Source organism: Mauremys reevesii, linkage group 7 (assembly GCF_016161935.1).
Source record: "Mauremys reevesii isolate NIE-2019 linkage group 7, ASM1616193v1, whole genome shotgun sequence".
Classification (NCBI taxonomy): domain Eukaryota; kingdom Metazoa; phylum Chordata; order Testudines; family Geoemydidae; genus Mauremys; species Mauremys reevesii.
The window spans coordinates 20,706,398-21,152,492 of NC_052629.1; the positions used below are offsets into that span (position 1 = coordinate 20,706,398).

A 446,095-nucleotide genomic window follows, 5' to 3' on the forward strand; every position below is an offset into this window, starting at 1 on the left:
GTGAGGGTTACTTTTCAAAATGTGTGTAATAACCTATAATACAATGTAGACTTAAAAAAAAAAATTCAACATGCACAGTCTCATTAGTAAGCTGTTAGATACTTGGATGTACATTGTAACCGCAATCTCGTTCAGGCATAAATTCTAACCTTGGTTACATAGTACTCAAATAATTAGCATCTTATTTGCATTCCTCACCCACGCCCTGCCTGTCCTCTTTCCCCCCATCAGATGAAATGCTCCAGTTAATATTTCATAGCCTGGATATTTACTTGGGCGAATGCTTCTGCAGATTGAAAATATGCTGTAGATTGTCTCTTTGCGTTGTCGTCTTACTGTTTAGTTTCATGATTTTTTCTGTAAATGACTATTGCATAATGGTATCTGGTGTTACATTGCAAGAGTAGGAGAAAACAGGAACAATTCCCACAGAGATTGAACAAAATGCCTGCCGGTTCTCTATTATGACTGGTATATGCTGATTCCTACTCATGGCAGCCAATACCTGGATGCTATACTTTCCAGAACTATCTAGATATATAGTGACTGTTAGACCCATGTTCCCCTCAGAAGGGGACTGTTAGACCCATGTTCCCCCAGAGGTTCAAGGTGACGGGATAACTATGAAAGAGACCGTGTGTCCACACTCCTTCAAATCCTTTCTTGTCACTGAAGACTGCAAGTCTCTGAATCATCATGTCTCTGAACTGTTACAATCCTGTTCATTTTATTGTTTAGTTCTGGTAAAGCTAAAAGTATTTTTAAGTGGCGTTCATGTCTACCACTGATAGTTTGTAAGCAGAAGAACAGTTGCATCAAGTTTTGCTGTTAGGTATGTGAACAGAAAGCCGGGTACTCAGTTTGTATTAGTATGTGGCAATAATGTCCATGAGTGACCAACATACTTGGGCAAGATTCTGTACCTTAAGGGAGACAGCACAGAATTTGCATCCCATGGGGAGGAAGGGTAAGGTAACTGTAAGCCACCTATTCATCCTCCTGATCCTGGGCTGCTGTGGGAGCTGGAAATGCTCCCAGGGTAATTTAGACAGACTAGGGCTGTCTAAGTTACAGCACCCTAAGGCTGTTCAATGGTCTGTAGCACTGCCTGGAATCTCCAGCCCTGCCTTGGTATGCCCCCAACACCAGAGCTTGCTGGGGAGTCTTTGAAGCCTTATGGCTGACTTCTGCAGTGCTCTCACTGTGGGAATATTCTCTAGCTCAGTGGTTCTCAAACTTTTGTATTGGTGACCCCTTCCACACAGCAAGCCACTGAGTGTGACACCCTCCCCCCTTGTGAATTAAAAACACTTTTAACACTATTATAAATGCTGGAGGCAAAGTGGGGTTTGGGGTGGTGGCTGACAGCTCATGGACCCCCCCCCCATGTTATAACCTGATGACCCCCTGAAGCCCAAGCAGGGATGAGGCTCTAAGCCTTCAGGTTTTAAGAGACTGGGAATAAGTACTGCACAATGGGGGTGTTCACTCCGTGTTGGCTTCACTTCTGGGGCCTGCCTTGAGCAAGAACAGCAGCTAAGATTGGTCTGGGTAGAGATGGCTCAGCCCTCAAGGGCAGATCTGTCTCATCTGCTCTGTGTTGTGAGAGAACCAACCCACTCATAATCTGAAACTACTTTGTAGGCAAAACACTCCAAAACGAGTGAGCCGGTACTTGGATCTGAAAGTCTGGCAATCTATGATCCGCTGAAAAACAGGGATGTAGATCCACAGGCGGGACTTTCTTATAAGACCGCCTCTGTTCCATTGTCTTCCATGGTCACAGAACAGGTCTGATGTGTATGTGCGCTGCTCAGACCAGCTGATTGAACTTGTGTCTGGCAGCTAACAGTCCAGTTATTGTTCGGTCGTTGGACCTGTGGGCTGCCAGAGATAGGCCTACCTTGATTCTGGGTTCCTTGGATCTGAGAGCCAAAGCTCCATGTACTGTGCAGGAAGCTGGACCTAAACTATGTGGCTGGGTCCACATTGACTCTGGCATCATACAAATTCTTGGGAGAGATGGGGAAAGTTGGAAGTTTTGGCAGCTCGGGACAGTTAGGGCTTTTGTCAGCTGAGGTGGCATGGGAAGCAGTTTGGGTTTGTGGGTTGAGCACGTTTATGGTTTTTCTGCCAAAACGATCAGTAGCAAAATAATAATGTCGATGCTTACATTATATTTGTTTCAAAGTTGATATCCCTTTGAAATGAATGGGGCAGTTCTCACCTCTCTGAGTTAGTGTTTCAGGCTGTCTGCCAAATCAGCAATAAAACACCTGCTTTGGGAGCTAGGATTTGGTATATTCAATATCCAGATTGTAGATATTTTAAAAATATTAAGGAAGCAATTGGTTTTTCATCCTGGCATAATATAGTTTTTTTTAAAATGACTCTGCATTTGACCCTGGATGTCCTGGAACAGAAATACAGTGATGCATAAGGCATATGTTTTCCCTCCAGTGAATTGCTAGTCTTTTGACTTATCAGCATACCTTTGGTGGTGGATATATAGTTTCCTTGCTAAGTTTGTGAGCTTTTTTCCCTTTTTTTGCTCTCATCTTTGCACAGTTGATTCCAAATGAGGGGGTTTTGTTGTTGTTGGGTCTTTTTGCTCTAAAATGCTTAATTTCCCCACAAATTTGGAGATAATTCTACCTTAATTGTCTCCAAAACCTCAGAATCCTTCTGACTACAGATATTTCCTGAATGGCTGTGGAACTTTAAAGAATTCCCTTCAGAGAAGGAAGGACATTCAAAAATGAGAGTAACATTTTCTGCTGTTCGGCAAGCACGGGCATGGTAAACCTGCTTAGTAAATTATTATTGCAAAATAGATTAAATCCACCATTTGGGAGGATTACAAGCATGGGCGTAGCTGGGGGGGAATAGAGGGAGCATTGTCCCCTCAAAATGTAAGTTTCGGGCAGGCACAGAATATGCCTCCCCACCCCGGCCCCATTGGCCTGACTGGAGATGTTCCTGATATATAGAAGTCAAACTACACCTATGCTTAGGCAAGAGTGACGGCTCCTGTGGTTTCATAAGAGCTCACTTTACACTTTAGCTTCCCCAGCCGTGGTGAGATGTAGCACCACAGCAACATGGCCACTACTTTATTTTGGGAGATTTGAAGGACTGGATGAGGAGACTTTTACAAGCTAGATCTCACCCTAGTAAGTTCTTCAAGTCAAAGTTGACATTAGAGCAGGTCATGTGTGCCTACCTGGAACGTTACCTTCAGTTAGGAGTGTTTGCTGGGAGCTGGAGAGGAGGGCAACTGAAATCATAACAATTTCAGGATCTCTTGATAGGTAACCGGGTCAGAGAGGAGTAACATCCTGCAGTGCGTTTCTACATAGAGCTGACAATGCAGTGGAGATCTGGGGTGGGGAAAGTGCATGCTTAAGATTTGTTGCCCATCAGTCAAGATGCTAAATCACTGTTCGTTTGGCTTATCTCTTAGGAGCTGCTCAGGTGAATACAAAATATCCGATGCCCCTTTTCAAGGCGTAGGGGTGAACTCTAGTATTCTAGATAGCATTTTCTCTCAACCAAAGCAGTTTTTAAATACCCAAAGCTGCATGATCTGCTGTGATAAGCATATGCTGGCTTGCATTAATGACATGCAACTCTGCCTGAGGATACCTTGAGCACGACAGGTGCTAAATTAAGCTAGCCACACTTGTATTTTGGACAGCTGAGCATGTGTGTATGTTGACAAACAGTTTGTTAGCTATTATTTCTTTTCCTTGCTGAGGTTTATTTGAAGGACTGCTTCCTACTTTATTGTGGAAGCTAATAGCAAGCAAAAGTATTTGCATGTCAAGACCCCTCTTCTCTGCTATCAGCATTCCAGAGGTTGAGACTAAATAGTGACAAAACAAATGTACAGGTATGTTAAATTCTTCCATTTAAAAACATTTCATATTTTCTTGTCAGGATCCACTTTAACTTTTTGCCAGAGAGTTATTTCCCCCCCTACCCTTTTTATTTTGGTAGCCAGACGAGTGTTGGTCTTGATTAGGGAAACTAGAAATAAAAGTAACCATTTGTCATGAAAAAAAATCCTTGGCTGCAGTAAATACACTGTTCTGTCAAATTCCACGCAATAGCATGTGATTTATAACACATTCTCAAGAGCAACAGGGGAACGGAGGTGCCACAATGAAGCTGGGAACAAAGGTGTAATTGGTAGTCTGTGACGATAAGGGATCTCTGGAATTTTTGCTGTAAATGTAGCTTTGTTAAATAACACGTTTCTAATTCAAACTTTGCAGAAAGATCATTAAAATGATACTGTTCAGATGCACTAGTGGTACTTCTCCATTCTCCAAAAGATAAAAAATAATTATTGGTTGAAAGACAGCATCAAAGGTAACATTCAGAATTCTGATTCCTATTTCTCTCTCTTTTAAATAGTCCTTTGGAAGCTTGAAACTATAATCTATTACTTTTACCAAATATTTTTCCTTAAACATGTGGTTTGTTACTATGAGATTGTCTGGACTTACAATACTAAATTTAAGGACTATAAGAGTATTGAAGCATTTGCCTGGTGAGGGAGAACATGCACATTCCACTCAATAAGCAATTGCTTCAGAAATCCATACATTTGACATTAGTGATCTGATCATTTTTCTTTGAGGACTTCAAACATGTTAGAATCCATGCTTCCTTTAAAAACCAGACAGTGGTGGTGCAACTTCTGCTAATGGTATTGCAGTGTTTTGAACTATTACTATCCAATACAGTTGTGTTTTTATAGGGGCTGTGAAAGATGCCATGCTACTCTGCATACTGAAGTCTATCTACATAACAGGGACAGCAGAGGCAAAAACAGGGTAAGGGTTTTTTTTGTTTGTTTGTTTTCACGCCATCAGAACAATGTGCTTCAACTTTTCACCTTGAGGGACTGATCTCTAGGTGTGAGGACAGTTAACTTTCCAAGTTCTGTCTTTGGCCTCAGTGTTGGCTGTCAATGAGGATACAAATTGATGCCAACTGCTATCGTTAGTTCACTGAGAATCAGAGTTGGATCACTTACGCATTTCACATACGAACCAAGCAGCCCGCCAAATGGTGGTAACTTTCACTTGGGACTAGATTTCAGGGGGTAACCAAATCTTTCAACCATTCACTTCGCTAAAATGTCACACTTTTAAGTCATTAATTTGAAAGGTTTCTCTCTGTTCTGTGAAATGCTATAATTCCAGGGTATACAGAAAATAGATTATTTATATTTTGTACTTGTATGGTCTGTCTTCCGAGGCTCCTAAATCAGTTTTTAATAATTAATTATGGTAGATGACAGAACAAGGAGTAATGGTCTCAAGTTGCAGAGGGGAGGTTTAGGTTGGATATTAGGAAAAACTTTTTCACTAGTAGGGTGGTGAAGAACTGGAATGGGTTACCTAGGGAGGTAGTGGAATCTCCTTCCTTAGAGGTTTTTAAGGTCAGGCTTTTCAAAGCCCTGGCTGGGATGATTTAGTTGGGTTTGGTCCTACTTTGAGCAGGGGGTTGGACTAGATGACCTCCTGAGGTCCCTTCCAACCCTGAGATTCTATGATTCTCTTAACATAGTGGTGGTCAGTTTGATTCCAGTATTCCCATTTTACTGAGGTGCAGAAGTTTTGGCCTGCATAAGCTCACATGCATTGTTTGTAGAGCTGAAAACAGAACCCAGAAGTCCTAAACCCCTAATTTAACATGTAGAACAGTACTCCAGATCTCCTCTTTTGTTGCGCCGGAGGTTTTGTTTAACAATACTTAGTGCTTACCACGGTGTCTTCTACCCAAGGATCTCAAAGCAGTTTACAAAACCTGGGATTAAGTTTTGCAGCACCTCTGTGAAGCAGGGGAGTAGTATTACTTCACCAGTGGAGATATAGGGAAATAGAGGCACAAGACAGTTACGTGACTTGCACAAGGCTACACAGCAAGTTGGTGTCAAACCAGAATTAGAACCGAGCTTTCCTAACTCAACCATCATATCTAAGCACTAGCTATGTTACTCCCTTAGACTTTAGCTTTATTTCTTTGCTGCATATTAACTTAAGAAATCTCCCCTTTGTTTCTATCTATATATTAGTTTAGTATGTGGTAAGTAATTCTTAAACAAGTTTATTCTTTGCACAGCTGTTCGGGGGGTTGTGTGCTCCTTCTGTGATCAACCTCAAAGTCATTCTCACAGAGAGCACTAGAAATCAAATGAAAAAAGTAATGTTCCTGTTAGAGTACTGGAATAGCAGGGCGAGGCTTACAAAGCATCCAGGGAAGTGCTGCGGAGGTTGGGTTTTTTTTTTGTTTTTTTTAAGACCAAGCACAGTACAAAACACCCTGCAAAGGCAGAACACTCTAGCATTAATTTATACTCAGAGCTATAAAATGGAAATTGTCTCCTGGACAGAGAATAGTCTATTAGATGTGGGGTCAGAAGTAAAGGAGCAATATGGAGAAGGTCTAGACAAGAGAAGGATGATTTCCTTTCCTTTTAATAACATTTCCTTTAAAGTGGGCATAGTGCAGGTGACAGGGCATATAGCTTTCCACTGCTCTATGTCCTTCATCAGAGCAGGAGAAGCAGCAGCAGCTGAGGCTCCCGCACGTTTCCCCCCCGTGCTTCAATCCAGACTTAGAGAGAGAAAAAGCCAGCATCAGCCCTGATATAAATGGCTGCCACTCATAGAAATTTGCCTTGCTGAATTAGACCACTTGTTCATGTAGTCCCAGAGCCTGTCTCAGGCAGGGGCCAGTTACCAAGGGCTGCAGAGAAAGTTACAAGAACCTCTGATGGACAATTGTGGAATAAGCTGCCCACAGAGGCCATTTCTTCCTGCCCCCATCAGTTCACCATTGTTTTATGCACTGAAGCATGAGGGCTTATATCATTAACACTTTTTTTATTTAATATAATTATATGGATGTTCTCATTATCTTTGCAAGTGTTTAATCCTTGGACTTTCACCTAAGATGCCAGCAGTGAATTTGGCCTGTTTCCAGCCCAATTTAATCTATGAACCACTCAGCAGTGATGGTAGTAGCTACTGTGATGTCCCAGAAGTCTCTGATCCTGTCATCAGTTGGGAATAGCTTGTCACTTACCCATCCCCGTCAGTTCCAAATCAGTGCCCAGCCATGGAAGGCTGGCTTCTTATCCCATTCTAAAGCCTGTGAACCATCCAGACTCCCCATGCCTAGTGTTTAATTGTGAGAGGGCAATGTTTGTACTCAGATAGAATTGCCCCACCTGCAGAAAACCAGAGAAACGGTGCTTTGTGTAGGGTACCAGGCAGGGGAGCAGAATTAACACATGCATCCCACCTAGATGGGACTTCACACCACCACTTCTGAGGCGGCAATTCCAGCCAAAGGACTAGAATAAAGGCAGCTGCCCTTATGCACTCACTGTATGTGGAGAGCTTGGGCCACCTGATCCACCTAATGGCATATTCTGTGGTCCCCACCACTTCAGTTGTCCCCTATGGCTTTCTCTGCACCAGCCTGTTCGGAGCCAGTGCAGAGGACCCACTACCTAGTGCTATTAGTCTAAAAGGTGCCACAGGACACTGTCGCTTTTTACAGATCCAGACTAACATGGCTACCCCTCTGATACTTGATACCTAGTGCTATATTACTCAATGTTTCTACGTTAACAGGTGGGGCAGGGGGGCTTCATTGGAGAAGAACTTAAATAGCATTAAGCAGTTTTGCCCTCTAGTGGCTAGAGGATTGAGTACAATACTGCTGCTTTATTTGGGGGTGGGGGGTGAGAGAGAGAGGGATAGCAGATGAAGAGAGAGGGTACTGGTTTATACATCTGGGTAGCAAAGACCAGGGCCCAAAAGCTGTTAGCTTTAGCATAGCACAAAGACTGCCACTGATGGCTTTTAGCATTTGCTACCCTGCTCCATAGCTGTGTTCAGCATATTGTAACATCTCATAATAAACTAGCCTGTGGAAGAACTAACTCCTCCAGGAAGGCTGGTCAAGATAGCATCATGCGTGCCTGATGACCGCAGGCAGGGTTTTTAGTGGTCTAGCTGGGATACGCAATTGTATGTTTTCTGGGGGTTTGGAGTTGGAATTCTCTCTCCTCCACACAAAATCAAGTTCTTCCTCTTGCCAAATAAACCAACAGTTTTAGTAGGGCTGGGAAGTTCCTCTATCAGCCTTTCAAGACCAAAAGCCAAACTCTCTTTTCAATAAGGAATAACAATTAAAGCGCTTTGAAACTGACAACTCGTAGACAAAACTAATATTACTTCTTCCAAGTGCCTCCCACAGAGGTAGTTGTCAACAATGAAGGGGTCTAGCCCACATCTTGTTGGATGAGCGATGGTCTTGAACTAAAATCCCTGAGCCATGTTTTTTGGGGTAGTTTGTACCCAAATTCAGACATTGTCATTTGGGTCCATCTCTAATTAGCATTGGTGCCCTGATCTAGCCGATCTCTGGAACCAGTGTGCCCTTTCCAGTGATGGGAGAGAGGGTGGGACACTTCTCCTAGTGCAGTGATGCAGTGGAAGACTTAACAGTTTCAGTTGTGATGCAGTGACCACGACTCTGAGAAATCTCAATCATTTCAGCAGTAGACACTGAGTTACTTATCCAACCTATAGAAAAGCTATGCTAATCTCCGTTTATCTATCCAGGTGCTTACAATTCCCAATTCAAGACAGATAAAGCACTAAAAAATATTGATCAAAGAACATTTGTACTGAGTGTTAGAAAACTTAAATACAGTCACTATAGTCAGGGACAAGACTTACTTGAGTTGATGCTTTTGCATTGATAGGCCCAAGGGTGGCAATCATCCTGGCAACATGTAAGAAATGGTATGGCCTTGTCCAGGGTTAAAAGGGTTATTTTATGTAAACAAGGCATTAAACTTGTCCCCCACACTTCAAACCTGGTGCATGTATTCTGGGACATATTAGCAGGAGTGTTGTAAGCAAGACACGAGAACTCCATTGAGAACAATGGAGTCGTCAAATCAGTTACAGCATGCAGTTAATCAGCCCATGAGTTGCGTTTGATATGGGCAATAGAATGCATTGAGGGGAAACTCTATAATCAAAATACCTGCTATTTCACAAGGGTTTAGGACTCATCTCTTTTTCATCAGGTTTCATTGAAACTTAAATACATGGATAGTTGATTTCATCTGTTCCTTTAGGGGACCACTACTCCCGAGGGCATTCTGCACCAAAAAATAAAAATTCTGCATGCAATATTTTAAAATTCTGCAAATTTTATTTGTCAAATAAATGTGGAGGCTCCAGCATGGCATTGGGGAGCACAGGCCACTGGCTGCACAGAGGTGGGAGATCACTGTGCAGCTCCCCCCGGGACATGGTCTCAGCAGTGAGGCTGCACCCAACCCCGAGACAGGGCAAGGACAGAAACACCCCCGGGCCCTAACCCTCTGTGCCAGGTGCACCAGGTGTGGGCAGGCAGGCTCAAAAAGGCAGGATCCAAGTGTGGGGGGGATCCAGGTGTGGGTTCAGAAGGTTCTGTGTGGCGTAATCTGGGTGTGGGCGACTCAGTGGGAGATCCGGGTGCAGGAGGGATCTGGATGCACAGGGGCTGTTGGGGGGTTCTGGGTGCAATGGTAATGGGACTCTGCAGGGGGGTCCAGCTGAAGGTGGTTGGGACTCAGCAGGGGGGGAATCTGGGTGTGGTGGGGATAGAGCTCAGTGGGGAGTACAGGTGCAGGGGGGCTCATTGGAGCTCCCAGATGCAGCTGGATGGAGTTTGGTGGGGTGGGGATCTGCATGCAGGTGGCTTGTTGGGGTGGTATGGGGGGAGTGGAGTTCATTGCGGGTGTCGGGGGGTGAGGCTTATCAGGAGGCTCATCAGGAGGCTCTGGGTATGAGGGGGTCTGCATGGGCAGGGGTTGGATGGATGGGGGAGCAGCTCCCTGTATAGGGATCCCTCCTCCTGCAGCTGAGGAGTGATGGGCACAGGAAACAGGGGGAGGGGGAGTTTGCAGTTTCCTTCAGCTGGGGAAGAAATCTGGGGGTGGGTCTGACCCGTGCAGGGGAAGAGTAAGTCCTGTCCTCCCCAGCACAGCTGGGACTAGCAGCTGAGCCCAGTGCAGGTTAGGAGCCACCAGCCAGGTCTTACCCAATCCCACCTCCTGCCCCACGGTGATTTACCTCTCTGCTGCCTGCCCTGGGCCCCTGAAACATGGTCCTGGGGAGGGTCGCATAACCGTTCTTGTGTCTTCCCTTTGCTTCCCAATCAGACAGTCATTTTTCTGTGGGGAGGCAAAGAAATCTGCAGGGAACACACATCCTGTGCATGCTCAGTGGTGCAGAATTCCCCCAGGAGTAAGGCCCACTCATGGAATAATGCTGAGTGAAAGTGTCAGCATATGGCTTTGGTGATTAGCATCTTACACCGCATAGATGTTCTAACTGGCGTTGATTTTCATCTTAATTTATTTTTAATGTATTTTGTGCTTGGATAAAGACTTATGGTCACTTAGTACCATTAATTTTTAATGCCTTTTTTCATTGATAAGCTGTTAGATAGTTTGGGGCGGCAATGTGGTCTAGTGGATAGGGCACTGAACTCACCCAGGAGACTGCTCAGCCACTGCCCTCCTGTGATGGCTTGGGCAAGGTACTTCCCCTCTCTGGGCCTGTTTTCTCCTTTGCTCTTTGTCTTGTCTTCTTATGTGGCATCTCCACACTAGGGGTTTGCAATCATGGTAGCCCATTCTGTACAGTCCCCTGTTTATCCCTCTGTGGATGAATAGTGCTTTTGAGACACCCAGGATGCCACACTGTCCATCCAAGATCTTCTTTTTCTGCCTCATGTTCAGCTTTCCTTTCCAGTCTTGTAAACATGTGTCATTCATGGAACTAGGGTGACCAGATGTCCTGATTTTATAGGGACAGTCCCAATATTTGGGGCTTTTTTTTAATATGGCCTCCTATTACCCCCCCACCCCCGTCCTGATTTTTCACACTTGCTACTGGTCATCCTACATGGAACCCCTTAAAATGTCTTGTCTACTAAGACCATAAGCTCTTCAGAGCAGCGACTCTCTCATTCTGTTTGTACGCTGCCTAGCACAGGGATGCCTACCTCTTGGTTGGGGCTTCTAGGCTCTACTCTGCTACAAATTATAAATCATAGGCGCTCACCTTGGGGGTAATGAGCAAGTTTTATGGGATCAGGGTTGGGAGTCCCCAAATTCTTTTTCATTGTAACACAAGGTCACAGTATGGAAGCGATTGAGACCCACTGTAATTAGTAATCAGAATAGTGACTTTCAGATATTTGTGCCTAAGGATTTCATCTTGTATGTTAAATTGGTTTTCTTGAATTGATTTTTCCCAATGGTTTATGTATGTTAATCATAGTCATTTAGACAACATGAAAGACAAATAAAAATGAATAGAAAACAAAACTGCAGCTCCTTTTGTGTATGCTAATTATTGTTTTATCCTAACATCAGCCTAACTACTGTTTTCCAGGATGTTTCTAAAACTACAACCTACTTGCCTGCATTATCACTACTGTGGGATGCAGGTAGAACATCAAGAGCAGCTCAGCTACCAGCATAATTTTTATTAGTCTGTTGACACTGCAAACAAAATGATCTGTGTTACCATCAGAATGTATTTAAACAAACAAACAGAGCAGTATGGAAATAAATGTGTTTTGCAAGCTTAACCTAATCCTCCCTAAAGCTTTATTAAAGCTGATTTAAGAGGAAATAAAAATAAATGGATAGGCCTGAATGAGTCCAATTCATTATTTTTTGTTAAGAGTAGGAAAGTGGGGGCACTCACTCACCGCTGGAGCGCCTCCTTCTGGCCACATCTGCCTCCTATACTTGCTGTAGAGAGGACTCCAATCTCCAGGACTTTCAACTCCGCATCTTTCTATGTACACTGTATTCAGATGACAAATGCTGATTTTGTGTGTCAGAGCTTTAACCTGCTAGAGCAGTGAAGAAATCCATAATGATGATCTGTATTCTTCTTCTTCTTGTCCATGTCATTTCTTTAGTATCAGTTTAGCTAATTGCTTCCTAATTCAAGGCGATGGTCAAATATCTAGCAGGAAGATGGCTACATGGAAGACAGAGGCCAAATGTTCCCATATTGAGTGTGCTCACATTGAGACACCTTGTTCCTGATTTTCAGAGATGCTGAAAAGACTCTCGGCATCCAGTTTTCAGCATCTCTGAAAATCAGGCTCAAAATGCCTCAATGTGAGCGCACACAGTTAGGGAATGCTTCTGAAAGAACATAAGAACAGCCATACTGATCAGACCAATGGTGTATCCAGCCCAGTATCCTGTCTTCCTACGGTGGCCAATGCCATATGCTTCAAAGGGAATGAACAGAACACGGCAATCAAGTGATCAATCCCCTTTTGTCCAATTCCAGCATCTGACAGTCAGAGGCTTAGGGATACCCAGAGCATGTGGTTGCATCCCTGACCATCTTGGCTAGTAGCCACTGATGGATCTATCATCCATTAACTTATCTAATTCTTTTTTTTAACCCAGTTATATTTTTGGCTTTCACAACATCCACTGGCAACAAGTTCCACAGGTTGACATTGTGTTATGTGAAGGAGTGTTTCCTTTTGTTTGTTTTAAACTTGCTGCCTATTAATTTCATTGGGTGAGCCCTGATTCTTGTGTTATGTGAAGGGTAAATAACACCTCCTTATTGGCTTTCTCCACACCATTCATGATTTTATAGACCTCTGTCATATTCCCCTTAGTCCTCTCTTCCAAGCTGAAAAGTCCCAATCTTTTTAATCTCTCCTCATATGGAAGCTGTTCCATTCCCTTAATCGTTTTTTGTTGCTCTTCTCTGTACCTTTTCCATTTCTAATATGTCTTTTTTGAGATGGGGTGACCAGAACTGCATGCAGTATTCAAGGTGTAGGTGTACTATGGATCAATATAGTGTGTTATATACTGTCTTCTTATCTATCCCTTTCCTAGCGCTTCCTAACATTCTGTTCGCTTTTTTGACTTCTGCTGCACACTTAGTGGATGTTTTCAGAGAACTAGCCACAATAACTCTGAGATCTTTCTTTTCTCTGAAAATATGGCTGCATGTCACAGCTTCTTTTAGCTCAGAAACTGAATGTACGTGGTGTGTCTGAGGGCATGTACACTATGTAGCATAAAAACAATCATGTTCAGTAAAGAGAGTCAAAGACAAAAATTCCCTCCTCCCCACAAAATTACAGGCCAGCTCAACCCTCAGTTCCCACCCATAGACTCTACTGCACTGCAGTCATCCTTCCCTCCCACTCCGTCAGGCAAAAGCCTGAGACAAGTTATGCAGTGTACTGGATAGGCTGTCTGACCAGTGAGGGACACCTGTCCTGTTCCAGACTCAAGGACCCTCCACTGAGAATTCTCTGCCCTGCAGCAGAGAAGGAAAGAGGTGACACTGATAGAGATCCAGGACCCCAACCCATTGAAAGCTTCGTAGAGCAAAGTCAGCATCTTGTATTGCACCTTGCAGTTGCTTTGTGGTTTCAAGAAGCTCGCTCCTCTTTCAGCTCCTTTCCTTTGGAATAACTGCTTCTTTCTCACCCCATACAATTTGCAACCCTACTGTGGTTAATGCCCTCTGCTCCTTGACCAGTGTGTTCTGCACATTTGCGTGGGCCTTGGCACACAGTATAATTAGTATACTGACTGCAGCCCCTTGCAGTGTTCAGGTACAACTGAGTTTGTACAGGCTGAATCAGGCTGCATTTTTGTCATGGGTTCCATGATGGTTTTTTTTTAAATCTGGTGACTTTGGACCTTTGGCCACTCTTGCCATTTTCACAATGATCCTTGAGGGCTGCCAAGTTAAAAGATGAGCTGTGTATGGAGAAGAGAGGGGGTGACTCTTCATAATTCTCTTTATGCTAAAGAAGCACTTAGTTATAACTCCCCTCTTAGGCCTAATTCATGTCACTAAGCAGAAGCAATTTAGTGGCTGTTCAGCAGCACTCCCATTGATACAGGATTATGTCACTGTTTTCACTGTCCTGCTAATCACTTCTTACCTTCTGCTCATAAACACAATAATCCACTGGGACCGGGCAGCATTGAGCGCTCTGATTGCCCCACGGCCTCTCAAACCCTCTGGTTGTTTTCATTATTGATATGGTGGTAGTTGAGTACAAAAGCAAGTTCTGATACAGAGGTCATGAAATGTACATGGAATGATTCCCTGATGCAACAGGGCGGAAACTCACAAAGGTTTCTATGCAGCGGCACTGAAAGCATATTCTACCTTTGTTACCATGACGGCAGCTGGTATTATCTTCCTTTTCTTTTCTCTGCCTGATGCTTAATGTCATATTGTCTGAAACTCATTATAAATGGAACATAGCAAGTTTAGGAGATGCCTTGCTGTCTGTTGTATGATGGTTCTGTACTGTTGGGCATATTTCTTTTTGCAGGAGAGGAATTCTCCCAGTCCCTCCGCTCCCCCCCCCCCTACAAATCTGTTAACTCTGGAAACAGACTAGAGTTATAGGGTAAGGTGTATTTTGCTTGCTTTTATATAAGCACAGAAATTGCAGCAAGAGGCTTGCATTTTAACTCAACTCTGCAAAAGATTTGGTGTGTGATCATAAGCTTGTCACTTCTACTTGTCTCTGTTTGGAAGGTAATAATACTGATATACTTTACAGGGGTGGTGTGAGAATTATGAATAGTTATTTGTACCGTGCTTTAAAGAAGTAAAGCATCATTTGTGTTTTGTCTTTTTATAGATCCAGTAGATTTAGGGTGGGATTTTCAAAAGTCTCGAAGGGATGTAGAATAATCCTGATGAAAAGCAGTGTGTGACCAATAGTCAGCACTGAAATAGTATCTGATCAATTAAAACCCTTTTGTTAAACACCTATGATGGGCTTTTCTAAAGCACCTAAGTTGATATAGGAACCCGATTTTCCATGAGACTTGTGCTCCAGAATCACATAGACACTTTGGAAAGTCTCTCCCCTTAATCATTCTGGGCCATCAATGGGTTGGCCACAATTACATTAAAAAGGTTAGTTTTACATGTGTTCACCCAAGAGCACTCATCTGAAATGGAAAACTCAGTGTTTATACTTAAAACATTGAAAGGCCATTCAGAGTGGTTCACTGGGTCTATAATGGCATTTCGTCTCTCACGTCTAATGCTCTCCTTGGAGAGCTGAACAGTCTCAGTAGTGATTGAAGGCACTAAGTATCCACTTACGAATTCTAAGGGGGAGGAGAGGCTACCTGTGTAGCTACGTTTATTGACTGAAGTTAGAGAAATCACTTCCAGGCTAAACTAGCTCATCCCCTCCCACAGTAAAACCCACGGGAGGAGGGGATAAAGAGGGAAATCTGCCCCCTGCTGCTCCTTAGCAGCATGGCTGTTCTAGGCCACAGTGGGCCCTAGGGAAGCCTGTGAGCAAAAGATAATATATCCTGGGGCTTTATTATATTGAGTGGGAAATAAGCATGGGGCTTGAGTGGGGAAGATGTACATGGGAGCTGTGGGTAGATCCTAGACCCTGTGGAGAGGCTCCATGAGTTCAGAGAAGGGGAGAATGGTGCCATGGAGGTGATTGAACCTGTTCAGTCTGTAACCCAATCTGCCTACCAGGATATCCTCCTGATGTGTACTTGTGTCCGCAGAGACCACCAGCTCATTTTGGGTAAAGCCAATTTCCTCCACAGCCAGGGCAGGATACATCCTCTCTGAGCTAGCAGGGACCTCTATCCACAGTAGGGTTTTCAGCTGGAGGAGGGCACAGGCTGTTTGCACCCCTGATATCCGGCAAGGGTACCAGCAGAGCAGGAGGAGGGCTCTGTAGGAACTCTGCTAGCCTGACAGCTGGGAGAGCACATCCCCAGCCATCCTGCACTACCCAATTTGAAGTTTAGCATTGGTCAGCTGTGGGCGCCCCGTGGGAAGGAGGGTTGTGGGTGCCCTCTGTCATGGTAACCCCTCTGGTCACGTACCATTCGACTACATCCTAAGGCTTGTCAGAAGTGGTCAGTGATTGTGGGTGCCCTGTATAGAACGCAGGCCGCTTCTGAAACATTTGGCCCAGAGACATAGTGACAGACTCCCAAACACGCAGCAACGGGCCAGCATTTCAGGCAGGCCCTTCTTGCTGGGCACGCGTACAGCCTTTTCCTCCAGACGCAGCAATAGACAACATTAAAGGGAATCCAGCCGTGTCACGGAGGGCATTGTGTGGGACTCCTGTCAGAATGGAAATCTGAGTGGGACCCCTCTTCCACACACTGCCACAGCTGCTTCGGCATGAGTGAAAGTAAAAATAACCCAAGTAGACATAATATCTAAGGTGTAAAATGAGAGAGAGCTCTCTTGACGTGCCATCCAGTAAGCCAACACTCCTGCGATGAGACGCCGTGGGGCTGCCACTGGAATAAAAACTAACTCTTCAAAACAAATCTTTCTGCAATAGCTCCTTCTCCGCCCTCGCCCCTTGGCATTTGTGTAAAGTAAAACATTCTAAAGATAGAACTGCTCTTTCCTAGAACCTTCTTTCCCTTCTGAAGCCACTGCAGACAAACATAGGCCCTGGTGCAGGGTATTTTTACTGGAGAGGCTCTGTGTTGTTCTGCCTTGCCAGATTCAGCAGTTGCTATCTCATGTGTTTGTCACGCTGGTATGTGCATTAGACATGGTGATGGCAGATCGAATGGTACGTAAAGCTGGCAAGGCAGGACAATAATCCTGCCTGAAAAGAGTGAAGTTCGCTTCTGATATTATTACAGCAACAAGACCTTTACACGGCTGTTTGAGCATGGGATGTGCTTTAAAAACACGGCCAGATTCTGATCTCAGTTACCTTTATACAGCTGTATCACTCACTTTTTTTTTTTTCTCTGAACACATTGCATCGATACAAGTGAGTGCAGAATCTAGCCCCTGGTCTTTGACCCTGATTCAGCAGGGTACTTAAACACATCCTGAACCTTAAGCATGTGTTTAGTTTGATTGAAGTCAATGAGGCACATACTGAAGTACCATGCTGAATCAAGGCCTATATTCGGAGATCAACTTTAAGGGTTTCAAAACAACTTTCACTCTGTTAACATATGCTAATGAAAAGGGCTTGCAGGATCTTTGAAGAGCACTGTTGACCCTGGCTGACCCAAAATCTGATCTTTTTTTTTTCTTGTCTGCTTGCAGAGCCCGTATCATTTTTGTGTGTTATCTTTTCTCACAATGAAGACTTCAAATGAGATTTTTCCAAAACAAAATCAATGCCAATCTCCACTGCAACAGGAAACCAGTGTCCGTGCTTGTGTGCACACACAGTATGAAGAAACATGGTGAGGAAATAGATTTTGGTTTCAAATATCTTAGGGGTTATTTTATTAAACAACAACAAGTAAAAAGACAGCAAATTAAAGAAAGGAAACCTGACCTCTAATTTGCTAGTGAGTCCTTTCTAGCTGCATGCTTCAGAGATTCTTATGATGCCCCAGTTATTATAATGAACCAATGTACTAGATCTTTGAAATGTTTCAGAATCAATGGGTTTTGGTTTTGTTTGTGTTTTTTTCTTCTCACTCCTATTGGAGAAGATAGTGAAGCAAAGCTTGTTTGCTGGGTATTAAAGAAAATCAACAGGATTTTTTGTTTGTTTGAGAAATTGCTTTATTTTTACTGAAGAAAGAAAAGAGTTTCTAAAGCATGAGATCTCAATGGCTGCCTAATCAGTTTAGAAGCCAGGCCAGTGCTCTCCAGACAATCTCAAGATGTTCTTCCATAAAGTTCTGTCACCAAAGAAGTTCAGGTTAGAACACTCTAGTTGCAACCGTGGCACTTTTAGCTCATGTGCATGGACTTTAGTTTTGGGCTGATCTATAGCATTGTGCAAAGCACATATCTAAAAACACTGTTAATTTCCATGTAGTGTCTTTCGCTCAAAGCTCTTGATGTGCTTTACAAAGGTAGGTATATATTAACCCCATTTTACAGAGAGAAACTAAGGCACAGAGCATTAAGTGGCGAGTCTAAGGTCACCCAATATGTTAGGGATGAGTTAGGACTAGAACACAGATTTTCTGACTCTTGGACATATGCTCAAATTATTAGACACTACAGCCTGCCCAGTGATTCTCTCAGTTTCTAACCAAAACCAGAATTTGGCCCAGGTCTCAAAACGAGGTTCATCATCTACAGCATTGCTGAGGTTATTTCAGATTTCAGGATGAATGTCTTGCATATTTCTATTTGTCACATCATGACATGATCATTTTGTCCTTCAGGACAAATACAAACAAGTGGTCACCTCGCTTCCCTCTCCATGTGATGTAGTACTGATCTGATGTCAGACACATACGTGTGGCAGATGAAAGACAGGCATTTCAGAGCTCCTCTTGAATAATTAGGAGCAAGCCTACTGCATGAAGCCAGTGTCGTCAGTGTGATCTAGGATCTAACTTATGAGTTATTGATCTGGTTGTATTCAGACCTATTTCTGTTGCTGGGGTGGAATTTTGCATCTAAACAAATGATGATACATTTATAAGGTTTGGGGTTCATTTATTTACTTTAACTGGCTGGTATGTGTATGTATGGAACTAATCTGCAAGTATATTACTTTGATTTTCATTTATTTCTTCAGAACTGATTGTTTTACATTCTGACTACCCAGTGTTGCAATACAATTTTAAAGGGGTTTGAGTGAAAGGCTAGAGGGGTAAAATAATCTGCTGGATTTCTGAAGTATCAATTTAGCTCCAGTTGCAAGTAGTGGCATTGAGAGAATCGATTTTTTTTTCAAGTGATCCATTTAGGTGCTGCAGTTGTTAGCTGTAAGGCAAGTGCTTAATGCTTTATTCAGTTGTTTTGTACCTTGCTCGTAGTCTCTGTCTCTGCCAGGCAGATGTCAGGAATGTTAATGAAAGATGGATGATGTTTTTGAAGGAGCCCATCTCCTGCCTCTGAGAGCAATGAAATGGAGGCTGCAGTGCCTCATACCTCCCACTCAGACAGTGTAGTGAGAGTGTGAAATGAAGTTCTGAGTGGGATGAAGAACCAAGAACAGAGATGTTTTGATTTACCTCTATCGCTGCAAAGGAAATGTGGTGGGGGATGCATATGGGCCCTTCTTGCTGCTTTATGAACATTTAAAAGGCCTGGAAGGTCCTCTTTTCTTCCCTGCTTGTTGTTTTACCTAAGAAATATTAGGGCTTTCCTTCCGTGTTTTTGCTAGAGCGCTGCTTGGAAGACTGGAGAATTGGTAGAATTGTGACATCCTGAAACACGTGGCCAACTGACAGGGGAAGGGATTTTTTTGTCAGACTCTGTAAAGCTTTGTGTGTTAAAATCTGTTCAACAAACTCCTAACTCTTGGGAGAGAGAGAGACTGTGTAAAAGAGACACTACTCCTGCCCCTTCAGCCCACAGATGGGAAATACTAGTACACACATGCCCGTACACACATTCATATTGAATGCCAGCTCTCTCGCTTCTACCACCTCTGATAATATTCCAGTTGACTCTCTCCTGGAAGCACCCAGGAGCATAACAGTCACTACTGGTAAAACAAAACTGATGTTGACCGTACAGGCTAGAGAAAAGGGCCGGTCTTGTCCCTGATTGTTACCTGGTTCTGTATGGGGGATGTGCTCTCAGGACACCACTAGAATGGCCTATGCCTCTCCTCTGCAAGGACTGGGTGTGCTGATGGGGGATTGGAGGAGGCAAGAGCAGGCTGCATTTGAAGACATACTTTCTCCTGAGTTTCCAGTTGGGAGATACGGCTCTGCACCCTCCCCTACTCTGAGCTGTGGCACTTGAGCACAATCAAGCTTAGAAGGTAGAAAGGTTTGAAATCTCAGTGCCTGAGCTGAATCCATGCCAGGAGGGTTGGGCTAACATTGCAGCAGAAAGAGAGCAGGCTGGCATCATTCTGTCTGTTCCTTCCAGCTGGCACTTCGTTCCCCTTGCGGCTGATGGATTGTCTGGTGGGGGAGTGTTACCTTGTTCTCAGCGCGGGTGAGACGGAACGTCAGCCTTCACCTTGCAATCCTTGTGGACTCGCCCAGTGCAAGTATGAAGAACAATGTTGTCAACGTATCATTTGTATGTTAATAAGACAAGTCTCCTTTGCTTGTGCATCAGCCCCATCCCTTGATGACCATGTAGCTCTGGCAGTTGCGTTTCAGTCTGGGGAACACTTTGTTTCTTTGCCCTGATCCTTACAGAAATAGTGGCTTTCAAAATGACAGTGGAATTCTTGTGATTGTCCCTTCTAATAACATCATGTTCACTTCACTGGGATGTTTGCCAAAGAACACATTCAGTGCAATGTGCTCAGACTACTTCACGCTGTGGCTCGATGCCCCACCTTCCCTCGGATAAAGGAGTGCACATTGCCCTGCGTCTCACCCACGGAAACAGGTCAATAACTGTTTTTACAAGGTTTGCTTTGGGAAAGGAGAACAGGAATAACTCACATCCAGGGAGCAATTTACAGCCATTTCATCCCAGTCACCAGGCTTCGTGGCTGACATGCACTCAAGTGAAATGCACTATGCAGTATGTTCCAGGGTATCCAGACAGTTAAATATAAACCTGAAGCATGAAAGAGAGAGAAACTAGGGATTTCTCATTTAAACGTCATAAATTGCAGAGAGCTGCGAATCAGCGTGCATCTCTGAGTAGGGTTAGGGACCAATGTAAAATGACCAAGACGAGTCAGTTAAAAGATTAGGACCAGGTCTACACTACAAACTCTTGTTAATATAGCAGTGTCGTTCAGAGCTGGGTAGATATGGGGTCTCTGACTGAGAGAGCTGTGCTGGCAGAAATGCCTAGTGTAGACTTGCAAAAGTGCTCTTGCTGGTAGTTTATTTTGCTTGGAGGACCTGGAATGAGCTATACCTGCAAAAACTCACTTTCACCAGTGTAAACTGCATCCACACTAGGGAGCTTTGCTGGTATAGTATACGCCAGTCTAGCTCTACTGTCAAAGCGCTCCTAGACTGGGGTCCTAGGATCTCCTTCCCTCACCACCTCAATTTCAGCTTTCAAGTCAATCTGTTGCTTGTGAAAGGTGACAGATTTTCAGCACTGGAGACTGAAGTCATCAGTTTATCCACACCCGGGGCTAGCATCAGAAAAGCTTCCCCATATTGACTGAGACACACTTGTGGGGCATATTCTGGAGGTTCTCCCAATGGTAACATGGAAGGTAACTCCTGTGCCCCTTCAATCCTGCCAATTAGTGCTGTAAAAGAGTTCCTGGGAAAGCATGGGATAGTATTTTCTAATGTGTCCCATCAGTACATCAGTAGCTGCCCCTGCCAAGTGGTTTGTATGGGGTTAGAGAAAATGTAATCTTCGACAGCAGGTTAAAGTAGCTATAGTTCTTGAAGAAGAAGGGGGTGTGACTGTTAGCCTAATACAAGGGTTTCGACTGGAATTCTTCGTCCTTTAGAAAGTTTCTCTAACTGGAAGAAGAACTGAGCTATGGAGCATTTTCTGAGTAATGTGAAGTTGGAAGAAACAAAACAGGAGCTGACTAAGGCTTTGATCCAAAGTCCACTGAAGTCAGTGGAAAGACTCAGGTGGGGTGAAATCCAAGCTCTGTTGAAGTCAATGGGAATTTTGCCACTGACTTTAATGGAGCCAGGATCCCATTGGTGGGTTGTGGATGAGATCCTAAGAACATTTGAAGAGACTATCCAACAGGCATTCAGAATCACCAGCTGAATCCCCCAATTTAGCATTCAGAGGGCTGCGATGGGCCAGACTGTTGGTTCTCAGTTTATGGTGTATGAAGCACCTTGGCCCATAGAGCCCATCCTAGTGGTCTGCAGAACTAATTATTTCGAGACCCAAAGAACTGGGAGGGGAGATTGTCCATGAAAGACTCTTTCATTTAGAAAGTCGTCTGATGAACAGAGAAGCTGGGGAAATAACTGACCAAACAGGCAAATCAGGTATGGTTGCCTCAATAGCTGAGATATAATTAGATGAGCCCAAAAGGAAAATAGTAACTAGACTGTTCACAATAAGTGGGAAGTTAAACAAGGAGCCTATAGGTTTCTGTGAGAAATTCACTGATGGCAGGATTTTGAAAAGTGTTCAGCATTGACCAAACTGCTGCCAGTGAAGCCAATAGTAATAGACCAGAGTTAGGCCAATGCTGAGTGCTATTGAAAAATCCCATTCCTTGTCTAGGTCTGATGCCGCAAGAAAACTCTGACTTTAGGAATCTTCCCCTTTTGAAGCTCATGTAGAATTATATGACTCAAAATGTAAATATGAGACAGTTCCTAATAACTGGGGAATGCCAGGCAGACATTATAAGAGCTAGAAAAAATTAGCTTTTTTTCTGACTTTTTCCAGCTGGCTCAAACAGTTCAACTCGAATGCAGGAAATCAAATGAAAATGCATTTTACTGAACTGAGGCTCAACTAATCGGGGACATGCGAGAAATATCATGTGACTTGGCCCATATGAACTATTCCTGTTAGCTACTTGCAAACGCTAAATGTACTGTGACCTGCAGTCTGTGATAAAGTCTGTAGATATCCAGATAAAGCAAAAAAGCGTCATGAGACTCTTCCATAAACAGCTCCCGGAGATGAATAAAACCTGATAAAAAGCATGCAGAGGAGGTGTATAGTTTTAACTTTCACCAAGACTGATTTTGAGTAGCTGGCAGTTCAAGTCAAACCTTTTGTACAGCTCTTCCCCTGGGTTTGTTCACTAATAAGTATGATCCATATTGAAGGACACCTGTCATCGTAGTATCTAGATGAACTGTAGAAAGCTTAGGTTGAAGCAGAAAGGAGGACATTGACAGCTGACTAGACTAGTGGTTTTCAAACTGTTTTGTCACAGATAGCCGCAGGACCTCCAGACCTCTATGACGATGTCAGCATACATAACACTGTTTTTTATTCTTCTCACTTCTACTTCAGTGTGGCTTTTTCTTTTTTCTTTAAATGCAATTTTAATTAAAAAAATAATATAGAAAGGGAGAAAAATATCCTTATGGTGTCTGCATGAGCAGTGATCCACAGAATAAAACATTTTGGGAAGCACGCAGCAGGGACTTGCTGGGTTGGGAGAGGAAGTAGTCTGGGGAGGGGATCCTTCTCCTTTGAAGGGGCCTACAGAGGGAAAGAACTTGAGGACCATTGGGCTAGATGACAGGGGAAATGAACCATCACTTAGCAAAATGACTGGGAAAACAGGTCCATATGCTTTTTGAATGGAGCCAGACACAGGCCTAGTGAATTTCTGGTAGTGGCAAATTTTAGTCTATTCTGCTTGGCCTTTTAGCTATAAATGTAACTATTTCTGTAAATGTTTTCATAGGAGTATTTTACACTGATGGATAACTGTTGGCATAGATGTTTAAGTTCAGAAGGGATTATTGTGATCATCTAGTCTGATCACTTGCATAACACAAGACATAGAATTTCCCTCTATTAAGTCCTGCTTCTAGTCGAATATCTCTGTTTAAACTAGAGCGTATCTTTTAGAAAAAACATCCAAGTTTTATTTAAAAATTTTCAGTGATGGAGAATCCACCATGAACCTTGGTAAATAGTTCCAGTGGTTAAATACCCTCACTGTTTAAAAAAAAAAAAAAATTATTTCCAGTTTGAATTTGACTAACTTCGACTTTTAGCTGTTGGTTCTTGTTACGCCTTGTTGCTAGATTGAAGGTAACCATCCTTATCGAAGATGCTAGTCTCCCTTACATTTCCTATTTTTCTGTAGTGATCATTGTTAATCCCCTTACACCTTTAAGTACCATAGTTCTTATTGGTAACTACTAGTGATGTTTTTAGGATCTATAATCATTACATCTCTAATCTGAACATCCTCTGTTTTCCCCACACTGTGCCTTTCCAGAAATACCTACAGAGACTGACACCTGCTTTTTGTTCAGTTGCTCTTTTGTTCTATCAACCTTCTTTACAGAGATTTTTTTATCCGTTCTATTTTTAGTTACAGTAACAAAAGGCTCTGCCACAAATCTATCTGAGCTGTCATTTCAAAAATGGATTCAGAACAAATATCCAGCAGGTAGAGGGAGGGAACTGAAAATCTTAACTATTTAATGTAATAAAAGGAAGTAATCTCTATTTGCTAAGTACAACTCGTGTAATAACCAAACAAACCCGGCACAACTCAAAATACTCACACACCCGCTTCTTTCTGTGCCTAACGTATGTTCAGTTTCCACTAGCCAAATACTTTATTTAAATGAAACTCAATCATTATATGCATAAATATTAAAATTATATTAATAAACAAATGATTTAACACATCACACTTTCCTGACACCCATGGATGGTTTTTACTTACAAGGGCAGAGTCATACTATTCAGTGCAATCAAACTACAAAATGTAGCACCTCTGTGCCAATAATTCGGCAGGCCACTGCCCTTCTGTAAATTACAAACAGCCTTCTGTCTTGCACCGGTTCCTCCAGTTAATTTTTCTTTGTGATGTCAGTTAAGTTTTATTTTGCTTCTTCAGGTAATTTCTCCACATTGGAAACATGTCACATTCCATTAACATGGCACAAAAAAATCATCAAAACATTTTCTTCGAAGATATGTGTCCAATACAGAAAGTATGGGTGGGTGTCTGTGTGTGGAGGGGAGGCTGTCTAAACAAGTCTGAGACAAGATAAAAAAACTCCGAAATGTGGTATATCTATGTGGACTGAAATGTAATATCAAACATTATGGCTACTTCTGCTCCAATACATGCTGCAGAGATAGTATATTAGTGGTGGCACATAACTACACAGCTGAGGTATTCAGGGTTGGATTGTCAAGGTCAGGCCACACAATTGCACATGTGCATTAGATGCCTAACTGGCTATGTGCACATCAGGTATTTGCACAGAAGTGTGCACCTAAGTTTAAAAATGTGGTTCCTCATATACTGGAGCCATAGATCCACCTGTATTCCTACTCCCCTGATCTGAATAGGCAGCCCCTGTTGTATCCTGGATAGTACTTGTGCCAAGAAGCCATTCCCCTTTGTAATTCCAACTTATGTTTTTAAAATTTTTAGAATCTGTACAGTGGTCTGTTAAAGTTTTGAATAAAACATCAATCAGCATTACAGCACTAGGGTCTCTGATGCTCTGTCGTTGCTTTTCATGACCAGATTATTTTTATTTAGTATTTCCTACCAGTGTGTAAGGTCTAGTTTTGCCTATTGGCTCTATGGAATAATCTTTGTTACATGTTGGTTACTAATAGGCTGCACACTTTCAGCACTGTTATTACAACACAGTTGAAATCTGAAAACAAGCAAAGCTCCTTGTCCATGATAGCTCAAGTCTGTTTTAAGAGCTAGGAAGACATACATTTGTCAATTAAGCAGAAAATCCTGGAAATATTTAACATTACCTGGATTGTGTGCCAGTTTCTAGGTAAGAGGGGGTAGGAAGATTAATATAAAGGTTAGTTGCATGACCTCTTAGTTTAGCAATGAAAACCTTCAGGGGCATATATCACAGTTTAGACTTTCTGTGCTTATCTGTGTAATGTGGCCTGCCCTGTCCTGTTTATATACATCAGCGAGACTGGGCTGATCCAGAAAGGTTTTGTTTGTATCTGTGCTGAACTGTTCCGGGAAGAGCTTAAAATAGCTACCTAAAATTATTTTAGGATTTTGAACAGGGAAACAGCTCCTAGATGGTTTTTGAAAAGTCCTGGTTAATTTCAAACGGAGGCTCAGAGGTCTTGTCAGCCCTGGAACATATCTGTGTTTGATTGGGAACACTCAAGTTACATGACATACTGCTGACTGTCACCGGGCACAGTTAAATCCTGCTGGGCCTGGGACCACTAATTTGACCTCACAAATCCCCCTGGGAAGTGAGTCAGTAAGTAGTAGTCTCCCGTTATACCAATGAGAGGAGAGAATAGAAGAGAATTGCCCGAGGTCACAGTAGGCGCAGAGCAGAGATTAGAATTCAGGAGTTGATGGCTCTGATTCCTGTGGGACATGTTCCCGCTCAGAATTTTGTGCAGTGTAAAATGCATTCCACAACCTCTGCTCAAACTGGTATAACTCCTCACTGAGGCGTCACACCATTGTGAACTGGGACTTGTCTGAAACACTTTGGTGTATTTTGAGCATAGTTTTTGCACCTCAACCCACCCTTTCTGACCTATGCTTGTTTGGTTAGAAACCTAGTCTATTCAGGACTAGCAGAGAGACCCTGGACCAAGCATCGTGGGAGGAACAGCAAAAGTTCATTCAAGTCAGACTTCAGACTCTGTTTCCAACTGGATCTCAGTGCCATTTCTTCCATGCTTCTAATGTCGGCCATTTCCACAGCTGCACAAGAAACACTGTACAGGAAGCAGAACAGAGCAGATCCAGTCAGTTCTGCAGTTTTGCAGCATACATGCAGTACCTTACACTGTGGGTAGGTACATATGGGAAAATGTTGACTTCTGCAAAATAGGTAGGTCCTTTTAGAGGTGTCTCAAAGAATGCTCTAGGAAAAGAGCTCTGCTTTTATTAATTGAGTCATTCTCTTGTGCCATCATAGGATATTTATTACAATCTCACCTTTTCCAGGGCAGGCTTTGATTGCAGCTCTCCTGACATGCCTACTAACTAGCTGTAGTGCAGACTTTTCAAGGTCGTTGTTAAGGGATAATATCTACCCTGGGCTCACTGTTCAGTCTGCTCACTGGCACTTATTGGGTCCCAAGTGCCAATTTCACAAAGTGCTGAATGTGCTCACTTCACATAATAGGGCCTGAAGACAAGCACCCTGTCTTAAGAGCTTTGTAGCTGATGAGTCAAAATGCCATTGTGTGGGTTTCTCTCCTTGTGCTGCCAGCAGAGTGAGTCCTCCTTCCCATCTTCTGACTACACTGGATAGACGGAGAGTCCGAGGAATGGCAGCACATTGATAGGGCAGCAAAGGAGAGCGGGGGGAGATAGAACAAAATAGGAAAAAGGAGTAAAGGAGAAGATAGCCAGGAACTCATGAAGGAATTGCTCACGCGCTGTGCATATGAAGGCAGGGTAGAGCAGGGTGGGAAGCACAAGGGAACCTGACCTTGTCAGTGGCAGTGCTGTTGAGTGATTGGCTCAGTCACTGTTGCTCCTAGCCAGAGAGGGGCACAGAGCTAAAGACTCTATTTGCATTGCTGAGAATTACCCTTTCTGGGTTTTTTAGGTACTGCTCTTCCTGCTACGTGCTGCATAAGGTGAAAGAGCAGAAAAACCCACAACAAAAAAGATATTTTTTCTCTTCTGTCAGCCAGGGGCATTCTCTGCCCACACCTTGCCCCTTCTAATACCCTCTGTACTAGAAGATAAGGGTCTGGCTACACTGTCGGGAGGGGAGTATATTTTTAAATTAAATTAGCTAACCTCATTGGAAACACCCGGTCCAGATGCAGTTTAATACCATTACAATTAGCTGGTATCTAACCCCTGTTAAAATACAACTTGCCCAGGCTACCCTAGGGTGTTAAAACATGCTCATTAAAAGGTGTTCGCTAACTGTGATGATTTGGGGACTCTATGTATAACTGATGAGTTCTGTTTAATGATATGAACTCTCTATGTTTAAGTCTTTATGATTATTTTTAGTGTATTCTGACATCATCCTTCTTGTGCTAAGGAGCAGGGGAGTGGTGCCTGGGTATCTGTCTTTGAATGGGACAGTCTTTAGGGTTTACCAACAGTGCCTGAACACAACAATGAGATGGCTGAAGTCTCGGACTAGCTCTCTGTGCTCCTCTAAAGGAGGAGGAGTGGAAAATCTCCAGGACGGAAAGAAAGACTGAAGTGTTGGTACAGCCATCTAAAAGGAGAGGCTGTGAAGTTGGGGAGGGACTCACAGAGGAACAAAGAAGCATATTTCCAGAACATGGGGGAACCTTTTGTGTGAGCCAGAAGCTGAGGGATATGGTGGGCAGGCAGGGGCCAGATAGCAATTCCATGTTCCAGAGGAGAAGCCATGTACAGAAGGGAAGGGGGAGAGGAAAGATCCTCGACTCCTTCAGAGATACTCTGACCAAATCCCAAAGAACACTCAACAGGGTAAGGAAACTGAGGCAGGGAATAGTGTACAGATGTTTATTATTTTGCCTAGATCTGTGTATCTGTTGGTCTGTCTAATGCAAAGAGTGATTGTGTTTAGAAATCCTGTCGCAAATCTGTGCCTATTAAGTGTGCATGAAGGATTAAATTGTAACCCCCAAGTGCCCACAAGGCTGGAGCTCTGGGAAAGAATGTATCTAAGTACTTGGGTGTCAGCACTGGTCTTGGGGCCAGTAGGGTAGCTGGACTGTGAGGTGCCATTTCTAGGGGTAACAGACAGAGTTTATGCCCAGCAGGTGTGCCAGAGAGGACAAAGAAAGAGAGACTGCTGAAATCTATGCAGGCCAAGAGAAGCTTAAAGCACACCGGTTTAGTGTTGGGATCCACCTCCCTGTGGGGAATAACGGACAGTGCTGGGAGCCGCACTCCCAGCGCTGTGGCTTTGACCACACTGGTGCTTTGCAGCGCCGCAATTTGCAGCGCTGGAGAGGGTGTTTTTTCACACCCTGCTGCAGCGCTGCAAATTTGTAAGTGTAGCCAAGCCCTTTAGAAAGAACACCTTTTATTCTCGTCTAGAGAGGCCTGAAGGGAGTGGTCATCCATGGAGCTTGAGGCTTTCTTCCACTCAGGGCCTAGTGCTTAACTTTATTTACACCCCATGTAGCCTCCACTTGTACTGGGACTGGACTACCAGCATCTTTGCTCCCCACTGTGCTCTGCACAAGGACGTGCAGGATCGAGGCTAAACAAGGACATGAATGTGACAAGGTACAAGCCAGTAGGCTGACCCATTTTTACCCCCCTCAGTTCAAGAGTATAAAACTTTACTTCCCCTCACACACAGGGCGGGTACTTGACTAGCCATATTCAAGAATGGCCTGAACCATTTAATACTGGGCTGATCTGTTTCAATTTATTCTGCCTGTCCAGTCACACACAATCAAGCTAGAGTAATGACAGGAGGAAGGAGAATGTGGGGCCTGGTCAACACTCCAGCGCATGCTGAGATTTCCCAGTAATTGTAGAATCTATACCAGAAAGATTCGCTGTGTGAAGCATTCCCCCATACCGCACATCTTGCAGTCAGAATAGAGCCTGTCAGTAACCAAGGCTGTCAAAAACTTCTCAAAAAGCAAGAGAGTCCCCTGTGGCACCTTATAGACTAACAGATGTATTGGAGCATGAGCTTTCGTGGGTGAATACCCACTTAATTGCCACAGGACTCTTTGTTGCTTTTTACAGATCCAGACTAACACGGCTACCCCTCTGACGCTTAAAAACTTCTCAGTAATAAATTACAATAGTGTCCAATTTAGATAAGCCGGGATAAGGAAAATGCTTGCAGATGAGCTGGAGACTTTCTAAAAATAGGGTGAACTAAGATGAGTAGGCTTTGCAAATGGATTTGCAATAATTGACTGCTGAGCAGGCTGAATCAGACTATGACCCCTGGCTTGGGTTATGTTTTGCTTTATGGATGCACTGTTCAGCATAGCATGCTTTGGAAGGCTATTCAGATGGCCTACACTGGAACAAAGGAAGAAAACCCACTGAGCTACAGTTTGAAATTGTGATGATAGTTATCCAACTTGATTTAATTTAAAAGCTTTGAAGTGTTGGGGAGCACAGTCCTTTTTTAAACTATTAAATTGTTTCTGATTCTAATGCCAAAGCTCGGACAAGTCGTACCATTAGGGAATGGTGATTCAATCATCTGAAATAGCTAAACGCAACAGCAGCTAGGACAGAATATATTTTGAAGGATAAAATAGAGCAATCCCATACATATAGTTGTTTGTAAATTCTCCATGTGTTTATTGGAAATGTCCATTTATACAATTTAAGGGCAAAAACTTGATGAAAATAATTTCTAAAATTATACACAAGTGTTTATATATACTCTTAATCATAAAGTGTAGGTCTACTCCAAGATTCATTTAAAGCTTCCACAATAAATCAAGATCCAGTTTCTCAAAGGAATTTAGGTGCCAGACTCCTGTTGAAATCAATGGGAATTAGGTGCATAAGTTCCTCATCAAAGGACAGTTCTGAAACTATTTGACAGACCAGTTTCTCTTGCAATACGTAAGCTGCTCCATTTGGAAGAATTTGGAGGAAGGGTCTTCATATTATATACAAATCTAAGATTTCATCCTATTCTTTGCTTGACTTATGTTTTAACATGAATTTCAGCTTTATCCACATAAGATCTCCATATAGTAAACAAGGGAGGATAATCTTTAGTTTAACATAGAGAATACAATAGTGAGCAACCAATAAATCCAGCCGAATACTTTGGGCTTGTCTTTACTACCAAGGAGATCAATGCTGCTGCAATAGATGCAGTGGGTGTCGATTTAGCAGGTCTAGTGAAGACCCGCTAAATCGACAGCAGAGCGCTCTTCGGTACACCCTGGTACTCCACCTCTCCGAGAAGAGTAAGAAAAGTCTCCTGTCGACACAGCGCAACGAAGACACTGGGATAAGTCGCCCTAAGCTACATTGACTCCAGCTACATTATTCACATAGCTGGAGTAGCGTAATTTAGGTCGACTTACCCCAGTAGTGAAGACAAGCCCTTTGTCTAACACATAAGAGTCTCCTTTCTTTACAATAACAGTCTGCTGCCCAGGTTCATATCTTTGTTCAAGAAAATAGGTAAATCAATACATGCTTCCATAAAAACAAAAAATAAACACACAGACCAAAACCGCCAGGTCATACTGTCTGGAGTGGCTCACAGCTGAGTGCCTACTTCATGGCAGACTGTCAAAAGCAGGGCAGACACCCCAAAATACATTTTCCTATTTTTAAAATTCACTTTGATCTCTAGTAATACACAAGTGAACCGGTCTGGCTTCCAGCTCTGCATTTATAAGTGTTCAGTGAGGACTGGGGCCTTGGCATGAGCTGGCACTTGGTTGCCAGTGTCACACACCCCACCAAGGGAATATCTCCGCCAAAAATGCATCCAATTCACTGTTCCCAATTAACATGTAGAGCATAATATGGGCTCTTCCTCCTTAATAATGTGCATGTTTTCATTATTTTCAATGGTGTTTCCATGGATTTTGGTCACTACGGATACTTAACCAATATTTTTTAATTCATCTGCCCATTTTGGTTCTCTGTTTCATGCTCACAACTCTCCTCCGATGCTGTAGTGGCTAGGGTGACCAGATATCCCGATTTTATAGGGACAGTCCCAATTTGGGGGGCTTTTTTGTATATAGGCTCCTATTACTCCCCACCCCTGTCCCGATTTTTTACACTTGCTATCTGGTCACCCTAGTAGTGGCTGTTCTTGCAACTGGGCTGTCTGACTCACAAAACACTGCAGACAGAGACTGTTGGCCTTAGGTTAACTGGGCAAATTAACAAACTATTCCAGAATTGAGTTCATACATGTTACTGAGTAACATTGTTTGCAATTGAGATACCCAGAAGAAACGTTCATGAAGAATTCAGAGTAAACAATCTTCAGTGCTACTTAGCTGCTCCAAATATAATGACGATAAGGGCAGTGGTCCAGAGACAATTTTCTGAAAATCATAGGTAATATTTACAGGTGAGCTGGATCATTACAGAACAATTTGCTGAGAGTAGTTATATAGAAAACGGTCTTAGATTTCTTGAGTCCGACCCCGGGGTGTTGTAAAGTGGTATAGAATCTTTAACTTCAGTGAAGCTACACTGCTTTACCAAGGCAGAAGATCTGGCCCGGTGAGTCTGACACTGTGAATTTGTGAATGTCTGTATTTTCAAAAATGTCTTAAAACGCGCAGAGAAATGTAATGTAAAAAAGACCCTTGTTATTCTAAGTCGCTAATCAGCATCTAGAAGCATGATCCTCCAGTTTGATCAGAACAATTGGCTCCTGCTCCCAGGGGGAGCCCTATTGACTTCAGTGACATTATAGATTTAACATGAGAGGGCTGTAGTGAGAGCTTACGTGACTAAGTGCTTGTCTACCAGGCCCCATAGTTCAGACTATGGGAGTATGAATTGTAGCATGCACTAGTAGCAAGCTGCAGTGTAACTCCCTGTTGTGGATTCTATGGGTGCGAACTAAAATTCACACCCCCATAGTCTGAACTGTGGGGCCATGTAGACATAGCCAAAGACTTTGTTACTTTTCCAGCGTGTACCACAGAAATGCAACATAAGCCATGAGGTATCACCCTAAATAATTAAAACTAAATTACACTTCTCAAATAGACAAAGTACAGTTTGGGCCTTGCAAGAATTAAAAAGGTGACTAATCCTTACTCTCTCAAGCTATAACAGTAATACCTAGTCCCCATACAGTGATGATATGCATAGATCTCAATGTGCATTACATTTTCAGCAGACTTGATGAAGTCATGGGGAGCTCCATGCAGGCAGTGGGGTCTGCCCACCCAGACCTGATTGTAGGATCAAGACCTTCTGCAACAAGGATAATGATGTGGGCAAGCAGTGGCTTCCCCAGCTGTGTGCTGTTTCTATTCTTCCTGTTCTAACACCTGGCAGTTGAAAAAGAGGAGCTCTTGTGAGTGAAATGTGCACCCATAATTTGCAGGAGTTGAAATGATTAGATATAGGAGTATCTGGGTCTTTCTAATACTAAACTACTAATCTCACTAGAGCGAGGCCTACTGTTTCCAAAATAGCTTAGTAGAGTTTTCTTCATTAGATGTATCCATATATTGAACGTAATGCCCATTTGTAGTCTTAATGGCATGCAGAGCACTCTGGACAATCTCATGCTCTAAGGCAGTGAAGGAAACCGTGTATATCATATTGATTTTTATGTTTCATATATTACATTAAGTAATCTAAACATTAAGCCTCTGAAGTGCTCTTTGGCAAATAGCCCACTTTCTTTGTACTGTCATTTGCACTGGTTATCTTCATCTGGAACCAACCCCTTACCCCATTCATTTAATTGAGTGTAGTGGGATGTGCTGGCACTTGAAAGCTTGAGAGGGAGTCCTTTGAGGCCAGCACTGTGCTGTTCCAGGTTTTGCCTTTTAATGCATCTCTATCTTGGGAGTGGGGAGAGCATTAGGATCACAGTGTGTGAGGGAGAGAGAGGTGGGTGCAGGGAAATGACAGGCATGTGAGAGGGTTGCTTTAGTCAACATGCCATCAGAGAGAAGGTGTCAAACCCCTGCAACACCTCCTCCAATCATGCTGCAGCCCATTGGTGCATGTGGCTGTACAGTTATGAGAGGTGGCTAGGCAGGGAAGGTGTAGAACCAGGAAGAACAGCTTTTTGTAAGGCCATTTTCCTGCAAAGCCATGAGGATTTCTCCCACTCCCTGCTGTCACATGCACACCAGAGCTTTTGACCCAGGCTGGAAAGCCCCCAGAAAGGGTCCTCTACACAAAGGTGTCAGGGTTCCGTCCTCACTCTGAACTCTGAGGTACAGATATGGGGACCCACATGAAAGACCCCCTAAGCTTATATTCCACCAGCTTAGGTTAAAAACTTCCCCAAGGCACAAATTTCTTTCCTTGTCCTTGCTGCCACCACCAAGTGATTTAAACAAAAAATTCAGGGAGGGGCCACTTGGAGCCCTATCCCCCCAAAATATCCCCCAAAGCCCCTTCACCCGCTTTCCTGGGGAGGCTTGAGAATAATATACCAACCAATAGGTTAACAAAATGAGCACAGACCAAACCCTTTGTTTTTTAGGACACTAAATATCAATCAGGTTCTTAAAAGAAGAACTTTATTATAAAGAAAAAAGTATAAGAATCGCACCTGCAAAATCAGGATGGAAGGTAACTTTACAGGGTAGATAAAAAGATTTAAAACGCACAGGATTCCCCTCTGGCTCTGATTTCCAGTTACAAAAAGCAGGAAGAAAACTCCCTCTTAGAATAGGGAAAATTCACAAGCTAAAACAAAAGATAATCTAACGTATTTCCTTGCCTTACTTACAATTCTTGTAATGTTAGATGCTCATTTTAGGTATGTTTTTAGAAAATGTTTTTTCCTGCTCTGGTCTTTCTCTCCATCTTGAGAGGGAACAAACAAAGAGAGCACAAAAAAACCCTCTCCCCTTCTGCCCCCCAGATTTGAAAGTATCTTTCCTTATTGGTCCTTTTGGTCGGGTGCCAACCAGGTTATTTGAGCTTCTTAACCCCTTACAGGTGAAGTGATTCTGTAAGGGGTTGTTATTATTTATGTTCATATTATGGCAGTGCCTATAGATCCTCAGCGGGATCTCAAGTCCCCGGTATGAACTGGTGTCTCATTCTTGCCTCTCTTCCAGATATGGGTCAGCAACCAGGAGTACGATGAATCCAGAAATCCAGGCTGGCCACTGGCCACCACAAATCCTCCTAGATGACTGGTCTTACATCACACCTTTGACAAAAAATAAAACCCAACAACCATCTAGAACTGAGCAAAATAAAAATAAAATTCGTCATTATTTGGGGTTAAAGGAGAGCTGGCATTTAACTCAGGATTTAAAAACTGGAATAGTGAAGGTGACAGCAGCCATCTAACTTGTTGGAGTGATTATTGTCAAACTTCTACTACATATCTGAGGATTTTGTTAGTACATTTCTTTCTTTGTGCCAGGCACCGTGCAAACACAGAGGTAAACACACGTCCAATATCTTTTCCATGTGTCAGGGCAAAGGTTTGTAAAGAAATCCTCTCTTCTGGAGTTTTTAGATCATGTCTACACACACATCTTGCACCAGGTCAGCTAAAACTGATGCAAATTTTGCTCTAAATCAGCCAGAAGAGGTAAAAAAGGGAAGTTTAGGCAGGAAGATTATTAAAGGAATCATTTGTTTTACTTGAGATACTCTCAGAAAGAAAATATTGAAACAAATGAAGATTTTCCCTGGGTAGTAGGGGGAAATTCCCTGTCATATAACTTGCAAGAGTTTACTGTGAATTAATCTGAGTAAACTAGTGATTTGGGAAACTAAAATTTTGTGGAACCTTTTTGTTGCAGAAGTTTAGTTGGGGGGTTGGGGGAGGGGAGTTAATTCTGCCAGAAGGGAGAGGAAAAGATTGTTTTCTTAGCTGAGTGTTCAGAATTAAATCATGTTGCAGCTCATGTTCATTGTTTTGTAGACATCTAGGGAATGGGTGTTATACAGTAGATAGATTTAGGCAACTGAGGTTAATCAAGCATGTATAACCCAAGGTTTCTGCAAGAACTTGGACAGTCCAGGAACCTTTTGAGAATTTGGTGATCCAGTGGCTGCTACAAATCTACAATTATTTATATAGATGTATGTGCTGCAGCTCTTGCCATTTTGAGCAAAGGCAGCAGGACTGGTAAAAAACAAACATTTATACTATGTGTGGTTCCATTTATGATGTATTACAGATCCAGGGAATGAGATGTAATCCACTGTTTGTTTAATGGGATATGCTACCATATTGTAATGTAATTTAGAAGTGTATGACCTACTAATTCATAATGCTGAAGTATGAACAAAAAATATTTTATGTAGTTGATTTGTTAGGACAAGTTATTCTTTAAGATTCAGTCGATCTATATTTTTGCTCAGGTTAGTTTGCTCATAATTTTTTAAGGTAGAAATTCAAGCAGATACTGCAACTATGCAGTAAGGAAAGAGGGAGATTGCTACTTTACTGTACAGGAATAGATCTGGTATCATGCAGATTAAACAGCTCCTGATACTGTGGGAAGTGCTGTGGAGGGAGCTGAAGAAAAACAGGAACTAGGACAAGTATTGATAGGTATGTCCAAGGAATTCATTTCTGCTAAGTATTTGGAGTTCACTCCTAGTCAGAGACTATTGCAAAGAAGCAAACATCACTCTTACATTATATATAAAAAATATTTTAAGACCGTGAGAGTGTGCACCTATGAGTATCAAAAATATCTTATTTTATTCTAATCTAGAATAGATTATTTTCATCTCCCTCTTTATTCCCCCTCAGTTATTGTTCTTAAGGCTGAATATTTCAACTTTTCACCAGACACAACAATCTTCTGGCATTCCTACCATATAATAGTTGCTTTTTAAGCTATAAATCATTTGTTAATATAAAAGTAGCTATATAAAATTACAGTGCATAGTTCTGTATCCTCTGCAACTGTTCTACAGTGAGCCACATAAATTACAATCATAATTGCATTTATCTTTGGCACAGAACATTCACATTTGAAAGAGAGAATAGCCTGCAGAAATGAAGAAAGGAAAGAATGCTCTTCAAAGCCCAAGGTCTTAACAATAATAGACAAAAAATATCTTTACTCTGGCATACACAGGGTGATCTTACAAAAACTGTCTTCATTGGGCCTCTCAAAATACCCAGGTCCAAATTTGATCTGCTTGATGTGAATCTCATCGAAACCAGATTGTTCAATATTCCCCAGAGAAGTCAGATTGCCCTGGGAGGTAACTTACTTAGATTCAGTGGAATTTATCACAGCCTTGTCCAGTCTGGCAAGTTCTGTATATTCCCTTCATATTGTCACTCTAGGGATTAAAAGACTAGATCACATCAGATCACTTTGACTTAGAAATGGAAGATGAAAATGTAACTTCTAGCATTTAGAAAACACACGAGCTGGGAACAGCAAGCAAACAAATGATTGTTCTTTAGAGCCAGTAATGCAGCGAATGCTGACAGCTTCTGGTCAGTCAATAAGAATTGACCTTGGAGGATCCGGCCCCATATGGTAGCGGAGAATACTCCCTTTTGTATTATGAACCTGTATGCAAAAGTCTTTTGAATTATACTTTTATCCTTCAGTGATAAGGTAAGCCTGTTTTTTCCTGCTAATGCAACTGTGCCAGCTATAATCACTGGAAAAGGGAGCCTTGCTGGACTTTGCTTGATGGTCCAGTTTAATGATCTGTGCTTTCAAATGGCACACAAATCTAGACAATATCTTTAATTTCATGGGGCCTCAGCAAATTCAGGACTGTGGAAGACAATGAGAATAGATACCAGAAGAGAAGTGAGGAGGATGTGTTCTGGAGGCAACTAGGGCAAATTACGTGTATATAGTACCTTTCATCTAGTTGAATGCCAAAGCAATGTAGAAACTGTATGTGGCGCGCGTACACACACACACCCACACACACCCACACACACACACCCACCCCCACACACACACACACCCACCCCTTTTGACAACCACTAGAATGCAGCCAGCCATCTCTGGGATGGAATACATCAGCTGTTCAGTAGCACAGAACAACACTATATAACAGTTCTGGGACAAAAGGTGAAAAAGAATCATATATAGACATGCTGCTAGTGAGGGATTTTAGCTAGACAGAATGTGATGACCCAAACTGGAATTCAACTTGGACACTGGGGCTAATGTGTCTTACTTTCCTGAAATGTTCCATGGGAACTTTAATGACCATTCAAGACTCATGTCTCTCTGGGAGAGAAGACCTCCAGCAGCAAATTGTTCTTTAACACTAGGCTGGGGTGTTGGTTCAGTACGGACTCAAAGAGAAGTATGCCATCTGCTGAATCAGCAAAGTTATTCCTGCTGCAAGCAGGTGCTCCTTGGCAATAACAATCTAGTCAACCCATAGCATTTAAAAATTGTTAGGTCTCAAAATATCATGAGATTTGTCTTTGAAAATGATGAGATTTAAAAAAACCACATTTTATTACCTTTTTGTTTGCCTTCTGATTTCTGAGCCTTTAGGGTGTACTCGGGTTACATTGTCAAGGTTTTTCTGCAACCAGGAGGAAATCTCAGATTCATTAGTACTGTACAGACCTGTTTACGCGCGAATCTGCTTAATGAGCGGTAGCAATGCTACCTATTTAACACGTGAGACTCGTTAACACGCGGTACAGGAACTTGCTATGAAGCGCTACAGATTTGCTCACTAACTCACTGACATAGAAATCAACAGGAAGTGTGGAGCAGAAACGTGTTGTATGTCTTTACCGCCGACGGGGGGTAAAAAGGAGCAGCAACGGACCATCCTTAACATTGCTGGCCCTTCCCCCACTCCCTCCCTCCCCCCCATCAGCAGCCCTGTTGGTAGGGGAGGGATAGTTCAGTGGTTTGAGCATTGGCCTGATAAAACCAAGGTTGTGAGTTTAATCCTTGAGGGGGCCATTTAGGGATCTGAGGCAAAAATCTGTCTGGGGATTGGTCCTGCTTTGAGCAGAGGGTTGGACTAGATGACCTCCTGAGGTCCCTTCCAACCTTGACATTCTATGATTCCAGGAGCTGAGGTTTTGATAACACCAGATAAAATTGTGAGCATTAGCAGTGCCATAATAACCCTAGTTAGCTTGTGAGATCTAACAGGATCAAAATCCAAGGTGGCCAACAGCACTCAAAATGTACCCAAGTTTAAGTGGCATCTCACTAGGGGTTATCAAGCTTACATAAGGGAAGCTATTTTGACTTTGAATAAGCAGCAAATGAGACCTTATTTGAAATATTCTAGGATTTGGGAGGGAAGCAGCCAATAAATGAATATGATTCAGGGCATGAACTATGAGGACAAATTAGACACACTTGAGCTTTTAACTACGTGACAGACAGGCAAGGGTAATCTGGCTGAGAAATACGCAATTCAGGTAAAAAACATATAATTGGTAATGGAGTGGTGAATTCAAAGCTAATAGGATAAAGAATAAGAAAAATAGCCCACAAATGAACCTGGCAAAACTTCAGTTACTGTACACAAAGTGGGAAGGGGAGCATCAATCCAAACGGCTTCTTCTTCAGTTTGTGACATAGCCAGCCCCAGTCAACTGAAAACCTTTTTGCTGTTTTTTCCCACCGACCTGTGGTTTTGATTCTGTAGAGATAATGTATTCAATACAGCTCATGATACACTAAGCACACTTTGCAGTCACGTTGCTATTCCTGTATGCTCAAAGACAGACCTCAAAGGAAGGTGCTTGGGGCAGCCAACGGAAAGTGGCGGCACGTCCGGCTCTTGGGTGGCAATTCAGTGGGAGGTCCCTCACTCCCTCTCGAAGCGAAGGACCTGCCGCCGAATTGCTGCCGAAGACTGAAGCGGCGGCAGTAGAGCTGCAGATAGCGATCACGGCTTTTTTTTTTTTCCTGCTTGGGGCGGCAAAAGCCCTGGAGCCAGCCCTGCTCAGAGATGGCCCAAGACAAAAAGTCAGATCTGAAAATTCTTCATTATTTGGATCAAGTGTTTTGTTTGAGGCCTCTCCCTATGATAGTCAGTTTTCCTGTGCAGCTGTATGGAGAAATGGTCGGTAGTGTAGTGCTTGAGTTACATGAAACTTCTGAACCTCTAGGAAGGAAGAAAAATGTCCCAGAAGGGAAAAGTGATGTCTGCATCCATAGGCGGAGTATTCAGTGTCTGTGAGGATTGTGTTTCCAGCCTAGAGGCCTGATTTTCAAGGAGTGAGCAGCTTCATCAATTTGCATTGACTTCAGTGGGAGGGGAAAGTGCTTGGCACTTCGCTGGACTGGATCCTAATTTTGTAATATTTTGTCATACTTGATTAGGCTGGATTTTATTATGCAAATACAAGTGCTTTCATCATGGCAACCACTTCCTGCTTCTCTTTTGCTTGGCTGCAACTGTGACACGAAGATACACAATTACACATGAAGCTGTCTGCCTTCTGACATCCGCCTTTGAGCTGTTGTTTACCCCTCAGCTACTGTAAAATAGATAAATAAAAAGGAATCCCCAGTACTAAATCTGTATCTTTTTTACTGTATGGAAGATCTAACTTGATGTTTTATCTAAGCAATTTTCAGAGGCACATAATCCCATAGTAGCTTGAACACAGAATTACATTTCCTTGATGTTTAAGCCCAGTGAGTTTAAAACGGACCCTTGGAATAGATAGTTATAAAGCTGTTCTCTTTTATGTAAGGGCAGGCTGTTGCATCTTAAACTTTCTTCAAAGAAAGAGATTAGGCAAGATAAACTAATACAAATCATGCTGCTGGAATATCAAAGGCTACATATTTCTGATTCACAAAATCTGTATCTATCAACAAACCAACAAACGGGCATCTTGTATGAAACTGGAATTGCATATTACACAGAGGGTGCTAATAATACTGCTAAGGGCAGGTCACTGCAGGCTACGTGGTTCTGGGAAGAAGGATAAAGGAGTTTGAGGCACAAGTCGTGTTCTCGTCCATCCTCCCTGTTGAAGGAAAAGGCCCATCAAATTGTGGAGGTAAATGCGTGGTTACACAAGTGGTGTTGAAGAGGGAGCTTTGGATTCTTTGACCATAGGATGTTGTTCCAGGAAGAAGGATTGCTAGGAAGAGATGGAATCCACCTAACAAAGAGAGGGAAGAGCATTTTCAACAGCAGGCTTGCTAACCTAGTGAGGAGGGCTTTAAACTGGGTTCGCCAGGGGATGGTGACCTAAGCCCAGAGGTGAGTGGGGAAGTGGGATACCGGGAGGAAATGCAAGGAGGAGGGTGCAACAGAGGAGGCCTCCTGATTCATACTGAGAAAGTAGGGCAATCGGCTAGTTGTCTGAGGCGCCTGTACACAAACTCAAAAAGCCTGGGAAACAAGGAGGAAGAATTGGAAGTCCTGACACAGTCAAGGAACTATGATGTGTTTGGAATAACATACTTGGTGGGGTAATTCACATGACTGGAGCACTGTCATGGATGGGTATAAACTGTTCAGGAAGGACAGGTGGAGGAGTTGCACTGTATGTAAGGAAGCAGTATGATTGCTCAGAGCTCCAGTATGAAACTGGAGAAAAGCCTGTTGAGAATCTTTGAGTTAAGTTTAGAGGCATGAGCAATAAGGGTGATGTTGTGGTGGGCATCTGCTATAGACCACCAGACCAGGAGGACGAGGTAGATGAGGCTTTCTTCTGACAACTAAGAGAAGTTTCAGATCACAGGCCCTGGTTTTCATGGGGGACTTCAATACAGCAATACAGGAGAGCAATACAGCAGTGCACAGACAATCCAGGAAGTTTTTGGAGAGTGTTGGGGACAACTTCCTGGTGCAAGTGCTGGAGGAACCAAGTAGGGGCCGTGCTTCCCTTGACCTGCTGCTCACAAATGGGAAAGAATTGGTAGGGGAAGTAGAAGTGGGTGGCAACCTGGGCAGCAATGACCATGAGATGGTCAACAGAATATAGACCCTGGACTTCAGAAAAGCAGACTTTGACTCCCTCAGGGAACTGATGAGCAGGATTCCCTGGGAGGCTAATGTGAGGTGGAAAGGAGTCCAGGAGAGCTGGCTGTATTTTAAAGAAGCCTCATTGAGGGCACAGGAACAAACCATCTCGATGTGCAGAAAAAATAGCAAATATGGCAGGCAACCTGCTTGGCTTAATAGAGAAATCTTCGGTGAGCTTAAACGCAAAAAGGAAGCTTACAAGAAGTGAAAACTTGGACAGATGACTAGGGAGGAGTATAAAAATAATGCTCAAGTATGCAGGGGTGTAATCAGGAAGGCCAAGGCACAACTGGAGTTGCAGCTAGCAAGGGATGTGAAGGGTAACAAGAAGGGTTTCTACAGGTATGTTAGCAACAAGAAGAAGGTCAGGGAAAGTGTGGGACCCTTACTGAATGGGGGAGGCAACCTAGGGACAGATGATGTGGAAAGTACTCAATGCTTTTTTTACCTCGGTCTTCACAGACAAGGTCAGCTCCCAGACTGCTACACTGGGCAGCACCATATCGGGAGGAGGTGAGCAGCCCTCAGTGGTAAAGATCAGGTTAAGGGCTATTTAGAAAAACTGGACATGCACAAGTCCATGGGGCCGGATGCAATGCATCTGAAGGTGCTGAGGGAGTTGGCTGATGTGATTGCAGAGCCATTGGCCATTATCTTTGAAAACTCGTGGTGACTGGGGAGGTTCCAGATGATTGGAAAAAGGCAAATATAGTGTCCATCTTTAAAAAAGGGAAGAAGGAGAATCCAGGGAACTAAGGACTGGTCAGCCTCACCTCACTTCCTGGAAAATCATGGAGCAGGTCCTCAGGGAATCCATTTTGAAGCACTTGGAGGTGAGGAAGGTGATCAGGAACAGTCAACATGGATTCAACAAGGGCAAGTCATGCCTGACCAACCTGATTGCCTTCTATGATGAGATAACTGGCTCTGTAGATATAGGGAAAGCAGTGGATGTGATATATCCTGACTTTAGAAAAGCTTTTGATACCGTCTCCCACAGTTAAAAAAGTATGGATTGAATGAATGGACTATAAGGTGGATAGAAAGCTAGCTAGATCGTCGGGCTCAACGGGTAGTGATCAATGGCTCGATGTCTAGTTGGTAGCTGGTATCAAACGGAGTGCCCCAGGGGTCTGTCCTGGGGATGGTTTTGTTCAACATCTTCCTTAATGATCTGGATGATGGGATGGATTGCACCCTCAGCAAGTTCGCAAATGACACTAAGCTGGGGAGAGAGGTAGATATGCTGGAGGGTAGGGATAGGGTCGAGAGTGACCTAGACAAATTGGAGGATTGGGCCAAAAGAAATCTAATGAGGTTCAACAAGGACAAGTGCAGAGTCCTGCACTTAAGACAGAATAATCCCATGCACTTCTACAGGCTGGGGACCGACTGGCTAAGTGGTAGTTCTGCAGAAAAGGACCTGGGGATTACAGTGGATGAGAAGCTGGATATGAGGCAGCAGTGTGCCCTTGTTGCCAACAAGGCTAACAGCATATTGGGCTGCATTCGTAGGAGCATTGCCAGCAGATCGAGGGAAGTGATTATTCCCCTCTATTCAGCACTGGTTAGGCCACATTTGGAGTATTGTGTCCAGTTTTGCACCTTCCACTAAGAAAGAATGTGGACAAACTGGAGAGAGTCTAGCAGAGGATAACTAATGTGATTAGGAGGCTGGGGCACAAGACTTATGAGGAAAGGCTGAGGGAACTGGGGTTATTTAGTCTGCAGGAGAGAAGAGTGAGGGGGGATTTGATAGCAGCCTTCAACTACCTGAAGGGGGGTTCCAAAGAGGATAGAGCTAGGCTGTTCTCAGTGGTGGCAGATGACAGAACAAGAAGCAATAGTCTCAAGTTGCAGGGGATATTAGGAAAAACTATTTCACTAGGAGGGTGGTGAAGCACTGCAATGGGTTACCTAGGGAAGTGGTGGAATCTCATTCTTAGAGGTTTTTAAGGCCCGGCTTGAAAAAAACCCTGGCTGGGGTGGTCCTTCTTTGAGCAGGAGGTTGGACTAGATGACCTCCTGAGGTCTCTTCCAACCCTAATCTTCTATGATTCTCTGAAGAGCTAAATACGTAAGTAAGACACATCAGTGGAAGAGAACACTGGCACACACTAACAATCTCCTGTGACTAACTATACATCTTAGTTGTGCTCATCATTTATTTCTAAAGTGGGAGACTGATTCCATGACAATATTCTATTCATTGCAATGATTTTATTTTGTTACTATTATAATTCTATTATAACATGTAAAACTGATGAAGATATAGCTACTCTGTGTGACAAATGATGTGATACAGCAATAGTTGTTAATGTACCATTGCTGAATTGCTACATTTTTTTAAAGTTTAAAAATGAAACCAATCATAGAACTGTCTTTCCAGGAAACGAAATTTTTAAAAAATTAAGCTGTTTTCTGTTTGTTTGTTTTTTAATGTATCAGTAAATATGGTAACACACTCAGTCCGATCATCTGCTAAAGGATTTTATTTAAAAAAATGTTAGCAGAGTAAAGTGAAAGTTGCTGACTCTTCAGTTCTTGTAGGTTCATCAATGCTGGGGGAAGTTATAGATGTTTTATGGCACTGATTTCTAGAATCAGAGTTGTGTTAAATTAATTTAAAAAAAGTTCTGAACTAGGCGAGGCCTGGAGCCATTTAAATATTCCCCACAAAACTTCAGTGCTGCCCAGATAATGTCCCTTGCCAGCTCTTTCCAGACCAGTGCCATTTTTATTTAAAAGAAATTATTTAACTTCATCTGTTGCTGTCGCTATAAGACCTCCCCCAACAGCAGCAAAATAACCCTGGTCTTCTCATTGTCCCCTTGAACTCATGTCACATTGTTACTCCAGCCATTACACCGTTCTGCAGCTGTGTAGTACCTACACTCCTGTTGAGTCACTCTCTTAGATGTACTGCTTTCTGTTGCTTATTTTTACTGGATGTATTTAATCCTACATCTCCTCCCACACAAAGGAGAAGACTCAATGAGCAATTAAGAAAAGGCTAGGAGGTTTTAGACAGAAGTGAATATATTCAGAACTCTGAGAGGTATATCAATGAATTATGTCAACTTGAAAAAAGGTCTTGCTCCCTCTCTCTCATCCAATAATCTGATTAGTTGGCACTGAATCTGGTTAGTATGATTTACAGTACTCTGTAAATAGAACATGGTTTTTTTATTGTTCAGTGGGTATTTTGGGGACAGGTGTACAATAAATTCACTTCTTACTCTCACTGAATGATCTGTACTAACCTTGCCTCTGATCCTGCAATCTGATCCACCCTTACACCCACCTGGAGTCTTACTTGATACCAGCAGTCCTCTCCACTGGTACAAGGGCCCTCCCACATGGATCAGAATACAGCAGGTTCCCAAACTTCATTGCACCCCAGGGCCGGTGCTATCATTAAGGCAAACTAGGCGGTTGCCTAGGCACCAAGATTTGGGGGCGCCAAAAAGCGTTGCCCCCCATATTTTTTTTACAGCGTTCCTGGGCTGGGCTGCTGGAGGCGTGCTGACACGTGCGGCTCAGACTCCCTCTCCAGCTGTTTGGTGCCGCAAGCCTGGGAGGGGAGGAGAATTAGTGCGGGGGTGGCGTGCTCGGGGAGGAGGCAGAGCAGAGGTGAGCTGGGGTGGGAAGCTGCCACGGGGAGGGCGCCTCAGGGCCGGGGAGAGGGGAGCTGCCATGGGGAGGGCGCCTCAGGGCCGGGGAGAGGGGAGCTGCCATGGGGAGGGCGCCTCAGGGCCGGGGAGAGGGGAGCTGCCGCAGGGCTGGGGGTGGGGGCACAAGGTGGAAGTTTCGCCTAGGGCGCAAAACTTCCTTGCACTGGCCCTGTTGCACTGTGACCCTCTTTTGACAGCAAAAATTACTACATAACCCCAGGAAGGGGGGTCGAAGCCTGAGCCCTACTACCCGGGGGGGGGGGGGCAAAGCTTGAGGGCTTCATCCCTGGCGGGGAGTGGGATGGGGGTTGTAACCTGAGCCCCACTGCCCAGGACTGCAGCCAAAGTCTAAGCCCCGCCGCCCAGGGCTGAAGCCCTCAGGCTTGGGCTTTGGCTTTAGCCTTAGGCGGTGGGACTTGGACTTTGGCTTCAGTCCTGGGTTCCAGCAAGTCTAATGCCAGCCCTGACAACCCCATTAAAACGGGGCCATGACCTACTTTGGGGTCCTGACCGACAGTTTGAGAACAGCTGGATTACAAGATAAGTGCCCCTGTTATTCATATGCTATCAGAGGTGTATGTGCGTGTGTCACTTCCCACCTGAATAAAACTGGTCCCTGCCACTGAGATATTACAGCCTTTGGTCCCAATTCTTCAATGTCATGCACATGTATGGCCTCCTGCGTCTGTGCAGAGCCAGGTGCCTGCAGTTACAGAAGTCCACCCATGCGGTCCTTATTACAGGCTGAGGGCCTAATTTAGCCCAAACGCAGTAAGGGATAACAAACCCAGCACTGAGTACAGGAAGAACCAGGGCTATAACAGGAAGAGATCAAGATATAGTTATTACATGCACATGTTAGATTTGCAGGTTATTTGAGGAAGCAATGTTGGGGAACAGGGCAGGTGTGGAGAGACTGTGTTGGAAAGAAGGCTAAAAATGCATAAGGAGGATTAAGGTCTCATGGTGCACAGGTCAGAGCAGTAGAAGATTGCAGGCATATAATGTGGTGTGAGCCACAGAGTGGCTTGTGGAAGAAGACCAGGGGAGTGATATTTAGGCTACAGAAGAGGAAAGCTATTTACAAATGGGTCCACACTGCTTAAATAGATGTTATACTCTATTTGTTAGTTACTTTAACTTTTTAATAAAAACCAGCTCATTTAATTAGGTAGCAGCAGTGGCCTGGACACAGTAGCTGGATCCAGGCATTCCAGAATTCCAGGCCCTGATTCAGCAGAGCCTTAAGCACCTGCTTTACTCTCTAAACACATGAGTAATCCCTTTGATTTCAAGCATGTGCTTAAAGTTAAAGCTTCTGTTAGACAATTCATATGCTTAAAGTTAAAAACACGCCTAAGCCTTTTGCTGAATCAGGGCTCTAATCCCATCAGTATCACTGGTTATTTCTTCACTGAAGAGTTAGTCTGGGTCCAGGAATCTGGATCTGGTCATCCTAGTTAACCAAGGCCACATGTGAGCATCCGCACTTCAGAGCCTTACTCAAGCTATACCTACATATCTTCATCCACACTGGTGCTGCATTAACGCAGATTAGGTGCAAGGATTTCGGGCGGGGGGCATATCCCAGGTTTCCTAGTGTCTCTCTAAATTAAAGCACTCTAGGAATTGTTTTGAGGTGTATTGTGGGATAATTTGTCTGTCCTTCCCAACCCCCTGTGTGGAAGTGTTCTTGGCCCACCAACTGTCAGACTGAAAGGTCTTCTAATTCTGTGTGCTTTTCATTTCTGTTCATTCTGGCTGCTGGAAAGGTTTGGGTCTAACAGAGAATGATGAATATGCAAAGTAATCCACACTGGAAAACGTAATCCCAACTATACATATAAAATGATGGGGTCTATATTAGCTGTTAGCACTCAAGAAAGAGATCTTGGAGTCATGGATAGTTCTCTGAAATCATCCACTCAATGTGCAGTGGCAGTCAAAAAAGCGAACAGAATGTTGGGAATCATTAAGAAAGGGATAGACAATAAGACAGAAAATATATTGTCTCTATACAAACCCATGGTACATCCACATCTTGAATACTGCGTGCAGATGAGGTCACCCCATCACAAAAAAGATATATTGGAATTAGAAAAAGTTCAGAAAAGCAGCAAAAATTATTAGGGGTATGGAACGGCTGCTGTATGAGGAGAGGTTAATAAGACTGGGACTTTCCAGCTTGGAAAAGAGACAACTAAGGGGGGAATATGATAGAGGTCTATAAAATCGTGACTGGTGTGTAGAAAGTAAGGAAGGAAGTGTTATTTACTCCTTCTCATAACACAAGAACTAGGGGCCACAAAATGAAATTAATAGACAGCAGGTTTAAAACAACCAAAAGGAAGTCTTTTTTCACATAACGCAGAGTCAACCTGTGGAACTCCTTGCCAGAGGATGTTTTGAAGGCCAAGACTATAACATGGTTCATAAAAGAACTAGATAAATTAATGGAGGATAGGTCCACCAATGGCTATTAGGCAGGATGGTGTCCCTAGCCTCTGTTTGCCAGAAGCTGGGAATGGGCGATGGGATGGATCACTTGATGATTACCGGGCCGAGCCCTATGCAGTATTATTAAACTGGTGCCCCTATGCCTGATGGCAGCACGGGCTCTCATGTGTATTTTAGATAAGGGTGGTCTTTTGAAGGATTTATTTAAAAAACGGTATGTCTGAAGATTCAAGCATATAAGGCTAAAGATGAATACTCAGATGGTGCATCTAAAAATCTATGCAAGGATTTTTTAGAGATGTGATTTTATAATCTTCAGCAACACACTAATAAAATATTTTTAAAGCATATTTTAAACTAAGGTCTTGTAGACTAACATGTTCTGAGTAAATATTACAGTCATGCACAACTGTTTTTGTCAATAAATTCAGAAACTGACAGTATATACCTGGGGGGTTGGCAAATGCCTGTTAAATGTCTTCATTACCACTTGAATGGCTCTTTAACAGTTTCAATGCTGTGCTAATAGGTCTGGCAGGCTGGAAGGCTTTTTCACTGGAGGAAGACTCACCAGGCTGCACCAGCCAGCTGTGGTGGGAGCCTGCAGGAAGGGTCAGAAAGGGATAGGGAGAGGTGGGAGGGTGGACACTCTAAGACCCTGGGGTGCCCCAAATTTTCAGGTGCCCTACGTATGCCTAAGGACAGCCCTGATGTTTACCTGTTCTGTTCATTCCCTCTGGGGCACCTGGCATTGGCCACTGTCAGAAGACAGGATACTGAGCTAGATGGACCTTTGGTCTGACCCAGTATGACCGTTCTTATGTTCTTGTGATGAACTGTTCCTGGTTTTAGTTGCACTGTTAACACACCAGGATGCAGACAAAGGATCTGAGATGTGGTGGTGGGCATTTCGTCAGCGGCTTGCTGCCCTCAGAAGGCAGCAGCAGTCAGGTTTGGTGAGGAGATCACGCACACTGGATATTACCATGGCAGAGTGGAGACAGGTGAGTAGTTGCAATTGCTGTGGATTCCCCCTATGCTGACTGGGAGTTCTGGCACAGGATCACAAGCACCATGTGGTGGGACTACATCATCAAGCGGACCTGGGATGACCAGCAGTGGCTCCAGAACTTTTGCATGAGGAAGGCCACCTTCATGGAGCTGTGTGAGGAGCTTGCCCTAACTCTTCAGTGTTAGGACACACAAATGAGGGAGGCCAGACGAGTCCAGAAGCAGGTTGCTATTGCTATCTGTACACAGGCTACCCCAGACTGCTATTGGTCAGTGTAAAACCAGTTTGGTGTTGGCAAGTCAACTGTCCATGCAGTGGTGGTGGAGGTTTGTGATTATTGACATTTGTTCCTGAAATAATAGTTGGCTTTGAGAGAATGGGGATCCCCAACTGCCTTGAGGCCACTGATTCAGGGGCGGCTCTAGACATTTTGCCGCCCCAAGCACGGAGGGTCTGCTGGTCCTGCGGACCTTCCACAGGCACGCCTGCGGGAGGTCCACTGAAGCCGCGGTACCAGTGGACCCTCCGCAGGCAAGCTGCCGAAGGCACCCTGCCTGCCGCCCTAGTGGCGACTGGCAGAGCGCCCCCCATGGCTTGCCGCCCCAGGCACGCACTTGGAGCGCTGGTGCCTGGAGCCGCCCCTGCACTGATTGTACACATGTGCTCATTGTTTGTCTCTCACAAGGAGCATATGGATATGTCAGCCAGAGAGGACACAACTTGTTCATTCTTCAGGCTTTGGTCAGCTGTAAAGGCAGGTTCATGAACACTATCCACTGGTAAGAAGCATGATGCCAGATGCAGATCTGGCATTTATCTGTTTGGACAAGAAGGGATCTTAATCCCTCCAAATAATATGCTTATTAATGGGGTTTCTATGCCCACTGTTATTTTAGAGAACCCAGCCTATCTTTTACTGTCCTATCTTATGAAACCCTACCCTGATGTCAGAGCACCTGGCAGAAGAAGGTTTAATTACTTAATTTAATCCTGAGCAGTTGCAGGAAGGTGGTAAAAATTTCATTTGGCTGACTGGTGGCAAGATGGCACTGCCTACAGACCTGTTCAGATGCTTATAGAATCATAGAATCATAGAACTTAAGATCAGAAGGGACCATTATGATCATCTAGTCTGACCTCCCGCAAAATGCAGGCCACAAAAGCTGACCCACCCACTCCTGAAATAATTCTCTCCTTTGACTCAGCTGTTGAAGTCCCCAAATCCTGATTTAAAGACTTCAAGTAGCAGATAATCCTCCAGCAAGCGACCCCTGCCCCATGCTGTGGAGGAAGGCGAAAAACCTCCAGGGCCACTGCCAATCTACCCTGGAGGAAAATTCCTTCCCGACCCCAAATATGGCGATCAGCTGAACCCCGAGCATGCGGGCAAGACTCTCCAGCCAGACACTCAGGAAAAAGACTTTCAATATCCCAGCATTGACCCTCAGTACTAATTACCAGTGGTCGCACGTTATTGACCTATTGACTAAATCACGTTATCCTATCAAACCATTCCCTCCATAAACTTATCAAGCTTAATCTTAAAGCCAGAGAGGTCCTTCGCCCCCACTGTTTCCCTCGGTAGGCTGTTACAGAATTTCACTCCCCTGATGGTTAGAAACCTTCATCTAATTTCAAGCCTAAACTTCCCGACTGCCAATTTATATCCATTTGTTCTCGTGTCCACATTAGTACTGAGCTGAAATAATTCCTCTCCCTCCCTGGTATTTATCCCTCTGATATATTTAAAGAGAGCAATCATATCTCCTCTCAACCTTCTTTTTGTTAAGGAAAACAAACCGAGTTCCTCAAGTCTCCTTTCATACGACAGGCTTTCCATTCCTCGGATCATTCTAGTGGCCCTTCTTTGTACCCGTTCCAGTTTGAATTCATCCTTCTTAAACATGGGAGACCAAAACTGCACACAGTACTCCAAATGAGGTCTCACCAACGCCTTGTGTAACGGGACTAGCACCTCCTTATCTCTACTAGAAATACCTCGCCTAATGCATCCCAAGACCACATTAGCCTTTTTAACGGCCACATCACATTGCTGACTCATAGTCATCCTGCAATCAACCAGGACTCCGAGGTCCTTCTCCTCTTCCGTTACTTCCAACTGGTGCGACCCCAGCTTATAACTAAAATTCCTGTTAGTCATCCCTAAATGCATAACCTTACACTTCTCACTATTGAATTTCATCCTATTACTAATACTCCAGTTTACAAGGTCATCCAAATCTCCCTGGAGGATATCCCGATCCTTCTCCAAATTGGCAATACCTCCCAACTTCGTGTCATCCACAAACTTTATCAGCCCACTCCTACTTTTGGTTCCAAGGTCAGTGATAAATAGATTGAATAAGATCGGACCCAAAACCGAACCTCGAGGAACTCCACTGGTAACCTCCCTCCAACCCGATAGATCACCTTTCAATACGACCCGCTGCAGTCTCCCCTTTAACCAGTTCCTTATCCACCTCTGGATTTTCATTTCGATCCCCATCTTTCCCTATTTAACCAGTAATTCTTCATGCGGTACCGTATCAAACGCCTTACTGAAATCAAGATATATTAGATCCACCGCATTTCCCTTGTCTAAAAAAACTGTTACTTTCTCAAAGAAGAAGATCAGGTTGGTTTGGCATGATCTACCTTTCGTAAAACCATGTTGTAATTTGTCCCAATTGCCATTGACCTCAAGGTCCGTAACTACTCTCTCCTTTAATATTTTTTCCATGACTTTACATACTACAGATGTTAAACTAACAGGCCTGTAGTTACCCAGGTCACTTTTTTTCCCCTTCTTGAAAATAGGAACTATATTAGCTAATCTCCAGTCAAACGGTACAACCCCCGAGTTTAGAGATTCGTTAAAAATTATCGCTAACGGGCTTGCAATTTCACTCGCCAATTCCTTTAATAGTCTAGGATGAAGATTATCCGGGCCGCCTGATTTACTACCGTTAAGTTGTTCAAGTTTGGCTTCTACCTCGGATACTGTAATTTCCAACCCCGCACCTTCATTCCCATCAGTCACTCTGCCACTATTCCTAAGCCCTTCATTAGCCTCATTAAAGACCGAGGCAAAATATTCGTTTAGATATTGTGCCATGCCTAGCTTATCCTTAATCTCCACTCCGTTTACAGTTTTAAGCAGTCCCACTTCTTCTTTCTTGGTTTTCTTCCTATTTATATGGCTAAAAAACCTTTTACTATTGGTTTTAATTCCCTTCGCAAGGTCCATCTCTACCCGGCTTTTGGCCTTTCTCACTGCATCCCCACACCCTCTGACCTCAATAAGGTAGGTTTCTTTGCTGATCCCTCCCATCTTCCACTCCTTGTACGCTTTCTGTTTTTTCTTAATCACCCCTCTGAGACGCTTGCTCATCCAGCTCGGTCTAAAACTGCTACCTAAGGACCGTTTTCCCTTTCTCGGGATACAGGCCTCTGACAGCTCCTGCAACTTCAACCTGAAATAATCCCAGGCATCTTCTGCCTTTAGATCCCTAAATATGTTAGTCCAATCCACTTCCCTAACTAGTCGCCTTAATTTAGTAAAGTTATGTGCCCACTGTCATTCTTATTATTAGGGCATGATGCACACTACACAGCAATTGTGAGGATAAATAAGAGAGTTTTCACCAGGAATGGGCTCAAGACATGGCTGGCTTGAAGGCCTGATACAGGTAACCAGAAACCTGTTATTACTGGGGATGGGTCCAGGAGAGCAAAGGAAGTAAGGGATGTCTTGTGTGCCCACATCCTTGTGTTGCAGGGAGAGATGCATGGGAAATCTGGCACAATGTGGTGTTTTAGCACACACACCAATTTATAGTTGCTTTTATGTGATTTTGAATGACCTATTAAAATCTTTGGATAAATCTTTCTGCCTTTTCCTTGCTTCCAAAGCACTTGCATATGGATGTAGTGTAGAACCAAGCACTTTATTATAAAAATTATACAGTATTAAAGTAATAAATAAAATACAGGAAGAACCAATACAGGCAGCACAGCTGCCAACAAGTAAAGTGTGTAAATTGCCACAAAATCAAAAAGCGCTAAGTGTAGTAAAAACACTGGTAATGGAAATGCACATTGTCAGTGGATCAGGTTTTTCTTACCTGATGAAGTGACTGCATGGACTGATGCATAACCCAGTCCACCCCAGAACTGGCCAGTGCATGCATTGGCTGCAGGACATGGTAGTGTGGAGGAAAGTCCCTCCCGCGCTTGGCGTGCTGGGGCCTGGAGCCGCCCCTGTCTGCAGCTTACTGGCCAACAAGGAGAGCAACCATTAAAATAGCTCCCTCTGCTGCTTTGGTCATGCTCAGGGTAGTCTGTGACCAGGTTTTCCTTCCTCTCCTTGTCTTGCTGCAGTTGTTTCTGCTGAAGCTCAAGGTACCTGTCCAACCTGTGACGAAAGTCATTATGCATTTCTAGCAGCAGGTTATCCATGAACCTTTTTCTTCCCCCCACTGGCTCAAGAGCTGGGAGGTGTGGATGGCTAAATCGGCCTGTTAGAGGTGGGACACAATGAAAAAGTATATTATATTTTTGATCATGGAAAGAAAGAAACACATTTCCCTCTTTATGTTTTGTGTCACAGCAGACCACAAGTTGATACTTCTATGTGCTTTTGCTTGATATGCCTTCATTTCATCTCTATGCATCTGCCAGTTGCATCTCAGGTCCACAGAGATTATGGCAGGTATTTCATATTTAATTTATTTTAAAAATCTTGAGAAAAGCTTAATGGGCATGGCTGGGGGCAGAAGAGGGCAGGGCCGACAGACTAGGGGCCTGTTAGCAGGTAAAGTCTTAACATTATTTCAGGCCCCAGGAGCATTGGAGGACATTAATCTGCCAGAGATCCCAAATTTGAAGAGGGAACAATTTTTCCAGATCTCTGATAGAAGACTGTTTATACATATCAAGGAGATATTTTATTTGCAGTGTAGTTGTTGGTCCCAGGATAGGACCTAGTAAGCTATAGGGATGGACATGGGAAGGTTGCCCAGCCCAGGAATTCCTCTGACTGCCTTGAGTTCCTTTTGTTCAAAAAAATTCTCAAACATCATCAGCCAGGAGTGGGGAAGAAATTGGGGAAACGTAAACAGGATGCAGAACTTTGTAACAACAGATTTGCCTTTTCTCCCTCACATGCACCTCTTCCTCTTTCCAGATAGCATGCTGTGAACTGAGAGCACCAGCAGGTCAAGCACTGCTAGCACCAAGGGACTTTTCTACATAGTTCAGCCAGGGGGATCGATAATACATTCCTTATAGGACACTGCTTTAATGTGAATACTGGTATAACAGGTGTGTAAGTGTGCATGTGTGTATAGATATTTACATCTGCATTCATGCTTGCTAAGTATGTAATTCCAGCTTTGAATAAATGTGCTAGCAGCAACCAGTTAAATCAATAAATCACTAGTTACATGTTTAACTCCCACCCCCTTCCCTCCAGCCTCCCGTTTGGAATATCTCTTAGATTACACATGGTGTGGGGTGATGAAGAGAGCCAGGGAACTGGCATGGCTTCTGCCCTCAACTGAAGCCAAGGACATCCCATAGCTTATAATATCTTCCATAATGATAATTCTGTTTGTTATAAACTGTGTCCTCACTGAAAAGTAAGCAGGTTAGAGCCCATGTTAAAGTGAAACCCATTCTATACCCCCAGCTGGGCAAGCACACCAAAGTCAAAGCACATAGAAGCTGAGGTTAAAAGTTTTTGTGTGTGGATGGTAAGGGGGTTTGGCTAAAACCCAGGTAAGAGCCAACCTAAGTCTGCAGTGCATACATACCCATTGACCCAGTTGGACCTCAGGTCACTTAACTGTCTTGTGTCCCTCTCCCCTTCTGAAAGTGGGGATAATATTAATGTCATAAGAGTGTGGCATTAGGTAACATTTATGAAACCCTTTGAAAAAGTAAAATACTATGTAAGTGTTAAATATTCTTAATAATGAAGCATAATAGTTTTGTTTTGGAAGAATTCAGTATGGGGAATTACAGTCTTCAAACTACATTTCCTCTACAGTTTCATGATAACAGTATATTTCTTCACTTTCTTCCTCTAAACAGCTGTGCTGTGGGAAGTGAGTTAGCTGTTGCTACTCATCCTGGAGGTGGCTGCATTATAGCAACTCTTTTGTCAACAAGAGGTTGAGCATCCTTGCACTTTTGGGGACTGGTCTTTTTGGTCCTGAGCCAAAGCCCAGTGAAATCACTGGGAGTCTTTCTATTGACTTCAATTTATCTTCCAGTCAGGCCCTATGTGAGGATTTTGAGAAGTAAATAGATATCCACTAGGGACCAGGATGAGCCTCCAACTTCTCTTTCCTTTACACCTAAAGCAGATTTTAAAATGGGATTTTTAAAGATAAAATAATGCTTTAACCTTCAAAGACTTATAGCTGCTGTTATTTGGCACTATGTGTAAGGCTCCTGATGAGAGGAAGGAGAAGTGAATCGACTGGTTTAGAATAGTTTGAAAGCTATAAGTTATATCCATTGTAGGAAGCCTTTTTAGTCTGGAACATTTTATGAATTTATAAATGGAGACTGAGAGAAGTATTACCATGGAACAAGTTATACTCAATGCAGAAATGGCTGAAAATCCCATAGAAGAGGATATATGTGAAGTTATAGACAACTTACTAAAGGGTCCTGGGTATCACAATTTTCACTGTACACAAGAGATGTGTAGTATTTTATAGAGGATTATATTTCTTGAGCTACTAATTCTGAAAACTCTTGGGTCATAAGATTTCTCGTTCTTTTCCAACATGTTGCCACTTCTTCAAGTTCAAATATATGAATTCAGTTTGAGCGGATAGAAATTTGTACTGAAGATCTATTTATGTTTGTGTTCTCCTATGCACTAGCTAGGGGAGACAGCGCTTTGTTAATCTGATTGGGATTATTTAATCGACATGTTTATCCAGAGTAGTCAACAAAGTCAGACAACATAGTGTAGCTAGGGAATTGAGACAAAAGCCAGAACAGAAACTCAGAGGAGTCTGAAACATTGGGCTGCTTTCCACACTCAAGAGTTGCTGCTGGAGTGAAGTCTACATTTGAAATGGGTACAATAGATCTGTACCTGGCACCGCTAATATTTTACCACAAAATGAAATTGTCTTGGCATAGTTCCCACATACCTAAGACAGGAGAACCTGAGGACAAAACTAGTTGTTTAAATGCAGAAGTTCCCTTGCACTCAGAGATGGCTGTTGTGAAACTTCTTTTAATATCTGTTACAGCAGACTGCTCACATCTGGTGAACCATTTGAATTAGAGAACTGCCACCCCTACATTGCAGAAGCCTGGAAAAAAGGGTTCCGGATGTGTCAAAAGTCATAGTACTTTGCAAGGTGCTTAAGACACAAATTAGCCTCTTTTCTCTTCTATATGCATATGTTTATGTACGGCTCACCCCCCCTCACCCTCCCCACCCTCTCTCCTCTGCTACTCAGCCAGTCCAGCTGCAGCCCCACTGCACCTCTGCAGTCCCCCTCAGGCCCAGCCCCCCTCCCTCCCTCCCCCCCCCCGTGTTTACATGGGGTGTGGTACCCAGCAGTAACCCCCTTCCTCTCTCTCTCTCTCTCTTCTGTCTCCCCCAACCCCACCCTCCCCCCCCTCCTACCTCATTTTTTGGCCAGGTCATTGCCCAGCCCCACACCTGGGGCAGGGGGGCACAGTATATCCAGACATCACAGGCAAAGTTGGGTTTGGACCTGACCTGGCCCCCCCCCCCCCCTTGCCCCCCTGCAACCCCAGTACCTATTGGCCCACCCCCCTGGGGCAGCAGCAGGGCTGCTGGCTGCTGGAGCTGGCCCCTCCTCCTCCCAGCCCCAGCTGCTGCTGCACTCAGGTAGCTAGCCTCAAGCAAGCAGCCAGGCCCAGCCCCTCCCTATAGCCAGAGAAGAGAGTCTGCTTCTGGCCTGCCTCCTGCCTTCTTATAAGGCCCTGTTGCTGGGTTTGGGTGACCCCAGCTGCCAGCCCTTCCCCAATCCAGCCAGCTTTTGCAGCAGCAGCCTCAAGCCCCCTGCCACCACTTTAACCCCCCTTAAACCCCGGAGCAGGGAATCCACCCTGCTACAGTTTGCAAAAACTCCAAAACTCTGCTTTCATTATATTTCTAGACATAAGCCCTTACAGTTCTTCAAATACTTAGTGTTTCCTAGCAGTCTGCTCTAGCTGACTTTGGTTTTCCAAGCTATTAGGGTTTCTGTGTTTCATCCCTTTGACTCTCTTTTCATACCACTGACCACTGTACTCTTAGGCCTTGTCTACACTGGCAAATTTCTGTGCAGTAAAGCAGCTTTCTGCGGTGTAACTCCCAAGGTGTACACACTGCCAAACCACTTAGTGTGCAGAAACTGTGCGGTTGTAGCACTGTAAAAAAGCCACTCCGACGACATCCTGGTCGATCACAGCGCTGCAATTGACCTCCGTGAGGTGTCCCATAATGCCTGTTCTCACCTCTCTGGTCATCGGTTTGAACTCTACTGCCCTGCTCTCAGGTGACCAACTGTGAACCTCACCTCTTAAATTCCTTGGGAATTTTGAAAGTCCCCTTCCTGTTTGCTTGGTGACATGTGCAGTGGTCTCAGCATATTTTCCAGGTGACCATGCCTGCTCCACACCAGGCGATCCCCCACTTGGAGCAATGCCAAACTGCTGGTCCTCATCAGCATTTGGAGAGAGGAGGCTGTCCAGTCCCAGCTGAACTCCGGCAATAGGAATTATGATACCTATGGACAGATTTCATGATGCATGACAGAGAGGGGCTATGACCGGGACACACTGCAGTGCAGGGTCAAAGTGAAGGAGCTGCAGAATGCCTCCCACAAGGCGCAGGAGGCAAACCGCTGCTCCAGTGCTGCACCCACAAGCTGCCAGTTCTACAAAGAGCTGGACGCGATACTCCGTGGCGACCCCACCTCTACTGCAAAGGCCACTATGGATACTTTGGTGGCTCATTTGCCAGTTGAGAGTGGACCAAGCCAGGAGAAGGAAATCTGGATGAGGATGTGGATGGGTGAGAGGGTTCCCGAGGCAGAAGACAACTCAGAGGTCAGAGATGCATGCAGCTAGGAGCTCTTCTCTATCCCAGAGCAGGCTAGCCAGTCACAGCTGTCGGAGCTTGGAAAAGCACAAACAGGAGAGAAGGCCCCTGGTAAGTGGCTTTGATTTTGGGAATTGCTGAAGCGACTTATTAGGGTTCCCTCCCCACTCTAAACTCTAGAGTACAGATGTGGGGACCCGCATGAAAGACCTCCTAAGCAGTGTTCCACTGTGGTCAGAACCTCTGTGAATACCACAAGCAATCTCGTGTCATAGCTACTACGTGTGGTGAGATCAATGCTGCACTCTTCTTGCCTTTGTAGCTTAAGGAATAACACTCTTGATGTGTTAGTGAGAGCAAGCAGCATATTGGTCAACAGTGCAGGATCCGTTTCTGCAGACCGAAGAGGCAGAGCACGCAGTACACAAACCATTGAAAGATGGCGCCAAATGTGGATGGCAGCACAGGGATTGCTGGAATGCAAAGCAATACATCACAGGGCATTGGGACAGGACCCAGGATGCCCTGCGACCCCCTTCCACCTTCCCACTAGTCTTAGCGGCAGAAGAGAAAGAGGTGCTCTGTGGGATAGCTGCCCAGAGTGCACTGTTCCAAATACCACTGCAAGTGCTGCAATTGTGAACATGCTACTGCGCAGGCAGCTGACAGTTTGAACACACAACAGTGGTTTCCCTTCAGTGCTCTCTGAGTGGCGATGTAACTGCCGGCGATGTAACAGAATTTTCTTGTTCCTTTCAATGTTTTCATAATGCAACATTTTTAGACATGTAAATTAGCAGAAGCTTGAGGATTTAACATCAAAGTAGCCTTAAAACGCTGTCATCACTCTGCCACTGATGTAGTGGCATATTTGGTTGATTCTTGGTGGATGGTGGTGTTGTAGTATAGTGAAAAGGAGGTGAGCTTGATGGCTGCCCATACATGAAGGGAGTCTAGACTCCTATGTGCTGATTTTCCTTCTATGTTATAGCTAGTTTATGGATTTTAATTTGTTTCTTACACAATTTTGTCTCCGGTCAGTTGCAGATTTATTTGTTATACCTTTATGGAGATGTTTCAGGCCTCCCCAGCCATTTCACATGATTTATATCAGCTTTTCTAATGGCAATGCTTCTTGTAATTGATCATTAAAGAAAGCAGGGAAGGCTTTCTCTATTGCTCTCCCTATCTTTCCCTTCTGCTTTATTTTTGGTTTCTAACTTCCCTTCTGGTAGTTCTTTATCTTCTGATTCCTCTCTCTTTGTTTTCCTTGACTCTCTCCCTTTTTTCTCCACTTCCCCTTCTCTTTTCTCCTCTGTCATTTTGCTGTGACAAACCTGCATAGAACAATTGCAGTGATCTATGCTGAGTTGGCCATCTGAGATGGGAAGATACTCCCACCTTATGAAGTCTCCAAATTGTAGGCAGACTCTGGATTCCAGTGCCTGTTGGCCTATTTATGTATCTATGTATATTACTTCTCTGTTGACAATGCACCCAGAACCCTTTGCCCGTAGAATGTCTGTCCAGCTGAGAAAGGACTCTAGGAATCTCTGGTCATTCTGGTCTTAAAGAACCAATGAGTTAAGATGCCCTATTATTGTGTGATTGTGCCATCTTCCTTTCCTTCTTATTCAGTGGAAGTATAAGAATACCAAGAATAATGTATTGTGTATTAAAATGTTCTAAACCAGTGCTCCAATGGTGATAGCCAAGTATCCCCTTAAGCTTCATCTCTGCATAGCTGACATTATATCTGTTTTCTAACTCTGATCTAATTGGTTCTTTGTTGTCTTTTTTTAAACAGTTTTTTCCCCTCTCCTCTGTCCCCTTCCGTAGTGGGTTACATGTTGCTTGAAGCAATCAGGAGCCTACATTGCTGGTTCCTTGGACATGCACTGCTTGGGCTTTTGTAGCAGATCCTGTGGTGGGTGAAAAAGAAGAAAATACCTAGGCCAGTAGGCTGCTGCTAGAGTCTACATGTGAGCTGCTCCTACATCTGACTGCCTTCTGAAAAAGGAGGGAAAGTGACTGGCTTTTCTGTCATTGCTTTCCCCACAGGAGCTGCAGCATACATACACTGCGGAGGTAAAGCTGAAGATTGTTTAGCTTTCCCCACCCTGGTTGCTCCTCTGCTCTCCTTTGTCCCCTATCCTGATTAATCTGGTGCCCCTTGGCTTGAGATAGTCTCTTATATTTCCAGTTCCATTGTATTACCAAGCAGTAAAGATTGGAGGCAAGAGGGAAGGATCTGATGATCCATGCCCGAGCCATCAGTCAGAGGAACTTTTGAGAGCAGATGCCCAGGAAAGGAGGGGGAAATGTGGTTTTAAAACTCCCTCCTGCAGGATGTTCTCCAAGAATAGTCCAAAAATAGAGCCTGACTGAAGGGTAGAATAGCAAAAACAACTCCCCCTTGAGGCCATGAGGGTGGAGCTTAGGGAGTGTTTATTTCCTCCTCGATAGTTGGAGACTAGTGTTTGAGGAGAAGGTGATCTTTTCTCTTTCAGCAGTTAAAGAGGAGTTTGATACATTTGAAGCTTGCTGATAAAGACAATAAGTCCCTGGCACAGCAACCTTGAGGGAAACCCTGTCTCCTTTTCCAACAGCTGCAGGTGAGGGGGGTTGGTGTTCTAGCCAGGACATTGCCCCTAGACCTCACTAGCTGACCATCAATCTCTGTCTTGTAGAGTAAGTCCTCTGAGTAGTAGGTATCTGGCAAATTCTTCAAGCTGTAGCTACAATGCAGTATTTTTTGTTTAAAAGTGAATGGGGAAGGAGAGGGAGGGATTTTCCCAATATGTGAAACACAAACATATGAAGGACACTGGTGGCAAGAACCTTGATGACCCAAGAGGAAGGGAAGGAGGGACTTGGGGAGAGGATGGAAGGAGGAAAGTGAATCAAACTGTCTTTAAATCTTTTTTAAAACTGTTTCCCTCTCAATACTATAGTGTCAACAACCTCATCTTCTTTGGTTTATGGTGGGTATCTTTTTCGTCTCTTTCATCTAAGCATATTAGTTTAGTTGTCAGTCTTTGTTGCAGGCAAACAGCTTGAAAATTCTGAGTAAAGAGATGGTTGGAACAGAAGGATTATAGTAGCCAGTCAGAATAGGGAGCTTTGCATAGTCACAACTTGGTTACTGAGAAATAACCATATAGTGATTATACAAATGTCTGCATTGTGATTGGTTGTGGGTGTGAGTTGCCTAATCACTACACTCTGGCTGACAGCTAGTATTAAATAGAGTGCAGGGAAATGAGTAACTGAGAAATCTGTGGTTATGCATCACTAACTGTATGGAATCCTTGCATTCTGGCTGACACAATTTCATCTCATCCTAATGTCCCATATTGGTATAGAAGGAAGCAATTTAGTACTTGTTTCTTTCCTTAATGTACCCTCAAGCTGGCACAAACTTGTCTTTAGCTGATTGAAGCTGTCAGGCATTATGTGCAACTTGTAGCAATCATAGAAATAATAGAAATGTAGGACTGGAAAGGACCTTAATAGATGACCTAGTCCAGTCCCCTGCACTGAGACAGGACAGAGTATTATATAGACAATCCCTGACAGGTGTTTGTCTAACCTGTTCTTAAAACTGCAATGATGGAGATTCCACAACCTTCCTAGGTAATTCATTCCAATACTTAACCACTCTTATACTTAGGAAGTTTCTCCTAATGTCTAACCTAAATCTGTCTTGCTGTAATTTAAGCCTCATTACTTCCTGACGTGTCCTCAGTGGTTAAGGAGAACAATTTATCACTCTTCCCCTTATAACAACCTTTTATATACTTGAAGACTGTTATCATGTCTCTCCTCAGTCTTCACTTCTCCAGACTAAAATCAAATTTTTTCAATCTTTCCTCGTGGGTCATATTTTTTAGACCTTTAATCATTTTTGTTGCTCTCCTCTGGACTTTCTTCAGTTTGTCCACATCTTTCCTGAAATGTGTTGCCCAGAACTGGACACAGTAGTCCAGTTGAAGCCTTATCAGTGTTGTGTAGAGTGCAAGAATGACTTTTTGTTTCCTGCTTATATCACTCCTGTTAAAAATTCCCTGAATGATGTTTGCTTTCTTTGCAACAGTATTAAATTGTTGACTCATATTTAGTTTGTGATCCACTATAACCCCCAGATCCTTTTCTGCAGTACTCTTTCCTAGACAGTTATTTCCCATTTTGTATTTGTGCAATTGATTATTCCTTCCTAAGTGTAGTACTTTGCATTTGTCCTTGTTGAACTTCATCCAATTTATTTCAGACTATTTCTCCAGTTTGTCAAAATAATTTTGTATTCTAATCCTGTCTTCCAAAGTGCTTGCAACCCCTCCCAGTTAAGTATTATTCACATGGCAGATCAAAGCAAGTTCGATATAACACGGTTTCACCTATAATGTGGTAAGATTTTTTGACTCCCGAGGACAGCGTTATATCGGGGTAGAGGTGTATATATTTTCCCCGTTCCCATTCTCTGGGATCTCCCCTGTCCTCCATGAGTTCTCAATGATGAATTGCTAATGGCTCAGAGATCTCTTCAGCCAGTTCCTTAAGTATTCTTGGATGTATTTCATTAGACCCTGATGACTTGAAGACATCTAACTTGTCTACATACTTCTTAACCTGTTTTTTTCCCTATTGTAGACTCAGATCTTCACTATGTTAGTCCATTCACTGCTAAGCTTTTTGGTGAAAGCTGAAACAAAAAAGGCATTCAACATTGTTGTGTTTTCTTTATTTTCTTTCCTTTCTCATTGAATAATGAGCTTACTATGTCCTTGGTTGTCTTCTTGCTTCTAATGTATTTGTAAAATGTTTTCTTGTTACCCTTTATGTTCCCAGCTAGTTTAATCTCATTTTGTGCCTTGACCTTTCTAATTTTGCCCAGACATGCTTATGTTAGCTTTTTTTATATTGTAGCCCTGCTTGCTTCCTTTATTATATCCTTTCTTATTGGTTTGTTGTTGGTTTTATTATAATAAATAATAGATTTATAGTTTTGTATTACAGTGTTTTTGGCAGTAATGCAAGGACTGTACACAGTGGCGGCTCCAGGCACCAGCGCTCCAAGCGCATGCCTGGGGCGGCAAGCCACGGGGGACACCCTGCCGGTCCTTGCGAGGGCAGCAGTCAGGCAGCCTTCCCTGGCTTGCCTGCAGGAGGTCCGCCAGTCCCGCAGATTCGGTGGCAATTCGACGGCGGGTACGCTAAAGCTGCAAGCCTGGCAGACCTCCCGCAGGTACACCGCTGAAGGCAGCCTGCCTGCCATGCTTGGGGTGGCAAAAAAGCTAGAGCCGCCCCTGACTGTACAGGCCACATCCTGTATGAGCTAAAGCTAATTATCATACATATGTTTGTGGCCTTTGGCATAGATAAGTGGCCTACCAAGTTCCCCCAGTAAACTTAACAGGTACACTACAAAGATCATGGAAATCACCACCAATCAGGCCAGAAATAACAGAAGTGAGAATGAGCTACTTAGCATTAATACGTATGAATATGCTAGACCAAAAAATAAAAATTTAAAAGTTTTTTTTTTTTAACTTAAACTTTTTTAAAAAAATACTTTTAAAACAACAACTTTGCTTAAACTTGAGTGCTTATTAAATTGTAAACACTTTTGAACAAAAATTTACAACTGACAACTATTTTGTGTTTGTGTAAAGGCGTGATTTTTAAAAAAAATTATAATAAAAAAAAAAAACACTAGTATTAAAAATAAAAAATTAAAAATAAAATATAAAGTTTTTAAAAAAAAAAAAAAAAATTCATTTAAGTAATAGTTTTTTAGTTTTCTGTTTTTTAAAGTGCTCATTTTTCTTAATTTTCTTTCTTTTTGAAAACTCACAGCAATCGAAAACTACTCCTTTCTTTTTCATAATAATAATGTTTTTTTAAAATAGAAATCTCCTATTTTAATAATAATTCTGTTTCTGTTGCTCGTGACTGATTCTGTTGCTCGATGCTGTAAGATGTGACTTTGATCTGTATCTGCTTCTGGCTCTGCTCTCTGATCTTTTTGTGACTGATATTTGGACTTAGGCTATGTATTTGACTTTGGGAGTCTTATTGTATGTTGAGCCAAGTGAATGTCTCATTTGTGCAAATGGATGCTGGCCAAAAAATGTGTAAACTATATGTGCATTTCATGTTCATATATGTTTCAAATGTCGGCAAACAGGTTTTCAATTCATGTTTTTCTTGTTCATTTTGTGGGTCAATAGTTTTTCATTTTCTCTTTGTTCTCTTGGGCGACTTCTTTTTCATTCTTCCATTTGTGCTCTTTTGCGAGCTGTCTTGCTTGACAACTTTCTCGCTATGCTCGTCTTATCTTTTTTGAACTTTCAAGATCTATAAGTCTTTATGAATGCGGATACAGAGCGGTGTGAGAGGGAAGGACAGAGTGTTTTGTGTTTGCGGATATTTCTTTTTTTCCTTTCTTGATGTTTGAATCTTTCTCCAAAGTGTTTTTGCATTTTTTTAATTGCACACAATAAAAATTGTCTTCTTATGTGATTGCATCTGTGTTTAATCTCTCTCACCTCTCTGTACATCTCTGACATCTCTCTCTCTCTTGCTCTCTCTCAGGAGCACATGCTCTCTGCTCTCCAAACGCTGCATTCTCCTCCAAACACTGTCTTTCAATTCAGCCAGCGCCAATTTATCCTCCAGCAACTCATGGGCCTCCACTTTTCCATTTTTTTTTTGAAATAAAACTTTTCCAGCACTCATGTCATTGAAATAAAACTTTCCTTTTTTCCCTTTCTTTCAGTTCAAGAGTTGGTTCCAGACAAGCAGCCACAGCCCTTTCACATCTCCCAGACAGCAGAGATCAACAGCAGCCATCCAGGAGATCCTCCATCAAACTCTGAACAAAAAAATCTGATGTCAAAAAATCATTTTATTTTTAACAATTACTTTATTCACTTCACTTCATCATCCGTTCAGTTCTTCCAAGAATTCACATTCACTCGCACAGTCTGCAGTGGTGAGTCTTCAGCATGCACCATCGACTGATGAATCATCATCACAAAAGCTCTAAGTTGCAGTCTTCTCTCTGATCCAGTGACCCTCTCAGTTCTCACACTGGTGGCACCATCAGGTTTTGCTTTTTTAGGCTTTTATTTTTAGACAACTCAAAACTTTCTCACCTTTTCCTTTGGCTCTTTGACCCCTCAATGTCAGTTCATCCTCTCCCACTTGTGCGTTTGGTAGTTTAGAACGGTACGCAAAGCTCATGCGAAAGTGGGCGCTGCAAAAACGCTCATGCTGCAATATGCTGTTTGTCTAATCTTTGTACATCAATTCTTTCATCATCAATATGTTTTTAGGCAATTGAGTAATATTGAATTGAATTTGATGACAGCAATTTGAATATTCATTTTGCTTGATGGCATGTTTTTTTTTTGCTGGTCCTGTCCTTTCCTGTTTTTCTTTAATTTTCAGATTTTTTTTTGAATTTTTTGTTTTATTTTTTTGATATTTTTGTTTTTGAATTTTTTTTTATGATGTATTTTTGAGCAGTTCTTCTTTTCTGTCCTTATCTTTCCTCCTTACCTCTCGGCTTCCTTGCCTAGTTGAGAGTAGAGAGAGAGTTGTGTGGAGTTGAGTTTGAGTTTTCTCTGAAAGTTTTTCCGTTGCTCTGCTCCCTTAGTAGTTAGTTTTCGCTTTCTCTCTTTTCCATCTTTCAGTTGGGTACTTGAAAATTTTTGTGCTTGTTTTTTTTAAAATTGTTTTTTTACATTTTTGTTGTTTGCTAATTTCTCACCACACACATCAAGCACAGGTTGGCACAGCAGAAGGGAAGGAAAAGGAATCTGTCCAAACAGAATGCAGAATTCTTTTCTTTTTCTTTTTTTTTTTTTTTTTTTTTGATGTTCATTATGTTAGCTTACTGTCACACTCAGAAGCCGCCCTGCAGGTAAAGAGGTAGGGTAGGAGTGGATGTGCGCGATATTTTAATTGACAAATTATAAAACTTTTAAAAAAAATTAAAAATTATTAATTCGAGTATCAACTCGAACTACTGCAGAAACAAAAACAAAACAAAAAAAAATAAAATAAAAATAAAATAAAAATAAAAATTATTTTTTTTTTTTTTTTTTGTTAATTTTTTTTTTCATTAAGGGAGCCACAACAAGGAGGCTGAAGAGCCGCATGCGGCTCCGGAGCCGCGGGTTGCAGACCCCTGTGCTAGACTATAGAGTAAGTGTAACACCGACAGACCCTGGTCGTTGGTGGGCGGGATTGAACCTGGGACATCGGGAGCTTAGTGCATGAGCCTCTACTGCAGGAGCTAAAAACCAACTGACTGTTAGCTGAGGCTGCAGAGCAGATTCATTTAATCTCTCTCTTTAAGTGGTCTCGGTGCCACTAGATGGGACAGAACGCCACACCCAGACGGTGTGCGGGTTACATAAGCACCCCCTGATATTGTGTGGGTCAGGAAATTAAGTTTGGACATGGAAGGTGGGCACATAGTGCTCAGGCTGTATAAGAGGGGAAACCACCGTATTGTTACGTTAGTTTTTAAGTTAGGTTTTGGGTTAGTTTTTCTTGGGTCTTTCTATAGCTTTCTAGCTCTCTAGCGTCTCCTAAGTTTTTCATCTTCCACTCGATAATTGGAGCATTGGACTCTTTTGGCATGCCAGAGATGAGGCTGGTCCTTCGTCTCTTACCACCAGGCTTTCAAAGAAGGGAGTGAGTATTTTAATCTTTATAGCTTTATAGCCCTGGGCTACACTACAGGGTTAGGTTGATTTTATCCATGTTAGGTCAGTTTTATAATGAATGCGTCTACACAAGCAACCCTAAAGGGCTCTTAAAATTGATTTCTGTACTCCTCCCCGGCAAGGGGAGTAGCACTAAAATCGACCTTGCTGGGTCGAATTTGGGGTAGTGCGGACGCAAATCGACGTTACTGGCCTCTGGGAGCTATCCCAGAGTGCTCGAATGTGACCGCTCTGGACAGCACTTTCAACTCCAATGCACTAGCCAGATACACAGGAAAAGCCCCGGGAACTTTTGAATTTCATTTCCTGTTTGGTCAGCGTGGCGAGCTCAGCAGCACAGGTGACCATGCAGTCCCCCCCCGAATTGCAAACAAGCTCCAGCATGGAGTGAACGGGAGACACTGGATCTGATTGCTGCATGGGGAGAAGAATCTGTGCAGGCAGAACTCCGATCAAAAAGAAGAAATGCTAATATATATGCCAAAATCGCACAGGGCATGATGGATAGAGGCTACAACAGGGACACACAGCAGAGCCGCGTGAAAGTCAAGGAGCTCAGACAAGCCTACCAAAAGACAAAGGAGGCAAACGGTCTCTCTGGGTCAGAGCCCCACACATGCCGCTTCTGTGATCAGCTACATGGCATTCTAGGGGGGAACCCTACCACTACCCCACCACGGTCTGTGGACACCTGCAAGGGAAGAGTCTCACGCAACACGGAGGTGGATTTTGTGGATGAGGACGAGGAGGAGGAGGAGGAGGATGCACAGCAGGCAAGTGGTGAATCCATTCTCCCTGGCAGCTAGGACCTTTTCATCACCCTGGAGCCAATACCCTCCCAAGGCGGGATCCCCAATCCTGAAGGGGGAGAAGGCACCTCTGGTGAGTGCACATTTGTAACTACAGTACAGGGTTTAAAAGCAAAAATGTTTGTTTGATTTGCCCTGAAGACTTGGGATACATTCGCGGCCAGTACAACTACTGGAAAAGTCTGTTAACGTGTCTGGGGATGGAGCAGGAATCCTCCAGGGACACCTCCATGAAGCTCTCCTGGAGGTCCTCTGAAAGCCTTTGCAGAAGCTTTCTGGAGAGGGCTGTCTTATTTCATCCTCTATGGTAGGACATTTTACCATGCCAAGCCAGTAGCAAGTAGTCTGGAATCATTGCAGCATAAGGCATGGCAGCAAATGGTCCTGGGTTTTGGTTGCATTCAAGCAACATTCGATCTATATCTTTCTGTGTTAGCCTCAGGAGAGTGAGATCATTCATGGCCACCTGGTTGAAATAGGGGAATTTTTGTAAAAGGAACAGTAAAAGGACCCCGTTCATACTGGGCTGTTTGCGCTTGGCTAAAAGGGATCATCCCTGACAATAGCCACGTGATGGGGAGAGGGGTGAAGAGATCATCCCAAATAGCCACGTGGAGGGGTGGGAGGAGGTGTGTGCTGCACATCCACCAGAAAACAGCAGCCCCTCCTTTTAAATGGCAAACCCAACCGGCATTGCTTGCTATGGGAAAGTAGGGTGCTGCAGTTTGAAAACATTACCACATGTTATGAAGGCGTTAGAAGCCAAACCCATGTACCCTTTGGCTTACCATGGTGATGTGTCACCATACCGACAGGCGCTCAATATAAAAGGCAAAATGCGACCTTGTACCTAAAGCACATGTGAATTGCTTGATTCACTGTGAAAGAGTCTCCCTTTTGTTCTCAGAAATGTATCATCTTAAATTTTACTTTCCCTTTTTCTCTCCCCACAGGTGCAAATGTTTGTATGCTCCCCCTATCAGCTCTGTCCCTGAGGTTATCGCAGATTAGAAGGAGAAAAAAACACACTCGCGATGATATGTTTTCTGAGGTCATGCAGTCCTTTTGCACTGATAGGGCACAGATGAATGCATGGAGGCATTCAGTGGCAGAGTCCAGGAAAGCATTAAGTGAGCGCGATGAGAAGAGGCAGGATGCAATGCTGAGGCTAATGGGGGAGCAAACTGACATGCTCAGGCGTCTGGTGGAGCTGCAGGAAAGCCAACAAGAGCACAAACCGCCGCTGCATCCACTATACAACCGCCTGCCCTCCTCCCCAAGTTCCATAACCTCCTCACCCAGACACCCAAGAAGGGGGTGGGGTTGGGGGGAGGCTCCGGGCACCCAGCCACTCCACTCCAGAGGATGGCCCAAGCACCAGAAGGCTGTCATTCAAACAGTTTTGATTTGTAGTGTGGCTAAGCAATGTGGCCTTGTCCTTCCCTCCTCCTCCTCTCCTCCCCCACCCCACCATACCCAACCGGGCTACCTTATCAGTTATCTCCCTTTTTTGTTTAATTAATAAAGAAAGAATGCATGGTTTCAAAACAATAGTGACTTTATTTCCTTTGCCAGCTGTGATTGAAGGGGGGAGGGTGGTTGGCTTACAGGGAATTAAAATCAACAAAGGGGGATGGGTTTTCATCAAGGAGAAACGCACACAACTGGCACACCGTAGCCTGGCCAGTCATGAAACTGGTTTTCAAAGCCTCTCTGATGCACAGCGCGCCTATCTGTACTCTTATAATCGTCCTGGTGTCTGGCTGTTCAAAATTGGCGGCCAGGTGATTTGCCTCAATCTCCCACCCCACCATAAATGTCTCCCCCTTACTCTCACAAATATTATGGAGAACACAGCAAGCAGTAATAACAATGGGAATATTGGTTGCGCAGAGGTCTAACCTAGTCAGCAAACAGGGTCAGCGAGCTTTTAAACGTCCAAAGGCACATTCTATCACCATTCTGCACTTGCTCAGCCTATAGTTGAACTGCTCCTTACTACTGTCCAGGCTGCCTGGGTATGGCTTCCTGAGCCATGGGAGCAAGGGGTAGGCTGGGTCTCCAAGGATAACTATTGGCATTTCAACATCCCCAATAGTAATTTTCTGGTCTGGGAAGTAAGTCCCTTCTTGCTGCTGCTCAAACAGACCAGAGTTCCTAAAGATGTGAGTGTCATGCACCTTTCCCAGCCATCCCACGATGAGGTTGGTGAAACGTCCCTTGTGATCCACCAGTGCTTGCAGCACCATTGAGAAATACCCCTTGTGGTTTATGTACTGGTTGGCAAGGTGGTCCAGTGCCAAGATAGGGATATGTGTTCCGTCTATTGCCCCACCACAGTTAGGGAAACCCATTGCAGCAAAGCCATCCACTACGGCCTGCACATTTCCCAGAGTCACTACCCTTGATAGCAGAATGTCAGTGATTGCACTGGCTACTTGAATCACAGCAGTCCCCACAGTAGATTTGCCCACTCCAAGTTGATTCCTGACTGACCGGTAGTAGTCAGCCATTCCAAGTTTCCACAGAGCTATCGCCACTCACTTCTGAACTGTCAAGGCAGCTCTCATCTTGGTATTCCTGTGCTTCAGGGCGGGGGAAATCAACTCACAGAGTTCCAGGAAAGTAGACTTACACATGTGAAAGTTTCACAGCCACTGGGAATCATCCCATACCTGCAACACTATGTGGTCCCACCAGTCTGTGCTTGTTTGCCTGGCCCAGAATTGGCGTTCCACTGTATCAACCAGCCCCACTGCCATCATGATGTCCCAATTGCCACAGCCCATGATTTCAGGAATGTCTGTATCCATTTCCTCCTTACAATCGTCCTCGTGCTGCCGTCTCTTAGCCAGGTTCTGCACATACTGCAGTATAACGTGTGAGGTGTTTACAATGCTCACAACAGCAGCGGTGAGTTGAGTGGGCTCCATGCTTGCCGTGCTATGGCGTCTGCATGGGTAACCCAGGAAAAAAGGCGCAAAATGATTGTCCGCAGTTGCTTTCACGAAGGGAGGGAGGGAGGGAGGGATGGAAGGAGGGGAGACTGATGACATGTACCCAAAACCAGCCGCGACAATATTTTTACCACATCAGGCATTGGGAGCTTAACCGAGAATTCCAATGAGCAGTGGAAACTGTGGGATAGCTTCCCACAGTGCACCACTCCATGAATTGATGCTAGCCACGGTAGTGAGGACGCATTCCACCGACTTAATGCGCTTAGTGGGGGCATACACAATCAACTGTATAAAATCGATTTCTAAAAATCGACTTCTATAAAATTGACCTCATTTCATAGTGTAGACATACCCATAGTAAATGATACCACATGTACCTCCAGAACTGTACTATTTCCTTTTTAATTCTGGTTGCTTTCTTTTCCATTTGATTACTATTCCATTTATGTCAATAAAAGTCTTTAAGGCTGTATTTTGTTCTGAAATTGAGTGTCCTTGTCATACATCCCGAGGATCCTTGCAAGACTCTGGGTAGCCTGATTCTGGGACAAGAACCTTATTATCTTCTGATCAGATCAATTGGCGAGCCTATAACCTTTATTATATAAACAATAATATTAATCCCCTAAAAATCAGGCAACAATATTCATCCTTTGTAATTTGACCTACTTTCCAGTTTTTGTATGACTCTTTTTTGATTTTCAGGTCATTGAAGATATCCTGGTTTATACAGGGTGGTTTTTACCATACTTCCTATCTTTCCTGCACGTTGGGATAGGTTACTCTTGTGCCCTTAATAATGGCTCTTTAAAAAACTCCCCACACACCTGAATTCTTTTTTTCCCTTAGACTTGCTTCCCATGGGATTGTATCTACTGATTCTCTGAGTTTGCTAAAGTCTGTGTTCTTGAAGTCCCTTGTCTTTATTCTGTTGTTTTCCCTCCTAACATTCCTTAGAACGATGAATTGTATCATTTCATGATCAATTTAACCCAATCTGCCTTCCATCTTCAAATTTTTAACCAGTTCCTTCCTCTTTGTCAGAATAAAATCTACAACAGCCTGTCCTCCAGTTGCCTTCTCCACCTTCTGCAGTAAAATGTTGTCTCCAATGCATTCCAAGAACTTGTTGGATAATCGGTGTCCTGCTGCCTTATTTTCTCAACAGATGTCTGGGTAGTTGAAATCCCCCATCACCACCATGTCCTGTGCTTTGGATGATTCTGTTAGTTGTTTAAAAAAAGCCTCATTCATCTCTTCTTCCAGGTAAGGTGGTCTATAATAGACTCATACCATAACATCACCCTTGTTTCTTTCTCTTTTTATCCTTATTATGAGACTTTCAATGGATCTACCTTCCACTTCTATCTCATCCTCAGTGCAAGTGTGTACATGTTTGATATACAAGAAAGCACATCCTGCTTTTTTTGTCTGTACACTTCTGTACCAATATTCCAGTCATATGAATTATTCCACCAAGTCTCTGTGATGCTAATTATGTCATAATTGTGATTATTTGGTAGTATTTCTAGTTCTTCCTGTTTAAATCCCATACTTTTTGCATTAATATAGACATCTAAAATGGTCATTAGATTTCCCCTCTATGCGCTCTCTTGTCTCTCCTTTCTTTCTGCTAGGATTGCCCATGTTCCCTCCAGATTCTGACCATTCACCAGGTCTCCATGTTTTGGGCTTACCTGTGGGCTTTTTTCTCCTTCCCCTGGGGAACCTAGTTTAAAGCCTACCCAAGCTTAGCCAGTCTGTATCTGAAGATACTCTTCCCCGTCCTTCATAGGTGGACCCCATCTCTGCTCAGCAGTCCTTCTCTGAACATCATCCCATGGGTGAGTATTTTACAATACTCTATTGTAAAATGTTTCAATGCTTGCTTCCTAAATATTGATTCCTGTGCTATTTATTCATTTACAAGCACATTGAATCAAAACAGGAACTTGAGAGATGATAGAGGGAGTGGGGAAGAAAACTTAGAGTGAGCATTGGAAGGACTGAAGGAATGGGGTATCTGAAGATTTGAGGAACTGAGCAGAGCTGTGCAGCAAAAGGTAATTTCATTTTGCAGAGGATTTCAAAATTTGGTTTCATTCTGATTAGGAATGAAAACCAAACATTTCTAAATTCTTCCTGACAGGGAACTGAGACCCGGGCAGTCCACCTGACAGGCTGCCATAGAGTCATAGATCCTGGAAACTGGTCCTGTGGTCTTAAGATACATGCAGGAGTCACTTTTGATAATAGTGTTTTTGATCAGTATTTAAAGGAATATGTTGACAATACATTTAACCATTTCTGCTAGTCTGTGTTTACACATATCTACTTTATTACATGAAATGGTTCCATTTTGCAAAATAACCATGTAATTTATTTTACAAAACAATCATTTCTGTTTCTAAAGTTCCTTAAATGATAAAACTTGTTAATTCTGTTGCCATAATTTTTCCTCTTTCCTGTGTGACAAAATTCAGTGCCTGCTTTGTGTTACTGTTACATCTTTTCAGGGATTTGGTTCCAGATTCCATTAAGTTCTTTCCAGACACACCCAGAATTTATCTTGCAATCTGCTAATGTAGTTCACTCAGTTATATTTTACCAGAAATCTAGCTGTTTCCATGGAAAGCTGGATAACTTGCTGAAAGATTTAGGAAATACCTTGAAAGAGCTGAAAGAGATAATTTATTCAAAACTATAAATTCTTTTTGTTTTTATATAAACCTGATCTTTCCACCCTGTCTAATCTAAAACAGTTGTTTCTGTATATTTTATGTGGTTAAATATTTGAAAGAGTATTGAGGATTTACCTTAGCATTCACCATTCTTTTAGATAACTTCCTTGTCAAATGCTTATCTAACATGCTAAGAGCAAGTTTTCTGAATTACTTCTAATCACAAAGACCATAGGCAGTAAATAGGTATCCACTAACGATAGAAATATTTCTTTAAGATGACTTGTCCAAGTTCATCTTGGATCTCATATCTGGCTGTGTGACAAGAAAATATGGTTGTCCTCATTTTTGTGTAGCTAAATATAATTAAGCCTTAATATGCTTGCCAATGTGTAGAGTAGGGCACCACTTGCTGAGTGGAGACAGAATTTAGCAATGACGCAGGCTGGGAAGGGCAAATGATCCATTTTCTTCTGCTGCTGAATATTGTTTATAGCAAACCAGTTTCCTTGTAAAGAGAGACAAAGTTTCATTTCAGTCTTTGAAAATAATTAAATTTGGCTTGCCCTGACTGGAGTCCTGATCTGCTGGACAATGGGATTTTTCCTAGCGTAAGTGATCTATGCTGTGGTGCATTCATTATTGGGTACCTTTCCCTTACCCCCACTGAATGTGAAGGAAATGAATCAGCTGTGTAAGGCACTGTTACCCAGTCCATCATCTAGCCAGTAGATGGCTCCATACTGCCTAGTACTGTACAGGAAAAGGAAGTAACATGCTGAAGTCAGAGGGGATCAGAGTTGGAGAGGAAGTAGAGGCTGTGTGGAGGAGGTGGCCAATGGTAGCCTGGAATCCGTAGAGGAAAAATTAGATATGAGGCAGCCTGAGTGTTAAGACAGAAAAAGTGAGAGCTGGGTGAATAAACAACCTGTTACTGTGAGGGAGACAGCAAGAGGAGGATACAGGTTCCCCTCTGGCTCTTGGGAAAAATGTGATGTGTCTTTTCCTTTCTTCTGGATCTCTGAGTGAGAGAGAGAAGGGGAGGTGACAGCTCCTTTTTAGACCTCTTTGGTGAGGGTCAAGGCTCAGAGGCCTAGCAAGAGACCTGCACTCTGGACCATTGGGAGGATGGGGCTCATTTCTGGTCTGGAAGGAAAGAGCGGAAACTTTTTGGGTCTGTAAGGAAAGGGTTGGGGTCTCTTCTTTGGATCCTAACAGAATTGAGAGCCTCCTATGTTGTCCCTTGGGAGACAAAGAGCACACTGAGGTAGGGTCTCCTGTGTGGTTCCCTCCGGGAGGGAGGAAGCACAATGGAGTAGAGGAGGGGTAGGGTGGTGTCATGTGCATTTTGTACACCAGGGGTGGCCAACCTGTGGCTCTGGAGCCACATGTGACTCTTCAGAAGTTAATATGCAGCTCTTTGTAAAGGCACTGACTCTGGGGCTGGAGCTACAGGTGCTAACTTTCCAATGTGCTGGGAGGGTGCTCGCTACTCAACCCCTGGCTCTGCCACAGGCCCTGCCCTCACTCCACTCCTTCACTCCCCTGCCATGTCCTCACTCCTCCCCCCCAGCCTCCTGCATAGCACAGCTGATGGGGAGCGAAGGGGAGGCATTGATCTGTGGGGCTGCTGGTGGGTGGGAGGCACTGGGAGCGGTGGGGGGGGGGGTTGCTGATGGGGAGCTGCTGACATATTACTGTGACTCTTTCTCAATGTACATTGGTAAATTCTGGCTCCTTCTCAGGCCCAGGTTGGCCAGCCCTGTCGTACACAGTAGGCTGCAGGGCTGCTATTAGCAGTTCAGGCTCTTGTACCAGATATGATCTGGCTATAGTGCTTCCTTCCCGCAGATGTACACCAGAGATGTGTTTGCTTTCAGTCTACACTTTAATTCACCACCAGGTAGATCTGTTGCATGCTCAGATCAGGTGTTACAAGTAGCACCACCTAGTAGCTGAACAGTATAATACAGTTTATATTCTAGTACAGGGGGGTCTTCTATGTCCCTGGGGGAGTTGAAGGGTCGGGGGGAGGTCTCTGGTGTGGCTGGTCTCCTGGGGGAGGGGAACGAACTGTGGGGTAGAGTTGGGGTGAGGCTGCTCCCCTGTTGGAGATAGGGTCTATTCATGCAGGGTTGCCAACCCTCCAGGATTGTCCTGGAGCCCCCAGAAATTAAAGATTCATGTCTAATGAAAGATTATGTCCTGTGATGAAACCTCCAGGAATATGTCCTAGCAAAACTGGCAACCTGACAAGATGTGTGGTCCTCTGGCAGGAGCAGGCCAGGGAGAGGGAGCAGCTCTGTGAATTATTGGGGGAGGAGCCGAGGGGGGAGGGGAGAGTCCGCCTCCCCGAGAGAGGGCGGGGCTTTCTCTGGGCTGGTGGCGGGAGAGAGAGCAGCTCTCCGGCTGTGTATGGGGGAGGGGAGAACGCCCGCATCCTCACAGCGGCGGGGATGACATCACCACTTCTTCCCAAAGAGGCGCTCTGGCATTGGCTGGGTGGACGGGGTGCTTTCCGCCAATGAGCATGCGGCAGGGCTCCGGGCTCGCTGACGTGAGAGCCCTCTGCCGTATGGGGATTTATTTTGCTTTGGGCTGCTCTAGCCGCCGCCATTAGAGGATTCGGGAGTCTGGGGCTGCAGATCCCCCCGGCTGCGCCGAGTGGGAGCGCCCGCGGCCGAGCGAGCTAGCTAGGCCGGGAGAGACCATGTCCTGAGCGGGGACCCGCAGCCAGCGGGGCGGGGGGTTGGTGGGGGGCGCGGGGGGCTGCTTGCACCGAGTAGCGTCTGAGGGACGGATCCGGGAGCAGCGGCAGGAGCAGGCGGCGCTGCGGGGTAAGACAACCTCCCTCCCCGCCCAGGAGCGATTCCCCTCTGGGCCACCCACCGGCGGCTCCTTTGGAAACCGCCGCCCGAGGCCCCGCTCTCCCTCCGACCCCCGGGGGGGGGGGGTCCTCTCTCCCCCAGCCACCTTCTGGGGCAGAAACCCCCCTGCCCTGCGGGACACCTAGGCCAGGGGCTCCCCGTCCTGCTCGTCCGAGCCCCCCTCCCCGCCCCGACCATCGCCACCGACGGAGCTTCCTGTGGCTGGGTGCCCCCTTCCTAGCCCCTCCCCCTCCCCCTGCGCCCCTTTAACGATCGGGATGGCGCGCGGGGGGTGGGGTGAGTCGGCCCCTCCCCCAGCAGGACCCTGGCTGCCCTGGTCTGTTCCCCACGGTGAGCGACCCAGGGGAGTCCCATCCCGCCGCAGCGCTGCTCGGGCTCCGTGCTGAGCCGGGGCCGCGGCCGCCTTCCCGGTTTGGGGGGTGGGGGCTCCTGAAACTTTTTCTCTCGTAACATGGGGTCACGGTCTGGAAAAGGGCGAGAACGTCGCTTGCGTGTCCTCCCCCGGCCGCCCTGCCGGGGGACTCCAGGCACCCGCTCAGGAGAGACGATGCTACTGCAGTTGCCTTGTTTGTTTACGGGTGTAGAAATACCTGCGGCGTCCAGCAGACTCCAACTAGGCTGAGTGTTTTTATAGTCGGAGGATGACCCCAGCTTACTTAAACGGAGACGTGTGGTGCATCTTCTGCCCATAAGGCTTTTGAATTCCACATATTAATACCTAAATCGTGTTTGGACTTTTTTGTTTGTGTCTCCATTGACTTGTATCCTAGTTTAAATGAATAGTGTTCACTTCTCCATTGGAAATCAGGAATTTGCTTCTGCAGTAACTGTTCCCTGAAAGAAGGTTTTTTTGTGAACTGCTATATGCAGGTTTATCACTCCACCCCAAAAGCGCTATATCAGACAACTTAAAAGCTATAGTCAAATGACAAGACTGTTAAACAGAGAGAGCCAGGAAACGCTCCTTTTTTCCCCCTGCTCTCCAAACATCTGCAGTACTGAGAGCTACAGGAATGAGATCATAGGTCTGTTGACTCCCATTTATTCTCTCTCCCCCTCCCCCCCCATATTTTTTTCTAGAGAAGTCTTTACCTCTGTACTACAGAAGCCACCTGCATGTTGTGAATTACTTGTTTGTACATGTATTATAGACAGTAGAATATCCATAGTTAATGTTGAACATGGTACCAAGTTGTACAGAGCATTTGTGATGTTGATGTACAAAGATAAACCATAGTCAGAACAGGATCTGAAATATTTATGAACTGAAGTCATTCTTATTAATAGACTGTAAAATAATCTTCTGATATTCACTTTGATGGTGGCTCCTTAGGACTGGCTCCATCTCTGGTTTGCAACTCTACCTTCAAATCCCTACATGGTAGCAACTAGCTTGCTGATAAAGCTAAACTATACAACCCTCTTTGGAGTTCATTAATGCAACTCTATGAACAGCTGTAGGTAGGCACTCTCTCTTTCATTCTTCAATCCAGATTCTGAACACACCTCTTCCTGATTAGTCCCAGCTACCCACTCAGGACTAGACGGTGTTAATATGATTGCAGATATAGAATCTGGGTCTCCTGCATGGCGCAGACAGCACAGCTGCTAAGACCTTTGTACTAGCACAGTGACTTTCAGTGATACCAATGAGGAAAATAACTTTTCTAGAATTTTTGACAATTGCCCCTTTGGACAGTAGTGTTTCCTTTTTAGAGGTTACTGGAACAATACCTGAATCTTTAACTGCTTAAAGATTCACATTTTAATCTAGTGTGCAGATGTGTATTTGGGGACACAGTAATTTGTCTAGTGACAGCATACGCTAACTCTCACCTCTCAGCTTTTTTTGTGTGCAATATCAGTTACATGCAGAGTTGTCCACTGTAGAAATTAATTTTTTTTGTTAGTATAACTGTATTCAGAACCCCAAAAGAGTAATTCAGGAGGCACTTCTTCCTTTGGTTTATTCAGCACTTCATTTTGAGTCTCTAATAGTTTGACTTAGATAATTGTGAAAGAGGACATTGAAACCCATTAGTACTGTTCAGTAATCATCCAGAGGGGTTGCAGTATGGTAGTGCAACATGAGCCATCACCAGTGTCTTCTAGCTATGGAAGTGGGACACCAGAAACTAAGTTGGTGTCTCCTAGTTTGCAGTCTAATATCTGCAGGTGTTTTTAACTTATACGTGTTGATGTAAAATCGTTATAGATTTAGTTTTGTCACAGTGCTGGACTGGAATAACATTTCTGCATCTATTGCAGCTCACAGGCTTTTGGAAGCTTCAACTATATAGTGTAATGGTTTTGAAGAAAGGATTTGTTGAAATGCTGGTAGCCATTCCTCTAAATAGAAAAAAGCATGGTCCCCGCTCAGCCCCTGGATTTGCAAATACACTAGTCCCTTGTTATTGGAGAGTGGTCTACAGTATTACATTTTTAATAAAATGAAGGTATTTTAAAATAAACAGGAACACTAAATAGTTAGAAACCACTCCTTTTATGCACTTGATACAGAAGCATAGCTCAAAGTGGACTTTTAGAGACATAGGTTAAAATACTTCTGGGTCAAAACAACATACTCAAATTTTATCCTTGAGTGACTTTTGGTGCATGTTAGAACTCCTGGACAATAGTTCATCATGGAAAAAGCCTTAATTTGAAATATGAGTGATACTTAATTTATATCTCAGATCCTTAAACTATATAAAATAGGTGGAGTGTGTCCTCCATCAGAAGCATTTTATTAGTTGTGTTGTCTCTGTATGGCACATTTTAGAGTGATACATCAGGAAGTGACTGACCCACAACTATGAAGGTAGTGAAGAGAGCAAAGTTAGTTTAGATTCATCTATTCAAGTCAGCTCTGGCTTGTGTTGTTCAGCTTGTAATTTTAGGATTCCTACTGGGAGGAAACAATCTTGGCCACCTTTCCTACTTTCGCACTAGGAACTTGTATTTGTTTACAGGTTTATACTCATTAACATGTTTCCTTTTTGCTTACGTATTGAATCTGTAGGAATTGAGGTTTTGTTTAAATATATCCAAATTAGGTGTACCCTTACTAATGCTTAAAATTCATGTGAATTTTACCAAGCATCTTAGTATGGCATCAGCTTAATTTACATGTTATATGCCCTCCCCATGTTTAATGCCTGCCTTCAGCTTGACTTTTAAAAATTATTTCTTCTATCTTCGTCTCCCACATCTTGCTTTTGGAGAGAGCTGAAATTACGATGCCTATTTGTTAAACTATTTCTTCTTGTATAGCACTCTCTGCTAAATTATCTATTTTTGTACTGCATCATCATTGATGTTTGTGCAATAATTAAACTGCTGCTAGATCTGCAGGGTAGCTAACCAGTTTACTCTCTTCTCACCAATTCTACTAATATAGTATCACATTTCCTAACTAACTGCAAAAATACCAGCTATTTCCTAAAGACTTCTGTAAACAAGTAGGCTGCATCTTAATTGGTGTAGTAGCAATTTAAAATGGACCTAAATTTTAGTTGTTTGGAAACAGTAAATAAACTAGTACAGGGGAAACTAGAAGAAAACAATTCTGTAGTTATCAAAGTCTTCATTTTAGCTTTTTAATAGGTGATACTCATTTATTTTTGCTCCCATTCTCCCATCATTTGTATCAATTCTGATGTTTTACACAGCTGGTGATGAGCTTACTGCATCAGTTGCCAAATGGCATTGCTTGGTAAAATCATTTAAATAGCAGATAATTGCTGCTTTGTGGTGATATTTGAGTTGAATATGTTGTACTTTTAAAAGATAAAGTTTGTTTTTAATCACAATCTCAAACATAATTTACATTATAATGTTATTAATACTAGTTAAATGTCTATAACACTTTTTCATACGTTTTTGTCAAACTAGTTGCCGTTTTGACATGTAGGGAATCCAGATATTGGACTCACTTGCTCTTTTAAATTTAAGATCTTCCTTGTTTACTTATTTTCTTGATAGAGCTTTTGTTCATGGCTTGAGAGAGAATTTCCTTTTCAGCATAAGCAGCAAAGAGTCCTGTGGCACCTTATAGTCTAACAGACGTTTTGGCGCATAAGGTATTCACCCACGAAAGCTCATGCTCCAAAACGTCTGTTAGTCTGTAAGGTGCCACAGGACTCTTTGCTGCTTATGCTGAAAAGGAAATTCTCTCTCAAGCCATGAACAAAAGCTCTATCAAGAAAATAAGTAAAGAGTCCTGTGGCACCTTATAGACTAACAGACGTTTTGGAGCATGAGCTTTCGTGGGTGAATACCTTATGCGCCAAAACGTCTGTTAGTCTATAAGGTGCCACAGGACTCTTAGTCTGGATCTGTAAAAGCAGCAAACACGGCTACCCCTCTGATACTTTTTAGCATAAGATCCCTTTACAAATAATCTGTGAAAATAATTTAGAACAGTCCTGTAATTTTTGCAGTGATTTATGCAAAATTGAATAAAATGGTACAAGAGTTAAATAAAATGTTCTGATGGCTAGTAATATTTTGAATGTCCTAATGGTAACACTTTTTTTTCCATACAATGATACAGCAAAAAAGCATTCTGTAAAATTGCTTTTATTTAACACTTCCTATATGTTTTAAGGAAGATTACAGGACTAAGTATTATCTAGACCATCTGCGGACTCGGAGCCCCTCAGTTCCCTGTGGCGTGCCACAGCTCCCATTGGCTGGGAACGGCAAACTGTCATTTTGTTTACCTGAAGCATCTGCAGGCATGGAGCCCCTCAGCTCCCTGTCCACAATGTATTAGATATTCAATTCAGTGATTCCACAGAGTTTAAAATCATCAAATTTTGGTGTAGACCCATTTATAAGCTGACTGCTGCTCTTCGATGTGTCATTTTTATACCAAAAATATGTGGCTTATGAACGAGTATATATGGTACTTCCTCTGTCTTGCTTACAGTACTCCTGCTAATACAGCTCACAATGTTTGCCTTTTTTTGCAAAAGTGTTATGCTGTTGACTCCTATCTAGCTTGTGATCCATTGTGACTACCTGATTCCTTTCTGCAGTATTTCTTCCTAGGCAGTCATTCCCATTTTGTGTGTGTGCAACTGATTGTTCCTTCCCAAGTGGAGTACTTTGCATTTGTCTTTATTGAATTTCATCCTGTTTTCTTCAGACCATTTCTCCAGTTTGTCTAGATCATTTTAAATTTTAATACTACCCTCCAAAGCATTTGTAACGCCTCCCAGCTTGATATCCTTCGCAAACTTGATATGCCCTTCCAGCTTGACTGTGCACCACTGATAACTATTATCTGGGAATGGTTTTCCCACCAGTTATTCACCAACCTTATAGTAGCTCCATCTAGGTTGTATTTCCCTAGTTTATAAGATGGTCATAGTATCAAAAGCCTTACTAAAATCAAGGTATAACACATCTACCACTCCCCTCTATCCACAAGGCTTGTTACCCTGTCAAAGAAAGCTATTAGGTTGGTTTGACACAATTTGTTATTGACAAATTTATACTGACTATTACTTATCACCTTATTTTCTTCTAGGTGTTCGCAAATTGATTGCTTAATTATTTGCTTCATTATCTTTCTGGATATTGAAGTTAAGCTGACTGATCTGTAATTCCCTGGGTTGCCCTCTTCCAGTCCTCTGGAATCTCTTCCGTCTTGCTTCATTTTTCAAGGATAATTGCTAATGGCTCAGGTATCTCCTCAGTCAGCTCCTTGAGTATTTTAGTATGTGTTTCATAAGCTCCTGGTGATCTTAAAGACATCTAACTTGTCTAAGCAGTTCTTTCACTATTTTAGCTTCTGAGCCTACTTTATTTTCACTGGCATTCATTTGTTAGCTGTCCAATTGCTACTAACCTTTTTGGTGAAAACTAAAACAAAAAAAGTCACATAACAGAAAATGTGGAAATGGCAGAAATGCTATTGTTCCTCTCCATTCCTTGAGTAATGGGCCTACCCTGTCCTTTATCTTCCTCTTGCGTCTAAAGTATTGGCAGAATGTTTTCTATGTACTACACTTAGGAAATAAAAATAAAATGCTGACTACAAAACAGGGAATAACTGGCTAGGAGATAGTACCACTGAAGAAGATCTGGGGGTTATAGAGGATTGCACATTACTCCTGGGCGCAGTCTGCGCCAAAAAAAAATAAAAATTCTGTGCACAATATTTTAAAATTCTGCAAAAAAATCTGAAAATTTTATTTGTCAAAATAACGCTGCATAATCACGCCAGTTTCAATTATTTTGTTAATTTTATTTCAAAATAACCTGTCAACAAGCATGTCTAACAATACTAACACACACACAAATTCCCCTAGGAGTAGAAAGTTAAAGAAACCCCTGTGACAACTCAGTTTCTGTTTCTCTGCTCCCTTTTCTCCCCAGAGCCCAGCTGGGGGGCCAGACACTCTCAACCCCTCCACCCCAAAGTCCAGCTGTGGGGCCCCCCATGTCCACCCCCCCCCCCCCCCCCACCCAGAGACCAGGGATCCAGAGCGAGAAACAGCTTGATGCTTGGTCCCAGGCTTACACAGAGTTTCCTGTGTGCTGCCCTCTCCTTCCCTCAGGGCATTCTGGGAACTTCAGCTGCTAGGAACCCTGTAGCTCTCTCTCCCTCCTCCCAGCAGTGTCTATGTGCAAGCCGGGTTCTGCTGAGTCCAGTGGTGGCTAGCAGCACTGCAGCCCATTTCTGTGAGGGTAAAGAAATTGTGTGCACGTTAATTTTTGCAAAATTCTGCATTGTGTGGTGGCGCAGAATTCCCCTGGAGTTAGCACATTGAATATGAGTCAACAGTGTGGTGCAGTTATGATAAAAGGGAAACATTCTGGAATACCATATATAAGACATGGGACATAACTGTTTCACTCTACTCTGCATGGAGAGACATCAGCTGGAGTACTGTGTCCAGTTCTTGGTGCCCTACTTTAGGAAAGATGTGGACAAATTGGAGAAAATCCAAAGGCGAGCAACAAAAATGAAAAGTTTAGAAAACCTGACCCTCTGAGGAAAGGTTACAAAACTAGGCATATTTAGTCTTGAGCAAAGAAGACTGAAGAGGAACCAGCTAGTCTTCTGATATGTTAAGGACTGTTATAAAGAGGATGATAATCAATTGTTTCCATGCCCACTGAAGGTAGGACAGGAAGTAATTTGCTTAACCTGTGGCTAGGGAGTTTTGTGTTAAATATTAAGAAAAACTTCATAACTGTAAGGATAGCTAAGGACTGGAATAGTTCCCAAGGGAGGTTGTGAAATCTTCAATAGATTGGAGGTGGAAAATAAAGCTAGGTGAGAAAAAATGAGGTCTACTAGTTCTAATATCTTGAAGGCCATGGTGACCAGGAATTTACACATAACAAAGGAAATGTTTAATAAATGTTTGAATTCAAAACATTTTGTTAAACTTACTTCCTCGATCCTTCCCCCCCCTCCCCAGTGTATTTAAAATGCTGTTTTGGTGCATATTTTAATTGTTTGAATTTCAATCCAAATAAAGATTGACCCAAAAAAATTAATTTTCTAGTCAAGAAGAAATGCATCATTCACCATCATCAACATAAAATTTGAATAAATGTATGTTAAGCTATATAATTGCTTAAATAAATGTGTTTAGATACAGCATATCCTCCTTGTTGACAGGTACCACCAAATTTAGTGAAGGCTATATTTAGTTGCAAATCAACATGTTTTAATATGTTGATTCTCATTACTTGGTAACTTTCTTCAGATAACTTAAAGTTCAAATATAAAACAAGATTAAAATGATTTAAAATCACTTTGATTTAAATCAGTCCACACTGGTTCTTCCCACTGATACCTAGAATATTCCCTAAAATTCTGGAGTTGATTGATTGCAGTGTTCAAAAGTCCTCAAACAGAAATTCCATAGGCCTTGCTTTGCTCGGCCAAAGACTTATTGCTTCTGAAAACCTGTTAATGTCCACGTTGAATGAATGAATACATAAATTACTTATTTCAAATTAATACTGGTTAGTCCATTTTCTGACCTGAAGTTGAAGTATAGCAATTTTGCTTAACTTTTTTTTTTCTTTGTTGACCATTAAATATATAAGTGTTAGGGGCCAAATGTAGACTCATAATAAAGTTTCAAAAGAATAAAATATTTACTGTCTGATGCAGCACATGGAAATGCTGAAAAATTTAACATTCCAATAATAGATAAATATTAATTTGTTTCAGTCTTGACAAGTTTCCTACAGAAGCCAAAGCTTATTTGCAAGACTAATTCAAAACCTGCTTATTTCAAGGTACTAGAAACTCTTTGGGCCTAATCCAAAGTCCAATGAAGTGAATGGAAAGACTCTAATTAACTTTAGATCATTTAGGGCCTGATCTAAGCTGTTAATGTTAAATGCTTGAGTCACATGTTAACAATTACTTTGGAAATTTAAGATCTAACAAAATTAATGTAGGAAATTTAAAGTAATGTGATCTATAACCTGTAAAACCATACCCAGATCAGTGGCTGAAATTTTACACAGAGCTAGGTGAAATTTGTTGGATAAGTAGCTTTCTCACTGAAAATGCAGTTTTAGGTCGACTAAAACTATTCATGAATTTGGCTCAAGTTCAGCAAATAGTTTTGGCTAAAGTTTAAAAAAAAAAATCTGAAAGTCCAAATATCTTTAGACATTTTCAAAACGTAATTTCATTTCAAAACAATATTTTTATTTAAAAATTTAGCTAGATTTATTTAGAAAAGGGTAAAGCACACCCAAAAACTAAACAAAATTGAAAACACAAATTAGTTCTGGAAAGAATGAAATGTTTTGACTGACCCAAACAATCAGACTTTTTTTCAGTGTTTAATTTTGGCAAGAAAGACCAAAAGATTTCCATTTTGGGTTAACCTGAAACACATACTTCGGGTGTTTTTTGATTTAGTCATCAAGCCAAAAAATCAGTTACTCACTTGGCTCTAATTTTAAGTGACTTCACATTCAACTAAGTTTTTATTTAATGTATTTTGAGACTTCCTTTGTACAAAGAGAAAAACCTTACCTTTTGTGATTTATAAAGAGTACTTTCTGAAAGTGAACTACAGTAGAATGTCAGTGTTACAAACAACAGAGTTACGAACTGACCAATCAACCACACACCTCATTTGGAACCGGAAGTACGCAATCAGGCAGCAGCAGAAACCAAAAAAAAAAAGAGAAGAAAAGAAAAGCAAATACAGTACAGTACTGTTAAATGTAAACTACTAAAAAAGGGAAAGCAGCATTTTTCTTCTACATAGTAAAGTTTCAAAGATATATTAAGTCAGTGTTAAGTTGTAAACTTTTGAAAGAACCACCATAGCATTTTGTTCAGTTACTAACATTTCAGAGTTAACCTCCATTCCCGAAGTGTTTGTACTCTGAGGTTCTACTATACTGCAATTTTTTTTTTAAATATAGGGTCTGCTTTCAGTCCTTGTGCTGCTGCTGCTTCTAGATTTCCCAAGTGTAGTACTGTATTGTACAATTAACTACTACACCTCTATCCTGATATAAAGCAACCTGATATAAGGCGGGTTCGCATACAAGGCAGTAAAGCTCTGACACACCACTCTGAGCAGCGTGTTAAAGCTGCTGGGCCAGGCCGAGGGGTTCGATAAGGGGCAGAGGGTCTCGGGGGTGGTCAGGGGCTCCCCCCAGGGTCTGGGGGCAGGAGTTGTGGGAGGGCACTTTTGGGGGGCCCGCAGTCCCAGAGTGGCCCGGGGGATTAGCGGGGGGCTGGGAGCAGCCTGCTCTGCTTCCCTGGCCCCAGTCATGTCGCTCGGGGGAGGGGGCTTGGGGGAAGGGATTCCCCCCTGCACTCACCAGCAGCAGCAGAAGTGGAGCAGCCAGGCCCCTGCCTGCTCCACTCCGCCAGTTCCCAGCCGCAGTACTCCGCTTCCAGCCGCAGGTGAGTATGGGGGGCATCCTTTCCCCAACCTCTCCGCACTCACCTGCGGCGGGAAGTGGAGCGATGCGGCCCCAGCCCGCTCCATTCTGCCACCTCCCAGCTTTGGCGCTCCGCTTCCCGTCGCCAGTGAGTGCAGAGGGCGTCCTTTCCCCAACCTCCCTGCACTCACTGGTGGTGGGAAGCAGAGCAGCCCAGCCCCAGCCAGCTCCACTCTGCCAGCTCCCAGCCGTGGTGCTCCACTTCCCGCTGGGCAGATGAGTGCAGGACCTTCCTCCAGCTGCCCCCCAGCGACCTGGCTGGGGCTGGGGCAAGGAAAGCGGAGCGGGCTGGGGCTGCATCGCTCCGCTTCCCGCCACAGGTGAATGTATGTGTGTGTGTGTGGGGGGGGGGATCCTTTCCCCAACCTCCCCACACTGGGGAGTGGATAGGGGTTGGATAGGGGTCAGGGGACAGAGGAGTTGGGTAGAAGATGGGATCTTGGGGGTGATTAGGGACGGGGGAATCTGGAGGGGGCGGTCAGGGAACAAGGAACCAACAAGGGCCAAAGCAAGTTTGATATAATGCGGTCTCACCTATAACTCAGTGAGATTTTTTTTTTTTGGTCTCCCGAGGAACGTGTTATATCAGGGTGTATTTGATTCTCTACAGAACCTTGTGGGCAGCAGTGAAACTGAAAAGACTCCATGTTGATTTTTGTATGCTGCTTAGAAAAGCTATGAGCATCAGCAGTAGAAAGCAGAAAGGTCATTCAGATGTGAGACAGACCTAAAAATGAGGTTCAAGGAGGATTAGAGTGCTCAAGTCCAACAGTCAGAAGACTTGAAGCAGCCCTAATTTTTTGGGATTTATTTATAAAATGTATGTGCTTGGAGCCAAACTTGGATTACTAACCTTAAATTGACTAAAGCTTAAAAAAAAAAATTCCTGAATAAAAAAAGTAGCTCATATTGCACTTTGAATGATGCAGGAAATGCACTAAGTCATCTTATCTGCACCTGTCTTGCAACTAAAATATAATTCACTCCTGTTTTTGTCATGCCTCTGTCCATTTCTTACCTAGCTAAATTATGTGAAACCACTTGATATCATTATGAGTGTGGCTGTGTACCCTTTTTTAGATTCATGGATTCCAAAGCCAGAAGGAATCATTGTGATCATCTAGCCTGACCTCCTATATAATGCAGGCCATAGAACTTAGAAAAACATTCAATCTTGATTTTAAAAGTTGTCAGTGATGGAGAATCCACCATGAGTTTTAGTAAACTGTTCCAATGGTTAATTACTCTGACAAAAATGTATGCCTTATTTCCATCTGGGATTTGTTTGTATTCAACTTCTAGCCACTTGGATTGGATTGTACCTTTCTTTGCTAAACTGAAGAGCCCATTCTTAAATATTTGTTCCCCATGTTCACCCCTTTACCTTCTCTTTGTTAAGCTAAATAGATTCAGCTCCTGGAGTCTGTCACCATAAGGCACTCATCCTTTAATCATTCTCGTGACTTTTCTCTGAACTGTCTCCCATTTATCAACATCTTTCATGAATTGGGCGCACCAGAACTGCATGATTCCAGCAGCAGTAGCACCTTTGCCAAATACAGAGGTAAAATAACCTCTCTACTCTTACGTGAGATTGCCCTGTTTATGCATCCTAAAATCTGATTAGCTCTTTTGGACACAGCATTCTAGTTAGATTTCATGTTCAGCTGATTGTCCACTATGATCCTCGAATCTTTTTCAGAGTCATTGCTTTCCAGGGTGGAGTTCTCAGTCGTGTAAGTATGGCCTACATTCTTTCTTATATACAGGTTACCAAGTGATCCAGGTCACTCTGAATCAGTGATCTGTCATCTTTACTGCTCCTCAAATTATTGTCATCTGCAAACGTTCAGTGATTTTGTTTTCTTCCTCATCGCTTAATAAAAATGTTAAATGTTTGATGGCATTTACACTGGAACTTAAACAATATAGGATAACCCAGTATCACAAGTATTTCTTTAACTGTGTGACTGAACATAGTCTGCGACAAGTGTGTTTGGGGGAAAACTAATTGAATATACTTTCACCATTAGGTTAAATATGTTTTCTGTGTCAGATGTTGAACAGTGTGGTCCAAATCAACAGCTAATCTACCTTCAGCAAGGGATAATTATTGGTATTGGGTGTCAAACACTGTACAAAGTCTAGTGTAGGCAGGATCTTTTGAAATGTTGTCTGTGTTGAACAAATTAAGGTTAATTTTTCTACTCTGGTAGATTTTAGGTAGTTATTTCAAAGTTTGAATAGATGTCTGTCCGAAAATGACACAACTGAGAAATCAAAGGATGACACCTGATCCTTCTCATCCTGTATTTTGGGTCGGGGGGTAAAACAGAATCTGTTGTTTTTCTTAAGGTCATCTGAACTGTATCTCCAACTTCATGTTTATGAAGAAACCACTTGTATCTTCTAGGCAATTGAAAAATTCAATACTGTTTTAAAAACTTGACACTTAATAGTTTTATTTATTAGTGTCAGAGATACCCCTTTGTTTTGCAAGTTGATTCAGTAAGTATTCATCATTCATTCCTTTTGATTTGTCAGTCTGGGTGTTTTAATAGAGTTCCAAATCACCATTGCTAATAACCACCTTTATTAAATGTGATTTCCTGTATTTTGCATCTTATACTCTGTATAAGGGTGAAATGTTTTGTGGGACTTACTTGTTAGAGCAGTAGTGTTTGGGAGATAATTTGCATTACTTGAGTCTAGAACCGCTTGCTCTGTGTGCAGAATAGTATTGCTTTGATCAGCAGAAAATCATGTTATCATGCCCTTCGTAAGCTGAGGGGATGTATCTAAACCAGTGATACTCAGACTTAAATGTTCAGGAGCCAATTCAGCGATCATTACCCAAAAGAGCCACCGTAGTGTGAATTAATTGTTTCATTTACAATAGGGCTATATGTTTATATTCAAACAGTATGACAGTGAAAATATTTAGTTTTTTAATGTGTATTCTCACAGCAAAATGACTGACAGAGTATTTTATGATTTTTATCAACATACAATTGGTTGATAACATCGTAAAATCATCCTGATTGCAGCACATGATATTAAAACACTGATTTAATTATTAACCAAATTGCCACAAGAGACTCATTAAAGAGCCATTTGTGGCTCATGAGCCTCAGTCTGAGTATCACTGATCTAAACAGTTATTCAGTGATACTTAGGGTTTTTTTTGTTTTGTTTTGTTTTAAATGGTACTCATTGAATTAAAAAGACTCTGCTCGCTGAAGCTAAAACTACTCTAATTGCTTCTTGTAATGCCTTGTTTTTGCCAGTTGAGGGTTCTGTAAGTGTGCTTTCTCTGTTGCTTACATGGTAACACCTAACTATCAAAATTACACGTTATGGTTAATCCATTCCTATCTAAGTTGTAGTGTATAGTGACATTGTCTAGTCTGAAACACTGACAGTTTTAATGATGGACTTAAACAAAAATGTGTTGGTGAACAAACATTATGAATGTCATCAAAATAAAAAAAGGAGAAAAAGCATAAAGGAATCGGTGTGTTGACTATTTATACTTCTTTAGTCTCTCTTGCAAGTACTCAAATGATATCCAGTTGATATGATTGTTTTTAAGACTGTCTAGTATTGACAAATCTGACTTTATGAATCACTAAGAATAAATTTAAGAACACCGTTAGGACAAGGTTAATCATATTATCTTTAAGTAGAATGGGTAGACTTTGCACCTGTAATTAGTGTATTGTAATCTTTAAACTGTCTTGCTGTCTAGAATTTTTAATGATGGGCAAATTTAGCATGACATTAGATTAGTTTTTAGACATAACCTGGACAGTCTTTTTAAAGTACCATGACAGCTTTTATTCCAAATGAGTATCTCTTAAAGATTGTTGCTTTAGCTCTGAATAACCCCTGAAATGCTTGACTCATTACTGATTCGAATAACAAAATGATGCACATGTTTACATTACAAGTGCATTTTAATTTCCTTGTTTACATCAAATGAAGGATTTTCAGTTTTTATTGATGTGCTGCTAAACTGAGTACTTAAAGGGTCCTTCAAACAAAAGTAACAATCACTATATTGGAATACAAGGAATACATCAATTAAATGTCTTAACCATAATAATAAAAATAGAAGTAGCTTTCTTGACTGTAGACGTATGTAGCTCACTGTTAAATCCCTTCAATGGGGAGACTTTCAGAGTTGTTCCTTAATAAAAGGTCATTTATATTTTATTGTAATTTTGAAAAAGTAATCTATTCTGTAACAAATCTGAAGTGTGTCTATTTCCCATTTTATCTAACAGTGAGACACACTTCCTGTGGCTCAACTTATTTCCTTTTATGACATGTCTGGAATATCAACAAAATTTTAGATCCTGGAGAAAGGCAAACAACATTGATGTAGCGAAAGTGATATTTTAAAATCTCATGTCCTTATCTCTTGTGTAAATCCTATATTATTAAAACTGAAATTTAAAAATACACTTTTAGATAGTACATTGGTTTGTTGCATTCTTAGCACGGACAATGAAAATAGCCATTTTCTACTGTGTATCACTTCTTGGTTCTTAACACAACACTGCGGCATTGTGTCACTGGACAGACTGCATAGCAATGTATATTCATTTTAAAAAGCCTGGTTCCAAAGAGACTAAAATATGCCTATAACATAGAACCATTACTATTTTGTACTAACTTGTAAAAGTTTTATCTTTACAAAACTTAAATTTTGGGCTAAATTTGACCTGACCGTGCCCCTTTAAGGTAATACGATTCTGTTTACCTTAGGCATGGGAGCCAGTTCATGAGAATACTTTCTCTCTGCCCTGCTGAATTTACTCCAGTGGCTACGATTCTCAGTGGGATAAGGCTTGGAAGACTTAAACTAGTTTGCTGGGAGCGGCCTCCTCCCTACTGAATTCTTGCAGGGTATGCATGTATCCAAAGAGGAAGGAGGTGAGATGGGGTCTTTACTTCCTGAACTGACACACACTGTAAATAACCAGCAGTTGCTTTTGGGGACAAATGATTTCATTGTGTTGGTTTTTTACATTTAAAAAATAAAAAGCATGAAGGGATCAAATTCCACTCTAGTAAATCCTACCCTGCATCATGAACAATTGTGTCAACTGGAGTCAATGTAATACAGACAGAGGCAATTGCAGAACAAGGACCAGGTGTGGACGCTAGGTTCATAGTACTTGTCTTCATTTGTTGTTCTATAACTGATCACTCCAGCCATCCTCATAAGGAACTTTGAGAAAGGTGAGCCTAATAACTGACCTATTTTTTGGTACTTCCTATAACAATTTTTTTAAAACAGATCCTTGTGGTAATGTAATATGGTGAGCATAATGGCAAAATATCAAACTGCTAGAGTGATTTGCTGTAAACAAGTGCACTTGGTTTGCTTACAAGTTGAGGTGGTTTTATTTTATTTTCATAAAGGTTTGACTTTAACATCACTGCCCCTTTTGCGCACTCTTACCCCCGCCCCGCCCCTAGGCTGCCAGTGGGGGGGTGGGTGGCGGGCAAAAGGGGGCAGCTACCCCGGGGCCCAGTGATTTTAAAAGGGCCCGGTGCTCCCAGCTGCTGCTACTGCGGCAGTGGCCGGAGCCCTGGGCCCTTTAAATAGCTACTGGAGCCCCAGTCGGTGTGGGACGGGCAGCATGGAAGGGCTGCCTGGGGGAGGCTGACTCCTAGCCCTGCCCCTTCCAGGGGCCTGGAGCCAGGACTCCATACTAGTAAGTCTGTCTTCTTACTTTCACCCCTGCATCCGAGACTGCTATAACGTGAAATACTTGACAGAATGTGGGTAAAACAGAGCAGGAGACATACTATTCTCCCTGGAGAAGTTCAGTCAACATTTAATTAACGCATTAGTTTTTTAACTAACATCAGCATTGAAGCTTCTCTTCTGGAATGGTGGCCGAAGCACGAAGGGGCATACAAATGTTTAGCATATCTGGCACATAAATACCTTGCAATGCTGGCTACAAACATGTGAACGCCTGTTCTCACTTTCAGGTGACATAATAAATAAGAAGCCGGCAGTATTATCTCCCGTTAATGTAAACAAACTTGTTTCTCTTAGCGATTGGCTGAACAAGACATTGGACTGAGTGGACTTGTAGGCTCTAAAGTTTTACATAGTTTTTTGTTTTTGAATGCAGTGTTATAACAAAAAAATCTACATTTAAGTTGCACTTTCACAATAAAGAGATTGCACTATGGTACTTGTATGAGGTGAATTGAAAAATACTATTTCTTTATCATTTTTACAGTGCACATATCTGTAATAATATAAAGTGAGCAGAGTACACTTTGTATTCTGTGTTGCAATAGAAATCAATATATTTGAAAATGGAGAAAAACATCCAAAATATTTAATACATTTAAATTGGTATTCTATTGTTTAACAGTGTGATTAAAACTGTGATTAATCGCGATTAATTTTTTTCAGTTAATCGCATGAGTTAACTGACAGCCCTAATTTTCAGCCTTATTTATTAATAATCTAAGGGCCTACACCCATTGACTTCAGTGAAGAAGGATCCGGCCCTTTGATAAGTGAGACAAATCCTCTCAAGATATTGGACAATAGTTTAGAGAAGGGAGGGGGTGTTGGATTGCTTACTTATTAGTTAATAATATTTGTCACTCTGAAGTGGCTGTCTCAGTTGCTAGTGTGAAATTTGCAAAGTTTCACTGTATTATATTAAAGGACAGTAAAACAGCGCCATAAACTTGTGTTGCTGAAGAGAAATGTTGACAGATCACTTGTTGCACTATGAACGTTTTTGTAGGACTTGTCAAGTGATTTTAAAAAAGTATCACGATTAATCGCACTGTTAATAGAATACCATTTATTTAAATATTTTTGGATGTTTTCTATATTTTCAAATATATTGATTTCAGTTACAGCGCAGAATACAAACTGTACAGTGCTCACTTTATATTTTTTATTACAAATATATGCATTGTAAAGAAGATAAAAGAAATAGTATTTCAATTCACCTCATACGAGCACTGTAGTTCAAGATAAAGAGATTGCAAGTTCAGCTTTCAAATGTATAATAATTATTATTATATAACTCCCTTCAGCTGAGTGAGCCCTTGTTTGCAAGGAAGGGTGGATTTTACCTGAGGGCCTCAACATGCAGCAGGGGAGGTGAGACTGGTACAGGGATGCTGAGCTTGCCCGGCTCCTGTTCTCTATGGCAGTGTTTCTCAAACTTTTTGTGCTGGCGACCGCCTTTGGACCAAAAAAAAATTATGCCCGCCCTCCACCCTCCCTCTCGCTAGAAAAAATTATGACCCTCCAGCCCGGTGGGAGGCACGGGCTTCTAGACCAGCAGGGAGTGCTGATGCTTCCCTCTACAGCCAGAGGTATGCAATTAACATGTTAAAATTTTTGTTTTCAGTTAATTGCAGGTGTTAACTGCAACTTGACAGCCATAGTTTTTTTGCTTAGAACTGTCTTTTAAATAATAATAATAAATATAGGCCTAATATTAATATAATAATAATAATATTTCAAACATACAGGCCTAACAGTCACTGGAGATATACACTTTAACCGTTAGTTTATTTAGGAAAAGCAACATTTAGACTGCAAAAAAGTTATTAATCTAAATAAGATGTTCTGTTTTAAAACAAGTGAACTACACTAATTTGCTAAATCCCTTGTTTTAGTGTTTTCATATTAGTGTAGATTGTGGCTCTGCAATAATCCCGCCTTTCTTTATTATAATATAAAGTTGCTGCTGTTTCAGAGATTCAATGCTGATGTGATGAGATTATCGCGTTGACACGATCAATATGCTAGAAGTGTGGTAACTTATTTGCATAGCCAGTGGAGCTGCTATTTCCTGTGAAATCTGAAGGTTTGCATATAGTTACTTTATTTTAATTTACTGCCCTGCTGAGGCTCATGCTGAGTTACCCTTTTTGGCTAACACTTATTTGGCACTACAGCAGAGCGAGTGTGGGCACAGAAAAATATAAAAAAGAACACTAACTCCAAAGGTAGAGAGCAAGCGAAGAGAAAACGGTCGTCAAATTGCTGTGTTGGAAGAATAACCAACATAAAGAAGAATTTTAGTTATAAAAATTTAAGTATAGCATTTGATTCATGGTGATAAACAGCAAATTGTTGTGGTAGTCAGAATAGTATATTAAACATTAGTAGCTCAGCATTTAGTAAGGCTTCTTGGACACATGCAATATTGACAAGTTTCAGAGAAAAATTAAACCGTTAAACAACGTGAAGGAGTTTCTCAGAAAACTTGTAAATCTGAAAACGAAACAGATTAGCCAGTTGTTTTGTTTTGCATGCTTTTGTACAACTATACTATCCTCTAGTCCTTCCTGATAGCAGGATATTGCAATTTACAAGAATCCTGGGCTTGACTCTTTCATTGACCAGGATTTGTGTGGACCTCACAAATGCTAGCTCCGGAATGGGGCCAGCTGGCAAAGTTGTAGAATAGCATGGTATGCCTATATGTGATGCGAGGAAACATGTTCAGATCAGTGCTTTGTGTTTCCAAGATATAATATTGGGCTTTAATTTATATTGCAGCTCTTTTAAAGCGGATTTAATTTTCACGGTACCAAGGAACATCTAAAATGATCTGAATTCAGGCCTGTAAGTGTCCTATGATGTGACTGTTTTTGAAACATGAGTTGCTTTAACTGGACACCACCTTTAGCTTACAATTTCTTTTCTTGTTAGAAATTTTAATGTTCATAGCTTTTAAAAAAAATTTAACGTCTATTCAACATATAAGAACTTTAAAATTAGGTTATAGGTATTCATTTGCTGTAACTTCCAAAAATAGACTAATGGCCAGTAAATATAAAAGGGGCTGTTATTGGTAATAGACTAGTAGTTACGTAAAGGGATTGGAAAATATCATGTAATTATTTCAGATTGTAGGAAGTTTGCCAAATTTTATTTTTTTGGAAGGACAGTTGTGGAAAAGAATATCACCTGTTATGCAAATGCATTTATACACTTCATGCAACAATACTGTGCAGTTACTATTAAGTAATTATCAAGTGAGGACACTGTTCTAGGGGGTTTGCCACTTGTGTGGAATAATTCGTAAGTGTTATAGGTTATTGTAAATATAATATCTGTTGTTTGATCTTCCCTTACTGCTCTGCTTTCCAAGCTGTATTCCCTTTCCTTCAGAAAATGGTTGGGCATAGGTGAGGCAGATGAATGCAGGAGCAACACCAGTGTACACGTATCAAATGACTTGGATCCTGCATTTGATTACAGAGTTGTTTTTGGCATGAAAACAGGACATTGCTGAGGAATTTTTCAAACTGTATCATTAAGGCAAACTACTTGTTCTGTTTAATTCTTTTGTGTGAAAAATTAGTTGTTTTTCACTGTAAGTAAACCTCTTCTGAGTTTTGTGACCTTACTCTGCATAGTAGTAATGGCAGCCGTCTTGCTGAAAGTGAAGTCATGGAAGATACCAGTTCTGAAGAAGCCAAATATAAAACCAAGTCAGCTGCTCTCCTATTTTTTTTGTAAAATCTTAATGATAATTTTCTGAACACAAGTTTATTTAATATTTAAAGGTTTTTTGATAAGCTAACTTTAAGCATCAGGGAACGAGTTTAGTCTTCCCTTGCGCTCATGCAAAAGTTCTAAATTTGCTTTAATCTTAATTGTATCAAAAGAAACTTTTAAAAAATGTGTTTTACATATAAAGTCCAAGTACAATGTACAACCATTATAAAAGCAGAATGGTAACTGGCTCAGTCTTGTAGTGAACTCTTGAATAACAATGCCATCAAACTGCAGCATTTTTTCAGCTGAGATGGCTGCCACCAACAGTGGATCAGATATGGCAGTTGTAAAAAGATCTGGAATTGGAATAGCCATTGATATTTTGTTTTCAGGTACATTCCTCAGTTTATAGTCAACTTTGAAACAAAAAATTGAAGACTGCTTGTTTGAGCAAAATGAAAAGTTTGTGTAAATTAAGATTTTTCCCATGAATGTGAATAATTAAAGACTTGAAGAAAATATGCTATTTGGTGCAGACTGTCAGAGGAGTTCATACTTTGCCTCATTTCTCTTTGATTTCTTTATGCCACTTTAATACGCTTTCCTGTGTACACAAACAATAGGTACATTTGGACTTGTTTCATTGTCCTGGCATTCCCTCTGCAAGAGAGGTGTAAACAAGGTGCAGACAAACATTTCCAGATTGTCTGTTTCAGAAAGCTGACGCTTTGCTTATTCATTCATATGCATGTTTAATGTCATATACACCATTAGAGCAAGTAACCAGATATTACATTAGGAATATTACACTGCAGAATTTAAGGTGGAACTATTAAATAAAGCTCTATGATTGCTTGTGCTCCCAGCCCAGGGTATAAAGGGCCAGAGCCACCTTGACCCCCCTCATTCCTTTTCACTGCAGTGATCAATAGTTGGAGTGTGTGTGTGTGCTTGTCACACTTTTCTATTATTCTCCTTCTCTTTCTGTACATGTTTAGTTACTCATTGTGATAGTGGTGGTTTTTTTGGAATCTTTGTTTTTATGTATATTTTTCTCTTGGCTTTAAGCTCAGTACTGGGGCATGCCTAAATATCTGGGATTTTAGTGCTCTTCTGATGTAGTCGTTCTGTAAGTCAGCAACCCTCATTATACGTGTTTAAAGCAGTGGTTTTCAAATCTTTTTTTTCGCGGACCACTTGAAAATTGCTGAGGGTTTTGGCAGACCACTTAATGATCTTTCTAAATGTTGTTTGTACCATTAGCTAACTATTGTAAAGTGCTTTGGATAAAAGCGATATATTAAAAAAAAAGTAATTGGTTTTTCTACAAATAAAAGCAACTCATATTTTAATATCAGTAGTCTTACCTTTTTAATGCAATGGATGTGCCCTCTCTCCCCCGCTGTTGGGGCTGGGAAGGAGGGGGGTGGAGTTGTCTCTCCCCCAGCACAGCAGCCACAGAGCTGAGGGAGATTTAAGACTAAGATGGTTTGGGAAGTTTGACTGTGGTGTAACCTGATGGTGGCAGCTCTGTGCTCCACTCAGGAACTTTGTATATGAGGCCTTGGACTCCGTCTCAAAGTGCACTGCTGAATGTGGTGGATTCCCCTCAGAGGGAACCGAAGAGAAGGTGTTCTCCTCTTGTACTGCATAATCACCATAAGTTCGAAGCAGCCCTTTTCCTCTTCAAAAACCAGGTCCTCAATGGAGACTCATAGGAGGAAATCTGGTACCAAGATTAGAGCTCAGCCTGCTCCACATAGGCACCCTGCAGTATTTCATTCGTCCTCTAGTAATATAGTCGTTGACTCTGGCACCTTGTTTGGTACTGTTGAGACCAACTACATTGTTAAGGACATTCTGCATTGACTTTGTCTGTGTTACACCTATGCTTTTGGTACCTGTGACACATGAAGCTTATGCAGTGGCCAGGGACCTTCTTTGCCTCTCAGTCCTGGATTCCCCACTGATACAGGAGGAGTTCCGATGCTCACCCTGTTTCACAAGCCCTACTACTGTCTCCTTCTGTGGCACCCGTTTTTTTTGGCGCTGTCAGATTCTGGGTGTGTGCGTGGGTGCCATTGGACTCTAGAAGCTCAAAAGTGAAGCAGAGCAGGTGTACGGTACCTTCTGTGGGAAAGCCGCTGATGTTTCCTCTGGTACTGATCCCATCTCATCGGTCCAGGTTCCAGTACTGCACTGCCTTGCCCTTCAAACTACTCTTCAGAATTAGAAATGGGATCTCAAAGCATAGTATCCCATCACACAGGATCAAGAGCCTGTTCTCATTCTTCCTCTCGTAAGTCAAGATCTCAGTATCGTGATTTTTGTAGAATCATGTCCAGGTACAGGATGTCTTCGGGTTGGGCCCTGGTATCGTACCAATTTTAACAATGGCCCTTTGGGAGTCCACTGTGTGTTCCTCCAAACTCCAGATTCTCATTGGCTAGACTGTGTAGCATTTGATCACCATCAAGACACCATACTTTGCCCTGTGCCAAACTTGGTACTGAGTCAGGTACGTAGTAAGAAGATGTTTCCCTCAGTGTCTGATCCTTCTGGTGCAGAAATAAAGCAGAAAACAGATCAGACATTACAGTGCAGCCCTTCCATAGTTCCTCCTCATCACCAGGTGAGGCTACTATCTGAGTCATCCTTTCTGATTCCTGATATAACAAAACATACCAGGAACTTATCATAGAATCATAGAATCATAGAATTCATCAAAGAAGAGATCATCCATCATCATCTAGTCCCTCCTCCTGCAAGATGTGCATGCAAGATCCATCCACTCCACTCCTTCCACTTACCCCCCCCCCCCCTGAGGGAGGAAGGAAAAAAAACCAGCCAGCCCCATAATCTTCCTCCTGAGGAAAATTCCTTCCCGACCCCAAATATGGCGGTCAGCTGAACCCCGAGCATGCGGGCAAGACTCTCCAGCCAATGATAAAGGTAGCCACCTCTCTGGGAATTCAAGTAGAACTGGTCCAGGGCAATTCTCACAAGTTAAAGGATATTTTGCATACTATAGGACCTTCTAGAATGGCTTTACCTATTAATAATGTTTTCTTGGAGCATACCAAAATCCTTTGGCAAACTCTCCTCTCTGACACCCACTGCCAAGAGGCCTGAGAAAAGGTGCAAATTCCCTCTCAGGGTCGTGGGTACTTTTATTCACACTCAACTGCAGGATCTTTGGTGGCCATGGTTAATGTAAATGCAAGACAAGGACACTCTAAATCTACTCCTAAAGATAAAAACACAAAGAAATGGGATTTGTTTGGAAGGAAGGTTTATTCATTATCAGGATTACAGTTGAAAATTGCTAACTACCAGACTCTTGTTTGCTTGTTATGATTACTCCAATAGGGCCTCGGTGCTAAAATTCCTTGACATGTTGCCAGGCTGAGAAGGAATACAGAGCACTTATCAGTAAGGCTACATTTTAGTCATGGGTATTTTTAGTAAAAGTCACGGGCAGTAAACAAAAATTCACAGCCTGTGACCTGTCCATGACTTTTTTACTATATATCCCTGACTAAAACTTAGGGTGGGGTGGGGAAGGAAAGACCTTGGGTGATGGCCGGGGTACTGCTGCAGGTGCTTGGGGAGGCGGGGGAGGGAACGCAGCTTGGGGGGGGGGCACCACCACGGGTGCCTTTGAACAACTGAACCTATCTTAGAGAAGAGAGATGAAGAACTTTATTCTCTAGAAAATTTTCGAGCAACCCTAAGGTCTTTGGCCTTTATACTCCAGGCCCACAGAGAAAGCAGTTCCGTCTTCAAATCCAGGATTGATATCAGTGTTACCCTGTTAGCCCCATCAATTGAGGAAAGGCCATAAGACTCACGGAAGAAGACCACCATCTCTTCCTCTTCTGCTAACTCCAAACAGACAGCTTAGATGCTACAGACTATCAACTCCTTGGTTAAGGTCAGCGAACCCCTCATTTTGACTTCTCATACCTTTTGGCAATAGGTTGTCCCAATTCCTAAGTAAGTGCTTAGATCCATCTGATCAGTGGGTTCTAATCATGGTGGAACTGGGATATACTCTGCAGGTCACTTCTATCTCTCCTTCACATCCTTCTCCTATCCCTTTTCAGGAACTCCTGAGACTATACTAATTCAAGATGTTCAGTCACTGTTACAGTTAAGGTCCGTAGAGGAAGTGTCTCCTCATCATCAGAGGAAAGGATTCTGTTCCTATTTTGATTGAGAAAATAAGTCCAAGGAAGGCCTCAGACCTATTTTTAGACCTACAGAAGCTCAACAAATACATAAGTTAAGTTTCATATGGTTACCCTAGCACGTATTATTCTATCTGTAGACTACGATTGCTTTGTTGTCCTTGATTTAAAGGACGCTTGCTTCCATGTAGTCATTCAGTAGAGTCACGGTAGATTCTTACAGTTAGTTGTAGGAGACATTCATTATAAGTTTACACTCCTCTTCTTTGGTCTTCAGTCCCTTGAGTTTTCACAAAGAGGATGGCAGTGGTTGCAGCACATCTCTGAAGGATAGCTGTCCAGGTGTACACATCTGGATGAGTGCCTGGTTTGAGATTGGTCCAGACAACAAGTACTAGTGGCCACTGAGAAGATTCAGTTCAGCAGTCCCAAATGAAAGAGGATCAACAAGGAGAAACCTGTTCTACCTGTACAGAGAATCAGATTCAGAGGAGTAGTTCTCAATTTGACCTAAGTGAGACAGTATTTATCTCAAGCCAGGCTTCAGGAGATATTGGACCCATGCGAAGACTTAAAGGCATGTCCTCATATGACAGTTAGCAAAAATCTGAAGCTTGTAGGTCACATGTAGTGTGTACATATGTGACTCATCATGCTAGACTTCACCTCAGAACCATGCAGAAATGGTTGAAATCTGTCTACTGTCCCTCTTATCTGCTGGAGAAGTTGACTCATACCAAGAAGTGTCTTGACGTCCCTGGACTGGTGGCTGGACCCTGCCAGTGTATGCAGTGGGGTTCCTTTTGCCCAAATTGTGCCCTCCATTACCCTAGTTGTGGGTGATTCATTTCTTGGTTGGGGAAGCTCATGTAGAGAACTTTGAGACTCAGGTCTCTGGTCAGTGTAGGATTCCTGCACTCCAGTGTTTTTGGAGCTTTGAGCTGTTCACCTGGCCTGTAAAATTTCCTCCCCACGTCAAAGGTTGTTCAGTATAGGTGCCCACAGACAACACAATTGCAGTGTTTTATCTAAACAAGCAGGAAGGAACTCAGTCAGACTCCCTTTCCTGAGAAGGAAAGAGCCTCTGGTCTTCCTACATCTACATCAGGAATGAGATAATGCTAAAAGCGTCTTGATTTCCTAGATCTCAGAACTATCTAGCATACCATTTTTCTCCAGATCATTCAGCAGAGACCATAAGTCATCCCTCAGCCTGACAGAAGAGGAAATGTCATCAGTTCTGTTCAAGAATAGGTCACAACCTTGCACACACACAAAATGGGAAATGACTGCCTAGGAAGGAGTATTGCGGAAAGCGATCTGGGGGTCATAGTGGCTCACAAGCTAAATATGAGTGAACAGTGTAACACTGTTGCAAAAAACCGAACATCATTCTGATGTATTAGCAGGAGTATTATAAGCAAGACATGAGAAGTAATTCTTCTGCTCTACTCTGCGCTGATTAGGCTCAACTGGAGTATTGTGTCCAGTTCTGGGTGCCACATTTCAGGAAAGATATGGACAAATTGTAGAGAGTTCAGAGAAGAGCAACAAAAATTATTAAAGATCTAGAAAACATGACCTATGAGGGAAGATTGAAAAAAATGGGTTTTAGTCTGGAGAAGAGAAGACTGAGGGGACATGACAGTTTTAAGTACATAAAAGGTTGTTAGAAGGAGGAGGGAGAAAAATTGTTGTTGTTAACCTCTGAGGGTCGGACAAGAAGCAATGGGCTTGAATTGCAGCAAGAGAGGTTTAGGCTGAACATTAGGAAAATCTTCCTAACTGTGAGGGTGGTTAAGCAATAGAATTCACAGCCTCCCTAGGCAATTTTAATCTCCATCATTGGGGATTTTTAAGAGCAGGTTGGACAAACACCTGTCAGGGATGGTCTAGATAATACTTAGTCCTGCCATGAGTGCAGGGGGACTGGACTAGATGACCTCTCGGTCCCTTCCAGTTCTGAGAGTTTGAGTCTAACCCAGTTGGGCTACTGTTCTGGAAGGGGAAACTTTTTTTTTTCTTATATGCTTCCCTCCTCCATCCCTATGGTGCTGAGAGTTTTGAGCAAGTTTAGACAGGATTGTGCATAATACTTTTTATAGTGCCATCCTGGCCTTGTCAGGATTGGTTCTCAGATCTGTTGAGCCTTTCAATCCAGGATCCTGTAATGCTCCCTCAGGTCTTGGATGTAGTTTTGCAGGACCACGACAATTCCAGCCCTCTCAGAATACACATGACTGCATAGATGCTCTGTAGTTAATTCCCCAGGAAGCTGTCTGTTTGAGCTGGAAATCTTCTATACCTTCCCCAGGAAATGGCTGATGGAAGCGATTCCCAGTGTGGTTCCAGCAGAAAGAAACCTTTCCTTCACAGGCTCCCATTCAGTGTATACCTCCTTCACCTAAAAGACCAAGGACTTTGCAAGTTCATTGAGAGTTCATCTGGCAAATATCTTCACATTGTTTCCACGTGTGCCGGGAAGATTCCCCCCCCCACCCCAAACCATGTGACTGTTAGGTTCTTGAAAGGTTTGGATGGGTTCTTTCGACCTATTTGATACACCACACCATCTTGGGGTCTGAGTTTGGTTATTTTGATTTTAATGGAGCCTATTTTTGAACCTATGTCTGGGTTTTTTCTTTTCTCTCAGTGAAGGTAACATTCCTGGTAGCTATCACTTTAGTTGGGAGGGTAGTAGAACTTCAGGCTTTGATGGGTGATCCTCTTTTACATGGTGTCTTATAAAGAGAGTTTGTTTGCATTGACACCCCATATTGCTTACCAAAGTGGCATCGATTTTTTTTTTTTTTTTTTTAATCTCAATCAGACTGTATATTTACCAATCTCTTTTCTGAAGCCTCATTCTCACAGAGCTGAGGAAAATGTCATACTTTGGATGTTCTCAGGGTGTTAGCCTTTTTCCTAAATGAGATTAAAGAGTTGAACATCTTTCTGCAATTTTGCCTTTTTTGCTGACAGGATGAAGGGCAACCTGTCACTTTGCAGAGGATCTCTTTCTGGATCTCCTCCTGTATTTGTCTGTGCTATGATATTCTAGTGTTCCACTGCCTCAGAGTTTTAGCACACACTGCAATATCACAAGCATCATTGGCTGCTGCTTTTTTTTTTAAAGGGCATGACACTTGCAAGGCCATGACTTAGTCGGTTCATACTTTCACCGTCATTATGCTTTCTCCCAGGCCTTGAGACTATGCTAGATTTGGGAAAGTAGTATTGCAGTCCTTGTTTAGGTAGGCTCTGGAACTGCTTATGAGTTGCCTAAAGTGGAATGGGTGAGTGCAAGCATTTGAAGGAAAAAAAGGTTGCATACCTGTTGTTCTTTGAGATGTGTGGCGCATGTTCCTTCCATGGCCCACCCTCCTTCCCTTCATCAGAGTCACAGCCAATACTGGTCTCCAGTGTGAAGGGACTTGGGGGTTGCTCTGCCCCTTCATGCTGTTGGCTAGCAACATGAGTGTGCAGAGGGCACAGTGCTGCTTTGATGGGTTTCATTATGTGAAAACATTTTCCGCTTCAGTTGACTGGCACGTGAACATACCTAAAGTGGAACTGATATGTGCATCACCTCTCAAAGGACAATTACCAAAGAGGTATGTCACTGTTTTATTGAAGTCAGAAGCTGGTCAGGGAGGGGCACTGTGCTAGAACCACAGAGTGCTAACAAGCTTTACCTTCAGACTGTACTAGATTGACTGTCTGTAGTCCATTCAAACAGTTTTTGATCTGTAACTCTATGGCTGATAACTGTGGCACAGAAATGTTTTGAAGGTGTTTCAGTGAGAAATCTAGCACCTGCATAATTTTGGCTTCTAAATATAGAAGAGACATAAACTAACGTTGTGAGACCCTTTGAGTCTACATGGGTGTGAGGTGCATTTGAGTTAAAAGCCAACATGTACAGTAGAACTTTAGAATTACAAACACCTCGGGAATGGAGGTTGATTGTAACTCTGAACACAATGTTGTGGTGGTTCTTTCAAAAGTTTACAACATAATGCAGTTTTGAAACATACTATGCAGAAGAAGCTGCTGCTTTTAACTCTCAGTTGAAATGAAAAAAGCAGAGAAATTTTTACCTTGTCAATTTTTTAAACTCTCCCTCCCCTTTTTTGTGGTTTATGCTTAACACAGTTCTGTACTGTGTAGTATTTGCTTTTTTGTCTCTGCTGCCTGACTGTTCCAAATGGGGTGTGGGATTGACTGGTCAGTTCGTAACTCTGAGATTCCACTAACTTTTTTTTCCCATCAGCTTTTTTTTCCCAATAGCAGTATCATGGAAATATGACAACTAACAGTTGAACTGATGTACTGAGTTTGTATTGAGGAGGATATACTCTTGAAAACAATGCATAACTTGCAATTCATGAAGTAAAACCAATACAGGGAATGGAAAATGCATTTTCTCTACAGATTGTAAAATCAAAACGGTTTAATATTAGACTTTGACTTAGTTGAGTTCTTAATTGAAGTAGAGACGTTCATAGACATAGTGATACAAGTTCAAAGTTTGTGTGAATTTAGCTCTGCTACTTCAGTTACTGTTAATGAAAGTTGAACAGTTAAATGGTTGTATGGTGCACTGTGGCTGGTTCTTCCCAAAAATTGATCAGTGGCAAACTTATTTTAGAGGTGCTAAGTATGCATTAGGCTTAGAGTAGGTCATGACTGAGTTTAAACAGAAGCCAGGGATTAGAATGGGAGTGGCATACAAAGCACTACTTTTCTGGTTGCTCAAGTCCAGTGTGAGGCCTTAATTGAAACTGTCTTCATTTTGTTTACAGGGATAGTTGTCACATAGTGTCATCCATCCCATTTTGCAGTTTGAGGAGGGCAAGGTCTGCGCCAGCATGGAGACAGAATCTCCTCTTCATTAGAGAAAAAAGTAATTTTTTTTTAAATCACTGTAATGTGGAAATCAGGATTGGAGTACATATCTTTAAAAAGCCTGCCAACAAACGTAGTTTCTGCACTGGCATTTTTCTGATTTTTCTCATAGCAGCTATTGACCTGAACAATGTTAAACAAATAGGCTTAAACAGCTTATGTATACTCTTAAACCATACTCAGCATGCTGTTTAGTGTATGCCACCTTAACAAAACTATCTACCTGGCTGGTGCAATGGAGTAAAGCAAACCCACACCATTCTAGCTTTACCTATCAACATATTTAACCCCTGAAATGAGGGACTTTGGACAATTAAATGCTACCTTTTCTATACTGTTGTACTCATGCTGACTTTTCTTGTCTGATTCTCTTCTAGCTATTGTCAGCCTTTGTGTTCCATTTCCCTACTTCCGCCCTCTTCCTTCCCCATACCTTTATCATTCCAGTGTTCTCTTTGTACTGTGGAAGAGGAGCTAGGTAAAGATGTCAAGTCTGTACAACCTTCAGAAGACTATGAAGCAATAAACAGTATTTCATCTTTGGAATCTGTTTGTGAAGTTTTCAGCTTAAATTGAAGGAGAGCCTAAAATCTGAAGCCCATTTTCATTTCCTCTTGGGAAACCCTATTCCTGCATTTAAAAAAAAAAAAAAAGTTGCTTAAGCATTAATCAGGATGTTTGCCTAAAAGTACGCTATCCTTTTAATAAAACTTATGGTATAGTTTGCAACCATTATGTTCTAATAATATTTTCTAATTATTTATAGCTTTCTGCCCAACACAACTTACTTCAAGAAGTGCACAATGACAGAACGTGGAATTAAATGGGCTTGTGAGTATTGTACATATGAAAATTGGCCATCTGCAATTAAGTGTACCATGTGCCGTGCTCAGAGGCCTAGTGGAACAATTATTACAGAAGATCCATTCAAAAGTGGTTCAAGTGAAGTCGGTAGAGATTGGGATCCTACAAGCATTGAAGGAGGAAGCAGCCCTTTGATATGTCCAGATTCTAGTGCAAGACCAAGGGTTAAATCTTCTTACAGTATGGAAAGTGCAAATAAATGGTCATGCCACATGTGCACGTACTTGAACTGGCCAAGAGCGATAAGATGTACTCAGTGCTTGTCCCAGCGTAGGACCAGGAGCCCCACAGAATCTCCTCAGTCTTCAGGGTCTGGTTCAAGATCAGTCCCCTTTTCTGTTGATCCTTGTGAAGAGTACAATGATAGAAATAAACTGAACACGAGGGTACAGCACTGGACTTGTTCTGTATGTACATATGAAAACTGGGCTAAGGCCAAGAAATGTGTGGTATGTGATCATCCCAGACCTAACAACATTGAAGCAATAGAACTGGCAGACACAGAAGAGGCTTCTTCAATCATAAATGAGCAAGACAGAGCTCGATGGAGGGGAAGCTGCAGTAGCGGTAATAGCCAAAGAAGATCTCCTCCTACAACCAAACGTGAATCAGAAGTGAAAATGGACTTCCAAAGAATTGAATTGGCTGGAGCTGTTGGCAGCAAGGAGGAACTTGAAGTTGACTTCAAAAAACTAAAGCAAATAAAAAATAGAATGAAAAAGACTGATTGGCTATTTCTAAATGCTTGTGTGGGTAAGTTGTCTGTCTCTTGTTATATTGTGATAGTATGTGGAGGGGAATGGAAAGTAAAAAACCACAAACTTACAACGTGTAAACAAGCTCTCAACATGCAGTTTTGTAGTAATATAATTTCACTTCACAACTGCACTTAATAAGTGAACTGAATGTTACAGTTCCTGAAATAACTTAGTGGTGATGAATCAGGAAGTATCTGCAAACTTGACAGAGTTTGGCAAGTTATCTTCGAGATAAGTAGAGCCATTTTGTGTGTGACTAGTTGCATGAGCTCTTCTGACTTTATGGGAGTTGATACAGAATAGCTGCTGAATCTGTTTATATAGATTTATTATCTAAGAAAAATCAAAGAACCAACTTGTGCGCACAATAGTGTGAAAAATGCTCTACCTGTGTATTTAAAATTGCTGCTCTGTTTACTGTTACAAGATGTACCAGTAGAATCACCAGATGTAGCTTGGAAATATTTTGTAAACAGTGTAGAGCTTGTATCAGCACAAGACGCTCAGTCAGTTGTTAAAAATAACACAAATATGTAGCTCCAAGAAGCTGCATGAGTAATATTGACCTTGAAAATGTTGTGTTAATATTTACAACATGATATTCATGTTAACAAGATTTCTGAAAGAGTCTTATATACCCAACTGACTTCAGAAATTCAGATACCAATTTTGTTTTGTATTTTAGTGCTTTCCTAAGGAAATTCTGGATAATGCTCCCAATGCTGTTAAAGAACAGAGACATGAGAGCAGGGTTTTCTCCAGTTATTGACCTTGTGAGTTAATTTTTGTGATGTAACTGCCCGGAAGCAGAAATTTGAGGCTTATGCATAGGAGTAGGTTAAATGCTTGAAATTTACAATGACTTTGGAGTAGGACATTTTCTTTTGAAATTCCAGCTCTTAACAATGTTTGTCTCATACCATTCCTTGATTTGTCATGAAGCGACTTTATTGCACTTGGCATTGTTCAAGAACTGATTTGTGAAACACCATTATGTAATCTATTTGGCTGCAAGTGAATGTTCTTATTATGTACATGGATATGTGCATTTCAGTCAGCTAAAAGATACAGTGCTCTCCTTTGATGGGTAAAGAGTTCCATGCATAGCCTTAAAGCTTTTATGTCCTCCTTTTGAAAGGAGGTAGATTCCTCTCTTTATTCTTTCAAATGATGGTGGCCATTAAAATGTATACTGGCCATGTTTTTCCCCCATAGTCACTTCTTTTCACCATTCCTTTTCCTTCCTCAGATGGAACAGGTAAAAGATTTTTTTTTTCCTTGCATGCCCTTCATGTACAGAGTTATTGTTAGAGATCCTTTGTTTGCCCTGTGGATGTCTAGTTAGCTTTTTAATGCCATCTTATTAGATGTCAGATTAGTGAAATAGGATTTTTTTTTCCTTTGTGATGTCTGAAAGATAGAAAAAATGTCCTCTGGGATATTCTGCAGTATTTGTATTTTCCTTGTATTCTGAGATTTGAAATATTAAATACTTGAAAAGTTTGTTCCAGAATAGTGATAACTAAATTGCTGTCTGGTGCAAAACTGCAAAAACAATTATAGAATATCCTGTACATACACTACTTTGTATAAGGCAATAGTAATTTGCTTGTTTCTTGAATTACTTAAATATGAATGTATTTTGAAGGTGCCTTGTTTTAATAAGTAATTTAATCAGTAAAGGATCAGAGTGACCAAAACATCAGATTTACTCTAAGAGATACATTAAGTAAACATGAAGCTTTAAAGCTTCTGGGGGAATCCAGAATGCCTATTGTGAGTAGCATGTGCTGAACTTTGCAGGTCTCATGATGAAGATTTCATGGATTTTTCCCCTGAGATACTTCTTTAAAAGGTAATACCTTCATATGGAGGCCAATAGTTACTAATATCTTTTGCAATTTAAAAAAAGTTGCATTTTATGTATTTTGGATTTAATCATATTATATAGAACATATGAAAAATGCTAATATAAAGCTTATTTCATCCAGAGAAAACCACTTCTTAAAGACACAGATAACTATTAGTGATAAAATATCACACTTCTGCTTCTCTTGCAGTTAGAATGGAACTGAACTCCTCAACATTGATGTATGAAAGTATTTGAACAAATTTAATTAAGGGCTTGTATATATTAGGAAAGTTGAATCGGTTTAAATCAATTTAAAATCTATTTAGTTAAACTGGTGTAACCCCCTAATATAATTGCACTTAAACTAGTTTAACCCTTGCTTAACTTATCAATGCAAGCTAATATACTTACAAATGAAGCTAAACTTATTTGAGTTAAATTGATTTAAGTGCACCCATGTTAGAGGTTTGCACCAGTTTAACTAGATCAATGTATTTAAACTAGTGCAACGGTTCTGAGTTATACCATGTTTTAACCAAAGATATAGAAATACGGCAATGAAATAAAATTTTCAAACAAAATTTAAATGTGCAAGAGGGAAACCCATTTTCTTCCCCTTTTGCTGGTCATGTTTAATATCCTGTGTACCAACTGCATTGTCTGAAGGTCTCCCAGGGCTTGAAAATGGTAATGACTGATTTTTATAGATGAGGAAATGTGAGGCGCACAGGTTGTGGCAGGTGGAAAGAGAACACTGTCCTCCCAACTTCACTGCTCTGCTCTAGCTTCTAGATCATGTTGCCTCTCGAACATTCAGAATTACACTAGACACGAAAAGATTTGCACCTCAACATGGAGAATATGTTGTGTTTGTATACAGAGGCAATGAACTCCAGAGGCGCATGTTCTTGATGCAATGATCCTACCTTCAAGACTATATCTTGGGAAGGGGCAGCAGTTTTGCTCTTGCTGATTTTTGGTTGTCATTGCAACTGCACTTACAATCATAAAAGTCTGAAAGAATTTTTAAAACTTAATTTGACTATTCATATAATCACACCCAATATTTATGTGAAAAAATGTTAAGATACTACTGTTCAATGCTATAATTAATTTTGAGATCAGGCTGCTGTTTAACACTGTCATTAAATACTCCTGGGGGAATTCTCTGCCCAAAAATTAAAAATTCTGCACACAAGATTTTAAAATTCTGCATATTTTATTTGTCAGAATAACACAATATAATCAACCAGTTTCAATTATTTTGGTAATTTATTTCAAAATACGTGTCAGCAAGTATGTCTGTAATAGAGACAACAAAAAAGATCCAGGAAATGTTTTTGACAGATTCCTTACTAGGCATTTTAATACTAAGCTTTGATTAAAAAGTAATTTAAACTACAATACAGAAACATATTTTCCCCCACCCCTCAGAAGCAGTGCAAAGGCTTTGAGGAGTTGCGGGGTGGGGTGGTGGTGGTAACATAGGAGTTGAGGAAGAAGGAAGTAATTGCTGGGATGGAGCCTGGGTGTGAACTTGGAGGGTTGTTGGGTGTGGGTGGGAGAAGTATGGAACAGGGATTTTTTGGGGATAGAGGGATTGTTAGAGAATTGGGGAGCCTCCTTTATGCAGAACCTGGCTGACCCATAGCCTCTCCCTCCATCCTTGTGCCCCTACTCAGCCACCCCTTGTCCCCATATGTCCCTACGCCCCATGTGTCCATGCACTCCCACTCACATTCAGCTGCTAGCTCCTGTGCCCCGCACCAGTCTGTCCCCCCAGGCCTTCTGAACCCCAGTTTATGACCCCCTCCCCCAGCAACTCCATGTGCCCTTCTCTGTCTGTGCGCCCCCCCCCCTCCCCAATCCCATGCCTTCTCACCTGGCCCTGCAGACAGGGCGCTGTGAGGAAGGCCGCTTTTCCATCTGCCTCTGTGTGGCTGAGTGAGTGGGCTTGGGCTGCCCTCTCTTTTGGTGCCATAGCAGCCCCTGGTGGGAGAAAGGTATAATTGCAGTGCCTTCCTGCCTGTGCACAGAATGTTCTGTGCACAGAATTCCCCCAGGAGTAAAAATAGTCCAGTGAAGTAAGTAACACATTGGTGTGTTGATCTTTGTGAAGACCTTTGCGACTCTAATGAAGCTACTTGATAGATAAAACTTTAAAGCAGGGATAATCTAAGAAAACTAATATTCAGTAGCCTGTAGTATGGGTTCAAAATATTCATCTGACCTTACCATCCAAGGATGAAGAACAAGTTTGATTCTGTTCTTGATGTGTCATTCTTTTAATTCATTTTCAATTCTCATTCGAATTGCAAAGCTGTCAAATGAGCAGGCTCTTCCATTAGCGTATTCTTTATTTTCCAGTAAAACTAGTGCACGATATTTATAAATGATATAAAAGTGTTTGCTTTTCTGGTATTTTTCTAAAGGGAATCCATTAATGTTGCTTTATAGTTCCAACTTGGCAGACCACCTACTCCCTTTCTAAGTAAATGAGGCCAGATTTCCAGTCATGGATATTGGGTCACGGTCACTTGCACCTCTAGTTCAATCCTGCAAGTGGTTTTACAATCATAATAAGACAAATGTTGATAAAAGAATGTATTTTTTCATTATTTTATTACCTAGTCAAATTAGAATACTTTTAAGATATTGGTATTTTGTAGTATGACTCAATTCAAATTGTCACTTACGGTATAGAGATCTCAACTTTCCATTATAGTTGAGAATTAGTAAGCAACATTCTTATCACTCATATTAAGTAGTTTACAGTTCATTGCTCCATGATAAAATACATATTTTCCTTCTCTCTTAGTGAAGTGGTATATTAAAGTTTTAAATGCAAGCAACTAAATACATTTCTTATGCACATACAAATATTTAGACTAATCTGTAATAAATCTTATTTTGCAGTACATCCTTAAAAGGACAGTTAGTTCATTCCTAGTGTGCCAGCATATTCCTCTGGTTAGTTTTGCTTCATCCCTGAGTTTATTATGGCTGTTACAGGCTGCCCTGTTTGTTCTCCCCCCCCCCCCTTACGATTTTTACAAATGGTATTAGATGTATCCAAGCATTCATAAAACTGGCATGCTTCCCTCGGACAAAATGCAGCAAACATGGTACCTTGTTGGATGTGCTGAGAGAAATTATGTGAGGAAGGAGGAGATCCTGCTGCGTTGCAGAGCCTGCCCTTTTCTCTTAACATTGGGAAGACCGATTGGCTAGTTGTAGTTTTACACACCTGAGGGTTTGTCCACATGTACAGCACTGCAGTGGCGCAGCTGATGAAGGGTCTCTGTGTCTATGGGAGAGAGCTCTCCCTTGAGATAATAAAACCACTGAGATCTGTGCCTGATTTCCGCATCTTCCCTCCTCCTTCTGCTCCCCGCCCAGTGGCTCCTGCCTGGACGTGGAGCACTGGGCTCAGGGCTTCTGCTCCACCCCCTCACCCCCCACCCCCACTCCTGCCTGGGCTTGGGGCACCCATTTTCAAATTGGCCAGGGCCCATGTAATCCACTACTAGTTGTGACTAGCAGTTATGAGCAGCACTGGGGTTATTGGACCCACCTCCACTTCTGTCTCCTCCAGCTGCAGAAAGCTCCACAGAAGCGAAGGTGGCAATTCTGCTACCGCCCCTACAACAACTTTGAGACCCCCTCAGTCCCATTTTGGGTTGGGACTCCCATAGTTACAACACCATGAAATTTCAGATGTAAGCATCTGAAATTGGCCAACTTAAAAAACTCTGGCCATGAAATTTACCCAAATGGACTGTGAATTTGGTAGGGCCCTATATAATAGATGTTCTCTGTGACTTGTAAGTCATTAGAGACTTGTGATGTAGAGCATACATAGGTCTGTAAGGATAGTCTTGTAAGGATGGTATAATTGAGATGAACAGGCTACCAAGGGAATTGATGCCTTTCTAGAAGTCATGATTTAGCCGTACAAAATTATTGGGTTCTGTACAGGGTAACTGGTTTAACTTAATGGCCTGTGCTATACAGGAGGTCTGACTGGAGGACCTTATGATCCCTTCTGAGCTTAAACTCTGTGAATATGTAGTATCTTGTCACTATTTATAGCAAGGGCGGTCAAACTTTTTAGCCTGAGGGCCACATCAGGTTTCAGAAATTGTATGGCGGGCGACTTAGGGGAGGCTGTCTCTCGCCAAACAGCCAGGTTTGGCCCGGTCCCCGCCCCCATCTGACCTCCTCCCCTGCTTCTCTCCCCCTGATGTGCTCCACTCCTGCCCCATCCAACCTCCCACCATTCCCTGATCGCCCCCTTGGGACCCATGCCACTGACTGCCCCCTGCCGCCCCATCCAACCCCTCCTCTCCTTCCTGACTGCGCCCCCGTTCCCTGCCCTCTGACCACCCCAACCCCTATCCACACCCCTGCCCCCTGACCACCACCCCGACTTCACCCACCCTCTATCCAACGCTCCCTGCCCCCTTACCGTGCTGCCTGGAGCACAGGTGGCTGGCGGCGCTATAGCTGCGCCGCCTAGTGCACCAGGACAGGCAGCCATGCCACCCAACTGGAACCAGCCATGCCACAACGCAGCACAGAGCATCAGGTCGTGCAGCGCAGCTGCAGAGCCACGGCCTGGCAAGAGCTCGCAGCCCTGGCACCCAGAGCATTGTGCTGGCAGCGTATTGAGCTGAGGCTGTGGGAGAGGTGGAACAGCAGGGGAGGAGCCAGGGGCTAGTCTCCCGGGCCAAGGGCTCAGGGGCTGGGCAGGAGGCTCCCGCAGGCCGGATGTGGCCCATGGGCTGTAGTTTGCCCACATTTGATTTATAGGTAGGGCAGGTAGCGTTACCTATAAACAAGGTTGCCCAACACTTTCCCTGTTTTGGGTTGCCTGCTTCCTGCTGATTTGTTTTTGGAAAATTTCAACCAAAGTGTTTCAGCTGTTTCTCAGATCAAGGCTAGGGGAAAATTGTTTTGTGAGAAATTTCAGTGCCCTCCTTCTTTGGAGTAGGGACTTGGAAATTTGGCAGAGGGCAGCTTTTGTGTCAGGAAACATGCCTTTTGCTGTTAGGTGAAAATCTACCCAAATTTGGCTCGGTTGAAACCTTTTGGAAAAACTGCAGTTTGCACGTGGTCAGTAGAGACTTGCTAGGTCTTTGTAGCTCAAATCTCCAGAGTCCACTGCTCTGACATGTTCCAACCTGGTACTGAGCAGGACTTTTTCCTCAGTTGCCGCTCTGGGCTGTTGTGTGCTGGGCACTGTACTGAGCAGGGAGCCTTTCTATCCTTTGCCTTTCTCTGCTGATGCCCAAGCAGTGTGAAGGAGGAAGCTACCTGATTTGAATGCAGAGGGAACAAGAACCAGACGGGTGTGTGTGTGTGTTGAGTAGATTAAGACAAGGAGCCTAGGGCTAGGGAGAGATTGAGAGTTGAGGTAGGGGAGAGATTAGGGCTCGCTGGGCAGAGACTGGGAACCAGTGGTATGGGGTGGGCAGGGAGAGGGGAGAGAAATCTGAGGAGCAGCCAAGGGATGTGCAGTGTTAGTAAAGAGAATGGAGCAAGGAGTTCAGAGTGGGGGTGGGGAATGCAGATGCCCAGGGAGGGAGGTAGATTTGGGCTATGTCTAAACTGCAAAGAAAAAACAAGGGCACTGAGTCTCAATGCTTGGGTCAGTTGATTTGGGCTTATGGAGTTTGGGCTGTGGGGCTGAAAACAGCCATGTAAATGTACTTGGAGCCCTTCAGGCAATTCAAGCAATAATTAAGCTAATTGTCATCTATTCAAAGGGTGAGGCACAGCAACTTCCTTAAGTAGGTGAAGCATTTTCTCTGTATAAAAATGAGAACACAGCCCTATTTAACATGGTATTGCTATCTGCATAAGTACAGAAACCCTGAACTTGGAAAGCTTTTAGTTTAAGTCCTTGCCTAAACTGGGGTCTTGTCTATGCACAGTCTTACACCTGATTAACAAAGTGTTTTTAATCCAATTTAGTTGGAATTCAAGTTTGTGTGTTTACATTCTTATTTTAAAGTGCTTTCTTTCAGTTTAGCTTTTTCCTATTTAAAAGAAAAAAAATTAATCTACAGCAAAAAAAACAAACAAACAAAAAAAACCACAAACCCACTCTAAGAACTTTATACACAAAATTATCTTGTTTTTACCATGCCATTATAATTAAAGCAGTTCAGCCCCCACCAGTGTGGACACAGCTTTGCTGATATAAAGATACTGATATCAATGTAGTTATTCTCATACATTTAGGAAAATCTATTGATATTGGATACCTTTGTATACATAGCTGTTGACACTAGAAGTTGTACCCATTTTAATTATTTTGGTTAAACACCCACCCCACCCCAGACCAAAACAGTTAAATTGGTACAAAACCAGTGTGTAGGCCAGGTGTTAAGGTTAGAACATATTGGCTAATTGGCTGCTGACACAATTTTCAACGTTATGTTGATTGTTGAAAAATATGCTAGTGAGGTGTCCGCACTAATGCTCTGAGTGTTGCTGACATTAGTGGGAAATGTTTTGATAGTTCAATATAAACAAGACCTACGCCCCAAAAGAGGTCTTCTATTGAAACCAGGGAAGGCCAGACTTGACGTACATGATAGGGTTTTTTGTTTTGTTTTTGTAACTTTATAACTGTCAGGTTATCTTTATATATCATAGAAGGGGGAGAGGGAGAAAGGCAGTAGCTTAACTTAAAACAAATTAAACTCCTGTGCAGGTCGCCTTTTTAAAAATGTTAAGCATAGGCATTTTCAGCCCAAAGAAATAATATGAACACATGGAAAAAGGGTTGTTGAAATGAAAGTTGGACCATATCCTTAACCATAGCAATGTTTGCCTGCAATTGCTGTGATTCATATCTTATTTATCACTTCCAAAGACACTTTTTAGAAGCTGCTGCATGACTTGTCTCTGCTGGCTTTGCAGTAGCAGTTAAGTAAGGCTCATTCACAGAGTTGTGCTGACATTATTTAAAGATTGTAAATAATTTAAGTGGCCCCTCCCTGCACTTCCTAGCTGTTTACCACTACCTCTTCACATGGAACTAACACCTGGGAGCCGCAGGGAGGGGCTGCTGAGGGTGGGCCCTGAACCTTTTACCCCCCCCCCCCCCCCCCCCCCACACACACACACACACACTCAGCAGGTTACCAGTTGTCTCTGGCAGAAGCTCCTAACCCCACTGCAGGGTAAGGATGTAAATACCATTTAAGAAGTTAACCATTTAAACGGTTAAATATTCCATTTAAACAGTTTACCAATGAAGGAGCTGATCCGGCTGGCTAGGGATGGGGCCAGTGGGGCTGGCACAGCCTGGGTGGGGGTTAATGATTAAGGCGGGTTAATCTTTTTACATCCCTACTTCAGGGCAGAAGCCCCAAGTTCTGCTTTCCCCCCCTCCCCCACGCGCAATAGGTTGAGGGGAGGGACCGGATGTGTGGGGCTCTGAGAGTCACACTTTAAGTGTAAAAGAGCTGTATGGGGGCTCAACCACCGCTGGTATATACGGAAACAGACAAATGCATTTCTTTTCATCTTGGTTACTGACAGGTGCCACCGGTTTAAAAAGGGAATATTGGTGTTTAGAAAGACTACTTGTAAGCACAGAATAAATATTTTATACAAATACTTTACATGACAGTTGATCAAGGAGTTACAGTAAGTATTATCTATGACCTAAGTATTAGAAAGGCAATTCCACATTAAATTTTTCTTCCATCTTATCTTGTATATTAGGATGGAATGTCAATGCCACATTACATTTTCTTTGTACAAGAGTATTTTCTGTGATAAATGGCAAGATTTAAAAAGTTGTGTTTGAAGGGATTTGTCAAAACAAACTTTTGCATACAGTATACAGAGTATACTGATTTTTGACAGGCTTTAAGATAAACTGCAGGCAAAGTTGTCAAAATAGAATTTTATGATGAGTGGCCACTTTCATCATCCATAATAAGATGTAAGGGCTATGTACTATATTTAAACCAAGTGTGTCATCTGATGGTCCACAACACCAAGCTTTACTTGGATCACAGGCTCCTACTCTGACTTGGTGTCCTAGCATATGCTTGCTGGAGCATGGAACTGGTCTGGTGGGTAAGGTCAGTGCAAGACTGCAGAACACTTCAAAACAGCTGTGAGCAATTTTGCTTTTGTTAAAGACTGGAGTCCAACGGGCATAGGGAAAGTGTGAAATAGGGTAGTTTGATCCAGAATCATAACTTCATTTTATATGATAATGATAATGTGCTTTGTGTGTCTTCAGGAGTTGTAGAAGGTGATTTAGCTGCTGTTGAAGCATATAAGTCATCAGGAGGAGATATTGCACGCCAGCTTACAGCAGATGAAGTACGCCTGCTAAATCGCCCTTCTGCTTTTGATGTGGGATACACACTTGTACATCTGGCTATACGTTTTCAAAGGCAGAATATGCTAGCAATTTTGCTTACAGAGGTGAGTTACTTTGGCCCTTGTTTAGATCAAATAAAGTTTTTACGTAACCTTACCACATTTTGCAATCATTGCAGTGCGACTTTCTTTGCTAGGTGATGGAGACAGACAAATGCATGAGTAGCATCTTTGTGCCTTTTTTTTTTCTTTTTTCCCCTTTTCAGCAGTAGTTCTCTTAAAACAGCAAGACTGTCATATCCACATATCTGACAAGAAACTTTAAGATATAAGCAGTCTGGTCATACTTCCTGACCTTATTGCAGTGGAAGTAAACTACTTTGCTGCCTCCTGTGCTTTTGGCTGGGGGAGAGGAACTGCCACTAGAGCAAAACACTTACAAACACTTGCTGTATCTGAGTGTGCTGAGGAGTTGCAGCAGCCTTTGCTCCACAGTGCACACAGCACAGCGGGGGTGGCACATGGCAGGAGCAGGTATGCAGCTGCAACTGTGCCAACTCCACAGGCAGGAAGGGGAGAAATGACTCGACAGGTAGAGGGCAGCAGTGTTGTGGGTGACTCTGGTTTGGTGGAAAGGGTTGCGGGTGGATTGGAGAACAACTTGCTTCACTTGGTTAGGTGTTCTTCGGTCCAAGTTGGACCTAAAAATTAGGCCTGAACAGACAGGGCAGATGGGTCAGATGATACGTAAAGTTCACCTAGAGGCACCCTTGTGTACTTTCAAAACTACCTCCTTTCAGGGAAGAATTACTCAACAGAGCCTCAGTTCACTCCCCTTCTTGCTTAGAGCTGAATCAGGAATCCACGCAACTTTTAAAGGACAATTTAATGAGAAAAATTACTCTTACCGCAGGGTTGGAGGATTGACTTTCCCAAGGAAGCTAGTGTGTGGGAGAAGGGGGATGAGATGCACATAATGTATCTAAAGCCTGGGGGTGAGGAACAAAGCAGCAGAAGAAACGACTAGTGGGAAATTTTGTGCAGTTAGTACATGCAACTGCACATTTAAGTGATGAAGGACGCGTATGTAACTGGTTTGATGGATAGATTTAAAACAAAGTTAGCTTCACTGAAAAATCCTGTATTTTTGATTTTGTCAGTAGCAATTTTTACCTGCAATAGTTGTGAAAATGTGTACGGAACCCTAGCAAATAGTAGTAATACTGTTCCCTAGGTTTGTCAGAATGACCCCTTTAAAATGCATGTCTTTCAAATATTTTAAAATATCTCCATTGTGTAGTCCAGATGTGTACCTGATGTTAATATTTGACTTTTTTCCTGCCATTGATGGCCAGAATCCTTCAGAATATTGTGGTCCATGTAAAGAGTCATTTCCCCACTTATTAGACTTCTGGCAAGTGGGAGGTAAGAAATGGGAAGTATTCAGTATGGGGTATAGAATTCCATGTAATATAATGAAGCAAAGAAGAAATTTACATGAGGATACTAAATTGTAATCCGTGCCCATCCATAACATCAGGCTTTTTCCTTTTGTCACCATGTGGCCTCAGTGGTTCGAGTTTGGATCAGCATTTTATGAACTATCATTTTGTTTGCTTCTGTTATCTGATTCCACCCCACCCCATCAGCCATCTGTTCAATTTCATTTTTTGCTGGAAGCAAGGCTGTTATGTGGTGGTCAATTTAGTGCCTGTTAGCTTCATAATGAGTAAACGATATTTGCATTCACTCCATTTGTGATAGCTGTTGACTTATTTGTAATGTCTTTGAGGAGATTCATATTTACACTCATTTGTGACCACCTTGCATCTGTCTTGATGGGATCACTTTTTCCCTCAGAGTTGTGTTTATTCCAGATTCCTTTTTTATAAACAACTTTAAATACTTACTCTATCCCTCTTTTCCTCAAAATGTTTTCTATGAAATGTTATCTAAAGCCTAACGCTTCTTACTATTTTTGGTTAAATATAAATAGCTATCAGGAGAAATAAGTCTGTTATATTACAGGTATCACAACATGCGGCAAAGTGCATTCCAGCAATGGTGTGTCCAGAGCTTACAGAACAAATCCGGCGTGAAATTGCTGCGTCTCTTCATCAACGAAAGGGAGATTTTGCTTGCTATTTTTTAACTGACCTCGTAACATTTACATTACCTGCAGGTAATTATGAAATGCTCCTCACTTTGTTAATGATGCCTCTGTTACTTTAATTGTGTATGAAACTACAAACTACCGTGACCCTGGATTATGAAAGTGCAGAGGACATGCTTCCAGGTCTGGCTGTCCGCTCACCTAAAAATGCTCTTGATACAGTAAAAGCTTTGTTATTTGGCATGTTTCGTGAATGGGGGGTGGTGGTTTAGTCAAAAATTCTGGTTAACTAAGAGTTATACTTACCGAGGGAGGGAGTTTAGGTGTGGTAGGGAGACTCGGGGAAGGGGGTTGGGACACGGGAAGGGTTTTGGGGTGCCGCATCCAGGCAGTGCTCACTTCGGATGGCTACCCGCAAGCGTCGACATGCCCCTGCAGTTCCTAGGCAGAGGTGCACCAGGCAGCTTTGCACACTGCTTCCACCTGCAGGAGCTGCGGAGCCAGTGCTCAGGGTAGGGCCGGGGCAGCACACAGAGCCCCCGTGACCGTTCTTCTGCCTATGAGCAGCGGGGACATGTCACCGCTTCTGGGGAGCCACGCAGAGCCAAGTAGGGAGCCTGTTGGCCCCGCACCAACCGGACTTTTAATGGCTTGGTGAATGGTGCTGACTGGAGCTGCCAGGGTCCCTTTTTGACTGGGTTTTCTGGTCTGGACACCTGGCAACCCTAATGAAGATTTGTATTGGGAGAGATCAGAAATGGTGGTTTCTAGAGCTTTCCGGTTGGTAAACTGCCAGATAACACAGCCTTTACTTTAATATGCTTATCTGTCTAGAATTCCCTCTTCTGAATCCTTGTGAGGAAAACTGTATAGTGACTTTTTCTGTTCCATTTTGTGTTCAGTCATTTAAGCTATTTTTTCCAACAATAGGTAAACAGTGGCTGTAGTGCACTATGACCATAAGTAGGGGTCCACTGTACTCCTATCTCACAACAACAGAATTGTTCCCCACTGCAAAAAGTAGCATTTATGGCTACTTCATTTGTTCTGATTCAGTGGGTCATGTAATGTGAAGCAGACAATCTGATAGTGTCGTGTTGCTAAAGATTTTTAAAAATAACTTTCCTTTAATGTTTTTTTTGGGAGGCGTAGGAGGGTTCGGGGAAAGTACAACTGAATGTTTTCACAGTGCGAAATGAATATGCAGAGCCCACTGGAACAGAACAGGTTGCCTATTTCCAAAAGTGAAAATAGTTTCTGAAACTCATTTTATTATAAAATTCCAGTTTTGAGGAGTGTAATTATGTAATTTGCCCTTATTTATCTCAGTTGAAGTATATTTGGTGTGCTCCAAACTTCGTACATCAATGTTTTATCACATCATAGGATAAGAAAATTTGTCCCATAAAACAACCATTTGCCTTACCACAGAATACAATCATTTTTGCTGCAGAAGTAGGCCTTCCTAAAGGCCGTGGGCCCTTCCTAAAGGGTATGCAGGCAAGTAACAGCGTGTTGGACTTGGTGTCCATGGTATTAGAAAAACAACTTTCCATTTACCATCTGCACTAGAGCAAGGTTTTCCTAAGACTGATACGGAAAAACTCTTCTTCTCTACTTATTTCTTGCTTTCTCATCTGGTTCCCTACTTCACTGATTCCACTGGAGGAGATCTTTGGAGATCCTACAGGCGTCCAGAAATCCTGTGTGTCAGGTCCCTTAGTGCTTTGAACGCCATGACAAGCCAGCATAAAGGATTTTTAGCTTAGTCTGGGATCTGGAGCTTTGGGCCACACATGGCTGAATGGAAAATAGCAAAGCCTTGTTAAGGAATTAGTGGTTAAGGAGGGTGAACAGTAAGAATCAGCTAATCAATAACTACACACATTCCATATATCAGTACGCCTCCATTTTTAAATGTGTTGGTGTTAAGCAATTTTATTCATTGTTCTTTTTCCAGATATTGAAGACTTACCACAAACAGTCCAAGAGAAGTTATTTGATGAAGTACTTGATAGGGATGTTCAGAAAGGTAAGTACTTCTCTAGAGAGAGTGTGTTATTGCTAGAGCCCTGCAAATCCGTGGCTATCCACTTTATCTGTGGTCCATTTTTGTGGATATCAGTGCGGATGTGGATACGAATTTTGTATCTGTGCAGGGCTCTGGAGCTGTAGCACAGACTCACCAGGGCAAGTGGAGAGACTCAAGCTTCCCACAGCTGCCAGCATGGCTCTCACCGACCTGGCACCACAGCCCGGCCGTGATAAGGGGCGGGCAGCTGTGGGGAGTCATGGCGGATCCTCCACCTGCCCTGGGCCAGGTGGGGAGAGGCAAGCAGCCCCCGGCCTGAGTCCCTGCCCCCCCCAGGCAGTGCATCCAGGGCAGGTGGAGGGTTTACCACGGCTCCCCATAAGTGCCAGTTTGGCTCGTCTCATGGCCCGGGCTCCCCAGCTGGGCTCCGTACTGGCCTGGCCGGGGGGAAGGGGAGTGGGGCCTTGGGGAGGAAAAAGAGGGGAAGGGGCAGGGGTTTTCCCCTGTGAAAAGCGGACAAGCGAGCCGAGCCGCCCCCTCCCCCAGTGCCCATGGCTGTGCTGTGACCTGTGGAGCTGTTTAGAGCCTTGCAAATCTGCGGATACACATTTTTTTTGTATCTGCGCAGGGCCCTAGTTATTACAACTAAGCCCTAAAGTCTTGCTATCTGCAATTAAAGCGATATTTTATTTAATTTGAAATAATACATAAATTCTATATTTAAAGCAAAATTTGATGCTGGATAGGTTGGTATTTGCAGGCAAATTTCTACCTTTTTAATATAAAGATTAGAGATTTGACTTTAACACTAGGAGTACTTCTGAAGGGACAGAAAGAAAGTGCGCTGTGGTGCTGGTAAAATTTGTGAAACCTATGAATTTGTTAGTCTAAAAACTTCTGAAGGTCATGAGCTCTTCAATGCTCTCTCTCTATCTCTCCTGTGTTTAAGTAAAACTGGTGAACAATCTTTCCACTTGAGTAGCTCTCTTGAAACAAATTATGGTTTTTAAGTTGAATGTCTGCTTTTTTTTAATCCACAATGTTTAGTTCAGGGAGCTCAGCTCTACCCTGTTTAGTGCATCTGTTTTTGTAATGTTAAGGTGAATAGATATATGTAAATTGTTGATTGTATAGTATTTTCTGATAACCAGTTTACCTGTAATATAGATTTTCATGTTGAAAAGAGTCTAATTGCAAGTAACATTTACATAGGATTTTTCTTGTATTGTAGAACTAGAAGAGGAATCTCCCATTATAAACTGGTCTTTGGAATTGGGTACGCGTTTGGATAGTAGACTATATGCACTTTGGAATCGGACTGCAGGGGACTGCCTGCTTGATTCAGTACTACAAGCTACTTGGGGCATTTATGACAAGGATTCGGTGCTACGGAAAGCTCTCCATGACAGTTTACATGACTGTTCACATTGGTAAGCTGGTAAATTTCTCATGTTAAGTTCAGGAATATTTTTCCAGTAGCATCGATTGTAATATAGTGATGAACTCGTGGATTTATATTTAATTATGTGGAATAAAAGGGATGAATTACAGCACAGTTGAAATGTGTTTAGTTTATCTTTAAAAACAACCCCCCTCCCAAAAAATAAATAAACCAAAAACGTGTATATTGTGTAAGTCAATTGTATTACCAAATAAAATTCTTATTTTCAGTGCTTTAAATTCCACACAATGTCCTTACCACGAGCTATAGTATGTCGATTACTGTAGCTTTCACATTGTGAAGTGTAGTGAGCTTGTTCTGGACCCGTATGTGCTAGTTCTTTATATAGTAACTAAACTTTTAAGTAACTTAGTTTTTAGCGTGTGGAAAATATATGTTAAAATAACATCAGGTTGCAAAGTCAAGAACTCAAAAGTTAGGAAATGTGAGAATTAAAGTTGCTTGTGTAACCTTAACTTGTCCCTTTTGTGCCATATGCATTATGATAGTCACGTTTTCCCCATCTCATTCAGTGCATGGAATGGACCATGTTCACTGGATGAGGAGCTCTTCAATATGTTTTCTCTTCATTGTTCCACATCTGGCCTCATGCTTGCCTTACTGCACAGTATTCAAACCCTGCTCTGAAAACAGAATTATTTATGTCCTCATGGGCTTTTCTGTGGGGTGTATCACTATAAAATCTGAGCTTTTGTTCAACAAATGTTAATGAACTTATTTTCATAGCACCACTGTGAGGCCACAAAGTTGGTGTTAGTTCCATTTTACAAATAGGGAGCTAAGGCACAGAGAAATTAAGGTAAAAGTATCCATCATTCTAACTGCCCAATTTGAAACACTCAAGACTTGATTTTGCAGAGTACTTAGTATTGTAATAGCATTGCATATGTTCGAAGTCCCGCTCCCATTGACTTCAGTTGTAGCTGTGAATGTTCAGCACTTATGCAAATCAGATCCCAGATATCTCAGATTTGGCACCCACAAAAAATGTGGTCATGTAACCAAAGACTGTATCATAATATATATGCTCACAAGGGGGCCAAATTAAGGTTGCATGGAAAACCTTATTAATTCTGGCACTTCCTAACTTTTTTAAGAACCTAGGAAATTACGGTTTTAAAAACACCCTACATGAAAAAGATTAAGGTTGCGAACTGAAAAGACAAATTCCATCATATGGTATTCTGTTGACACCCACCTGGTTCATCATCAGGGTTGGGACCTTTAGATCCAACATACTGACTTCTGCCATTTGAGCTAATGGAGAAACTGATAGCAGTAGTAGGTTTTCATCTTCTGTGGGCCAGCAGTAGAGGAGGAATTGGATACTTTGCCAGTGGATTTTACAGATATTTGCTGACCGCACAGAAGTGGTGAGACTAGGGAATCAAGGGTTCCATTCCAGTCTCTGGAGAGGGGAATAGTCTCTAGTGGGCACAAACTCTTGCCTGTTTTCCCCACAGGCTTGACCCTTCTGTCGTGTCTCTTCTCTGCCCCTCCAGTCTTGTGGCTAGCCTCCTTGCCCAGCATTCTGAGTCTGTCCGCCTGTCTCTTCCCCCCCAGTTCCTTGTCCAATCTCACTGGCCTCTTTGTCCAGTCTCTTTCCATCCATGGCCGCATGGTCTGTCTCTTTCCCAGCCTATCTTTGTCCCTACACCTGCTTTTTTAGCTGTCCAGTCTCTTTCCATCACTCCCCATTTCCCACCTCGGCTCCCACTCTTCTTGCCCAGCCAATTCCAGTTTCCCTCTCCCCCCTCGGCTCCCAGTTTTGTTCAGTCATTGTCTGTAACCTCTTCCTGGTCCCAGGTTACTCCATGGGGTCGTGGTCTTGCCTGATTCAAATACAGAAGGGACAACTTTCTTCTGCATGCTGCTTGGGTGCTAGCAGGGGTACAATTGAGAGAAAAGGGGAGACAGCGTCCCTTCTTTCCATTCTGGTGCCTGGGCACTACTTGCAGGAGCCAAGAGCTGCAATTTCAGGGAAAGGCCTCCTTAGCCTCTGTCTGAAGCATTCCCAATGTGCGCAGTCTTCAGAATGGCTGTGAAACTGGAGCTAATATCTGGTGAGAACGGATGAACCGTAGTGGGTTTTTTTGTTTGTTTTTGTTTTTCCCCCTGCCAATGGCTTGTAACTTACCCAAATTTGGCTGGATTTTCATGGGAGCAGCACAAGGTACATCTACTCCTTGGAGGAATCCTGCACCAAAAAATAAAAAATTCTGTGCACAATATTTTAAAAATCTGCAAAATTCTGCGTATTTTATTTGTCAAAATAACAATATAATCATGCCATTTTCAGTTATTTTGGTAATTTATTTCAAAATACCTGTCAACAAGTATATTTAACAAAACAGACAAGAATAAAGATTCAGGAAATGTTTTTGACAAATTCCTTACTAGACATATTAATACAGAACTTTGAGTAATAGTGCATTTAAATTATAATATAGAAACATATTTCCCACACCCCTCACAAGCAGTGCAAAGGCTTGGAGTCAGGGTAACTGGGAGTGAACCTGGAGGAGTTGTTGGCTGGGTGTGGGTGGGAGAAGTATGGAAAAGGTTTTTCAGGGCAGGAGGGAGGAATTGTCAGGGAGTTTGGAGACCCTGGCTGGGAGAGACTGGAGGTCAATCAGTCAGGCACATCTTCACCCGACCCAATGTGTCCCTGCATACCCTCCCCCTGTGTGCACCCCCGCTCCCATTCAGCTCTTGCTTCGCTCTGTCTCCCCACTAGCCCTTCTGAACTCCAGCAGCCCTGTGTGACCCAGTCTGTCCCCCTCTCCCCCATATCCTGTGCCTCCTTGCCCTGTGAGGAATGTAGCTTCTTCTCACTCTCCCGATCGGTTGCTGATTGCTACAGCAAGTGAGACGCCTGCCTCTGTTCTGGTGCCCCAGGTTGGCAAAAGGCGTAACTGCGGAGCCTCTCTGGCAGAATGTGTTTCCTGTGGAGGTTTAAAAAAAAAAAAAAAAACTGTGGGGAAACATTAATTCTGTGCATGTGCCGTGGTGCAGAATTCCCCCAGGAGTAACATCCCTGACACCAAGACCATCCCTGCCAAATTTCAAATCCTTGCTCCAAAGCAGGGGAGCACTAGATCTTCTCAGAGAAAAGGTTGCCAGAATTTTTTAACATGGCAAAACAATGTATTTTTCCCTAGCCTCATTTTTAGAAATGGCTAAACTGTTTTTAGCCAACATTTTCCAAACAAATTCAACAAGAGGACAATGTTCCTGGCCACCCTGAGGCACTCTGGTTTGCGCATAACGATGTTGAAGACTTCTCTTCCCCCCCACCCCCCTCCAACCTCTCAACCAAGGCGTCATTTGCTGTTTCAAGGCCACGTACACAAGGCTTACGTTCTCATGGATATGTAGTGCTATGGATGCTGATCCCAATCTTAATGTGATGGAGTGTCGGAAATCCTTCAACATTGCATCCATTGCCTGTTTAATATAAATGATGCAATCGGCAATCAAGCCTGAAACAGTCAATGCATGTTGGCAAAACCTATGGAAAGAATGTGTGAATGACTTTAAGGGTTTCCTGACCATTGACAAAAACGTGAAACACACTGTTCAGGTGGCCAGGCAAGTGGGTGGTATGGCTTCGTCGACATCCTTGAGGAAGAAATTGAAGAATTCTATGAGGCCATAGAGAAACATTGACTAACGAAGAGTTAGAGGAACTGGTAAAATCGTCTACAGAAGACAAAGATGACGACGATTAACAGGAAGAGCCAGCAAGTTGGAATCTTCATAAATTTTGCTGAAGTGAAACACTTGAATGATTAAATTTCTGAATACAATCCCTCTATGGAACGGAGCCTCAAAATCGAGTGGTGTCGACTCTGAAATCGGCAGAGATACTGAGGTGACTAATGGTGCTGAAGTGGAGGGCGGCGAGTGCCACCACAGTAATATTGGTGGCACTGAAAGCGGGAGTACCAAAGAAGTTCCCAGTGCCAAGGAGGTAATTTGTGCTGAGCCCAACACCGGCCCCACTTCCACTTACTGAAGAAAAGAAACATTGGGGTTTTCAGCCAACAGACCCACAGGTTCAGCGGCCTACCCAGCCAACAAGGCCATAAATGATGCAGCCCTGGCAGAGTCCTGAACTAAGGGAGAGGTCGGGTCAGAAAGGCAGAGGAGGTTAGTTGCTGCTTGAAATGCTGCTGGCGCAGAAATAGCTGGTGTTGACATTGCCCTTGTCAGTACCGGACTCAACAGTCACTCCAAGGCCAGAACTGGAGTCAATGGTATGGGGTCCCTGCCCTCCCTGCACTGTATTGGGGAGCAGTTGATGGGACCTACTCCATCCTGTATGCCAACATTCACACTGTGCTGGTCCACACTCCTTCTGGAGGAGGCAGACAAGTCCCCACAGGACCTGGAGTGGCCACAATGTGAAGTGGCAGCATTCTTGCAACCTGAGGGCAACCTCCGATCCAGTGTAGGCCTTGGTGCTGCAGCAGGCCTATTCAAGCAGATGCTCCTTTAGACAAAGATCCCTTGCCACCTGAGTCTGTCATGAACGATTTGCAAATCGAATACCACTCCTTGATGTTGGCTTTGCCTAAGCACAGCAAGCACCACATGTGGGGATCGTTGTTGAGGATATTTTCCCCTGCAGTAGACAATGTTTAAACCCCATCTTCTCCAATATTATGGTAGCAAGATTCTTAAAAGGGTATCATCTCCATCCTCTAGTCCAAGTGTCTGTTCCTCTCTGGGACCTTAACACAGTCCTAGCAGCTTTAATGGGACCTCCATTTGAGCCCCGGGCATCTTGTCCCTGTCCACTTCTGTGTCAGAAAACCTGCATTCCTAGTAGCGATAACGTCCACAAGAAGACTGATAGTTGCAGGCTCTGATGGCAGAGCCTTCTTTTACATAATTCTCCGAGGACAAAGTTACTTTGAGCACACCCCAAATTTTTATCTAAAGTGGTTTCTCAAGTTTCATTTGTACCAGACGGTATATTTACCTGTGTTCTTTCCTAAGTTGCATTCATTTTTGGAGGAGCATCATCACCTGATGTCCAGTGTATGAAGAAGTTTAACCTTCCATCTGGACAGGACTAGCCTGTTTCGTGTTTTGCCTCGTCTTTGTGTCTCATGCAGATCATATGAAAGGTCAAGTGGTCTTTTCATAGACAATCTCTAAATGGATAACATCCTTTATCAAGGCTGCATATGAAATATCTTCAGCTGCATCTCCTCTGCTCTCGTAGAACGTGAGCTCATTCTACTAGAGCACAAGCAATGTCAATAGTGTTACTCAGTGACATTTCAATATTGGACATTTGCAAGGTTGCTATGTGGTCATCCATATGTACATTTATAAACCATTATGCCATTACTACATCTTCCAGGGTGGATGGAGTTTTGGTACGGTTGTCCTGCAGTCCTTGTTTAGGTAGACTCCGAGCCCACCTTCTGGGGTGGGAACTGCTTGTAAGTCATGTAAGTGGACTACATGGCTGCATCTACTCGAAGAGGAAATGGTTACTTTGGTTCTTCAAGATGTGATGCAGACATGTATTCCATGACCCACCCTCTGTCCTCTCTGCACTGAAGTCTAGTCTCGGGGGGGTCAGGATCGCTGAGGTTTTTTTTTTTTACTGGCAGCACTGAAAGATCCACACAACTTCTGGCAATGTTTTTCTGCATGCCCTCCTAAACTGGCTTCTTGAACAGAAAAGCATCTCTAGTTTGCTAGTGACAGCTACAAATCATTCCAACGTCATGCTTATGGTTAACAATTTACAGATGTGTAATTATGCTGCTTTGCAATATCTGAATATTTTTGAATATGGTGCATCTTACAGATGTTAACATATAACTGTGTTTTGGTGATTAAAAATCTGTGGCTATTTCAAACATTTTAGTAATTACCCATTTTTGAAATTAACATACAATTTGTTCTTGATAAAGTCATTCTTTAAAAAAGGTTTTGGATTTCTACCTGAGGGGGGGACTACAATCCATTTGAATTTGAGACATATCTACTTTACTTGTGTCCTAAACCAATTCACCTGAAAGAAGAAAATCTGCATTCTTCAGATGAGAGAAGAGTAAGGAATTGCTCCTTAAACAGAACATTAAATTTACATGAAATTCTATGCCTTGTTTGTTCCCTATGGAACTACATTTACCAAAAAAAGGCAGTAAGGCTTCAAAATAAACTATGCAAGATGTATCAAATTGGCCATTAGAAGCCTTTCATCAGTTACGATAAGTGCCTCCTGTGGACATTCAATCCCACTCAGTCAGATATCAAGTGGCTTCTTAGGCAGGGATGATCAGCCTTGTACCAGCTAATTTGCAGACTGACTCTTGTATCATTTCCTTTAATTCATAAAACAATACAAGATAGCTATTTCACTTTATGGATAGTCTTTGTCAAAGTTCGCGGTTGAGCAATCCCAGTAGTTCCTCTGTGGCGGTGGAAAGAATTATGAGAAGAGGATAACTTGTTGCCTTACTGTCAGTTGGTCTTCTTACAACATTATACATTCACCAATTGAAAAGACTCTGCGTGTTCTCAGACAAATGCATAAAATAGCACAGCTTGGTTAACTGTCTGCTTGTTCATATACAGCCGTCACATAGATGGTATTAAAACATTAGCTTAGTTGCTTCCTTTTCATGATAAACAGGACCAATCATATGCAAACTCTGAATTAGTTGATGGCTGCTCGGAGAACTGTTTACAGGTAAGCTACAGCTGGTCTGCCTCCTTGGGACTTGGAGTTGTGTTTTTCTGATGCACAGTCTGTTTCTGCCCAATGGAAATTGCCGGCATGGAAGAGTTTAGATTTTAAAGTTTCACAAGATTTCTTTTAAAATTATTTTTGCAAGATGGAAATAGGAAACCCATTCTATTCTTTCATAAATGTTGACTCTTAAACTCTAAAATATTACCATCAGTTGTTGTATGACTCACTTATTCTCAAAAATCAAACTACTATCTTACTTGCTTTACATCCTTTTTTGCTGCTCACTGATCTAGGTTTTACACCCGTTGGAAAGAGTGGGAGTCATGGTACTCCCAAAGCTTTGGTTTACATTTCTCACTGCGAGAGGAACAGTGGCAGGAAGATTGGGCGTTTATACTCTCTCTTGCTAGTCAGGTAAGAACATTTTCTTTAAAATCTTACTCTAGGAAGGGATGTAGAATCTGAAGAGCAATTTCATAAACTTGCATTGTTCGTGCTTTAGCCCAGAGGTTTTGGTTAAGGAAAACATCAACCATTTTTCTTACACCAGAAATCGCTAAGTGGTACGGATAGGGTCTTCTCCACAAGAATAAACTGTGAAACTGTTTGAAAATTGAATTTATAATTTCTGAGTTTACTGGTAACCTTTCAGCAAAACTGATGCTATTTTTCTTATCTGGTAGGATGAAGTTTGTAAGAGATGGGGCACCAGTTTCTGTTCTGTTTAATGCCCTGCCTCCTTCCCCATACACCTTAAGTAATCGTAGAGAATGAACATGTCTACAGATTTTTTTGTGAGCTTGAACCATTAAAGCACTGGCAAATTGAGATTGCATTTCATAATCCAGTGCAAATGTGCCAAGTGCATTTTTAAACCTTTATAACTGTGGTAAAATAAACCATATTTTCAGACTCTCTAAATGGCATATCTACAACCTAGAGACTATCTCCCTGTCAAATTTCCATCTTCTACTGATGTGTTAGAACAGCTAAAATTTAAATTTTATTTTCCATTATAGGGGAAAAGGAGTATTTGTTTTTTATTTTTTATCAAATATCTGAGTTTTTTTGGGCTCAAACTTTGCATAAAACTTCACACATGAACACAGAACAAGCCTGTTGTATTTAAAAAACAACAAAAAAAAAATGGAAAAAATAGGTAAACTTCCTGCAAGTGAAACATTCCAGAAAAATGTTTTGATTATGGAAATCTAAATGACAGCCATGACTTCAACAAGACTTCAGCAAAATTTTAGGTGGAGAAAAATTTGGTTTTATGGGGTTCATACAGAAGCTGCTTTGTCAATCAAGTTAAACAGAAGTAAATGTTAGATTAAAGTTCTGTTTCAAGTATTCTTTTTTTTTTTTTTCCCCCTTTGGTATAGCCTGGAGCAAGTTTGGAGCAGACACACATTTTTGTACTTGCACATATTCTTAGAAGACCAATTATAGTTTATGGAGTAAAGTATTATAAGAGTTTCCGGGGAGAAACGTTAGGATATACCCGTTTTCAAGGTAAGCCTCGATACCTAATTACAATTTGTACTACTTAAAAAATGGGTTTTAAGAGTCTGAAAGCAGCTTGATATAAGATTCTTGTGGAAGGGAGGTGGAGTGATTTTATACAAAAGTAGCTGTTGTTTTAAGCCTCTAATTCTTATAAACCTGTGCGTTCAACCAGTGGTTTAACTCCTTGATAGGGAAGGCTGATTATTGAAGTACAAGACTTGCTGGCAGCAGACGTTGGGTGCAGCCAGAGTGAAAGGATGAATGTTTTAAATGACACTTAATACATTCTTTATAGACTTGTTAATTGCATTCAATTTATTGAGGATCACTATTACATTCTTATAAGCCAGGAGAAATGTGTAGAATAATGAAGGTGATGCTGCACTATTATAAAAAGTGATTTTTCAGGGGTGCAGCTTACCCCCATTTAAAACAGAAAATCAGTCTGCATTTTGTTTAGTCAATGTTCCTGTTGTAATACATAATGGCACAATATGGTTATGTGAGAAACAATAGCAATGCTTCACCAAACACTGGATTAATGGAACTCTGCAGAGTCTTAGGTAATGGAAAACCACTTATAAAAGATCCTTGCCTGAAGTACAAAACAAAGATTTTAAAAATATGAAGTAATTCACTAATGGTAAGGAGTAAATTAATTTCATAATGAAATACTATTAACCATAATTATATAGGCCAGGCTATTTCTAAATGATTGGCTTCCACTTTAGATTTAGCAAGTACAGAACTCATCTCATTAGCATTTTCATTGTGTTTGTGCATCATTGGGAAATCTTGACTCCAAATGTTAAGGGGTTAATAGAAAAAGTCTGAGGGCTAGGAACTGTAATGAACATTCCTGGTGGTTCTGGAGTGGACTGAACTGGGGTCCTTAGTAAAATTCAAATAGTCTTGTTATTATTAGGTTTATTTTTAAGATGGATGCAATTGCCAAGGGCATTTCCCTGCTTTCCAGTTCCTTGTGGGGAGAGGAGTACCTTTTAAAAGTTACATGTTAAACTATTAAAGATGTTTTCTAACTGTGGCTTAATGGAAGGGCCAGCAGAAATCTGTAGAAATTTTTGTCATATTCTGGTCTTCTCAGATCTACAGATTTTTTTTGTTTGTTTGTTTTAATATTAAACTGGAAAGAGCAGTCCCCAAAACCTGTTTCAACTATATCTTCATCTGTGGTATACGTGTAGTATATTCTGCGTTTGTTCAGCATTTAGCACAGTGGGATTCTGGTCTACGATTGGGGCTCCTAGGCATTATTGCAGTATAAATAATTAGAATTCCTAGCTCCATGTATACCAGGTTATTAGAACTTATAATAATTCAGTTTATAACTAAACTGATGTATTTGTATTTTAAATGCACTGAAGGAGTTTGTTCAGTGCCTTTTATAAATTGGAGGGATTGTGGGTGGGATCATCATTCAAATAATAGTCTCACAACAAAGTGGGAGACCTAAACTGAACTCTGGACTCCCACTTTTACTCCCCAGGCTTATAAAAGCTAGGAGTTACAAAGGTATCTGCTGGGTAGCCTTGAGGACTAAGCGGCATGCCTTGTCACTCCACAGCGTCCCCCTCTCACGTGATTTGCGCAGCAGTCTATAGGAACAGTTAAAGGAGTCATCCTCTGGGCTAGAGGTAAGATGCCATATTAAGGTAGCTAGAGAAGATGAAAGTGGGTAATAAAAAAAATAAGGTTGGAATAGCAGAGGAAATGGTAGTGTTTCTGGTATTTTGCCATTCTTGATCAAACATTGAACCATAAAGTTGGCATCTTGCCTTCAGCAGTAGCCAATTGTTTTGCCAAGTACTTTACCTCAATCTCTGTATAGAATACAGTTGGTTAAGAGAGAGATTCCTTTTTGACCCCATGCCAATATCTTTTATTCTGAAGCACGAAATTAGATGACCCATCTTTTAGTGTGAATAACTACAAAAGATATTTCTGGTCATCCTACAATCTGTTTCTAACTATCTGTAGCAACGAATTCCACAGACTCTTTGCTGTTATGTGTGGTTGATCTTTTGTTTATGTAGTATGAGGTGATAAAATAGATGCTGACCAGTTTTTTTTTTTAAATTATTTTTAACTGAACTTGTAATTGTGCATTCCTCGATCAATTTCCTATCTTTCCTGCTTGGCTTTCTAGGTAAAGAAGAGCCCAGCCTTTGTAGAATGAATGTAAATGTTACTTTAACGGTCTCTAGTTCAGTGTTAGACTCACATCTGTGTATGTCCAGAGGTGTACATTCAACTTTGCCTAGGTGCTAACATATAAATATTTCAGTGATTGGGAAATGAACACCTAAGGGTGAATGGAGATGAAGGACGTGTATATGATGTCTTTGCTACTGCTTCTCTGCTAAGCTTAGCAATTTCCATCAAGACAAACAGCACACTGATAGTTTCAAAAATTCCCATTGTTGTATAAGAGATTGAACAGAGAACACATTCGAGGCAGCCAGGAACTTGATTGCCATGATGGCTCCGCAGTTGTCCACCAGCCAAGACAGACCTCCATTACTGCAAGGTGTGGTGCTGTCTAGAGGTAAACCCACGATGATGGCACCACTCGCCTTCTCTGCGGCACCATTCTCCAGCTCTGCCATGATCCCCCACGCTCAAGGTCCCCATCATCGGACTTGGAGGCAGAGTCCTACTATTCCAGGTGCAGTTGGCACCGATTTGAGTGGCGCCGCTACAGGTGGGGAGGGTGCTGTGGCAGGGCCCACACAGGGGCCTTTGTGGACCCCGTGGGCATACCTTCGGGCCCAGGGCATGTACTCCAGGGGCTCCCAGTCCATAATTTCAGAAGGACGTGTCTCTTTACCGCCTCGGGACTATCCCCCGCTGCCTGGCACCGAGACGTTTTTGGTCCACGGTGCAGAGCCCGTCCACGTCCTGGCTTCACCACTGGTACCAAAGCCGCTGTCTGCGCTGAACAGCATGGCACTGAGCAAGACGCATTGAGGGAGCCAGAGGGACATGAGGGCCTGGTACCATCTATGGCTTCATTGTCGTCCTCGCTGGATGAGGCGGTGGCAGGGTCTTCGTCCTCTGGGCTGCCCCCCATTGATGGTAGAGTGCACCAAAAACTGTTGCGCAAGGTGGCCCATAACATGGGGCTACAGGCCAAGGAGGTGGTAGAGTCTGAGGACCCCATGGTGGACATATTAACCCCTGAGGAGACATCCAGGGTGGCATTGCCACCCTTTAAAACAATTCAAGTCACTACCCAAACATTGTGGCAGACTCCTGCCTCCATTTCCACTACAGCTAAGGAGGTGGAGAGGAAGTATTTCGTCCCCTATAAGGGCTACAAATACTTATTTACTCATCCACAGCCGGGTTTGCTGATCATAGTGGCGATGAATGAAAGAGAGACGGGCAGCAGGGCCCAACTCCATAATCATAGGACTCAAAGAAGATGGACCCGTTTGGCAAGAAGGTGTACTCCACCAGGGGGCCCTCCAGCTTTGGATTGCTAACCAACAAGCAATCCTCAGTAGATAAAATTTCAATTTATGGGACTCCATATTGAAAATTTAAGGAGTTAGTCCCATCAGACTCCAGAATGGAGTTTGCTGCCATAGTGGAGGAGGGCAAGGCAGTGGCACGGACCTCTTTACAGGCCTCACTGGACGCAGCAGACTCAGCCACGCAGACCATGTCCTCTGTTATAGTCATGAGGAGGCGCTCATGGCTCCAGGTGTCGGGTTTCCACCAGAGGTCCAACAGACAATTCAGGACTTGCCCCTTGGTGGCATGGGGCTGTTCTCAGAGCAGACAGACTCCAAGCTCCACAGCCTAAAGGGTTCATGGGCAACATTGAAATCATAGCCTCGCCACCCAGCAGAAACACTTTAAGCCCCAATCTCCTCCATGCTTCTACCCTCCCCAGCCTAGGCAGGACCCCTCCAGGAAGAGGGTCAGGAGTGGCAGGTATAAGCCTCCCCATCTGCTGCCCAGTCAAGGCCAGAGCTCAGCAAGGCAGTCATCAGGCTCTAAGCAAGCCTTCTGAGGGAGCGCCCGGGGGCAACACACCAGTCCACTCACTGGATCCTTCATCTTGTTTTCTGAATCCTCTATCCCACTTCTACTGTGCATGGTCCCAGATAAACTCAGATTGCTGGATCCTTTGCACCATAGAAGTGGGATATTCTCTCCAATTCTGCTGCTCCTCCCTTCCCCATCCCTCTTCAGGGACCCTTCTCACGAGCAGCTCCTCATGCAGGAGGTTCGAACGCTCCTCGCCATGGGAGCAGTGGAGGAGGTTCCTCAGGACCTAAGGGGCAAGGGATTCTACTACCAATGTTTCCTAATCTCCCCCCACCCCCTCAAAGCCAAAGTGGGTCTCAGACTCATTCTTGACCTATGAGGCTGCAACAGATTCATGAAGAAGTTACCATTCCACATGGTCTTTGACTGCCATCATCCAGTCGCTGGATCTGGGAGACTGGTATGCCACCCTTGACCTCAAGGACGCATATTTCCACATATCGATAGTTCCAGCCCACAGATGCTTTCTCAGGTTTGTAGTGAACCCCAACCATTACCAGTTAAAGGTCCTCCCCTTTGGTTGGTCAGCAGCCCCTCGAGTTTTTACCAAGTGCATGGTGCAGGTTTTACCGTACCTCAATGACTGGCTAGTCAGGGGCTGCTTCAGGGTGCAAGTGGAGCAGTACATCCCCTTGATGAGATCCACCTTCGACAGGTTGGGTCTCCTTCTGACGTATACAAATCAACACTATCCCCTATTCAGAGAATAAAGTTCATTGGGGGCAGTGTTGGACTTGGGGTCAGGCCAGAACCTTCCTCATTTTCGGACAATGCAAGACATCATACAAGGTTTCAAGCAATACCCCCACCACCACAGTGAGGAATTGATTGAAGCTCCTCGGACATATGGCAGCTTGTACATAAGTGGTACAACACGCAAGGCTGAGGCTCAGACCTCTCCAGGCCTGCCTGGTATCAACTTATCGGCCAGGGTGCGACAACCTGGACAAAGCGGTTACATTCCCACTGCCAGTTCTCAGGTCTCTCCGGTGGTGGCTTGACCCACAGGCAGTGGTATGCGTGGGGGGTCCCCTTCACCAAACCACAGCACTTGCTGACCCTGGTCACAGATGTATCAGCGTTGGGGTGGGATGCTCATCTGGGAGAATTCAGGACCCAAGGTCTTTGGTCGTAAGACGAGATCTCACTTTGCATCAATGTCAAGGAGCTGAGAGAGGCGGTCTCCCTGGCATGCCAGACCTTCCAGACCCACTTGCAAGGGAAGTGTGCAGCAGTTATGATGGACAACATGACACAATGTTTTATATAAACAAGGGGGGCGGAGCTTGCTCGCTCCTCCCGTATGTCAGGAAGCCCTCAAGGTATAGGACTTCTGCATACCCCACTCAGTTCACCTCGTGGAAGTATCCTACTTCCCAGGTTCTCAGAATAAGCTGATGGACTGTCTCTCAGCAGGTCCTTCTACAACCATGACAGTTGTAGCAGGGTGGATCCCTGCTCCTTGTCTGAAGGGGTTTAAAAGTGGCCTGGCAGGGCTTGAGAGCTCTGCCCTCAAAGCTGGGCTGATTGGGGGAAGTGGCTGCAGCTGGGCCACACCCCAATCAGGCTACAGCTGGCCCTTATAAAAGGCTGTGAGCCAGGAGCCCAGTCAGTCTCTCTCTGCCTTCAGAGAGAGAAGGGTCTGGCTGCAGGGAGCTGAGACAAAGTACCTGAGGGTGAAGCAGGGCTGGGGAAAGGCAGAGGAGCAGGGGAGCTCCAGTCTGGAAAGCCCCAGGCTGCTGCCTAGCAGATGGCTAAAAGGTACAGGGGGTTGCAAGGTGCGGCCAAGGCAGCAGGTCCAAACCCTCCTTGCCAATGATGAACAGGCTGATACTTCAGTCTGCCCCAGGACATGGGGCTAGAGAATGACTGGCAGTAGCCAACACTGAGGCAAAGTGGGGATAGTAGGGTGGGGGTTCCCCTGGGAGGGGGAGACCCGGTTAAAGGGGCACCGGGGTCCTGGGAGGGACACGGGGCCAGTAGTAAACAGGTGGATCACCGGCCTGCAGAGGGCGCTCCGGACTGGGGACTGAGCTAATTCCCCAGAGTCACCAGTAGGAGGCGCCACAGGGGTGAGTCGACCCGTTACACAGTCCATTTGCCCGGATGCGGTGAACAGTATTTTCCAAAGGTGCGGAGTTCCCCCGATGGACCTGTTTGCCACAAAAAGTAACAGGAAGTGCCTGCACTTCTGTTCCTTCCAGAACCATAGCCCAGGCTCCCTTGCAGATGCGTTCCTTCTCCCTTGGATGGACCAACTGTTGTACACGTTCCTGCCTTTCCCATTTGTCCACAAGATGCTGCCCAAGATCCATGGGCAGCAGGCCTCAGTCATACGATAGTGCCAGCCTGACCTTGCCAGCACCGATATACCATGCTCCTGGACCTATCGGTGGACAACCCAGTCACATTGCCCTTGCTTCTGGATGTGATCACTTAAGATCACGGCCATCTCCAGCATCCTAGGCGTGAGTCTCTCCACCTTACAGCTTGGAAACTTCCTGGTTAAACCCAGTAGAACTAATGTGCTCTGAGCTTGTTAGGGAGGTTCTCCTTGGCAGTAGGAAACCCTCCACCAGGGCCACCTACCTGGCCAAGTGGAAGAAATTCTTGTTTGCAGGGCTGCACCCCTCTGACAGGCATCGATACCTCTCATTTTAGACTATCTACTGCACTTAAAGAAGCAGGGCCGGTCGGTCTCATCGATAAGGGTTCACCTAGCTGCCATTTTGGCATTCCACCCAGGAGTAGCTGGTTGATCAGTCTTCTCCAGCCCAACGGTCGGTTGGTTTCTTAAAGGTCTCAACAGATTATACCTGCAGGTTAGGCAGCTGATCCCATCTTGGGACCTTAATCTAGTTCTTTCAAGACTAATGGTCCCGCTTCGAGCCCCTAGTGACTTGCTCATTACTCTACCTGTCATAGAAAGTGAAATTCCTGGTCACAATAACATCAGCTAGGAGAATGTCTGAGTTTAAGGCCTTAACGTCTGACCCTCCTTATACCATTTTTTATAAGGACAAGGTGCAACTTAGGCCTCACTCAGCCTTTCTCCGGAATGTCGCTCTCAGTTTCATGCCCATGAGGATATTTTTCTCCCAGGCTTTTAACCTAAGCCACACGCTAACAGTCAGGAGCAAAGGCTCCACTCCTTGGACATTCGGCGAGCATTGGCCTTCCATATCGAACACATGAAGCCATTTCATAAGTCAAACCCGCTGTTCGTCGCAGTAGCAGACAGGATGAAGGGACTCAGAATTTCATCGTGGATCATGTCCTGGCATGTTACAATTTAGCAAAGATACCTGCCCCAGCACTAACAGCACATTCTCCTCAGTGTCTTTCCTAGCTCAGATCCTGATCCAGAAGATCTGCAGGGCAGCGACGTGGTTGTCGGTCCACACGTTCACCTCTCATTATGCTATTACCCAGCATGCCAGGGACACTGGTATTTGGCAGAGCAAGCCAATGGATTTGGGGATTCTTTTCGCTAGAGCACAGCTTCCTGTGTGAGAGCTGTGGAAGTCTTATCAGCTGATGGTGTGCAGCTGGTGCTTTTCTCCTCTATCTTAGTTAGTCCCCTCACTGACCCTGTCATCAGTGATATGAGAGCAGGCCCCCATGAAATCCTAAATTTGAGCTAAAAGTTAACTGCCAAACTCTGCAGGTGAAGGTGGGGCTGGAGAGGACATAAATGATTCTATGGGAAATGAGAACAGCCTTTTAGTATTTTTCATTGTATCTGTGGTGGAAGACTAGAGTCAATTCATAATGTTGCCTATCTGAGATCTCCTGTTTTTGATATGGGGGTAAAGACAGAGACAACTGAATGTCCTTGCTTTTGTTTTCTCTTATAATTTTCATGCTACTTAGTTTCTTCTGAAAATTGGAAATTAAATTGTAATTAGCATCTTTTGACAGGAAGCACTCAATCTAATAAATTAGTTTCCCATTAATGCTTCATGGGTTTGGGACTTCATATATTTAATATCAATATTGGGTTTACTGAAGTCATTTGCCTAAATATGCATGCAGAGTTAATTCTGAGGATTGCAAAAAAAAAAATGTTGTTTTTGGTAACTCCTCCTCATCCTGCATCTCTTTCTACAAATCAGGTTAATCAAATGGAAAGTTGACCATTGTTTAAAATTCAAATTTAATTTAAACAAAATGTTAAAGGAACACTCCATTAGGAGCTGGCCCCAAACTTAAATTTAATAGTAACATATATGTGCAAGCCTAAATCTAATAGAAAAATTTCCAGAGAGAGTTGAAATAATCATATATTTCCATGTAGTGTTTGCAGTCCAAATATGGCCAGTTCTGAGTACCTGGAAGTACGTTTTAAAATGTGCAGACTGGTTCATTGATTTTCATTGTTCAGAAATATTTAGCATCCCTTTTCAGTATTGCCCTTTAGTGCGTCATTGTTCCACGAATGTTGTAGGAGCAAAGAGATGCCTTGTATTTTGTTGCAACCATAGCTGCCTAACACATTGCAGGCAGCTACACTATGAAAGGTTGCTATGGTACATATGCAGTTGGTTTACGCACAGCTATTTATAAACTGTCACAAGGTGAGGCATGCTTTTGCTTGAGTTGTCTTGCAGGAGTACACATAAGAATTACTCATGTTCCTAGAAGAAAAAAATCCCAGCAGTGCAGTTTACTCACTTTATTTCTGAAATTGGAATGTGAAACTAGTCTAGGTTTCAACTAGTCTTTCATCTAAGCAAGTAGTATGATCTTTTTGGTGATTCTGATAATTTGATATAAATAATTGATGCAGCCCATTTATACAGTGTGACAACAGGTTATGAAGGCTGTCTGGCCTGACAGGGAAAGTTTGCCATGTAGTTCAGTATTGCATAATCTTGTGGTGTGAGACGATTCTTTTAATAATATCTTCTGAAAGCAGAAGGCGAAATTTTTGGTGGTTTATGAAAACAATGAAAATACAAGTGTAGTGTTTTATTCTCTTGTGCTATGGAACTTCTTATATTTTAAGGGGTTACCAAACATGAAATCTTATTACTACTATATTTACTCGTGTTCCTTATTGTGTGGAAAGGGCAATGGAATTGCAGTACTGGCTGGAATTGTATGGGCAACCTATGCGTAAACTTGTATGGTAGTGGATAAGGGTATGTATATTGTAATCTCATGCTTAACCCAGTAATGATTGATGATACTGGGGAAGCCTGATCCATTTTAACAGCTACATTGTGGTCAAGTGCTTTTAATGTCCATATTATGTTAATATTCAGCTAACAAAAGCAGCTTGGAAACCCCCTCTCCACCAAAAATCACTTTAATGTAAAAGAGGGCTCCAGTTCCAGTTGTCTTATCCCTTTTTCCTTTTATTTGTAGGTGTATATTTACCTTTGTTATGGGAACAGAGTTTTTGCTGGAAAAGTCCTATTGCTCTGGGCTATACAAGGGGCCACTTCTCTGCTCTGGTTGCCATGGAGAATGATGGTTATGGCAATCGAGGTGCTGGTGCTAACTTGAACACTGATGATGATGTTACCATTACTTTTTTACCATTGGTCGACAGCGAGAGGAAATTACTGCATATTCACTTCCTTTCTGCTCAAGAGGTAAGAAGCATTTATGTGGCTGACAACTTTTTCCACACTTATTTGTAAGTAAAGGAGGTCTCTTTTGCAGTCTGACATGTTTGAAGTTTTAAATACACCTACCCTTTTCTGATTCTGCTCTCCTCCCCATAGTTTGAGACAGTGCAAAAGGATGTTTCTCACATCTTTGGAACTTGGTTTAGTTTCTTACAAGTTGAATGTAAATGTACTGTATATGTAAATACAAATGCAGTAACCCTGAAATGGACCCAAATATATCTAAAATAGGCACCCAGTTAACTAAAAATTCAGCCCTAGTTTGAGTGCAGCTTCTTTATTGGCCAGTAGGCGCTAAGAGTTAGAGTATTTATATACATCCTAGCTTTAATTAAGCTATGCTTGTTTGCTGATACTGATAGGGAGCTGTAGAGCCACATTTGAGGATTTGGAGATGGGTCCTTGTCCACAGAAGCCAGTATGTAGAGAGAGGAGAAATAGTATATAATTTTAGTTATAAAGAGAATATTACCTGGCAAGCCGTAACTTTGAACAATGTCTTCAAGAACCGGAGTTTAGAGCAGAGTATTCCTAGAATTGTAAGGATTGCCTTGTGACTTACAAGCGCTTTGTAAGAACTCAGCTTTAGAATTGTCTGCTGTATCTGTACAGTAGGTAACATACAAATATTTGCACTGTACTAAGGTTCATTTTGAAATGGATTTTTTTGAAAGATGAGGAGGGAGAGGGAAAACTGGCAAGTACGATTGAGTATAAGAACTAATGTAACAATTATAATAATAAAAAAAAAAGTAAAACCTGAGTGTGAACTTAAACTCTCAAAAATAGAAGCCAAAAAAACCTGATAAATATTATGAAATGTTATGTCCCACTAACTGTATCTAAATAGAGTAGTGGTACTACTTTAGCTCAGATGTCACAATGTAACACAGGTTGTTTCCTTAAAGTTGTCAGCAATCTTGAAACCTTCATCCTGAGTCTGTTTTCTGTCCCCTAAGATAGGTAATGAGGAGCAGCAAGAAAAGCTGCTCAGAGAGTGGCTAGACTGCTGTGTGACAGAGGGTGGAGTCCTTGTTGCTATGCAGAAAAGCTCTCGTCGCCGCAATCATCCCCTGGTCACACAAATGGTAGAGAAGTGGCTTGACCGTTACCGACAGATTCGCCCTTGTACATCCCTTTCTGATGGTGAGGAAGATGAAGACGATGATGATGAATGATGAAATAAAAAATAAAGTATCAATGCATAGTGTCTGACCCCGAAGTTAGAGTTGTGCTCTAGCAGTTTATGAATTGACTTAAATCTAGCAGAAGCGTGCTGAAAGGATTTTACTTACCAGCATGGGGAGAGTCTAGAGGTTCATCTGCTGTGTGAAGAGAGCTAAATTGGTTGGACTACAGCTTGTAAAAACAAAAAACTAATTTTATTATCAAGACAAAACATTTGTTTCTTTCCAGTTGCAAATCTGTCTATAAATGTATCGCATGTGGTTGTGTAAGAAGTTGTGTAATAGGAAAAAAGTATACCAGCATCTTAATTATTGAGAAGAAATTTCTTTCAAATATAAGGGCACTTACAAAAGCACATGTTAGATGGATATTTGTTCCTTTTGCGATTTACTTTTACAGTAGAACTTGTATTCTACATCACTCTTTAAATATTCTGACACATTTTCTTGAAAGGTCATTTTGTGAGATCTCACTAGTGCCCGTCAGATGGTGAGGTTTATTTTTTTGTTTGCACAAACTATCCAGAGCAAGTCAGAAGTACAAACAACGTTCATTATTTTATTATTTTAGTTACTGTTGTGCCCATTATAATAAAATCAAATCTTTAAGGAACAAACTGTGGAAGAAGAGCTACATTTTTCATTGAGTGAACTTATATTTTGTTTTCTGAAAAAGTCCTTTCTGCTCTCCATTAATATTTCACCTTGTAACATTTTAATACTTTCTTCAGTATGCTTAAAATATTTATTTAGAAAAGTGACCTAAAATGTTATTCCAGAGATTGCATACTAAACAATTGCGTGGAGTTGCCAACTCAAGTGTGATTTGAGAATTTCATATTGTCCAAACCCAGACTTGCTGTGATATACTGTACATATCATTTTATCATTGAGTCTTTCACCCTAGTTAAACATTGCAAGTGAAAACTACCTTTTACTAGGGGCACTTCTTGATCATTAGTGAGAACTCTTGGCAATTTTTAATTTTTTTTTTAAACCCCTTCATTCTAAAGTGGCTTTTTAAAAAAAGCACTGTAATATATTTCTCTATGTAAACCTGGGTATTTCTTGCATGTTGACTTTTGTGGCCATACTTAATATGTAAGGTTCATAAAAGTGTAAGTCCAGAGTATATTCACCAGTAAAAATTTTATTATATGTGATAACTTTAGCCATGCAATTTGTAATGGGTAAAGTTTATCTTAAAACAACGTTGCTTAAAACACTGAAGGTTAATGCCAGTTTTTTACATATACAATGCAATTCAGAGCATCTTTAATAAGCACTTTGAAAACTATTGAGTGTGTGTGTGGCTGGTGGATAGGGAACTTTGCAGTAGATGACCTAGAATTTCAAAAGAAGACCCATAAAGTGCATATTTTTGTGTAGCTTAAGGCTATGGAAACACTAAAGAACTTGCTGCTTTTTCTTGCAAATGCTGCTTAGATGGTATTGAAATGTGCACAACTCCTAGATAATCTTGGTGACAAAACACCAAAAATATAGAAATAATGAAGTGCTGTATTAAGTTAGCAAATTTTTTTTCCTCTCAGATTCCATTGACATTTATTATGAAATGTGTCTTCACACTTTTGGCCATTTAGGTCCCCTTTGATTGGTGCATGCATAGATTTTCAGGTAAAAGAATGCATGTTTCTTTGCAGTATATGTATGAATTACCTGAGTGAAAATAGAAGAATCACAGATAGTGAACAGGTTCTACCTTAACATACAATCTTGATTTCAGTTTGCTTTCTAAATGCAGTAGTCAGGTAAATTGATACCTTGTCCTCATTCTTCCAAGATGATGATGTTACCTTACAAGTGAAATCCATGTGTACCATGACCAATGAGTAACTTAAGTAAGTTAAGAGCTCATGCATTCATTTCAGTATGCTGTGTGAATGGTGTTGACAAACACACAAACAGCAGATAACACTGCTTCATTGACATATCTTCCCCCAAATGACATACAGTTACTGCAAGTCATAAGAAGCAAGATTCAAATACCTTCTTTGTGAAGTAGTCTTTAACCTTTCTTCATTATTTTGCCATTCTCCAACCAAATTGTTGCAGAAGCAAGCCTTATCTTGCCTCCAACAATATGGGTGGACTGTACCCAAATTTGAGTTCCTTTGAAGAAATGAACATCCTTTCATTTTTAAAGAGATTTAATGTCAGTTTACTATACAATCAGTTACAGCTTTTGATTTTAAAAACCAAACCCCATACTGTCTAATATCTTTGCCCCACTTTTGTTACGAATTTACACCCCTCATACTTTTTGTAGAGTTTTATTAACCATTACTGCTTTCTTCTAATCTATAAAACAACAGGTTCTGGCTAACAAGCCTCACTGTGTTTTCAAAATCAAGTGAGACTTTTTAAACAGAAGTCCCTACTTAAAGGAGTTGGGGTTTATCTGTTGACAGTGCACCTCACCCACTACAGTAGATGAAGGTGCAAGCAATTGTCCTTTTCCCAGCACGGTAGCCAGTGCACATTAAATCTCCCCATTTGACATACTTGAAGGTTTACAAACACGTATGTGCAGTTGGTGGGTAAGTCCTATATTGACCCAGTCTATATTAAATTTACCACTTGGTTTTTTACTGTTGAATGCTTACATAGCCCAGTACTTGGCTTTTCATTTCAAACTCTTGCCCCCTCTGCATCTGGGAATTGTCTTGGACTATTCATGAATTCCTTAGTAGAATTTAATTCCTGGGTCGCTTTTGTTAAACCGAGGCATGCTGAAATCATCCAGAGTGCTGCTACAGCATAGCTTTTAACCAGCAGTACTCAAATGTTTCATACTCCCTTAGCAAAGTAAAATTGCTGTTCATTTTGAAGAATGCAGAATTCTTGTTGTGTTACTTAATTAACTGCTTAAGGAGAAGTAACTTCTGTGAGCTTTACTGTATGAAGTGGTGACTTTTTTTTTAAATGCCAGTTTTATCAGCACAGTCACATTTTTGTTACTTGTATGATGGAAGCGCCCCCAGCCTTCCTTGTAGTACAAAAGCAGCAGTAAATTGGTTTGTCAGTAAAGCAAAAGGCACAAATCTTGAGCAGCAGCTATCTGGCATACATTTCTCTCCCCTCCCCTTGCACGCTATTCAGTCTGAAAAAACTTGGGGCATACTACAGTCAGCTTGCTTTGGACCCAGTAATATGTCAAGTCAGGCTGGATACACATTCTCCCCATCTCCATATGACCTATTCCTTGCATATTTTGTTGGTGTTTGTACTACAGACAGTTGAATCCCTCTGTACTAGTCACAATCCCAGAAGTACAGTGTTGTTTTTAAACTGAAGCCTGTTACTATGATACTTTGTAACATTTGGATTTTTTAAATTCATTTTTAGTTCTTGTTGAACTGTAAAACTTAATTGGAAGCTATTGTCTAAGGTTGCTATGATTTGCATCTAATCTTATTTTTATAAGTACTGGATGAAACTCTACAGCATCTGCCATTCTCTGAAAGGTTTGTGCTAGACTTATTTTCCTGATTCAAAATCCACTGCTGGCAATGGATGCACTAGGAACCACTGGCACAAATTATTCTGTTTCATAGAACAGTATTTACACCCATCTGAAATGCAACTGCTTCTTTTAAAAAAACGACAGTACCAACAAGTTATTTTTAAAATAGTCACTTTAAATCTTGACAACATGAATTAAATGTTTTATCCTCATTTTCATGTTTCCCAAATGTCCTCTCTCTAACTAACCTGTTTTATTCTCCTGGTTTCTCTATGCTGGTGTTTATGGATAATCATTCATACTTGCTATGTTAGATCATTGACAAAAGGATAGTCACACAGCTATGAAATGTGACCTCTGTGTAACATGTTTGAAGCTGGTAAATAGCTTTCCATTTAATTTAAAACAAACAAAAATACAGTTTTGTAACTAGAAACTTCTTGGTTTCAGTTGTTTTTTCCCATGTCCAGTTATTTGCCCCATCTATTCAAGTGGATGTTGGCATTAATACAAGGATGGGCCCTCCATGCAGTGAAGTTTGAAGCTGCTAGTGCTCAGTCAGACTTAGCAAGTTTCTGGAGAATCAAGTTTAATATTTTCTCTGTCTAGTGTAGATAAGTGTTAACACTTACTAAAAGGTTGTACAACCAAGGGCCAGCTCCTTCTCAAAGCACACTGTTCATGAGGGTGAGTTTCTTTAATATGTAGGGCAAATGAAAGTTGCACAGAATTTAAATATTAGCAAGGTATGGATCCAAAATGCATTTTTCTAAGAAGTAAAAAATCATGGGGCAGAAGGTAACACAGGCAAGTTTTTCTAAAACTGAACTGCCTAAGGAATCAGCAAGGTTAAATTGAGTTTCTCCAGAATTTCTTAATTATAAATATCTACATGTGGAGTAAAACCTCAGGGCAGATCCTCAGCTGGTGTAAATTGTCATAGCTGTGACAATTTATAGCAGCTGAAGATCTGCTCTACCTCACTGTGAGTTGTGCAGCCATGAGGTCTTTTTAAGAGGTTGGGTACTAATGCTGTTGTGATCACATTTATAACTTACTTTACATTCTCAAAGGGTTTCTATTTTTAAGCATCCTAAAATTGCATTGAGGGCTCTACGTTTCAGAAATTATAGAAATTTTATCATTTTATTGAAAACTGCACTGAACGCTAAATGTCCACATTCACAATAAACAAATACAATAACGGTAACACACTAAAACAAAACATACTTCTGATAGCCATTGTTCTTTCTGTTTGGGACAGTTTAAGATTTTTTTTGTCACAGAAACAGGAATGCAACACCCCCCCTCCCCCATACAAAGGCTCAAAACAGGCCATCTTTTTAAACAAAAAGGCGATGATTCACAAAAGACTATGAATATAACATGTAACTAGTTGATACAAATCTAATAGGATTTGTTAAAATCAGTCACATCTAATAACACATTTTTGAAGTGTCCTTGTATAAAATATCACGTGAAGAAAAGAAGACTCTTATCAATGTCTAAAAAAGTGGGTTTTGTTCATACAGTCTGACAAGTTACCATAAAAAGTGTTTCCTGAGACATAAGGAAATGCAACATTATTCTTCTTGAACCCTTTCCAGCTCAAGACGTTTGCACTCGATAAAATAGCTGCAGATTTAAAACTGAGAAAATATATTTGAGTACAAATAGTGTGTGAAACTTACTTTTTTTTTTTTTTTGCATCCCTGGGGGGCATAACTGAATTTACAGCTACTTTATTCAGTGTGTCGGTCAGATGAGAGAAACATTTCTACTTTCATGTTTTAGGAGGGGAGCTATTTTACTGACACCTTTTTTTCACATCCTAACCTTCCCGGCCTGAATGGCTATAATTAAACTTTATTAAGAGAACTTTCATTATATATTACTGGCCAGCTAGGACTGCACCAAGATATTTTTTCTCATCTCTAGGCCAGTATTTTCTCCTTCTTCTGTAAAAAGGTAACCAGACAAGTGAATAAAGAAGGGGCTGAATCCACATGATGGTTTCCTCTTAAATTTCTCATGTTAACTCTTTCAGGTTTGCTTGATGCAACACTGTAAATACAGGTGAATAGGCCCTGCTATTCCCAAGGGCTGAGAAGGGGAAATCTGTTTTATTCTTGTGATTGATGCACAGATGAAGGAAACTTAACACACAGTAACTGAAGCTGATCATTAATGTATATCATTCTAGTTGTCAGTACTTCAGTAAAGCAGGTGACTTCTTCAGGGTTTCTCCCCAGTCTTGACTGCTATCGCATTGTAGTTAACACTGGAACATCAATGATGCATCTGTCCAAAATCAACATTACAAATTTTGTATCAAATTCCTTTTTTAGTTCCTGTATAACTTTTTTTCCCCCAATGTCTCTTGGTCCCAAGTTTATTGAATAATTTTTAAATTAGCTGCTATTGCTCATTAGGGTGCTCCCTGTTGTCCCCATGTTTTGTGGGCTGGTTAGGAGATGGAGCTTGGGAAGGGTGTGCCACTGTTGGAAGATTGTGGGTAACGGGAATGCCTCCAGGTATGATGCCCTCCATTGCTGCTGGAATCCCTCCAGGTGCGACACTGACCATGCCAGGTGGATATCTAGGAAGAAACAGGTAATGACACCAATATGCAAAAATACTGTAGCAAGACATGTATTAAGGAATGACCAGAACCAATTACCTGTGTTTTGGAAGGAGTTAAGACAGCTAAGAGTTTCTCACTCAATATATGCTAACGGTGTAGTGGTGTCTATAATTCACCACAACAGACAGCAAGGTATAACTATTCTAATACCTAAGGCATTTAAAAACAAAAAGCCTACTGTTTGCTCAAAAGCTTAAAGTTGAACTAATTTTTAAAGTAAAATAGCTCAGCTAGGGCTGTGCACATTTATATTCCAAATCACTTCAGAGAAGCTATGATCAGATAGGGAGAAAAACTGCAGCTGGTGTAGTCTCTATCCACTGGTGTAGTGATAGTAACAGTCATGCCAACAAGCCTTCACACCATAGACATTAGTCACGTACCTCCAGATCAAGGTTTTTTTTGAGGCAATAACATTGCAGTAGCCCTTGACACAAAACTACTTAAATGATAAATTTACAAGGAAATGGAATGAGGCTTTAGCCTTTATACAGAACCTGAAAGTCCTTCAGTGGATACACTAGCGGCCACTAGGAGCTGATGTGAAAAGATCCCTGAATATGGACTTGTGTGATTTACAGCCATACTTTGTAACTAATGAAGACTTTAATGGGTGAAGAAGAGAACTTCCTCTATTAAAAAAAAATCCACTCGGGGGGTGGGTGTGTGTGTGAGAGAGAGAGAAAAAATGTAGGAGGAAAATGCTTTCAGCATTTGTTGTTACCGAAGTGTTTATATAAATGTTATTTCAAACTTTCTTTACTCCTGCATTTTTGTAGTGAAGGGTGGTATTCCATGTTAATCTCTTCCAGTGTTGAGAAGGCGATCAGTATCTAAACAGCACTATCACTCTAACCTAAGGAACAATTCCCAGGCCCAGCTAGCAGGAAGTAAGGCAAGAAGTGACAAACTTCTATTTGAATTGGGTAAAACTGTTGGGAGGGCGGCAAAGAAAAATAAATGTATTGAATATTTAAAATGCAACCAACGCTTCCTTCCCTGTCAGGCATCGTACTTTACTACCCTTTTTTGTCTTGCATCATGCCAGCCCGTTGTTTGCAATCCTTTAAGGATTATGTGCTTAACTTTGCACAGGGTTAGCACACAGGCTTTGTGGGTGTTTGTTTTTTTTAATTAACTCATAGTGGCTCAAGCTGAGCTTTCCTATTGACACCACAACTACCCCATTATGTTTTTTTCAGCTGTCTTAACCATAGAAATCAGCTTCTCACTTAGGAAAGATCTGAACAAATCTACTGGCCTCATCTTAATGCATCGTCTGAGATACATTTTATGGTACAAGAATGTAGCCTGGGAGCAGGATGCATGTGAAAGTGAGCTCAATGAGGTCCCTAACTCGCACTAGGTCTGCTAAAGCACTGAGACACGAGAAGATATTTTAACTAGATTAGCGTAATCTCGTCTAAAGGAAAACAATATCTGGTGGACCGTTACCATTCAAACATTTCGCTGAACTCAGTCTTCTGAAAATGACTCTTGTAAAAGTGTGCAACTAGCACTTTAAACCATGCTTATGGCGCTAAATGTTTCATGGGAAGGTAATAAATTGCACACACAGCTTGTATTCTACTGTGCCTATGAAGTTGATATACAGACGCTGTATATTTGTGGGACAGCCAAAGGTCATGAGGATACACAATTTTAGCCATAAATATTTTGAACTCTGACTGATGAATAAAAGTCTGGTAGCAGCTTATTTTTCATGTAAGATGTGACAGGTGTACCAAATACCTTTTGGATTCAGTCCTTTCCAGGGGCATGAAAACTAATGCATACTCAGCTGTTAAGAAGTTGGAAAAGCTTACAGTGCTTCAGAGGCCCAGGAAAACATTTCAATGGCTGCATTTACAGGGAAGGGTGCAAAACATGGGCCAAGGGATGTTGAATAGAGGGAGGAATTTTGGGTTAGCTGACATGGGTGCTAGCAATGCTTAGGAGAATTTCTGGGTTGCAGGGAGCAAACTGCAGCTACACCCGGATGGGAGAGATACTGAGTATTGTGCTCACTGTAGGATAGCAGCTATTATGCCAGCCAGGTTCTAGGAAGCAGCAATGCACTAACCGTGCCTCCTGCCAGAACCTCTCCATGATGCCTAGTATTCCCCTCGGCTGTCTAATTAGGGCAGCTTTAGGGTCATCTTTGAACATGTGCAGTAGCACATGTGGGGGGCTTTATCAGAAGCCAGGATCTAGAGCACAGTTTGTGCTCAGGCATGGGGCTAATAAGTGGTGCAAAGCCAAAAGTAGGAAGGAACACAGTGAGCGCTAGGGCTTGTAAGATGAGATGTATGCAGAGGAGGAATGATGCAGAACCTTGAGAGAGGACAAGGACACATACCTTGAGCTTAGTATGAAGAAGAATGATGGAGGTAAGGAGGGGTAGGAGCCAATACTGCAGTCACACTGTGGCAGGGCATGCCGTGATAAACACAGAGGGCAGTCTGGTGGAGTTCACAGGAGACAAGATGAGATAACCAAGGTGTGGATCAGAGATGGAGGGGACAGGACAGATGTTAGAGAGGGAAAGAAAGAAGACATGATCTCACTAGAATCCTGAGGTGGAGAGAGGCAGCAAGAGCAAAATGATGGTTGGCTTAGGTGCTGGAGGGTGGTGGTATTTTCAACCATAAGAAAGAGAGGAAGAGATGTAGATGGAGAGCAGAACCGATGCTGAGCTTGCAAAGGAAATGTGACAGCCAGGAAGAAACACAAGAAAAGTCTGATGGAGAAAGATCTGTAAGTCATCAGTATGGAGGGCAGAGCTGAAACTAAGGCATCAAAAAGCAAGTGTTAAAACCAGAGTAATGGCCAAGCATGAAGTCCCTTCCATCAGAGGAGCAGTCACAAAGGGAAGAGATGAGTATGTTCCAGGAGGAAAGTGCAGAAGAGGCGGATGCAACAGACTCTACTGAAGTGACAACAGCTCAAAGAGACTGAGGAGGAAGAGGCAGCCATTCAGATGAAGTTAATAGTAGCTTTGGTATGAAGAGGAGAGGGCAAGGGCTAAAAGGAAAGGTGTGGGTAAGAAATTTCAGGTGCAGGGTTAGACTTACATGGAACTCAGAGGTGAAGGTGAGAAGGGAAGTAGATGGTTTCATCCTAATTGATGGGGGAAGAAAAGGCCATTGTCAATGATGGCTTCTTAGTTCCATTGGCACAAGGATCTTGATCCTAAATTAGACCAACTGTGCTAAAAAGTTTGATCCAAGTGGGCCACATTTTCCCAGTTGTGGCTTCAAATGTTAACTTTGCTCATGAGCAAAAACAAACCAACTCACCCAACACACGCTGTGGACACACACATGTTGCATCTCATTAAAATACCTGGTATCCTGGCCTCTACTGCTACACCTGAAAAATGCGCTCATACTTTACAGTGGGCAAGCATACTCCAAAAGTGGCTGATCTACACCAATGAAAATATATTGTTAGCAATCTGTGCTGTACATCATATGTTCAGAGTACACATATCAGATTCATGGTATCTAAATGTGTTAAACAATAAACAGTGTGTGGGGTACACCCTGTAATAATGGTGCAAGTTAAACAGAGAAAGCAACAGCCTGTAAGCACAATACGTTACACACTCTGATATGGCACATCGCAATGCAATTACGAGACGGCCCACATCTAATCGTCTGGCTACTTTTTGATTTGATATTCTCCAGCAGAGTCATGACTTGTTTTGTAGATAGTCCAAATAAAATGAGTCGCTCCAGGCAACAGTGGAATCTAGCCCAACATTTGTCTTGTACTGTGTATGACACCACTGTTGTCTGAACTGCCTAATGATGAGCGTTTCATACAGAGTTGAAAAGCAAACCATTTTACTCCTTCATTTCCTCCCTGCTTTGGTTACTGCGGCGTAAGTTAACTACACAACTGGCTATGGACATTTTACTGACTGTTCTAATTGCCTTCCCCTTTAAAATACTACAAACATGAACGACTCTATTTTGATACTATTTTCTTGTACAATTAAGCTGTAGCCCATCATGGAATAATATACAGCCTTGGCCAAGCACTCAGTAGCAAAGTGCCATTGTGATATGCAAAGCAGCTATAATAAAGGCCAGGATCTGGCACCACATGTGGATTTTACAATCTGGCTGAGGGGGGGGGGGCGGTTCCTTAGTACGGGTGCTGTGGGAGGGCCTATAGAAGCGAGGAGGATGAATGTGCTACAATTAATCTCATTCTTCAGATACCTACTTCCAGTAGAATTATGCACTTAAACAGGGACACCGTCGAAGTGTATCTTCATAAAACAGTAACCTTGGTTACTAAACCCAGCTTACACAGAAACTGGAAGCACTTTAAAAGCCTCATTTACTTTCTGCTGTTTAATTACTTTTTTTGCATTTCTCTCAGTTTGGACACAGAAAATTGAGAAATCAGTTTAATTTTTCAGTTCTCATTCTCTACCCCTGTGCTGCAGTATTCTGGTTACAAACACTGCAGGGGAATGGCTATTCATTTAAAATAAACACAGGGAGTTTTTTTAAAATCTTGGACTCCTGGCCTTGGGTTGTGTAAGAGCTTGGTTCTATACACCTAAAACCAAGACTGTAAAACCTCATGGAAACTGCTGGGTGCGCAGCACTGTTGAAAATCTAGGTTTTAAAAGTCTAGCATTAAGCCTCTTACTTCTGAAAATCTTGGCCTAAGTGTGTGACCCAACAACATATCAGAGTACTACTGTATAACATGATCTACATGGTGCTGATATTAGAAGCAGTATGGCAAAGCCGCTGCTGAGTATTTCTTTCTCAAAATCCTGTGCCCATTTGTGTTTTCTTGCACTCTGAGCCTTTGCCTCAAGTCCCATCTTCCTCCCCGGATACACCCCCCCTGGCACCCCCAACCGCACACGTCTTGTCTTTGTGACTAAAAGGCACAGGCTGTTTCCTGTACAGTGCCCGTATTTTTATTTGTAAGTCTTTCGGATTGTTCCACCCCCTGCTCTGCAAAAGCGCCACAGCTCCTTATAGAAAGTCCTGGGGGTATTTTTAGTAAGAATAATGCACTGAGTCTCAAGTTTTCCATCCGCTTCTTAGGCCATGGTGATGAGCTTGGTATGAATGGCTAGATTAAACAGATCAGTTTAAGACTGCCTGAAGCCCTTCGACAGAAGTACAGAGAATAGCTAGAGAGATTCTGTGTACGGGCCATTTATGGAGATGCAGCGTTAGCAGCTGCTGTGATGTCTCAATGGAATAAATGTGTAAAATAAACTAAGCTCACTCTAGAATAAGTAACTTGAGCAGTGCTGATAATACACACACACACATAGTTCCTCTACCTAGTCAAATCCACAGAGGGTTTTGGTTTTTTTTTTTAAAGCAATAGTTACTAGCAGCATTGTCACTGCATATGGAATTCCACGCTGTATAAAACAGCTGTGAAAATACTTTTCTCCCTCTTACCTGTATGTGGCACCATTGAGCTCTGGATGAAGTGCTTGCTGATCTATTACTGACCATGGGGCTGTTGTGACAAAGAATTCCTTGTTCACGCAGTTTCTTAGGCTTTCTGGGATGCGACCTGGAATATAGTTATTAAAGTTAAAAACGTGTTAAGCAACTTAGGGCCTTATCAAGATACAATTGAGCTACTGTTTACTGATTTCTGCTGCGATGGCTAGTGTGAAGGAAAATCACATTCCACAAACAGCGTGGAACGGTTTGGAGAACGCAGCAGTGTTTTTGGAGCCAGAATAGCAGTTCAGCATCGCAGGCTGCTGTGCCTCTATTGCGGAAAAAAGAAGAGCCTGTAGCTAGACTTTCTGCTGATTTCAGAGCTGCATCTAGGCACCACCTAAGATAAATAACTTCTGTTGCACGATGAAGAGTGGGAGCCAAAGTTTGGCTGTAATGTTATATATAGACATAATGGGCCCGATTCTTGGGACAAGTTCAGCTGTGCCTGCAGCAAGACCCACAGAGTGAGGTTTTGGGGCATAGGTGGCTTTATTTTACCCTTGTAGTCCTCCGCTCTAGGGCTAGCTGGTTCCCCAGTCACGCTCCAGTATAACCTCATGGCTGCCCTAGGTTACACGGGTTGGTACGCCGCCCACACCAGGTGCCACTGCCGCCTTCGCTTCAGTGCTGGGTGACTAAGATGACTGGGTGGAATACTGCTGGCTACTCAAGCGCTCCTGGTCTCCTCAATTATGTGCTCATGTTATCTGCTCCAAAGGCACGAGGGAAGTTGGGGGCTGGACCTCTGCCATTGCCTTTTTGCTCTTTGGTGACTGGGGGGGTTTAGCTGGGCCATACAGTTCTTTATGGTTAAAGTGCCTGGAGTCCTTGGGACACCAAAGCCCTCTGACAGAATAATTGTGCAATGACTGATTTATCAGAGCTTGGGACAGCAAAGGTTATTTTTCAACAGACCTTGGTTTGTTGCTTTAAAAGCAGCAATGATTAAAATTACCCCTACTTACACACTGTCTGTGTCAGCCTGGCAGCCACGTGCTGCGCTGTTCACAAGCTGCACTGTGTGTAATACCAATAACACTTGTCAGCCGACAGTGCTTTATAAAGGGAGTGAGGATCATTTCACACAAGTCACGGAGAGGTTAAAGGTTTGGTACCTTCCCCACCGGTAAAAATGGGAGTAATGATGAATGCCCACTGACTTCGGTAAGAGCTGTGGGTGCTCAAGCAGCACCTGTTTCAACTGGGCCATATACGAGCTGTCCAACGTAACAGTGACTCTGGCAAAGCCAGGTTTAGAAACCAGGGCTCCTGGCTCCTTGTCCAATCCACTGACTCATGCTGCCGATTACAAAATAAACACAGGCTAAATAGAAGGTGTGTAAGATAAAAAGACAGAGTTAGATACCTGTGATTGCGCGACGGATTTCAGTAGCAGCAGCCTCTCTCATCTCTAGGGATGCCTGCTCGCTGTACCAAGCAGTGTGCGGAGTACAAATTAAATTAGGAGCATCTTTCAATGGGCCTTGAGCAAAACTATATAAATATGAAAAATCAGGGTGAAAGTTACAAATCATGAAAATCTAATGGGCAGCTTCCTTCACGTGCAAGCCACTCTGCTCTAGCCACATGATTTACAGCCACAGCAAATCTAGTGAACACGAACACCACGGGTTCTCCCTCTGGTCTGAAACTGTTGAGTGGTGTCTGGCACTGGGGGAAGAGGTGCTGAAATACTGCTTTAGTGCCGGGCTTCAGGGGGCATTTTGGACTTTGCATCAGTGCTGAAAAAGTTAAAAATCAGCAGTTGTGATAAAAAGAGCAGGTGAATTTGACAGCCTTTTATAAACCTGCTGGACGATTGATTTTAATACTTCCATCACTAGTATTAATGAGGAGATAAATGACTGGGCGTCTCTCTAGCAGCAACAATAATTCATCTGTCTCCAGCAGAGCGTTTCTTCTCCTACACTATGGACTGAAGGAGCAAAGTCACTAATGCTGGAGACATGAAGAGACACAGTCAGGTCATTTGAGAACTTGAGTTTGTAAGTTTTGTCTAGAGATATACATATATAAATAAAGAGGAAGCTGGGTATTCACCCACGAAAGCTCATGCTCCAATACGTCTGTTAGTCTATAAGGTGCCACAGGACTCTTTGCTGCTTTCTCAAAATGGTCAACAGAAATATGTCCATGATTTGCAGTACCAGTTTTCATGTGCATTTATAAACAAATATTTTCCTGTAGTGTCTGCACTGCAAACGTAGCAGACTTGTGCTAGTGTCGGAAAGTGAAATCTTCATGTTTATTTTCATTGTCCAGTGGAACATTCTCTGTAATGAAACAGGACTTTTGACCTGACACGGTCCCTTTTCAACTTTGTTTTTAAACCAAAATTTTAAATTATTAATGGTCTCAAGACTTCCTTGGATTACTGGTTCTAGAACAATGCCTGTGGTATTTTCTCTTTCATAGCACGAGGAATTCTAGGCTCAACATTCACAGGGCCCAGTTGTGGGAGCTGGTGTCAATGGGAATAAATGTGAGCCCTAAAATAGCTGTAAAATGAAAAGTGACTTAACTGCACTATGTATAGGTAGCTTTTAATTTAAAAACAAAAACAAAAAAAACCCATTGTTTACCTAAATGGCTCTGATTCATGCACATCAAGCGCTGCTCCTCGTATCCTTCCTTCTTTCAGGGCTTGAGTTAAGGCTTTCTCGTCCACAAGCCCACCGCGTGCTGTGTTTACTAGGAATGCTCCCTGCCTCATCTGATGGAAGCCAGGAGGAAAGAGACTATTCAATATGGTTATTCAATGACTCCTCACTTCTCACTACATGGATTTAAATGCTACAGTAGGTAGCATCCTCTCCTACTGACATCTTCCAAGCCACAAGCACTGGCTGCAGAATCTCAGAACACTTTATATGGTAAATACAGGCAGATTTTCCTTGCTGAAAAGATTACCTCTGAACACATAAGTTTTGCCTATTGACTATCCAAGGTTGCACAGTGTAGGATTAACGCCAAAAGAAAACCTTCCAAGCTAGCAAGGAGGTTCTTGTGTTCGCTTACTAACAAAGGCTTTTATTTAAAAAGCCTAAGCTCTAGTTTGTAACGTCACACAAAACAGGCTCCTGTTTCTGTCTCAGCAACTGCCTGAATGGGCTCTCTTACCTGCTATCACCTGGTACATAATGGGCAACAGATAGATGTAACTAACTACTCAAAAGGTAAAATCATCACTGGTATCATTACTATTATAGTGTTCTGGGTTTTCAGCACGAACCATAAAATGATCTTCTTTCTTTTATAGAAAAGGTAAATTACCTGCTTAATCGTAAAGTCATTGATAAGGTGGTGATTATGTTCATTAAGGTTACAGTGCAACGATACACAGTCACTCTGATATAGCAGGTCCTGGAGTGTGTAGACTCGCTGGACGCCCAGAGACCTTTCTATCCCATCCTGCAGGTATGGGTCGTAAAATATCACACTGAATCCAAATGCCTTGGCTCGAACTGCAACTGCCTGCGCAGTGCGACCTACGTATCAAGAAAAAGAAGAGAAGATGTTGAGAGTCACACGGCTTGAGCGATGTGACGCTGCAGCACTGCGTTCAGTAGGCAACAGATCCATTTACTGCCACTATTTGCTCCCATGTATTTTCTCCTCATGCCACAGCAAATTCATTCGGTCTGCACTGATTCTGCTCGCTCGCGTTTACTTATTAGCCACATCCGTCTGTCAGGAGGTGCTGAGGTGCCGGGGCTTTTGGAAGAAAGAATGACATAAGCAGTGGCTAGAGCCAGGCAGGTGGTACAGACGTTTCCCTGCACCACTTCTCTAATACACCTTCATACCCACTTATTTGGCTCTTAGGACTCTTCCAGGAGGTGATCTGTGGCCTGATGCTGCTCCCATTGGCTGTTAGGCCCCAATCTTCAAATTATTTAGGTGCCTATGGGCCTAGATTTGTATCATACTCCTGTCCTGTACTCAGGGCATGTGGCTGACATGAGAGGTGCAGAGGGGAAAGCTAGTGTAATGAAAAGCATTTCTCCTTAAAGAGGCATGGTGCGTTCTGAGGATGTGAGCCGAGGCCAGGGCCAGCGATCTCAATGGAAGACATGGAGCCACGAACTTCAAAGCCCAGCTCTGAAACTTGAGACAGGCCGGTGACGTCCAATACCACAGAGGGAATCAGATTCTGCACCTCTAATAAGCGCCAGAGTGTCCTGTGGCACCTTATAGACTAACAGACATATTGGAGCATGAGCTTTCGTGGGTGAATACCCACTTTGTTAGATGCATCTTACGCTTATGCTCCAATACATCTGTTAGTCTTTAAGGTGCCACAGGACTCTCCGTTGCTTTTTACAGATCCAGGCTAACACAGCTACCCCTCTGATACTATGCACCTCTAATGTGTACAGATTCATTAACCAGGGGCTGTAAAGTGCTTTGAGCAGGAAAAAGGCTAAATATTATCACTAACCCCCTGCACTGCCCATTCTCCCCCCCCCCCCCCCATCACTCGCTGGCACATTTATGCCAAACTTCCGTCTGCAGCAACCTCAGCCCCAAACCTGGTGATTACATCACTTCAATTCATTCGGCCTTTGGCTTAAGAAAGAGCAAAAAAAGTAACCAAATGTGTCATTTAACACTCCCCTGCGCCGGTAACACAAACTGCCTGCCTTTGAGCCCCCGCCGCGCCCCCCGCCGCAGCCGTGACATCTGTAAGCCTCTTTCCCTCTCAGGCTCGACTGTCTAGCTATTGACTTATCTGAAGGGCAAACATTAACCATGCAGCACAGCGTGCAGAGGGCTAGGCCTAGAATGCGCCTTTACAATATAAGCAGCAATAGTGGTCAAAGGACTGTCCATTAAGCATTTGCCATGTTATTTAAAAGCCTGTCGTCGTTTGAGTAAACGTAACTATCTGCAGCGCTCGGCTCTGAGGTCAGAATTTGACGCTACCACCCCACCAGGATAGGGCCACATTCTGTGTGTTCTCGGAGCAGGCCAGGCCATGAGGAGCCGTATTAAGAAACTAACTCCTTCATGAGGTGCTTTTGTTCAAGCAGACAATGCCAAAATAAAATAAAATAAAAATAAAGCCCTAGTTATAAGAGCAACTTGTTTGCTGTAGGCTTTTCCTTCCATCCTCTTGCTGAATGGCTATTTAATTGGGCATGACTAAGACAACTGTCATGGTTTTGAAGCAAAGGTTTAATAAGGCTATTCTGATAAAGAGGGACAGCTGCAGTGCAATCAGCAGGTCATTATCCACAATGTCGTTCCTATTCAATGTCATTGCCTGGACTCGGCTACCCAAGTCCTACATCAATACATGCCCCTTCGTTCCTCATTCGTCTGTCTGGCAATGTAAAGAAAGCCAAATAACCAGGCACTGTCCATTCATGTTGAAGTACTCATTAGAATCAGGCTCTGCGAGTCCTGTGCCGTGACTGCCTGAAAAGCTGCCCTTACCTGAGTACTTCATACAAAGCAGCCCCTGTCTACAGCCCAGGCCCATTCCTCAACACAGCAAAGCATGAGCCCCGTCATTTTACTGCCCCCTTTTGGCTGCTGCTAGGTGATGCTGAGGGGGCTGGAATGCCAAGGCGTGAGTGTGTGCTGGAGCCTTTCTCCTCCCTCCAGCAGCAAGCTCTAGGCGTGGGCCTGTGGTTACAGGAGCAGACCCTGAGTGTGTTATGATGCAAGGAAAATGGAAGAATTTTCCAGACCAAGTCCAGCCATTCAGGGCCTCTGTTTTCACGCAGCCCATGACAGGGGCCAGTGCCTCATTTCTGAATATTTTATTTTCCCAACGAACTGCTTCTGAACACGGTGAGCCAAATTCACCTCTCATGTAGCACCACCGAAGTCACTGGAGTTATGGCAGGGATGCAATTGGCTCATTGTCTGAAATACCAGTGATAATGGGGCTAGCCCGGCTCAGTGCCCTGGGTGTGGACTACTTCTGCTGGGGGATGTACAATACAAGCAACATGCTTACACTGACTCTAGAACAACAACAGAACGGCCATTCTGGCTCAGACCAATGGTCCAGCTAGCCCAGTAGCCAACAGCGGCCAGTGTCAGATTCTTTAGAAAGAATAAACAGACCAGAGCAATTATCGAGTGATTTACCCCCGGCATCCAATCCCAGCTTCTGGCAGTTAGAGGCTTAGGATACCAGGGGCATAGGGTTGCCTCCCTGATCACCATTAATAGACCTATCTTCCACTAATTCATCTAATCCTTTTTTTACCCGAGTTATAGTTTTGGCCTTCACAACATCCCCAGCAACGCGTTCCTCAGGTCCTGTGCTGGGGTCCCCTGTCTACAGATGGTCACCTCAGAAGTGTACATCCTACGCTCACAGCAACCGTGGGGCAAGCCTCATGGTGGATTTTCTAAGGACAGTTTCAAATGCTTAACCATGGCCGTGTTTTAAAATTCAATTCCAGGTGTGTTCCCACAAAGCTGCATGTTAACAAGTAATCACTGCCAAGCTATGGCCAGTAGCTTTCCCCCTTCTTCCCTGTCCACATTCCACCTTTTGTCTGTTTAAACTGTTTTATTTCCTTTGGGTCAGAGCCTGGAGGGGGTTTGCTTTTCTCCAGTGCTGGGCAGCTTCCACACAGCCTGAGTTGAGCTGTAGCTTCCTCTTGGCAACATGTGGCAAGCCATCACGTAAAGAGGTACAAGCTTTCTGGCAATACATATTTACCTGCTATGTCCCCCATCTGCAACACTGGCAACATGGCTATTTTTAGATAGGATTCTTTTCAGTTTCACTGATGCTATTTCCATGAACTATTTCGGGTTCAATGAATTAGCATTTTCCTTGGAAAATTGCCTTCCAGCTCGTCTCTTGAGTCAAGAGGACACACTTCCTGTCACAGAAATGCAGGAGGGCAGGGCCAGCCTTAGGGAAAATGGCAGCCTGGGGAAACTTGTATTTTGGTGCCCTTTCTTTGATTTTGAGAACAGGTGCAGGGCGCAAGGACCAGCTCTAGCTCCGGAACCTGGCTGGGCTGCACAGGGAAGAATTGCTGAGCTCGGGGGCTCCCCCGGCCATACACACCCTGACTACCTAATGGCAGGAGAGTGGTTGCATAGCCACCCCCCATCCTGTGGGAACGGGGGATCCAGGGGCTGTGCCTCCCTGCCAGGCTGGAAGCTGCAGGTGGCATTGCATACCCCCCTGCTTGGCAGGCCAGGGGCTCCAGCCCCGGGCTCGCCCGCACTCACCCCTGCTCTGGCAGTCCAGGGCCACCAGCTTGTGGCACTTGGGTCAGTGCACCCCACAGCCATGGCATAAGGCCAGCCCTGCGGGAGGGTAATCATCCCTGGTTCCTGGCGACACACCAGTGCTTGAAGCCATGCACTGGAGCTCAATCGTCAGCATCAGTTTATACAACAATGATAACTGGCGGCCCCAGTGTGCGGTGCTGTGCAATCCCTGAAAGAGCCTGCACTCTATACAGAGGACAGAAAAAGGACTGGAGGGGTGGGGAAGGGCAGAGAAGTGACTTGCTGAGTGTTACACAGCAGGTCAATGGCAGAGCCAGGAATAGGCTCCAGAGCTCCTGATGCCCAGGCCAGTGCCCTAGCCACTAGGCCATGCTGCCTTAAAGGGAAGGAGACCCACAAGTCATGTGTGACTTCCACAATTCACCCTTCAGCATCTGAGAATAAAGAGGGACCCACTCAGGCAGAGGGAGAGCAGTGTGCAGAGGCAGTAGGAGCTGGTACGGAGGGGGAATCATTCTCTGCAGGGAAAGAAGATGGAAAAACTATGTCATTACATTAGGGCCTGGTGTTAGCTTCGTAAAACAGCTTTTAACCAGTACTCTTCTATTTCTTTAATGAGGGATTTTTCAATACAATAAAAGGACAGGCAGGGTCTGAGCACCGGGCTAGACATCAGGCCTCCTGAGCTGGAATCCCGGCAGTGTGACCTGGACAACTTACTTATTCTTTTCCCTTCACTCTCCCCAGTTATTAGAATGCACAATGCCGACCTACCTGCATCCCAGGGGTACTGGCAGGATTCATTAGTGATGGGCAGTGACGAGAAACAGCATCACACAAAGGCTAGATATGGTTAGAATATATCTTCTGACTGTCACCCTTGTACTCTAACCACTGGCCAATGCTTCCACGCTGACATCTGATGTCTGGCCTCGTGCCCAATGTGCAGCGAGACACTATCATGACATACACCAGCAATGTCTTGTTGCACACCAGCTGTTAACACAGGGCCCTCAAACTTCAATAGCCTGAGAGACAGAGGATGTCTGCACAGCAAAAAATCCCTCTGGCCGGGAGTCTCAGGCTTGCAGGGCTCACGCTGCGGGGCTGAAACCAGCAGTGTAGATGTTCGATCCTGGACAGGAGCCTGGGCTCTGGGGCTGCCCCCACCACTGGGTTTCAGAACCTGGGCTCCAGCCCAAATGTCTACATTGCTATTTTTAGCCCCCCAGCACAAGCCCCATGAGCCCGTCAGTTGACCCAGGCTCTAAGACTCATTGCTGCAGGGGTTTTGTGGGTTTTTTGGTTTAGCTGTACCCACAGGTACCGTCTAGCCAAGTCACTCACTACATCTTCAGCCCAGCGTTAAAGCATCTTTAATGCACGTTTGCCACAAGTGATAACAGATAAGCCACAATGCCAGTTATCTGTGCTACTTTCGCTCCACTGCAAGTCAGATTCTGGCTTGGCTTTACGCAGCCATGCAAAAGGCAGCCGGGGGGGGGCGGGGGTGAGGCTTCCCTCTCCTCTGCAGCATCCTGGAATTTCCCTTATGCACTGGTGGACAGGGATTGGGCTCTGCTCCCAAAATGGGCTGGCCAGCATGGCAGAGTCAGAGCAACTGGGTCATCAGCGGCAGCAACTCTGGCTCTAAAAGCATGAGCCGCTACTGCCTGGACTGAAAGACTCAGCTCTCAGCCAAGGCTGTAGCAGGCTCAGCAACTTCTGTCCCAGCCACCATCAGAGGGGAAGAGAGTGCCATACTAAGTGATCGGGGGAGGGGAACTGTAATCTTCTCTGAGGAGCGAGCAGGGAGCCCAGAAGGAGCTAGGTCTTTAAGACCCAGCTCCTGCCTGCAGTGGCTCCTGTGGGCAGCACACATTCACACACAGGCTGGTTCATGTAACGCATACATGTTCTGGCCCCGTGCATGGCCAAGGCACTGCCTGGGGAGAAAATCATTGCTAGCAAGAGGATACAGAAATTGTTGCAAAGGTTCCTGGTCACACTGAAGAGCTGCACTCTGGAGACAAGCGCGGTTGGAAGATACAGCATGAAACAAGGCTACCAGTGTGTGCGCAGAACCCTTTGAGAAAACTCCCAGGGGGAAAAGGGAGAGTGCAGGAGAGGCTCACGAAAGCACTCAGGAGATGGGGCTCACCAAAGTCCCTGCAGCCTTGGAAATCTGCTTCCTCTTCACAGAGGAAGCTGGGTTCACAATTCTGAACAAGAAAAGAACAAGCTCCTTCGCCGGAAAATCAGGGCACATGGCTTCTGTTCCCACGTAACTGTAGCGGCTTAGAAACACTGTTAAATCGGTGGAACCCCTAGCGTGGCTGCAGTTGTATCACCACAAAACTGCCCACACCAGTAGTGCACAGTCTAGTAAATGCAGCAAAATAAGCTCTGCTGCTATAGAAGATCTAAGTCAGGGATGGGGAACTTTAAGGTAGTGGAGGGCCAGAAAATCCATTCCAACCCTTTGAGAGGGGTCCTGAGGGAGGGGGGGCTGGGGAATGAGCCTGCCCCGCATTTATGCCGCACTACTGGCTCCTCTGCCACGGGGCTGGGCCCGGCTCCCCACTCCGGCCTGTTGGCTTTCACCACAGTATCACGTCACAGCCACCCTGCCCCCTTCCTGGCCCTGATACCACCAGATCGCCTGCCCCAAGCTGGACACCAGGGGCCCAAAGAAAATGATCTATTTAGTGGGATGCAGCCCCCGGGCGACCAGTTGCCCATCCCCGATATAAGTCCTGAGAGTCGTACTCCTCCAAGGTCGAGACTCCATTAGCTCACTGCAGATGGCTCTGCTTTGGATATTTTGTCCCCCAAAGTTGCCAACATACCAAATCCAATGAGGCCGAGAGTTTCTCCTCTGATCCGAGCTGCTCCCGAGGCCACCTCCCTTATCTGTTCCACACTCTGCACCCGGGTCCCTTCCCTCAGTGCTTGATACAGCCAAGTGTTCCGCCTGTAGAGGTTTAGGACATGGCATATGGTGGAATCTGCAGTCTCTTCTACAGCTGCTGATGGGATATTGCAGACAGCAATCCCTGGAGAAGGGGAAAAAAACCCAACAAAATCACAATCTTAGAGCCGCGCAATCTAGTCACTGAAACACCAGCAAATCTCCAGGCTTCTCACTAATGAAACTGTCCAAGAAACTGATCTGAACCATTTCTATGTTCTTTGATACCATCAGCAGACCATTTCCCAACCCAGCATGTAGGTGGACCTGCTCAAAATCACATGACAGTGAAAGGAATTTTGTGGCAAACTCCCAATATCACCTTGAATTTGTACTATTAGATGCTGCTTCACAAAGCACCCAACTCTCACCTGCAGCCTGCGGACTATGTAAGAAATAACATACATAAGAACATATGCTTGGCATACAGGATCAGGCAAGCTGGCTTTCTAGCTAGGTACCCGAACACTGTACTTCCCAAGGTACATTTTTTCCCCAGAGGTTTTAAGCTAAAAACTCAAGACACCTTTTAAAGCTAAGATTCCATTTATTATAAGCAATCCTAATTGCTAACAATGAATCCTATTTTGATACTTATAAAACAGTATTTTTTCCTCAATGAACCACTTAGAAGTTCTTTTTAAATGTAATACCAGCAGTACAGCTATAACAGGAATGTTACTGATCTGTTTTCTTTACTTTAGCTGCATATAACATTAGTGTATTAATTTTCTGCAGTGAAGGGGCGAAGTAGTTCCAAAGCATGCGAGTCCCAACCAGGCCCATTGTTCCTTCACAAAGGCTGGTTTTATAAGCTGCAATGAGACTCCTTTCACCTCTGAAATGTCAGTCTGCTGCATTTCTATGCAGAGCAAGCGTCCCACCACACACACACAAATAAACTGGTGGGACCTCACCACCGGGCCACAGCAGGGCAGCGATATTGGCCAATGCAGCTGGTTGTTCTCGGGGACAAAAACTCAACCTTTTTAATCCTATTCCATCCTTAATCGAGGCTGTTATGACATTGTTGCACAGTGATGTGTGGGAAAAAGGGGTTCCTTGGGCGCTTCTGGTTTAAATTCTTCCACCAGATGGAGGGAAGATTTGGGGTGGTTTCTGTCTCTGATGGGACTCACCCCATCTCTGGAGCCTTGCCAGGATTACTTATCCTTCAGGCTCTTACAAACACGTCTGAAGAAAAGTTTGCATTGGGGATGCACCAAGGGTCAGATTCTTTTTTTTTTTAATTCCCAGGGCAGCCTGCCCTTGCCATACCAACAGGCCGTCACACTATTTCCCATTGCACTTGCTGAGCACTCTTAGAAACAGGAAAACAGTATAAACATGTGCTAAGCTCCCCTGAAAACCAGGCTCTTACTGCACATGTGTTTTCTATGGAGCCTTTTGTCTCTCCTTGGTGATAAATAACGAGAAATGTTTAAACGGTAAAACAGAGATTTCCCAGCCCTTCACTCTCCCTCTCTGCAATAAGTCTGGCCCGGGAACACAGGGTCACCCCAAGCTAAGGGAGAACATTTTTGCATGAGTCCCTCTTTTTTTGCCTATGTGAGAGTCAATAACCATTTTGGGTAACAGTTTTAAAAGTGCCCAACTGGTTTAGGAGCTTATATCTCATTGAAAGTCATTGCAGTTGAGGGTCCTAAAACTCCAAGGCCAAGATCCTCAAAGGTATTTCAGCAGCTAACTCTCAATGAATCTACCTTTGAGGATCTGGCACTTTCGGGAGTTTTACCCACCGTCATGACTGCCTTCCTTTTAATCCTTTCTTTGGCAAGAGCAGTCAGAAGGTTTGGAGCCCCATCTTGTGGTAAAGGGTCTGAATCCCAGTCCTTATTCAGGCAAACTCATATGAAAATCCCTACAGTCCAGATCCTTCAAGGTTCTCAGGTGACTAAGTCCACATTCCGGCATTACTGATATTCTCAAAGCTGACACCTAACCCTGGAGGCACCTCCAAATGCTGGTCGGCATTTGCAAAGCCACCTAAATGGTGACGCTGCCCCACAGCTAATAAGTAGCTTGGAGGCCTTGCTCAAGCTGACACCCTGTAGGCCCCTAAGCCAGAGTCTCAAATTGGGCAGGGGAAGGGGAACGCCTATCTCACCAGCAGGGCCCAGTCCTGTAGACGTGCTCAGAGCATGATTAAGCCAGACCTGTCACACCACAACAGGAGGACTGGATGCAGGTCTCCAATCGATGGGGGCAGCACAGCTCCCATATAAAATACAGCCAGGAGAGCATGAGCAGAAGAGAGAAAGATGGTTTCAGCTGCCAGGACATGGGCTACCTAAGCAGCTGACCTGTCTTTGGTGCCTCACTCCAGGAGAGGGTTCGCAGCTGAGACTGCCTTATGGAGGGAGGCACCCAGCAGCCAGCCGCACCAGGTCAGCCGCTCGGGTGCCTAAGCTCTTCTCCTTGCCCCAAGTCCTTCTCGGGATTTCACTCCCAGCTAGCTTAGGCGGCTCCCTTGCCAATTCCTTCCTTAGGTGTCTAGCTCTCCCTATGCACTGTATGGGGAGCCTAGCACAAGGCTGACCATTCCGTGACCTGGCAGCAGGCCGCCTAGGGTTAAGTACTGCTATGTTGAGCAGGGCAACGTCTATGTACCATACCTTTAAGGATTTGCGCATCGGTCCTTACCTTGTGAGAAGAATCTATGGGCTATTTGTGCGTGTAGGCAGTGCACTGCTGGCCTGCCTGACAGGGACAGATTTAAGAAGTGAGGCCTAGTGGACAAATTAACTGAGGGGAAGGGCAATATTACAGCCCGGTGCGGCACTCAAAGCTTGTCTTCACTGCACAGTGAACCCACGTTATAACAAGTGTTGTCCTAACTCGAGTCCCATCCACACACACAACCCCTCAGCTCCAGAGCTGTGGTGCTTTTAACTCACGCTGGCTGGTCCGTCCGGGGGACAGGACAACAGCTCATCAGCTACTAACACAACCACTCCGCGCTGCTAACGTACTGGCTGGTTGTAGCTGGCGTGTTATTTCACTCTCCCTCCAGCTAGGCTAACTCGAGAGGCTACTCCAGCAGCCTAACTCTGCATTAGGACATAGCCTCAGTGGGGCAACCGGTAGCAGCTGAAGTGACAGGGGGGATTGAGGACACAGCTGCAACGGCAAGAGAGGCAGATGGACGGGGAAGTTCCTCCTCTCCCTGTACAAGGGCGGGGCAGGCTCTCACCTCCCACTAAACCTTCCTTCTCCCATCACTTGACAGTCTCAAGTAGCCTGATGCAGAGTGGTAGCTAGCCCACTCCTCCTGGCTACGGATGTAGGAGGAGCAGCAGCAGCCCTGAGTGGGCTCTGGTGCAGTCTGCAGCCCTGTCAGCCTGGAGCAGGTGAGGCTGAGGCACAGGGCTTGCAGAGTTCTCACAGTGCTAGAACCCTTTGTTAAGGTAACGAGTGCAGGCCTGGATCAGCTGATTAGGACACTGCTGAATAAGCCAGCTCAGCAAGACCTACAGTTGTGTGCTCAGTCCTGGGGTGCTCCAAGGACTAGTCGAGCAAGTGGGGAATTCTGCATTCAATTAAATATACGCAGGAACAAGCAATTGGTACGGCACCCCCTGCAGACATGTTATTTTACTCTGCCCCCATACTTTCAACAGGCTGCATTATTTTTGTTTAAAATGTACCATAGAATTTTCTGGGGGAGAGGGGACTGGGAACGCCCCAACCAGTGGCTCCTACTTTGTGCCTGGCTCAGCTACTAGTCCCTGCAAGGAGTGACTTGGGCTAGGTCAGACTCACCCGCAACTGCAGGAAGCTCCGCATCTCCCCCCTGCCCACCGGCTTCCTGCCCCCCATTGCCTCTCAGCCGCGGCGGGAGGGGTCACTGTACAGGGAGCTGCTCCCCCGTCCACCAAATCCCTGTGCATCCGGATACCTCCCAGTCCCCCACCCTGCTGAGCCTCACCCCCTGCATCCAGAGCCCCCCACACCTGGACCCCCTCTGCCAAGCCTCACCCCTTACAAGACCTCCACACTTTAACTCCCACCCCGATGAGCCCCATTCCCCTCTGCACCTGGACTACCCACCAGTCCCCCACACCCCGAGTCCCACCTCACTGAGCCCCAACCAGCTGCACCGAGACGCCCTGCTGAGCCTCCTACATCCAGACCCCCCCTCCCGCTACATCTATCCCCCCAAGCTCCCTGCAGAACCCCAACTACCTTCACCTGCATCCCCCTGCAGAGTCGCACTGCCCCTGCACCTGGAATCCCCCAACAAGCCCCTGGGCATCCAGCTCCCCGCCACACCTGGACTCCCCACTGAGCTGCCCACACCCAGAATCTTCTCATCCCACACCTGGATCCGCCCACACTAACCCCTCTACACTTGGGTCCTACTGGCCTGAGCCTGCCTGCCCTCACCTGGTGCAGAGGAGCAGGGCCCTGGAGTGTTTCTGAGGCAGGCCTGGCCCCTGCACTGGCAGCCTCCACATTTATTTATTGACAAAATTTGCAGAATTTAAAAAATATTGTGTGCAGAATTTTTGGCACAGTTTTCCCTTGGGAGTAAATGTTTGTACTGCAAATCTTGTAATACTGGCCAACGTAAAGGTCCAGTCCAAGCCCACTGAAGTCAATGCGAGTCCTTCCCCCAACTTCAGTGAGTTCTGGATCACGCCCTAAAGCATTTATATGTCTCTCGCTCTCAGTGGACGTGTAACTCTAATTAATGCTGAGAGGTGTTACCTCCACTGTATAATGTGCATGCCAATGGGGAGATGGAGATGAGGGAGGGGTAGGGTAAGGCCCCATAGGGTGTAATATGAAGTTAAAGTCTTCAAATGTAAATAATTGTACAGCTTTTGTTTATTTTTAAAAGAAAACATCAAGGAGCTACGCAAACTATAGTCAAACTGTGAGCAACATGTCAACCGTCCACAGCCAAATGAACATATTTTTGTAGATAAACACGTCAGCCAAGCGTCTAATTCAAAATGATTGTTCCAAAGAGCACGCATTTTCTTTCATTTTACTAGGATTTTGAAGGGATGAATTATGTTAACGCCAGCCTATCAACACACCTGAAAGAGCTGTGTTCCTCTGGCAAGGCATAAATATCAGTTTGATTTTATATGCTAATAGTATCCATTAGTGGTAAAACAATTCACGTTGCTGCTTGCAACAGCTCACTAACGTTTCTGTAACACACAAATATGGCCAATATATATTATGACTCTTTAACCTAGTTAAGAATGCAACATTATTGTGATGGCGAGCATCACCAGCAGGCTGCCACACAATCTTCTGGTTTCTTTTCTTCTTCCGGGTGCGGGGGGGGATAAGAACAAGGTCTGACTCTTAGGAAGACACGATGCACTGTTGCTAGTCTGGGGTTTTGCAAGGCTGTGTGCAAAGGCAGCTTCAGGAGAGAGGGAGCTGTGCGACACACAGCAGAGTTTGCTCTCTGTCTTGGGCTCTGATTGGAGTCAGTACTTGAGGCACAGCAGCTCCCTGGGAACTAGACATTGTTGTTGGGCTGAGATTCCTGGAAGATGGGACTACCCTGCATGCTGTTTGACCACACTTGTTCCAGGAATGATGTCTGAGTGTAAATCAAATAAATCACTCATAGAATATACCCAGACAATACTCCATTGACTTTTCTATCCACGCTGATGTGATAGTGGCCAGAAAGACCATCTTAAGAGTAAGGTTTTATTTACACACATACACAAGTCCTGGGGCAAGGGTGGTTAGTAATCTGACAACAGCTCCATGAGTAACAGGAGGACAATGTTAAGACAACATGCAAGAGTCAGGTCTCCATCAGAAGGGTAAGTGTGCAGATGTCCCTTGAGGCATCTGGATACCGTTGGCTACAACTGTACTGACATGACACAGCAATATTGCTGCAACATGAACTCTGAGAGAATGAAGAGTCAATCCAGAATGTTTCAAGAGCAACACATAATTGAGGATCTTTGGGACTGGAGCTTCAACTGGTCCCAGAGCATCCTGGATAGGCTATATGGAGACCTGTTTCCATATGGAAGAGTAGGTCTTCTTGGCAGATGGCTTCCTGCTTTGTATGAGGCTATCCTGGACCTCTTGATAACAGTCTCTGTCATTAGTGCTCAAGGAGTCAACATCCAAGCCATCAGGTGCAACAACTATGGGCCTAGCTGCAATATCTGATTGTGGTTCTGACATATCATGTCCGGGAAGATTGCTAGAGGAATGCAGGGCTGAATGGACATGTTCACGAGGTCTGGCAGCCCAAATAGCCTGTCTAATAGGCAGCTATTAGCATCAGCATGGATGTCTTCTCTCTCATTTTGGATATCACCCTGGAGATCAGGGGAACAGAGGGGAAAGACATATAGGAAACCTGGAGACCAGGCTCAGATGCCCTCTAGAGCAGAAGTTCAGGCCCTTAGTGTTGTCCTCAGTGGCATACCCTGTAGGTGAAATATCAGCTCTGTAATGGACACCTGCAGAGACCACTCGAGGTTGGTTATTGTGGGCCTGCTTAAAAAGTCTGCCAGGTTGTTGCTCATTCCTAGAAGATGAAGAACCAATGGGATTACCCCATGGTGATGACGCGAGGTCTAATGGCTTCCTAGCAGAGAGGGGATGACCCAACACTTCCACACTTGTTGATGTAGTGCATCTGCACCGTAAGGTCCCAGAGAACAGATAGGAATGCCATGCAGGCTGACTGGATATCCCTGAACTCCAGGACATTCAGATCATCCTGGGAACTGGTCAAGAAAAGAACACGCTTTCATATGTTTTCTAGGTTCGGCCATTAAGTGGGCTCTTGTAGAACCTGGGTGGGAACGTGACTCTCTTATTCATGTGATGCTTGGATGGAAATCACAGTTGTAAGAGCCACAGATGAAGTCTTGCAAGCAGCATCCAGTATATGCACAATGACAGGTGACCCAACAGCCCAGACGTGTACACACCATTGCTGCCAGGTTTGACTGGAAGTCCCTTGTCATTGACTGAACAGACAGGAACTTGTCCCCCTAGCAGGTGAGCTCTCACCAACTGAGAGTTGATCATGGCTCCTATGAACTCTATTGTCTGCGATGCTGTTACAGACTCTTCTTCATAGTTCACAAGGAGTCCTAATAGGAGAACAGGTAGAGGATTCCAGAGCTGCTGCAGTTTCCTGCTTGGACCTTGCTCCTGATCAGCCTGTCATCTAGGCACGGATAGATGTGGAGTCCCTTTCTCCTTTGGTGTGCAGCCCCCACCCTCCGACATTTGTGAATATTTTTGGTGTTGTGGAGAGAACGAAGGTATTGTTACCTGGTGGGTCCCCCCACTGTGAATCTAAGGCTCTTCCTGCAAGTCAAGAACTATAAGCCAATTTTGAGCTTGGAGAGATGGAACGATGCAGGCAAGAGTTATTCTGAATCTGAGGCCAGTACCTGTATTTGTTGAGTCTTCTCAGGTCTAGGATAGGATGAAAACCCCTTTCTTCTTTGCAATAAGGGAACAAAAGCTGTGCTATCAAGGAATTTCAGCACAGACATTAGAGACTTTAAACTGTAGTATTTGCCCACTGCCTGTTTATTCAGTTGCAGCAGCAGGGGAATGCAGGGCAGAAGTAAAGTGCATGCACAGCACTTTTAACAACCCCTCACTAAGGATAACGCAGTTAGACGTGTCCCGCTGTTGCTTGCATTCAGTGTGTGCATGACTGATTTCAGAAAAGTTTCACCACCCCATCTAGTGTGGATGTTGCTGAAGAAGACCATTTAAAAGAATTTCAAAGGTGAAATTTTAATTCATCACAATCCAATCAGTTATGACCAGGGGCTTGAGAGACATTTTTATAGAATAATTTTCTGACATTAGGAGTTAAACAAAAAAAGATGAAATGGAAGGAAAATGTCTCCATAAAAATGCCCTGTGCCTTTGTCACACAGGGCCAGAAAGGGTTACACAACTAGCAGGATAATTGATCCAGATTCAACCTGTAGAGACATATTAATAGATAATGATTTGTGGGTTTTGTGTGTTTACATATATATTGTTAGAGGCTGACAATGTAACCAAACCGTTCCTGTCTATCGTTGTAGTCTGTTAATTCAAAGATCAAAAGGAGATATTAACATTTAGATGAACTGAATGTAGTAATATCACTGTCTTCATTTCTGTTTGAAGTATGTAGTAAACTACCCGTAAATGGCAAGAGATGAGCAGTTGCCTTATTGTTAATCCATGTAGCTTGTTACCAACGATACTTAGGAAATAGGAGGTTACTTCAAAGTCACTATTCTTCACCTAAGGAATGCCTGCTGTCAAGAGGCTATCGGATAGCCTCTTGAGAACTATAAAAAAGCACTCTTGGGCCCTGATCCTGTTATCTCAGATCTGCTTAAGCTACATCAGGGGAAGTTTGAGTTGCAAGACTAAGGTCCCCAGCTCCAGTCACCCTAATAGTGGACATTGGATTGTGCCCTATGGAACTAATTCTGAAAGAACTTTTGCAACTCTAAAGTTCATCTCTACTATGAAACTGATCTAAGAATTTTATTCAAGTCTGTATGTATAATGATCTTTTAACCTATACTCACTCTCTCTTCTTTTTTAATAAATCTTATTTTAGTTAATATGAATTGGCTGTAAGCGTGTATTTGGGTAAGATCTGCAATATTCATTAACCTGGTGGGTAACGTGTCTGATCCTTTGGGATTGGTAGAACTTTTTATACGATGAACAAGATTTTCAGTAATCCTCATCATATTTGACCTGGCTGTCTGGGTGAGAGCTCAAGGCTGGGTTGCTTTAAGGGAACTGTGTTTCTGGTTTCTGGGTACCCAGTAAGGTACTGTAGAATTTGGTTTGTTGCTGGCTTGGCGAATCGAAGTATTAGAATAACCACCAGTTTTGGGGATTGTCTGTCCCATTCTTTGCAATTTGCCCTAACTGAGCAATCTCGGTGTGCCCCGCCTTGGGATCTGGTCAGTCTATAATTACATGACACAAATAATTAGGCCATTAGGTATGTGATGAAGCCTATCTTGGTTTGCAAAATCAGTGCCATCCTGGACAATTCTAATTAAAATCTAACAGGAATATTGTGAAGGCGAGAATGACATTTATAGCTATGATCATCTACTTTGGACTATACTCTTTCCTCAAAAACGTCTTGACATGGAGTACATGATTAGCCTGTGGTGTCAATGATTGTTAATATTTCTACACAAGTGGATCTAGAGTGATTTCTTCTTCAGCGCATAGGACATCATGAAAACATCTATATGTGACTCTGAAGTTTCAGAAGTTAACTACGCAAGATCTACAAACTGCAGAGGAATGATCATGTATCTGTTTAATCACAGATATCTATCCCTGTCACAAGAGTAGACGCTGGAAAGGAGACTTTAGCAGCTGTAGCTTTAGTTTATAACTAATAGCAATGAATAATAAATGGGTTGACCATTATAAAAGCACTTTTCCTTAGGGATATTTGCTCTGTTCCAATCTGTCAGAACTGCTGCACATCTGTAATGCAAAAGTATACAAAGTTTTGCGTCAAAGCACTGCCTAGTTTCATGGGTGAATGCTGCCTTTGCTTTCATATGGGTACAGTGCATCTCTATGGGGACATGAAAAACTAAAGTAAATTTCTCAGTAGATCTGTGAGAACATTTTTAAATGTCATTTTCCTGTTCCCATAAAGAAAAGAAGCTTTTGTTAATGTCAAAAAAAGAACTGATATGAAAAACCTGTGATCAGACAGTAAAAACAGAATTGTGTTCCACACCTAGGCAACAGACAGCAACAAGTGGAGGAGAAAAAATAAATCTTTTAAAATATATAGCCACTGACGTTATTTTACAAATCCCAGAAACTGCTACAAAGCAGGTGAGAGACTGCAGGGATTGCAGCCATCCTAAAGTAAAACAAAAGCAGCTCCGTCACAACAGGGCTCTTTCTTTTAGCCTGTACAACCCTGTTATTACTAATTTCTGCTTCTCATAATCATCAGGAAGAGCGAAGAGGCTGTGGAGAGGCAGCTCTGAACTTTCTGTAGCACAGGGCGTTCATCTGGAATGCTGTTAGGTAACACAGGGATTCTGTTTCAATTCCACAATTTAAAATGAATTAACAATTTGGTGCAAAGGTTGAATTTCATTGCTATTATGGTAATTATTCCAAGTAGGAGATAGCTGAGTAGGAGGGAGTATGCATTAAATGAGCCTGAATGTCTGAAATCAGAATTGAGCCACTTGTATTCAGATGGTGGATATTGCATGACTTGTCACTATGGTTAGCCACCTGTCATGTATCAGCTATACAAAGTTAAAGATCTCTTCTTAGTTTTTAAAAAAAATCCCTTCTAGATAGTGGTGCCAATTAAACTTTTGGCTACATTTGTAGAAAGAAATTACATCTTCCACTTCAAAACCCCACCATTTGGCCACCCAATTTGCAATGTTTAAAAGGGAGGATTATGCAGCAGTGTTTGTAAGAGTAAGTTACAAATACAGAAGAATCTGTCACACTAAGAAGACACTGCTCCTCTAGCTGAAAAATACTTCACTATGCTAGTATTTGCTTTTTTAGGAATGATTATTTGAAACTATTTTACCTGAATTATCTAAGGGTCTAAATGTCTGTTGTTCTTATTTTCCTTTGAGAAAATCTTTAATACAAGCAATCTTGAGCAACGCTGTCATGGTACTTCTTGATGGATTGTATTCTTTGGACTAAATTATCAAAAGGGGTCTCAACACAGCTACTAGAATTGTAGATGCAATTTAGCTCACCCAGTTATTTGTAAGTGCAAATCCCCAGAGTTCCGCAAGCAATCTGCATTCGCATGCAACTTGGGCAGACCCATAACTATTCAACTGGTGTACAAATGCAACGAGTTATTGTGATTGCAAAAAAAGTGCCTGCAACTGTAGATGGTAGTTTCTGACTATTTGATTATGCAGCTACAAATTAAACATGATGGAGAAATAAATACTAACAAGAATAAGAAAAACACCCCACAGAACTAATAAAAGCAATCTAAAACAAACATCCATCTCATTTTTTTGTGCTGTGGGTGGATATATATATTTCTAACTGGGGCAAGTTTTAAAAAGCAGTTTCTAAAATTGCAATTGTCCACGCTTTTATGTATTTCACAGTCATGTTCTTTTGCATGCAACATCTTAACACACACAGAACTGCACCCACAATTTTAGGGGCTGAGTCTAAACCCACTTGAAAATCTGGTCTGACATGCCACGTTGATCAAATGCAGGTAAGAAACAATGTCACCTGTGTTGATTTAAAGAGAAAACAAACAAATGGCACGGAATGGACACGTACCGAGCTCCCCTGCAGCTTTGATATCGATGTTGTCATAGCCACTGCCTATTCGAACGATGACCCTTAAGGCCTTGAACTTCTCTAGATCTTCTCGGGTGAGGGTGATAGTGTGGTACATCATTGCCCCAACGGCTTCATTTAATACCTGAAATAGAACAAAAAGACGTCAGAAAATCCTAGTCATTTAGCTGGGGAAGAACTGGGAACAACTGTTACAGTCGTGTACAATGGAACCAATGGACCTGACCCTGCTGAGCTTGTGGTGCTGTACACCCTTGACTGTGGCAGGAGTTAACAGGAGTTGAGGGCACATTCTAAGGTAAGGTCCAGTATTTGTGAGATGCTTCATCCTTAGAGGAGACGCTGCACTAGAGCTCTATAGGCAATTAATGCCATATTGACTTCGAGGAGATCTTATACACTGGAACAAGCTTAGGGAAAAGTCCAGTTATACAATAAGAAATGTAACCGGTGAGCATTTCTATGTGCTCCCTTTGGTATTATACAAGTATTTATTATGCTAGAGGGTTGCACACTGTTACTTCTGTAGGCTGAACTCACTGCACACACATCAGAAGGTCTTTGCATCCCTTCTTTCTCCCCCACAAGCTCCCTGTGTGCCACCCTCCCTACCCCTCTATTTCAGGGGCTCCCTGCAACTCGCCCACCCCTCAGTCAGAGCTCTGCGAGTCCCCAGTTCTCCCATTCTGGGGTCCCCTAATTCTCCCATACTGAGATCACTCATTTCCTCCCATGCGAGAGGCTCTGTGTGTGTCCTCCTTCCCCCCTCGCCATTTTTTATTTTTCTTTCTGTCTAGGGAGGTAAATCATTCAGGGTGTCGACATTTTAAACTCTATTGGGAGGATGGGCCAAGCTGAGATGGGGGACGGTGTTAGATTGCAAGGTGTTAATGGCTGCCAATAACTAGTTCTTTGATATGGAGATAATTATAGATGTGGTAGAAGCTGATGTGTGCGCTAACCAGATTCCAGGAGCTCCATGGGTCCCCCATTTCCCTCTTCCAGTTGACTGATTTTCTCCAAAATCAACAGAATTCTGCCCACTGACACCTAGAATTTTCCCTGAAATTTTGGAATTGATTGGGTGCAACATTCAAAAGTTTACATCCAAACAAACAGACCGATGCCACTGAGTTGAGTGTAGGACCTCACACTGAATTGTTGAGAGTTGTCTGAAAAACTTCGAAATTAGAAATGTTGAGGGCATTTTTTAATCAAAATTTTGATGCAAAAAAAGCCAAACAAAAAACAAAACAACTCCCCCCTGAAATGTCCATGAAAATTACATCCCAATTTCCAGCCAGTTCTGCTGAGTATTAAGCCACAGATATTTTTAGAGGTATGGTCAGTTCATCACACTAAAATGCAGCACCCAAACAGGAAAATAAATACGCTGTTAAAAAGAGGACAAGCATCTTTTCCCCCTTCAAAAACATCTCAATGAAGTTACAGAAGTTAAACTTACCTTCTCGTGAATCTCCTGAGTTGATTGTGCATCACAGAATGCAACAGTAGCCAAGTCTTTCAAAATTGGCATCTCCACTGTACAGTCCCTTCCATCTAACAAAGCCACCAAAGGACGAGGATGCATAGGGCCATTCATTATTTGTGGGCGAATACCTGCAATCAAAAGGAGTTTGACTGTTAGATCAGCAGCACTTAAAACACTTCTCAGTCTATAGTTGCTCCTATTTGGGTATTAGCTGAACTTGGTTTCAGTGTCAAGTGGGAAGTGGCTGCATACAACACAAGTTTACTGTATTTGAAGCTTTAGGAAGTAGTTTGGATGGAGGAGCAGGATGCTGGGAGATTCAGCATAGGTATCAGTTGACTATCAATACATTCTCTATTAGGGAAATACATCCGTGCCCTTCCTAAAGGGTAGACTCTGATCTACCATGCATTTTCCAACTCCAGCTACTATTACGATAGGGCTCCTGACTTTGATCTCACACCTTTTTTTTTTTAACTGGTGCCACTCCATTAACTCCAGTGCAGTTACTTCTGATCAACACAGGTGTAAGTGAAAGCAGAATATGGCCCTAGAATTAGGTTTTGCTAGGATATCCGTATATTTCAAGTACTATATATGTCAACAAACAAGACAGACTCCCCAGTTTTGTTTTCTTGAGTGTGTGCAAACTAATTTGTTCAACACTGAAATCTCAGCCCCACTGAAGCCCTGACTTCAATGGGGTCAGAATTTCACTGTATATGTTTGTATAGGCCTTTAAAATTGTGGTTTTTGAGGAAAGACTCTAGCATTCCTACTACCTCAGAAAATAGACTCTGGGCAACAATCATTCCATAAACAAACAGGTGTTTACCCCAAAAGGAAAAGGAAGGGAAGAGCCAACCAAGAGAAACAGATCAAACAGGCCTTTAACAGAAATAGAACAGGAACCTCTTTTGTTGTACAAATGTGTATCATTAGGGTTGAGTGGGGGAGATGCCCTACACACACATCTTAGTTCATGAAATCAGTAGCAATATTATAAGTCAGAGTAACTGTTGCTCTTCTGTCTCTGCACTACACACTGTAAACTGGCGTTTGGAGCAGGTGAGAGGAATCTGTGTGCACATATGGGGACAATACCTTAAACTCTCCCACCCCAGCTGCTGTGGGAAATCTTCAGGATACTTTCCTGAGCATGTGCAACCAGAGCTGGGAGCGACAGCAGCCAGGAAACAGCTCAGAGGGGTTTTGTTATTCTTACATGGATCCACTTACACGAAGTTTTCCCACACGTTTATTTTGCACTCAAGATGTAATTGTGTGTCTGTTAAACTGAGCTGCCTTTTCTACAACTACATGTTCTCAGCATCTTCTCTTTTTAAGCTGAGGTTAACCAATAAGCGATTGTGCCAAATGGAGACCAGGAACCAGGACTCCTGTGTGCTATGCCTAGCTCTGCCAATGACTCACCGTTTCATTTGTGGAGAAGTCACTTAAAAGATACTAGGCCTCAGTTTATCAGTATGTAGAATGGGGATATAATTAGGGTTCTGTGACTGTGTTTAATTTGTTGTTGGTTTTTTTCACAAAATGTTGCAAAAATATTTTCACAGTATAATTCCAGGCAATTTCACAGTCCAGTAAAGCCCATCTCCTTCAAACATGTGCGCCTTTATGCATAAGAGTAGTCTCAGTATGCATGTGCTTAAGTGCCCTAAATTAATTTCATGTGATAGCTTTGTAAAATGGAGGACTGGCACCAAAACATGCAAGATTTCACGGTTTTTATGCAAGAGACACCCCCCGCCCCCACATATACTGGAATGAAATTTCAAAAACGGAGGATTTTACTTGGAAATTTTGAATTTTGTTAAAAAGAATCATTCAGAAATGGTCCCATTTCCAAGCAAAAATGGTATACAATGCTAAGCCCTCAAACACTGAGATTTTTCAAATTTCATTGTGAATATTTCATAGAGCCCTGGGTATCCTATTTACCTATGTCACAGATGTCTGAGGTTTTACACTTGTAAAGTGCTTGGAAATCACTGGATGAAATAGTAATTTTTTTTTAAAATGAATCAGTATCTGGAGAGCATACTACTTTGGATCTGTGACCTATGGCATTAAGTGTTCTGGGTTCAAATTTGCAAAGATGGCAGCTAATTCTGGGTATTTAACTTAAGCAACCTTAGGCCTGATTTTCAGAAGCTGTAAATACCCTTCGCTCCTGTTAACCCTGATTTGAGTTGTGGATGTTCAGCCCTTCTGAAAATGCAGGCCCAATGTGTTCTAATTTTGGCCCTCAAAAATATTAGAGGCCATTTTTTAAAATGTTGGCCATAAGAGATGCCTGTCTGATAGAGGAACCAGGCAGAATCTTTTTTTGATTTTCTTTTTCTGTCTAGGTTAAGAACACATCTGTTCTACCTAGTTACTCTACTATATTATTCAGGTGGTGATGGAAGTAAAGAATGTCTTCAGTACCATCTGATCTGATAGTCATCTCCCCGCTACATTAAGTTCCAAACATATCAATTTACTAGTTATTACAGTAATCGTTTATGATGATTATTTGGACAAGCACTGGGTTATTTTGTCGTGGAGAAGTCAATGGAGTTATTTTAAGTGCGAAAAATCAAATTACATTTCCCATTCCTTTCTAAAGTGGAGACCTGTGACTAGTTAAGGAGGGTCACAGGGGAAGTCATAAATACCTAAACAAAGAGCATTACAGAACAAATGCTATAGTCTGCGACTCTGCAGCTATTCAAAAAGCAGATAAAAAAGAGAATCCAGAAAAGGGGGGATCGTTTACTGACTGGAACTAAGATCTCTCACTTGCAGCACTGTGGTGGCAGTCTGGCTTCCTGGATAATGGTCAACACTGCAATATCCTGCTATGGAAAAGGCCAAAAGCGGTGTCAGTGTAACCCTGATGCCAAAAAATGACAACGAGGGAAGGAAATTAATGAGAATGCCACCACGCTGATTTTTTTTTAAATGACAAAATTAAACATGCACTGTTATCCATTTATTCAGTCAGGTGAACAACATTAGCAAGATCTACATCAAATAAAATGTGAAAGACAGACTGAAACACAATGAGCCAAAACCATGCCTTGCAGAACTCCACTGAAGCCAACTGACTTATCCCAGAGAGGAATCTACACTGGTGTGTATTGAATACTGGTTAAAAACTTGCTATACTTGTTTTAGAGGCGGGAAAAGAAACCCTGGGCATAGGCAAATTTAGCAGAAATGTGTTTAATGGTTCTCAGATATTGTTTTGGGATTTAAAAAGATAAAACCCCAAACAAACAGAAGTTCTGTTGAAATATTTTCAAAATTTAACTTGAACGTTTTTCTAAACAGGATGCCTTTTTTCTATTGAGATTTCCATTTGCACTTACTGGAAGCAATACATCATGCTTGCAGTGTTTTATCCAGATGGAAGTGCAACTGTGTCAGTTTGGATGGTACAGAGCTGAGATGATTTGGATAAGTGAAAGAAGCTTGCCATAAGCAGATAAACAAGAATAAAACATGTATAAATCTCAAATGCTTACCATCCATAAGTGAAGCATTATTCCTATTTAATAAGCAACTTAATCACAACACTGACGAAAATGTTACTAAGGTGTAACCAAGCCTAGACCATCACATAATGACAGCCTCGTGTTGTTATCGGCAAAGAAAGAATATGCTACACAGGCAAATGGCACAGTGAAAATAGTTACATCACCACCAGGACAATGACTTTAGTAATCACTGGGATTTACACCATGCGCTGGCCAATGTGTTTCTCAGCCAAACATAATCAGAGCTTGCTGCCTATGCAGGGTAAGAGCTATTTACAAACAGTGATGTAGACAAGACGAGGTTGGCAATTATTTTTTCAAATAATGAAACAAGTAAAACAAAACCAATGGCTATCTGAAACTTGGACACTTAAACTGAAACCCTTCCCACCCAACTGTTTTATCATTTTATCATTGCATAAGTGACTTTGTAGGTCACAAGAATTTTTTTTTTTTTTTTGGAAACATGACATCTGTGTCTTTGCTTGGGATTACGGATGTAATTGTGTGTGATGACATAGGCTCCTTAGACATGTCAAGCTAGTCTACAGACAAAAAATACACTTGCCCAGGATGAATGTGAGCTGGAAATTGCGCTGAATATTTAGAAGAATGGCTCTCATTTTCTCTTACTACAATGAAGTAATTTACGTCAATTTGACAGAGAAAGAAAGTTTTGAAGCAGATCAATATGAGATGAAGTGCATAATATAGAGTAATTACATTTTAATAAAAATCATTGACAGGTTTGCAAGTTAAATCATACAGTGCAATATATCTTCCTTGGCTGGTTCATTTTTTGTATCTATCTAGTTGTAGCTCTATGTCTCTGTATATAAACTTTACAGATCTATTATGCATATCTTTTATACACAAACTCAAACCAAACTGCTTGGACACAGGAAAATCAAATTTATGGACTCAAACTGCATATAACTTTTCTCCTTCTTTTAACTTATGCAACACATTTGACACATATGACTGCTTCATTAAGAATCTGATATGCAAAAAAATCTGAAAGTAATTAAAAAATTCCCCCACTAAAAATTCCCAGTCGAGGTTTAAATCATGGGCCTTAAACCTTTAATTCTGCAGCACATTTCTCTATCACGTAAGTGTTGGGAACATGGGGAAGGGAAACGCAGCATATAAAATAATATAAAGCACAAAGCTAATCTACGAAGAGTTATTAAGCACATAAAACAAGGAGTCATCCCCACTGTAACAAATGCACAGTTCTGTCTCAATTCATGGGCATGTAGCTACAAATAAGAGGGAGTACAGACAGAGCTGGATGGAGGACATGGAATGTCTCTTTTTCTAGTGAGATTAGTGCTCTTTATCATTTAGGAAATATATTATACAAATATACCGGTATGTATAACATTAAAAAGCTTTCCACTCATTTGAAGCTTTCTGATCTGAAGATAAATCATAATAAAGCTTGCAAAGTTGACCCAAGTACTGTTCCTTCTGTATATTTTGGGGCATTCCCTGCTATCTATGGACTTCTTCCAGCATTTCAGTGGACAGCTTTTTAAGGAAGGGCGGAGAAAGGAAAAAAAACCCTTTCCCTGTAACACTGAGAACTCAAACTCCACCCCGATTCACAAGCAGCACAGCTTGTTGCACCCAGCTCAGTGTATAAAGTGCTTTTGTTTCATTTTTAATACACAAAGCCTGCTTGTCTTCTTTTGCAGCTCCTCCCCTTTGCCACCCACTTGTATCCGATTCCAGTGGCACCCCTGCCAAGAGAATTAGGGAGTGCTCCCTGCTAAATGGCAGTCTTTGTGTGACCGCAAGTCGGCTGGTACTATCTCACAGAAACAAAAGCAGAAGCCATTTGCCTAATACTTATTAATCTCAGTTGCCTACGCCACGCAGCTATTAAAAAAAAAAAAGCTTTAAACATGTTCACTTGCACTATATAAAAGTGTATCAAGAAGCAAGCCCGACAATCTATTGAATTACACATTCACAACAAAGTAGCTACAGTTTTACAGTCGTAGCTACAGTTTTACAGTCAACTACACACTTTATTAAACAAACAGAAAAGAAACAGGAAATTTCCCCTTGCCTGGAAAATGTTGCCTCCACATTCTTCTTCTTATTAAAAACCGCACATGGTAGCAGAGGAGGGAGGGAGGGAGGGAGAAGAGGGGGAAAAAAACCCCCACACAGGATAAAATACTACCACTTTCAGTGCGTTGACTCTCCTCTCGTCTACGAAGGAGTATCTTCAAACAAGCAATCCCACAGCCCACAGCTGCAACATCTCAAGACAAATGTCTCTTTGAACACGGAGGGAAAGAAAAGGCTTTTGTCCTGAGCTACAGAATAATAGTCTGAAATTGCTAGAGGAGTTACAGTCACCTCTGTGCAGCTCCAAACTCTTTAGAGCACTCCCTCCAGACTTTGCCGAAGCTTTTAACTAATCATAGTTCTTTCCCAGCCCTTGAATAAAATCATGTGAGTGCCAGCCAAAAAATCTTATGCTGTGCACACTAAAGGGCTTGTATATGTTGGGTTTTTCCCCCCCTCTCATTGACTTGCACATACGTCTCTTTTCTTGGTTGTTTTGAACGGATTTAATCTGTGCCATGCTGCAGTTTTTCATTACTTAAAGAAGTCAAACATGCTTCTCTATGTACAGTATATGGAACAAGGCTCCATGTTCAAACCGATAGCTTGCAACAACAGCAATCCAAGGGATCAACAGCAGTAGGGTTCGGCGATCTGATTTAGATAAGTACCCAAAATTAAGGGGCCAAATTTATTCCTGGTGTGTAAGTCAACTGGTTTTCAATGGGCTCACCCCAGAGATGAATTTGGCTCTTTAGCAGTACCATTTGCATCTGCAAAACTGGGCTAGCCACCCTGCAACATGAGATCCCTACTCCAGTTGGGCCAGAAATCTCTGAGAACAGCGTGCTTCACTGTGACCTTTTGGCTCATCGGCTTCTGGCTGAAATTAGGGTGTTCAGCAATGAAAAATAATGGAAAGGAGCAAACATCCATCCGTTCCTCATTCCCAGACCCGTACCTTAATCATAACTCCATTCTTCCTGGACATCCCATGTCATCTTAATGGGTCACCATAACCCCGGTAACTTGCCTGATTAACAGAGATATGTGCCCAAACAGAAAAGAAACAGGAAATTTCCCCTTGCCTGGAAAATGTTGCCTCCACATTCTTGGCTGAGAATTCTTGCTGCTCTTGTTTTGTTGTTGTAATTGTTGACGGGGAACAGAAAAAATAACGGACCCAAACCTCAAAGCAAACCACTCCATAGAGAGTTGGTAAATCTGGATTCGTTTCCTGGCTCTCGGAGACTTTTAACATGACTGTGCAAGTCATGTGAGCTTCTCTGCACCTCAGTTCCCCATCTATAACACAAGGACAATAATACATATCTATCTATTGTACGTATATGGTCCCCTTTACAGTAGCATCTGAGCACCTCAGACTCTTGACTGTATTTATCCTCACTACACCCATGTGAGGTATGATCCCCACTGCACAAGTGAGAAACTGAGGCAAGGGAGACAAAGGCAACAGAGGAAATCTGTGGCAGAGCTGTGAATTGAATCTAAGTCCAAGGCCAATGTTCTAACCACCAGACCACACTGCCTTTAGCGCTATATAGCTATGAGCCACTATGCAGTTCAGTGTTGTGAGGATAAATTCATTAATATTTTCAAAGCCTCTGGGAATTGTTGGATGGAAGTCGTCTATTTAAATGGAAAGTTAAAAAAAATAAACAGACCAAAATTCCCACCAGATGCCAGGGAGTCACAGTGGTTCAGGCCAGATGCCCATAGTCTCTGATGTGGATTTGTTCTGCACAAGGACAGCGCCATCAAGCCCAGCATATTTACAAAAAAAAATGAGATTGGAGTTTTTTCACCAAACAGATTTTAACAATATTTTATATTTATTTTAAAAATCTGTTTGGGGAAAAAACTCCAATCTCATTTTACAGGCATACACCTTTCTGTGGTGCACAGGGGTCCTGTTATAAGTACACAGTACGCTGGGCCAAGCATTAGTCAAGTCTCACTTTAGATATGCAGTTTAACAGCAAGGATTGCTATAAAGCAGTGGTTCTCCACCCACAGCCCAATCAGCACACAGCTGCGGCCCATGTGACATCCTCATATATTGTGTGGATGTGGCCTACATAACACAGAGAGAGCTGCATATGCAGCCCACAATGATAAATAGGCTGAGAACCACTGCTATAAAGCATGCTTTGATTTCTTTCTGGAGAACTCATAACTGCCTGGTCTGACCTCTATTAAAGTCAATGGGAGTCTTTCTACTGATATTAATGGGAGTTGGAATGTGCCCTTAAGACCCAGTTAGGAAAGTACTTAAGCATCTGCTTAACTTTAAGCACCTGAGTAGTCCTCATTGACTTCAAAAAGATTACTCATGTACTTAAAGCTTAGCAAGTGCTTAAGCTCTTTGCCTGGTCCCTTGGTGAAATAAAAAAGGGACTTTGTTAAACTCAATACTAGAAGCCTAAAAAGGGTATCAAGATCATTAGTCAATGTTTGTAGAGCACTTTTAAAACAAAAGGTACTATGCTAAGTATTCTTAGTTGTTATTAACAAGTAGATAATTGACATAAGATTCTGACATAAATTAATACAAGTATTTAGAAGGGCCTGGGAATCTTATCCTAAATAACAGCATTCGTCTGTAATAACTGCTGCATTTCTATGGACTGCAGCAAGCCAAGCAAAACTTTATTTTGTTACTACCTACTTCTATTCAATTGATTCCAAGGCCAGAAGGACTACTGTGATCATCTCAAATCTGACCTGTATGATACAGGCCTCAGAACTTCCCCCAAATAATTCCTGTTTGAACTGAAGTTTATCTTTTAGAAAAACATCCAATCTTGATTTTAAAATTGGCAATGTATTAACATGTGGTGTGGTATAAAGGTTTTACTAACTCGCAAGTGGCAAAGTAGTAAGTGAGTTATGTGGGTCACACCAAACAAATTCCGACAAACATTTACGAGCACCGTCTGATGTCTTTTGCATATCACATAACTTGCAAAACTGAATCCTGCAAGAGTTAATCACTGTGAGTGTCAACACTTCCACACCTGAATTCATTCCTTTAACTTCCCTTCAATACGTTCTTTGTGCATACAATTTACATTCAGACGTATATACAAGAACACACAGAAAATGAAACCAAACCTATAAAAATGAATCAAACTATTTCTCTTATTACAGCCTGGGAAGAAAGAAAGAGTTATTGTTATTTCTACTTGTAAATACTTGGAAGACACTCAATACTATGATGATAGGGTCCACACAGGTACCTAGTGCATTAGAGAAATTATCTAAAATAACTTTCTACATATAACAGTAGCACAGTTTTTAAGTCCAAAATCTCAAACTTTTGGAGCCAGAAACAAGTGCTGGGTGTACCCACTGGAGAAAGACTGCAAAAATCTCCTCTTTCCAGTGAGATAAAAGAGCTAGGATCTAACCCTCAGCCCACAAGATACTGGCCCTTAAACCAGTTACCAGTGCAAGACTGAATATTGCCCACCCTGGGATTAAGTCTGCCATTACTTTGTTTTGGGGGAAGGGCAGAGCAAGAGGGATGGGAAGAAGGAACATTTATGCTTCGTAGGAAAGAAGGGAACATTTATCTGATACATTGATTAGCAACAAAAAACGGTGTCTGTTTGAAGCTGCTCAAGGGCTTTGAACATTAGAAGTCATTCTGGGAGGGAAGGACTAGTGGTTAGAGATCCACGGAGCCCCGGTGGAGGCCCTACATAGTTCAGATTCTGTTGAGTTCTTCAGTTAAAGCAAGGTCCCAATGTTTTTATTAGGGATGAAATTAAAAGCACTTCAACCCCATGAGTCAGCACTTGGAGTCTCTTGCAGACTTCCGAAGGTCTGTAGTCAGGGCCTCTAGAAACCTTAGCAGCTCCTCAGGGCATTGGGAGATAGAGGTCCCCTTCCTCAACTGAGCTCCCCTGAAGGTCTACAGTTGTAGACTCAACCTGACCTCCAGGGGCCCTGGACTGCCTAATGCCAGCTCCCTTGTCTGTCACTCCACTGCGGATTATTCTGCAGCACCCCTTGTGTCCCTAGAGCTAGAAACCATGCAGAGAAGTATGAGCTAGGGGAGTCAGCCAGGTAGCCCAGGCACCAAGGGCGAGCTTATCCATTCTCAAGGTCACTGAGAAGAAAAGAGGCAACTCTTGACCCTCTTGAGCTCCTTCAAGTTTTCTGTTTCAACCTAGCTTCTACCTGAGGAAGATGTGTGCTTCAGCCGCAAGACATATCTGCTTCAAACTTTAGCACTTATAAAGTGAGGTGTGTAAAAATGAGTGACAAAGCCCCAGCCTGGCTCAGCTGAGGAACTCAGTGCAGCTTCCCTGCTCCAGAAAACTTTTCCCCGAAGAAATTCCTAAGCTTCACAGAAGAGGAGAGTCTAGAGATCTCTGCGGGAGAGAAGCAGCAAAGGCTCCCCTGTCTTAAGGAACTCAAGTGCCTGGAGCTATAGAAAACTGTTTGCAATTGATGCTGGGAATGTTCTGTGGAAACTACTAGGGCCTTAGTGCTGTAGAAAACCTTATGCAGCCAGCATATAAAAGTGGCTTTTTGCTGTTGTTTTTTAAACATGAATCTTATTTTAAACTTTAGCTACACAACCAGAAAGTTATTGTGAATAGGAGTTAAGCATTACAAATATGGAAATGACCAGCTGTGGTATTTGACACTGATGTTTCAGTATCCTTATAGCTTTTACACTGTAGATAGGCATGATACAGCCAGGCACACCCCCTTCCTTTCCTCCCCACACCTCCATCAGAACATAGAGATATATGTAACCCACAACTGATACCATCCAACGGCATGATTTTCCCTTAGACAGTGGCTCTCAACCTTTCCAGACCACTGCATCCCTTTCAGGAGTCTGAATCGTCTTATGTACCCCAAGTTTCATCTCATTTAAAAATTACTTGCTTACAAAATCAGACATAAAAATACAAGTGTCACAGCCATACTATTACTGAAAAATTACTTATTTTTACCATATAATTATAAATCAATTGGAATATAAATATTGTACATACATTTCAGTATAAACTAGTCATTGTCTGCATGAATTTTAGTTTGTACTGACTTTGCTAGTGCTTTTTATGAAGCCTGTTGTAAAACTAGGCAAATATCTAGATGAGTCGATGTACCCTCTGGAAGGCCCCTGGTTGAGAATCACTGCCCTAAGTGATTTGAAATCAAGCTTCATGAAAATCTGCAGAACTTTCCTTCTATTAAAGTATCTCTCAACAGAACAAAATCTTATTGAGGAACATGCTGGATACTGTTTCAGTTATTAAAGCCTGGTGTGATCCATGAAGTATGTAAAATGTAACATAATTCAGTTTTCTATTGATACTATACCTTCCATCACAAGATATTTGTGCTTTTCCTGGATGCCATCAGGACCACTCAATATGTAGGCACACAGCCGCATGCATCCAATGTGTCTGTCTAGAACAGTGGCTTCCAAACTTGTTCTGCTGCTTGTACAGGAAAAGCCTCTGGTGGGCCAGGCCGGTTTGTTTACCTGTCACGTCCGCAGGTTCGGCCGATTGCGGCTCCCAGTGGCTGCGGTTTGCTGCTCCAGACCAATGGAGGCTGCTGAAAGCGGCGCGGGCCGAGGGACATGCTGGCCGCTGCTTCCAGTGGCTCCCATTGGCCTAGAGCAGTGAACCGCAGGCACTGGGAGCCGCGATTGGCCGAACCTGCGGATGCAGCAGGTAAACAAACTGGCCTGGCCCACTAGGGGCTTTCCCTGAACAAGCGACAGAACAAGTTTGGGAACCACTGGTCTAGAATTATGTTCCTGGTCCAACTCCCAAAGAATCTTTTCACTGACCTCAATGTGAGATGGACAAGGTCCTAGGTTGGTGGATAGAATAAAACTGCTCTGAAAACCAACCTACTCCTTTCCTTGACAAGTTCAGTACCAAGTTACTTTGTCTTTGGGCATGCAGAAGGTATTTTGAACTTCCGATAATCATAGCTGCATCCGCTAGCAGGGGGAACGGATGGACATGTCACAAATCAGCTGGGGGAAGTTTGGTAACTGGCATGAGGAGCTGAAATACATAGCAGGAGCTCAAGGACTATCAGAGAAAGCTAAAAGAAACTGCTGGTCAAAATATTAAGAAGCAGAGGAGGAAGGCGTGAAGGCCAATGGAACTTAATTATGTCTCCACAGGAAGCATTGGAAGCTGTCAGAGGATACAAGACAGATGTTCAAACAGATGGGAGAGTCCATATGGGGAACTAATGGATGCTACCAGAAAAGCTAAAACAAGTGTCTGGAAGAGGAAAGGCTCAATCAGGAGAGAGACAGGAGAGCTCAGGTAAATAAATAAAATTAGAAAAAACATTGTTAAGGCTTTTTGTTGTGGTGGTAAGAATACCTCACTGACCCACAAACTTTCCCATCACCATGTGGGGTTTGAGCTCTCTAACTACTATTAAAGACAATGTGATGAAGGCAGTTAAAACCCCACACAACTCCCTGAAAATGTGCCCCACCATGTCCAAAACAGAAACATGGAATTTGGTGTTAGTGGTATGTAAGAAAAGATCTTCAAGAATTATATCATCCATAAGACTGACAAAATAAATTCCATATAGTGTTCCCACTTGGCCCGTAGCAGATTTTCTTTATCTTGGGTGTGTAGATATTTGTCTTTGTGGCACACACAATAGCCATATGGCACTACAGAAGAAGAACAGCAATCACATGTAATTTGTCCTTCGTGTCTATCGCATCTCTTCCTATCCTCTCCCGTTGCAACTATTTATTTGCTCATATTTATTAAAATGGAAAAAGTAGATCAAAAGACACAAAAAACAGTCTATGCAGGATGCAACCTGTTTTTAAAAAATGCTAAATCAAATGCACACAGCTAGAAAAAACAATGGTATTTTGCAGTGTGTTGATGTCCAAATGCAAAGTGGTGCCTGTAAAAAATCCTTTTGCATTTGGGAAGTGTGTTTTTTGAAGAAAGGTGTTTAAGTCTCTCTACCCTCATGGAATGTACATGACAATGGGCTGGTCTACACTAAGGGGGAAAATCGATATAAGATACGTAACTTCAGCTACGTGAATAATGTCGATGTCCGGGGCTCTCCATGTCGACTCCGCCACCGCCGTTCGCGGTGGTGGAGTTCCGGAATCGATAGGAGCGCGTTCGGGGATCGATATATCGCGTCATATCGATCCCTGAAAAATCGATCGCTACCCGCCGATACGGCGGGTAGTGAAGACGTAGCCAATGTCTTGGTGCAGTCTCTGTGTTGGAAGAAGTACAGAATGCTGACAGAACAGCACAAAGCAGTCAGGCAAAGCCCACAGAAAGAGGTGCATTGATATCAGCCATCTGGACACAAGGAGGCCTAACTTGAAATCACCCCATGGGATTCAAGGGCTTCAAAGATATTTTGAAGACTACATGTATGAACGTAGACTAAAAGGGTCGTGGCAGAAGCCTCATCACTTGGGACAGTTGTAATGACACTAGATGAAAACATCAGAAAGCAAACTGGATGTCCTAGTTCTTGGTTATGGTGGATCTGGATCCAAAAGGTCCAGCTGCTACAAAAACAGCACTCTTGCTGTGCACCCATATTCTGATCAGAAGTGTTTTCATCCCTCCTGCCCCCTGCAGAACAGGTAAGCTGCACACGTGGGGCATATAATTTTCATCACTGGGCGGGCCAGGGAATGGAAGCAGCATACTTGTGAAAAACACTCCTTGTCCTCACAACCATTCCAGGACTCTTACTGTGGCAGTTTTCTGGAGTGGCAAGGGCTTCATTGTATGCAGCTGAAGAGCCAGGACAAGGGTAAAGGTAACAGATTTCCACCCTTCATCCTCTTTTGCAGATTTTCTATTAAGCAAGTAAGAACAAAAGCCAGCAAGAATTTGACCCTTTCTCTGCTCCTATATATTCCATCTACAGGCCACAGCAGTACATGAATGATACCCAATAAACTCATCTGCAAAAAACACACACTATAGTTTTCCGAGTGAATCATATGGAAATCCTGATTGTAGAGCACCCTTAGTGCCTTGCCGGAGAGACGGGAGGAAGGGAATTTCCACTGGACCAAGACTCCATAACCAAACACACCCACTCTTTGGGAAAGTCCTTATATGGATCTGACTTTTCCAGCTAAGGTATATCTCTCTCAGTATATAATTATAAGTGCTGCTTACATTTTTAATTTAAATATGTATAGGAAATGTTACCCACTCAATATTCTCTGTCCATTTTGGAAAAAGGGAGTGGTTGAAGAAATACCATCATAAGTATAGAGGAAAACAAATCCGGTCATTAATTTAAACAACTTGCCAAAATACAGATTTTCCAGCTACAAACCACCTCTTATATTGTATTCAGTAAACTGACAACTTGATAGTTCAAGCTATGCAGGTTCCTCACAAACAAAAGAAAAAACTGTATCAATCAGCAAAACATCTGGATTCAGTTTTTGGAAAATGAAAGTGGTTTAACCTGATTCACTGTCCATCTGCCATATGTATGTTTTAAAGTTGTATTTGCACATCAGTGACAGTGAAATAATAGACAATTAGTGGAAAATAAAGAAAATGCCAGACTTTAAAGTGTTTGTGGCAGTTAAATTATGTTAACATTAACCAGTTAGGGTTAGACCTTCTGACTATGCTAAACAGAAAATGCTGTGAATATTTCCAAGTAAAATGTGCTGAAGTTTTTCTATGCACTATTTTCTAGCTTCCATTACTAAGAGGCATGCCTGAGATCTTACATCAGCTGGAAAACAGGACAACAGGGATTACATTTAGAAAAGTTTCCATGTTGGGCATGTACAAAAGCAGGAGAGGATGCTGATTGCCATTTCATATTGATTTATAGTTTTCATAACTAATTTGATGTTGCCCCAGCTTCACAAATGGGATTCATACCCCTGCCAAGATTATGAAAGAAGAGTGTTCTGGTTTGATGTTGGATTTATTATTTTTTTTAATAATTCCTGTTCTCCACTTCTACTTGCTGTTCTTCTTCTGTGTCACTGGTAGAACTTAGTGTACAGATTCAAATGGAGGGATCACCACCTCCCACTAGTCAATAATACTCTAAATAAGCAAGATGCTACCTTCCTTAAGGGGGTTGTGATATTAAGTGGGGATCCAACTATGTATTTTCCCCTCCCCAACTAAATTTAATTGCTGTTCAAGAGTAAGGGGGAAAGAATGGTCTGTGCAGGTGGGTCCCAGATGTGGGGCCTCTGAGGGTAAAGGGTGGAGAACTGTTGCTGGAAGTGACATTAGCCATCTGGCCTGGCTGCAGACATTGTAGCAGTAGCTAATAATGTTCACAAAGCAGTGAGATCTGTTTTAAAAAAAAATACTGTTGATTATTCCGTTCAGTTCCAGACTGTGGGATAAAATAAAGAGTTTTATGTACTGTGAATGCTCAGCTCGCACAGAAGTAAGTCAGGTCATTCATATACAGCAAAAGGGAAAATGGTAAGAACTTCATTTAGAGCTTTCTTGCAATAATTACCATGTCTCTCAACCACTCTTGACTATTTTCTGACTCCCTGATAAACTGACCATTATTCATGACCAAACACTCTTATCAGAGAAGCAGGAAATGTAGCACAGTGCATGCCTCTTCTGTCCCTCACCCTATGGTCAGGTACAAGCTTTCAGTAGTGCATCTTCAATCTCAACTTCAAAAAAAGTATTCAAATGGCTCTCAAACACTATCCTATACATTTATGAGGCAAATGGCATTTCAAAACTGTCATCTGCATAGACAAACAAATAATCCTTCACAAGTTATAACTAAAATTGTTAGAATGTAAAATATTCTCAACTCAATGTGTGTGGCCTTACCAATGGAACTGCCGTTAATGCTAATTAAAGTCCCTCTCATTAAACCAAGACTCCATCCATATGGAGTTTCTTCTTCTTTTCTTTAGAAAAATGGATAGGTAATGGAATGGTGAAGCAGAGGCAGTGACAGAAGGTGGTAGAGGTTGCCTCTATAGAGACATATCAATCCAGCAGCTTTCAAAAGCGCTCCATTTTGGCATTTTGGTTTTACAGAAACACCTTTTAAGGTGTTACAATTTTAGAAACCAAGCTATTCCTCTCAGCTATTCTTGCCCAGTCTTTTATTAATGTTATTTCCAAAGTTGACATGGAAACCTGTGATAAGAGACAGTTGTAAATGAAGAATCACCCAAGTCAAAGGCAGCCTCTAGAAGTGGCCCACAGTGTGAAATGGAGGCAGGCAACATGTAAATGGCACAGATGGGCTGTGACCTCAAAGTGGAGTTTTGGCCACAAGGGGGCTGCATTGTAGCCCTTGCCCTGGGTTGGGTGGTTGGATTTGAGCTCCTCAGTCCATCTACGCTTCTCCTGCAGTTTCATCCTAAGTGATACATTTCAGTACAATGCCCACAAAACTCTCCAAGCCTAAGGCCTAGACTTTATGGCTTATGTGAAGAACTGTCCTTTGAAACACTTTTCCAAGTGTCGTAAGCATCCTCAAATCCTGCTGAAGTGAATGAGGGCTGAAGATGCTCAGTACCTTGCACAATCAATTCCTCCAGGGTTTGACTCTAGGCCCATTCAAGTCTACGCAGTCTTTCCGCTGGGCATTGAATTGGGACTTCAGTTTCTAGTTCACCTCTTCCTTGGTGCTCTTCTTGGTACTCACCACGTCCTTCTCTTGTTTTCTACATTCTTATTTTCTTACTTTCCTTTTATTCATTCTCCCACCCCTCTTTGAAATCTGCATTCAGACACTGAGAGGAAAGGTGACAATTCAGTTTCAGAAGAGGAAAGGCAGCCTGATGAAAGTAGATTTCTCAGGGACTGATTCTGCCAGATGCTGAACACCCTCAGCTCTCATGACTTCCCTAGAGTACGTGTGCTCACTTTCTCACAGAACTGGACATGAGTGAATGAGACAGGCAGCAATACAAGGAGGCTGCTATTGGAGCTGAAAGTTGATTTACTTGTACAACTATTGCTTTATCAGTCATTTGTAGGGATAGTGTGGACCCCGTGGTAAGTAGATCTAAGCTACATCGATTTGAGTTATGCTATTCACGCAACTCAAACTGCATAGCTTAGATCGACTTTTCCTTTTAGTGTAGACAAGGCTGGAGACGTTTCATTTCTACCTTTTCCTAACTGGGCTGGTGAATCTGAGAGCTAGTACTGTGAAGAACTGGCCCACCTGGGAATTAGCACTCAACCTCTTGGAATCCTAATGTAGTAGCTTTTCTTGTGGCCTGTATCAACTTGTCCTCAAGGACAATATCAGAGGTGTGGGGGAAGATGGATTTAATCCTCCCTCCTTTTTTGAAACCATATTTCCAGACTGTTTTGAGATCCCTAAGTATTCTCCCCCATCCTTGTCAGCTATTACTAGTCCCATTTCAGGCAGGAACTATGTGATTATTACTGTATAAATAATGAAGATATACAGCATTCTTTATGTCTATGTGTGCTACAAGGAGACGCATTTCTATTTTGCAGTTTGTTCATTTATTAATTATTATTATTATATTTTTAAAGAGGTCTCCCATGACACATCAATAGAATACACATGGGTCAGCGGGTATGGGGAGACGTGTTTGTGGTTGAAGCTAGCTTCCCAAAAAGCATGTTCCATCTCAGATGTCAAAAGGAAGGGTGTTACAAGGGACCTGTTGGTTCATCCTGCCCTCACCCCCGTCAACCCTACTAGCTACAGTAGTCTGCAATGCTGTTCATTCAGCAGAAGAAAACTCAATCTCCTTACCAGACCTCTCTGAAATGATTTTAGACATCCCGCATAATGCAGTCCTTTTTAGCAACTTGTGCTCTCAAGTCACACTTTATCAGAGTTTAAACTGGATTGAATGGATCATAAAATTGGTGTACTGGACAACATAGAAGATGTTACCAAAACAAAAAATCTGGCTGGTAAAATAAGGTTTTGTAAGATCAGGGGAAAGTATAAATCTGTTTGAAGTTTGAAGTTTATGAGTACACGTTTGTGGTGTGCGCGCATGTGTGTGCCTAATTCTCCTCTTACACCAGATCAATAGTGGTTTGTGTTCACTGTTATAAGTGGCACTAGTTCTGAATTAAGCCCATGATGCATACATACGCACCCTACAAACTTCATAGTAGTCAACCATTAACTTTTTACGGTCCCATAACCTGAAAATGGCTTGTCTGAATAACCCCAAAAAGTTCTCCTCTGGCATAAGCAAGCATAATTTGAGACAGAAATGAACTCTTGCAAAAATAAGAAGTGGTTCAAAGTAAGGCCTAGAATGGGAACTGTTTTACAATCTTAACGTTGGCATTGCTACTATGGCTCCATAGTATATCTCACAAACCTTTTAAACAAAGAACTGTACTGAGTACAGTACATGGGCCTTCAGATCTCTTGCATACCTGGGGCCCCTTGGCTAGTTTGTGAGGGCAATAGCTACTGGGCGCAGCTGGGAGTTTAGAGAGCTCCACTGCAGCCTCACAGGGTCCCTCTGTAGCCAGTGGGATGAAAAGGCCGGGGGGGAAAGAGGCGGCGAGATCATAGGGTCCATGGAGTCTTCCATATGCATAATGTTCTAAAACAATAACTCAGTGTTGCCAAATTACATCCTCAAAAATATCATGGAGACCCATGGAGTTTCTTTCACACTGGTTAACGATGCTGCAGCCTTTAGGCCAAGTGATTTTGGAGTTATGGGTGGGTAAAACATATCAAGAGCAATTGTCAAAAACTGTAACCCACAATTTTTCTGACCCATAATTACAATGCCTTGTACGATGAACCTCAAATTTTTCATGATTTAAAACTAAACATTTAAACTTTCAGGCCGGAAGTTAAAGCAGGGTGCGGGATCAAAAATGCCCCTTAAATTATGCAGTTACTAAGTTTGGCTCCATAATACATTGCCTCATCCCTAAAAAAAATGAAATATTGAGTAATGTCTCATTTATCTTGCCTTCAGCAGAAATTAAGACAGTTGCTGTAGAATCTTCAGTGTGAAATTTTCTAAAGCGTTCGGCACTGGCCCTAAACTGCTCCATTGACGTCAGTGGTAAAACTCCCTTTAACGTCAATGATGAGTCCTTCTGAAAATCCAACTCTCTGTCTCTAACAAGCTAACATGGCCAGATGTTGAGCCCCTCTGGCAAGGTACTGAATGCCCACATCTTCCATTGCGCTAGTCATGCAACACCCCTCAGGAGGCATTCAGCACCTTCCAAGATTGAGCTCTACATTATTAGGAGTACCTAATGGATTAAAATAACAAAGGTCATAAGCACGCACACATTCTGATTTGTGGCAATCACCACATCTGATACCGAACAATTACTAAAAATTTACATAGGTAAAAGGAGAGCAGGGTGTATCCTTAAAATATTATCTATGCTTAAAATAATATTGCAAAAACAAAGTGCAATTAATGCAATATGCATAATATCTTTACAAAGAGATCTGTTTAAATGACAGCAATACATGAGGGTATCTACCATATCACTGTACCTCCAAGCTAAGAAAACATATACTTTATGTTATGGCTTTCAAAAATATAAAAGGACATTAACACAGCAAGTAAAAGCCCCTACCCAATACTAGTGACTTTCTACTCGGCATGAGCCAGTGACACCCCAGGGATAACAACTATGATCATGCTGATGATGCATTTAATATAGTGCTTTTCATCTTTATTAATCCATACTACACAGCAGCAGATTTTTATTTTTCAACTACAAGAACTATTAGTTATTTTGTGCTATCACTATTTAATTAATGGTTCTCCTGATGATCACCAAGGGCCAGATTATAGTCTTTGACCACTGGCCCAAGTAGGAAGTGATACGGAAATGCACTGCTGCACAGGGAGCTATGGAAGGGCACAATCCCGCCCCATGGAGCCCAGTAGGTGTTTACCATCCCATAAGTAGTGCAGCCTGCTCCCTCCAGCTTGTTCGGTTCATTCCACAGGCCAGTGGGGGGATAGGGGGGGCCAGGAGAATGTATTTCAGAGCCTTGGCCAGCAGCTCTTCCCTCACCCTTACCAGCTAATAGATGGAGCAGTCCCTGTGCTCCCTGAGAAAAGAAACTGTAATTGTGACAGACCACAGCACAGCCTGCACTTGTATCCATCTCCCTCTCTCATTTAAAAATAGCCCTGAAAATGCTGTCTTAATGTGCCATCTCACAAAGAAATTAGGTTTTAGTTTTAAATAGAACTGTATCACCACACTGCACAGAATTAACTCAATGAAGGGCGGAGGGAACACTGATGTGGACATGGATAACACAGTCTGTAATAAATGGACATCTCCCAGGCAGAGACTATTCTGATGGCAATGTTTGTGAACTCTGAAAGTATTTTAATAGACATGGAGAAACAGACATTTTGAATATAGAGGCCCTGATCCTACAATCAGATCCATTTGGGGAGAAATTCATTTGATGAATTTACAAGCCTCAATCCTATGATGCAAGCCATGTAGGCAGATTCTTGTGTCTACATGGGGTCTGACTGAAATCAACATGCAGACACAAGGGTCCATCTGTGCAGACCTGACTGCAGTAGCAGGGCCACAGGTTATAACCAGAAGATAGACATTATTACCATTATATTACGATTAATAACAGTAGCTTCTATAACGTAAGGAAACCAGTCCCTTATTATTTACAGAACTCTTTTCACCTGGAAGGACATGATTTATGGTTGCCACCTGTCTCAAAATGAGTGAAGGAAACTTGACATTCCCTGGTCTGTCCTGGAGCCTGCCAGCCTAAATTGCAGGACACTTTAGGCTAGGATTTACAAAGGGGCCCAAGGGACTTAGGTGCTCACCTCCCATCAAGAGACTCCCCAATACATTTCCTGTGCCTTATCATCATGACACAGCAGCACCGTGATGGAATCACCGTCCCACTGTGGCATTTTACAAATATGAGTTTAGATGGAGCGGCACAGGGTAACAATTTGAGGACATCGCAAAGTGGCATCTCTACTGCTTTCATCCATGTCAGGATTCTGCTCTCAGCTCCTGTCAGATCTTTAATGTATCGCTCTCTCTACACGCAGGGAACTGCTAACAATTTAAGTGGGAATTTCGTTGGGGAGAGTGAAATATCAAGGTTAAGCACCAATGTGTGGACCCCTATTTACCATATATGCAGCCCTGAAAGTTTATCTAATAAACATCACATTTAAGGGGTCCTATTCTCCCATGTCTGCATTGGCTTATTTACATGTGTAACTCCCATGACTATTAACAGGAATCACCATGAAAGTTCCCTGTGCACTATGTGAAGAGTAAACCCTAAAAGCTGGCTACTCTTTAAATGAAGGTAAAATATTATGAGCAGAAAATATCTTTATTTTTACATCACTGCTGTATTTCACTATCACTGAAAAGAAAGTTAATTCTGCTGTAGGTAAGAGCAGACTATAAATTTATCTAACAACATATACTGAAGCTGGTGAAAATATTTTAAATCTGCCTGAGGTTATAAAACGATAAATCACATTGAGCTACACCGCTGTAGTAAGCCATTTTCCCTTAATGGTTTTCTATATTTTATTGCTTCAATAAAATCCATCACCTATCACCCTAAGAACTTCAGTCATATACCCTACGGTAATTCTCAATTAACACACAGAAAACCCCAAGGTTTCAGTAATTTTAAGGTTGTGACATAAATCCACTAGAGGAACAGGAGATGAGAATGATGGACTATCCAGCCTTAACTTTGAAAAGAAAAAAACAGCCTCCACAGAAGTTTATGAAAGTTGATATAAACTGTAATTTCTCTACAGCCTTATACTAGCAGTTGATAAAAATGGATTCTGATGAATGGCCCTATATCCATGTATTTATATATCTATAATATGCAGATTATTAAATATATATTCTGGGTCTAGTCAAACAAATGTAATGGGGCTGAGAAAGGTTCATATAATAATGAGATGGGATGATAATATAATTTATATCTATGTAGTGTTTGTGTTCCAAAGTGCTTTGTAAACCAACTGCATGGCTGAAGCACAACCAACTCTGAGGTAACCATAGATAATCAAGAGGCACATATTACCCTGCACAGAGGAGAGGGAAGAGAACATCTTGACGAAGGAATCCAGGGAAAACTCTTACTCTGAGGCAAAGCGCACTAGGATCTTTTACTTCCACACACACCACTTCTGTTTTTTCAGGTTTCATCCAAAAGACACCCACGCACACAATAAATTGCAGAGAATTCAATTTATTAGTCTACATTTCGCTTACACTACTGTCATTCTAGTTCGTAACTATATTTTGGAGCAAAAAAGAAAACAAACTATTAAGATATCTTAAATATGTGCACAGTCAGGTTTTTTTTTTTAAAAGGGTGTGACAAGAACATAGAGGCTGCCATCCCATAATAGCACCCTGGTTGCTTCCAACAATACCTGGCTCTCTCCTTCAGCAATGTCACTTTCACCAAGAGTTTTCCTGAACCTCTCTCTAGATATTATCTCAACAAATAGGTCATCATCTTCGACTTGATGTTCTCTCTCTGCAAGTGGCACAGCTGTATCGTCTTTGACCAATTCTGACATCATTTGTTTCACTGACACTCATCTCTTCATTCAGAAGGGGAGGATCATTCCTGTGTAGGAACTTGTTAGAAGTTGTGCCAGTGGAAAGACTGCCTGAAGAACAGTAGATGGATCTCATCATAGGTTTTGGAATGATTTCCTGAGGCACTTGAAACAATCTATTTTGTCGTCACCTGAAAGGAAAGAGACCTTGAGAGGAGTGCCCTCTTAATGGTTTGGTCCATTAAGCCACTACCACTGATAGGCTTGTAGATTCATTAATTTATTTACATAGCATTATGAATCACAAAAGATGCATAATGATTGAAGAATTCCATTCCTCTGTGAGCTCTACTTGAACCAAGTGCACAGATCTATAGCACAGTCTTCCATATCAAATGCAGTTCTGCTACTGTATTTGGTGGCAGCCTTGCAACTATTATGGGGTATATGATGTGGACATCCAATAAAGAAGCATGCTTCATGCCAACATTATACATAGAACATTCAACAGTATTCTTTCCTGGTATATGATTAGACTCAAGTATTTCCAACTTTAGCCAGTCCCAGGGCTTTCTGCCCCCTGCAAGGCACATGAACAAAAATTCACTTGCTCCTTTCTTGTGAGTCACATTAAAAATTCTGGCAATCAGTTGGTTCAGTGTGGGAATCACTCAAACCATCTCTGGCTAATGAAAATAATTGATTCTTCATTCTTCAGATCAGGCTTTCTAGAAAGTAAGGCACAAACACTCTGCACCAAATAGTTTTGGTCTGAGGACAAGCATAGTTAGTGACAACATCACTGCTGAAGAAAGAATTTTTTTGTATTTGACTCAGATGCTCAGCAAACGTACTTTATACGGCATATCTCAAACCATTACTTTTCTTTATATGCATGATGGGTCAAATTTTCTAGTCTGCTATGGTCACGTAGCAGTGCTCAACCAGTACACAAGATGTGAAATGATTGCAGCCAGAGTTCCAAGTACTCGCTGCCTGAGCCCCCTACCTCTTTGTCTGCATACACCCCATACTAAGGTAAGTGAATAAGGAGCCAGAAAGCAGAGGAATCACTAAAGTGGGGTCATGGGGCTTGAAGAGCTGTAGTGGAGCTGGGGTACTACTGAGCTCCTCACTCCAGACGCTGCTCAACTCCCCAGTCCGTTTCAGGACCCCTGTCAGGCGCCCGGGATGAGGGCTGTCTAGCTTAGTGCTCAAAGCAAGTGTCAGGCCTACCGGTTGGCACATGCATCAGAAACCAAGGACTAGGGTCAGAATTGAGTCAGCCAACGGAAGCTGAAGCCAAGGGTCAAGCTGGAGGTCAGGAGCTAGATACCAGAGCCCAGAGTCAAGCTGGACTTGGTAGTCAGCAGCCAAACCCAAGGTTCAAACCGGAGGTCAGGAACCGGAGCAAACAGAGTAGCAGGCAAGGAGGAGTTCAAGACAGGGGAAGGACAGAGGAAAGGCCAGGTGCAAGTCAGGAGCAGCAGAAACAAGGTCACGCAGAAGAAGTCACATGAGGATTGACCAGCCAGCGAGTTGCTGGCTAATCAGGCAGCCTCCTGCAGGCCAGATGTACTGATGAGGCTGGAGACTAGCTCTGATGAAGGCCCTGATTCCGGACAACCCTTCCCCGCAACTCATCCAAGAGAAACAAGTGCCCCTGACAAACATGGTGATGCAGTGGAAAGATCATTGCCCCTCACAGAGATGGGTGACTTAAAGAGCCACCAACAGAGGTAGTCAAATGCTTAAGAGTCAAAGCTTTATGCTGGAAAAGCTAGAAATAAACACCAACTTATTATTATTGTTTATTTATATTGTGGTATCACCCTAGTCATGGAGTAGAACCCCATTATGCTAGGTGCTGTACAAACAGTGAACAAAAGGATTGTCACTGCCCCAAACAGTTTACAATCTAAGTAATTGCTTGAGTTTCCATCAAAATTCTGGAGTCTTGGTGGGTCTGTGATAGATCCTCGTAGATCTGAGTTCATACTTTCACGTAAAAAAGACCTATGATAATATTGTAGCAATATGCTTTTATCATCATACAGTTGTAAACTGCTAATGTCACAAAGTTCTGTATATCTACATATAGTTTTTTAGCCTTTACTTTAAAAGCAGAAGGTACTGAAATTAACTGGACTATAAATGCAGATTTGCAGGCATGCAAAGTTACTATTTGGTGAGCATCCAATCTTGATTAGCATGTGTTTCCCATAATGACTGGCAACAGTAAATATTCCTGATATGATGCATATGTAAGGCTGAAACAAGAGGGGAAGTGTGTTACTATAAAGTGCCCCAAAACATTCAACTGTGATGAATTAGCCGTGGCATTGTCTTCAGGATCCTGGTATCATACTGAAGGGTGACAAGCAGAGTTTGGAAACCAATACCACGAAGCGCACGGATTCTTTTCTTGCAAATCCAGACACTCTGACACTTTAGCAAATGCACAAGACCATATCATGTAACCTATTTATATACTAAAGAAATCAGTCTAAACTAATGGACAATGCCTGTTAACAAGAGACATGAGGATAATAACAACTAATATCAAAAGATTTGTATTTATTAATGTTGTAATATAAAGGAAATAATAAACCCCTTCAAACTGAGCTTCTAATTTGTTCTAATCCCCTGGGTGTAGCCAGTTCAGTGCTGGCTGCCTCTCTGTCTCAGTCTCTTTAGATTGGTCAGGACAAGCGTTTGCCCAAATCACAACAGCTGGCTGGAACAGCCCTTCCCCTCCTGATTTTCCCTACAACTTTCCCTTAAATCACAATGACTTTTAAATCCTTCCAGGCTCAAAGCCCAGTAAGCAGCAAAGCGCTAAAGCCCAGCACAAAGTGATATTTATTTCTCCAAGCTATTATTTTTTCATATAAAAATCCAATGGAAAAATAACCCCAATAACATTTGTTATAGCAACAGGCAGACTTGAAGCACTTATTAAGGGTGAATGTGTTGTACCTGTGCCCTGGGATTGGCATGGTGTGCCTGCCTCTGTACACAGTCATCACTAAGCAAAAAATAAAAAAATAAAAAGCCGCACCTCATATAAGCTCAGACCTTTTCCTTGACTGTTGGAAGAAATTATTCAGAGGAAAACTTTCGGGGAACTGGGAGTTTGACAGCTCCAGTGGGGAATGGATAAAGAACTAAAAGGAACAGCCACAATGGCTGCATAGTGGTTTACTTAATTATAGAGTTGGCAGCATTTGCCAGAAAGACGACAATATTACACACAGTTAAAGCAAAGGACAAGTAAAAACCATGGCACATAAAGCCACAGGGCAACAGAAAAATTATCAAAACAGAAGATCATTGTCTGACAACACCAAACCAGTGCCACTGTCCACTTCACTAGCTTCACAGATCCTTAGAAACCACTTCAATAATACATTACAAAGCTGGAAAAGTTGTGTGTGGTCCAGTAGCTAGAGCAGGAGATTGAAAACTGATATTTCTGGCTCTGCCAATGAGATGTGTATGACCTACCACACTGACACAGCTGTGCTGCTAAGCTGAATTAACTAATTTTGGTAAAGTGCTTAGAGATCCTTGGATAGAAGAATCCACAGAAATATAAAAAAAACCATTATTTAATGACCTTATCACATAAAATTAAGATTTGTTACTTTACTTAGCAATCAATAAAAGGTAAAGTTTGTTTTCTTGACTCTAGTTATATGCTCTGAACTCCTGATTCAGCTAGGTACTTAAGGACGTGCCAAATTTTAAACACATGAGAAATCTTACTGAAGTCAATAGGATGCAAACTTATGCACATGCTTAAGTATCTTGCTGAACTGGAGCTTAACTGTGTACCCAATGCTCTGAGTGCAACAGCGATAGGTTTTCTGACTTCTTCCCCAGGCATAGTGGTAAAGATTTCCCCCTGCCCGCCAGTTGCTTCCCAGCTTCCAAGGCTGGCATATTTCATGTACTGCACTTCCACGTGGAGCCCAGGTATCTGGCCACAGCTGAGGAAATCTAAAAGAACTAGAGAACAATTTAGGAAACAACAGAGTAATAACCATGCAGGGTTTTGTTTGTTAGTCTGATGTTTAAAACAAAACAAAGTGATCAAATGGAAATGCTTTAATGATTTTCTTCTCTCCAGTCAGATCCCCTCTAAAAAACAGGAATAAGAACTCCTCTCACTAGGAAGAGAAATTTCAGATTCAGCCCTTTTTCTGGACCAGCACAGGGTGGATCATGACAGAGAAATGGGTACCCATGGAGAGAAGATAAAAGGAAACTAAAGATATCTTTCTCCTACACTGGTTCCTGCTGATCTACCAATCCAGCACTGACAGAAAGCAGCAATCAATAGCAGACATCCTCCATCGAAGGGGAGGGTAAGCAGTAAATAAACCTCCTGCAGTGATTGAGGAAGGATCAGCAGATGACCCAACTTATGGAAATTCCAATGACTGGTGTGCAAACACTGCAGGGAGTGAAGAGGCAGCATTGCTCTGAGCACTGTCTCCACACTGGCCACCATCATGTCAGACAACACTTCTTAACTGTGGAGGAACACCATGGTATTGAATCTTTCACTAGGCTAAAGAATCAGGAAAAACAACTAGGTAAAGAAGTTCCCGAGGGTATGTCCACACTACATCCCTGTAGCTATGCCGCCATAACCCTGTACTGCAGATGCAGCCTATACTGTACTAACGGAAGGGGTTTTTCTGTCAGGGTAGGAACACCATCTCCCTGAACAACGGTAGCTAGGTTGACGAAAACATTCTTCTGTCAACATACCTGCTTCTACACTGAGCTACATCAGCCAGAGGTGTGGACGTAGCTACGTCAACCAATGTTTTAAGTGGAGATCAGGCGTGAGACAGAATTAAGCTCTTACTATACCTGACCATGAATCTCTGTTCCTTGAGGACTTGAACCTATCTGCACCTAACTATCCTTGAAAAACTGACCCACGGTGACTGGAATCAATTCAACTTCAGCTAATACTGCTTTTACTTAATGGATGGGTAAGATTCTGTGGCCTGCTTTGTGCAGGAGGTCAGACTAGATGATCATAATGATCCCTTCTGATCTTAAAGTCTATGAGTCTAAATGCAAAGCACATTTTGATAAACTTTGTTTTTTCTTATGTACTCAGCACTTTTAATAGTTCAATAAAACTTAAATAACAATTTTAAAATGCAGCTTTTCTGCATTTTTAATTGAACACCAATTTCTATCCAAATGCAGCTTGACGCAAATCATGAGTAAGAAATTATCATTTATAAATAAAAATGTCATTCACCATTTTCTAACATAATAAAAAAATGAAAAAATTAAGCATCAGAATACATTTATGTTGAGCTATATAACTACCTAAATAAACTTGTATAGATATGTACCCTCTTTATTAGCAAAAAAGTATCAAATTTAGTGTAAAGGCTATATTTAATTGCAAATCAGCATGTTTCAATGGTTGTATCAACCATTGAGAATGAACTTTTTTTTTTAGGAAAATAACTAAAAAATACAAATGCAAAACAAGATTAAAATTGATTATTCAATGTTACCTGCTTGCTGATCATGATTAAAATCTATGATTTAAATCACTTTGATTTAATCAATGCACCCTGCATGGTGCTGAAAAGTGTCAGCAGCCAAAGGGACGTCTATAATCGAGCTCTCAACATTGCTAACCTCAGTGGTACTGAACCAGTGTCAGCAAAGCTGTGAAATATTACAAAAATGTCCTCAATATAGACACACATGAAGAAGTCACCTTAATTACTTGAAAAGCAAAGGCCACAGCTTCAGTTTATGACATTTAGTTTTAAAATACATAGTGAGAAATCCTGACCATGGCACTGATTTTCCTAATTTTGGGTTCCAGTATTGCCAACCTCAAATGTTCAATAATCATGAGCCAGCCCAACCAAAAATCTGGAGGCTGGCTTCAAAATCTTAAGATCTTTGATGCTGTTTATTTCCATTATGTTTTTTTAGTCTTTAGGTTGTACTTGGGTCACATTTTCAAGGTTCATCTCTACCACCACAAAGGTGGTATGAAAAGCACTGAATATTGCAAGAGTTGCCAACACTCAAGTTCACTGGAACACTCGCCTAGATAAGGTCTGCCCCAGTCAGCTGCCTTTAGAATATATATACACTGAAATTCCAATTTATATAGGTTCATCTATTGTGAACAATTTTGGTGTCCCTCTTGTTCTTTTGCAGTGATGTCTGCTTTGCCCCCATTCTTAGTACTAATATGAAATTAAACTCTTTGGTTGGAAGGGGTAGGTACTGGGTTTGTCCTCGTTCAGATGCGTTTGATGCCTAGTTGTTTATCGGGGGCTGGGTGGCTTTCCTTTCAGATGTTTTAACATCTGATACTGTGGTTTTTGTTCAGCGCTTAGGTACTTTGTCTAGGTGCCTTGTAAACAGATTAAACAAATAAACAAAGAGACAAAAGGGATATTAATGTGCATGTTTTCTAAGTTCTGAGACATGAAAAAATGACATCATAAAGACCCCGCAAATAATCTTATCTCATGGAAAATGCCCATTATATGATGCAGCATTGAGATGAAGTCTGGATTTTTGACATCTGGTGCAGGCAACCTGAGTCAGAACCATAAGACCATTGAAAATGAGACAGCAATTCCATTACAAATTGCTTATCTTCCCATGCCCAGGTGCTGCTTCTCCCAGATTTCTGCATTCTGTGGGGGAACAAGAGCAGATGGCCAGAAGGGGTTAAACCAGCATCCTTCCCCTACTGACATCTTATGTATCTTCTTTCCAGTTGGAAGGGCAACTTGCTTGTTCACTGACATAATGGCAGCAGATCTCCTTCGCATTTTCTTCAATGCATTGTGACATCCTAGAATACTCAAGGACTGACTGAGGAGATATTTGAGCCATTAGTGCTTATCTTCAAAAACTCAAGGAAGATGGGAAAGATTCGAGAGGACTGGAAGAGGGCAAACATAGTGAAAATCTATAAAAAGGGGAATAAGGACAACCTAGGGAATTACTGACCAGTCATCTTATCTTCAATATCTGGAAAGACAATGGTTCAAATAATCAAGTCATCAATTTGCAAACACCTAGAGGATCAGAAGGTGATAAGTAACGGACAGCATGAATTTGTCAAGAACAAATCATGTCAAACTAACCTTACAGCTTTCTTTGACAGGGTAACAAGCCTTGTGGAAGGGGGCAGAGGGGGGAGCTGTAGATGTGGTATATCTTGACTTTAGTAAGGCTTCTGATACTGTCTTGGCAGGTGCATAACTGGTTGGAAAACCATTCCCAGAGAGTAGTTATCAGTGGTTCATAGTCAAGCTGGAAGGGCATATCAACTGGGGTCCTGCAGGGATTGGTCCTGGGTCCAGTTCCATTTAATATCTTAAATTATTTACATAATGCCAGAGACAGTACACTTATAAAGTCTGTGGATGATACCCAGCTGGAAGGGGTTGCAAATGTATAAAAGATTGTTACAAGGAGGAGGGTGAAAAATTGTTCTCCTTAACTTCTGAGGATAAAACAAGAAGCAACAGGTTTAAATTGCAGCAAGGGGGGTGTAGGTTGGACATTAGGAAAAACTTCCTGTTGGGGTCGTTAAGCACTGGAACAAAAAGCCTAGGGAGGTTGTGGAATCTCCACCACTGGAGGTTTTTAAGGTTAGACAAACACCTGTCAGGAATGGTCTAGTTATTATGTAGTCCTGCCTTGAGTGCAGGGGATTGGACTAGATGACCTGCTGACGTCCCTTCCAGTCCTACACTTCAATGATTCTCATACTGTTAGCTGAGTTGAGCCACATGAATCTGTGCTCAGGAACAACCACACCCACACAGAGCCCCAGGCTTGCCAGTGTTACTTCCCCTACTTTTCTGGGCGCTCCATTTTCCATTTATCTTGCTGCTGACTTTCTTGCTTTCTTTCTGCTGTGAAAATGTGGCCTCCCACTTTCCTGCCCCACCTCTTTTCACTGCCTTGACCTGGCAACCAACTAACCAAGCAAAAAGACACATCACACGAAGGAGTGGTACCGTCCCGAGACTCTTCAATATCTTTCCAAACAGCAGTGTTCAGAGCTCTGTCTGATTTTCTCTTCTCATCAGAGGACACAGAAGCTCTCCTAGAACATCATTGCTTCCCCTTCCCCTTTCCACCTTCTACTTGGGCTATGCCAGTTATCTATCTTGATGATTGCCTGGGACAAGCACCACCAAATGGTGCTTCCCTCCTCCATCTCCTAGGAAAAGGCTTTTTAACTAAAGCAATATACTAAAAGGAAACATCTACTGAGATCCAAAAGATCTCATTTCAGAATCAAGCGAGTCAATACCTATATTGAATTTCTTATTCCCTACTAGCAATAGAGACTCAGAATTCCTTATTTATTCTGCACAAACTCACAGTAACAGGATATGCTGTCTCGTGTATCTGTCCTATCTTTATATTACACACTTCTCTACTTGTAACTGTAAAACCTTTATAAAGATACATTTTATTTTTAAACCGTGTTTATGTTTATAACCCTGAGTGTTACTTTCCCTCTCATGAATAACTGTGTTTATAGTTTGGGATTTTACACGACTGAACCATTTTTCATATTGTTCCATGTATCCACATACGTTGCTTCTACGCTGTGTTTAAATTAATTAATTTTAAAATCACAATTCTATTCCTTATACAACTATGACTCAACTGAAACTAACAAAGAGTGTATGTAAAGCTCAATAGTTTATAATGATTAAAATCCAAGACAATAGTTTATCAGAATTATTTGTACACACAGTCCCCTAAAGACTTTACAGCAGTTTCATATTTATGAATCTCTTCTTAAGAAAAAACATTTTGTAAGGAATACAGAACACTTCAAGGAGCTGGTAATGTTTTAATTTAGAACAAGTTCTGGTGAAGGCTGCTCCTCAGATCCTAAATAGAAGCAGAAGTTAAAGCAGAGGTTCTCAAACTGGGGGTTGGAACCCCGTGGGGGGTCATGAGGTTATTACATGGGGGGGATTGCGAGTTGTTAGCCTCTACTCCAAACCCTGCTTTGCCTCTAGCATTTATAATGGTGTAAATTATATTTAAAAGTGCTTGTAATGGGGGGGGGTGGCGCACACTCAGAGACTTACTATGTGAAAGGGGTCACCAGTACAAAACTCTGAGAACCACTGAGTTAAAGTAACACCTTTGAGTTTTAAATTGGGTAAAACAAACAAATAAGGGTTGGGGGAATTAAGCTAATGGGAATAGAAATGTTGCCATGGTTTTGTTTTAAATTTAAATAGAAACACACACACACACACACTTTTATATCTGTATCTAGGTATATGAGGACACCCAAACACAACAGCATAATGCTAGCAAAGGACAAACAGCTGGCAATACAAACAAAAATCAATCTGACCAGTCTATTTTCAATATCCAAGCTGAATGAAAAGTAAACAACCAGCATAAATGTAGAAAAATGAATTAGATCTTTGAAAACGCTTTGAGATTTAATAAGTGTTTGGTGCAATTTAAAAGCAAGTAAGTAGCGAACACTTATTGTACTCATTAAAAATGGGAAAACAGAAAACCTACTCATTATCTATTTGAAAAATACAACCTATTATTTTTAATAATGCATGAACATTTAATGATTGAAATTTACAGCTTTTCTTGCATAAAAACACACTTATTTTGTAGATCAAATTATCAGAAATTCAATATGGGGCTGATAACTTTTGCAAAAGTCAGAATGGAATCCTGGCTCCACCAAAGTGAATGGCAAAACTCCCACTGATTTCAATAGAGACAGGATTTCACTCAGACTCTACCTGGATCCAAACTGTTTGCCCATGGCACATAGTGGTGCATCTACAAAAATCAGAGGTATCACTTTGTTGACCAATCTCCTGGGGTTGTTTGACATAGCAATATGGGCACAGAATAGCTCAGTGGTTTGAGGATTAGCCTGCTAAACCCAGGGTTGTGAGTTCAATTTTTGAGGGGGGCCATTTAGCGAACAGAGGGTAAAAAAAATTGTCTGGGGATTTGTCCTGCTTTGAGCAGGGGGTTGGACTAGATGATCTGCTGAGGTCCCTTCCAACCCTGCAAGTCTATGAATAGCTGAGACTCAAGGACATGTGTTTGTTATTCCATCAATTTATGCTCTGCCAATCAACTGACAGTATGACAAGTACACATATGATTGCCCTCTGACCAGTGTGAATCACTGCTCAGTGATGCATATTTTGGGGATGAACACAAAGAACAGAGAACATCTTCACTTGCTGTACCAGTATAACACACAAGAGGTGGTGTTATAGGTTGCTAAATACTGATTAGCAGTATAAACATGCAGTGATACTGCTAATGATTCTGGATTCAATCCTTTTACTGACTGCAGTAGAAGCAGGATCAAACCCACAATCAAAAAACCAAAACTAAAACTATGTTCAAGAGCCTTAAACCAAAGGTTTCAGCCCATAAAATAAGACTCCACCTTCTCCATTCTGATCCATTAGAGAATGAGAAGATTTCAGGGAGTGAGAAAGGTGACCATTTTTATGAGTCACTATTCTTGACCAGATGGGATAAAAGACGGTTACTCACCGTTGTAACTGTTGCTCTTCGAGATGTGTTGCTCATATCCATTCCATGTAGGTGTGTGCGCGCGCCGCGTGCACATTCGTCGGAGACTTTTATCCTAGCAACTCAGTGGGTTGGCTGGGCGCCCCCTGGAGTGGCGCCGCTATGGCCGTGGATATATACCCCAGCCGACCCATCCACTCCTCAGTTCCTTCTTGCCGGCTACTCCGACAGTGGGGAAGGAGGGTGGGTGTGGAATGGATATGAGCAACACATCTCAAAGAACAACAGTTACAACGGTGAGTAACCGTCTTTTCTTCTTCGAGTGCTTGCTCATATCCATTCCATGTAGGTGATTCCCAAGCCTTACCTAGGCGGTGGGGTCGGAGTGAGACGTGGCTGAGTGTAAAACTGCCGAACCGAAGGCGGCATCGTCTCTAGACTGCTGCACCAAAGCATAGTGCGAGGTAAACGTGTGCACCGAGGACCAGGTTGCTGCTCTGCAGATCTCCTGGATCGGTACGTGCGCCAGGAAGGCGGCCGAGGAAGCCTGAGCTCTCGTGGAATGGGCAGTGAGGTGGCCCGCCGGAACATGGGCCAAGTCATAGCACGTGCGGATACAGGTTGTGAGCCACGAAGAAATCCTCTGAGTGGAGATAGGGAGGCCTTTCATACGATCCGCTACTGCCACAAAGAGCTGAGGGGACTTACGAAAGGGCCTGGTGCGATCGATGTAGAAGGCAAGTGCCCTGCGGACATCTAAGGAATGTAAGCGCTGCTCTCGTGGAGATGCATGAGGCTTTGGGCAGAAGACCAGGAGGAAGATGATCCTGATTAGTATGAAAGGCCGAAACCACTTTAGGCAGAAAAGCGGGATGCGGCCTTAGCTGCACTTTGTCTTTATGAAAGACCGTGTAAGGAGGGTCTACAGTCAGGCCCGTAGCTCGGAGACCCTGCAGGCCGAAGTAATGGCAACCAGAAAAACCGTCTTCCACGAAAGGTAGAGAAGAGAACAGGTTGCCAGCGGCTCAAAGGGTGGCCCCATAAGCCTGTTCAGTACCAGATTGAGGTCCCAGGTAGGGGCGGGGCGACGGACCGGAGGGTAGAGGCGTTCCAGCCCCCTGCGGAATCTAATCACCACCGGGTGAGAGAACACTGAGTGCCACATTCGCCAGGGTGGAAGGCGGATATGGCCGCTAAGTGCACCTTCAGGGAAGAAATAGCAAGGCCTTGTTGCTTAAGGAAACACAGGTAGTCCAAAATGGCCGGAACGGGAACCTCCATGGGTACCAAAGAACGTGACTCACACCATAATGAGAAGCGCTTCCACTTGGCCAAGTACATGGACCGAGTGGAAGGTTTCCTGCTGCTGAGCAAGACGTGCTGCACAGGGGCGGAGCAGCATAGCTCAGAGGTGTCTAGCCACGCAGGAGCCATGCCGTGAGGTGGAAAGCGGGAAGGTCCGGGTGGCGAAGAGTCCCGTGCTCCTGTGTTATGAGGTCCGGGCAGAGGGGGAGGGTGATCGGTGGGGATACCGAAAGGCTGAGCTACGTGGAGTACCATGGTTGCCTGGGCCATGCTGGGGCGATCAGGATCAGGTGGGCCCCGTCTTGCTGGAGCTTCAACAAAACTTTGTGGACTAGAGGGAAGGGGGGGAACGCGTAAAGCAGTTGGTGCGTCCACTGGATGAGGAACGCGTCTGAGATCGACCCTGGAGAGTGCCCCCGGAACGAGCAGAACGCTTGGCACTTCCTGTTTGCATGTGTCGCGAAGAGGTCCACCTGGGGAAAGCCCCACTTGCGGAAGATCGCGTGGATAATGTCCGGTCTTATGGACCACTCGTGGCACAGGAAGGATCTGCTCAATCAATCCGCGAGAGTGTTCCGAACTCCCGGGAGAAAGGAAGCCACCAGGTCGATCGCATGAGCTAGGCAAAATTCCCACAAGCGGATGGCCTCTGCACAAAGCGGGGAGGAACGAGTCCCGCCCTGTTTGTTTATGTAGTACATGGCCGTTGTGTTGTCCGTAAGGACGGAGACACAACGGCCGGACAGAGGCCTGCGGAATGCCTGGCAGGCTAGGCGAACTGCTCTGAGCTCCCGCACATTTATGTGGAGGGAGAGCTCCTCTGGTGACCATAGGCCCTGGGTGTGCAGATGACCTAGGTGGGCTCCCCAGCCGAGAGAAGACGCGTCTGTCGTCAAGGACAGCGTTGGTTGGGGTGGGTGAAAGGGCAGCCCCGCACAGACCGTGGAGGGGTTCAGCCACCAGTCGAGGGACCGAAGTGCACTCAATGGAACAGTGACCAGGGTGTCCAACGAGTCTCTGGCCGGGCGGTACACCGAATGTACCCATGTTTGAAACGGACGGAGTCGAAGCCTGGCATATTTGGTGACGAATGTGCACGCCGCCATGTGCCCTATCAGAGTGAGGCAGGTGCGGAACGAGGTCGTAGGGAAAGCCTGAAGGCTGCGGACGATGGACGTCAACGCCAGGAACCTTGGCTGAGGGAGACAGGCTTTGGCCCGAGTGGAGTCCAAGGTTGCTCCTATGAAGTCCAGCTGCTGTGTAGGAACCAGGGTGGATTTGTCCATATTGAGCAACAGGCCGAGATTCGTGAACAGGGCCAGTGCCACTTGCACATGTTCCGCGGTCTGTTCTCGAGAGGCCCCTTTGAGGAGCCAATCATCCAGGTAGGGGAACACGTGGAGCCCTTGGCGACGGAGGTGGGCGGCCACCACCGCCATGCACTTCGTGAAGACTCGAGGTGCTGTGGAGAGGCCGAAGGGCAGGACTGCAAACTGGAAATGGCGATGGCCCGCTATGAAGCGGAGGTATAGTCTGTGTGGAGGAAAGATGGCTATGTGAAAGTAAGCGTCTTTCATGTCGAGGGCAGCATACCAGTCCCCGGGGTCCAAGGAAGGGATAATGGTCCCTAGGGAGACCATGCGGAACTTTAACTTTACTAGAAATTTGTTGAGGCCTCTTAGGTCGAGAATCGGCCTGAGACCCCCTTTTGACTTTGGGATCAGAAAGTAGCGGGAGTAAAAGCCTTTGCCCCAGTCGTTTTGTGGAACCTCCTCTATTGCTCCGATATTGAGGAGCGTTCGGACCTCCTGTAAAAGGATATGCTCGTGAGAGAGGTCCCTGAACAGGGACTGGGAGGGAGGGCGGAAAGGTGGGGGTGAAGCAAACTGGAGGTGCTATCCGTGCTTCACAGTACGCAGAACCCAGACATCCGAGGTCAAGAGGGACCACGCCAGGAAAAAATAAGAGAGGTGGTTGGAAAAGGTGGGGGAAGGATCCGAGACAGGAAAAGGTATGCTGTCCCCGGGCGCGCCTTCAAAAGGAGGACTTTGGGTCCGACTGCGGCTTAGAGGAGCCGCGATTCTGGCCGGACTGAGGGCCCGACATCGCTTCACGGGCCTCGCCTCGGCGCCTATTGAAATCCTGACCCGTCGGGGTACAAAGTACGGACGGAAATGCTGAGGGCGGTAGGTGCGTCGCTGGGTTACGGGAGTGTGCATACCCAGGTTGCGCATCGTGACTCTGCCATCTTTTAAGTTCTGGAGTCTAGAATCGGTTTTGTCAGAGAACAAGGCACTGCCCTCAAAGGGCAAGTCCTGCAAGGTGTACTGAAGCTCGGGCGGAAGAGTGGAGGCCTGGAGCCAGGCAATGCGCCACATGGTGATTCCGGTTGCTATAGACCTGGCCGCGGAATCCGCCGCATCAAGGGAAGCCTGCAAGGAGGTCCTTGCCACCTTTTTCCCTTCAGCTAGGAAGGCTTTATACTCCTGGTGGGAATCCGAGGGAAGCAATTCCTGAAACTTGTCCATTTCAGTCCAGGTGTTGAAGTCGTAAGGACTCAGTAGGGCATGCTGATTGGCTACGCGCAGCTGGAGGGCGCCCGCCGAGTATACCTTACGGCCCAGAAGGTCCATACGCCTGGCCTCCTTTGATTTTGGCGTGGGGGCCGGTTGGCCATGACGCTCCCTGTCATTAACCGACTGAACGACCAGAGAAGAAGGAGGCGGATGCATATAAAGGTATTCATACCCTTGGGATGGCACCATATATTTCCGCTCGACTCCTTTCGCTGTCGGCGGAATAGAAGCTGGCGTTTGCCACAACTTATCCTTTTTTGCCTGGATGGTCTTGATAAAGGGTAGAGCCACCCTGGTAGGCGCGTCTGCCGACAAAATGCTGCAGACCGGGTCGTCGACCTCCACAACCTCCTCCATCTCGATATTAATGTTGAGTGCCACCCGTCTGAGGAGGTCTTGATGTGAAGCAAGGGCCAGTGGGGGCAGGCTCGTGGACGATGAGGAAGAAGAGGAACCACCGGGGCGGAGGACCTCCTGGATGAGCTCCTCCTGTTGGGGCTCCTGCTCCAGGTGTTCAGGTGAGGTGGTGGTAGGAGGTGGCTGAACATCCGTACCAGCTGGCGAAGGGCGACTCACTGTTGCCTCTGCAGCCCGACGTTCGGCAGGGACCATCCGAGATGGAACTATGGGAGCCCCTTGGGCCTGGTGGTAAGCCCAAGGTGTCCAAAAAGGCCACTGCTGAACTGCTTGCGAGTCAGAGTGGGAGTCCTGGAATAAAGCCTCCGGCACATCTGCTTCCCAATCTTGGGAGTAGAGGCTACCTGCCCGGGACGAAGCCGAGGGGTGTCGAGAAGGCCACGGTGGAGCAGATAGGCCTTGGGCAGATGTTCCCACCGATCTGGTGCTTTTGCGCGCCGGGGAACGGTGCCGTGAGGTACTCCGGTGCCGCGATCTGGTCCGGGACCTGCGACCTGGACGGTGCCGGGAGGTCGACCGTGACCGAGAGCTTCGGCGTCGAGAGCGGCTCCGAGTGGAGCGGTGCCGGTAACGGTGCCAAGACCTGGAACGGTGCCGAGAGTAATACGAAGGCGACCGGGAACGGGAACGGTGCCGCGAGTCTGACCGGTGTCGTGTCAAGGAGCGGTGCCGGGACTGCGAGCGGCGGGACGACCGCGAACGGTGCCGAGATCTTGAACGGCGACGGGACCGTGATCGGGAGCGGTGCCGGTCCGGGGCGCCGACTGAAGGTGGACGGATCAGGGCCGGCTTTCCAAGCGATCGGACTACCCGCACCGGCGGTGCCGGGGGTGGCGGCGGTGCCGCATCCGAGATCGCGATCAAGTCCCTCGCCACTTCACAGACTTCCGGCGTGGATGGGACAATCAACTCAACCGCGGCGGGTGCCGGGGAGATAGGTGCCGGACTCGACGGCCCTTGGCGAACCGGAGTCGACGGCAACGGCTCAGCAGACACTACCGTGGCTGCAGGCACCGGCCGGTGCGTTGGAGCCGTGCCCTCTTGCCGCACCACGGGCGGTGCCGGGTCGGCAGGGGTCTTAGGCTTTCTCACTTGCGGCGAGAGCGAGCGGCTGTGGCCTGACTTTGACGCAGGCGTCCGGTGCCGAGGAGTAGATGCCGCACCGGTGCGGCCCGGTGCCGAAGAACCGCTTTTCGGTTCCGAAGGGGGAGCGCTCGGTGCCGAAGACAGAGGGGTTAGAGCCGCCTCCATGAGGAATTGTTTAAGTCTAATGTCCCTCTCTTTCTTTGTACGAGGCTTGAACGACTTACAAATTGGGCACTTAGCTGTTAAGTGCGACTCCCCCAGGCACTTCAAGCAGGAGGAATGTGGATCCCCTGTTGGCATCGGGCGATGGCAAGCTGAGCACGGCTTGAATCCCAGGGAGCCGGGCATGAGCTCCGGCCCCGGGGCGGGAAGGGCCTAAGCCCAGAACCCGACTAACTAACTAAACTCTAACTAATCAACTGGAACTAACTACACTATCTAAATTAACAACTTAGAGAACTATATACACAATTAGAATAGAAATTGAGAGAATGATTTCCAAAAGTTGTTAGTGGTTTTGGGTGCCTCAACTTTTGGGCACATACCTCCTCCACCTTCACTAGGTATCCTACTGGACTTCTTTGTGAGTAAAGTTTACCACTAAATTGTAAAGTCTGCCCAGTCTTCAGTTTATTTACTTGCAAAGTTGGTCCGAGGCAAATTCACTTTTCAGCTGATCTGCTAACTAGCTATTGATTTTGCTGACCCTTCATGGATGTGCAATAGGTGGGAGGGAGCCTTCCTCCCTCCTTTCTCTACCCCACATTCTGTGGTTGAGATCCAGTTACTTGGCGCTGTAGATGGAGTGGACTGCAACAACACAGAAGAGCCAGTGAGCCATTCCCCATACTCTGCACCAGATACATGGAGTGTTGGAGCCAATGATCTGCTTAAACATCCATCCCATAATGGCATAATGTCACTCCACTCTAGCGTACAGTCTCAGGAGCTAGGTCAATATTCCCAGTCCTTACATTCAGAGGATGAAATTTACTCCGGTGCACAAGGTCCTCCATACTATTTCATACCTGCACGGGTGAGACTGGGGAATTGGAACAGAGTGACCTCACAGGGGTGCATATGTGCCTAAAAAGAGCCCCTGTGTTGGTCAGACACAAGCTAGGGCGGAAGGCCATTACGGCATGCCACATGATAGGTGTTTAAGCATATCATTAGCTCCAACAACCTGGCGAACCACAGCTAGTGGGAGCCGTGATCGGCCAAACCTGCGGACACGGCAGGTAAACAAACCAGCCCGACCCACCAAGGTGCTTACCCTGGAGAGCTGCATGCCAAAAAGTTGCCAATCCCTGATATACAGGGTTTACCATTTGGTTCAAAGGCTCTCAGCACCCCCACTATAAAAATTGTTCCAGCACACCTGGTTAATCCACTCCATCTGCACCAAACCAAGTAACTTCAACCACAGAATGTGAGTCCCAGAAAAGTCCAGTACTGGACTCCCCAAACAGGGCAGGGAGGGGTGGGTAAGTCTGAAGCCATGATCTCTCACACTCCAGTAAACAAAGATGAGCCAGCACACAGGGGAGGGTGCACTGCTCTGCCTCTTCCATTGACTCTCTGGCCAAATCAGCTTCTGAGGACTCTTGTAGAGTCCACTCTGCACCCATCACTGCAGAATGTGTTTTAGCAATATTGCCCTTACTGTACAAAAAAGAGTTAAAACAAATATTGCTTAGGACACAGAATGCATGGGATAAAAACTGAGCAGATCCCATTTCTTCCTAACAAACACTAGAACACAGCAGACAGAAGAGATTATAAATTAGCCTTCTTTACAGAAAACTAACGGAATGCTGTTAATGTCAGAGTGTTTTTAAGGTGACAAAGACTAAAGCTAGCCTGCCAATTGTTATGTATATTGCTTAATGATATATGTCCTATGGCTGCTGCAACATTTATGGCAAATAAACAACTTAATGATTGTGGCCTTCTACTTTTTAACGATACAACTTGATACTGATTTTGACTCTCTCTGTTTAAAAATTATAACTCGGTTCAGCAGTACAGCATTTTCATTACGCTGGTCTGTAGTTTCATGCTATGCGAAGCGGAGAAGATGCATTTAAAAAATGTTTAATACAGTAATGATCAGAAACCTTGAACACATATAAGGAAACAGGCTTGCTTGTTCTGTAGCTATGGAAACTACTACATGAAAAAATATTTTAAAAACATTTCAGCTAATAGAGTTGGAGAATGTACTGGCTATGGAAGTCCTAACAATGATATAACCCTGTATGTGGGGTAAAAGGGAGGTGTAAATTGAGGCTGACAACACTTATGCATCTGACAACACATTTTCCTCTAACAGGCCCAAATTCATCTCTACTGTAACTGCACTAATGTCAATGGAGTTGCAGCAAGGATGAATTTGGCCCTCTCTATTGCTTTTGATAAAACCATTGTATAAAGTGTATTTCATCCTTTAAAAAAATGTTTTGAAGGGGCACTCTGTTTAATCAATGAAGCAACACTGTATATTGACCAAAGGAGTCAATAATGTTATCAAGGTAACTCTCCATAACATACCTTACAGACCCCAGACTGCATTCCTCACACACCCAAAACTCTCACTAAATACGATGGTGCCAGTTCTTCCATCATTTCCCACGGGAATAACCCTTCTTACGGGAGTAGTCCCATTGACACCAATGGGATGACTCACACAAGTAAAGTTACACATATGCATAAGTGTTGGCCTGATTGGGGCTAAGAAGAGTTTAGGCACTATAAATAACATTGGATTGGGCCCCAGGTTTGCCTTTTAAATCCTTTTCAAATTCTATTGTATAAACTACCATCATTTCAGCCATCATTTCAGCCATCTATCCATGTCACATTGCAGATTAATGTTCTACAGATAACGCTGTGACTGTCAGAAAATAGCAAATATCCAATGATAAACATAAATGCCTACTATTTCCTTCATCCTTCCAAGAATTACTGAGGCACTATCTGTGGTGGGTTTTTTTGTTAGTTAGTTTGTTTTCACATTTGTTTGTCCATTTTAAATTGTAAGGTCAAACAAACAATTCAATGGTCCTAGACAGTTTTCTGTGCATCTACGGTTGTAAAGCACTTATAAATCAAAATTTTGCAAACTATTTGTTCACAGTGTGGATCATATTTCAGCATGTGGGGGGAAAGAGGGACTCCCAATTTGGATTAAATTGTTTTGTCTACATACCCCTATACTCTGTTTTGTCAGCGAAATCTGAATTACTAATTTTCTGGCACTTGGAGATAGCAAGTATGTACCTCATCTGGATTAACACTATAGTTCATAATGGCACCAAAGGACTTGTTATGGTCTGTCAGGTCAATGTGCAAATTAAATAAGATTTATTGGTACACAGAGGCTTCCTTTGAAGCTGTTACAGTGTGTATTGTTAATCCAGCTGCCTTGCATATGCACATTGTGATTACATGCTAAATGTCTGTACAGAAATTTTGCTGAACACAACCTGGACACTATTTCTAAACTAGTCAGCTATATTGTACTATATACGGTAAAGAACAAATACATTTTTAAACATTTTACAATATACTAGGGCTGTCGATTAATCACAGTTAACTCACGCGATTAACTCAAAAACATAATCACGATTAAAAAATTAATCGCAATTAGTTTTAATCTCACTATTAAACAATAGAATACCAATTGAAGTTTATTAAATATTTTTGGATGTTTTCTACATTTTCAAATGAATCGATTTCAATTACAACACAGAATACAAAGTGTACAGTGCTAACTTTATATTATTTTTATTACAAATATTTGCACTGTAAAAATGATACAAAAAATTTTTATTTTTCAATTCACTTCTAAGAGTACTGTAGTGCAATCTCTTTATCATGAAAGTGCAACTTACAAATGGAGTTTTTTTGGTTACATAACTGCACTCAAAAACAAAACAATGTAAAACTTTACAGCCTATAAGTCCACTCAGTCCTACTTCTTGTTCAGCCAATCACTAAGAGAAACAAGTTTGTTTACATTTACGGGAGATAATGCTGCCCTCTTCTTAATTACAATGTCACCTGAAAGTGAGAAAGGCATTCACATGACACTGTTGTAGCTGGTGTCACAAGATATTTACATGACAGATGTGCTAAAGATTCATATGACTCTTCATGCTTCAGCAATCGTTCCAGAGGACATTCTTCCATGCTGATGACACTCATTAGAAAAATAATGTGTTAATTAAATTTGTGACTGAGCTCCTTGGGGAAGAATTGTATGTCTTCTGATGGGTTTTACCCACACTCTGCCATATATTTCATGTTATGGCAGTCTCAGATGATGACCCAGCACATGTTGTTCCTTTTAAGAACAATTTCACTGCACATTTGACAAAATGCAAAGAAGATATTGTGAAATTTCTAAAGACAGCTACAGCACTTGACCCAAGATTTAAGAATCTGAAGTGCCTTCCAAAATCTGAGAGGGATGAGGTGTGGAGCATGCTTTCAGAAGTCTTAAAAGAGCAATAATCTGATGCAGAAACTACAGAACCCAAACCACCAAAAAAGAAAATCAACCTTCTGCTGGTGGCATCTGACTCAGATGATGAAAATAAACATGTGTCAGTCCACACTGCTTTGGATCGTTATCGAGCAGAACCAGTCATCAGCATGGATGCATGTCAGCTGGAATGGTGGTTGAAGCATCCAGGGACATATAAATCTTTAGTGCATCTGGCATATCTTGTGACACTGGCTACAACAGTGCCATGCAAACACCTGTTCTTTCTTTCAGGTGACATTGTGAACAAGAAGCAGGCAGCATTATCTCCTGCAAATGTAAACAAACTTGTTTGTCTGAGCGATTAACTGAACAAGAAATAGGACTGATTGGATTTGTAGACTCTAAAGTTTTACATTGGTTTATTTTTGAATCCAGGGGTTTTTGTACATAATTCTACATTTGTAAGTTGCACTTTCACAATAAAGAGATTGCATTACAGTACTTGTATTAGGTGAATTGAAAAATACCATTTCTTTTGTTTTTTACAGTGCAAATATTTGTGCTAAAATAAATATAAAATGAGCACTGTACACTTTGTATTCTGTGTTGTAATTGAACTCTATATATTTGAAAATGTAGAAAACATCCACAAATATTTAAATAAATGGTATTCTATTATTAACAGTGCAATTAATTTTTTTACTCGCTTGACAGCCCTACAAAATTCAGTATGTATGAAACGAGGACTTCCACCTGTAAAATCTCTCCGTGCCCATAATGCTCTATGCCAGTTCCATCATGGCATAATTTAAGGAACGGAACTGCAATTTACCCAGATGCTGAAGCACATTACCTCACTTTTGACCCTGCCTCCCTTAAGGTCAGAATTCTCCCTCCCTCTCTCTGGATTACCCCCCGGCTTAACAGCCTTAACCCACAATTCATGCAATTGTTAATACAAGCACAGTTTATTTGTCACAGAGTAGAAAATAAAGAGAAAAATCACAAATACGTGTTAGGCAGAATATAAGCAGAGCTGGGCTCTAAGCTGTTAAAGAGAATATTGGTTAGCAAAGACGAATCTCTAACTCCAAAGAGAATTATTTGCCCAAGGTAACTACGGTCACCCTGTCTGGCTTTCCACGCTCCAGGAAGGCCTCTAATTTGAGGCATTCTGTGCCCTAGATTGTCTCTTATGCCCTTTTGGAAAATCAAGTTTCTTTCTTCTCATTAAACCTCTAACTTCTCTGGTATCCAAGCAGTCCCACTATCCACTCTGACAGCTTCCTATACCACTCTATGAGAGCCTTATCCTTCATTCCAGCCTCAGCAGGTATGGACAATATAGGACATCTTCTTTGATTACTTCCTTCCAGTCCTGTGAATGATTTTCCAATTGCATATTTGAGATGGGCCTTTGGTTCCTCAATTTTGCTCCCAGTCCCCATCACTGGAAATACTTATTTGGGCAGGGCAGCTAGACTTTTGAGCTGTCTGTTCCAACTACAAAAATACAAGATATTCATAAATCAATTACACAAAGCTTCAGAAATGTAATACCAAAATTACAAAACAGGTATCCAGGCTCCTCCTCAGTCATGAAAAAGCTGGGAAATATGCTCATAGGACTATTTTGGAAGTTCACCTTCAACTCTGATTGTAGTAAACACCAAATGCTGCATAGAAATGGTGTTTCTCGAAGACTAATTCCTCAACACAGTTAAGACATCTTGAAACTGTCACACCACGCATCTTACCTTCACTTCTAGTTTAAAATTACATTTTAACAGGGGGAAGCCCTCTCCTGTTCTATTTTGAAAAAAAATAAAATGCAAAATAAATAAATGAAGACAATTTTACAGGTCCTCCTTCAGCTAAACCTTTCAGCCACTTCAATGAGAAGATAATCTTTCTGTGATTATGACCAAACCCTCTCGTTGCTTAGCAACACATAATTAAGGAATATGTTTTCAGATCCGCTTTGCAAGCTGGCCATTATCTGATGAAATTACTGGAGCAACAAATGTCATCCTCATGCAAATGAGTTGGTTGTAGAGAAAGAATGTTTGACTTGTGAAGAAGAGGGCTCAAGATCTCAGAAACATTGTTGGTTTCTTCTTGTCATACGCTGATTTTTTTTAAAGGAAGAGAATAGTATAGACTTTTAAAGAACATAATTCACAATTTAAATATGAGGAATAATGGAAGGAATGTTAAATTTATCCTATGGGGAAAAATCATTCAAAAACGTATACACCCCTGCAGTCCCTTGCAGCAGTATTAATATGTACTTTCACTCCAACGTAACCAAAGTAATCAGCTGGATCAGATGCACTGCAATTAAATTAACATTTGTGTTCTCAGTATTATGTCAGTTTCATTTTTCAGGCTTTTGGAAATTGTTTATTCAAAAAGCCTGCCTGGATGTCCTTCCTTTGTGCCTGAATCATGTCAATACACATAATGCTGATGAATATTTAAATATGATATATATATGTATAAATTACCCAAATTAAATACAATAGTCACAAAAGAGGAGGAATCTACTTTTAAAATCTGTGATTGCAGGAAAGGGGGCGGGAGGTCTGAATTTTGACAACTTTATCATTTCCACTTGCAAAATAGTTCTTTATTTAGATTCCCATGGAATGTCATCATTGGCTTGGCACAGTTTCCATGCCTATAAATGGTATACTTTTATTAAGGCATTTTGTGTGCGCGCTTGTACAGTACATTGTTCACGATGTGTTTGTATGGTGGTTCAGCTGTGCTGTGCAGAGAAATAATTCCCTCCCATACCGTCACTATCACTGTGCACAAAAAAAACATTTTAACATTTATCAGAAAAGTCAAAGTAACAAATGAATGGGATCTTCTAAATTTCCTCTTACTGCAAAATGCATTTCCTATGGTAATTTTTGTTGATCTTTGACTAGTAAGTATCAATTTATATTTTCCAAATTGAAGCACTAAGTCTATTTGAACCATTTAGCCCTAAATAAGGAAGGGATCTGAACATTTCTGAAGACAAAAAGGAGGAGAAAAAAGGGGCAGCCACTCCTTTTTATCATTCTAGTGGTTAATCATTGACTTTAACATTAAGTGTCGACCTACTTCCTTAATAGTTACATTGCCACACTTATAAGTACTCCTAATAGGAAATCAAGAGTTTTAGTTTAGGTGCCTGATAAAACAGTTAATTAATTAAAAAAAGACTATGGTAACTGCCAAAGGTAAGTCAATTCTGGAATTAACACCATTAGTTATCTGATAAATTTAGGCAAAACAATGCTAACCATTTCCTCTGAGAAACATATTTGTGCCCGATAACAACTGTAAGAAGTAAATCTACAACTAACCCTGTAGCCTAATTGCTCAGAAAATGCAGTATCTAATCTTCTGTTCCGTACAAACAACAGGAACAGCAAGATTCATAGCAGAACAATTATCTGATATACCAGTCACTTTATCCGAAGTTAGCTAATCAAATAAAATACTCTGAATTTAATCACACTGTGAAAGGCAGCACTGGGAACTCTGAATAACTTGTGGCCCCGGAGTAAACCTATTTGCCCCACTTTTTTGTGCATAGGGATATTTTAGCCCTAAGTCTAACTGGATTAGACCCAAATGTATCTTACGAGAAACAAACACAGACACAACTCTCCTAGAGCACACTACTAATGAATACACTGTTGGAAAATTACTTGGTTCAGGTGACGCCATAGTTGAGACAATAACTGGTGGTCCAGTGCGTCTGGTGAGTTTCTGATAAGGAGAATGTTGCATGTGAAAACTTGGGCCAGCAAGTGCCATGGTGGAATCCATTTGGGCTCCTTGCTTTCGGAGAAGCTGAGGGCTGCCGTGTGGGCTATGCATTGGGGACATTGATGTATTTCGGTCCCTCTTCAGCAGCTCCATGGGCACTGTGTAAGTGGTTGGATATGCTGTTTTGGGACTTGCATGTGGGTTAGTCTGCACTGTAGTCCCTGGTAATCCAGTTGGAGTGGAATAGGCAGACACTGGACGAGTGTGCATGTTGCACGGTAAAGCAGTGTTGTATCCAGAATTAGCTAGAAAATGAGCACCTTGGTGAGTTGCCCCAGATGAGGAATAAGTTGCAGTTTCCAGAAGGTGCTGTGTGGGGGCACTGGATGGGCGACGATTTATTTCTCCTACTCTTGGTGATACTGGCTGTAGAGAAGGAGGAGGTGGTTGCTGCATAGTTGTGCTGTCTACACCAGGACCTGTGGCAGGGTGCATGCCATATTCATTCTGCAGCAGTTCACTTCGATGACTAAAGCTGTTCGATCGGGTCCTGGGACGGAGTGTGCTGTTCTTCCTATCATGCCTTTGCAGCTGCATTTCTGTTTTGTAGCTATGGGCAATGCGGGAAAGCACCCTTGCCTGTCCAAGATTTGGAGCTACAGATTTTATATCATTCTCTTCCATCATCGCGAGCAGGCTTGGAGAATCAAACCCTTGCTGCAGCAAAGCATTGAATGTGCTTTCGGACACGCCTTCTGAACGCAGAAGTGCTAGGAACTCCGGATCAAAGTTTCTTTTAATGTCTTGTCCTGAGAAAGCCGTGGGCAACTGAGAATGGGAAGGAGTCATGGCAGTTTCATAACTATCGTAAGGAATCTTTGCATTGACATTTTCCCTGATGGATCCATAACCACGATTTACAGCAACGGCAGATGGACCTACGCTCCCATCAGGAACAGAAGCAGAATTTGGATCGACTACCAAGCACGTTGCAGTAGTTTGTCTAGCAGCTGCAGACTCTATAGGTCTCTCTGATGTATCACTATAGACCTGTCTGTTGGGAAATGATGGTGGTTCTGTTCCATATCGAGGGGTGGGCTGTTCAACACCATACCTTGCAGCAGAAGGATCTCTGTTTCGCATTCTCTGCCCCTCTTGGATCATTTTACTCATGGGATCCCTATACATACGGCTGGCTTCGTGTGGGGCAGGTGACCGTCCTTGTACCTGATCCCAAGCCAATCTGCTACTGGGAATCCCATAATTCGGTAATGATCTATTAATCATGTGGTCTCTATAGTAGCGTGGATCTTTAGGTGATCTAGCGGCTAAAGATGGGTCACTGTAATAATCCTGAGATGGCAAGGAGCTTCGTCCAGACATTGCAGCCTGTCTGTCGTAGTAAGTGAAGTCGGGAACAGAACCCTTCCGTAAGGGACCCTGGTTAAAAACTGGATCCTGATATGGGTATGGCTCTTGCTTCAATTCAGCACCTCCTTGCAAGATGATATCATGCGGTCTATGGTTTGGCTGCTCATACCAACCTCCTTCTCCACCGTAAGTCAGCGAATTTCTCCTCCCTGTTGGTCTCTGATATTCAAATGCATTTTCATTCTCCCAGTTGCCTTCATACCATCCTGCAGCATCCCAGCTCTGAGAACGGCCAATATTTGTATGCTTACTTGGAATCGGCATTGGAATGAAACAATTGACTTCTGTTGAGATAAAGAAGAGAAGGAACCTCTCTTTTTAAATCTTCTATTACACACGTCAAAAACAGATCGAGCTGTATCTGAGCTCTTCTGAGACTTCAGAAACAACCAAGTGGTGGTTTTATATTTCAAAGTATTGCCTGAATTATTAATTCTTCGAAACTTTAGTAGACAAAACACACAACACCCACTGTAACTCAGTCTCACTCCAAAACCGAAGAATGAAAGGTCTTTTCTGTATAGTTCAGTCACAGACAAGGGTTGCTGCATTTAATCCAGATGGTTTATCCCTTCCTGCTTGGGACAGTTTGCTCACATGGACAACTGGTCTAGCAGTGTGTGAGGATTATGAGCTAAATAAAACCCCTAAAGCCTTTGTTCCATGTGACATCACTTTAGCCCGATGAAACCTTCTGCGCCAGCCGATCCAGCAAACCTCAATATAATTTCTCTTCTGAAAATTATTTTTACATTTGTATATACGTTCATTCATGATATATATATATATATATATATATATATATATATATATTATATATAAAAATAATAAAAAAGAAAGCTTCAGTGTCAGCTCAATCTTAATCCATCCTGATGAAATGCTAATCCACTGCACACAGCTAAGGACAAATTAAATGGAAGAAGACAGACGAGCCTAAAAAAAGGCTGATGCAAGAAACTCAAGAATATAAGACACTGGCTAGAAATTTGTTAGGTATCAGTAGAACACTTTACGAATATTGTAATTTGCTTTGGAAATTACGTTTTTTGTTGCAGTTTCAAATTAGCTCCAAAAGGATTCTTTACATTATTATCATAATACTCAAATCCTTTCATCATCCCAGGAAAGAAAATTGCGGAGGTGTAATCTGGAATTTATAATTTTAAGACCCTAGAAGAGGTCACAGTAAAGGAAGGGAGGATCAAAGGATCTTAAACCTGGTATTACAAAGCAAAAAAAGGGAGTAGTAGACTTTTGTCTATTATCTCCTGGTTTCCTTTAACTATATGTTTATGAGATGGAAAAAAAACACTCAGACATCAGACAAAACTCAATTTTTGTATCTTGCAGCATTTCAATAGTCATATGGCTTAGGCTTTTTAAGCTGAAAGTAGGCAAAGGGATTTAGATGGAATCACACCAAAGAAAATTGTTATTTAGAAACATACTAAAATTTTCCATACAAGGTTACCATTTTTGGGAGAGATATTAAAATAATTCTCTAAAACACAGATCAACTGTCACATGCTGCAAATGCTCAAACAGTCGTTGTTTTTGCAAGAGTAGAGCAAATATTATATATTGTTTACCAACCATCACGTACACTGCAATACTTCTGTTCAAAACAATTTAAATGGAAATGAATCTGTTTCGTTCTCTGCTACAGTAAAAATGTCGGCACTACAAATATGCAAATTTCAGGTCTGAATTACTAAAAGGAGTAATAGTCGCCTTTTTAGGGAGGTCGAGGGGGGGGGGGGGAGAACAGCTTGTGCATTTTTATGGCTAATCCACAATAAATGTTTGGTGCACTAGCCATCACATGATGAAGTATTGTGCTATTATGATACCTAAGTCACTAATACATCTAATGCTTATACTTGCCTATCATACTAATACCTCTGGGCTATATTTCTGACCCAAATACTGACAGAATCTCTTAGTAATCCCTAAATTTCTTTATTGCAGTAAATAGTACAAAATCCTCTTCAAACATCCTCCCCCAGAAAGAATTGAAGTCTTTAAAAATATTCTGGATATTTTATAGGCATACAAAAAAATTGCCCCCCCCCAAGATTTTTTATGCATTTTTGGACAATATCTGATTAGCATCATATTGAATTAACTAACAGAATTAAGGCACACTGGAAAATTTCTTCCTGTGTGAGTCAAAATGAAAAGACAAGTTTGTAGCTGATGAATAACGGAGAACATCTTGGCCTACAAAAAATATTTGATTACAACCTTTTTCTTAAAAGGGTAAAAATATATTCCAGACTAGATACCAATCAAACAACTTGGATTTTAATGTAACAGAGAAAATAACAGTATTAAAAACGAAGTTCTGAAGCAGAAGAAGAGAGCTAGTGAAAATTATATAATTTTATACAATAAAATAGTATTGATATTCTACAGTTCAAGAGCATCTTTCAGCCAGTGATTTAAAAGGAAATTAAAGAATTGAGTCACAACACCAAGATTGGTGGTATTATCCTCAACACAGCTGAAAAAACTAAGTCACAGAGACGTTAAGGCCCATATTTTCTAGTGTTCATTAATTTTAGGTGCCTCATTTTCAGAGGTGCTGAGAAAGACAACTGAAGTTGAAATCAGTGGGGACCTCGGGCTGCTCACTACCGCTTAAAATGCCCCCCAAGCCCTAGGGTCTCAAGTTGGGCACCCAAAATATTAGACACCAAAATCTACTTGCAAATGTGTAGAGACTTGCTCAAGTTCACACACAAACTGAAGGAGAATCCCAGAAGAAAACCTAGGTCTCATGACTCCCTGGTCCGTGTCCTAGCGAGAAGACCATATTTCCCCATTACTGAAAGATCATTGCTTGCTAATAGCGTCAGTCTAAAATGATCTAAAAATGATCATCCAGCAACTGCATCTGTTCTTCTCTTTAGATAAAGAAATGCTGTGAAAGTCAAAAATGTGGTGGAGTGCTCCGTGACAATGTGTGTGCTCCTGCTTTATAGGAGCCAGCAAGCTAACAGTTTAGGCCCTGATCCTGGCAACACTTCTGCATATGGTTGAATTTAAACACATGAGCAGTCCCATTGACTCAGGGCCGCCCAGCGGGGGGGCAAGTGGGGCAATTTGCCCAAGGCCCCGTGCCCCACAGGGGCCCTCCCGAGAATATAGTATTTTATAGTATTGCAACTTTTTTTTATGGAAGGGGCCCCCAAAATTGCTTTGCCCCAGGCCCCCTGAATCCTCTGGGTGGCCCTGCATTGACTTCAATGCATCTCCACAAGTGCTTGAACTTAAGTGTGTGTGTGTGTGTGTGTGTGTGTGTGTGTGTGTGTGTGTGTGTGCGCGCGCGCGCAGGATCAGGGCTTTAGTGAAAAGTCAGCCACTTTTCCACAACACTAAATTAAATAAATTCTTGTGTCCTCGCTAGAGAGTGTATTTCTATTATACTGACTTTAATTAACAGCTGCTGAGCAGGAATTCCAGCAGCCTTTCACTCTAAACTATCATCTCCCTGAAAACCCTCTGCTTAGTGCAGCCATGTCTGCTCTGCCCTGCCCTCTCTCTAACTTCTCTGTTAAGGTGGACACAGACTATTTGCTTAATGAACACAAATGAGAGCACAGATGTGACCGTGACAGCCAGCATGAAATATGATTGGGGGGGGGGGGTTAAATTCCCCACTGAACCAGGAAATAAGTAAGAAATATTTTAAATGAAATACAGATAGGGGCAGAGAGCTCTTTTTGTTTTTCTTTTTGCACTCTTAAAAACAGTTCCTGTGCAAATACCCGTATTTCTGTAGCTATTTATAAAATAAGATCCCTGCAACAGTCACCAACAGAGGACTTTATGGAGCACCGTACTGACCCAACATAACTAATCTGATATAACAGAGTACCTGGGAAAAGAGCAATTCACAAATATTGACATTCCTAATGCAAGGGTGAGACTGAGGAATGTGTTTTACATGCAGCCCATTTTATTGTACCTTATCTTTGAATTTTACAGATATATTAGGAATATTGCAACATGGAACAAAAGCAAAATAATTACCATGATATGAAATGCTTTTGTCTTTGTGAACCTGTGAAAAAATGCACAATTGTAGTTTAAAACAATGGATTTCAATTCAACAGTGACATAATCAACATGTGTTCTGCTATGATACGACAACTGCAAAAATAGACTTTTTAAAAAAAAATGTGATGGGTGACTGTCATCTAAAATCCCCTCATCTAAAATTGAAGGGGTGAAGATCAAATTTGTTTAAGTCAATGGGGCCTGACAATGGTAAATGTCTAGCTCTACACAGTGCTAGAAAATTCAGTTTTGTATCTGGGAGAGAAGAAAGCATGGATTATATTCTCTTACTTACTTTAGAAAACAGACTATTAAATCCGCCAATTCTAGAGAGTCTACTCTCGCCTCAAAATGCATGTAGAATTCCTATCAGTCATGGGCAGCAGGTGAAGCCCCTCTTTGGGGCGGCTAGCCCCTGGCTCCGCCCCTTGTGCCGTGCCCTCCCCATGGCAAAAGCCCCAAGACCCCCTTCCCTGCCCTCCCCCTGCGGCTGTAGCCACAAGTCCATCCTCCCGTCCCCCCCCGCGCAGTGCCCTCCCCCCCGGCCATAAGAGCCCCGGCCTGGCCGAAGCCCTGAGCCCTCCCCGCCTTGGCTGGAGGAGCCCCGGGCTGGTCAAAGCTGCACTGTGCCTCCCTCTCCGGACCCAACCTGCGCAGGGGAAAAGCATCTGTTAAGATGCTTTTGATATGCCCTATGCAGGTTTGGGGCAACTGAGGAGGCAGTATTTGCCTCCTCAGCTGCCCCGGAACCTGCATGGGGCATAATAAAACAAAAACCTCACCGCCAAACCCCGCAACGGGAGGCAGGGGGCGGCGTCCAGTGGCCGTGGCGGCGCTGTGGGAGGCAGAGCCTCCCCTGGCCTATTATATCTGCCGCACAGTAGCGTAGCTGGTGGGATTCAGCGGAAGCAGCTGCTTCCGCTCAGGCCGGCAGGCGCGGAAGCAGCGCCTGCCGGCCGCACGGCCAGAGGAGCCGCAAGGCGGCGGCAGCAGCCCAGCGTGGAAGTGGCGCCTGCCGGCCGCGCTGCCCGCCGCACAGCCGGAGGAGCTGTGGGGCGGCAGGCTGGCTCGGAAGCCGCGCCTGCTGGTCGGTGCTGCCCACCGCACGGCCAGAGGAGCCGCGGGGCGGCAGGCCGGTGCGGAAGCGCAGGAGGGAAGGTGAGTGGGGGGGGGGTCCAGTCTGGGGGCATGGCCGGGGGGGGAGCCAAGGGAGGGGCGCCTTTTTTATGTTTTGTGCTTCCCCTAAGCCGAAAACCTGGCTACGCCACTGCTGCCGCCCATGCTATCATTGTAAGTGAACAGCCCCTTGAGAGAGAATGTGCATAGTTGTTAGGGCAGGGATTACATATCAGGACTCCTGGGTTCTATTCCTGGCTCTGCCACTGACTCACTGTGACACCTTGGTTAAGTTACTTAATTTCTCTGATCTCAGATTACCCATTTATAAAGTGGGTATCATAATATGTGCCTACTTCACTCTGATGTTGTGAAGATATTAATGCATTAGTGTTCTTAATATGCTTTGAGCTCCCTGGATAAAATGCACCAGAAAGGTGCAGAGTTAGAGTAATATTATAGCTCTCTGAATGTCGGCCCTTCTACTGAAAATGCATCATTGTGCATAACGATTGCTGAAGCTTAGGTAGCCCTTTATTGCTTCCTCTGCTTGTACCTCCTCAAGAGGCATTGATGAGGTAGAGTTAAACGTTTTCTGGTATATAGTGGATACAAAAGGGGAAAAGGAATGATGTGCACTGTAAATGCCACATAAAGAACTTAGTTTAAATAAAAATCTAAAGGGGGGGGGGTTGTGAGTGTGCGTGATAATCCCTAGGAAGTCATTGTATTTGCCGAAATTTGGCTTTGCAAAAAGCTCTCACACACAGTGGCAACAAGTGCACAGCACAGATAGGCTTTATAGCAGCTTCTCTCTAAATTAGATAAGTACAAAGAGAAAATTAGCATGATTGCACAGGAATCATTTTTAATAATCAAAGAAATAAGAACAGCATCTGAAAGCACTCAGTTCTTGGAGCTGTGCCACGTGCTTTTATGAATTTCCAAACCAAAAGTGTGGATGCTAAAGAACTTCAACAAAACACTCCAAAGAAAACTCAAATATCAAGTTGGTGCATTACAACAAAAACTCTTTTAAGATTAGCTGAACACTAAGCAGTCACAGCCCGATGTAACTCTAGATTTTGGTCACTTTAGAAGCAAAAAACAAAACGCTTATGTATATTTGCAACTCAACCTCCCTGAAACTGGGATATAAATTTATTGAAAACACTGAATCACATATTCCCATGGCTTGTGCACTGAAAACTGTAGGAACTCACTTTAAAAAAATCCTGCCTCTAAATGCTATACACAAGCTAAAACCTCCAACTTAGTTATGCTGCCATTCCACCTTACTGCACAAAAATGGCCCCATGCACATGAAAAGCATATTCCAAAAAAAGAAAAAGGTATGTGTGGTCTGAACATATGTAGGAGAAACCAAAGCAAAGCCAAAAGGACCACACATGCCAAAAAACAAAGGCAGTTACTGCAGAAAACTAGTTCTAAGTGACTAATGCCATTCTGAGCAACAGTAATTTGCTAATAGCCCACAAAACCCCAGCTCTCTCTGTGGTAATATACAAAGATAGCAGTCGATTTCTAAAGCATATCAGATCCACTTGCAATGGTGTGCATCTGCATTACCTGCATCTGTGGTTGAAAAGTGTTTGGAAGGGTTCTCTGCACATTATTTTTCTCATCCCATTATAGCAGACCCTGCATCTGCAGATCACTTTAAAAAAAAAAATCATACTATTTCCGTTTTTTATACTGTGGAGCCCAGGAAGACATGCAGCTAATAAACTTAAGTAACCCACGACCTTATTATTGTAATCCTTGATAGGGTTGCCAGTTTTGGTTGGACGTATTCCTGGAGATTTTATCACATGACATAATCTTGAATTAAAGATTAATCTTAATTCCTGGAGATTCCAGGGCAATCCTGGAGGTTGGCAACCCTAAGCTTGACCTCTTGCCACCCAAAACTTCCTTCCTTTATTTTTGCCTGGTGTGATTACACCTTCAATTAGTCCATAAGTGCTCTGTGGCAGGCTGCATATCTATTATTTGTCAGTACACAGGACACTAGAGATGGTGAACAAAGAAACAACAATCTCTCTAATGGGTGTTTCTAGACACACTCAATGCACCTATTCCAACCTTCTATTATTTTACAGGGTTGAGTACCATGAAAAGCATTAACTTATGCCGCTCAATTCTGTAGTAAATATTTGCAGATCATAGAAACTTCTAAAGCGTTTTATTGCAAATGGGAACCTATGGCTCCTGGTCACTCAACCTGGCTTTCAGGGTAAATACCTCTGCCAGAAGCCATTACAGCAGTATGTATATACTGAGTGTGCAAAGACAGAGCAGCATTCTGACCCACAGGATCTTCTCACTATTCAAGAGGGGCCTACAAAAACTGGTTCTGAATATCTCTGTTGGGAATATTGGAAGATTCCTAGAATACTGAACAGGACTGCTATAGAGATCCTAAAATGCGAGATGGCTTTTCCTAAGGTGTCAAGTACTTTACAGACATGACCATCAGCTAGGGAAGAGATTTAAACAGGCAATAGCTTTAGCAAGAAGCAACAAGCCACCAGGGGAATAAAGCCCTCTGGTGACTGGGAGCCCCACCGTGAAAACCAGCATATATCGGGGGTTTTGGAAGACAGCCCCACTTTGCCTGCACTTCATTCATGCATACACAGAATAATTACTCCAGTATTGGGCCGCAGTAACATCCTAGGAAGATGTTCAATGCAGTACTTCATGGAACTGGAAAAATCCACCCAAAGCTGCCTTTGAATAACAAGTTCTAGGATTAAAGCCTCCAAGTTTTATGCCAAGTTTAGAAAATGGGGAGTTAAAAATCACCAAGTGCAGCAGAAATCCATTATCTATGAAGCAGGTTTTCATCTAGCATGGGCTTGTAAGATCTGGCAAAGAATGAGAATTTACTGTTGAAGATAAAGATGGAATTCCGATTAACAGGAACATGAGAATCTAGAATGCACTCAGAGACATAAAAACTAAACCTAGCTGTAAACACCACCTTGAAATCTTGGAATAAGATTTACAATCAGTCTTCAACCAAGCAAAATTTTTGCATTCAAATATTTCAAATATTGCTTACAAAACAATTAACAGAAAAAATATTGTGCAATTCTTGCACCAGCAAATGGTTTTATTTTTTTATATATTTTTTTAACACTCCTACACCAAAAATGCATATACTTTCAGGAACTACAAAAAAATCAATCAATCTGGATGCCAAATAGTGATCTGGCATGCATGGTTCATTGGGCATGTCCCTCAAATATTCACAAGGATCTAATCTAGGAATGGTCTTTAAAAAATCCTTTAGAAATCACATCAAGCACCTTGCATCCAAAATTGGGTATTAGACCCGGAGGTCAAAATTCATCATGATATTAAAAGAATTTGGGAGTAAGATTTAAATATAATTTGTAATGAAAAAGCTTGGAATTATATCTGTCCCACAAACTAGAATCTTAAATGAATATGTTTTAGAATTCTGACCTCTGCCATGCATGCCTGGGCCTCCATATAAATAAATAAATACATAAATAATGAAGGAAGTATTACTGAATTCCTGAAAGATTAAAAGGTGGAATCTCAGGAGACTTTTTTTTTTTATGGTGATACTCAAGAGCTACAGGGAACGTTTCCCAAGTTTTGGAACTCTTCACAGGTAACAGAATATTGGGAGAAATATACTTTCAAATATAAATGATTCATTAATAGATGTTTTAGATCAGTGGGTCTCAAACTTCATTGCAGCATGGCGCCCTTCTGACAACAAAAATTACTACACGACCCCAGGAGGGGGACTGAAGCCCAAGCCCCACTACCCTGGGGGAGTGGGGGAGGGGGGGGGGAATGAGGAAGAGTCAGCAAAGCTGCCCCAGGGCTTCTGCCCTGGGTGGGGGGAGCATGCAGTCTTAGCCCCCCTGCTCAGGACTGAAGCCCTTGGGTTTCGGCCCCAGGCAGTGGAGCTCAGGCTTCGGTTTCAGCCCCGGGCAATGGGGCTTGGGCGTTGGTTTCAGCCCTGGGCCCCAGCAAGTCTAACACCAGCCCTGGCGTTAGACATTTCAATGGGGTCGCATCCCACTTTGGGGTCCCGACCCACAGTTTGAGAACCTGTGTTTTAGATTAATAGATTGTAATGTCAGAAGGTACCATTAGAGCATCGAGTCTGACCTTAAGGAAGAGATCTATATTATAATATCCTTTTGCCTACTGGAAAACAGATACATGCTTCTTGGACGTCCAAAGGGAGCAACAGGAGTGTAATGTGACCAGATTCTCAAAATAAAACAACAGGACACATGTCACTTGGGGTCATGAAAGAGGAAGAAGGGGTGACAGCTTAATCGAAGGGCAGGATCAGGCCCTGTGGAGAGCAACAGGAAGAAAACTGAGGGCAGAAGAGAGAGGGGAAGTTACACAAAGTCTCCATCACCCCATGCATGAGAATAATAAATCTACTGACTATTTGTTCTTCTCAGAGGAATAAATCCCTTTCAACAAAAGAGGCTCCTTAAACTACATCTCATGACAATCATTGCACTTGTGGCTAATGGTGCATTTGGTGATGGAGTGTCCACTTTTAGTTTCATTTTATCACTTCTCTGCGCTCCTCCTTCCCAGCAGAGACTAGGGAGAATGGCCTCCCAGAAGTGTCAGCAGCACCTCCTGCTGGAGAAGTGAAAGTGTGCTGCTGTACACAAATGGGACATGTTGGAGTCCTGTTTTAAAGACTATAAATCTTTGGGAGAGTACAGAGGTGGAAAAAAATCATAGCTCCTATGTTATCTTATTAATATATAAACTGAATAAATGGGAAAATTATCAAAGCTGAAAATGAAGCCTATGGTATAGAAGTAGTTAATGATAATGGCTACCCAAAGGTGCTAATGACATGAGGCCATAACACTTGTTACATGGAGTCTTGATTTTTAGACTGGGGGAAATGCAGATTAGACAAATACAAAGCTACAACAGGTGTGGGTTAAGAAGTAAAGACAGAAGCCTTTATTTTGAGTTATGGGCAGCTAACAAAGCACCATGGGCAAAGATGTTCTACTTTCAATAGCAGGCTAGGTTGGATATCCAATACAAAAAAGCTGCACATGGAATTCACGCATATTGCACCAGTATTCCTATCTATACTGTTAGGGCTCAATTAATTTGTCTTACACTTTACCAAAGAAAACCAACAGGATTTGTTGTTTGTTTTTTTAGTTATTTGTACAGCTTGTTTCATGTGTAACTCACATTCTAAGTTCTGTCATGCAGTTTTCCCCCATGCCACAACTTGGGTGACGTAACACAAGTAAGCAAATGTGCATAAAATACACATACGGGCTTGAACAAGAACCAACACCACCACATTCCTTAATGCTGTAAAAATGACTGCACATCTGTCTCATTTGGAACATGCACAATAGCTTATTCACAAGCCAAGAAATGTTCATTTATACCTAGAGGGAAAGTTTGAATCAACATGGTGAGAGGACTTAGCTTGACCTACATTTATGAACCCACTGTGGTTGCCATGAACTTTGTTCATCCACGTGAACTCTCTGCACAGGATTTACGTCAACTTTTTTTGGTTGTATCTGAAGACCCACAAACTTCATTAGACCCTACATACACTGATTGCAGGGATCCCCCAAGAACCTGGACACCTTGTTAATGTCCATGATGCCTTTTCACCACACAGATATTTCACAGCACTACTGGAATCTACGTTCCTCATTATGGATACCAACAACACAAGGAGTAATAAGCTTCAAGGAAAGGCCTTTGTGAAAAATGTGAGTGAGTTAGAAAGTAATGTAATGTATAGACCAGTGAACTTCAGATGGATATACTGGAACAGGGCAGCAAATCAGGAGGAACCAGCCATTAACCAAAATGTTAAGGGGGAGCTTGCCAGAATCTCAGTTGGTGTAAATCAACACAGAATAAGTTTAACAGCTGAGGATCTGCAAAACTTTTTATTTGCCTCCATTAATTTCTCTCTCTTTCCCCAAGGAAAAACTTGTAAGCTACTTCCTAAAAAGTCTGATAGTTTTATGTCTTTTGAGAGGCAAAAACAAACAAATATAGTTTTATTGGGGAGGGAGAAAAAACCTCTCTACAATGAATTATACTCATGAAACAAAGCCAACTCAGATCTATTAATAGACTACTTCCCTATTTATTCTAAATGAGTAATTTTTACCCGGTATTGGCAAACGTATCCATACTTGATATAATCTCTAACACATTGTTTCTCTTTGAATGACTATTTGTGATACAAATTCCCTGACATAAACAAGAATTAATTTCCTAACAGTCAACAAACAAACAAAAGCATCTATTTAGTTGACCTACAGGCTGTTTATTAGTCCCAATGCAGGTTTTAATCATTAAACGCCTTATGTTGTGAGCTCCTCAGAGCAGTTGTCGTCTTTAATGAGGTCTTAGTAAGCAGCTATCACACAATGGACATTGCTGTAAACAAACAAACAAAAAGCTTCCTGACCCAGGAGCAAGAGAATTTCCCCTTTTTTCAGTCAGGAATTTTAACTTGTATTTTCTTGCTCCTGCCTGGAAGTGCTTTTCACATGAATGGCAACCAAATCCATCAGGGCAGGTAAGACTAGAGTGGAGGGAACCACTTCCTGCACTGCTTGTAACTCTGGGAAGTTGTTCTGATGAGCTTCCATGTTTTCTCTGACCAGAATGGATTTTTTCAACAGGGCTAGAGTCACAAAGTAACCGATGGAGGTGGTGATGGTGGTGGTGCCAGTGGCAACTTCCCTATAACCTTTAGCCCAGTGGTGAGATCACTCATCTAGGATGTGGGAAACCCAGGTGGAGAAGGGATTTGAATACTGGTCTCCCACATCTGAGGAGCATGCCCAAACTACTGAGCTATGGGCGATTCTGGTGTTAGTCTCTCTAAATGTCTCCTGTGGAAGCTGCTCCACTTCTTTCATTTGTCTGCTACTGTAGCCTCCCCTACACCAATAATTCCATATAATATTCAAAGACACCAAGACAAAACCAGGCCAAGTAAAATGCCGGCTTTTTCTGTTTATGCTTTCATAGCAGCTGAAATGGCCAGTGTTCAGGGATTTATACCCCACAGTCCAGCCTGATCACAACATCAAGATCTTTAAACAACAAAAAAAAGCAGCCTTCAGCAAAGCCAATGTGGTGTATGATAATCGTACAACCCTACGGGCTAGACTCCACAGAAAAGTTAGCTTGACTGAGCTATGTTGGGCAACGGGTGTGAAAAGTCCACTCCCCTGAGAGATGCAGTTAAGCCAACCTAACCCCTGGTGTAGAGAGCACTACTTCTGTTGACCTAGATACCACCTCTCGGGGAGGTGGATTAACTACAGCCACTGGAGAAGTCCTCCAGTCACTGTAGTGCATGTCTACACTGAGGCACCACCGTGGCACTGCTGCGCTGCCATAACGTTTTAAGTGTAGATCTAGCCTAAGACTCTAGAAAATTATTTTTCAGGATTATTTTTACAATGGTAATCACGGTCAATCCTAACCTGTTACCTATAAACATTTTGGGAGTCACGTACAACATGACATGCTGCAGCTGCACAACAGTAAATCCCATCAACTTAAGATGATGGTAAGGTGGATAGAAAACTGGCTAGATGGTCGGGCTCAACGGGTAGTGATCAATGGTTCCATGTCTAGTTGGCAGCCGGTATCAAGTGGAGTGCCCCAAGGGTCGGTGCTGGGGCCGGTTTTGTTCAATATCTTCATTAACGATCTGGAGGATGGTGTGGACTGCACCCTTAGCAAGTTTGCAGATGACACTAAACTGGGAGGAGTGGTTGATACGCTGGAGGGTAGGGATAGGATACAGAGGGACCTAGACAAATTAGAGGATTGGGCCAAAAGAAATATGATGAGGTTCAACAAGGACAAGTGCAGAGTCCTGCATTTAGGACGGAAGAATCCCATGCACTGCTACAGACTAGGGACCGAATGGCTGGGCAGCAGTTCTGCAGAAAGGGACCTAGGGGTTACAGTGGACGAAAAGCTGAATATGAGTCAACAGTGTGCCCTTGTTGCCAAGAAGGCTAATGGCATTTTGGGTTGTATAAGTAGGGGCATTTCCAGCAGATCGAGGGATGTGATCATTCCCCTCTATTCAGCACTGGTGAGGCCTCATTTGGAGTACTGTGTCCAGTTTTGGGCCCCACACTACAAGAAGGATGTGGATAAATTGGAGAGAGTCCAGCGGAGGGCAACAAAAATGATTAGGGGGCTGGAGCACATGACTTACGAGGAGAGGCTGAGGGAACTGAGATTGTTTAGCCTGCAGAAGAGAAGAATGAGGGGGGATTTGATAGCTGCTTTCAACTACCTGAAAGGGGGTTCCAAAGAGGATGGATCTAGACTGTTCTCAGTGGTAGAAGATGACAGAACAAGGAGTAATGGTCTCAAGTTGCAGAGAGGGAGGTTTAGGTTGGACATTAGGAAAAACTTTTTCACTAGTAGGGTGGTGAAGCACTGGAATGGGTTACCTAGGGAGGTGGTGGAATCTCCTTCCTTAGAGGTTTTTAAGGTCAGGCTTGACAAAGCCCTGGCTGGGATGATTTAGTTGGGTTTGATCCTGCTTTGAGCAGGGGGTTGGACTAGATGACCTCCTGAGGTCCCTTCCAACCCTGAGATTCTATGATTCTATGAATTCAAATCACAAATAAAGTTAGTGAACGGCAAATGTGCTTTTTTCAAAAGTTATTTAAACTGCACTTTTACAGATTAGAAAAAGATTTTAGCCAAGAAAGAACAAAAAGCTCAAATCAGTTGTTCAGAGGAAAATAATCTAAACTTCAGTCACATCTAATGTTCTGTTAGCAGGTTTGTCCTATGATCCTTTTGAGTTTCTTGTTCACTCAGCAACCAGATCTGATAGTAAACATCAAACTGGAAAGGCTGCTTTTGAAAATCCCAACTCTGCCAATACAAGTCTTTTAAGTCAGGTTCAAAGTCATTTTTTTAAGATAAGATAAAACACTACACCTGAGTGTTTATGGCATTCAAATGGATAGATATGTAACTCTTTGCTGCCATATATTCCGGCCACTGTCAGCACCTTCCTTCCTCCCCCAACGCCCTCCCGTATTACAAAGGCAACATGCTCTGGAGCAGAGTTAAGGCAGATTAACCCAGTTTTGATTGGGTTAATTAAACTGACAGGTGGAATGGCTTTTACATTTTTCTATATTACTTGATTAAATGAAGAAGTCATTTCTCAATTTCGTGCTCTCTGCACTGAGCTTGAAATGCAGCCCTATCTGATGAATAATGCCGCTTCCTGAGGGATATCAGTATCAACGTGTGTTTCATGTGCGGGTTGTATATCCAAGGAGATCACTAGGATCACCCCACTCAATTAATGGTTAAATAATTCATGGCAAGCTTAAAATGATAGCAAAGGAGTTGTATTTAATTACTGCTGTATCAAGAAAAACACAGTCCATAACTACTAGAGCAAAACATGTAGGGACTCAGTTTTGCCTTCAGTTGTGCAACCTGAGGGGTCTTATACGTTCTGCTGAAAATTGTTATAAAATGCGTTTCTCGGCATCATAAAACTTCAGTGGGAGTTGTGTGCCCACATCCAAGAGCACAATTTTACCTGGGAGCATTTAACATAATACTTTGAAGTGTGCCTCTACAAGCCATTGTTCATAAAAGTTGAAACCATGTACCTGGACAGATTCTCCCTTTAAACATAGGTAATCACTCAGCAGACAAGATTTAAGCTACAGCTGCTTGAATGACACTTTGTTCCTTTTTTGCTACAGCTTGTAAAATTTTTATGAGATGGCCGCCAGCTCTCATCAGAGAAGTATCAGCGAGCACATTGGAAAGTCTGAGGTTGTCTGGCACCACTTGACTTTTCTCCTAAGTAAATAAAAGTAGCTTACGCCATCTGAAGCTGCAGAAGAGATACATTAACTACTGGCTGTCATTCTGTTGTGACACTGAACAAAACGCAGAAAAGTAAAGGAAAAACCTACCTGGGCTAATGCACCCAAACACATGCTATGAATACAGAATGGATCTACAAATTTGTCTTGGCATCACACATTTGCTAATGAAGGAAAAACTGTTTGTCTAATATTCTGTCTGATACATTCAGTTACATTTCAACAACAAATACAGTTAACACATATAGAAATTGTCAATGTTGCAGAAGAGCTGAATTTATTGTAGCCTGAGTAGTGTAGGAGTAAGTTGTCTCCAGAAAATCTCGGTCATTTAAATTGCCATTTAAACCATAAACTAGTTTCAGAGTGCCTATCATTATATCATAACTGACATTGCTCAAAATGCTAAGCTAGATAGCGTGGCATTGCCATGAGTGTGTGAACAAGAAAGGTAGTTGTTTTGCATCCAGCAATCCCTCTCACATAGTCTGGGACACCGGCACTGGTGTGACTTAGGATAGGTCTATACTTACCGCGCGGGTCGACGCGGAGAGTTCGACTTCTCGGAGTTCGAACTATCGCGTCTAATCAAGACGCGATAGTTCGAACTCCCCATGCGCTCCGGTCGACTCCGGAACTCCACCACCACGAACGGCGGTGGCGGAGTCGACCTTGGAGCCGCGGACTTCGATCCCGCGGCGTCAGGACGGGTAAGTCAGTCGAACTAAGGTAGTTCGACTTCAGCTACGCTATTCGCGTAGCTGAAGTCGCGTACCTTAGTTCGACCCCCTCCCACCCCCCCGTAGTGTAGACCAGGCCTAAGTGAGGGAAGGCTGGGAAGAGCTACCCCCTACTCATTTCCATTTGGGATTTAGATCATTAACTTCCACATGGGCTCACAGGACAGCACTTTTAACAAAGCAGCACCGGTCACTGTAAGGCAATGTAAATACAAAGTAGAGTCAACATCTTGATATGGCAGCATCTAGACTACAGATAAGAGTGCCATTCCACTATAAATTACTAAGCAAGGCAAAAGAGATGGCCAGTAAGCCAAAGTCTTATCATTTGCAGGTCACTTTCAAAACAGGAACAGGTGTTTCACTTACAAACACCAATGCTAACCATAGTTCAGCAATTCTACTTTCTTTTGAAGAATCGATGCGGATTTCATTAGAAATATTGGATTATGCTCAGTCTTACCTTCACAAATTCTGTCCAATCGCTGTCGTTTGACTTTGTGTTTATCCACAAGTGCCATTCTTTACTGTATTTTGTAACTTTCTGATTAAAAAAGCAAAGCAGTCCTCCAAAACTCAGGAAAATTCACAGGAGTCTGAGTGCATAACGGCACTATAAACCCTGAAACAAGGAAAAAGAATCCTTACATTTAGGACCCTTGGTGCAAAGGATGACAACAGTCTATGCTTGACATTACTGTGGACTTTCTGAAATGAAAGTTACAAACTGAATACTTTCTACTCATGTTCTCAAGTAGCACCAATGTACAAGAGTATGGCAGTATTGTTAAAGTGTTATAGGTAAGCTTTCCCGATTTTATTTCAGCCTCAGAAACCCAAACTGTATTCACAGGCTCTGAAAGATTAGAGACAGAGCAAAAGAAAAGTTACTTTGCTCTTCTGATATTTCCTTTGAACACTTGCGCTTTGGATATCAAGTCTTATTCAATTCATTTCCAGTAAAATGGTTGTCACTGGAACTACACTTTGGACTCCTGAAACTTCCAGAGTTTATCACTACAGAGAGGGATATGTTACCCACAATTTTTTTTTTATGCTCAGCCCAACCATAATTGTAGTTTGTTCTCTCAGTTGCACTCAAAAGGCCAATGTTACACATTTGATGCTGGATGTGACATTTCCAACACACACACCCTTTAAAGGCTGCCACATATCGGTGTCTCATTAAATAAAGCAATCTAGTAATTGGCAGATACAGCTAATTTATAAGAAGTATTCTATAAAGGGACACGGTCCCAAGTCTTTCCCAAAGGAATTAACAAAATCAGGCAAATAGAGACACTTGCATATTCCTCATCACTTTTTCTTTATTTTTTTTTAAATAGAGCACAAGTTTTGTTTAGTTCTTGAATATGCACATCTGAGCAGTCTGCACTCAGAATAGAGACTAGAAGTGCCATTCCGGCACTTTAATGCAACAGTCTTATCATAAACCTTGGACATGAGTTTGCTTTTCAGAGCAAGCACCACCTAATTGTTAAATGAATTGGGAAATAAGTGAAAAGAGCTCATGCTGACATCTGATTTCCAGTAACTGTCTACCACAGGCATTAAAATTTTACTAAGTAAAGCTATACTCCCAGTAATTCAGTGTTAACCCATCATGCCGCAGGTGCTGAGGGGAAGGTAGATGAACATGAGCTAGATTTTGATATAGTATCCTTGACTTGTGTTATGCCGACCTACTTGGTCTTCCAGTCATCAGAGCAAGCTGGTGAGGTTCTACTGTTCATGTTTTTAGGTGAGGAAGAGGTTTTTGTTGGGGAAGGAACTGATGTTCAAAGCCAACATCTTTCATTCAAGGTCATCTTTGGTGGGTGAAATGAAGGTGGAGAGAGGGTGGGGAGAACTGCCTTTGTATGTACACACACACAATGATGGAAGCATTAACAAGTTCTTGGTTTAGATACCATTAAGATCCACCTGTCACACACTATATCACAAGCTACTTTAAAGATACAAATCTAATCAAAAGATTCTATGTACTTGAAGGAGTCTGGCTCAAGAGACAAAGATGCAGGGCCACTTAGAAAACACCCACAAAGACAGGCAAGTGGGTGTACCCCATCTGATCACAGCAGCTCACAACAGCACACTAGTGTAGGCATTGGAGATATCTTCGGGAACAGCCACTTTAGGTTTCCCTGGATTCTTAGTGAGTTTAACAAACCTCCCTACTTTGTTGCTGCAGGGACACATGAGCTATATCAAACAAGGAGTTGCAGGGCACTTCACTGAAACTCAGAGGAAAGGCAATAAATAGATCCATGTTTCCCAATCTTGTTCCGCTGCTTGTGTAGGGAAAGCCCCTGGCGGGCCGGGCCGGTTTGTTTACCTGCCCCGTCCGCAGGTCCGGCCAATTGCGGCTCTCACTGGCCGCTGTTTGCTGCTCCAGGCCAATGGGAGCTGCTGGAAGTGGCGGCCAGTACGTCCCTCGGCCTGCGCCACTTCCAGCAGCTCCCATTGGCCTGGAGCAGCAAACCGCGGCCAGTGGGAGCCGCGATCGGCTGGGGCAGGTAAACAAACCGGCCCGGCCCGCCAGGGGCTTTCCCTACACAAGTGGCGGAACAAGTTTGGGAAACACTGGAGTAGAAGGTAGCAAAGCTGCACATTGATTTAATGCCACATACTGGTAGCAAAAGGCTACTACAGTGAGGAACTCTTTCCCAAAGACAGGTTTCAGAGTAGCAGCCATGTTAGTCTGTATCCGCAAAAAGAACAGGAGTACTTGTGGCACCTTAGAGACTAACACATTTATTTGAGCATAAGCTTTCATGGGCTACAGCCCACTTCATCAGATGCACAGAATGGAACATATAGTAAGGATATATATATACACATACAGAGAACATGAAAAGGTGGGAGTTGTCCTACCAACTCTAAGAGGCTAATTAATTAAAACTTTTGTAGTGATAATCAAGATAGCCCATTACAGACAGTTTGACAAGAGGTGTGAAAATACTTAACATGGGGAAATAGAGTCAGTGTGTGTAATGGCTCAGCCATTCCCAGTCTCTATTCAAGCCTAAGTTGATAGGGTCTAATTTGCATATTTATTCAAGTTCAGCAGTTTCTCATTGGAGTCTGTTTTTTGAAGCTTTTCTGATGCAAAATTGCCACCTTTAAGTCTGTTACTGAGTGGCCAGAGAGGTTGAAGTGTTCTCCTACTGGTTTTTGAATGTTATGATTCCTGATGTCAGATTTGTGTCCATTTATTCTTTTGTGTAGAGACTGTCCGGTTTGGCCAATGTACATGGCAGAGGGGCATTGCTGGCACATGATGGCATATATCACATTGGTAGATGTGCAGGTGAACAAGCCCCTGATGGTGTGGCTGATGTGATTAGGTCCTATGATGATGTCACTTGAATATATGGACAGAGTTGGAATTGGGCTTTGTTGCAAGGATAGGTTCCTGGGTTAGTGTTTTTGTTGTGTGGTCTGTGGCTGCTGGTGAGTATTTGCTTCAGGTTGTCGGGGGCTGTCTGTAAGCAAGGACTGGCCTGTCTCCCAAGATCTGGGAAAGAGTGAGAGATCATCTTTCAGGATAGGTTGTAGATCTTTGATGATGCACTGGAGAGGTTTTAGTTGGGGGCTGAAGGTGACGGCTAGTGGCGTTCTGTTATTTTCTTTACTGGACCTGTCTTATAGTAGGTGACTTCTGGGTACTCTTCTGGCTCTGTCAATCTGTTTTTTCACTTCAGCAGGTAAGTATTGTAGTTTTAAGAATGCTTGATGGAGATCTTGTAGGTGCTTGTCTCTGTCTGAGGGATTGGAACAAATGCGGTTGTATCTTAGAGCTTGGCTGTAGACAATGGATCGTGTGGTGTGTCCTGGATGGAAACTGGGGGCATGTAGGTAAGTATAGTGGTCAGTAGGTTTCCGGTATAGGATGGTATTTCATCCAATGAAGTGGGCTGTAGCCCACGAAAGCTTATGCTCAAATAAATGTGTTAGTCTCTAAGGTGCCACAAGTACTCCTGTTCTTTTCCCCAAAGAGTAATCAGTATGGAGCTGCCAAATTTCAGCTTTTGGGGGGCACAATTAAAGAAAAGCACCATTAAGGGTTAAAACAGTCAAGCAAAAAAATGAAGAGAATCTCAAATTGTGCACTGTTCATTCAAGGTTACTACAGTACAACAGAGGAAGGGAATTATTGTCATCTAATAAGTACTAGGGAAAGCCCTCTATCCCATTGTCAGTAGTGTTGCACACTGTGGATGTGAAATACATAAAGTTTAACAACACAGTACATAAAATTATAAGTAACGGTGTCTTATGATACAAAGTGACAAGGACCATGGTAAACATAGGGGTCTGGGAATTAGAAAACACAGGGGTGATGTCAAGCAGCTGACCTTGGGCAATATACATAACCGCTCTGTGCATCTGTTTCCCCTTCTGTGAATAGGGGATAACAACACTTACCCACCTTTGCAAAGCCCTTTGAGATCTTCATATAAATGGCATTAATTGCAAAGTACTGTTATATATCTTGTATATTACCCCTTCATCTCCAACAACTAAGCTTGTGCAACTCCCCCCCACCGCACCCCCCCAAAAAAGGTCAGTGCAAGAACAATCTCCCAGAAAACACAGGTTATTAATAGTTAACGAATGCAGTAAGCTAGAGTGAAAATGAGGGAGCGGGGTAAAGGCTCTAACAAATCTGCTGCATACCAAGATGACAATTTCATGGAGATTATTGTTATTATTATAAATGGTAATCAATTATGCATCACATTGATAGTTAATTTATAAAAAGAAAAGGGTTGTGTTGGTACAACTGAATTCTGACTGATGGAAAATAGGCGATTTCCTGGTAGTTAATGGCCAATTTCCGAGCAACACGACTGCAGCATAATCTCAGAGATTTATAGCAATAATTAATTGATTTTTTTTAAATGTAAGGGATGCTACAGAACACGAGCCCCACTCACATTAATAATTAATGAAACATTCTAAAGTACCAAAACTTCCATTCCAGACACAGAAGCTTCCTAAAGTCAAGAGCTTGTTATATTAAAAAATCAACTGAGTGTTAATGTAGATAAAGCCATACAAAGAGATAGCATTTCCATTATCAGCACTTAAAAAGATATACCCGTCTTTTAACTTAATGAATACCCATCCCACTCCCCGGGAGATTTGGCTGGGCAGCAGGTCCAAGCAGAAAGTCTGTTTGGAGTTGGGCCCTTGCTGCACGGGGAGGGAGGGAGGAGAGCACCATTTGTGGATCTCATGAGAGTAATGTATTGTGAGCTTGATCACGTGGGATGGATGCTATTGTCCACAAAGAGCGAGTGCAGATTTTAAGGATCTCAGTGATCTCTTATAACCCTTTCCCAAAAATTGCCCCCCACAGCCTTCCCCCCTCAGATCAGCAGCATTTTCTCTTGTGTGGCAAGAATGAAGGACAATCATAGAATTGGAAGGGACCTCAAGAGATCATCTAGTCCAACCCCCTGCTCAAAGCAGGACCAATCCCCAAATGGCCCCCTCAAGGATTGAACTCACAACTCTGGGTTTAGCAGGCCAATGCTCAAACCACTGAGCTATCCCTCCCCCCTGACTGGAGATATACTAGAACTGGAAGGAACCTTAAAAAGGTCATTGAGTTCAGCCCCCTGCCTTCACTAGCAGGACCAAGTATTGATTTTTGCCCCAGATCCCTAAGTGGCCCCCTCAAGGATTGAGCTCACAACCTAGGTTTAAGAGGCCAATGCTCAAACCACTGAGCTATCCCTCCCCTCCAAATGATTCCTTTGCAGCCCTTGTGTTCTTTAAGAGAAGATCTCCCAAGCAATATCACCAGACTGCACCATACGGGGTGGGTAAAATAACAGTTCAGATCCCAAGTTCACATAGCACTACTGTTACACAATCTACCAGACCCGTCGTTCTCTCATCTCCTTTTCCCGCCAAACTTCCACAGATGGCAACATCATGCCCCTTGCTGGCTGCACAGCACCCCACATGGACCATCCTAAGGAGCAGGTTTAGTGCTGATTTTTGAGGAATTATTTTATAATTTATGTTTTTATATTTCTGTTGAATCAAGTTTATTTAATCTGTCAAGACTCCTAATGAATTATAGGTTATTTATGAGATCCCAATTAACATATAGTTTCTTCTTTGTAGTGACAGTTTCATGGAGCTAGACACTTTCACCATGGTTGTATTTATGTTTCTTCTGATAAAGTCTATGGTGTTACCAGTGCAATCAAAACAGGCCCTGGGGTTTCCTTTACTCTCATTACCAAGGCTCCACTTTTACATGCTGTATATTAAAACAAATCCTGACAATAAAAGTTCTCATTCACAATGGCTTCACTCTTCATATGGTCAAAATCTCCATTTATAAGTCTTTGCTCATTTCAGCAGCACTGCACGTGGTAATTATATTTTCAGATTATAAATTGCATAGAAACACATGTCTGAACATATGAAGAAAACTTTGTTACCTGTATGTTAAGATTACCAGTTAGAATCTAAAGTTCTATATTTGTATATCGAGGAATCCTGCATCATGTACATGCCAAATACAGGTTACAAGCCCTCACAAATCACTGTCCACCCACTAAGGATATACTCGACATAAGCCGGTTTGTGTATAAGCCGACTCCCCAGGATGGATCTGTAAAAAGGGAAAAATTTTATAACCCGTTCATAAGCCGACCCTATAATTCAGGGGTCAGCAAACTTTGGCTCCCGGGCCACCAGGATAAGCCGCTGGGGGGCCAAGATGGTTTGTTCATCTTGAGCATCCGCAGGCACAGAGGTAAACCTAAGTAAACAAAATGTCCTGGTGCGCCCGCTGCTTACTCTGATGGGCCAGGACAGCAACTGGTGGGGAAATTTTTGGGGGAGGAGAAGCTGGGGCTCAGAGGAGTAACCCCTGTGACCACCCCCTACATGACCCCACCCCTAGCCCAGGACCCCACACTCTCCCCATCCCATCCCTTCCCACCTTATCTGGGGAGGGCCAGGGGAGGATGTCTCTGACCTGGCTGGAGCTGCTCGAGGCCAAGCAGCACAGCTGCGGCCTGCCAGCCCCGGAGCTGCAGCTGCTTTGGAGGCTGGGGGGAGAGCAGCGCGGCCAGAAGTGGAGAGACTCTGGCCCCGCCTCTTCCCTTCTGTCTCTGCTGCCTCTCCTTGCTCCCTCTGTTGGGGGAGGGGCTGTGTCCCACCTCTCCCTCTTTATACCTGTTCATAAGCCAACCCGTCTCTGGTGCTTCCCTTTTTTTCTAAAAAAATTCAGCTTATGAACGAGTATATAGGGTACAGTCCACCTATCCAAACAAAGATTATCTTCCATGTCTTTGGCCCATTATCAATCAAAGGCACATCTACATCTTGCTCCCCCCCCAATTATATTCAAACCAGAGTCTCCACCCTCTTCCATCCTTGCTTCCCACCGTAGCCAGAAGAGGACTATATCACATGGTTTAATCTCCATATAAAGTCTAGAAACAATACAAATTCCATTCACTGTTAGAGCCGTATAGAGAATGCAAATTCCGTTTTGTGGAGGATACTGGGATTTCAAAATTTGGTGTCATTCTGATTAGGAACCCCAAAATTTCAAAATTCTCCACAAAAGAAAATCCCCATCCCAATTTGTTTCATTCCAAAATTGAATGTTTCATTCCAAAAGTATCAAAATGGGGAGTTCCAACCTAGAACTTTTTTCCTCCAAAACAAAATTTTGGTGAAATCAACATGATTTCGGGAAGTGTTTTGATTTTGACTAAACTGCATTTTCTGACACAAAGTGGCACCATCAAAGCTTCTCTGACCAGCTCTATTGACGCTATCATTCCCTGGAGGAAAGCTTTCTGCAAAGGAAAATAATGATAAATAATAATCACCCCCACCATAGGCATACTGCATAGCTTAATTTAATTGCCATGCTGGGGCCCTTCCTAATAATTTTAACCAGTCCATTTGTGTTTGACAGGTGTTTGTGAGGATACCAAGCAGCAATAAGAACACAACTTAAGAGACTATTAAAAATATGACAAGAGTGGGATTTAGCAGGCATGAATAAACTGGAGAAAACCAGATGTGAAGGGCACAGAAAAAAGCAGGTCACTTCACAACCTTTACATGAAACTGTTATTAAGAAAAGGTTTTTCCATTTTTGGTGTGCAGGACACAGCTAGTTGAGCACAAAACTTCTATTTACTCTTAACGATTTCTACATCCAATTCAATCTCAATATAATCACAAGGTTAAACATTTACAAAAAAAATAAAATAATTGTAAGCAGGCAAGACTTAAAAATATCAGGGAGAGCAGTTAAACCATAAACAAATCTTGCCATACAATGGAATTTTAAAGCGCAAGAAAGAGGAAGACATATACTAAAAAAAAACCAAAAAAAACTGTAGTTCTTGGTCTTCAGCAAGATTAGGAACCAAGTGAAATGATTTACATATAGTAATTGCATGTCCTTGCTGGTCTCCAACAGTGTCTTTCAAAATGTAAATTTCCTTGAAAACACTGGGACATTATTATAGCCTAGTATTTATTTATTTATTTATTTATGTTTGTTTGTTTAAAGGGAATCTACCTAAACACAATGGTTTAAAGGGGGGGGGGACACAAAAACCCCGATGCAAAACATTTAAATAGCTTCTTAATACTGCATATTAAACACCACCCAGTCCATAAGCCAGAAAACGAGAGAAAAGCTGGATGTATTAGGATGTATTTTGTTCTCCTAAGTCACAGAAACGGATGTTTCCAAACAATGAAATGCATGCTGCTTAGCTTTTTTTTAATTTTTGCCCATGCTGGGTGCATTTATGTGAAAGTATTGAAGCCAAATGTTGCTGAAGAGTAAACAACTCCACCCAAATCCATGTATGGAAGGACCATGAGATAATCAAATCCGGAGTTCAACTCGGTCCTGTCTCTCAGATGTAAGGAATGCCCATCGTTTAGAAGACTTGGCGAAGTCTGATAAAAGAATTTCATTCCTCAATGCACTATTTTCCTGTAAAGATCTCTTGTGATAATTATCTCATTTCATATCCTGTCGTCCCTACCATCCTGGGGTTACCATGATAAGGGATTGCACAGAGAGGATGTTTGACCTGCCTCAGTTTATAACTATATTTATACATTAAAAGTGAAGAGGAAATAGGAATCTGAAGATGTTTTTGTCTCATGCTCACTGACCAAAAATTATTATAATGTATAACATCATGAGGACAATTTTATGAATAAAGTCCTTATAGGGCACCTAAGCATCCAAAAGATCTTATACTGTGTTTTGCTGGGATCTTTAACAAAAATCTCCACTGCTAATCTACCACCAATGCAGCTCAACCAATGACAGCAAGAGTGAGAGCCCTTCCACAGATAGGGCACTGGCACTGCTTTACCAGCATCTTATCTAGCCCTGATCAGAGCAGGTCTAGAGAGCAGAGTGATATAAACTCTGGTAGCCACATGAGCACCAATGGCATCACCACTCAAGCTCCAGTAGTGCCCCAGTGCTGGATTTCCAAAAACATTTAGACATAAGAACCGATCAACACTTCCTGACCATTCAATTTTTTAAAATAAGAAGAAAAAAAATTGGTGAGAGCTGTTGTTTCACCACATTTTTAATCTTTGTAGAGTGCAGATAGGTGTTTTATAAATACCTAGAGACCAATAATAAAGAAGAGAGGGAGAGAGCCAGAATAGGAACAGGAAACAAAGTCCCATGATCACACATCTGGCTCGTTCTAGTACAGGGGTCGGCAACCTTTCAGAAGTGGTGTGCCGAGTCTTCATTTATTCACTGTTATTTAAAGGTTTCCCATGCCAGTAATACATGTTAACATTTTTAGAAGGTCTCATTCTATAAGTCTATAATATATAACTAAACTATTGTATGTAAAGTAAATAAGGTTTTTAAAATGTTTAAGAAGCTTCATTTAAAATTAAATTAAAATGCAGAGCCCCCCGGACCGGTGGCCAGGACCCAGCCAGTGTGAGTGCCACTGAAAATCAGCTTGTGTGCTGTCTTCGGCACACGTGCCATAGGTTGCCTACCCCTGTTCTAGTATATGGTGGTCACTCTTTGGAGTCAGCTTCTTTACATATTACCAAACTGGAGAAGAACTTGTCATCACCACACAGACTGTGAGGGCACAAGTTCAACAGTCCAGGTCCTTCCTCCCTAAGGATTTTATGATCATCAGAATGGCAATGCAGATGTTTTTTCTGGTTATAGTAGCCACTGAGTTGTCATATCTTTTATTGAGGTTTTAAGAGACTCACCTTCCTTCCTTTATCTTCATTTATTCCAAAACCTTCTGTTTTAATGCATTACCTGGTCAAGGTAAACCTAAGGCTCCACCCCAAATTTAGCTCTATATCACGTGTGAAAACTACAACGGCCTTGTCTTACATGAGTTAATTAACAGATGTTAAAGACATCTTTTTTTCTAGTGTCATCACAGATCCAAATCAGACTTGTCATTAACCTGAACTATAACTATGGTTCTAAAGAAACAAAACCTCTATTGTCTAAATTTTATAAGATCTGTTATGAGGAACTTTTGAATTGTTTATGATTTGCACCTGAAATTCTTGAGCTGGATGAAGTGTAACATAATGGAGGTTCCCTAATATTATGGCCAACTATTTCTTACACAAACTGTAGTGGCTCTAGGGTGGGGGAAAAATCAGATAACACCCTGTAAGCTTGATAATATACTTATTTTGCTGCCATGGAAAGGACAGGTTCTTGCATGGGCTTTTAAGTTCCTGGATACTGAAGGATATTAGTGCTCTTTGCATAGAGTCAGACCAAGACTACAGGAAAGTGAATTACCAATGTATTCAGCGATTCTGAAGTGCACATTAGATACCAGGCTATGTAGATCTCCACTGGCTCCTCATTCGCCAAGATACCAATTTCTAAAAGCCTTTTTCCTGGCCCTACCACTGGCCTACTGGGTGACCTTGGGCAAGTCACTTTATCCTCCTTTTACAGATGTGGTAACAGACGTACCGGGAGGTAATGAGAATGACCTCCCTTTGTAAAGCACTTTGAGATCTACTGATGAAAAGCACTACATAAGACCTAGGTGTATTTATGATTGTATTTCTTTATTAGCATTTTATTGAAACAATGATTCTGAGAGGTGTGGACTGTCCCCCATTAATCTCACTGGAGTCTTAACTCTAAAAGCCCAGCATTAACTATTTAACTGCTGCTCACTTCAGTAGATGTAATGGGGAACGCGTGAGATGAAGCCGGCAAGTGCTGAGAATGGGGTTTTGCTGCAAGGAAGGAAATGAAGAGGGAATTACTAAGGTAAGACCAGGAGACAGAGAAAGGGAGAGAAAAAGAGAAAACAAAGTGTTAGAATGCATGAGGCATGGGGTAGAAACTCCTGAGAATGTAATGCCTTTGTATAAATGAATGATACCTGCTGAAGTGGAATACCATGTTCAGTCCTGTCACCACCCTCTCTTTAAAAGATAATAGCAGAACTGGGACAGGTGGGAAGGGAATCCAGAGACTGGCAACAACAACAAAACAGAGACATGGAAGGACTTCCAGATGGAGTAGCTGAAAAGACTGCTTTTGTAACAATGTCCCTGGGTGGTCTCTTGGTCCTGAATCCAGAACCCCTGAATCTAAAAGTACGAGTTTTTACTATTTGAGCTAAAGGACCAGGTCTCTTATCGCAGAGACAGCAGAAGATAGATTAAGCTCAGTTCAGAGTTTAATCTAGGGAGACAAAGAGCTGCACTGTGTTAGCATGGGTTACAGAGATGAGATGAGTAAGAGGTGGTATCCTAGGAGCAGGCACAATAATGAATGGAATAGAGAAGGTAAATCACATCACTTACCCTCTCGCAATAAGAGAACAAAGGGATACAAGACAAGAAATTTTAGAATGATATACAAGGAAATACTTTTTGAGTGTACAGGGGGTTCAGCTCAAAATCAACTTGTGGAACTCACTGCCACAAGATACCATGGAGGCCAAGATCTTCAAGAATCAAAAATGGTATTAGATAGTTATATGGATAATGCGAACCACTATAGTTTTTCCATTAGGAAAGAAAACAAAGTAAACAAAAATTTATAATGGCTATAGATCCTCATACCCTGGGGAACCTCCACCTGACAGGGGTTAGGAAGAAACATCCCCTATTCCATTACTGTCCACTATGTGATCTCTCTCATGCTGTTGGAGGCAGGATAACAGATAGGCTGTACCACAGGTCTGATTCGAAATGGCAATTCCTATGTTCATACACTCCTGCAAGCTAATGCACATGTGACTAATTCACTAACTTGAGAACCCACATTGAGTTAAAAAGAACTTCTCACACATATGGTGTTCAGACTTGCAGGATCATGCCCTGAATTTCGATTCTAAATTGGGGACATCTGTGGCCTGATTCTCCACTCCATTAAACAGAGCAGTCAGATCCTGAGGGATTTTAAAGCTTTACTACTTGGGTGGATTTTCTAAAGCACCAAAGGGAGTTAGGGCTCCTGGGTGCTATGGTAATACAAATACATAATTAATAATCATTTTCAATTGGAGTTGGGCACCTAACTTCCTTAAGAACTTTCAAAAATTTTACCCATTGAACTGAACATCCTCCATGACCTTTCAGTTGGCTACCTTGTTGACTTGGAGCCTGATCTACAGCCTAATGAAGTCAACGGGGGGTCTTTCCATTGACTAAAATGGTCTTTGTCACCAAACGGCCACTACTTTGGTAGCCAACCTAACTGTTGGTACATGACTCATGGCACACTAGAATTCTGGCCCGTGAAAGACCATTGCCCTCAAAAAACTAGACAGAGAGAATTCTTGGCTAAGGAAAAACGAAAGTTAATTAAACGTAATCTTTTTATTACTTAATATAATTTTGATGTTGCCAAGTGCTCAGCGATTTTTGGTTATAAGGACATTTGGTGGGAATGACTAGAAGTCTCAGTGGGAGGTAATGTGCCTTTCACATCAAAGTGACTGGTTTGAATTTTTCTCATAATCATAATGATCAAAAGTGACTGTTTGGTGCCCTTTCCGAAATTGCTGGGTTCAAGTTCTAGTGGGCACGGACACCACGAAGGTCACTATCAGAACTGGCACTGTTGCCAACAGTCTGATCACACTGACTTGATATATGGCATCTCTCAACCCTGGAGGTTGTCCCATGAGGCACAGCAGCACTGACTATGTGGAAGACGTATGCATTGACATTGCCTATGGCCTATGCTGTTATGGCCTATGCTGTTCTGTCTTTAGAGGACTTCACTCTCCAGTCCTGTCAATCACTACTGCCATTTTCCCTTTAATATTAAAAGGGGCCCTGTATAACAGAAAGTGATTGATTGAAGCTGAATCTAGAATGGCTGGGGAAGCTATTTTGTTATGACCAAAGATAAAACCTGGGGGAAAAGGTGTAGTAAGTCTGTTCCTGCAGTCTGATGGAGAAAGCAAAAATACAGCAGGTTAAAGATCAGTAGTCTGTTTTAGTAATAACAGACACTCCCATTTTAACACCTGTTGATTAGAAATAAAGAGCTATTCTCTCTTTAGTGAACTATAGAGAACAGAATACTGTAGGATTCCTTCACACACGAAATGTAACAGTTTTAAGTGACTTGCTATTATATAAGTGAGCAAAATGTACCGTAACTCATATCAGCCTGCACATCTGTTGTTTAATATGCTACATAGTGATGCAGACGACATCTTAAAACATTATACAACAAGATAAAGACTCTGCTAAAATAATATGGCTTCAAAGGTAGAATAAAGGGCCTGATCCTTCATTCCTCACACACCCTGAACTCCCACTGATAGTATCCTTAATCTCTTCTATTGCATCAAAGCTGTTTGTTTAATCAGCAAAAAGGGTCACAGTTAAAGGTGACCTGCAAAGGAAAACAAATAAATTGGCTTGTGCCTACTTTTTTCTTTCCTTCTTTAGTATGTACAAAGAAGGCCAGACAGTTTTTGTTTTAGGGTTGTTTTTGTATTTTTAAAGTTTCTTTTTTGCTTATATTTCACATTAGAAATTCAGGTCCTATCTAGCCTAAAAGACTTTGTGATGACTGGAGAGCTGACAGTATTACAAGATCCAAGAAAAACTGAGGGGCAGGGATTTTTTATAAATATCTGGGGTTTGTTTTTTGTTAACGCCCATTCAACATTAATAACTAATATTGGAGAAAGGAATTCTTCATTCCTAATTCAACAATGCACCCTCTTCAGTCAACAGTATATATTCTCAGAGACCTTCAATAAGTCCTCATGCAAAACTAAGGGACAGCGGAGTTGATATATTTGATATTTCTAAGGAATAAAACCAGGCAAGAAAATACTTTTAAAGAAAACAAAAATACCCATCATCCCTCCCGTATGCATCCAAATGAAGCAATATAGGCTATTTAAATAAATTAAAAAACCACTTTGTTCACTTAAGATGCCTAAAAGATGACCTGCAATCTCCTCAAGCAGGTTCATGCACTGCCTCCCCAGCACCTCCAGACTCTGCCAGTGTGGCGGTGGGGGGGAAAGAAAGACCAAGATCAGGAACTGCACCCAAATCACCTACATATCTTACAGAGCACAACCTACTGCTAGGCAATCACAAAGTTTCCTTCTTCAGTAGGTTTTTCAAAATATCCATCACAAGTAAGGGACACATCAATATAACTATGCTGACTGACCAGTAGGCTAATTTTTTTTACTTTTAGTTTAATATCAAACAAGTGCAAATTCTATACCTCAAATCTAAAAGCCCCGTTCAAAGAGATCTTTGCAACACTGAAAAATGAAATCAGCTTCCATAGCTCTTCACATTTTTTTAATTGTTTTAAAAGAAGTAAATCTTCATTCTTTCAAGATTTGTATGCTCAAAAGCCCTCTTCTGTTATTCAGTGGAGCATCAGAACTATCCCAGACAAATTAGAAACCACTGGAAAAAGGTGTCTTTGCAGTTTTCTAAACTGAGTTATATGCTTATATGGCCATCAGAGGGCATTTTATACTAGGGAGTGAGCTGCCTGCACACAGCTTGCGAACAGCACAGCTAACCCTCATCTGCAGTTGCTAAAGAACAGTTTCCATCTACTTTCATTTAGCAATTGTCACTTTTCAACCTTTCCATATGCTGCACGTAGACAAGCAAGCAAATGCAAGGACAAGAGGAAAATAAGATGAAGCCATGACTAAAAGCCGTGGTTAAACGAACACTTATCAGACATACAGCTATTGCTGCTTCCTGGGTTTGGGCTTTTTTTCCCTCCCTACCTCCAGATGCAACAAAAATCCATCCTTTGTTAATCTCATGAACAGCAGATTATGTTTTAATTTTTAAACGATTAACTGAGAAAAATTCTAGATTGTGTCATGGCACCATTCTCTGTCCCCTGAGGTAGAGGTTAGAGCTTATGTCTGAGAGCTGAACCAAGATAAATTGAACTTCCAAACTGTCTAAAGACAGGACATGGCCACTTAGATGCAGATGGCTCCCTTTTGGTACTAACGTGCACCCAAATGTGGAATCTAAACATCCTACTGCTGGCTAGGAATCCACACACACAGCTACCCACTTCCCTTCCCCCCACTCCTCCCCACTTGGGACATTTCTCCTCTGCCCACCTAAATATAAATCAAATTAGGGAAAAAAACCAGATATCTTTATACCAATAATATAGCTGTGTCCATCTCACACCTTGTCTCTTCTCATGTACTATCAATTCCTCTGTCCAATCACCGACACCAGCCTCAACACTCTGCTTGTCTCCTGCTCTCTTCTGTCACTCCTTATGCACAGAAGGATCCACTTACCCCAATTACCCCAGCCATCCTTCTCCCCATTAACACCCAGGGGAAAACTCACTAGAGTACAATACCCACAAGCAATGAGTTCATAATGAGAAGTATAAAAATAGTAAGACCAACACCACCCTAAAGCTTCTAAATTATTCTCTCCTGTGGATAGTCAGTGAATCCTAACTTTGTGGTATCTGCCTTTTAGGCTGTAAGCTCTTCATCTTTATCTTCCTGTCTTTTGACATCCCAAGCACCATGTCATTCCAAAATAAAAGATAGAATAAGACAGGAAAATAGATACACATGCAACAAAAGACACACACCTGCATTTATTTAGTACCATATTACATACTCCATAATATGATATGGTATTTTACATACACATTCACACATATAGAATGTGAGCCCCTGCTGTAAAATTCTGGTCTGGATTTCACTCCCCAAGAAGCATAGCAAGCGTTTAGATTCCGGGGTTTGGTCCAGCCCTTACAAAGATAGGGGCCCCTTGTAAAAATCCAATCTGAAACTGGACTCTAAATCAGCATCAAGTTGATAGGGTTCAGGTTTGATGTTTCAGCTTTGGTCTTGTGTGTCTGAGATAGTCCACCTCCTGGGCTGTAACTGGCAGCATCAAGTTCAAGGTCTGCCATAAGTTACTAGTTCTACGTTACCTGTTAAAGTTCTCATACATAAATTCTCCAACTGGGGATGGAGTTTAATAAAATATGGTTTAAGTCAATGGCCTGGGCTTCCCCCACTGTACATTTTCTCAGAAGCTATTTTACATTCATAGATCAAAAACTTGCAGTATTTTTAAAAATACTGCAAGTCGTCAATCTTAAATATGGAACAATTCATATTCCTTTGGTAATCTTATTTCTCACTGAAGCAGCGAGGGAGTGCCCCGAAGTATAGTCACGCATTAGTTGTCTTACAGTAGCACCTGAAGACTGCATTCAAGACTGGGACCCCATTGTGCTAGACTTTTACAGACACACAGGCCAGGTCTACACTACCACTTATGTCAATATAACTTATGTTGCTCAGGGATGTGAATAAACCCCCCAACCCCCCACTGAGAGACATAACCAGGGGTTCTTAAACTGGGGGTTGTAGTTATTACATGGGGATCCCGAGCTGTCAGCTTCCACCCCCAAACCCCGCTTCGCTTCCAGCATTTAAAAGTGTTAAATATATATAAAAAATGTTTTTAATTTATAAGCAGGGGGCGGGGGTCACACTCAGAGTCTTGCTGGGTGAAAGTGGTCACCAATACAACAGTTTGAGAACCACTGAGTTGCACCAACCTAAACGCTGGTGTGGACACCCCTATGTCGGTGGGAGACACAGCTGCTGCTGTTCATTGGGGGTGGATTAATTAAGTTGATGGGAGAGCTCTCTCCCATCAACTTAGAGCAGCTACAGCAAGAGACAATTCCTAACCCAAAGAGCTTTCAATCTGAATTGGCAAGACAGACATAGGGTGAGAGAAAAAGGAATATCATCTCCATTTTACAGGGGGGGAACTGAAGCATAGAGAGATCAATGACTTGCTCAAAGTCACACAGAAAGACTGTGGAAGAACCAGGAACTGATCCCAGATCTGCCAAGTCCTAGTCTAGTAACTCAGTCAAACTTCGTCTCTGTGTAAAGTCCCTGATTTGATACAGGATACAGAGGCAGCTAACAGGCGCACAGAGGCAGTTCAGTGAACAGACTTTTATGGCAGCTTACTCAGAGATCACTCTGTACATATTGCACCTGCGTTCATTCCTGCTGTGTGGTGATGTGGGCCACTACCATGTCTCTTAAAGGCACCTTCCATTACACTCTACACATAGACAAAGCATACTCTGAGAGCGGATACATCACATACCTGAGACAATTCTCTGAGTACTAGATGTCACAGATATTCATCCATGTTTTTAATAATGCCCTTCTGCACCAATCAGTTGAGGAAAGAAGGGAATGTTACAAGAATATTCCAGCTGCCAAGAAAAGCATCTTTAAGGACAAGTGACTTTTAGGGCTCTATGGTCGAAAAAGTCCTTTTAAGCCTTGAGCATCACCCTTTATTCATAATTTCTAAGGCTTTTGTTCATTAAAACCAGACAATTAATCATTAGAGGAAGATCAGAATGGCTCCAGGAACTGGTAGAGACACAGGAAGCCTCCTTGTCATCTTTTTATATCTGGCTCAGTTTCATAGTGACCAAGCATTATTGCCAGCTCATAGCTGTTTAATGGCTCATGTGGAATGAGCTGGTGGTCTCAGTCCAGTTCCATAGGAGACAAATACCCATGTCGCAAAAAACATCATGAAACTGGTAGTAAGCAGCGCCCTAATTAGCATAGCCTTAGTAGAGAGGCCCTGGAACAAATTGGGAGTGGGCACGGAGAGCTCTCTTACTCCTACTGAAGGTTCCTCCAGCTCAGCCTGAGAGATATTGGTGGGGAAGTCTGAAGTGCAGCTCACTGTGCTGTACTTGCATTGTGGATAAACAGAAGTATCCAGGGGCCATCAATCCAGCATCTTTCACAAGCACTAAATTCACTTAAAGAGCAAAAAGTCACTACATCTTGCTCCTTACTGTCACACATGGGCCTGGGCCCACAGTCTTTTCTGAGGTGCACCTCCCAGAGACTGACTGGGAGCTTGGTTTGCACTGGGAATGCAGGATCTGACCCTTAAGATTAATCAGAATCAGCAGGCATGTCTACCTTCAGGAAATCTTTTTGAGTTATAATGTTTAGCTCTTATCTTAGTGCTTATATCCACTAACCAGCCTTACATAAAAAAGTCCTCATCTGCACTGATTTATTTAGCAACATGAAATAAAATAGCCTGAAGCTATTCATGTTGTTTAACATACTTTTTTTTCTTTATGTAGATGAGGTCGTGCGTAAAGAAAATTCAAAGAGGGAAACTGTGTTTTGTTTGTAACACTGATTACTATCATTGAAGAAACTATGTTCTAACAAATCTCTGAAGGGGGAAACACATGTAATACCCTTAATAACTAAGCTAATTCATCTTTTGCTGGCCAACTGAAAGTGAAATCTGAAATGGTAAATTTATAGCATTTCTCGTTCCAAGTTCTGCAGCACTGCAACCTTCTCTCACTTTCAGTGAGCCCTTCTCCTCTTCATTTTCAGATCCATGCCAGTTTTAGTTAGAGTCGCCAAGTGTCCAGTTATCGACCGGAATGCCTGGGGCTCCGGTCAGTAGCCGTTAAAAGTCTGCCCTGGCTCCATACAGCTCCCAGAAGTGGCAGCATGTGCGGCTCCTAGACGCGGGGGGGCCACGGGGGCTCTGTACGCTGCTCCACCCCAAGCACTGAATCCGCAGCTCCCATTGGCCGGAAACCATAGCCAATGGGAGCTGCAGGGGCAGTGCCTGTGGATACGGGCAGCATGCAGAGCCCCCTGGCCCCTCTGCCTAGGAGTCAGACATGCCTGCCGCTTCCGGGAGCCGCCTGAGGTAAGTGCCACCCAGCTGGGCCCGCACCCTTCACCTCCTGCCCCAGGTCGGCACTCCCTCCTACACCCTAACTCCCTGCCCCAGCCTTGAGCCCCCTCCCACACCCAAACTCTCTCCCAGAGCCCACACCCCCTCCCACACCCCAACCCCCTGATTCAGCCCTGATCCCCCTCCTGCACCCCAAACTCCTCATCCCTGGCCTCACCCCAGAGCCCACATCCCCAGCCAGAGCCTGCACCCCCTCCCACACCCCAACCCTCTGTCCCAGCCCTGGGCACCGTCCCACACCCTGACTCCCTCCCGGAGCCCCCATCCCAACCTCCTGCCCCAGCCTGGAGCCTTCTCCCGCCCCGAACTCCTCATTTATGGCCCCACCCCAGACCCCCTGCCCCAGTCCGGTGAAAGTGCGTGAGGGTAGGGGAGAGCAAACGATGTAGGACTTGGGGATGGAGTTAGCGGGGGCGGGGCAAGCGTGTTCGGTTTTGTGCGATTAGAGACTTGGCAACCCCAGTTTTACTATGCAAAAGAATGCAAGGCCAAGCTGTCATTTAAGTATATAGTACAGTGCAAATCCTGTCCTTCCTCCTTATGTGGGGGGGGAGGGGGAGGATAATTTCTGGGGGGGGGGAGAGGGAGGAACAAGAAAAAAAAACGCTTTGTTTGAAAAATTTCAACCAGCCCTCATTCTGATTTTTGTTTATACATGAATGTGGGGGTTTTAAAAGCACCCGGAGTCAGCCAAACTCTGCTTCCACTGAAGCCATGTGAGTTTTTTGATGGACTTAAGGCCATAAAAACAAAGGCAGTATAGACTTGGTGATCTCACAGGTGAGCACCACTGAGCCCCAAATAAAACCAGCCATAGGAGCAGTCAGTTGCTAGTCAAGTACACTATATGGTTCTGTCACTGCACCTAGTCCAGAGTTTTATAAACCCTGCAGTCCCAGTCCTGAGCAAAGACAAACAATTATGCCAGTTGTATAGTGGCGAAGGCCAAAAGCCTTCAGTCCTGCAAGATGCTGTGCAGTCTGGCTCAGATCAAACAAAGCCCATAAGCATGTACTTAACTTTAAATAAATGAGTCGCCTCACTGAAGTCAAAGGGCTAGTCACTTGTTTAAGTGCTTTACTGATTCAGGGCTATATTTCTGTGCCTCTGTACTGCAACACAACATGTAGTATGCGGAATCACCCACTACCAAGAGAGCTTCTGCTCATCAGCTTACTAGTAACTATAACTTTTCCTTCTTTTTGGGTTTCACACCTGATGCTTTCACAATATCATTCATGTGGGGAAGGAGAGACAAAGAGAGCACCGGAGTAGGGAGAGAGGTTTAGATAACAGTAATAAATAAGAGACAATAACTCTCACACCACTTATCTTTAGCAGCAAGTCAGAGTATCCTCTGGACCTTGTACAGGCTTGCATAATCAACAGATCTTTCCTATGAGCCTTTCCAGTCTGCCGTATCAAGGCTATTTTGCGATTCAACAACATGCAGATTATTGACCTAAAACTATAATGGCTCATCTGGAGCCATAATGGTCCATTGCGTGTCAAGGCCTACTTGGGACTCAATACATAGACTACTGAAGCAATGAACTGTGATGGCTCCCACAGAGTTGTGACGTTTATTGTGGCAACACCTACTTGTGGCCCCGCTAGTGCACAGATCAGTGACACAATACACACTAATGGCTGCTACTTGGGGATGCATTATTCCACAGATCACTGATGCAGTAGACCCTATTGGCTATGTATTAACATAGACCAGAATCTATGTTAATACAGCTAACAACAGACACACAAAATCCACATACCGAACACTGTTCCTGAGAGAGAACGTGCACACTTGGATGGACTAAACATAACATGAAAACGTCTTTCTAGACAACGCAAACTGGACAGCCCTAAATGGTGAAATTTTCAGAAAGTTCTGAGCTACCAAAAATTGGGATTTATAATGAAAGTCTTGCTGGAACCAAAATTTTAGCTAATGCTGCCAAAGGCCTGTTACAAATTAATGAAGACACCAGGAGTAAAGAGTCACCGTGGAAAACTAAGGCTCAATTCCTGTACTCAGAACTGCATGGAAACTAGGCATAAAAACTCAGGGCCTAAATATCCAGTAAAAACTATTTTAAAAGTTTATTTTTCTTTTTAAGTTTCAAGAGTTGTGCAGGAGGTCAGACTAGACGATCATAATGGTCCCTTCTGACCTTAAAGTCTATGATTCTATGGGAGCAAAAAAGAGTAAAAAAGCAATACAAAAGTACACACACATCTATTTTTCCCACTGAAAAAAATCTTGGAAAATAACACTACTCCAAACATACTGGAAATTAAATGTGATAAAATAAGTTTCTCCCTCCTCGACTGAGACTTCAACATGCAAAAAAAAAAAAATATAATAATCCAAAACACACCAAACCTCTTTTTAAAAAACAAAAACAAAACAAAACACTAAACAGATTTTCTCAGCTTAGTTAACTACAGAAAATACAGCAGTGTTTGCCCACTGAAAAACTGCACCTGGTCTTTCCAATAGCAGCGTGTCTTCTTCAGTGTTTACCTTGTGCTCTTTTGAACCTTGACATTTAACATTCAGAGCTGTAATTAAAAGGTAACTGTATTCTTCTGATGTTTAACCCTTTCGGTTCCCTCCTCCCTCCCCATATGCCCTCGGGGTATCGCTCTCCTTGGGTCCTGACATCTCCCATCTATTTAATGCAATCAAGGTTACAGTAGCGCTGACAGCCTAGCTGCTTACTCTTTGGCTTCCTGCTGCTATTTCTAGGATCCCGTCTGGCTCCCTGCTGCTTGCATATTTCTCTCTGTGGAGGGTGGACTCGGTTCCTTTCTCTTACGAAGATGCCTGCTATTGGCCTCTTTTTTTTGTTTTTTTGGAAGAGGTCTAGGGTGCAAATCTGAACTGCACCTCTATTCCCCTCTTCTCCACCTAAGTTCACAAATGACATGAGACACTGAGCGGGTCTCTTCTGTGAGGCGCATGGCACAGTCTTTACGGCCTGTGACCACGTCTCGATTTTCTACAAACAGCTCTTTTTTATGGAACATGTTTTGGCTGGATCCATGGAAACCTGGCTTCCACAGAGCTCCAGGATACACAGGCACCCAAGAACCTGCACTGACAACATGCTTTCTGCCTGTGGAACTGCTTCTCCAGTCTTCTCATGCACAAGGATAGCATGTGGGAGAGCTGCTGAGATAGGCTCCCATCCTACCAATGGGGTCCACACCAGCACAGGGGTCTGCACTAGCAGTTCCAGTTAGAGGATCTGGGCTGTATTTTGCAGACACAACTATTTAACTGGTGCATTCTACCTCCACACTCTAGCTCTGAAGAGCCTAAATTCTTGATAAAATTGATCTAATTTCTTGGGAATTGCCAGTGCTGTATGTACTGTTGCTCTGCTATGTGGGCTCCTACTGATATTTGTCTGGTACTGCTAGCCAGTATCACCTTCATCCCAACATGAGAAGCCAAGAAACCCTTGGTGTGAGTTATTTATTTATTTATTGCTCTAGCTGCTTGCTGGCTCCCCCTGCTGGCATACTCCAGGGCACTGCACTCACATTGAGCATCTCCATGCAAGGTCCCTCTTGGCTTTCTCCATAAGACCTAATTTTTCATGGCAGGAATTCATGGTCATTTTCATAGGGAGAGAATCCTACTTCGTTTCCCTTCTCACCAGCCAAGAGCCAAACTTTGAGCTCTACTTTTCCATTTTTGCTTAGGTCCGTGGCCTGGCATGACCATACGTGCTGGAACTAGGGGTGCTGACATACCCCCCTGGCTTGAAGTGGTTTCCATCAGATACAGGGTTTACAGTTTGGTTCAATGGCTCTCAGCACCCCCACACTACAAATTTTTCCAGCACCCCTGAACATGACTCTCTCCACTTTCAGCCTTGACACAGAGGCTATGTCTATACTACCGCGGTAAGTTGGCCTACGCTACACAACTCCAGCTACATGAATAACGGAACTGGAGTCGACGTACCTTAGGTCAAGTTACCGCGGGGGGAGGGGGGGTCAACGGGAGAAAATCTCCCATCGACTTACCTTACTCTTCTTATCAGGGGTCAACTGGAGAGCGATCTGCAGTCGTTTTGGCGGGTCTTTGCTAGACCCGCTAAATCGACCGCCAGTGGATTGAGCTCAGAACGTCGATCCCGACTGTAGTGTAGACCTGCCCTGAAATTGAGAAGAGGACTAAAACTCACTTCTCCACTAAAAGCAGATTGCTTTACAATGGTAATGCCTTCCAATTACATCAGGGGAGGTACTGAATTCAGCTCACTCATATCTGCTTTGGAGTAAGTCCTGGACATGTTTTATAGTTGCTAATTGTAAAAGGAGTGAAATGGAGTAAGAAAACAAATAGTTGGCTAGATTAGCTGATGACATATCTGTACTTGTATACTGAGAGACACTACAGCTGAGTTTAAGGCTACTTAGAAACAACACTATTGTTTCTATATGGCTTTAAGCCCTGCAGTCAGCAGCTCTATCAGGTAAGTATAAAAAGAATGTTTTTGTCATCTTGAAACTACCCATGTTGAACCTCCAAAAGCTCCTCAACAAACAAGCCAGTTGAACTACTGTCTTCAATATATGAAAGGCCTCACAGCAGACTAGAAAAATCAATATCCTTCACCCAACTTATCAAAATTACTGAGGACATTTATATAGTATAATTAAATAGGAGATACAAATACAAAAAGCATCTGCATGGCACTGCAGTGATTGCATGTCCTCTGGAACAGAGGACACTTTGACAAAAAGGAGGAAAAATGCTACATATCAACCAAAGAAGCTGTGGGGAGTCGGGGGGTGGGAGGGCAGGGGGTTCTTTGCTCTCGCATATTAAGCATTTGCCATGAGTGATAAGTAAAAATGGTTCCAAATTGTACATTAATTAAAACACACTGCAGAGAGGCAATTTGCTTCATTTCAGCTTATTCAACAAGTCCAGTTCAATGACTAGTTTATTGAAAGTTAAGAAACCAATTGGGAGTTGACAAAGCAGGAAAACTTATTTTCCTCATCCAATCTATGAATAAAAACTAGGTATGAGAGTAAGAGATCTACTAGTTCTAAAATCTTGAAGGGCATGGTAATCAGAAACAATCAGTTCAATGTACTAATTAAAGTTAATACTTCCTTCATTTAATAAGTCAGGTAGTTCTAAATGCAAAACATGTTTTGATAAGCTTTGTAACAACCTTTTTTTTTTTTTTGGTATGGATTCAGAACCTTTAAGGCAGTTTTTTTTAATAATAATCAAAAAATTAAAATGCTCTTTTGGTGTATTTTGACTAGAATTTAAATTTCCATCCAAACAGAGATTGACACAAATCACAAGTAAAAAATTAACTATCATCTGGTAAATAAGGCATCATTCATCATGTTCTAATGTACTAAAATAAAATGTAAGACATCCTTTATTAAAAATGCATGCTACTCATTTTCTCTAAATGTGAAACTATGAAGAGGGAACATTGGTGTAACAGATTTTTTGTTGTTGTAGTTCTTTAAGATTTTGCATCCATTACTATTATAAGTTGAACAGAAATGTCAAGAGACAGAAAGGCAAAATTTCTTTTACTTGTACTTCTGGTCTCTCCCAGTCTGGACCTACCACTCCAGGCAGAATTATAGCTCGTGGGAGGTAGGAAGACACAAACATCATCCAGTCATCACATAGTGAGGGTAGTAAATAGGGAACAAATGCAAAACCGTAGTCATTCATGGAAAGGCAAGATAGCAGTAACTGTGAGCATGAGACTCTCTCTCAAACTAGATTTTGCCTGAGAGTAAAAAGATGCTGTGAAGTCAATTCCGTTAACTTTAAACTAAAATATAACTCTTCCCAGATGGAATAATTTGATATATTGTTTTAATTAAGGCACATCTTCATCCTGAAATGCACTGAGAGCAGACTGAAAGATTTGCTGCCCAAGATTTGTATCCAAGTACAATAGCAGCTCAAGTTTCATAAAGCTTAGAAAAAAGAACATATTGACAATCAGGTAGCAGTTGCAAGTTTTTTCCAAAGAGGGATGAAGAAATGTCACCCAATGCTGCACACTGAACAGCATGACCCAAAATCTCAAAAGGAGGTTCATGGATAGGTGATTAATCTGCTCGGAACATTGAAAAAATTGATCCATCTGATCAAGAAGAAGTTGGCAGATAACATAGCCCTTCCAAGAGACGGTCAAGCAACATGAGAAAGGCATCACAATTCCTCCATCGATACAAACTTATGTCCAGGCCACCCCCTGAGAATGAAGCTTATCACTGAAAGGGGGGAAAGGAATGGTCTGTTGCAGATGGAGGTCAGTGCTATAAAGTCGGCTCAGTTTAGAGCTGGCCTGAACATGATCTTATTCAGAGTTAAAACAATATCAAAGGATCTCTAATAGCTTTACCTTCGCACTGACATGAAAGTACTGAGAAACGAGATCTAGATGGTCAGAAAGTAGAGACAAGCTTGTAGGAATCTAGGAGGCAAGTACAATCTGTGAATTTTGCCAACGGAGCAAGTGGAAAAACGGCCCTGGTGAAGGCCAAAACCATCTGGCTGATAGGCTAATCATATCATCTTAGGCTAAGATGATCGAGAAATTTCAGCCTGAGGTACACTCTGCACAAGGGATTCTGGATGTGCCAGAGCGGTCAGGAGATAATTTTAACATCAGCACTGTTCCTTTAGGACATGCAGTACACCTCCACTGAGAGGCAGGACTTTCACTTTGGGCAGGCAGTTTGGTATCTATCACCTTGGGGACCTCAGCAAAGTAGTTTTTGATGCTGCCAGTTTGCTCCTCTCTCGATCCTGTCAAGCCACAAAGCCTGCAAACAAGTCCAAAGTATAGAGAGAGGAAAACTCCCTCCCTGGGCCCCATACAAGCAACTGGCACCTGTTTTCCCTGCTCAAGCACCTTCCCTTAAGGCAAGTTACTCTCAAGGTATGTCTAGACTACCCGACATATCGGCGGGTAGTGATTGATTTCTCGGGGATCGATATATCGCGTCTCATCTAGACACGATATATCGATCCCCGAAAGCGCTCCCGTCGACTCTGGAACTCCACCAGCGTGAATGGCGGTAGAGTCGACAGGTGGAGCCGTGGACGTCGATCCCGCGCTGTGAGGATGAGAGGTAAATCGATCTAAGATACTTCGAGTTCAGCTACATTATTCACGTAGCTGAAGTTGCATATCTTAGATAGATCACCCCCCCGCCCCCCCAGTGTAGACCAGCCCTCACACTTCGTGTGCTCTCCTTTCTGGATTGACAGCGCACAGTGGATTCTGGATAATATAGTCAGCAGGAGGCAGGGAAGGAACTTCCTGTAGCAGAGCTTGTGAATTGTCTGGGACACTCTCGATTCCCTTAATACCACAGGTATTTCCCAGACCTGCATGTCCTTGGTCCAAAGCAATTTAAAAGGAAGCAGGGATAGTTAGCAAACTATAACATTAATTCCTCCCATATTCGCTTTCCAATTGGCTTCCATATCCCTACCCAAGATCATTGCAGGGGCAGAAATGCAGATATTGCGTAGCAGGCTGGGTGGCAAGGGAGGCATAAAGATGATCCCAAAGGGGAGATGGACTGGCATCAGTGCTAAAACCACTTTGTGGAACTTTCTGCTGTGTCTGCTGCAGATCGAACAGCAAAGCAGGAGGTCAGGTGAGCTGCCGGTTGCAAAAGCAGGTGCCCTGGGCTATACCTGGAACCAGCTAGAGCGAATGGCCCAGGATAGAAGACTATGGAGATCTGTTGTTGGCGGCCCAGACCCCGGTTGGGGTGACGGGCATGAATGAATGATGGTGTGTCCCTAAGGGTTGGTAAGCACTGAGGAAACCCTGCTGTGTTAAGGAAATCAGCTCCAAGTGTTGCATTCCATTTCAATTTTTTCTGAAAATCGAAGTAAAAGGAAGAGCCCTTTGACATGGTTCAACCCCTGCAAACAGGGATAAGGGCTAGGGATCTACTGCTGGGTTAGTGGGATCCTCAGTCCTCCCAAAAGAGCTTCTATGGAGACCAACTTGGAGAGCGAGGGAGAAAATTGCCAGGGAAAAATATAAAGGGAAACTCATTTCCCGGGGGGGGGGGGGGCAGGACCCCTTGCCAAAAGCTCTCTCTCAGTGAGCTTCAGAGGAAACATCTGCTCTCCTTCGTAGAGGCTGAAAGACAGGGGAGGGAGTGCTTGGCTCAGCCACAACATTTAAAAAAAACTGTTTAAACCTTTTTCAAAGGAACGTTGCCCACCGAGCTCTGTCCAAAGCAGTGGATCCGGCATGGGAATAAGTGTGCATGTGTAAGTGGGACCGGGGGGGGGGGGGGGGAGTCCTCTATACTGGAAAGTCAAAGCAAGAAGGATTCAAATGTTTTTAAAGACCAGAGCCTATGAAAATGGCAGCAATGCTACTTGATGAGGTCAGTGACTAGAGTGGCCTAATGGTACTTGTAAGAGAAAACATCTGTTGATGTTAAAAGGTCAGCAGGAAATGAATGTTATTTACTTTGTCTTTATTGGTTAGGCCAATACTCCTCGAAAGTGAACCACACATAGCTTACCTTAGTGTTAAAGAAACTACAAAAACCTTTCAATTGTCTTCTGACTGGCTGCCTACCTCAAAAAAGATGCCTTGCTGGGATATTTCTGTGCACTAACTCTCAGCCACAGAAGCTTGCATGAGCTCCTAACTTAATAACTAAGACTTTGTTTCTTCATTCACAGGGCAGCAGCAAGTTTAAATGGCTCTGAATATGCAGTGACATGCATCCAGCCTCATGCAGTTTCCCTATCCAGTACACTATAAACCTGTGCACTTTCTTCTTGTCACGCACCCCAGCACGGTGGCATTCAAGAGAGGTGGGAGTTGGGGTGGAGGGAAGCACCATGTGCCATCTGAATAACAAAAAGTTAAAATAAATCTAGCAACTTAAAAGCAAAACAAGAAGTTTCTTCTGGAAAAAAAAACAGGAAGTGCTAGGTACATAACAGCTTAAAATAGTGTCTACTTCATCTGTTGACAAAACTGCAGCCTCAGGGGACCATGCCTTTTTTGCACACAATCCCACTTACCTTTAATAGTCCTCAGCAAATTGTCTACATTCCCATGAAAGCCCTCAAGAAACATGTTGGCACTGCTTTATGTTACCATTCTGACAGAACTAACAACAGTGGAAGGTACATGGCTCTGGGCCCAATCACACTTCCTGTGAGCAGTGTGGGGGCTCCCACAGGAAACCATGATATAAAACAACTACAAGCATGAATCAGGGCTTGCTTTAATAAACAGAGGGGATATTTAAAGCTGGCGTGCTCTCAATTGCTTTTTAAAATCTTATTTTTATAGATTAAGTGTATAGGAAATTCTTTTCAAACTCTCCCTCTTTAATGGACTCTCTATACTTTTAAATAGTTCAGTGTACACCAGCCAGAATGAATTTCTGAAGTCTAGTGACAAAGTTAAAACAATAAGGGCCCGATCCTGGAATTTCTTACCCAGAAAGGAGTTCACAAGAAAGAATTACAGGGTCAAGCCTCTAGCTGGGTGAATACCACAGAGAAAGAATTTTACATTCAAGAATTCAGATGAATTTCTTTGGCATTTTCTCAGCATCACGTAAACCTGTATTTTCTTACTCCTCCCCAACCCCAGAACAGCACAGCCCATAAGATTTCACAACAATGCATGCTGGCTTTATGATTCGACATGCAGAGGTGGACAGCAATAGGCAAGTTTTTTTCTTTATTAAAACAAGGGCACAGATCTCAGACGGTGTTACTTAATGTAGGGTAAAATCAATGTATCAAAAAACCAACTCAAGATACTATCCCTTTCTAAAAATCCTTCCTCTGCAGAGAAGAAAAGAACAAATTCCATCACAAATACTTCATGCTTGATTGGCTACCGTCTGAGTCTTTCTGCATGCTCCTGGGGTATTCATCATGTATGCAACACACCAAATCAGACCTGAAGGGGTTATGTAGTGAATGGTTAATTATTAGACCATATTAAAATTATTGCTCAGTTTTAATTGGGGGGGGGGGGTCCTAACCTAACAATATGCCTTTTGACAGCAATGTTACAAATATGCTAGAGTGTGATCAGCCGGCTGGCTCAACATGCAATTAGGATAGCATGTGGATCTTATTGCTCCTAAGAATTCTTATTTGATTTCCTGCACCACCAACTAGTGAGATGTTTCCAAGTCTAAATACAGAAGAATTAGATCACTCGTTGGGGTGGTCGCATCTGGGGTTGGGAAACCAGATGGAGTGCATTTTAACATCCTTTGTAACTGAACCAACATACCAAGTTGCTAGGAAGCATGCGAACACAATCATTGCTTTGGGGCAGGCTGCAGTAGATTTAGTATGGTCTCTGCCAACATCATGGGTGCCATCCTAAGCACTAGTAGACAGAATGCTTTTTGGTAGCAACAGAATTTGGAAAAACTGTCTCGAGCCCACCACTTTTGAACTGTAAGAGCCTGTATTTCAAATCCCGGCAAGTACCAAAAAACAAAATTAGGATTACAGTTATCAAAAAACAGCTCAAAACTGCCGCTTGTTTGTGCTGTGGAAAGGACATGGACTTGCATCTCTGTCCCCTCTCTATGATTAACTCACAAATATGAAGTAGCTATCTATGTACTGGATAGTCGCATCTTAGAAGCAGAAACTGCATAGAAAAGGGAAAAAATGGTTTCAACAGTTTGATAACATACACGGGCCCATAGTCTTGATCTTTACACACCCACAACATCAGTGGGATTAGGAGTGTGCACAAAATTCAGGATCAGGCCTTTAAGTGCACCATTCTAATATGACTATAGGCCCAATCCTGGAAACAGAAGCTCTGCAACAGACCCCTTAACCTGTGCAGAGACCCCAGCAAAGTCAATGGAATTTTCTGCCCAGGCTAGCGCACCTATTCACAGGATCGTGGCTTGCAACAGGATATAACTACAATCCAATTTCTCAGACAAACAACTTGAGTCTGGAAAATAAAGCCATATCACTATAGTCCTGACAGAGAACATACACCTGTTTTAGATTAAATTATTGTATACTAAAGTATGAACAGATTATTAAAAATATTTGAGGATTTTTAAAAATCATTGTTAATAGGGCAAGAAGGTAGAGAAATAGACTGATAGGTATATTCAGACTCAGGCTATGTACATACTACAGCTTACATTAGTACAAGTTATGTCGCTCAGAGGTCAGAATAAGCCATCCCTCCTCAGCGATGTAAGTTACACCGACCTAAGCGTCAGTGTGGACAGCGCTATGTCAGCCAGGGAGCTTCTCCTGATTCGTAGCTACCACCGCTCGCGGGGGTTGGAGAAATTAAGTTGAGAGGCGAGCTATCTCCCATCGGCTTAGAGGGTCTGCACTAGCAGCGCTACAGTGCCGCAGCTGCATCGGTACAGTTGCACCGCTGTAAGCTCTGTAGAGTAACCATAGACTTAGTGTTTTCTGAATGCAGAACAAATTATCTTTTATATAAACTAGATGTCTATATAAATAGTTTTCTTGAGGATTTTTGTTTATGTATATAGCAAACCTGTGACATTTTGACTTGATATTGAGGGATATACTGCTACTGTATTTAGTTTTTAAATGGCATTATTTAAAAAATAATAATAATAAAGCTTGGAAAAACTAAGAAAACATCTTTCCTTGAAAGCACAATTATGACACCTTCAATACTATACTTTCCACATCAAATTCCAGCCTGGCACTTTCACCTCAGACATGCCAGAGTTGGTTTTCAGCCATGCCTGCCTCTCTTTCTGTGCCAGTGTTTTTGCTGCATAAATAACTATGGGTACAACTTAGGCCATACAACATGGCTAACATCTTCAAACCTGGCTACTGTTTAAGCACCTAATGGCCCAATATTCAGAGGTGCTGAATGTGCACAAGTGCCATTTGAGTTAATAGGAGCTGCTCTTACACCTCCGAAAAGCAGGCCACTTTTTCAGGGGACTCATTATGACTTTAGGTGGCCAATTTTAAGCAACCGAGTTTGAACATTTTGGCCCAAGTGTCTAGTTTGTGGAGCACCAGGTTTTGAAAATCTGGCCCATAAAACCAAATATTCTACATCGGATTTAGAGCATTTTTTAACCCAGCTGTCTTGTTTAAAAACAAATGCAAGTCTCAAAGGCAGACAGCACATACCCAAGAAATTTATTTTAACCCAAACGCTAACCTGTACTAGCTATTACAGAAATTATATTCAAAACCTAGGCAAAACTACAGAAAGCAGTTTACATCACATGAAAACTAGCTGTGAACTGTGGCAGCTTTCTAGCTTCCAAATACATGATGGCAACAGGGTAGAAGGTGACTAGCCACAATGAGATGACACTATACTAGACTTACTAGCTCCACAACTTCAGAATTGGCTGCTTGTTATTTTAACAATTATTTTAAGCGATTACATGACTCAGGAGACCCGAGTTCAATTTCTGGCTCTGTCACTGGTTTGCTGGGTGACCAATGGGCAAGTCACTTTCTCTGTCTGTAAAATGGAGATAATAATACTGACCACTTTTGTAAAAGCGCTGTGAGAATGATACATGAGAAGTGCTAGAAAAGGGCTGGGTTGTATATTTAGATTCACTAGGGCATTTCTGTGATACAGGAACTAGGGTAGCAGTGGACAGTAATTTGTAGACATATAAACCAAAATCCTTGAAGTTTACATTAAAAAAATGTAAACTGGATGAAAGCAATCTGGCCTTAAGATAAAACAGCAGCCATGCAGTAGCATGTGATGCTGCCCAACTCTGGAAACCAGACTTGGGATTGTTCTTGCTGGGCTGATGGAGGCTGAATGTACTGGGAAGAAGGCTGGGTTAGTTTCCAGAAGGGGTGGGGAGGAGGATGATTTGCCTGCACTTCTTACCGCAGCCACGAATTTGGCTTTGGACCAAATTGTGTGCCCTCTCTCCCTGGTAGCTTGCCACTGTGGAAAGAACCACCAGGGGAGGAAAGAGAGATTAAATGCAATTTAAAGAGCATATCTGAACATGGTTACAATTATCACACTGTGTGATCTAAGCAAGGAGTCAGACCATATCTCTCAGTCTGCCAGGGCCCCAAAAGGGGACAAAATGAGAGATCAAGATCCACAGTGAAGGACTTGAAAGCAAGACTCAGTATTTACACAGGCCCTTGCATAGGCAAAGTGCAGAAGACACATGAACGAAGATCTTGTCCCCCTTGGGGATGTCTTCAGTGATGTTGCTACACAGTGCAGATGTCCTGGACCTCACACCAGAGTAATACGATCCCTGCTTTGTATCAGTGCAGTGCATCTACATGGGCGGATTGTATTGGTATAGTCGCACTGGTGTTAAAGTCAATATAGGTAAGCATTTAGCAACCCTCAAACACAAACCTGTAAGGTACATATTAGCCCATTTCACAGGCAGTGAAACCAGCACAAGAAGTATTATAATTAAATTATAAATAAAATAAAAACCCCTAAGTTAACTCCACCAATGTTTCACATTTTATCCTGTCTTCAATATGTCTATCTTTAGCTCTTGTGAGACTGTCCTTATTTTTGCATGTTGTACAGTGCTGAGCTTGCTGCGAGTGCTAAACAAACAATCAATTAAGTGACTTGCGCATCAAACTGGTCTCAGGAACCAGAATTCGAATAAAGGCATTTCTGGTTTCCAGTCCCATGTCTAGTCCATTAGAATTTGCAGTCTATCTTACAAAGAACACTGAATAATAATTATAGGGCAGGAAATGAAAAAATGAAGAACTAATGTTTCTCTGGGACATATAAATGCTAGTGTTTCAAGTTCATGAGTTTTGTGTTTCTCATCACAGTAATTGACAACAACACAAAGAAGATAAACTGCAGGTTTCTGCAGGGGTAAGGAGGCAAAGTGAGATCAATATTGCGGGGCAATCACAATGCGTTTCACCATCAACTGATATTGTTGCACACATTTTAGGAGATCAGAAATCTGCAATATGGTTTAACTATCAGATTGCATCATGAGCTAAATCAGCTAAACTGTAAGACCTTAAAATCTTCATTTCGTACCAGTGCGCTTATTGCTTCGCAATTCTACCACCTGAATGCTAATCGTTAGGATATTCCCATAAATGTGCAGAAAACCAAGGGTAAAATTTTAGTTCTTTGGCTCTCTAGCGCAGTTAAAATTAATTGCCACATAAAATTGCTGATTCCTGCCAAACGAAACTGTACAATTTATCAACTCAAGGAGAGAGCAAACTCAGTAGTGGCTTGAATACATCACCTGAGTTATTACTATATTTGTACCAGCGACAGTTTTATGGATAACATAGGTTTTATAAATTCATTAGGACGAGACTAACTTTCAAAGTAAACAAAGGCATTAAATAAACACAGCAATACTGTGTTTATATATACAACAGATTTTTTTCCTCCTCTCAAAAGCCAGGCTGGGATATTTGAGGGGGAAAATGCTAGAAAAGCTCAGGCATTACATTTCACATGGGGAAAATATGGTCTGTTCATTGCAACACAAGTCAGCATGTTATGGTTCTCAAGCTTCCCTACTCTGCCACTGACTAAAATGTCTGACCATAGGCAAGTCATTTATCCTATCTGTGCTTCAGAATCCTCCTCTGTAAAACAGCTACAGCAATACTTATCTACCACAAAGGAATACTGGACCTGATTCAAAACCTTTTGCAGTCAATGGGAGTCTTTCCATTGACTTCAGTGGGCTCTGAATCAAATCCATAGTAAGATTTAATTAAAGGGACATGGTCAACTAGAAATCCAGTCAATTTCATAAAAAGAGTTAACACTACTTTCAAGTACTGTTGACTGAGTCTCCAGCCATTTTCATACTGATTAAAATGTTTTTCTCTTCTATTGCTGTGTGAAATACCCACACAAACTGAAAGAGAAAGTGACTAACTCACTGATCATACAGGAGAAACTGAGAAACTGACTCTACACACTGTGCTGACCAACCCCCCCCCCCCCAAAAAAACTGCAAAAATACAGATTTCCCCCCTCTAATCCCTTTCAGTCACACTAATCTTAGACATTACTTATAATAATAGCAGGTAAAAACAATTTCAGATGGAAGTGTGATTTTTAATTGGCACTGTTCCTTTCCAAAGAAATCTCTTAGTCTGAGATTACTTCTAACAGTAGGTTAAAAACAAACACCTAAATTTACTGTAACTGAAAGGAGTTGGAGGAAAACATTGTTTTCCTCCACTTCTCCAATTTGTTTTACTTTGTGCAGTTTATCAGCATTGTGTGTAGAGTCAGTTTCAATGTTTCCCCTGCAGTCAGTTTCCCTTGTTATGCAGGTCCTTTCATGCAGCAATGGGGAAGAGATAAAGATAAGAAAAACAAAACAGGCAAATGTGATTATAAAAAATACAAACATTAGCAGGGGGCCTTGGATGGAAATGTACTATCAGAGTCTATGTTAAACTTAAAACAAAACAAAAAAAAACACCCCACTTGTTAAATTTCAATTGCCCATACCCATTTAGGACCAGATTTTCAAAAGAGCTCAGCACCCAACAGCTGGAGCGGCTGGATGCTGAGCACTTGTGAAAATCTAGCCACTCAGGGTATGTCTACACTGCAACACCACACATACACACACACCTGGTCCTTGTCAGCTGAGTCAGGCTTACGGGGCTCGGGCTGCGGGCCTATAAAACGCTTAGGCTCAGGCTTTAGCCTGGGCTCTGGGGCCCTCCTCCACCCTGGTGGAGTCCCAGAGCCCAGAAGATAAAACACCTTCTTCAGAGCCACAGATGAGAAGCGCAATGTAAGTGGGCAATATTATGATCGCTGTTATCTGCTGCTGCAGACCTGACAAAAAGAAACAAACTGGTCAATATTTGTTAGATTTCAAACGTTTAAGAAAAACGGCTAGAACAGAAAAGAGTGGGTAAAATTTAGAATAAGCCAAAGCTTCCAGATTTAGCAATGAATTAGCTGACACTCACCAGGGATTAGATAAATAAACTGGAGCTGGAGTAACCCAAGTTTTGTAGCCACTGTAATGTAATCATGCAATGCTACTTCATTCTCGGAGACTAGTTATTTAAAAATGCGTCACAGAAATAGATCACGGTTGACTGTCTCGTCCCCCTCTCCATTTAAGCTAGGGAAATGAATTTATATTGTACCTGTGTGTTCTATTGGGGAAAAAAAACAAACGTGTATAACAATGGAAGGCTCAGTAATTAAGAATAACACTGCATTTCCAAAAGTCGTAATAGACTGGATTATTTTCTCTGGGACATTTTCCATTTACCTGTCTGCTCTAGTACGTAGCCACACTGGCAGAGATGTCCAGTCTACCACGTACACCCTCTATAAAGTTATCATTTTAAAGTTACTGTATGGAATCATAGTGCACCGATGGCTGACCAGAGTCCCAATCTTTGGGTTTATTCTTTGTTATATTAAAATGGATTGGTCGCAGGCAGAGCACTAGAAGGCTGTACATTATTATTTATACATCACAGAACATATAAAAGATGAAGTAAGAAGATTCTGCCTTGAAGAGTTAAAAAATTTAAGACCCGGATCCAGCGAACACCTACCACCAAGCATACTGCTTACTACCAGGATTAGAGTGAAACAAGACTACTCATGATAGTAAGTAATCACACCTAGCTCTTGCATTGCAATTTTCTTCATTAGATCTCAAAGCACTTTACAATCTTTAATAAATGTATCCTCAGAACACCCCTGTCAGGTAGGGAAGTATCATTATCCCCATTTTACAGACCAGGAATTGAAGCACAGAGAGATAGGCCAAGATTTGCGAAGGTATAGCCTCCTAACTTCCACCAAAATAAGTGATTGATTTAATATCCATTGATTTCAATGGAAATTAGGAGCCTAAATACTCTATCAGAGGGGTAGCCGTGTTAGTCTGGTTCTGTAGAAGCAGCAAAGAATCCTGTGGCACCTTATAGACTAACAGACGTTTTGCAGCATGAGCTTTCGTGGGTGAATACGAAGCAAGCATCCGAAGAAGTGGGTATTCACCCACGAAAGCTCATGCTGCAAAACGTCTGTTAGTCTATAAGGTGCCACAGGATTCTTTGCTGCTAAATACTGTAGTGGTTCTGGGCCTAAGTGATTTGGTCAAGGTCACACAGGGAACCTGTCGTGGAGCAGGGAATCAAACCTGGGTCTGCCAAGTTGTAAGGTATATATACACTACAGCTGCTACAGTGGCATAGCTAAGGTGCTTCCTACAGCTCCGAGTATAGACACTTCCTGTATCTCCGAGAGGCGGTAGCTAGGTCAAGAGAAGATTCCTTCCATCAACCTAACAACATCTAGACCGGGGTTAGATCGACCTAATTACAGTCCTGAGTGATGTAGCTTGGTCAACCTAAGTTTTAGGTGTAACCCTGGCATTACACAAATGCCTGAGCCACTGGTCTATCCTTACTGGTAAAAGTACTGTGTAAGTATTTCCTTGTAACCACTATGCTCAGTAGCATGTGGAGGATAAGGTCCTAATTTTCAACATGACCCACTCGTGACTTTAACAAACATTAAGGGAGTGGGAGAAAGATGTAAGTTATATGTTCATTGAGATGATCCCATTAGCTTTATAGCCATTCCTCCCAATGCATGCACACACACACAAATTATGATTGTTTATAAACTAAGGATTTTGATATTTAAGGAAGCGATTGGTTTATTATTTGGGGGGAAGAAGCAGGGGTGGCTCTAGCTTTTTTGATGCCCCAAGCACGGCAGGCAGGCTACCTTCGGCGGTGCGCCTGCGGGCGGACCTCCCGTAGGCTCGACGCCAAAGGCAGCCTGACTGCCGCCCTTGCAGCGATGGGCAGGGCGCCCCCGCAACTTGCCACCCCAGGCACACGCTTGGAGCGCTGGTGCCTGGAGCCGCCGCTGGGAAGAAGTGAGCGGGTGGAGAAATTGCTAGACTCAAGAGTAGTCTAATATTCAGCAACTGTACAGCATACAAATCCTCCCACTCCATCCTCATATCCTATCATCCATTTGACTACAATAAACATGCCCATCTCAACTTCTTACATCTTCCAAATAACAGAAGTAAAAGAAAACCAGACTGTATGGGCCTGTTCCATAGCCCAGTGAACTCAGTGGAAAGACTCCTGTTGACTTCAGTGCCCATGGATGAAGCTCTAAATGAATTTACTACTTAGTTATGTCAAAGTCCTGTATAAAAACAACAATTGAGTGTGCTTCCTGTTAAAACTTATTGCCTAGGCAAACTCCCCCAGCCTTTGGCTTTAGAATTTTTTTGGCCCAGGGCTCAGTTATTTCCTCCTAAGCAGGAACCACCCTGAAGCTGCAATCCAAGTAACAACCTCAGTAACAGCGGCTTTATTTTGGAAGAGAACACCTAAGAAAAGTGTTCAAACAGAAAACCAAATTTCAGCTATCGTATTTTCTCTATCAATTTACAGCAATTTATTACACTAAAGAACTTAAAAGCTTGCCAATACTTTTGTCGAATATCTGAAGAAAATCTTGACTAGAAACCGGCTGGAAAGAGTCACTTGAGGTGTCACTAATTTCTGCTGCTCATTTAGGTTCCAATCCTCCAACTGATTCTGCAAGGGCAGCCTCTTGAGCCCATGTGAGCTAGCTAGAGGATCAGAACTTTAATTTAGTCTGCTCAGACAAGAATTTCCATGGAGTTCCCTATAGAGAAATCTGTTTATGGGACAAAGGCTATAATAAAAACAAGCACATACACTAACAAGCAAAATAAGCCACTCTTATTGTTATTGTAATGTAGTATTAAAAAGCCCTCAATATTTTAGATAAAACCACCTCACCCTCATAACTCCCAGACGTGCTGTGAATTACAAAAGTCTTCTGACAGAGACAGCACAAAAAAGTAAAACCTCATGAGTGGTCCGAATACAAAATTCTGTCATCTCTCTCTCCCTCTAGCCTCCCTTGCCCCCACAAAACAAACCCTAAAAACTCCGCTGAATGCAAACCCAGCTATTTTCTAGGTTTTCTATTCAATTTTTTCCTCTCTGGATTTTATTGTATCTATGTAGATTTCTTTTAAAATGCACTAATGTTAGAATTACGGGATCCAAGTTCCATGAAGAGGGTTCTGGTAAGGTGATCTTCTTTCTCATGGTTTATGACATCAGATCCCCATAATGAAATTATTATTCCATAATTTTATCATCTGTCAGTGATTCTATACTAAACTTAAAAAAACCCCAAAACCACATACCCCAAGTGACAAAAAGGGTCAACATTTAAATTGGCAAAGTAGGGAATTTCACATTTAATGACCCAGTTTAGCTAAGTACTTAAGCATATACCTAGGTATGTGTTTAAGAAATTGCTTGAATCAGAACATAACTGGACACTAAAAACCAATTTAAGTTTACCTGTTTTGTTTTTAAAAAGGGGAGTGAACTTAAAAGCCTTAAAATCAGAAGAAAGATTTATTTTTAATATCAATGAAAACAGTTTGCTTGTTTTTAAGATTTTTAGTTCCAGCAATTCCCTGCAATATGATTAATATTGTGCTACAGCATGAAAGTCAGAAAGCAAAACTGACTAGAACAACTGGTCACAATTTTTTGAAATTTTGATAAAAATCAGGGGAAAAACATTGGTGACATATTTCATGGATTCCCCCCCCCCCCCCATTTTTCCTAACTTGTTTAGTTTCCTTGTCCAACAGGAATGAAATTCAAAAAGGCAAATCAAGATCAGAAACAGTAAGAAGTTGTCAACATTATTCCTGTTTTACTAAATCTAAGATGTTATTAAACTGCTTCAGATGTATGCAGTACCACTCATGTTGACAATGGCCTTGCAAAGCTGAAGCACCATCCAGGACCTTTTGCTCTGACTCATCTGTTTTCCATTTTGAAAGCATTTAATAGCAATTTCTGCCTATTATAAAGCAATCACTTGAAAGATGTGTGAAATGAGAAAATGTCTATTCTTCTTTAGAAAAGGTACATGAGTTTACAGCTCAACCTGTAAAAAATAGTCAATGTCTTCCATTACATTTGGATAATGGCGGCTGCACAGTAAAATTCAAAATTTAGGTAACTATACATCATGAACAACTAAATATCCTACTTGTTCTCATTTATCAAATTCCAGCCCCAGGCCAAAAAGTTTGATGGTGAACCTAAACACTGTTAGACCCTTAACACTTGCTGCACTAACCTGTGATGTTATAACAAAAACCTAAAGAAGAGTTTTATTACCATGTGTATATTTCATACTCACACAATTTACATTACGTAAGCCAAATTCTGTCCTCAGCTACATACATGGATCTCATATTGTATTCAACAGGAGTTGTACATTTGTGTATATCTATCAAAAGCTATTTTAAGGTACGTATTTACCATGTTCTATATGCTCCACTGATTGCCTTTCTGTATTTCCATCCTTAGCCATCAGATTACAGTGAAAACCCTCTTTAGCCTGTTCCTGAGAAACTCACTTTACACATCTTCATTATCCCCAGATTTTGAACTGTATTTTGTTTTCTCAATGAGCACTTCTGTACAGTTATCTTCTAGAAATCTACAATTTTTTTCCCCTCATTGACTCCATTTCTCTGGAAAGATGTCACAGGCAGACTTTCTAACAAAGTGTTGTTGCTCTTTCAGAATCAATCCCTTACGAAAAAATATAAAGACACGGAATACATGTAAAGGGATCTTGCTTGGTTATCCAGTATTTGTGCTGGTTTCCCAATGAATTCATTATAAGACTGTGGAAAAAAAACTCTTGCAAAAAGCGACTCTCCTAGCTGTGATGATTATTTAATCCTACTACCCAATATATGGTTGACTCACTCTCTGTGTGCTGAGCCAATATTTCCTCAGCATACACAAACTGTTTCAATGTTTTCTGATGTAGCTGCAATGGCTAGAACCCTGCAAATCCGCGGATATCCACTTTATATCTGCAGATATCCTCATCCACAGATGCAGCTATCTGGCGGACCATATTTGCGGATTGCAGCTCAGATGCGGATACAAATTCTGTATCTGTGCAGGGCTCTAGCAATGGCTCAGTAAACTAGGAACCTACTTAAAACGACAATCATTCCTTCCACTGCTGATAAAGAGAGAATGGGCAATAAAGAAGCACCCTGTAAGGAGGAAAGGAAAATTAAAGGGAAAGCGTCAAACAGTTTTGCATCCTTGAACTTGAAAACTTTGCGGAATGGCTAGCATTGGGTGGGCTCTGCACATCCTACCCTCACTCAGCGGGTGTGTTGCTATTGGCACCGTAACAGAGACCTACTGGGGACTCAGGGAATTGAAATGGGAAAACCAGGAAATAAAATGTAAAAAAAAAGTGTATTGTGAGCTACTGATTGAAGGAAGTAACAGAGCCTTTAACAAATCAGTTATTTGTCTGGTTAGCCGATGCAGAAGTGGAACAGGAAATTAATTCAATATGCCACAGACTCACATTCCACTATCATTTTCTGTTTTAAAAACACTCAAACCCCCCAAAAGCCAAATATCACTGGGGAAGCTTGTAACTGAAGCTTATGAGAGTCCAATTAAGCAGATCTAATCATTGTTAGAGCTAGACTACAGAGTACAGAACAGTCTTGGAAATGAAAGAATACAGTAGGAGCAGTTAAAGATAAAAGACCCTCTTCAGAAATAATTTGGTTGCCAGCAGCTCTTGATTTGTTGAAAAATATCCCAAACCAATAAGTAATGCCATTAGATTCATACAAACCTTTATGAACAAGTTACCACTCTCTGTGCCTTCGATGATGTGGCTGCTTGCCAGTAATTTAGCTTTAAATATGAAAATGGATATCAAATCCAAGTTTCTAGATATATTAATGGCACAGGAGACTGATTGTATCACTACACAGCACAATGACTATTTAAAACACTTTTGGCTGCACTTACAAAGCTCTAGTGACCTCTAGAACTACAGAAACTGTATATAGTGTTAGGAGGAAATAAAATTAGCAATTCACAATAAAAAACTAAAGCAATTCAGCATTTTTTCAAAGAGGTACTGAATGCAGTTAGCCCTTCTGCAGCAGATCAGCAATACTGGTACACAGCTTTGTGGTTAGAGGAGGAAGAGAGATGTTCCAAATTTCCATAAATGAAACATACACTGCCAAGACAACACTAATGTTATTGTGGGTACCAGGGAATTTTCTTTGAGAAGGCAAAATGGAAATAGATTTCCAGTTACAAGAGAGGTCAAATCTCGCTTCCTCAAAAGGTTCCAAGTTGTAGGGAACCTTTTCTCCTTAGCAGTCAACATATAACATAAGTAGGGAGGGGGAAAGATGACAAGGGAGTAAAGGAACAGAAGGAGGAAGTGGCTGACAGAAGAAAGAGGGGAGTAAAGCAGGGGAGAGAAAAGAGGAAAAAGAAATGAGAAGATGACTAAAATTAAAAATATGGAGGTGGGAAGAAGAGAAAACAATGAAGGAAAGAAGAGCAGAGCAGATGGACAATAAAGATTGGGGTGGGGGGTTTGCTGGCTCACACTTTCAGGGCATTATTGTTATTTATATTACAATAACACCCAGAGGTCCCAAGTGAGATCAGAGCCACATTGTTCACATAGTGAAAGAAAGTCCCTGCTCTAAAGAGCATAACATATAAACAGACGAAGTGAGGGGAAACAGAGCCACAAAGAGGTAAAGGGATATGCCCACAGTCACACAGTAGAGTCAGTGGCCGAAGGGGGAATAGAACCCACTTTTCTTACATGCCAGGCCATCTGGCAGCAATATGAGAGCATGTCCACTATTTTCAATATAACTGCAACAGAGCTTTTCAAGAGGGTTTTGCAGAACTAAAAAGACTTGAGATTTGTTCACCCCTAACTGAGGATAGGTCTGTTAGATTTATTACTTGTTCAGCACCATCCACATACTCAGTGCTGTAAGGAACAAAGAGGAAAACATGGTCCCTACCTCAGAGAGTTCACAGTTATTAGCAGATATGTATAAGGCACCTTATCACAAACATTTAAACTCTGCAGAAGAGAAAGGTTTTTACATGTTTCTTGCTCTGAGCCAGGGTAGTCAACAGGCCAAATCCTGACCACCAGTTGCTTTTGAATAGACACCGAAATCTTTTCTTTTATTTATTATCATTATTGCTGGGGTTCTTTTATTATTATTATTTTCTCTGGAAGCTGGACCTTGACTATACCTTTGACCAAGAAATTTGGATTTTGACAAAAAATAATTGACTATCCCTGCCCTGAGCCATTCAACCCTGACCTGTCATTTCTGGAAGCATGCTGTCTTTAGAAAGCTAACACAAAACTGCTGGGGGTGCTTTATCCAACCTGAACAACAGGGAGGTATGGCCCACTCATACAAATTCCTCACAGCACCTGTGCCTGTCCCAGTGTGGGTCTACATCCTGTGTTTAAGTGCTAGTTGTACCCATTACGTTAGTAACGGCAAGGCTGAGAGAAGACTGGCTCGTGACCCCTGAGTTCTAGAGATTTAACTGACTTGGAGATGTAATAGGAGAGAATTATTTTTGGAGTTTAGCATGTAGCTCTGGAGAACTAATTATTTTGCAAACAGAGCCCTAATTCATTAACAAAAATGTTGATTATAGCATCTGCTATCATTATTTGGCCCATTACTTAAAACGCTGGATAGGATGGGGAATAACTGATATTAAACCTCTGGAGCCCAAGTATAGGTAATGATAGAAAACAATCATTGACTATAACTGTTACAAGGGAGTTCTGCAAATTCTACTGTAATCAGACCATTCGAATAAATCCTTCCTATCCAAGCCTTTAAAGGGATGAAAACACTAGTCTTTTTTCTTACAGCTTTTCATTTTTATTTGCTCACCACTGTTTGCAACATTCACTTTAAAATATAGTAAGTTTTATGTTTTTTATTAATTTCCCTATTGGATTTTGGCCTTTTCCACTGAAAAATTATTTTAACTGAGTTTTTTTAAATGACTCTTGAAATTAGGAGGGCTCTTTTTGTTGAATTCCTTGCTAATATCCTAGCAACACTGAGAATTATTCCTTTTAATCCACATCTATTGCAGAGGGAGCACAAGTGTACGCTACTTTTTGCACACCCATCACTTTCTTTCTCCATCCAATAGAAGAATCACAAATGTTCAGGTATGAGTTGAGGCGGATTGTCTTGGGCTCCAGGAGGGGCATTCAGAGACTTCTTTTATATAAAATACCATGTTCACTTAACCTCCAGAATATGAGGTCAGGTTCCAGGTTTGGAGGCCACTGGACTCTGGACATAAATTCTGTCCTGAAGGACATTTTCCAGAGAAGTATATTGTGATGTTCCTACAGTCAGAGAAGCAGGGATGTTGAGGCCAACAAAGAAATAGCAGGATCTCTTCCCTCCTGCCTGATATTTCTCAGAACTCTGTATAATTAAGAGACAAACAAGAAACATATCCCAGTTCTTTGCTCCAATCCCAGACAAATGCATCCATCTCTCAGCCTCTGAGGTCAAAGCTTCTGCCAGAACCTAGTAAGCATAGCCATATCGTTGGTGGTGAACCAGCTAACAACTGGGAACCTTCAGGAGATGTCATGCCTCCCAGGAAGTAGGAGGGCACAGATTCCATTTCCTTCTGCTTGTTCATATATGCTACTGCACTCTATTAGTTGAACCAAAAAAGAATGTTCTGGATTAAGTCAAAAAGAAACATCCAAAGCTCCAGCCTTTCATTCTGAAGCTATAAAATGGAAGAGGCCATGTCCCTAGAACTGAAATATTCCCAAGAGAGGAGCATCATGGTGATGCCAAACCGGAGGAGAGAGATGGTAGAAACTCAAGTCCATGACAACTGCAAGGGAAGTGCACCATATGGGATTTACTCCTCAACAAACTAAGGAGATTCCCCCATAGCATAGAGACCAAGTAGAAACTCAAGGATGGGTACTCTCTTAAGAGGACAAAGGTAGAAATGAGTGCAGAAGACAGAGTCAATGCAGGTAGTAAAGTTGTCCAGGAAGATCATCTGGATGAGAATGAAGGAGGAGGAAATAAGGGAGAATTGCAAATGCAGAGGACATGAGAGAGTCTGATTTATGTCTTCACAAAGAAAACCCACTTACACCTTACACAAGTGTCCTGTGGGTCCTAGGAGACCTTGACCCACTTGGAAAGAGTGAGAAGGGCCAGAGACGCATGACTTCTCTCATCTGCTAGGCCTGCTAATAGGTAATATACCAATCTCCTAGAGAACTGGAAGGGACCTTGAAAGGGCATTGAGTCCAGCCCCCTGCCTTCACTAGCAGGACCAATTTTTTGACCCAGATCCCTAAGTGGCCTCCTCAAGGATTGAGCTCACAACCTTGGGTTTAGCAGGCCAATACTCAAACCACTGAGCTATCCCAGAAAACTGCTGCCCAATGCTGATACGGAGAGGATGAATGGGAGGTGTCTGTCACTAGGACACAGTTTGGAGAACATTAGTGGCATCCTTAGTTACTGAAGACTTCAGTAGAAGCAGCTTTTTTTTCTCCCTATAGCTTGGGTCCTGATTAAAACAAATACAGTATGATACTATGCCTCTGGTTCCCGCTGCTCCATTAATTACAAACACAGTTCACTGAAATCTTTTCAGCAACAATTTAGTCCCAAAATGGGGTTTCAATTATGAAATATTTTTTGCAGGAAAAATCATTTGTCAAATTCTACATTTTTTAACAATATTGAATTTCAAAACAAGAAATTTCAACTTTTTTTTTATTTTTCAAATTTGTGGGGTAAAGCCTCTAATTTCTCAGAGCTACTGGCAGTTTTGCATTGCCACTGCTTATTCTGTGGGTGAACAGGAGGCTCTATTCTCCAGAGCTGTCAAATAGTACCTATTCTAAAGAATAAAACTTTCAAGTGTGTATGGGCGGCGGGGAGGGAGGAAACACAATTTCATAAGTTACCTGTAAAATGGCATCTAAATGAGAGGGAAAGGGATAGCTCAGTGGCTTGAGCATTGGCCTGCTAAACCCAGCGTTATGAGCTCAATCCTTGAGGGGGCCATTTGGGGATTTAGTTGGGGTTTGGTCCTGCTTTGAGCAGCAGGTTAGACTAGATGAGCTGCTGAGGTCTTTTCTAACCCTAACAATCTATGATTTCCTTGTCCTCTTTGAAATTTAATATAGAATCCCAAATGAGTTAAATACTCAGTTTCAGTTCTGAAGGCTTTACATTTTGCTTTCATTATGGGAACAACGGAAAAATTAGAAAGGGGACCACATCTACAAAAGACAAATATGAGCAACCGATACAGACTGAAACCATTATGGAATACTAGCTGTACTAATCACAAACATAGCAGCATATCCAAATGCCAGGAAAAGAAATTATTATATGCTAGTCAGTTTTAGAGAATGTGACCACATCTCTTTACAGCCATCAAATTTATATACATATATCTCCAGTGTGTCATTTATACAGACTGGGCTGCATTCATCCCTGGTGTAACTCTCCTGATTCAATGGATTTACTACAAAAACAGACTTGGCCCAAGGTAATTTATCTGATTCAGTGCACAGTTCCACCAGTATTAAGTTGTGAATCAACTTTCATATTAGCAGCATCACTGTTTTTACTGCTGCTGTAGCCATTAAAAGGTTTTTCCTGTAGTTAGTTTATATGCTCCAGCTCATTAACGTCTCCTAATACTAGAACTTTTGGCTCATTAGCCATGGCAATTCTAAGGAACATAATCTCTGCTCATCTTCACAAAGCTGGATGCTCCTTGGTGGCCCAGCTGTAGCTCCACATGCTACCGTAAGGTATCACCCTGGAAATAAAAATACTACAGGATCTCACACATTTAACAGATATAGCGAACAGTAGAGCTGGTCAGGAATTTCCCACTGGAATGATTTTCCAATGGAGAATGTAGTTCCCACAAAAAAATCAAAATTTTCCATGGAGCTCTGATTTTATCAGGGAAACTGAAATTAAATAATTCATTTTGGGTCATTTCAACCCAAATTGGAATATTTCATTCTTTTGAACTGACCCAAAATGTTTAGTTTTGAATCAGTTCAACAAAACTTTACACTGCATTTTCCTATTGTGCCTTTCCTTAAAAGGCAAAAGAGTTGTAGTTCTGAGCCCCATTCTCTCCTGTGGGCCATTTCAGCCTCTTTGAAGAAACCTTGAAATATTTGTTTTGATGGAAAATGTCAAAACAAAATGGTCTCACATTTCTAAATTGAAGTTTTCCAGAATTTCAGTTCTGTGGAAAATTCTGAAATTTCTAATTTTTGCCCTGTTTCATGACAAGAACAAATACCGAAGCACTGGAATTTCCTGTGGGATGGAAATTCATAAATTCATTCTGCTTTAGTGAATATACACTGATCACCACATCCGTGATGGTTAGCGATAGGCTCAGGACTAAAACCTCCAAAACTAAAAACCTGAATGTACTAAGCTACTTGGCAGAAGGGCATCAGAATACAAACCTGGATCAAGTTTGGAATTCCTCAGCCTGACTCTCTCCAAGGGCTGAACCAAAACCCTGTTTCTAAATATCCCCAAATATTCCTTCATCTCCTCCTCAAGGGTAGCCATTACTGAGGACTGCAGTGAGGGAGGCATAGTTTAGTGGTTTGAGCATTGGCCTGCTAAACCCAGGGTTGTGAGTTCAATCCTTGAGAGGGGCCACTTAGGGATCTGAGGCAAAAATCAGTACTTGGTCCTGCTAGTGAAGGCAGGGGGCTAGACTCAATGACTTTTCAAGGTCCCTTCCAGTCCTCTGCATTTGCAGTTCTCCCTTATTTCCTTCTCCTTCATTCTCATCCAGATGATCTTCCTGGACAACTCCAATTATTAAAGCTGACTCTCAGTTGAAGAAGAGCCAACATTTTCTTTACATATTACAAAACCTATGGTCTCAGATCAGTATTACAGGCCAAGTGCCACACTTATTGGGTTATTGGCTCTGTATTTTGGTATATGATTCCCAGCCAACCTGTATATTTACTGCATAAGCAAGTATGAAGGATACTGTGAATTATGTAGATATATGGTGTTAATATTAATTAGACTGTGCTTGACTAGTAGCTGTGCTATCTAGACAATTTTGTTCCAGTGTTCTAGCAAGGGATTATGCTGTTGGCAGGGCTGTATTGCCGGCAGAACACTGTACTATCCAAGCTATTTCCAGGCAGAGTAGCTGATTTGGCTGGACCGGCTCCTGATTCTTTGAAGAGTTCTGGCTTTTAAAAACATTTTAAAATTTGACAGTGCTGGAGACCGACATCCTTTATCACCAAATGGACACAGCTTAGACAATGGTAGTACAAATTTCCTCCTACAGCCAAACCAATGTGCCTCCTACCCCAAAATGAAATCAGAAATTCTAGAGTACAGTGCATGTCCCTCCTAGTCTTGTGATCTCTTCTGTGGACAGCCAGTGAGAGTACTAATTGGTGCCAACTGTGGTGCATGTCTTTGTTTGAATATGTTCGGTGATATAGGTTCTCAAACTGCAGCCCAGGTAACACACTGTGGACTGCATATGCGGTGATATAGGTATTTGCCCACAAGGAGATGAACAGAAACCCAAACACATTTCATATAGGCCACTAAATAGCCATATCTGGTTGTAACAGCTTTCAATCAAAACTGGTCTGGGATGGATCTGAACCAGCAACCTAGAAGTGAAAGGGTCTATTCCATACTAGCTCCCTGGGCCATCTAGTCCCTCAGAGAGTTCTGTTTTTACACATTTTGTATGGATTAGTTTACTTTAACTAACTGTTTACTGATCAAGGCTCAGAAGCAATCGTACAGTCTCTATGACAACATCTCTCCCCTCTTCAATGACTAACTCTACTAGGTCAAATTTATCCCAGATGTAATCAACTGACAACATCAGGTATAAATTTAGCCACTCTGTTAAAGTTGCGTCCACTGTGGTTTTTGTCAAAAGCAAATATAAAATAAGTTCTAAAATGTAGATGCAAAGTTCAGCTACCAAAACAGTTACTAGAAAAAAAAAACCTAAATGAATTTTAAAATAATGAATTGTCCTAAATCCAATAAAAGCCACTTATTACAGAGCACACTATATAGGCAGATAAAAATACTTATTGCATTGGTCACACTGTTTGATTCCAAGTAGTTCTGACAGAGCTTAAACTTGAGCTGGCATTTTTCCCCATCATTTTTAACAATGTTCAACTGTTTCAATACTGTACCTGAAAACTTGTAGTAATCTTGTCAAATAAATGTACTTCTGAGTTAACATTGTTCATATTTATGTGTTTAATATAATAGTTTACTGCAAAGTGAACAAATCATTTTAACCTAGTATAAATTTAGCTACATCTGCACCACTTTACACTCAGCTAAACATCTGCAATATCCTTTATTTTGGGGGGCAGAAAAAACTTATTTTCATGCAACTAAAATTAAAGAAAACCCAAATAAATTTGCAAATAGCTTGGTGTAACAATCTCCTTGGGATTAAGAACCACAACTGCCTGAAATTATGGGGGATCTGTTTGGAAAGTTCTCCCCTTGATAGAAAGGTAGAGCCTTGCTAATTTACACACCCAAAAAACCAGTGGTTTAACCCTGCCTCCGGCTGGGGTGGATTCTCCATCACAAAGTCCTTAGATCAAGACTGTATATATATTTAAAACATATGCTCAGGGGTGAAAATAAGCCAGTACGAGCCAGTACGGCGTACCGGTAAAAAGTGGCCGCCGGTATGGGCCCGAACGCAGCCAATGTTAAAGCGCTGCCACGGCAAAGGACCCTGCTTAACATTGCTGCCCCTTTTGCCCTCCCCCCCAGGGGCAAAAGGAGCAACTGCCCCAGGGCTGGCGATTTAAAAGGGCCTGTGGCTCCGGCCGCCGCTGCTGCTACTGCGGTAGCAACCGGAGCCCCAGGCCCTTTAAATCGCCACTGGAGCCCTGGGCAGCACAGGCCAGGCAGCGCAGATGGGCTGGCTGGGGGACACTGACCCCCCCAGCCCTGCTCCTTCCGCCCGAGGCCTCACCCCTTCCGGGGGCCCAGAGCTGGCCCTGTACCGGTAAGTGTTGAATGTTACTTTCACCCCTGCATATGCTGCAGCTCAAACAAAAGTCATGGGCTTGATGGTAAATTTATTGGGTGAGGTTCTGCGGACTGGGTTATGCAGGAGATCAGACTAGATTATCATAATAGTTCCTTCTGGCCTTAAAATCTATGAAATTATCAACAAATATTAATAACACAATACGGAGGGCTCATATTACTTAGAAGGCTTTAAAAAACACACGGTGGGACATACTGCAATAAAGTATCATAAATAAACAAACTAGAAATCGGTTCGTCAAAATCAGGTGAACAAATGATACTTTGTGATGCAGCTGGATGCAGTAGCTGGATCAGAACAGCTGTCAGTTCTTCCTCCAAGAACAGCCAGTATTAGCTGCATCAAGATAATCTCTATAATGGAAAAACATGGAATAATGTGCCCACACAGAAATTCAGTAGTCATTGTGTTAAAATAAAAAAAGTTACCCTTTAAAGGTTTTCAGATTCATTGGCGTTTCTCTTTGTATTCTATTTAGAGAACGGTTACATACCTATCATTCATTCATTTATATACTTCTATCACAGTAGTTCTTAACCCATGGCCTGCGGGCTGCATGTGGCCCAATTAGCACACAGCTGTGGGCTAAAGGCTGCCCGCTGTGGCAGGATCCAGGATAGGGGCTGCCGGGCTGCCCTGCCGCTCAGCCTGGCGGATTCCAGGGTCTGGGGACAGAACCGCCTTGCCCTGCCACCCGGGTCCGGGATCAGGGCCGTCCTGCTGCCCAGCCGGGTCAGGACCACCCTTCCTGGCCCAAGCCATCCTCTCGCATAGTTGGGTCCAGGGCTGCCGGGCCACCCTGCTGGGTCCAGGCTTGGAGCTGCACTACCGCCCAGCCTGGCAGGATCTGAGGTCACCCTGCCACGCGGCCCCTTGCCCAGGGTCCACTCCTGGCCCCACTCTGTGAAGGGGGCTCTGGGCAGGGGCCAAGGCGCTAGGAATAGGGGTCTGTGGCTCTCAACCTGCGGCCCAGGTAACACATTGTGGGCTGCATCTGCGGCCCCCAATGATAAATAGGTTGAGAACCACTGCTATGTCATGTTCCCTCTTGTAGATCTCCTCTCGAAACAGTCCCAATCCTTTCCATTTCTGCTTATATGGAAGTCACTCCATGGCTCTGATCATTTAAGCTGCCAAGTCTCTGAACCCTTTCAGTGTCGGTTATTTCTTTTATGAGATGAGGAGACCAAAACTGAACACAATATTCAAACTCAGGGCATTCCATCCATTTGTATAGTAGTACTATCGCTGCAGTCTTTTCTCACCCATTCTTTATACAGACGCTCCCCGACTTACGCAAGCGTTCCGTTCCCAACAACTGGAGGGGGGTGTGAAGGTTACAGAATTTACGGAACTTTTTCCGTACATTCGGATTTGCATAAATTGGGTTTGCGTAACCAGGGGAGCATCTGTACAGCAGCATTGGGTTTGATTTTTTTATTACTATTGTTTATTTAACTGCTGCTGCACACTGAGCACATGTTGAGCAGTCCACTAAGACCCCCAGGTCTTTTTCTTGAGTGGTTACAGTTAATTGTAAACCCAGCAATCAGTATGAGCAGTACAAATAATTCCTTCCTAAGTGCATACCCTTGCATTTGTCAATAATGAATTTCATCTGCCCTGATGCTTCTCATTTGCCTATCTTTGTTAAGTCCCTCTAGTACAGTGGTTCTCAACCGGGGATCTACGGCCCCTGGGGGGTCCATGAACCCTTTCAGGGGGGCCACAGAGCCCCATGGCTGATACCTGGTGCCCCGAGCCATAGCGCTGAAGCGGGGAGCGGAGCAGGTCTGAAGCCAGTGCCCTCCCCAACCCGGCCGGTAGCACTATGGGGCTGAAGCTGGGAGCTGCACTGGGAGACCCCCACCCGTACACAGCCCCTAGCTACCCCTGCCTGCACCCTGAGCTACCCCCCCCCCCGCCTGCACACAGCCCCTAGCTCCCCCTGCCCACACCCTGAGCTGCCCCCCTGCCCGCACACAGCTCCTAGCTACCCCTGCCTGCACCCTGAGCTACCCCGCTGCCTGCACACAGCCCCTAGCTACCCCCCCGCCTGCACACAGCCCCTAGCAACCCCTCCCTACACCCTGACCAATCCCCTGCCCACACCCTTAGCTGCCCCTCTGCCCGCACACAGCTCCTAGCTACCCCTGCCCTCACCCTTAGCTACCCCTCTGCCCCCACACAGCTCCTAGCTCCCCCTCCCTGCACCCTGAGCGGTTTTCGAACTTTATGAATGGAGTCCCCTCTTTCAGTTACATGTTTTGGTTGCATCCCCCCCCAGACCAGACAGGCTGGGTGGCCTCCTGAGTGAGTCACAGGGTGGAGGTGGCGCTCCCTTCCTGGACCCACCTGCCAGCCATTGCACCCCCCGCTCCAATAGAAGTAAAACTATGCCTATACCGAAGAGTTCCCCCCCAGCCCGGAGCCCCGCACTCCCCCTCCCCCCGCTGGGCCCTGGAGTTTTTATAGTATGTTATGGGGGGGCCTCAGCAAGAGAAAGGTTGAGAACTCTGCTCTAATGTTCCTCACAATCTTCTCTAGTCTTGACTATCCTCAGCAATGCTGTGTCATCTTCAGATGTTGCCAGCTCACTGTTCACCCTCTTCTCTGGATTATTAATGAAAATATTAAACACGTCCTAGTTACGAGACCAATATTTAAGGCATCTCACTGTTAACTTTTTTCATGCTGAAAACTATTTATTTCTACCCTTTGTTTTCCATCTCTAATCCATGGCAGATCTTTATGTCCCACCTCCATCACTATTTGGTTTTCTTTATAACCTCTTGTAATAGACTTGTCAAAGGCTTCCTGAACATCCAAATGAGTTACACCTATTAGTTCTCTTTAATCCACCACTGTGCTGAAACACTCAAAAGGACTCTGATAGACTGGTGAGGCACGATCTTCCTTTACAGAAATCATGGTGGTTTGCTCCTTTCATGCCATGTTCATCTGGGTATTTTTAAAGCCTCTGTCTTTAGTTGTAGTTTTAACTAGTTTAGCTGGAACTAAAATCAGGCTCACTGCTCTGCGCCTTTTTAAAAAGGGCTAAACTCTGTGGACTGAGAGGTTTTCCTGGGTGCAAATGCAAGGGTAGTGTATAGGTTTGCTGGAGGCTAAGAAAATCAGGTGAAGGAGTTGTGAGCATGACCCCAAGAGGAAACCAAGGAACTTGGCTTCTTGGGTATAGAGCTTGCTAGAGTGGCAGACTTGGGGATTTTTGAGCAAACACCTGCCTGCTGCTATTTGTTTTTACTATGGTCAGGGAAGCAAAACTTTGTGTCAATTTTTTATTTATTTATGTATTTATTTTGGGAAATAGACAAGATTACACCAAGAATATGCCTGACTCATATCACCGATTTTTCATCCTAACAGGAACCGCCCTACAAGACCCCAAATACTTGCTAACTGGCAAAAGGGACAAGGAATACTACATTTGCTACCCTCAAGTCCTAAGATATTGCATTATTTTGTTTATAGCTCACCCCTTTAATTCTCAAATTCCTTCACAACTCTTGCATATAGGCATGTTGCTCATTATCAATTTGTTCCAGCATCTCTTCTTTAGACACATCAATCTCTGACAGTTTCATTTTTATTGCCCGAAAGAAGCTGGTCTGATTTTAGTATCGCCCCAGCTTGGTCTGTGGTGAAGGATGACGCAAAGAAAAAGCGTAGCTTCTCTGCAATGTCCTTATCCTCCTTAATTGCTCCTTTTATTGCCTGGAAGTCCAGCCGATCAACCAATCAGCTCTCGCAGACTTCCTATTTCTGGTATACTTAAAGAATTTCTTGCTGTTTGTTATGTCATGTCCTTGGCTAATTACTCTTCATCATCCCTCTTGGCCTTCCCAATTTCCACATTATATTTTTACCTGCCATCATTTATGTTCCTTTCTATTGGCTTTACTTTGGCTGAATTTCCATGTTCTGAGGGCTATTTGGCATGATTAACCTATTGTACCTGGCCTTTTAAACACACTTTATCATCAGTATTAATGATCTGTATTGTACCAACACCTAGGAGTCCCAGTCACAGACCAGGATCCACTGTGCTAGGCACGGTGCACATACAGAACAAAAAGACAGTCCCTGCCACAAACAGCTCCTCTGTTTCTTTCATTCCTGCTTCATTTTTGTTTAGGGTACATGCAAGCCTCTGTGACCCAGAACAGAAGGGAAGGGGAGCTTCTCCTTTGTTAATGGCCCAACCCTGTATTCTTGTGAACTCTCATTGAGTTCTTGAAGGCTCAAGCCTTGAAGGTCTGCCATTCCTGTAAGTTCTTCCAGGAGGAGGCAGAGAAGGCAGCAGTCAGAAAGAACTGGAAAGGGTCCTAAAGTGCCAAATTATCCTAAACCCAAGAGGAAGATTCTGCCTGGCAAGATGAGCTTTCCAGCATGAGGACTGCAAGATCAGACCCATCATATCCAAGAGTCACATCAGATGTTTGCTTTCTGAGAAATCCAAGCAGTTCTTTTGCAGTTGTTTTTCATCGCGGGTGAAATCCTGGCCTCTCACTGAAGCTGGAGGGTGTTTTGCAATCAGCCAGGAACCAGGTTTTCACCGCCATCAGCTTACATACACACAAACACCACGCTGTCACACTTTTAACATTAGTGTCAGCTTTGGTTGTTTTAAAGTATTTTAAGCCTGACAGAAAAACGGTTTATTTTTTATACCGTGCTTTATACAGCTCCAGTGGTGGATAACCCCATCGAATCGGACAAATATTCTCATTTCTATTTCAAAATCACTGGGGAACTAAATATCCTTCTACCATTACCTTTTTTTGTAAACATGTTGGGTCTGAAAAGCAAATAATAAAAATCTGAGTGCATTAAACTGATAAAATGCAGCTTAAGATCCTAGAAGGCAATTTGTATCACATGCAAGCTGGCGTCTTCATTCACTGACTGCCCTGAAAGACTTTCCTGTGCATAGGGCCCCTAACCCTTTGTGAATCATACTAGCCAATGAACCTGATTCTAATCTCATTTACACCAGTGTAAACCATGAAGGCAATGGAAATACACTGGCATAGTATCTATATATCTATTCTTATGGGTATAAGACTCTTTGTCAGTAGTCAAAACATGGATTTACAGTTCCAGTGGAATTCTTAGCAGCACTTAAAAGATTTTTAACTCCCAGTCTTTTGTCCCATTGTGTTAAGCACTGATCAAATGTCAGAATGTGACACTCTATGAACGCACAACACATGTGGCGCTTGACAGGCACCAGTATGGAAATATGATAATTCCACAGTGTCTGTTAATCATCTCTATTTTTTATGGACTTGATTTATTTACCAGCATGTAATCAATCACCACCTTTTTCAGTGAGATAATTCTCTGCTCTCCATGTAAACTGACAAAGGAAATCCACAACTAAATTAAAATTTATGCGCCAGTTTCTGCCCTTGTGTTTGATGACTTCTTACATAAATGGATATTTATTTTCTGGTTCCATTTATTTTCTGGTTCTGGTTGTTTATTTAAAAAACAACAAACAAATCTGGCTCCTTGGAACTGACATAAGGATATACATTTAAAAATAATCACCACAGATATATAATTAAATGAAGAGGAGTATAATGTGGAGTCCATATTGGTAAGCAAATCAAGTCCCTCTCCTATGTAAAATGAGTGAGATACTTCTGTTTACATTTTTTCAGGCCTGGTCTACACCAGGGGAGGGAGGGCTGGGTTGGTGGGGGGGAAAATCGATCTAAGTTACGCAACTTCAGCTACGTGAATAACATAGCTGAAGTCAACATACTTAGATCTACTTACCGCGGTGTCTTCACCACAGTGAGTCGACTGCTGCCGCTCCCACGTCGACTCCGCCTGCGCCTCTTGCCGAGCTGGAGTACAGGAGTAGATGGGAGAACGCTCGGGAGTCAATTTATCACATTTAGACTAGACACAATAAATCGATCCCTGCTGGTCGATCACTGGCTGCCAATCCAGCCGGTAGTGAAGACACACCCTCACATACTCTGTTTAGGAATTACAGCTGCAAGAAGCCAGTCAGGTCTCATGGTTTGTGACCGTGACCTGCAGCGACGGTGTAAACTACCTTGATAATTTCATTTTATTACAGAAAATCCAAGCTCTGAAATTAACGCGGTGGGTGGACAAGGAAAAGGAGATCAACTGCCAACAGTTGCAAATTCTGAAGATAAATAGAAATTTGTTTTCTTTTTTCTGGGGAGGGAGGGATAGAGAAAACCTAGAACAATTTTCTAACAGCATAATTAGATCACAGGAAAAGAGCAATCAGGATCAGATGTTGCACTGGCAGAAATACTAAATAAGTGGGAAGAGAAGGAAGGAGGGTCATCATTTACAGACATAGGGGCCTATTCTCTTCTGCATACAGGTTTACGACTCCCCTTTAATGTTAATGGAAGCTATACATACATGGTAAGAAGAACAGATGCCTGTCTGAGATAACAGTGCTGTTTTCACAGTCCCCATTCGTCAAGGATTATATATGGTTTTTACTTATTAGAACTTTTCAACTTTATCATACAAAGTAATGAATCTCAGTTTCCACACCTCAGGCTGAGACAGCCAAACTTTGTGACTTCAAAGGCTACTTAGGCAATTTGCCAGGAACCTGACAAATCAGGGCCCAACCTGGTAGCACCTCCATACACAGTACAGTCAAGGATATCTATTCAGGGTTGGGGCACTGGAAATCCAGGCATAAACACAACTTTTTCAAATAAAAAAAAAAAGAATGCATAGGGAACCTGATATATGCTCCCATTTGCATGTTCTGTGGCAGATTAATAGAGCTTACTTGGTTGTGCTCACCAGCAACAGACATTCGTAAACCCTCCTGTCACGGCTGCCCGTGGAAGCACTTTTAGAGCTCTGTGGTCACACATAATTCAGTGGCTGTCCAAGTCTAATGGGGAAGAGTAAAATAAAATAGAACCCATTTTCCCAAAGAAGGACAGAAGCATTTTTGCAGCCCTAACACAGTATCCATGTGCATTCCAAAATGCTCTGCACTTATGGGGCCAGATCCTCAGCTGGTGTGAACTGGAGTAACTCCACTTACTTAAGTGGAGCTACAAAGATATATGCCAGCTGAGAATCTGGTTCATTGCGTGGCTGTTTACACTACAGGTCATTATATGGTATGTATACCCATTGCATCAGCGCTGCTACACTAATAGATCTAAAAAGAAACCTCAATAGTTTTCTTTCTTCCTACTTCTATTTCTTCTGTCCTCTTCCCTGCTCACTCTGCAGTCCACTTCTGAGTGCACACTTCATAGGTAGGTAGTATGTCCCTCACAGAAAACCCAAAACACTGTCAAACACAAATCCTGGGCCAACTGAAGTCAGCGACAAAACGATCATCAACTCCAATTCCACTAGGAATTTGCCCTCCATCCCTTGCAAAACCTCCATCCAATGAGTGCCACTAAACAAGAGAAATTACAGACACATCCCAAAGCATGTCTTTGTTCCCTTCCTACCCCCAAAAAATATGGTAACATTTCCCTTGGTGTCTATTTTTGCTGCTGTGTGGATAATTTTTTATAGCAAAATCGATTCATTTCAAACCTAGGTAGGATGACACTCATTTAGCTGACTGATTGATTGACAACAGGTTTTTAGCTGTGCTGTGCATTACAAATTGTTCTAAATGGTTACAGCACTGGTCCTGATTATGCCCACACAGCACCTAAAACTTTGCCAAGATCATTTAATAGGCACTGTCATAAACAGCCTTATAATATTCAGAAACACCTTTTCCCACCAAAAAGGAAAATCACTAAAACATTTCAACAAAACACTGAGCACTGCATCCTTTATTAATACTAACAGATTGCCTTAAAAAAAACAGATGTCCTCTTCTCACGGTTCTAGCAGTTTTTTTCTTCAATACACAAGGAGAGGGAAAGAAAACAAATTCCATGACCAAGTCATCATTCCTTTTTTCAAGAGCAAACAGCATTCCAAATAGGACTATTCCACCCACAGAAGGCAGTGGGAGTTAAACGTTTTGTTTTTTTTAAGGGCAAAGAGGGACTATTAAAAATAAGATTTTTAAAAACATTCTCTTACATACTATTTTTAATGTATTTTCAAACAGACATCAAATATATCTACTTTGTATCTCCTGGCAGTTCAAGAATGCCAACTCACCCCGTCCTTAGGGTGCCAGAGCCAATCTGTTGCCAAGAGACACAAAAATGATATCATGGATATATGAAGCAGTCTTTGGAAATGTACAAAATAGCGAATGCCCTCATGTGCAGGATCTGACTTAGGAAGACGTTGAGGGAGAAAAATTAACCTTTCATTATAAGATTTTAAGCTTAGCATTTGTATCCTTTTGAGGAAGGAGCAGCCTTTCTAAGATGGAAATATGTTTGGTATTTAATATGGTATTTCAGGAAAATATACTGACTTTTTTGAATGTTTACTTTTGTTTGTGAAAAAAAACAATCTGGGATTGAATCATCACATATCAGCATGCCAGGAAATCCATAAAGGTTGTGTGGTTTGTGACAGTCACAGAACAAGGTTATGAATTTTCAAAGTAGGTGTCTTAACAGATTATTCAATTGTCACATCTGGATGTCCAAAGTGATGCTCAGATGTATAAATGTTCATCTGAAAAGTCAAGGACAGACTTTAAGCCTCCAAATTTGGACATCATAAAGGCACCCAAAATTTAAAAATTGATCCCTAAGCGTTCTTTCAAATACCAGTTTTTAATACTTGGAGACTGAAGATGTAACCTACTGAAGAGTGTTACAGGTGCCCCTCTGTGCACTGGCTTTTGATTTGAAACTAGAGTAGCTCATCTTTTTAGCTCTGCATGTTCCCAGTTCAATCCCTTGTGAGCTGGCCAAGATGGCAGCCCTCACACAGGCAGGGCCTGAATTTTAAGCCAGATAGAGGCAGCTACAAAGCAAGCTTCCAAGTACCATCCTAAAAACTCTCCCCTCTGATTTTCAAACCTTAGATGATATTCTGATTTGCCACCTCAAGCCCACAATCCACCCTTCCACACTGAGGCAGGACTCTTCTCATAGCTCTCCTGAATTCTATGACCTCCAAGTCATTAGTTCTGATTTTACATGAATGTCCACAAACTTTGACACCTCGGATTTTGTGGGCAAGTGGTTCTAGTGACAAAACACATAATGTAGAGATAGAACATTAAATCCTATTCTGTGCAGCAGATCAGCCACAAATATCCCAGTGACCCAAAGACTCAAGCCAGAGGACACTCAGAGAAAAATTCAATTCCCCTTAAAAGGCTTCTTCATACCAGTGTTAATTTTGTTGGTATAATATGATGAGCAGAGGTGGGTTTACAAAGGTAATTACGCTACAACACCACAAGTACGCACTTTAGGTCATTTTACTACAAATCCCATGTCGTTAAATCCTTCATTGTAGCGTTGGTCAAAAAAAAAAAAAAAAAAAGTTCATCAAAAATGTGTCCCTTTCTTTTGTTAGAAAATTTCAAAGTTCCAAATCTTTTCATCAGTGCAACTTCAGCTTCCCCTCTCGTCCAAAATTAAGTTCAAGCTCTTCCTAGTCAACTTCCAGGTTAGATGCAACTCTACCCCACCCACACATCCGCTTTTCTATGTCCACGTATTCTTCCACTGTCATCATGAGTCACCTGTGGTTTTTCTTAAAAACTACTGAAGCAAAATTGAAGTCAGACAGGATTCCTTCAGAGTAAGGCATGCTGAACTGAGCACAATTGCTTTCTGCTAGGTTCTCGGTCTTTTTCAGTGTGCTTCACTGACAAATGGCAGTTGAAAATGAATCACAAAGGTTATTTGTCCAGTCTGGGACACTAATTTCTAAACTTTTTAAATTAAAATAGAGTTTAGCTTGTCAAAACTAAAATGTCAAAGTGAAGTAAACTAATTTTAGTTTCATCCAACAGTATCATCCAGCAAATTTCAATCTAAAAATACAAAAGAAACATGAAATACATGGAATTGCAATGATTTAATGTAATGTTGCAGATCACTTCAGTACCTAACTAATCATATTTCAGGTAGCCAATTGTGAATTGCTATTGCCTTCAGCTAGACGTGAAAGGCAATACCTCACATAAAATAATTACTGTTGCCAGGTGTTCTTTATATATGGCAAATGAACAATAGACCTCTATTGTTGACAAGAAAGAAAAAAATCCTGACTGATTGCAAAAAATAAAAACAAACCAACCGGCCAGTTTATATAAATTGCTTGTTCTCCTGCACAGTGTATACAAGATCTTGCTACTACAGAGGAATGTAAGTTCTTGTGTCTTACGAGGAAAGAAAAAAGACATTACACCAGCATATAGACTGAGAAAAGACAGAGAGAAAGAAGAAAGGGGTTAATAAAATTCAAACCAGAAAATAGGAAATGAGATTAAAGGAGACATTTTGGCCATGAGGCCTTCTTTAGGCTGAAGAAGGCCTCAAAGCCAAAGTGTCTCCTCTAATCCTATTTTCTATTTCTAGAGTGCATTTTAATAACCCCTTTGTATATGGTACAATGACTTTAGCAAGTCCTATTTTAAGCAGATTTTCCACAGCAGAAAGCAAAATAGGTTAAAATAATTGTACAATACACCTCGTGCACACAACACTTTGTTTAATCCAATGTCAAATACCAAAACCATACAATACAACACAATGTCCACTTATACAGCCCCTTTCATGACAAACAACCCAGGGCACTGTACAAGAAAAGGATAATACACATAGCTCACTTCAACCAACTAAAAGGCCTGAGAACACAGAAATGTCTTTTGACTGCTTTTAAACCTGGATGTGGAATTTGCTGATCTAATGTCATTGGGCAGAGAATTCCTTTGCCCTGGGGCAAAACTGTCAAAGGCTCTGGCACCTGCCATTTCCAATCAGTATTTGGAAATGGTTAATATAAACTAGTACCCAAAAGCACACGGTGCAATATGGAATGTGAGGAGACAAAAAGTTCAAGTAAGCAGCACTGAGGCCATAAGAGAGCGTCCACTCAAACCTGATTTGAAACTTTATGAGGACACCTGTGGAATAACTAAGTAATTGGAGAAATCTCTTAGCTATACTTTGCATAGTCAATTAATCTCATCACACGAACTTGGGGCCAGCTGATGTTTTCCTAGTGCTTGCACAGAGGTCCTACTGACAAAGACTGCAGTAATCTGTCTGACAGGTGATTATATCCTGCACATGCAGGGGTGTCAGGAGAAGAAAGATGATATTTTGATGTACAATATTTCTCAGACAGTTAGAAGCAAAGTCTTTACTCTCTGATAACAATGTGGTTAGAGGAAAAGGGTGATCCATATATAACCCAGATTCCAAATATTAGAGTTCAGAGTTAATGTGTTGCAATTAAATAGTAACAAAATTGAGAGAGACAGTCAGAACTCTGTACTTTTGGGCTAAGGAGAAGAGCATTCATCCAATGTGAAGGAAGCCTATTTCAGACCTTACATGTCCAAGTGTCAATGTCACAAACAATGAAACAACACAAAGATTTCGTCCTGACAAGGGGAGGGAGTACTTTCGCTTACCCTGCAAGGCATCAAAGAGGTTCTCAACACAACATGTATCAAGACCAAGTGGGTGCATGTAGTTCGCCAATTCCTCTTTCAAGCCATGTTATAATGTTACATTTATCTTCAACCAGTAGATTTCAGATTGGGTTCTTTTCTTTAGTTCTTTACTTGTAGGTTTGAAAATTCTCATGTAGCCAAATAACTGCTTCACGAGAATATAAATTGTGGAAAGAATGTACAAAAACCCATTTTCAAGAAGTGCGCATTAATAATCAAAGCCACTACATGATTTTGTTTCTGTAACACTCGTACTCCATCTTCCCAATGTTTGCTACCTTTCCTTGTCATGTCAGGTCTTACTTAGAATGCAAGTTCTCAAAATCCGTGCCACTGTCTTCCACTTGTATATACAGCACCACAAGTATTTATGGCAGCATATAAACAATGGCAACAATTTTCAAGCTTGGGTAGCATAAAGTTAAATCCATTGTTAGGCGGGTGAGTAAAAGCAGCCTGATTTTCAGAGGAACCAAGTACCTGCAGCTCCCACTAATTTACACTGGAGTTGCAGGTGCACAATACCCCTGAAAAATCAGGCCACTTTTATTTTGGTTCCTACATACAGAATGAGGCTCCTAACTTTAAGCACCCATGTTTGAACATTTTTCACAGTAACAATAGCGGACACAAACAAATCTCATACAAAACAAACAGTAAGTCCATTAACAAGGAAGAGAGGAAAGGAAAGAAAGCAAGTCATTCTTTGGGCTCCAGACTAGAACAAGTTGCCATGGATGCCCACCTCATCTATTTCTATATTCGCAGAGACACAATCAACTATATGTTGACTAACTACCTATTAAAAAAGACTGGGTGAGCACAGTGCAGCAGGCTTCTCCAGCCACAGACACTGCATTAGAAAAATGGAATCTAGACAGGCCTGCATTATTTATTCTCTGTGGAATTCGTCAGTTGAGTTAATTGGATTTTTGAGTGAACAATGAGGGGTCAAAAGAGGATTTTATTGTGGAGTTAAACTAGAACTAATACCAGACAATGACTCATTGAAAAGATAGACAGACAGTTACTGAGTCAGTAAAGACAAGTAGAGAACATACGAGATGGGAATCAAAGATGGCAAATGAAAAAGTGGAGATATCGAATCACTGATGAAGACGTCAAAATGACACAGGTGGACCAAGTGGAATAAGTGATAAAACTCAATCAGAACCATGGTAGAACAAGACGCTACAGGCTAGAAGCTTTAATTCAAAGAAAGTGTAAAATCAACTATTTGCCTTTCACTGTGAAATCTGATGATTTCCGGAGAACAGGGAAATCCTTTGAATGAGGTTCAATCAAAACTTTTCCAATTTTAATTTTAAAAGTCCTCACAACTAGAATGAGGTTGGCACGTGCGACCCAATTAGCCGAATTTAGCAAGATATTAAGCACACACTTTATTTTCAGCATATGAGTAGTCCTCAATCAATGGGATTGCTCACGTGTATAAAGTCAGGAACACGCTTAAGTAAGTTGCTGAACTGGGGAAGCAAATGATTAATTAGATTCTGGTGGTCATGCCTCAAGGGTTAAGAGACAAGGGTAGAAGCCAAGCCTAAGGTTGGAGCAATTATGATGTGATCAAACTAAATAGGCTGTATTCCTCAAAACCTTGCTTTTAATTAAGTAACTCTGAAGAAATGATCATATAGTAGTCAACGGTCTACCTTAGATTTACATGCCTCTCCAGGTATAGTTGGCTTGATACTGCCCTTGTGACACCATGGTATTTGAATTAACAGAAGGGACATGCAGAACAGGCTTCATCGGGATAAAGATAACAGATGATATCAGCTCTTTTTAACAGGGCCTTCTGGAGTCTACAGAACAGAGCAAATGTTCATGCAACACACCTTTTGGAAGAAGAATAAAAAGCAGACCCGAAACATCAAAACAGCATAATCTATTACATGCATTTTTCAGTATATATGAATACTTAGCCTACTGCTGTGGCACCTGAAATAGCAAACTAGATACAGAGTGGCACATTCTAAGGCAGATGCCCTCTAAATCTGCCCTTCACACTCTTTCACTATCCCAGCAGTCTAAGAATAGAAATTCTTCTGTATCAGACACTAAAACTGAATGGAGAGCTAAACAACTTTGCACTAGAATTAAAGTGGAAACAAAATAATGAAAGACCAACAATTACTTCAAGATGTGAGTGACAAAGATGCCTAAACCACAGCATTTGGACCTGGACCCAATCTTCACCAAGATTCAGGGTTTATTCAGATACAGCGCCAGACCATTCTGTGGTCAATAATGGAATGAACGAGATCCAACGACAGTCAAACCAACGTTTAGTACACCAGCAGAGCACTGCCATCAAAATATGGCAGCAGCAAAAAATAAAAATGCAGAAAAATCCCTGGGCAAATGCAGCCAACAGCAGAAAGCATATCAACTACAGAACTGCTACCGGGTGAAGGGAACAGCAGCCAAAGCATCAAGGATGACAACCAGAAGTTACACGCAGTAGGTAACTTTCGCAGTCCTTACTAAGAGTCAGTTCCTCGGCAGATGTAAATCAAGCAGATTTACACCAGCTGAGGATCTAGCCTTTATTGTATTCAATGGGAATTTTACCTGAGTATATACAGTGCAGGATCAGGCCCAGTGGATCCCAAAAAGGAGAAATGGCAGAATATCACAACTGAAACTAACCAATGTGGATGATTCAAAATTACTCAAAGTTAACTGCAAAGAGTTACAAAGGCACTTCACTAAACTGGGTGAAACAACATGGCAGATGAAATTCAATGGTGATAAGTGCAAAGTAATGTACACGGGGAAAAAATAAACCCACAAAATGATGGGATCTAAATTAGCTGTTACCACCCAAAAAAAAAAAAAAAAAAAAAAAGATCTTGGAGTCATCTTGAATCGTTCTCTGAAAATTGCTCAATGTGCAGCAGCAGTCAAAAAAGCAAAAGAATGTTACGAACCATTAGGAAAGGGAGAGATAATAAGACAGAAAATATCATAATGCCACTATATAAATCCATGATATGCCCACACACTGACTACTGCATGCAATTCCAGTGACCCCATCCCAAAAAAAGATATTACAATTGGAAAAGGTGCAGAGAAGTGCAATAAAAATGATTTGGGTATGGAACAGCTTCCATATGAGGAGAGATTAAAAACAGACTGGGACTGTTCAGCTTAGAAAAGAGATAACTAAGGAGGAATATTATAGAGGTCTATAAAATCATGAATGATGTGAAGAAAGTGAACAGGGAAGCGTTATTTATTGCTTCACATAACAGAAGAACCAGGGGTCACCCAATGAAAATAATAAGCAGCAGATTTAAAAACAAACAAAAAGACGCACTTTTTCATACAATGCACAGTCAACCTGTGTAACTCATTGCCAGGGGATGTTGTGAAGGCCAAAAGTATAATTGGGTTCAAAAGAGAATTAGATAAGTTCATGGAGGACATGTCCATAAATGGCTATTAGTCAAGTTGGTCAGGAATGCAATCCCATGCTCTGGGTGCCTCTAATCAGCTCACTGCCAGAAACTGGGACTGGACTGATCACTTGAAAATGCCCTGTTCTGTTCATTCCCTTTGAAGCATCTGGCACTGGCCATTGTCAGAGACAGGATACTTGGCTAGATGGACTGTTGGTCTGTCCCAGTATGACCATTCTTATGTTCTTGTTAATAATGAATCAACAAAAAGCACTTATCCAAAGTATGATAATAGAAATGGAAATACATGAAAAAGTCAATGGTGTGAAAGAAGAAGGGAAGTGAAGCTGCCACAAGGATAAAATTGTTTAAAATTATTTTAAAAGATCTAATAGTAAAATGAAAAACAAAAAGTGAAATTACCAAAACTCCTCTCTAACTAAAAAGGGTAAATGTCAAATTGAAAATCAAGTAAAGAAAAATTAAGAGGAAATTAAAATGATAAAACACCAGACTGTTAGCTTTTTAGGGCAGGGACTGTCTTTATTCTGTTTGTACAGCACCTAACACACTGGGGTCCTGGTTATGACTGAGGCTCCTAGGAACTAAGACAACACTGTACAAATAAAGACCACCACCAATAATAAAAAATTAACTCCAAGTATGGGAGGACTGTTCAGAGATTGCTAACCGCCCAGCAATTCACAATGCTACAACATGAGCTGCATAGTCAATATAAACTAATTCAGTAAGACCTTACTGACCATGGGGTAGTCTCAGCTGGTTCAAACTGTCACAGCTCCAGTAAAGTCAATGGAACTTCAACAACATACAAGAGCTGAGAATCTGCTCCCCATGCTCTCAGAAGTATACTCAACAGAAGATTCATTGGATGGGACTATAACATTAATTTGTAAATAAATTACGGGAGAAAACATCAAAGGGCTTAAAAATCATTGAGTGTACTAAAAAATAAAACAAAACAAAACCAATCCCACAACTTTTATTATGACAGCAGATTAAGTACAACTGAAATTTCTACAAGGCTGAATTCTACAGAAGCCAATGTTCACAACCACTGACATAATAAGAAATAAAAATAAAAAAGCAGGTAAGAAATACAAAAATCTATGTAGCATGAAATATCTCCAAGAGACTTGTTTAGTGAAATTAACTAGTAGTTTAATAGAAAAAAAGCCTGATATATGAGAGTACTCCAATTTCTTCATAGAAATTAACATTTCAATCCTGTTTTTATCTAGAAGTCATTAAACTGTGCAACATGAATTATTGGAACTGTAGCAGAGAATTAACTCTATTCATCAAGTAAGTCCAAACAGTTTAGAGTGCATCTGTAATGAAAAAATAGCTCCACATTTCTATCTCTTCTCATTAAAGTAAACCAGTTTTCCCCCTCTCAGTATATAAAACTGTCTTCTCTTCACGTAATTTATATTACCATAAGCCAGCTCACATTCTAAACTATTACATGCCTCCAATTAATTTTTGCAGCTTTTGCCTGAAAATTTAATGAGATAGTAGCGTATGAACCTGCTGACTCCAGATTACGTGTGTGCTTCCAATATTAATGTTGGCATAATAAAATAATCTGATACATACTTGATGAGAGCTTTTCACTATTGTGAGAGTAAAGGCAATACATAAATCAATTCAACTGATTTTCTTCCTTTTTTTTTTAAAATAAAAAAAACCACAAAAAAAGTTTCCAGTTTCAAATTGAACAGCTCCAAGTTAAACATGAAAAAGTAGATGTACAGTATTCACGCGCACTTTCTTGAACAATTTAAACATTTATTAGTCTCCTGTTTAAATAGTTTAAAGGGACTTAGTTAAAAAAGCCCTTTTCTTTTCAAAAGGTCTGTTAGACATGGTAAATGGAATTTTAAGTTTCAATATTACATTTTATGCTCTGCTTTATAAATCATAGTTATGCCACACCTTGCTCCTGTACTGTTGAAAGTATTACTACCCCAACGATAATGGATTAACTGTGAAAGAGAGAATCGGTGATTGCAGGGCTAGATTTTCGGCACCTAATTTCCATTGAGATCAATGGCAGTTAGGCACTTAAATACCTTTAAAAATCTGTCCCATAATCAATATTACACAACATACTGTGAGCAGGATTAGAACGCAGAAGTATGACTGACTCTCAGTCCTCTGCTCTGCTCACTTGACATTGCTTCCCCTAGGTTTCACATATATTTAAGCATTTCAAGTTCTGCTCCTCTATGTGCCGGTCCTGCAACACTTGTGCATGTGCTTAACTTTACTAGCACGAGTAGCCCCCGTAGCCTTCATTGGATAGTAAAGTGAAGCAAGTGCACAAGTGTTTTCAGGATTGGGGCCCTAAACAGAAAAAAAAAATCACATTTTATAATAAAGGCCCTAATTCTGATTGCAAGCTCCCGAGTGTATTTCATGATTGTTCAGTTTAAGCTCTACGTTGCTAGGGATCTCTCAATTAAGCAATGCACAGTTGGTGTTATCCCTTGTGGAAGCTTGGGAGGTTTGCCAAAAAGGTAAAGGTGAGTTGGAGGTAAATTTGTAAAGGGAGAGAAGCAAAGAGAACTTAGAGGAGAACAGTCCCAACAAGGAAGTGACACACATTCTTAAGTATATCCCCACACTGCTTAGCTATTTTGAAAAACTGAATGCCTAAGATAAAGCATTCCCCATGGATTTTTAAATTGCATGAGTAGCATTTAGACACACCAGACCATCCTTCTGCAGGTTTCACTGGCTTTCTCAATACAGGCAATGGCCCACAGGTAAGAGTTCAGGCTCGTGACCAGACACCTTAAGATCTGCTCTCAACGTCCTGTGTGACCTTAAATAACATTCTCCCTGTATCTGAGTTTGCAAATGGCAGAATGAAGCTATTAGCACTTACCTATTTTTGCAAACTGTTCTCCAGAATATTAGATATAAACAATGTTTTCTTCACAATAAGAATTTTTTAGAATAAGGTAAAAGCCAAAACATTCCCACTTTCCATTGTCACTATAATTTTACTACCACATCTTCCTGTTACAGAAGTGCAGACTAGTAATGCAGAATACAATTCTGACACTTATACATCTACAGTAAAACTCGTGATGAGCTGGTCCTCAAAACAGAATTTGTTTCTATTTGTTCATTTTGTGTGATTTCAATTCCTGTGAAATTTCAGGAAACTGAAAATTCTTTGCAGTGAAGCATATAAAATGCTCAAAAAGCTTCTTTTGTGCCAAACCTTGACCAGTACTACTGTAAAAAACTCCCAGGGGCTACATGGCATAGAGAAATCAGCAGTAAGGAGCCCAGGACTAGGGCATTCGACTCCTATTGTATGGGCTTAATAATAATGTGCACTGCCCTAGCACTTGATATTATAGAGACAAGGAGAAGAGTTTTTGAAGAGCCCTGTGTAGTTTGAAAGCTTCTTTCTCACCAACAGATGTTGGTCCAATAAAAAATACTTCCTCACCCACCTTGGCTCTCTAATATCTTGGGACCAACATGGCTACAACAACTCTGCATACAGCACTCCATAGTCATTAGTTAGTTATGCAAGTTACACGACCACTATTAAGTAACTAAGCCTCATTTATCCTATTTTAAGAGGGAAAGAAACTGGGGCTTAGAGAGATTTTCACTTGTAGAAGTTCACACAGCAAGTCGGTACTGGAGTCAGGATTATGGACCCCCCTCACCCCCACTCTCCTCTAACCTCCAGTCCAAGGATCAGGGCTTCTTTGCACAACACACTGTACAAACACATGGTAGACACAGAGCCCGCAAGATTTTACTGTCTAGTTTGAGACAAGATGCGACAAACCAGAGTGACAAATGAAAGGATGGAGGAGTGGGATGTGAGGAAGGCAGAGAGTAACAGAAATCAGACCATATGTTTACAGGGGTTAGCTATTGTGCAACTTAATGGTTCCAGACAGTTCAAAATCATTATAAATGAAAAACAAATAAACATCATATGATATCCTCTACTGGCACTCAACCCAACCATCACTGACACTGACATTTAACTAAAACTGGGTTTTCAGAATTCTTTACATAGTACTGTAAATAAGAGAGGAAAACAATATTAAAAACAAGTGTGACCTAGTTTGTTCTTAGCAAGGTAGGTCAAGCAAGTAGCAAAAGGTACATCTTTGGCCTTCAAAATTCTATTTAATCATAACTTCTGCCTTATGGAGTGGATCCCTATATTTCCAGAGTGGCTGCTCTAACAAGCCAGTTCATTTGTCATTAATGAAATGAATTCATTCAGTAATACGTCTCAATCTATTTTAACAAAAGCAAATGAAAGTCAAAATCCACTTAAATGTACTGCAACAAAATTGGGAAACATCTTTCAAAATACAAAAAGAGAAAGCTAAAGAATCTTCCATCTATTTTCCTTTTGCCGATGACTCCAAAGTAGTATTTTTCAGACTGAGGAAGAGAAGAAACCAATTCAATAAAGGAATCTAAATCTTTCTATTTAGTTCATGCCTTGATCCTGCAAATGACTCCACATGGTTGGACCCACTGTTCCTGTGCAGAGCCCTAAATGAGACATTTCACAGATGCAGTTAAAGGATCTGAGGGCATGGCTACACTTGCAGGTGTGCAGCGCTGGGAGTTACAGCTGTGTTTGTAAAGCTGTGTAGGGAAAGCGCTGGTGTGTGGCCACACTCACAGCTACCAGCGCTGCAGTGTGGCCACATTTGCAGCATTTGCAGCGCTGTTGGGAGTGATGCATTATGGGCAGCTATCCCAGCGTTCAAGTGGCAGCTACGTGCTTTTCAAAAGAGGGGGGTGGGGTGGAGTGGAGTGTGACGGAGCGGGGGAGAGAGAGAGAGTGGATTTTTGGACCCGGCACTGTGTATCAGCTCCCTGCCTTGCAAAATCTGAAAATTTCCCCGACCCCTCATTTACTCTTAACTGCAAACAGCCTGCAGACCAGATAAGCAGCTGCTCCAACGGACTCGCTTTCTCCCCCCCCCCGCCCCCGCTGTTTCTCTCCTCAAGCAAACACTCATCCCCCTGCCTGCCTCATTCACAGCAAGGTAGTGGGTTATCTCAATTGATTGTTCACAGTCAGTTACAGATTGATCACAACAAACAGGAGCTGTGTTTGTTTTTTAGATAAGCAGCTCCCAGAGCCCCGAGTTCACAACAAAACAAAGAGGCATCATAACAAAACAAAGAGAGTAATTTAGTTAAAAGCATTCTGGGATATCTCCTAATACCCTGGAGGCCAATAACAGCTCTGGTGTGTGGCCACACTTGACGAGCAGCGCTGCAGCACCAGCGCTGCAATCGTTATACCCCAAGCAGACCCAGGTGTACAGCCAGCGCTGCAGCCAGGGAGTTGCAGCGCTGGATGTGCCCTGCAGGTGTGGACAGTTACTAATTGCAGCACTGGAAAGCCTCCACCAGCGCTGCAACTCTCAAGTGTAGCCATACCCTGACCCTTGGTTCCAAAACCTGGCCCTGGCCCTCCAAACATGCACAGGAGTAGCTTCACTCAAGTAAGCAAAGTTATCCCCATGCACGTGTTGAAGATTAAGCCACATATACTGAGTACGCTGCATGTGCATCTGTGTGTATATGGATTTAAGTTTATTAATTTTACTTAAGGGTTTGTTGTAAGTATTTTGTTTACATTTCCCTTCCAATATTTCTTTAGAAACTGGGATACCACATTTTTTTAAATAGACACACGTGACATCCCCCTCCACACACACTAACAAAAGCCCCATACTTTTACAGGTCATAAGAAACATATAATTAAATTAACAGATGCATATTTCTGCCTTCTCTCCGATCTGTTTTCCTTGAATGCTATGCCAGATAGCAAATAAAAATCTGCATTTAAATAGAATATTTTTAATGTATGAAAGTGGGCAGCCTGAGGGTAAAAGGTATTGCATTCAGCTCTCCATAGTCACAAAACTGCATTCAAAATGTGACACTGCATTTTAAAAATTCATTGAATATTTTTGATTTGTCATTCTATTACTTTCATTTTATTGTAAAAAAAAAAAAAACAAAAAAAAAACCTTAGTCCAATAGTTTTTGTATCAAAGAATGTTAATAAAAATATTGTGATATGACATGGTTTTATCAGTTTAATTTTGAGAAAAGATTACATTCAATCAGATCTCATAAGTCACCATCTCTGATAATTCCTGCTATTATTCAGTGTGAAATTCAAGCAGTCTGAATCCATTAACATAAGTTGTTACAAATCTGCATTTTTAGACTTTGTCATAAAAAGCAGCAGCCCAAACTCAGTGACCTGAATCTAACAGCCTTTCATGTGCAGTGGCCTTGCTATGCAGCTTCTCCTAACCCCTTACTTCTTGTATGGGTCAGGATACAGACACTGCTTGCACTCTTCACTACTGACTGGGTCCAAGTGAGAGAAAATACGAGCTAATCAAGGATCAGCAGTGCTTGATCGCATTTAGGACATGACTGTGCAAATGCTAACATAGGCCCTGATCCAGCAAAGCACTTAAGCATGTGCTTAATTAGAGGTATGTTCGTAGTCCCATTTGAGGACATCAGAATTACTCTTGTTTAAAGTTAAGCATGGGATTAAATGCATGGCTGAATTGGGGCCATAGGGCCTACATGTGTGAATCATTTCATTCACGTTAACAGGACCTCTCAGCACACTCATTAGTGTCTGCAGGATTTAGCCCTTAATTTTCTCCAAATTGCATAGGCCTCTAGCAATGAGCAGAAGAGTGAGACCATGTTAGCACCCAATGACATATGTTATAAAACAGGTGTCACATTATATTGGAGGGACCACAGACAGACAAAAATAAACCATTTTTGACACTGCATTATCAGGACAGCACCTCCAGGAAAAAACCTGTTGATTTCTAAATTATCAAAATGCGATGACATTAAAATGACACATGCACTAAAGGGCCCGGTCCTGCTCCCTTTGAACTCAATGGCAAAACTCCCACAGAATTTAGTGGGGGCAGAACCAAACCCTAATTTAGAAAAACTCCTCTCGTTTAATCAGGACCTTAACCCCTGCAATACAATCCTGGCCGGAACACCGAACAATTTAGTAACTTACAAAATACTCTGTATACCATTCATTCTAACCTTATGGCTACACTGCAATTAAAAACCCGTGGGTGGCCCATGCCAGCTGACTCAGGTTCACAGGGTTCGGGGCTGTTTAATTACAGTGTAGACATTCGGGATTGGGCTGCAGCCCAGGCTCTGGGATTCTCTCACCTTGCAGGGTCCCATAACCCAGGCTGCAACCTGAGCCCAAATGAATACACCGCAATTAAATAGCCCAAAACCCCGAGAGCTTGACTCAGCAGGCATGGGCCAGCCGTGTGTGTCTAATCGGAGTGTAAACATAAGGGGCCTGTCCTTTCTCCACTGTTTGATGGGGAGGTCTTCTCGCTAGCCTTTATCAGAGTAACCCTGCTGCTGCCCACCCAGACTGTTGCTTTGTACAGCCAGGAGAAGGCTCTCATTTAAAAAGCTCAAAGTTCATGAACCTAGATTTCCTGTGCAGGAAGTTACACCTCAGGACTGCCTTCTGAACATTTTCCATGGACCTAATCAGAGAATTGCCTCACCTACATTGTCATTTATGTCAGATAAGGGACTTGTTTGCAATATGGATACTCATTTTTCAAGAGTAGATGCACTCCTACAGAAAGTTCAACTCACTGGGCCTGATTCTGCTTTCATTCACCCTGATTTTACAAAAATGCAAACGCCATTAACTTGAACCTTCAACAAAATTGCTCTTGATGCATCAGAAGAGAATCAAACCTGCACACAAAGATTGAGTGGTAATTATTTTATGTTATTAGGGAGCTGCAACCATTGAAATTCCTAGATGTCCAGGAGCATACTGGTGAGAGTTCAAACATTAAGGTCTAGTCTATACCAGAAAAGGTTTGCCAGTGTAGCTATACCCACAAGCCCTTCTACTGTACACACAGCTGGTACTGGCAAAAATGTGCTTTTGCCAGTATAACTTACATCAGTTCCCTGAGCAAAATAAACTGTACTGGCAAAAACACTTTTATAGGTGTGTCTACACATGGGCTTTTGCCAAGATAAAAAAAAGGTTGCAAAAAAGTCACACCCCTAACCAACATCATTATACTGGCTAAAGTTTCTAGTGTAGACCTGGCCTAAAATTTTCCAGTCCCTGCAGCAAGCCAAACTCTGTGCAGTCATTGGCAATTAATTGTGCAAAGCTCAGCAGGAATTCCCGGCCCTGATAAAGTCACTCCAAAATTCATCCCTGAGGCCAACAGACTGTAATATTTTAATTTCCACTCTTTCCTTAACCTTCACAGATGAGATTTCTCTTATGTTTAAAGAACAAACTGCCCAACATACTCTGCCTTCAGAAAACCTGAAAATAAGAACGAAATTCCAAATTGATGTATGTGAGTCATCAACACCAAATTTCCAAGTAAGCAGTTAGCTTTAAGAATATCCTGCCAAAACAAACAAACAAAAACAACCAAACCAAGTAAAATTTAATAAAAAGAATTCTGCAGGTGGCAGCCTCAGCTACAGTCTACACCATAAAATATAGTGTAACTAGCTCCCCTAACACAACATGGCTGACCTTGTATAGCTAAGAGTCTTTCAGAAGCATATTACTGAGGAGTGTGATTTCATGGACTTTGCAAAGCTGTAGGAGGATTTGTTAACACAATTACAACATTTTCATTTAAACACATTAAACATAAAACCCACTGATCCCACCATGTAGGCTGCTTGATAAATAATTACAGGTATTAGCAACACCTACATAGTTAAAGTTGCCTAATACTTTCCATCATAAGCTCCTGTTTTCAGTTTCTTATAACTCTGCCAAATTTTTAACCATTTGGGTTATTTTCTCTGTTTGCTCTCTGCCTCAGGCTGAATTTTATTTTTAAGTGTCAGCGAAAAGAAGTTAACGGCTTCCAAGAACGACGGGAAAGAGGTAGTTTTGCCAGACACAGAAACTGTTTTAACTATCTCCAAAGAGCTCTAGCACCTCCATGATTTGAAGAGCAGGCATTTGTCTGATGGGGCACAGTCCAAGAAGTCCCCTTTGCAAAGCCACCAAGATTTGAGAGTTAAAAGCCTCTGAAAATCATCACTTGCACATGTTCAGTAAAGCTTCTTCTCTCATCATTCCTTCTGCACTGAGCACACCCCCAGACCCCACTGAGCCTCCTGTATGGTGAGCAGAGAGCTAGAGCTCTGGACTGATGGTTGCCACGGCAGCAGCCACTGCTATTCCCTTATCCCTCACTGGAGTAGAGGGAGGCAGGGAATCAAGAAGACTATGAGTTGTAGTATCAACTGTTCCGCTAACTAGTGTGCACTTCACTGCCCTTATTGAGCCAGGCCTCATAACCCAGCCTTAGACACTATTCATCCATTTTACCCCGGAGAGCTGGGTTCTGTGTGATGTCTGGAGAAACTATCTAAAGACCTTCATGCACGGAAGCTGAATTAAGGTTGCACGGGCAACCTAACTTTTGACATTTACTAACTTTTAAATGCTTGATTTTGTAACCATAATGTTCTTTTAACAGTTTTTTTAAATGTAATTTAAAAAAATTAAATACAAAACAGCTCCAGAATCTCCACTGCATGCAACTGCACAGGAAGAGAGGTTGTCTTTCAAGCAGGCAAGTCTCAAGTCATAGGTCAAAAACCAAACACCTGAAATTTCACCCAGAAACTGACAGGTAGCTATGATTCCGTTCTGGCTCCAGAACGTGTTAATCATATTAGGAACTATTGTTTTGTAACCAGACCTCCCAATCAGGTGTATTTTCTAACACACATAGAACTTATTACATATAAGCAGGGTTGTTCTCTCTTCACCTCATCTTCCTCCTTTACCTACTCAACCCTGACTCTAGCCACAGAAAAAGATTTGCACACTTCCGTCTGATCAGAATCACACAACAGCTCATCTTACAGAGCCCCACCCCCATCCCATTCCCCTGATCTTTCAGCAGATACACACTGAATGTTCACCTGAGAATTATAAGTAACCTCTCCACCTCCAGGCATTCAGATCAACATTTCCACACCACCATCCGTCAGTCTGAAAGGCAGAAAGACTAAGGACAATCCCAGATCTAGGCCTTGATGGGCTTCACACGAGTTTGTGCTTACGTTTCTCTTTGCAGGATCGAGGTCAAAGTGTGATCAAAAGGCTGCACTGAAAGTTAACGGTCCTCTGGAAACATCTTCTAGAGAAGATGCGGTGGAGGAAGATGACAAGAATGGTGAAGAAGGTAGCCTTCTCTTCTATAAAGCCTTGGATGGAGGCCAGCAATAGGAACGAAGAACCTAGGAACACAGAGGGCATGTCTGAAACAAAAGATGGTCTGCACACAGAAGTAGCCTGATCCCATCCCTTCTTCTCCCACTTGCTTCCTCAACGCAATCTTATTCCCAACCCAGTGATCACAACATTGTGGATGCTCCAACAAGGAAATGGATAATAAAAAGCTAATAAGATAGGTAACTTAACACAATCAAGTTTGCAGTACCTATAGTACTTGAAACCACATATTCAAATCCCATCAAGGACAACTCAGCCCTTTATTTCCACCACTCCTGAGGAACAGAAATGGAAGTTTGCTGCATGTGTCTGCATGGTGGAAAGGAATTTCATCACAATGAAACTTTAATATCTGTGGTCCAGCCTGCTCTACATGAATATTAAAGAGCCTATAGTGCTTTTGTTCATTTGTTTTTAAAGAGGATGGATTTGCCCAAAGGTACCTAGGAACAATTTCTTTTGCACTAAGCTGGATGACTGCTGACCCCTTTCCCCCACAGTTAGAGGAGGCTGTATTTCAATGCTGGAGCACACACATAGCTTCCGAAATGCTCTGGGATCCTTTACAACCTTTCACTATAGACATATGTAAAATATTATTAAATCATGTTAATTTAATATCATGTTCAATTAGAAACAGGGATAAAAACCAAGAATATTTATCAAATGCATAACACAAAACCAAAAGAGATAGGACAAAAAACAAACAAACACACTTCCAGCTAAACCAAGAGGGTATTACAAATAATGGAAGGATAGTACACCAGTACTTGACATTATCCCATAAACAGCAAACTGCACCTCAGCTGAAATAGAAATGTAGCTGTTCCACTTAGCTTAATTTTTCAAGGAGTTACAGGTTACACCCATTCTGCTGGCAAAAATGAGCTGGTTTGGGCAAAACAATGTACTGCAAAACATGGACTGTAAATGAGGGAGGACACCATTGCAATAAATATTAAATTACAAATTCTGAAATGCAAATCAGATATTTATCCTCTGAGACCTTGCTAGACGAAAACCACCCCTTATGCTAAATAACAGACAAAAACCATCCCCTATGCTAAATAGACTGACCTGATTCCCCTCTCTCCTATACTGGTGTAACCAAACTGTCTCCAATGCAGTTACTTCTGCTGTACGCACATGTAGCTGAGACAACAAGTAAGGCCTATCCATGAACATACTGAAAAACGAACTCTAAAACTGGACTAGACAAAAGCTAGTATTTGAGATAGGAAGAGGCTGTTTACAAAACCAAAATAAAATGGTAAATGTATTGTTGCTAGTAAGCAATACATTGTTTTAACATGTTATGATACTTATAAATATATGAAGTTTAAATAAGCAGATGACAGAAAGTTCCTTTTCATCTACTGAATGTTTATTATTCTTCACACATTAGCACTTTTCCCCTCTTACGTTATATCTTCTGCCATTTATAATTAATTTTAACAGCTTCTGCAACTTATCCCACAGGTTGTTGCTGTTTCTTTTAAACAGCATGCTGCTGAGAAATTGATTTGTTTGCTCCGTATGCCTACAGAAATCACATTATGAAATATGCATAAATGTCATTTCTTGGGCTGCTTCTGAGGATTAGCAAAGAATAAAAGCTGGCTTTAAAAAACGACACACACACACACACACACACACACACAAAGAAAAACTTAAAACTGAATCTCAATTCAGATTATTGGCAAAAAGAACATTCCATACCTGGGTATCCAACGTGCCCTCAGATACATGGCTCAGATTGCTACCTAACTGGTACCCCAGTGCAGCTGTGTCTCCGTAGCAGCGGAGCTCACAAGGCACACAAGTATCCTGGGGGTCAGGATGGAACTCTTCATGATAAAGTGAGCCAAGACTGCCACTTCCATCAAGTATCAGGTGAGGACAAAGGGGCATATGTTCCCTGACCCCCTCTGTCAATGTAGAAGGTTCACATCTGCCAAGTGTTGCAGATCTTGACTCCATAGGAATTGTCTCCTGCCCAAGTATGCAAATCAGTATGAGGATAGAAAACCCAGGACCAAATCCCTATGAGGATGCAGAGCACTACACAAATCCTAAGAGAGAGGGGAGGCCCACAGATCATTTTCAGCCATGGACCAAACCAGTTCTGTAGCGATCCTGCCTACCGCCAGAACAGGAGCTGTGACATCCCAGTGTTAAACAAGCTAAACAACAGCCAACTAATTCAACTGCAGAGAGAATTTTCTGTCTACAAACCCTCACACACGTTGGAGAGGACAATGGACCCATTCACATTTCCCCCAATTCACAAGGCAACAAGATACAGGGAAGAGACCCACAAATCTCCCTGACTGAGCCTCCCCCATCTGTGTTCCCTCCTGCCAAAGGTCACCGCAGCAACCAGGCTGTAACAGTCTCAGCCCTGGTCTACACTACAGAGTTAGGTCGACGTAAGGCAGCTTACGTTGACCTAATTATGTCAGCGTACACACTACAGCCTTGCTCCTGGCGATGTAAGTGCCCTATTACACTGACATCATAACTCCATCTCCGTGAGAGGCACAGGGCTTATGTCGGTATCGTTAGGGCGATCCAGTGTCTGTCTAGTTGTCTCCACGCTGGAGCCATGAAATTGACAAGAAAGCCTCACAGCTCCGGCTTTCACCCCAGGGCAGGTGGGGGGCTCCAGACTCCCAGCTGGGCGGCTGCCCAGGCTCCCCACTCCAAGCCAGGCTGCCCCCAGGCTCCCGGCTCCCCACTCTCAGCTGGGCTGCTGCCCGCTGCCTCTCCGCTATGAGCCAGACTGCCCCCGCAGTCCTGGCCGCCCGTTCTGAGCCAGGCTGCTGCCCTGGATCCCCACACCCAGCTTCCCACTCCCCACTGGGAGCCGCCCTGACTCCAGAAGGGGATCTGAGAGCCTGGTTAATTGTCAGGCTCTTGGCAGGGAGCCGAGAGCCCAGGGGGGGCAGCCAGGTTCCCAGCAGGGAAAAGGGCTCCTGGTGAGGATGCGCACCGCCAACAGGAGGAGTGTAGCGTGGATGTAAACCACCACAGTAATTACTGCAGTGACTGTAAATCGACCTAACATAAGTCGACTTAAGTTTTTAGTGTAGACACGCCGAGTGGTGTCCACATGGGGAAGGCAGAGCAGCAGACAGGTGGAGGCCCTGTGAGGGAGCAGGAAACACTTGCCTATTCCTACTAGACTTGGACTTGAAACCTGTGAAGAGCTCCTTTAGTGTAGAAGCCATGGGCCTATATATTGCTCAGGTTCTGGGTCTAAGGATTTAGGCCTGTTCTTACAGGAGGTACTAAAGTAGCAGACACTTTCTGTTATTATTTTACTCCTCCTATCAGAGGTCTAATATTTAACTTTTGGTTACTCCACTTTTGCAGACACCTCCAGCTGCTTATGGATATGGAAATCCAAACAGATTACAATGTGTTTACTGTTTTAACTGCATTGTACATGGTATTAATGCATTTTTCAAACAGTCATTGTTTCATACATATGTATAGATAATTTACAAATATAATAGGATCTATTTCAGTAAAATATCATACACCACACACCGGCGCTTTGCCTTGCACAGCTGTAATCAGGTTGGGAATGCAGATGGAGGAAGACAGGACTGAGATTCTTTAGGTTGTACCATTCCCTTGCAAAGAGCATAATATATCTTAAAATCCACACAGTAGGACAAAGTTATTATAGAATGGACAGGCAGCACCTGCTATATTTAAGCTCGCACAACAGCTCTGGTATAAAATAGAGTGGAACACAATCTGATACAATACAAAATGAACTGTGATACAGGCTAATGGAGTACAATGCTGTGCACGGCAACAGAAAAAGCTTCTCAAAAACTGCAAATTAGTTCCTACTCAATGGGATCAGAGTGAGATCATTCTTTGAGACGAGTCCCATTGACTCAGTTGAAGCAGCAGCATGCTATGCATATGTTTAATAGATGTAATGGTAGACTGAGATGGAAGGTATTTTCCCCATGTATTTTCTATTGCAAAACATATTGAATTACAAGTTCTGAAATGCAAACAAGGTATCTTTTCTCTGAGACCTTGTTAGACACATTACTCTCCCATATTATTACAGAGAGCTGTCAAAATAGCATGATGGGAGAGCTCTTCCATAAGCTTGCAAAAGTATAACTATCATAATATCAACTAAATTCCATTAACAGCTACACAGTCATTCTGCATAATAAAAGTAAAGGTTCTTTATTTGTGATCTACTTATTTATGGCCATCTCACTAAGAAGCACTTATTTTTCCCTGATGCCTTTGTTAAAATTATAAGATAATTTGGAGTTGTCATCAGTCATTAATATTTGCAACAAAATGCCTAAGGAAATTTGAGGCGGCTGTGACCCAGGACTATTGACACAGTAATAACTCCTGTAAGCAAACTAACTCAAAGAATAATTATTTTTAATTTATGTCATCATAGAAAGTACAGAAAATGGGAATGCTGGAAATTCTGTTCAATGATTATGAAATTATATTTCTTCGCTTTTTTTGCCTGTCTATAAAGTAATCAAGACTATGCAAGGTTTTTCAGGAGGTGAAATTTTTCAGAGCCCTGAGCATCATAGCTAGGTCAATTTAATTTTTATGTGTAGACCAGGCCTCAGTGCCCTTGCAATGACGGGGCCACTGATCTTGAAATCCTCACTCAGGCTAATCATCCACTGATCACCAGCACCTGCAGGTCCCTGAATCAGAAAGGAACATATAACAGACAGAATGAAGGCAGAGAATGGGAATGGGAGATTTTTCTCCCTTTTAACGAAGATGTACAGTAGTTGATCAGAGTGAAGATGATAAATCCCCTGAACAACAAAGAACCCAGCTCCTCCAGATAGCTATTCCAGCCTTACACAGAAAGAGAAAAAGAGAAATGGAGTGGTTGGCTGTAAAGTTTTTTAAAGGTTACAGAGCTTTCCCAAAAAAAAGTTGCTCAAAAACCTTGTTGCCATTAACTGGATACAGGTAAGGCTAAGAGTTTGTCACAGAGGTCATGGATTTCATGACTTTCCGTGACCTCTGTGACTTCTTCACCGGCCAGTGCGCCTAGCCCGGGGGCCACCTGAGCAGCTCAGGGAGCCCGGGACCAGTTGCGCTGTCCGCAGCTGGGGCAGTCTCGGGCCACCCTGCCCCCTTCCCCCAGCAGCAGGAGTTTCAGTGTGGGAGGGGACTGAGGCACAGGAGGCGGTGAGGGCTCTGGGTGGTGCTTACCTCGGGGGGTTCCCTGGAAGTGGCAACATCCCTTGGCTCCTAGGCAGAGGGGCCAGGGGGCTCTGCAAACTGCCTCCGCCTGCCGGCACAGCCCCCACAGTTCCCATTGGCCACGGTTCCCGGAGCTGGCACTTGGGGCAGAGACAGAATGCAGAGCTCCCTGGCAACACCTCCACCTAGGAGCAGAGGGAGGGGGATGTCGCTTCCATGCAGGCACAGAGCCAGGTAAGAAGTCTGCCAGCCCTGCCACCCCCCACAGCACCGCCTGTCCCACTCCCACCCCCGATTTAGTTGGGTATATAGTAAAAGTCATAGACAGGTCACGGACCATGAAATTCTGTTTACTGCCTCTGATCTGTCCATGACTTTTACTAAAAATCCCCATGACTAAAACATAGCCTTAATAATGGGAAAGACTCAAGAGGCAGCAAACCCGAAAATGTAACCAATAAGAGGCCTGGTGATAACATTTATTTTTTGCCACTATAAAAGATTTTTCTGTGTAGCAGTTTACCTTTTTTTTTTTTTTTTAATTATTACTCCTTGATGGACATGATACTATTAATTTAATTTCAACTTGCATTTCATATTAGTATAATCTACACTAAGTTATCTCTATGGCAGTGATAGCAAAATCACTTTATAGTGAGCTATATCATTTCAGAGTTAATTACATGTATTTTGGCTTTGATAAATGAAAATACCAGACATGATTAACTGAAGGACAATCAATATGATCCAGCTATTAGACATCCTGATGAGCTACCCAGAGTACAGGGACAACGTATGGTAATCAACTAATTGAAGAATATGTACTAAAAATTTTTTAGGAAATCCAGACTTCAGCTTTAAAAATACCCTAATAAAACTCAGCAGGAAAAACGCTCTCACAAAACCACGCAGGTCTTGCAGCTTGAGAGACTTTTTTTTTTTTTTTTTTTTAAATAAACAGAAATGTTGCTTCATTGGCTTAAAACCAATTACTGTGATAAAACACTGAAAAGCAAAATGAATTTGGCTGGTGAATTCTGAAGAGTGTTTCTTATTTACATCTACCCAAACTCCTTTAATTGTATTTTTCTAATGCCTTCCGATTTCTAGTACTGCCCGAGATTGTTAAATAGTTTCATTTAAAACACTCTATTTATCTTGGTTTAGTCACACACCAGATCAAATTAAGCAGTCAAATACTAGAACAAATTAACCCTTTCCATGTCTTTTGACATGAAACCAATAGAAGGATGCGGGGAGAGGGGGAGGGAAAGCAGTGATGCTGTGTCATCACCAAGCAAATGTCAGTTAGCTTTACATTTCCAAAGAGGTGTGCAAGAGTACATGGAGTAAACAATACGTACAAAGCTAGAGTGTTACCAAATTTTTGAAAAATATAAATTGCACTCTGGAATTCCATAAATCTATGGTATGTAAGTACTATTAGCATAAATGCAGACAACGGTTAATCTACCTTAACCCTGATTAATGGCTGCAGTTGCCCATTAATACTAGGCATTTTAACTTACTACTGAAATTGATTAGTCAGTTAAGAATTCAATCCTAATGTTCAATAAAATTGCACTTTCTTTGCAAATGCACTATGAAATGAGGTGATGCATTTAACAGCACTCACATATATTACACTGCACGTAGCATAAAGATGAAATGTGCAGTGTAATCGGCACTGCTTGAACTACTTCATACACACCTGTAGTTGTAATGAGTGGTGGGTAGTGGTAGTGCCTAAACACTCAATTCTCTTGGAAATATAAATGTTTCCCTGAACTTCCACAGTACATGTAAATACTGTATAGAACTGAAATCTAGAATAAACTGGCATGTAACACAGATGTGGGGGTGGAGGGCTGACGGTGAATCTTAGATGAGGGAGTGGGTTGGTACAGAGCAGGGGAAGAGAGACGGGAAAGCCACATGGACAAGGGCAACAGCTATGGTTCACATGGGACCTTTTACTGGAAACTCTGAGTAACTCCATTGCTGCACAGCCATGAAGCTGTACAACAGTGGCCTGGAAATCAACTGCCACTGCATGACTCACTTCCTTGAAGAGGCATAAATGAAGAAGCTCAGCATCTAGATCTCATGGGTCAGAGAGAGCCTAGACACAGCTTTGAGTCAGACACGAGGAAAGGGACCAAGCCTGGCTAGCCACTGGGGAGAGAGTGAGGGGGGAGGTAAAGCCTGTCTGGAGCAGGTTGGACTAGAGTGAGCTGACCATGAGCGAAAGTTCAAGGTGATTCATGCCCAGAGGGAGTAAGGGTGTAGGGGTGGGCAGGAACTGACTGGCAGGGGGTCCTTTTGGAGGGGGTTTTCTAATGCAGACTGAATAACTGACCCCTGACTCTCTCCCAAATGCAGACCTCCTCTTTTTCCTTTTTCTAAAATCTCTAATTTATTAAAGAATTGTCCTAGGGCAAAATATAGAAACCACCCTCATCTCATCCCATCAAAAACCAAAACCACAAACCAAAACCTCTTGTTGAGGAAAATGTCAGTTTACTGTAACACTTTTTTTTCTTAAAACATAATCAGAAGTTACAATATTTCACATGACATTATAGTGGTATTGTACTGCTCAGAGCACAGTAGTTACAGGTCTGTTTAAGTTTCCATTATAACCCTCTCTTTCCAGGAGGGCAATTGCACCATGGATGCTTACAATACTCTTTACATGCAAACACCAAGCCCAGGGCTGGACTCAAGGTTGGTGATTCTCCAGGGTACACATGCAAAAGGTGGCATTTCTGGAGTTAGAGGTGAATATTTACAGTCAAAGGTTGGGATGAGAGGCAAGTGCCACCTCACTCAGGCTTGGCTGACAATCTGAGACAACAGGAATGAGGGTTGGCTTTTTTTCCAATCCTCAGATGTTAAATGAGTCTTTGAAAACACGACAGCAAAATCCTTCATCATAAGGGAAATACACTTTAAAAACTGCCATAAATTAATCTTACATGAAGGAGTGTCTAAATAGAAAAAGACTATGCAGGTCCTCTCAGGGCACAGTTTACCAAGGGCCTGCCTTGCTAGCCCCTAAAGCAGTCAACACATTACATCTTTTAGGTCATAGCCAAGTCATGCAAATGCAAAAAGGACACCGTGAAAGGGCTGGCCTTTCAGCTTCAAGCAGCAAAGACTCATGCTTTAAGGCCTGGCTCACACTAAAAAGGGGGTTCGAATTAGGGTATGCAAATTCAGCTACGGGAATAGCGTAGCTGAATTCGAAGTACCCTAATTCGAACTACTCACCCGTCCAGACGCGGCGGGGTCGAACTCCGCGGCTCCCCCGTCGACTCCACCACCGCCGTTTGCAGTGGTGGAGTACCGGAGTCGACCGCGGCGCTTCCGGAGTTCGAACTATCGCGTCTAGATCAGACGCGATAGTTCGAACTCCGAGAAGTCGAACTCACCGCGTCGACCCGCGCGGTGAGTATGGACCTGCCCTTAGATACAGAGATCCTGCATTCAAACCTAACAGCTGACCTGCAATGGATGTTGTTACAGCAGCATTTTGCTGCTTGCTATTCTATAACAAAGTAGCTTTTATGTCCTTAAGGGCATGATCCAGCAACTCTCTGCACCCAGGACTCTCAATGGACTTAAACAGTAGGTCCTGCCTATGCAAGGAATGCAGGACTGGACCCTAAAACAAGACACTGGTAGGTATTTCGTTGATATTTTTAAGCACGTGGATAAGGCATGAAGATTGTAGTAAAGAAGCTAGGATGACCCCTCTGTGATAGCAATGCTCATTTAAGATATTCCAAAGTTAGGCCTTATGGTGCTCCTTGTGATTTTCAAAACTCTGTATCTAATTGACTTAGTCACAGGAATTACAGGCTACAGAATAAAGATCGTTTTAAATTCTATGCCGTGCTTCCATATTCTCATGAATGTTCACAATTGCTTTCCTGTGAGCCACATCACCATCATTTACAGACTACTGCGTAAAACAACAGCAGTTCACAAAGCTCCCTGGTTATCTCTTAACAGGGTGGTCCACGTAAGTGGATCCAGGTCCCAGAAGTGTTATAGGGACCAGGGACATTTACAATCCCTGCTCTGCTCTCTACTTACTTCTGAAATCTCCGTACTAAATCTGAGGCTGAAAAAAAGATTTCATGTTAAAAGGTAACTTACAAAAAAAATTCCCTATGTGCCTTTTTAGTTGTTTCATTATGGTCTTATAAAAGGCCTGAATATCTTTCACCCCTTCAAAGTTATTCTTCTCCTGATTATTTTCGCGTTGAAATACCAGGTCTTCTTGAGGAAAACAGAATGGTGTGATGGACAGGGCACTAGCCAGAGGTGCCTGAATTCCATACTCAGCACTGCCACTGACCTGCTGTGCGACCCAGAACAAGTCATTTCATTTCCCTCACCCTCTCCCCACCCCCTGTAAAACGCGGATGATACTTCCTTTCCTTTGTAAAATGCTCGGAGATTTACAAATGAAAAGCACCTATACGCATTATTAAATTATTATCCTTGTTATCCTATTTCATAAACTCCTGACCAACATACATTCGGGAGAAAAGTTCTCTTTGAGTTTGCCTAGATTAGTAGAGGGGTCAAGGTTAGCTACCACATTAAAGTCGGCCCTAAAGCTAATCTGCATCTAACCTGAGGGAAAGATCTTGGTTAAGTTGGGGTCAGCCAACACATGTTATCTAATGCCTAATCTCACCCTCATCTCTTAATTTAGACAAACCCTGTGTTAGATTTGAACACCCTGGCCCTTCAGCTAAGGTCTTGGAAAGCTCCCATTCCAGTTCTCTGGTTCTCCAGCAAAGATAGAGGAGACAAGAACTAATACTCCTGATATATCTAAGGTGAGAGACAAATAGGAACAAATCTTTCATGGCTGTCTTTACACACCCCAAAGACCAGGTCACCTCTGTAAAACCCATCCTCTCACAGCCCATGCTACTGCCAGGCTGCATGTCCCTCACATCATTATACCTTGCGGAGTCGATTCTTCTCTAGTGGGCACTCGGCCTCTTTAACTGACAGGAGGCCCTGGCGCCTGTTGAGTGGATTCAGTATTTTGAAACAGTGAGACTGGAAGATTAATGCCAGCAGGGGCAGAACACTTAGAGCTCTGTTATGTTGGGTAGACGGGTGGATTCGTTCTCTTCTTTGTATCTCCTTTGAGCCATATCCCCACCTGTCCAACACTGCAGATTTCAGAAGGAGTGAGTCAAGGCTCCCTGGGGCTCACCCCCGCCCTCCTTATGTGTTACTGATGGCAGCAAAGGGGCCTTATAAACCAGTGACTAAGTAAAACATTTCAAAGGGAGAATAAATCACCTGTTATTATATTGCTGGAAAAAATATTACCAAAAGGAGCCAAAGGAAACTCAAGCACATCACCCGCCCCAAGAGTATTAAGCTTTTCAGAGTAAATTCGCAGCTATATAGGCAGGACATTCTTTCCAGATTTCATGCCATTGTGCCTATGGTACTTGCTTGTTTTTAAATCAACTGGGTGCTTCAAACTATAGACATAGATGGTGTGTGTGTGACAACACTCGTTCTCCTAAGCATTTATTTGGCAGGCAGTATGGAAAAAGTTGGCATCCCAAGGGTTAAACTGACAACTCAAAGTGAAATTAACTCCTCCTGATTTGCAAGGTTACAACAAATATGCACATATTTTTTTAAAAGAGGTAGGAAGACACTAGCCAGAGTGTCATGTTACAGACTTCAATGCCAGAGACATCCAGGTTAGAACATGACCTTTCAAATCTGCATCTCTGGCCAGCACAAGTGAATCACACTGCAGGAGTGGGAGTGATTGGCCTGTCTTTCTGCAGATCCTTTTGTTCTACTGATGTCCACTTTCTCAGAGTCTGACTACAGATGTTCACATGACAACAGAGAGGGGAACTGATCACAGAACGCAATGATGCCAGAGGCCCTTGATCGCTTTTATTCTAGCGATTCTGTGCATCCATATAACATAGCCCATTTAGGGCCCTATTGTTCTTAATTAAGCCTTACTCGGCTGGCGCTTAATCCTGCCTCCAGCACTGAATACTTTGATAATAAGGATTTGAGGGAGCAAAATGACTCCACAGCTCAACTCAAGCCCCTCATAAGTTTGAGGCGGGCGACGAAGCACTTAAAAAATAAAAATAACGGGAGCATGTGAGGCTAGAGCCTAAAACAGCTGCAGTCCTGGGGCTCTTCCTGGCTCCATTTTGGCTCTGTCACCACGGTTCAAACTGCACAATACACACATGTTCAAATGAACTAGTCTGTGTATTTCCAAGCACGTTGCCTGTGTTCATATGGTCTACTGCACACATGTAATAATTACCGTGATACTTAGCACTAATACAGTGCTATCGTCTGCAAAGCTCTTTACAACCATTAATGTAGGTCAGGCTATCCCAGAAGTATTAACACATGGGGAAAATGACTATTTTTAAAAGTGGAGTATATTTTCGTCATAACAGCTACATATATTTTCCAAAGGTGCAGTTTGATTTCATTCATTATTCATCAGAAACAATAAGTATGAATGTGCTTTGTAAGAAATTCTCCCTTATTCAGCAAAAAAAATGAGAAGAGGTGGTTATTCACCCATAACTGGAAGTTCTTCGAGATGTGTGGTCCCTATTTGTATTCCAAATGCAGGTGTTCATGCACGCCATGCGCCGTAAGTTTTCAGCAGCCGTGTCCATTGACCTACACAGCCCTCCTACATCACCGTGTGCTCCAGGCAAGGTTAGAAGAGGCATGCGAGGTGACGCGACCTCAGTCTCCTTCTACCCAGTCTCCCTCCTACCACTGCATGTAGAGAGTCCTCAGCAGAGGGGACAGTGGGCAGGTACCGGAATACAAATAGGGACCACACACAGGGGTGCTGGAACAATTTGTATAGTGGGGATGCTGACAGCCATTGAACCAAACTGTAAACCCTGTATATATGATGGAAACCACTTCAAGCCAGGGGGGTGCAGCAGCACCCCCAACACCCTTAGTTCAAACACCTATGACTACACATTTCAAAGAACCTCCAGTTATAGGGGAGTAACCTCCTCTTCTTCGTCGAGTGATGGTCCCTATATGTATTCCAAATGCAGGTGACTAGGGACAAGCGATCAGCTTGGAGGTGGGTGCGAGGACATGATAGGTAAGGCCTGCTTTAGGACTGCCCACCCCATGGCCGTCTCAGTGAGGGACAGAGCCATCAGGAGCGATCATCCAGGTAGGGGAATACAACGTGTCCCAGCCATCGGAGGTGGGCTGCCTCAACCGCAAAGACCTTGGTGAAGACCCTGGGAGCTGTCACATTTCCAGGACCCTGAATTAGCAGTGGCTGTTGTCAACACGGAAATGAATGAATTTGCGGTGGCCAGGTGGATGTCGATATGGAAGTATGTGTCTTGCGTGTCAAGGGTTGTGAGCCACGCCCACTGGGAAACAGAGGGAATGATGGATACGAGTATCACCATATGGAACTTGGTCTTTCTGATGAAGGTATTGAGCATGCGGAGATCGAGGACTCCGCCCTTCTTCGGGATGAGGATGTACGGGAGTAGAAGCCCTTGCTGATGAAGGGAGCAGGCACAGGTTCAGCAGCCGTGTCCATTGACCTACACAGCCCTCCTACATCACCGTGTGCTCCAGGCAAGGTTAGAAGAGGCTAGGGTGACCAGATCACCCAGGTCAAATATCGGGACGCGGGGGGGCGGGGCGGGGGCAGAGAAAAAAAAAATCCCCCACCCCCGATTCCTCCTCCCTCCGCAAGCGCTGGAGGGAGGCCCGGGAGACTCAGGGGAGTGCGGGGCCGGGGTGAGTGTGAGTCCAGCCTGGCCCCGAGCAGGCAGGACTCAGGCGCGGTACCTGGAGGGAGAGTACGGGGTGGCCTGCGGGGCCAGGCAGCGGCTGTTCTCCCCACCTGGGCAGCAGGACTCGGGAGCAGCCGCTGCTGCAGCTCCCACTGCCGCGGGGGGAGGAAGCGGCCGCTGGCCAAGCTCGGCAGCTGCGGCTCTGGCGCCCACGAACCCCCCGAGCCTGGGCCTGCTGCGGGGACCCAGCGCGCACGCTGCGCATACCCAGCCCCTGGCCACTCGCGTCTGGGCTGGCTGCCCAGCTGGTGCAATCCTGCGGGCGGCCTCGGAGTGGGGGCAGCAGGCCCCAGCCCCCCGCATCCCGCTCGGGTCCTGCAGGGGAACGAACGGGACTGGGCTGCCGCTGCCTCCGCCACGGGATTGCACCAGCTGGGCAGCCAGCCCAGACGCGACTGGCCAGGGGCTGGGCACAGTGCGCGCTGGGTCCCCGCAGCAGGCCCGGGCTCGGGGTTCGGGCCCGGGCACCAAAGCCGCAGCCGCCGGCGCCACGTGCTTGGCCACGTCCTCCCCCCGCAGCAGTGGGAGCTGCAGCAGCGGCTGCTCCCGAGTCCCCTGCCCAGGTGGGGAGAACAGCCGCCACCTAGCCCCACGGGCCGCCCCCCTACTCTCCCTCCAGGTACCGCGCCCGAGTCCTGCCTGCTCGGGGCCAGGCCAGACTCACACTCACCCGGCCCCGCACTCCCCTGAGTCTCCTGGGCATGGCATGCTTGGAAAGAGGCGGAGATTTGGGGAGGGAGACAATGGGGCAGTGAGGGGCGGGATGGGGCGAGGATTTGGGGAAGGATCCAATGGGGAAGGAGGCGGAGTCGGGGCAGGGGAGGGCGCGAGCCCTTCGGGCTCCGGAGCCTTTGCTTGTTTGTCCAGTGTCCCGACCTAACATTGGTCGGGACGCGGGACAAACAAGCAAATATCAGGACAGTCCCGATAAAATCGGGACGTCTGGTCACCCTAGAAGAGGCATGCCTCTTTCGTGAGGAGGGTGTCTGCCTCATGTTGAAGGAGGGTGTGGGGGGCAAGGCACGGCAGAGGGGGGACTCTGTGGGAAGGGAAGGAACTATCGAGTAGTTGTGTTGTATGATCTCCGGTACCCAGCGATCTGTGGTGCTCTTGCCCGAATGGGGGGTGAAGAGGGCAAGACAGCCCCCAAAACGTGGTATGCAGGGCTGCAGGCAGTGACGCTGGGGGTTCGCAGCTCTCGACCACTGTGTCAAAATCGTGCCTTTTATTGGTGCCACGGCATGGCAGTGGAAATGGTGGTGGTCAATAGTTGTGGGTGCTGGAATTGGGGGCACCAACAGGCCAGCTCCCCATAACTGATGTAGGTGAGTTAGTACAGCGGGTAAGGGCGTGGGCAGAATGGTGGTTTAGGTTGCCAGTGGCGGGGATGGGGGGGGGAGACTGTAAATCCTGAGAAACTGGAGGGTCAACCTCAAGTCTTTTAGATAGTGCAGGGTGCCGTCTGTTTTAGCGGAGAATAACTTGTCCTCATCGAAGGGGAGGTCCTGGAGGATTGGGCCTCCCTGGGAAAACCAGATAATTGGAGCCACGCTTCCCACCTCATCACCACTCCCATAGCCAGGGAACAGGAGGACGTGTCCGCTACATCCACTGTAGCTTGGAAGCTGGCATTGGTCCATCAGGGACTGGAAACGTTGACGCTTTTCCTGTGGGATGTCCTCCAAGAACTCTGCCAGCTTGGCATAATTACGGTATTAAACTCGTACTTCGCCAGCAGGGCTTGGTTGTTTGAAATGCAGAATTGCAGGGCTGCTGAGAAGTACAGTTTTGTGGCCCATGAGGTCCATGTTTTACTACCTTATCTGGAGGTAGAGTAGTGCTGGCGTGCCCATGCCGTGGCCATGTGCACTACCAGCAAGGTCTGAGGGGGGAGGGAAGGAAAACAGAAAGTCAGCCCCCATAGCTGGCATAAAGTACCTGCCTTCTGCCCTGTGGGCGTTGGTGCGCAGGATGCCAGCATGCACCACGCTGCCCGGGTGGGTTGTAAGTTGGTCTCATTAATAGGCAGAGATACACGAGCTGGTCCAGCAGAAGAATGTCCAGCAGTTGGTGATGCTGGTCCTGGACCTCCTCCAGAGGGATGCCCAAGTCAAAAGCCACTCTCTGCAGCAACTCCTGGTACTGATAATGATCATCAGGAGACAAGAGGATCAGGGGGATAAGGGCCTCGTCCAGAAAGGAGGCTGCTGCTGTTGGGACTGGTTGTACCAGTGGTGCTGGGTTGAGCTCTGGGTCCAAGCCAACCAATTCCGCCAGAGGGGCTCAGGTGGGAACGTGTGATGCCACCAATGGTGGGTACAACCAATGATAAGGATCCCAGGGCCATTGCTGCCATGAGGTCAGATCCTGATGGTACTGCGGGCCCCAAGGATGTGGATACCACCGTAGTGGGACCAGATTGTAGTACATCTGGTGAGACGGATGCTCAGAAGTCCGAACCATGCTGGGAGCCCAGGAAAAAGGATGGTTCTGCCACCAAGAAGCCCTTCAAGTCCAAAGAGGCCTCCGGAAGTGGTGGAGCCATTGGTGTGGGTGGTGCCATGACCAGTGGAGGTGGATCTCGACTGAGGAGGAACGACACATCCACTGATGTAGGAGGCTGAGGAGCTGAGAGAAGTAGCAAGGGTGGGTATGGAAGTTCTAGGTGGGTGGCAGGGACCAGCATTTCCATCCATCCCAGTGTCCAGGAGACATCCTGTTGTCCACCAAACCAAGGAGGGGTGCTTGGAACAGAGCCCGGAAAATCCTGCTGCGGCTAAGGGGCTCACGCCAGTGGGCTATCGTGTCCCTGGGTCATCACGGAGACCATCAGTGCCAGTGGGTCTCTCTGCCATCTAGCCTTGCCCTGTTTTGGAGGAGGGTGAGTCATTGTGCAACATCTCGACCGACTGGGCCGAACTCGGGGAGGGAACACAGTGCACCACAGAGGTCCATGACAGGGACCTGCTGCAGTGTTCATAAGAGCACTTTTGGCTCTCCTTCACCACTTTCTCACATCTTAGCGGAGCCGAAGGATCCGGGGGGGATGTCAAGGGCAGCGTACTCACCGCCAGCAAAGGACGGTGCAGCTGCGGAACCAACAGTCCACAATCGGACTTCACACGAGGCTGGAGTGCCACCTCCAGGAGGCACTTGTGGAGACACAGGAGGCAGGCTTCATGGGTCCTCAAACGAAAGGACTTGCAAATGTCACAGCATGCTGCAAGGTGCACCTCGCCCAGGCAATAAAGACAATGAGTGTGCTCGTCACTTACAGAAAGCGATCAAGGACATGAGGAGCAATTTTTAAACCTTGGACCACGGGCCATAATCCCCCAACTCGGTCAGGGGAGGCCCCTTACAGGGCTACTATTTATACTAACTGATTAACTATTTACAGGTTTACTATGATGAAAAAGCAGACTAACTAACTATGTACAATGGACAATTGTTCTCGTAACAACTACGAGCACACAAAGAGAGGCTTCCGATTCTGCCCATGTGGTAACAGGGAACTGAGGGCATGCTGCCCCACACAACCTCTTATAACTTCGCCGATGGCGATGTACGATGGCTGCATGGGTCAACGGACATTGCTGCTGCTGAAAACTTCTGGCTCCAGCGCATATGCGCACTCGCGTTTGGTACACATATAGGGACCATCACTCGAAGAACTAATTCTTTCCATATTCATATACAGCCATATTTGCAATACTACATTTAAGGTCCTACCATCACTTCATTATCAGCTCCCCCCTCTACATTCAGAGGTTTGGCAAACTCTTTTGAAAAAAATCCCCCATAAGCAAAAACTCAACATGCAGGAGTCTTGGTACAGGAAGGAATTTTACGGAAAATCTGCAGTAAAAAAAATTTTGTCCAGCTGGTTTTAAATTATAAGTATGTAAGATTATATATAGAATGCAAAACACACACACACACACACACATTTTGAGACTCTCCTTTGTACTCAGATGTACCTAGGGCCAGTAGAAAAATTGAAAAAGTAACAAAACTGGCAAACATTTGAATGAACTTGTCACTTAGTTAAAATAAAAAATTGCAGGATTTTTCCCATTAAAACAAACAGGGATATCTTTAAAATGGTGTACTTATCTATTAATTTCATTTACTGTTAAAATTAATGTATATTATACTCCCTCATCTCCTTTGTAATAATAATTAATTATTATTATTATTATACTGGTACTTTACTGATAGGCTTTTCAGAAGGAGTCAGCTATCAACTGCCACTGACTTAAATGGGGGCAAAGTCAGGCCAATCCTAAGCACTTTCATACAGCACTTTTAATCCATTTTTTTTTAAATTTTAGATCAATCATCCAAGGATCTGAAAGCACTTCACAAACATTACGGCCCAGTCCACACTATAATTCTTAACTGTGATTTCGTACCCAGTTAGAGGCACGGTCACTTCAATCAATGACAAGAGACATAATTCATTTGGCTTCCACACAGCTGCTTTTCTGCCGATACAATTACATTTGTCTGTCCATTCGAACCACGCCGCCTATCCCCATTTGTACCAAGGCATTTAAGAAAGTCTGGCTAGCAATACTACAGTGCCTGCACATTGAATACTGGACTTGATCCACAGCCTGTTGAAGCCAACAGAAAGATTCCCATTAGTTTCAGTGGGGACTGTAACAGGCCTATGGTGCCCAGAAGACATGCACACATGAAGCAATACACACTGGGATGTTCTACTGCACAGACCACTGGGTGAAAGGAGGACTAGAACTTGACAAACCAATTAAACAGACACAACTAGGGCTCCTTTTTTCATGACCAAAAACAAAAGTGTGCTGGACCATGTAGCAGTAACATGGTCTGCTCTGCTCCTGCTTTTTTGCCCCACAGAAACATGCCCAGACTTCTCTGGTTGGATAGCCACACCGTACTGCTAATTTCAGGCTCCTCCACCAACAGTTTTGTGCAACGTTCCTTGTATCTTCCGCCCTTCTTCCAAAGCCCAACAGGAGAATTCGCCCTTTCTGGAGATCTCTCTGACTCAAGGCTCAGCCAGCCCTGCTTCTCTCCCCTGCACTTCCTTCCTGTACCTCTCTTATCAGTCTTGAGCGGATGGACTAATTGTCTCTTTAGCTTGCCCAGTCCCCCCCATTTGATTAGATAATTAACGTCACTTACCCCAATCAGCCCCCTCTGGGTAACTAATTGTTGGAAGAGTGATCAGAGTGCAGGCTCCCCTGTTAACTCCCTGCACTGTCAGAGGCCGGTATTTGAAAGACAGCCCAGTGCCAGCCTAGGCCTCTGGGGTGGTGAAACACTTTGATAGATACCACAGTTACTAACTGAGTAACAGCAATAAAACAATAAGACTTAATATTTATATGGTGTTTTTTGTTATCAAAGCTCTTCACAGATATTAACCAAAGAGACCATGACTTATGTCTTGAGCTGGAAGTTAAGTACCATGCTGCAAACATGGAAGACTCCGTATGATGAGACCTCCCTCCTCCTGACGTCCCACGCCCCACAGTCCTTTTCTGGTCTAGGCAATGAGATAGGAAAGTCTTGCTAGTGGGCAAAGAGAGACGTACTAGGTCATCAAGTCACCCTTGCAGGAACAATGCAGGATTGCTCTCTCTAGTATATTTTCTATGGCTTTGTTTGGTGTAGTTTTAAACATCCTGTGTAACTGGGCTTCCACCACATACCTTGGAAAATTAATTTTCAAAAACATTAATAATTTGTTACTTTATCTACATAAGTTCCAAGTAATTCACAAGGAAAAAGTGGCTACACTTTGGAATCTAGCTCTCAGTGGAGCAATTTATAACTATATCAGGAGACAGTGATGCAGTTTGGACATTGAGTCCAGAGGAATTGTTGAGCACTAAAATGTCAGACTCCGCTGATCAAACTTGTACTGTTTTTGCTCTTGTTTTAGACTAATTTGCCTTTAGCTATTTCAAACTCCTACAGGTTGCTTGCGAAAGGAAGCTAAGTCTTATGTGACTCACTGTCGGTATTAGACTCCCTTTGCATTTGCTAACATTTATGCACAGAGATTACAATATACTGCATTAGCTAAAATACTTAGTGCTGCATTTTTCATTGTTTTGCATTGGATATTGTGATTGCAGGACTTCTGTCTATTCTGCACAAAAGATCTTTGATATTATTTAGTGGGTTAATGAGGGCTTAACAGAAAGCTTATAGCCAGGGATAATGGGGCTGATTATATAATGGCATCTTTTTAAAAGTAACTTGGCTTGATTCTGCTGAGGTTATAGTGAGCTCCAGACAGCTGAGGTTCTGGCCTATACATGGTAGCAATGTGGTGGAGAGATGTAGTTCGCTGTGCAACTGCTGCTCTATAGGGTTCCCCCTTTCCTCCTCTAATTTTAGATTTAACTTCTCTCACAGCATAGGACATTCAGGATGGATAATAACTAGGGGCTGTCGATTAATCGCAGTTAACTCACGTGATTAACTCAAAAAAATTAATCACGATTAATCAGTTTTAATTGCACTGTTAAACAAGAGACTACCAGTTGAAATGCATTACATATTTTAGATGTTTTTCTACATTTTCATATATATCTTGTATTCTGTGTTGTAATTTAAATCAGTGTATATTTTGATTACAAATATTTGCACTTTAAAAATGATGAACAGAAGAAATTGTATTTTTCAATTCACCTCATACAAGTACTGTAGTGCAATATCTTTGTCCTGAAAGTGCAATTTACAAAATGTAGATTTTTTTTTTTTGGTTACATAACTGCACTCAAAAACAAAACAATGTAAAATTTCAGCGACTACAAGTCCACTCAGTCCTACTTCTTGTTCAGCCAATTAGTAAGATAAAAAAGTGTGTTTACATTTACAGGAGATAATGCTGCCCTCTTCTTAGTTACAATGTCACCAGAAAGTGAGAACAGGCATTTGCATGGCACTTTTGTAGCCAGCAATGTAAAGTATTTACATGCCAAATATGCTAAACATTCGTATGCCCTTCATGCTTCGGCCACGATTCCAGAGGACATGCTTCCATGCTGATGACGCTCATTAAAAAAACAACTGTTAATTAAATCTGTGACTGAACAGCTTGGGGGAGAATTGTATGTCCCCTGCTCTGTTTTACCCACATTCTGCCATATATTTCCTGTTACAGCAATCTCAGATGATGACCCAGCACATGTTGTTGTTCATTTTAAGAACACTTCCACTGCAGATTTGACAAAGAAGGTACCAATGTGAGATTTCTAAACATAGCTACAATACGCGACCCAAGATTTAAGAATCTGAAGTGCCTTCCAAAATCTCAGAGGGATGAGGTGTGGAGCATGCTTTCAGAAGTCTTAAAAGAGAAACATTCTGATGCAGAAACTACAGAATCCGAACCACCAAAAAAGAAAATCAACCTTCTGCTGGTGGCATCTGACTCAGATAATGAGAATGAACATGCGTCGGTCCGCACTGGTTTTCGAGCAGAACCAATCATCAACATGGACGTATGTCTCCTGGAATGGTGGTTGAAGCATGTGCATCAGGAATGTAAATATCTTACAGTGCCGGTTACAACAGTGTCATGAGAACACCTGTTCTCACTTTCAGGTGACACTGTAAACAAGAAATGGGCAGCATTAGCCCCTTGCAAATGTAAACAAACTTGTTTGTCTGAGCGATCGGCTGAAAAAGAAGTAGGACTGAGTGGACTTGCAAGCTCTAAAATTTTACATTGTTTTATTTTTAATGCAGTATTTTTGTACGTAATTCTGTATTTGTAAGTTCAACTTTCATGATAAAAAGATTGCACTACAGTACTCGTATTAGGTGAATTGAAAAATACTATTTCTTTTGTCTTTTTATAGTGCAAACACTTGTAATAAAAAATAAATATAAAGTGAGCACTGTACACTTTGTATTCTGTGTTGTAATTGAAATCAATATATTTGAAAAATATAGAAAACATCCAAAAATATTTAAATGGTATTCTACTATTAACAGTGCAATTAATTGCATGATTAATTGCAATTATTTTTTTAATCACTTGACAGCCCCAATAATTTTTAAACACTGTACCTTTCTGAAATGCAATGTAAATATATTTTCAGAGCCAACATAACCTAATATGCTTTACTTAGAAAATCAGGTTCTCAGGACCTTAATTTTTCAAGGCACCTCTACTTTTACAATTCATAGTAAAGTATGTAACAGCTAAGACAGACAAGACTGAACATCTGAATGTCAGTGGTAAGGGTTTCCTCTGAAAATCCTGCCAGTGCAGCTCTCTCTTCATTTTTGGCTGAGCATATCAAGTTAGTACCCAGTGTGTTATATAACTAGCATGAGAATGACGATACAAAATGTCAAATAGTTACCTTTTATTTGAAATTTTATTCCTGCTATAAATTTCAGTGGGAATATAAATTTTTATATTGTAACACATCTGTATTAAATCTGCAATAAAACAATACTATAGGATACATATTTCCATTTAAACATGCAAGAGTAATAAAGTAGAAATTTACCCTGCTTACTCATTTGTTTTCTTTGAGATCTTCTAGATCAGTCCATATGCTTGGGTTATTGTTACAGCTGGTCAATAACAGGAATATTTTTTGTGCAAAAATGCTTTTATCAAAAAATTTTAAAATCCACATTTTTTTCAACAGCGCATTATAGTTTCTCCCAGCCTCCAGTGGGAGACAATACACAACCTTTTGATGACATCATGCCCTCATACACAGGGTCTAGCTGATTTAAGTGGGATACTTCAAAAATCCAGAGGGGGGGGGTCTAAACTGCTACAGGAAATTTAAAATAATTAACGGGTTCAGACAGTTTCAGTCTTCAGTTTTCTATACCAATCCAGATCCAGAATTCCCAAGAGCAGTACATATTTTTCAGTTAGGAAAGATCAGTATCTAACAGCCACATGGCAACACCATCCTACTAAATACCATAGGCACCTATTCACCTACATTGATTTAGTGCCTGGAAATGGTGTGTACTTGGGCCCAGTAGCTACTTAAAAGGTCTCTAACAATGCGTCTCTTCTGTGTGTCCATGGGCAATGCTATTCTCACACCAAGAGACAAAAGGCTGCAGGATTTTACCCAAGTTAAAGTAAGCGCCTCCGATCAATCCTTTGATGAATTTTGAGATGGGTGTGTGGCCTTTCCTTGGCCCTTGACGTAGAATTAACCACCTATTAATTTGTTGGTCCTGGCTGAGTAAATCCAAAAGGCTCTATGGATAGCCAGGCAATGTAGCCAGGCGTCTGTGGTCAAAACTTTCCAACCTAGAGGGCACCCCTTTGATGTGTGTTCAACAGTCAGACTCCACTCCAGGGGCCCCAGTACCTTTGGAGGGCATTCTAGTCAGTTGGTTCTCTGATTATATTTTCTATTGCAACAGCAGGAATTTGGTCACATAAAAATGGGCCCAAGGAACCACTTGGAAGCCCATTGCCATTAAGTCTAAGACCTGAAGACTGTATGATTTTGTGACTTGCGATACGGATTTTTGTAATCTGAGTGACTCACCTGCTGTGGATACCCCACCCAGCATTATTCTACGTCCATATTTGTGTGAAATTCTATAGACTGTACCCAGCTGATGGATTTCATGCATTGGTCTACACTTGATCAGGTCATTTGCATGGAGCTTGCAGACACACCCAGCGGTATGAAGGGAACTGAAACAGCTGAATCCTCTAGTTTCTAAGATGATTCTATTCCCTTTTTCCTGGTCAGAGGTTTTCCTGGTCACCTCTGCCTGTGCTAAGCTGGGTGGCAACTCCTGACCATGTAGGCCTGTCCTCAGGCAGGCCTTGGTTCATTGAGCCCGACAGCAGCTACTGAGTCTTTGCCATCTCTTTCTCTGAAAAGAAGCCCATTTTTGAAGGACAGCGTAGCCAGTCTGGTTTTAGACTATTGGTTTGCTACCCACTACTCTGAATCACAGGGATCTCTTTCCTGAAACAGAGAAGAACAAACAGCTATTCTGATATTGTACTTGAGGATCCGAGATGAACCCCAGTGCTGATGCCTGGAATGCAGGCCTTTTGGCTAGTTCAGACGGATTGTCCCTATCCTCTGGGGACCTGCTGGGCTGTTGCATGCCATGACAACCAAAGCCTGGAGCACCAAATCCTAACCCTCATTGTCCCTATTCAGAGAGGCTTCGCTCTTTCAGTCCAGCGGTTTCTTTAGGGCTGCTTGTCCTCCCCGCACCACCACAGTTCCCCTCACTGTGACCCCAGAAATGGATTCAACCATGCTTCCATCAGTACTCAACCTCCAATGGCCTGGGAAGATAAAGAGCTCTAATATTCTAAATATAAAATGGATATAACAGTACTTTCCTCCCCCAGAGAAGTTTTGTGAAGCAAGAAAAGGTGCTAAGTATTATTATACTATTGCCACACCCTACTTGCCTCACTTCTTCCATTGTTATTGCCTAGGCTCACCCCTTTTTAAAACAACTCAGTGTTGTAACAGCTATGCGCTAGAAGTAATTATTTGATAGTGACCATACACAATTAAGCCACATTGTATTGCTGTGCATCTTGAACAATCTACTCCTGCTCAGGAATCCAAGTACACAGTGGTGCACACTAGGAACTAGACGTCAGTGTCTGGCCCGGGTATCCAAATGCTTTCTTTCGTCCAGGAAATATATGACAGTCTTTCCAAACGGTCTTTGGAGTTATACTTTTCCCTTAATTATGCTATATAGTTGCACTATAAACTTCCAAACTCTGCTCATGAAAGCAAGCGAGCCAAAGGGTAACAAAATATCAGGATCCAGTGGGGCTCAATAATAAGCCTAACCTTAATTTTTTAAAGATTTTGAGAAATTTTTAAACAATGATTGAGTCGCAAGGATCAGTAGTTTCAAATCACTACCTTTGCTAAGCTTCCGAGATGGTTAAAAGGTAACAAGTGAGTCTCTCGCATGAATAAAAAATTACATTTTACATAAATTAAATATATAATTCGATTAAATATGTTTATATCTTTGCGGTGACATTTAAAATAGGAAGTGTTCATTTTCTGTTTTGAAAGGAAAAAAACTCTTTCAAATGTAATTTGAAGCTGTCAAACCAATCTTCTTTACAGATCTTTTAAATGTCACATACCTTCGAAAGGGGGTGGCAGATTCCTTTTAAATATGCAATTGCAAACAGTCCAAGCTAAATCAAGAATTTATTAAAATATGCTACTGACATTTATACTGATTAAGTATAGCCCTTTACTTTCTTCCTTTTGATAGAAACCCTTACAAAAGATGTGTCACAACATCTCATATTACCGTACTTACTGTAATTCCTTAACACACAACCAGTCTTTACCAGGTGTCACACACACAACTAACCAGCAAAATCTGACTGCATGAAAAGAATCTGCTGCTTGTTTTGTATAGAGGCTAATATGAAATTGTGGTCGCTTTACATGAAGAATTGTTGGGGGGGGGGCTTTTTTTTTTTTTTATGATTTCTTACCAGCTTGTCTGAAATTTATAACCAAAAATATTAACTGCACTTAGTTTAAATCAATTACAGCACTATACCTAATGGCTTTAAATGGAAGAGTGTATTAATCATAAGCATAAAGTAAACCTACTAGAATTCATTCACACAACTTTACATTAGTGACCTGTATGTTTTGTTTTATAATCTCAGTATCTATCATTGGGCCATGTTTTTATTACTCTCAAGAAATGCTCTATTTCTTGTAACACAAAGGATAAAGGCCACATTTTAGAACGACTGTTACATATACTTGTTTTGGGGGTGAGGGGGGCGGCAGACATACTAGCTACAGGTGAACGTTCAAGTGGAACCACTATGCTAGCCCGTGGTTTTAGTTTACTCCCTGTGACATACTGCACATTTTAAAGTAATATATTTTCTGGAGTGTAGAGGATTTAAATATTTTTTTCTCTCCTATCATCATGCAGGTGAACTGTATGTGCATAACTCTCATTAGCATTAACAGAAGTTACAACGAAAATTCTCCCCTGTGAAGCAACATTAAAAGAAAGGCCATATTGAGCCTGTGTTCTCACATTAGAAAACAAAACATACCTCCTATTTCTCTATACCACCACAGGGGGGAATGGAATGGAATGAAGGAGATTAAGCCACAATTCCTATATCAAATCTGTTTTGTACTCTGTAATTACTCACCAGAATGCATATAACGGTTACTTCTTGAGCATAAGAATTTGTTGCACATTATTTAAAGATTTTATCTTAATGCTCTCAACTTCCTGGTGCATAACGCAGCAAATTACAGCACAGTCCTCATAAAATAAATCTTGCTCAGCACCCAATACTGGCTTACTTAAAGCTTATACTCCATATTTAAAACAAAAATTACTAACAGGAGTCTTAGTACAGCAACACCATGCATCAGTGCCAGCCACTAAGGATATGAAATAGCAACCTGGCAGTAGTTTGTGCTGATCACACTGTGGGTCTTTTTTGATACAAGCATGCCCTAAAACAGCAGTGCTACAATCAGCATTTTCTGTCGCATTCACGTGTGACGTTCACTTAGCCAGCATCGTCATTCAATACTGTGATTTTAACATAGCCAAGAAAAGAAAAAGAGGGAGGAGCTATGACCTGTTTGCATCTTAACATTGAGATGGTTGCTATGTGTCTGACCCTACTCCTACTGAAATCAATGGCAGAACTCCCACTGACTTAAATAAAGGCTGAGGCAGCTCAGCACCCCTGAAAAATCAGGCCACCTATTTAAGGTGCCTAAATATGGATGGGTGCCAAAGGTTAGGTCCTTACAAGTTTGAACATCCCCACCATAATCTGACCCCCAACATCTGGTATACTCTTCCACTGCCAGAAACATATGCCAATGTATTTAACTTAGAAATGTCAACAGAGCAAACTTTTCCACAGAAGAGCTTTAAAAAAGATTTCCTTCAACTCTGACGTTTCATTAGTCGTTATGTTTTTTATTTTAATATTAAAGTATGGTCTTTCAGTGAAAGGGACCACTTGTATCTGGCAACAGTCATCCTAGAACCGACTGACAGCTGCTTCTCCTTACTGTAGCATCTGCCTTAAGGACAGTTATATTATCGGGTTCTTAGGCTACCCAGCGCTGGAAACGGTGTTACTTTACAAAACAACTCCAAGTGCACTGGAGAATAGACAGAATACTCTCTCAGTTGGAAAGAACTATGAATATCAACATGTAAACTCTTCAAGAACAGATACTCTTTATTTTAGAGATCTGCTGGGGGTTGAGTTCTTTCAGTTTAGTCTGCAGATACAATATAGATGATCAGTGTAATAAATGCAATTTAAATAAAACCACTGGAAGTTTAATACAGCTGTAGCCAAGCACACTACTTTTTTTTGAAGTTTTCCAAGAGATGCAAAATAAGCCACTCTTCCATGTATCAGAGCTTCTTCTGCTGTTCCCCAGAACTGTATCTTCTTTCTTTCAAACTCAGCCAGCCTGGTCAGCAGAGGAGACCCTGCATAAAAAAACCTTCCAGCATGCCATTCTCAACAGTAAAAAATCAGGCATAGCAAAAGCAGAGGCAGATGGTCAAATACTCAGTGCCTATACTGTACTGGTTCCTGGTCCTGCAAAGCTGCACAATGCCACCTCAGCACTGCTGACCATCCTCATCTCCCAAAGTGATGGTGCTCAGCACCTTGTAGGACTGCATCCTTTCTGTTCTTGTTCAAGACCCAGATCAGCCCTTCTGCTTCCGGGAACAGAAGGGATCTTTTGCTGGCCCACCTTCCCATCACTGCAGGAGGTAGAGGAGATCACTGTCTTAGAAGCAGCAGCATCTCCCCACGCCTTACACATGGCAAAAGCACTTCCACTAGGTCTATGCTGAATTTTGGGCTTAAGGGAAGGACAAAGCAGGGCTTTAACCTCTCTTTGTCTTCTGCAGATCTGTAATGCCCCCACATTGGTTCCATAGCTGCTAGTGCAAAAACGCGGAGGCTCCCATCCAAAAGTTGCAGGGAGGGCAGATGAACACCACAAAGTGACAGTCTTCCATTTAGTCAGCCCCTCTTCCACTGATCTAGGGTTTCCTCTTCTTGTGGAGCCTCCTAAATCCAGATGGCTGAAAACTCCACAACCCCAAGCCCATCCTCTTCTCACTACAAGGGACTCCAGTCAACCCCAAGTTATTTTCCGGCCTCTTGTAGTTCCTTGCACAGGTTTCATCAAAGAAGAGAGAGTACTCTGGATTAAGAGAGGATCCCGTTCCCCTTTTGGCTATTTAAAGAAAGCAAGGACTACTCAACAAATGTGTTATCAAAACACGATTTCTATGCTGCCACCCATTATGCAGTGAAAACTTGGAGAGAAGCATTAAATCGTGCTTGCATAGGTTGACAAAATGCCATTTATAGTCTAGGTAACATAGTAAGCTGTCTTTTTTGGGTTGGGAAGCAGGGCTGAGGTCAATACTAGTGTACTGCAGTTTGAAAAGGTATGAAATCTGTCTGAGGAGTTTCCAGAAACTTAAATTATGGAATGCTTTGCTGCCTGGCTGCTACACAAGAAAATCTTGGTTCCTTTGTTCAGTAATTTGTTTTGTTTTATGTAACCAGAAATGCAAATGCTTCTATTTTACCTAGCAGAAGAAAATGATTATCAACCAAATGGATGATCAAAGGCCTCCTCTGATTCTGAAGAAGAACGGTTCATTTTAGAAGTAAAGTAGGAGGGGTCTGTTTTGCATATGAATTCAGTATCCAAAATTATGTAAGTAATCAGCAGTTGAGATGGATACTTAGAGCTCTGTGAACCTTCTCTTTATAATCTCCCCATAATGGCACAACCATAGCGTAAGGCAGTGGTTCCCGAACTTGTTCCGCCGCTTGTGCAGGGAAAGTCCCTGGCGGGCTAGGCCGGTTTGTTTACCTGTCGTGTCCGCAGGTTCGGCCGATCACGGCTCCCAGTGGCTGCAGTTCGCTGCTCCAGGCCAATGGGAGCTGCTGGAAGCGGCGCGGGCCAAGGGACGTACTGGCTGCCGCTTCCAGCAGCTCCCATTGGCCTGGAGCAGCGAACCGCGGCCACTGGGAGCCGCGATCGGCCAAATCTGCGGACACGGCAGGTAAACAAACCAGCCCGGCCCGCCAGGGGCTTTCCGTGCACAAGCGGCGGAACAAGTTCAGGAACCACTGGCACAAGGAAAGCTCAACTAGTCACAATCAGTGTGTGCCTACAGAGCTATGCAATGGCACTTTTATTGGTGAAACGCTGTATGGCAGAGACACCCAAGAGAGTCATAATGTAGAAGACAGTTTTCTTTCCAGTGATAATTTAAAAAACAAAAAAACAAAAATAACACAAGTTGGGAATAAACTTGTCTGTTCATGTGCAATCAATCAAGCTGCTAATTTTATTTCAAGATACTTTTAGCAACCCATGATTTTCTAGCACAGAAGAGGAGACATCAAAACTAAGGGCTCAACACAGTAGACAGTGCAGCTCTATAGTCACAGCATTTCAGAGAATTTAGATCAATACAGTCAAATCAGTCAATACATTTAAACCTGAGTAAAGCACTATATGTTTTTAAACCCCTTTTTTCTGTGCACAGTTGACCTCTAAGCCCTTAGAACTCAACAGTGAGCAACTGAGAGTTCTGTAGCCAGTTAAAACTCAACAGCAGAATATATGACCTATAGCCAGAATTTTCTCTAACTTCCTACAAAGTCCTCCACAAATGGAACTCCCGCAACATCACCAGGAGCTCTAGTGGCAGGATCAAGCCCCAATCTGCATTTCAAAGTTTGTCCATGACCTGTCAGCAACTCTAACTTCATCAGCAGGCTGGCCCTTAAACTACACAACCCCTCAAGCTTGCTGGTTAAACTGAGCACACCGGTCCCACTTTTACCTCCATCTAAAACATCTACAGGGCCACTGCATTCAAGAGCACCTCAATATTTAGATTCCCAACATACGCACAGTTTATCTTTTGTTGCTCATTTTGTTCTGGTTTGATTTGCAAACAGAAGGAAGGGGGAAAGTGTCAAGTTAGTTATTTTAAAACATATTATATAACAAAAAAAACCTGTGGTGTATCTGATTATGCAAGCATTTCTCCTGCAGTAACATGATATGATTAATGTGAAAGACATTGGGGTCAGGTTATTTTTCCAGTGCAAAGCATGCATTATTTTTTATCTGTTTGTTTAAATTTCCAAAACAACTCCTTTCCACAACTGAAACTTAAAGCCAACAAATCAGGGTGGCCTTCCTTTTTATTCCTCCTCCTCCTTCAGTTCTAGCCAATAGAATTATTTATTTAGTTACTTACCCTATCTGAAAGGCCATAAATTGCACTGCAACATAAGTCACAGAGGGAATTCCTTTAAAGATGTACTGAAAGTAAAGATCCATAAATAACTTTCTGCAGCCTACAATAATCATCTACACAACAAATTCATTTTCATTCCTGCTTTTGAACTAATCTTCCAGCTAACAAATCAAAACAAGTACCGAAATGCAATTATTCCATTGTGATAATGATCTTCTAACACTTGGATTGTACCTATGCTTATTTGCTCACACCAAGGAGGCTTTTGCTAAAGTTGTACTGATAAGTGCAGAGGACAATAGGCTGGTGGTGGAGGTAGTACAGGGAAATAGAGTAACTTGGGTCCGATTGTCCATTGCCCTGCACTTTTTGTATTCAATTACACTAGTGTAAGGTTGGTGTAAAATGCTGCCAGATCAGAATGCTAATGTACATTACATTACAACCTTTGGGGCAATGGAGAATCAGGCCCCCTATGAATACATGATCCTAAAAGATGGCTACACTACCACAAGAAATGCAACTGCAAAATGAAATCAGGAATGAATCTGGTATTAATTGGATGAGAAGGCCAGGAAATATTTTGCAAAAGACATTCCTGCAGGACAGCTGTAGCCAGCATAGGTTTTACCCTCTTTATGAATCTACTTCTTGTTTCCTGAAACTAGCCCTCATTAATATCAAACACACTTCATCTGCTTGTCTTTCCTCCTTATAGCTCAAATGTTAATGGTGCATCCTAATTCAGACAGGACCACATTACACCAGCACCAAATACAGGGGAAAAGCTCAGTGTTTATACTGGAAAACATGAACAACTGACTTTAACTGAGGTCTGGAATGAGCAATGTAAATGACATGGATAAATGAAACCAAACAAAGATATTGACATGTCAGGTTATGTTATTTCATATCTTCTTGTAAAGGGGCAGAAGTAATGCAACAGAAGATGGACAGCATTAATACAAAAGCTAGACACAATGAGCTAAAAATAAAACACTACACAACTAAACTTGACTCAACAGCCAGTCTCCTGAATAATCAAATGCACAAGACTCGGAGAAAAACCTGCAGTAATCAATTTACATATACAGTATGGTAATACATATGCTGTATCACAGAAAAGGAATCGCATCAAAAGGCAAAAGGTATGTATCAGAATCAGAAAGGTGCAACATTCTTCGACCAAGAGTCCAAATGCTACATTGAAGGTGACAGTTATGACCCAATCCCACGAGGTACTAGTTATATCTTGGAAGGTGCTGATCTCCTTCAACTTCCAATACAGTTTATCCAATATTTATCCACAATATAAATAACAGAACACACTGTGACGTTCACAAATATACAGTAACATTTAAAGGGTTAACAGTTTAGGTTCTGATCTAGCAAAGCCATAAACACATGCGTAACTTTATGCACTCTGGGTAGTCCCACTGACACACTACTTACTCACAGTGCATAAAGTTAAGCATGCCTTTGATGAATCAAGATCATAAGACCCAATTACTGGGTTCTTTTACTGGCACTACGCCTCAGAAATGCACCCGCATCTCAAAAAGGAATAAAAGAATTGAGTGTTAGTTTGAATTCCTGTTCATTCCCACTTACTGCAGTGCTTCTAAATTTAAATCTCTATACTTCAACAAAAAAAATCTCTTGGTGCTTTTTCTTTAAGTTTCTAATAAAACTGGACTATCAGAAGGAAACTTGGTGCAACAGACCACACTATGGGACTGGATAAGTAATAAAATCCCTAAAATCAGGGGGGCATTGTAATGAAAATGATGATGCATCTCTAACATAAGGGGCCCTGTAATTTCATTACATTGCTAAGCAGGTTTTTTCCTCTATTCCAAATACCTGGATGCCACTTACAACATACATATGATGTAAAAGCAGCAGAGTCCTGTGGCACCTTATAGACTAACAGACGTTTTGGAGTATGAGCTTTCGTGGGTGAATAGTCTATAAGGTGCCACAGGACTTTTTACAGATCCAGACTAACACGGCTACCCCTCTGATACATATGATGTAGTAGCACATAATGGATGATGGAATAACATCTTTGAAACACAGTTAAACTCCAATCTATGATGCATCAATCCCATTAGAGTCATTAGGTAACTGTTGCTAAATGAGTGGCCAGAAGCTCTGAAGCTCATTCTGATTGATCTTACCTCTGAGTTTTTTCTGTATTTTTTTCCCTTCAGTATGTTCTGCTTTACAGTACTCAAAACAAAGTGACATCTTCCCTGTTTGATGACACAGAAGCTGACTTTAACAGTGGTATTGCTGGCTAGTGCTTATATTGCACTGGGAATCAAATGACATGGATCCTTTCCCCAACTCTGACACAGACTTGATATGTGATCTTGGGCAGTTCACTGAACCTATTTATGCTCTGAGATCCTCGGGTGAAAAAGCTCTTGGAAGTGCTAGTATAACATCTGTTAGAAACTCATTCCCCAACACTGGTTGTTTATTGAGTTTATAAGAAAGGTAAAAAAAAAACCATAGGAAAGATGCTAGTATAATAAACTTTACTTAAGTAACCACTGTTATGGCTCTACTTCTGCCCCAAATGCCTCAGCAAGTTAGCCACGTTCTGAATAGATTCAATGTTCTTTGATTAATCTCTACACAAGTTACTTTAGCAGCTCACTTCTGGGCCTTTTGGCTAAGATCAATGTCTAATAGCCCGGCTCATGAGACAGCGCATGGTGTCCGACTCCATCAGGATCCAGAGCCATCTATACAGAACACATCACGGGACACCGTCAATACCAGGTTGAATAATCGAGACCGCCAACCAGGGAAATAACCCACATCCTTCCCTGACGAACCAAGGGACACACCCCACCCAAGTACTTACTCACCACACTGATAGTGACTTGGACTCTTAATACATTCCATGGGTGGCGTACCCAAGCCCACTTATCCACTGACGCGTTAGAAACTCCCGCACCCCAATCTGGGTCTATGCTGGTTATGTGCTATGTATATATCTCATGATCCTTGTAACCAATACCTGCAATCCCTCATAACTCAAGCCTGACCCCAGATGTACAGTACCTTCCCTCTTAACTTGTCTATATTTAATTTTAAACATTAACTTTAATAAAAATGTTAAATTATATTTCCTCTGATTTGAGAGGCCTTTCCCACTCTAACTGTGATGATATTACAGTGGTTATCATTACAACTGCAACACTCAGCAAGAGTTACCATACACTGGGACACACAGACAGCTTCTGAAGGCCTCCACTAATCCTGGGACTTAGAAATAAGGAGAAGAGTCCCAGCTTTCATTAAATAGAATTTCTCTCTCTTACAAAGATATCCTTGAAAATTGGAACTGATCACTAGGGCTGAAATCTTGTCACTAGGGTGACCAGACAGGAAGTGTGAAAAATCAGGACGGGGGTGGGGAGTAATAGGTGCCTATATAAGACACAACCCCAAATATCAGGACTGTCCCTATAAAATCAGGACATCTGGCCACCCTACTTGTCACTGAATTAAGTTACCGGGGCTGGCTTTTGTGGTCTGGACAATTATAGCCAGAGGTTCTTTATTTTTAGGCAGATTCTAGATTCCAGCTCACAACTGTAGGGGGCACTGCTGCCTAGGTTACTAGGGTTGGCACTAGACTCCAATAGGCTCCAGGTCAGCTTGCTCACTGCAGCTGAGACACCTCCTTTGTTGAGCAGCCAGAGTCCCCTCTGGAAACAAGGACAGGCAGCTCAACTGCATGTAAGGCAGTATGGCCTGCCCTAGTGGACTGATCGACCGACTCAGATGGTAGCACTGACACCTGCTGCCTCGGTAGCCTTTGTCAAGTCACATAAAGCATGATTTACAAACCTGGGTATCTAAAGTTAGTACAAGCAGATTTATAATCCTGAATGTCTGCAATTTCCAACTTCTATTTAATTATAAAAATAGGATTGTGGGTGCAACTTAAGATAGACAAACAGTTTATTTCCTTCTCTTTGGGAGGAGTATGTATAGGAACCAGTAATACTTTTTCTAAAGGAAGTGAGGAGGGGGAAGCTGCTAGCTTAGAGCTTCACAGGCCTGGCAAAAAACGTTAAAGCCAGCCCTGGTGGTATCTGAGATAGCACAGCTTCCCCCTATTATTTAGAACAGGAAATTACTGTGGAAACTGTTCTTAAATTGTAAGCTCATCAGAGCAGGTGCCATATCTTCCTTTGTGTTTCCACAGTGCCTAGCACAATGGCACCCTGGGCCCAACTGGGATGCCAGGGAATACCACAATATAAATATTACATAATTAAAACAACCGGAATCTGCAGGTACTATCTTTAGACTGCAGTGCCATCAATCAGAATATCACTTTCCAATCGACTCCAAGAGACACTTTGTCTTATTTTCTCAGGTTTGCAATCAGACGATGCATCTGCTCACCCTACATACACACATTCAAGAGCCTCCTTCCTCAACCCACTAGTCAACAAAATAGAAGATCGAGACCAACAAGACATACTTAACTCACAGGTGTGACATGGAGTCAGATGCATTCATCTGCTTCTTTACTGGGGTTGCGGGAAGGAAGGGGAAGTCTCCCATCTAGTTGTGGAGACACACAGAAATCCGATCGCTGTCTCGGAAGTAACATGAGAACAATGTCTCAGACATCGAGTCGGGTACAAGAGAGCAGAAAGAGGAAACACCTGTCTCTATGGGTAAGCTATTTCTGATGGCACTGAGCTCGGGGACAGGATGCATCCTGAGATAGGTAGGACTAACTAAGGGAGAACACAACTATCCCAGGCATACAGCAGGAGAGGAATATTCAGACTAAGCCTATATCAAGGATGGAAAAAATCCTTAAAGAAAGCTGTACGTTTCAATCCTTTTCTACGTTGGCAAATGATAATATATATCCATCTCTTGCAAAAACTGTTCTTCTTTACCTGACTCGCCCACAATCCAGCACGTATTCAGTGCACATCTTCAGGGCTGCCTGTGGCAGTATCACATCTGGAAGGACTTTGCTGACTGGAGCCATTGTTGAGCATCTCGTTGCTTTAATGCAGAGTTTGGAAATGTTTGAATTATACATACATCGGTCCCTCTAACTTACACCTTAGAGGATAAAGCGGAGCATTGTGCAGCACACAAATGGAACATGGATGTCTCTCGGCATGGAAGACTCCCTCCTCCCCCACAGTAAATTAAATAAGTTGCTGGCTGGCTATCAATACATACCGAAGCCCCTCTCTGCCACATACATACATATGTGTGTGTGCGTGCATGGCACTGCTTATCCATCTACAAAACATGCCACATGCCAGTTGTCTGACTTACGCTAAGTTTGAAAAGAGGCAAAAGGATTGGGGTGGAGAGTGGGGGGGGGGGGGGGAAACCAAACCAAATCAAATCCCCAGCACGGTTTAAAAGATTTCTTCCTGCTCACTGTTTTTATTTGCTTTTTTCCAGTTTCTATGGGAATTGTCTTCTCCTACACTCCACCCGGTGCTCCTTACTGTCAATAAGGCGACACTTGGTGTAGATCCAGGAGTTAATTCTGAGTTTCCCTCTTAGGTACTCACCTAAAAGGGTAGGCAAGTTAGCTCCCAAGCCAGGTTATTTGATGGGAGGCAAAGCAGTTCAGGTGGAATAGGTAGGGAGATGAGATTGCTTGCATCTCTCAGTTCCATGTGTCACCAGGCTCCCCCAAAAAGTCATATTTTAAATACAAAATTGTTTAATACCCACCAATCTATTCCAAAAAAGCCACAAGACACACACAGAATCTCATTATGTATGCTACCAACAGTGTGTCACCTGAATAGAGAAGGAAGTTTTTAAATTTTAACTGCATACACTAAATATTGTGATAAAATATATATGTATTTGATTTACTGCTCTCCGATGCTTTTCCTCAATCTCTCGAAGGTAATTTTTCTCTCAAGCACAACTGCTTAATTGGCAAGTGTACAAAATGTAATTACATTGCATACAAGTTGCAATATTGCTTATGGGAATATAACTGTTAATGCATTCTGCGTTATTTTGTGTTTAATCTCTATTAAGAGATCTGTATGAAAATAGATAGGTGCTCCTGATTTTATAAACATGGCATATCATTCAGTCATTTCCCTACAAATCAAAGCCCAAATGCAGTCCAAAAAAAAAAACTTGGATCATTTCAATACAGCTAAGTTAATAACAAGAGTCTTATATTTTCCTCTTAAGAAAGTTCAGTACTAGGACATCAAAAAAACTGAACCTCTCTGGGCTTATATTTGTCATGTCCATTATATGAACAAAATGGTAAGATGCAAGAGCATTGTACAAAGGAATATTTGGCTTTTAATGATATGAAACCAAAACCCTGAAAACATTTCCCAAAAGGATCTTGGCAGTCACATCTTTATTGTAAAAGAGGCATAAAAATGCAGTGCAGCTTTACAGAAACAGATGTCTAGTGCCAACTCTGTGAATAGCACCTGACATACAGTAGTCAACAACAGTCAATGAATGTGGCCTTTATCTTGTGAGCTCTCTTTTCTGACCAGAGTATCTGATTAATAATACACATCTTTTTCTTAGCGGAGAGTCCTGTCAGTCATTCAACCTGCAAGTTATTCTGCATTTAAGGATACTTGTCTCTAGCCCCTTGATGACTTTCACTAGTCAGACCAACACAATCCTGATTACAAATGTATCCAGTTATGCCATTTTGCACTAAGAACTATTAACACCGCAATAGGCCCTGATCCTGCAAACACTTAAGCATGAGTAATTGTATGCATATGAGTAGACCTGTTTGCAGACGGGCCTTACTTTGTACTCTGGCTAAATATAATAACATTGGTATTATAATAAGTGCCTTAAAGGTTTATTTCATTTGCATGAATCTTGAGATTAATGTGGCGTTTGTTTGTTTAAGCTAATGCATATAAAACCAAATGCCTAAAATGTCTTAAAGATTTGTTATATGTTTGCTTTACTATTGTGTTTTTAATTGCAATGACAAGTTCATATTTTGCTCCAATATCACTGTAAAGAAAGGAAGGTGTGCAGTCTACGAATATTTTGAATTAAATATATAGTTACAATGTACATCAGTATTTGTTATTGTTTATCCAATCACAGTTTGATCTGGTTTACTTCTTTCATTGCTTTTAATATGTTCAAGTGTTAGGCTTAAAATGTGGTTCCTGCATATTCAACGGATGTCACACAAAAAGCTTTAGTGCCGCAAAAGCTTTAGTGGAGTAAGTGAAATCCAGCTGTGTGATTTTTTTTAAAACTAAAAATAAATGTCTCTCTTGATAACACCAGCCTCACCCTCAACAGCTAATGCTCAGAGGCACAAAGTGTAGATTTAAAAAAGGATGTAAACATTCCTAGAGTGCTCTTCATGCAGTGTCTTGTGATGCACGATAAAGTCTGATGTCAATACTATGTGGAGTCTCAGGAAGCTTAGAGTGCATAAAAAAGGTTACAATCTCAAAACCCAACTTCTTACCCCATCAGTTGGAAAGGTGCCCAGACACAAGTAACACTATTCAAAATCTCACTTTACAAGACCTGAACCGTGGTTTTAAATTGCTTGTTTTTAATTGTTTTGTACTTGTTCGCTTTAAAATGCAACACACACTCTGTTTTTGTTGCATTGGTCACGCTATCACAGTTTAATTAAATTTAAGATCCATTTTAGACTGCTTTTCAGCCATTTGTACCTTTTTTCAAAAGTTGACCATGGGTGCTGGAGAGTTTTTTCTAATTATGATGGCAGCTAAAAAGTGTTTTAAAGTTTAAACAAGTTCATTCAGTTGTGTAAATTACTTGACAATCCAGTAAGAAATTTTTTCCCAGACACTTAAACTAAAAAAGGAAAGTTCACATTTGAAACGCATTGTCTCAAATAGGGAATGTGACCTTTGCTAATTTCTTGTCTGTTTGAGTCCACAGTGGTATTTACCAGGTGCCGACACTGCAGATAATTCATCACTCTCATTGCTACTGAGATTTTTGAGATCTTGAGGACTTAACAATTGAGCAAAGAGAAGAGTACAGAAATTAAGACTCTGCAATCTTTACTAAGTGTTATTCAGATCCTGCAAACTCTTACCCCTGTGAGAAGGCCTTACCTATGTGAGTAATCCTATCGAAGTAGACTGGAGGTGCAGGTCTACAGTACTTGTGGAAATCTAGCTATTTTCATTTAAATGTCAATCTTTTATAAATGATAAAGTCAGAAGGGATCATTGTCATCACCAAGTCTGACCTCCTTAATAACACAGGCCTTAGGAGTTCCCTGAATAAATTCCTGTTTGAACTAGTAAAACAACCAATCCTGATTTTAAAAATGGCAGTAATGGAGAATCTACCATAAACCTTAATAAATTGTTCCAATGGTTAATTATCCCCCTCTGTTAAAATTTGTGCCATACTGTGAGTCTGATTTTGTCTAGTTTCAGCTTCCAGCCACTGGATCATGTTATACCTGTCTCTGCTATGTTGAAAAGCCCTGTATTATCAAATTTATTTTCTCCATGTAAGTACTTGCAAACTGTGATCAAGTAACCCCTTAACCGTCTCATTGTTAAGATAAACAGATTGAGCTCTTTAAGTGTATCACTATAAGGAATGTTTTCTAATTCTTTAATCACTCCGATGGCTCTTCTCAGAACCTTCACCAATTTATCAACATGCTTCTTGAATTGTAGACACCACAATTGTACACAGTATTCCAGCAGTGGTCACATCAGTGCCAAATACAGAGGCAATATAAACCTCTCTACTCCAATTCTATATTCCCATTTATACATCCAAAGAATACATTCAACCTTTTGGCCACAGTGTTGCACTGGGAGCTCATCTTTAGCTCATTTTGCATCCTCCACACCCCCACATATTTTTCTGTCTCTTATTCCCAGGATAGAGGCCCCCTGCATTCCTTATTCCTAGATGTATACATTTACAATTGGCCATATTGAAACCTAAAATGTTTGCTTGTGTCCAAGCAATCCTGATCATTCTGTATTAGCAGCCTGTTCTCTTCATTATTTACCACTCCCCCTATCTGTATGTCATCTGCAAACTTTCAGTGATAATTATGTTTTCTTCCTGGTCATGAATCAAAATGTTAAATAGCATAAGGCCAAGAACCAGTCCCAGCAGCACTCCATTAGAAACACCTGCTCAATTATGATACCCTGTTTACAAACTACATTTTGAGACCTGTTAGCCAGTTTTTAATCCATTTAATATGTGCCGTGTTGATTTTATATCATTCTAGATTTTGAATAAAAATGTCATATGGTACCAAGTCAAACGGCTTACAGAAGTCTAAGTATATTACATCAACACTACTTTCCAGAAATCCATGTTGATTGACATTAATTATATTACCCTTCTTTAAATTTTTTTATAAATTATGTTCTGCATCAGATGTCCCGTTATTTTGCTCTGATCAACATCAGGCTGATGGGACTTTAACTGCCCAGATCATACCATTTACCCTTTTAAAATACTGGCACATTAGCTTTCTTGCAGTCCTCTGGACCTTCCCTAGAACAGTCCAGCAAGCTCCTCAGCCAGCTCTTTTATAACTCTCAGATGCAAGTTATCCAGACCTGCTGATTTTAAAAAGGTTTAACTTTAGTAGCTGTTTAACACATTACCTGTTTTCTTCCCCAAATACAGAACAGAAATACGTATTAACTACATCTGCCTTTTCTACATTATTCTCGACAATTCTACCATTTCAGTCTAGTAATAGACCAACCAAATGTTAGGATTCCTTTTGTACACAATACACTTAAAATACTCCTTATTGTCCTTAACTCTTCCAACCATAGATTTGTCCTTATGTTCTTTGACTTCCCATATCAAATTTCTACAATTCCTAGCTTCTGATTTATATTCATTACCATCTTGCCCTATTATGCACCGACGTTTGAAAATATTGGCTGTACTGCCACGAATAGACACTTTTTAAAAAAGAAATATATAAACAGCCTGAAAAAGTCCAGAACAAAGGCTGGAATGGAGGTAAGCAAAGGGATGCTACATGGAAAAAGGAAATTTTGAGAATAGTTTTCAAGAAAGAGATTGAAGAGTCACGGTGTACCAGGTCAAGCAGGAGAGTCTCAGATTAAGGAGCGGCATGAGGAAATTCACAGAGTCAATTGTGGGAAGAGGGGACAAAGGGCCTGTGCCTGTGAGGTGCTGTGGCCTCAATTCTCAATGAAATCAAAGTCAATGGGGTATGAGGGTTGCTCAGCAACTCTTAGGATAAAGTCTCTTTGTCATCACTTCCCACAAGTAGCTCTGTATCATACTCAGGGGTCAGGTGAGTCGAAGGGCAGTCCAGATCAGTGGTCAGAGTTCACATAAGAGGTTTGATAGCCAGGAGATCCAATCCAAGGAGAATGTACAGCGAGGTAGCTGGCAGGGTCAAGTGAGGCAACAAGGCAGGGCCCAAGTAGCAACTAAAAGGCAGCGGCTTGTTGCTCAGACAAGGCCAGAAAAGAAGCAAAAAGTTTATATATGGTCACCAGACAATCAGAGTCAAGATCATGTGGCCAATCAGGAAGCAGGCTGCGGAACCCTGGAAGCTGGCCCACCCAAGTCTGTGAATACCGCAGTAACTGGATGTGTTGGTGTGGCGTGATGGCCAAGGCTGCTTCCCAAGAATCCAGCAGGGATGGGTATGAGGCCAGGGTTTGACACCAGGATCCTCATACTCTGGATTTCCTCATCTGGGAGTATCCTGCTGTACCATGAGGTTTCAATCTCTTTCTTCAAAATTCCTTTTTCCTATGTACCCTTCCATCACTCACTCCGCCCCATGCAATTTTATCTGCTTGATACCTTGCCAAGTAACCAAGTACTGACTCCCTGGGCTTGTCCAGTATCTCTGCATTATTCTATGGGAGACTTATTAAGCTTGATTCCAGCTTCTGATACACAGTGCTCCTAGGATTCCATAGAAACAAGAGAGTCACCTGCAGCCAGACCATCATGGGCTGTGACTGTGTCAGATTTCATATTCTAAGCAAGGTCAGGGCTGGTGTTTAGATTAGATGAGACACCTCCCCAAAAGAAAAAAAGCCTGAGAAGACACATTGTGAGTTGTTTTTTGTGGATCAGCCTAAAACTGTAATTCTGCCTCGTATGGAGCCTCTTCCAAATGCAGGATTATACTTCATCCTTCCATCACCAAAAACTTTTCATCTCTTTGTTTTTCATATTTTTGCTTTTCAAATAATGCACAAGAAACCATACGGAAAAAAACCTTATCAATGCATTAAAACAGAAGTGTCAATGCACAAAAGTTAGAAAATTCAGAAAGTGCTCAGGTATATATAGTAACCTCAGAACTACCCCCTTGCACGCATATGTTGCAGTACTGTCATTTGTTGCCCCAAAAAAAGACAAAAATACTACATCTGTGCCTCTAATGTTAGAAAAAGAGATGCTGTTCTTTTGTACCACATTATATTACATACCTTTTAGTTTGCCATGTTTGTGATCATATAACTATTGTACTATGGCTATATCTACACTACGAGCTAGGGGTGAGATTTCCAGCTTAAGCAGACATACCTGTGCTAGCTCTCATCTGAGCTAACACACTAAAAACAGTAGTGTAGCCACGGCAGCATGGACAGTGGCAGCGGTGGCAACATGATAGCAGCCCCAAGTACAAACCCACCTAAACCTTGTGGGCACATACTAAAGGCTGATAGCACGTGCCACCACTGCTGTCGCTGCTACACTACTATTTTTAGTGTGCTAGCTCAGATGAGAGCTAGCACAAGTACGTCTACAAGAGCTGGGAATGACACTCGTAGCGTAGACATAGCCTAAATGAGCAAAGGGTAGTATGGCACACTGGGTGCAAATAATACAGTGGTGTACCACAGGATTCCACTTCTTTCTGTAATCCTAGCATTACATATATTTTGTATTCCTGCATTTCATATATGTTGCGAGCTCATGTAATGAAAGACGCTATTATAATATACACTAAAAAAGGAAGGAGAAAAACCATGGTTAACGAGGATAGCCTAACACTTAACATTTTCTGACTTTCAGGTATGAAAACTCTCACCTTGAGTGCTGCATCTAAACACTTTTGAAAACATAATATAGTATGTCCTAGTGGCATCGGCTAAAACATATGGCAAACATACACCAAGTAACAGAAGCTTCAGCTATTCTGCAAGAGCATGGAAACCAGATTAAACACTTTTACACTTAAGAAACTGAATTTAATCTTGGGGCCAATTAGTCTAACTTCAGTTTAGATTGATAGACTTTTCAATACAACTCCCAATATTTGGGCTAAAATTTTTGCTCAAGTTTCAGATGGGATAAATGGCCTGGGATCAAAGTACCAATTGGTATCTGATTCTCTCCATATGCCATTCCCACCAAAAAGTTTTGACATCATGAAAATGCAAAAATCTATTTTTGATTATCCCTTGTAAAGGTCTCTTGTATTTAGTGTTACACATGTTTAAAGAGAAATTTACATTTTTCCACCAACTAACACACAAATAAAAAACACACACGAATAAAACTAAAGGGTAAACTGATCAAAACCAAGAAACTGACAAAGAGGGAAACCCGTTGATAATCTACCCTGTTTGCACTGGGTATTACAGCACATATGGAAAAAAAAAATCACCCACTGTTCAGAGACTTCTGCAATAACTAGACACAGCAGGGTGGGGTTAGAGATAGAATTTCAGCCATAATTCTGACGCTCCTGCCTTTTGCCAGTTTAGGCCATATTCTTAAGGGCTGTGTTAAAAACCAGTCTCTTTATGTTTCCCCTGCACCCCACAAATCTTGCCTGAACAGCAGGGCAGGTAAAGTCTCTGCTCAATATCCAGAACAAAGATCCTCTGAAATAACAAAATTAGGCACTGGTAGGGCTGTGCGGTTTAGCAGACACATTTCAACTATAAGCCCTGGGACTTCCCCTTTCGAGGCCATACAACGGGAAGCATAAAAGTCTTAACACCAGCTGAACGCTTTACAACAGCAATGCATAATTACAGTCAGCCAGAGTTCAGTCCTACAGCACTTGGGATCCCAGACAGGGGGCATGCCAAAACAATTCCCTAGAAAGTGCCCATCCCTCCTACCCCCACCGCAGCTGGTTGGTTGGGAGGGGGAAGGTAGAGACAGAGCATCCCAGAAAAGCAACAGGAGACAGCAAGGCATCCTACTGTCTCCCTCCTAGCTGATAGGAAAGAGGGAACGGCTCTACCCCATTCCTGCTGACCAAGGGAAGACTATCACCCAGGCTTTGTCAATCGTGGAAGGACAGAGCACTGTAACCCCTTTCCCTCCTCACCCTGGTAGAGGAAAGCTCCGTTCCTAGATGATGGGTGAAGTGTGGGTATTCTATACTCCCCTCTACCATTTTGGCTGTTGATAGGGATGGGGCTGTCTCCTTTGCTCTCTCTTTGAAGTTGGTTGTGGGGTTGAGGAAGAAAAAGTCACTGTTGCCAGCTCCTTCCTTGTCCTGCCTTTACTGGGCATCTCTTTCCATGGTCCAATCTCTTATTCTCCATTGGCTCTTTCCTCCCCACAAAACCCTGCTGCCTCTTTATTTCGAAAACAAAAAAGCAGCTTGTAAATGTAGACATGGCCTAAGTAAACCCAGGAAGGCTAATTTTAGAGTCTCCTGTGGCTTTGTGCAGACTTGCTTAGCACAAAAGAGAGCTGTATTTTCAGAACTGAATCAGGGCCTAAAAATATCCCGGACAGCATCCATTTAATAGTAGTTATTTTTAGTAACAGCGAATCATTCCACATTATTCCCAGTCTCGTTAAAGCACTTGGCTTCTCATAAACATTAGGTCTCCACTGCACACATTCTCTAACCACACTGCTTCAGGGGGTCTAGTTAAGTAATAATTGGTATGCATTGTTGCAAATAAATAGCAATTGATTGTTTGACAACATTACACAAGTTTACACACGCTAGAGCGACTGCGGAGTCCTGTATTTGAAAATCAAGTCTCTGGGGTTATTCTAATATCTATTTGTTTTAAATCTCTAACAGTCACCTCTGGTGCATTTCACACTTTTGTCCAAATGAGACAATGTCCCTTGTGAGAAAGGACGTTCAGAGAGGGGTGAAGCTAGGAGCCTCCAATCTTGCAACTGACTCAGCAGAGACGGACCCTTGTGCCCACACAGAACCCAAATGAGGTTCCACTGAAGCACAATGCTCAAACTGTGCATGATCCTTGTCACAGCCACTGCCCTAATTCTGTGTTTTTGAGAGTCAAGGAAGATTCACTTCCAACAAATAAACCTAAAAACTTACTTAATTATTAAAATCCATTATTTACTTCTTTTTTTTTTAACTGAATTTACATTTCAGTCCCCAAACAGCATTTATTTCTGCCTGATGTTTACTTTCACTCTTTCCGAAGATCAGGTATCTCAAAAGATTGTTTCGTTCCGATTGACAAAAAACATTTTAAAGGTGGTTTTGTAAGACTCAAGATTGACACAAGTTTCCCCGCGTACATGTCTGAAACCACTTTTTCAAATATACAATTTCACAATTCATTAAACACTTTCCAACCTGTGGCCCAGTGCCCTGCTCTCACCAGCGCACCAAACAGAAAGGGCTCCATGCAAAGCGGGAGAGGGGTATACTGTTCTGTGCAGCACATAATGGAATGTAAAACAAGTATACTTACAGCAACACACAGGACTCAAGACTGTGTGACCCAGTGAGGCAAAGTTTCCATTGATGGAACACCCTTTGGGAAGTGAGCCTACTACTGAATAAGCCCCAGTTGAGATAAGGGCCCCATAATGCTACGCCTGAATGAAGACACAGTGTATGTCTACACTAGAGTTTTTTACCTCAAATTAATAACTCAAGGTACTTAATATATTTGTAAAGGCTAATCTGGATACTCCCCACACATCTGTCCCCAAGTAAACCACAAATGTTCATATGCTTGAACACACACATGGGGAGGGTCCAGACACTTCAAACTTTTACAAATGTGTTAAGTACCTCAAATTATTTAGCAGTCTATAAATTTAAGGTAAAAAACGTTCGTTTGAACCAACCCATGCGAGAGAGAGAGAGAGAGACACAGACAGACAATCTAAACAACCAGTGACTCGAACAATGTTACAGAGCAAATGAATAGCAAAACTGGGATTAGAATCCAAGTCTCCTGACTCCCAGACCCTTTTCAAAAGATCATATTGCTACTACATGAGATACTCAGTACACGTACAATTTCTGTTCTTTTATTGTCAGAACTGAAAGGAGTTTTACAAGTAAATTTTTGGAGCTTAATGCAGCTATTAAAGATACTCTCCTGTGCTGAAAAGAAATACTTCTCTTCTTTGTTATAAATTTTTTAATGCAAATTGTTACACTAAGGGGAATGAGAGAAGCAACTGGTACACCACTAATAGATATCCTCTAGGTCACCACAGCTTTGCTACTGGGGAGAAACCATCGGTTATGCAGCTAACAGTGGTTTTTATATTCATGTGATATATAGTCTCTATGTGCAAATGTCATGTTACCAGCTGAGATGGGCCCAAACCAAAACTGCATATCTAACCAGTGCTAACCTTTTGAAAAGTTCATATCTATGTGCAAATTCTCTATCAGGTCAGCTTAGTCATATGGTGGTATTTCTTCCTCAAAAGTGTTCTCATTTTTAATTATTTTTTTAATTAATTTTTTTAAATAATCCTGTGGAAAATTCAGAAAACAAAAGCCAGGCATATACAAAACACAACAGAGCACAAATGAGATCAAATTTGCCAGCATTTCCACCGACACTTCTCCCCACCCCTGGATTTTTTTCAACCTGCTCTATTCATAAGACCCTTCCCAGATCAAGTTATCCAACCAAAATCAGCCCCATAATTTGTAATCTGAAGGGAGCAATATATACCAAAGTTCATCCAGCAGTTTGAACACAATTGTTGCAAGCAGGGCTTTAAATGTAGCGCAGAGAGGCAAATTTGCACCCAACCCCTACCTTCAAGGCACAGAGGGGCCTGAACACAATGGAACTAATATTGTTCAATGTATGTTTGGCAGAGGCCACATAAGGATGGAAACCTCCTGTGTACCACGGAGCTGTAATCAGCAGCAGCAGATCATCTGTTCACACTGGATAGGGGAGAAGGAAATGGAAGCGGCACCACTGAATGTGCAAGTACACAGACCCAAAGGTGCCCAAAAGACATACATTGACAGGGCTCCTATGGAGGGCTCCATGGCCTGGGAGAATGGAAAAGGATTCTCTCCCATCACCCGCACAATCACACATCATCCACAAAACGGTGGAACACGGTGCATAGCCCAGTTGCACAGGCAGTGTGCTGAGAAAGGGATGTGGCCTACAGACAACACTTACCACTTACACAGCAATGTATACTTTTCAAAGCATTGCACAGCCATGAACTAGTAAGACTTTTAAAGAGGTGCTGATGGTCTCCTGAAAAAGTTGTAACAAATTCTAGTTCAGAACATTTACTTATCTGCAGCCTTATGCAGTCTACATTTACTCCCCCTTCTTTAGTAAAAAAGACAAAAGCAGGATTTTGTTTAAGAGTTTGTCTTTCCTTGCTGTTTATTCTCCCAAGATAAGTCATAATCTTCTGTCTGCAACATCACCATGATAAACTAGGTGACATCATACACTCAGGATTATGATGTCAGGGGTTGGGGTGGGGCAAAAAACAGAAACAGATGTTTAATCCTCGGTAAACAGAGCCTGTTCGCAAGCAAACAGTCCATAGTATAATGCATGTGGGTAGAAAACACCGAAAAGAGTAACTATATCGTTATGTATACAAGCAGGATTGTTCCTAACTAGAATGGTGGCCTGTGTGAAATGAGTTTGTGTTCTTGGTCCAACTCCCAGTGGACGGGCATCAGCATCATAAAATCCACCATCACAACTGACATAAATTTGCCAATTTTGAACCTGATCCTGCTGTCCTTACACACCCAAAACTACAACTGGATTCCAGGGGAGTTTTTGTCTGGCCCCTTTCTGGCAGTCTCATCAGAAATGGCAAGACATGAATAGGCATGGAGACCACACCACCTTTTCACACTGAAAGATATTCTCACCTTGGTGGGGCTGAAGCACACTGATGATGCAAACTTCCCCACCTTGCTCAATGTCAATAAACAGAAGATTCAGCCTTCAAGGCCTCAATTCAGTGACTTTCATTTCACCCCACAGGATATTTCACTTTTATCTTTAATTTTCTTTTTTTCAGCCTTCCCCTTAAAGCCCATCTTATCTGTTTTTACTTCCCCTCTCTACTGCTGGAAGAATATCACTGATTGCAATGGAAATACTTGTCTCTTATTCCTTCTTCTGTTTGTTTCACGTTCATTTTGAACTACATATGCATGAAAGTGACAGAGTGTGCTTCTGAATCAGAATTTAAAGCACCAGGTAACATTGTACAAATAAAATAATCCTGTCAACAAAATTATAATTCCTAGGGTGAAATCCTGTCCCACTGAAGTCAGTGGCAAAATGCTCACTGACTTCACTGGAACCAGGATTTCACCCCATTCCCTACAGACAGAATGAAGAGGGATTAAACTGCCCCTTGTTTTCTGCTATGCTCATTCCACGCTAACAATGGCCCTGCTCTCTCCCTACTGCACATTCTGTATGCATATGTGAATCCTCATGTCATTTCTCCTTTCAGAGCCTAAAAACAAAATGCCCTTAGTGGAATAGTAATTTACATAAAAAGAGTTAAATGACAGGTATGTATTTATACAGGATGTGCAGCTGGGACAAAAAGGTTGAAGGGCCTGATCCTTCTATTAAAAATCCATAGGTAGTGTGGACTTCAATGGGAGCAAGGACAGACCCTATATTAAGAGTGTTATCATTGAAAAGCCACTGATCACATTTGTTTAGTCTCCATTAAATCAGAAACTAAAGACACACTGAATCCTTCAGAATACTATTCTGAAACTGTGATGAATAATCAAATGCGGTTTTACAAATGACACTGTGAATATATTAGAAAAGAACTTTCACCCAGTTCTTTCACATATTCCATCAAAATTAGCGTCAAAGATCTAGGAAAAGATCTGTTTTGGAAAGAGCATCATTACTTATTATATTCCACAATTATTTAACTTAGTTCAGATATAGTATAATTTAAGGAATCCTCAACAAATATAAAATGCTAGACCTAGCAGGCTGTTACAATTTTTCACAACAGTATCACACTCCAGTATTTTAACATGCCCATAGCAAAGTTTTTAATAGTGTAAGTTTATAGGAGCACATTTTCACTACTCTGGCGCAAGTCATTTCTAACTTTACATGGCTAGTACAAGCCATCCAAAAAAATGTATTGTACTTTGTCACTTTTAGTTAAAACTAACTTACCCTTTCCAATGTGTCAAGCAACTCTTGATTTAATTACTTTCAAAAACTGTGTTGTGCACATTCTTACTGAAATACTAGCTGAACTGCAGAAGTGTTATTTCAACTGTATCCAGTCTGGCAGACAAATTTCCTTCACCAGCCACAGACTTAATGAATGTGTATTTGTAGCCAGTCTAGGACACAGCACATTTAGGTTGATGTTTTTACTGATACAAAGATTATTAACACTGGGACCCAGGCCATGATCACATACATTATGGTGACAACTTCTCTATACTGAAATGACAGTGTTAAAAATGAAAGCTACTGCCACCATTCTACCATTACTGTAAACTCCTTTAAAAATTTTCCATTTAGGAAAAGCGTAAGTGCAAAGGGTACAACTTTGCCTTCAAAACTGATTCATGATAGGAATACACTGTTAGCAAATAGCATTCTAGTGTTAGATCTCTGCAGGATGTCATTCTGTGTCAGGGATCCTATTCGGCTGAACCTCATGGATTCTAAATAGTATATGCCATAAAGAAAACTAGCTTTAAAAGCCTGGTGGTTTGATTGTAAGACATAAATTCATCATTTAAAAGAAAAAATGGCATCATTTTACATTATGAAGTTTCACAAGAAAAATTCTCTATGCTGACAAACTACTTACTTCCTAAATCCCACGGTCAACTTTATTTATTTATTTAAAGTGACTGCATTCTATTTCTAAACATGTACATTTTACCTCCCTCACTAGATAAACCATATTTGATTCCATTTTAGAAATTATTTCTAAAAATCAGAATGCAAAGAAAGATGTAGCCACTGACGATACAAGAAAGTGAAGACACTTAACCACATAACTACATAGATAATAATTTTTACTAATTAATGTGTATTTGTAAAACCATGAAAGCAAACCCCTACACCTTACTAATAACAAAAAAGTGTTTACAAAGCCTTCAAAATTAAGAGTTCCTGTTTAATAATATTGCCCTGCATTAATAATACAAGTTTTTCATAGATTATATCAATTATTAATAAGATGTCATATACTACCATTTATAGCCACTTTATGCCACCTGTTTGGTCAGAAGTTTAGTAATAAAACATATAAGCCCTTATTTAAGATGAAATGGCTGTTTGTGCAAATCACTTCACTTTGGCAACTCCATGAAGTTTGAAGACAAATCAGCTTTGTGGTACTAAAAGATTACAAACACATGCAAACCACTAAAAATATTTGTTTATTGCAGTATGAGTGACATGCCTGTGTTACAACAATCACCTGTATAATCATAAATGCCTCATAGTATTCTGAGCATATACTCCTATAATGAGACTGTCTTCAGTTTTGCTTATTGAAGCAACCTTTAAAGAATGGTAAAGCGGGCATCGCCGTTATCTGGTGAAGAAAAGACTAACAAAAATATTCTGCCATTAGACAACTTGTCTGCCATTTACTTTATTCACTAAGCTTGCACAAACTAAAAAGTACAGCACTTTTCTCTACAAATCTGCAATAACTGCACTTTTATGCCAATTGATAAACTGCCTTCCCTTTGGAAATAACTGGTCACAGAGGCTAATAAGCACTGAACATCTTTTATTCTATGTATTTCACTAATATCACCAAAAATATATGATCAATATATATAAAATATCCCTCATTGCCCTACAGAACCGTAAATGTTTATTTCTTTTGTTCAGTTATGTTATATTTGGTCATGTGTGAACAATTAAAGTGGTCTAATTAGGGCTGAATGTATTCATTGGTTGCATGCAACTTCACAGGCAACTAAGTATATTTGAAAGAAGAAATGACTTGTCTTGTTTTATTTTGAAATCTTTATCTCCTTACACTTTCTTCCTGGTGTAATAAAAAGGACAGCATCACAGTTTCAGGCAAAGTGTAATACATTAAGCTACATCCAGGATTTACCTTAGGGGTGCAATCTTGTTGAAAGACAAAAGACTACTCTTTATTTCAGCTCCATGTCTAGTTAGTTTTTGTTAGAAGAACAAGCTCTTTCAGGCTCAATTATACAGAGTAACTAGCTTTTTTCAGCACATGTTTACACACTGCTGCTCTGTAAAGACCGAGACACAATTTTGTTTTAATGCACAATATAAAATTGTTTTAAAGCTCCACGTATATAAGCAGGAACCCTAAGCAACAGAAAAACCCACCCTAAAATGGTATTTTACTGTCCACAGATTATGGAAACTACATGAAAAAAAAAGATGTATTTTCTCCTAGGACTATAACAGTTGAAGTGAGTACACACAAGAAAAACAAAACACAGGCAGATCTTATATAGAACATAATTCCAATAATGTGTGAACCTTAGTTACAGTGGGACAGAAAGCAGCTTCTATTGTACAAAACAGTGCAAAAGAACACACAAACTTTGCTGCTGTAATACAAACAAGTTAAATGAAGCAAATGCAATAATTGTGCTTCCTTCTAAAAGATATGTCCAGAGAAGATGATTAATATTATATATAAATGCAAAAACCCAGAATGTGTCCAGAGGAATTGCTACAGTGACTGATCTGCATTTTAATTCTTCAGTGCATTATTTATCAAAAAGGTGAAACCCTTTTCCAAAGCGTTCAGGCATTTCATTCTGGAAAACTGTACTTAATTTTCATTTCAACAGCACTAAAAGATGGTTACTGAGGCTGCTGAGGATAGTCAGGGGTATTAAATACCAAACAATCAAGATCGCTTCTAAATAATACACACAGCAGACTGTGAGGCACAAACTGACACACGCAGGCACGCCGAAATGCTGAACGCCGAGCACTGATAACTACGTGCCAGTTATTGAATAAGAAACCTTATTCTGTAAACACCCCCACTCTAGACATTAGTACGTTTCATGGAGACGAGGGATGTTTTGGTCGGCTCTACCCTAGACTGCAGGCGCACCAGCTTTCCAGTCGCTTTAGGGATCCATGCGGGGTGAGAAGTGTTGCATTACGTTGCAACGTTACAAGGAAATTAATCAGGACGCTGCCTTGGAAAGGAGTTTTTCGGTCCACCCTCCAGAACGAAGCCGATTGAAGGTGTCTCTGTCGTATTTACAAGCCCTGGGCTTTCCCCTCCAAACTCGATTGATTCCAGAGTGCCTGTGCCAATGAACCGGATTTCCCTCCAGTTGCTCATGCCCCCCCCCTCCCCCAACTCGGGAAGTATTTGTTTTATACACTCCGCCAAACGCGTTCACTTTGCACAGGCTCCAGCAAGCCCCCAAACCCAAATCAATACGTTACTCTCCTGGCGGATTATGCATAAAGGGGCCGCGACGCGCCACGCCCACCACGACCCAACTCTGCCATTGTTAGCATCATGACTGTTTGCACCAGGCAAACTTTCCGATTGCGGCTTGAAGTGCACCCGAAAAGTGCGCGAGGAAAGGAGACTTGAAGTGCAGGCTCCAGCGTGCGGGCAAAAGGAGGAAGTCCCAGGCCAGGCTGTATTAAAGGCTGAGTGAGAAACGTCTCTCCTTCGCCCCCCCCCTTCCCCCTCCCTTGTCGTGGCTGAGACTTTGGCAGCCCTGCAAACCATGGGTAACCCTGCTAATCTGCTGGCAGATGTTGTCCATCATACTCAGCACTAAGTAAACAATGCAGAGCCCAGCAAAACAAAAGATTTCCACTTCACCTCATTTAACGTCTTTCACTTACTCTCTGGCTGCACCGGGGGAGCTTCTTGGAAAGGGGAGATTTGGAGAGGGCGAGAGAAGCAATTTAAAGATTTGCCATTCTCCCTTACCCTCCGCCCCCCGAACAAATATATATATATATATATATGCGCACTACCTCTGGCGGCTTGAACTCGCTCTCTGGCTTGAGCCACTGGCCCATATCTGTCCCTGCGTGCTCCGAAGTCTGCATCACACCCATGCATGATCAATCGCAGGGCATTACGCACACACAAGGCAAGACAATAATCAGCACAATCACACACCGAACGCGCGCACACACCCCTGGCACGGGGAAATATTTTTCACACACCACCCACCCACCCCGCCGGTTCTAATTGGATCTGGTAGTTTTGCATCCTTCAGCAACTAGACCTGCAAACATCCCCGCCTCCGTACATTTGTAAATAGATCTGTAGAGCAGGGGCGCTCTCCAGGCGGATTAAAGCCCGGGGGGGGGGGGGATATGACCAAAGATGTCCTCAGATTTCAGGCTTCCCTTGTCCTTTTTTCCCCCCCGCTCTGTATGGCGCAGTGAGGCGAAAACACATGGACACCACCACGGGCACAAACATTAAGACTGCAGGTAGGGAGAGAGCGCACACCAACCCAGCCCTTCATTGCAAATATCCTGCCCCCCGCCGCCGCTTCCCCCTTACCTCTGCCTTGGCTCCAAATATCCACAGGGAGCAAAGCCCCCCAGCTAGCAGCGGCTGCAGCCTTCTCCTCTCAGCGCCGCATCTCTCCCTTTATCGATCGCCTCCCCTCTCTCTCTCTCTCTCTCTCTCTCCAGGGCTCTCGCTGCCTGAGATCCACCTTAAAATGACACACACACACACACACACACACACACAAACTTAATCCCCTCCTCCTCCGAGCTGCTGCTCCAAGTGGGGATGGGGGCAGCCGCAGCCCCGGGAAAGAATCTTTCGCAGGAGCGAGGAGGATGCGAATTTCAACTTGGCTCTTTAAAAAAAACAAAAAACAACAAGCACCAAAAAAAAACCCCAAACAACTCAAAAGTCCTTGGCGGCTGCTCCAGCCGCGCGGCGCTGGGTGGAAGGGCTCGGCACTGGCCTCCCCGCCTCTCTGTGCGGAGTGGATGGGAAAGGTAGGGGCTCGCTCGCTCGCCTTTTTTTTTTTTTTTTTTTTTGGGCAATAGGCGGGGTCTCTCTTTGCAAACCAATGACACAAACCCACATGGGCCGGCCTCGCCCCCTCCAGCTACTCTTCACTACAAATAGGCGCTCTCGGGGGGATTAGTGGATCAGCTAAAGTGCAAACAGACGCCGCGAGAAAGAAAGGAGGGGAAGGAGAAAGGGGGCGGGGGGCCGCACGGAGGGAGCCGGCCTCTCTCTGCTGCACTTTTCTTCGCCCCCGCCCGAGACAGATGAAGTTGGAAACTAGGGGAAGTGGCCGAGTTGGGGAGGAGACAATAACAAGGGAAGCGCCAGCGTGAGCCGAGAAAGGCTCGTCCCTGGCCGGGCAGCCCCGCACTCCCCCGGCGCTTCAGCGCGGCTCCCCTACCCTCCGGATCCCACCGCCTCCCAGCCACGTGGAATCGCGGGGTTCGGCCCCCCACGTGGCGCGGCTTGTGTGTGTCCTCAGCGCCCGGAGCCGCTGCCCCGGCGCCGTCCCAGCTGGATCCGCGGGAGCGGAGGGCCTCCCTCCCGCCGCCACAAACACACAGCGCCCGGAGCTGGGGGATTCCCTCCTCCCAGCTGGCAGCCTCGGAGTCCTGGGGCTCTTGCGGTCCCCCTGCGCCGCCCCGCTGTGCCACATGTGGTCCGCCTTTGCCATCAGCTCCCTTCTCCACCCCAGCAACGATTCCTCCGCCGGCGGAAATTTCCCTGCCGGAGATGGAGGCGTCCAGACCACACGGTGCGGACTGTTTAGCACTGGTGGGTCGCAGCAGCCATAGTAGCGTTAAGAAGGCGCTTTATTTACTAACCCTCTTTTTTCAACCGCAGCTACTGCCCCCTCGTTCCCCTGGGAGCTGACACGTGTGTTCCTTGCCTGAGTTGGGGGGGAAGGTTTAGCCAAATTTGACTTAGCCAGTGTTTAGCCAGTCAAGTGAGAAAAGAAGTGGTTGTCACGCTGCAAAATTGTTCAGACACTTTCACTGCCCGTAGATTACCGATAAATGTTTTGTTTTATAACTCCAGGCTTGGACCTCGTCCTAGAGAAGGACAAGCATCTTTCACACGTTTGAAATAAATATCAGTATTTGACAGTTATATGCCACACTTACACACTGGGCTATGGGCAGTGCATGATTTGTCACTGACTTTCCACAAAAACATTGCAGAAAGATATCTGACTCACGGATATAACTGGAGCTCATTACCCCACACAGAGCTCATACCATTTGAAATTGATGTTGTGGGGCCGGAGGATAAAGGCCACTAGACATGCTGAGCCCCTTCTGCTGACATCTTTGAAGACAGAGGAGGTGACACATACACCCCCACCGAGCACCAAATTTGATATGAATATCATAATCACATCATGGTGTTTGTTTGAATGTGAGATAACAGGAGCACACTCGAAAGGTGCATTTATTTGTGTTTGTATTCTCTATTATCCTGGAGGTTTGGGAATTACTGTTTTGACAGTCATTCTGCATCTGCTTGTAACAAGGATGTGGGTAGGTGGTGAGCTTCTAGCTTTCCTGGGTGTACATAGTTCATACTTTTCAATTTTAGAGAAAAAACAGATTCCTTTTCTGGTCAAATAAAAACCTTAAACCAAATCAATTGTCCATCACAATAAAAATACTTCGAGTTTTGTATTTGAAATTACAAGGCAATGGCATAAAAATCTTAATTCTCACCAGTAAATTGTAGGATTTTTCTAGGTTTTTCCACCATACCCCTCATTGTGGTGTCTGAGCACTTGAAGTTGTGAATTACGGCCTTGGTCCTACAAGTGCTTGAATATGTGAATATCTGGAATTCAGTGGAATTACAAATGTAAGTGTTTGGGGAGGGAGGGGGGACTGTATTCATATGCAAATAATTCAATCTATTTGTGAAAGAATGCAAAAAAATCATATCATAAGCTACAGATTCAAAATTACACTGGTTCCAACTGTGAACCTCTGAGTAGATTTGAAGTGAGATACCATTCTTGCCCCAGTACCCAATCCGGCACTCTTTGCTCTGGCAAAACTCCCATTGAAGAGAAGGCTCCGGCTCTTCAGAATGGAATTTCACAATGCGAACAACCTCAAGAACATAAATCCAAATACTTCTCAGATTTTTCATCATTAACTTTGCTAATTATCAAAGCTATTTGGGACAGATCTTCAGCTGGTGTAAACGGAGACACAACGAAGCTATGACAATTTACACCAGCTGAGGATTGCCTATTGTGTTTAAACACCTATTTTTTTTTCACCCAGCATCACCATCTCTCCTTGTTTTATTGCACACATAATTCACGTGTTTGTATTCATTTGTAAAGTACTATCTATGCAACCTATGGTGCTGTAGGAATCAACAATAATAAATAATACTGATTTTGTGACAAGCATAGGAACATATATTGAGGTCATAAAGGCAAAATAGTGATTTTGCTAGAGGAGCAACTCTATGCTAAGTTTTAAGAGATACAGCTGTTATGCAAACACGTTTTCAAAATTAGCAAGGGGAATATAGCAACTAGGGATGTAAAATAGTAAATGGTTAACCAGTAATCATTAGTCTTACTGGTTAACTCAGCCTAACCTTTAACCCCCAACCCTGGGTGGGCCGGAGCAGCCCCAGCTGTGCTGGCCTGCCAACCCAAATCCCTAGCCCACTGGAGCAGACCCCAGCCCCACCAGCCGACCCCAGCAACAGCTACGGCCCCGCACCCGCTGGCCGGAACAGCCCAGTCCCTCTCCCTTTAATTAATTAACCGGTTACATGATATCATTTTAATCGTTTAACCGGTTAACTTTTAAAACTATATTTACATCTCTAAGAGAAACCATCAGGGAAATCAATTGATTTTTCTATACAATATTTGTTCTTACTATTAAACATTTTTCAGATTTTGCAACTGTGAAAGAATCTTTGTAATTAATCACTGGAGAAAGAGATGTATCTACAAAGCTTGAAATAAAAATCTCACAAATCAAATTCATAGCAGAACGGTGAAGGAGTTATAAGTGAGACTTTTTAACAATTGTTTTGTGAAAGAAAATAGACTGGTGAAATACACTTAAGAATTACAAGTGTTGGTACTTACAGTGAGAATTACAGAGAGTTTGGTGTGCAAGGTTTATTTAGAGTTCTCTTTTGACTGTCAAGCAGGGTTCACTTCACTTGCTGGAATAATACTATGCACTGTAGCTGATGGGCCCTTGATATTCACTATTCTAGTCTAGTGTTGGGATTTAACTACTTACTAAGATCTAATAGAAAATCTGGAGTGACTATAGCAGTAATAGTTATATTTGATTAATTATAATTATTTTCAGTAAGTGATTACATGCCTCGCTTACAAATAACTTTGCTTTCTACTAACTGTACAGTATTCAGAAAGACCAGGATGTTCAAATATTGCTTCATGACCCATATGCTGGTTTCTAAGCAGCTGAATGCAAGTCACACACCATCAGCTGGGTACACAATCACACTTTCCCTCTACACTTCATTGACATGTCAGTCTGAGTGCAGCACCTCCTGTTACATTGGTGCTTTTCAAAATCTTGCAAGTAACTTAAAAAAATACAATCTGTTTCTAAAAAGACGTTGATTTGCAGACGCAAATATGGACCCTGATCTTGTAAAGATTTAAGCACATAGTTAATTTTATGCAGTGTGAGTAATCTTAGTTAAGCATGTGCATAAGTCTTTGTAGATTTGGCATCAGGGTTTGTTGGATATGATAAATGACCTATTTTACTGCTGTGAACACCTATATAATTTGAGGATTCTGAATGAATGTATGAACAGTCTGACATAAATTCTTCATAGTCTCTAATGAGATGAAAACAATCAAATGAGATCCTCCTCCCTGTTGTGAACAGCTCTGTGGAGCTCCTCCGTTGCCGCTGCTGCTATCTAAAAAACAAACATAGCTCCTGTTTGCTGTGATCATCTGTACCTGGCTGTAAACAATCAAATGAGAGGCAGGCAGGAAACAGAGTCGTGCAGGCTGTTTGCAATTAAGAGTTAAGACTAAGGGGTCAGAAAAATGTTCTGATTTTTCAAGTCAGGAAGCTAAACACACAGTGTTGGCTCCAAAAATCCCCTCTCTCTTTCCCCCCGCTCCCTGTCACACTAGACCCCACTCCACCCCCCTCTTTTGAAAAGCACGTTGTGGCCACTTGAATGCTGGGATAGCTGCCCATAATGCATCACTCCCAACAGCGCTGGAAATGCTGCAAATGTGGCCATACACCAGCGCTGGTAGCTGTGAGTGTGGCCACACACCAGCGCTGCTCCTACACAGCTGGATGACCAGCGCTGCAAACTACCAGCGCTGCAAACCGTAAGTGTAGCCAAGCCCGAAGATTATGCCTGCTGCCACTTCAAAGGTAATTTACTTTAGATTTTCAGTGTAATCTTGAATTTAACCTGTGATCTCAATATCACAATAATTTGGCCATTCTTAAATAAACAGATACTTCTGGTAGCCTATAATGAACACACACCGTAGGCTTGGAATATGTTTGGAGGAGATGCAAAAATTTACTTAGAAATTTGTGGTCATAACCATTTATTTTTTCCCCATAAGAGGAATATTTGATTCTTTCCATGTTGTTATACAAACTCGTATCTATAATTTGTGTTAAACTGTTTGTAAGTGCAGGGACAGTCAGCAGGAATGTGAACTAATCAAGGTATTTCCCTAAATAAATTACTGTATGTAAATTTGGAGATATGAAAAATGAACTGAAAAGTTTATCCAACTAGGTAACCAATATTTAACAATAATTTATCAGACTTACCTTTTAAACATATTGGGCCAAATACATCCTTCTGTTCATAATTTCAGTGGATTTAAACCAGGGATGAATTTGTTCCATTAGATAAATATTTGGAAAACTATTCTAGAAGTAGTGTTGCTGTAGCTGTGTTGGTTCCAGGATTTGAGAGACCAGCAGGGTGAGGTAATATCTTTTATTGGACAAACTTCTGTTAGTGAAGGAGACAAGCTTTCGAGCTTCACAAAGCTTTTCAGAAGAGTTTTATGAAGCCCAAAAACTTGTCTCTTTCACCAGCGGAGATTGGTTCAGTCAAAGACATTACCTTTACCCACCTGGTCTCTCCCTTACTCTAGATATAGGTATTTAGAAGATTAATAATCTTTCCTATGTTTTTGGTCTCATTACAGATTGACACTGGTGTAGTAATGTCATTGATTTCAGTTACTTTTGATTTATTCTAGTGCAAGATCAGAATCTGGCCATTAATGTCAACACTAGTAAAAGTGCAGCTTGTTTCAGTAAATTTGCTAACAGGGTGGTTCAGATCTGTCTTTATGCCATTTACCTTAAGCTTGTATCCAATTCTGAAAGAGAGCCAGAGTGAGTAGAAAAACCTTTCTTTTACTAATAAGACACACTATATGCCATCTTATCCCATTAGTGATTTCCCCCGTTATTATTTAGTGTTGTGTCTGATTATCATAATGTCTCTGGTCACAAATCTAGAGCAAAACTCTTTATACATCTGGAGTTACATAACATATAAGTAACAGCATTAAACTCAATATAAATAGATAATTATCATGTAAACAATAAGTTACATAGTGGGAGTATGAGGATGGAAGATGAGAAATAAGGTTGAGTAGATTTGTCTCTTCTTTACTTTTTCAAATTCAAACTAAATCTTGGTCAGAATAAAGAAAGAACATGAAGGGAACATTTATAACTACTTTCAGCTACTTTCAATATTTGTTCTCCCCTCCTTCAATGGAGTTATGCACAGTCAATTTCTGGGGGTTAACTATTACTTAGTATGTTATGATGAAGAGAAAATGATATTTTAGAGGTGCCAGCTGGGCATTCCTTATAACGGCCCCAAGGTTCTGGAATGCTCTTCTGCACCTGGTCCAAAATAACCTAGATGTGTTGACTTTCAGAGCACACTGAAGGACCCATTTGTTTCACCTGGCCTTTTAGGAGCGATATGTGGACCAAGGTGCAGGCCAATGTATGGGGGGATAGTATTTGGTTATGTGCTGCTGCTTGGTAGAAATAATATGCTCATTGTATTCCATTCTGGTCTTGTAATTTTAAACATCAGGCAGCTCACTCAGCATATGTGTGGATGGGCCCTTTATATTGATTCTAAATCAATAGAAAATAAAAATAAATTTTAATAATAACTATCTTGTGGTATAGTAATAATACATTACTAGCGACTTCCACATAGTATGCATAAGGGATTATTGCACTAACTTTTCACCTCTGGGGACACTGGCTCATATCTAAGTATGATCTTTGTTGAAATGAGGCTGGTGGTGTGCAATACTTCCTTGGTAGATACAATGTAAATTCCCCTCTCCCTTTGATATGATATGGTAAGCAGTAAAGGAGAGACTTAGGCATGGAATCACAGGGAGGTGGAAGGCAGGGGTCTGTGTAGGGAAGTTTACATAGCAACTACTTACACAAAGAGTGCAATCCTTCAGTGTCATTAACACTGAAACATTAAACACATTCTAAAAGCAATAACATTAAAAAAACCTCACATATATGATAAATACAATTTCATTCAATAGTACATTGGCCAATATGCTAGCAGTTATTCTGTGAAATAATTCCATTTTAATTATCATACTTATCACACTAGTTCAAGGACATCTGATATTTTTCATCAAATGTCCCTTTTATTCCCACTTGCCAAATTTATTCCCATTGAGAAAGAAAAAGACTTGCATGCTGAGAACTATTGAATTGAATCAGTGGTTAGAGAGGCAGGCAACACGTATTACTTCTGCCTTAACTACAAACATTGAGGTCTGCATTGGTGGAAAATTCGCAAAGCCATTCCCTTTTGTAAACACGAGTAAAAGGACTGTCAACACCTGAGAAACGTCTCTTTTGACAATCCTGGCTTTTTTTGGTTGTTGTGCAAACAGGTTTCTCTGCTTTGTTTGTCTTCCATTTGTCTTGTATTTTTGTGCAAGACAAGACACGATAAAGGTCTTATAAAATGCACATGTACAGTTTGTGTAACCCTTCCATAAAAATTTTTAATTTGGTCATTGTGAGAGCAGATTCATCCCAGAAATATCTAATGGTGCTGTTTAATCCTTCCAGGAAAATTACATGAATGGCTCTTGAGTCAATCTATTTGGTTTAAAGTTTAAAGGGCAATTGAATGTACAATTTTGATAAATGTGCCAGGTGTTTCTAAACAAACAGTTATAGATAAACACATGTTCATGCCTCTCCCTCCATAAACTGTGAACTTCCTCAACTAGATGATCACAATGGTCCCTTCTGGCTTTGCAGTCTATGAAACATTAAACTTTCCTGTGTGCCAGTTTAGAACTGGCTAGGTAATAGAATGCTTTCATTGTACTTTAATATCTTAACGTGTTTATGCTCTGTAATCTCTAGTTCTGCCTTTGTGGTTGTTTTATAAATTAATCACTGAGATATTTGTAGATTGTTAAAAATATAAAACCGATACAAAAAAAATTCATGCGACAGCAACAAAAAATGGTGAGCTAGGCCTTCCAAAGTAATTTGCCATTCACCAAGACACTGGTGTTAATGCTCATAGGTATTACTGATGGGTAAAGTGCAACATTGGGACCATATTTTTCAGTGGTGTAAATTAGGCATGCTGGGCCTGATTCATCACTGCCCCACACCAGTTGTTGTTATTAATTATTTGAATTATGGTAGTGCTTAGAAGCCCTAAATGAGATCAGGGCTCCATTGTGCTTGATGCTTTACATACCCTTAGTGAAACATAGTCCCTGTTACGTAGAACTTAGTCTGAATAGAGAAGACTAGGTTTGCCAGTTTTGGTTGGAGGTTTCATCACATGACATAATCTTTAATTAAAGAGTAATCTTTTATTCCTGGAGATTTCAGGACAATCCTGGAGGGTTGGCAACCCTAAAGGGCAGGAGGGAAAAAGAGGGACATACAGAAGTGAAGTTACTTACTTACGGTCTCAGCACAGGTCACTGGCAAAGCTGGGTTTCACAAGTCTATTGTCCTATTCACTGGACAATGTGTTTCTACAGTCTTTTGATCATAATGGTCCCGTCTGACCTTAAAGTCTATGAGTCTTTGGAGTTACACCAGTGATGCCAATAGTAAAGGCTGCCTACACTTTCCATTGTAAGACCCTGTTTTTGGTTGCTAATCATTGTTATTTATATTTTGGTAGCAGATAGAGGTCTCAAACAAGTCAAGACCCCATTCTATTGTGCTAGGCACTGTACACACCTATAGTAAATGATAGATCCTGCATTATTTGCATTCACCTTACTCCATTTTCAGCCCACAGTGACTAGAGGGATTTAAGATACTGTCAATTAAATGCAACAGTGTGCAATTTTTATCCATAGAGAGCCTGATTCAACCCCACATTACACCAGTTTTATGCCAATGCAACTCATTCGTTCCAAATGCTGGTGAGCTGCTGGATTCCATGCCCGGAAGCTGAGGCCTGACCTACGTTATGAAAGTTTCACTGTTATAGCTATTTTGGCTAGGGATGTGGTTTGTGTGTGTGTGTTTAATACCACAATCAACCTAATGTGGATGCCATTATACTGATATAAAGAAAGGTTCCATCTGCTTGGTCACCAACCTTTCCATAGTGTAAATATGCAAAGGAGTAGTTAATGGGAGAAGTCATGCTAAATGTGCATGTTAAGCACCATCCACCCTGACTTCTTATATCATGTATGCACCAAGCCTTACTTACATCCTCAGTGCCAATGAACACTTCTTACAAGTCACACTTTCCCTGGAGTGTAATTTGGAGCTGGTGGTGTACTTAGTTTAGATGCTGAGAACTCATGGTGTCTTACGGTACCCAAGTTCTCTCAGTGACATTTATAGATGGGGGCGGGGGTATTATTTAAACTATTAATGTTTCTTGTAGCTTGATTCAACTAGTAAGCACCATTATATGGGATAGAATCATGCTGTTTTAAGATGGGATAGTGGCTGGAAAAATCACCCTCGTAATATTTTCCAGGGTTTGTTCCTGACAAAAGTGGCAGCTGTTGGAAGACCTATCTATGTCCTGCCAGATTAATTAATAGTGTTAAGATCCTGGTTTGATCATTTTAATACCTGAGATGTTTTGAAATTTTAACTGCTATTGTACACTTGCTGAAAAGTGCATTGTTCAGGGCACCAAAACTATTCACAAATTTGAGTAAAAAATCAGCAAACAGTTTTGTCCACCCTCCCAGAAAGAAAGAAAATTTTAAAAAGTCAAAATTTTATTGTAACTTTTTCATTCAAAACATTCCATTTTCACCATTTTGAAATGAATTTTTTTTTCATTTTATACCCATTTTGTTCTGAAATTTGGTTATTTAAAAAAAATCACCAAAGAAGGGTGAAAAATACCTGAAAACAACAAAAATTCATTTTGGGTCAAACAAAACCTTTTGGTTGACCCGAAATGAAGTTTTTTTTTTCAATTTGGCAACCCCTTCAAAAACTTCAGTTTCACTTTAAACTGAACCAAATTATTATCATTATTATTTTGATACTTTGGCTTGGCCCCAAACTGAAAAATCTATTACTTGATCAGTTGTACTCAACCCCGCAGAAAATTGTTCCACCCAAATATGGACAGAGTTGCTTGACTTTAGGGCAGGAACCAAATTTTGACAATTTTGGCCCAGACATTTTACTCAGCGCCCCCCTCTGCCAATGGCACTCTAGACATTTTGCAGCAGTGTAAATAAAGAAACATGTAAAAAACCTGGGATATTTTACAAGTGTGATAAAATGATCACATCAGTCCCAGACCCGTGGGAAAGGCTTTTGGGGATTAAAAGGCCTTTGTGCCCTTTAAAACTCAGTCTGTATGTCAGAAGGCATCCTGTGCTGAGTACGAAGCAGCAGGTAGTTAGAATCAGCTTGCTCTGTCCCCAGCGATAACCACACTGTTTCCTTCTGAACAAGCTGCGGGTGTCAGAAAGCCCAAAATAGAATGCACTGCAAGCGTCCAACCTTGGTGTCACAAAAGCATGTTCTCTGGGTCTCAGAGTAGGGTGCAGGAAGAAAAGCCACAGTCTGATGACATACATAAGAGGGTAAAAGACTGAAACTGACATCTGATGATCAAGGACAGTGCCTAGCCTGCATACCACATTAATCTGGTGACGGAATTCCCCATTGAAGATAGCAAGGCTAGGAAACTGCTACCTGAACAAGCTAATGTAATATCATATTTGCTGGAATTTAATCACAGCCAGTCAGTCACACATAAACAGTGTCTTTCTTAGGATGCAGTTAGAATCTGAAAAGGAACTGTAAGAATACCAGAGCTGGATTTGATGTTTATGGTTTCTCTCAGTGAATCCTTAGAAAACATACTCAGTTTGCCAGTAGAAAGATGTGGTGGCGTTTTTCTGACAGCTAGCCCTGCAAACTCACTGTAGGATCTGAAAGTCAAACTGTGTTATTTCTGGTTTACGTGTCATCACCAATAAAAAGATTATGCAGTAGAGCTGATCAGAGAATGACAATTCTGTTCTGTTGCAATTTTTGAGGCTTTAAAATTGGTTTTCCAATGAGGAAAGAAAACAAAATCTTTTGTATGTATTTTCAAAAATGGAATTGTGTTGGAATGAATTTGCAGACTGAAACCTCAGCTTTTCAAGTTGGGAAGAGGTTGTGTGTGTCCATTCCTCTGGTGGTAAGGATACTGTTCTGGGATGTGGAAGACCCAGGTTCAAATCCCTTCTCTGCCTGATCCAGAGCATTCTTTTTCATTCCAGATCACTTCTAATCAGGCAAAGCAGGGACTTGAATATTGGTCGGCCAGTGCCCCTAACCACCAGGCTACAGAGCATGAAAAAGTCTGTTTGTCTCCTACACCCCCACACCCCTCAAACAGTTAACTACAACATATCTCCATAAAAGAATATTTTTCAGTGAAATAAAATTCCACTGAAAATGTTCCAACCAGCTCCATTATGCAGCTAGAACTCAGGCCTTGTCGACACACTATGGCTTGGTCTAAATTTACCAGTTAGATTAACATAACTACATTTGGCAGGGATGTGAAAAAACACACCCCTGGCCAACGTACCCCCAGAATAAAAGCACCTGTGTTGAAAGAAGAATGTTTCCATCAGTGTAGGTGCCACTGTTTGGGGAGGTACTGTTTCTACACCCATGGAAAAATCCCTTCCACTGCTATAGGCTGCGACTACACTACGAGGTTATGCTAGCATAGTTGCAACAACATAGCTAGGCTGGTATAGTCTCTGTAGTGTAGACATACCCTAAATGCTTTAACGATCTTGACAGAGGTAAAGTGGTGCAACCCTAGTGTGGACGCAGTTATACCGGTATAAGTTATTCGTGCCTCACAAGGGGAATAAGCTGTACTACTAGAAGGCACTGCACTAGGGGTTGTCCTGGTATAATTATATTAGTAAGAAATCACACCCCTTACTGAGATAATTATACTGGGACAAAGGCTGCGTAGACCAGTCTTTAGTTAACCATTCTGTTGTTGAGGATGAGAGTCCAGCTCATTTCCCCACAGCTGCACTGGCCTTGAAAGACTAACAGGAATAAAAGTAAAGCTTATTTTATTCAGTAAAGTAAAAAAATAAAAAGTGAGCTAGGATACAGATGCGGTGCAGACAGGATGAATAAAAAGCAGCTTTGACACAGCCACTTTTCTGGCCATAATTGCGCTTTAAGCAAACCAGCTCAATCAGAGACTGGGGATAGAGAAATGTTAGGCTGGGTATCAATGTGTGTAACAGTAATGATTTCACTGACATGGTTCCTCTCAAATTTCTCTCCTAAATGCAGCATCTAGACACTGAACAATTTTGGCGCTAGAAGCTCCTCCTCGTGGAACATGATTTGAGGTCCCAGTGCAGGCTGATGAGAATTCTCCTGAAATCAATGATGCCTAAGACTACTCTCTTAAGGTGTGATCTTATCCAAAGCATTTAAATGACCTTCTTTGCATTTCAGAATACTGCAGCAATGAGATTCTCCAAGCAGTACATTTCTTAGGGAGAGCTGAAGTCTTTTGGACAAAGTCCCAGATGGTTGGAGTCTTTTGGCCTTTCATTACACTTGGGATATGTGTTATATAATAATGCTCCCAAGAGCATTGCTTGTTATTTCTCATTATACAATATTTCCAAAATATTTAAACAAACACTTTCTTTGACATTATTTAGAGGGGAAGAACCCCTCCTTTTACTCAAGGGTATGGCAGAAGCAGGAAACTCAGAAATAGGTTTGAGTTTTTGCACATTCAGCGATGAATTTGGTGTTTGATTGACAGATGATGGAGGAAATGGAACTCCTCTTCTTTCCATCTGAGCCATCAGATTGACAGGCTACAATATTCATCTGTCATCAAAATGCACCGAGATCCTGAGCAAGCTTCCACTGATGTCAGTGGAAAGGCTTCCATAGACTTTGTTGGGAGTTGGATCAGGCTCCATTTTCCATTTTCAGTTGTGTCTCAGACATGATATTTGTATACCGGCAATCAGCAAAGTGTGCAGAGTTTGCAGCTTTCTCACCCATCTTTGGCTCTAGTCTGTATGGCTCAAGAATTGTATAAATAGGACAAAATCATGGCCCAGTCTCCATTGTTTAATTAATTACATATGGATGGTCTCACAGCTAAAGTGTGTGTATATCTATAAAGGGGGGGGAGAGAGAGAGACTGATAGTGTCAAGAGTGGCTTCAGGTAACATCATGCAAGAGGTCTATTTCTATGATTCTGATGTGTGGGGGTTGTAGGGGTTCACAAATCAAACAGGAAATGAAATGAAGCATTTGGACAGGATTTTTTAGAAGGATTTTAACACAGTGACCGCACACAGACACACAAAACTGTACATGCCTCACATTTTCATATATAATACTAAGATTGGTACAGACTATTACAGCTAGGAATTATTACACACACAGTATGTTAAAAGAACTTTATTAAGTCAAGCACTGTATGAAACCTGGATCTGTGGAACAAATACTATTTGATCATATAACTAAAGACTGGTTCAGAATGCCTAGACACAAAAGGGCAAAATTAAGGTTGCACATTTCCTAACCTTTGAGTGCTTGACTTTGCAACCTTAATAATATTTTTTTAGCATACTTGGTGTCCGTGTGTTTGTAATTTCCTATGTTTTTAAAAAAGCAAACTGAAAAAACCAGAAATTCCATCACATAGCTTCATATTCATAGCTTCGTATTCATGTAGCTTCATAGTCATCAGCAGGCCTGGAACCTTTAAGTTAATCTCACAGACTGCTGTAACTTAGTAACTGATAACAGTAGCACAGCGGGGTCCGGGAGTCATGTCCAGGGCCACTGGCCCCGCTGATCAACTTCTCCCCTCCCCCCCAGTGCCTCCTGCACGCCATGGAACAGCAGTTCAGCGACATGCAGGAGGCACTGGAAGGGAGGGGGAGGAGCGGGGATGGGTGCACTCAGGGGAGGGGGCAGAAAGAGGCAGGGAAGAGGAGGGGCAGGGGTGGGGCAGGGGCGGGAGTGAGGTTTTGGGGGAAGAGGTGGAATGGGGGCGGGGCCTGGGGCTGAGCGGGGTTTGAGCACCCCCGGGGAAAATTAGAAGCCGACTTGGGGGTCCATGAAAATTTTTTAAATGAAAATGGGGATCCGTGGGTTGCTGAAGTTTGAGAATCGCTGCAGTAGCAGATTGCCATCTTCTATGAGGACAAGCACTAGAGGGATAGCTCAGTGGTTTGAGCATTGGCCTGCTTAAACCCAGGGTTGTGAATTCAGTCCTTGAGGGGGCCACTTGGGGATCTGGGGCAAAAATTGGTCCTGCTAGTGAAGGCAGGGGGCTGGACTTGATGACCTTTCGAGGTCCCTTCCAGTTTTAGGAGATTGGTATATCTCCACTTATTACCTTTTTTATTAGAAGGAGAATGGGACATTTTGCCAGAGAGTTTCCCAGTTACTTGCTGACAGCTGAGGAATGGTGAGATTTAGGAATCTTGGGATTCCATTCCAGGCTCTGGAGGGGAGTGTGCTCCAGTAGGCCCAGCCATTTCCTCTAACCATGACTCCTTCTGCCCCATTCTCTCCAACCTATTCCAGTCCTGTCTCTTCCACACCACTGGCTCCTTGTCCCAGCCCAATTCTCTTTACCTAGGTAATCACTCCTCAGGTTGCCCCTTGCCCAGACATTCCCAGTTCTCCCATCCCATCTCCTAGTTTCTTGTCCCAACTCTTTTTGACAAGCCAGTCTCATTTCTCCCCTTCCTAGCTTTTCATCCAGTCTGACTTTCTCCCTCCAATTGCTTTCCCCACCCACTGGTTTCCAGTCACAATCTCCTTCCTTGGCTCCTTGTCCAGTCTCAATAGGTCTTCCCCCTGCCCAGGCTCCTAGTCCCAGAATCTTTCCCAGCAAATACCAGTTCCTCCCCTGCACCCTGGCTCCTCATCAGATCTCTCTCTCTCTCCTCTCCCTCTTCCTTCCCTGTGTCCCACTGATTCTCCATCCTAGTCTCCTGGCCCAGCCAGTCCAAGTCTCCCCTACAGCTTTCAGTCTGAGTTGCCCTTTTCTCCTCCTCCCTGCCAGTATCCAGTCCCAGTTTCTGCCCCCTCTCCCCTTGGTTCCTTGTCCCAATCTACTCCACAGGTCCAGCTCTCGTCCCCTGTGCATTCAAATCAGGCAGCTTCCTCCTCTGCATTATCTGGACCCAGCAAAGGGCAGGAGAGAGTCACTGAGAGCACAAGACAGACAGTCTCCCTGCTCTGAGTACAGGAGTCTAGACCAAGCTCATAACTGCAATTGCTAGGAAAGTCCTTCTGAGCCCTGGGGAGAAGCATGCCCACTGCAGACAAAATCGTCAGGGAATTTAGTTGCTAAAATGTAAAGATGTCTCCACTGAGCATTTGTCTTTTTCAAAGACATAGTTTCACCAATTTGGGTGGATTTTCATAGTGTAATCTTTTATAACTTTTATGTTGAAATAATCCCAATTAATATTATGTTGTTAAAGGCGAGGGTCCAATAACCTTAGTTTCCAGGTCTGAGCCTCTTGATCGGTTACAGAAAATTTAGTAGGGGACCACTGGGTGACACTTCGAATGATGCAACCAAACTTTAGTAAAAAGAAAAATGATTAGTTAAGCAAACAGGTGTGCAATTACTATTTACACAAATGCTATTATTGTACTCACACATAAAGATGACATGGTGTATAAATTGGGGCTCACTCCATTGACAACAGTACAGCCTTATAATCCTGGAACCTAACAGTATCCTTTGGATGTTAATTGGAGCTCTCCTGAAATTTAGCAAGACTACTCCTTTTATGCTGCATTACAATACTAATTGACATTAAACTGCCCTTTACCACAATTCTATTTCTGCCACCTTCTTTATGGCTCTTTACATTACTCATTATTTAAATTAACATCTGCACCAATGTCCTTCCCATATTATCAATATAGATAGCAATTTAATAAAATATTCACAAAAACACTCATTAAAATCCTTGCTCACACCAGTTATGACCAAAACATAATGGCAACATAACCCTTGTTCGTGTTCTTGCTAACTCTTATTTTCTCATAACACTCTGTCTCCAACTTATCTTTAACTTTTCTCACACTAGGAATTTCAATTTCCCATGCTTCTCTACGCTTAGGCTAACTTACGCCTAAAACCTAACTTCTACTTATTTCGTAACCCAAACCATCCTATAGGCTACAACAGGGACAGCAAAAGGTACTCCCTGACAAAAATGGCTACCCCTCTGCCACATTTCAAGTCCCTGTCCCAAAGAAAGGGGTGCTAAATCACCAGAATTTTTCAATGCAGGAAAAACAACGCATTTTCTTCTAGCCTTGTTCTTGGAGACAACTGAATTGCCTTGGGTGAAATTTTCCAAAAATATTCATCCTGAAGCCGACACGCAACATGGAACATTTCACCTCAAATGGTTAAAGTTTGACAAAGTTATAAGAAACTGATAATACGGTCTTATAATGGGAAGTGTTGGGCAACCTTCATAATAGACAAAGCTGCCAGCCCTACCTATACTAACCTCAAGAAGGTTTTGGAGGAAAATTCACAAGAGAAAGAAGTCTGCTATCTATAGCCAGAGCTTTGACCTTATCAGACCTCAAAAGTTAATCACGGATTGGTCAGTACCTGGATGGGAGACTTCCACAGAAAACCCAGATGCTACAGGAAGTGGTATGGGTGATTCAGTAGGTGGTACCATTCCTGCTAAGTCAGTAATGAACTAATGACTCAGTAGGTGTTAGCAGGTACTGTGCTTTTGGAGTGTCTGCCTTTTGGCTGTGATGCAATACCAAGGACCTGACCATTTGTGGTGATTAAAGATCTCCCAGTGCTTTCCCACCAGAGTTAGGAATTTGGGTAATTTTCTTCATCCCACTTCACCCTCTGTAGCTTCAGCTGGATTAATCGTGTCCTAAATCACTGTGAAGCATTGCAGGGTGGGATACAGCAGCAGTCTGCGGGAGCTATAGCAAGAAGCTGGAGATGGTTGAGGACTGAATGGAATAGGAGTGTAAAGAGGAAAGCACAGAAACCTGAGCAGTGTGTTAGTGGGTGGTGGGAGGTCTGGGAAATAATGCAAGAATTCAGGGCAGGAAGGAGGGTTTGATGGAGGAGGACCTGGAAGCTGGGGAGATGTTCAAATGGAGCAGGAAGTTGGAACAGGATCAGGTGGAAGCAATTTGGAGGCCCTTTGTTAGCAGACTGGACTTTTACATTGGAAAGAGTAATAACAGGACAGTTCTCACTGTGAGAGACATGTAAGCCACTCACAGTTAATGGAAATATTACACAATGATAGGAATTTCTGAAAAAAAATGTTTAGAAAATCCAGTTTTACAAATCCCTGTGTTTTGAGTAAATATTAATTTAGCTCTCTAATGTATTTGAACTAATCACAGCAGTTTCCTTTAATGTCTGCCATTCCAGACATGTGGTTTATTTACTGTAATGTAATACATCTTGAGGGAATGTTGTATGCAGATATTAGCAATTAACTCATTAATCTAAAAATCACAATTCTTGCAATTAATAGAGTACTGCACAGTCACTCTAATTACAAACTCTGCACAAAAGGCCAGTCTCACAGGGAACATGTAGCCTCCTAATTAGCCAAGATTTCAAAGGCAGACAGAAAATTGAGATGTTGAGGGTCAGACAGGGAAAGACGTGAAGACACTGAGAGTGCATGTGATGGAGGGAGTGACAAACACTACATCTCAGAGAGAGTTTATTTGACAGACTGTGGAGTAGATACTCATTCAGACTTGGATACATATGCCAACGTATACCATATGACTTAACAATCTATGGTTTTGGGGAACAGAACAGGATAGAATATGTAGCATAAGGGAGTTCCATTGTGTTTACACAGGTATATCCCTTAGCTTCTTTAGTAGGGGGCAATTTAGCATGGCAAAATTGTCTGCAGACCACACATTTACAAACTGAGAATGGTGGATGAGTTTGAAGCAGCCTGTGCTACAGGGAGGCAATGTGTTCTAGTGGTAAGAAGAAGGTACTAGGGGTCCAGCTACCTGGAGTCTGTTCCTGACTCTGGACTTGATCCTGCAAGATGCTGAGCACTCTGGCTCTGATCCAGCAAGCATTCACACACATGCTTAACTTTATGCAGATGAGTAGTCCCATTGACCCTACTGAATTCAGTGGGACTACTCACATGTTTAAAATTAAGCACATGCTCAGGTGCTTTGCTGGATTGGTGTGAGAGAGCTCAGCATCTGGCAGGATTGAGCCCTTTGGCACTGAATTTCTATGAGACCTTGGTTAAGTCACTTAACCTCTCAATGCCTCAATCTCACCATCTGTAAAATAGGAATAATCTCATCTTGTAAAGTGCTTTAATAGCCGTGGTAGGAAATCACAATAAAGTCCCAGCTTTCCTATTAAACTATTATTGTTACTATTAGGACTGTGCTGTTCTACCCCTGTGTGATCTGCTCTTTAGGAATCAAGAGAGAACAAATAAAAATGTACATATGGTAGTAACAGGGAGCATGAGTTTCCTCTCACTTACACCAGCATAAATCAGAAGTGACTTCACTGAAGTCAATGGAGTTGCACTGGTGTGAGTGAGAGAAGAATTACATCCAAGTTGTTATTGCAAAGGCTAGCAGGAGATGTAACTGAATTAATATGTAGATAATGTGCAAATTAAGACATTTAAATCACTAATATTTTAGCCAAATATACTGGAGGCAAGATAATGGAGTGGCTGATATGGGACTTGATTAATAAAGAACTAAAGGAGGATAATGTAATTAATGCAAATCAACATGGGTTTATGGAAAACAGATCATGTCAAACTAACTTTTTTTTATGAGATTACAAGTTTGGTTGATAAAGGTAATATCATCAATGTAATACAGTTAGACTTCTGTAAGGTGTTTGACTTGGCACTGTGTGATATTTTGATTAAAAAACTAGAACAACATAAAATTAACATGGCACACAGTAAATGGATTAAAAGCTGGCTGATAAGTCTCAAAATGTAAGTGTAAATGGGGAATCGTTATGATGCAGGTCTGTTTCCAGTGGAGTCCCACAGGGATCTGTTCTTGGTCCTATGCTATTTAACATCTTTATCAATGGCCTGGAAGAAAACATAAAATCATCACTGATAAAGTTTGCAGATGACAAAAAAATTGTGGGAGTGATAAATAATGAAGAGGACATGTCACTAATTCAGAATTATCCAGATTTCTTGGTAAACAAGGTGCAAGCAACCAATGTGTTTATTAATATGGCTAAAGGCAAATGTATACATCTGGGAACAAAGAATGTAGGCCATACTTACAGGATGGGGGACTCTATCCTAGGAAGCAGTGAATCTGAAAAAGATTTGGGAGTCAGGTTGGATTATCAGATGAATGTGAGCTCCCAGTGTGATGCTGTGGCCAAAAGATCTAATGCAGTCCTGGGACTCATAAACAGGGGAATCTCGAGTAGGAGCGGAGAGGTTATTTTATCTCTATACTTGGCAATGGTGTGACTGCTGGTGGATGACTGTGTCCAGTTCTGGTGCTCACAATTCAAGAAGGATGTTGATGAATTGGAGAGGTTTCAGTGAAGAGCCATGAGAATGATTCAATGATTAGAAAACATCCCTTATAGTGGTAGACTCAAAGAGCTTGCTCTGTTTAGTTTAACAAAGAGAAGCTGAGGGGGGTGACTTAATTACAGTCTATAACTACCTAAAAGGGGTACAAATCTTTAATAATGGGCTCTTCAGTCTATCTGGGAAAGGTATAACAGAATCCAATGGCTAGAAGTTGAATTTAAACAATTCAGACTGGAAATAAGATGTACATTTTTAATGGTGAGAGTAATCAACTATTGGACCAATTTGTCAAGGGTTGTGGTGGATGTTCCATCACTGACAATTTTTAAATCAAGATTGGATGTTTTTCTAAAAGCCATGGTCTAGGAGTTATTTTGGGGAAGTTCTATGGCCTGTGTTATACAGGAGGTCAGACTGGATGATCACAATGGTCCCTTCTGGACTTGGAATTTATAAATCTATGAGTCTGTATTTAAAGCACAGTGTGGCCACGCATGTCAAACTCAGATTCCTACAGTTAGATCTTTATTGGTCTAAATGACATAAAACATACCAAGCTACCAACAACAGTATTCCTACATTAGCAAGGAGCGGCAAACAGAGGATTAAAATTTGGTAATACCATGTCTTCTTTGTGAGCCTTCTTGCAACGGGACATTGCCTAGACTGGGCAGGCAATGGCCAGCTTCCTTCTGACTAGTCTTTTAGGGCTTTTGTTTGTTTTTGTGTTGGGCCCCGCTTAGAATGGCCAAGGAACTTGATAGTGGTGAGTGTCCTCTGCCATGACCATCTTGGCAGGGCTTCACTTCACTGTTCTAGATTGGGACAGGGCGTTTTAGTACCTGATGACCTTCAGCACTGGCTGTTCTGGTTTTTGAGACAGGAAATTAAGTTTTCTTTTCCTTGTTACAGTGGAGCCAGTTAGTGTGCTTGGGTTGCCAGTAGAAGCAACAGAGGATGTGAAAACAAGTAGAATCCAAGCCAGACGCATTAGCAGCCACCATGTACGCTTCACAGGAGAGTCTGATGGGAAGTTTTCTTTCTGCTCAGCATCCTGCGAGATGCCTTTTGAACAGTGTTCCATTCTCCATGCTTCCATCCTTGTGCTGTTCCAACTTTTATCTTGCACCTTCTCCAACTGAAAAGTAATGTGACACCATTGTGACTAGCACTGTCTGAAGCTTTTGTCATTAGCAGACCTAAAGATCCACTGCATGGTGAAAGGCCTGCTGTGGCTTTAAAATGGAGATATAAAAATGCTGCTGATTTTTCTTCCTTTCTGTTTTGTGTTTGCTCTAGAGTCCATTGAGGATTCTAGCAGGCTGGCAATTTTAGTCTTGAAGAGGATATTTTCCTTCATGTTTACTGATGGTGTCTCCAAATTAACTCCTGGGATTATCAGAATTTTTTCAAGGGACACCTCTCACCATCCGCTGTTACCGAGAAGACATTTTCGGATCAGAATGAGTGATTCCTAAGAGAACAACATTCTGACAAGAAGTTCTTTGGGGAAATTGCCGACAATGTGAAAATCTTCCAAGGGAATGTACAGATACATACAAAGGAACACGCTACTGTAACAAAAATAATATGTATACTTCTGAAACACTCACCAAATGAGAAGGCAACAGGTTGTGGCAGTGAAGCCACTGGCTGCCTAGAAGAGGGCAGTGCAGAGACACGCCATCTCAGCAGAAGTTTACAGAGAGACCTGAGAAGATGAGGCAGGCCTAATAACTCTGGCAGTGTGGCTGCTGCTACACTCTTTGAAAGAGTGCAGTCTGTGCTCCCCTCTCCCATGCGGGGCCAGATCTATTGGGAATGTGGAGGAGAGTGGGGTGATGGTCCTGTCTTTGCCACACCCCTCCTCACCTGTAGTCTGCAGCAACTGGTGGTGACACTTTAAGTGCAAGGGTTGGGAGTGTGGCTGGACCCTGCTCACAGATGAAATTTCTTTGCTCCTCTTCCCCCTCATACACAAACGTAGGGCTGGGCACAATCTGGCCTTAATTAATTGAAGCTCATAGAACCCCTGTAAAGTAGGTGAATGTCATGCCATTTTACAGATGAGTACACTGAGAGAGAAAGATTAAGCAACTTGCCCATGATCACGTAGTGAATCAATGGCAGAGAGAGAAAGAGAACTCAGAAGTCCCTTCCATTTAAAGCATTATATAATACCACAAAGCACCCACACCATGGGCCTGATGGAAAGATTGCCATTGACTTCAATAGGTTTTGAATCAAACCCAATGAAAACATTATATACCAGGGATCGGCAACCTTTGGCACGTGGCCTGTCAGGGAAATCTGCTGGCAGGTCGGGACGGTTTGTTTACATGCAGCGTCCGCAGGTTCAGCCGATCGCAGCTCCCACTGGCTGCGGTTCACCATTCCAGGCCAATGGGGGCTGTGGCTGTGGGAAGCAGTGGCCAGCACATCCCTCGGCCTGCGCCACTTCCTGCAGCCCCCATTGGCCCGGAACGGTGAACTGTGGCCAGTGGGAGCTGTGATCGGCCGAACCTGTGGACGCTGCAGGTAAACAAACCCTTCTCTGCCATTAATAGGAGGGTCTCGTTAGAGGTTGTGTCTTGATACCTGAAGTCAGCCAGGCAGCCTCTCTGCAAGCAGAGCTCTGAAGCTATGCTAACTATGTTTGCAAAATCTCAATTGGAACAATGTCAGCATTTAAGTAGGAACATCGTGGGATGCATAAGCCTCATTTACTCTTCTTTCTGCAAACCAGCCGGCTAAAAACATTTGCAGAAGAAATGAACTACAGCTGCTCATGTTCACTGGGCTCTGCTCTTTCCAAAAAGCTCATACAATTGTCCCAGTGTTGGTACTGCTCTTAGAGGAAGCTGTTTGCCTTGGTCAACAGCTTAGGCCCTGGTTCAGCAAGGTACTTAAACATGTGCCTAACTTTACACACATGACTAGTCCCATTGGTAGTTGATGACTCCAGGCATCAAGCAGTACTTGCTAAAAGGGAGGAAAGATGGAATAGAAAAAGAATGAAGAATAATAATCGAGAAAAAAAAGCCCCATGAATACCTACAGAGTTCCTTTTAGCTCCAAATATTGTTATTAGTCTACTGTTAATTGAATTACCAGCAATTTGTACCACTGCCCTGGGAAAAGGCTTGGAGAGAGCACCAGCACATGGACTAAACTGTGGCTAGAAGAAGATTAAAGTTTCTCTTGGCAATGTGGAGCAACTACCTTAAAATAAGTTTACAGCCTTACAATATAGCTGGATTATTGTTTTCCAAGAATTTGATATGTGGTTCTGATGTATTTTTTTTAATAACAGAGATTGTTGGACAAGGTGATAAGAAATGAATATACTTCTTGTAATAACTAGCAGGTTTTAAGTTGTGAAAAAGGTGAATATTATGAAGTAAGCAATGTTTTGTAGTGCTTAGAGCAGGGCATTGGGAGCATAGACATCTGGGTTTCATTCTCAGTTCTGCTCCTGCTCTCTCTGTGACCTTTGGCAAGTAAGTTAACCTATCATTACCTCAGTTTCCCCAGCAGTAAAATGGGGTTAATATTACTTACTTAGCTGACAGGCATGTTGAGAGCCTTTGATTAATGAATGTTTGTGGAGCACTTTGAGATCTCAGGATGAACGGCACTATGGAAGTGCATCAATTAAGAAGGAACTTGAAAGTGTGTGAAAAAGCCAATTTCTTTTTCTTTTAAAAAATAATATTTTTGGTCCATTGCAAATGCAATTTCTTCTGCACAGCAGCTTGATGCAACTTAGGGATAGTTATTCAAAGGGCAGGGAAACCTATATAAATATTAAACTATCTCCATTACTGTCACATTATTAACTTTAGGCATATGCTAAATTTTACCAGGATTATCCCCACATATGAATTATGGGAATAATAAGGTTTCAATATTGTTCATTCAGTAATTAATCTTTGCAGGCAAGAAATTTCATTTAAAGTGCTAGTAAAGTATATGTAAAATATTAATCAGTATGTTGAACTATTAGCAGATCACTGGATGTGATCCAGTGCAGATGAAATATGAATACCTAACAATATGCAGCTCTCAAAGAATAAAAGAATTGTATCCAGTCTTTTTAAAACCCCTAGTAAGTTATAAGTGCACTAAGGGAAATCACTCTCAGATTTAAGAATACAGCATTGCACTTCCTATTATAGAAAAGAAATGAAGGAGAATAAAATCTAAAATATTGTTTAAAGTTCAAATGGAGCATTCTGTCCTGGAAGAAGAAAAAGATGATAAAAAAGAGTTGATTAAGTCCAAGCTGGCAATTATTAGAATAGCAAAAACATAGTGTTTATGTACATAATGGTTTAAATTAGATTAAAAACCATAACTTATCTGGAAACACTCTATTTAGTACATTGTTGGTTAAATATGGTTCATAGCAGCTCTTTCAATTAAATTGTTCTTCCCTCGCTCCAGTATAGTATATTAAATATAATTTCCTGAAATGTAACAAAAATCATTATTTTGTTTGCAAACTGATACCATGTTTTTTGTTTTTTTTTAAAAGGGAAAACATTTTCAGCGATACTTGTGTAGCACTGCATATTTGTTCATACTCTTAGTCAGGATGCATAATGCAAACATGCCAACACCTTTTATGAACCACTCTTCATAAGCTGAAAGTGTTTTATCATAGGACTCTGAGATCTTGTCCATGTTGAGGATTCGCGACAGTGCAGACAGGCAATGCTCCAACAGAGCCTACTCCATGTTGAAACGGTGGTTAACTACACTGGTGCAAACAGCGGCATTGCCTGCCGAGATTAGGGGTTGCATTGGTGCAGCTACATAAACCCCTGCCTACTTATGTCTGTAACCAGGGCAAATCCTCAGTGTCTTAGCTTCTGAGCAAGGCCAGGGATTTTGAAGAGGGAAGGGTTAAAGCCTCCACGTAGCTTTATTGTCAAGAGGACTGGTCTCATTGCAGTTCTATCAGCCTCAATAAACAGTCACATTGGATGCTTTAGCTGTGCTGACTTGCTTATGTAGTGGGTTTTTATTTGGACCTGGTTAATAGGATGACCTTAGATTTATGATAAAGTACTTGTTCCAAATATTCTTAGTTTGGGGGGATTTTGTTTCTAATAAATGTGCCTATAATGAGAGTCAATACAGTGAACAATGCAAGAGGGAACACCAGATTCTTCTTGCTGCTGTAGAAGCAGATATAAATTCATAATTAGATAAAATACTCACATGTTTAAAGATTGACCTAGGAATGTGCAAGGGATTGTCTCCCAGCTGAATACTCTGGGTCAGGTTCTCACACATTTTCCTGTGTCAGTGAGGTTCTTTGCATCCCAGGGATTTCTACCATCACTCACCCTTCAGGTTTTCACTGGGGTAAGCGGGTTTAATTATCACCATGGATTCCATAAGAGTTGTTCATGGGGGAAGCACTTAACCAGTATGCTTGTCAACGGCCATGGCCAAACCTCCCACTTTGAGAACTATATTTCCCCTTCAGCTGCCCCGCTGTAGTGAGGTTGCAGTGACTTTGTGGCAACTTTTCACCACTTGGACCCTCTGCCAAAGTTTACACTAGCATAAGCCACCATCAACTCCGGGTGAATGTTGCCCACTGTGCATATTGCCAGGTAGTCTCCTTTTGAGCGTAAATGGATAACATAGATGAATAATGTAGGTTCCAATTTCTCTCACTTCCTTGGTGGGTGACTTTTCTAGCACGGAGGTGAACTAAAAGAAATCAGACCATGGTTTAGAAATATATTCCAGGAGCAATATGGATGGTGAGCAGTGAACAGAGTAGCTAATATTTCTGTATGTTAGGGGTAAACTCTGGAACTGTTCCCTGGGGTTTTATGTCTGAGACTCCCATTGACCTTAATGAGAGTTGCTGGTCATGACCAAGCATATGCAAGGGACCCATGTTGACTTGAAATTCCAAGCTCTTCTGTGCCTCACAGGAGCTGAGAATACTTCAGAGACAGTGTCACTTAGCCCTGATTGGGCTCATCCCCTCTTGTTCTGCAAGTGACTCTTCTGGCCAGTTGAGAAAGAGAGCATGATGGATGTTAGAAGGAATCAGGTTAAATTCCCCACAGCTGGAAGGAGGGTGGCTGAGTCATGGGACTTGTGAAGTTAAAAAAATGGGGACGCTCCTCGGGGCTTCATTATGGAAGCGAAGAACCCTTGAGGGATTAAAATATAAAGATGAGAACTATCATCTATTTTTGGAAATATTTTGCTTGCAAGGACTATCTTCAAGGCTATTAATCAGTGTAACAAGAGGGGGAAGAGGAAGAGACTCTCAAAGATCAATTGCGCCTTACAAGAGAAGTAGTTCAAAATAACTGCATATGGGTTGGGGCTCTTTTTGGCATAATTGAACAGTACCAAAAGAGTCAAGTATATTTAAGGGATAATCTCTCCAGCTCTATAGTATACAAAGTAATAAATGTCTGTTGAGATTGATTAATCACTGAGGCAGTGCCAAATAGTTTAATCCATCTCAAAAGTCCTTTAGTACAAGTATTCTGCAAAGCAGCAACGATTATTATTGTTATTCAACAAACCATACAAGGAAGGAAAAACCCAATCTCTTTTCTCCATAGCAAAATCTGAAAATACTGAGCTTCTACCTCCATCTCAAACCTACCCATAACGCACAACATCTCAGCAGACAAACAAGGAGGGAGCAATTTAGTCTTTTGGCCTGATTTGCCACCACTTGTGGTTATTTACACCTTTACAAAGGGAATGTGGAATGCTACCAAACAGAATGAAAACATTTTTCAGCACTTTCCACTCGCAGGTGTAAATAACTGCACAAGGTGCAAGGCAGTGGGAAATCAGGTGCAAAGACCACACAAGTCTGTCCCAGCATGCGCTGGGCTCAGTTATAACAACCCTATGGATATCTCCACTTTGCTTGTTCCAAGTTCTCATCAGGAAACTGAATGGGATCTCCCCAGAATATTACATGCACCCTGCAGAACGTACTGTATTGGTCATCATGATTGTTTTAATGAAGTATGTGTCTAGCAATGTACTGGTAAAACTGTTTGGTGATAGGAAACATTAATGCACTGTATTTCCCACAATATGTTCTCTTTCCTGCCTTATTCCTCTCTGTAATGCAGGAGGTAGATAGTAGAGCATTGACGGAAAAAGAAGGCATGGAAAAAGATCATTTATACTGGGGAATAGAACAGTATTCTTTTGAAAAAGCTTCAACAGGAAAGCCACATTCATTTCCTGTCAACCTGTACAAAACAACATCTGCCCCTTTCCCTCAGCACTAAACAAACTGTCTCCCTTGAGACCTATAGAGAAGTTCTTTCTAACATGCCACAAACACTGAACATGTGTGAATGAGCCTCCATCATTTTTTGAGAAAATGCAGGGGGAGCAACAAAATAGAATTAAGAGAGAAAGATGCTAATAGAAGCAAACACACTGAGAATGAAATCAGGTGTAGTGAAACCCCCTTTAATAGAGCTAAGCCACAGAGATCCAAGCTTTTCACAAATTTCAGAGAAGTTCTGATCAAGAGTTCAGTTTGGCCTGTTGGTGCCCAGATACCATGATGATGGTGCCCATTAGAGATACTTAGCTAGATGAACAGATTAGATATGAAACACTCAGGAGGTTCAGATTGGATCTGGATCATGTCTATTTGGATGCTGGGGCTCATCTCACTTAAAATTAGATGGGATGCAAGTTCAAAATTGTTTAAATGTGCAATTTTCAAGGCAGTTTAGTGTGAGGTTAATCGGGGGGGCCTTGCACAATAAGTATAAATCATTATTAACTTTACTTGTGATACCCAACCTTCTGTACACAAAAACACACCACCACAATGCTCAGGGAAGGGAAGAGCACACTGTACAATCAAATGAAAACAACATTACAATACAATCTTAGAAAACTCCCAAAGAAGTGTGGAGATGGAGAAAGAGACAGAGTTAGGAGAAGAGAGTGAAAAGTTCTAAATAGGAGAATCAACACAGGTCATATGGGCAGCATCTAAGGGGAAGGTGTTGTGTAAAAGTGGAGGGATGAATGTCAATTGGGAGCTTTCCACATCCTAATGCCAACCAAACCAATAGCACATTTGCTCGTCAACCTCTAACCCAGTGGTGACATGAGCACATATACATCAGAACGGGGTTCAAGGAGGTAGTTTCCTTTCTAGTCTGACTGGAGATCTGCCCCCACAATTGCAATGCTGGGTAATGACCCCAAATTGAATAAGTTTCTGTAATATACTAGGGTAATAGGAATAGACGCTCATGCACACACATTCACACTCATAACACTGATGGAGTAAGCAGAAAAGCTGATCAGGCTAGCGTCTTGTATGCAGAACTCTCACTGAAGTCAATGCTATTTCTGCACACAAGGCCTGGTCCAATGCTCACTGAAGTCAGTGGAAATACCCTCCTTGACATCAGGGAGTATTGGATGGGGTTTAGGGACGGTTTTCAAGATTGAGACTGAAATCGGTCAAAAACATGGATGACTGACTGGCCTAAAATCAAAAATATGTTATTTATTTCTCTTTATATCTCAACTCTCAAAAACCGCAAAACAACCTAAAAAGGCTGTTAAATGATTAAAAATATATATATTACTTATAACTAGGGCTGTTGATTAATCTCAGCTAACTCACGCAATTACGTAAAAAAAATTAATCACGATTAATCACAGTTTTAATCTCATTATTAAACAATAGAATACCAATTGAAATTTATTAAATATTTTGGATGTTTTTCTACATTTTCAAATATATTGATTTCAATTACAACACAGAATACAAAGTGTACTCTGCTCACTTTATATTATTATTTTTTATGACAAATATTTGCACTTTAAAAATGATGAACAGAAGAAATTGTATTTTTCAATTCACCTCATACAAGTACTGTAGTGCAATCTCTTTAACATGAAAGTGCAACTTACAATGTAGATTTTTTTTGTTACATAACTGCACTCAAAAACAAAACAATGTAAAACTTATAGAGCCTACAAGTCCACTCAGTCCTACTTCTCGTTCAGCCAATCGCTAAGATAAAAAAGTTTGTTTACATTTACAGGAGATAATGCTGCCCACTTCTTATTTACAATGTCACCCGAAAGTGAGAATAGGTGTTCCCATAGGACTTTTGTAGACGGCATTGCAAGATATTTACATGCCAGATATGCTAAACATTCGTATGCCCCTTCATGCTTCGGCCACCATTCCAGAGGACATGCTTCCATGTTGATGATGCTCATTAAAAAAAAATGTGTTAATTAAATTTGTGACTGAACCCCTTGGGGGAGAAGTGTATGTCTCCACCTCTATTTTACCCATATTTTGCCATATATTTCATGTTATAGTAGTCTCGGATGATGACTCAGCACATGTTGTTCATTTTAAGAACCCTTTCACTGCAAATTTGACAAAACGCAAAGAAGGTATCAATGTGAGATTTCTATACATAGCTACAGCACTTGAGCCAGAGGTTTAAGAATTTGAAGTGCCTTCCAAAATCTGAGAGGGACGAGGTGTGGAGCATGCTTTCAGAAGTTTTAAAAGAGCAACACTCCGATGCAGAAACTACAGAACCCAAACCACCAAAAAAGAAAATCAACCTTCTGCTGGTGGCATCTGATTCAAATGATGAAAATGAACATGTGTCAGTCCGCACTGCTTCGGATTGTCATCAAGCAGAACCTGTCATCAGCATGGATGTATAAGTTTCAGTGAAAATTAACCAATCTTATGTCACTTTGAAGGTAAGCTTACCTCATTATATTCCATCAATATGATTGAACATGTCTTGGATTAATATCTTTCCCCCATTAATAAGGGATAATGATAAATTAAGCATGAACCGACAGTGCGGTTATAGGAATATTATATGCACAACTTCAAAACAGAAGTATACTTTGAAGAGATTTGTACTAAGTATATGTATTCACTGACATAATACAAAGTAAATTAAAATAGATTAATTAGATTGAAAGCTACCTAAGGGCTCGATCCTGTGCCATTAAAGTCTTTGTGGGGTTTACTGCATTGACTTAAAGGGAGCAGAGTCAGACTCTAAGCGGATAGTCTTAACTTCTGATATCAGTATATTTCAGAGTCTTGCTTTACAGTGATGTTTGGTCGCTCATGTATATACTTTTCTTCCATAAAATGAGGCAGGATAGTCTTCTGGTTAAGGTGTGGACTACATTAATGGACTTTAAGGTCAGAAGGGACCATCACGATCATCTAGTCTGACCTCCTGTACATTGCAGGCCACAGAACCTCATCCACCCACTCCTGTAATAGACCCCAACCTCTGGCTGAGTTACTGAAGTAATCAAATAATTGTTTAAAGACTTCAAATTACAGATAATCCACCATTTACACTAATTTAAATCTGCAAGTGACCCATGCCCCAGGCTGCAGAGGAAGGTGAAAAAACCCCAGGGTTCTGCTGACCTGACCCAGGTGAAAATTCCTTCCTGACTCCAAATATGGTGATCAGTTAGATCCTGATCATGTGTGCAAGACCCATCAGTCAGACACCTGGGAAAGAATTCACTGTAACTTGGAGTCCTCCCCATCCAGTGTCCCATCACCGGCCATTGGAGATATTTCCTGCTAGCAGTGGCAGATCAGCTACATGCCATTGTAGGCAGTCTCATCACACCATCCCCTCCATAAACTCAGGGGCGGCTCTAGCAATTTCGCCACCCCAAGCACGGTGGCACGCTGCGGGGGGCGCTCTGGCGGTTGCCGGTCCCGCGGCTCTTGTGGACTTCCTGCAGATGTGCCTGCGGAGAGTCCGCTGATCCCGCGGCTCCAGTGGAGCATCCGCAGGCACGTCTGCGGGAGGTCCACCGGAGCCGCGGGACCTCCACCGGAGCCGCCTGCCGCCCTCCCGGCGACAGGCAGAGCGCCCCCCGCGGCATGCCGCCCCAAGCACGTGCTTGGCGCGCTGGGGTCTGGAGCCGGCCCTGCATAAACTTATCTAGTTCTGTTTTAAAGCCAATTAGGTTTTTTGCCCCTCACTGATCACCTTGGAAGGCTGTTCCAGATGGTTAGAAACCTCCTCTGATGGTTAGAAACTTTTACCTAAATTTCAAGCCTAAACTTGTTGATGGCCAGTTTATATCCATTTGTTCTTGTGTCCACATTGGTGCTTAACTTCTCTCCCTCCCTGGTATTTTCCCCTGTGATGTATTTATAGAGAGCAATCATATCTCCCCTCAGCCTCCTTTTGGTTAGGCTAAACAAGCCAAGCTCTTGGAGTCTCCTCTCATAAGGTAGATTTTCCATTCCTCAGATCATCCTAGTAGCTTTTCTCTGCTCCTGTCCAGTTTGAATTCATCTTTCTTAAACATGTGAGACCAGAATTGGACACAGCATTCCAGATGAGATCTCATCAGTGCCTTGGATAGTGGTACTTATACTTTCCTGTGTCTACTGGAAATAGATCACCTGATGGATCCTATGATTGCATTAGCCTTTTTCATGGAATCTCACATTGGCAACTCAAGCCATAAACCCAGGTCTTTCTCTGCCTCTGTCACTTCCAACTGATACATCCCAAGCTTATATCAAAAATTCTTGTTGTTAGTCCCTAAATGCATGACCTTGCACTGTGCACTATTAAATTTCATCCCATTTCTATTACTCCAGTTTACAAGGTCATTCAGATCTTCTTGTATGATTAAGGTTAAGATGTTGTCTCGGTTGTATTTAGTAAAAGTCACAGACAGGTCACAGGCAATAAATAAAAATTCATGGGAGCCCATGACCTGTCTGTGACCTTTACTAAAAATATCTTGGGGGGAGGGCTGAGTGGGGAGGGAGGGGGAATCACAGCTGGAGCCCCATGGTGGGGGGAGACTGCCAGTCCGAGCCCCCCTGCCATGGGTGAAGGGAGAGGAGAGCACAGCCCTGGCTCCAGCCCCTTCGAAAGCCACTGGGTGGGGGGCAGACAGCCCTGGCTCTGGCCGAAGCCACGAGAGGGAGAGCTGAGGGAGCGCACAGCCCTGGCTCTGGCCGAAGCCACGGGAGGGAGGGCTGAGGGGGCGCACAGCCCTGGCTCCGGCCGAAGCCACGGGAGGGAGGGCTGAGGGGGCACACAGCCCTGGCTCCGGCCGAAGCCACGGGAGGGAGGGCTGAGGGGGTGCACAGCCCTGGCTCTGGCCGAAGCCACGGGAGGGAGGGCTGAGGGGGCGCACAGCCCTGGCTCTGGCCGAAGCCACGGGAGGGAGAGCTGAGGGGGCGCACAGCCCTGGCTCTGGCCGAAGCCACGGGAGGGAGGGCTGAGGGGGCGCACAGCCCTGGCTCTGGCCGAAGCCACGGGAGGGAGGGCTGAGGGGGCGCACAGCCCTGGCTCTGGCCCCTGCTGAAGCCATGGGGGGAACATGCACAGCCCCAGCTGCTGACCCCTGATGCTGAAGAAGTCATGGAGGTCAGGTAAAGTTATGGAATCCGGGACTTCTCTGATCTCCGTGACTAAATCGTATCCTTATATCTGATATTCTGGTCCTCCTCCGTATTGGCAATAACTCCCAACTTTGTGTCACTCACAAATTTTATTAGCACACTCCCACTTTTTGTGTCAAGGTCAGTAATAAAAAGGTTAAAAGATTGGTCCCAAGACCGATCCCTGATGAACTCCCTCCAGTCTGACAGTTCACCTTTCAGTGTGACCCATTGTAGTCTCCCCTTTAACCAGTTCCTTATCAATCTTTCAGTTATCATATTAATCCCCATCTTCTCCAATTTAACTAATAACTTCCCATGTGGAACTGTATGAAATGCCTCACTGAAATCCAGGTAGATTAGATCTACTGAATTTCCTTTGTCTAAAAAAATCAGTTATCTTCCCAAAGAAGGAGATCAGGATGGTCTGGCACAATCTGCCTTTTATAAAGCCATGTCGTATTTTATCTCAATGACCATAAACCGCTATGTTCTTAACTACTTTCTCTTTGTTCCAAGACCTTGCATACTATTCCTGCATCACTGTTTTCCCTTTCTTAAAAATAGGAACTATATTAGCAATTCTTCAGTCACAGGGTATGACCCCTGAGTTTACAGATTCATTAAAAATCCTTGTTATTGGACCTGCAACATCACGTGCCAGTTCATTTAATATTCTGGGGAGCGATTACTTGGCCTTCCCTTCCCCATTTTAGTCCCATTAAACTGTTTGAGTTTGACTTCCACCTTGGACATGGTAATTTCTACATCAACATCCTCATGGACATTAGCCACCCTGCCGCTACCCCTAAGCTCTTCATTAGCCTCACTGAAAACTGAGGCAAAGTATTTGTTTAGGTGTTGGGCCATGCCTAGATTAGCTTTAATCTCCACCCCATCTTCAGTGTTTAGCGATCCCACTTCTTCTTTCCTTGTTTTCTTCTTTTTTTTATATAGCTATAGAACCTTTTACTATTGGTTTTAATTCCATTTGCAAGGTCCAACTCTGTTTGGCTTTTGGCAGTTCTCACTTATCCCTACATGTTCTGACCTCCAAGAGGTAGCTTTCCTTGCTGATCCACCCCATATTCCATTCCTTGCAGGCTTTCTGCTTTCTCTTAATCACCCATTAAGATAGCTTCTGCAACTTTGATTTAAAGTAATTCCAAGCCTCCTCCTCATTTAGATCTTTGAGTTCTTCAGTCCAGTCCACTTCCCTAACTAATTCCCTTAATTTTTTAAAGTTAGCCCTTTTGAAATCAAGGACCCTTGTTGCAGATCAATTTTTGTTTATCCTTCCATTTAGTTTAAATTGACTTAGTTCATGGTCACTTGAACCAAGGTTGACCCCTACAACCTGCTCTTCTATGATGTCTTCACTACTTACCAATACCAAATTTAAAATGGAATTGCCTCTTGGTTCAGCAACTATTTGGTGAAGAAATCTATCAGCTATCACATACAGGAAAATCTGGACCCTACTGTTATTAGTAGCACTTCCCTGCCAATCTATATCTGGGAAGTTAAAATCTCCCACAATCACACAATGCCCAGTAGTATTTATTTCATTAAAAACATTAAAGATCCTGGTGGTCTGTAGCACACCCCCCTCCACTATGTCAGGGGAACCTCTAGTAGCTTTTTCCCCCAAAGTGATTTTGACTGAAACACACTCTGTCTTATCCATTCCATCGCTTCTAATTTCTTTACAGTCTACCTCATCATTATTATACAACGCTACTTTGCCACCTTTGCCTTTATTTCTGTCTTTCCTAAACAGCACATACCCTTCAATACCTGTACTCAACTCATGACTACTATTCCACCATGTTTCTGTTATCCCTATAATTTCTGGTTTCAATTCTTGCACCAGTAGTTCTAGTTTCTCCATTTAGTTACCCAGGCTCCTTACATTGGTGTACAAACATCTTAATGGTTGCTGCTTGGCTTCTCCCCCATTCCTTGCCTGATTGGGTACAGTCATTCTACCGCCAGTATTGCCTGTGTGACTGGTATCAGCACTATTTTTCCTCTTGATGTCCATTCTCCTACCCACTGCTGTTCCTTTCTCCATTGCGGTGTCCTTTCTTACTTGATTTTCTTCCCTCTCAATCTTAAAATCAGGCCTGGAGATTACATGAGATCTCCCAACTGTTTCCCCAGAGTTCCTAGTTTAAAGCTTTTTTAATTAGTTGTGCCAACCTCCATCCCAGAAGTCTATTTCCCTCCCTACTCAGGTGGTGTCATTCTCTGAGAACCGTTCTCTGTCCATGAATGCCTCCCAGTGGTCAAGCATCCCAAAGCCCTCTTTATAGCAACACTGCCTGAGCCATTTGTTGATCATTGTAATCTTGTCTTGCCTTCATTCTCTTCCTCTAGGCACAGGCAGAATCCCACTACTCTGTTTGCTGCTCCTGTGCCACTGGCTGCCCTTATAGGACTTCTAATCAGGGGAAGCTCCACCCCCTAATCAGGGCTTTGCTTCTCTCACAGCACACTGCCCCCTACCAGCCTCTACAAACTGTACAGGGAAAGAAGAAAAACAACAACCATAAAACAGAAAAAACAAACAACCCCCTCCCCCCAAACTCACTCAGTGCCCCTGAGGACCTGGGGCTTGCCTCCTCCCTTCTTCTCCAACAGAACTCCCACTCAAACTCAAGTGTTTGCTGGCTCCTGTGCCTGTATCCCAAAGCCCTGCAACTAGACTCAAGAGCTCCGGGTTCAGTTCTCATCTCTGCAGTAGACTTCCTGTGTGACCCTGGGCAAGTCACTTAGCTCTGTGCCTCAGTTTCCCATCTGTAAAATGGAAATTATACTGCTTTCTTTCTCCCACCCTTTGTCTGTCTTGTCTAATTAGACTTAAAGCACTTCAGGACAGGATGTGTCTCTCACTAATAAGTGTTATGCAGCACCTTGCATAATGTGGCTTTGATCTAGGTTGGGGCCTTTGAAGTATCAGCGTAATAAAAATAATAATACAAGAACACCATTTTTGTAGTAGAAAAGATATTTTTTCACAATTAAATACCCTTTTGCCTACTTAATTGGATACCTCTCTTATGTGCATCTGGGGAAGAAGCATTTCCATCTCTGTCAATCTAAAAATGCAGACATTTACTACTTAAAAATAAGTACTATCAAAAGAAAAGTCTGAAGAATTACAGATTCATCTTTTTTAATCATTTGTGTGTGTGAGTGTGAATGGGTGAGTTTTGAAGTAGATTCAAATTCTCTTTCATTGAACACTTGGCAGTAATCAATATCAAAAGATTTTTTCCTGTTAAATTAGTCAGAAGTAGTCAAATTATAGGTAACATCTGTTTTTTCGGCTAAGCTCAAAATTAACATGAATACTTTTGAAAAGGGTATTTTTTTCATCATGTCAGTTTAATATACTATACTTCTAATTTGTATGTGAGGCCAATGAAAGACATCATCAGTGAATTCAACTCCTGCGTAATTTTTGACTTGTCTATTTAGTTCATTTTTTTCTGAACAAAGACTAAAAATACCATAGCATTTCACTATTTCATAAATAAGACATATATGGATCTTATCTTTTGGGGAGAAATATTGGAAAGTAGTCAATTTTTCAACTCTCTGGACTTTGTTTTTGTATTGGCAGCCAATTTTACTGAATATAAGACAACTATGTCCCTGCAATGTATACTGCATAGAGGCCCCAATGCAACGACCGGTCAATGTAAAGACTCTAGCAACAGGAGTTGGATAAAACCCATGATGAGGGATAATTATAAGGCCATAGATTTGTTACCCTACTTTTTTAAAATAACTATTTTTCTATTAAGAATAAAACATTAAAAAGTCCTTCAAGCTAAAGCAGAAGGAATAATTTACTTATTGCCATTCCTCCAAGCAAATTATGGTCTTGAAACAGAGTGAGCTGGGCCTTTGAAAAGGGTTCACGTGCCAGATGCATGATCTCTGCCTGACTTTCTCAAGCTCTTTCCTCCCACTGAGAAAGTGCTTTGACACAGGGCTTCCACCTCACCAGCAGCATTGTTCAATTTGTTCTCAGCCTAGTGTCGCCTCATCCCTGGAAACTACAAGTCCCAGAATTCCACTGATCTGGGAGGGAACTAGACACACACCAGAGCCAGGATTTGAACCTGTCTTAAAGACCCAGCACACCCGGAACCTAGTGCATTGCACAGTTAGTGGTGTTCACAATAAAAGAGCAATTATTCACATTTTTTTAAACACTGGCCACTTTTCTTGTTCACCCAAATTGTCTTAATGAAGCCAAGCCCCGCTGTCTCCTCTCCACCTGCAATCCTTTCCTTAAACCCTCTCTCCAGTCTCCCTGTTCATATGCATCATTCTCTGCCCAGGATCTATCCTACTTCAACAATGGAAATGGCAACAGCTGACAAGATTTCTCTGTCCTCTCTCTTGGATTTTGCTTTTGACCCAAAGGTTTATTTTTTGCCTTTTGCTTCCAGCCTCTCAATCTGTCCCCTTTATGCCATCTGTGCCTCCTGTCAGCCAGCCTCCTTGTCTAATTCCCTCATTTTTAATGGCCACTCGCCTCTGGCTTTCCCCTCTCTCCCTTCTTGCATGTTCTTGAATCCCTTATCTTTAACCCCCCTACCAAATACACTTACTTCTCTATCATTCTCATTTCCTTTCCCTTTGTCTTTAGGATCATGGGCTGGGCTCTTAACTACTGCTGCATTGACTTCCTCTCCTTTATCTCTCTCCATCTCCCCACTCTGGCTTCTGCTCTCTCAGCTCCACCAAAAAGGCCCTCCTACCAGGTACTGATGGCCCTCTTCTAGCCACATCTAAGTGGCACTTCTCTCTCTTCCTCCTCCTTGATGACATCATTGATCATTTCTCCCTGGTTCTGGTTTCTGAAGCTTTTGTCTTTTGCATCTCCTCCCTTACTGACTATTCTTCCAGAATCTTCTTTAATGGCTCTTCATCTTCTCTTCTTACCTCATCTGTTGGTGTCCCAAACTTTCTGTCTTTAGTCCCCTCCTTTTCTAGTCCTCTGCAGCTTTCTCATAATCCATGGCATCAGATCTCTGGCCCTCGGCTTTCCCTCTCTCTCCAGATTGCTGCCTCTCTGACATCTCTTCTTGGATGTCAAGCCACCATCTCCAGCTTAGTCTCTCCAAAACTGGACTTCTTGTCTTTCCTCAATCTCTCTTCTCCCCTTCCTGTCTCCCAACCCACAAGCTCAATGTAACCTCCCTCTCCACATAGCTAGTTCTTTTCTTTTTAGTATCACCTACATTTGCCTTTTTTTACTATCTCCACTGATTAAAAATGTTTGTGCCCATTTTTCACTCTGATTACACTGCTCTACAGCCAAAATGCTTCTGAAATAAATGTAGTCCAACTTTACTAATTCTGGGTCACTGAGAATGAAAATGATGCTTAAAATTGTTGATTGGCTCTAGTTTTCAAGATATGCTATTGGGTCAGTATATACGACCCTTGACTTGGGAATAGCGGAGGATAAGTGAGTTATAAAGGGAAGGGATCTCAATTTAAACCAGAAATGAGTAAAATACATCTTTGACTGGATCTATGAATAAATCTATGACTGGGTTTGGACAGTACTTGCTTTTTAGGTAAAACAATGAATGATGCAATCTGAAGCTGGTATTGCGTCATACATGATATGAATTGCATCATGTTATTCCTAGAAGTCATGGATGATGCAATCATAATGAAGCTTACATCACTCTGCTGAACAAATTGCCCTATATCAGCTCTAGAAATCATACAGTGTCATGCTCTCTTATTTGTCAGTGTTTGATTTTGCAAAGGGACACATTTCTGTTTAGCCAAAGTGAGCAGAGATGCCTCATACTTGTGTGAACAGTGCAGCTAACTTCTGCTATGTTTGTGGTGAAGTGACTTTTGCATCACAAAAGCGCAATATAACCACTATGGTTAAGAAAGCCTATCACCTTTATTTTGGCTGCAAAATTGGAGATCAGGACAAGAGGTGGGCCCCACACATATGCTGCAACACTTGTGCAACAAATCTTCGCCAGTGGTTGAACAGGAAAAGGAAATCTATGCCTTTTGCAGTGCCAATGATTTGGAGAGAGCCAACAGATCATACCAGCAATTGTTACTTCTGCATGGTGCCTCCAGTTGGGAAAGGTGTGTCAAAGAAGAAAAAGTGGACTGTGCATTATCCAAACATTCCATCAGCTATACGCCCAGTACCCCATCAGCTATACGCCCAGTACCCCACGGAGAAGGGCTGCCGGTTCCTGATGCACCAGAATCATTCTCACTTGAGTCAGACGAGGAAAGGAAGAGGATGAAACTTCTGGTCCTGAACCATCAATGTCACAGGACCCACATTTTCTCCCATCCTCCTCCTCTGAACCACACCTCATAACACAAGGTGAACTGAATGACCTTGTCAGGGATTTGGAACTACCCAAGAGTAAGGCAGAGCTGTTGGGCTCCAGACTACAGCAGTGGAATCTCCTGGCAGGTGATGTTAGGGTTTCCATGTTCCGTGACCGTCAAAAGGATCTTGTCCCATTCTTCTTCATGGAAGGTGATCTTGTAGCCTGCAACAACATCGATAGTGTGATGGGAGCCCTCAACATCGTTCACGATCCAGATGAGTGGAGACTGTTCATTGATTCATCGAAGACGAGTCTTAAAGCTGTTTTACTGCATAATGGCAATGTTTTGCCATCAATTCCAGTTGGTCATGCAGTCCATATGAAGGAAACCTATGACAACATGAAACAACTTTTGAGGTGCATAAACTATGACCAACATCAGTGGCAGCTTTGTGGCGATTTGAAGGTTGTTGCTCTCTTGCTTGGTCTGCAGACTGGATACACAAAGTACTGCTGTTTTCTCTGCGAATGGGATAGTCGTGCAAGAGATTCCCACTACATCAAGAAAGACTGGCCACTCCGACAGTCATTGGAGCCTGGGAGGAAAAGTGTTCAGCATCCACCACTTGTTGAATCAAGGAAGATTTTGTTACCACCCTTACACATCAAGCTGGGTCTGATGAAGAACTTTGTCAAGGCCATTGACAAAACACAAGCAGCTTTCAAGTACCTCTGTGGAAAATTTCCAAGGTTAAGTGAAGCTAAGATAAAGGAAGGTGTCTTTGTTGGTCCTCAGATTCGTGAACTTCTTCGAGATGATGCATTTGACCATGCACTGCGTGGCAAGGAAAAGACAGCATGGAAAGCCTTCCAGTTAGTGGCAATAAATTTTCTCGGAAACAACAAGGCAGACAACTACAGGTTGTTGGTGGAAAACCTCCTCAAGGCATACAAAAGCCTTGGTTGCAACATGTCACTAAAGATACATTTTTTGCACTCTCATCTAGATTTTTTTCCACCGAACTGCGGAGCAGTGAGCGACGAGCACGGCGAGCAATTTCACCAGGACATTGCAACAATGGAGAAACGCTATCAGGGCAAATGGAGCCCATCAATGCTTGCAGACTATTGCTGGACAGTGACAAGAGATGCTCCATTTAATGAATATAAGAGACAAGCCAAGAAGCGCCGTGTAGACACGGAATAGGACTAAACTACGTACATAATAGTTTTTTGCCTTTTCTTTCATAATAAATTTTATTTATATAACCCTTTTGCTGATTTTTAAAGTGTTACATAAACAGGACAGGTGAAATATTATCATGTAAAGCAACCATAAACACATGAAAAGACCTAGGTTTACAATTTATGATTAAAACTCTACTATCTACACAACATACATAGACATAAAATGTAAAAACTTAAATATCTTAGAAACAGTAGCCAATCAGTTGTTTTAATTGTCATATTTGAATTCAGCACATCAAAATACATAATAAATAGCACATTTTATCTCTGAAGCAGACGACTTCTCAAAAATTGTAGACCAGTGTTATTATAACTTCCTCTTCTTTGGGATCCCATTCTCTCCCCTTCTCCCCAGTGAGTCTCAAATGCCAGAAACATTATTTATTATTATTAGTTGTATAGTAGTAATGCCTAGAGACCCCAGCCTCTTTGTGCTAGGCACTATATAAATATATAGTCCATTCCCTGAAGACCTGAGCGTCCAGGACATCTTCCTTCCTCCTCCCCCACTCAGACCGCTTCACCGCCTTACTGAGTCTTTCCATTGTTTTCTTGTCTCTTATCACATCAGACTATCCTTGGAACAATCTCCTGGTCCTTCACTGTCAAGTACCCACCCCCCATCCTCCCTTACAACCCATCTCCCATCTCATAATTAATAATCCTCACACTCTCCCTCTCTGCACCATTGTCTGCGTCTTACCTTATTTAGACTATAAGCTCTTAGGGAATGCATCTTATCTATGTTTATAAAATGCCCTGTAAATTTATGACACTGGATACGTTTCCTTTATTAATTATAATCGCTAGCATGGAGGTGTTATTTACAAAAGAGCTCATAAAAAAAGAATATATATTCTTTTGGGAGTTTCCCTATAAGTATGTTCATCTCACTTCACAATTTCCCTAGTATTTTGGAAAGGGACATAGCCGACTTTTGCATATCAGCAGACCTACTTCCATATGCAGCAAATAAAGACCTATCTGTTAACCTCATGTTTGTCTTCATATTACCACAAACATATTATGTGGTACCACTAAGTTAGGCTGACATTTCCTACATTTCAGCTCTTACAATTAGATCTGAGTGTTGCAGAACATCTTGTTAAGGCATTAATCTTTTACAGTGACATCAGTGCAGTCTGTTTATTGAGGTCTGCATTATATTCATTCATAATACCTCATCTGATGTAAGCCTTTTCACCATGCCATTCAAGTCTATCTTGTGAGTGCATTTATCATTAGCTAAGGGCTTTATTCATCAGTATTTCATCTTGTGAACATATCTTTATTTTTATGGGATTCTCTTCAGTCTGAACAGAATTCAATCAGCAAAAAGTCCCAAGATCTACAATCGTAATAATACTCTGCATTTTCAGAGCATTTTCCAACTCAGAATCTTAAAGGACATTACATATATTAATTAAATAGAGTCTGCAAAATTCCTGTGAGATAGCTAAGAATCATCCATGTTTGGCAGGTAAGGAAACCGAGGCACAGAGTGGTTAAGTGATTTATGTAAAGTCAAGAGAAAGTCTGTGGCAGAGTGGGCAACAGAGCCTTCATCTCTTGAACTTTATCCACAGGATCATCCTTGGCCTGCATAGCTGATGAACATACAGGTATTGAGGGACCCAGGATTTGGGCTACCGCCTATCTGAGTACTTCTGTTTCGATGTCACAGGGTCTTCTATTTAGTACTGAAAAATAAAATATTTATACTTGCCTCAATCCAAGAAAAACCTGATTGGGAGGAAATAGAATCAAGTCTCTGCTAGTCTCAAATACAGGCAAAGGGATTCCTCTTCTTTTGATGACTATAAGTGTGCAAGCTTTAGCATTAACAATATCACATCAACAAAAGTCTGTCTGTGAATAGGAACAGCCTGCAAAGTAGAAACACAATTGAACTATAATCCTGTTTTTGGTTTTGTTTTGTGCCACTTTCACTGTCCTAAAAGCTGCTGATTTCATTTCCGTTGTTAATGAAATAATTTTCCTGCCTTGGGTCATGGACTGTGGAGCACCATTCCTGGCTTTAGACAAGCCGAGGAAAGGAAAACCCCAATTTCAAGTCTCAAAATTTAGCACCATACATACAAATTGTGACTAAGTACCAGATCAGACCCTCCAGGGAAGATACACCCAAACATTGCCCAACAGGGGAGTGCCCTGGCAATTTGCAAGTAGTCCAAGAGCTGACTTTAATTTAAATAAAATGGAGCAGATTGCACTCTACCCATGTTTAACACAGACAGTGAAAATATTGGGTACATGGAAGAAACTGTGCAAGAAAATGATATCTTTGCCAAAAACATGATAGATAAAATTCTGCCAAGCTCAGTACAACCTTGGGTTATCAAGTGCCATATCTTAATTTTGCCCAGTGCTCTTCTTTCAAACTGGAGCCAAACTTTCTGACACAGGTCTATTTTGTAAGGCCTTGTCTACACCCAAAAGTTGTATTGTTTTAACAATACTGATATAGTTAAAGCAGTAGTTTTGATCCAGTTATACACGTATTAATGTGCTTATACCAGTATAGCAAATACCTGTATGGCAAGGGGAATAAATTATCCCAGTATGAGGCACCTTTAAAAAAGTATAACTACACTGATACTAGGGGATGTACTGATATAATTATATCGGTTAAAAAAAATTACAACCCTAACCTATGTAGTAGAAAATCTTTTTGTAGACCAGGCCTTAGTATAAACTGTGACTCGATGCAATAGCAATTCAGTGTTGTCACTGTTTTAAGAGATGGTTTGTACCTACACTCAGGGCCGGTTCCAGGGATTTTGCCGTCCCAAGCAGCCAAAAAAAAAAAAAAAAGTGCCGCGATCACGATCTGCGGCAATTCAGCGGGAGATCCTTCGCTCCGAGTGGGAGTGAGGGACCCTCTGCCGAATTGCCGCCGAATACCTAAAAGTGCTGCCCCACTCCGGAGTTGCTGCTCCAAGCACCTGCTTGATAAGCTGGTGCCTGGTGCTGGCCCTGCTTATACTAACAATAATATTAAATTTTATATTCAGTAATAAATCATTATATACAAAAATGTTTGATTGCTTTGCAATGTAAGGGTACTACAAACCTTTCCCAGCATGTAGCCTATAGGTTAAAAATGACAGCTGCTCAGCTGCAAACTGTCATGTTCAGCAACCAAAGTGGAAAACTATCCATGCAATACAATTTAAAAAGCTGCTGGCAATTCACTGCAAACTTTGAAGTTTGTATAAACGTTAATTCTTGCTATCTAATGATCCACTCACCAGTTGTACATGTATTTATTCTGCAGCAATGTAAGAAACTGAGCCCACAATTTTATGTACCTTCTTTATATGCTTTCTCCAACTTTGGAAGACAAGAATACAAATGCTTAGTATCTATAGAGCACTTTTCAACTTCAGTGTGCTTTGGAACCATTAACTGATCAATTCTCATTTATCCCTGTGAGGTAAGTCAGTAATATTATTCCGATTTCACAAATGGGGAAACTGAGGCACAGATGTTACGTGCCAATTACTCCCACTCCCTGCCCACACACTAGGCTCAGGTAATTGGGTTTTGCACAGAGGATCTAAAAGGGGCTCAAAGAAGGAATCCTTCTCTTCCTCAAACTGTCATCTCAGACTTCAGTAGCAACTGTGGCTCTTATGTTAGTTTATGTTACTCCTTCTTGCCCACCACACCATACCTCCAAATAATTTCTCTTTGGTCATGCACATGTGATAAATGGTGAGGGAGGGTGTAGCTTTCTTTTGTGGACACCCAGCCAGCCATTTAGCTATAGAATCCTTCTTGGTAGTTGTTCTCTACTTGCTTTGCCTGTAAAGGGTTAAAAAGTCTCCCTGCATAGGTAAAAGGAAGGAAATGGGCACCTGACCAAAAGAGCCAATGGGAAGGATAGAATTTTTAAAATTGGGAAAAAGCTTCCCTTTGTCTGTCTGTTGTTGTTCTCTGGAGAGAGGGGACAGAGCAGACAGGGCTGGGACTATGCTGTAAAAAGCTTTTTGTCAGGTATGGAAATCATCAGGTCATACCTAAAACCTACTCATTTGAAACCCCAGATATGTAAGTTGATGAAAATGTCAGAAAGACGCATTAGGTTCATCTCTGTTTATTTCTTATTGGCTTGTGGACTCACTCCTCTGTGCTAACCTCAAATGCTTTTGTTTTGCGTGTAACCTTTAAGCTGGACCTCAAGAAGGTTATTTTTGATGTTCAATTTTTGTAAGTGGTTTTTTTTACATTAGCAAAAGCCCAAGTTCCAGATATATTTTCTTTCTTTTTGTTTTTAATAAAATTTACCTTTTTTAAGAACAGGATTGGATTTTGGTGTCCTAAGAGGTTTGTGCATGTTGTTTAATTAGCTGGTGGCAACAGTTGATTTCCTTTGTTTTCTTTCTCAGCTCTTCCCCAGAGGGGGCGTGAAAGAGCTTGAGGGTACCCCACAGGAAGGAATTCCCAAGTGCGCATTCCTGGGTTACAAAAGGGGGTTTTTGCATTTGGGTGGTGGCAGAATCTACCCATCCAAGGTCAGAGAGAAGCTGCAACCTTGGGAGTCTAATACAAGCCTGGAGTGGTCAGTATTAACTTTTATAATCCTTGAGGTCCCCCACTTTCTGCACTCGAAGTGCCAGAGTGGGGAATCAGCCTTGACACCACCCAGGAATTGTCTGCACTGGAAAATTACATCATGTTAGCACATATGCTAATTTGCATGATAAACATAATGTAGCACTCAGTGTAGACAAGGACTGTCATGTGTAACACTGTGCCAACTGGTGGTGCGTAACCTTAGGGTGGACCTTTTCCCCTGCTGCCCTTTGTGAGTGGGAAAAGCTCCTACTCAAGATCTGTCAACCCCCCACCTTTTCCTCCTTCTAGTTCCTCCTCAAAACTCACCTCTTCCATAATGCCAACAGTAAACTACAACCTGATAATGGATAGGCACGTGGTAAACTGTGAACACCACAACTACCAGGTGGCAAAAACTGTGCACATCAAAATATATTTATTTGTTACCCTGTCTCCTTGACACAGCCTGGCGTACCTTTTTGTCTTATCCAACTGTTATGTCTTGTTTGATTGTAAGCAGCTTGGGGCAAGGACTGTCATTCACTACATGTTAGACAGTAGGGCCCAACCTGGTTGAGGCCTCTAGGTGCTACCAGAGTAGAAATGCTAACTAGTTATAACAATAAGAACAGGAGGACTTGTGGCACCTTAGAGACTAACAAATTTATTTGAGCATAAGCTTTCATGGGCTACAGCCCACTTCTTCGGATGCAAGTGCCACAAGTACTCCTGTTCTTTTTGCGGATACAGACTAACACGGCTGCTACTCTGAAACTAGTTATAACAATATTAACAATGGTGTTAGGTAACACACATTCTAGCGCAAAGTGATTTTTCTAGCATAGACAAGCCTACAAAGGGGCATTATGGAACAGGGGACACAAAGTCTGTTTATGCAGCCTCTCCACAGCCTACCCCTGCCTCAGTGGAACTGTGCTTAGGGTCCCCATACCTGTGGATGGGCAGCATTCAGTGACCTACAAAGAGTCACTGTCAGACCTATGATTAGGATTCAGGTATTCTCAGCTTCCAGTCCTGTGCTTAGATAATCCAGGGGTCAGTACGTGTTACATAGGAACATAAATACTAGATCAGACTCAAGGTCTAGGTAGTTTAGTATCTGATTTCTGACAGTGGCCAGCACCAGATGCCTTGGAGGAAGGTGTAAGAACTCCACAGTAGGCAGAGGTGGGGTAATCTATCCCAATGTAAATCTCATCTTGATTTCTAATAGTTTAGAATGGCGTGCGGCACAAGGTTTAAATATCCCTTCCGAATTTTTAATTGTCATTAATTATCTTAATGGATATTTTTGATATTCATTCACATATGGATATACATCCTCCTCTGTGCCCAATTCCCCGAGGACAGACACACGCTGACCAACAACTCTTTTCTTTTCATTGAGTTTTCTCCAAATTTGATGCTATTCTGCACAACTCTCATTTATGTCAGTGGGAGTTACATATGTGTCTGAGAATAGAATTTGGCTGCTGAACAATATTTAACTACTAAATTTAACATATTGTATTGTGACATTTGCAATATTTCCCCTAAAAGCTCTTCTCAGATTGAAGGCAAGCCACTATCTGGAGCATGCTGGCCCTTTTTCTTTGTTGATTGACAGCTAAATGAAATCAGTTCATTGCTTATATGTTGTATGTGCTGGTACTGGTAGATACCCGGTTGGCTTCCTTGGGGCTTCTTGCAGAGTAAGGTAAGGCTAGAATCATCAAAATGTAGGGCTGGAAGAGACCTCAAGAGGTCATATACTCTATTCCCCTGCAATGAGGTAGGAATACACTGAGACCATTCCTGACAAGTGTCTTCCTAAGCTGTCCTTAAAAACATCCAACAACAAGGATTCCACAACCTCCCTTGGTAACTTGTTTCAGTGCTTTACTACCCTCATAATTAGAAAGCTTTTCCTAACATCTCCTTTGCTGCAAACTAAACCTACATGAGTAAAACTACAGAATTTGTCCCTGCATTTGAATGAAGATCTTTGTCATTGCAGAAAGGTGGTGGAGTTTTTTTGTTTATTGTTTTTTACATTTGATTAGGCAACATTTATTCATTTGTGAAGTACAATAAAATTTGCAACAAAATCTGTTTGATTTGCAGTTAATTTTTTTATAAGAATTCCCTTATAGTATCACACCCCAATACCACACAAACTGTTCAAGCCATAAAGAGATAGGAGATTAGTGATGGGGAAAACTAAAATTTCGAGACATGGTCACATAAGGAGTCAATAGGCAACATGCTCCCTGTCTCCAGAGTGTAACTGATCACATCTTCTTTGGTCTGGAGAGAGGGTTGTAAATTTCAGGAGATCAGGTATTGTTGTGAGATTTCCAGTCCCTCCTGCTTTTCAGTGGGCCAGAGTAGATGTCCAGGAAGTGCAGCAGTATTCAATATTTAACACCACCCCAATAAAGTGGGACAAAATGTTTTTTAACCTCAAAAACTATTATAAAAAATTGCATCAATTTCACTCCAGTTCTTGGTGAATGTTTAGATTGGTATTTATATTATCCAAATTGACTCACTCATTGCTACAGTAAACCATTAGTAACAGTAAATTATTCTGGATCCAAACACCTACAAACTTTGGGTATGTTTTAAATCAACACTTAAATCTGCTTCCAAATTTTGCAACTATCCTCTCCCGTGTCTTTAAAATGAACCAAACTGAATTGTTGGATCTGAACACCCGGAAACTTTGTGATGTTGGAAAAGTGGATCCAAAATTTAATGGCTTCACCTTATTTCTGTATTTAAGTTTTAGTCAGACTGTTCTAAATCTGAGGATTATATTTTCTCCCATCTAGAGAGGAAGGATGGCCCTGTGGTGGGGACTGGGACTTGTGAGACTGAATTTCAGTTCCCTGATGCTACCGGCTTCCTCTGTGACCTTTGGTACATCATTTAGGCTCAGATTCTTTAGTTATCTAATTCCCATTGATTTGAGTTAGGTGCCTAAATACCTTTGAGGATGTGGGACTTAGTCTTTCTTGGTAAACATTTCAAAACGACATAGGAGCTGAAGTCTCATTTTTAAAAGTAACTTAGACACTTCACATCTCATTGAAAGTCAACACTTAAATGCTACTGAAAATGGGACATTGGCCACTTAGGAACCTAGGTGCTTTTGCAAATTTTACTCTCTGTGCCTCAGTTCCCCATCTGTAAAATGGGGATAATAGTACTTTCCTACCTCACAGTGGAGGTGTGAGGATAAATACAGCAAAGCGTGTGAGGTGCTCAGATACTATGGTAGTGGTGGACTAAGTAAATACCTCAGATAGATCCAAGGTGTAACAAATCCACAATGCACGCTTGGCAAACTCAGTATCTTAAAATACAGCTAACACCTAGGGCAATTCAGAGATGTTAAAAGTAGTTTTATGTAGGTATTGTAGTTTTAATGTCTATCAATGTAGCACTCGAGAGACAACTAATTAATAAGAGTAGAACTGAAAAGGCAAATAAAAATAAAATCCATTAAAATGGCTAAGGTATTTACTTCTTGTATTTACACCACTGAGTGCTATTCTGTCGATCAGTAACTTCCCCTTCACAAGATGGAAGCAATTTGTGCAAACTGATCCCAGTTTTCTCATTAATATGTAAATGAGGCATGCCAGTTGTTAGGTTCGAAGAAAGCTGTCATGTTTATTGTGACAGATTTAATGGATGTGTTTGGATTGTGCATTCAATGTGTTTTCAAGAGCATGTCTTATCTTTGTTTAGGCAGTAAATCAAACATGTAAACAACAATTCATTAGCATCTGTCAGAGGCTCAAAGCTACATTGTTATAGTTGAAAATCTCCCTAGAAGTGAAAAAAGTATATCTGACTTATCCCTGATTAGTTTGATTTCCCTCCCTCCAGTTTACCAACTTGTAAGCCATAATCGAACCACGGAATCACTACGTTCAGATAGCGCTAGGGGTCAGACATAAACCAACACAATGCCAGCTCATTCAAAGCAAAGATGGAAACCCCAGGCTAAATATGAGGATGCATCTGCTTACCCAGCGGTGAACATAACCCTCAGCTTGTCATAATGCTCATTTTTGTGACTGGCCTCTTTAATGTGCATGGTGATGAAGATGATTCACGGCCTCGTCTACAATGAAGATTTGCCTTGGTTACAGCCACCAGTGCAATTCAAGGTTTAGTGTGAGTTTTCCTGCTACGGATTAGCACTAGTGCAGCCACAGTCATGGATTCCCACCAGTGGTTGACATCCCCAGTGTACAAAAGACCTAATGTTAGGAAATCCTAGTATAAGGGAAAATGGGTTGGGTGAAATATGAACACTTAATGGGTGGGAGAAGGAAGTTCTGTGGATTTTACTTTACATTACTACAGGACCTATCATCAGAGATCTCAATGTGCTTTAAGCCTCGCAATAGCCCTGTGAAATAGGCAAGATCATACAGATTTTATAGACAATTCCGATGAAGCACAGCCGTTAAGTGACTTGCCCAAGTCACAGTGATGACCTAGTGTCAGTCAGAAATAGAATGTGAGAAGACCATGTGGCTGCTCTGTACTGGATTTATGAATACTATATTAGGACTTGGTTATTGGAGTGTTTACTGTATGAATATGTTGCTATCATTTAATAGCAGACTGTTGCTAACATAAGCAGGAAGCAGGACAATGGTTTAAGGCAGGGCTAGGCAACCTATGGCACGGATGCCGAAGGCGGCACGCGAGCTGATTTTCAGTGGCACTCACACTGCCTGGGTCCTGGCCACTGGTCCGGGGGGCTCTGCATTTTAATTTCAAATGAAGTTTCTTAAACATTTAAAAAAACGTATTTACTTTACATAGAAGAATAGTTTAGTTATATATTATAGACATATAGAAAGAAACCTTCTAAAAACATTAAAATGTATTACTGGCAGGCGAAACTTTAAATTAGAGTGAATAAATGAAGACCCGGCACACCACTTCTGAAAGGTTGCCGACCCCTGGTTTAAGGCAACTACCCCCTACCAACACTTAAGGGACAATTCAAGAGCCATTCTCTTTGTTGTTCTATCTCCCACCCCCTGCTGAGCAAACTGGATTGGTTTTTCAAGGGGGAAGGAGTCAAGCCCAGAAAAATGAGACAGAATTTCTGGCTGGATTTAAAGACAGTCCCTCAGAACCTGGGGAGAGAGAGCTAAGGTAAACCCAGACTCCAGAGGCTGAGGTGTCTGTGAAATTAGACCTACTGAGGGCTCCATATTAGAATGGGTAGGACTCTAGGTAAGATAAATCTAGGTAAGATTAAACAATACTTTGGTTTAAGAAGGCTGCTGTAGGTGATAGTATTCTCCACTAGTCACAGTCTCCCAAAGGGAAGCACTACAGGTGCCCAATCCAGTTGGACCTGCTGGATAAGCACAGTGGATACACAGCATACTGTAGCCCAGGGCTCGGTTTAAGGGCTTGTCTACACTTGAAGTGCTACAGCAGCACAGCTGCACCCATAGGTGCCGACTCTGTGGGTGCTTCAGGTGAGTGCTTAGCACCCACCGGCAATCAGCTCCCCCCCACCGCAGCACCTCCCAACTGCCAATGGCCCCACCCATCAACTCCTCCCCCTCCCTTCCAGTGCCTCCCATCCACTGCGATCAGCTGTTCTGTGGCGTGCAGAAGGCGCTGAGAGGGGAGGGGAAGGGGTGGAACTGGGCAGGAAGAGATGGAGCGGGCATGGGAAGAGGCAGGGTGGGATGGGGCTTTGGGGGAAGGGGTGGAGTGGAGGCGGGGCCTGGGGCAGAGCGGGACCGGGAAGAGGCAGGGTGGGGGCTTGGGGTGAAGTGGGTGCAGGCTCTGGGGCAGAGCAGGGGTTGAGCATCCCCTGTGTAAGGAGGAAGCCGGCAATGGTGGCTGCACTGCTTCAGCCTAGACACTGCCCCTATGCTGAAAGAAAGGGTTCTTCTGTCGGCATAGGCAATCCACCTCCCCGATAGGCAGTAGCTAGGCAACGGAATAATTCTTCTGTCAACCTGGCACTCTCTGCATGGGGGGAGGGGTTAGGTCAGCTTAACTATGCTGCCCAGTGGTGGGAATTTTTCACACACCTGAGCAATGTAGTTAAGCCAAGCTAATTTTCTAGTGTAGACCAAGCCTCAGAGTGGAAGAATGATGTAATCCCACCCCAGGAAAGGTAAAAATTACAAGGCCTGGCACCTGAGGGGTGCACTCAGAGGGAGGTCAGAGGTGCAGTTAGCACAGTAACAATGACAGAACCACGAACCCTGGCTTCCACTCTTATGTGCTCACCACTTAAACTACACTCTCTCCCAAAAGAGAGTACCAGCTTGAACTAATTTTGTTTATAGCTTTTGTTTCTTTGTGACTCATTGCTAATGCTAGGTTTAAAAGTTTCCCCAGTCTTTTAAAAGTGAAATGAATAGTCTGGAAGAGTTTGGTATTCAAGAGAATAGAATACTGGCTAGAGCCAGGTATATTTCACAGGTATGCTGTGTAATCAACACAATTCTTGGTCTTCTGGTTCTGGGGCTCACCTAAGCATAGGCTGCAAAGCATGCAGTGGTTTGTGATGTGGACAAATGTCAGCTAGAGATTAGGTAGAAAACCGCAAGCTCATTTAATGTCTGAGCCTCCTGTGATGACTGCATTAACTCATTATATCACCCCAAGTTTCTGTGCAATTTAATAGAAATAATAATTTAGAAAATGGTACTTAAGAACCAGCAATTATAGTACATAAAATATTTATGATTTGCAACCAACCTGAAAATATTCCCTTAGCTACAGAGAAAAAGTGTGGATTTCTTCCAGTTAAGTCTTCAACCATTTTTAAAAATTGGCAATGGGCAGATAGTACTTCATGTATTAGCAATTTTACTGGGATGTGCCAACTGTCTTCATGATTTGGGGCATAATTGCTTTGCTGCAGCTGAACGAGGAGATGTGCTTTTAAATACAAATGTCCAGTTCCACATGGACACTGCAGGTCAGCAGTGCTGCAGTGCAGGTGCTATTCTCCCCAGGAATCTGGGATGAAATCCTGGCTCCATAGAAGTCAATGGGAGCTTTGTCATTCAGTGGGGTCAGGATTTCACTCCTGGTATATTAGGCAGCAGTGGTTTGGCTTCATTTGGAAGAAGTGATGGGAAATCTTGACCTACATTGTTTAGCATGGGTGAGATTTCTATGTCCTCATGGGACTTAATCAATTATTATTATTTTAATATGGGTAACAGTGAAAATGAGATATTGAAAGCACTATCTAGAGACAGACATCGATCAGCAGGTGCTCTGTCATACTCATCTCATCGTCCCGCTTGAAAAAGGAAATGTGTGGCATTGTGTGTAAGAAAATGGATGCATGCGCATGTGTTAGTGATTTCAGGGGTATTATTCTACTTCAGTAATTAAGAGTCAGACAGACAGATGCACACACTCTATTAGACTGGTGAGATGTGATTTTCCTTTATAAAAGCCATGTTGATGCTCCCCCAACATATCATGTTTATCTATGTGTCTGATAATTTCATTCTTTACTATAGTTTCAACCAATTTGCCTGGTATTAAAGTTAGGCTTACCAGTCTATAATTGCCAGGATCACCTCTGGAACCTTTTTTAAAAATTGGCATCGCATTAGCTACCCTCCAGTCATCTGGTATAGAGGCTGATTTAGGAGCTAGGTTATATACTATAGTTAGTAGTTCTGCAATTTCATATTTGAGTCTTTCAGAACTCTTGAATGAACACCATCTGATTCTGGTGATTTATTACTGTTTAATCTATCAATGTGTTCCTAAACTTCCTTTAGTGACACCTCAATCTGGGGCTGTGCCTCAGATTTGCTACCTAAAAAGAATGACTCAGGTATGGGGATTTTTTTTACATCCTCTGCTGTGAAAACTGATGGATAATATAATTCATTTAGCTTCTCCAGAGTGCCTTTGTCTACCTTGAGTGCTCCTTTAGCATCTCAATCATCCAGTGGCCTCACTGACTATTTGGCAGGCTTCCTGCTTCTGAAGTACTTATAAAAAATTGCTTTTAATTTTTGTGTTCTTTGGTAGTTGCTCTTCAAATTCTTTCTTGGCCTGCGTAATTATACTTTCACACATGACTTGCCAGAATTTGTGCTCCTTTCTATTTTCCCTACTAGGATTTGACTTCCAATTTTTAAAGGATGTCTTTTTGCCTTTGGTTGCCTCTTTTACTCTGCTGTTTAGCCATGGTGGCATTTTTGGTACTCTTATTTTTTATTTGAGGTATACATTTAGTTTGAGCTTGTATTATGCTGTTTTTAAATAGCTTCCATGCAATTTGCAGGCATTTCTCCCTTGAGACCATTCCTTTTAATCCCTGTTAAACTAGCTTTCTCATTTTTGTGTAGTTTCCCCTTTTGAAGTTAAATGCTACTGTGGTGAGTTTCTTTGGTATTTTTACTCCTACAAGGATGTTAAATTTAATTACATTCTGGTCACTGTTATTGGTGGTTCTACTATATTCACCTCTTGGACCAGATCCTGCATTCCACTAAACCAAGAATTGCCTCTCCCCTTGTGGGTTCCAGGACAAGCTGCCCCAAAATCAGTCATTTAGTGTGGCCAGACACTTTATTTCTGCATCCCTTCTTGAGGTGATATATACCCAGTCAACATGAGGAAAGTTGAAATACCCCATTAATATTGCATTTTCTGCCTTTGTAGTCTCTCTAATCTCCCTGAGCATTTCACAATCACAATCAATTAGAATTCTTTGAGGGAGTCAACAAGCATGTGCATAAGGGTGATCCTCTTAATATAGTGTACTTGGACTTTCAGAAAGACCTCTCATGGATCAGTAACTGATTAAAAGATAGGAAACAAAGTGTGGTGACTTTTCACAATGGAGAGAGATAGGGTCCCTCCAGGTTCTGTAGAAGTCCATAAAATCATGAATTGGGTGGAGAAAGTGAATAGGGAAGTGTTATTTAAGGCCTTCACATAACACAAGAACTAGGGATCACCCAATGAAATTAATAGGCAGCAGGTTTAAAACAAACAAAAATACTTTTTCATATAATGCAGTCAACATGTGAAACGTGTTGCCAGGGCATGTTGTGAAGGCCAAAAGTCTAACTGGGTTAAAAAAAGAATTAGATAAATTCATGGAGGATAGGTCCATTAATGGCTACTAGCCAACAGGGTCAGGGACACAACCCTCTGCTCCATGTGTCCCTAAAGGTCCGACTGCCAGAAGCTGGGATTGGATAACAGCCGGGGATGGATCGCTCAAAATTGCCCTGTTCTGCTCATTCCCTTTGAAGCATCTGGTACTGGCCACTGTCAGAGACAGGATATTGGGCTAGATGGATCACTGGTCTGACCAATATGGCCTTTCTTTTATATATAATTTTTTTTTTGGTAGAAGCCCCCAGAATACAACCGTGAGCTTTTCCTTATTGGATTTAGCCTCACTCTGAAAACAGTCTCATATTTTCCCCATCCTTTCATTATGAGGCCACCTTTTACCTCTTTAGATACATCAGCATTGGCTTTTTATAGTACTTTACCAGAGGAAGGATCAGTTCATGGTTAGGATGGACATTTGATCAAGGCACTGGACTGAGACTCAGGAGTTCTAGATTCAGTCCTTGGCTCTGCCACAAACTTCCTATGTGACCTTGGGCAAGTCTCAGTCTCTCTGTTCCTCAGTTCATTACGGGTATGATGCTTCCTGCCTTGCCTATTTAGCATGTAAGCATTCCAGGGCAGGGAATGTCTCTTATTATGTGTATGTACAGTGCCTAGTACAATGGGATGCAATCTCAGGAAGTCTAGGCACTGTATCACAAATAAATAGTATTGCCCCCAGCTAGGAAGGCTAGCAAATGGACGTTCTAAATCCACTGCCAAGGGACACTTCAGCACTATCTATTCATATACACTTGAGCCCACTTACATTCTGTTTACGATGTGTCTGATCTTCACAGGTCCAGGAAGAAAAAGCCTTCAGGTCACTGCTGAACTTTCACCTCCCACAGGACAGCATAATTCAGGCTCTCTAAGCCAGTTGGCCAACTCCAGCCTTACATTTATTTGAATTCCTTTTTTTCCCAAGGAACTTACAATTCTATCACCAAAACTTCTTAACAGTACATGAATTCTAAATTGCAATCATTTGTTGCAACTAGCCGCAGGCTTTTCTGTCTGTTAGAAATATCTGTGTTATTTCCTTCTTTTAAAGTTTGCGTAAATAAAATAAAATAAACTTTTACAAATAATGTTTGCTGCTTAATGTTCTCAGCCAAAATATCTATCTGCAAAAATAAAATCCTTCTTTCCAATTCATCTGAAGGAAGTGGTTTCAGTTTCTTATAAAGTAATAAAGAATGTACCACAGATAATGTTCTAATGGTGCAAATATAATCAAAATGATAATGGTGGCTATTGTACGGATGGGATAATAAAATCCATCCCAGTATGGAAATCGTATCTCAAGGCAACATTTTCCCTTCTGACTTTTCATAATAATTGTACATGTAAGAACAGGGCACTAAGAAGTGGTAGAAACAAAGGTGCTTTTTTGGTTCATTTAACAGGTATAGTTCTGATAGCCCATTGTGCCCAACCACAATGGCCCAACCAAAGACCTCAATTTGATTTTAGGGAGGGATCAGCCCCTTGAAGGAGGAAAAATGAGTCAGAACCAGGGCCAGTTCAGACCTCAGCCTCTCCAGAGCTACGATTTATAATTAGGTCAAATTAGCTGTTTAGGTTTGCCCGACGAACATTCTCGTGCCATTGAAGCACCACAATTCAGCAGGTTAGATTAGATTAAATGAGGAGCAGGATTTACACAGTTTTATATGTTAAATCCTGGAGCCTTTGGAAAAGGACCAAGGGAAAGCTTTCATATTTGTCAGTGCTAGAACCTGCTGGATAGATAGCCTGCTTCTGTCATCACACCTCTCGGTGTTTAGCTGGAGTAATCTGTAAAACAAACCAACTCTAAAATAAAACCAAGCCTAAAGGGGAACCACCAGGGCCAGCTCTGGCTTTTTTGCCGCCCCTGCGGAGTGGCCAGAGCAGCAAAGCAGGGGGAAAAAAAACAAAACAAAACAAAAAAACCTGCGGCGCGGCTGGAGCGGCAAAGCAGGAAAAAAAAAACAAAGCTGAGAGGCAGCCGGAGCGTGGGTGCAGGAGGACTCCCTGTGCTGCAGACGTGCCCAGGCTAGCGGAGGGGAGGAGGAGAGAGCAGGGGGAGAGGGAGAAGGGTGGTGGCCAGGACTTCAGTGGGGCGCTCCCTGCGCTGCCCCGACCACCATGCTGCCTGCCGGGAGGGCTACGCGCCGCTCCGGTTGGCAGGGAGGGAAGCATGCAGGCTGCCGGGCTTGCTGCAGACTTGGCACCAGCCGGGGCAGACGGAGCACGCAGCCCGCTCCCAGCAGGGCGCTCCCCTCCTCTGTGCTGCCGCCCCCTACGGGGCAGCCAGAGCGATGAACAAAAAAAAAAGCGGACGTGCTGCCCTAGGATTGGGCGGAATGCCGCCCCGTAGAATCTGCCGCCCCAAGCATGAGCTTGCTCGGCTGGTGCCTGGAGCCTGCCCTGGAAACCATGCAATTATTGCAATACACACTCAGATCACTCACCTCTGCTCCCTGGTGGAGAGGACTAAAGGAGTGCAGTAGCAGGACAGGGAGTGGGTGAATAGGTGCTGGACTAGGGGTGCTGGGGATGCGGTAGCACCCCCTGTCTTGAAGTGGTTTCCATTATATACAGGGTTTACAATTTGGTTCAATGGCTCTCAGCACCCACACTAAACAAACTGTGGCAGCACCCCTGAGTGGGTGGAACAAGGAAAAGTCATCACTATAGCTTCTGTCCACACCAAACTCATGGAGGATTTCCCCATACAAGACAGAGATGATACTGTTACCCTTATCTTACACAAGCCCCATTTTTGCATTCTCCACCCCCACCCAGCTCTATCAGAGGAGGTCAGCCTAGTTGCAGGGGCATCAGTGTTTCCACAAAGAAGGCCTGAGGAGTAGCATGGAGACAATAGGCCTCATCACAGATGTAATCTTTTTAGGATGCCACCAATCTTCAGTCTAGATTGGGAGGACCACACCTCCTACTCAACTCCATGGAAGCCAAACTCTCCCTTTTCCCTCCATCCCTGAAGGGATGATTTGGAGGAAATTCCATGAGACAGAACTCATGGAGTTTCCCAGATTTTTGTTATCCATATTTTTTCCACGACAGCAGCATGATTTGGCCATAGGGTTTTCTAACAAACGAAGTCACAAATGGATAAAAATGGTTTCACAAAAGCTTGAGCATTTCCAGATAATATTATTATGTTTTTAAGTAACAGGTCTTCTCAGTGTTTCAATGCTGAACTGAATTTACTCTGTTTTAGCCTATGTAGTCAGACTGTCAATGTGGCAGCTTCCTGTCTTTTATTATATTTAAGACTTCCTAAAAGCATTGTTTCTAGTGATTGGAGTATCTCTTGCTGTACATTACTTACCAGTTTTTCTCCTCACTTCAGGTATAATTCCTGTCCTTTGGAAGCTTATTTTATTTTAATCGTTATCACTTTTGCTACACAGTATTTACGGATGGTGCTTAAGTTGCTAACTGTTTGGGGCCCATTAGAATCTATTGTGTACATATATAATTACAGAATTTTAAAAACACAAATGACTACCTTTGGGGCCAATAGACACAGCAGTTACAATCTGTCATGTCATCTCTCATTCACTTCACTGCATTTTTTCTCAAAGGAAATTACCATGTAAAAACTATGCTTAAAGGAATAACATCATTAAGGATGTCTCCCTAACCAACAACAGCAAAAAGATCCAAAAGGAGAAAAAATTATTTTGTGTTAAATAGCAATGGCTAGAGTCTGCCCTCAGGTGCTCAGATTACTTGGTGTTGCATACATGTATTCATGGGCAGGCCATATTTTAAAAAAGAAAAATTTCCTTAAAATATTCAAATTGAAAGATTTTTTCAATGCTATTTTGTTTTTCATCATTTACACTATTTACTTCTCTTTGCATGTTGATCCTGCAAGGCAGTTCCAAATGGGCAGACCCAACACCGAGGCAAATCCCTACTGACTTCACTGGAATCTGCTTATGAGATGGCCACTCTCTCGACTGATACACTAAGAACTGAACTACAATGTGAGCTGGGTGCAATTTTCTAACCATAACATTTTGTTGGCAAAAAATGCAGATTTCAGGTCAACTGAAACATTTTGCAAATTTATGTCAACTTCACTTAGTTGTTTTGGTCAGAATAAATAATTCTGAGAAAATCAAGAGTTTCATTTTGCCATTTTTGAAATGAAATATTTTGATTTTTTTATTCAAATGGACTTTTAAAAAAAATTCCTTTTTATCTAATTTTAAAAAGTTAAAATTTATAAGTTGCTCAAAATTGAAGCAGCAAAGAATCCTGTGGCACCTTATAGACTAACAGACATTTTGCAGCATGAGCTTTCGTGGGTGAATATCCACTTCTTCGGATGCAACTACTTGAAAATATTTCACTTTTGGTTTGACTCAAAACAATTTTTTGTTTTCAGGTTTTCAGTAGTGCCAGTGAATTGAAAAATCTGTTATTCATCCACTTTACTGGGGGCCTTCAGACCTGAAATTGTCAGTCTCTACACCGTGTGCCAGGCTTTGCAGGTAGGGGATCCAACAGACTCATCCTTTCTGGATCACACGCAGAAGGGTATGCGTAATACACACTGACCAGTGGACTATAAGCAGGCACAGAGGTCCATCTCTGTAAAGCTCCTTGCAGGGTTGGGGCCTTAGTCCAGACAGTAAAGCAAGGGGGGCGGGGAAATCTTAGTCCCAGGGGGAAAAAATAAAAATATTCCTGGTCTGTTTGTCCTGTCAGCTTCGTTTTCTGATTCTCCTGCAGTAGCATAATGCTTTTCTGTTTGGGTTGCAAAAAATAACTATGATTCTCTTTTTTTTCCCACACAAAAGCAACATGTGAAGCCATGTCCATGTGACTATTCTATTCTATATGGGTTCTTGTACCACACCCTGTTGAATTCACATTCTTGTTCTCACTGTACTTTATGAAGGAGTGTATATTTGATCACTGAGTTGTGTTATACCATCACAATATTTCAGAATCATCAGATGAGATGTGTCAGAGTACTTCAGAGCACAGAATTACACCCTGTTCAGGCAATCTCATTCTGCTGATCATTTCCATCCATCCTCATCACTACTGAGACGACACATGATCCAGTCACAGTGGGGATTGCTGGAAGTGTTGTTAGCCAAGGATGCTAACTTTGGTTGTGTCCAGCTCGAGTAAGCCGTGGACCTGAGAATCTTTTCATTAACTTCATTGGGGCTTGGTTCAGGCCTGATATTAGGGGCAGGAAGAATGGGGTGGCAGGATGAATTTTCTACTTGCCTGTAGGATGTGGGAAGAGAAGTCCTCCAAGGGCTTCCTTTTGCTGAGGGGTAGAAGTTGCTTAGTGCCAGGCCCTCACCACCATCAGATAGGTCACATGGTGGAGTTTCTGTTCCCTGACAAGTCCCACCTCTACTACTGCACCATTCTCCTGCCTGGTCTCCCAAACGTATATATCACCCCTCTTAGTTCAGACCATGTTAAATAAAGCCGCTAAAGTAATCTTCCTTGCTCACACTACCCTTCTTGAATCCCTTCACTGGCTCCCACCCACTATAGCATCAAATTTAGTCTCTGGCCTTCCCTTATCAAGCATCATGTGACCCCACCCTCTCCTCTCCACTAGTGTTTCCACCCCTGTCCACCCATTTGTCAAACTCTCAAACAGTCATCTCCGTGCCTGCTTCCATACAGCCTGATGGCCATGTTCTGACTCCCTGAACTCACCCACTTGCTCCTGCTGCTTTTAAGTGCTTCTTAAAAATGGCACTGTCATTCTGCCTATACTGAGTCTATATATTGAGTATATAAAATCTCTTCTGTTGTTCCCCTCCCGTGGTCTCTGCATACCTGTCTGTCTGTCCACCCTTAGACTGTGAGCTCCTTGGAACAGGGACTTTCCTGTACATCTGCACAGCCCATGGATAAATACCTTGTCATTTGCAGCACCTCTCTGACCTACCTCAGCTCAAAGACATGCAAATGTTTTCCATGAACTTTCACTATCACTAGGGCTTGAATTCTTGCGAGCCATTAAGGAATATTTTTATTTTTTTCCCCTGGGACTAAGATTTTCCCCCTCCTTAATTGTATCATTTTATGGAAAGATTCAGACAGCTCAGAGAAGGGTGACACTATCTACCACCAAACAAGCCATACGGATAATTGAAGACAGTTGGCCTTTGACCTCATTCCTCGCACTGCATGCCAGGAGCGGTGTTATCAGGGTAAACCACCACACCTTGCCACTTGTCTGACTGCTTACTTTCAGACTAATTTGAAAACAAAAGCTAACTTAGATTTTGGTAAAAAGATGGCAAACACTTTCAGTGACACTTGCTAAAAATATATATATATATATAAAAGAATTAAGTTGTTAAATCAGGATGAATCGTTTGAAAGAGTAGAGAGAATTGTCCTATACAAAGGTAACTCCAGCATAGAAATTAATCCTTTGTACAGGAAGAAATGAAAGTCATTAAATGCCTTTGTCTTATTTTAAAAGCAGCGATATCCTGTCTGATTGCAAGTACTTAAAGTGGGATGATTAAACAGAAACCTTATCTTCAATGTTCCAAGGAGAAAACTGGAGAGAAGTTATCCAATTATGGATAATAAAGAACAGGGAAAATCTGAGAGCAGAAATACTTGGTTAGGTAAGTTATACGAGAACACTCTGCAATAAGTCATACATGACATACCAAATACAAACAACAGGGAATGTATCCAATACCACATTTGCGAAGTCTCTGAACTGTATAATTGTTTGGTATCTTAAAACTGTTCTAAACCCTCTTCAAACCTTTATAAAGCAATGGCCTAAGGCACTTATAGAGACTGATATTCAGTTAAACATCTGGTTACTATAAAGGGGGATTGTCTTTATTTTCAAACAGGAGTTTACAAGCAGATTATCAACTGCTGGCTGATTTATTTTACAGTGTGAGACCCTGCTCATGCAATTCACTGTGTGCAGGCAAACTGCTGTGCCTGCGTGGAGTCGCACTAGAGCCAATGGGGCTCCATGAAGTCACAAGGGTTCACATGGAGTTGATTGCAGGATCAGGACCTTCTATTTCTACTGCAGGTTCTTACATGGCCCCAATAAACATGTTAGCCGAGCGCCTCTCATACTTGAATGTGTTTATCCTCACAACCTTCCTATGAGTTAAGAAAGTGTTACTATCCCTTTTATCCCTCGTTTCAATGTACTTCCTCCTGAGATGCTTGCTCTTCACTGGTCAGTATCCTGGTCATGACCCCTCACGTACAACTGTTTTGCAATGTCCACAAAAAAGGTCCTTATTCCAGTGGCTGGCCACAAGATTCCTTCCTGAACAGACTCTTCTCCCCAGATGGTGAGGAGATCCAGGGCCTCAGCATGGCTCCAACCAGCGGTGTGAGGCGTGGTGTGGGCCTTCTGTAATTGTGGTTGTATCACCAGAATAATGATACACAGGGATCCTGAAGCAAACAGGGAAAATTTGGCTCTGCACCATCTTTTAATGGGGGCAAAGGTCATCCTGGAAATTTGATACCAGGACAGGGAGGATACACAAGTAAACAGACAGGATGGTAACGGCCAACCTGCAAAGCTTTGTGGGACAGTCGTTGGAAGCATGCAAAAGGTGGAGCATGGCAATTGCATGCACACAAACAGAAGATTTTAACTTATTCAACTGGAAGCAAACCTACTCCACTTTGCAAGAAGATTTGCGTTCCAGATAAATGTGGAGTTAATGCACAGTAATAGGTTGCGTCATATGTATGCAAGGATTTCAAATCAGATTAGCGCAATTTGATCCGGTTTAAAACCCCCATGAAAATAAACCCTGAGTTACATAAAATCATAGAACTCAAAGGGACCTTGAGAGGTCATCTAATCCAGTCCCCTGGACTTGTGGCATGACTAATTATCTAGATCATTCCTGACAGGTGTTTGTCTAATCTGCTCTTAAAAATCTCCAATGATGGAGATTCCACAATCTCCCTAGGCAATTTATTCCAGTGCTTAACCACCCTGACCAGGGGCGGCTCTAGACACCAGCGCGCCAAGCAGGCGCTTGGGGCGGCCGTTTCCCGGGGGGGCGGCATTTGGCTCCGGTTGAGCTCCCGCCGGCATGCCTGCGGCAGGTCCACCGGAGCCCGGGACGAGCGGACCTGCCACAGGCATGACTGCGGCAGGTCCCGTCTTCCCGCGGCTCCGGTTGAGCTCCCGCAGGCATGACTGCGGCAGGTCAGCTCGTCCCGGGCTCCGGTGGACCTGCCGCAGGCATGCCGGCAGGAGCTCAACCAGAGCCGCAGGAAGAGGGGACCCGCCGCGGGACCGGGGAAGGGCGGCGCAGCGCTCCGCGCTGCTTGGGGCAGCCCAATTTCTAGAGCCGCCCCTGACCCTGACAGTTAGGAAGTTTTTCCTAATGTCCAACCTAAACCTCTCTTGCTGCAATTTAAGCCAATTACTTCTTGTCCTATCCTCAGAGAATAAGAAAAACAATTTTTATTCTTCCTCCTTGTAACAACCTTTTACATACTTGAAAACTGTTATCATGTCCCCTCTCAGTCTTCTCTTTTCTAGACTAAACAAACCCAATTTTTTCAACCTTTTCCAGTCTTCCCAATAGGTCATGTTTTCTAGACCTTTAATAATTTTCGTTGCTCTTCTCTGAACTCTCTCCAATTTGTCCACAGCCTTCCTGAAATGTGGCACCCAGAACTGGACAAAATACTCCAGTTGAGGCCTAATCAGAGTGGAGAAGAGCGGAAGAATTACTTCTCGTGTCTTGTTTACAACATTCCTGCTATCACATCCCAGAATGATGTTCACCTTTTTTGCAACAGTATTACACCGTTGAGTCATATTTAGCTTGTGGTCCACTATGACCCCCAGATCCCTTTCCATAGTACTCCTTCCTAGACAATCATTTCCCATTTTGTATGTGTGCAACTGCTTGTTCCTTCCTAAATGGAGTACTTTGCATTTGTCCTTATTGAATTCCATCCTGTTTACTTCAGACCATTTCTCCAGTTGTCCAGATCATTTTGAATTTTAATCCTATCCTCCAAAGCACTTGCAACCCCTCCCAGCTTGGTATCTTCCACAAACTTTATAAGTTACTCTCTATGCCATTATCTAAATCATTGATGAAGATATTGAACAGAACTGGACCCAGAACTGATCCCTGCAGGACCCCACTCGTTATGCCCTTCCAGCATGACTGTGAACTACTGATAACTACTTTCTGGGAATGGTTTTCCAACCAGTTTTGCACCCACCTTATAGTAGCTCCATCTAGGTTGCATTTCCCTAGTTTGTCTAGGAGAAGGTCATGCGAGACAGTATCAAAAGCTTTACTAAAGTCAAGATATACCACATCGACCACTTCCCCCCCATCCACAAGGCTTATTACCCTGTCAAAGAAAGCTATCAGGTTGGTTTAACACGATTTGTTTTTGAAAAATCCATGCTGACTATTACTTATCACCTTATTATGTTCTAGATGTTTGCAAACTGATTGCTTAATTATTTGCTTCATTATCTTTCCAGGTACAGAAGCTAAGATGACTGGTCTGTAATTCCCCGGGTTGTCCTTATTTCCCTTTTTATAGATGGGCACTAAATTTGCCCTTTTCCAGTCTTCTGGAATCTCTCCCGTCTTCCATGACTTCTCAAAGATAATCGCTAATGGCTCAGATATCTCTTCAGTCAGCTCCTGGAGTATGCTAGGATTCATTTCATCAGGCCCTGGTGACTTGAAGACATCTAATTTGTCCAAGTAATTTTTAACTTGTTCTTTCCCTATTTTAGCCTCTTCTGATCCTACCTTATTTTCACTGGCATTTACTACGTTAGACGTCCAATCACTACCAACCTTCTTGGTGAAAACTGAAACAGAGAAGTCATTAAGCACCTCTGCCATTTCCACATTTTCTGTTATTATTTCCCCCCGCTCATTGAGTAATGGGCCTACGCTGTCCTTGGTCTTCCTCTTGCTTCTAAAATGCATATTACTAAAGAATCTCTTGCAAGTTTGACTCGAAATAATTTGGCTCACATTTGCATCTTTTGAATCAGAGAGCATATAAAAAGTATTTTGGAGATTTAAAATGACAATCTGAGGGCAACCTGGAATTTGACTCCAGAAGCCTGAGATATTCTGGCCAGGTAACTGCAGCAACACAGATTGCTGATTGGGGTGGGGATGAGAGACGGTGGGGGCAACTGGATTGTACAAAGAACAAGGAAGGAAAGCTTATGCTCAAATAAATTTGTTAGTCTCTAAGGTGCCACCAGGACTCCTCGTTCTTTTTGCTGATACACACTGACATGGCTACCACTCTGAAACCTGGATTGTATAGTGAAAGGAGGCCACTGCACAGAAGCCATGTTCAGAAGTAATTAGGAAGTGCACATATAGCTAAGAGGGGATATGGTGCCCCACCTACAGCGTTTCCTCATCTTCCTTATTGATTTGAAAATGATGCCTAATTACATATAAAAATAAGTTCTAGGCAGGCAAACACTACGAAAACAAAGTCCTGGACTTCTAGACTAGTTCATCTCATCCTTCACCCCAATCAGCAATCTCATATGCCATTCATTTCAGATGGGAGATAAACACCACCTAACATTTTTTGGGACAAACACCATGGGAACTAGACTACAGCCCCCTCTGTCTTTTCCTTTGCACAACCTCCTTTATCTTCAGAAATCCTTTGAAAAATAATTCCTTATTGTTTTCTAGATTAAATGTTCATAAAAGACATGCTAATCTGATAAATCTTGGAACACCCCTTCGGTAACCCTCTTGTTAAGTTCACAGTATTATGATTTTTGGACATAAACGTCTGCAGAGTCATTTGCTGACTCTGGTGTGCTGCTACTGTGCACATTCTTGGGATATTTGCCAAAATGATAGCTGTCTAGAATCTTGAATCTCTTCTGTCTTCATGATTCTCGGGTTCAGACCTGACTTGTGTATTTTCTCTTCTCTTCCTCACCCAATTAGAGTCTGATCCTGGTACTGTTGAATGCAATAACAAAATGTATGTATGTATGTACGTCTTGCTACACAATCGTTTAATCCCATCTCAAGGAATAAACTAGAGAATCATGTTTTGAAGAAAATTGCCCCATGATATATAAAAAAATTCAACTCATTGTCACATTCTGTAAATTCCTTAATAACACCACCAATCTTAAGAGTTTTAGGTCAAATTCTCAAGAATGGTATGGAAACTTGCATGTCAAAAATAGTGCCCATATTTTTAGTTGACCAATTTTTTTGCCCCTAAAATCTTGGCTTTTATGTGTAAATTATGCAATATTATGCCTGTGATTATTTGTGATTGATTCAATATCGCTTGGACAGCTAAGTACACAGGCCCTACCACAGGCCAGGTGCTTTGAGGTCCAGGTGACCTTAACTGTATCTGCAAATAATTGCAAGTGAAAAAAAACAGATGCTTGGTTAAGACCAAGCTGAAAATGTAGCTCTTAGTATTAGCTCAATGTACATTGATTGAAAGAGGCAGGCTGTCTTACAAACATACCGGTGCTATGTCTGAATCTGTTTATATGTACACACACACACAAAACAGGGCACTGCTTCAACTGAGTCTGCTTCTGCTTCTCCTGCCTCAGGAAAAGTTGCTGCACAGGGCTGCCTTGAGGAAAAAGCAATTTTAGTGACCACTTGCAGGCCTTCACAGTTTCAGGGCCCATGTAATTCTATACTGATTTAGGGCCAGATTTTGACTTGCATCCCCATTCAGCCGTGGAGGTGCAAATCCACCCACCTACATCTGGGATTGAAAGTTACCGTTATCCAGGGCCCAGGACTTGATATATTAGATCCTGAACGAGTGCTAAAATAGCACTGCTGATTTGAGGGACCGTGACTATTGTAGCATCTTATATCTCACCATCCACCAGGGCTAGAAATTATTAGTCTTGGAGGTCTGTGAGGTATCCGACCTTGAAATCATTTAATTCAGAAGGTACTGTCTTGTCACTGACAAGTTCTACCCTGATTTTAGGGACACTAGTTTGTCTATGTGACATTTCCCAATCAGACAGTCTAAAAACTGGAAATCCTATTTTTCAAGATGTAGTAAGCATCTCTGTCTAACTCTGTGAATCAGTAAGATTACTGGCTGCTAAAATCCTGCCAAAATTGGGAACGATGAGCCAGATATTTAGCTGGTGTAACTTGCCATTGCTCTATTGAAGTCAATGGGGCTATCACAAGCTATACCAGCTGAGGATCTATTCCATATGTAGGTGCGCTTTTGCGGGGGGATAGGAAGAAGGGCATGGAAGAAACAAGGACACAATCAAAATGTCTGACGGTGAAGCATGGTATCACCCAATAAATTACATTTTCAATACTTTTGTTGTTATTGAATGTTATCTATGTAAGACAAGTAAGAAGTTAAACAAATCTCAGAGGGATATAGGCAACCAAATATTAACTACCAGCCAAGTCCCATGTCACTGCTTACTTTTACAAGCTGTTTCTGATCTCACATTGAAGAGGAGCAGTAAGTGGAGAAATATTAGACTTTCTTCCTCTTTTGTTTTTTAATCCTCCATTTTCTCTGCTTAATTTGATTGGGCAGTTGTATAGCTCCACCAAACATGAAAACAAGAATGGCTTATGGTTAGCAGCAACATGAGACTCAAAGACTTTCAGACTTACTGGAGGTAGCAAAATGGAAGTACAAATATTCCCTCTCCTTTAAGCATTTTGAAACCATACAGACATGTTACCTGGCCAACATTCACTCAATAGAAACAGCGAAAGAATTAATTGAATACATCAGCTGACACCCACTCTTTGTGGTTCAATTTTTTACAACCCGACAGGGCCAGAAGCACTTTAGCACCAGCACAAATATTTCAGGATGAGGACATTTGTCTAGACAATTGTCCTGGCTGTTGAAGGAACAAGGGACATACTCTGGCTCCCAATTTACTGAGGAGAGGAACTAAAATTTCAAACTTAATGCTACTCTAGAAAGTCACTCTCAGTGATGAGTAGGAACCTGAAAGAAGAACCCTGTTAAAAGAAAACAAGATCCTCCATCCTATCACTGCTCTGGGATTTTGTTTCCATTGGTCCTTATTAAAGGGGAGAAACATGAATAGAGCTGGGAAGAAGTTCGTTTATTCTTTTTGAGATTTGTGATTTGGAAAAAAAAATCCATTCTGAAATGGAATAAAATAAAAGTGAAGTTTCCCATGAAATGAAATTCCAAAATTTTTGTTTCTGGTTGATCAAAACATTTAATTTAAATAATATTACAGTATTTCGTTCCGGTTTCAGCTTTTTGATTTTATATTTATGTAACACAAAATAAATGAATAAATTAAAGAAAAGTCATCTCAAAATGGAGACTCCAAACATTACTGTCATGGCGTGCTCTCTTACGAATCCCTTCAGGCCTTAATTACAGATCATACTACTTCAGGTCTCCTTCACCACCACCTTTTTTATTTTATTATTCCACCAGGCCATGCCTATAGTGCTATTTACATATATTTACAAGCCCCAGCCAGCTCCCCAGGTTGCTTCTGGAGAAGGGAACTGAGCTAAGCTGCTGCTGCCAACCCTACCTAACTCTACCTTCCTTCTGCCTCTCATCTCCCTGCTTTCCCAGACTTCCTTCCTCTATTATATGCTCGGAGCTGCTGGGGTTGCTTGATTAGCCCCTCTGATTAGCCCCTCAGCTGTAGCTTTACTCAGAAGACTTCCAGTTAGTTCTCAATTAACCTAAATTGATGGTGATCTGAGTGACAGCGGCTGACTCGGGACACCCTGTCACAATTACACTCCAAAAAGGCTGAAATGGAACATTTCAACCTTATCAAAATACTTTTTTCCTCCCATTTTCTTTCAAAACAAACTTTCATCTGAACCATAATATTTCCGTAAAACATTCTGCTTTCGATGAATTGGCATTTTCTAAGAGAAAAATCTTCCATTGGGAAGTTTCTGACTAGCTCTAAATGGGGGAAAAAAACCAAAGAGAGCTATTCAATATGAAGAGAAATAATGGACGTTTATGCAAAATACCATAACCTATCATTTTAAATGATAAGGACTTTCTATAGTTTTTAAACCATTCTACTGAACTTAACAGATAATTTTTTTATTTATAATATATAGTTTAGAATCCTGTAGAAAAGATTTCATTCTCTAATAAATTCTATAGGATGTTTTAGAGTAATTTCTATTGAAATGTATTAAATATGTACCAAGTTCTCTTGATTTCATCCCTATTAAATTCTAGATGACTCTTTCATAAGGGTAAACAAGTTGTTTTGGTTCCTTTTTACAAAAAAACAACAACCAACCACCGCTCTAGGGGGTCATTTACATTGCTGGACCATAGGAAGCCTCAGCTGTAATTTGTCCTGATGGTGTACTTGCAGCCACCATCCTTCTAGCTGAGGAGGACTGGATGGGACTCCTTTCACAGCTCCTTAATGCCTTTCCTGAATTTATTATAGGAGCTACTGTTCAGCAATACAAAGCATTCTGTGCCTCCTTCCTAACCCTGGGTGTTGCTTCAGAAACACTTTAATCCTCTGCCAACCCAATGAATGAAAGACCATGACCAAGAAAAAATATGACCTGAGTCCCGTATGCAAAAGTACCATTATCACAGCACAAAGGACAGCTTCTTCCTTTTCTTTTACCTTCATAACCAAGGTTATCTGCTCAAGTACGCACAGCCTAAATGAGTTTGTTTGGCTTATGGATACAAATAGATCTCGCTTTTCTGACTTGCAAAATGAATTCCACTGTGACTTCAATAAAACTTAAGTATGGTAATGTTCAGTCAACCAGTTGTCTATTTATTTCTGTTTACGCCAGCAGATCCATTAGCAACTTTTTCTTGTTTTCTTTTAGAATATTAAATGGTTCAAACATATTCTAAAAATTAGTTGATTAGCTTGTTAGGGCACATTTCTACTGCTTGTTCCTTCTGTAGCAAAAGAGAAAATGAAGGTAAATTTGTTTGCAAGGAACGTATGATTGGAAGCTGACTGTTGAAAGATGTGTCATGTCAGTGTAATGAGGGAGTGTAATATCTTAGTTTGCATCAATATGGAAATAACTGTGCAGTTTGACAGACCTGATGCTAAAGGCAGCACCAGAGCACTCATTATGCATTCAGCCTCTGATTATGAAAAATAGTGTGTTTTCTTTTAAAGAGGAATACACATTATCAATCAAACAGCACCAATTATTTCTAAAAGGGATCACAGCTAAACAGGCGTGGGGTCTCTTCAACTATAACTGCACCTGAGAAAACCGACAGATATCAAAGTACATGATAATTTAATTTCATGACAGTTGAATTAATTAGGCAGTCTAAAATCCTGTTTCCTGATTGGCCAGTGGCTTCAGTGCTCATTGCTAACATGACACCATGAGTTGGAACTACTTTGCTTTACTGAATCACATCACCATGCTGTGCCTCACAAGTCAACCATGATCAGAGGCCCTACCCCTCTGCTTCTTGGCTGAAGTTCCTGCCACCGCAGGATTTCAGCATAGCTGTTTCAGAGCTCCCACTGCTAAATAACCACTCCCTAAGGTTTGGGACTCACCAGTACCAATTTTTTGAGCCCTCTTATCTCCTACTTCTTCCTTTCCCTTCCCAGCCTTCTCTTTCTGCTCTCCCCTTCCCCATCCAGCATGGAGTACCTCTACCTCTGGGTGGAAGCTGTGCAGCTGGCTCCATCACACAGGAGAGCCTGAACTCTTGCCCAGACACAATGTCCAGGGTCTGCCAAAACCTATTCTGCTCACAGGATCCAAGCTCTCACCCAGCCTTTCATGAACTGGGTGAGGAACACCACTCAGGAGAAGTTAGGCCCCCCACAAAAAGGAATCAGAGGCTCCTGAACAGTGACTCAGCTACCACAGTGCCCAAAACAGTGCCAGGTTCAGACCACTGTAGCAACACTTCACATTTAGCAGCAGGGGGCGCTAGCACCTTTGCCACAGAAAGCAAAAGAAGTCCAGAAATCATAGAAAAGCAGCTTCTCTGCTTCTGGTAAGGATAGAAGAGTAACAGACCCCATTCTCCACCTTCCTCAGTCCTGTTTCTACAGTCCAGCACCCCTGTCACAGGTGCCTCATCTGTTGGGACAAAGGGGCCACAAAGCCAGATGGAGATTCCCATAGCTCTCTGCCACCTTCAAAGCCACTGACTCAGGAGGCATTTCCAGGCATAAGGGGGTATAGCCAGAAACTCCTGTCTTCTAGCAATTGCCAGCTATTGGAGTGACTTGTTAGCAGCCAGGGGCAATGTAGAGCAGCTCTAGGGCTGCTCTAAGTTGTGCTGAGAGCAGAACTGGCTTGTGACAAGCCCCAGGATCAGGGGAATGCAAAGGTGGCATAAAGCCATATTTATCTCTCCATTAGATTATGTACTAAGTACAGCTTGCCCAGGCCAAAGAATTAGGAGTTACTTGGTTGCACAGATTATAAAGCCAGCAGGGACCATAGTGATCATCTAGTTTGACCTCCCGTATAACACGGGCCATGGGAATTCCCTAAAAGTCCCATCATTTGGCCCTCACCTCAGGCAGGATAAAGAGAACAGCTGGGACTGCCTGAACAGACAAAGATATAAACATTTATGTTAACAGAGCTGAGCAATTCAGAAAAATCAAACTCGCTATTACTGTACATTAAACATAGGCGCAGAGGACAGAGCACTCCCTTGGATCCTAGAGCTGCCTAGTTCCCCATGTCTGTAACTGAATTATATGAAGCCAGGCAATTTCATACAATTGGAGGTTATGCAGGCACTCTTCTCCAGAGCATGGCTAAACAGCCATCAACATTTGTAAAGCAGGTATCTGGTCCTTTGTACACACCTACGAGCATTATAAACTGGCCTTGCCATCAACAGCTGATGTTGTCTGTGGCAGGATGGCACTCCACACTGTGAGAAAACAGCATATGCTGTGCAAACACTGAACCACAAGATGGACCGTGCCCCAAACATCTTACAATCTAGTGCCTTGCACCCAAACCCCACTTGAAGTCAATGTGAGCTCTGGATGTCCAGCACCTTTGAATATTTAGTTCATTGTCAGTTATATGGTTATTAATATCTATTGCTTGAGATCTTCACTTTGGAAGACATCCTTTCACCAGGAAATAGAAGGGTGTGGGACTTATGGACAAGGTCAGCCTCTATTTGACAGCTCTAGTTGTATGTAGAGCCCACAAGAGAGGAATTCAAACCATGTCCACAGATAAATGGACACACCTTTCTCAGAGAGAGAAAACTGACAAGGAGATAAAAATTGCTCTTTTTTAATTCAAAACAAACATATACAACTACTCCTCTTACAGGATTCACCCAGCTCTGGTCTAAAGCAGGTAAAACACACAAACGGCAAGAAATACACAATGAAAAATAGCAGGTAAGAAAAATGATATTTTCCTTTAGATTTACATATTTCATTTATTTTAGTTGGTCTTATTTGTTGTTACTTAAGAGATGGAACCATTTGGGTGAGGATGCATTACTTGTACTGCCACAAATTGTATTGATTCTTTTTACTTTGTGTCTTCTTTGCAATAATAATACTGTGCGGCTTGATAATCTCCATAAAACACGGCAGGGGGTGTGTGTCCTGCTGGGAAATATATAACCACTTCTCAGGTAGCTGTGGCCTTTGTCCTTGTCCTTACCGCAAAGCATGACAATATCCTAGCACAACACACACACCCACACACACCCTGGCTCATCTACTTGCTTAATTTCTTTGTTGAGCCAAAGTTGTTATATTTATCTTTGAGATGTAGTAGTTCTTAGCTGAGATATGATAAAGAAGTGCTTTCTCTTTTCTTCTCTTTATTTTCACAACTGTATTAAAATCTGGAATTCAAGCTGGGAGACATCTTGACAAAATGGACACCCAGCTACTTATTACATGCAAAAGGAAGACAAGATGATAAGAGTAAAGTCACTAGAAAATGTGTATGAATGTAGGTAATTACCTGCAGTAAACAACATGAATGAGGGCTAGAAATGCTAAGATCTTTTCTTATTTGAATGGTTTGGCTTTGTATGCTTTATGCAACAGGGGTTCAGAGCCTAAAGGCTGAACATTAGAACTCTAAGAATGTGCTAATAACATTTATGTGTAATATCTTGCAAAGGAAAAATCACAGCTGTGTTTCAGATTTTTAAGTCAGGAGCAGGCAATACAGTACTATATAAATTAGAAACTTTACTATCCCCTCTCCCACCCCTACCCCCAATTCCATTTCCATTCCATTGATTTGCCCCTTAAGAGCTGTATAAATGAAAGCTGCATTTTTGTAAATAGGAAAAGTCAGTTGATCATGTAGGATTTCAGTCTGCTTTTGCATTCTAAGGTCTCTAATGTCAAGTTGTCTGTAATTTGTACTGAACCAGAAGCAAAATACTGCTGTGCTGTCACTGAAGTGTCACTGACTTCTCTGCAAAACTGAATCTCTGTGACATTTACACATCCTAAAGACCTGTCTGAGCTTTGCATTCCACTGAGATGATGCAGGAATAACAGTTACTTGAAGCTTCAAATCAAAGCTCTTCTGGCATTTTGCAGCTATAGCAAGGAATAAAAAACGATAACTTGTAACTGACCTTCTGTTCTGCTTCCCGAGAACAGCACATGCTGTCGATCTATACCTATAGGACTGCACTGGAGACTTAAAGGCACTGCAAACATTTTTGAAGAAAATCTATTTTACGTAAATGAATTTTTGCCATTTATTTGGGGATAATGAGAGATGTCTACTTTATAGCAAGGCGAGGTGTATATATATTCCTATATTCCACATACAAATTGCCAAACATAGCGCTTCCTTGTTACCAAGGTGTCTCTAAACAGAGACTTAAAAAGGAAAGAACACAAATCAAATTAACCTCAACTCCCACCAAGGAATCAGAGTAAAATTAGTACACAACTGGAGTATAGTGCTCTGTTCAAGCAACAAAGGGTCTCATTGTTTATAAGCATATTTGCATATATGGAAAACAATGTCATCAAATAAACAAAAGGTTCAATAAATACTTTTTTTATTATATTGTTAGCATAATAATGAATGTAGTTCACATTGCATTGCTGCAATACTGAATGTTTCCTCTTATCACCATCAATTATTGTAGACACACCTGTTTAAATGAAAGTATTCCCCACCCCCATCATGGTCCATCTTGATCCCTCTCCATTCAATGAAGTTGCAGTCATTTACAGTACTTATGTATTGCAATAGTTTCTATGACAACAGATGATGATGTTAAGAGTAAAGAATTTTGACTTGGGTTTATGAATAGGGAGATAAAGGAAATGGACTGCAGTGGAAAAGCTTTTCTTTCAAACCTTTAGCTGAAATATCTAAGCTATTAATATTTAACAACAAATAATTATAACTGCACGAAAAAGCAAACAAAATCAAACTATCGTTTACCACAGATCTTTTTATAGCAAGGAATATTTCTCCTCAAATCTTCACTTGGCTGCATTAGATTAGTTTTTGTGCCTCATGGGAAGAAGTCTCATCGGAGAACAGGGGTCCCTCACAGATGATGCTCTGCTCAGGCCCAAAGGGAATAATATTCAAACACATTTTTAAGATAATTTCATGAGCAAAATTTTGCCCTGATTTACCCCAGTGAAATTTGTCAGTGGAGATGCACAGAATGTAAGTTAGGGTAGAATCCGACTCATTACATTTATTATCTTATCCAGCTCTGTATTGCACTTTACAACCTGGCATGTGGCTTTAGATAAGCTGATTTAGGAGGAAGAAACCACAATTCCCCCTTACCTATGACTATCTGGTTAATATTGTTGCTCTGATCTCCAGCTCTGTATACTAGTGATGCAAAATGTGTTGACAGAAGAATTTTTATGAAAGTGAAACTAGACACGTCCAATTTTGTTATGGGATAATCTGTGCTAAAACATGTGCCAGCGTTTGTAACCTCTCTCATGCTTGTGCTTTGTTTTCTATTAAATGTCAACTCTGATAGACTAGCTTGCTCATCTAAAAGGGCAGGTTTTTACTTCAATAAAAACAATACTTGTTAAAAAGAAAGAGAGCACCTCAATAAAAAATACCAAGCATGAGTGAAATGTTCATTCTTAATTGGTACAGCTACATTGCACAGTTTTGTTGCTGGCATATGTTAGCAGAGAATATTTGTTGACAAGGGATTTTCAAGGTTATAAAAATCTTAAAGGTACTAGAGAGCGTGTAAATTAAGTCTGCTACAGGTAGTTAATTCTCCCGTGATGCCAGAACTAAATGTACTGGAGCCTTCAGGTAAAACTTACAAGAGTATGGACTATGCACTGGGGGCTAGATTCTCAGCAAGTGTAAATCAGTGTAGCTCCATTGGCTTCAATACACCAGTTTACACTAGCTGAGGATTTGAATCTTGAGGTCCAGACTTGCATTTAATATGTATAATACCCTTAAGTACAGCAGGTAAGAAAAAAGGGAATCAATAGTATAGACTTTTAAATGTACAGTTCCTCTCTAGACAAATGTTGTGCTACATTGAATGCCAATTCCCCTTCCACTGGGCTGAAATCTGAGAACATTTGGCAGGGCAATGAATGCACACATTGCTCCAGCAGAGTCACACCTGAAAGTGATGTAGCCAAATGAACAGTGCTTCAGCTACAATAAATGTTCATACGTGGAAATACTAAATGTTAAGTGGCATGTTATTTACTGGGCTTGGGGATCTGGAGGCAAAGAGATTCTTATCAAGCTCACGCCTTTAGCTATGATGAATGCAACAAGAGAAGTGTGCTTTGGGTTACTGTTGTGATAGGGATACCAAGTAAACTGAAAGCCAAACACACAGAACAGTATTATAATTCATCTCTTTCTGTACTGAAAACCCAGCACTTGCCTCAGCCTGTTGTCTGGATGCTGAATTCCAAAACATTTGTCTCTTTGTCTCCTCTTCAAGATGTTCTAGATCTCATTTGTCATTGTCCCTTTACAGCAGGCTAACCAGACTGCCTACCAGCTCCCCGTTAAACCTGAGATAACGACTAGAGCTCCAAACTAGCAAAGTTGAACTGCAATGAAGTACGAAGCTCTGTACAATCCCCCACTCTACTGAGGAGCACAACCTGGATGAAAGGATCTGACAAGATCCAACTGGCAATGGTGTCATTGGCAGCAGTGTAACAGTACTGAGGTAAGTGGGACTAGCTCCAGCTAACTTATTCCCCCTGAAGTACCTCCATAGAAAAGCTGTCTGAAACAGATTTAGGAAAAGCTTGTAAAGCGTTTTAGCATGATGCAACTCTAATGTAAATGTTATTCTGATTTAAAAGCTTTTGATTAGTATGTTATTAACATTAATATGGCTATGAGGAATGTTTAACTCTTCCCAGGCCAAAGTAAAATGACCCCTTATTACTGAGTAAGGTATATTTACAAATATGGGGAAATATAAAATTGCTACACTTGTATATTTCTGCCTACTGTATTTTACAAATTTCAGTGCAACTAAATCCACCTGCCTTATAGGTTATGTGGCTAGGTAAAATACCTTCTTCTGCTTTCATTTTGAAGCCAGCCTTGCAAGGTCTTACTATGCCTACCTCTTGGTCAGTGGCTATCTTAGCTTATTTTTTCCTAAAATTTACCAGCCAGTTATATAATCAGTGAACCCCTGTGTTGTGTCTTTTGCATCATCTAGTGGTTGAAAAGGGCACTACAATATTTCTACACCAAGGACTGCAGTATCTGGTCATATGACTCAGGTGCTGCCTAAAAGACAGCTGTGGTTTTGTTGTTGTTGTTTTTTGAGGGTTGTGTTTCTTAGCAGGGATGAGTGAAGTGAACCCAACAGAGCTTGAGATTTTGTGAAAAACTTGCATTATTTTGGGGGGTATGCACAATTAGCTCTCAGTTTGCAAAACTTTTCTTTTAACTTAACCCGTGTTTTTTGTTTGGTTGGTTTTTGAAGGGAGATTTAGTTAAGGAAAAAGGTTTTTCTAGCTGAGCAGAGGCCTGTGCTAGGTATGTGAAATAGAAAAACTCTTCCACCATGGTAAGTTAGGCTGGAACAACTAGGTACCAGAACAAGGTGAATCATTTCCCACCCTCTCTACATCTCTCTTCTTTCTCTAGTGCCTTTCCTAAATCAACTCAATAATGACAGAGTTGCATTACCCAGTTTACAGTGTTAGTGTGTGGTCAAATAAAAAAATAGATGAAAAGAGTTAAACCAAACATTGTCTTGAGTTACAGGAAAACAAAAATATAGGGATGGTCAAAGCACTTCTTAAAAACAGGGTTTTTTTCAAACATTTTTGTTTGTTTTACTAGTGTCAGCTTTCCATTTAAAAACATTTATTTTTCATTGAAAAACTGTTTTCCAAAACCAAAAACTTTTGGTTTTCAGCCAGAAACCAAAGTATTTTGGCCAAAACCTTAATATTTTGATTCAGACATGCTGCCATGGTGCCTTATGGGAGTTATAGTTACATTGCCTCATGCTCCCATTCTTCTCTATAGACTACGTTCCCCAATTAGACTACATCTCCCACGACACACAACCTCTACTCACCAAGTGGGGAGACCAACGTGTGTCATGGGATATGTAGTCCAACCAGGGAACCTAGCCTATAGAGGATAATAGGAGTCTGAGGCACACAAATTGTAACTCCCTTGAGATTTAGAGGTGGCATTTCTGAATCAAACTATTATAGTTTTCAACTAAAATATTTTGCATTTTGATTTTTTGCCAAAAAGTTACACATTTTTAGTGTGTGGGAGTAGAGAGAGAAACAAAATTCCTTTCGCCATTTTCCAACCCACTCCGCAAATACACTTATTTAAGTTGTTTCTTTTTTCTATATTCAACCCAGACAATAGCATCTTTCTGTGCTTGCTTGATACTTGATAAGGAGAGGTTAGGGTACAATAGCTGTGCTTGCAGTTGGGGAAACTACTTTGACACTCATTTATTGAAACAGTATCAAACACAGGCAAATACTATATTTCGATGCTTCTTGTCCTTTTCAGAACAACAGTGCTCTGGAGGTAACTTGAGCACTGATTTCAAATGATAAGCATTCTATCTACTGGAAACGGAAGACCCTTGGCCATTGTAAACTAAAGTACAAGACCAGGTGTTGGGCTTGCAGCCAACGTCATGTTTTTTTCCCCCTACTGTACTACAAAGGACCTCAATGCTAATGGGAAAGATATATTTCCTTTAGGGATCAGAGATAATTAACTCTTTATAGTTGCTCATTTATTACTACTGCACTATGCCAAATTTTGCATTTCTGTATACCAGGGTTTCTCAAACAGGGGTTTCTGGTAGTATAGGGAAAGCCCCTGGTGGGCCGGGCCTGTGTGTTTACCTGCTCCGTCCGCAGGTCTGGCCGATCGCAGCTCCCACTGGCCGCGGATCGCTGCTCCGGGCCAATGGGAGCTGCTGGAAGCGGCGGCCAGTAACTCCCTTGGCCTGTGCTGCTTCCAGCAGCTCGTATTGGCCTGGAACAGTGATCTGTGGCCAGTGGGAGCTGCGATCAGCGGCCAGTGGGAGCCGCGATCAGCCGGACCTGTGGACGGGGCAGGTAAATACAGGGGCTTTCCCTATGCAAGAGGTGACCCCTGCTTGAGAAATCCTGCTGTATACTTTATTAAAGGCCCTAACACATTGCTGATGCTACACAAATGACTATTTTCATTCATTAATAATTGGGCCTTTAACTCACTTTTCAACTACTCTTTCAGGAGTGAGATGTTTGCCATTCTCACGCATTTAGATTACAGGCTTCTATTTCGTTTCTAAATAATAACAGAATTATTATTGATATAAGGGAAGTTTTTAGATGACAGACAATAGAACAGGAGGACTTGTGGCACCTTAAAGACTAATACATTTATTTGAGCATAAGCTTTCGTGGGCTACAGCCCACTTCTCAATATCTGTTCCATTCTATGCATCCGAAGAAGTGGACTGTAGCCCACGAAAGCTTATGCTCAAATACATTTGTTAGTCTCTAAGGTGCCACAAGTCCTCCTGTTCTTTTTGCGGATACAGACTAACACGGCTGAAACTCTGAAACCAGACAATAGAATGTCAACAAATGTGAAATGTACATTTTGCACAGAAATATCTCAGTATCAAGTTTAAAATCAGCTGTGCCCTATTACACTGCCACAATTGAAAATAATACATTTACAAATATATTAATAGCTTCTGCACCTCAATAATATAGCACTTTTTATGCAGGGATCTCAAAGTGTTTTTACAAAGGAGGTCAGTATCATCGTCTATATTTTACAGATAGAGAAACTGAGACAAACTGAAGTGACTTGCCCAGGGGCAGAGCCAATAATAAAACCAGGTCTCTTGAGTGTCAGTCCAGTGCGCTATCCACCAGGTCACACGTTGGAACTGAGGCTAGCAAGATGCTAACAAACCTCAGCCCATGCTTGTGAACAATTGCCAAACATAAGGTTGTTTACACAGGATGAAACCTGCAACCCCTTTTCCACGTCTCCAAATTCTCCTTGTCCACTCCTAAACCACGCCAGCATGCACACACCACCCTCTTCTTTCCCCTCTTACCTCAGGTGTCTTTCAGAGGGGCTTGTTGAAGAGTCCCAAGGCGTTCTTGGGAGAGTTAAAGGGAGGCCCATGGAGGATGAGTGGAGGCAGGAAGCAGCCAGCTGTGATTGGGTTTCGCTTGCAGATTCACGTCAAAATGGTTGGTTCACCTCCCAGGTTCCATTCATAAGCTTATTCCTGCAGGATCCACAGCACCCTAGAGGTAATGCAAAAAAAACCCAAACCCATTTATACCAACAAATGCAGCTTTCACATGGCAGTTGCAATACATGGTTCAGTTTGCTAAAGTTCCTGGTCATCATTCTGTAGACATGACAGGACCATTGAAGCAAAATCTACAAAGATAAATATGCTTTCTCTCCAGCCATTTTTTTAACATACACCTTTTGGGGATATTAAAAAGCTCTCCACAATCTACAGTTAGTGTAAAAAATAAAGTCTTTGTCCCTTTTATCTCTGTTTTTTTAAAAACATCCCTTTAAAGGGCAGCATCCAAGTTTAGCAGCATTGAATCTCTGTTCATGAATTAACCCTCCTGAATTTGAAGAATATATTAGATCCCTAAGATGAGGTGATGTAACAATGCTAATATTCCATCCAGGACAAAGGATCATTCAACTCTAGTTGCACAGTGCTGCTGTGAGTTCTTAAACAGTTACCATGCTCCACTCTAAAGGTGGCTGCATTTCAGAGATGGGAGGAGTGATTCGGATAGAAAGAGAGAGATTTGAGTCAAACGTAAATTAGTTTCTGAAGCTTCTTGGGATCCCTTGGGCTGACAAGCACTATAGAAATTGTTTCCTGGACAGTCCTACAGCAGTCAACCATGGGTGCTGGTCTTCTTCATAACCACACAAATGCATGTGTCACAGGACTGTCTGGAGGTGACAGTAGGTGTCTCACAAAGTGAGCTCAACTTAGTTTTACAGCAGTGAATTGATAGTTCACTCAAGATAGCTGCCCAGTGCCTGGGATTTACATTCTATGACATAAAACAGTCTGCTGGTTCAGAGTTGGGCCTTTGACCAGCCCAGGTTTCTTGGGTAAAGCCAGAGGAAATCCTTCCTTCCCTATCCTAACTTCACCCAGAACTTCCCCTGGAAGAAGCAGCTGGCCCTTTTAATCGTACCTGTTGGGCCCTGATTGGTTTCTGCCTGCTCCTGGCCCTTCTAACTGCTGGAGGACCAATTCTTGTTGGTTCTGAGAAGCTGATCATGGGAGGCCTCTCTTGGCAGCTCTTGGAGCTCTAAACTCACTGTTCTTTTTCTCCAAAGGACACTTTATTTGGAGTTCTTTGTGGCAGCCTCTAGCAGGGGACAACAAATACCTGGTACACCCCATACCATCTACTTTCTTCCTATGAGACCTGCCTCAAGAGGCTGGGTTCTTGCCATCTGAAATACTAACCAGTACTAAAGGAGAATAAACCCAGTGTTCTGAATTAGATTACAAATTGGCTTAATACCCTCTTTGTCCCTCAAATTACTATTTCCAGTTTCTTAATTATCTGAAAACTTAGTGTCTTCAACAGAACAGCAGATCACTTAGTTTATTCATTCAGTTTATTCTTTGCACCCAGGTGAAATAAAGGTTTGCAGATTTGGCACTCAGTTCAAATACATATGGAAATAAAAATGAAAAGATAAGTAATGTTCACAGTGTTTGGGATTTGCCTATTAAAAACATAATCTTCCTAGATCCATACTATGGGATTTTAATTTGGATTTCTGGCTGATAGCAATTAAAAGCTGACAGCACAGAATTATTTTATTTAAAAGAATAATTGTTCTGATGATATTCAATTGAAGCACAGCCGCAGTTTGAAGCTGGTCACATGCATAAAGTGCAGGGACTAGCTTACTTTCAAAAGATCACAAAGGGAGTTA

General features: G+C 42.3%; 2 protein-coding genes across 11 annotated transcripts; one reads left to right on the top strand and one right to left on the bottom strand.

Moving 5' to 3' along the window:
* Positions 1–75,319: 75,319 nt before the first annotated feature.
* Positions 75,320–144,543, top strand: ZRANB1 (zinc finger RANBP2-type containing 1). Of its 2 annotated transcripts, XM_039482488.1 has the most exons (11): positions 75,357–75,446; positions 103,955–104,055; positions 104,824–105,674; positions 115,801–115,988; positions 117,912–118,065; positions 119,957–120,028; positions 121,260–121,458; positions 128,505–128,625; positions 129,597–129,726; positions 139,168–139,397; positions 140,393–144,543. In XM_039482488.1, exons 3-11 carry the CDS (start codon positions 104,861–104,863, stop codon positions 140,609–140,611), a joined length of 2,127 nt encoding a protein of 708 aa, XP_039338422.1. In that variant the 5' UTR covers positions 75,357–75,446; positions 103,955–104,055; positions 104,824–104,860; the 3' UTR covers positions 140,612–144,543. The 2 variants fall into 2 exon arrangements, with proteins under 2 accessions (XP_039338421.1, XP_039338422.1); XM_039482487.1 differs by lacking the exon at positions 103,955–104,055 and having other exon boundaries at positions 75,320–75,446.
* Positions 144,544–145,239: 696 nt separating this feature from the next.
* On the bottom strand, positions 145,240–444,726 carry CTBP2 (C-terminal binding protein 2). 9 transcript variants are annotated; one of them, XM_039482480.1, is made up of 13 exons: positions 444,593–444,726; positions 444,210–444,405; positions 313,771–313,947; positions 239,494–239,652; positions 221,680–223,455; positions 175,271–175,425; positions 173,785–173,929; positions 162,335–162,541; positions 155,547–155,761; positions 154,856–154,986; positions 153,619–153,746; positions 152,199–152,316; positions 145,240–146,706 (listed from the first exon to the last, which is right to left on the bottom strand). In XM_039482480.1, exons 4-13 carry the CDS (start codon positions 239,549–239,551, stop codon positions 146,526–146,528), a joined length of 3,114 nt encoding a protein of 1,037 aa, XP_039338414.1. In that variant the 5' UTR covers positions 239,552–239,652; positions 313,771–313,947; positions 444,210–444,405; positions 444,593–444,726; the 3' UTR covers positions 145,240–146,525. The 9 variants fall into 9 exon arrangements, 8 of the variants coding, with proteins under 8 accessions (XP_039338414.1, XP_039338413.1, XP_039338415.1 ...); XM_039482484.1 differs by lacking the exons at positions 444,210–444,405; positions 444,593–444,726 and adding exons at positions 150,097–150,178; positions 366,160–366,623 and having other exon boundaries at positions 146,570–146,706; XR_005583069.1 differs by lacking the exons at positions 444,210–444,405; positions 444,593–444,726 and adding exons at positions 150,051–150,178; positions 366,160–366,623 and having other exon boundaries at positions 146,600–146,706.
* Positions 444,727–446,095: the final 1,369 nt, after the last annotated feature.

Coding starts and splice junctions, on each gene's coding strand:
- CTBP2 (XM_039482480.1), bottom strand. CDS start 239,551: ATGGCACTTGTGGATAAACACAAAGTCAAACGACAGCGATTGGACAGA. Junction 223,456..239,493: donor ATTGGACAGAATTTGTGAAG/GTAAGACTGAGC, acceptor TTATCTCAACAG/AAGTCAATTGTTTCATTCCA. Junction 152,317..153,618: donor AATCCGTCGCGCAATCACAG/GTATCTAACTCT, acceptor ACTATATTCCAG/GTCGCATCCCAGAAAGCCTA.
- ZRANB1 (XM_039482487.1), top strand. CDS start 104,861: ATGACAGAACGTGGAATTAAATGGGCTTGTGAGTATTGTACATATGAA. Junction 105,675..115,800: donor ATTTCTAAATGCTTGTGTGG/GTAAGTTGTCTG, acceptor GTGTGTCTTCAG/GAGTTGTAGAAGGTGATTTA. Junction 118,066..119,956: donor AACATTTACATTACCTGCAG/GTAATTATGAAA, acceptor TTCTTTTTCCAG/ATATTGAAGACTTACCACAA.